We start from the raw sequence: 576,716 nt of genomic DNA, 5'->3' as shown, positions 1-576,716 counted from the left end.
CTGCAGTATGTGAAATTTGCTATTAAGGAGCTGCTTGATTTACCGCCTTCTAAGAATTTAGTTAACAGAAGACATTTATCCTGGCTCAAAGAAAACTATCTTTTCCGGACCAATGGGTATCTGTTTTATCTTCAAATCATCCATCACCTTCATCCATCCATCATGTAATTGAATGAGCTGTGGACGAGAAGCATCACTCATTCAACTGATGCTGTAGAGTTCTCACAAATGGCAGGCTCCCCATGTTAGGCGTTGGGGAGCCCAGCCCCTGTCCCTGTGGGTTTTAATACTTCCACATGTTAGTGCTAACCCCATCATAAAGTATCTATGTGAACAAGAAGTCATGTGACCTTAAACACATCAGTTAAAGACTCTGATTTTGGATTGTCACTTGTGAAATGAGATTTTTTTTTTTTTTTTTTTTTTTGCAGTACGCGGGCCTCTCACTGTTGCGGCCTCTCCCGTTGCGGAGCACAGGCTCCGGACGCGCAAGCTCAGCGGCCATGGCTCACAGGCCCAGCCGCTCCGTGGCATGTGGGATCTTCCAGGGCCGGGGCACGAACCCGTGTCCCCTGCATCGGCAGGCGGACTCTCAACCACTGTGCCACCAGGGAAGCCCGTGAAATGAGATTGATTAGGTAACTACCAATATATCATGATCCTAATATCTTGGAGGAAACTTCTTCCTTAAGTTCTAAACACACCATATTTTCATCAAAATATGATGCTTCATGATTCAACACAAGAAAAATAACATTACTCCTCTTTTTATCTGAATAATAAAAATTTTTAAATGTTAAATCCTATTTCACTTTTTAACACATTTTACATTTCTTGTCCTTTTAAAATCATACTGTCTAAAAAGCTTCCTGGATGCCCCACTAGTTTATTCCATTAAAAATCTTTGCACTGAGTTCCCACCTTGAAAATTAACAAAGAACAGCCATATGCTGCAAGGGCTAAAAGTTATCCGTGGGAGATCGTCACAGAGTGACAGTTTTTTTAAATGTGGAATAGTGTGATAAATATATATGAAAGCTACTATGGAAACACTGAATAGGAACACTTAACATGACCTAGGTGGAAATCAGAGAAGACCAGAGGTATCTCTCTTATTAAGGATAAAGCTAACTGGTTCTCTACAAAGCACTTTTGGTACCTTGGATGAGAATAGCCTTCATTGTATAGAACTGTACCTTGTATGGCAGGTCATTTAGCGCCCCCTGGCCAATACCCAAGAAATGGCAGTGGAAATCCCCAGGCATGTGATAAAATCATTCTCCAATATTTCCCAGTGTTCCCAGGGAGAGGGGTGATACCACTGGGTTAAAGGATTCCATTATCTCCTGTCTGCTGAGACGATTTAGACAAATTGAGAGAATGAATCTGTTTACCTGGGAATAACAGGAGAGAACGTGAAATGAATAGATTCAGGAGACCTTATGTTGTTCATTGGCTCGGTGGAAATAAGATGAACTTTATCTTAAACCCAATTCTTTGGCAATATTTTGTTTACTGTTTAGAGACATGGTTAACTATTCATGAAAGATAAGAAAAACTGTATTCTTTAAAATCCAAAAGGAAACACTTTGTTCAGTGAAATGAAATAGGAGAAATACATAGTACACTCACCACATTAACATTGTCTTCTGACTGAGGGAGGAAAAATAAAAAATTTAAACTCATGTCATGGTTTATGATCTTTTTTATGGACTGGGAAAGTCCAAATGAGGGAAAAAATAGAGCTTGTAATATCTTAGCTAGTAATCTTATCTTTAAGACTTGTTTTCTTTAAGGTCTCTACCTAATAAATTTGAGAGACCAGAGCATTTAATAATCTAATATAGTCAAACCAAAAAGAACAGAACAACTATAACTCTTTTTAACAGGTAACTATTCGTGTTACTGTTGGTTATAATTTTCTTTGCACATAACATGCAATACTACTAAATATTCATCGACAGAGAGGCAATTAAAGTTTATGCCCACCATGAAACTACTTGTAGGCAATAAGACTTTCTCTTATGCTGACCTGCTTAAAAAGATTTAAATTGTTAGGAAGTTTAAATGCTAGGAAGTCAATGAAAATTATGTTTTGGGGCGGCACTGCACTAGAGACTGCAAGTTATGCTGCATTAAATTGCCATGAAATATCAATAAAGCCTCTTGTGCGTACACATTCCAGCCTGAAACATATTGCTTTTACCCCAGCAATGTAGGCTCAATCTCTCACAGAGGAAGTTTCATTAAGGGACATTAGGGTAACTCTTTATTCTTCCTATCTATACGGGGACACATTTTCACCAGTTCCAAATAGTGCTTCATAGAAAATACTGATCCATGTATAGAAACTGTCAGCTCCCTGTGTGCAAAACAGCTCAGTATTCAGAATAATGGTGTTGCTGTACCAAAAGATAATTTTTTCTTTTTTTAAATTTTTATTGGAGTATAGTTGATTTACAGTGTTGTGTTAGTTTCAGGTGTACAGCAAAGTTAATCAGTTATACATATACGTAGATTTCTTTTCCCATATAGGCCATGACAGAATATTGAGTAGAGTTCCCTCTGCTATACGGTAGGTCCTTATTAGTTATCTGTTTTATATATGTAATGTGTATATGTTAATCCCAACCTCCTTTTCCTTTACTATTACCCTACTGTTTGTTTCCTTCATTTTCCCTGAATTGCTTACAGATTCATTTTTCAACCGTATACTTATTTGCCAGTGAAAACACATACGGGCACACATACACACACACACACATTTTGCTTCACGAATTATGTGAAAATATAACAAGAATAGCTAATCGAGGTGTAAATTATTAAACAAGATCTTAGAAATTTTTTCTCATTAACTTTTAATCGTGTTGATTTAATCACATGCATTGAATCATCATAATAATGATATGTATGCACTTAAAGGAAATTGCACAGTAAGCATGAAAATGAAAGACTAGCCTCTGGTACTATTTTCAAGCAATTATAGGAAAAAAGTGGAGAAGAACAAAACTGAACATAAAAATAATACAAAGCCTGAGGTAAACCTAAAAAACTAAGGAGACTTTTAATACAGACCCACATCCATAGAGAACTATTTCAATAATACAGCCACTGATGTTTTCAGTAATCTAGTTTGTATATGTCTTTAGTGAGGAAGTCTCGGTTTCTTCCCCCAGGAGATTATCTCAAAATCCAATCAGTAGTATCAAAAGATTTTAGCTAACCGTCCTACTCTGACTTCCCTGGCATTGGGTAATAATGCTTTGCTCATTGCTGTTTACTGCTCTTTTATATTTATGACTAGTTTTCTTGCCATTCCTCTGATGCAATTCAGCTAAATAAAGTAAATATATATATATATACATATATACACATATATATAAATGAACATGTGCATATATTATATAATGCCTGTAAACACACACACACTCACACACACACACCTCCACACATGCACACACATACTTTATAGAAAAGAGGCCTAAACGAAAATTGAAATCAGTATTACTGATTTCAACCAGAGCAAATTTTAATATCAATTAAGTTTGCAACATTATTTATGGTTGAGAACATGCAGGAGAAAACATTTTTTCTCTCAAGAATATTTCCAGTTAAGATGCACAGTTAAGGTAATCATAGCCTCACATTGTGGAAAACAGAGAGCAAAGGAGGTGGTGGCATTCTGTCATATCTGTTTCCAATACCAATAATTGTACAAGAGTTGCCCACTTGGGGACAGAGGGGAAAAGGTTTTAAATACCATAACTTAAATGAGTAGAATTAAAGCAATCTATTTGCTGCAACCTGTGTGTAACTACATTTAACCAAACCAAAATTACATTAAAAAGCAACTGGGGGACTTCCCTGGTGGCGCAGTAGTTAAGAATCCGCCTGCCAATGCAGGGGACACGGGTCCCAGCCCTGGTCTGGGAAGATCCCACATGCCACGGAGCAGCTAAGCCTGTGCACCACAACTACTGAGCCTGCGCTCTAGAGCCCATGCTCCACAAGAAGAGAAGCCACCGCAATGAGAAGCCCGTGCACCGCAACGAAGCGTAGCCTCCACTCACCACAACTAGAGAAAGTCAAGCACAGCAACGAACACCCAACGTAGTCTAAAATAAATAAATTTTTTAAATTAATTAATTAATTTAAAAAGCAATTGGACTTCACTGTTTTTGTTGGCCATACCAGGCTTGTTCTAATTTTTAAGCACAAGAATGGGTTAATTTTTCTGGAAAAAAAAAATATTCCGGCAGGCATAACCAACATATTAAGTAGTGTTCTAAAAATAAGAGTGTTAACTTTGAACAAAGGAAGCGTTGTGTCTACGGCACCACCTAGTCATCAAGATAACCCTTTAACAAGATACTTGTAGCACCGTTTCTGGTAACTTGACACCATGCTCTTTCCCCTTTCAGTTGTTCCAGCATTGCTGAGACTTAATTAATAGACAGACTTTCAAGCCTCCCTCTGCTGAATGATCCAGGAAGTATCCAATAGGATACAAGAGTCTCAGTACTAATGAGACATCTGAAGTACATACAAGGATATCCACTTCTGAGACAAGGGCATATGCTGGGGAAGGCAAGATGTAACTAAATGTTTGGGAGTCACAGGTGCCAAACTCAGTCTTCTGGGAGACTTGTCAATTGAACAATTGAATAGAAATTGACTAAATATCTCCTACATGCTGAGTGCTAAGAACGTAGCAGTGAACAAACCAGCCAGGTAAATACCTATCTTCTGAAGCTCATATCCTACACAAACCTGTCACCTCCACCCTTATCAACTTATTTCAAAATGCCAGGAAGCTTACTAGGGAACCCTAAATAGGATCCACTTTTTACCTGAAGGCATTTCTGTGGAATAACAACCATCACAGTCGGCTATGGCAGTTCTGTTCATATGAATGCAAGAAGCTAGCAAGGATAAAATAAGTGTAGGAGCATTTTGCAGTACCCTCAATTCAAAGTTCAACTGTTAAGTCTTTCAAATATTTTGTGCCTTGAAAATGGTCATGGAATCCCTCATTTCTTTCTCAGGCTAGTCTCCTCTCTGCCAGCCCTGAACTTGCATCTCTGGTTACTCTGATTAATAACCAATTCAACTCTTGGTTTTCTGAATTACCTTAAGTCACAGGTGGTGCCCTTTGCTGTCCCCCAACCTGTCACCAACTTAAGCACACACAGCACCAAAAATTACCCACTTCAAAATCATTAAATAAGAGGGTGGGAAAATATTTCCTCTTTTTCCTCTTGCCTTTCCTCCCTCCTTTTTCCCCTCTCTCTGCTTCTCTCCTCTGTCTTCTTCCTCCCCTCCTCCTCCCTTCTCCTTCTTCTTCTTCTTCTTTCTCCCCCTCCTCCCCCCTCTTCTTTTTCTTCTTCTTATCTTCTTACTTCCTTTGCTTTTATCCCTTATCCTCTTCCTGCACCTCCTTCTATTGATTTATTTCCATATTTCTTTCTTTATTTGAAAGAGACTCCTCTCCCCCTTGCATCTTCTAATGGATGCTCCTTCCATTCCTATCACCAAATTTGTACCTCATTATTTTATGTCAGTACTTTAGTCTTATATCACAAGCAAGACATAGAACATCACATAATGAGAAAATTGTTTCAATTTCTATCTACTTTTTAAAACTATTTCTAGCAAAAGATTAATGGGTTAAAAAAAAAAACAGAAAAAAGGAAAAAAAAAACCTCCAGAGGAAGCCTAAGTCATGAATAGATGCCAACTCTGTTGAACAAAATGAGAAGAAGAAAGCTCCAGTGTTAACATAATTCTTGTCTGTCTGGGCAACCCAGAGGCTTGTTAAGTTCACTACCTGCAAGCTGGAAAACCCAAGGAATAAACTACAGGCATGTTCCAATGGCAAAGTCCTCAGTGGAGCTCTGTTCTCTTAAACACATTTTTGCTAAACTGAGAAAAACAGACACATATCATAAGAGCGTATTTAATCCATGCAAGAATGTAACTATTAACAAGGCTTACTCCGCCACAAGGAGGAATTCTAATATTTCATTTTTTTTATATGTAGTACCATGACCCTTTTCAGAATGCTCACCACTCTGACACAATAAATGCAAGGTATTTTCAGTTGTGCAGCAGGTCAAAGTGATAGCATCTAAACCTCTGGGGTTTTCACATCCTGTCTCTCGGAAATTCTTGCTACCACAGGAATATCTTTCAGTTTGTTCAGTCTCATATCAGCAGTGACACCCAGTGGATGGAAACATCTTGAACAAGCTGGCTCTCAGCTCTCTTGCTGTCCCCCTCCTCCCCTTCTCTCTCCAGGGAAAGAGTTTTGTAAGTGCTTTGTTTCTCTGACCTTCTTACAGCTCTCCACAGGAAAAGAATTTATCAGATTGCCTAATGCCAGCCAGCTTGTCTTTAAAATTCACTCAAATTAGAAAGCCTCAGACATTTCCTTTGCACTGAAGACATTTAAACCTATCAAAATATGTTCAACTAATCTGATATTTGGTTTCTAAAAATAAAACCAGATTATACAAGTGTAGGGATAAAAGAGGAGAGAGGTGGTCAATTAATTTCCTACATTTTGCACTTAAAAAATGTGATTGCCAGCAGAAATCATGGTTTTATTATTTATTCATAGCAAGTCATTCAGAGCATGTTAAACTAAATTGTGAGGCAAAAAATAATATAAACTGTGGACTAAAATCAACTTCACTCCAAATGATGGCTATCAGTAAAAATGTATCTACTCTTTCTAATGCAACTATTTTATTAATATTAACCAGTTCAGCTGGTCTGAGTGAAATAAATGTCTTCTGATTTGATAGAAAGTAACAAGCTATAACTCTGTAAAAACTTTCTCATTATAGCTTCTTTATTCCAAACTCTCATTTGCACAATCTTTTTTTTTAATAAAATGCCTTTAAAAGCAAAGACAGAATTTTTTTTTATATTTTCTTTGAAAAACAAACTATTTTTTTCCTCTGTGTAGTAAGAGCTAAAGGAGATATTACGCACCTTTAAGTAGATCATTTTCCAGAATGAAACACTAGCACCAGGTCTCTTAGTTACTTAAATATAAGTCAAGGAAGCACTTACTGGCAAAGATTAGTGGGAGTGAGGCTAAGAATATTTTCTGACTTTAACAAAACAACTACTCTGAGATATCTGGTTTTCCAAATGGAATCTAACATGGAAGTGGATCCCTTTGCATAGAGAACTGAGGGGATTTGGGAAGCAAAAGAACCAATGCTCAATCTTAGTGACTGTCACCAAAGTTAGGAAAAGTCAATACGTTCCTTGAAATAAAATTACCTTGAGGGAATAGGAGGTTGTGCTGGTAACCCAGGCTCAAGAAAAGGGGTGTATTTGGTGGGAGATAGTTGATTTGGTTTGGCAGAGTTTATGCATATTGTTGAAAGCTCCTATATACTTAGATGCCATTAGATTGACTGGAGACTGACTGAGCATGGAAGTATGAAGTAACATTCTTCCACCGTGCCTAATATAGAGCAACATTCCCCAGCAGGAGTGAGTCCATTGGATCTGCAGGACAGTTAATAGGAGAAGCAGGATTTAAGAGCCATGACTCCTCTTACAGGGCATTCAAAAGATTGTGTTTCTTTTTTTTCTTTTTTTTTTTTTTTTTTTTTTTTTTTGCGGTACGCGGGCCTCTCACTGTTGTGGCCTCTTCCGTTGTGGAGCACAGGCTCCGGACGCGCAGGCTCAGCGGCCATGGCTCACGGGCCCAGCCGCTCCGCGGCATGTGGGGTCTTCCCGGACCGGGGCACGAATCCGTGTCCCCTGCATCGGCAGGCGGACTCTCAACCACTGCACCACCAGGGAAGCCCGAGACACCTTTTATCTCTTCAATGATGGAGTAAGATGTAGGCGTCCTGGCTAGATGCTGGAGCCGCAGGAGAGAGGCAACCCCAGCATAATACGTATGAATCCACATGGTCACGCACACACATTTGGAGGAGCACTGCCTTCCACTCACTGGAGCAGCTGTTCCTGGCCCTTGCTCTCCTAAGGTTGCTTCTTTCGTCCAGTCTCAGCTTGTGGACATCAATTCTACCCGCCCACTCACTTTCACCCTACTTTGAATGTGACAGGTTGCTTTACTTGAGAGGGCATATATGTGTGCACAGCCTCCATGGCTCTAAAAAGCTCTCCTGGACAAGGCTGTTCAGATTGTGCAATAATAAACTCACTTCCAGCAAATTTCATTTTCACTTGAGGAAGGAACGCTTTGTCTAATGCTCACGAAAGGAGGCATCACCCAGGTTAATTATAGTCTAGCCTTTTCTCATTATTTGTTTGCAAACTGGAATAACCCTCTTTGGATTATGTCTTCTGCTATTTAGAGAAAAAAAAGCTGAGGGCTAGAAAAAAAGGTCCACTAATGTAAATACTAAATATGTTTCTAATTGAGCATGTGATGCTCAGAAAAACAGTGATTGGAAAAATAAGAGAGATTGAGCCATTTTGTACTTACATAGGTGAAACAGGCTATACCATCTATTTATTCGTTCATCCTTCGTTAAACATTTTTTTAGTTCCTACTGTGCACCAATTAAGGTGATCAATGCTGGGGATCAAAGATAAACAACATACCTTCTCTGCACTATTGACCTCTAATATGTTGTACGTGTGTATAGGGGCAAGAGGGTAGTTGTGGGGAGATGGCAGGGGTTAGTTACAAATCTTTTCCCCCAAATGATTTACCTATGTTGGTCTCAGAACACCTTGATCATCCTTCTTTCATTTAGTCATCATGTATTTCTTTGATTTTTGTCTCTCTTAAAAAGGGACTGTGAGTATAAATACATTAATTCACATGGAAAATTGTTAGAAATTTTCCTTTTAGCAAAGTAGGGGTTGTTTTTTGTATTAAATAGACTTTATTTTTTAGAGCAGTTTTAAGTTCACAGCAGAATCGAGCAGAAGATACGAAGATTCCCTATATACTCCCTGCTCTCCCTGCATGCATAGTCTCCCCTGTTAGTCACATCTTCCACAAGAGAGGTACGTTTGTTACAACTGAGAACCTACATGGACCCATTATTATTATCCAAAGTCCATAGTTTCCATTAGGGTTCACTCTTGGGGCTGTACATTTTATGGTTTTGGACAAATGTAAGAACATGTGTCCACCATTAGCAAAGTAGGTTTCCATAAAGAAAGAAGGTTTGTAAATCCTGATATCTTATAAGGACTTAACCCAGGGATCAAGAAAGGTACTGAAAAACAAGTTGGGAAAAATGACAAAGGGAAGGAAAGAGGGACGGAAATGTGAACAAGAAAGGGAGAAAAAGGAGGAGGAAAAAGTGACTGCACACTAACTTCATCTGCTTTAATTACTGCCAAGAGTGGCCAATCTCAGATAAATTGATTAACCCCAGGAAAATGTTTTGTAGTTCTGGCCCAGGAAGCTCTGAAGGCACCATTTACCTACCTGAATGGCAAACATCAGATGGAAACCACTGATGTAGAGAAACATTCTGCAGGCCTTGTGAAAAGAAACTTAAAAAAAAATTCATATCAAAAATGGAACATGGGCTTCCCTGGTGGCTCAGTGGTTGAGAGTCCGCCTGCCTGATGCAGAAATAGGCTTAAACGGTTTTCTTGTTTTAGGCTTTTTGTAATTTTTGTTTCGTTTTGTTTTGTTTCTTGGCTGTGCTGCATGGTATACAGGGGTACCATACCCGACCGGGGATAGAACCAGTGCCCCCTGCAGTGAAAGGGCAAAGTCCTAACCACTGGACCGCCAGGGAATTCCCTATTTTAAGTTTTTTGGTTTGGGTTTATTTTCTGAACTTCTTATTAAACTATTAAGATATTATTTACAAATGCACAAATAATAAGTGTACAGCTTGGTGAATTTTTGTAAAGTAAACACACTCAGGTGACTAGCACCCGGATCAAGAACAAGAATATTATCAGCACCCTAAAAGCCAGTCTGAAGCCCCCTCTATGTTACTCCCCTAAGACCCCTAAGAGTAAACATAACTTGCCTTCAAACATCATAGAGTAGATTTTTAATTGCATATAAGTGGAATTGTACAGAATATATTCTTTGGGATTCTGACTTCTTTCGCCCAATGTTAGGTTTGTGAGATCCATTAATGCCATTGCAGGGAGGAAAAGTTTGTTCATTCCGTGTTATACAATATTTCATCAAACAAATATACTACAGATTATTCAACCATTTTGCTAATAATCAAAGCTTATATTTGTTAACATCTGCTATTATTTACAGTAAAAAAAGAAACTTTTAAAATTTTTCCATGAACTTATTTTTAAAGTAGATTCATATAAGCAAGGAACAGTGTCATATACATATTGTTCTTAATTAGATGAATTATTAAAAGGCTATGTAAAGGAGGGGAAATTGAGAAAAAGTCTTCTTGTCCCAACACACACACACACACACACACACACACACACACACACACATACACATAGGTTGAATGAAAGAAAGGAAGGCAGATTGGGTCTGTATATTGAATGAACAGTGTGGGAAGGAAAGTGTGGTTGCCAAGTTATCTTTGAAACCAACTGAGCTAAGCCCACATTGGAAAAAATATTTATGACTGATACCACTTCCCCAAAACACAAATGGATGGAGGTCAATAATGATGCTTATAAAACTCATGGGCTTATTATAGAATGATTTTATTCATGAACAATAAGAATTCCTTATTCCAGATCAGGTAAATTTCTTAAATCTATACAAAAAGAAAATTACAAAAGTTGGTTGGGGTTGGTTTGTTTTATATCTGTGTGTGAGTTTATGCATGCTTACACACACACACACACACACACACACACATACACACATACACATGCTATACACAGGCTGAAAAATAAGTTGTTTATAAAACCTACCTATAGAGATTCCACTGAGGAATGAGTGAGTTATATAACTACTCCTTTTCTTTACTGAATTGAAAAAAAAGGTCTATTTCAAAAAATACCTGTAGCATTCAATGAATCCATTAGAAGTACAAGTTTATACAGGTTGCCTGTATAGAAGTCTACATTGTACTGACCTAAAATAGAGGCCTGATCTCAGTTTTAACCTGATGATGGACTCCCTCCATGCCTGTAGTGTCACAGCAATAAAATCTTTGCTTGATGACTAATTACCCCTGTAGACTGGCCATTTTCTGTTCCACTACATTCAGAAGTCACTAATGTCCTGGGTTCTCCTGGTACATGCACTCACCTAGTAGAGCTAAAGGGACCTAGTTGTCCAAAGTGAAGTTGAAAATTTGCTTACCCACCACTTTGCTACAATGAATATAGGTTTAGTGTGTGCCTCTGAGTTGTCAAATTTAGCTGTCTACACAGCCTAAAATGAACAAAGTTTACTAATTCTCCACCCCCTTTTTTGGCTGTGTTTGTGCGTGTATGTGTGACTTAACACAAATTTTATCATTATAGAAGCAGACATTACTAAGCTCAAGAATAAAATCAAATGTTACCCTGCCTTACCAAAGATTTATGGTTGGAATTTTATTTTATTGGGAGATCAAATTTTATACTTTGGGGGAGGGAGACACTCAATGTATATCCTTCCCAGCATATTCTCACTAAACAATTTCTTCCAAATAAAAGGAAAAGGACTTAGCTATTTTTAAAATAATATATGTCCACTCTTAAATAAGTTTCTTTTGGCCACAGTGATTATTCTGTCCTCTCTTGGAGAGAAGAGAATTGCGAGTGAGTTTATGAATCAATTCACTCCTGAATATTTACCCTCTTTTAGCCTAAATGTTGCCTCAGTTCTTTAATGACTTTGACATGTATTGATAGTATTTGAGGAACCAGTGAGGTGCTGGTTTCCAGAACTGAGTGGGTAAAGGAGGAAACTGAATATGAACATAGGGGATTTTTCCTTCTCTCTTTACATCATTACGATAAGAGAGGAGAAAGCACTATTCCTTCCAATGATACAAAGTAAATGATTATCACTTCCACTTGCATGCTGCTGAGTTGGCCTAATCTGGGCATTGGTCACAGAGCTCGGAAAGCAGATTGGTGATTATTGTAGAATAGTTATTGTGGAGTTCTTCTCTGGGGGCCAGATGCTTTCACACATTTTACTAATCCCTATGTCAAAGCTCATGTAAGAGCCGACTAGTATTATTTATTCACAAATGAGGACTTTTCCATGTGGTCTTTGCAAATTCAGACATTTCTGTAGTATTCGTACCATGATCAGATGATATATGCAAAATGAAGTAAAATTTAAACTAATATCAAGATAATTCGAACTATATAAAAACTTTGCCTGATACCTCCAGGTCATTGAGGCAATATTATTTAAAATATTCCTTCAATCATGTGAATTGTTTCCTCTAGTCTCCATTTCACTTGTACATTGTTGGTGCCTCTGTGGGGAAGGCAGGATTAGCACCTCTGCTTCTGCAAACTCAGCTGGGCCTCTTTGCTAACATCATCCAAGAGGAAGCCTGCCAAAGAGTTGGGAAGTCTATTTGGGTTATATTCTGAAGGCTGTGGTCACTGGAAAAAAATTCCAGTCTCCCATTTTTCCAATTCCTATTTCTGCATCACAAAATTAACCCAAAGCTGAGTGGCTCAAGTCAATCATTTCATTATTCTCACAGAGTCTGTAGGACAAGAATTTAGATAGGAAACCTCAGAAACGGACTGTCTCTGGTCCACAGTATCTGGGGCCTCCCTGGAAAAACTTAGAGGTTGAGGATGACTTGCAGGCTGGGAGGTGGAGTCATATAAAGATTTGTTCACTCGCATGTATGACCCCTGGGCTGGCAGATTTGTGCTGCCAGGAGCACCTACCATTATGTGTGGCTTCTCCACGTGATTGGGGTCCTCACAGCATGGTGGCATCGGGGTAGCTGGAATTTTTTACGTGGCAACTGAGGTTATCCTTTGCAAGTATTTAAATGAATAAGGGAGAAACAGCATTACCTTTTTGATTCCGTCTCATAAACCACATAGTGTCACTTCAACCATGTTCTATCTGCTGAAGTGGTCATAAGCTCAACCAGAATTCTTTAAACCTGCAACTCATCTAAATATGGTAGTGGGACTTCCCTGGTGGCACAGTGGTTAAGAATCTGCCTGCCAATGCAGGGGACACGGGTTTTATCCCTGGTCTGGGAAGATCCCACATGTCACAGAGCAACTAAGCCCGTGTGCCACAACTACTGAGCCTGCGCTCTAGAGCCCACGAGCGACAACTACTGAGCCCACGTGCCACAGCCACTGAAGCCCGCACACCTAGAGCCCGTGCTCCGCAACAAGAGAAGCCACCGCAGTGAGAAGCACGTGCACCGCAACAAGAGCAGCCCCCGCTCGCCGCAACTAAAGAAAGTCAGAGCGCAGCAACGAAGACCCAATGCAGCCAAAAATAAATAAAAATAAATAAATTTATTTTCAAAAGAATATTACCTTAAAAAAAATAAAGATGGTAGCAAATATCAAAGGTGCTTTCCATGTATTTATATGAATATAATAAGCTTTTTGATAATATCTCCTGTAGAAATTGCCACACATGTCTTTTTAAGACATCAAGAGAAGCTAGAATAAACCTAGTTTTCAGGTTACATTAGCTTATAACAAAATATCCATTTGAAAACTTAGAATTTTTACTCTACACCAGAAGAGAGTCTGGCCTACCTATTTGGACTGAACAGCAAGTGGTTGACTGAATTATTACACAGGGTCCACTGATTTATTTTGTACTTTGACAGCTGAGCAAAACTGGTTTTCTTTTTTTCAATCTGTAGTTTCCATCTTGTTTGAAACTTATTTCTCTTCTGAAACCAAAGAGGGTTATCTAAGTTTATGGTCAAACATTATTGAAAATCCCCAAGACTATGTAGTTATTACTCAACATATTTTTCTACTTGAACATTTCCAGCAAGATTAGTTACCTACTTCAAAAAAAATAGACAAAAATAAAAGCCTACATATTAAAATATCTATTTACTATTTATGTTAACACTTAATTTATATACAAGTGATAATGAGAAAATTATGTATATGAGAAAATCATAATGAGCTTTCCTTTATTTCCTGCTTTGCTGAATCTACTTGGAGATAACATTCCAATTTTAATGGATATCACAATCCTAAAGGCCCCACTGTTTCTTAGGGGTCTGTGTAATCTCATGTTACACAGAATGATTAGGTTTCAGAGATGTATTTTTTTTTCCAGAAATGCCAAGCTGATAAACATCTGAAATTTCCACACAGCTGTTCTGAGTGATTTCCTCATTGCTATAATCACATCGAGAAATCAAAATTGGAGTAGAATATTTGGAACGCATTTTCTCTCCTATTTAATGGCCTGTTTGAGTGTTTGTGGTGAGGGGATGGTTCCAAGGGAGGTGGGAGAAGAGTTGTCTTTTTCATGATTGTCACTATGTGTTTAGTGCTTAAAGGGAGGGTTTTCTGATATCTGCCTCAAATGTTCCTTGGGTCTGATGGTTGGCACCTTTTCACATATAGCTAAGAAGAAAATTCATTTTGAAACTCAAACTAGCTTTACCTACTCAAGGAGAGCGTGGAATTGAATAAACAATTCAGGTTATCCAGGCCCTAGATTGCTTTCATCTCCATTTTTTAAATGTCTTTGGTATTTGATTTCATTGCAGCTACATTTTTACTGATGAACTAATTTAAAGGATGGAAAAGCCAACATTGAAACCTATCAGTAGCTGCTTCGAAAGCCTACAGCCTGGTAACGTACCCTTAGGTTGTTTGATTTGTATTCCTCTACTTCGTCTCTGGGTCCCGTAACACCTCTCATCACTGCTGCAAAAGATCCCTCATGTTAGGAGCAGACACCAGCATTTTTATCAGAACAGAGAATTCTATTTACCAGGTAATGGACGTGACTATTTCTGAAGCTTTTCCTTCCTGTAAAACAGCAATAAAACTAATGCCTACTTCATAGGAATTAAATGGCATACTACTTATGAAACCGCTTTGTAAATAGAAACAGGCCATACAGTGAAAACGGATTCAAGGTCCAAGGCCTAATAATGACTGCTATACATTAACTATGAGTTTGTTAAAAGGGGGCTACTGTGGGGCGTATGGAAAAAGGAGAGGTGCAATGCAATGAAGTATATTCCCATGCATCCATTCGTTCAGTGTGCCATGAGAATGAATAAAAAGAGTGGATTCAGATTAGATTGGGGAGTGAGCTAAGATCTGAAGGGTGAATGATCGTTAACACCCTGAGGAAATAGAGAAGAGCAGGTGTGAATATTCTGAGCCTCATTAGAGCTTGGTGCGTTTAACGGACTCAAAGAAGCCGTGACTTCCTGTATTTGCCTGTTTCTCCAATATTGGGGGCAGTGGTCTGCCCTATGTACTCTCTCCCTTCCAGATCCAAGAAGAGTTCCTGATTCTTCAATCTCTTCAACCTTGGGCTTATCAGGATGGAGTGGCAGTTTCTAAGCTCCTCACATGCAGAACCAGAATCCGAAAGTCCTTTCTTGTCCATTTGTTCTCACTTCTCATCCCAACTACTTTCCACCAACAATATGCATTTGGTTTGTATGAGTTCCCTGATGATGCAGGAACGGTTCAGGACTGCTAACAAACCTAAGCCTCTCTTCATTTCATGGGTTCAACCTCTATTAGCACAGAGGGTTTTGTTTGTCTGTTTGTTTTTGTTTCTGATTTTAAGATTCTTTTTAGAGTCCTTTATAAGTTGATTCAAATTTTCAGCCTCTCTTTTGTAACCCACCTTTTGCTGGAGGTGAAATAAAATGACCTTCCCATAGTCCGGAGACACAACAGGCATGTGAAATGACAAAAGCAGGACAAGACACTCACTAGTTGAGATCCAGGCTTCAGTGCCCTTTGAATGAGATTTTTCTGGGAACTTCTACTGTGTGCAGGAAGGGAGAAATCAAGCGTGAGGCTGGTAAACTTCCCACTGGTCCCAAGCAATCTGAGGCCTTTGGCACTGACAGGTATGAGAGGAGTGGGAAGCCAGGGGTTACTGGGGAGAATGTGCACCTTGTTATAAAAGTAACTCCCTGAGCTGTGATCATAAGCAAATTGGGGATAAGGGTGTTTCCTCCACAGGGCGTTGTAAAGGTAACAAAGATAACAATTGTGTCTACTGGTTTGTTAATGGTAAATTAATAGAAAGATATTATCTGTAATTTTTATCAAACCATGAACTCCTTCAAGGTGAGAGGGTGAGTCAAACTCATTGCACTTTCTTGCATCCAACACAGGGCAGTGCAAGACAGGACATCTAGATGACTCTAAATAAATGTTTGTGGAACTAAATAATGAACCTTTCCTTATTCTGGGCAGTTAACAGTCAGGAATGTTAAAAGTCAGAGGGAGTTGGCTTTGCTGCTTATTTACGTTAAATTGTATTGCATCGTATCATGTTGCGTTGAGTTGTACAGTGGTGTGGTGTAGTATAATATCCATTTCTCATAGCCTCATAGCTTTTGAATATCCACTGTAATGTAGAAGTCAGAGAAGGTAATTGTGTGTGTGTGTGTGTTGAATAGAATTGGAGAGAGAGAGATTGATTTTTCTTAATGATACTGAGAGCCGTCTTTCTGTAAACAAAAGTGAGAATCAGGGCTAAGGAGGGCTATAACAAGGGCTGATCACAGGATTTGCACAGGAGGAAGACACATTTTCCATCAGAATTCTAGGGCAGGTGGGTTAGTGGGTGAATGGGGGTGGTTGCTGGCTAGGAAAGATGTTAAAGCTTTAATAAGGCAGGTTCCATGAAAAGAGCCGCTGGAGCTAATTCTGGCCCGTTTCCAGGTGGTTTTATGCTGCAGGTGGGATATATATTGTCTCCAAAAAGAGAAAACAGGGATGAAGCCAAACGGGAAAACAGTAGCTCCCATTTCATTTCTACCTGCTGCAAATAAACCGCCACGTAGTCCCGGTGAAGTAACTAAAACAATGTCCTGCCTGTTGTGGTTACGTTTCTTTTAATGGCCATATTTAAGTGCCACTTTCTTTTAAGTGGCAGTGTTCTGTACCCAAGAGGAGAAGCATAAAAGAAGGTGATCTAACGGTTATAACTTTGTAAGAATCACAGGAGGACATACATTTAATAAATTGAGAAACTGAGAGTTTAAGCCAGGTTTATCTGGTCGCAAAGGACAGGAAGAATCCTCCATGATACCTGGGTAACATAGGTAGCCAACATCTCCCCTGTTTTAGCCATGTCATATTCAGTCAATCTGTCTGACCCCCATATCCTAAATAATATAAAATAGTATATATGGTTTACAGATTAATAATCAAGATAATCTCTTAGATGTATTTTAAAGCCCTTTTGGTTATTATAAGTCCATACGCAGGACCATACTCTTTACGATGTAGAAAATTCTGAAAATGTTTTTATGGACAATCTGACATGGTCTCCATTCTTCTTTTATTCATTGACTTTAACCAGAATACACACTCCACTCTGATAAGAAAAAAATGCTGGAGAAAAACATAATTTGAAAAGACACATGCACCCTAATGTTCATTGCAGCACTATTTACAATAGCCAGGACATGAAAACAACCTAAATGTCCATTGACAGAGGAATGGATAAAGAAGATGTGGTACATATCTACAATGGAATATTACTCAGCCATAAAGAAGAGTGAAATAATGCCATTTGCAGCCACATGGATAGACCTAGAGATTGTCATACTTAGTGAAGTAAGTCAGACAGAGAAAGACAAATATCATATAATATCACTTATATGTGGAATCTAAAAAAGGGTACTTATCTACAAAGCAGAAATAGAGTTACAGATGTAGAAAAAAAACTTATGGTTATCAGGGGGTAAGTGGGGGGAGGGGTAAATTGGAAGATCAGGATTGACATATACACACTATTATGTATAAAACGGATAACTAATGAAGACCTACTGTAGAGCACAGGGAACTCTGCTCAATACTCTGTAATGGTCTATATGGGAAAACTATCTAAAGAAGAGTATAGGTATATGTATAATTGAATCACTTTGCTGTATACCTGAAACTAACACAACATTGTAAATCAACTATACTCCAATAAAATATTTTTAAAACCTGTTTAAAAAATATAAAGAGATTTTATACGCTTTTGCAATAAAAGAAAAAATGTTTGGTTAGAAGATCTTGCTATTTATTTCGATACATGAACGCTTTCTAATTCATTCACTTAAAAGCTTAATTTTAAGTACTGATAGTTGGGAAATGTTTTAACAAGTGGACATCCTGAAAGTACTTTACTCACCAAGTTAATCATTTTCACTTGCTTTTCCTACACAAATTACAGAGAGACATGAAGAGAAATACTTTATAGGCATTAGAAAGAAATAAGATTTAAGTTTCAACTCTTGAAAATAATTACAAGAACACCTTGGATGCCAAAGGAATATAGTAATAAAAGAAAATTACCTCTTTAACCCCTGCTGAATACGTAATTGTATCCTGATGGTTGCAGAAATTTAAATTACCTACAGTTTGAAAACATCAGTACCTAGCGCCAAATACTTGATTTTTATAACTCTTGGGCTTTGTCTTAGCTTTTTTGATGAAATTCCATAAATATGTCTTTCTACTCATTGAAGTTTAAGGGAAACAGTTTACTTCTTCATGAAGTAAAGGCTTTGGGAGAAAAAGCTGCAACAAAATGAAAAGAGCACCAAACCAAGAACTAAAAAGTCCACGTTTTTGTCCTTGTTCTGCTAGTGGTATGCTTAATGATCTTGGATCTTGCTTCTTTTTAGTCTTTTCTTTCTTCTTACTCTTTTATGCCTTTAGCTGTTATATCTTTAGCATTATGTTTGAACAAAATGTTCTGGAGCTAAAAACAAAAACAAAATAGAAGGTGGAGAAGGTTGTTAGGAGAAAATTGTGGATTAGACAACTGCTAAATGTTTCTTCTATGTCTTAGATGATACCAAGCTATAGTAACAAGCACAGTCCTTGATAATACGAAAAGTTATATTATCTAAAGCACTTATGAAAGTAACATAATAGTTCTATTTTACAAGGTAATAATACAAGCCACCATTTATATTGGAGATTTATTTCCTCCAGTGTCACAGAAGATAAAAGAGAAGGCGTATACAAATGTAGATGGATTTGTATATTTGGTGTTCAGAACATGGTGGTAATTCCTGGCTAATGACTTCTGTTTCCTTCCCTAGTTTCTAGACAAATGACTGTGGACAAAATACTTCTCTGAATTTCAATTTTCCCTATAGTGACAGGTTAATATGAGAAAACACGTGTGAAAGAGGCTCATACATACCCATTGCAGGTACTCAGCAACAGCGCATTTCCGTGGGAGAAGAGAGGAAGAATTGTGTTCGTATTTGGGCTGGGACAGCAGCAGAATAAAAAGGGTTGTCATGAGAGACTTAATATAAGAGCCAAATATTTGAGAGTGAATAGAGTTGTAAAAATATGAGACAAGGATATTCAGACATGGAGGCATGAGTACACCACGGTACATATGGGCAATGGAAAAACATTTGCTATGGCTGGAAGGTGTGTTGGAAGAGGTGGCAGCAAGAGCCATTTTCCATAACTCATAGAATAGAGTTTCAGTTTTATCTTATAAATATGAGCTTTCCAATACAGTAGCCACCAGCCATCTGTGGCTCCAGCGCATTTGAAATGTGGCTAGTGTGACTGGAAATTAAATTGTTGATACTTCTCTTCAGTTAATTGAAATGTCAAAGCTGAAGCAATGCAAATTTTGTGTTGTTGCTTGTTAAACATAATGATTAGGAAGCAGGACTTCATTTCACTTTAAATGCTAAAAGTTTAGCATCCTAATTTAAGTATTTAAAGTGTGAAATACACATCAGAGTTTGAAGATTTGGTACCAAAAAAGTGAAGTATTGAAAATTTCCAAAGTAATTACATGTCGACATGATAATACATTGAATATTATTGGGTTAAATTAAATATATCATTAAATTAACTTCACCTGATTTTCTTTATTTACTTTTTTAATGTGGCTAGACATATGAAAATGTCTCTCCCTGGAGTGAAATGTCTTCCTATTATCTAAAGCAATGCTGTCCAAGCACTGTCCGTGTTATTGTTCTAGGATCCATGTAATTTAAGATACTCTTGTTAGAGAGAAACAAGAAATTAATATACAATCTTGGAGAATATCCACATTTATATGGGATAGAGAAATAAAGTAGAAGTAGGCTAACTCCCTACCCTCCACCCCAGATGCAACTGAAAAATAGTTGGCAGTTTTTCATAGGTTTTATCATGTATTTGAGAATGAGTGTTTGCTGGCTGGAATTCTTCATTGTTTGTGTGCATGGTTCCCATAAAAATATTTTTTAGATCATGCTCTTTCTTGAATATCTAAGATGCTGTATCTGCTAGGGTATCTGTATCTGGAAGTAAGATCTCCATTTTTAAATACCATTTCCTGCCCTGAAGCTGGGAAGTGTCTGGCTGGAACATTTGTGAGATAATCAGCTACTACTCACCAGCTATCTCGATGGCCTGGCGTCCTGGAGCTGGTCATTTCAAAACAATGCAGAGACTGAGTTGTAACCCCATGGGCAGCTGAGAATTTAAATGGATTTCAGGTGCAGAGGTATATCACTTACAACTGAACACTTATAACTAGAACAAGCTTCAGACCTGGGAAAATTCAAAGTAAACAGAACAGATCTAATCATGACGAGCCAAGCCATAGCCTTGTAACTACAGCCCCAGCAAGCTGCATGGATCAGTTTGGACGGACATAACGCACTCATCATAATGGACTCACTGAATAATTAGTCTAGATCCAAAAGAAGACAATATAGTTTTATCCAACACAGCTTTTCCCAGCATGCTTTCTCAAGCTTAAGAACCCATACAGGCTCTCTGTCATGTGGGTTTATGACAGAATTTTGCTGTGGTGTAGACTGCCTGGCAGTTTATAGAAGGAGTACAGGTTTGTGAAAGGGAAGAAGGGGTTGACGTCAGGAGACTTTGGTCTGGGAGCCTGAGCTATGATCACCAGGCATGTCCTCCTCTTCTCAGAACTTTACCCTCCATCTTTCCACTAAGGGAAGATGCAGTAAAGGACACTGATTTTCTCCGTCTTTCCTGACTTTCAATGATTTGCTATCAGGGCACCCTTAATAACAGGAAATACGACATTGTGCATGGCTTCCGTCCTTCCTTAACTAGCTTAAAAGTGAGCACTGTATCTTAATATTAGTTCCAGTTCAGGGAATATAGATAATTAAACATTCTGTGTTTGACCATAAACCCAATCCAGTTATTTTTACTCCAAATGGTGTCCAAAATTGAATTTCTCATCACTTTATGCAAATCATAGCAAGGAAAAAAATAAACGAATGAATGCAGGTTTTCTTTAAATGCTTCAGTGTCAAGTAACCATAAAATTTTAGTAAAAATTTTTATTGTTTCCACATGTTCATATTTTACTTTCAACTAAACATATAGATATATTTTTTAATTTACTTCCTGCCTTTACAGAGTTTATTCAAAATGCAGATTTTGTACAAATTTTTAAAATTTGTTTAATCTAAATCATAACCTGCAAACTGCTGATAGTAGTAACCACTTTATATTACTAGGCTCCACATATATGAAAGTCACCATGCTAAGTACATTACAGATATTATATTTCATCATCACAACTAGTAGATTTCACTTCCCTGATCTAACATGAGAACATTTAAAGATTACATAAGTAGTCTGGCATTAAGTAGCAGATAAGTTGCATGACCAGGATTTGAACAAAAATCTGTCTGACTCTCACCTCCCCTGAACTTTTCATTTTGCACCTCCTACTCTGCTACTTCACTGACAGTATTTTTCTCATCTGTCATCTCTCTAAGCAGTTAAACATTGCATATGATCTGAGGCTTGTCTCTGGCGGTAGCATAAGTGCTCTCTTCGTGGTCTTTGAACAAGACCTTTACTGAATTACATAAGTACTGACTTTTGTGGTGAAAAACGTTTATATCTACCAGCATTTGAAATTTCCCAATTTTTACATAATTAAGAAAGAATGTGGAAAGAAAATTAGAGAATTTGAAGTTGCCCAATGAGTCCATTTACTATAACGGTGACCAAAAAACATTCAACTTCTGCTTGAATCCTTTCAATGACAAGAGATCAGTACGTTAAAGGCATTTAATTCCAGTACGGTGAATTTCTAACGTTTTAAAAACTATATCTATGGAATAAATAATGTATATACATCTATGACAAAGCCTGAATTTTAGTCTAGTGTTTCTCACCTAACCTTCAGAACCGTATATCCAGATATCAATCCCTCTGTATGTTTAGATTGTTCGGAAGCAATTAAAACTCAGTATGTTTCAAAGTAAACCCATTCTCTCCTGCTCCATATCTGCTCTTCTTCTAGCTTTTCTTACCTCTGTAAACAATAGCTTCACCCACCCAATTCCTCAAGACAGAAGTCATCTTTCATTTTTTACCCAACATTCCCAAGAAAATGCCAAGTCTTCTTGTTGATTCTACCAACAAAAAAAGCCTTTGATTTTGTCTGTTCTCCATTCTTACTAACACCGTCATATTATTGCTGGTTTTCTCAACTTTCTCTTGATTAATTTCCTTTCAGACTTTTTAAAAACTGATGAGCATGTAAATTTGAACCACATAGACTGAAACTTGAAACCAGAGGTCACTGTGACCAAGCCAGGACCTAGACTAACTACAGACTCATTCTATAAGTGTACAAGCATTTTCCACAAGATCACCAACTGGTATACTACGCCATAATAACAAATGCTTAGAACTGGAAAACTGAGCAGATCTTCCAGAAGTAGGACTGAGCCACTTGGTAGAGTGAGATCCAGAGACTATGGATAATTCAGGGAAGAAGCAGGAGGTGTCAAGAAAAAAACTTGAATTTATTTTTTAAAAAGGTAATGAAGGGCTTCCCTGGTGGTGCAGTGGTTGAGAGTCCGCCTGCTGATGCAGGGGACACGGGTTCGTGCCCCGGTCCGCGAAGATCCCACATGCCCGCGGAGCGGCTGAGCCCGTGAGCCATGGCCACTGAGCCTGCGCGTCCGGAGCCTGTGCTCCGCAACGGGAGAGGCCACAACAGTGAGAGGCCCGCGTACAGCAAAAAGTTAAAAAAAAAAAGGTAATGAAGCCTTGGTTATGTAAATAATAATAATAATAATAATAAATGTTATATAGCAATTGTATTCCTAATTAGTGAATCAGGGGAAATCATTTACATTTAAATTTGAATTATTTTCATTATATTTCAGTAACTAAAGTTCCCACATTTATCACAACAGCATACCTTCAGACTGCTTATAATGTGATAAAAAGTAAACTACTATGTTTTAAAGGTTCATAGTAGAGTTTTCTGTTCTTTGTAGCCAACCCAATCGCTAACCGGTATACCTACATTGGTCCCTTTATTTTTCTCCTATGTGAAATTCTTTTCCTCTTATCTAAAGTATTTTACCTCCTAAATATAAACTCACAATTGTCAATTTTCCAATACCTTACTGTTATTTAGTTTATCATAATTTAAATTTGACATCACAGCAATCTTATCTTATTATATTCTTAAAATGTTTTGACATTAACTTCTGAGCCTGAGATTTGACAGAAGGTAAAATAACCAGAAAAAATATATGAACAAATCAAAAATTAAAGAGAGAAAGGTATACATAGTGCGACTCCTTGGGAATTTTTCAATAAAATAAAATAAGTAATGAAGCAAGCTACTTTGTATTAATATATGATTATTAAATGAGAGAAATAAGCAGTACTCCCAGTCTATATATACATGACTGTATTCACCCAGCATCAGATGAACCCAATCTAGTGACCAATTATTTTGAAGTTAGTATTTACTAAACACATGTTTAAGCCAATTCATATGGGAGACCATTCCATTTGATTTGCAAAGAGCAAAACATAAACAACAATCTAAGACAAAATTCTATCAAATATAATTCTTTTTCAATTACACTTTTACTCCCAAGGAAAGCATATTCTTCCATCCATCTTTGTTTAATGCGATTAATTGACTATTGCTACAGGATTTTCACAGCTGTATTTTTAATGTCTACAAATTTTAACTGAAATCGCAATAACTACAAGTCAGTCCATTTTCACTAGGGCCATTATCCTCATCCCCATTCCTACCAGAATAAGTCTTTATAACTAAAAAGGGAGATGGTAGAAATAATTTTGCCTCAAATATTTAGAAACTTATATTAAAGCAATTGTTGAAAATTGATTATCGCCAAAGCCCTCTGCATTGCACAGCCCCAGAGGGCACCGTTCTTAGAGAATAACCCAGCTTGGATTTCAAACACACTACTCTTTCCTGTAATATTTTTTTTGCAAATCTGTGAAGGACAATTCCCCAATTGACTGTTCTGTCTCACCCATAGATCAATGTCTTCAGTGGCAGAAGTCATGTCTTTATCTTTGTATCATTGTCTAGTACACTGGTTGCTACAGAGTACAAAAATTGTTCTTTGAACTGAATCAAACTGTCTGCTTTTCAAAGCATCAACCAGGGAGCTAGTTTGGAGATTCTTACCTTTTGTCTCATAAACTTGACTGTGACTTAATGCATAGCTTTAGGAGATAAACACATGGAGTTTGGATAAAGAAAGGAAACAGTTGCCAAACCTGCTATGACACGAAATCAACCCTGGGAATCCATGAAATGCAGGTAACTTGAGCTGAACCTCCTCCATATACATAACCAGTCACTTGCCATTCTAGTCAACCTTCTCTAAAAGTTAGCTCTTACCTCAAATTTGCACATCAATTCACCATAGAGTTTTAATTTTTCAGTTCTAACACTTGCTTTTTTTTTTTTTTCAGTTTTAGTTGCCAATTCATCAGCTGTCCACATAGGACAGTCCCTCTATTCCTGCATCACTGAAAACTCAATTGTCAGCACATATCCAACATCTTGTGGTGAAAAACATTGCTCTATGCTTCAAATGGTAATTTGGGGGAAAGAAATTATCCTTCTAATTTTTGACTTATTTCTAAAAGGGGATTGGTGTTAAAATAGGGAGTATTTTTTCATTAAAATATTTACCTTTACTACTGTAAATAATTTCATAGTTTAACTCTTTCCTCTCTCCCCGTCACAACTGAAAAAACGCTCATCTATTTTTTTCCAAGTGTAGTAATCAGAGATAACCCCAAAAAACACATTTAGAGAGTACTGTTTTCCCCCTAAGGGCTAAGGGAACAAGAAGGAATTATTTTGGATTCACATCTAAGAATATAAGTTTTGAGATTCTAACTGTGGAACTATGATGCCAGACCAGGAAGAGACTGAGATGTATTTGTTGGCAGCTGAGCTTGGACTGCGAGAGAGAGAGAGAGACAGACAGACAGAGAGACAGAGAGAATATGGGGGTTTCTTATTGTTAGGAACAGAGAAAATTGAGAAGTTCTCCCATCAATTTCAGAAAGGATGTTCCTTTGAACTGGTCCAGAAGTAGACCATGGAAGACTGAATAGAGCGCTGGAAAATCTGTACTGTGTGACAACACCCAGGGTTCAAGTGATGTACACTGCAGTTAGATTGCCAAATGCAATACTCTCACCTATAGTCAAGGTAAATTATTTTTTCAAATAGAACAGTAGAATATTCTGAATATTTTTGGTGCTAATAGCTCCTTATCTTTAGTATATATGGCAGGACCTGAATTAACCAGGGTGTTTTCAATATTTGCTATTTCCTATATTTGAAGATAATGCTACAGTTGGCAATCTTCTCACTTTCAGTAAAATAATACAAATATTAAAATACTGAATAAGTAAACTCAGTCAAAAGGAACTCAGTGTTACAAACTGAAACACAGTAGTTAGCTTCCTAATAACATATTAGGAAGTATTGAAGAGAAGTCTGATACATGCCCTTTACTAATGTACAGAAATGTTATTTAAATGAGAAAATAGGTGTGAAGCATTTTGAGAAGGTGATATGTACCTACAAAGTGTCATTATGATGTTCAAGCTGGTATTTTGATTTTTGTGTTCTAGAAATTCTGTTTCTCTTGTAACAAATCCTTTAACATCTTTCAGAAGATTGCTGCACAAGTCATTCTCATATATCAGATCTAAGAGCCCATATGCTACTTAGGAAACATTAACACCTTCCTACAGAAATATTAACACATGATGCAAACTCTGTAGCATTAGTTTGCAGGTGGAAAATAAGTTATAATATAAAGACATATGAGTCCCAGTTTTTAAAACATTTTAAATTGATTTTTTAATTTTAATCATTTTAAAAATTATTTTGTTCTTGTGAAGGAAAAATATTCTTGCACAATTTTGAGCCAACGTTGCACAAAAATTTAACCTAACTTCCCGTTAGAATTCAAAAAGAACTTGACAAACATTAATTCTCAAACACAGGCAATAATCTCAGTTTCCCCATAACTGTTCTCAGAACAATAGACTGCATTTGTAACTCTCCCTGCAATCTCCTGGAAAACTAAGCCCACTAGAGGTAGGACATTTAGCTCAGGGACACTGAAACCAGTAAATGTCATGCTAACAATAATAATAGAGAAGCTGCAAGAACTTTCTCTGGAACTTTCCTAAGAGCTTTTCATGAATCGCCTCATTTAATCCTCAGGGCAGCCCTAAGGAATGAATGCTACTCTTCTTTCCATGTTATAGCCAAGGAAACTAAACTGGAGAAAAGTTAGAACTCAATCAGATTCACAGGACTAGTACCTGGAATATCTGTGATTGAAAGTTACCCAGGGCAGACCAGACCCTGGGCCCTGTCACTCTGTAGGACTGCCTGCCAGCAATGTTTTTTTTTTAAACTGCTGAATTCTTCAACATGTAGGATAAAAAGTAGAAATCTGGGAGAAGACGTTTCTAAGTGATTATATTTTTGTTATATTAAACAGATTTCACTCCTGGAAAGAAAGTACTATAATTAACAGAACTCAAGTCACTGTTATAATTCCTAATTTGCCAGATCAGTGCCTTTACTGTGATATGTGCAGTTATCATGACTCAGAACCTGGGTACCAAGGGGTTAAGTCGGTTTGTGTTCATAGTTCAACACTAAGATTTCTATGAATCAGAGCCTGCATTGACAGTACCTACTAGCCCTGTCTTCTCCAGCTGTGCATCATCTATGCAGAAATCAAGGCCAGATAGCTAAGAAGCTGATTTACAAAGGAAGCGATAGTAAGTAGGTGTTGGAGAGTTTTGTTCTGGCTGATTGTAAATCTATGCAAAATATGTGTTCAATTCAGGAAGCAAGAATACATATATAATTATCCATTCATCAAATATTTATTGAGAACTCACCATGTACCAGGCACCATCATTGGGTATTGAGCATATGAAGTCCCCACTTCCATGGAGATAACTATTCTACCTGTCTAAATAAAATTAGGCAATTCTAAATTTTAGATATGAAATTGTCTAAGAGCAATAGGCAATAAACAAATAAACCAGCAAATATTCCGTCAAATAGTGGTAAGTACAAAAAGATAGATGGGGCTTCCCTGGTGGCGCAGTGGTTGAGAGTCCGCCTGCCTATGCAGGGGACACGGGTTCGTGCCCTGGCCCGGGAGGATCCCACATGCCGCGGAGTGGCTAGGCCCGTGAGCCATGGCCACTGAGCCTGCACGCCCGGAGCCTGTGCTCCGCAACGGGAGAGGCCACAACAGTGAGAGGCCCGCGTACCGCAAAAAAAAAAAAAAAAGATAGATGTATGGTAACGTGGGTACCATTTATCACCGAGAGATAAGTGAAGGTCTCTCAGATAAAGCGACAGGTACCTGGAAGAAGACAGGGAGTGGCCCAGGTTTTATAAGGCAAAGAATAGCCCAGGAAGAAGTAGCAAGTGCCCAAGGCCTGGAGAGAAGGCTTGGTGCATTTGTAAAGCTCATAGGACATTGGTGTGGTTGGAACGGAGCTGGGTGGGCTTGAAAGAAGTGGTGGAAGAGCAGGGAACCGATAGGAGGTTAGGTCATGGGAGTAGTGATCGGGGGAGAAAGGTCAGATCTTGTAGGGCCATGAGGATCACAGCCAAATCTCTAAATTTTTTGCTGCAGTGAAACGGAAAGCCATTGGAAAATTTTGAGTGGAGGACAGATGTGGAATGATGAACTTTGAAAGAATCACCCTGGAAGCTATGTCGCAAGGAGTCTGTAGGGCAGCCAAGGTGGATACAGGCGAAAGAGTTAGAAAGCAACTACAAGGATCCTGTCAAGAAATGTGGGTCTTAGATGAGCGAATAGGTGGTGGAAGGTGAGAAGTGCATTGATAGTGGATATAGCCAACGACAAAAATGACACGATATGATGACAGATTGGATGTGACGTGTGGCAGAAAGAAAGGAATCTAAGGTGACTGAGGGTTTTGACATAACCAAAAAACAGATTGCCATAGTCTGTGATTGGACAGATTAGGAGAAGAGACTTCAGACTTTGGTTTTGAACCTGGTAATTTGTGATGCTTATTAGATATTCAAGTGGGGGGGGGAGAATATACAAGTTCAAATGGCAGGTGAGTAGTCCATGCCAGAGATCGAAAATGTGGAGCCATTAGCTTTAGATAGTGAAAGGCGTTAGTTGTAAACAAGGTCACCTACAAAATGAATATAGATAGAGAATAAAGTCCCCTTACAGAGCCTGAGGAATCCAATGACTAGAGATCATACAGCTGAGAAAGAGAACCTAGTAAGGTACAGAGGAGCCCAGAAAATGGAGCCCTGGAGGCGATTTGAAGAAAGGGTTTGAAGAAGGAGAAAGTGATAAACTATAAAATGCATCTGGTGGGTCCATTCTCATGAGGACTGAGAAACGGTCATTGAATATGACATTATATAGACAGCAGTGATCGATGTAGGGCTGTCTAATTCAGGGGTGGGGAAGAATCGGGATCAGAATGAATACAGGAGAGGTTTGAAGAAGACAAGTTGGTAACAACACGTATAGTCACAGCATGGGGATTTTATTTACCCAACAAAAATTCAGGATATATGGTTTCATATATCATGTGTTAGGAGTTGGGACAATCAAATTTAAAACTGTTCCAACAAGTGCAAGATCTACGCTGTTAGGTTACAATGCAAGTACATTTACAGTGACTTTCTTTTTATAGAACAAACCCAGTATAACTTTATCTTCACAAATCCCTGGTCCCTAAAGACAGCTTGTCACAGCACGCATCCTACCATAGACTGGTAAATATCGATCAAATGCTCTAGTCATTGTATGATTTAGGAGGATGTTTCCTGACGCATACGGTGAAATACTATTCCTAATTTTAAAATACCCTACATATGACGTTTATGCACGTGTGCATACTACCACATTTTCTCCCCATGAATAATGCACGTCCTATGTAACTTGAATCCAAAATGAGAAAAAATGCCAAGCATCTAATAGTCTACGTTAAATACAAGAATAAAACTGCTGTGCTTGATAATATAAGCCTTGAAATAACAGCAGTTACTGGGTTAATTCTATACAGAAAAAAATAAGGTCAAATAATTGTCTCTATCTCTCTCTTGTTATATTTTTTCCTGCCATTCATTCACATAGTTGTTCAAATAAATGAACTCCACCTTAAAACTACAAGGCAAAGTGTTTATTTTTTGAACACCAGCTAATGAATGGGTCATTATACACCAAAGTTAAAAAATGACAGAGGTAGTTGGAAGTGTACACAGCTGGAATCAAGAGATGCAAATTCCATTATTACACGTCACTAATGCTTCTTTACTTCAAACAAGTCGGGCTACCTCAGTCCAGTCTAGATTATACAAAAATTATCTTACTACAAATTTAGATTCAAAAGAAAACACAGTTTTGACTATGGAGCTGCAGGATTACTTGTGACTAATTATTTTAATGGATTGACTAATTTGTCAGCTAGAGTTTAATAATGTATGCTAGCTACTAATTAAACAGTCCTGGTCCCCACTGCCTCTAGGGGAATAAACTCTGGATTCAGCTCTCAGGAGAGTAGGAATTGAGTTTTAGCTCTCAGATATATGAGGTAAGTGACATTTTGTACGTTATGCAACCGTGCATCTTCATTATACTATCCACAGATTAATAACATCATGGTGATTATTATTGTGTGCGTGTTATAGAGAGAGAGACAGCAAAGAGACACCTCAGTGAGACAACAGGCTCTCTAATCCGTCCCCCGTTGTATCCTGAGACACTTCACTTCCCAATTATTTCCTTCCTTTGTCTTCAGTTTGTTTCTCCCTTCTGCTCAGGGTACTTTAACCTTAATTTCTCTTTTAGTCACACTTCCTCTTCCATCTTTCATTTCCTTCTTCACCTTTAGAGCCAATTTTTTAAAAGAGCTGTCCACATACTCCTATTCTCCTCCTTCTCTCTCTCTCTCCCCTCTCTCTCTCTCTCCGCCATTTCTCTCTCCCCTCATTTTTCATACAGTATTTTACTATAAATCTTCTTATATGTGCAAGACTTACCTACAAATCAATCTCCTTCCACAGTAATTTATTAATATTAGCCCAATACTCATTTTTTCTCTTATATTCTTATTTCCCAGGAAAGAGTATGTACAACAGGAAACAGTATCCTATTGCTCAAGCCATAAACCTTGGGAGATGATCTCAACATCTCCCCTTCCGTAACCCACTAACTTACTACATCACCAAGTGTTATCGATTCTACCTCTCTGCACCTTATTTACTCCTCTCTAGTATCATAGTTATATTGAGTTACATCCTCAATCCTCTATTGTCCGCATCCCCCCAGTAGCATCCTAACTGGGCTCCTTGCAAGCAGCCTTACCCCTGTCTGTATGTTATCTCTGGGAAGCCAGGGTAATATTTCTAAATGCAATCTGATCATTCCTTCCTCCTTCTAAGACTTTTCAGTGGCTCCCTATGTCCTCCTTCTCTATTTCCTTAGTATACAATCTAAATTTCCTGAGATTGTTTGGTTTAAAAAGGCAATTTTCATCTACATGGTAACTAATCTCTCTACTCTCACCCCTTGACACTTCCCTGCTCTAAGCTGTATACTAATGAGTTTGAATTATTTTCCCTCCCTTTTATTTTTTTTTCATGTACTATATTTTCCCATCTCTAGATTTTTAAATACTTGATTATCTCCCCAGGTAGACTTTTGTTACCCCAGGTTTGGAACAAGTGCCCACATTGTGAAATCTTCTCACAGTCAGTTCTCCCATTGTGGCCCTTTCCGCATTATAATGATATTGACCACCACACTCTGAGAACCATGTCAATATATCTGTTGGTTTAATTTGGATACCTTAGAATCTTCATAGTGCTTGGCATTTAGCAACCAGTCAATGAAAGCATCTGGGAAAGAACTGTATAAATTGTTAAGCATTATACAATTGAAAGTTACAATATACCTTACTGAAATTCTTGTAAAAGGTAGGCATAGAAAATTTAAATTTTATTATAACAATTTCCCAGATGACAATTTCTTATCTACCTTCTTTTTTGAAGAGGTGCAACTATTTGCTTAATTTACAAACAACTGAAACCCAAAGAAATTTTCTGATTTTGTTTGTTGAAACTATAATTATACTGCCTTTATATGTTACATCTATTTATTTACATTTTATGAGATACACAGATATGTGCTTCTTTTTTTAGATCAATATAAATATACAATATATATTGATTTTTACAATGAATAATGTAATGGAGAAGGACTTCTATTAAGTTTAATATCTTTTTTTCAATTCAACAGTAGTTCATATAAACAAAGGAAGGAATTACAATTTTAAGGAATCTTGAGGCAAAATCTTTTAAACAGAGAATAAGCTGTCAACAAATAATCAGCCTCAGTTTCAGTTTGGTGAAAAAAAATTCTCTAGTTTTATTTTTTCCCAAAGAAATTCCTATCTATATCACCAAGAAAAGAAAGAAAGAAAGAAAGAAAGAAAGAAAGAAAATCACGAGTGACTTGGTCCATGATAGAGAATAAGCACAAATATAATTAGCTGCTACATAATTTTTAAATATATGACTAAATACATCACTTAATAAATTGCTGCAAACTACTGAAAGCTCTCTTAGAAGCCTTTAAATGTTATAGTTCTTCGTAAAATCCTTTCTTCTTCGGGAGCTATTTATTAGACTGTGCTCATATAACTTGCATAAAAACTACCCATTTGGGGCTTCCCTAGTGGCACAGTGGCTGGGAGTCCGCCTGCCGATGCAGGGGACGCGGGTTCGTGCCCGGGTCCGGGAAGATCCCACATGCGGCGGAGTGGCTGGGTCCGTGAGCCATGGCCGCTGAGCTGGCACGTCCGGAGCCTGTGCGCCACAACGGTGAGAGGCCTGCGTACCGCAAAAAAAAAAAAAAACAAAAAAACTACCCGTTTGGATTTTGGAAGGCACTGTAAGTCAACGGTGGATATTTAATTTAACCATTGCTTCATTAAATGGATTTTTCTTCTGAAGCTATTAAAAAAATAGCTGAATACAGACATTATAAATAAATAACCTAAATGGTAGTGTTTCTGTTGTCTGTTGAATAAGAAATCATCTCAAAAGTTATTGGCTTCAAACAATGATAATTAATTATTTCTCATGACTCTGTGAGTTGACTGGGATGGTTCTTTTGTAATTAAAGTCATTCATAAGACTACATTCAACTGGGAGCTCAGTTATGGCTAGAACGTCCAAGATGGCCTTTATCCTCCATCACCTCATTTCACATAGTCCTCTCATCATATGATAGACCAGCCCAAGCTTCTTTACAGCATAGCATATGGTCCAAGAAACAAGCCCAACATTCAATTGCTTTATCAAGCACTCTGCTGTATCATACTTGCATGTGTCCCATTAACCAAAGCAAGCCACATGGCCAAGCCCAAAACCAATATGTGAAAGAACTACACAGAGTCTTAGAAACTGTAAGGCATGGCCTTTAGGAGACACCAGTGGAAGTCTACCATAGACATTTTAATTTGTATACTTGTGTTGTCTGATCATTTATTAAAATTCTAATCTAAACTCTCCATCAGCTTCTGTATCAGCATAATTTGATCAAAACAACCTCAAAACATGACAGTTTCCTTTTATAGTCTTATCCTATAACTTAAGTATTAAAAACTCTAAAATCAGGGCTTCCCTGGTGGCGCAGTGGTTGGGAGTCCGCCTGCCGATGCAGGGGACGCGGGTTCGTGCCCGGTCTGGGAGGATCCCACGTGCCGCGAAGAGGCTGGGCCCATGGGCCATGGCCGCTGGGCCTGCGCGTCCGGAGCCTGTGCTCCAAGGCGGGGAGCGGCCGCAGCGGTGACGCGTACCGCAAAAAGCGGGGTTTTGATACTGATTTGCATTCACTTACTTTTCCTAAAAGACCTAAGCTTCATACATACTATTGCCTGTGTACTTGAACTCTTCTAAAATTTGGATTTTACCAGTCTTTGAATTGTTTTCATTTTGACATGAATATTATGTTGTACAATATTCCTTAATACTGGCTTAGAGAAAAAGAAGTTTAACATCTTCCTCTATTGAAAAGTCACAGTAGCAAATTCCTTACTTAGAAGGAACTTGCTATTTTCAGAGTCCTGGCCTTATTATGCAACATTTTCCTGTCTTATTAACAACTAGACTGAGGTTTTGTCAGAACATTTCCCATTCATTCAGCAATCCTATCTTGAAATTCAAAGTTGGAAGACCAGAGAAAATACTGGCTGAGTTGATTGCCTTCTATCATTTCAAGAATTCCTGGAGTTACAGAAAGTCTTCCCATGTAAATAAGAAGAGATTAGAGCACTTTGCTTTAAAGCAAAGATTGTGCTCACTTAAGCTTTCTTGCTACCCTTGACCAGGCCCCTTTTAAAATGAATCATTAATTAGTGAGATTTAGCATTTAGGAAATGATTCTAAAGCTTACTGAGTTACCTTAGTTCTCCTTTGGCTCTATAATTAGCACACATTAGCTGGAATTTTAATCATGGGGCCACACAAGGCAAGTCTAATCCAGCATCCATGGTTTCTCTGGTCAACAATATGTCACCATTACCTAGACAAGTAGCTCATACATAGTACATACTCAATAAATGTTAGTCAGAGACTGACAGAGAGACAGATACAGAGGGAATGTTAACAATTATTAAATGTTTACAATATGTTAAACATTGTATTAACCTCCTTAAATGCTGTGCTCATTTGAACACATTTATCAAACTTCTTCCTCCCTATGTTCCAGTATTTCTTCTTCAAGACTAAATAGCCAATGGAGTTTCAACCACTCCAAATGTAACCTTGTTGTCATGGGTTGAATTATGTCCCCCCGCCCAAAATTCATATGTTAAAGCCCTAATGCTCAGTATCTCAGAAAGTGACCTTACTTGGAGAGCTTGTCTTTACAATTGTAATCCAGTAAAATTGAAGGCTCTATTCCATTATGACTGGTATCTTTATTAAAAAGGGATATTTGGACAAAGAAATACATGTAGAGGGAAGATTATGTGAAGAGACAAAGGGAGAAGAAGGCCATGTACAAACCAAGAAGAGAGGCCTGAAAGAGATCCTTCCCTCACAGCCCTCAGAAGGAATCAACCCCACTAACACCTTAATTTTGGACTTTCAGCCTACAGAACTGTGAGATAATAAATTTCTGTTGTTTAATCCACCTAGTTTGTGGTACTTCGTTACAGTAGCCCTAGAATAGTAATAAATTGGTTTTCTCATTATTTTGGTCCACACTCTTAAGAATACTAATTACAATATAATACCTACCATTTATTCAGTACAAGAACTTTACAAGTATTATTATCCAGTTTTATACTGAAAAGATCAGTGCAAAGAAGATGTTATTGATCACTATTTTACAGATGAAGAAATGGAAGTACAGAGAGATAGATTCTCCCAGTGTCCGACAAGTAATAGAGATAGATTCTCACGGTGTCCGACAAGTAATAGCAGAGCCAAGATTTACACCTGTGATTACAAAGTCATTGCATTTAAACCCTGCTTTATACTGCTATTATTTAATTACAAGTTTCTAAATTTATGGTGGTTAGAAGTGAGCATGGTACTTCATTTGTAAACTTACCTGTCCTGTCACTTAACTAGGACCCCATACAATCTGTTAGTTAATTTTCTATGAATTTCCTAGATAATCAGGCATTTAATACATATATTTTGAGAAAGGATCAAGAGTGCTAAATAATCACTAAATTCCTTTCTACTATCTCTGACCCTTTTTAGTTTAACACATTTGATTAACCTCGTTTAAACACAAAGAGTATATTTACAAGGAATTACATACAGAATTTTACTTTGTCAAGTAGTGTTCCCAATCCTCATTTAATGATCTGCAGTTCTTTGGAGGGATTCTTCTGTTATTCCATCATTATCTCAGTAGATAGATAACCACGTGAACCTCAACCCATAGCATGTTACCCAAATAGGATAATCAAACTCGCTCTCTCTCTCTCTCTCTCTCTCTTTCTCTTAAAGTTGATTCTTGGGGTTAAAAAGCTTTCAGGGACAGAAGATAGTTGGAAATAGGTTAGGGTGAAGACAGAGCCTTAAAAAGTTTGCCCAGGCAATCCTTCTGAGTTAGGAGGACTTCTCTAGATTTTGTGTCTTCCAAGGGTCTAATTTTTCAGCATTTCCTTCTTTTTTGTAATTTATCTAACACTGCTAGAATAAATTGCTTGTATTGTTAAAGATATTAATCTATTCTTAGCTATTACTTGCAACAAAGAAATAGAAACAATGCAGTTTGAATTGGTGATATTCCTCAGAGGACCTTCATAGCGTTGCAGGAGAAAAAAATTAATGGAGACTGAGACAGACTCACAGGCAATTGGCCAGAATAGGAGAAATCTAGAAATGTAATGCTGCCTAGAAGTATGGTCTGGGATACTTAACCTGCCTACTAGAAAGTGGGCATCCTCTATCAATACCAGTGATTATTCTAATATTTTTCCACCTCTAATAAAATGTGAACGATATTTAAAATTCCCAATCTTCCCTTTGCTTAGATGTCAAAAATAATATCATATTTAATGCAGAATTATACATGTGAATCTACAATCGAATATTCTAACAGTACTAGAAGTAACTGGATGGAATTCATATGAATTTACCTGTAAATTTGCATCTGTTAACCAGACTTCAGCAATTAGACAACTTGAGTTATCTCTCTCTCTAAGAAAACTCTCTTGACCCCAAATATTCTGCACTTGAGTTTGAAACACAGTGGTCTCCGTAGCCAGTGCCACCTGTCACTGACACGGAATCGTCTTATCCTGACTTTACAATTTTATATGGCATCTTATGCTCTTTACTTTGGTCTCACACAACTTGCTTCTATTCTCGTGTTTCAGATAACTTCTCTTCAGTTACTAATCTCTCTGTTTCTGAATTTCTATTGAGAACGTAGCCCTAATTGCTCATTTATACTCTCTAACTTGAACTATAACCCAACTCTGATAAACTTCATTGTGACTCAGCAGGATTGCCATGAGCCTCTTCCTCTGGGACAGAAAATCACCAAGAACCCCAATTTGATTGCAACCTTTTATCAAGCAACTCACTAGAGCATGCTGTTTTGATACTGACATAGAAGTGAGAGTACAGTGGAGGCCTTTTCTCTGAATCTGTGAGGCGACCACATAAAACCAGCCTGCAGAAAATGTGGCCAGCATGTGAGACCTGATGAGGTGTGTCCACGGCTGGGCCTGCCAGGGCACGTCAGGTGGGATGAAGGCTCTCACTATATCTGTTCTCCACCACAAGGGCACGATTTGTCCCAGTCCTGCTGCATAAAAGTAGCCAAGAGAGGCATTTAAGAGTGATGTATGAAAAGGGGAATTATAAGTTTTGTGTGCTGATATTTTCAGAGAAATTCTAAACTTCAGCAAGTGATGACACTCCATCAATATCTTTCAGTGAAAGACATATAGATACTAATGAACAAATATGCACTAGAGTAAAGGCTTGCAGTATGCACCAACTACAGTAATTAATTTAAGAAAAGCATACCATCTGAAGGGAATGAAAAATTAGATATAATTTTTTTTAGGCATAAATATAAACACAAAATCACTTTCTTTTTCTTGCTTAGCTCTGAAAGAAATTCATCTTTTCAGGAAAACTTGGTTCAGACAGGCTCAGTTACTCTGGCAATGTATTGGTTGAGGAGGAAAACCAGAATGATGGGTAACTCCTGAAGGCACCGACATATTCAAGTGAGAAAAGCACAGAGTTGACTGCTTGGTCCCTAGTGGTTTTGTTGTCATTCATTGTTGTTGTTGAAAATAGTGTTAAGAATTTTTAAATGTAAGCATGGCACAATTGCTACTCCTGGTTTTCTCACACATGTAAGTATAAGTGGAAAGCTCGCTACCTTGTAGCCTCATCATTTTCTTTCACTCCCTAAATCACAACCAGAGATTTTTCCATGTGATCATTTGGAAGCAGAAATATTGGTAACCAGTAACTATATGCAGAAATCCCATTTTTTAGCTCTACCTTGCCCCACTTGACTGTATTTCTTGTCTTTGGAAAGAAAAAAAATCAGAAGTTTTAGTTCCATCTCCTACTTAAACTGTCATATCTACCCAACTCATATTATAAAAATCTCATTTCATGGGGATGTAGCTGTCAAATGAGACAGTGTCTACAAAATGCTCATTTGCTGAAAACTTTTAGAGAAATTTTCACTGAATCTAGTTCATGGCATTAAGGTTTTAACTTATCAAGTCTTTCGCTTAGTTTTCAGCCTTTGTGAGAAGCGTGATAAGTCACTGTCGTCAGCTCACTGAGAGGTAGCTTCAATATTCGTGCAGAAAGTGTGTAGGTTTACCTACTTGGAAGGGATTGGGTAATTTTCTCAATGTCAAGTTCTTCATTACAGGCAGCATTCCTCCTAATGAATCTCCAAATAATCTAACAACCACAAAGTAGCCAAGAACAAACTTTCTAATTTAGAATATTTTTCTTTTTTAAAAAACATTTCCAGTTTGTAATCCGTAGGCATACGTATAGCCCTCTGCTTACAACTCCATGACTGTTTTGTCATTGGCTTAGAATTGTTGATCACAGAAACATTTAATCCAAAGATGATGCCTACCAAGATTTTCAGCCTCAGAACCAATTGTGAACTAGTTAGTTCACAAATCATACTCAGAGGTGAAAAATGCCACTGGTCATTAGAATGAAATAAAGATCAGGCATAAGAAGAATGAAAGGTTTCAGATCACAAGAAATAGAATTTTAAAAGACTTCTAAAAAGCATCAAAATATATAAATTAATAGTATTTCTATACAGTAAAAATAAGTTTTTAAATTGGCCGTCTTAGAGAAAAAAAAACTTTAAAGTTTTAAGTAACTTGGGTAAAGCCTGAACTGAAAAGAATTAGGATATTTATTTAGGGGTACAAAATTGTGAGACTGTGATACAGTTTTTTTTTTTTAACAAGAAAGCTATTTTTCATTACAATGTTAGAGAAACATATTTCTTTCTGATAACTGCAGAGTTGTTCATGTGTAATCATGGGAAAATTAGTTTCTGGGCACCTCAGTTTCCTCATCTGTAAATTGAAATCATAATACTACCCACACCACAGAATTGCTGTAAAGATTAATGGACTTAGTATATGTAGAACAGCCTCTGGTACATAGTAAAAGCTTTATAAGTGTTTATTGATATTGATAATATTATTATTCAATACATTACAATGTAGCCAAGCATTCAATAAACACTGAGAATTCAGTGGTTAACAGGATAAAGTTCCTACGTTCATGAAGCTAACATTCTATGGTGAGGATAAGTTTCCTTATTGAATCTACACAGAAGCCATTCCACATATGGATAGAGAAGCTGCTTTCTAACAAAGCAACTACTTAGAAAAAGTTTTATCTATACAATGAGTGAACACAGAGGACTTGTGTGCAGCAAGAAAATGTTATGGGACTCTTCACAGCAGTGCACTGGTAAAAGTTTAAATTCCTGTTCTTTAAGGAACAGCAACAATAAAAAGGCTCCAGTTTGTAGCATTTGCCAATTTCCATGGTGTAAATACTCTCACTATGGCTGATTTCAAGCAATCCATGTGATATTCATGAATGGTGGAGGTGGGAAGAAATACACCATATACATACCATTGTGCCATCCAGATTTCCAAAATAGAGATATGATACAAAGAAACACTGTACAGAAGCAGTACAGTGTAGTAAAATAATTAGGAAGTGATAAATTTTGAGTCTTTATGACTTTTGTTTTTATTATAATATAACTGTACACACATAATTTCATTTTTATTAATGGCTATTTTTAATAACCAGCTCACAAAATTTCTGGTAATTTAACAATTAGCTCTCATGAGTCAGTACAGCCACTTCTAGCATACCACTGTTTCCCAAGCACAATCCTACCTAAAAGATAGTTTCCACCATCTGTTATTGTATTTTATTATGTAACTGGGCAAAGTAAAGAAGAAAGTCAGCATTTGGAGAGTCTTCACTGTTGGTGAATCTGAATTTTGAAAAAGCACAAAAACTGACAGAACTAGATGGCCTTAACATGATTTCTACATTCAAACAGAAAGGTTTTACAAGTGTTTCCAGTTAACTTATTTCTCTCATGCCATATTACACGTTGACAACTTGTCTTATTCAAAGAAATCATGTAGCTGCCCCAACCCTGGGCTTGAATAGATGTCATTTGGGGACACAATGAGGAAAGGTGACTAGAAGGGGATGGGTTTTAGTCTAGGCGTTGGTATGGGTTCAGAAAGATGGCTTTGAGCCTAAAACTTTAGCCCATGTGCCTACAGCAAACAATCAAGGGAGTCCTAATAAAATGAGTGCACATTTTTTATGATCCAGCAGCCTTTAATGTGGACCCTAAGGGGATGTCCCGTTAAAATAGATGGAAAGAATAAAAATTTAGAATCTGAACAGGAGACACTGAATGAAATGAAGCAGCCTTTATGTTTTTAGAACTCCCACCTAAAGATACATTTTAAGGAAATGGATTAGATTTGTTGGACTTAATCAGGGGATTGCAAAGTCTTTAAATTTGAAAAACTCTCTCTTCTGGAATCTGAGGAATGTTCTCATAGTGGCTCACCACAAAGATTAAATTCTGCTTTTTGAAGAAAAAAATGTTACTGTTTTGATCACAGAACAAACAGATCCCCAGGAGAGAAGGACCACCCTGCTCAGAGGGACCCCTACAAGGAAGGCAGCTTGAGAAGTAAACCTGCCTATAATTTTTGTTAATAAGACAAACCCAATGACATAAATTGACAGAAATCTGAAGCCACATGATAGTGTTTTTTCCAATATTAAAGTGATAAATTAGTTCAACAATGTGGGTTTTATTGCCTTTAAGTGTTAACTGCATAGGTTTGTATATTTCTATAGAGTTTAAAAAGTACATTAACATTCACTATATCAAATGATTCTCAGAAAAACTCTATGATAGTTTTTTTTTTTCTATAGACTCACAATTTATAGGTAGAAAAACAGCCTCAGACATTAAATGACTTACCCAAGATTTGATCATTAGGGAGGCAGGAAGTCAAAGCTCACACGCAGATTTTCTTGTACAAGTCTAGAGCAGGGTTTAGAAAACTTTTTGTAAATGGCCAGACGGTAATGATTCTCAGCATTGTAGGCCATAGGTCTCTGTGGTGACAATTGAACCCTGCAATTGAAGTGCAAAAGTAGTCATGGACATGGCTGTGTTCCACTAAAACTTTATTTTCAAAAACAAGAAGCAGGCCAGAGTTCACCCTTGTGTCAGACCATAGTTTGCTGACACCTGGTCTAGAGGAAAAGCTTAGACTTTTAAGATAGAACTGAAAAAGTTCGGATCTACCACTGAACATCTATGTGATAATGTGCAAGATATTTTGGGACTTAAATCAGGTAACACTTATAACATGTAAGCACATATCGACAGCCTCCTCTCTGTCCTCCCATCCCATATTTTATTCTCGAAAGATATCTAATAAATATCCCCTATACTACAATTAACTGGAATATCCTTGATTCAATTTCCCTTCTCCTCAGTATTTTTTTTTCTCTTTTCCTCTCTTTCTCCATATTTTTTTAAATGTTCATATTATATTCCTTTCATAAGGCCTCTGTAACAAATTACCAGTCTGGGTAGCTGAAAACAAAAGAAATTTATTCTCTCACAGTTCCCGAGTCTAGAAGTCTGCAATCAAAGTGACAGCAGGCTCTCGCTCTCTCTGAGCCTTTAAGTAGAATCCTTTTTTGCCTCTTCTAGCTTCTGCCGGTCACCGTAATCCTCGGTATTCCTTGGCTTGCAGTTGAATCGCTCCAGTCTCTGGTCTTGTCATTACATGGCAGTCTCCCTGTGAGTCTCTCTCTTCACATGGCACTGTCCTCTTCTTGGAAGGACACCAGTTATATTGGACTAGAGCTCACCCTAATGACCTCATCTTAACTTGATGACATCTTTAAAGACCCAGTGTCCAAAAAAGATCACATTCACAGGTACCAAGAGTTAGGACTTCAACATAATTTTGAGAGGGACACAATTTAACTCATAACACATACCACTGCTGTCATCTTCCTTGCATAATTTCTCTTGGTAGGCACAGAAAAAAGCCAGAGGAATAGATATAATGCACATTGATCTTTACAGCAAAACATAAGGGCTCTATGTGATTTTCTAATTAACAGGTTTCTCATATACAATATTCAAAATTATCAACAAATGATTATGTTTTGGCACTTAACTCTAAATTGAAATCTGTCTGCATGCCAAATAAAACAGCAGTCTGCCACTGTCTGACACACTACAGAAATTCTCAGATATTACTTTAAGCAATGCCAAAATTAGATATCTATTTACATTTAATCATTCATAAAATGAATTGTTTGCTAGTTATATCAGTTAGGATATGCTTTATTGCAAGCAAGAAAAACCCAGCTTAAACTGTTTAAACAAATAGCAAAATCTATTGGCTCACTTAATGCTGAGGGTATAAAGTGTCAAGGTTGATTATATTCTGTAGCTTTAAAAAATAAAATTGTCTGGCTCTTCACTCTTATTTTCTGTGTGTCAGGTTCATCCATAGACTGCCTTCTCCTTTATTTCCAACACCAACAATTTCTTGGGGCTCCATTCTCCCATGTTGGCATTGAAGACAAGAGAGAAAGTTATTTCCCAAAATTTATCTCAGAGTTGCTGGGAATTATCTTTTTGAGAAACATGAATTAAATCTCATTTATACCACAGTGGCTAAAATTAGGTCTACGGTTGTTCTGGAACCAATAACTGGCCCGAGGAAGACATGCTGTATTCCCCAGTTGTTGAAGCTAGAATAATAGTCTCAGAGCACATGGACAGCTCTAGGTAAAGTAGATTTTGGAAGAAAACTGAGGGAGTTACTGAACTATTAGAATGGACATTGCAAAATGTTGCTCTATATATCAAGGTTCAACCAGAAGGAGGTGTGAGTGTGTGTGTCTGTGTGTCTGTGTGTCTGTGTGCAGAGAGGGAGAGAGAGGTAGGGAAAGAGAGCTTGATGTATTACAAGGAATTGGCTTTTGTTATTGTGAGGACTTGCTTAGCCAGCTGAAAGTCTACAGGAAAAGTTGGAAAAAGGAGATCATGACTCTCTAGAACCCCATGAGCAAAGGCCATTCACAGTCTTTAAACTCAGATAGGACTTAAGTCCTCTTTTAAAGGCTTCGCTGAATAGGTCAGTCCCACCCAGAATAACATTCCTTTTCTTTAGCATAAAGTCCCTGATTAGGGACTGTTATCATCTGTGCACAATTCCTTCACAGCAGCACCTGCATCAGTGTTTGACTGAACCACTCGGGACTGTAGTTCAGCCTAACCAAGTTCATACATTGAAAAGCCATCACCTTTGCTGAGACTTAGTTCTCTACTTCAATTTTAAAAACTGTCCAGTTTAGCTGGACAAATTGCCACCTAGATAAAAAACTATATTCCCCGTCTTCCTTGGTATCTGTGTGTAGCTCTTTTACTGGCTTCTAGACAATTTGATGTAAGTGGAAGTATCAGTACTATGTGGGATTTCTAGAAGGTCACTTTAAAGAGACAGAGTAAACTTTTCTGGTGACTTTTGCTTTTCCTGATGCCTGGAATTTTGATGTAATGGGAAGAGTTCAAGCAGCCTCTTGAGCAATGCGGCTAAATGCTAACTATGTTGTAAAAACATCAAGAAGAAACCAGTTCCTGATACCAATGAATGGCCACACCAGCCATGGACTGCTCTACTTTGGACATCTTTTACATGAGATAGAAGTAAACTTCTACCTTGTTTAATCTCTTATTTGGGCATTTATATTTAACCAGCCAAACAAACCCCCAACTAACACTGGGAAGAAGCCACAACATCCATTAAACTATGATAAGATTGAAACAACTTTTCTAGTATGTCGCCCAAACAATAGTCTATTACCAATTGAGGGGGAAATTAATAAATACCTCTGAATTTTAAATTTAAAAAATTAAGTATTTTTTTAATTTTATAGGTTGGAATAGAGTCTAAAAATGCAAGGGGAAAAAAGTCATGCTCTTTGTAAAGCTGTTTCACTAGGCCGCATCTAAAGACAGGAAGGGCACTAATATGATTCCTCTAATTTAAAGGGTGGTTAACCCAATTGATACAGGAAAGTTCAAATTATCCTGCACAGCCAATACCTCTATTGTACTAGAGTCTGTAATATTATTAAGACAAGACACAGACCCTTTAACAAAAATTAAGTTGGCTTATTGTACTTCAAACAAAGAAAATATAGCTTTTAAATTAACATAATTTGGCAAAGAAGATATCAATTCCTTTCTTAAAATATATATGAATTCTTCCTTAAATTTTAAATCTGTGTTTCATTACACAGAAAATGAAAGCATTGATGGGCAAGTTATATCACAGCCAAATGAAGAAATATGTGGGAGAAATGAAGAAAAAGAAAGCAAGAAAGTCTTTTGTTTAGCCTGCTATATCTCAAGCGTCACCAAGTTTTCCAGGTTTGGGGGTTGTTCTTTCATTGTTAAAATATTCCAGTTTTGTTCTTACTGGAGTTTAAGAAAATTGTGTAGGTTTGGTTTCATTAAAATTTGATCATAGGTGTATGCCTGAATAATTTTTTTTTTTTTAAGTTTTGCTTCTTTGTGGGATTTACTTGAAATAAAGTGGCTTATCCATCTTTGAACACATTTCTGTGATTTACTTCAACTTTTGGATCATAGTTCAATTTGGTCAATACCCCTCACCATGACAAGGAAAATAAAATGACTCAATATGAAACTGATGAATATTGGAGAAGATTTCTTTTGTTTTCATATGAAATACAGCATCAGACCAGAAAGAAAGATGGGAAACCATAAGTCTCTCAGGAGGACTTCAGAGAGTGGCATACTTCAGTAAATCAGAGTTCACAGGAAATTACACCAGAACAAAAGCTGTGGCATTCCATTCCATCAAAGTCCTTATACTTGCAAATTATTAACATTAACCAATTGAAAAATCTGCATTCTACTGATGTACACAGAATCTCCTGCTGTCTACTTTGTTGTCTTAGTGGTTTTTTTTTTCCTTAACAAACTGTCTTATTTGAACCTAAAAAACCTTTGTATGAAGATCATTGTACAAATGCTTTCTGAGGCATGCTGTCATAGAAAAATGCATGCACATCTTGTAAAAGGGCTTTTCTGGTCTTCTCCTCAGAGCACAAATTATAAACACACCTCCTCTTTTAAACCACAAATCACTATTGGCAAAGTCTAAAAAGTATTATAATCACTCAGACTGAAGATGAATCAATCCACAACCTCATAATATGAAATATATGCATTTTATACAAAATGTTTAGTAAATTGGTTGCTCTATATCCCAGATGGCTCTACAATTTTTGGCTCATAACAAGGTAGTGGTTTTTTAATTGGCCTTTGAGGGAAGCTGAAATTTTCACTGCATGGGTTGGCCTTCTTAATAGCATCTGTGACTTTGCATGGCTCAAAGTCTGAAGATAATTTTTTGTTAGAGCAGACTAATTATTGCTTTCTATGGAAAAGTGAAAATGTGATTTGTCTGACTGGAATATAGTTAGACTGACAATGACTCTATTCTTATAAGATAGAGAATTTTCCATCATTGTAGGTTTCTGGCAGTGGAAAAAGTCTAACTACAAAATAAACAAATAACATATACACACAAAAACTAACAAAATCAAAATGTCACTTACAGACTTTCAGTTTCAGCTATGATATGTAAAGAGCTTGGAAGCTGTCAATCTTGTCCTTATAAGAGGAAAAACCTCAACAAACTAAAAATTAATAACTCTTCTTGGATTCATTAGAAAACTGAAGATGCAGGGAATACTGAAACCTGCAAAGATACTCACATCCAGAGAGATACAGAAACCAAGATCTGTTTACCTGCAAAAAAGTTGCTGGAGCCACAAACTTGTAAGAATACTTAAGAGGTAACTATAAGGAATTGCATGAGGCTGAGTGTAGCCTAGAATGAGAGTGAGACATTCCTGGGCCTGCAGTCTTACTGGGGCCCCCACACACTTGCAGGTTTTCCCTACAGGAGTCCCAGCAGGTTCACATGGTGAAGATCTGAGAAAGGTGCCCTCAAGTCTCTGGAAGGGGAAAGGGAAGAGTAATCATTTTAAAATACACCCAATGTCTTCTCCATAACATAGGTCTCTGCTCCTAAGGAAAAGATGACCAGGACTGTGTCCCTGCTGCGGAAGGCATTCCTCTAAAACCCCAGTCATCTGGGGTGGGAGAGTGGAGCGGAGGATGGGTGGGTATAGTCAAGAGTGTTCAGGGCTTCAAGGAAATAGATTAGAAACTCTGTTGTCAGGAACAGGAGTAGGGAACAAAGAGGCAGAAATCTATACTAAAAGAGAAACATTTGTGGTGATCACAACCCTGAAACAAGCCTATGAAAAAAACATAAATTTATTCAGAAGGTTATAGAATTCTTCCTCTCCTTCACACTTGACCCTCATGTCAACAGGACTTCAGGATGATAACAGTGACAGAGCTGCAAGACAGGAACTCTCTAAAGGAGAATTACAAAAGAAAGCCTAATACAAGAAAAGACACAAAACAAGAACTCTTAGAGGAATTTGAAGCCAACTGCAGCTATAACAATGTAGTTGAAACACTAAGCAAAGCAAAACTCCCTAGCTAGATTAACATAAATCCTCACAATGAAGCCTCTTTGCCTCAGTTTCTAGTATCTGAAGCAATGTGTCTGACCTTCAACAAAAAAATGGTAAGGCATACCAAAAGGCAAGGAAAACCAGTCTGAAGAGACAAAGCAATCATCAGAACCAGGCTCAGTTATGACAGAGTTGTTGGAATTATCAGAGAATTTAAAATAATTATGATTAATATGCTAAAGATTCTAATGGGAAAGGTAAATATTATGAAAGAACAGATGAGCAGAGAAATAAGAACTCTAAAAAAAATCAAAAGAAAACATTGGGTATGAAAAACAATTTAACAGAAATGAAAAATGCCTTCACTGGCTTATCAGTAGAATCAACATGACCAAGGAAAGAATTATAGTAGACTTTTCATCAGAAAACATGGAAAATAGGAGATAGTGTAGTGAAATATTTGAAGTATTGAAAGAAAAATCTACTAACCTAGAATTCTATATCCAACAAAAGTATCTTTCAATAACGGACATATAAAGCCTTCTTAGATAAACTGAAGGAATTCATCTCTAGCAAACATTCTCTGCAAATATAATGTTTAAAAAAGTTCTTCAAGCAGAAGGATAATTATATGTCAGAAACTTTGATCTATGTAAAGAAAAGAAAAGCATCAGGGAAAGAATAAGTAAAATAAAAGAATAAGAATAAGTAAAATAAAATAAAATATTTTATTTTATTTATCTTGCTATTAATTATACCAAATATAACTGTGTGTTTAAAACTTAATAGTAATGATGAATCAGATGATTACAGCAAATATAAGTGAAATGAATGACAGAATGTCACAGAGAACAGAAGGGAGAAATTGCACATACTTTGTTGTGAGGTACCCATTCTACATGTGAAGTCATGTTATAGTATAATTTGAAAATGAATTTAGATAAGTTAAAAATGCATATTGCAAACTCTAGGGCAACTGCTTAAAATTTTTTAGAAGAAATATAATTGATGTCCCATGAGATGAGACTAAATGGAACCATATAAAATGCTCGGTTCAAACCAGAGAAGGCAAAAAATGGACATGAGGTGAAAAAACACAACATATAAAAAACAGTTATAAACATGATAGATATTATATCAACTGCATCAATAGTCATTTTACATCTGAATATATAACTAATATACCAGTTAAAATACAATTAAAAATGAGGTGATCAGAATGGATTTTTTAAATAAATTTATTTATTTTATTTTATTTTACTTATTTATTTTTGGCTGTGTTGGGTCTTCGTTGCTGTGTGCAGGCTTTCTCTAATTGCACCGAGTGGGGGCTACTCTTCATTATGGTGCACATTCTTCTAATTGCGGTGGCTTCTCTTGTTGCAGAGCATGGGCTCTAGGTGCACAGGCTTCAGTAGTTGTGGCTCACGGGCTTAGTTGCTCTGCGGCATGTGGGATCTTCCCAGACCAGGGCTCGAACATGTGTCCCCTGCATTGGCAGGCAGATTCTCTACCACTGCACCACCAGGGAAGTCCCAGAATGGATTTTTTTTAAGAAATCCAATTATAGGTTGTCTATCAGAAACGTAGTTTAAAAATAAAGACATAAAGAGTTAAATTAAAAGATGTAGAAAGACATAGCATGCTTACAGTAACCAAATCAGAATGAAGTACTTATATTAATTACAGACAAATCAGACTTCAAAGCAAGAAAAATCATCAGGGCTAAAGAAAGGCAGTAAAAAATTATAAAGGGATCCGTTCTCCAAAAAGACATTAAAACTTCTAAATATGCATACACCTAACTGCAAAACATCAAAATGTGTGAGGCCAAAACTGATAGAACTGAGAAAAATAGAAAAATCCACTAGTATCGTTAGAGGCTTCAAAACCCCTCTGTCACTATTGATAGGTCAAGCAAACAGAAAACTAGTAGCGATGTATAAGACCTGAGCAGCACTATCAATCAACTTGATCTAGTTGATATGTATAGAATATTCCATGTAACAATAATAGCAGAATATACATTTTTTTCAAGCTTCCATGGAACATTCAGCAAGATAGGCCACATTCTATGCTATTAAAAAACAAAGCTTAACAAACTTAAAAGTATAGAAATCATACAAAGAATGTCTCAGATGATAACAAACTACAAATTAATAACAACAGATAGTTGGAAAATTCCAAAACATTTAGAAATTGAACAACACCATTATAAATAACCCATGTGTCAAAGAAGGAGACGCAATAGAAATTTTTAAATATTTTGAACCAAAGGAAAATGACAACACAATTTACCAAAAATTGTAGAATGCAGTATAAGGAGTGCTCAGAGGGAAATTTATAGTGTAGTAATACATTTATATATTAGATGAAAGATGTAAAATTAATAACCTAAACTTCCACCTTAGGAAACTAGAGGGAAAAGAGCAACTTAAGCCTAAATAAAGAAAAGGAAAAAATAACAAATATTAGAAGAGAAATTAATGAAATTGAGAAAAGAAAATCAATAGAAGAAAAGCACAACTGAAGCAAAAGCTGATTCTTTGAAAGATCAATAAGTGAAAAAACCTTCAGGAAGATTAACCACCACCACGAACAACAAAAAACAAGAGGGAATACATAAATTACTAATGTCAGAAATGAAAGAGAGGTCATTATACCAATATCTCAAACATTCAAAAGCTAAAAGAATACTGTGAACACTGTGCCCAGAAATATGATAAGTAGGTGAAATGGATCAATTTTTTAAAAGACATAAACTACCAAAACTTATACAAGGAGAGATAGATTACCTGAATAGCCCTATGTCTATTAGAGAAAGTGAATCAATGCTTAATAACTATTCAGAAAAGAATATTCCAGACCCAGACAGTTTTACTTGTGAATTCTACCCAAAACTGAAGGGAATACCAATTTCCCACATAGAAACGGAAAATAAAAAGAGTGAACACTTCCTAAGATATTCTAAGAAGCCATCATTACTTTAATACAATTTTTTAAAAAGATAAAGACATTACAAGAAATGAAAAATACAAATCAGCATCTCTCACAAATGTAAATTCAGAAATCCTCAACAAAATACTAGCAGATCAATCCAACAATGCATAAAGATATTATACATCACAACTAATTGAGATTTATTCCAAATATGCAAGGCTGGTTCAACAATCTAAAACCATCCATGTAAACCTTCATATTATTGAGCTAAAAAGAAAAGTCATCTGTTGATATTAATTGAGGCAATAAAAACACTTGACAAAATCCAAAGCTTTTCTAGAAGAGAAGATAAAAATACAGATAAATATCTGGGTTCTAGGTGCTTGAAAAAGAACCAAATCTAAGAACAATTCTTCCCATGTCACGTATCACCTTTCATATCACTTGGTCTCACTAGGAAGCACAGTTCTACACAGATATTTCTGCTCAATGATAACCATACAATCAATTAGCTGAGTCAAACTCACTTGTTTGAAATGTAAATATGATAGTCCAGATATCTCAAAAATTCCTCCCACTACAAATATCTAGAATTGTTAAATAAGATATAGCGAATATTATTTTAAATGCATATTTAATAGCATCTTATAGAATACCCAAGCTCACATGTGAGTGAGGTGATCAAAGGAGAAGATAACAGAAAACCAGAGTGGCAAGCATTAAGTTGCCCTGGGAAATTGTCAATGCTAGTAACTTTAGTGCTTTAATGGTCACTTGAATACAAGTGATGAGGTCCTGGGGTCATATACATTGAGAAATTGGAATTGAAAGTTTGAGATATGTAACAGATATATACACATATATGCACACATACAGTCAAAGCCAAGACCCTGGAAGATAGACTGGAAGGAAAAAAAATTCTATCCACTGCAAAGGAAATAAAAAGAAAGTCTTTTTTTGCTTATGCTCTCAATAGAAAAATATATATATTTCCAGGAAATTAAAAAGCACATTCGTTAACCCACATGGCTCTGAGTTTTAGTTACAATCTTCTCATTGTATGGGAACACATGCTTAAAATTTAACAAGGACCTTTGTACCTGGCCAATGATAGCCTGAGGCTACTGGCAGAGGCACAAAACAAACAAACAAAACTGGAAGAAATTTGCAAACCCAGAACACAGGATATATTTTTTCTCCCCTCTCTGTCTCTGTCTCTGTCCCCTCTGTCTTTTCACTTTCCCTCTCTCTTTGTACACACAATCCCATTCAAGATGAGTTCACAGTCAAAAATTGCAAAATACATAAAGATATATCTACCAATAGTGAAAGTGGGCATAAAAAGCAGCAGAATTACAACTCCAAGGCTTTGAAATTATAGAATAAGATGAAAGGGAAAACACATTTATTTAAATTACTAAAGAAAAAAAAACTGTATGCAAATTTGAAAAAAAACATACAGAATAGGAGTTGAAATGTAAAAAAATAGATATTAAAATGCAAAAAAAATGGCTACATTAAATAGCAAATTTGACCCAGCTAAAATAGATTAAGCAAATTGGAAGATAAAAATGAAGAAATTACACATATGCAACAGGGAGAAATAAGACACAGCATGTGTGAAAAAGAAGTTAAAATATACACAGAATAAAATGAGAAGAGCCAACATACAAATGAGAAGAGCCAACATAGAATAAGGAAAAATAGAGTAAGACACTTAAGTAAAAGAGAATGGCTGAAGACTGTCCAGATATTATAAAAGTCTTAGATCATCAGCACCAAGAAAAACAAGTGTCAAAGGTGTTAAATGAAAACAATCGTACAATTAGACACAGCAGGATAAAACTACATTAAACTAAAATAAAAGAAAAAAACCTTAGAAGCAATGAGAAAATGCTGCTATAGACTAAAAACAGAATTTTCCACAGCAACAATTTCTTCAGTCTGTTAAGATAAAATAATTTTGAACTAAAAATTCTATACCCATTTAAATCATAATTTAAAATTGAGAGTCGGGCTTCCCTGGTGGCGCAGTGGTTGAGAATCTGCCTGCCAGTGCAGGAGACATGGGTTTGAGCCCTGGTCTGGGAAAATCCCACATGCCACGGAGTAACTAGGCCCATGAGCCACAACTACTGAGCCTGCACTGTCTGGAACCTGTGCTCCACAACAAGAGAGGCCGCAATAGTGAGAGACCTGTGCACCACGATGAAGAGTAGCTCCCACTTGCCACAACTAGAGAAAGCCCTCACACAGAAACGAAGACCAAACACAGCAAAAATAAATAAATAAATTACTAAAACTCCTACCCCCAACATCTTTAAAAAAAAAAAATTGAGAGTAAATAAAAGACATATCCCAGCAAATATGACATTTTTTATTCACAAACACTTACTGAAAAATACTGAAAGATTTACTTGAGGAAAAAGGTAGTCAAACCATGAGAAATAAATGGAATTAAAGAAGTAATGAATACTAAAAAAGCTGTATGCATGTTGAGAAATAAAAGAATTACAATACAAAAATAATAAATAATTTTGATTTATTAATAAGGCAAACTAAAATACAGAAAAACAATAGTATGTAAAACAGAAGAGAAAGTATTGGGCATTAATGGTCAATTATGATTAGGAAGCTGGGAAGAGAGTAGAGATAGTGATGAATTATATAAATAGAAAGAGAGAGATTTTAAGGAATTGGCTCAAGCAAATTTGGAGGCCTGGTGAATCAAAAATCTGCAGGGTAAGCTGGCAGGCTGAAGACTCAAGGAAGAGATATAGTCGCAGTTCAAAGGCATTCTGCTGGCTGAATTCTGTCTTGCTTGGGAAAGGTCAGTCTTTGTTCTATTAAGGCCTTCAACTGATTACATGAGACCCACCCACATTATGGAAGGTAATCTACCAATTTAAATGTTAATCTCATTCAGAAACACCATCACAGACACACCCAGAATAGTGTTTGACAAAATATGTGCGTGCTGTAGCCCAGCCAAGTTGATGTATAAAATTAACAAACAAAACGCCCAAATTTTTAGAGGAAATGAAAGAGAAATACAATATTAATGCAAGAAGAGACAGGAAATGAGGAGAAAAACATGAAATAAGGTAAGAGCATCATTTAAAAATGCACAAATATAAATCCAAACATAATGTTAAAAATAATAAATCAACTTAATAGTTAAAAATGGAAATTCAGAAGAATTTTACATCCAGCAATACAGTGAAAAAAATAATGTGAAAGGCCCTCTTGCTGCAGACAACTAGATCCTGCATAAAACACTCTTTTTATTGTAACCTTGTGCTTTCAGGAAGCAAAGAAAATCTCCAAGGGCCACCCACACACATGCCCTAAAAAAAAAACAAAACAGAGTTCAAAATGGTTAGCAGTAAACACACTCAAAAGAAAGAGTTCTCTGAGGGCCAAAGACTAAATAAGCACTACAAGAGTAATAATCATGGGGTAAGTGGCACTATGAAGAAATAGAACTTGAGGCTCCTTGTTAGGCAGGGACCTTAGAAGGGAGATAAATTGATCACAGGCTGATAGCATCCCTATCTTATAGCAAAAGAAAATAGACATTAAGATCAACCAAATATAGGGACATCCCTTGTGCCAGTGGTTAAGACTTTGCCTTCCAATGCAGGGGGTACAGGTTCGATCCCTGGTCAGGGAGCTCAGATCCCACATGCCTCGTGGCCAAAAAACCAAAACATAAAACAGAAGCAATATTGTAACAAATTCAATAAAAACTTTTAAAATGATCCACATCTAAAAATCTTTTTAAAAAATCAACCAAATATGAATTTATTAAAAAGATTCTTAAAATAGCAGTTTTCAAATATTGAACAACATGTAGAACAAGCCTCAGATTCTTTAGAAGAAGGAACCATATGAGATAAGATTTACAATTGCCCTAGTTTTGTCCAGGAGGAACTAACATGTAGGCTCACTGAATTGAGGAGATTGGAATTGAGGATTGGAATTTGACATGGCTGAGAGGACTGAAATTTGTGTGGCAGAAAATCAGAGATGGAGGAGATGGACAAAGAATTAGCCCCAGAATTTGGCATTCCTGTGAATGTATGCTAAAATCTAAGCTGTGCATGCTAAGAATGCAATTTAAAATTTCCAGTGATCACAGATTATTGGTAAACATTCCATTTCCAGCCTGTGAGGATTAAAAATCTTATTTGACTATTCAAGACTTTCAATAAACACTGTAAATCTTAACAGAAGAGCAAAACTAGTCTAGATTAAGACTATCCTAGATCAAGACTATCCTAGATCTGCTTTAACAAAACATAAACAAAACTCAAAAGGATTAAGTTAATCCATGTGTAATTTAACTAACTGCCAGAACAAATTCCAAAACTCTTTAAAGGAAAACAATAAAATCCAGCAACAATGGCATAAACTTCAAAGCATCGCTTATGCAATAAAAAATTACTAAACATGAAGAAGCAGGAAAATGTGACCTATCACCATAAGAAAATTCAGTAAATAGAAAGAGATAAAAAATGACAGAGATGATGGAATTATCAGAGAAGAATTAAGCAACTCTTCCTTTAACTATGTTCAAGAAAATAAAGAGAAACATGAACATAATGAGAATGGAACAGAATATTTTTTAAAGAACCAAATGGAACGAGTAGAAAGGAAAAAGAATCTGAAATAAAAACTTCACTTGATGAGTTTGGCAGCAGATCGCACATTGTAGAAGAAAGGACCAATAAATGTGAAGACAAAGCAATGGAAAATTTCCAAACTGAACCCCAGTGAGTAAAAGGCAAAAAATAAATAAATAAATAAAACAAAACACAATAAACAAAGGGAAAAACAAAAATTAAAAGAGACATCCAGGGCTTCCCTGGTGGTGCAGTGGTTGAGAGTCAATTTAATTCAAATTGATTAAATTTGAATCAAACAATATATATTAAAAAGTAAAAAGATGTATTGACTAAGTAGAATTTATTCTAGAATTGGAAGTTTATTTTAACATTCAAAAATCAAAAATAAATGACCGTTTAAATGGTGGCAATAAAGGCACTTAACCAAACTAAAAATCTATCATGATTTAAAACATAAGCAAACTAGGAACAGGCAGGAACTCCTCATCCAAATAAAGAATATCTATCAAAAATTTACTTTTATTTTAACATCAAATTTAAGTGGTGAAAGATAAAATGCTTTCATTCAGACTGGAAGTAAGGCAAAGGTATTTGCTTTTTCCACTTCTAGACAACCTTGTAATGGAAATCCAAGACATAGCAATAAAATAAGAAAAATAGGGCTTCCCTGGTGGCGCAGTGGTTGAGAGTCCGCCTGCCGATGCAGGGGACACGGGTTCATGCCCCGGTCCGGGAAGATCCCACATGCCATGGAGCAGCTGGGTCTGTGAGCCATGGCCGCTGAGGCTGCACGTCCGGAGCCTGTGCTCCGCAATGGGAAAGGCCACAGCAGTGAGAGGCATGTGTACCGCAAAAAAAATAATAATAAAGAAAAATAAAATAAAAGAGTCATATATATTGGAAAGAAGGAAACTGTAGATATTAGCAGACATTACCATGTATATTAAAATTCTTAAAAATTCAGCACAATAGTTACTAAAACAAATAGGAAAATTTAGTGAGGCCATAATACAAAAGAATAATATACAAAAATTAATTGTATTTTACCTACTAGCAATGAAGAACTGAAAAATTGAATTTAAAATTTCTTTTTAAAACATCATTAAAAACTTTGGGATATATTTAACAAAATATGTGCAAGGCCTGTACAATAAAATCTACAAATCTTTGCAACAGAATTAAAGAAGAATTTAATAAATTAAAAGACATGTCACGTTTGTGAATTTGAATATTTAATATTATTAGGTAATTATTCTCTACATCTACATATAATACTAATTAAAATTTTTGCCACAGTTTGCTGGAAACTGAGAGGCTGGTACAGAATATTAATTAACCACATGTGAACTATCTAAAAATGAAATCCCAAAAACGAGCCACCCGAAAGGAAATCAGAAGAAAAATTATACCTTCAATGCTGATAGTAGAAAATAATCAGGTCTCAAAATTAACAAGCTAAGTATAATTCAATTTAATACATTAGAAAAATATTACATTAATCCTCTGAAAAGTTGAAAATATGATTAGTAAACATTTAATAATAAACATTTCATATTAATTAAGTAAAAAGTGTCTGAAAATATTGATAGAGTAGAAAAATCCTCTGACCAAATATATTAAAGCAGGAAAATATACTAGTATATAAAAGGACAAAACTACAGAAAGAGCAAAGGTAAGAAAAAATGAGATTATTTAGAAAATCTAATCCTAATAAGTTTGAAACATAAATGAACAGCTACTAACATAGCTTATCTTTTAAAAACTTACTAAAAATGAAATAGTCACTTAGAAGTTAATAATTAATTGAATCATTAATAGGAATTTCTCCTGAAAGTCAACTCCAAGCCCATGTACATACACATTTGAGTTATACCAAATATTCATGTAATTGGTCATTTAAATATTATTCAAATACTCCAAAAAATAGGAAATGAGGGTTTCTAATCATTTTATGAAGTCAATATAACCTTGGTATCAAAACTGGATAGAGACATTATGAGAAAGAAAAATTCCAGACTAAACTCCTCCATGAATATCATTGCAAAAAATATAAACAAAATATTAGTAAAATGAATTTAATAAACTGTGTAAAAAAGTTAATTATCTCTGGAATTATCTCCAACAACATTAAAGTAGATCTCCGCATATGAAGAGATTTATCCTATTACACTATAGGTAGAATAAATTTATAAAAATATCAATTATTTCAGTATTTAACAATAGTTACAATCTAAGTTCCAATCAAAGTGCCAACAGATTATTCTTAAGAAACTTGACGATCTGATTTAAATTATTTGGAAATTTAATTATTTAATTATTTGGAAATTTTTGTTTAGTTTATTTGGAAATTTATAAGTTGCCCCAAATAATCAAGATACATCTGCAGAAGAATAATAAAGGAGTGGCATTTGTCAACCAAGAATTAAGGTTCAGTTTGAGCTATAGTAATTAAGATAATTTGACATTAGTTCAGAAATAAAAAATTAAGCAATGAAACATTATAAAAGCCCAGAAACAGAGCCAGACTTAAACATATATGTAGAAGTGGCCTTGCAGATCAGTGGAGAATGGAAAACAAATTTTCAATAACATATGAAAAATGAAATTAAATTCTTAACTCAAACCATATATAAAAACCCATTCTTGGTGAATTAAAGACTTAAATGTGAAAGATAATTATTTACAATTCATTTTAAAAGCACTCTTTAAAACAATATAGAATAAGAAAGAACAAATAAAACTACATAAAAACCACACTTCCTGAATCACATCTGGCTTTCATTAAGGGACATGAGAGTTGAGAGGAGCATCATTCCCACCCTCAAAATTGAAAAGAACTGACTTAACTTCAAATTCAAAACTCTTTTAGAATCTGTTGGACACTGAAGTCACACATCAGCCAATCATCCAGATCAATCTAAGGACAAAGGAGCACCCTCAAAGAGAGAGGATATGCAAGCACTCATTTACCTGGACAAGAAACAACCAGACAAGAATTCAACAAGAAAAACCAATGAGTTGCTGAAAGATGAGAGGATGCTGGTAGGACTGGTTGAAGCACTTGAGGGATCATCAACTGGGAGTGTCTGCATACTCTTAAGAAAGAGCCCTAAGAAAGAATCTATAGTAGTGCATACATGGGGCTGTGGAACAGCCACCATGAAGGAGAAGCATGAAATTTCCCCTAGCCTCTTCTCTGCTCTCTCCCCTATAGAGCAAAAACCTTAATTTGTAGGGAAAGAGTATCAAGCACTCACACTCTTAGGGCACAGGTGAATCATTGCAGCTAAGGAAAAGGAACAGGAAAAAAAAGTCCTATTTCCAGGGGAAAGGAAAGGAATACACACTGAGCCCACAACTAAAGCTGGGGGAAGGCAGGAGAAGTGAGAAAATCACACACTGAGTCCCAAAGACACAGTGTATTCTACCAGGATTGAGCAAATAATTAAATATATTGTGGACAATGAAAGCCAGTTTTCTCAATCATCAATGTTGGAAAAAGAAATTACAAATAAGAAAAGATATCAGAGGTATCAGTATGAACTCATGTTTTTTTATATATGTACAGATAGAGACCGGTACAATGGTGTGCCTACACTCAAGCCCATGTGTGTACATACATATATTTAGTATGTATGTACTAAATACATACTCTTAAGAGGCTTTAGAAGCAAAGGCACCCCGATAGCAATGAGCACATCTAGCATCCAGATCTTGATTTCTAAATGCCATTCAACAGTGAAAGGAACCCAGACTACATGGAAAATTGTCTGATTCCAGCAATGGGGCAGAGAAAATATAAGGTAAACTTGTGGTACCACAAAGTAAGGAAGAACTCAAAATGTGATGGGAATTTGTTGAAAGGATATATGAGCAAACTTGAAGTAGTCCCCCAAAGGCTAAATTTTGGGCAATTAGAGCAACACAATAAATAATGATAGTAATGCATTATAATCCATAAATAAAATAAATAACCATGAATCCATACAAGCATAAATACTTGAAAAAATAAATAAATGAAGGAGAAGGGACAAATTTTTCTACAGGAGAAGCCCAATTTATAAGTGTAAAAAGAAAAATGGAAATAAAAAGCAGCATTTGACAAATAATACAGTAATAATTGTTGCAGACAAAAATCATTGACGGAGGTTGGAAATTAGCAAGTGAAAATAATGAGACTACATATCTTCATTATCTCAAAATATCTTCCTACAAGATACTTAATAAGTATAGAGGGGAAAATAGTAATTTAGTGTGGATAAACCTGAGAGGCATCATCATATACAAATTATTAAAGTTAAAAATTATCAGTAATGAGACATACATATATCATGTACATCATGATATAGTGTACTGAAAAAGGCAAAACATTACTTTTGTGATATTCTTGCCACAAATGGATAACCTCAGTCTAATCATAAGAAAGCAACAGGAAAACCCATCAGAGAGACATTTTACAAAATAATTGGCCAGAACTCTTCAAAGAGTTAAGGTCATTAATGATGCTGAAGAATTGTCCTTTATTGGAGGATGATAAAGCTATCACACTTAAATGTAATGTGGAATACTGGATTGGACTCTGGGCAAAAAAAAGGATATTAGTGGGACAACTGATTAAATTTGAATGAGACAAGTAATTAGTTAATAATATTGTATTAATGTTAATTTTCTGGCTTGAATAATTAAACTACGGTTACATAAGATTTATTTGGAGAAGCTGGGTGAAAGTATACGGAAAAATCTGAGTACTAGTTTTGCAACTCTTGTAGGTCTAAAATTATTTCAAAACAAAAAGCTATGAAAAAGATTGATAAATTTAACTACAATGAATATAGGTATATATTGAAAAACAGAAATAATAATATATAGCATAAATATATAATTTTATATTATATATATTCTGATACATCAGATGTCATATTATAAATTTATGAAAAATATTTTCAGATTGAATTATAAAATCAAGTTTCATGGTATTTACAAAGAGATAAGCCTAAATCATATCGATAGGCGAGCTGGAGGAAAAGGTATGAAAATAATACACTTGACAGTTACTATTAAAAGAAAGTTATATATATTTACATGCACATATAAAAATGACTTAAATGCAAAAAAACTATTAAGTCTGTGTTAAGGCATACTATTTGATCAACATTCTGCCAAATTATGAGCCCTTGGAAAAAAGCCCTACTAAGTGCTGTGTCTATAATTCTCATTTTCTCAGAAGGGGCTCATAATCTGTCCTCTCCTTGATTCAGTTGCGGAGTAAATAATTGTTGGCTTTTTTGAGTAAGTACACAGAATCTTGCAGCATCTTCAAATATTGCTTAACTAAGGTATAGCCAGTCCCTGTGTATCATCTAATAATAACAAACTTCCTGCTTGAATGATATCTCCAAGAGTCCAGTAGCTGTTCTGTCCCCAAAACCTGACACATGAAAGGTATTTGATAAATACTTATTGAGTAAGTGAATAAATGGAGGCAGAAAAGATTAAATGCACAAAGTTTAGTTTAGTGTCTAGGGTACTATTAATAAAATCCACAAGAAAAAAAGGGAAATGTTCCAATGAAAGAACAAAATGCAAAACAAATGGTTATTTTAAAATTAAAAGATAGAATTCCAATCTTGATTTTATCAAAATTTAACCCTTCCTCTAAATTTAACAGAAGTCAATAGGTCAACCCACAGTTATTGTTTGAAATCTACACTGAAAAGTTAAAATTAAAAAAATACTGTTTAAAAATTGGCATACAGGGCTTCCCTGGTGGTGCAGTGGTTGAGAGTCCACCTGCCGATGCAGGGGACACGGGTTCGTGCCCCGGTCCGGGAAGATCCCACATGCCGCGGAGCGGCTGGGCCCGTGAGCCATGGTCGCTGAGCCTGTGCGTCCGGAGCCTGTGCTCCGCAACGGGAGAGGCCACAACTGTGAGAGGCCCGCGTACCGCAGAAAAAAAAAAAAAATTGGCATACAATTCTAACAATTTGAGACTTTAATTACTATTATTCCAGAATATTTTTGTAATTTATTACTGAGTAGAAAATTAAATAATTTATTTCATTTCAATGGATTTATAAATATTATGTACTAAATTTAATAAATATTAATATCATCTACTTCCATATCCTACCATCAGCTATATCATCCTACATTCAGACAAATGAAAATTGAATCTAGTTTTAATTACATTCAGGAACAGAGATGTCTCACATTCTTTAAGAAATCACTTTGAGAGTCAACTTGGAGCTCTAGATTACTTTAGAACTATTTTCAAATTCTCTATTGCATTAGTTTAATTTTTAAAATAAATTTTAAGTAAATTCCATAAAGGTAAAAAACAAATAGGTTTTATTCTCAAAGATTCTGCTTGTTGCTGTTCTACATACTTGCTCACTTCCCCCTCAACCCATGCAAAGCATTTTCAGAAGTTAACTAGTGTTTTGCACCTGGAAAATATAGGCATTCGTGGAGAGTGGGAAGAGGATTCAGCTGGCAGGATTTAAAGTAGAGTTCTCAGTTGTGGAAGATCTTGTTACTGGAGAAAGCTGGAATCTTCCCCTTCTGGTCAGCAAAGCAAATTAGGATGGTGTTGAAATTATATCTGTCTTGTCATCTCCCTGGCAGGACACCTCTTGATAGGGCCTTCTGTTCCTCCCATTTCTTGGCAGCATCTGCCTTTGGGATGTCTGGAAATAATGGAACTTTCAAGACTAAATAATGGAGCCTGGCAGAGCTTCTGTAGTTCTTACTTAAAGATCTAAATCATATGTTTGCACCAGGTCATTTAAAGTAAACTTGAAGCACTTGAATTGAAGCTTGAAATATAGCTGCTCAGCAGTAGAATTCAGTTTTGTCAGATCTCCCTGTGATGGCAATGTCATCTAGAAAACAGGGGATTGCAGGATTTCGCTAAATGTATCCTGTTGCTTTTAAAGTATACGATGCTTCACACTTTAGGGAAGAAAAGATAAAATATCCAGACAGATGATTTGGTACCCATCATTGGAAGCAGATGCATGGTTTTTACATGTGCCAAGTGATGCAGATCTGCCTGTATCTGGTTTTGCTCTATCCTTCACTGACTTGAGCTGAGCCGGAGGTCTTGCTGATTTCAGAAAGAACACTACGTCTTCGACTCCAGAACAAACTCCTGTATGCAATTTCACAAGGCACAGAGCAAAACATGAATGTGTTTTGTACTTTCCAGTGTCAGGATGATTCATGTAATATTCCCAAATACGTGTCCTCTGAGTGCTCGGTCACTTGAAAATTTTTATGTATCCCACGATGAGGTCTAGATTTTATTTCTGGTGTTTTTCAGAGGTAACAGATTTAAGTAAGACCATTTTTGTAAGCACTGGAGGACCTCATTCAAGCCTTACTTTTGTTAGTTCCATTTTAGTCTTGAACAAATATGACTGTATAAACTGAATCTCAAAAATATGCAGAGTAAGAGAAGCCTTACACAATAGAGTATATGTTGAATGAGTCCATTTAGATGAAGTTCTAGAGCAAGCTAAACTAATCAATGACAAAGTACAGTGGTCCCTCAGAATCTGCAGGGGATTAGTTCCAGGACCCCCACAGATACCAAAAGCTGGGGATGCTCAAAGCCCTTATATAAAATGGTGTAGTATTTGCATATAACCCATGCACATCCTCCTGTATACTTTAAATCATCTCTAGATTACTTATAATAAGTAATGCAATGTAAATGCCATGTAAATAGTTGTAAATACAATTTAAAGAGTTGCCAGCACATGGCAAATTCAAGTTTTGGTTTTTAGAACTTTCTGGAATTTTTTAAAAATATTTTTGATCCACAATTGGTTGAATCCGTGGATGCAGAACCTGCAGATATAAAGGGCTAACTGTATTCATAAAGCTTTATGAGTGGGAATGAGATGTGTATTTTTTTTTTTTTTTTTTTTTGCCGTACGCGGGCCTCTCACTGTTGTGGCCTCTCCCGCTGCGGAGCACAGGCTCCGGACGCGCAGGCTCAGCGGCCATGGCTCACGGGCCCAGCCGCTCTGTGGCATGTGGGATCTTCCCGGACCAGGGCACGAACCCGTGTCCCCTGCGTCGGCAGACGTACTCTCAACCACTACACCACCAGGGAAGCCCGAGATGTGTATTTTGATTTATTTCAAAGTGTCTTCATTTGCAAATTCACCTGAAGTAATAGCTGATACTCAGAAAGGATGCCTATTAGCAGATAACATTTCTCAGCTAAGAGGTAAGAAGCAAGGCATCTTTTAATTTTAAAAAATCTTAACATTGTTTATCGTGATAAAATACACATAACAGTTACCGCTGTAACCATTTTAGGCTATTCAATTCAGGGACGTTAAGTATATTCACAGTGCAAACATCACCAGCATCTAGCTCCAGAACTTTTGCATCAGCCCAAAGAATCTGAAAACCTTGTACCCATTAAGCAGTCACTCTCCATTCTCCTCTCCTCCTAACATTACTTTTAAATGCATCTTTTTTCTTTCACTTATTTATTAAATGACCATGTTTTAAGGGCCTCCTATATCCTGGCACTGGGACAGGTGGGCAGATACAGCACCATCAGAGACAGACCCACAGGGTCTGTCCTCTATTTGAATGGCTCCTTCTCTGCCCTCCCCAAAAGAAGGCAGTAAATAGAAGAGATAGAAAGAGAGAGAAAAGGAAGCCAGTGTTTCCAAAGAGTAGCTTTGGCAACATACAACTGCAATATTTGTTTTCTAGCAACATTTTTTAAAATATTCTTCCCTTGGCGAAATTCAGAAACACAGACTTTCATGAAAAGTTTTCCATTTACTTTGAAAGAAAGCCCTTGAAGTGTTTTGACAGATTAGTGGCATCAGCAGAGGAAAGGGAATCAGGAACTTTTGATTCTATTCTTGTATACCGGTGGCTTCCTGTGTAGGTTTAGGCAAATCATTTACTGTTTGCTGTGTTACTTATTGGGGTGTTCTTTCTCAGAATGAGTAAAACAGTTCAATCTCCTGAATTGGAAGGGATGTACAGAATATACATTGCGAGATTTTATGCAACCAGGGTAATAACCTACTTTCTGAATGACTGAGAGGCTCAGTCTTTCTCAGCATGACCTTTTTGCCTGGCCTCATCGGCATCCATGTAAATAAGGTTAAAAGAGCAACATTTGACAAGTACTGATCATAATCACACACCAAACAAGATTCTACACATATTTTTCACCAGCAAGAGAACGGTCACATTGTCAGGCACATTCATACACGTGGAAAGGATCAACATCTTCACACACACACACACACACACGCACACACACATATTTTCCTCCGATTTCTCAGTTCAGTCCCAACTTCCAATATCAAGTCCTTTGACAAATTAAGCGTGACAAATGTTTCCTTCTCTGGGCTATTCATTCTCATACCTTCTACTCATGCTCTCATACACTCATATTTCTAGATTGCCACAGTCTCTTTATGAGGAAATTTGGCAATATACCAAAAAATTAAATTTTAAGTTAAAATTGAATTATACCTTGATCCTGAATATCTGATTTTAATATTTATCCTAAAGATACAATATGTCATACTATTGCAATAGAATAGTGGAATATATATTATCATATAATATATAGTGGGAAAAATAGATTAAAAATTTTATTGCAGCATATTTTAATAGGAAAATTAAAAATAGAAATGGCTTAATACTGTAATAATCTGTATGTATCCATGTAACTAAATCCATGTGATACATCCATATAACTAAAAACCAAATAAGGTAGAGCTTATACTTACAGATATAGAATGATTACCATACTACAGTGTTATGAAGATCATTTATTAAATCAACAAATAATTATTGAGCACCTACTATATTCCAGGTTTTTTAAATTAATTTATTTATTTTTGGCTGTGTTCGGTCTTAGTTTCTGTGCGAGGGCTTTCTCTAGTTGCGGTGAGCGGGGGCCACTCTTCATCGCGGTGTGTGGGCCTCTCACTGTCGCGGCCTCTCTTGTTGCGGAGCACAGGCTCCAGACGCGCAGGCTCGGTAGTTGTGGCTCACGGGCCTAGTTGCTCCACGGCATGTGGGATTTTCCCAGACCAGGGCTCGAACCCGTGTCCCCTGCATTGGCAGGCAGATTCTCAACAGCTGCGTCATCAGGGAAGCCCCCCGGTATTTTTCTAAGTGCTGGGGTTTGGGTTAAACAAAACACATCCCCACCCCATGCCAGAATGAAAAGGAAGATCCAAAGTATGGGTGAGCTGGGTTAACATCTACACAGGCTTCGGGTGCTATTAATCAAGTCCTCTTTGATAAGGTGTATCAGAGCAGGGATGTGAAAGCAGTGATAGACTAAGCTCTGTGGACATAAGAAGGAAGAGCATTCTGGGAAGATGAAAGGGTAGAGAGTGGATTTGAGGGAATTATGCTTGGCACATTTCAGGATAGCAAGGAGGCTGGGCTGATTGAGTAAATGTGGGGCATAAATAATAATGATTGTAAGATAACACCATAGGAGTAGCAGAGATCCTAGCCCCAGAGAGCCTTGTGGGCTACTTACTCTAAGAATTTGTCTTTAACGCTGGGTGACATGGGCTAAAACCAAGAGGATGACAAGATCAATCTTACGTTAAAAGATCATTTTGTCTGCTCTAAGGAGAATAAACTAGGGTCAGGATGCAAAAGTGGAACCAAGGAGACAAATTAGAAGGCAATTGCAATAATTCACAAGAGAGGATGGTGGCTTGGGATAGTATGATGGCACAAAAGGATTAGAAGTGGTTAGATTCTGCATATATTTTAAGGTACCATACACAGTGGGGTAAAAGTGAAAAAAAAGATAATAAATATTATATGCAGTATGATACCATTTGTTCAACAGAGGAGAGAATAGAAAACTCTTGACTGTAGTTACTTCTGGGCAATGATTGGCCCTGGAAAAAAGGAGATATTTACTTTTATTTTATATTGTTGTATAAAACTTTATTTTTTTGCTGTTATTATCAGTAATTTTTAATAACTAACAATAAACAAACTAGAAAACGTGGCTCTTGATTGTACATACTGAAAAAACAAATGATTTCAAAAATATTGTGAATTACAAGATAGAACACTGAAGGAATATATTCAAATTACAGGCATACAAATTTTTCAGTGAAAGAGGAGCATGCATTCAGGTGATGAAGAACTATATCATAAACTATCTATTTGGATCCTCCCAATAACCCACAACTAGCTATCTGAAATGTATTCATTAATTCAACATACTATTATTGGATATTTTACTAGATGCCAGGAATTACATTAGACACTGAGGAAAAAATTAGTTGAAAGCAAGCTCAATGTAAGTGTGCAGGGTGCAAGGTATCACTGCTTTAAAAAAATGAAAAAAAGACATTACATTGAGTAACATGAACAGGAGTAAAGGTAACAACTCAGAAACAACTGGTCTACTATAGTCAGCATTTAAAATTCTTACTAGATTATTGTGTCCATTTTGGGGCTCCAAACTACAGACAGATATGAAATCTTGGAGACTTTTCACAGGAGAACCATGAAGACAATTAAGGGATTAGGAAGAAATGTTTATGAGAAAAGGGATTATTTAGCCTGCAAAGAGGATGTGAATGGTGACTTAATATTGACCTTTAGAGTAACCAAATGTTTTAGAGATCCTGACTAACTATTCTGTACCTCAAATGGGAAGAGAAAATGGTTTAAAGCTGCAAAGGCAAGTTTGACAGCAGAGTGAAGGTTTTTAGGTACTGGTATGAAGGCACGGCATTTCTTCCTCGGGGGGCTTGGTCTTTAAAACAGAAGATCAATTTTCATCTGTCTAAATGACTTCCCAAATCCCCTTCATCCTTCTGATTCTCTCTCTGGAGAAAGAGATTCCTTGACCTGGCTTAGCAATCCATTCCTATGCCAAATAGCCTTCAAGGTCAGGAAGCGCTCTAATATAATTCACTTAAATAGATCCGGCTTCAACTTGAATCCATTTCCTCTTGCTCTGGCCTCAGTGGAGAGAAAGAAACATTTGTCATGGAGCTCCATTTCAGAACATTTCAAATAATTCAAGACAGCAATTTTGTGCTTTCACCTTACTTTCTCCATGCTAAATGATTTCAACTCGTTCAATATTTCACAAATTTTGCCCACATTTTAATCTAGCTCATTATGGCATCAATCATAGCACCTCAATTTACAGTAGTGAATTGAAGAGAAACTCTTCTGGAACCTCTCTTTCTTCACATCTCTTCTATACAAAGGAACAAGCTTTGATAAGCGTCAGCACCTCTAGTCTCATATGATGTCAAGAGATGCATAAGAGCATAATGTTTTCATGGCTTGAAAATGGAATGATCTCTTCAGCTGAATATTCAGCTTCAATAATCCACATCCATGAGGTCAGGTCTTGTATTGGATTGTCTCTTCTACTTCCTAAAACTTAAATGTTTGTGGTTCCTGGGTATATTAGTCAAAAATCTTTTTGCTGCAGATGCCAAAAACCCAATTTAAACTAGCTAAGAACAAAAAAGGGAATTGATATGACCAAGCCACAGAGGCACGGGGACAGCTGAGCCTCAGCAATTAGAATAAAAAATCAAACATGACCAAGACTTTTTCCTCTTAGTCCCTTGACTATGCTTCTTTCTGCAATTCAGTTTCAATCTTTCTTCCCACTAACCAAATTCAAGAGACCTTAACTCTTAAATGTCAGTTAAATTTGCCCCCTCCTCTCTATTCTTAATTCAATAACTACCAATGTGTTCCTAATTATCTCTTACGAAGATTAATACAAAGTCCTAATAAGAGATTCCCCTATTCTCATCCTTTTTCCTTCTAATCCATTTTAAATTGCATGTTGTCAGTTCTCTGGTTATAAAACTCCAAAAGCTCTTATCCTTTGCCTAGAGAATAAAAATCTAAACTTCTACAACTCAAAGCCTTTAATGATGGGCATACTTTTGATTTCTCTAGTTTGAATATCTCATTACAATTTAACCATTCTGAACTACTTGCATTTTCCTGTTTCTGCCACAAGCCTCTTAAACACCCATGATTATTGGAGCTGGGACTTCAGTCTGGGTGCTCCTCTCTTCTTTGTCTACCAGGTGACTTATTTTTTTGTCATCCTTCATGAATGGACTCAAGTTGGATACCTTGCTTTAATGGCTCTAGACAGAATCAATCGCTCCTGTGGAAGAAGTTGTGTTGCAGTGTAATGTTAAACACTGTTATATAGTTCATTTTTGGATTATTTAGTTTATCATCCCTGCTAAAGTATGAACTTTTGGGGGAAGCAGAGTTGATTTTTTTTTTAATCCTCAAACCCCACTTAGTTCTTTACTTTTAAAAAGGGATGATAAAAGTATCTACTCCATAGGTTTGTTGTGAGGACGAAATGATCAACACATATAAAACACGAAATATAAAAAGCCTGGCATGGGAAACGCCCAAAGAATGTCAGTTGTCATTGTTATTATTGTTATTTGGTATATTTATTCCATTACTCCTGGTTCACTGTAATACTCAATAAATGTTGGATGAATGAAGAAATGATTCGATCAGTGTGATATGAAACAAGGGAATGAATATATCTGGTGGCATCTGAATCTCCAATAACACTACTGCTTAAGCTTTATAATTTCCCTGAAGCTTTTTAATGTCAGCTGGGACTTGGTAGTAGCCAGAAGTTGTTATTAACAGAGAGATATTGGATGATGGGTGAAAATAGAGATGGAGATGCCACTTGGGTGTGCCTTGGCATGGCATGGAGCCCGTCAATCACAGCTGCACTAGCTGACAGGAGAGCCCAGATGGCTCATAGCAAGACCCTCCACAGGGTCTTATCTCCCTTCAAAGAATATCCTCTCTGCTAAGGTCAATATCTACTGGAAAGGAAAACTGACAGTCTATAGGCTAGGCAATCACATCACCTCTTTCCCCAAGTCTTCTCCGTTCTACATTTTATCAGCACTGTGGGAAGATTACCCTTTTTCATGAAGTATATACCAGTCTTGTGGTACTAAAGTTTCAAGTGGGCTACATAACTAATAGTAATCCAGGAGATGTCTTATCATTCTCAAATTACAAACCAAGAAACTAATAAACTAAACTCAATGTCCTTTCCACTTTATCGTGTTACTTCTCCAAAATCTACTTTTAAGAGAACAAAGGTAGAAGATAGGAAATACAGATGGAATTCATCTTGTGTGTTTATCCTCTTTTGGACTCAGAGAGATGGACTAAGAAAACCTCTAAAATGCCTTTGGAAAGACGTAAATAAAAGAGAGAGAGAAAGACAGAGACAGAGACAGAGAATGTAGTTAGTACTTGCCAAGAAAGAGCAATAAAATGCAGACTTGAGAATAAAGGTGATGTGACTTGGGCTCTTATTGTTCCTACTTAGTTTTCAGACCTTCTCATTGATCCTTCAGTATAATAGAAGTCAGATTTTGGAGTCAAATATCTTAGTCTCACCTCTGTTAATGGCTGTATCAACTTGGGCAAGCGTGTGCGTGCGTGTGTGTCTGAAAGAGAGACAGAGACAGAGAAAGAAAATGTGTGTGTATATGTAGTTCCTCCTTACACTCATAAATTTTCAAGATCTATCTATTTCATCACCAAGAAGAGAGGAAATAGCAGTATACATACATTGTAAATCTTATGGCTTGTGTACTGCAAAATAGCTGCAAGATATCCTAGCCTTGTGTCCTCATTTTACAGAGCCAAAGTACTTAGAAAACTAATCTTACCAGTCTAAATGTGTCTATGCCTTGTTTTATTCCACTAAAAGAATTTCAGAAAACTTTGCTTTCCTCCTAAACAGGATTAGGAATAAAAGAATTCAGCTGTAGATAGCACAGTTTTTAAGTTTACATACATCCATAGACCTTATATAAGAACAAGCTATCATAAGTTAAACAACAAGTGAGAACACGGTCCCTTCCCATTGCTTTGCTCACTAATAAGGAAAACTACCACAGCTTGTAACAGAATCATAGTGGCAGGTCTATTTCTGAAAGGGTTGCACGCCTGGGGCACACAAAATGAATAACAAGATGAGACTCTGCTCTGTCCTATTTCTCCCTCATAACAGTCTTGCACTTAATGCACTATTGGTGCTGGTCTGCTACCTACTGGGCCACCATTTGTCACGTTACTACAGGGCTTCTGAAGTAGGAAGCTGAAACAAATTTCTACCCTGGAACCTTTTTATCCTATGAGGCTCTAGCTTCTTTTTCTTTTACTATACCTTATGGAGTTGATTTCCATAGTCATTGAAGGAAAATAATAACCATAATAGATTTCTCAGCAGAATGCTTGACTAGGTCACAGAAATATGACTTACTTATAGAAATTTCTCCTTGATCTTAAAATTGCCAATCATTTCCACCAGCCAAACCTCTAAAAGGCTTTCAAGAAGAGTGGAAAATTTTGTTGTTTAACCAACATAGGCCTGTAAAACTTCTTTTAAAAATTTAAGAAACTATTTACTTTAGTTCCAAACAAAATAAATATATATATGTGTGTGTGTGTGTGTGTGTGTGTGTGTAAGTTATTGTAAATGGATTTCTTGACTTTTTTTTTCTCTTCTTTTTTAGTGTCATGTTAGAAAGAACACTAACTCCTCATTTGGAAATGAGGAGATCTGGGTTTGAGTCACAGCTGTACCCATAGTTAACTTTGTGCCTTAGGAAAAGCAGTAAACTTTTTGTGTACAGAAGGAAGGGCAGTTCAACCAGGTGGCATGTAAAGCCCTTCCACTATAAGTATTCCACTCTCAAACTGGAGTATCAACCTTTTCTGAAGACCAAATTCTAATTTGATCTTGAAGAATCCTTCAAGATCTAAAGTCACTCATCCCACCCCAAAATGATGGCAATACACATTGGCTGTTAATCATAATTATTCCCTGAACTTCTTTCAGAGTAGCTGTTGTCTGCATAATAAAGGCACAGAGGCGAAGCAAGAGGGAATTTAGACTACCTTGAGAAAAACAGGAGGTGTGATACTCTGTCCTTCATCAAAAGCAAGGGTGACATTGATCTACGGATTAACCCTACTATGACCCTGTTCTGAGAGAACATGCTGAAAATGTGCCTCTGGAAACCTCATGGGGTGCTGAGCAATGGCACAACCTGATCAGGTTACATGTCATTTCCTGTGTAGTGTTGTTAGAGAATGCAAAAATAAAATCTTCAGCTCAGGCAGCTGGATAATAAAGCAGCAGCTTCAGCCTTTGCTCCTCTGATGGCCTGCCCATGTCCACCCATGACCTCCACGAGGTGCTACTGAGTCTGAGGCAGAATAGACAAGTCCCCCTGAAAGAAGGGGGCAGAGGTAAGACCCAGCAATGAAGCAGGGCTACACCAGACTGGGGGCCTCTCCCCAGGCCTGTTCTGTTTCTTGGCTTTGTTTTTTCGTTGTGTTTTGTTTTTCATTACTTACCCTCACAGAAAAGCCATAAGATTTACTGACTTTGCTTCTGATCAACTTACTTTTGCTTTAGAAAATCCACTCTCTTTTCTGAACTTTTATTTTATAGCCCTCTCCTCAGATTCCCTTAATCCTTCAATAATGTCTCACTCTCAACCACATAAACAAAACTGCATTTTATTCTCCATGCTTCCCTTATAAATGAGCAGATTCAAACTTATGTCTGAATAGTAAGTTTTAGCTCTGTACTCTCATGTGAACTGTGTGCTTTGCAAAGTCTTCCCAAATTCTGATCTTCATGCCAAAATCTCAGCCTCTGTACACCGGTGCCAAATCGAATCTCAGAGACAGAGCTTTGGGTGAAGTAGAAAAGAATAGCTTTATTGCGTTGCCCTCGAAAACTATGTGCCCCAACCCTGGGGAGTTTGGTGAGGAGTTTTATGGCAATGGTTCAAGGGTGGGGATGCTGATAAGATCAAGGTGTGTGCAGGGCCTGCATTCCTTTCATCTTATCTCAGGTAATCTTCTTGATGAGCTTCTCTGGTTCCTTTTGTCTGACCTCAGGTGTTCTTCTCCCGTATGAAGAATGCTGACATCTTGCATTTTCTGGATTTTAATTCTATAAAGGGCTTAAAGACATGGTTATGTGTATCCCTTGAAGGGGAACCAGGACCCTGCCCCAAGGCTGTACTATTGTTTCTTGGCCGCCCCTCCCTTTTCTACGCATCCTTTCCCTTCACAGATTAGCAACTGTTCAAATCTGCCCTTTGGAACTCAGGGAAAGTCATGGAGGCTGGAGGGAGACCAAAAGACTTCTGTGCCTAGGAGTCCCACAGGGTCCTGCTTGGTTTCAATTTCACAGAATGAGGCAATGCGGTCTTGAAATACAGTTTTCAGAGCGGATAGTGTTAAATCCAAACTCTAACCCCAAGTCTCTTGAGGTCATGAGGAGGAAGTTCACCCAGCCTCTCTGAGTGAAAAACAAATCCCTACTTTGGAGGATTTAATGAGCGTTTATTTGATAATATCAATGGATTCAACACAGTTCCTGACACACAGTCAAGATTTTTTAAAAAGATGTTTAATTTTTATGCTCTTACTTCTGTTACAAAACGTGAAATTAAACAAACCAAAAAATATTAATTAAATGATGCAAACAGTAAGAAGGTATAGTCATTGTACCTAAAGAATTTGCAATCAATTAATGATTCTATAGGAAAGGAAAAACCATCTGAAGTAAAAATGCACAACGTGAGACCTGTGAATTTCAGTTTTATCTGGGGACTTGCTGAGGACTAGAGTCCAGGAAACAGCATTTCAGTTAGCTCTGAGGAGCTGCTCTAAAGAAGTAGGGGGAGAGGTCAGTATGTATATGATTTTGGAGAAGGGGTACATGTGATAAAGCACACATCTTGGTAAAAGTTTGCTGCTAGTCATGAGGAATAGACATCTTAGTTAATTAATGGTTTTAGTGTTTTTCTAAGTATGAGAAGATGCAAGAATTGTGGTTCATAAAATTGTCTCCTGAAAACAGCTATCTGAAGGCCTGCTGTGCCAGTTTTCCCACAGCACAGAGCGCCTCATTCTTGATCTCCACCCTGAGTTCCTTTCAGGGTGTGTTGAAGGTCAGCAAGTACAGGGCAAATGACTCAGTCCTTGTAGAACCAGATGGCAAGTGACATTCTTTAGTTGGCATCTTCCACCCTTCTAGGTTCTTGGCTGAGACCTTTTTGTAATAAAAGACAGATTAACAGGAGAAAAACCAACAGAAGTTTAATATCATGTATAGCTCCTGTATACATGGAAGATACCCAAGAAAACTCAGTAGCTCCCCAAAATGCCCCAAGTCACCACTTTAAATACCATCTCCAGCAAAAGACAAAAGAAAATGTTGGGGCAGAGGATACCGGGAGGGAAGCCAATTGTGGGAAGCTATCAGGCAAAGCACAGTAAACAATCATAAATTTGTTATGCAGATTTAAGTCTGTTGCCTTCTCCATTGATAAGAGTTTCTAGAGATTTAGTCATCCTCTCCTCTTCCTGGTACAGAGAGGAGACACCCTTACAAATGGAAATTTCCCTTATAAATGGAAATGTCTCTTATAAGAGGGTAACTTCTTGGTTTTCAGAGCCTTTCCAATGTCTGCTCTTTCTTTAAAATAATCAGCCTAAAATAATCCTTATGCCAAAGGGACATATTTTAGGGGCTAATTCTGCTCCCCTTCAATACAATTTTGAAAATTAAAATTTCTTTCCTTATTTACATTGCAAGAAGGAATTAATTTGAGAAAGATTAAACCATTTTTATAGATTCTAAATAATATCCATCACCAAGAATAATGTCTAAGAATATTAACTGCTTAATAAATATTTTAATAGATGAATAAGTGTCTCTAACATTTTCTCAAATCAGGAGAGACTGGAAAATTTCTACCTTCACTCTCTTCACTTGTGAGCCATCAAACCTGGACCAAATCCCAGAAGCCTCACAAAACTTTCTGATCAGCAGCTCCATTCCCTACCCTCTATTTATTCCCACATGCTCTGTAACTGCTGAAAGTGCAACCTTCAAGTAGGGCATCCAATTATCTCCCCTGTCTGCTCAGCTCACTTTGGTCTCCGTCAGGAGATTGGGGTGATTAGATGTCTTTAGAGTACAGCATCCTGGTCCTGAAAGAGGTAATGGAGCCTCTATCCTCTGGACAAAATTGCCCATATTAGCACTCTCAAGTCCAATCATGGGTGCTCATTTTTAAAAGGAGCATTAAAAAAAAAAAAAAAAAAAAAAAGAGTACTAAATGTAATGCAGTATCCTTGGACTAGATCCTGGGACAGAAAAGGGACTTGAGCAGAAAATCTGGTGAACTCTCAGTGAAGTCTGTAATTTAGTCAATGATATTGTATCCATGTTAATTTCCTAGTTTTGCCAAATGGACAACCATTATATAAGATGTTAACATCAGGGGAAGCTGGGTGAAGGGTATACAGTAACTCTCTGTGTTATTTTTGCAGCTTTTCTGTGAGTTTAAAATTTAAAAATAAATAAATTTATTTTAAAAAAAAGAAATGGCTGATGCTTGTATTTCCCTACTTTTTACTTTTTTCTTAAAATAAATTTATTTATTTATTTTTGGCTGCATCGGGTCTTTGTTGCTGCGCATGGGCTTTCTCTAGTTGTGGCAAGCAGGGGCTACTCTTGGTTGCCGTGCATGGGCTTCTCATTGCGGCGGCTTCTCTTTGTTGCGGAGCATGGGCTCTAGGCGCAGGGACTTCAGTAGTTGTGGCATGCAGGCTCAGTAGTTGTGGCACACGGGCTTAGTTGCTCCGCGGCATGTGGGATCTTCCCGGACCAGGGCTTGAACCCGTGTCCCCTGCGTTGGCAGGCAGATTCTTAACCACTGCGCCACCAGGGAAGTCTGCATCAGCCATTTCTGCCAGGGTTGATTCGGGAACAACATCAACGTGGGCATTCATTAATTAATTTAGTCAAAAAGCTGAGTAATTCAATTTTTAAAAAATAAGCCTAGCAAGTCATCTCGTATTTCATAGTGTAACAAATATTAAGCAATTGTTGCAATTAAATAGTTAATGTAATTTAATGCCACAATAATTCATTAACAGGGTGAAAAAATTTTTGAACATCTGCATGTGTGGGGCAGAGAATCAAAGCTGGTTGAACAGAGGAGAATAATATTTTCTGCCCTCAATATTTGGAAAATGCTTACAGTTGGGAGATATAGACTTAAGAGATAATTAATTACAATAAAAGGTGCTAACTGCTATGATGGAGATAGGACTAAAGAAGGGGGGGCATCTAAGCCTGACAAGAGAAAAAAATGTTTGAACGATAATGAACATTTTTTTAGGTGGAGAAGAGGGGAAGAACATTCACAGAAAAGACTGGGAGATGATGAAATCTGAGAGGTTTGTGTATCAGTTGTATGGAAGGAAATTGGTACGAGTGGAGGCAAGGGCATCAGTATAAATTGAGTGTGATTGGCAAAGACCAAGAAGGGGAATCAGATGAGGTCTGTAATCAGGAAACGACTTTGATTAGATTTGATTTTGAAGAATGGCATTAACTATACTATTGTGCACTGACCTAATCAGGTCACATCTGGAACATTAGTTCAATTATAAGTGTCCCATTTTGAGAAAAAAATATTAACAAACGGAAGCATATGCAGAGAGGCTACCAAGATGGCAAACGAGCTGAAAGCTCTCTTTAATAATTAGGAGGGAGCATATTTAACTAATTTCTGCTAGTGTGGTCAAGAGCCCACCCCTAACCCTTGATGTCAAACCCATCCCCCCACACAATTTCACCCAGATCCAAAGGAAAGGTATCTTCATTACTATGCGTGGAAGCTATTTTTGTTTTTGTAAGTGAGAAGGCAGAAGGGTGGGGTGGGAGCAAGTGTGTGAGAGAAGGAAGAGTTAATTGCAGAAGAATTGAGAAGGATAGAATAATATTTTTATCCCACCAGTCCTTTGGATTAGGCATAAATCTACTATGGAGAAATGAGAAGAAGATAATAGAACTTCTGAGGGGACTTGATGACAGGACAAAGAACTGCTTCTGGCATCTGAAGATAATTTAAGACACAAAGGGGAGGGAGATGCACCCTTCCCCTTCTTGGCGTGGTGCCCAGCACTGTTCTGTGTAAGGTTTGGAAACCTTGGGCTTTTCGTGGCTGGCAGTGATAATAGATACGGACAAGTGGGAGTCAAAGCAAGGTTGAGGCACATGGTGATATGGCTGAAAAACTTGAAAATTCCTTTGAGGCTCTCCAGATAGAGCCAAGGGCAATTTGAGGATGAGAGCCAAAGTACTGTGACATCACAGGTGGAAACTATCAAACCAATGGACAATTGGCTACCAACTGAATATGGTTCACCCTGAAAGATTGTAGACTGGAAAACATGATTAAATCCTGTTATGAAGAATGAAATACTAGAGGAATGGGTCAGGAATAATGGATAAAAATAATACAGAATTGAAATGTTTAATGAGATTAAATTACTGGGTATTTATAAGTAAAATCTCAAACTGTTTGAGCTTTGCCTGGGTTTTAAGCAAGCTGAAGCTAAGTACCAATGTTCCCTACAAGGTGGAAGAAAATGGTGAACCTAGATGAGACAAGTTCCAAGTTCCATTGCATGTGACTTTCATTTATACTCAGCTAAGGCTGAAAAATAAAGAACTGTCATGGGACAAAAATAAGCCATGAGAGTTTAAACTAAAATTTAATGTAGAAATTATGTCTCCAAGTGGTGCAAAAAGCAAAGTATAAGAGTTTGACAAGTAATCCATCCTGTGGCCAAGAAAGTAGTAACTTTATAGACAGAGTAAAGTACCATTGAATTAATGCCTGACAAATATAAACACGCACACACATTTCTCTGGGCTCCAAACACACAGAGATCCTTCGTTGCCCAATTTTCCTGATTCCTAGGGCTGAAGGTTCCTGACACCTATATTTATGGCATTAGCAAAATATACTTTTTTGTTCTTGTAGGACTAAAATTAAGCATAACTCTTCACATGACCTCACTAACCCAGCTATCAGGAACTCTGAATTTTAGTTTCAAGAGTTAGGCTAACTGACAAGAAGATAAATGGGGATGTGGGCAAAATAGAGTGAAGGTGTTCCCACTTAGCAAGTAGCACTGGGCATGAATGCATAATAATTTGCTAGAGTCTAAGAACACACGTCGAACAAACTAGTGCCACTAGTTCTTCAGGATGCTCATGACACAGTCAAATAACCCCTCACAAAGCATCTAAATCCTTGTTTCTAATGCAGAGACTAGAAAGGATATCTTGGGCTCTTCTGCACACACAGCAGGAGAGTTCATCAGTGTCAATCTGATACAACATATTTCTCTTATCTCTACATAAATAAAAATAAAAGCTACATTCCAATGGAGCAAAAACAGCCTCTTGGAAACCACTGCTCTCCAAACCTTTCTGATTGCCCACTACATCGCTAAAATTAATTTACATGCATCATTCATATGTGTGTTGGTTTGTTTATGCTGTATAGACATAAAAAATCATACCACTAAGTTAGCTATATTATAAAGTATTCACAAAAATACATATATCAAAGAAAAATGAAGGACATATTAGGTGAATAAGATTTGTAAAGAGTTTTATTTTGCTTCATTTATTAATGATACGAATTATTAATGCTCTAAATAATGCTACAATATTAACTGTAAAAATTAGTCCCCTAATAAATGTAATAACTAATAGTTTTTGGTATCTAATTTAAGGTCTGTTGTAGCATAAAAGGAAATCTTATAAGAGCTTGTACATACCAATGGGAGAAGTATATTGTTGGCCACTTTTCATTCCCACCTACAGATAACCAAAGTTTCAGCTTTTAAGAGGGCTGGTCATATTCCATCTTCTCACATAGTCATGAAAAATTAGTTCATCCAAATTAAGGCAAATAGGTTACATTTTTCTACTTTTAGTAAATTGATTTAAAATGTATTGAAACAACTTTGGAAGATATTTTAAAATACTATTTGCAAGATGTTAATTGTGACGTATCAAAGTTTTGTTTATAGGAGACTCACTTGAATGCTGTTTAGCAAAAAAACTCATGCAATTCCAAGTATCTTTTTCCAAAATACTCTTTCCATAGCATATGTATTTTTTAAAATCCTTTCTCATCATCACCTTAAAGAGAAATATTGTGTGTGTATTGATTTTTGTAACTGTTAGTGGAGCTCCTAGTGTTAACTAAAGCTGTTAGTCATCACAGCAAGCTTATGAAGTCTGTCACTCTCATCTTTTGTAAAAGAAAAATGAATAACAATCTGTAACTTTAAAACCCCCTTTAAATATTATCAGATATCAGCTAAGTTGTCCCCTATTATATTCTCCTCTTCTTTAGTGCAAGGGTCACCAGACTTGAGCTGGGTACATGCACTTGGAGCTAATGTTTACATTTCTCAGTTCCTCTTGCAGCTGGGTATGGGCGTGGGAATAAATTCTGGCAGACGGGAAGGGAGCTTGAGCGAAACACGGGACTTCCTGATTGTACCCTCCTCTTCCTCAGATCCTTTTTCTTTGGTGGCAGGAAGGTGGCCCGGCATTGAACTGTCTTTGTGCAAATGAGAAAACACCTTGGAGTGGCAGAACAAGAAGACAGAATGAACCCAAGTGTTTAATCATCGTGAAACTGCCAATCTAGCCCTGGATTGCATGACTTATTCTACAAGAAAGGGAAAAAACAGAAATAAAGCTTCTAGCATATTCTTTCTGCCCCACAATGGATTGTCTTGAGCAACTGCACTTTAGAGAACACTGCTTCAGAGGAGCAAATGGTTAAAAAGAAAAAAAAAAAAATGTCCAGGAGGGCTCATCAAAAGGAGGAATCTAGGGAAACGGCTTCCTTCCTTATTTTCCTTGTGCTCTACTCTTCCTTTTGCTTTGTTTTTCCTGTTAATTTGACCTCAAAAGTTAATTCCAGACAATTTAACTTGTTCAAACACGGCTTTGCACAGTTATTTAAGGAAGCATACACAGCTTCTACTGAAAGGCTACGTTGGAAATACCGCATTCAGTTATTATTTGAAGAATGATTCACTTAATATTCTAAATATTTGTTTAAGTACACTCTGTGCATTCACTTTACCTCTCTTTTTCCATTTATTATTCCTTTCTTTGTTGAGTTTTATCCATTTCTGAGAATTTACCATTTGCTGTCCTTCAATATATTCATTTTTTCTTCCATTAGTAATACTAGTAATGCTGCTATCAGAATACTGTTCTCCCTAGTGTGCCTTTTTGTGTGACTGGAGTGTCCGACTTTGAGAAAATTTTTGAACATCCTATGTCGATTTATTAGCTAGCTCTTGAGAAGGCCTTATGCCCACTTTTAAATTTAAACTGATGCTGATCACCAACATAATTAGTCCTCAGATCTAACTGACCTCCAAATGTGTGTACATGTGCATAACATAATACCTGCATATATCAAGGGGCAGGATAGCACAGGATACATTGCCCGGGTCTAAATCCTTGTTCTATCATTTACTAGCTGAATAAACTCAGGCAAATTGCTTAATCTTTTCATGCATCCATTTCCTGGGAAATAAAATGAGAATAATAATACTTGTGCTTAATTATAGGGTTGCTGTGAGGATTAAATCATGTTAGGTGCTTAGACCAGTATCTGGCACATAGCAAGTGCTATAACTGTTATGATTTCAATCGACTACCTCATTAGATTTATCCCAGCTAGTCAGATATCTTCCAGACTCTAGCATTTGTGATTCAGTACATAGGTATAAGTTGCACAGACATTTTGGAGAGTCTATCAAACAAGACATGTCAAAGTGAGAGAGGAAATTTTAGCAGGAGACAAAGCCGATTTGTTTTTTGCCTAGGCCAAGGTTTCCAAATAACGTTTTATTGGAACAAAACCATCCCCATTCAATTAGGTATTGTTTATGACTGTTTTTGCACTACAACAGAATTGTGTAGTTGCAACAAGACTGTATGGCTTGCAAAGCAAAAAAACAAATAATAATGTATCATACAGCCCTTTAGAGAAAAAGTTTGCCAACCCCGCTCTAGGCCGTTGTTCATAGTTCTTTCTTCTCAAAGGCAACAAAGACGGCTGTGACTCTGATGTGCCTGGAGAGATCAGCTGTCTCTCACACTACCACACACTCAGCACACCTTTCTGTTCTCAGGGCTGGAGCTGTCCCGCGTGGTCCGCCCCTCAAGTTGCGCCATCACTATTATGAGGCTGCTCGAACTGGCTGCTCCTTTCCCATGAGCTGGAAGCTCTGCTGCGGTGGCACACGCTGTTGATGCCCAGACTTCCTCGGTTCCGGCTCGCTTTGCCTGTTGGGGAAGCCTGGGAGATTCAAACATGGTTAGGAAAGAAGGAGGAGAATCAAGAAGGGGAGAAAGGCGATTGGTGTTCAGGCACAACCATGAGCAATGGGAGAGAGCCCTTGCTCTTTTTTAATGTGAGCTCCACGATTCAAAACCCACTCCTCAACTGCCAAGGGGCTGCATCCCAACCTAAGTCATACTATCCAAAACCATGTATGAAAGAGGATTTAGAAGTATTGATTTTTTTTTTTCTGAGGTTAGAAATGACCCTAGAGATTCTCTGACACAGTGGTTTTCAAAGTATGATCTGAAGACCATGAGGTACCTGGATACCTCTTCAGGGTCTCAAGGAGGTTAAAACTATTTTCATAATAATACTAAGATAGTATTTGCATTTCTTAAGTTCATTCTCTCAGAGGGGACAGTGAACTTTTACAAATGCTGCATGACCTGTAACATCAAAGATATTTGGAAAAGCCACTCTCAATTTTTTTTTCTGAAAAATGTAACTACATTTCATGAAAAGATTTAGATTAACATATATTGGACCTATTTTCATTTTCAATTACTTAATAAATAGATATGTTTTAATTTCTCAATTTTAGTTTCTTCCCTGGTAAGTCAGCAATATGCTGATAAATCAGGTCACTCAACTGATAGCATTTGCCAATTGGTAGAATTTGCCGATTTCCCTGATGTAAATATTCCCTCCATGGTTGATTTCAAGCTACCAATGATTTAACTATAAGGTTGTAGAATTCTTGACTAGTTAATAATTGGCTCTCACAGTACAGACACTGGATTAACATCCCCCCCACCAAAGAAGCTCTAGAGGACCTTAAGTGCTTTGGGAATATAAAGGGGTCCTGAGACTATAATGTTTAACAACTGCTTTTTAAATAAAATCCCATCTTTCCACAGATAAGGCAGTGAGACTCAGATCCCCATATCTGAGATAAGTGTCTGGCTCCAGGTTACCAAAGTAATCAAGTAAAAAGTCTACACCAAAATTCAATCCTCTTTGCTCCTATTTCTCGAAGCTGAACTGGAAAGAAAAGGAATCTTTTCCCAGCATAGTTAAGCACCTAAACCTGATTAGATGTGAAAGGTAAGGAAGGTACAGAGATGGGTAGTGAACATGAAAGAAGGATTATGTCTCAAAGTAGACAAATGCATATAAAACGTAAGAAATTTTTTTTTTAAATAATAGGATCCCAGAGGTAAGCAAAATTACAGAAAAACTAGCCTCCCAAGACCAAAGCCTCTTTATTCCTTAAATCTCCCATCCCCGGTGAAAAGAATGTTTTAACAAAGGACATAATCCTTTCAAAAGAAATAAATCATAAGTCAAATAAACACACGGTGTTATGCAGTTCCCCTTTATTTGAAGGATGAGGCCACAACAGTCCACTTTGAAGGAGAGCAATTACAGCTTGATGCCCCTAAGACACCCTCTGTGCACTTCCTCATAAATCAAAGTCGATCTCCAAAGGAGAGATACTCAATTCTATCTGTAGAAGTAAGTCTTCCTGTTTGTTCATCACTCCCTAAGGAGAAAGACAGAGAAACTTGGGTTAAAGCTCCCTTATCTGAGTCTATCCAGAGTGTTTTCCAGATCTATTCAGATACACACTTATTATGCCACATTCCCGTAGAATCCTGTAAAGTACAGGACCAAGATGACCTGGGGACAGCATACTAGTAAATCAGTATAAAATTTATAGGAATCTGTGGAGCACAATCTCAGTTACCATTGGTAAGTTACAGTGACTCCCGTGAAATTCCAGATTTTTCCTGATCCAGGAGGTTTCGTGAAAATGGAGAGTGTGACAGATTTTCAGGGGCCAAACAGCATCTCAAACCACAGATCAAGACGGTATTCTGATCACAGCAGCTAGTGTTACAGGATATTTAAAGAAATCACTGATAACTGCACGAGTGCACAATATCCAACTCAACTGAAACTTAAACAATTACGACGAAATTCCAGAAAAGTTTCGAAAGGTAAAATGTCCCTCAGGAAATCAACTATGGTTCATCCTTTAGAACTTTAGAATATTCTTAAGCAAAAATTCATTTGGTTCATCCTTTAGAACTTTAGAATATTCCTAAACAAAAATTCATCTTTGTCTACGCCCCTCTCTAAAATCTCCCATCTATCATTGTTTTTGTTCTGTTTTCATAATACTGATTATGGTCTGAAATATATATTTATATTTTCTTGTTAGTTCATTTGTTTTGTTTTGGGGAGTTTTTGTTTGTTTGTTTTGTTGGTCTCTTCACTCACTCATAGAATATGAATTCTGTGAGAAAAGGTGCTGTATTTCCAGAACGTAGAGCAATGCCTGCCACACGTAGGATCTTAATAAATATTTGTTGGATGCACAAATGTATGAACCCAGGGTCACTCTCTTCTCTATTCAATTTTTCCTTCTCTTCTGTCTTCCAGATCTCACGTGAATGCCTCTCACTGGCAGACTCTAAACTGGAACCATATGGGGAAGGGAGGCTCAGGGAATGCAATTCCTTATTTCTCTTCTGCCTAATAATGCGTTGGTGGTGAACCTGAGTTGAAAATACACAATCTGTCATGGGGGGTTTGTACCCTGGCTTTCACCCCAGGCTCCCTTTGTGTTACTTTACCAAGAGAGTTGTAAAAAGTTTCCTGCTATTTCCAAAACTCCATCAAACATAAAAGCAAAAACATTATTCTCCTATAGGGAAAGACACTGAGAGTTTGCAAGCAACAAAATGGAGTAGTGAGCGAGTCCCCTAGACAGGCAAGATAGAAGTGAAGTGATACTGAACTACCTATGAACAGAAACCAAAAGTAAAATACATCAGGGCAGGACAAAGAAGGGTTGTTGGTGGTGGTGGTGCATTTTAGTCATTTTCTATTGCTTAACAAGCACTGCTCCTGATGTCAGAACAGGCGGAAACTAAGGCTGGTGTGAGCTACATGCAGGTGTGTACGCAGCTAATGGAAATGACAGCTAAGATGACATATAACCAGGGTGTTGAAAAATGAATTATCCATGTGGTTTAAATGAGCCAAATGCATACTGGAACACCATGTGGTTTAACACAAAGCATGGCATTCAAGATGGAAGATCCAAACCCTAACCCTGGCTCTCACACAGGCCACTTTTACGAGACTGAATGAGTCATTTTGACCACACCGTGCTGTGGTTTCTCCCTCAGTCAAATCAGCGTAGCAAAATGTATTGCCCAGTCACAACATAGGATGTTGTGAGGAAACAAGGGAGGTAACAACAAAAGTAGCCTATTCTGAAGGCTGCAAGGTGTATGCATTGTGCAAAATAATGGCTCTTACGTGTGACTGTCAAGGCAAGACTCCTCCAAAATTAATTTGTTTTGCAAACTGAAAGACTCCTCTTTTCTAAACTGGTGCAATGCATTAGAAATATTAAACTTCATTGCTTTAATTGGGTATTCCTTCCTTTTACACGAATTTACATTATATACCACAAACATTTAGAATCAGAGAACTCATTTTCGTTAGAGCAACTGTTGCCAATACTTTGCAGCATTTTACTGTAGCTTGCAAGATCCCCTCTGGCCAGAAATATGCATCCTTGTCCCTGGATTCACAATCTTATATTTAGTCCTTGCCAGCAGGCCGTTTAGGTTGCTCCAAATCAAATAAACTGTGAAGCCCACACAGTAAGTATTAGATCATTACTGAGCAGGCGGTACACAGGCTGGGGGTGCAAACAAAACTCAAGGCAAAAGGGAATCACCAGGCCTGAAATTAGACACAGAGGTAATTCAATTATAGCCAAGGGGAAAAAGCACAGGACAAGGAGTCAAAATAGTTGAAGTTAAATACCAGCTCTGACACTTACGGTATGACCTTGGTCAATCTCGAACAGGACTTTGGACCTCAGCTGTAAAACTGGGATAATGGGTTATGCCAGTGACGAGGCAAGAGGGTAGGCATCCCTCAATTCAGCACATACCGAGTTTCTGTAAAAGGACAAACTTTAGAGTCCACTGCCTGGGGCTTAATGCTAGCTCCCACTCTCACCATGTGACCTTGGGCAAGCTACTTAACCTCTCTGTGCCTTCAGTTTTCTTATGTCTAAAACGAGGACAATAATAGCAGCTACCTCACCATGAGAGGAGAATTTAATGCGTTAACCTATATAAACCATTGAGAAGTCTGTGGCACGATACTGTAACACTCAATAAACGTTGTTTATTATTACTATGTGTCCGGCATAGAGGACATAAAGATCAAATAAGGTATCATCCTTGCCCAAAAGAAGTCCTCATATACATCTCCCAAGGTCTCTTCCAGTTTCGCGACTCCCTTAATTTTAGTTATTTTAAGTTCTGCTTTCTCATTCTCATTTCTTTCCTTACTGCCAAGGTAATTTCATGAAAATTGGATGTTTATCGCAAAGAGGTTGCTTGTCTGGCATCGCAAGCTCTCTCTCCCCTGAGACACAGCCCTCATCGGTGACAGTGGTAATCATTTTCTCCGTGGCAACTGCTGTATCCCGGAGAACTAACCGCCACGGGACCAGGAGCAAGGTGATAGGCGCACCGAAATCAGAAGAGTTTTCATAAACTTCCTGCTAGAAATAAGACAAGGGGTGGCAAATACAAAGAAAACATTCTTTTTATTCTTTCAGTGAATCTACTCTTTACTGAAGAGCCTCATGGGTGAGGAACAAAAACCAGGTTTAATCAACTCTAAATTAAAGACACTTTGAAAATGCTATTCTGGTAGGTTTCCTAATACAACATTTCGTGGCAATTACTACAAACCATTTGCCATCTTCACAAACCTCTATCCTACCTGGTATGTTCTTCTCTCTCAGCAGATGTCTTCACTGAAGGCCCCATATTTTCTGTGAAAGACACACTCTGTTGGCTTCACAACACTCAATGTATAAATTTTCCTTTGTCACTTTCCCTTCTAGGCTTTATTTTTGGACAACATTCTTAAATGGAAAAGCCGTCTCTCATTCTTACAAAGAAATCCTGTGTAATAAATCACATTCGGTCTCCCTACTGTAATTCTCCCATATTTAATTATCCTTATCCTTTCCTGTAGCTATACTGCCCCTTTCTACTGGTTCCTCCTCTTCAGCATATAAACTCAATCCAAGGGGTCAAACTGTAAAAAGGAAGAGAGAAAGAAAGAAAGAAAGAAAAGAACAAATTCTCCCTAGCACACACTCCTCTAGCTTCAACCCTGTCTTTCTCATCTTGTCAAAAGCCACAATGCACAAAACATTGCCATTTCTTCACTTCTCTTTTCACATTAACTCACTCAAAGCAGGCTTCTGTTCCACCGAAACTGTTCTTGCTGAGATAGCCAATGATCTCCACCCAAATCGCTAAATCTAACAGACTCCTTCTTGGTTTTTATTTTGCTTGACCTAGCAATGACACTTCACCTGTTAACCACTTCCTCCCTACACACACACACACACACACACACACACACACACACACTTTTTATTCAGTGTCAACACACCACACATTCTTGCCTTCCCACCTACTTCTTTAGCTGTCTTGCCCAGATTTGTGGCTTGTCATCTGCTACCCATTTTTTAAACGTTGAAATTTACCAGCACTATCCCCAAGACTCCATGCTTATCTCTCTTTCCACACCTCTCTAAGTGACCTTACATATGTCCATGGCTTCAGTAAATCTCACCTCTAGTCCAGACTGGCCTTGTCTGATTTGCAGACCCATATACCCAAATATATGGTCCACATATCTACTTGAGATGCCTCCCATACATCTCAAAATCAGTTTTCCAAGAATAAGCATAGCATCTCCATTGATAGGTGCCCAAACCAATACTTGGAGAAAAATCTTAAACTCCACCTTCTTACTTCTCACATCCAACCAATCCAATAATTTCAACTTCCTCATTTATCAGCTCAAACATCATTTCCTAAGAATAACCTTTCTTGCATCCAAAGATATAATTAGCTCCCTTCCCTTCCCCTAGACTATATTGTCCCTTACGTGCTTTCCCTATGTCTCCAACTCTATTACATATAAATCCAAATAACCAGGAGTGTTTTACACGCATCCTACAATTTACACAGTGTCTGTCTTCCCCACTGAGTGTTTCACAGACAGCTGGTCTCACAAACCTGCTCAGCCCATCTGAACTTCCTTCTGCTGGTAATAATGCAGGAGTATCCATGAACTACCTACACCTAAAACAGAGGATGCGACACTGAATTTCCACTAATAGTGTAGTAAGAGTGATACACAAACAGGTCTTGGCCATTAATGCCTGTGTGATTTTGCTCACTTTGGCCTACCCAAAAAGCCACTTCTCATACCTGGGCCACTCAGGCAATGTTATTCACCTCTTCTTCATGGCTCCCAAAGTTTCAACCATCGCTTCATAGTTCTAACCATAAGTTGGTACACAGCCTTGGGTTCAAGTATCTCTTGCTAGGGCAACCTTTTCTTATTATCTTTGATTTTTCTTTCATCTAGCAGACAGCCAGATACAAAAGCACTCAATTTATTTATTTACTTACATATTTAAGTTGAGAAACTGGAAATGAGGCAAACCAGTCATTAGTTTAAAAACTAAAAAGATTTTAGTCTCTTTTTTCATGAAGTTGGTGGAATGTTTAAGAAAAAAATTTTTTTTAATCTCAGAGACCATCAATGGGCTAAGCACAATGTCATATATCCTCTGAGGAAAAAAAAAGATAAATTATTCTTTACTAGAAAATGGGGGGAAAGTCATAATTAAAGATTCATGCTCACTAATGTGAAAAAATAAAACTCTGATACTTATTGTTAACAGTTTTTTAAAAAAAATAAACAATATGCCAATTCCCTTAGGCTTTTTCTAAAAACACATAATGAGAAGTATTTGAAGAAACTCTGGAGAAAATTCTGAAGAAGCTCTAGGAAAACATTGTCTTGATATATAACATTAATAGCCTGACGATATTAAAAATAATTTAGCCCTGTCTCAAACTAGGAGAAGAACATAAAGTCTTACAGGAATTGGGCTTAATGGTAAGAAAGCACATAAGGGGAATTACCCTCTTCCCTTCTGCCAGGCAGTTGGAGAATATTGCTAATTTTGTTGAAGAAAATCATGTTATATTACATTGGTTGAAATCTAACCATGTATTCAGATTATACTATAATATGTGTTAATAATAGAGAGAAAATTCTGAAACGGTCCCTTTCAAGAGTTTTCTCTCTGGCTGTGGAGACACAAAAGTAAAGAAATAACCTCAATAGACTTGCTTCTATGAGTTAAAAATAATAATAATTCAGAGGAGAGAGGGTAATGAATGGTAAGGATGAAGGGTTCAGGAGAAATTCATTAGAAAAGTGATGACCATTGACTAAAGTATTGAGATTTGTTTAAATGTTTTATTTATTGTCAAAGTAACACATTTTAATTGTTAAAAAATTGGAAAGTACAGACTAAAATAACACCTGTAATCTAATACCACCACCTAGAGTTACACACAATAAAATTTTAGACTTTTTTACATTATTTTCTACCTACTTTTCTTTACATCATTGGGTTAGCACTATACCTTATGCTGTGTTTTCTGACAGCACAATGTAATGACCTTGAAATACTTTTAGTAAACTTTAAATCTTTTTGTAAACATGACTTCTCTAGAAGCATCATTTTAAATTATTTGCTCTAATACACTAAACCATCCTCTAGTGGTGTGATTTTTTTCTGGTTTTGAGTATCCTATCTACAGTTATTACAAACACAATTCTAATAAATATTGATAGTTGTCTTTATAAATCTTTCTCCTCATTTAAAATAAGAATTTGGTATAGAAATGGCAGAGGAAAGAATTTGATCTTTTTTTAAAAGATGAACAGAGTTTTCACTGAATAATCCGCATTCAATACATTCCTGATGACAAGCTAGGCATTTTAGGCCTCTGGAAGAGACCATACAAAAGCATACAACATTGACACATAGTAAGGGTTTAAAATTCACAAGCACATTGTCTTGTTAATCCATAAAGATAATTAAGGTGAGGAGCAATGAGGGATGAAGCTGAAGAGCTGGGAAGAACCGGATCATGAATATGCCTTTAAGCCATGATCAGTAACTTCTCTTTTACCCTGAAGGCAATGGAAATTCAGTAAATGTTTGCTCAATGTAATTGATTTACTCACCGAGGAAGAGTTTGCTTCCTTACGTAAATAAGACTAGTAATGGGATATCTAGCAAGGACCCAGGTGAAAAGTATCCTTTAAAAAAAATATCCTTTCTTCAGGAAGTGCCCCTTACCTTCCTAGCTGAACTTAGAGGAAGCCCTCTTCCAACTCATTCAGGACTTCCAGTTAGTTAATTCATCCAAAAAAACATGATAGCCACAAATACTTTTTACATGTTACACACATATTGTTAATGGACTTTGAAACTTAGACAAATGCTTCAGTTACAAACTTTTGATGAGGGCCAGAGTCTTTTCTTTGATGAGTGATCCATTGATCTGAGTTCTGCCTTCTGTTCTTTGTGTAAGACACATCCATAATTCATGATACATGATGCCTATTTTTTATTTCTCCAAGATGCAACAAGACGTTTAAAATGTGCGAAGCACTCTAAATGCAGTGAAAATGTTTACCCTTGAAAATTTTTATCAGTCTTATGTTTTACGAATTTTTTCAACTTTCAAAATTTCTACATCTAATTCAACAGCAAAATTTTCTTAGCAACTCATATATCTATTATTTCTTTAAAAACACATTCCACTTAGATTTCCTTGTAAAAATAAATTTCATGTAAAATTCATATTCATTAGTTTACTTAATATTGAATGCTTTGAGTCATCATATTAGTGAAACTGGCTTAATCAGGTTTGGTTTACTTAACAGCATAATCAGATTTCCAACCAACTCTTAATCTGAATTTAATACAGTCTGAATTTAATACAGATCAGAAGGGCAAGGGTATTAGGGGCAGCATGGTTAGCTTGCTGTAGATTTCGGTCAGTTTTCCTTACAGAGGGAATGCAGGGCACTGGGAAACACCTCTTAAGTGGAGTCTTGTCAAGGGAGTTAATACTGAGATTTCTCTTTTTTCCAAATTTCCAAAGTCCTTTATGTGAAACTCTCATCACTAACTTCCCAAATATATAATTACTTAGGTACATGATTTTTCCCCTTTGAAAAATGCATTTCTGGTTTTTCTTTGTGTTCAGCCTATGACAGCTTTCATTAAATTTTTATCTTATTGATGGTAAAGCTAAAAATATTGAAGTAATTCTACATGGACTTTAAAAAATATAAATATTGTTTAAATTGATAAAAAACTTTCTATGCATCCTATTACTATTCTGTGTGGGTTTCCTCACAAGTACTTTAGTCATTTAAACTCATCTATGCAATAAATGTTTATAACAGATTTTTATGGCTGGGTGACATAATATTATTTTTTAATGTAATGATCATGAAAAAGATAATACAGAAAGTGTTCTAGGACAATTGAGACCAGACAGCCCTGTGCTGGTGGTTCTATTTTTGCATATTCCTTCCCTGTGTAACCTCCATACTTCCTTCTCTGATCCCTAAGAACTGCTTCAGCCAGTCTACATGGCTTTGGAGGTGTTTAACTAAGAGCAGGCACCAGCAGATGACTGAAAGATGGAAGGAGACAGTGGCCAGAAAATTTTGATCCCCATTCCCACCTTATCTCAGCAGCAAAGTTTTTGCAGTGGCTGTGTTTATTGACAACTCCTGTGAGGCAGTCTAATTCCCAGGGGCTCCTAAAAAATCACGTCCTCTCCCTGTCCCATCAGGTTGAGGTTACTAAGAGCTTCTTTGTGGAACTCCACATCCTTTATTGGTTCTCTTAATCCCACCCACACTTCTGTAAATAGTCCCTCAACCAATTTTCCTCAAGATGTCAGCTAAATATGCATTCTGTTTCTTGCCAGGACTCAGGCTGATACAACCACCAAATATTTCTCTATAAATCCTTGCATTAAGTTTCTGTTATTCAAAAAACTTAGAAGTTTTTTCTCTTTTTTCCTATTTGATTTATGTTGCATAAATGCTAGGTCTAGCTGAGAGCCTAGAGGTAAAAGTACTCTGGGTATTTAATAAAACTTGAAAAATAATTTACAGTACTTATCAAAAATTTAGCATGACTCTACCCTTTGACCCAGAAATTTACAACTTAGGCTGCTTTAGTAATACAACCTAAATTTTTAATGATACATCTCAGGGATCACAGACTTAAGGGCCCATGAGGATCAGGCAGGTACTGTAAATGAGGAAAGCCAGCCAAGTGCAAGGCAATAGAGAAGGCAGGAGGAATAGATAAGATTTTATAATTGCAGCAGCCTCTACTCTGTCAAACTAGTTATTGCAACTCAAGAAGTAGACCCAGAGGTTATTGATCTTTAGATTTTTTAAGAGAAGAATCCAAAACTCTGGATTTTCATCTAAATTCTCTTAATTTATAAATGTTGACTCAATTTTTTTAAATGTTTAAAACAACTTGGAGCCCAAACCAGATGAATCTGCACTCTTAATGTGACCTCCGGGGCCAGTTATTGAACTTTGATGGATGTTTAAGAATGTTATTGGCTGCATTATTTGAAATAGCAAATATTTAGAGACAAACTAAATGACATTCTTGAGATAGATTTTATGACACATACCTTCTAGGGACTAGCTTGTTGCAATTGAAAGAACAAGGCAGATACATATGCATGAACCCAAAAGGATATGCTATGTATAGTTATTTTTGTAAAGCAATTTGGAGAATAATATGAAGGCAATGATCTAATATTTTTAAAGGGTCTGTGTAGTGTAATTGTGTGTGCATGACTAGCAAACAATACAGAAAAATACACATTGGGCTGTTGACAGTGGTTTAACTATGATCAGTGGGAATGGAGATGGTGGACATATATTTATCTTTTCATTTCTACTTTTTATGAATTATTTACAATGAGGCTGCAATATATGTGTAATTAAAATAAAAATAAGATTTAGCTAAAAGTATCTGAAGCTTGTTTACCAAATGTCTTTAGCGCGTTTTAGTCCATCATAAACTAGAGCAAAAAGAAACAGTTGAGAGTCAATAAATATTGGCTATTAAGTTGTGCCAGGCACATTTCTAAGGCATGTGCCTGTATTAACTCAAAATTCATAACAATCTTATGAGGTAGCTGCTATTATTTTCCCCAGTTAACTGTTGAGAAAACTAAGGCACAAAAGAGTTTTAAGTGACTTACCCCAAGTCACACAGCTAACAATTGGTGGAGCTGAAAATCAAACTATTAGCTTAGCTCAGGAACCCACACACTTAACCCCAACAATACTGCCTAAATGCTGTCCTGAAATGCCAAAAATTCAGGAATGGTTCAATATAAAGTAAGCTAAAGGTTTTCAAGCTATTATTCACAAATTATATAAATTGAATTATTTAAAAATTCCAGTAATATTTAATTCAAGATAAAAGAGCTCTTTTTATAGGAAAGCAAACAACTCACAAAGAATTCTCCATATCTCTTTTGAGTAAATTTTTGCCAAGGTTGAAGAATTTATAGATTTACCTTATCCAAATGAAAGTAGTCAATAACTGTCTTTTAAATATTCAGCCAAGGAAGAAACACTTCAGTTTCCAAGATGTCTTGTGATAGATGCCAAAACCATGATTTAAAGAGAAGTCGAGGTCATTTCATCTTCTGTGGAGGAAAAATGAGTTAACTTGACCTTGTAAACTCAGAGAAGAAGAAAGGAGAGCAAAACATCTTGAAGACGTGCCTTGTACTATCAGATACTTCTTTTGTTAGGTATGACCACAACAGACATGTCTAGGAAGAGCCATTGATTGGACATATGGGCTTGGTCCACAGCAAGCAGTATGTTAGAACATGCTAATGTGACTTCAGAATTTTCCCTCCACAAGTTTCTACACTCTGTGTCACTTCATCTAGCATTAGGCAAGGCAGGACTGAGTTTTGACTGGAAGGACTATAATTTTGCCATTAATACTTTACAGGAAATGGCATTTTTGATGGCAAAATCTATCTCATGCTCTTGTTAATGTTATGTTAGTACTTAAATTTACACATTTACCAAGGGATGAAATTTGGCATTCCTTCCTTCTGTTCTCAAGCACTGGTAATTCTTACCCTGATTCACTCAATGAAACATACAGAGCTTATCTGCAGGGCATTTTCAAGGCATCAAAAATAATAATTTTTTTTCTTTGCCTTTTTGCTAACTAGGATAACTAGATATATTGCACAGTTCCTTTATCTGGGAAATTCCTAAAGTTGTAAAAATTGATTCCTAAAATCCTTATACATAAGAGAGAAAGAATAAGTAAAAATGTAGCACATCACCAAATTATCAATTTCTGTGAGGACATGACAAACAAGGGAGAAAGGGAAGCATTTCTGTGCCAAATTCCACCAAATAACTTGAATTCATTCAAGAGATAAAATGGAGCAACAAAATTAAAACTGAGAGAGAGATAACTTAAGAGACTAACCAGCATATTTATTTATTCTCCTCTCTGCCTCTTACCCCTATGATCATCCACATTGGCCCACAAAACACAAGGCCATTTCCCAGAGGTAAGAGTATGGGGCCTAGAAGATAAATACATAAAATTATCAGTTCTAAGATCAACTGATACCAAGGTCCTATACCAAGGACCAGATCTGACAGATTTCCTGATCACATCTGAAGAAAAGGACCAGTTTGAGAAAGAAACAGACCAAGACCAAGGAGGAGATGACTACCTCCCTAGTGAAGTCATATCACCTTTGCAAACCAAGGTGAAAGCTACAGATATGCAAGAATGAAATACCTTAAGGTATTCTATTCCAGGATTCTACATGCTAGAGTTAGTCCTTCAAACACCTTTTATCCTGATTAGTTCCCCTATTATCACTTTCTTTGAAAATCCAATAAAGCATTGGCAGTCCCAGAGGTTTCTTCAGGACAAAAATTTCGAGGGATTATTATAAATATTGATCTCTTTTCCAGCTATACAAACGTTCTTAAAATGTTGATTGGGCGGTGAAATCATGTGACCTCTTTAGGATATTGCAAACACTATGAACCCCTTCTCCCAGGGAAACGCAGACAACAGCATTTAGTTATAATTTCAAGGTGACTGCTGAATATCTTCCATGCTGGGAACCACTGCCCTGCCTAGGTGCAAAACAAAACAAAACAAAACAAAAACAAACAAACAAACAGGGACTTCCCTGGTGGTGCAGTGGTTAAGAATCCGCCTGCCAATGCGGGGAACACAGATTAGAGCCCTGGTCCGGGAAGATCCCACATGCCGCGGAGCAACTAAGCCCGTGTGCCACAACTACTGAACCTGCAGTCTAGAGCCCACGAGCCACATCTATTTGAAGCCCGCGTGCCTAGAGCCTGCACTCCACAACGAGAGAAGCCACGGCAATGAGAAGCTGTCACCGCAACAGAGAGTAGCTCCCTGCTCAAAGCAACTAGAGAAAGCCCGCGCGCAGCAACAAAGACCCAACACAGCCAAAAATAAAATAATAAATTTATCAAAAACAAACAAAACCCTACATTTATAGTTTTAGCTACAACCTGAAGGCAGATGACAACTAAATTTATGACTCTAACTCAGACCTTATTCTTAAGGTCCAGAAATGTATTACCAGCTGCTTTTTAGACATCCCAACCAACCAGGATACAATGGAAGCTGGGTCCAAATTGTGTGAACTCTTGAAGAATATGGACTTAACTTACCTGGGCTTGAATCACAACTCCACTACATTACCTAAAGTACCCCTGATTCCTTATAATAATTGCATCTATCTCATTAGATTGTGATGAGGACTAAATCTGTTTGTATGTACCAAACACATGGCACAGAATCTGGCACAAAGTCAATACTAAATAAATGTTATATTATCATCACCAGCATTATTAGCATGATCAACACAGTATTAGTACTAATAATACAGACCTCTTCATCCATTCCCTAAAACCATCTTGTCCTGCTGCATTTCCTATCTCCATCAACCGCAGCTCAACGTACTTAGTTTTTGGGGTTTTTTTTTTGCGGTACGCAGGCCTCTCACTGTTGTGGCCTCTTCCGTTGCGGAGCACAGGCTCCAGACGCGCAGGCTCAGCGGCCATGGCTCACGGGCCCAGCCGCTCCGCGGCATGTAGGATCTTCCCGGACCAGGGCACGAACCCGTGTCCCCTGCATCGGCAGGCGGACTCTCAACCACTGCGCCACCAGGAAAGCCCCGTACTTAGTTTTTTAAGTCAAAAACCTACAAAATATCTTCTCGATCACCTCTTCTCCACCCCACACTCACCTGCTTGTTCCCTACCAACACGAACAGCTCTTTCTCTTATCAAGATCCTATTCACTACGTTGTGTCCCGTCCAACTACATTTTACCAAAAATACAACTCTATTTTTGTAATCCTCTTTCCCACAAACTTTATTGGTTAGTCTCAGTTTCTAAAAAAAAAAAAAAAAATTGTTAAATATCACTACCTTTAGAAATATTTCTATAATACTCACCCCACCAAATCAGGCAGAATTACTTACTCTCCTCTCTGTTCCTTCCTGTGAATGCCCAGGACACACCTGGCCTACATCCAATGAAGTCATTGTCATAATACATGGTAGCAGGTAGGCTTCTTATCTATATGGGCAGTCATTAGGACTGTGTCTTGTTTAGCTCAACAGACCCAAGAAAATCACAGTGACTAGCATATGCTAAGCAATCCCAAAGATTTATTAAGTCCATGTAGATAAAATCAAGGATACAATTGTCAATAGCAAATACAGTATAACTTAACAATCATCCTCCCCACTCCTGATAACAGTTGAGTGAGAAAGTTAATTTAAGAAAACTTGATCACTCCTGGGAATGGAAAAATTAAAACTTCATCACGAATGTATTATTTCAAAGGAAAACAGTTACGTCCAAAAAAGTCAAAGTGACACTGTCCTTCTTCCTGTGAGTTATATAGTTATGGAATTTTGCCTCCAGTGATCAAATGCTTTTAAGATATGAACCACCAACAATGCACAGAAGGACTTCCCTCGTGGCTCAGTGGTTAAGAATCCACCTGCCAATGCAGGGGACACAGGCTCAAGCCCTGGTCCAGGAAGATCCCACATGCCACGAAGCAGCTAAGTCCGTGCATCACAAATACTGAGCCTGCAGTCTAGAGCTCACGAGCCACAACTACTGAAGCCCGCGTGCCTAGAGCCCGCGCTCCACAACAAGAGAAGCCACCACAATGAGAAGCCCGCACACAGCAACGAAGACCCAACGCAGCCAAAAATAAATTTATTTAAAAAAAAACAAAAAACAATGCACAGAGACTAGAGATTCAGATTAGAGTGACCAAATCTCTTACATTTCTTAACGTCCCTGCTCATCTCAAGATGTGTTTTCCCGAAATCAATTCTTACCTTGTATTGGGTTTTCTAATCACAAAATACTACATTAGTCCATTTTTATAATAAAATATGACTCTTATACAGGCATTACTGTTACACTCTAAAAATTCTGAGGCAACATGCCTGAAAATGTATATTTCATTGTCATCAATTTATAGGCAGAAATGTGAAATGTCTAAAAAGAAATGCTTTATAATATATCTCTAACTTCCTGACATTTGACAAAATTAAGTTACAGAGTTTAACCAAAGGGGAAAATATTTCTAAATTGAATCTATTTGTGATATACTGGTTGCAGATTCAACTGCCAACATATTCTGTTTACTCCCCTGGTATCTGTTGCATCTGCCAACTGGTGACCAAAAATTAGAGCAGACTTAGCTAATTAGAAGAGTCCCCATCTGGTAGCTGAACTTCTTGTTTAAGCTTTCTTTACATTCTAAGTACAGAGATTCGAACCAGAATTTCTAAGTTTTGTAGCAGAGGAGACCCTCTGGCCAGCTTACTTGCTATTGTACTGCTGAGCTGAACCTGGCGCAGATGAAAATGTTCTGTTTTATGGTCTCTCTTCCTGTGTTCCCCTTGAGAAGAATCATCTTTCCCACAAGAGATCCCCTTGTCTCCCAAAACAATTTCTCAGTCATTTTTATCTCTATAGGCCTATATCTAAGACTAGGAGAACTTTATTGACAAATAAAACTCCAAATAGAATCCATGATTTGGTAAAGCCAATACTATCTTTCCTAGGAATAGAACTAAAGGAAAGAATTAAAGGAAAACATCATAGTGTCGTTTATTTCTTTGTGGTTTTTATTTAATTCTTGTGAGTATAGCTTGATAATAAAGCAAACTCCTGGCAGAATCAGACAGCAGTTACCATCACAGGCTTTAAATAGGACTTCTATTGAAATTTTGACCCTGCCTCCTATTAGGTTAAATTGACCGAACTTCACTAAACCTGTTTCCTCATATGAAAATTTAGAATAATATTTTAATTGCTGTTTCATAGCATGATGAAAATGCATCAGTACATGACATAAAGAAAACTGACAAAAGACCTGTCATTACTGAAAACAGAGGCTGAAAATATTTTTTAAAATAATAACTAATAGTCTTTTTGATATAATACATGTTGCACCATTTGGTTACTTCGAAGTTCAGTTCTTTTGTAATATTTTTAAAGTTTCTCTTAGAAGCATTTTGATTTCCCTGAGCATATTTCATTCAATATTAGAGGAAGATTAGACACATGCCAGGTGGCAGAAGAAAGCAAGCATGAAATTAATGTATTATGAAGAGAAACACGACTCTATTTACTTTACCACATTTTGCCTATATTCCAATGTTACTTTTTCCCCTAAGTGGACAAGAAGAAATAGCAAATTTGAAAACAAACTTACTTGGAGAGATTGAGGAGTGGTTCAACATCTGTTAAACACATACTATGTGCCAGCAATGTTTTAAGCCCTGGGAATACAAAGATGCTTAAGACATGTTCCTTGTCTTCAAAGAGTCCACAATGTTTTGAGGGAGCCAGGTATATGAATAAATAAGTTTCTGTATAAATAACCCCAAGCCTGCATTGTAGTGTCTGGAAATACTTCCTAGGAGAAGTGACTCCTGAGATGAATTTTAAAGGATTCATAGAAGTTAGTGGAGCTCCCCTGAATAGTGATGGTTGAACTAAAATCCCATATGCTGTGCGGCACAGCCAAAAAGTAAAAATTAAAAAAAAAAAAAAAGAATGGAAATATGGGGGGAAATGAACTTTTATGAGCCAAAAGAGGGAGAAGAACCCACAAAAGATACCAGAGAAGGAATAGTCAGAGAAAAAAGACAAGCTAGAATAGAAGCATGAAAGCCAAAAACATAAAGCATTAGAGGAAGGGCAAGAGTGAATATGCCTAATGGAGATTCCGTAACATAATAAGAGCTGAAATGTGTAGTGAGTTAGCATGGACTTTGGAGTCAGGCAAACTTGGATTCAAGTCCCTCTTCCACAACTGACCATTTGTGTGACTTTGGGCAAGTTTCCAAATCTGTAAAAATGATGCAGTGTATCTCCCTCTGAGGTTTGTTGGACAATGTAACAATAAATAGAACAATGTACGCAAAACACCTCGCACAGTGCTGGGAAAATAGTAATATAGTAATCTCTACGTAGGGGCATCTATTTTCATTAGTTTTCCTCTAAAGTATTAGTACTATAAAATGATCCTATAGTTCAAATTTTCTAGTCAACAAATTAACGATATGATCTTTACCTGATTGTTGCACTATGAGTGTTAGTTGTTCCCCCAAACACCTGGAATATACCTGAGCATATGAATGAATGAGGCATAATTAAAATGGCAATTCATGGTCAATTCTTATAATTACAGGTCTAACATTTCATCAATTTAGGTAATATCTTTCAGTGTAATGGAAATTACAAAATTGCAATCATGCCTTGATGGAGGTTTGATGGAGAATTTATCACATTATATGCAACAAATTTTAGACTTTTAAAAGGATTTGGCTCTAAAGTAGATCTGCCTATCCAAATCCCCTTTTCTCGTACCCATAAATTTAGATGCAAACTACCTGTCACAGTTGCTCTCAGAAAGAAGTCAGGCAGAAAAACATGAAACATACAAAAACCAAAAGGAGGCACAGAATACAATAAAGCTAAAAATACAATTTGAATGTTACCAGATCAAATGCCTTATATTAGCTTCAGTAAGGTACCCAAAAGAGACTGCCCTGAAGAAACGTATCCTCTAGTAGCAGAAACAAGACATTTCAAAAGACGAAGAAATCATTTCAGCATGAGCCCTCAGAAAAAGTTTCAAAAGGAAGATCTTATCAGAGATGAGATAGTAAATAAATAAAATATTAAATAAAGAATAACCTTGCAATAAGTTGACTCACTCAAAAATATGTATTGTGTCTGTGCTGGGCATTGATTTCAAGGTTGAGGACTTAATGGCAAATAAGAGTTTATCAAGTCTAGTGACTTGTCTGTTAAGCATCAGTTGAATCAATTCTAGAGAGAGGGAGCCGCCCATGCAAGGATCTAAGGCTTTCCATTGAGTTAATAAACAGTAGAGTGAAAGAGAAAATTAAATATTTTAACTATGATATTTAAAACTATCTTGCAGTAAGAATAACCAAGACTTGAATATTTTGTCATTAAAATTATAACTTATTTGATATCATTAAAATTGACACAATTCACATTCTTCTTACTATTTCATTGTAGTATACCCTTTATACAATTTGTCAAAATAACATGAGTAGTGGCTGGCCGAAGAACCTAACTTACGTGTGGCCTCTGTTATGCTCCTTTTGCAGTAGTCTGAGCCATTCTTAATTCCTATGGGATATAAACATTGTATAATAAGACATTGACAGAGACAGGTTACTGTGGACAGGCACCTCCTAGAGCCGCTGCAGGTCATGACATCTTACCAATGTAGAGAAAACTGTGTGTTTACACTGGCGAACTATATCTAGAAAGATAGTCATTAGTGCTGCCTTTTTGATCTCTTCAGGTTTTTTGGATTTTAGGATAGGAGTTGCTATCAATATTTAAAGAAGCAAACCCCCAATTATTTAAACATAACAGAGGCATAATTGACTGATCACCACTGGAACGACAAAATTAAGACATTCTACAATAAGATTCAAAAAACCCTTGTAAAAATTATTTCTAGGTGTGTTTTTTCTTATTTTTGATAATGTAATATTTTAAAAATTCTAAATGTTTAAAATGCATAATGAAATAGTAGGGTGAACCACACCAAATTGACTTTTTTTTGTTTGTTGGGTTTTTTCTTTTTTTTGCGATACGCGGGCCTCTCACTGCTGTGGTCTCTCCCGTTGTGGAGCGCAGGCTCCGGACGCGCAGGCTCAGTGGCCATGGCTCACTGGCCCAGCCGCTCCGCGGCATGTGGGATCTTCCCGGACCGGGGCACGAACCCGCGTCCCCTGCATCGGCAGGCGGACTCTCAACCACTGCGCCACCAGGGAAGCCCCAAATTGACGTTTTTGTAGATGAAAAACAATTTCATCTAGTCCAACCTGATATATACCTGGAAAATATCATAGCTGATAGCAAATATAACATCAAATCCATGTAACCAGCTCCCAGATAAAGAAATAAAACCTTACCAGTTATGGCTGAGCCCTTCACCAAAACAATTGAATTCCTCAGCCAAACAGCCGAATACCCTTACCTGCATGCCCCTTTCTGATCTCAATTCCACCTCCCTATCGCCACGGTAATTATCTTAAATATTGTGATTATCCTTTTAAGCATTCTTTATACTTGATTCAAACGGTGCCCTCATGGCCTTTCTTGCACAGGTTTCCTTGAGCACATGCAGAAGAGTTCCCCTAAGAACACTAAGGAGTGAAGGTATTGGCTCCCTGGATATTGCCGATGGTTCTGCAATGTGGCTGTTACAATTTATATTCTCACCAGCCAGTTAAAACTTCACATGGCTCCACATGCATCACCACATCATTGCCAGACTTCTTAATTGCTTCCAGGGTGAAGGGTATAAAGTGGTCTGTCACTGTGGATTTAATCTGGGTCTTCAAGTTCACTAGTAAAATAATTAATATAAATATTGTAGTTTCCAATTTGAGCATAAACTATATATTCACTCCAAGTGTATGAACTGTCTTGCCATGTCTGTGGGGCTAAAGAAGGAGATCACTTGAAATCTAGTTGAATATGAGTCCTGGGAATCTCTTGGGAGACAGGGAATTCCTATTCCTATGCACTCCTTATGCACACACCTAGCATAATGCCATTGGGATACTATCTAAGGGGAGAAAGTAAGTCTGGATATTGTTTAGGATGGAAGCCAGTGGTCCTCACCATTCACTTCTCTGGACCAGCCTCACAGACTCATGAATGAATCCTAGAAAGAGAGAGAGAGAGAGAGAGAAAAAAAAAAAAAGCAGTTAAAAAAAGAATATTTTTGTTCAAATCTCTAAGACATTGGAAGAAGTTAAAGGACACAATGCTTTGACGCTCCCACAGGAAACTGTATCACAGATTTCACACACATGGCTCCTGCCATTTTTCTCTGCGTTCCCACTCTGGACCCGGCTGGGGCTCTGACTATGACCCCAATGCTCTGTGGGCCTGTCTGCAGCTAAGCCCACCAATTGCCAGGCCCACACTAAGGCTTCAAACAACGTACTCCCCACGGCTCTGTTCCAGATGTGAAGCTAGCTTGGCTTCTCCTTATACTGCCCTGTAATCTGCTTCAACTTCTCCCTTCCCATTGCCTCCTATCTTTAACAATACAACAAACCCTCCCCTTACACACAGTAGAAAAGAGTATAAAAACAGAAGGAAAGGGCACAGAGCATCATGTTCCCACATGTTTTGTTGTCATTTTTTTTGGCTTTGGTTTGTCGTCATTTTTAGTGAATGTACCCAAATAAGCAAAACAGTAATTATGTTGCCTTAATTATGGAGATTAAGAGTATGAAAGAGAAAAGGAAAACAAACAAAAGAAAAAATAGTAAAACTTAACATTTTGCTTCTGTTTGTGGTTATTCATTGCACTTTACATCTAAGACAACCCCCCACCCCTGCCATATAGATTGTAAGCCCTGTCACTGCTAGTAGCACTTTCTGTGTCCTTTGTGTCTTGGGGTCCTACACATGGCATCACACATCCCCTATAAGTATTTGTGACTAGTATCACCAATCAGCACTTCGAAGTCCACATAACTAGGTGGATATCTTGAAGAATTAACTCTTACCCTTTTGGTTTTGCCTAAGAAAAACTGATTGCTGTTAAGCAAAGGAATAATCCAACATATTATTGGATCCAACATATAATCCAAATATAATCCAACATATAATCCAAAAAGTAATATTAGATTACTTTTTATGGAAAGAAAGAATGGGAGATGGAAAAAGAATGTGATTCGTTTTTACTTATAAAAATAACTATGAAAACTTCAAACAGTTAACAAAGGCTTTCAAATAACAATGATAACTAACACTTCGGGACATTATTGAGTCAAGCACTTATGTCTCTGTCTCTGTCTCTGTCTCTCTCTCTCTCTCTCACACACACACACACACACACACACACACACACACACAGCCAGATGTTCAGATCTCATCTGCCTGTGAATGCAAAAGCAAGGTCGTTTAATCTCCCTTTAGTGACTTTGAGTCCCTACCTATTAAATTTTCTAAGAGTCTAGTCAACTCCCAGCGTTCTCCTCCCAAATATTCCCAGGTTTTTTCACTTGTGGAGTTGGTTACTTAGACTTGCTCTCAGCCCTACACCCATCTTTTTGCTCTCTACTCTCTAATGCTGGGACTAGGGTTTTGTAAACTGCATTTCTCAGGTTCCCTTGCCAACTGGCTTGCTGCCTTTTTGCCTGTCCTAATAAGAGGGACTGACAGGTTCATAAGCAAGAAGAATGAAGAAGGCGTGTTTCTTTCTTTCTCTCTGTCTCTCCTCTATTCTGTCTTGCTGCTTTTAGCAGCAGCTCCTGAAGTTGTAGCAATTTCTCAGAAACCAAGCCTTTGCCTCAGTGACCCTTGTCCACAATCTCAGACTGGCTGACAGCCCCGGGCCTTAGTGCACCGTCTCCTTTCTTGTTTCCCTAGCTAGAGTAGCTATTTCCTGTCATTATTTATCTCTGGATTACCTCACTTCCCCATTTGACATCCTCAGCCCTTTCAACACTGTGTAACCAATTCCCTACATTAAATTCCCTCCATTTGAAACACTTAAAGTATTTTCTATTTTTCTGACTGGACCTTGGCTGATGCACTTGTCTGTTAATCAGTCTCCCCAATCTTCTGCTGGTTTGCCAGGAGTGTGGGAACTCAAAAACATCCCTCCACACAAGACTCTGCAAATTTTTGGTCTTATATGTATGTATGGTACACACACACACACAAACACACGCTCGCGCACACACACACCTTAAGGAGTATTCTCAGAGGAGCGTATCTCAGTATAATTCCTTTTATGTAAAAATGTACACACACACACACACACACACACACACACAGATGGTCATATGGATCCTCACATTAACAATTATCTCATGTCATGGTAGAGAACATTAATGGTTTTTACTCTCATTTTTTATATTAAAAATAGGTATCATTTCATAAAGCTATTTTTATTTTGAAAAAATTCAAATATCTTAAAAGAACGTGAATGCATTATAAAAATTTATATTCATTAATTTGATTATATTAATTGGACAGGATATGTAATGTGAATAATAGGGGGTGAAATATCAGATACAATGTAAAATAATGTGACCACAATGTGCCTTTCTAATAGATTTAATAAATGTTTATTACATTAATATTATTTTGTTTTTAAATTTAATTTTATCATATTGTGTGTCATTGTCATTTCTTCTATTAAAGCATAAGCTCTCTTAACTTTGATCAATTCTACTCTAAGACATCCTTGCATACATTAATCTGGTACCAATTGGAGTACACAGTAAATGAACAAAAGGCTTTGAATCAAAAGAAAAGAAAGCACCAAATGTAAGATTGATAATTACCTCTCCTGGGCACCTGTTTTTACTATAACTGAACAGCAGGATACTGCATGACTCCAAATAATGTCTAAGAGGAGTAATAAAGCAATTTCCACAGAACAAGTTAAAGACTGAATGACTCCATTTTGCTGGTTTGTGTTGCAAACTTAATGTTATTTAAATGTATTTTTTATAGTGTGTTAATAACAGTAATAAAGAGGAAAAAATGACAACATACACTATGTTACAACAAGCAGATGGTGGCTGGAGATGGGCTGTTCTCCAACTGTTCCTATCCTTTTCCAATTCATGATCAGTAAAAGGAATATACATTAGTGTTCCCCTGGTCTGCCATAATATTCCAGCTATAAGGCTCAGAACATCAGTGTCTTACCAGATCAAAATTCTATACAATAATTATTTACCATTCTAAATTCAGAATTGTTAAGTAAGTGATGATTTAGAAAGTTCAAGAGAGTCATTCTTTTGGAATTATAGACAAAATTTGTCTTCTGCCTCCATTAGAAAAGACTAACCAAGGGCAATAATTTACAGGCATAATTTATTAGCAAAGATATATTTTTATTCCCCTCAAAATTTATTTGGCTATAAATTGTTTTAACGAACATCATAATGGAATAGATCAGTCATAAATATTAGGGTACATGTTTGCAATCTGGTTTATGGTGTATTTTTGCCAACATGAATTGGCACTGATCTTTAAATTCCATCTGGGGACGTATTTACATTTGGGGACACATTTAGAAAAACATACACTGTACGTCAAATAGATTCACCCAATCATGGTGAATTTGTGGTGTGTGCTTAGCAATTGGTTTTATGCCGTGCAAATCAACATCTTCTCTAATTATCTTTACAACATCTAAATTTATACATTCTTTATTTTTTTTGAATTTTCGAATTTTTTTTTTTTATTTTTTTATACAGCAGGTTCTTATTAGTCATCAATTTTATACACATCAGTGTATACATGTCAATCCCAATCGCCCAATTCATCACACCACCACCCCATCCGCAGGCCACTTTCCCCCTTGGTGCCCATACATTTGTTCTCTACTTTTGTGTCTCAATTTCTGCCCTGCAAACCGGTTCATCTGTACCATTTTTCTAGGTTTCACATATATGCGTTAATATACGATATTTGTTTTTCTCTTTCTGACTTACTTCACTCTGTATGACAGTCTCTAGATGCATCCACGTCTCAACAAATGACACAATTTCGTTCCTTTTTATGGCTGAGTAATATTCCATTGTATATATGTACCACATCTTCTTTATCCATTCGTCTGTCAATTTCCTCTTTCATAGCTGTTAGCAGTTGCCTTATGTATTGAGGTGCTCCTATGTTGGGTGCATATATATTTATAATTGCTATATCTTCTTCTTGGATTGATGCCTTGATCATTATGTAGTGTCCTTCATTGTCTCTTGTAACATTCTTTATTTTAAAGTCTATTTTATCTGATATGAGTATTGCTACTCCAGCTTTCATTTCCATTTGCATGGAATATCTTTTTCCATTCCTTCACTTTCAGTCTGTGTGTGTCCCTAGGTCTGAAGTGGGTCTCTTGTAGACAACATATATATGGGTCTTATTTTTGTATCCATTCTGCAAGCCTGTATCTTTTGGTTGAAGCATTTAATCTGTTCAAGTTTAAGGTAATTATCAACATGTATGTTCCTATTACCATTTTCTTAATTGTTTTGGGTTTGTTTTTGTAGGTCCTTTTCTTCTCTTGTGTTTCCCACTTAGAGAAGTTCCTTTAGCATTTGTTGTAGAGCTGGTGTGGTGGTGCTGAATTCTCTTAGCTTTTGCTTGTCTGTAAAGCTTTTGGTTTCTCCATCGAATGTGAATGAGATCCTTGCTAGGTAGAGTAATCTTGGGACCCTCCCGGACCAGGGCATGAACCTGTGTACCCTGCATTGGCAGGCGGACTCTCAACAACTGTGCCACCAGGGAAGCCCAACCACTGATATTTTTACTGTCTCCATCGTTTTACCTTTTCCAGGGTGTCATATAGTTAGCTCACACAATATTTAGTCTTTTCCAACTGGCTTCTTTCACTTAGAAATATACATTCAAGATTTTCTATAACTTTTCATGGCTTAATAGCCATTTCTTTCTATCACTGAATCACATTCCATTTTTTGGACTTATCACAGTTTGTTTGTCCACTCACGTATGTTGATGAACATCTTGGTTGCCTCCAAGTTTGGGCAGTTATAATAAGGCCACCATAAACATTCATGTGCAGGATTTTGTGTGGAACAATTTTCAGCTCAGTTGAATTGCAGGATTATATAATAAGCTTATGTTTAACTTAGTAAAAAACTGCCAAGTGTCTTCCAAAGTGGTTGTACCATTTTGCATTTCCTAGCAATCAATGAGAGTTCATGTTATGTTAATCCTCACCAATATTTGTTTCCTTTAGTTTTTAAGCCAGATTTAATGCAATGTTTTAGATACTCATAACTGATAGAACTGTAACCAATAGAGAAAGCATAAGAACAAAAGTGGGAAAAATACATAGGCATAAAATAAGGATCCAAGTCCATGGTACTTGGATTGGAATTCTAGTTCTTTCATTTATTAAATGTGAGATTTTGGACAGGTTAATTAACCTCACTGAATCTCAGATTTTTTATTGGTATAGAAAACAGGGGAAATGGTCTTCCTAAGACTGTCATAAACCCTGAACACAACTGACCACTTAACAATCAGTGTATTTAAGAAGATCAAGACTTAGCTCATCACCCTGGAAATTAGAAAAATACAAGTGAGAAGAAATGGAAGAATATCATTAAAACTTCTTTTGGTACAAACCTCAGATCAGTTTTAAATCAGTTTAAAAGTAAAAACTTTTTATTAAATAGATTTCCTCTGCACAAATAGAAAAACTCATGAGGAGACATTTTACTCTTACCTCGGTCCTTTGTGTGCATCTCTTCCCATGCCTGTCTAAATGTTCCCTTTCTTTTCAATATTTTTTTTGTCTTCAAGAAACAGATCTTTATTCACTAATCTTCTGGCTCACTTTTAGGGTCCCTAGCCACAAAACTTCCTTATATGTTCTTGTACCTTTCTTAGGCCAAATTTAAGAGTAATGTGGATGAAGTATTAAAATATTTCAATATGTATCATTTCTTTATTTTGCTTGAGGAAGGTCTTCAGCAGACAAATCATTCAAAATGCAATATCAATCAAGTGGATCTTTTTGCTAAGTATATCGTAAGAATTCCTGGGGAGTTACAAAGAACTATAGAAAAGAAAAAATCTCTTTTTTCTCTATTGTTTTTGATGTTCACTTTTCTTAAGGATTCCATAAGCTCTAGCTACCTCTTTAAACCCACCCAAAAAACTGTTGGTTTCTCATGCTTTCCTATTTCTCAAAAGCTTATCTTTTCTTTTTTTCATTTTTGCTTCCTCTTCTCTGCTAAACATCAATTTTTATTTATTTATGGCCCTTAATAAATTTGTAATTATAAAAATTGCTCAAGATCTAGATTATAATGATAAATGTAATACAATTCTGAAACATAACATAAGCAAGTCATTGCTTTTTGAAAGTATATAGGTTGTATTCAGCCAAGCAACTAATAAATGTATTTAAATGTATCAACAAATAGTTACTACCCATTATGTGTCAGGAGCTGTTGCGTTAGATATGAGAGATACCAAGCTAAAAAGAGTCCATTCTCCAACGAAGTTAAGAGTCTGGTAGAATGTGAACATACAAACAAGCACAACAATACTGTATCAGTCAGTGTCTACCCAGGAGACTAAAAATCACATTAAGTACAACAGAAGGAATTTAATGCAGGGAGTTCTTAGATGGGTGATAGGAGAAGTGAGAGACAAACAAGGAACAAGTAGGTAAATGAGAGATTAACAACAGCAGGAAGTCACTCCATCACCACAAAAACAAAGGGGCCAGAATCACCTTACAGAAAAGAACCATGGCTGACCAGCCAAGAGACAGAGCTGGAGCCATGGAGGAAACAGAGCCCCTGCAGGGGAAGCAGTCTGAGGCAGAGAAGGAGGGGGAAATATCTTGACTTCCTCAATCCTCCCTTTTGGATTTTCAGCCAGTGTGTTCCATTGGCAAATTGAGCAAATCCAACTGGGATCTAGCTGACGTGGGAACCTGAAAAATTCACCCCACATCAGTTAAGATCTCCGCAAGACAGAGCAGAGCAAGAGAGAGACACAGAATAGCTCAGAGGGCCAGTGGGCCCAGAAATAGCACGTATACTATGATAATAGTCTGAGCAAAGCAGAGTGGAGGCATAAAAGAACTGATCAATTCTGGAGTGAAAGGGGAATGAGCAGTGAATTCCTCATACTAGTATCTCAGAATAGACATCACAAGGATGGAAGGAAGGAAGGAAAGATAGAAGGAAGGGAAGAAGGAAGGAAGGGAAGGGAAGGGAAGGGAAGGGAAGGAAAGGGAAGGAAAAGGAAGGGAAGGGGGCCAGAGAAAAGTCATTTAATCTTGAGCCTTATTTTTTTTTTTAAGTGGTATATACATTCTCTGTTTGTGAAAAAGCAATGTTAGCTATTAAGATGCAAACTGACCCAGAGAGAACATGTCTATGAGGGTAACATCTCAGGGCATGTCACCACCAGATAGAAACTGCTCTCTAATTTAGTGTCCCAACGGTCATGCATGAAGATAGAACAATAAAAGGCTAGCTCATAAAAGGGAAATTTTAAGATTTACCCTTTAGGTTCCAGGGGACTCCAGGAATGGTGGTGGTGATTCAAGCCCTATCGAGGAAACTTTCATTTTACATGTTCATTACAGTATGGTAATCTAAACCCACAAAGAAATCCAAGTGTCAAATCTTTTACATATCATAATTTGTTTCATGCTCCAAGCCTGGCAAGGATCAAGAAAAGAAAGGAAAGTGTTGGGGGCATGAGTTGTAAAAGAAACTAAGTGAATCAGAGAACCAAAACTTCAGAAACCACATTGGAACAAGAGTCTTAGGCTATTCAGCACAATGCACAATAGCCAAGAAGAAAATAAACTGAGAATCAATAACCTCAAATTCTGAAATCACCTGAAAACTTTAAACATGATATTTACATTTCCTTTTCAATGCGATACACAACAGGGTCACAGAGCCACATGGAAACCACAACCTGGGAAATTTTATCTTCCCTGACAACCTCACAAATCTTATTTTGCCTTGTGCCCAGACATTACCAGGGCTGTATACATCTCTTGATGTGTGAAACATGCCCCTGAAAAGACTGCAATTAAAGGTTGTAGTGCTCTATAATTCTGTCTGCATGTTTTTATTTCATTTATGTGTTCCAATATCTTCTTTCAAGATGTACTTGTTAGAAGGAAACACAAATCAGTACTTTTGATTTCCCAAATTTACTGTTTATGTCTTTCTCTCTTTTTGCCTTCTAGTAGAGAAAAACCTAAATTCTCAAAAGATTAATGAATTCACATTGTCAAAATTAGTTCGCTTGAGGCCAGCAGATCTTTCACTAAAAAGGGAAAAACATTGCATGATTTAATCCCAAATCTTTGAACTTTATTATTGCCTCCTTTGTATTCAGTTTGTCTCTCAAAATTGTCAAAAGCCCTAAAGTCTTTTTTTTTTTTTTTTTTTTTTTTGGCCGTGCCCCGCGGCACATGGAACTTCTGCAACCAGGGATCAAACCCATGCCCCCTGCGTTGGGAGCACAGACTCTTAACCAGTGGAGCACCAGGGAAGTCCCCTAAGGTCTTTTTGATGGTCACAAATACCCATTTAGAAAGCATTTTACTTAGTCAGTGGACAAGAAATGGCATACTAATATTATAACCGTGTCTGCAAATAAGATACTCCTGGTCTGCCTTTGGATGACTGGGAAGGGTGTCAGGGAGATTCCTGCTTTGAATAGACCCTCAATCTTACCCAGAATTTGTAGAAGAAATGACATTTAGGATATTTTTAAAGATTACTGTATACACCTAAAAGTAGGTAAAACAAATAAATGTAAGGGAAGCTTTCTCCAAGGATTCTGTTTCTCTGAAATGACTCAGAAGTGAGATTCACTACAGACAAGCTTTTTGCTTCAACAAGACAGAACCGTGTACTTAACCTGCAGTGTACTTAACCCGGAGGTTGTCTAGCTGCTAAGTTGACTTACCATTCCTATCTAATTTATCCTAGCGTGGTCCCCATGATTCAAATTGTTTGCAAGAGTACTACTGGAGGTCTAAACAATGTCCAAGAGAAAAGCTAATAAACTTTCTCAGAACCTCTTCCTTCAAGGACTCTCATCATTCCCGCTGGTTCGCTTTCACCCAAAAAGCTGACCACTTTTAAAGAGACAGAAGTGGAGAAGAGGACAGAATTGCAAAAGATCACCTAGTTCAATCCTTCATACTAGTAAATGTCTGACACCCAGAACAAATACTTAGTTTCCTGAAGACCTCAGAGGGGGAAGGCATGGGAGAGAAGGGAAAGATTTATTGAGCACCTAACAAATGTAATCCCAACATCTGCAATATCCCTTGATACCGAATTTCATCACCTTCACATTAAAAAATTTCTTCCTTGTGCCTAATTCTAATCTTCCTTCCTTTATTTTTACTGAAATTTATTATATTTTTGTGGTCTAGAATTATAGAGAATAACTGTTGAGCAAACCTCCTCAATTTAATATATGTACAGATAAAGATAAAAATCAAAACACCCTTTGTGCTTCCCTAAGCCCCCGAACCATATAATCATTTTCATTCTTTCAAGTATCTTGTAATTTTCCATTTGCACATCTCTTTAAGTATAGAAAAATAAAATAAAAAGATTACAGCCTTTGGTCCGTTGCATTCTTTTCTCTACACTAAATCAGGTGGGCTTATTTCTACAATGGCATCACATTGCTGACTAATTCAAAATTTACTCAGTCAAGCCCTAGGTCCTTTCCTCTGTATTCTCGTGCACAGACAGTTCTTCCTCAAATTGTATTTATAATGTTTATATTTCTGTCCCTAAGTAACTGAGCAAACATATTGTGGTTATAGCCAGGGGATGTAAGGAATGAAAGACAACAGGTTTTAGAGAATCACGTTGAGAATTACTAGTCCCCTCCAGCACCAAATATTAAGAACAAGTTTCAAAAATTTTTGGAATCAATTATGATGAATATGTCCCAATTATTTTTTTAAAGTTTCACTGATAAAAGGTAAAATCTTAAGCTGGCCAACAAATTACCTCAGCTGATCTTAGTTCCTTAAGGAAGAGATGATATATAGAGGGAATTATGCTTTATAGTAGCAAGAATTTGCCAAAATAAGTGAACAAATAAAAAAGGTTGATTTATCATAATATCATGAATAAAATCTGAAAATACTACACAAACAAGTATAAATTTTGATATTTGGATGCAAAAAAGAAAAAGATAAGCAAGAGACAGAAAGCTAACTCCTCTCAGCCTCTGGGTAGCTTTCAGTGGGAATGTTTCTATATCTAGGAACAAATGATAAAAGAGCCTGATGGGGCAGTGGCTAAGAATCCTCCTGCAAATGCAGGGGACAGGGGTTTGATCCCTGGTGTGGGAAGATCCCACATGCCAAGGAACAACTAAGCCCGTGCACCACAACTACTGAGCCCACGTGCCACACTACTGAATCCATGTGCCACAACTACTGAACTCGTGTGCCACAACTACTGGAACCTGCACACCTAGAGCCCATGCTCCACAACAAGAGAAGCCACTACAATGAGAAGCCTATGCACCACAACGAAGAGTACCCCCTGCTCACCGTAACTAGAGAAAACCCGCATGCAGCAATGAAGACCCAACGCAACCAAAAAATAAATAAGTAAATAAATAAAATAAAATATGTATGGAATCTTAAAAAAAAATGGTTCTGAAGAACTTAGGGGCAGGACAGGAATAAAGCCTCAGACGTAGAGAATGGACTTGAGGACGCGGGGAGGGGGAAGGGTAAGCTGGGAGGAAGTGAGAGAGTGGCATGGACATATATACACTACCAAATGTAAAATAGATAGCTAGTGGGAAGCAGCTGCATAGGACAGGGAGATCAGCTCCGTGCTTTGTGACCACCTAGAGGGGTGGGATAGGGAGGGTGGGAGGGAGGGAGCCGCAAGAGGGAGGGGATACGGGAATGTATGTATATGTATAGCTGATTCACTTTGTTATGCAGCAGCTTCTAACACAACAATGTAAAGCAATTATAAATGGATACTCCCTTGGACACAGGTACATGCCTCAATAAAATTCCATCTTTATAGGATATGTACCAATTTACAAGTGTAACCAGTTTTTAGAAAATCTTAATTATCTTAACTATAAGAAATAGCCATTATTTTACCTAGTAGGGCGTAAAAAATTAATAAGCAAAAACCTCAATTAAGTAGAGTTGAGATGCCAGAAGGGGAGCTCTCATGCCCTGTGAGGATAGCAGAGCCCAACAGGAAGAAGAAAGACTCTTCTTGCCTGGCAAGGACTCAGCCAATAAAAACCTATGGACTCATTGTTCGCTATAGCCCTCTCAGCTTCCTTATTCTCTCTACAAAAGGGGCTCTCGTTCCCTTGGGAGTGGGGACTTGCAGGTGGTTTGCCATGGTTGCAGACCCTGAATTGCAATTCTCTGCCAATCCCAAATAAACCCATTTTTGCTGGAGAAATAACTGGCAGTCAAAATGTTTTAGGTCAATAAGAGTTAGTTCCAACATGCCTACTGAGACATCGCTTAATTTATTCTCATAAAACCTAAGTATATACACTTTTTTCCAGATTGGAATTCATGGGTACCTTACTTAGCAAACTGCTGGAACTCAAACTTTACTCTTTCTTTGACACCGCCATTCATTTGATCTCACAAGCTCAAAATTTCAAATATTTTTATTCTTCCTTTATTCCATACGATCAGTTGTCACTGACCAATACATGCATACCTTCCTAATCTCAATAGTCCGCTGATCGATGTAACAATTCTCAGGTGATCTTTTGACATTTGTTGATATTCTTTTTGCTGTTAGAGTGATTTTTTTAAAATATTATTTTGTAGTTCTACTTTTTCACTTCTTTTTGACTTCTGTATCATTTAGGACATTGGGTTACAAATTACAGAAAACTCAATTGTGTAAGAAAACTTAGTCACATGATGACACATAGCCCCTTGGGAGACTAGGAGAGGTAGTCTCCATCTGGGTAGCCACAGACAGGCTAAAACCAGGGTATAAAATCTGTTCATCACTGAAAACATAGAGAGACACATCCTGGTATTATTAGTATCTTTATAGTCACACAAAAAGACTTTGTAATTGTTCTGTTTTGTTTTCAAAGGGCCATACTAATAGTATCTTTAAGTTGAAGTATATAGTATGATTAGTCTAGCAATATTTTTTTTAAAAAACTTGCTCTGCTAAGGTTTAATATTCTGCCAAGATGTTCCTAGGCTGCCTCTGGAGCAAAAAAGTAGTTGAGTAATAAGAATTCTGGCCCATCAATTACTCTTCAACTAAAATAGCACCATCTTTACCTGATATATATATATATATAGAGAGAGAGAGAGAGAGAGAGAGAGAGAGACTCTATACGACACGGGTTAATCATAGACATTTTCTCATCCCGGGATAGCTAAGTATTCTTCTTGACAAACCTATTTCCATTACTTGAACAATTATGTTTTTAAGGTCAAATTGTATTGAAATCAGAAGATTGAAACTCTTCTCAGATTTTACTGTATAAGAGAGAAGAAAACTGAAAAAAAAATAGTTTGGTATGTATGTGAGAAATTTTTTCTACTTGGAATGTGAGAAGAGAATTTGTTAATTTGGAATGTAGAGAAGAAAATGATTTATGGATAGGTACACTCAAAAAATAGGAAAGAACAACCTTGGTCTGAACTGAATGTTAGATCCCAATATTTTTTACCTTCCTGTTGAGTACTTACAACTTCCTATGAAGTCTTACAGTGCCAGTGGAAACAAGGAATGGTATTCTTTGAATTCTCCAAGCCTTTTCCACACCCATCCACTTAATTTTTTTTACATTTGTCTGCTACATGTTTCTTGGTATTTAGAATCTTAGAACATTTTCGGTAGACAGAAAGCTGACCTCCGACATCTAACACACAATTATTAATTTCAGTTCCAAGTGAACACCCACTCAATCCCTTTGACAGTAATCCTAGCCAAAGCTTTAATACATAGGGTGAAATCTCCCAAGGGTAGAACTTTTTCTTGGCAGAGGGACATCAAGGGGATGGAAAATGCTTTGAAAGAAGGACCTAAGTTTTGTTTTGTTTTGTTTTTAATTTTTATACACTAAAGCTTTACCTTTGCCAAGCGCGCTTCGTTGAGCGCTTTGGCAAAGAGCGCTTTGCCAGCCTGCAATGTCTAAAGGATAGAAAGTATACATTCTTATGAGATTTTGTTACAATAGAATTTATTAGAGGACTTCATGTGGTTTACACCTTCAGAGATAGCCAAAGGACCTTGGCACTCATATTCCCAACCTGGCTCTGGTGATCTTTGTATTCTTTCACTTCCTCTCTCAGAATTTAGGTGTAGAATCCACATCACTATAATATTTTTATTCATTTTTTCTTGTAATTTTGCTTTTTTATTTGTGATTATGCTGTTTTTCCAGTTTCAAAATGTATATTATTTCTAATTTTATTTCTTTTGCATTTTATCAAAGTACCCATTAAATTCTGGTTACATAAAGGAAAATTAAAAATAAACCATCCGTTTCTTGGAGCTGTATTGATCTACCATATTAACCCTGTGTGAGGCATTTCTTCTGGTCAAGTCCAGAGCTTATTTTTCTATTCTAACATTCATTTTCTTTGTTCTCTTAATTCTCGTTTAGGGCTTTCATAATAATAATTTATTAACCTACTCCAAGTAGTTTCCCAGTACTCATTCCTTAACTCTTTATGGAGAAATCTGTAACTGGGTAGTCTTTGTAATAAAAAATCTGGGTGAATGTATAGTATGTGGTGTGACTGATGTAGGACACATTTTAAATTTATTTGGCCTCCTCCAAAGAAAAATATTTCATTTTAATAAATTGTCTGTGTTCATTAATGTTTCTACTCTCCTCAAATAATAGGTAAAACAATAGCTCTTTAAGGCACTGAGTCTACAGAATCAGGAAAATTTTGTGAAGGGTAAGTATCTCTAGGTGATCAATATCATAGGTAGAGAAATGTTGGTTTCAAAAATCTTAGTCTTCAGTAACCCTACATCCTCCTTTTCTGAAATCCAACCCCTCAACTCCCTCACATGGCTTGAGGGCATAAGGGTCTGAACAGTTCAAAACCACTTAATTTGTGAAAACTAATTAAACACCCAAAGAGCATTTCAAAGAGTGAAGATCAAAGATATGGAACTACCATCACTGGAAAATATTTTTCTTTTTAAAATAAGGCAAATACATTATGTAAGGTAAAATTGAAGCATCTGCTACTGTTGTAAATAAAAATTGCCAGGGAAATTAAAATATCCTTTGGCAAGTTTACCATGTGAAACCATTGGAAAAATTCTGGACATTTTGTTTAAGATGGTAACATTAGGGTGATTATATGTACTGTTCAAGCTAGGACACTTGTAAGAGTGAAAGCGAGCATTATTAATAATTAGGTGGGGACTGTTTCCAAACAAACTGAGACATATATATGATCATTCTAAAAATATCACTGATGAACTTTATACACTTAGATATAAAAACAGCCCATAATTCCATAACTATTTTTTAAATAAAAATGTTAAAAGATCCCCAGATACACTAAAAAATGTAGAAAGAAAAAAAATAAAGATAAATTACAATGGGACTAGTTTCTATAAAGAGCACCGAAAAGCAGACTTAAGAACTACCACTACAGATAAACAACAAGGTCCTACTGGATAGCACAGGGAACTATATTCAATATCCTGTGATAAACCATAGTGGAAAAGAATATAAAAAAAGAATGTATATATGTGTATAACTGAGTCACTTTGTCGTACAGCAGAGATTGGCACAAGATTGTAAATCAACTATACTTCAATTAAAAAAAAAAAAGAACTAACTCTATAATTAGTGTCCTAGAATAGAAAAGACAAATGGACAACTGGAATAAAAGAAGTGTCCTGATTTCTCCTTCAATTCAAAATAAAATTGAGTAATAAAATGGAGATAATAGAATGGGGATTTAAAAGAATTTTAATCCAAGTCAACATTATAAAATTAAATAACAGTATGAGCTGATCATCTAAAAGTGTTGGTTATCTATCTGATAATTTAGTCATTAGCAATGATGAAAACTTCTATGGCATGAACCTTCGGGCTGATATACTTAGGTCCCCCTTTGTTAACAGTCTACGCACTTCCGGGATATGAGCACACATATAATTTATCAATAGGCTTAAAGAATTTTTCTTATTAACTAAAAGAGAGCTAAAATTGCATAAAGAAGGGAAAGTGCTTCTTATAAATATTCATAACCTAAAGCATTTATTCAATGACTGTTTTCACATGAAATGGGTTAGAATTTGTCCTCAGAACATTATCAAAGTCTAGTCCTTGTTCACAAACAACAACAGCAATGTTCCTTTACTTCTAAAAAAGACAGGCCATAAAGGTTGTAAGAATCATAGAACTCTAGAATAGAGGCCAAATCATAATTGCTTTTAAAGCTGTAAATACAATAAATCTGTTGTTAAGAAAACACTCAACTTAATATTGAAAAGTATTTGGATCATTTATAATAACATAACGTTTTCTAACCTAATCTACTACTCATAATATTAGCTCTATTTAGAAAGGCTTGTAAAACAAAACTACAATATTCATTTTATTATCATTGGAACAAAAATCAAACATTTAAAATGATACTCTCACAAGTTATTTCTATTTGCAAGGCTCTGTCTTTGTTTATATAGTCTCACATGTGTTTAGCAAACTGTAAACAATTATTTCATTCTCTAATAAATAAATTCAAATTTATGAAAAGAATATTTATAAACCTGCTTAGATTCCCTATATCTTCTAACTCAATTTTTAGAACTAAGCAAAGCCATCTTTTTTTTACTGTAAATGCTTTTCAGCAAACACTGATTTCAGAATTTCCTATGTAAAAATCAGATTTTTTTTTCACACAGCAGACAGAGCTTCTCATTTTTCATTGATACAAGGAAACAAAATATGTTCTCTATTTTCCCTAGCATATCAATATTAATCAGTTATTACTTCCTTCATCAGAAAAAAGATTAATACAACCCAACTCTCACAGAAAGCAGGGCAGAGCTATGGAGCAGGGAGTTTTTCTTAAAGATCAGTACACTTACCATAAGGTCTGAATGCAGATACTTTTCATCTGAAATCCTATGGTTTTGAGATCAAATAGGTTTTAATGCTAATAAATTTGCCAAGATTTTTTTGGTTTTATACAAATAATTAGCTGTAGGGTCTTGTGAAATGAAAATCTTTTTTTTTTTTTTTTTAATTGTTTTGCTTTGCTTCGACTTTCAAATGTATCTTTACTTTGTGTTTCCGCAGTACTGCAACTCCTGGGAATGATAAGTCAACCGCCACCCTCCACCCTCCACCCCCAGCCCCGTTTCTGGCCTATTTAAAACCTCCCTAGGTTGCTACCACAAACAGGACTGTGGTTAAAGCAGGCACGATTCGGTGGGACCATTAATTCGTTTGAGGCTATAATTTTTGTTCCAGTAACTAACACGTCATTAAGTTGAAATAGTTTCATTATGAAAGGAAATATTCACAGAGAATTTAACCAATGAATGAAAATAACTAAGTTTCCAACCAGTTTGATTCAGACTAAATGTAAAGCTTACTAATAAAATTGGTTCACGTTTTGAATTTTTAAAAATTTTTTAATCGTAGGAGAATGAAGACAGGAGGTATTTGTAAGCTTTCAAGTTTACCACAGTGAAACAAAAATGGCACGTAAAAATACTTAATTACTCTTTAAAAATATGTCAGCCTCTATTTCGTTGAAATTGAATCAAAACATATGCTTTGTTTTCTTTAAAAATATATATTTCCTGGGCTTTATGCTTTCATTTAAGCGCAGAAATTTAGTCTTGTTTTATACTGTTCATTCATTCACCAACTATCTACTGAGCACCCACTTTGGTCAAAGCATTGAACTAGAACAGAAAGGCAAATAAAACCGTCATCTGTTCTCCCCTGGGGAGCTAACGTTACAGGCAGTGATACAGAAATTACACAACCAAAGTCAAGATTATTTCATTACAACCGTGATAAGCAATGTGAAGGTGAAGTCCAGGGTACTAGGAATGCTTCTCTGAAGAAAGATCACTTAACATCTGAATGAGCAGGTTGAGTTAGGCGAGGGAGGAAGATAGGAAAGGTAATTAATTTAATAATTTAATAAGAATAGACATCCTAAGGAGGAAAATAGGCTGGTTCATTTGAGGAAAAATAAAATAAAATAAAAATAAAATAAAATACAATAAAATAATAAAATAAAATAAAATAGCTATTGAAACTGGAAAACAAAGCACCAAGTAGAAAAGTGTGCTGACTGGGCTCGGATGGTTTGGATTCAGATCCTAGCTCCACTGTGACTTCCATGTTGTCTGATCTTAGAAAATTTCCGTTTCCTCATTTATAAGATAGGGAAAGTAACAGTATTGACTATAGTTGTTGTAAAGATTAAATAGTTAATTATTTAATCTTAAAACCTTATGGCAGTGCCAGGCACATAGGAAATACTACAGAAATGTAGTTGTTTTTACTATTAATCCCAATTAGAGCCTAAATATATATGATATTTATTATAGTTTCTTTCTCTCAACTACATCCTCAGTTATACAGTAGGTTAAGAACAGGAATTCTTTGTATTCCCACAGTAGAAGTTGTACAATGTAAAGCAGATGGACATCATGGCTGAAGCACCAGCATACATTTTCAAAAACTGTTTGCAAAGATCTCTTAAGTTCCAGTCACAGGAAATTCAGGTTTTTTTGTTGTGGTGGCCATTGTAATCATTATTATTTGGTTTAGCTAAACCAAGTCTTTACTAAACTAAGTCTTTAACATGGGGGAACATTGTTTTCTGTATCTACCAAGTCTAGAATTAAGTTTCATTATTATGGCCAGACTCTTATAGTAAAAATTCTTTTAGGTTTTTTTAAAAAAATGCATTCATATGGTACAACAGTAGGATCCATAATAGAGAATAAGGCAATACAAACATAGGTACGTGTCTTTGAACCAAACTGTATGCTTTAAGCTTTAATGTTGATTTTCAGTTTTTGTTCTTTTCTTTTCCTTCCTTCCTTCCTATTTAATGTCTTGCTATTTTTATATATTTCTTACTATGTAGATAACACAGGCTATACTGTCCTTATTTCTTTTGAGTCTTGACCACTCATGTTCAATTAGATACTTCTTATTTTGTCTGACAATTATTCTTCCTTTCCTGTCTTTGAAGACTGTGATATTTAGGGCCTCCCCATTTTAGAAGGATTAGCAAAGCCAGTTATTTTAATGTCATTTGCTATATATCCAGGAGATGTTTCCAGTCCCGTTCTCTGATCCGAGGTCATAAAGTTCTCACAAATAGCTTATAAATGCAGAATTTACTATAGAGACCAGCAAACCCACTGATAGTGATGTTCTTACTCCAAGTACTTATCTGACATTCCTAGTGCAACAGAAATTCAGACTCTGGATAAATCCCTTTATGCTCTCTTGGAAAGATTCCCAGCTTTACTGATGTTCACTCAGGAAGAGATTCAGGATTTTTCTAAATTTATCAGAAAATGAAACTACTCAGGGGAGTGACTACAATCCATTTATAGTCTGGCTCTGCATGAACATCTATCCTGAAATCTGCCTACAATCGTGAAAGAGTAAAAGTACTCACTCCTGAAGCCCAAATTAATACTTGCCTTATTTGGTTTCCAAATTCTGTGTTAGGGCTTTCAAATGTTCATTAAAGGCTTCCAAGATCCATATGGTTCCCCAGTTATCTTAATTTTAAAATATGCGATGCTTTATTTTATTACAGGCAATATCATGAACTACCTCATTCTTAATTGTTTGCAGTTCTATATTTTTTCCTGATTATAAAATAATAAGATTATGAAAAATTAAGAAAGCAGAGTAACACACATCCATCACCACCCACTTCCCCAAGAAGACTCACTGTATTTCAGCATATTTTCCTTCTAAATTTCTAATACTATTTAAACAAAATGAATTTTTTTCTCATGCAGTTGAACTCCAGAAAAATAGAATTTTCCTATTCAAACTGAAATCTTTAAGAGTCTATATCCACCTGGCCTTCCCCTAATAGAACACGTTAATTTTTCTCTCATCTTTGTAGCATTTTAACATATAAAGAGGAGCATATGTTTTACGGTTGCCACCATTCCCAGGGCAATATAGTTTTCCAGTTTAAAAAAGTGCAATGAGAAAGTTACATATTAGAATCAATGACCCTCTTTAGATAGTAGGAGAGAAAACTGCCTTAAGTTGAACAAAGATACAAGTTCATATTCTTTCCGGATTTTTGCATTTTGAGAAAAAAACATAATATGAAGGCACTAAGCTCTCCTTGACTTCTTACCTTACCAAAATAATCTGTCACCCTAATTAAAACATATTTCATAATTCTGGGTTTTTTAAAGTAAAATTGCACACCAAGTAATTGTGGTTGAATGTGAATCCATCCATTTCAGGGCTTTTTGTAAACACTATTCTAGCACATAATGTAAATATACACATCAAAATACTGAACAAACCATATTAAAATAACAAAAATAAGTCCCCTCCCCTACATTTGACAATGTAATGTCCATAAAAAGCAGTGAAAGAGAACTGATGAGTAAGCTTGAGAAAGATGATTCAATCTTTATAGGATCTCAGAAGAATAGAAGTCAGTTTTCAAAGTGAAACATTTGTCCACTTTTCGAAATTTTGCCAAACATTCTAGCCAATTAAGTTCTCCTCAATTCCAAAGTATCACAGAAGCATTAATACTCTGGTCTTCCTCTATTTGTCAGTGAGAATAACAAAATTTATTTCCTACTTCTCTGAGATGTACATTGCTCTTTTTTAATATTTTACTTTCTTTTTGAACTTTGAGGAAAAACCACTTCATAAAGCTATATGACTGCATTCATCCCATATTCCCACAGCACTTAAATATATTGTTTATTCTATATTAATCTCATGTAATCTAAGAAAATTTTCCAATTAGTTTTCCAAATGTGTTTTTAATCCTCTCTCAGTAATCCAAATGATTCTTGAAGAAAGGGTGGTAGGTTTTGCTTTTCCTTTGTTGTTCTTCAGAATGACTAAAAATATGTTCCGTATATAGTAAGGACTCAATCAATAAATTTGGTTAAGTAAAGGAAAAAACAAACAGTAGACTTAGGTAAGGAATGACATTAATATCTACTATAGTCAAATAAAGTAAACTAGCACAGATAAAATTATTCTATGGGTCAAATAATGAACACACTAGCATAATAATGGGCCATAAATCTCTTGGTTATGTCCACATTGGCATTATACTACAGTATCAGTATCAATCTCTACCAGATTAAACTCAGCTATTCAAATATTGGTATCTGAAAGAAATTTTGCCTATGGACCTGACAACATTTGAATGCAGTAAAATCTTCAAAATTATCTTTACAGTAAATATAATTAAAAGTTTTATACCATTTCTTATCAAGTTTTTTAACATAGATCAATAGTCTAAGTAAAAATAATTCTACAAAGGGTCAATGAAATATAGCCTACATATGTAGTTCTCTGATAATCTGGTTTAATTTAAATACTCATTTTGAGTTCTGGATAAATTAAGAAAATCCATCAGGATTATAATTTATTCCAAATAAATTTGAGGAAAGTATTGGCTGGCTGTGAGATGACTGAAGATACAGTGTTGTCTGACAGCTACAGAGGAGGATAATAATCTTCTGTACCCATCAGCCAAGTACAAAGTAGGTTTGCTCTGCTCTTGAGATAGTTGAAAACTTTAAAAGATTCAATGTATAAATAAAAGCCACTCCATTTTGGCCCAGATTTTATCCAAGGGAACATCCATGGATATGGCAAATACACTAGACAACGATTGTAAATCTGCTCCAATACAAATGGACTAGACGTCCTTGAAATTCTACATCATAAAAAGACATAAAGATTTTAACATGAAAAACAATTAAGGAAGTATTACACAATTTCAACACTGACTACTAAAAAAAAGAAAAATGAACAAAATGTCTCTAGCACGTGAACCCACATTAAAATATTTGAAAAATAAGCTTTCCTTTCAGTTGCTTTGCTGTCAATATTATAAGCTATAAAACAATTAAAAGATGGAGAATCTCTACTAAGTATTACAAGATGAGTTTGGACAGAGTTAAACTATTCTTTCGACCTGTTACTTGTTACCAGAACCGTCTCTCTAAGGGCTCTCCCTGTTTGGGAAAAGAAAGCCACATCACCTGTACATGGACACACCAGCAAATACAAATTATGTAGTAAAGAAGTAAATTATTATCTATAGATTAGGAGGAAGTAAGTTCATATTAAAATAGATAAAGGAAAACACAAGTTTGACTTTTACTATTTCACCTTGACTTAATAATAAAAGATAAGTTAACCATTAGAGTGTTTACTAAATACGTGGCATTGTGCTAAATAGTTTTCAAAAAATTTCTCTTTTAATCTTTCTCTTTTTACTGAAAAAAGCCAAGGGACAGGTGATGATACTGAGGCTCCGAAGTTTTATGTAAATTGCCCCAGGTTACAGAGTTAATAAATGGAGGAGCCAGTACCTGAACTCACAATGATGGTTCCTAGTGCTGGGGCTTTTAAGCAAATCACTGTGCAATCTCCACCGTGGGGTGACTGTGGATGTTCTCACAGCAGTTAAATGAAACTAAGAAAGCAAGAGGAAAATCCAAAAGCCAGCTACATAAAACTGGGGTCCAAGGAATGAGGAAGTTATATGTGTCATAATCTAAACAAAAGAGAAATCAGGATAAACTTCAAGGCAGGCTTACAGGTAGTAATGATGGAATAATGCACTTGGAGGAGCAGTGGCAGTGATGATTTGTTAGTTCTAACATTGTCATCTTGTCAGAGAGATGGACAAAAGAACACATTTGGGGAGCAAAGAGGAAAAACAATAGAAAGAGGGTCAGATATTTCTCAGAGGAATTGATCCTTGAAGTTAAGAGAAAGAAGGACATTCCAGAGAAAGAAAAAAATCAGAGGCAAATGCAGGGTTTGATGAAGAAAATAATCCAGCAGCTTCAGGTAATGGGTACTGGGGAGGGCAACAGAGCGAGAAATTTCCTGAGAAGAGTAATATCAGATATGAGGCTCGTTGAGCTGCTGAAAATAATGTTTCCACATTTGTAAATTAATCTCTCTAGATAACACCTTGTAATTCTAACACTAGAATTAAAGTAGAAAAATTATAAAATTTATCTAAAGTGCCAGAGAAGTCTCTAAGAACATGCATGACTTTGGACTGGTTGTGGGATAACTTAAAAATTATCCATTTGATTGAAATGGTGGAGATAAAAGCAGACCAGAAAACGCAGAAAAGAAACTGGATAAGAGAAAAATAAGAAATGAGGTGAGAAGGCCTATCACTTCTCAGCCTAAAAGACAGAGTTAGAATTAAGAAAAGTTTGTTTTTAGTTTTTATTTTTACAAGATCTGGATAAAACGAGATGATTCCATCTGAAGACAGAATTTTTAAATCATGAATTGTGGTCAGTGTTTTCTAACCTGAAATCTCCAAGTCTTTTGAAATTCGTCATTAATTGTTGACTATAATTTAGCCAGTAGTTAATTAACTATTGCTTTGAAATTGCCATGACCTAGGGGGTCCAACACACAATAGGCTGGAAACTCAATGCTGTGGTCGGCTTAGAGAAGAGCAAATAACCAGGACTAGAAAAGTGCTCACCAACCCAGAAGAGTTTTATTCACAAAAGGATAGCTGTATATGCTGAAATCTGGTTTCATTTGGGCTAACATTAATATCCAAGGCTTTCAATCTATTGCTGGACATATAGTGGCAAGATTTCCAGTTTACTGTACTAACCAAGAGCAGCTACATGGACTGAGCAATCATGGTTTGATTAGCAGAAGGGGAGTATTTGTCTCCCTGGGAGGACTAGCAACTAGACCGATATCAGTGCTGATGTTTCCAATCGTATCCACTGATTATATCAAGAAGACTCCTCCCCTATTTAGAGTGACCTGAAGAAATAGGTGAAACTGAGCCTGCACAGGACAAAAGGCTCTGAACACAGTGAGAGCAGTATCTGTGAAGTTACTTTGTTTTTTTCCCTTTTTTGTTATTTAATTCTTACTATATTACTATCTAAAACATCTATTACTAGTTTCTGCAGCTAGATAGTAAATTTTCAAGAAAGAAGACCAGGACTCATAGGTTATTGTATTCATTCCACAGCACCAAGCCCTTAAATGATATTCAAGATAAGTTGATTAATTTTTATAAACACAAATCCTCTAAAGAGATGAAATAAAAAGATTGTGACATTAGTAATATGGCAGAATAAGAAGCTCAAGACCCTCCTTTCTCCCACAGACAGTTATTCAACAAAAACATGTGGAATAATTCTCTTTATGAGAAATCTAGAAAAGAGCTCAGGGACCCCTGCACCCCAGGTGAGCATAAAACCAGCTGCTTCAAACCCAGTAGGAAAATTGTTGGAGTCTTCTCATCATGAGCTCTCTCACATAATCAGAATAAAACTCCCAGCTTCTGGCTTCTTCACAGAGAGGCAAACAGAAGACTGAAGAGTGTACATCCAACATTCTGACCTTGAGCAGTGAGGGTTGCTTCTTACTTAGAGCACTGACAGGACCCAGCACAAGCTAGATGCCTGGGGGCCACTGAGAACAACAACAAACAAAAAAGCTGGGTAGCATCCTGCTGCTCCAGAGGACACACAGTACAGCAGACACAGGCTGACATAGCTCAGCGTCTGCATCCTCAGGGGGAAAGAGAAGTGTGGAGCATGCCTTCAATGTTCCAGGTTTCCAGGGGCTGCTTGAGGGTCTGGTTCTGTCTACTCCAACTTGGGGACCTGATGTGACCTGACATAATCTAAATGCCTACAGGCTGTTGAGAACAAAAAAGAGTTGGGTGTCCAGTCACTGCTTCAAAGGACCTGTGGTATAGCAGACAGATGCCAGAGGGTGCAAGAGATTACAAGCTCCTTTAAAACAAACAAACAAACAGTATATCCCTTTAATCAGGAATCTACACAAAGCACTTGTTTGTGTAGATTTGTAGTTAGAGACACATCCACAGAAAAAGTCTGAAAGGCCCCCAGAATCTCTATTCAGGCTGATGGGTGAAGGTCTTTCCCTGTGTGGAGCCAGTCCATAAAGGCTGGGAGAGGTGACTGTTTTTTCACATGCACGGGTACCAACACAAAATTATTGATACAAAGAACGTGAACAGGAGGAAATGGTCCAATCAAATGAAAAAAAGAAAAATCTCCAGAAAAAAACACGAAAGAAATAAGGTATATGAATTACCAGGCAAAGAACCCAAAAAAACACATAAAGATGGTCAAGCTAAGGAAAATGATACATGAAAAAAATGAAAATAGAGCAAATTCAAAAATGAAAATAGAACAAAAGAAAACAGCAATTTGGCAAAGAGATAGGAAATATAAACAAGAACCAATCAAATTTTGGAGTTGAAGAATACAGTAACTAAACTGAAAATTGTATTCAGTGAGATGATATATTCTAAGTGTTGAGTGAAAAAACTGCCAACCAAGAATACTATATCCAGCATAACTGTCTTTCAGAAATAAAGGAGAGACAAAGACTCCCCCAGATAAACAAAAGCTGATGGATTTTATCACCACTAGCATATACAACCTACCAAAACTAAATCATGACAAAACAGAAAATCTGAACAGACTGATTACTAGTAAGGAGGATGAATCAGTAATCAAAAACCTCCCAACAAACAAATGTCCAGGACCAGATGGTTTCACTGGTAAGTCCTACCAAATATTCAAAGAAGAATTAATACCAATCCCTTCTCAAACTCTTCCAAAAAATAGAAGAGGAGGGAACTCTTCCAAACTTTTCCTTTTACTTAATGAGGCTAGCATTACCCTGATACCAAAACCAGACAAGGACGCCACAAGAAAAGAAAATTCCAGGCCAATATCTCGGATGAACATAAATGCAAAAATCTTCAACAAAATATTAGCAAATCAAATTCAAAAATACATTAAAAGGATTATACACCACAATCAAGTGGGATTTATTCCAGGAGTTCAAGAATGGTACATCTGCCAATCAGTCACTGTCATACATCTCGTTAATGAAATAAAGGGAAAAAAATCATATAACCATCTGAATAGGTACAGAAAAAGCGAACGACAGAATTCAACATCCATTTATGATAAAGACTCAACAAAGAAGGTATAGAGGGAATGTACCTCAGCATAATAAAGACCCATATGGCAAGCCTTCAGCTATCATACTCAACAGTGAAAAGCTAAAAGCTTTTGTTTTTTATACCACAATAAAAAAAGGATTTAAAAAATCATAATGGGGCTTCCCTCGTGGCGCAGTGGTTGAGAGTCCGCCTGCCGATTCAGGGGACACGGGTTCATGCCCCGGTACGGGAGGATCCCACGTGCCGCGGAGCGGCTGGGCCCGTGAGCCATGGCCGCCGAGCCTGCGCGTCAGGAGCCTGTGCTCCGCAACGGGAGAGGCCACAACAGTGAGAGGCCCGCGTATCACAAAAAAAAAAAAAAAAAAAAAAAAAATCATAATGGAGATTAGTAAGATAAATATAAATTTACAGCCACCATTTTGGAACTATAAGAAGAAGGGACTCTTCTAAAGTTTTGAAACAATGAAATTAAGACAAACAGTAAACTGAATAAACTATTGAATTATGCTCAGGAAGTGGTTACCTGTAAATGTAGTTCAGATGAAAAATATAAATAAGTTCAAGAATTATTTTACCAAATTAGCAGAAAATAACCTCAAATGAAATTAGTTGAAATTACAAAATTTTCCCTATTTGAAATTGAGATCACAGAGGGTGATGTGATCTCTGAAAAAAATAAAATAAATCCCCTGATGAACTTGACCTCTGTGTAGTTCACTAATTTTTATCACAAAGTCACTTAACCAAGCTAAAAAAAAAAAGCCTGGGAGAATAATACTGACACTAAAAGAGATGAAGGAAGGAAGGAAACTTTCCAGCTCTCGAAAATTTTATGCTCAAAAGTGCTGATGACACAGCAGGAATTAAGCCTTTATTCCTGAGGCCAGGTCTGGTTAATATTTCATGGAGTCACCTCTCTTCAGAAGTAACCATATTAATTCAGTGGCTACACTGAGATCTGAGAGCACACAGCTTCCTCACATACACACTTTACAGAGGTTCAGCTTCCTGTGAAAGCTGCTGGAGCTCTGTCAACACAAGGGAGTCGCCCAGTGGAAGAGGCTGTAATGCCATGCTGGTAGCAAACAAAAGGAGGGAACATACTTTGTAAAACAGCCCCAGGAAAACTAACACAACTAACACACTACAGAATCCTGTCAATCATCGAATTTCCATTTTTATTTTATTTATTTATTTACTTAATCATTTGCAGACAATCTCCCTCTCCAAATGAAGTCCTACTCAGAAATCCAATACATAAAGCAGAAAAAAGAAGATCTAATCTGTTTGAAATGGGATGGGGAATACAGAGGTCTGCTTACTCTCCTTGGTTTCCCTATCCCCATAGTGTTTCCCACATTTGAGGGGAACTCCAGGGCTCTCCAGAACATAGTCTGAAAAAGAATAGATATAAGCCATTTCTATGAAGATGTCAATTTTCTTTTCTTTTTATTTAGAATAAAGATTACTAAATATTTTCATATAAATGAAATAAACATAATATTCACAAAAATATTTTTAAGAAAAGTCATCATTCCTGGTGGTCAATCAACTTGTTAGGTAGCTAATCCAGAGAACCTGTGGAATATAATACATAAGAAAATTATTTAGCTATTTAAATTTATTCAGCAAGTATTTAATAGCATCCCAGATCTACCAGACGTGGACAGGTCCTGAGGATGTATAGACAGCTTGTAAGGCCAAAGTTCAAAAGGTTTTGTGTATAAAATTGGGTCACATTGATTTAATACCACTTCATAAATCTCCACATTTTGGGACCCACCAGCTTGATTGGCAGGAGCCCACTCTTTCTGGGGAGCTCCTCCCAAATATTTCTGGAGATTCCTTGGGATGCTTTCCTGTGTCTACAGAGCATACCTGGTCATCTCTTCTTACCAGTGGGGTGGGATCTCATACATACTGCTTAAGGCTCTAAGTCACAAAAATAGCAACCTCAACGATCCTTTGAAAATGCTGCTCCTATTAACTTACCCCTTTTCCCCACTTGCCCATTTACCTCAAGCACAGCCTATGATGCTGCTGGGGAAAGGAAAACCTTTTCATTGTTGGAGTCACTGAAGCATACTGAGCGTCTGTGGGCTTAATCCTCTGCAGTTCATAGGGATGTGCCTTGTCTCACTGGCCTTGTGCAATGCTGTCTAATTACACAGCCATGATGGATCCAGGGCATGAGAGGTGGACTGTTCCCCGCTTTTGTTTTGCACTCAATCAGAGGGTGAGATGCAGCAGTTCAGCCTGTAGGTTAGGTGGAATGGAAACTCACCATCACACTCTACCTCCTTCCTGGCTTAGGCTCCATCTGCCCCTGTGTTAAGCACATCAGGAGGTGTTTCATGTAGGAGGATGGAGAATAAAGAGGAGGCAAGAGGAGATAAATAGAATATGCATTACAAGGAAGCAAAGAGCGAGGAAAGAAAACCCTTTCGGATATTTTATAGTAATTAAAATGAGAAACAATGAAGATCTAAATCTTGTGGCAGAAGGTATTGAGAAGAGGCTAAGATTTGAGTAAACTCTTGAGAGATAATGCAGTTGAATCGAAAAGAGTACAGTTCATAGTCAAAACTTGTTAGTGTGATTATATATGTTACGATACATGGCCAAGATGATAAGAAAGCCAAAAGGATTTTTTTTTCAGAGAAATTACTCACAACATTTTTATGAATTCAGGAAGAAGCCCCTTTTTGGAAAAGGATTATGATCGGTGAAACCAATGGCTGTATGGCTATAAAACCAACTCTTGGTTTCCTTGGAGCCTGGTTACTCAAAGTTTGGTCTGTAGACCAGCAGCATTTGGGAACTTGTGATTAAATGCTGAATCCTGTGGCCCACCCCACCCCTTCTGAATTGGGTAATTCATTTGCACATTATAGTTTGAGAAACACCACCACAGAAGACTAGGAAGGCAGGGTTACTTTAAGACACAAGGGGCCCCTACAGAAACATACAACAAATATCACAAAGAGGAAGCTCAGGTTAGTGTAACCTACAGGGAAACCTAGCTCAGAAAAAAACAATCACATCTGCTAAATGTAGCATATAAATATCTTCCTAACTAGACAGATTTCCATCACATTCGGCACTAAAATACAATTTAACAAAAGTTTAAGTGCAAAATGTGAGCAATTGATGTCCAATGAGATAAATGAAGAAGTATATTAGCAAGGGTAGCATTAACTTGGGCAAAATGATTTTAAGGAAGCAGCAGCAGCAGCCCCTGTAGCCACAAAACGATACAAGACAATATTACTACCAAGAAAAAAAAAAAAAACTCAAAAATGATGGAAAAGAGAGAAAAGAGCCAGGGCTAGGACTCTGCCTCTGATCACTCATCGTTGGGTTATTCATTCTTAATGAAAATAGCACTTGATTCAAAATTGGCATGGCATCTGTATAATAAATGATGTAATTAGGTATAGATACATGTAAATAAACTGCTAAGTAAATCCAAGTATCATTTACCTTCTGGCATTCCTTTAAGTTATTTTTTTTTTCCCCAAAGGAAAAACCCAATTCATGTGCAGAATTTTGCCAAGTCCCGTATTTATTGCTCCTATAGCAGTGTTTTAACCCATGGTCCCTAGACAGATCACCTGCAGAATCACATGAGAGCACTTTGTGAAAATCAGTCTCCTAGATTCAACTACAAACAATGATTCATAATCTCTGGGGATGAGGCCTAATAATAGATATATTTAATAAAATGCCTAGGTGATCTTCCTTCCTTCATTCAAATATTGCACTATGTCTGGCATTGGGCAATGAACAAGAAAAATACTTAATAACTGTAACGTAGGAAACAAAAGAACAGCCATTCCTACATAAAGGGATCAGGAATACCTCCCTCAGGAGATGACTTGGATCTCTGGGATGCTCAGCACAGATTCAGAGGGGACCAATTTCAGTAGTAGCATTGAGCCAATCCTAAATGTGCAGGTGTTGCGTTGGTGGAGCCCCAGAAGCTGGGCTGGTGCGTTCAAGCATTACAGGAATTAGCTCTGGACATTGTCAGTATTAGAAGTCATCATCATAACCATCCAGAGCTGGGAAGGAGGAAAGAGCAGAAGCTAGAAGGCATCCAAAATGGCCATCCATCAAGCACACAAGATTCCCCATTAGGATCCTTAGAGCTATTTCAGGGAAATGTAGAACTAAAGGATCTTTAAAGCAGGTAGAGAAAGAATAAGAGAAATACGATTGGTAACTTCATGTGATACTATTCTTTCCATCCCTTCACTTTCCAAGATTGCCTCTCTGTCCCTTCTCGTCACCCAGTACATCCTCAGAAACATGAGTTTACTCTGATTTATAGGAACTCCAAAAATTGATTCTTAAGGACCTTGTAATTTGAGGGTAGGAGAGAGTTTTCGGAACACCCTATTGAAATACCTGGGCATTAGATTTTTAGACTATATGGAAACATATTAGCCTTACCTTGTTAAAGGGAGGAGGAAAACCATATGGAAGATTTATCAGTGAGGTTTTTATCTGTGGACTAACTAGAAAAGATATTCATGATGACACATTGGGAATTTTCAATACCTTTTTCAGGGTAGGCAGATACTATTTACAGATTTATACACAAACCTAGAACTACTTGGAAAAATGTCAAAATGTCTATCCTAGCTCTCCAAAATCACCTTATACTTAAAAAATGAAGGCTTCTTCAGTGTTTTTTCAATACAGTAAAAGTGCGTATATTTCTTTTAATTTTTTTTCTTCCTGTAAAAGTATTCAGTTGGTCAATATATTCTTGAATGGAGCCATATATTCAGAATTGGAGCATAGGAAAACTATGAGTCACAGCACCTAACGCCCAAAGCTAGAAATTTCATGAAAGAGGACAATGTCAATTCTTCTATCCTGAGGGTAAAAAACAGAAGCAAAATTACATAATCAGTTAGTGATATCTCCTTGGTATAATTTGTACCAAGGAGATATCACTAACTGATTACGTAATTTTGAGTAAGGGTGAGTCAGGATGAATGGCACCTGTGGTTGTAGAAGTAGATCAAATTTGTTGGAAAAGACCAAGAGGAAAGATGAACGAAAAAGAGTTCAGTAATGGTTTAAATGATTATAAAGCAGGGTCAAGAGGCTTAGAATGTCATTCTAAGTGGAAAGTGCCTATAAAAGAAGAAGCATCACATACATTATTATCAAATGCATAAGAAACAAAGAATAATTCCGGGTAGTGGACTCAAGTGCCATTTGAAATGAGGTTCAACAAAACAATGAGTAGATTTAAGTCTGCAGATACCATAATTGGGTACAAATCTTATATTTGACTGTGAAGAGATTTACAAAATAATCCAAAAAATGAGTGAGAAAGATTATTCCTCTTCTACTGACATACAAGTAAAATTATATTGTGATATTCTACTGAATAAAAGGTAATTCTATTTGTCAACTTGGAAAGAGAACTATAAAAGAACTGAAACTGTTTAATAAAATTAAAGAAATGATATTTTCAATGTATGTTGGGCTTCAAAGGAATAATATGGAAGAGACAATAGTGGCAAAGGTTTGCATTTTAATGACCAAATGAGCCAGGAGCTAAACATAATAAATTTTACCATTATGAAACACATGACTGAAAAGTGAATAACTAAAACCAGAGAATTCAATTTTTTCAAATAATTTGAAAATAATTAAACTGTAATTATATAAGATTTAGGTCCTTAATATGACACAAAAAAGCCTACATAACATAATTGAAACTATTCAGATGCTACTTAAAACCACAGTCTAGATATTTCTTTCTTTCACAGACTTCTAAATACTGACATTTCCCATACACAACTGACTTATAAATACTGACATTTCCCATACACAACTGATGTGTTTTAAAGTACTCATGAAGTTGAAATTCTTGACTAAATAGCTAGTGAAATTGCATGAATTAACAAAATACAATGAACAAAACAATCAAATACACAGAAGTGAGATTTTATTTCTACAAAACCTCAGATTTGGGACAAAGTATAACTCTTTCTGAGAACAGTTTTTAAAAAAGCATTCTAGGATCACTTAGGGCAATGAAATAATAAGGATACTATAATAAATGGATTCAAAACACTCTTAGGGGTATAGTTTATACAGCTGTCCCTCAGTATCCGTGGAAGATTGGTTCCATATAAATGTGTATCTTTTGCGCAAAAAGAGGTACCTTTAATCAGGAATCTCAGGAGTGAAACAGCAGGAAGGATTATCAGCAATATTATCAGTTTCCCCAATTCTTTAAAATCCCAGGAGTCCCCCTCAATTTCTCCACTAACTTCTTGGATATTACTACTCCATGTCAGGTCGCTAGGAATGCACCAACTCCCGCTTTCCTCTCCATCAACTGAAGCTAATTCTTCCCCCAGTAATTCTAGTACACCCCACCTCAGTCCAACTGAATCAAAATCTCTGGAGAAGACCCAGCATTTCATTTTTAAAATTCCCCCCAGTGATTACATTGTGTATCCAAGGTTGAGAACTAATGTTTCATTTAACTACTGTTTCTAAACTTTATTGTGCATATGACTCACCAGGAATCTTGTTAAACTGCAAATGCTGACCCAGTAGTTCTGAGTTAAGGGTCTGAGAATCTGCATTTCAACCAAGCTCCCAGGTGTTGCTGATGCCAGTACTTGGAGTAGCAAAGTGCCCTTTAAACTTCTTGGAGGAGGGAAAAGCTTTTTTCCTTCCCCCTTATTGTGGTCCGCAGAGCTAAGTGACCAGTTTAGCAAGCTTTTTTTCCTTTTTTTTATCTTATACTCCCCCCAAACCCTCTTTGCTTCTTTTGTCTCAATAGACCCTGATGATCCTTTTGTCTTGGAGCCTGGCTCTTGGAAAAATAACTTTCACTTGTCTGAGGGAAGGAAGGGGATAATATTCAAACTCTCTCAGAAGATAAAAGGCAATATTTTTTCTGTAGCAAATGTATAGAGTAAAATCAAGACAGTGAAGTTTCCATGTTATAGCTATCGAAAAGCCCCTAGCCAGCTACAGTTTGTTCATTTGAAGGTCTCATCCTACATCCCGTAAGATATAATCATAAAAAGAATTTGCTACTGGAGAGAGAGAGAGAAAAAGAGAGAGAGAGAGAGCAAGTTTATAATAGTGAATAACATATTTTTTAAAGAAAAATATACACTCTTCTGGTAAAACATCCTTCTCCCTTGATCTCTCCACCTCTCTCCCACCACAATCATTTTAAAAGTACCTTTATGATAGTACTTCTCAACTCCAGGTGAAAACACCAAAGGAGCCTGTAGAAGTAGCAAAGCCAAGACCCCACCTGGAACAATTGATTCAGTCTCTTGAGATAGAGTCTGAGATCTGTGATTCTTCCAATTCCCCACTCAAGCACACGGAGTGAGTTATGAATTCCTGATAGAGATGGAGAGGGAGGATATGCCACGGGCTTTTGGGCACCCTACATTTCTAGGCCTCCAAGAGGAATGGCTAATGGAAATTAAAGAGTAAACAAAGCTCAGGAGATTTTGAAACTGCATTTGATAAAATTCAATACTCAATTGTGAATTTAAAAAAAAAATAGTGAACAAAAAATGAAACAACATTCTCTAACCTAAGTATTCTATCAAAAGCTTACATCAAATGATAAAACTTTCGAAGTTTACCCTTCAAAGTATAATTTAAGGACGGCCCTATTGCTACTGTTATTTACCATTGTCCTGAAGGTCCTAGCTAAAGAACAAAGCAAGAAAAAGAAATAAGGCATGATAGTTAAAAAAAATAAAAGAAAATACAGGGCTTCCCTGGTGGCGCAGTGGTTGAGAGTCCGCCTGCCGATGCAGGGGACACGGGTTTGTGCCCCAGTCCGGGAAGATCCCACATGCTGTGGAGCGGCTGGGCCCGTGAGCCAGGGCCGCTGAGCCTGCGTGTCCGGAGCCTGTGCTCCGCAACGGGAGAGGCCACAACAGTGAGAGGCCCGTGTACCGCAAAAAAAAAAAAAAAAACCCAAAAAGCTATTATTATGTGCAGACAATGTAATTATCCTCATGGAGAATCTAGAGAGAAAGTTTTAGATCTATTAGACTTAAGAAGGACAACATGTTTTTAAAAACTCAATAACTTTCCTATTCAACAGCAGTAACAGTAATTGCAAAACTTTGCAAAAACTTGAAAAATTACTATTAATAAAAACATGGATAAATTGTAGTGCTATATAATGGAATACAGTTCAGCACTATAAATGATAAATTATTGCTGTTTGTCATCATGGATAAATCACAAAAAATATAATTTTGGAAAGTTTCATAATAAAGCATTCCCAATGACACAATTTGTTAAAGTCTATAAGCAAATAAATTAATAGCGTATATATATAATTATTAATACCCATGTATTAAAGTATGTGCAGGTGAATGAGAACAGTGTTGAATTGAAACAGCAACTTCAAGATAACTATTGCCTCAGGTAAGAGAGGGGAATGAAATAGGAGAGGAGTAAGAAAGAGAGTTTTAACTAGTGTTTGCAATATTTTATTACTTAAAAAAAAGCCAAGCAAATAGGAAACCAAAATGTTGCCTTTACCTTGAATATTTGTGATGTGATTCCCTGTGGCTTTTGGTATGCATGAGATGTGTTATGATAAACATTATTTTTAAAACAGCAATGAGAGATGTATGAGGGTAACTATGGTCATAGGGAATCACAGAACATGAAGGAGGTGTTTTCGGCAAGAAGGAATCTTATCCTTTTGAGCTGCTACAACAAAATACCATAGGCTTATAAACCACAGAAATTTATGTCTCACAAATCTGGAGGCAGGGAAGTCCAAGGTCAAAGCACTAGCACATTTGGTGAGTGGTGAGGGCCTTCTAGCTATAACTTTGCAGGTGCAAGGGGCCTGGAGTCTCTAGGGCTTCTTTCATAAGGGCGTTAATCCCATTCACGAGGGTTCCACCCTCTTGCCCTAACCACCTCCCAAAGGCCCCACCTCCTAATACCATCACCTTGGGGGTTAGGATTTCAACATATTTATTTGTAGGGTGGGAGGTAGGGTAGGGGGGTGGATGGACATAAACATTCAGTCTATAGCAGAAGGTCTATAGTATCAAGGGGCCCATTTGACTGGGTGTTAAAAGCTCAATGATTCATTAATCGACATATAAGTAGAATGGATAAAACTTTGGAAACAAGTATCAGATGGACATGAGTTTGAATTTCTATTTGGTCACATATTAGCTGTGTGGACGTGGTTGGTCTAAACTTCACTAAACCTCCATCTTTTCATCTGTAAATGTTAGTAATAATATTTCCTGCTCAGGGGATTATTTTGAAGATCAAATGAGATAATGTATATAAAGAATTTATTATGAATATTGGTGACCTAGTCATTTGCATTACCTCTCTCAGGCCTGAGAGGATTGATTTAGTGAGATAACCTTCCAAGTATAATAAATTCAACCCAATTGGGATCCATCTGTTCTTCCAAAGAATTTACAGTATCATTAGGGATGAGGACCCTGGGAGAGATTCTGAGTCAGATAAATGGGGCTTCTTGTCCAGGCTCCTCCACCTAAATGACTTAAATCGCTGTGTTTTCTTTCCAAGACTAAAACAATGGAGATAATAAAACATTTTTCACAAATTTGTCCTAAGTGCTGAATGAGATAAAGTATGCAAGAATATCGACCATAAACTATAAAAGACTTCCTCAGTACATGTTCATTGTCTTTGGAAAGACAAGAATAATAGGAAATGTGAGAATAAATCACCAGAATGGGTAATCAAATGCCAAAGTGGGTGGTACAGATAAGTGTTCCAGGAAGAATATGGGTAAAGTGCATAAGAATGTAGGATGTACTACCATTTTGTTCTGGTAGGATTATTCCAAAGGTGTACTACTTATAAAGACTAGGCAAAATCGCTCGTTTAAGGAAGCAAGAAAATAAAACTCTTCCTTCATCTCTCAAAGAAGCTATTGAATTTTTTTCTCATTACCTTTGAGAAGCTTCTTCATCAGTCTTCTGAAATAGGACCCCTTGAGGCTTCACTCTCATATCTTACCTAGCTCAACAAACCAGTTGTCTTGTTTTTTCCTGTTTTAATCTGGAGGTTTCTGGGCATATTTGCCTAAATTTTCATGCCTCATTTGCAAGGCAGAAAACTGTTGTTAAATAAGGCTTGGCAACAGACTGCATGGGTGCACAATTAGTCTGGAATCCTCTGAAAGAGCTGAGATAACCCCGGCAAAAGAGTCTTATCTGGCTTGTTTTTACAAATCGAAAACAAGTTGCTGAACACGGGTTTATCTAAACCAGGAGAGCTACTTGAACAATTCAGATAACTTCCTAATTGCCAACCAACTTTCTGTTATTGGGAAATACTATACCAAGAGGCTGACTGTGTAAAATATGTGGAAATTTTCATCACGCATTTACATTCTGGCTAGAAAGATGATGTTGTTTAAAGAACAGGCAAGGGTTGAAATGCCATTGAAAGTGTACAAAGTCCCTGCTAGTCAAAAAGCTGTCCCAACTGGGCTCACATATCAACAGCATTGTGACTTTTTGTTTTGCCTTTATCACAACTTGGTGTATAATGAGCCATTTACCTGCCTGGGACGAGGGCAGTTGCCATTTCCCTCTTTTGTTTGAAAAGGTGTGTTTCAGAGTCGTGTGCTTGATGCTCTATACACAAGAGCTTTCTATTCGTGGTGTTCCCAAAAATCTCCAAGAAATTCGGAAGATACGTTTAGAACTCCTCAAGATCAAAAGCTTCCTGTAAAAATTGAGGGGGTGGAGAGGGACTGGAATTCCGAAGGCTTCAAAGGAAAGGAAAAAACATGCTAATTTTCAGCCATGGAATTGATTACCAAAAAATAAAAGTGGTTTATCCCACCAAAGAGGAAAGGTGAATGGTACATGCTGTTTCCACACTTTGGCAAGAGGGATACTACATTGCCAGGGAAATACCACAAAGGGGAGGAAAAAATATTATTATGGGAAGATAGTAAAGTAAAGAAGGCTAGAGTCTGACAGTGGGAAGAAGCAGATGCATTCCAGTGACGCTCTGCAGGAAGTTTAATAAAATGTTGCCTCAGATCTGGCAACTACTAAACATCAGGTCTAACTGAGCATTTATTCAAGTCTTCTAACAGTCACAGGAACAAGAAACTGGAGGATAGGCTGAAAAGTAAAAATAAACAATAACAAGTCTTTTGTGTGTGGCAAACTGCAGATTAAAACCAACTCTGCTTCTTCTGGGGGATTTCATTATGCAAAAGGACTCAGTTCCACACGAAATAGGACACTTTTTTGAAATCAGCTGGCAGTAAATTTGGATAATGAAGAAGATGAGCCTCTCGATTTGAATACATTTTTGAAATAGGAGTGACAAGAAGGAAAAACGGTGTCAAGAACCGAGGTAGAAAATAACTAAATCATTTACCAACAGGAAGTTTGGGAGAAAATGAAACATTTAAAGAAATCTAAATCTATACCTAGGAACTGTGAGACTCTTAAAATACCTGTGAAAGAATTTTTATCTGTGAAAAGTCATTCTCAGCCTCTTACGTGGGATATAAATTCTTAGCTTGAGTTCATTCTAGAATTCACGTGTGGTTCAAACACAAGACTATGGACCAGAAGGGACATGTAACCTTAAACAGCTTACTTCATGCTCTGAGACGCACAGCTTACTTCCTGCTCTGAGATGCAGTTTTGCTCTCACAGTAAAACGGGAATGATATTGATCCCTTGAGGTTAATGTGATGATAAACAAGAATATTTATAAATACTTTCACACTTCCTTGGCATACAGTAGATGCTCAACCACAGGAGTCAGTCATTATTAATCTTATCATCACAGTCACCAGGATCTTGGCTCACTTTGCCCCAAGACCTAAGACACAAGGAACTTTGCCTCAATTCTGAGGGGAGGGCCTGTAATTAAACAGAAATAAAAACTAACAAATTTTCTAACGAATATTTTTCTAAAGAAAAATGGTTCAGTGAGAGCAAGCAGTGTTGACAGTATTAATGCTTACATGCCAGCAGGGTTTAGTGCCATGAAGTAGGAATAGTGCCAAATCAGGCAAAAGCTGGTTAGGATGTTATGACACCAAAGTGGCTACAGGACAGGAAGTAGCTAAACATGGCATTAAATGTCACTGACTTCCTTGCTGAGAGAGTTCTTTCTCATTCAGTTCTTTTAGTTCCTAATTAACTCAAGGGGAAAGTATCAGTAAGCACTAAAACCTCTGCCTTTTTAACATCTCTCTAACACTTACTTATCTCCCTGTTAACAAAGACAGAGCAGACCTCAGGTCTAGAGTTCTTACAGGTAAGCATGTCCACCTAAAACTTATTAACATGATTTGTTTTCACTGTCTTTGTTCTATGACTGCCTTTTATTTATAACAATATGTTGCTTTTCCAATTAAAGTTAGTAAGAAAAAATTTGCCTTCAAAATACACATATGTACATAAAAATGAGTGTATATAAAGAAGAATATTAAGTAAATAATTGCTCAGCCTGTCACTAGTTGTACGTTCTTGGTAAGATTGCTTCAACTTTCTATGCCCTAGTTTCTTACTTTATTATGGGGTAATAATTGTACTTACCTCATAGGGCTTTAAAAAGATTAATCAAATGATATATGTGAAGTGTTAAACAGAATGCCTAGTGTGTAGTAATACAGGCTCAATAAAAACTTGCTATGATTTCAGAAGTCAATTCCTGAGTTCAAAGCATCAGTCTATGTAACCAATCTTCTTAACAGTCTGGTTATCCAAATTATCTCCTACTTAAAAGGGGGTAAGTTAATATTATTATTAAATAAATAGTACAAAACGTGTACATCCACATAGCCATACAGAGCTGTCAATTATTTCACTCCCAATAACTGATAGACTTTAAAAAATTCAGCAAGGCCATCCAGTATATCAGAAAAGAGGTTCATATAGCTATATGTGATTGAATGATAACCAAACTGACACCAAGCATCCCAGGAAACATACAATAACGCTTCTGAGGTTCTCAGAGGTTGAAGAAAGCAAAGAGAGAAATGTAATTAAAAATTAAAGATAAGGGAAAGTAGGGAATGGAAGGGCCCTAGCAAAGAATTCCTTCTATAGTATGTTAACAACTATTCAAATTCCCATGACTGCACGAAACTCTGTTGACCAACTCTCCTAATCCCTCAGATGACATGGAGTGAAGACAGAGAGGAAGTTATCCCATGTGTTCTCCATGACAGGAGTAGAGGAAGGAGCAGGTCTATCTCTAGTGCTTGTAAGGAGGCCCACACACCTTAGACCTGATTTTTTTAACTTATAAATAAAGCTAACAAGCTGATAAATTAAAAGGTGTTTAGTTTTACTAACATGTTACCAACTCACGGAATTGACTCAAATTTACACTTATTGGGTTCTGTGAAGTTTCACACCAAAACATGAAGGTGCTGATAGATTCAACTCCTACACCTTCCCCCAATCTTTCCCCCTTTTCTTACCACCCAGCCTCCATCCCTAACTGTGAAAGGCCTCACAAACACACATGTTGTTAAGGACTAAATATTTGCATCCCCTCTTAAATTCATATGTGGAAGCCCTAAACCCTCAGTGTGGCGATATTTGAAAGTAAGGAAGTAATTAAAGCTAAATGAGGTCATAGGGTAGGGCCCTGATGCCATAGGATTAGTGTCTCTATCCTAATAGCACTCTCTCTCTCTCTCTCTCTCCATCCCTCCCACTTGCATGTGTGCACACACACACATTGAGGAAAGGCCATATGAGGACATAGGGAGAAGCTGGCCATCTACAACCCAGAAAGAGAGTTCTCACCAAAAATCAAATTGGTCAGAGCTTTGATCTTAGACTTCCAGCCTCCAGAGCTTTGAGAAAATTAATTTCTGTTGTTTAAGCCAACCAATCTATGGTATTTGGTTATGGCAGCCCAAGCTGACTAAGGCATGTATAAACAGTCTGCACTGCACATCCAAGCTCTGTCCACACTCCCTACAAACAGCAACCCTTTATTCACCCTGTACCTGGGGATGTGCACCATGATGACACAGGATGCCATCAAGAGGAGAGCCCTGTTCATTGCAGCTCTATTTACAATAGCCAGGACATGGAAGCAACCTAAGTGTCCATCAACAGATGAATGGGTAAAGAAGATGTGGCACATATATACAATGGAATATTACTCAGCCATAAAAAGAAATGAAATTGAGTTATTTGTAGTGAGGTGGATAGACCTAGAGTCTGTCATACAGAGTGAGGTAAGTCAGAAAGAGAAAAACAAATACCGTATGCTAATGCATATATATGGAATCTAAAAAAAAAAATGGTTATGAAGAACCTAGGGGCAGGACAGGAATAAAGATGCAGATGTAGAGAATGGACTTGAGGACATGGGGAGGGGGAAGGGTAAGCTGGGACGAAGTGAGAGAGTGGCATGGACTTATATACACTACCAAATGTAAAATAGATAGCTAGTGGGAAGCAACCGCATAGCACAGGGAGATCAGCTTGGTGCTTTGTGACCACCTAGAGGGGTGGGATAGGGAGGGTGGGAGGGAGATGCAAGAGGGAGGAGATATGGGGATATATGTATATGTATAGCTGATTCACTTTTTTATAAAGCAGAAACTAACACACCATTGTAAAGCAATTTTACTCTAATAAGGATATTAAGAAAAAAAAAAAAAAAAGAGGAGAGCCCTGGGCAGAGACCCATGCAGGTCCTGGAAGCCTACTCAGAACTATTTGTCCAGGGAATTTAGAAAGTATGAGTACCCAGAATGTGGTCTGAAAGGGTGGGCACCGGCTCTGGGTGAGCATGCACCCTTGACTCTAAGGAATCCTCGCCTTACAGAGAGGGGTATGAATAAAGGAGGCCCAGAGGGTCCTCTCAATGATGTGGACCTAATGCTCAGGGTGTACATCTAAAGACTCAAATTTTATAGGTCTGTGGTGCCTCAGAGAAGTAGAATTTTTCCTTTTCAGGATCTCTGGTGATTCTGGCAACCATGGCCCATTGGAAAACACTGTTCTAAAGAGGAAGTATTGTGTAGTAGTTAAATGCATGGCTCAATGTGGTTAAATGCATTCTAATCCAAAATATCCAGCCTTGAATACTTCCCCTATTATGCTAGCCATGGAACTCTACACAAGTTACTTATCTACGCCCGATTTCCTCACTGTCAAACGGGATGAATACAGTACCTATTTCATATGGTTGTTACGAGAACGAGATGAGTGAATATATATAAAACACTTATTCATGTGTCTCATTCACAGTAAAAAAAAAATCAAGAAAAGTTAGTAAACATTCACCCCTATTTGAAATAGCCATGGGTTCAGTGTGCAGGGAAAAAAGTATCTATCAATTAATAAACTGCAAACACTGGATAGGTAAATATATTTAAACCAATGTCTATTGTAAGGTTTTTGACAGATGAGAACATTTAAACCCTCTATGTGTTCTTCCTATATTCATTATCTTTCTCTTTCATTAACTCTCATAATTGAAAGTTGGTTTGAAATATGAAACGCAATTGGGCTGCCAAGGGGATAAAATTGTTGCCTCTACATAGTGTGAAAGTCATTCTGTCTCTGGTATGTAAATTCCCATTAGTAAAAGTGCCAAGTCCATGTGCACCTAGAAGAATTTCCCATTTCTAGGATTACCAAATAGTCCTGTGAAAGAATACCTCACTGCTTGTTTCCAGCATACTAAATTCCTAATGACTTTTCCCCCCGTGGAAAAGGCATGCTTATTCTTCCAGACTAAGCAAATGCTTATTCAGAACACAGATCTAAAAAAGCATGCAGGCTAATGAAATAATATTTCAGATCTCACATTTCCATGTGGCAGAACAGGAATAGAAAGAAATCCTACTAAAGCTGGTACTGACATTCCCAGATGTGCAGCCATTAACACATGCTAAAACTGGCTTTTTAAAGAGTCTATGCATTTTTCTCCAAAGGAATATAAAATATTATTCTCCAAAGCAGCCCCATAATGCTCTGTCTTCCTTAACTTAGGAGTTATCAAAGCAGCAAGAGATGTTCTGGAACATTGCCACTGTCGTGAATGCCACGAGTGGGGAAAAAGGAAGACAATGTAAATCAGTGTGGTATTTATATTCCTTCTTGGTTATTCTGAGTTCTTACAGAACCATGCAATATTGATTTAGGGTGGGATTAGCCCAAAGTTGTCCATGCATCCCTGAAAAGTTTAGCTGAGGGCCTGTTTATGCTTTATTGTTTACTGCAGTCCAACATATTTCTGGTGATAAAGATGGGATTCTGTCAAAAAGTTCAGTGAGAGTAAGTAAATCCACTCTCTAGCAGTACTGGTAAACTATTAAATGCAGCCTCTGCCTGGACCAGTGGTACATGTTGTGATTGAAATGACTCCTTTGGGGAATATTGAAGAATTTTATGTCATCCAACCTTTCAAAATGTATTAAAATGAAGTCCAGACATTATCATAATAATTTACATCACCTAGAGTCAGAAGCTATTGATTATTCACCAGAGAGTGAAGCCACAAGGCTGATCCCATAAAGCCTTAGGACGCTGCGATATTTACCACAGCGTTCATAAATGCCAAGTCCAAGATAGGTTTGGATTCCAACTCTGGCTTACCAAAAATCATTGATGATATTAAACAAAAAAAAATTTTTAGAAGCTTCCTTGACAAGGTTTCTGAGCTCAGCATCCACTCTTCAGGACCGCACTGAGTTCACAGGTGTGCGTGAATGTGCCAATGTTGAAATTTCCCAATAAGCTTACATTAGGCATAAGAATGTCTTAGTCATCACTATATCCCAACTCCTTAGTACCACAGCTCACCCATAATAGGCTTTTAATTAAACATAAACTAAAAACATGATAAATTTCTATTCAATAGTAAAACGGCCATCATTAGTGGTTCGTACCACTAACTTTATTTTCATCAAAATAGTTTTACTACAGGACCTTTCAGCAGATTCTTCAAATGGCAAGTTACACGGAGGAGTGCAGTAGACTGACTGCATTAACGCAGCCTTCCCGTCCCCATTTCACCCATTTCTATGTCCCAGATTTTTGTCATATAAACTTATAATCTCCCCAGCTCTGAGGTAGGGCCTGATTATGTGACATGCTTTAGCTAAATAAATGTTTTGTTTATTGTTGTATGCCACCGAAGAGTTGTGATTGTTTGTTTTATGACGTTAGCTAACTGATTCAGGGAGCTAGTTTAGTGCTCCTATATTTGGCTTGTGTGCTAAGTCTTCTGGAAAATAGCATTGACCTTTCTGCTCAAAAGCAGGAAAAGTAGAAAGTTTGTCATCTACTCCACCTAAGTCATTCCTAGCTTACAGCTTTTTGGTAAAGTTTTACATAATATGCATAATAATCTACTTTTCCACCTTGAGTATTCGGTGCCATACCAATTTTTTTTTAAAAACCTTACTTTCTCTTTAATTTGTTTTGCCAAACAAGCACAGTGAAAACTTTAGTCCGACTAATTGTACAGAAAACAGAATTTGTAAGCAGGCCATGCCTTTTTTTTTTTTTAACCTCAAAATATCTATACTGCTCCTAAAAAAATACATGTAAGCATGCTACAATACCGTGAGTGTGAAGTTGGACATGTATGCTTTCCTTTCAATTGTGGAACGGGGCTTTTCCCTAAGAACAAGATGGCTCCGAGAGAGCCAATGCTTACTTCTCACAATAAGTATCATCTTCAGAGTTAAATTATGCATAAACCGACAAAGCAGCTTTAGTGGTCCCACAAGAGTAGGGCATCACAATTCTGTTTAGGAGATGTACTGATCATGAACTTCTATAAGAATTTTTTTTTCCCTAAGCCAAGAAAAGACTCTTTGGCATGTCACCAAATAGTGCAGAAATGTCTTTGGCTTAGTGCTAATGATTATAACAGACTCTGAGCTCTTTGAAGGTGTAAGCTGGGTTTTATTTGTCTGCTTATGCCAAGTATTGAGAAGGCACTTGGTAGAAGCTACTTAATATTTGCCAAATGAATGGCTAGATGATTAAACACATTCATCTCTGAAGGCACTTCTGAAACAGCCTGGTTAACCATCATGGGAAGGGTAAAATTCAAAAGGGCAGAGAATTGAAATTAGACCCATCTATGAAGATTAGGTATTTTGCCAAGGTACTTTGCTCCGGGCCCTCTAATTTGAACAAGAATCGGTACTGTCACAACTTCCCTGTCAATTTGCACTTAGACAGGTGAGTACACTACTGTATGTACTGCTCTTGGTTAGTTTTTACTAACTGTATTCTTTATCAGGAATCATAACTGCTCCTGCCTGTATAACCAGACCAGACATTCATTCATTCATCTATTGATATGGTGAAACCTATTTGTATCCTCCACGTGTTCTCCAAGAATGTTCAGTCAATTAGAGTGTGAGAGCTTTAAACAAATAATTTTAAAACAAAATAGTAAGTGCAATACCAGAGAACACTGGAAAAAAATTTACTATTCTCTAATTTCTCTTCAGCTGGAGACAACATGAACTCCTTATAAAGGAGGTGACATTTATGCTAAAACTTAAAGAATGAAAAGGAGTTAATTTAATTCCACATTGGGTACTTAACTGTATTTTGGGATATGTGAATACCATAGTGAATAAGAAAGATAAGGTTGCTTCTCTCATGTGGCTCATTCTCTAATGATGGAGTAATAGACAAAATTACAATTACAATATACTTCATCAAATACAATGATATTAGGAAATTATCAAACCTAATAAAAGAGAAAATTGGAAGCGATGGACGGGACCTTGTCTTATTCCTCTTTCTGCTATAGAACTGATGCAGTACTTGGTACATGGTTCAAACTACAAAATCTTATTACATGAATAAATGAAGGTCACAAAATCTGTATTGCAAAATTCAAGATTCACTGACCTAGATAGGCTATGATCAGCTAACTCAGCTTTAAAAATGCCCCTCTCATATGAATCTGAAGCAATACAAATGTTAGGAGAATTTTCCCTAGAGCTTAAGCATCCATAATGTAGCAAGAAAAAAAAAAAAACTCAATAAAGTATACTGTCCCTCTGTCTGAGTGCACGTGGGGATTGAAAAGGAAAAGGTACGTGAAATGGTAATAGCTCAGTCAGAAAACAGAAGCCATTCCAGATAGTTAAAGAAGAGAGACATTAATACAGGGGATAGACTATATTGGTAATTGAAGAGCTGAAAAACTAAGCAGGGGATTGTGAAGTCACCCAGATGTTATCAACAGCAGGAAGCTTCTACCACTTACTTCTAAGAATGGAGGGAACAAGGGAGCTGGAGCCTCCTGCTGGAAGGAAATAATTCAGTATACCTGGTGGGAAGCAGACCTCACTGGAAAGTTCTCCACCCACAGCTGAAGCCACAGATGAGAATCATCTCTGCTAGAGGCAGTACCTGAAGCACAGAGAGACAGAGAGGGGGGAGAAATCCTCTGGTTCAGTGGTGTGCTGATAATCAGGCTCTCCCTCTGCAAAATAAATCCCCAATTTGTAGTATTTGCCAATTTCCATATTGTAAATACTTCCAATGTCATTGATTTCAAAGTACCAAGAATTAACAACCCACTTGAAAAATTAATGAGGATTTCACAATCTGTTCTTGCAGCCAGTATCGAGTGGTTTCAGCACACTGCCGGGGCTTCTTCCTGCGCTTCTACCAGAGCTTCCTTCCCTGAAGCCAGGGGAAGAGGCAGCCTGAAAAAAATGTATAAAACATTCACGGGACCTGGACACAGCATTCACAGAGATTATCATGTTATGCTCTAAGGAGCGCTATTCCCACTTTATTCTTTGTGAATTTTGCCCCTGGAGTTCACCTTTCTGCTCTACATGTGCTCAACACAAAAAACACTTCTATGTTTTCTGGATGCAGGATCCATCGAAAAATATACAAATAAAAGTAAACTTTAGAGGAAAGCTTTGCACTAGAATTATATCAATAAGGATTCATCAAGGTTCAGAGAGTGTAGGAAGCAGGTGATTTTTTTCTGACCACTGTAACTGCTAAAGTGGAATTCCACTTTTATGCCCTAAGGAAAATACTCAGATTTTATAGCTACAGAGGCTGTTTAATGGTGTTACATATGGACTTTCAGGATGCCCATGATTTATGCACTGTAGGAAAGGCTTTTCAGATTTAACTCAATCTCAAGTTATTCTTTCCACCAAAAGCAACAAGGGTATAAAACCACCCTGTGACTGTCACAGCCTGGCAAAAAAATTACATTAAGTTGAGACATGATTCATCCCATCTCCAGTGTTTTGTTTTTTTTTTTAAGGTAAAAGCTTGTCTTTGATTGCTATTTATGTTTATACCAAACATTCCTTCTGGATTTTTCTTTAGACTTTCAGTAGTCTATGTCATGTATATTTAATCTCTCAGGAAGTCTCCAAATATGTGTCAGTGAGATTGTCCCTGCTCTTCATTCACTTACTCTAAAAAAAAAAAAATTTTGTCTGAAATTAAAGTGGTAATGGATTCAGTTTGGAGAAGGGTTTGTCTTCAAACAGTTGGGATCTGAAAACAAGTACTACCATTGATTTTGTTTTTAATAGCCATCATTTTCCCCAGACTTCCCCTGGGAAAGGATTTGAAAGGAGTCAAGGTTTTCCACTTATATTAGAGTGAGCAGTTCAGTTCAGCTCTGTTTTTATGTCTTGGAGCTATCTGGGGGATTACTTTTATGCTAGCCTAAAATGTTCACTATTAAGACAATGGGTTAGTTTTTTACATTATCATAGGCATACTACTTTCAATAAATATTTATTAATGTTCCTATCTTAGAGAATGTGTAAAAGAAAAATAATAGATATACAAAGATTTTTCTGAGATCAGTTTGATGGAAGTGGATTGCTATGGGATCCAAATTCCCATGCGTGACTAACAATGCAATCCTCGCAACTCCATAATAGACACTGGAAAGCTGAGCAAGAAGAACCTTCTGGAAACATAGGAGTTGGAGGTAGATAATATATTTTTAGATGGCAAATTTGTTCATCTAGTAATTTAAAATAATCAAAAGACATGAAAATGTTAACATTTGCTTTAGAGTCTTAAAAGCCAATCATTTGAGACTAAGGTTTGGAAGAGGACTTAAAAATTTAGATGTTCTTATAGGGGAGCAAAATTTGCCAACCCAAAATGTGTCTCTTTGGCATGAGGATTAACTTAGGCTGATTTTTTTTTGCGGTACGCAGGCCTCCCACTGCTGTGGCCTCTCCCGTTGCAGAGCACAGGCTCCGGACATGCAGGCTCAGCGGCCATGGCTCACAGGTCCAGCCGCTCCACGGCATGTGGGATCCTCCCGGACCGGGGCACGAACCCGTGTCCCCTGCATCGGCAGGCAGACTCTCAACCACTGCACCACCAGGGAAGCCCTAGGCTGATTATTTTTTAAAAATAGCAGACTCAGAAAGTTTTTCTTTTTACCACCCCCCCATTTGCCTAAAAATTTGAATAACGGACCTGTTCCCAGAATAGAGCTAGCACCAGTGATATCTACAAAAATTATGGGGCAGATGTGATAGGGGGAAACTTAGAAGAGTCTAGAGATCAGAGTCCACTCTGTGTCCCATTTTCTCTGCATGGCTAAGCAAACATTTATTTACCAATCATTTGCTTGTCCGTCTCCATGTGAATTGCCTTCCTCCCCTTTGAAGTCCCAAACCCCTATCCCCAACATCCTTTTTTGTCTTTAGTTGAAGATGGTATTTAAGTTGAGGGCTTTGGCCATTTTGTTAAGTTACTCAGTTTTCCTGGTTCTCTCCCATGTGTACATGTAATTAAAATTTTGTTTGATTTTTTCCTGTTAATCTGTCTCATGTCAACATAACTCTTAAGTGAGACAAAGGAACCTAGAAAGATAAAGGAAAATTCCTTCTTCCTTGACATTCTGATAGAAGATCTACTCACAATACTTGCACTTCTGTTTTCTGCTTTGAATAAGTTATTTTCTACCTAACGAACCACTATAGTTCCCAAATTGTACATCAAGTGCCCAGAATAGACCTTTGATGGGGAGATGTGTGTGTGTGTGTGTGTGTGTGCGTGTGTGTGTGCACATATCCATTTGTTAGGTAATGTGCATGACCGTGCTCATTTGCTTTTTTCCCCTCTAGGAATTCTTTAACTTTAGATGTTCTGAGGCAAGCTTTGTCAGCAATTTTCTATGAAACCCTAAATAATTAACTTAATATACTTACATTTTAGTTAACTTATTTACAAAAGGGAAAAATAATATTGATGTAGATAACACTTTTACTTAGAGAAATTATCAACGAAATTATTTTCTAGCTATCTGAGAAAACAAATTAAATTAGTGTCCATTCAGAGTTTTTCAGAGACTTTCAAATCATATAACTCTCCAGAGTAACTAAGTCTTGACTTAGGCAAATGATAAAACTAAAGTAATTTTTTAAATGATTCATTCCTATAATTTATGTAGCTTATATACTGAAAACATTAGACCAATCATCAAGTAGATAAATTATTATTGTTAGGAGTATGTTATGGAGTGGACTTCCCTGGCAGTCCAGTGGTTAAGACTCTACACGTCCAATGTAGGGGGCATGGGTTCAATCCCTGCTTGGGGAACTAAGATCTCACATGCTGTACAGTGAGGCCAAAAAAGAAAAAAAAAAGTAAAGAGTATGTTATGAAGCGTATGTATGTTTGTTATGTAACACGACAAATGTAATTATTGAAAAAGATTCTATACCCCACCCATGATATTTTGTTTTCAATTAAATTATGTATATTTCCATTGCTGTCCTTGTATTTTTTCTACTGTTATTTTTCCCCCCAAAAGAATCACATTTGTATGCAGTTGCAATTACTATTGGAGTTATTCTGAAATTTAATTCTAAACATATGCAGGTAATATTACAACCACCATTTACTGAATTAAAACTGCTTTTTTCTGATGTACAACATCCCACAAATCTCCATTGCAAAGAAATTCCCACAAGTGCAGCAAGGTAAAAATTCAAGTAAAATGTTATCTTTCTTTCAGGTCAACAGCTTTACTATTATTCTCATTCTACATCTCTCTTTTAGGTGGGAATTTTTAATACACCTAATCATACATTTATACTTTTCTCAGGTTTTCCTTTTTTAACTTTGTGTATTTGTGTTCTCTTTCAAGGCACTAGTCACCATGTCACACAGTAAGTAAACTTCAGATACTTATGTAGACATATACGGTTGGGAATTATTTTCCAAGGATTGGTAGAGGAGTTTCCCTGCAGGGTTTGATTTATTATTTGCTGTTAATGAATAAATAATGCAACAAAATCATGAAAAACTTAAAATTTGTATGTCAAAATAAGTTGCCATTAAAAAAGTCCAAACCTTCCTTTGTAAAAGACTAACTGCTGGGCTTCTCTGGTGGTGCAGTGGTTAAGAATCTGCCTGCCATTGCAGGGGACATGGGTTCAAGCCCTGGTCCGGGAAGATCCCACATGCCACGGAGCAGCTAAGCCCATGCGCCGCAACTACTGAGCCCGCATGCCACAACTACTGAAGCCCGTGCACCTAGAGCCCGTGCTCCACAATAAGAGAAGCCACAACAATGAGAAGCCCACACACCGCAATGAAGAGTAGCCCCCGCGTGCTGCAACCAGAGAAAGCCCGCGCACAGCAATGAAGACCCAATACAGATAAAAATAAATTAATTAATTAAATAAAATTTTTAAAAAGATTAAAAAAAAATCTTGACCAATACAGATACTAATTAAAATGCAATTAAAAAAAATAAGGCTAACTTCTACTTTGTATAAAAATCTGTAAAATACCAGAGGCTATATGAAAATCCCCACAGTGCTTTCTGAGAGACAGACTTAAGCATAGCAATTATTGCATTGTCGGTGGTTACAGTGCAGTTAACCTCTCTTTGATATGTCCTTAGGCACAGAAGGAAAATTGACATAACCAAGATTTTAATGTTTTTCTTCCTTTCTTACCTAACATCTTTGCACTAATAACTTTATAGTATGGGAGCTATAGTTTTTTTTCTTTTTTAAAAGCAGAGGAAATGGGTAATATTAAGCATATTTAACAATCCATTCAATATGGATAATGCTTAATCAGAATGTTGCCAAACTACAGAATGGATCCTGTCTGTAAATAACTCGTACAAATCAGCTGAATAGCAGCCTTGACACAGGCTCATGGTCGAAGAAATTTCCAGAAACACAGAAAGTTTCTGTTCTTTATTCCTTGTCATTATCTATAAGTGTGTTCCTGATATTTGGTGTTTTAATAGCTAGACTATGTGTGTGTGTGTGTATATATATATATATATATATATAGTCTTAACAATATTTTTATAAAGCAGCCATACAGTAAAGAATTACTAGGCCCAAATAGAAGGAAAATTGAGGACTAAGGGAAGAAAGCTGGTTTGGAATCTGCTTTTGTCTCAAGAGGATTTGTAGCTTCAGGAAAATTACCATATTTGTTTTGTCAGCTTCACAATAAAAGGGGGGACAGAAATCAAAGCCTGGCATGTATAAGGTGGAAAGCTGAATAGACTATACTCTTAAGGTGAAGATGAATCAGAAATAGTGTATCCCACATGGATTTATACTCAGATTTTAATCTTCCATGTTCTTCAGGGATATTTTAAACCTTGAAAATGTATTAAAGTAGTACTGGAGGCTGTGACCATGGTCTTCTAGCAGAAACAAATGTCAATCTTCTCTGGAGAAAAGTATTTCCATTATAGACTTCATTTTATTTCTGAAAAGATTTTTATCAAATACATTGTGCAACACACAGACAGTGATGATGATTCACACAGGGAAAGTAAACTTTATGAGCATTAACCAGAAAAAATAACAAACAAGAGCAACAAATCTGCATAGAAGTCAGATTTGGGAAATATTCAGCCCAGATTATACAATAATTATACATCTACATTTAAAGAACTAAGACAGTGACTATAAAACTATAAGCTATAAGAAATGACATCAAAGATTTGAAAACAAAATACATTTTCTAGTTATTGGAATAAATAACTAACTAGACAAGTTGTAAAGGGAAACTAGATACAGTTAGGGAGAGAATTACTGAATTGAAGGATAAATTAGAATAAAATATTTTGAGACAAAAATTTGGAAAATAAAGAGGGAGGGTAAAAGAGAGACTACTGTGAGAAAGTCAAACATAAGTTTAATCAGAATCCAGAAGAAGAGAATGAGGATCAAATAAAGGCATTATTTAAGGAGAAAATAGTTGAAAATTTTAAAAAACTAATTAAAGACATCACTACAAATATTCAAAAAGCTCCAAGAAATCCCAAGCAGATTAAGTAAATTAAACAGTAAATTTACTTAATATATAATGGATTATATTAAATATAAGTGTACTACATATATAATGAATTATATTAAATATAAGTGTACTACATATTCTAGATGAGTTACAGATTGCCAAACTGGATTATGAAAAAGGAAGATATAAAACAGAAGAATGCAGAAAGATTAAAAGTTAAAGGATAGAAAAAGAAATACCATGAAAATCCTAATAAAAAGGAGCTGGAATAGTGTCAGGGAAGATAGATCTTATGGAGAAATACTGGTAGAATTAAAAGTCACTTCATAATGATGAACAGGAATCAATCAACCTGGAAGTTACCTCAATTTTAGATTTGCATGCAATAATAGTATAGCCTTAACATATATCAATCACAATTGATAGATACATAGAGACAAATGTACCATTATGTGGATGATTTTCATATACCTCTCTCAATAACTGGTAGGAAAATCAGACAAAAAGGCAATTAAGTATATAGAAAATTTGAACAGCATAACTAGCAATGTGTACTTCAGGAACATTGCTAAAAGTTGAGCATGTATCAGGTCAAAAAACAATTATCAACAACATCAAAGTATTGAAAATTACATAGAGTATGTTCTAAACTAGGACATAGCAGAAAACCCTATGAATTTAGAAATTAAAAAGACTCATGATGCTATTTCTATTGCCTCTGACTAGTCAAGGCAATTAACATTGGAAAACCCACAACTATCAGGGACTTAACAAATTTTTTGTTAAATAGCAGAAAATCCTGATAAGTTTAGAAATTTTAAACTTTAAAATTTTAAATTTTTTACTTTTAAATAACCCAGTGGATAAAAAAGTAATTGCTATGGAAATTAGAAAACATTTGAAACTTAAAAATAATGAAAACTACAGGCCTTGATTCAGTATTTTTTTATTTGGCACAATGACATTCATTCTTTTTTTTTTTTTTTTAATCCCTCACATTCCCTGATGTTTCAGTATCTCCAAGTAATGGAGAGTGCACTGTCTTAAATGATATATTCTGTGTTCCTCTCTTCTCACATCTAAACTATCTCTAAATTTTGTCTATCTTTTAAGTGATCCTTAAATCTGCCCCTCAAATCTGCCCACTTCTCTTCATCCTCACTGCCATTCTCCTAATTCAGGCCACCATTATCACCTCTCTCCTGAATTACTGCAACAGTTTCCTATATGGTCTCTCTGACCCTGTGTTGTCCATCACCAACCAGACTGATATTTCTAAAATTAAACCTAGTCATGTCACTTCCCTGCTTTTCAAAGAAGAGAAAAGAAAGCAAAAAAGCATGTTGGCTTCCCATTTCCCATGGGATATAAAACATCTTTAATCTGTTTTGAAAGATTTAGAAAATTCCCTCAATCCATTTACCTCTCCACCTTCATCTCTCACCATTATTCTCCTTAAGCTCTAAGCTTTAACCATCAAAATATTTAAATTTATCTTACTATACCATGTCTCTGAGTACTTGTATTTTCTGCACTTTCTGACAGCAACTCTTCTCCTAACGCATCCCCTTTCACTTGACTAGTACATAATCATTCTTTAAATCTTGGTTTACACTTCACTGCCTTTGAGGACCCATCCTTTACCTACTGAGCCTAGCTTAGGTGTCTTTGCTATGTATTCTCATAACATACCCTAACCTACCCTATCATAGCACTTCATAGACCATGTATTGAAAATATTTTCTTACTGGTCTGTATTTGCCCACTTGACTGTAATCACAAAAAGGCCAAGATTTTATCTAGTTAATATTATAATCCCAGTACCTAGTACTATATCAAAAGATTGGATCACAGGTAATACTTAGCTATATTATTTTTGAAAATAAAATTTCAAGTTTTTCAATAAAAGGCAAAAACTCTCAGATTAGACTGTACAATTGTACAATTTCTATTGACCTGAATCCAATTCACTGACACTTTCTTCTGCTATCTCAAATCTACTATTCACCCCCTCTAGTGAATTATTAAACACGATTTAGCAAATTTTCAGTAAAAATAATGCATTATGACCAAGTTAGATTTATTTCAGCAATGCAAGGGTATTTCCTTCTGTCTCCCTCGCTCCTCCCACTAAAATGTAAGCTCTTTTAGGTCAATGATCTTTGTTTTATAGACTGATGACCCGAGAATTGTAGAATAGGGTCTGCCACAATCTAGGAGCTCAATAAATACTTTTGAGTGGATGGAAGAGTAAGTGAATGCTGTGCAATATCATGAAAGTCAATAAAAAATAAAGAAAATATATTGGCATTGCAGATGACAGTCAAGTAAACTGATATTTATGTAGTTTGACCTTATAATGCCATTTATACATATTTTTATATATTTATTTAGCTATACCTTTTTTTGGGGTATTTTGGCCTCACGGCTTGCAGGATCGTAGTTCCCTGACCAGGGATTGAGCCCAGGGCCTTAGCAGTGAAAGCACTGAGTCCTAACCTCTGGACCACCAGGGAATTCCCAGTTTTAGCTATATCTTTTGAGAGAGAAAGAGAAGGAGGAAGAAACCAACATGGTGGTATGGGATTATTATCTCTGTTATATTTATTTCTCTTTTAAAATTTTTCTTAAATTAGCATATAACTTTTATAATCAGGGAAGTGTAAATATTAACTCTCACCTCCACTAGCAATGCCTATCTGATCACTCAGTCTGATGGAAATCCTCATTTTCTCTGATGCATAGCATACCTGCAGACATTTAAACCACTGTGAGCTGGTTAATCTAGCCCTGCAGACTGTTAGCTCTTTGAGGAAAACGGTCTTCCCTTATTTTTGTGTGTCCTCACTATTCTGTACAGGACTTCATTACATAAGCAAGCCTCTGTCTCTTGATAATATGTTTTCATTTCTCCAGCAGATGAACCAGTACAATTTTAGAGCTTTCTTTTATTTTTTTTAAAATTTTGCTACCTCACTTAACAAATAAATATTTATTTTTATATTCCCAAATTCTGATCCTTGAATTCCTCATGAAATCCCATATTTTTATGTCTTCTCAGTAAGGCATAAATTAGCTGATATGGATATTTTTTTGTCACTCAAATAAATCTCTTATTATAATAATTTGAATTTTATAACAAAAGCAATACATATTCATTGCAGGGAAAAAAGCAAATGTGTTCCACTTTGAAAAGAAAAATCACTGTTAATATTTTTGCATTTGTTCCTCCACATTTTTCCTGTCATAGAATTAGATGGATATTGATGCTTATTTAGTTAGTTATTGCAAAGTTAGAATCATAAACCTGATTTTCCTATCAACAATATTTAAGAGTAAATTTTCCCATGTCAATTACACATTTTTATAATATCATTTTAATGTCTCTATAGTGTTCCATATTATGTTAAACATTAATATTTTGTTTATGTTTTTACTCTTCTGAACAACGCAGTTTTGTACATACTTGCTTATACATATTCTTAATTGTTTCCTTAGAAAATATTCCTAAAAATGAAATTATTGATTACAATGGATAGGGATGTTTTAAATCTTTTTCCTAATGAATAGTTAGATCATTAAAAGTATTGCGTTATCGCGTCCTTTGACCAATGCTCTCATTTTCAGCGTTGGTAGAAAATACTGATCATTTTTAACACCTTTGTGAGCTTATTGGTGAGACCTAAATTTTGATATTTAGATTCTCTTTTGAATGAGCAATATTAAGTGCCTTTTAAATTACTCAAAATCTAGTCAGAGCAAGTCAGAAAACATCACAAATAGTTTCAACAATCAAATATGGTCTGTTGATATGTAAGAGGTGGTAGGTCCACATGAAGAGCTCTGAAATAAATCACAATTACTTGGTGCTGTAAGTGTGTCCACTAAGTGTAGGAGCACAGTTAGGTGCCTAATTATATGGAAAAATGTATTCTCATCCCAGGCAGGAGCCTAAGCCAAAAACCTGTTCCTACTTGAGCCATTGTGTTCTACATAACCCTGGGACTCTACAATGGTTTCAGTGCTTTGCAGACTTTCCACAAATTTGTCCCAGTTTTTACTTTACATCTCTGTCCTTCATGCCCAAGCTCTCTCATCCTCTCTGCCATATTATCTTCATTAAATTCCCTTTGTAAATTTTCTTGGTTTATTTCAGACCATCTGTTCACCTAAGTTGCCCACAAACTTGCGTAGTCAAACCCTGCCAAAAAACAGCATTCAAAATTTGACTTCCACCCTGAGACACCTTTATGATTAAGAAACCAGAAGTGTTTGGCAGAAGATTCCAGCTCTCAACAATCCTTCCCACAAAAGGCTACAATTAAACAAAACTCTTTCCTCTGTTTAACCTATAACCACAAAGCTGTATCTTTAAAAGATTCATGAAAGTATAGAAGACACAGAAAACATAGAACCATATGTTTGCCACTTTATTTTTAGCCAATGTGAAAAGCTATAGCCTGGACAAAAAAGTTTTAATTTGGGAAGGATATATGGTGCCCATGGTCACCTAACCCCAAGGAATCAATGAATATTGTTTCCTAGTAGAGCCCATGAGGAGTTTTTGCAGGGGAGGGAGTGATGGAAAGAGTTAAAGGACCAAAAGCATTTAGTCACTTAAATCTATCTAATAACTCCATTTTATCATCTATTTTCATTTTAATTTCACTATATAATCTAATCTGAGATAATGCAATACTATGCTTGAAAATATTTTATTAAACAACGTATCATATGCCATTGTAACAAAAATATGCATATAAATTGAAATTCTCCATTTTATTTTGACTTCATAAGATCATGAAGCTCTAAGTTAAAAAAAATAGAAAAAGTGTTATTTTAAGAGTCCAGTTAAATCAGGGTATAACCATATAGTGGGATACTACGCAGCTTAAAAATCAATGGTGACTCTCTATGTCTCTATAGACTAATATAGAGCATATCCTAAGGTATGTCAAGTAAAAAGCAAGGAACAGAATAATGTGTTAAACAGAGAGTAAAAGAATTTATATGCAGATTTGATTTCTTAAGCAAAAAAAAAATACCCTCTAAAATATTATTAAGAAAATAAGAAGTCATCACATACAATGGGGGTAGAGTTGAGATGAGACAAGGGTGGTTGAAGAATGTTCACTAAATAACAATTAATTCTGCGTTTTGAAACTTTGAATATTTGCCGTACATACATTTGTGTGTATGTGTGTGTGTGTGTGTGTGTGTGTGTGAGAGAGATTATTACTAATATATCATGGCAAAACACTCTGAAATATTATAAATTTTGATAAATAATTAATAACCAAAAATACATTTCAATGAAAATGTGTCACTTAATGAGATGAATGGGGCTGGATTTTTCCAATTAAATTACATATGTATGAATTAATATTATTTACCACTACAATGTAACAGAAATAATTCTACTCCTACCCTATTTTTCATGATATAGTTCATTTGCTGAGAAACCTTCTATGCAATACAGCAAGTAGATGGGAGAAGGAATTTTGTATGGCCATTGCACCCTTTTTAAAAACAATCTTTTTCTAAGTTTTATGCCAAAAATCCTATAGTGAACTATCATAAAAATTAAGCTTAATTATCAGATAATAAATGAATTAACTCCTCCTTTTACTTTGTTTAAAGCCAATAACTGGACAACATCTAATTTGCAAAATGATTTGTTACCTGGACTCTAATAATAATGTCATTAACTGTTTCAATTTTGTAGAAGCCTATAAAGATGCTGTAAAGAGTCATCAAGACCATTATTGATACCTTTAATCTTTTACTTAAGGCACTTTTTGAACACTAAGAAAGAGTTGAGGAAATAAAATTATTGTTAATGTCAATAACTTTTCCACTGTAAGTTTTCTTTTTTTTTTTTTTTTTCGGTACGCGGGCCTCTCACTGTTGTGGCCTCTCCTGTTGCGCAGCACAGGCTCCGGACGCGCAGGCTCAGCGGCCACGGCTCACGGGCCCAGCCGCTCCGCGGCATGTGGGATCTTCCCAGACCGGGGCACGAACCCGTGTCCCCTGCATCGGCAGGCGGACTCTCAACAACTGCGCCACCAGGGAAGCCCTCCACTGTAATATTTTTAATGAAATAGTTTTATCTTTTCCCATGTTTTCAATAAATGTTCTTTAAAACCTTGAAGCTGCAGATTTAGTTTATTTAATTTACTTAAATGTCTTACCAGAGGCTTCCGGGAAGAGTAAGACGCGGAGATCACCTTCCTCCCCACAGATACACCAGAAATACATCTACACGTGGAACTGCTCCTACAGAACACCCACTGAACGCTGGCAGAAGACCTCAGACCTCCCAAAAGGCAAGAAACTCCCCACGTACCTGGGTAGGGCAAAAGAAAAAAGAATAAACGGAGACAAAAGGATAGGGACGGGACCTGCACCAGTGGGAGGGAGCTGTGAAGGAGGAAAGATTTCCACACACTGGAAGCCCCTTCGCGGGCGCAGACTGCGGGTGGCGGAGGGGGAAAGCTTCGGTGCCGCGGAGGAGAGCGCAGCAACAGGGGTACGGAGGGCAAAGCGAGGAGATTCCCGCACAGAGTATCAGGGCCGACCGGCACTCACCAGCCTGAGAGGCTTGTCTGCTCACCCGCCGGGGCGGGCGGGGCTGGCAGCTGAGGCTTGGGTTTCGGTCGGAGCGCAGGGAGAGGACTGGGGTTGGCAGCGTGAACACAGCCTGCAGGGGGTTAGTGCGCCGCGGCTAGCCAGGAGGGAGTCCGGGGAAAAGTCTGGACCTGCCGAAGAGGCAAGAGACTTTGTCTTACCTCTTTGTTTCCTGGTGCGCGAGGAGAGGGGATTAAGAGCGCTGCTTAAAGCAGCTCCAGAGACGGGCGCGAGCTGCGGCTAAAAGCACGGACCCCAGAGACGGGCATGAGACGCTAAGGCTGCTGCTGCCGCCACCAAGAAGCCTGTGTGTGAGCACAGGTCACTATCCACACCTCCCTGGGTGCCTGTGCAGCCCGCCACTGCCAGGGTCCCGGGATCCAGGGACAACTCCCCCGGGAGAACGCACGGCGCGCCTCAGGCTGGTGCAACGTCACGCAGGCCTCTGCCACGCTGCAGGCTCGCCCCGCCTCCCTGCCCCTCCCTCCCCCAGGGCCTGAGTGAGCCGGAGCCCCCGCATCAGCGGCTCCTTTAACCCCGTCCTGTCTGAGCGAAGAACAGACGCCCTCCGGCGACCTACACGCAGAGGCGGGGCCAAATGCAAAGCTGAGCCCCTGGGAGCTATGAGAACAAAGAAGAGAACGGGAAATCCCGCCCAGCAGCCTCAGAAGCAGCGGATTAAAGCTCCACAATCAACTTGATGTACCCTGCATCTGTGGAATACATGAATAGACAACGAATCATCCCAAATTGAGGAGGTGGACTTTGAAACAAAATTTATGATTTTTTCCCCTTTTCCTCTTTTTGTGAGTGTGTATGTGTATGCTTCTGTGTGAGATTTTGTCTGTATAGCTTTGCTTCCACCATTTGTCCTAGGGTTCTATCCGTCCGTTTTTTTTTTTTAATTTTTTTTCTTAATATTTATTTTTTTATTTTAATAACTTTATTATATTTTATCTTACTTTATTTTATTTTACTTTATCTTCTTTCTTTCTTTCTTTCCTTCCTTCCCTCCTTCCTTCCTTCCTTCCTCCCTCCCTCTCTCCCTCCCTTCTTTCTTTCTTTCTACTTCTACTAATTCTTTCTTTCTACTTTTTCTCCCTTTTATTCTGAGCCATGTGGATGAAAGGCTCTTGGTGCTGCAGTCAGGACTCAGTGCTGTGCCTCTGAGGTGGGAGAGCCAACTTTAGGACACTGGTGCACAAGAGACCTCCCAGCTCCACATAATATCAAACGGCAAAAATCTCCCACAGATTTCCATCTCAACACCAGCACCCAGCTCCACTCAACGACCAGCAAGCTACAGTGCTGGACACCCTATGCCAAACAACTAGCAAGACAGGAACACAACCCCACCAATTAGCAGAGAGGCTGCCTAAAATCATAAAAAGGCCACAGACACCCCAAAACACACCACCAGACGTGGACCTGCCCACCAGAAAGACAAGATCCAGCCTCATCCACCAGAACACAGGCACTAGTCCCCTCCACCAGGAAGCCTACACAACCCACTGAACCAACCTTAGCCACTGGGGACAGACACCAAAAACGGGAACTACAAACCTGCAGCCTGCAAAAAGGAGACCCCAAACACAGTAAGATAAGCAAAATGAGAAGACAGAAAAACACACAGCAGATGAAGGAGCAAGACAAAAGCCCACCAGACCTAACAAATGAAGAGGAAATAGGCAGTCTACCTGAAAAAGAATTCAGAATAATGATAGTAAAGATGATCCAAAATCTTGGAAATAGAATAGACAAAATGCAAGAAACATTTAACAAGGACCTAGAAGAACTAAAGATGAAACAAACAACAATGAACAACACAATAAATGAAATTAAAAATACTCTAGATGGGATCAATAGCAGAATAACTGAGGAAGAAGAACGGATAAGTGACCTGGAAGATAAAATAGTGGAAATAACTACTGCAGAGCAGAATAAAGAAAAAAGAATGAAAAGAACTGAGGACAGTCTCAGAGACCTCTGGGACAACATTAAACGAACCAACATTTGAATTGTAGGGGTTCCAGAAGAAGAAGAGAAAAAGAAAGGGACTGAGAAAGTATTTGAAGAGATTATAGTTGAAAACTTCCCTAATATGGGAAAGGAAATAGTTCAGCAAGTCCAGGAAGCAGAGAGAGTCCCATACAGGATAAATCCAAGGAGAAATATGCAAGACACATATTAATCAAACTTTCAAAAATTAAATACAAAGAAAACATATTAACAGCAGCAAGGGAAAAACAACAAATAACACACAAGGGAATCCCCATAAGGTTAACAGTTGATCTTTCAGCAGAAACTCTGTGAACCAGAAGGGACTGGCAGGACATATCTAAAGTGATGAAGGAGAAAAACCTGCAACCAAGATTACTCTACCCAGCAAGGATCTCCTTCAGATTTGATGGAGAAATTAAAACCTTTACAGACAAGCAAAAGCTGAGAGAGTTCAGCACCACCAAAGCAGGTTTACAACAACTGCTAAAGGAACTTCTCTAGGCAAGGAACACAAGAGAAGGAAAAGACCTACAATAACGAACCCAAAGCAATTAAGAAAATGGGACTAGGAACGTACATATTGATAATTACCTTAAATGTAAATGGACTAAATGCTCCCACCAAAAGACACAGATTGGCTGAATGGATACAAAAACAAGACCCTTATATATGCTGTCTGCAAGAGACCCACTTCAGACCTAGAGACACATACAGACTGAAAGTAAGAGGATGGAAAAAGATATTTCATGCAAGTGGAAACCAAAAGAAAGCTGGAGTAGCAATTCTCATATCAGACAAAATAGACTTTAAAATAAAGACTATTAGAAGAGACAAGGACACTACATAATGATCAATGGATCGATCCAAGAAGATATAACAATTGTAAATATTTATGCACCCAACATAGGAGCACCTCAATACATAAGGCAAATACTAACAGCCATAAAAGGGGAAATCGACAGTAACACATTCATAGTAGGGGACTTTAACACCCCACTTTCACCAATGGACAGATCATCCAAAATGAAAATAAATAAGGAAACACAAGCTTTAAATGATACATCAAACAAGATGGACTTAATTGATATTTATAGGAAATTCCATCCAAAAACAGCAGAATACACATTCTTCTCCAGTGCTCATGGATCATTCTCCAGGATAGATCATATCTTGGGTCACAAATCAAGCCTTGGTAAATTTAAGAAAATTGAAATTGTATCAAGTATCTTTTCTGACCACAATGCTATGAGACTAGATATCAATTACAGGAAAAGATCTGTAAAAAATACAAACACATGGAGGCTAAACAATACACTACTTAATAACGAAGTGATCACTGAAGAAATCAAAGAGGAAATTAAAAATACCTAGAAACAAATGACAATGGAGACACGATGACCCAAAATCTATGGGATGCAGCAAAAGCAGTTCTAAGAAGGAAGTTTATAGCAATACAATCCTACCTTAAAACAGGAAACATCTCAAATAAACAACCTAACCTTGCACCTAAAGCAATTAGAGAAAGAAGAACAAAAAAACCCCAAACTTAGCAGAAGGAAAGAAATCATAAAAATCAGATCAGAAATAAATGAAAAAGAAATGAAGGAAACGATAGCAAAGATCAATAAAACTAAAATCTGGTTCTTTGAAGATAAACAAAATTGATAAACCATTAGCCAAACTCATCAAGAAAAAAAGGGAGAAGACTCAAATCAATAAAATTAGAAATGAAAAAGGAGAAGTAACGACTGACACTGCAGAAATACAAAAGATCATGAGAGATTATTACAAACAACTCTATGCCAATAAAATGGACAACCTGGAAGAAATGGACAAATTCTTAGAAATGCACAACCTGCCAAGACTGAATCAGGAAGAAATAGAAAATATGAACAGACCAATCACAAGCATTGAAATTGAAACTGTGATTAAAAATCTTCCAACAAGCAAAAACCCAGGACCAGATGGCTTCACAGGCGAATTCTATCAAACATTTAGAGAAGAGCTAACACCTATCCTTCTCAAACTCTTCCAAAATATAGCAGAGGGAGGAACACTCCCAAACTCATTCTACGAGGCCACCGTCACCCTAATACCAAAACCAGACAAGGATGTCACAAAGGAAGAAAACTACAGGCCAATATCACTGATGAACATAGATGCAAAAATCCTCAACAAAATACTAGCAAACAGAATCCAACAGCACATTAAATGGATCATACACCATGACCAAGTGGGGTTTATTCCAGGAATGCAAGGACTCTGCAATATACACAAATAAATCAACGTGATACACCATATTAACAAATTGAAGGAGAAAAACCATATGATCATCTCAATAGATGCAGAGAAAGCCTTTGACAAAATTCAACACCCATTTATGATAAAAACCCTGCAGAAAGTAGGCATACAGGAAACTTTCCTCAACATAATAAAGGCCATATATGACAAACCCACAGCCAACATCATCCTCAATGGTGAAAAACTGAAAGCATTTCCACTAAGATCAGGAACAAGACAAGATTGCCCACTCTCACCACTCTTATTCAACATAGTTTTGGAAGTTTTAGCCACAGCAATCAGAAAAGAAAAGGAAATAAAAGGAATCCAAATTGGAAAAGAAGAAGTAAAGCTGTCACTGTTTGCAGATGACATGATACTATACATAGAGAATCCTAAAGATGCTTCCAGAAAACTACTAGAGCTAATCAATGAATTTGGTAAAGTAGCAGGATACAAAATTAATGCAAAGAAATCTCTGGCATTCCTATAACTAATGATGAAAAATCTGAAAGTGAAATCAAGAAAACACTCCCATTTACCATTGCAACAAAAAGAATAAAATAGGAATAAACCTACCTAAGGAGACAAAAGACCTGTATGCAGAAAATTATAAGACACTGATGAAAGAAATTAAAGATGATACAGATAGATGGAGAGATATACCATGTTCTTAGATTGGAAGAATCAACATTGTGAAAATGACTATACTACCCAAAGCAATCTACAGACTCAATGCAATCCCTGTCAAACTACCAATGGCATTTTTCACAGAACTACAACAAAAAAATTTCACAATTTGTATGGAAACACAAAAGACCCCGAATAGCCAAAGCAATCTTGAGAAAGAAAAATGGAGCTGGAGGAATCAGGCTCCCTGACTTCAGACTATACTACAAAGCTACAGTAATCAAGACAGTATGGTACTAGCACAAAAACAGAAAGATCAATGGAACAGGATAGAAAGCCCAGAAATAAACCCACGCACATATGGTCACCTTATCTTTGATAAAGGAGGCAAGAATATACAATGGAAAAACGACAGCCTCTTCAATAAGTGGTGCTGGGAAAACTGGACAGCTACATGTAAAAGTATGAGATTAGATCACTCCCTAACACCATACACAAAAATAAGCTCAAAATGGATTAAAGACCTAAATGTAAGGCCAGAAACTATCAAACTCTTAGAGGAAAACATAGGCAGAACACTCTATGACATAAATCACAGCAAGATCCTTTTTGATCCACCTGCTAGAGAAATGGAAATAAAAACAAAAATAAACAAATGGGACCTAATGAAACTTCAAAGCTTTTGCACAGCAAAGGAAACCATAAACAAGACCAAAAGACAACCCCCAGAATGGGAGAAAATATTTGCAAATGAAGAAACTGACAAAGGATTAATCTCCAAAATTTATAAGCAGCTCATGCAGCTCAATAACAAAAAAACAAACAACCCAATCCAAAAATGGGCAGAAGACCTAAATAGACATTTCTCCAAAGAAGATATACAGACTGCCAACAAACAGATGAAAGACTGCTCAACATCATTAATCATGAGAGAAATGCTAATGAAAACTACAATGAGATATCTCACACCAGTCAGAATGGCCATCATCAAAAAATCTAGAAACAATAAATGCTGGAGAGGGTGTGGAGAAAAGGGAACCCTCTTGCACTCTTGGTGGGAATGTAAATTGATACAGCCACTGTGGAGAACAGTATGGAGGTTCCTTAAAAAACTACAAATAGAACTACCATATGACCCAGCAATCCCACTACTGGGCATGTACCCTGAGAAAACCATAATTCAAAAAGAGTCATGTACCAAACTGTTCATTGCACCTCTATTTACAATAGCCCGGAGATGGAAACAACCTAAGTGTCCATCATCGGATGAATGGATAAAGAAGATGTGGCACATATATACAATGGAATATCACTCAACCATAAAAAGAAACGAAATTGAGCTATTTGTAATGAGGTGGATAGACCTATAGCCTGTCATACAGAGTGAAGTAAGTCAGAAAGAGAAAGACAAATACCTTATGCTAACACATATATAGGAATTTAAGAAAAAATAAAAATGTCATGAAGAACCTAGGGGTAAGACAGGAATAAAGACACAGACCTACTAGAGAACGGACTTGAGGATATGGGGAGGGGGAAGGGTAAGCTGAACAAAGCGTAAGAGAGGCATGGACATATATACACTACGAAACGTAAAATAGCTAGCTAGTGGGAAGCAGCCGCATAGCACAGGGAGATCAGCTCGGTGCTTTGTGACCACCTAGAGGGGTGGGATAGGGAGTGTGGGAGGGAGGGAGACGCAAGAGGGAAGAGATATGGGAACATATGTATATGTATAACTGATTCACTTTGTTATAAAGCAGAAACTAACAACAACAACAAAAAAGTCTTACCATATAATCTAATTGGAAAGGCTAATCTTTATTGTGAGATTCATTAGCCCAGTATGATTTACTTTCTGCCAGAAAATGGCTAACTTGTCATTTCTATTCAGGTAAGCATATACTTTCTCTTGACAATGATCCACCACTGATTACCTAATTCGAAAATAGATAAGGCAGAGACCCTTGACAGGAATTTGTCATCTAGATTAATGGGTCACATAGCACTGAGTATTTCTTACCAAAGCATTCTTTGTGTTGCTTTTACTGTATTCTTATTCAGGAACAATGCATTTTCTGACAGTAGTCAAGGAATGGAACAGGCAGAAGCTTTGAATCAATAAAAATCATCACTCCTATTGTCTCACCCTGTGCTTTCTTAATTCAGAACATCCTGATATAGACAAAATTACGTTGTTTCTCATATCACTCTTCACCCTTGAAATACACACATATAAGAGAGAGAAATCTAGGACACCATGGGTTTTGTTCCTTTGTATAAAGGAGGTTTCATTGACATCCTACAAACTGTCCATTTGTTTGGGGCCCCTAGACCTTTTTACACCCAGGAGCAAAGCACCAATAAAGATTCAGGATGCTTTATCTTTGTAAATGGGGAAAAGGCAAGATCCCCCAAGCCTCAGAACCAGGCAAAAAAAAAAAAAAAAAAAATCAACTGCAGAAGAGTCCTCCGATGAGTTTTAGTGAAGCATACATGTGAAAGATGAGACACTAGAAATTGATTCCCTTAAAAACTTTTCAGTTCATTGCGGAATTTTCATGTGCCCCGCGTGGTACTTGTCAGGGGACGTAGGTCCAGTTTACAGCTCACTGCACCAGAGAACAGCAAGACACCAGAGAACTCTACCCAAGATCATGACAGTATGCAAACTTCACTTTATCTTGGGGAGAAAAGAACAGCAAAAGAGGTGAAAAGCTGAGTATTTACTCAAAGTTAACTAAGTTATTTTGGGAGAGACCAAATTCTGAAATGGATGGTACTGCGCTTCCTCAAAGTGGCTAAGATTTTTTTTCTATTTTTGTTGACAAAAGTAGAAATGGATTGTGAGCACACAAGCAAGTTGAGTAAAGTTTTATTTCTGCAAATTCAAGTCATTCTGAATAAAATTATCCCTATTACAGTACAGATCAGAAATGGATTTGGAGATGAATTTTACTCAAGACAATTTGTCCTAGGAGATGGGGGTCCCAAATGCTATTCTATTACAGTCTACAATACTGAGGGGAAGGGGAAGGTAGGATTTAAACAATTTTTAATAACAGAGCTTTTTTTATTTCCCTAAGGGAGTATGACACTCAAACACACCACACACACACACACACACACACACACACACACACCTATAAAAAGAAAGGTATTTTGGTTGAAGCCTGAGTTGAGAGTCCAGATCCTCAACCATCTGGTCTCCTCTTTGCCCCTCAGATCTGCTCTTGAGCCCCCTTCATAGAAACTTTTGTGAAATGTTGAGCCGTGCTGATCTCTTTATGGACTTTGAGATCAAACTTGTAGCAAAATCAACATTGAGAACATAGCTGAGAAACTCAAGAAAGTAAAAAAAAAAAAAAAAAAAAGTTTTCTGAAGTAACTGATTCAGCACTAAAAGAGCTAGGGAGTCAGGCAGCCTGGATTTGAATCCTAGCTCTAGTATTTATGAGTTGTATCAATAACTTGAATAATAAATTTAATAAGTTACTAAACATATCTGCAACTCAATTAGGCCATCTATAATCACCTAGTTTACAAGATTATTAGAAAAATTAGTGATGATACATGCAAAGCACCTGATACACAGTAGAGGCTCAGCCAATGATAGATAACTTGACAAGATTTAATTTTTTTATTAAGTTACATTTGACAAAGTTTCTTTCTGCATAGCTTATCAATTCATCCCCTCTTCAACAAACATGCCAAACTTCTTAAAGCTTATTTGACTGCCCTTATCTTTGGGATACAAGGAGAAAACAAAAAGCAAATAAGTTCAGATTTTTGAATATTCAGGTAGAGAAAATAATCTTAGGGCAGATGACTTAGGTCTAGAGAGAAAGGAGTGTTGGATCATTTTTATACACTTCCAACATTTTACCTGATATTTTAGAACCCAGTGAAGTCCAAGCCCTAAATGAGAACGGGGAAGATGGATAGAGAGGGTCACACTGCAGCAAAAGTGTTTTCAGATAGGAAAGAAAATAAGAAGTATCTTAATCTATAGCAGAGGGTCATCATAATTTTTGAAATCACCAACAAATGGTTAAACTATCTTCCACATTTTGTATTTAATAAATAAAGTAAATAACCTTAGAAATGCCACAATCAAAATTATATTCCATTTTTTTAAAACTTTGGCACTTCAAGTTTTTGGTTTCCTTTCTCCAGAAAATCAATTTATGGGCCCTACACATTTACTCAATAGTGATAGGAAGTATTGTAGCACAGCACTGAAAAGCTGATGCCCTGTGGGCATACCACATGATTTCACATGCAGGCAGAGTAGTCGAGTTCAAATTCTACCTACGCTTATCCTTAAGTATGTAATTTTGGGCAAATTACTTTTAACCCTGCTAAGGTTTATTTTACCAATCTGCACGATAGGATTAATAATAATAATCCACAGCTTTGTTGTGAGAAATGAAGAAGATTATCCAGGTGAAATGTTTAGTGCAGTTCCTGGAATATAGTAAAGACTCAGCAAATACAGGGTCTTAGTATTACTACTCTTGCTACTAGTACTGTACTGTACTAATAGTGGTAGAAATAGTACTAGTGATTGTTCTAGTATTACTGGCATTACTGGTGTTACAGAGTCTAAGCTCATACTGCTCGTCACATGACAGGTCAATAAATCAAGAGATGAGATGTTGGGGCAAGGAATAGCGACTTTATTCAGAAAGCCCGCAGACAGAGAAGATGGTGGACTAGTGTCCCAAAGAATCATCTTAGCTGAGTTAGAATTCAGGCTTCTTTTATACTAAAAGGAGAGGGAATGTGGCTGATGGTTGCCAACTTCTTGGTGCTGGAATCTTTTGTTTTTGCACCTGTCCACATAGGTCTGGTTATAACGTTCCTGTAAACTTCCAACAAGACAAACGTTATTTTCTGTTCTGCAACTTTTTAGCTCCATATGAATGGAAAAGTGCTGTAACTTTAAAGGTCAGAGCCTTGAGAATGAGCTATCCTATATATTTTAGGCTGTAGGCAGCATTCTTTTGCAAAAGTGCAGAGCCAGCATAACTAAGCACAGGCAACAGAGCACAAAGTTTAGAGCTAAAGGAATAGATTCAATATGGAGTCAGGTTTGTTTTTCTTTGTTACGCTAGTATTAGTATTACATGTAGGTATTTCAATTTCAAACATTTCAGATATTTTACTACTGGTTCTCCAGCTACATTATAATTTTCTTCATAATAGGGTCCATTTATCAATTTTAAAAATCTGCCATCATTCCTAGCACAATTCTGGTCTTGTAGTAGGCACCTAGTAAATATTTCTTGATTGGATGAATAAGAATTCATTTGCATTTCAACTCAACTTAAAATAACACAGCTTCACATTTGATATCTTCTTTTACTCAACTCTGTGTTGCAAACAGCTAATTAGTGATGATATGGCACTGTTTGAGTTTTGGCAGACTATAATCTGTGGATTTTAATACAACCAACTGCCTAATTTATCTAATTGGTCCACATGCCAGGAAAATATATTCAAATTGAAGAGTATTATTTGGTTAAAGAAAATCAGAGGAACGGACTTGACTAATTATGACTTTTGGAGTCAAAAATTTAGCTTAGAAAAATGGTTCTATTGATGCTTTCATTTATACTGAGCTTTGTTTATGTCATAAATACTAAAGAAACAGCATTTTGCCCCCAGGGTATTCACAGGTATAGCATTAGCCAAGTAAACATGTCATTAGTTGTGGTAACGTGTTCAACATTTTTCAAAGAAAATGGAACAAAAACATTTCAGTTAAAAATAAATTTGAATTCTGATGTCCATGAAAATACCATTTTTAATACTCAAATTTTCAACTGATGGGGCTTTTTGTGGAAAAATTCAGAGAAGGCAATCAATATATGTTTGCTGAAATATTTTTTTACTTTTCATTTCTACTCCACACAATTAAAATTAGATAGGTCTCTAATTTTAACAAAATGGGACAATATTAAATAATACATAGCATGTCATATCTTACATAAAACCGTGGTATATAGTTTTGTGTTTTGTTTTGTTTTGTTTTTGGACTGACCAGATGTAACTGGTGGAGTTAAACCCATGTGAATCATCTCTCAGAATCTCTTGGAGTATTCAATTGCACCAAGCAGTATTATACTATAAAGTTATGTAAATTGAATACATGGCATAGATATTAGGTAGATGATAGATAGATAGATGATAGATAGGACAGTTAATAGACTGATGGGGCATAGAGACAGACTTCAATAATTAATATAATTATTTGTAATAATCCACTTCCTCATGTCCTCTCTTCTCTACCCTATGTACCTTAATTTTTTTTTATCTGTCTGAATACACTAGAGACAATAAATAATCAGGTATGTAAATACAAATTTTTATTATGTTGATTTTATGATGGAGAAAATAGCCCCAGGAAAACTAAATTAGATTTCCTTTTTCTTTTAAGGAAAGTACACAGAGTAGAAAGGAAATAGAGAAATCTTAAAGACAGTTGTGAAAAGAACTAGAACCTGTTTTTGACAAGCTAGAATGGATGATTCGATACAGTGGCAGACATTATTTATTGCCATTCTAACATCTATTCTACTCTACCTTACTGATTCTGTGTATGTCAATAATATTCCTTGCGTCCCTCCTGGAAAACAGCTAAATCTCACAGTCTTCCTTTTAGCTAGGAAAAGCCAAGTACTGATCAACAAGGTGGATCAGTGGGAGAGGATGGTTTAAGCAGGGAGGAACTTCTAGGAAGGAGACAAGGCAAAGGAAGAGACTCAGTTGATGTGCCCCTTTCTCCCTTTGACCTTATCATTCTTCCAGCCTTGAATGATGCCCGCTGGAGTGTATGATACTGGAGACACAATAGCCCCCTGTCACCACAAAGTGATGAGCATTAAGATGAAAGCCACATGATAAGGCTGGATAATGTCCATTAAAAATCCAATTTTTTTTTGTAAAAGGCTCTTTTGAGGAAAAGAGGGGCACCCAGCAAGGAAGTTACTTTTGGACTATGTGCACGCCCCCAACAAGGAAAAGATAGTTCAGAGAAACTTCTGTTAATGCGAGACTAATATTCTGTACCTTCTAACAACCCTCATCCTCATTAGTTCTAGGTTGACTCATGTTCATCTTTAAATAAGCATGTTTGTGACTTCCTCAAGGAAACATTTCTGACACCTTAATCCAGATCCACCATTACAGACTCTCATTTTTCCATGTCATTTTTTTCTATAACATTTCTTGCAATTTAAAAACTATTTTATCCTGTTTTTCTGATCATCACCCTGTTCTCCATCATTTATATGGGGGGCGAGAGATATTGTGCAGTGCATCCCTCTGTCCAATATAATATCTGGCATATAATAGGTACGTACACATGTGCACTGTGTAGACACACTCTTTCTGTCTCTGTTTTAGTTGAGGCTTCTTAATGCCTAGAACAAAAGAACAGGTTGCAAATGAACCCATCTTTCTAGTGACTTACTAGACCACCAAAGCAGGACTCGCAAAGGTAGTGGCCAAAGACCAGTTTGGGACACTTGCCCAGTAGCCATATGAAAAACCCCAAAGGGATACTGGAAAAGAATCAGATACAGGAAAGAGTTCTCTTTCATCTTTAACCTGTGGGAAGAGCTCCAAGAACACCACTGGAATGATTAATACGTGGTCCTTGGAGTTTGCAGCACAGAAGACTGTTGTTTGAAACACACCAGAGAAATTGAATTGTAAGGGGCTATGGCTATCAGCCTGGGCTGGGTTGACAGTGAGGATGAATGGCTATTTCTCGCCGGCTGGAATCATTTTACATTCTTTGCAAGAGGACTTTCTGAAATGATTACCTGACCTTAACATAAGGGGTAGATCCTTCATGCACAGGGTAAGATGCCCAACCAGAGGAGATGAATAATCCATATCACAAGAGATTAGGGTGAAATAACATTCCTAGTGAGTCTGCAGAAATGAAAGTGTTTCATGAGAGAATAACTCCAGGAGGATTTTTCCTGTCTCACATCAACTTCCTACACTTGCCCGATCTCTAATCCTGTAAGAGACAGAGACAGCCTAGTGGTGAGAGGGAGGAAGAGGAAAGGGAAAAAGATGATGTAGCAAAACTCCCCTTCCCCCTGCAGTTTCCAGCCTGAAACAGATCCTAGCTGAGGAAACAATAATTCCCTATTAAGTTCAGAATTCTAATTTTACACTGGAATGAAAACAATAGTTACAAAATGAGACTTTTGGGGGGGACACTGAAAATGCCAAGAGGATTTTTATTATGTGAAAATTACTAGAAAAGTAGAGATCTGTCTCAAAATTTCAAGATGTGAGAAGGAATAAGCCTAACAGAGTGGGTTTGATCAGACAGTTGTAATGGGGGTGGAGGAAGTTATTTTCTAAGAAGTTTCTATGAAGTTACACTCTATAGCGATATATTCTTTCAACATAATGGTTACTTTTGAATGAATGAAAAAAATGAACATAAATAGCCCTATTGTCAATGTTCATTTTAATAATTTATTGTTGAATGGAAGTACAACATAGGATTTTAAATGGCAATCAGCTTTTCTTTTGTGCCTTAAAATTATGTATAGAAATTAACTAAATTGATTATTTTTCTTGTGTTATAAAATATAATAGACTGCTGTATTTACTGCATTAATGACACTGAAAATTTGCAGGGCATTAAAATGTTGCTTGTAAGCAGAATTAATAACTTGACTATCTAACTTTTGTCTAGCTTATGGCATACTACATAGATCTAGAAAACTATTACAGCCTTCATTAGAGTTTTAAGCAGTTATGAAATAGCAATATCCACCAATGGTTTAAATATTTTATGCAGCATCTTTAATCACCTCTTTATAATTTACAGTATAGATTGTAAAATCATTACAGATGTGTGTTAATAATTAATATGTAATATTATCTTCTTATAAATATATGTCATGGATGCATTTAAATCCTTTGCTTGAAAGGTGAATAACAGAGTTTCTTTTACAACTGCTACACACATTTTAATTTTGTTTTAAACTTCTGTTTCATGGTTAGTTTTTCAGTCCAATTATTGTCACCTCTTAACCATCCTGATAACTACCCTTTGGATTGTACAGATAATCCCTATGTGGTATTTATTAGGACTATTCACAAACATTCAAGTTTTTCTTCTGGATACGTGACATTCCCTTATCCGTTCCCTTGGAGGATAAACACGGTCCTCTGACTTGCTTTGGCTAAAGAAGTACAAGTGGAATTGCTGTGTCACTTCCAGATGGAAATTTTAAGAGCCCCAGTGCAATTCCCCTGCTCTTAGAAGCATGTATCGGGATGCAACTTTTGTCAACCTGGGACCCTGCCTTAGCACGCATGCCCACCCCCGTTAGTCATGTAAAGTGAGTGAGAAATAAATGTTCTTATCCTTAGACCAAGCAACTTGGGAATTGTTTATTTATTCCTATAGCACAGCCTACACCAGGAAGTGGCAAAGTTTTTCTGTAAAGGGCCAGATAATAAATATTCTAGGCTTTGCAGGCCATAATATCTCCATTGCAACTGTTCAACTTTGCTATTGAAAAAGCAGTTGTAGGGGGAAGAAGATACAGGAATAGGTGTGACTGTGTTCCAATAATAAAACTTTATTTATAAAAACATGGTGTTGGTGAGTCAAGTTAGGTCTGTGGGGCCCTAATTTGCCAATCCCTGGTCTAGCCTACCCTGACAGATAGACAGTTGGCCTTCTGTATGTGTTCTGCATCCATGGATTCAACCAACCACAGATCGAAAATATTCTTTTTAAAATCCAGAAAGTTCCAAAAGCAAAACTTGAATTTGCCTCACACCAGCAATTATTTACCCAGCATTTACTGTGTATGAGGTATTATAAGTCATCTGGAGATGATTTAAAGGATATGGTTGTGCTAGGTTATATACAGATAACCAAGCCACTTTATTATAAGGGACTTGAGCGTCTGTGGATTTGGTATCCTCAGAGGTCCTGTAACCAATCCCCTGCAGATAGCAAGGGATAACTGTAGTCTTATAATGGAGTAATAAAAAATACATGGAAGTTAACTTAAAGTCATGTATTTTGATTGATTACCCTGATTTATTTTTAATATCTTGGAATTTAAAGTAATACTTCCAGAGATTTTCAGATTCTTTGTGGTTTTCATTTTCCATGTATTTTCTAAATAGTATTAGGACTGTGTTTAAGTTAAATAAAAAATAAACATGTTATACACCCTTGAATTGAAATATTCAAATAACTTTCCTTTTTCTTGGGCTACACATAAATATCTTGGCAAGGTTTGGGAAACATTGTTTTACATTTCAATTATTCAACTATAGGAAAGTGAACCATTCCAATATGTCAGACGCTATACCTGGATAGAGATACAAATACAAATTTGCCTGAATGGAATTAGCAAAAAAAAAAAAAAGTTTATCAATCCAACAGGAAGTCTTTTCCCTAAAACTTGATGGTACTATACTGGTGGGAATATGGCTAAAAATGCCTAGGTATATATTAAAAAATACATATTCCCGGGACTTCCCTGGCGGTCCAGTGGTTAAGACTGCCTTCCAATGCAGGGGGTGTGGGTTCGATCCCTGGTCGAGTAGCCAAGATCCCATATGCCTTGTAGCCAAAAAACCAAAACATAAAACAGAAGCAATATTGTAACAAATTCAACAAAATACTTTAAAAAAATACATATTTCCACTTACACACATTATTCACACACAAACAGTTATCTATAGGGAAAACAGTTAAAAAGGAAAATATTTGAGAAAGCATCATTTCTCTCCAAGAAAAACTATATACTCTGAATTCAATTAATAAATAAAATCTCGATTCCTCTTATTCCTTGTGACTTACATTGATTTTTATTTTAATAAAATGTATTCATATTCTTCATTCTTTTCTCTCAGAGTAACCTCTTCATCAACATTTAAAAGAAATGAAGTGAAAACGTTAAAAAATATGTGAAGTACTTAAGCATTAGTGTAACAAGTAACAGCATATTTCAATGAACATACTACTTTTTGGCTATTAGACCTGTAAAGAAGTCATTATGTTTCATTTCACGCAATTCAATGAATGGATTTTTGACAAGGCAAACTGTAGTAACTCCTGTAATAATTCCTTTGGATCCATTACTTTTTTTTTTTCCATGTAAAAGCCTTTCAGCCTTGGGATTATTAGTATAGTAGATTTTTATGCTTCTAAAAGTGTTGATGAATTGGCTGGCCTACAAGAATACTCACTTAAAATTTTTTCTATTCATAAATGATAAAGAAAATTAGGTCAAGTTATAGACTAAATGCTTCCCAAAGTCTTTAATTTTCATTCTGGTAGTTGTGAGCAAAGGTTAACAAAAGGAGCTAAAGCATTGAACTTTCTTCTTTGTGTGTGTGCTTGTGTGTGTGTGTGTGTATAAATATAAACTATCTAAGCATGTAAAATATGCATTTGCTCTGATTTTCTAGCTTTATCCTAAAAGAAATATTTAGAGTCTGGTATTAAACCAGTCAACATTGTGGGTTTTAATGGAAATGTTGCCCAGTCTTTCATGTACTACTCTAAATAATTAAATATTTTTAAATTCCTGGTTTGGTTTTAACTATGTAGATACATTTATTCCACTCATTAGTGGAACATCGTATAACATAGCCCAAATTAACAAAATGCAAAGAATGTCATCCCAGCAGGAACCCTGGAACGTGAAATGCATTTCTATCACTGGAATTTTTGTTAGAGCTCATTTGGGTACTCTCAATATGCTGTCGCAGTTACTTTTATGTGCCCCGTTCTCTGGCTTAATCTTATGATTTTTATCCATAGCAGGGTAAAAAGACCTTACAAATAAGCAATGTGTGTGGATGCCTTGTTTTGTTTTCTTTTGATACTTTTCCCCTTCGGGCTTGATATATAATTAAAATAAAGTTACTTACGTGGAGGTCGTGAAATTTCCTCCATTCTTTTTTATATTTTAGAAAAATCCCTTTGCTTCTGAAGGGTTCAAAAATTCTTATTACTTGGGTTTAGGTAAATATGTTACCCCAAAACTGGGTTCCTCCTCTTGGTGGGTGTTGAGCCAAAAGACACAACCAAGGCAAAGAGCAGAAGAGAAGATTTATTACTGGTAGCAAGTAAGGAGAACACCATGGATTTTTCCTAAAGCAGTGTCTCCCCAAACAGCAAGATTGGGGACGTTTTAAGCTAAGGGTACATGCATATTCCTGAAGGGCTTGGGCAGTAGACAGAGCCCAAGCATCAGTTGATTGAATTCATGAGGGTCAGAAAAGGTCAATGTTATCATCCCTTAGATTCCAGTTGCTCTGGTGGTTGAGTGCCAGAGAGGGGAGTTAAATTCTGCAAAACAGCTTGAGACAGTGCTTTAGGCTAATCTTTACCGTTGAAATAGAACGGGGAGTCTTTACAACTGATTTGTTACTCTTGGTATTGTTACTTCTCTTGCCTGGTAAGTTTGTCCTTTTGTTCCCTTTGTTGCAGGTAGGGGGACCCCTTCCAGGGCCCAAGAGTGGGCTCTTGTCTAACACTTGGGAATGAGTTGTCTGAGGAGACACACATACTGACAGAGCAAAATACTTTATTGGGAAGGGGTGCTTGGGCAGAGAGCAGTGGGATAAGTGAACCCAGGAGAGCTGCTTTGCCACATGACTCACAGTCTCAGGTTTTATGGTAACGGGGTTAGTTTCTGGGTTGTCTCTGGCCACTCATCTCATTTGGCCCATATTTGGTCTGACTCAGGGTCCTTCCTGGTGGCAAATGCAACTCTCAGCCAAGATAGATTTCAGCACAAAGGATTCTGGGAGGTTGGGGGACTTCCGTGGCTGTCCAGTGGTTAGGACTCCACACTTCCACTGTAGGGGGCACTGGTTCGATCCCTGGTTGGGGAAATAAGATCCCGCAAGGCAAGGTGCAGCCAAAAAAATAAAAACACACACACACAAAGGATTCTGGGAAGTTGGTAGGACAATATTATGGGCTGGCGTCTCCTCCCTCCTTTTGGCCTCTCCTGAATTCTCCCACTTAGTTTTCGGCAGCACCATGTTCCTTATCAGTCAGGACCTCCTGTTGTGAGACAACTCATGCAAGTGGTTATCATTGTGCCTGGCCAAGGTGGGCAGTTTCAATCAATGGTTCCCTAACACTTTAAGATCATTAGTTACTGAAATCAGTTTAAGGATAAGCATTGTGCTCAGGCTTAGCTCACAAAATGGCTTAGGCCAAAAATGGTTTCTCTTATGTCAAGAAAGCCATGCCTGGTTCTCTTTCTCTGGGGCCCCTCTACCCTACTTGCTTACAAATATGTCTCCTTTATAAGACCTATTACTTTCTTTAAAACATAGTCTTCTAGATAGAAAAGATAATGTTATAAAGAAAACTATGAGATATGTTATTAATTTTTAAACCACATGTTCTAAAGGGGGAACAGAATTTGTCAGCCCAAAATATGTCTCTTTGGCATAAGCATTATTTTGAACTGATTCTTTTTTTAAAAACAGTAGACAGAGGAGAAATTCTGAAAACCAAGTATTGATATGTTACCCTTTTGTAAGAGCTATTTACATTTATAAGGGAAATCTCTATTTGCATGGATGTCTCCCCATTCTGTACCAGGAAGAGAAGTATTACTAAATCTCTAGAAACACTTATCAATGGAGAGGGAAGTAATTTAGATCTGCATAATAGCCATACCCCTGTTTACTGTGTTTTTCCTGGTAACCTCCCATAACGGGCTTCACTCACGCACCCTCCCCCCACTACACACAGACACACACAGACACACACACACACACACACACACGCACACACAAACAAACATCTTTCTTTTGTCACTAATTGGAAATGGTGTTTAAGGTGATGACTTGGGCCATTTCAGGGAGTTACTCGGTTTTCCTGGGTATCTCCCGTGTAAACATGAAGTGTACATGTTATTAAACATCTGTTTATTTTTCTCCTATTTATGTCTTTTATTACAGGAGAGGTCTCAACCAAGAGCCTAGAAGGGTAAAGGGAAAATTATTTTTCTTCTCCTGCTGTTTAAATTCATACAATGTCTATTGACTATCGTAAAAATAAAGAAATTAGTCTCTCTATACTTCCTCTTATTTTTCCTCCTAAAAATTTCCTGGGTTTTATTAACTATATTATAATGATATTAATCTACTTAAATAGATTGAATAATCTCCACTAGTTCAGTTTCTATGGCTTCTCCTTTCCTAGATTCTTTGTTTGTTTCATCTCTTGGTTGAAGGATTTTGTTGTCAAGTTGTTTTTTTCAAGAAGGATGCATGGTGCTTTCTAATCCTTCCACACTTGACACCATTTGCTTCTTACCCTTTATGCCTGAGGTGCAACAACAAAAAATTTGTAAATAAAATTTTTTTTCTCCCCTGAAAAATTTGAATATGTTGCTCTGTTACCTTCTGGTACTGAGTCCTTCTGTGCACTTTTGGTAAGTCTAAATTTTTCCTATTGACCTGTTTTTATTTTTTTCCCCCCCTGCTTGAATGCAATATAATTTTTCTTCATTACTGATGTGGAATAACTCTACCACAATATTTCCTCGTTTCCTTTTGATCTGAAGATTCAAGTATTCCTTCATTGCAGGAATATTTCCTTAAGGAAAATTTTCATTGTTATCTGTTCTATTTGTTCTGCTGTCTTCTATACTAATTAGTTTCCAACTTATCTTCCATATCTAAATCTCTCTTTTATTATTTCTATACTTTTCTTCTTTGGAGTTTTGTTTTGTGTGATTTCTCTCACTGTTCAACTTGTTTTACTGCACTGAATATGATTTTCTTCCTGCAGCATTTTGTTTCTCTTCCAATTCTTTCATAAATTTTGCCATTTTTTTCCTTTCTTTTGTTGTATTCTTGTGCTGCCTTCATCCTTGAACCCTTGTATCTCTTTCTTGAGCAGTTAATTTAAGGTAAATCACATCACCTACAATTTAATTAAGAACTTGGAATAAGTTTGTCAGAATGTTTCTTCTGTGTCCTTGAGTAAATCTTTTTACAATGTATGTTTATTCTTTATGTGACTTTTCTGCTTTTTACTTCCATTGAATTTGTGTTGCTTTGCAGCACTTTGGGTAGAATCCAGTGAGGACTACTGTAGGTATTTCAAACAGAGTGGATTCCAATACAAATGTATTGAGAGGGCAAGAAAAGCAAATGGGTGATTCCAGTGCCACACAGATGTCCCTAACTAGAGGAAACCACTCCATTTTCTAGGGCTGGAGAAGCAAATGGAAGAAAATAGTGTTACCCAGAGCCCATAAGTGTGCTGCCACCGAGGTTACTGGAGTGACAGTTCTGTCACTGCTGTGATTAGAGGTCCCACTGCTGAGGCCAATGCAGCCACTGCATTTGCCCACCACAATATGCTTGCAAACACCTTTATTGCAGGAGGCCCCAGTCACCTGCAAAATACCACTCACCAGAACAAAAAGTGGCTTCTCCTTCCCTCTTGCCTTTTCGTCTCCTGTCAGTACCTCTTATTGGACGATCCTCACTAGAATCCACCAACAAGGGAGCCTGTGAAGTAGAGATTATAGGTTTCCAGCCCTCAGAAATACAGGAAAAAGTATAGAAAGACAAAGTGTGGCTGAGGTCCAAAAGACAAAACTGACATATGTGGTATCCAAGCATAATTCTGGTGCTTTCCCCTTTGAATTGTTGTGTATGTTTGAATGAGCACAATGTGGGGTGAAGCAAGAAAGTACGAACAGGTGTACATTGTAGCTCTGATCCAGAATTTCAGAATTTTTCCTTTTGAACATTTTCTCACCCAAACTACTCTTTCTTTTTCTCTTATGTCTCCCTTCTGATTCTCTTTTCCTGCCGAAGAGGTTAGTGCATTTCAATTAGAACCACTTAAGTTACAAGCACTTTTTGTTGAAATGTGATAATTGCTACTCTCTCCCTTCTCTACTGTCCTTCTGCTTAAAGACTGTCATTGTGGCAGAGAAAACTAGTGCTCACCAAATTTCTACATCCTCCCCACATCCCCAGTCTCCTTGCTGATAAATGGAAGACATGTAGCTCTTTACAATGACTGTGTTGTGAGCAGAAGTAATATATGTCACCTCCTCAAAGGACCCATTCCAGATGGCAAAGATAAAAGTGAAAAAGAGTTGTCCAACCTGTAACAAACTTTACACAAGCAAAAAATTAAGTCATTGATAGTTGTGGGTTTTCCAATATTAATTGCCCTGACTCATCAGAGACAACAGAAGTCGCATCATGGGTCCACATCACATACTTGCTCCTCCAGCCCCATCATTTTCCCAGTCTATGGGTTCCAGCTAGGCTCTACAGGAATAGTTTTCACTTATCTTATGGGCCACCCACATTCTCAGATTTCATTTTCTAATGAATAGACCCTTATGTAGATTTTTTTGCAGACAATTTTAGGAAAATATTTTTCTGCTCTGGTTTCGAGAAAGAATGTTCCAACGCTCAGTACCTTGCTTCACTAATACTCAAATGTAATAGTATAGTATTACACAGTTTTTATTTTGGATTTAGAACCACCTCCCTGTATGACTGAAGATATAATTTTCTCCATTTTTATCCTTTCAGTCTGTTTGTCTTTTAAAAGATTTTTAGTGAGTATAAAAGATAATATTTTCTCCATCATTTGTAACTCTTTCCTGCAATTTTGTACTGAAATTTTACATGTACTATAATACGTAGTGGACCATGTTGGTTCACACACGTTCTCCTTGCCCCTTCCCCTTCCCTCATCCCCAGCATAAACCTCACACCCAAAACAGACTAAACAAACATTCAAAGCAATATTTATCCCCAAATTATGATGAAATTATGCATAAGAGAAGGGTTGGAACCATTATTTGAGTAAACGAATAAACTAGAAATACATTTAGAAAACTGAGTAAAGTATATTTTTGGTATTTTTAATTTCCCTTAGAATCTTAAAAGAGTATTTCATAATTACTATGTTCATGAACTCTTTTGATAAGACATATGCTCACTACTCAGAGTCTCCCACTCCTTCTCTCCATTTCTAGCTCCCAATTCCTTTCTTGTATGAACACTCATTTTGGTAGTTTTTCACACAATAGGCAGAGAGAAAAGAAACGGTACCAGGTTTCTATGGGCAATTTTTCAACAAATAACTGCTCTAAACAGGTCAGAGTTGTTTGAACAACAATTTTCCAATAGATAAAGTAATACAATCATTTTAAATCATATTATGTCATAAAGCCATATTTTAATTATATTATGTTTAACCATATTTTGACATAAAGCCATATTTCTTAATGGTTCATTGTTATGTTTATATTAAGCAGGTATATTTTTATTGTACTATATTCCTATAAAGTTTGTCAGTCTTTGTATAGATAGGAAAAATAATGAGAGCAGGATAGAAACCTAGTAAAATATGACTCGTATATTATTACTAATATGAATATAAGGTAATATATTCATATTTATAAATGTGTATAAATATGAATATATTACTTCGGGAAAGTTGCTTTGGATACTCCACATCTCATTTCATGCCTCAATATTTTACACCAAAGTAATTAAATAATTAACTCTCCCCACAGCCATCACCACCACCCCACACTGCCATTTTTTTATCCTCAGCTAAAATTAGTCCTAGCCACCACCCTAACACCCGCTACTGGGACAACATCAGCGAGACAACCCTTCAAATGTTCATCTCGTCACTGCCCAAGACTTCCCTGCCGTCACTTTGTGATGCATCCTGTTACTACTAGTAGTGTTTCTTCTCTTACTATATTACTACTATTACCATTGTTATGGAATTCATTGATGCGTTTAGCAAAAGTTGTTCAGGTGAAATAATTGGAGTAGGACCCAAAATCACAGTCGGCAGGAGTGAGAATGAAAACTGAGAAAACCATGAACACAAGTAAAAGTAATTACTTTGAAAAGATTGGCTGAAAAGGGGTAGACAGGTATAATGGGAAAGTAGGTATGAAGTCCTGTGTGGTTGATTTGATAAAACTGAAGATACTGAAGCATGTTTAAAAGTGAGAAGGATTCCCTTGAAGGGAAAGGGAGGGTGAACACATGCAAATGAGAAAGTAGGAGTGAAATGTGCAGTTCCTGAAAAGGCAGGAAGGAATTCGATCGAAAGCTTCCACCCAGGAGAAGGGATTATCGTTAAAAAGAAGTAAAAGCTCTTAGTTTTCTTGGAGTGGAGGAGGAAATGATCAAAGCAAATGTGGGCAAATCTCTAGTTTGGCAGTGGTGAATGGAAGGATTTTCGGTAGGAGGTTGTGTTATCCGCTGAGAGTGACAAGGAAGAGGCGGTGCTTAGGATGTTTAAGGAGGATGGAAAATGTACAAACTGGCCATAGAAAAGAACAGATTAGATATGTCACCAGAAAAATGTAGGGAATGGTCAAGCAGTGTTCAAAACCCATTTTAATACAGTGATTCCAAATTAATAATAGAAAATATGTGCTCTCCAGGGTGACCATCTCCAGTAATGCTCAGATGTTCTCAGTGGTACCTGCACTGACAGTCTGAAGAGTTTTACCAGGAGGTGTGAGAAAAAAAAACAAGTATTTTTTATAATGGAAAGAGTTATAGAAACAACAACATATAAAAATCTGAGCTGAATGATAGGAAAAATAAAGAAATGATTTTAAAAAGTAGAGAGATTAACACACTACCATTTTTGAAGACATGGATATAGCTAAAGTTGTAGATTAATTCATCCTCAACTTTCTTAATTAAGCAGAAGCCTAGATTTTCTATAAAGCATGAGATTGGGGATATAATATAATCTGAACCATCTTTGTAAAGCACAGGTCATCCCTTGTACTACATGAATTGTTTGTGTGAGAGCCAAATTCACAATTTCACACTAAAGTTTGTGTTTGTTTTTGTAAGGAGCAGGCATTAACGAATTGTTTTTTAAATTTACTGAAATGCATATTCTCAAATGCACATTTCCTAAATGAAAGCAGATAGCTATTTGTTGAAGTAATCACTAGTTCAAGTTAGGTGGCCTTAAGCTTTTCATCTAAAAGTTCCAACCAGCTCTGATTCTGTACATCAAATAACATTCAGCGTGGATATATACAACACATATATGGATAACTAACATTATATATGAAACCACAATAGTACACATTCCTTTATAATGAAAGGCACAATTCACTGTTTTAAAAAAGAGCAAAAATAAACAATCACAATAAAGACATTTATCCCCAAGTTTAACTTCCTTGTATAATTTGACTAAGGTCCAAGATTATTTTTGTTTTGTTCCTAAATGTCCATGAGCTTCTTGAATAAAGTTAATAGTATTTTTTGAAGAAGTGATTAAGTTCCTTCAAAGGTAATATAAGATGCAAGAAATATCAAATAGAGGTTTTATTATTCTTTTTATGAACAGATAATGAAAATACATCAAACTGCCTAATGGTTTCATAAACTGACTATTTAAAAATATCTAAGATCCATTCTAAATTAAAGACGTTAACTTGGCTGAGAAGAAGAGCTTGGATGGGATGATAAGAAAAAAAGAGTCATTTCTAAATATGTCATAGGACAAATTTATTTCTTATCTTTGTCTATCAGATTCTTCCTACGCAAGTAGATGTCTGGAAAGCAGCCTAGAGAACTCAACCATACACTGTTTTGTCTTCTATCAATAGAATGTCTTTGTCCATTAATTCCTGAATTGATTTCTATAACCCTGGAGTTTGTGAATGTCGCAATACATAAAGCAAATGATTGAAATCTTGGATACACATAAAAATATTTGCTGGACCAGTTAGTTTATCTATAACTTGTTAATATCTCACAGTGTTCAGCAAATAGATTTTGCTTCTGTTCAGTGAACTGGTCTCCACTTAATGATTTGTTTATTTAATGGAAGCCTATTGTTCTTCCTAGGAAATGTAATATATCAAAACAATCTTTGTTTTGTTTTGTTTTCTATTTATTTTTTAACATCTTTATTGGAGTATAATTGCTTTACAATGGTGTGTTGGTTTCTGCTGTATAACAAAGTGAATCAGCTATGTGTATACATATATCCCCATATCTCCTCCCACTTGTGTCTCCCTCCCACTCTCCCTATCCCACCCCTCTAAGTGGACACAAAGCACTGAGCTGATCTTCCTGTGCTATGCAGCTGCTTCCCACTGGCTATCTATTTTACATTTGGTAGTGTATATATGTCCATGCCACTCTCACTTTGTCCCAGCTTACCCTTCCCCCTCCCCGTGTCCTCAAGTCCATTCTCTACATCTGCATCTTTATTCCTGTCCTGCCCCTAGGTTCTTCAGAACCTTTTTTTTTTTTTTTTAGATTCTATATATATGTGTTAGCATATGGTATTTGTTTTTCTCTTTCTGACTTACTTCACTCTGTATAACAGACTCTAGGTCCATCCACCTCACTACAAATAACTCAATTTCGTTTCTTTTTATGGCTGAATAATATACCATTGTACATATGTGCCACATCTTCTTTATCCATTCATGTGTTGTTGGACACTTAGGTTGCTTCCAACCTAAGTTGGAACCTAACTTAAGTCTTGGCTATTGTCTAGCAAAACTCTGACCCTCACTAGACGTTAGTCAGTTAGAAGTAATGCATGCAACAGGAGAGAATGGATACAGCATATCCCCAGACCATCAGAGTTGGAAAGAACCTTAGAGATTCTCAGGTTCAACACCTTCATTTTATGTACAGGAAATTGAAATCTAGGAGAAGCGATCTGCCAAAGTTTGCACAAGTACTTATAAACTGGACCAGGACCAGAGCTCAATTCTCAGACTCCACATCCAATAATCTTTCCTCCAGCTGATGATATAACAAGAAAAATACCATTTTTGCAACATATTAGCTCCATATAATCTCATAGATAGTTTTGTAGTCTCTTCAACACATTGGAGAGCTAAACTTGGACATGAGAATTACACTACAAATATACTTGTTATTTTCCCATTCTGAAGATGTTATAGATAACATACATAAAGAGTATAAGTTGGGCTTCCCTGGTGGCGCAGTGGTTGAGAGTCCGCCTGCCGATGCAGGGGACGCGGGTTCGTGCCCCGGTCTGGGAAGATCCCACATGCCGCGGAGCGGCTGGGCCCGTGAGCCATGGCCACTGAGCCTGCACATCCGGAGCCTGTGCTCCGCAACGGGAGAGGCCACAACAGTTTGAGGCCCGCGTACCGCAAAAAAAAAAAAAAGAGTATAAGTTTATAAACTTATAATTCAAATTTACATATAACCATCACTTAGTCCCCAGACAATTCAAGGCACCATGTCTACTGAGATTATAAATCAACAGAGTAGGAAGCAAAAATGTAATTGTTTAAATGGTTTTCAACTATTTCTTCTTGATAAACTTATGATAACTTTTCACTTGTTTGGGCTTGAACAGTAGAGGGTATTATATATTTTTCATCAGTTTCACTATACTCATAAGGTATTCAGATGAAAAAAGAATATGCTGTATATTCTATCAATAGAATAAATAGGTGAGATTTTAACTTTACAATCTGTTGTTATATGTGTGTAGATGGTGAACTTCATGTGGAAGAGTGTGACATATTTATGTCTTAACCTATATGCCCTGTTTCATCAACTTGGGTATAAAATGAAGTCTCATTTTACATAATAGTGCATTAAAAGAGCTAAGATACCATACTAGATAAATTTTGGTTCTTCCTATTGTTTTCTGTGATGCATTCAACAGTTCCCTGGGAGTGCTTACTAAGTCCCGGTTACTGTCAGTAAGTAGAGAAAAAAAACAAAAAATGTAATCTACCCACCAGAGGGTCCCATATGTTGCTACGGTCATTAATGCGACTACACATGGCATCACTGTTGAAAACAGGAGCTTCTGTAGCCCAAATTTTCTTGCCTACTGCTGGCAACATCCAGGCTCACTACACTGAAATATATCACTGAAGCAATTTAGTAAATTCTCTGTCCTCTACTGAGAGATTTCATGTCAGCTGAGCATAATTCATAACCAAAACCAAAGTCCAGTCAAATTTCTATCTACTGGGAAAACAACAATTGGTGTTGAGGAAAGCACCATGACACTCTGTGACAGTAGTTTCCCTGTGTCTAGTTTTCAGGCTGTTGGCAGCAGAGCTTCTTGCCCCACCAATTTATAGGCCTGAACTGCTAGTAGTCGGACAGCTTACCCAAGACCTGTCTTTCAATTTACCCAAGTCCTGTCTACAAGGTCAGTGTGACTGGAATAGGCAGAGTCTTAATTTCAAGCTCAGGATATGCCTGAAGTAGCATTTCCCCACAGTCAATTAGGCTTTGGGGTTAAACATGGACCATCAATCCTGGTGGCTCAGTCCTGTCCTCCCTAAAAGCCAAGCCCTATACTTACTCATTACTTTTCCATTCCCATGCTTCTCCCATCTCCTCCTCATATCATTTTCTTTTCTCTCCTACTGAATCATTTCCAACACAATGCAAGTATAATATTCCAATTAATTTTTTTTTCTCTCAACCCTATTTCCCCCTACATTCACATATCAATTTGTGAATTTCCCCCTACAATTTGTGAATTTCCCCCTACATTCACATATCAATCTCTTTTATGGCAAAAAGAATTATGGATTCTCAATGTCTTCAAGAAAAGTCTTCTCTGAGGTGGCTTAATGTCTATATCACTTGAGATTTTTAAATGGTTGCCATTTTTAATAGCAGCTTTGCTCTCCTTTTAAAAAGAGAAAAAGTATAAGTCAATCTATTAGGTCCTGAGTTATGAAAACAAACAAACAAAAATATTGTATCAGATCATTTCTCTCATATGGATCTACGAAATGTTTAAAAAGGTAAGTGGTTGGAGTTCACAGATATGCTTATGGGGTTTATCTCTGATGCATTTTTGGAAATCAAATAGGCAGCAGAGACACAGTGTATCTGCCTTTGCCGCCATCCCATCAACCCCAAGCTCTATCCTTTGCTTTTTTCATTCAATATTAACTTATATTTATTAAGAATCTATTGTGTATTTGACCTTATAATGTCTCTTGAGAGTACAGTAGTAGAAAGACATGGTCTCAGCCCTGAAAGTCTCAAAGCTTAGACAAATAGATGTGCAAATAGCATGTATAACTAGTAAGGTACAAAGTATTACAGGAACAGGGATCTGATATTTGCAGGATGCATAGGCATTGACCAGGAGAGGTAGTAGAGAAAGGGATATTCCAAGAGGAGAGAACAGCATTTGCAAATGCAAAAGAAAAGGATAGGGCTGGACACCAAATGTGTAGGTTGTTTCCTATTTCTGGACTATAAAACTTGAAGCAGGAATGGCCAGGTAATGTTGAACAGAAAAGTGTGGACCACATCTTAACAGCCTTCTATACTATGCTAATTTGAATTTTATCCTGTCTGTCAGTCAAAGGCTCTGGGGAGAAAATAGGAGAATCACATGGGAACACTTTTCTAAATACACATCGTTACCATATGTGTTCTGAAAAATGTCTCAGATGATTGATATAGCATCCCCTCCTTTCCACCTAATTTGAAAAATCACTGCTGTGGATTATGGACAGCCATTGATTAATTCTGAGCAAAGAAATGAATAAAGAGATTTGCCTCCTATCCAGATGTATAGGTCCTCCATGGCCACTGGGTATCACTTCTTACCCAATTCCTACCTTGTAATTATATTTAGCACTTTAACCAATTCCCAGGATAGATCCAACTCCACAACACATTAAACAGAGATGCAAATATTTTGCAGAAAATTTCATAGGGAAACTTGTTCCATACAATAGTAATAATAAAAAGTTCACAGTTAAATATTTCTAGTCCCCTCTACTGCCATTTTGTCATTCTTCCTCTTTCCTTTGTCCAATTTCTAAAAAAAAAAAAATTCCTCAGTCATCCTGAGCAATTTAATTTTTACCCTCAACATGTGTACCCCATTCAGGATAACAAAAGTCCTGCAGCTATTATCTTTTTTTTCAAACACTTCCCCTGTTAGTCTCATCCCTCTGTTCCAAGTAGTTTATTAAATTATTGAATTCTTTTTAAAAGGAGAGTTTCTAAATTAATAAATTTTTTTCTGTATTTTTATATATATTAGAAACATCAGCATAATCATTCATTCATTCATTGTATCAACATTTCTCAAGTGCCTACCATATGCCAGCTTAACTTAATTCATAGCTACTATCTAGTTGTACCTCTTGCCACCGCTCTCTCTCCAAGTCATAAGAATGTTCTTATAACAGTGAAAAGACAATCATAAAAATACCTTTTTATGTATTATTTTTTCAATTATAGAAACACTGCTGCGAGCTTCTGAAAAAGGTTTTTCAAAGAATAGTCTCGGCCCTTGTATATATATTTTTAATGAAAATGTTGAAACTTCCACTAGAGATAGAGAAATTAAATGTTATTTTTGTCCTTCTGTCATACAGATAACAAATTTCCCCATTAATTATACAAGCTTGCCATCAATTTAAAAAAATAATGTAATTCCTTCTACATACAGGGAATTTATCCCCCCCAAAAATCAGCAGGCTCTATTTTTATAATCCTTATAATTATTTCACATTCCTAAAGTATAATAAATTAATAACCATAGCAAAGCAATAGCATCTACCTAGTTGTAAAGATTTCGTCTCAACCAAGGATAGATGGTTGAAATTCTCCTCATGCCCTGTTTTCAAAATGTTGCACTGTCATTTTTGAAACTAATTTGGTGAGCCTCAGTGTAGGACATGGAGAGAAATTGCATTTACTCTGAGCTGTTTCCTGGCGAAATTGTTTAGCCCTCCAACAATAAGAAATTACAGGAGGACATTGAATTACTCCCTACTCAAATCTAAAGTTCCAGTTGGGAATGTTTTCCTAAGAAATGTATTAATCTGAAGAATTCCATCTTCATATCTTTTATTTATCTAAGTCAAATATTTGAATAATACATCAAAACTATCCTTAAGACAAAGCATGCTTTTTTAAAACTCCCTTCAGACACAGAATACTTGTCTATATTTTTGCATGTGATCCAACTCTGAAGAAACCTGCTTTGAGTTATAGGCAATAGATTTCAGGAAAAGAGATTATTTAAAACTAGAATTTTATGTCAGATTTTCATTGTTGTTGTTTTTGTTAAAATGTTATATAAATGAAGTTATCTTACAGAGTAATCACATCCATCAAACAAAGAAAGGCATTAGCAAAGAGAATTACACATTTTCACTAAAACACCTTAAAATTCATCGAGGACTTTTATGCCCTCAATCAGTAGGTGCATGTATGAGGTGGGGGATGGAATATTTTAAAAGAAGTTATTTAAAATTCATTTTAAATTAAAAATAAAAAACTGACTGGGCATGTGAATTGCTTTATTAAATACTATAAACTCTTATCCTTGTCTGTGAAATATGCACATAGTATATGTAAGGTTGCCTGATTTAGCAAATAAAAATACAGGATTCCCAGCTAAATTTTAATTTCAGATAAACAACAGACAAACCTTTAGTGTAAGCATACACCCTGAAACATTTGATACATACTTATTTTAAAAATATTTGCTACAGGGCTTCCCTGGTGGCGCAGTGGTTGAGAGTCCGCCTGCCGATGCAGGGGACACGGGTTCGTGCCCCGGTCCGGGAAGGTCCCACATGCCGCGGAGCGGCTGGGCCCGTGAGCCATGGCCACTGAGCCTGCGCATCCGGAGCCTGTGCTCCGCAGCGGGAGAGGCCACAACAGTGAGAGGCCCGCGTACCGCAAAAAAAAAAAAAAAAAAATTTTCTACAGCCTGTATTCTCTTTGGCAACTCTAAGTACGTGAGTAAAACGTATCGAGACTTTAAAGAAAAATAATTGGACAAGATGCAAACTTTATGTTGCTTTGATGTTTGCTGAATCACTTATAAATTGTGGGTCCATCCCATTCACGTCCTGGCGTAATGTGTTTGTGATTAATTTTTAAAGTTTGGACCTAGAGATCTGACTGTTGTCGAGGTCACAGAATTTGAGCAACCAGGATACCATGGGCTTCTGTATCTGTCCTGAATACAACACATTGACTAACTAGGAAGATCTGTTAAATCTAATCTCATTGTCTTCACTCACTATTATGATTATTCATTACCACATTCCCTCTGAGTGGCATTGGAGACAATTCAGTTTAAATAGCAGTGTTGAATTAATTTATCTAATTTTCCAAAGCACCCAGCCACTTTACAAGTTGTCCCTTACATATCTGATCATTCTTTGTTCTTTACCTTAACATTGTCCATTCTGTTTCTGGACTCTTGTAATATCTTCCGCTTGCCTGTATGCCTAGTCAAACTCTACCCCATCACTTCTTTTAACAATGATTTTACCTCTTCTAGCACCTTCTCATATAATCAGATAAAGATCAAACACTGGGGAAGGTACAAATACATGTGGATGCATAAACATGCAGACACAAATTGACACAGGTGCTAAAGATGGTCTAATACCCTTTTGAATTTTTCTCCCACTTGAGCGGTTTGAGGAGAGAGCATCTATGCAGTATCTATGAGCTTTGAAAATATCAGGAAGGAAAGGAAAGGCGTTGTTACAACATGTGGTGGATTATAACTTGTCTCCTTTGAGTTTCTCTCAGAAATATATGTAAAAGATTTAAGTTATTTTTGGCTATAGAATTAGGGTTTTTTTGAATTGCAGCACTACTCCAAGATTGTACCAAATATCTAGGAGATAACATTCAGTTAACATCCTAAAAACAACGAACAGAAAAACAGATTTAAATGTATCTTATGCACAAGGTACTGTCCTGAGCTGTGTACATGTTCAATCACATTTAATAGCCAAGATAGTTGGATAAAGTAATTTCTATCTCCATTTTAAAAATCAGGAAAATGACATTCAGTGAGGTTTCATAAATTTTCCATAGTCACATAGCACTTCAGATTAATGCAGGTGAAATACTGCATTAAGGTGAATTTACTGTAATTCTGGCACTGAGTTAGACCTGAGGTGTCAAAACAGAAGGAGGAGAAAGAAAGGAGGATGCTTGGCCTCCTATATCTTATAGTCAATTAGGGGCAATATATATGCAAAAAAATGAATCGAATCATATATTATATTGTATAGAGAATAAAGAATACACAAATGGCTAGTTTTATGGCAGATGACAAGGAAGGGCAGGCGCAGTGAAGTATTCACACGGGTATAGAAAGACAAGACTTTGAATAAAAATCCATTAATGGATGTGCATATGCAAAGTTTTGTGATTGTGAAACCAAGTGATGTGTTGGTGACACTATAAGTAGTTCAGTAAGATAAAACTGGAAAAATCATGAAGGACCACATATGCATATGAAGGCCTTGAGTTGTAGCTGGATGGGATGGGGAGTGTAATACCTCATTCAAAACATAAGTCCAAATGCCTCCATATAAAATCCAGACTCCTAAGTCTGATGGTCAAGTCTTTGAAGAAATGGGCCCAGACTGACCTTTAAAACTTTATCCTCAAGTACTCCTGTAAATATTCCTTTCCAACCATATTAGTCTACTCGTTCTTTCACAAAATATGCCATGCATACTTCTTCCTCTTTGCTTTTGGCTGCCACTTTTTTTTTTTTTTTTTTTTTTTGCTGTACGTGGGCCTCTCACTGCTGTGGCCTCTCCTGCTGCGGAGCACAGGCTCCAGATGCGCAGGCTCAGCGGCCATGACTCACAGGCCCAGCCGCTCCGCGGCATGTGGAATCTTCCCGGACCGGGGCACGAACCCGTGTCCCCTGCATCGGCAGGCGGACTCTCAACCACTGCGCCACCAGGGAAGCCCTGGCTGTCACTTTTTTGATACACTTAATACACACACACACACACACACACACACACACACACACACACATACATGCATACACACAGTTTCTCCGTTACATTCAACTTAAATCCCTCCTTCTCTACTTCTTTATTATTCAGTTACTAATGAGTAGCCTCTTAAAACATGGTTTTGATAACTAATACGAGAATTTCTTTTAGGAAAAGAATTATCTACTTAAAGAAAATACCTCAGTGAGCTGTTTGGCAGTATCTTAGAGCATGAATTGAAAGCAAGAGACAAAATCTTACTTGCTTCTCAGATTCTACTTCCTTTGAGAAGCCTTTAGTGTCCCCTCCCCCAATTTTGTCATGTATTCCTCTCATGTGCCCCAGAGTACTCTAGATCAACCTTTAGCATAATACTCAGCAACTGTATTGTAATGATCAGTTGACCTGGCAACCACACTTCCCACTAGGCATTTGAACAGGGACTCTTTGAGGGCAGAAACTTCATAATAATTCCTACTGTTCCTGTAGCGCCTGGCACATAACAGGTGCTTAAAAGCTGTGAATGAATGAACAAAAGAACCTCCCCGAGACAGGTAACAGTTCATGATTATATATACTAGAAGAGTGAAGGATCAATAATTCCTTGATGACAATATAGTAACTTGAAAACTTTAATAGAGCTTGGAAATTTAGCTAACAGACTTCCCCGGATAGCTCATATGTCAGAAGAATATCGCATTACCCACCCAAGCCGTGTCACACAGGAGAGTTAATGACCTCAGTTGACATAAGTAGGTCATGAAGGCAAATTAGATTTAAATTAGTGTAGTTGTTAGTGACTGGACTGGGACTGTCTGTAAAATGGTACCTGGGGCAGTAAGATGCTAAGGATGCCACCACGTTGGCCTTTAGGTAGCAGAGGGATAATCAGATGGAGGTTGTGTTCTGAACTTTAAGTGACACTGGAGATCCACTGAGATTAGTAAATAGGCTGAAAGTCAAAACTACTGAGGTAAATAATCCCTCATCTCTTTAAGATTTTCACCAAACAGCCAGAGTCCCAGTCCTTCTAGATGAATTATTTCTAATGGGCTTTAAATAACAAAAGGAGGCAATTGTTTTGAATTTTAGATTAAGACTATTAACTCTTACTGGATTTTAGATGTTTATCCCTTTCATTTATAAGATCATTCATTCAGGTATTTATTTATCTAATGTATATTGAGTAACTACTATGCACCAAGCACTAAGTGCTGGGAATATAATGATGAACCACAAACATACTTGCTTCCTACCCTCAACAAGTTTATAATATAGCAGGAAAGACGACATGGAGCAAGTAATTAAAAATGTGAAGAAAAGTTCTGAAGTAGTACAGATGGCTTGGGCAGTTGAGGTAGTGTGATCTAACCTAACATTTAATTAAAATTTTTGAGGAATAGAATAGGCTGGAATACCACTGGGAAACTCAGCTGACCCACCCGAGATAAGTTTAGAGGAAGCTATGCTAAATATATGTTATTTTGCTGTCCTAGAGTTTGAAGGGTAAAACAAAACAAAACGAAATAAACCTCTCATCCTCATGATAATTTGCTCACAGGATATTTAGGAGAAACGGGGGCAATTGGGTCAACTATTAAAGCCTCAAACCCTTATTTAATAGCTGAAAAGAATTAAGACCCTATGTGGTCATATGATGGGCTCCAGGATTACATGGCTTATAAACAGCAGAGCTAAAACTCAAATCCAAGTGTTAAGGCCCCTGAAAGAGTGTTCCCTGTACACAGAAGCTGAGAGGAAAGGCCAGTTAATCTTCTAATACTCTCTTGGTTTATCTCTCACCATAATCTTTTAAAAATTATTTTGGTAGGGGAGCCGTCATGGTCATAGGTTTTCAGAATTTGGGGAATGGAGGTGAGGATATAGAAGTTCCAAGAAAAGGGACTCTGAAAAGAAAAAAAAAAGAAGCCCAGTGTATAAAAATAGACTGGCAGAGATAAATAATGCTAATTCAGGCAGGGACATAAAGGTGTCCCTCGTTCCTTTTCTAGTTCTCTGAGCAGTGGTGGCACAGGGGTGAGGGGGTGAAAAGGAGGGGGATTAGCAGAGCTTAAGCTCTCTCATAATTTCTACCAGCCTCTTAAGTATCCTTTAATAAGGACAATTGAGTTTCTCAGCCTTATGTCAAGTGTGAGTAAAGATATATGTAAAATGATTTCCCTCTTTTCTTTTTTTTAAGCTATAACAGAAAATCTAAATAGAAACTTAGTCTTTGTTACTCAAAAGCATTTTTCAAGACAGTTCTCTGGCACAATTCCCTTCCTTCACTGCACACTTCCAATTCCATTGCTTTTTCAGGATACCGCTCTTCAGAAATTTTTGAACACTCAAGCCTGCACTAGCAATGAGAGCTGGTTCCCTGGATGATGATGTCACGAGTTACCTTGTATTTTGCACCAGGGCAGCCTTCTTTTGATTGAGCCAGGCAGTCACTGACTGCTTGCTTCTTCACCCTGGATGACCCCATTTTTGACCCAGACTCTACTTCCCGGCAACAAAAGGAAAAAAATAGTTATCAGTTTAAAAAAGAAGTTTGCTTTGACCAGCTTAATACTAGAGGTGGTGTTCAGTCCACATGCAGCAGGGAAGTTTGGGGTCTTTTGTTCCTTGGTTTAATGTTTGACCTTCCCTTGATATCTCTTCCTTTAATGGGCTTTAACCTTTCCCTTTGATCTCTTTTCTTCCTTTGTAGAGGAGAGAAGCCAACTTCTGCTCACCCACGCCACTCACCACCCTTTTTAGCAGCTTTTCCTTTGGTCTTCACAGCAGCTCCTAAGGTATTGGAACCTCTTCAGCAAGGCCCTCCCCCCAGACCCCACCATCAGAATTGTCACCTTCCTGATTAATACCTCCACCATTCATCCCCATTTCCAAGTACTTGTGACAGGTTTGTTCCAAGAAGAGAGTTAGGCTTTTGTGAAATTTCTCCCCAAAGCGTACTTTACTGAACGTCTTTCACCACGTTTCCTTTAACAGCAAGCACTATTCACCCAACAGAAATTCAGATGAGAAAATCATATGAAACCTCCACTTTGAGCACATTGAGGAACTAACTAAATTATTTCAGACCATAAAACATTACCTGGTGCACTGAAGGGAAACTGTAAAAACCGGACCTTCATTGTACTGCTACTTGTTGTTTTGTGCAAAGTGTTTTCACAGACATTATTTTATAACCGTGTAAGGTAAGCAGGCCAGAAGAGAGAAGGAGACCAAGACTGCAAACAGTTGAGTGACCTAGCAAGGCTAAGGCTGATATCCCTACATCAATCATTCAACAACCAAATATAGCAATGCCAACTGGTAAACAGCGGCTGCCTTGAGACCCCTGAGTGCCACTCTACCTACAGCCCCGGCCCCTCCCAGGACCTTCCATTCCTTCCATAGTGCCTGGCAGTACGGAATTGGTATACTATGTTATGGTCAACAGCTCTGATTGTCAACACCCAGCATGTTCTTGCTGTTAAATGTGCAGTATCAACATAGGACTACATCAAGCTAAATTTTCAGCTTTTCTGGCGGGAGGGGGTTGGTTCAGGAAGTGGGGGGTGGTCACAAAAGCAGGGTAGATTTCAGCTGCAAATCTTTGGGAGTGCCACGTTGTGGTTGGGAATCTTCAAAGATCTCTTTTTCCCTGCTCCCACCAATAGTCAACATTGGCACAGACAAGTATGCCTGGGCCTTCTAGACAAGAGATTTTGTCCTTAAAAATAGGTCATCCAGCTTCCCTGGTGGCGCAGTGGTTGAGAGTCCGCCTGCCGATGCAGGGGACACGGGTTCGTGCCCCGGTCCGGGAAGATCCCACATGCCGCGGAGCGGCTGGGCCAGTGAGCCATGGCCACTGAGCCTGCGCGTCTGGAGCCTGCGCTCCACAATGGGAGAGACCACAGCAGTGAGAGGCCCGCGTATCGCAAAAAAAAAAAAAAAGATCATCCTTTGGTGTCTGAATTTTATTCGAGGTTCGCCTTGCTCTCTGGCGCTCTGACCTGGGTCCTCAACTTTATCTGCTGTCCTCTGCTAACGTGTGCCTATTACAACTCAATCTAGACCAGTGATCCGAGCTGCTCCCAGGCAAATGCCAAACCTAGCACTTGCTTACACATCTGGACTTAAACATTTCTGGGCACTGATTATTTCCTTTATTTTACTGCTTGTTCAGCCAGGCTTTTAATAAGATTTAATATTTAATCCAGCATTTCTTTTTTTAGGTGTTCGATAATGAGAGAGTGTCCTCAGACTAGCTGGTCCTCCCTAATGCCAGAAGCAGAAGTCTTTGACCCATAATTTGTTATGTTGTCCTTTATTGGCTGCCAGACATGCCATACACAAATCTCAAGGAAAAAGGAACTTGCAAAATTGGCATAGAAAAGTGGAGTTACGTTTCACGATAGTGCGTGGAAATGGACCCCGGGGGGTGCATGGATGCATGGGAGGCTGTGAAGTCACTGAAATTGCTATCATCTGGAAAAGATGATGTGATCATCAGCCAGACACATGGGTTTAAGCAAAAGGAAAGTTTACACATCTATTAACTAAGGTTTTCTTTAGACAGAGAGAGGATTAAAAAAAGAAAAAAAGCAGCAGCCGCCATGGGAATTCTAGTAAAAGTACATTTTACAGGAAGCGGGGCCCGTGGTGGGCCTCAAGCCAAAACAGATTGCGAAGCACTAGTATAGGGGAAAAATGCACTCATCTCCGTTTGGAAGAATGAGAAAATTTGACTTTCCCCTTTGTGCCAGGGAATACATGCTCCCTCGGGGGCCAAAAGAGAGATGTTCCCTCCAGCTCTGTCCACAGTCACCTTTTCAAGCGGATTTATTCTCAGCCAAAGGGAAAGATCCAGCTCCAGCTGCAAGGTATTCTATTTGCCTGCTGCTAACAGATTTGTTTATTAAAGCAGAATTACTTGCTCTATATGACTGGAAAAATCTTCTAAGGAATGGGTAGAGCAACAGTATGTAGAAAACATCTCAAGCCTATAGGTATATATGAAATATATTGGAAAAGACAAACACCATGTATTAATAGGAGGACAATTACACCAAAAAACTCTGTTGTAAAGCAAATACTGCATTTGAATACTATTGCAAGCTAAGATTCTTCTCAAGCACAAAGGGAAAAAAAAAGGCCGTTAAAGGTCAATTAGAGGAAGAATTCTAGCACATCTGGAAAAATAAACTCATAGTAATTCATTCACACCCCCTCCCCCAGAAATATTTATTGAGCTCCTGCTATGTGCTAGGCAATGTGCTAACAAATTCATCAGTGAACAAAACATAAACTACTATAGCTGGTAATATATTTTAATGTAGGTCTTTGTGGATTTCTAATAATTTTTCTGCCCCTAGACTACACCACCTTCCCTTCTTGGATTGCCCAGAGCTTTGCCCTTCCCTGTTCCGTGTACATGCATGCCTTTGTGGATTTTGTGGCCAAGAATAGTTTCAGCAGGTTCTCAATCTACATGTAAGTGAGGGAGGAGGAACGCCTCTGTCCAGCTCACATGGATTGGCCTTTGTGCCTGTGAGCTTATGTTCTCCCAAAAAAGATGATTCAGGATAATGATTCTGGCACATTATCTCATTAGGCCTCCTGATACTAAATGAAGAAGGCAGTTGAAAAATAACACTCCATTTCACAAGAGATAAATCTGGGGCATGGAGAGGTTAAATAACTTCTCTAAATCAAACAGCCAGCAATTGGGCCTGGGACAAGGACAGAGATCTTTAAAATTCACATCACATTTTCCATCCCTTACATTGCACTGACTTTAGATTAAGTTTAAAGAATTCTGGCAATAATCAAGGATATACAAAGAGGAAAATATAAATTTAAAGAGAGTTGCTATTTCAGAATATTGTTAAAATTTGGATATTGTCAACACTAATCCAAGATACAAAAATTCCATATGGAAATGCATTTTTTAATGAATTCTTATTTTCCTTAATTAGAAAAAGCTGTAAGATTATATTAAAAAAATGTTTATGTTCCAGATGCCTCTTTTTCTCCTAATACTGATAATACAGCAACAAACAAAACTCCCAGAAAGTATTTCACAATATTATGTTGCTATCTGAGCTTTTAAAATTCAAACTTGGAAAATAAAATGCATAAAGGAAAAAAGCAGAGGGAAACACATTTGTAAATAACCTGGAAACATGAAGAAAAGAGATCAAGCCGAAACTGAATATCCAGCTGTGTAAACACATTTAGATACTTAAAAAAAATCTCAAATTGATGGTATTCATAAGGCCTTCCTGGTGCCAAATCATATACTTCACATTAATTCTTCTGTGATTCCACATCCTTTCCACACTGCATCAGTCTAAACTGTCTATTTCAGATGGAACCACTCGAATTCCATGAATGTTTTTGTTTAATCAAGGAACACTGTAAACTGTTGTTCTTGGTCATACACTCTACTCTTAAATAAAAATAAGATCTTTGAAGATGAAAGACTGAGGTGTAGGTGCTAAATATTTGCAAATACTTTCCTTACTCCCAGAGATCTGAATTACAAGTAAAGAAGTGGAGACTTCATTAGTTTCAGTTCCAGAAAGAGTGCTAAATTCCACTATTTAGAGGCAGAACGGTTTTCTATCAAAAAAATAAAACAAAATGACTAAAATAGAGACTTCCCAGAAGACTTCTTTACTACACTGAAAGTCAGTAACAGATCTAGCCACATGCTAAAATTCCCCTTCCGATTAAATGAAATGAATGGTAAGGAGAACCAACACAGTGTGTGGCATTGCAGCAGGGGTTAATTTAATCCCTGATTTGTAAGCTTCATAATTATGATGAAGACACCTACTTCGAAGAAATTGATTACAAGGCAAATTCACATCTGAGTTCTAACAGATGCAACTACCTTAAAGAATCCCACGCCTCTCTCACCCCCAACACCCTACTGTGGTCAGTAGGGAAGTGCCAAATGGTTGCCAACCCATCAAATTGGAGAAAACAAGTCTTGATATTCATTAGTTGGCTTAGAACTACACTATTGAAGCTAAGTATAGTTGAAGTCACAATACTTACTACAAATGCTGTGGCTATCAAGCATTGTTTTACCTGTCTAAGGTGGAAGACTTCCTAGTTCATGATTCATTAAATCTATGCTGGCACATTACACAAGTGTACTCTATAAAAATAACCATTTCTTAAAAATCATACAAAGGTAGGATTGAAAGCTTTAACAAATAAAACTTCGTAGTGCCTGGTTAAATGTGAACGTCCCATGCAGTATCTGGGACACAGTTATACTAAAAATATTATTCATTTTTTTGGAAATTCAAATTTAAGTATGCGTACTGTATTTTATCTGACTACCCAGCTCAAAGCCATCACAATAACCAATACTTCTCATAGCTGTAGAGAATGTGAGATTTGGGGCTGAAACTATTCATCCCAGGATTGTACTTTCTTAAATTGAGCAAAACCCAACTTGCTTCCGTGTCACTTTTAGATTTGTGATCAAAGTGGAGTGTAGGATGATTAAGTGAATGAACTTCTGAACAAGTATAGTGGATAGCTTTTTAAAATTCAACTTTAAAATCAAAGAGGAAACTATATTTCTTTTTTTTTAATGGCCTCCAGGAGCTTTTTTTAAAAAAAATTAACTTATTTATTCATTTATTTAATTTTTGGCTGCACTGAGTCTTTGCTGTTGCACGCGGTTTTTCTCTAGTTGCTGAGAATGGAGGCTACTCTTTGTTGTGGTGCATGGCCTTCTCATTGTGGTGGCTTCTCCTGTGGAGCACGGGCTCCAGGCACACGGGCTTCAGTAGTTCTGGCACATGGGCTCAGTAGCTGTGGTTCGCGGGCTCTAGAGCGCAGGCTCAGTAGCTGTGGCGCACGGGCTTAGTTGCTCCACGGTATGTGGGATCTTCCTGGACCAGGGCTCGAACCTGTGTCCCCTGCATTGGCAGGCGGATTCTTAACCACTGCACCATCAGGAAAGCCCCTGAAACTATATTTCTTGTAAACAAGCCTTTTAAAATATGGCTTTAAGGATAATTTTAAGACTACTATTTCACAAAAAGAACAGTGTTAATGAAATCTATTCATCTTCTGAAAGGCATAAAAAGTATTAAAATTTTTGAAGGAAAAGAGGGCAAGAATTGTAATGTGGGAGTATTGATCAAATAAAATGCAAAAGTTTATGTCAGCCCTAAGGGACAGATGGTTACTGAAAATAAGGTTAGTTGCATTTGTTTATTTACAGAAAAGATTTTATCATATAATACATATTTACACATAGAATTATTAAATTTCCCTCCATATACTGGAATTTGGAATATCCATTTTTTTTTTAATATCTTATATTGAGATACCTGGATCCATGCTTTAAACATCTTTTCTTAAGAAATAGCTTTATAAATTAGGAAACAAAGTGCTTTACATTAAACACATCCAAGAGTAGTTATCAAAATAATTCAACAGACAAAAAAGTCAAAATACAAAGCCTATCAGACATAAAATTTATGCCCGAAAAAGTGTGCTTTCTTGATCACCGATTCAAGTCTGCGTTACCAAGTGGGTCGCTGATGTTTAATCCCATTGTACCCTGACTAGAGCCCTATAAAATTCATCTCAGCACTGTCCCCTTAGGGAATGGAGGGGGACAAGCATTCATCCAACAGCTCTCATGCCCCCATGGTCAAGGGTGATCATACAGGCACCAATTCCACTACATATATGAGTTGCTCAGCCACGCACGCAAGTTGGTTTTAAAATCAAGTCCTAGGCTTTAAGACACATATTTACCTATATTTCAAACTGAGGTGATTCTTGTCTAGTAATATGAGTTAGATCCATAACTAGATGATTATCTAAAGACTTTTCCAATTATGATTCTAAAATAAATGTATGAATAGTGAACTTAGCACGATAAAGAACATTTTAGTTGGGTGTTTTCCCCATTTACAAGACAATGAGCAAATTGATTTAATAAAGTTGAACTCAGGAAGATGTCACCAAGGTGGCAGTATAAAAGACTCCAGACTCCAGGCCACTAGCAGAGATCAACAATTAGACAGCTATCCATGAACAGAGACAGCTCTAGGAGAGCTCAGGAATCCACTTAAGAAACTTCAGCGAGACAGCAGAATAAAAACCTGAGAATAACCATACAGAAGAGGAAGGAAGAACAGCTTCATTTTGCCTGCACAATCCCTTGCGACTGCTCAGCACCAAGTGGGAACTTCCCAGCTAGAAAGCGTTTCTCTCCCTAGGAAAGGGAGAGTGGGTCAACATCCAGCTTCCGAAGCCTTTCAGGCACTACACAAATGCCCTGTTTGGTTTCACTCCACCCACCCAGAGACCAGCAAAGCTGAGATGCCTATCAGCTACACAGAGGGAGTGACTGAGGTTCCCAGTTACCTGCTCTGCCAAGAACCCCAGTAGCTTCACCACTGAAGAAACTAATGGTCAGTACAGCTGCCAAGGCCACTCTGCAGATTTCACTCCTTTTTGCCCCACAGGTCTTCATGTTCTCAGATGCCAGCCTGAGTCTCTCCCAGCTCCCTCCCTCACCTCCACCGCCAGCCTGGGAGGATTAATACCATGCAGCCATCCCCAGCTTCTGCAGCTGCAAAAGGGCAAGAAAGCAGCCTTGACCCCTGTGGCTGACCCTCACCACTGTGCCCTCCAGTTGTGCACTGACATGCCCTTGGCCAGCTTTTGACATGGATCCCATGAGAGTGCGCTCTGACAGCCAAGGCTCCCACAGTTCTTGTGGGCTCAGCTTCTGCCCTGTCACCAGCCTGCACCACTCACCTGCATCCTTCAGCTGTGCACCTGTACCCCACCACCCTGAATCATTCACCAGCCTGCACGCCATGCCCACGGTGAGACCCTATGACCACACGAGAGAGCACGCCAACAGCCAGGGCTTCCACAGCTGCTAGCGCACCCACAGGAGGCCCTGGCCCTTGCTGCTGGCCCTGGCCCCCGCCACTATGTGTGTGACTGCAGGTGGCCCACAGCTGAGTATGTGCACGCCACTGGCTCTAGCCCATGATCAAACGGGATTTATCTCTGAATTGCAAGGATAGTTCAACATATGCAATCCAATAAATGCAATCCACCACATCAATAGAATGAAAGACAAAAATCATAAGTATTTTAATAGATGCCGAAAAATCATTTGACCAAATCCAGCAACTTTTTATGATAAAAACTCAACAAAATTGGGTATAAAAGAAGCATATCTCAACATAATAAAGGCTATAAATGACAAACCCACAGCTAACATCATACTCAATGGTAGAAGCATTAGAACTGTCTGACTCCAAAAACCCAAGTGAGTAAATTTAGTAAATACCAAACTATTATGCTTCCTTAACAATAACGTATTGATTTCCACTACCTCCTGTATAATTCTCTGTGAATTCTCATAAGGAATGTATCTGGTTTTTTTCTGATATAATAATACAAAATTTTAGCTAGGGCTATACGCTTCCCCCCACCTTCCTCATAATCTCATGGGCATCCCACATCTCTTGAGCCAGAAGGGATAACCTCCCCTACTGAACCACTTCCATCCTCTGCTTCTAGCCCCAAATGGTCTTTGAATATTAATGACAGCAAATTCTAAGTTTTGCATTTTAATGTTACAGAGTTTAGCTCAATTATGTACATGCCTAATTTCCCTCCTCCCATATCTCTCTCTCCCTCTTCCTATGACTTTCTTAGTAATGAGTTTCTTTCACATAATGGCATCCTGAACTCCCAGAGGAGAGATACACTTGTTATACAACATCCCCTAACACTTTAGAAAACAGAATACCGATAGTGAGCAAAACAATTGATAATGAGTTTAGACAGCTGAGTTGTGGCTGTGTTTCTGTCTCTAACTACATATTTGACTTTGGATAAGTCATCTGAACTCTCTGATTTACCAGGATGTGTTCAACCCTGATATAGCTTCTCTATACGAAACAATACAGTTCTTATCTTTTAAAGTTTGTCTTTAGAAGGTGACACATGGTTTAGGAGATCCAATTCCACAATGATTGATTTTCCACTTGTGATATTTATAATTAACAATGGCTAGAAAATCATACAAGAAATATCGAACATATATAATTCAACTTGTCTTCAAGTTGAAACCAATTAAATACAAAAATATAATTATGGAGAAAATGATTATATAATTGCAAATTTTCCCCAAGTTAAAAATGTTTATCAAAAAATTCATATTTTTCAGTGAGTTCTAGTTTGTCAATTTATAAAAGGAGTTTCATTCAAACTGGTAGATACAGCCTGCTTAAGCAAAGGAAAAAAATCTCAAAAGGGGTAAAAATACAGTGAAATTAATTTTTATTTATAATGTATTATTGAGTTCAAATGCAATTGTTTTAAAACTTCATAATAACTTGGTCATGCTGCTTTTAAATTCAATTTTTGTGCAATTTAATTGTTTTTATGTAATCGTTGCTAATTTCACAAGATCACTGACTTATTCGTATTATTTTTCAATCCATACATTTTTAAACTTATATTTCACTTCTTAAAATATTCTCTGTGGTATAAACTCCAAAAATAACTCAGATCCTTTTTTTTACTTTAGAAAATGAATCTGTTATTCTATACGTCACCAAATAGATGACAGAAATATAAAGATGAATAAGATATAGTGCCTGACTTTAAGGAGTGGTGAGTCAAGTGGGGAAAATATGCAAACAAACAAAAACTCAGAACACTCTAACATTAAATCACTTAATAAGTATTTATTGACCACTCAGTATTTGCCAGACTCTGCTCTAAGTGTTAAAGCGATTGCAGCAAACAACAACAACAGAATCTCTGCTCTAACAGAGCTTACATTATTATGCAGAGAGAGAAAAAACAACAAAGTAAAATATACCTACCACATGTCAAGTGTTGATCAATGCTGTGGAAGAAAACCAAACAAAAAAAGGAGTCAAGGGATGGTCAAGGAGGGTCAAACAAAGACCCAAAATGGGCAGGGAGCTCAAGGGCAATGACCCTGAGACAGAAGCACTGCTGGTTTCAAGAAAAGCTTGACGTAGCGAGAGTGGGTTGAAGCTAGTGAAGTAATGGTAGGTCATATAATGGGTGTCCTTTCGATAGAAAGTGTATCAGTTGGCTATTGCTGCATAAAAAATTATCTTAAAACTTAACACCTTAACACAATCAACATGTATTAGCTCACAAAGATTTTGTGGGTCAGAAATCCAGAAGTCATTTAGCTGGGTACTCTGTCTCCAGTTCTCTCAGAAAATTGCAGTCAGATGTCTATAAGCACTGCAGTCATTTGAAGGCTTAACTGGGACTGGAGGATCCATTTCCAGGTTGGCTTACTCACTGCCTGGTAGCAGTGCTGGCTGTTATCAGGAGGTTTTATTTCCTCGCCGCATAGACCTCTCCATAGGGATGCTTGAATGTCCTCACAACATGGCGGGTGGCTTTCCCAGAAAGAAAGTGATCTAAGAGAATTCAAGGCAGAAGGCACTGTGTCTTTATGGCCTGCTCTCAGGGACATGGGTTCGAACCCTGGTCCGGGAAGATCCAACATGCAGAGCAACTAAGCCCATGGGCCACAACTACTGAAGCCCGCTCGCCTAGAGCCCATGCTCCGCAACAAGAGAAGTCACCACAGTGAGAAGCCCGCGCACCGCATTGAAGAGTAGCCCCCACTCGCCGCAACTGGAGGAAGCCCGAGCCCAGCAACTAAGACCCAATGCAGCCAAAAATAAATAAATAAATTTATATATATATATATATATATATATATATATATATATATATAAAGAATGAAGATGCATTAAAAAAAAGCAAATGCTTCTTATATATCCAATACTAGTAACAGATTTATATTAATTTATATTAATTCACCTACAGTTTCATGGCTAAATGAATGGGCATGTTGGGAGAGGTAACTGTTGATATTCCAGATAAAATCTGGGGCCGTGGTCAGAATATATTATTTAACCTGGGTGTTAAACAAGCCATGCTAAACTGCTCCTCTTTTGTCGCTTGCTGCTACTGGTCTGTAGGCCTGGGACCCAAGTATGAAGCTTGGCAATTGTCATCCCCTCTAATGGGGGTGGTATGCAAAAGCCACCTAGTAAAAGCAAAAAGCTAGCACAGAGTAATGTAATTTTGACAGGAAAAAAAAAAATTGTCATCAAAGGAAACCATTTGCTATGTCTCCTTCTACTCAATAAGAAATGCACGTCTTAGATCCTGGAGAATCTTTTCTTGGCTGGTTGCTTCCAGTATTAAGTGATGGGCGTGAGGCTGGGAGATTGGCAGAACCAATGAAATGAAATTATTCTGTGTAAGGAAAAGGGAGGGAGGAAAGAAATGCCATTGGAGGTGGGAGACTCTTAGAGGCTGTGGGTATGAAGAGAAGGGTCAGGAGAAGCCAAAGCTTAAGTGTGGCTTTGGGAGAAAAACAGACTGAGAAGGAGAATTTTGGAATGGAATGCTGTATACTAGGCAATGTAAAGCCTTTGGTCTTTTCCATAAATTCTTTGGTAAAATATCGAACTCTAACTGCCCTTTAGAATCAAAAAAAATTTTTTTGGACGGAATAAAGTTTGGATTCCTGCTCCAAGAAAGTCTTGCGTGGGCAAGAACAACCCAGAGGCTTCCAGCCCACATCTGAATCCATCTCTTTACTGGATGCAGAAAACCTTTTCCTGCGTCCCAGTCTCTCTGCTTAGAAATTGAGTTCCTTTTACCTTTTTTCTTTTCCTGAATTCTTAATTCTAGGTACACATCTGCTTCAGTTTCTCTCTTGTCCTTCGCAGACTCCCAGATATCCAGTCTCCTCTCCTCTCCTCATCTAACTCCTCAATATTCTTATTTCCTCCTCCTAAAATACCTACACAGCTCTCACCTGTAATTTGTCCTAATGAGGCTGCTTGCAAAGACAGTATGGCTTCCTGGCTTTTTGTGATCTGCAAGCCTACTCCTGTTTGCATCCTAGAAGGAGATCTAGCCAAAGGAACTTAGAACTATACTTCTGGAGAGCATTTTTTTTTTTTGCGATATGCGGGCCTCTCACTGTTGCGGTCGCTCCCGTTGCGGAGCACAGGCTCCGGACGCGCAGGCTCAGCGGCCATGGCTCGTGGGCCCAGCCGCTCCGCGGCGTGTGGGAACTTCCTGGACCGGGGCGCGAACCCGTGTCCCCTGCATCGGCAGGCGGACTCTTAACCACTGCGCCACCAGGGAAGCCCCTGGAGAGCATATTTTTACAGTAGCAGCACCATTATGATTATATTTTATATATTATTATTATGATGCTATTATCTAGTATTATTATAGATAACGTCGGGCCCTTAAGGAGCTCTAGGAAATTAGTATTAATAGTACTATGTATGCATAAGGAAACCAAAGTCCAGAGAGGTGAAGTAATTTGCCCAAAGTTACAAAGCAGATGCCGTATTCCAACCCAGGCATGTTGATGGCAAAATACAATTAACCAGTATCACCTAGTAATTCACATTTAGCCATCTTTAAGACTCAAAAAGTTTTAATAAATCATATTTTTATTCAGGTATAAAAATACAAAAATGTGCTATGTTTTGTTTTGCTTTAATAACGTACAAGAGAGATCATACAAGCAGGACTGGAGAGACTTGGGATACCATAAAAAGAATTTCTCAATAAATTGAAAAACAAGCATACATATCGCTTTTGTGAGAAAATCCAAAAAGCTAAACTTAACCACATGGGTAAAATGTAAAAAGTTAAAAACAGACAGTCATAATTCATGTTGTCAGCTTTCAAAAATTTCAACTTAAACTGGGTATTGTAAACTATACTGTGATGTCTCGCAAGAACGTAAAAAAAGTTTTGATGGCCAGGAAAAAGTGAAGTAAATTTGACTATAGTCAGCAGAATGAGGAAAACAAAGATCAGGAAAAAAAAGAAGGGGGGGAAGAGGAGAGACGGAGGAGTTTATCTAGAAGCTTTTAAGTTCAGAAAAGCCTGGGGAGAGTGGTTGTGGAAACATTATTAATAGTGACAAATTGACATCATTGATTATGAAATTAATGGAAGTAGGAATAGCCTGTCTCTGAGCTTTTATCCAAAGATTTCAAATGTTTTAAAAGAGTCCCATGGTCAATTTTTTCCAAAGAGACTGATAAATTGAACATAATAAAAGCACAGATCAAGACCCTGTCAGCCTACATTCTGGGATCATTATGTTCTCCCCGAAGGATGACCCGTCCACCATGCTAGGAGTCTGAGGCTGACAGCCACAAAACATTACACTGCCGTTAATGATCCTGAAGATGAGGGACTCAGCTTCCAACCTACCTTCCTAGTGATTTCCTGTGCAAAGAGAAAGTTAGCTTGGCAATAAATAACCTGTTTGCCCATAGTCAGGGAGGACTACTTGACAACCAAATGAATAGAGACTCTTTTGAAAATAGAGGAAAAATTACCCTTCACCAAGAAAAGACTGATAAATGAGATGCTTATACTGGTCTCAGTTAACCATTTAAAAAGTAGGAACAGCCTGGATAGATCAGTTGGTGGTTAGACATAATCTCCAAACCATCTGTAGTGTCAGGCTCTGAAAAAATCCACAAGGCACAGCAAAGCAAAACGTAAGAAAGGACAAGCATGGCACAGCAGAGGAGCTGTTAGCCACACCTGGGCTCCGTTTTGTACACTGAGATGGTATGACTGCTCTTGATTTTTCATTCCAGTATAAAACTATGACAAAATAAATAGAATTTAAAGAGCAAGATGTCTGTATTTTAGCCCAAGTTAAATCTCAGTTACACGTGATAAAGGGAACCGCACAGAATTTGAACTCAGGTTAACCCATTGTGGCTCTTCGTTAGATGGAATCTTGAGAGATGGTCCTTAAGCCATGCAGCCAGGAGGGGTAAGATGGTTGGGAAAACACTGGTTGTGAGGGACTCTTTTGAGGAAGGAGACAAGCCAGTTTCGAAGCCTGGAAGCCTATGGCTAGTAAGCTTAGAAGAGCATTTGGCAATTAAAAGTCAGTTTAGTAAAATTCCAATTCAACCCTCATGTTTGGAACCAGAGAGAAACTTTATCACAGGCTTTCTGCATATCAGCAGAGATTCCCAACGACTGAGCTGAATCTGTCTCCCATCTATTAGACATCAAAATAGGCTCAGCTGGACTGACACTCTGTGAATGTATGCCTCAAAGATTTGACCTTCTGACGTGGAAGAGGAATATATGCTATTCAACAGTATGTCAGCCACACACTCCATGTGAAAATCTCCATAATGCTCTTGAAGAGATACAAAATAGGAGTATGTATTGAATTAAGGACATAATGATCCCCACCATAGCAAAAGATATTGTAACGAAGCACTGTGGATAATATAGTAATTTTTAAGAAAGATGATGAGAAACAATTCCTTATAAATAATGAAAGGCAAGAAAATGAGGATTGTTTAAAATCTTCCCACCCTGCCCCATTCAACCACCACACTCTCACACACACACACACACACACACACACACACACACACACACATCCCACCCAAACCCATGATGCATAACTGTAAAGCAAAAATCTGAACTGTTGGGCAAGAGGAATAGAGAGGAAATGTTAAAGTAAGATAAAGATCTGGCTCTTACACGCTACTGATGAGAATATAAATTGGAATGGACTTTGTGGAGGGCAATTTGGCAGTATTTATGAAAATTTAAAATGTGCTTACTCCTTGACCCAATAATTCTACTTCTAGACTCCTAATCTAGAGAAATACATTTGCAGGTGTGGATAAAGGCATGGAAAATGTTCATTATATATTGTTTACTAAGCAGAAAACTGGAATCAAACTAAATAACTATCAATACATTAGTAGTTAAATTATGATAAATTCTCATAACAGAATACTGTGCAAAGATGTAAGTGAATAAGGAAGAAGTGTATATTTTAATATATGACTCTCTCCAAGGCGTATTATTAATTAGAACAGGAATAGAAAAGGAAAAGGCAGAGATAGACAGATGACAGATATGTATTATAGTATGATTAAAATCTATGTGTTTACAGTTACATGTTTGTTACTTATATGTAAATACATTGAACAAAAATGTGTGAAGGAGTGTTATCAGTGGTTAGGGCTCAGTGCTTCCACTGCAGGGGACAGGGTTTCGATCCTTTGTCTGGGAACTATGTAAGATCCCTCATGACGCGAGGCCAAAAAAACATCTGTTCCTCTCCTCCAAACCTGCCTGACTACCTCCCCTTGGTCTCATCTCCTCCTCTTTGCCTCCTCTTTTAAGCAAAAAAAAAAAAAAAAAGAGTGTTATCAGTGGTCATCTCTGGAGAGAAACATGGTAAAGGGAAGTTTTTATTAATCTTTTTATTTTATAAATGCCTATATTATTTAAATATTTTTAAAGATTAAAAAGGGAAATATTTTTAAAAATTAAATGTTACTGAGGGGCTTCCCTGGTGGTGCAGTGGTTGAGAATCTGCCTGCTAATGCAGGAGACACGGGTTTGATCCCTGGTCCGGGAAGATCCCACAGGCCGCGGAGCAACTGAGCCCGTGTGCCGCAACTACTGAACCCACGTGCTGCAACTACTGGAGCCCACGTGCTGCAACTACTGAAGCCCGCGTGCCTAGAGCCCGTGCTCCACAATGAGAGAAGCCACCGCAATGAGGAGTAGCCTCTGCTCGTCACAACTGGAGAAAGCCCACGCGCAGCAACAAAGACCCAACACAGCCAAAAATAAATAAATAAAATAAATGTTACTGAAAACTTCAACAGGATCTGCTGAGGATAGACAGTGATATTACTCGACCTCCAAATCCCACGGGATGTATGTATCATGTCTTTCACAGCCCAGAGGAAGCACTGCTTCACCTGGTCTTTACTCTGGGACCCAGACTGACCAAGGCAGGTCACATGTCACATGGTGGCGCCCACATTCTCTCCTCCTCCTTCTCTCTCTTGCTCTCACTTTCTGTTCTCCAGTTAGTGCCAGAAACGTAAAAGATAATTTGAATATACCTTTCTCTACTGAATTCCCCTGTTCACCTCAGCTGGGACAATTCAACCTCAAAACTCTCTCTCTGATTTCCCATGTTCACTCCACCCTCAGGGCACTCCCCTCATTTAAGAAAGCATCATCACTTCCTTAAACCATGCGAGTGTCTCCCACTTTACTGCCGCCACACTTCTCTACCTACTAAATGTTCTACCTTGCCTCTGGAGTTATCTTTCTGGAAAGTTAATCCGACCATCAGTTTTCTCCTTAAAATTCTTCCGAGTCAGACTTTCACCTGAGGAGACATCCTTAACTCACGAAGGTGTTAAAGCTGTTTATGATTTCCGGACGCGCAGGCTCAGCGGTCATGGCTCACGGGCCCAGCCGCTCCGCGGCATGTGGGATCTTCCCGGACCGGACCGGGGCACGAACCCGTGTCCCCCGCATCGGCAGGCGGACTCTCAACCACTGCGCCACCGGGGAAGCCCTCTCTGGTAGTTCTTAAATGAAGACTTCACACCGCGGGAATAGCAAACTCCCTAGTGTTGTGCAGTGTTCTAAGCTATCTTTGTTCTGCAAATGTTTCGTCCTCTGCTTGAAGCTCTGGTGCCCTCCTCAGGAACTCTTACTTCTCCTATAAGAATCAGCTCAAGGCTCTGACCATTTCTATCCGGGATATTCTCATGCTGTTAGAGATGTAGCCTCAAAACCTAGGGCTTCTCACTGTTCCTGCCTACATCACAAAAGATTGTAACTGCTAATTTATTTGTCTGTCTTTTCCATAAAGCATGTCTTGCATTGTATTCTTGTGCCTAGCTCAGTACCTATAAGATTTAAGAAATGTGAGTTAAACAAACACCTTCGGTACAACTCAGGTGGGAAGGGTATAGGTAACTGTTCTACGTGGCCCCTCCTTGGCACGCTTTTTAAATCCACACACCCTTGATAGCGAGTTGGATTCTTAGACAGGATTAAAGGTAGCTCCCATCATATAGTCCTGATCAGATCTCAGCCCCTTTGTCTGGGGCTCTGATCTCTTTCACTTTCTCCAGCACTAAGCTGCAACCTAAATGAGCCTCCCTGGACCACCTTGACTTCAAGAATGGCCACCACATAGAGACACTGGTACTGAACCTCTATTCCCTTAGATAATTAAACTAGTGACAATTAATATAAACTCCCATCTTGTTGGCATTGTAGGAACTTAGTTATTTTGGGGTTTCTGCTTTCCTTAGCCTTCTAAGTTTGGGGCATTTGCATGGTGTCGAGGCATTTGATTGGCAGAAGTCTCAAGCTCCTAGGATCTGCAGATCATCAATCCTTGAAGATATGGCTTGATGGCCATGAAATAATCGTGCTGCCTTCCGGGCCTGCTAGAGCATGAGAATATCTGAGAAGCTGTCCAAACAGCTCTTTGCCCAGACACACCACACCTTTCTGAGGTCTTAGCACTACCCCGGACTTCACCAGTCTCCCAAGTACAGGATTCCTCCCTACAGGTTCTTCTGATGTTTTGCCTCTTAGTATCTCTGCCCCATCTCTCTTCCATCCAGAGCAGCAAAATTCATTCCTTTGCTTGCTTCGAAGGCACAAAGCAAAATCTCCTTAATGGACTGACGTGTTTAGAAACCAAAAGCCCTGAAGATACCACTTTTTTCTATTGAATACTTTCTGACATGTTGCTTTCTTTCCCTAAGGTAATGAGTTCACTATCCACTTGAAGGGATGAAGTGAGAAGGAGAAGTAGAGGAGAAAAAAACACTTCATATTTAAAAAAAAATATTATCCTACTTTAAGAGTAGATGGTAATATTTCAACTAAAAATTTCTTTCTATATGATTTTGATTGTGAAGTGCTTCGCAGCACTGGTTCTGCATCTAGATATGGCTCACCCATGCTGTAACTCCTAAGAAACATGTTTTATTATTGTATTTCATCTACCTGTATTTACCCCCATTTGAACCTGTTGCAAGGAGTCAATAAATATTTGTTGGACTGGAGTGTAAAATCAATTTCATATACTCTAAACCCAAAAAGCAAAAAAGAGAGGATATAAGTAAGGCTGAAAACTCCAGACGTGATAACAGATGGATAAGCCATGTAAAATTTATTCTTAATTCTCAATTATTTAGTGAGTAACTATATTAGTCAACTGGGAATTCAAATGATCGGGGAAATGGTAAAGTTTCCATATTCATATAAACTGGTCTGCAGAGATGTAAACATCTACTAAGACTTAGCAAAGATGGGTCACCATTTCCTAAATTGGTTCTGATCAGAGATGGTAGGTGTGTAGATAAATAAGGATTCCATAGTGAAACAAGTTTGAGAAATGCTATATATCACACCTGGGAAACTTTATGCTCATTAGTACATCTAAAGCCTCTGAGGAGTTGTGCAAAAAAGGAAGCTGTTTCACTTTGCTTAAATTAGTATTTTTCAAACTTATTTGAGTATATGCTCTCTCTCCACACACACACACACACACACACACACACACACACATACACACTAGTATTCCTATTATCTAATGGAACAAAACATCTTGTTAAAAAAAAAACAACCTTTGGAATTATTCAATTTTAAGCTCATAGCTTATTACTTGACTTCCATTTCTTTTCTCACCTGTTCTTTAGTAACTTATCTTCTGCCATAGGATGCACCCTCATTCATTCTATTAAGAAACTGGTAGCTGAATATTTGATGGAGGAGTGATGTGCAAATATTGGTTTAAAATGCTCGTCTTTAAAAATTTATGTATATGTTTGTTTATCCAGGCTGTTGTCTCTTCCTGTCTCCTGGTTTCTCTCTAAGTACGTAGAATGAACACACTTTTTTTCTTCTTTTTTAATTGACACTCACTGGCATAAGTACCTTTATATTAAACTTTGAAGACTTTGCAACATTCAAATATTTTTTAGATATTTGAGCGAGCTTCAGAAGAAATTATAAGAGATAGCCCTGCTTTGTTATGTTTTAAAAGTAGTATTGTGTTATCAACCAAAAATAGATCATGCATCTTTCAGAATCCTGGTCAAAGTGGCCAGAAAGGAAAGGCAAATTCACACAGCAGTGGAGCCTTTTAAGTCATTCACATTTCATTGATGGACAGGTGCTTGTGTTTACCTTAGGTTCAGATAAACAGTCAACTTCTTCCCAGTTCGAATAATTTTTCTCTTCTCAGCTTCCCACTTTGGCCTTTGGAGAAGTGAGCTTTTTTCCCCTTCTTCTCTTCCATCAGGCAGAGAGAATTCACCTGATTGGTGAGAGCCACTGGTCAAGTCCCAGGTGTGGGTGACTTTTCCTCAGACACAGGAGGCAGGACTGGCTTTCTGCCCAGGGACCACATGAGTCTTGCATTTCCATTCTCCATCTGTAGACCAGTGTCTCTCAAACTTTGATGAGCACCAGAATCTTTTGGAAGACTTGATAAAACATATTGTGGGCCCCATTCCCAGAATTTCTGATTCAGTAGTTTGGGGTTAGGGTCCAAGGGCTTGCATTTCTAACAGGTTCATGAATGATGTTGATACTGTGGTCCCCGGACCACACTTTGAGAACCACTCTGCTAGACAAAACAGGAATGGCTGTTTTCACCAATTATCCAGATTTCCACCATCTCTGTTCTAACATCTCCTTCTCTGCCTGGGCAGGTAATTCAAGTAAGTCTCTTACCTGTGCAGGTGATTTTTTAATTCAAAGAGAGGCTAATAGGCTCATTTCCTTTTAAGCCTAAGCCATTATCCTCCCACATAGGATGAACAGTGAACTTCGTACTTTGGTTGATAAAACTGTTGCTTAACCAACATTTGGCTTATTGTGTCTTTTTGCAATTGGTTAAAACCCATTAGGGAGGAGGAGTAAGTGATTTGATAGTCCTCTAGATCTTCTCCTGGTCTCCCTTAAGGAACAGAGATATTCTCCTGCCCAGCTACTCAGAGGTGGGCACATATTGTGAGATTTCTGCATCTGTAATTTGCTAAGAATTCAAGCTTTTTCTAGTAAAAGGTCCTTGTATCAAAGTAAGATATTTCAATGTCTGTCTTCCTGTAGAAAGAGCTTTACGGAGCCTTTTTACACATGAAGAAATATTCTCATATCCTTATATCATTTACACTTCACTACCACCAAACCCTGACACCAGAATGCACATTTATCACAGAATTTAATATGAGAAATTTTTGACCAATTTCCTGGTGTTCAAGCATAATAATCAAGTTTTTCTACTGTGCTAAAAAAGTAAGGATGGTAATTTAACAAATTAAAAAGAAAAAAGCAAAGCCTGTATTTTTTCTTTGTTTTAAATTGAGCTATAATTGACATATAACACTGTATTAGCTTTAGGTGTACAACATAAAGGTTTGACATATGCACATATTGCAAAATGAGTACCAGAGTAAGTTTAGTTAAGATCCATCACCACATCTAGTTACAAAATTTTTTTCTTGTGATGAGAACTTTTAAGACCTACTCACTTAGCAACTTTCAAATACACAATCCAGTGTTGTTAACTATAGTCACCATGCTGTACGTTACATCCCCAGACTTATTTGTCTTATAACTGGGAGTCTGTACTTTTTGACCACCATCACCCATTATATCAGTCTATTATACTTGCTGGAAAGTGTGAGCTATCACATAGACTGCCCATGTACCAATTAATTCTTTTAAATAGAATAGTTACTATTTTCATGTGGTAATTTAAACTGAGATTTTGTTGAAGGCTTGGCTAACATTGAAATCGATGTAGTGAAATTTTATAAATACAGATGTTCATTGCATTATTATTTATAGAAGTGAAAAACTGAAATGTCTTGATTTTCACACATAAACAACCATAACTATTTGTTGATAAAATGAATTATGGTATAGTGTTGTGTTGGGAAGGGACTGAAATTGAGAGAAGATGAACTAATGCTCTGCTAGGAGAAGGGTTTCTTGTGGTCTATGTGGTTTTGTCAACCAAAGTCACCTTATCAATTTTGAGACTGTCTTCAGGCACTGTCTTGATTGTTTCACATGTAACACCTAAAAAGACACTTACAGTTGACCAGTGGGATCTATCTATAGCTATATATGTATATATAGGCAAATAACGGTACCATTTATTTTACAGTTCTGAGTTATTTTAGTTATTCTGAAGTTTTTGGCCTATTTAGAAAAAGTCTGATGAATTCAGTCATACCCCTAAGCTATTTCCCCTCCACCCTTTATTTTAAATGTAATGAGCCCATTTCTATCTTCTAATAATCCGTTCATTCTCAACTTGGAGTGGGGACTGAGAATATTTTCCCCAAGGGAGTGAAAATTGATTCTTGGGGAGGAAAAATATTGTAGTTATTACAATGGCTTGTGACACTCCAAAGGCCACAGTAGAAAAACAGATACATAGTGTAACTGTGGTATTAAAATTTCAGGAGGTGGCTGAGCTTAGAAAAAAGTCTTCAAAAAGTCTCCTTATGACATTAATAATGAAAAAGGCTATGAAATACTGCTCTAATATGTTGTTTCCTAGGTAAACTCTAATCCACTCCCAAGACTTTTTTGTTGCTGTTTTTTCTATAGCATTTATTGAGGACTTCAAGTAATGAATCTGTAATATCCATATTATTATTCTGTCTATTTACAGATGAGGCATGGGGAATATTTTAGAAGAATTTTAAGTCACATGCATAGTAAGCAGTAAAGCCAGTGTTCAAGGTCAAGCTGACTGAATCCACAACTCAGGCTTCTAAACATGATGCTCTCATTCAATTCAAAGGCTATAAGAACACAAACAATTCTGTAAATCTAGTCCTTTCCCTGAAGTTACAGACCCTTATATCTAACAAGCTAACTGTTGTACTGCTCTAAATCTAAATCTGATCTACTTGAATTGGCAACTCAAATTTTTTTCTGTTTACTTAACTGACTTACTGAGCCATCATTGACATACAATAAACTGCACATAGTAAAAGAGTATCATTTGTTGAGTGTTGGCAAGTTATACTCTCATGAAACCATCCCCCATAATAAAGATAATGAGCACATCCAACATCCTCCAAATTTCCTCAAATTTCATTGTAATATCTCTTTCCATTTCCTCACTGAGACCTATCCCAACCACAGCAACTACCGATGTGCTTTCTCTTGCACGTTTACTATTCTCAATTTTGTTCATGGCTTTTATGTAGATCCAGATTTCCATCTGTTATCATATCCTTCCATCTGCTGGATTTCTTGTAACATTTCTTGTAGAGCAGTCTGCTAATAATTCTTTTTATCTATTTTGTGTCTAAAAAAGTCTTCGTTTCACTTTTGTTTTTGAAAGATATCTTCACCAAGGGTAAAATTCTAGGTGACAATTTTTCTTTCATTGTTTTAAAGTTGTTGCTCCACTGTCTTCTGCTTGTATTGTTTCCGAGAAATCTGCCGTCATTCTTATCTTTGCAATTGTACAAAGTTTGTCTTTTATCTATGGCTATTTTTAATGGTTTTTTAATTAATGTTTTTAAGTAATTTTATTACGTGTCTGTGTGGTTTTCTTCATTTTTTTGTGTGTTTAGAATTGATTGAGCTTCTTGAATTTGTAGGTTTATAGTTTTCATCAAATTTGAAAATATTTCACATATTATTTAATTAATATTTTTTCATGTCTCATTTTCATCTCCAATTTTACATATATTAGGCTTCTTGAAGTTGTCTCACAACTCATTGATAACTCTGTTCATTTTATCTTTTTTTTTTTGGTTGCTTGTGCTTTTGGTAGCCTATCTAAGACCATTGCCTAATCCAAGATCATAAAGATTTACACTTAAGTGTTCTTCTGAGAATTTTATAGTTTTTGCTTTTACATTTATGTCTTTGATAGACTTTGAGTTATTGATAATTTTTGTATATAATGTGAGGTCACAGTTAAGCTTTATTATTTTGCCTGCAATTATCCCCAAACTATTTGTTGAAATGACTGTTATTTCCCCCATTTAATTGTATTGGCACTTTTGTTGAAAATCAATTAACCATAAATGTGAGGGTTTATTTCTTTACTCTCAATTCTATTGTATTGATCCATATGTCTATCCTGATGGCCATACCTCACTGTCTTGATTTCTGCAGTTTTGTAGTGAGTTTTGCAATTGGAAAGTTTAAATTCTTTGTTCTTTTTCATGATTGTTTTGGCTATTCTGTGTCCTTTGAATTTCCATATACCTTTTAGAATCAGCTTGTCGATTTCTGCACAGAAGTCAACTTGGATTTTGACAGGAATTACATTAAATCTGTAGAACAAGTTGGGGAGTATTGCCATCTTACCAATTGGGGAGTATTGCCATCTTAACAATAGTTAAGTCTTTCTATTCAAGAATATGGGCTATCTTTCAATTGATTTAGATCTTTAATTTGTTTCAGAAATTTGATTTTTTTGTAGTTTTCTTAGCATAAGTTTTGCTCCTTGTTTGTTTAATTTATTCCTAAGTATTTTATTTGTTTTTCATGCTGTTGTAAATAAATTTATTTCTTAATTTTTTGGAGGTAGCTAATTGTTACTCTGTAGAAATACAATTGATTTTGTATATCTGTGTCATAATTTTGCTGAGCTTATTAGTTCTAACTTTTTTAGTAGATTCAGTAGAATATTCTATATATAAGATCATGTCATATGGTAACAGAGATAGTTTTATTTCTTTTTTTCCATCTGGATGTTCCTTACTTTATTTCTTGCCTGACTGACCTGGCTGAAACCTCCAGTACAATGTTGAATAGAGGTAGCAGGAGTGGACATCCTTGTCTTGTTTCTGATGTTCGGAGGAAAGCATTAAATCATCTTTCACCATTAAGTATGATGCTAGCTGTAGGTCTTTAGATACCTTTTATTAGGTTGATGAAGTTCCCTCCCCTTCCTAGTATATTGAATGTTTTTATCATGAAGAGGTGTTGAGTACCATCAAATGATTTTTGTACATCCATGAGATGATTATATGGTGTTTGCCCTTTATTGTATTGATGTAATAAGTCACATTAATTTATATTTGTATGTTGAATCACCTTTTCATTCTTGAAATAAATCCCACTGAGTCATGGCTGCAAAAGACTCTTAACTGGTCTGTCTTCCCCCACCTCAACCTCCATCAAATCATCCTACTAATAGAGGCTTCTTTATACAATACAAATCTGATTTAGTAACACTCTTTTATATTAAACTCCTTTAATTTCTCTTTACTACTTTTGGTGTAAAACCCAAACTCAGCATGGCATTAGATTATCCTTGATTATCTCCAGGCCTAGCAGGATCTCCAGGCTGACTGCATACCACTTCCTCTTTCCATGAACTGCTTGTAATTCCTCATATATACAATTTTTTTTTTTTTTTTTTTTTTTTGAGGTACGCGGGCCTCTCACTGCTGCGGCCTCTCCCGTTGCCGGAGCACAGGCTCCGGACGCGCAGGCTCATGGCCATGGCTCACGGGCCCAGCCGCTCCGCGGCACGTGGGATCCTCCCGGACCGGGGCACGAACCCGTGTCCCCTGCATCGGCAGGCGGACTCTCAACCACTGCGCCACCAGGGAAGCCCCACATATACAATTTTTATCTCCTAGTTCATGTCTCTGTACATGCTTCACCTGGAATGGTTTTCATCATTTTGTCTAGTTAGCTGCTGATGATATATCGAACCTAATTTCAGGTGTATGCTCCTCCCAGAAGCCATTTCTCATGTTCACTCTCCCAGTAGGGGATAGTTCCCTGTCCTAGGTACTCCCTTGGTTTATCTCAATCATGGTATTTATTGTGTCATATCAAGATTATTTATTTAAGTGGCAGTTTCTGAGGGAGACAATGAACTCCTTGAAGAAGGAAGGGATCATGCCTTAATAATGTCTTTATTTCTGGTGCCTAGTACAGATCTAGACCATAAGATATTTTTTTAAATTTATTTTTTCTTTGGCTGCACTGGGGCTTATGGGGTCTTAGTTCCCTGACCAGGGATTGAACCTGTGCCCTCGGCAGTGAAAAGGCAGAGTCCTAACCACTGGGCCGCCAGGAATTCCCCAGACCATAAGATTTGTTGATGTTCAATATCTAAATGTATGTATGATGAAGGCATTTTTATATAGTATAATTTAAAGTGTTGTAAAATTCCCAGATACTTATCATTGATCCTATTGCCTATATAGAAATTCTCTATAGCATTTATCACGATCCTAAGTAACTGTTTGCATGTGATATACTTAACATCAAATCTCCCCTGAAGGCAGACACCATTTCTGTTTTGTTCACCATTGTGTCTCCACCACTTAACACAGTGTATATATTTGTTGAATGTACAAATGAATGAATAAATGACCATTCTTTTACATGAAGGAGTTATAATCAACGTATCCTTTTAAAATAAATCATACTTGATGGAAGTATAGTATTAACCTTCTGGATAACTTATCAACTTTTCCCCCTCAGATTAGTTGGTTTTAGCAGACTTGGAGTCCTAAAATCATTTAGTTTGACATGAAATTGAAATTGTCTAATTTCACACTTCATGCATTTACTCTTCTGTTAGTTTATAAAAATAACTTATTTCAGGTCCCTGCTCTAAGTAATCTGTGTGAAATAACTCTTTAGTACATGAGATACGTATAATTATTGTGGTAATCATTAGAGCCTTGTCACTGAATATTTCAGTCTTCCTCTTGTGCACATGGTAGAATTGCACTATTGGCCTTGGAGCTGCATCTGGCCAGTGATTTATGAGGGGAAGTGATATGGGTCACTTCTAGGTGAGCGCACTTGCTGCAGACACCCTTCCTGCGCTCTTTCCCCTCTGCTATATGACGGCAATGTTCCACATAGTGACTGCTGTTTCTACCGGGGTCTTTGAGTAAGCGTGATGACGAACAGAGCCCCCAGCTGGTCTGAGATGAGCGGGAAGTGTTAGCAAGAAGTATCATCTATTGTTTTATAAAATTCAGATGTGAGGGTTTTTACTGTAGCACAATGCAGGTCAGCATGACTGGTCAAAGTATCATCCCCATTTACAAATGAAGAAACTCAGGTAGAGAAAGGACAACTGAAGTGGTTTCTATCACACCACCCCGTGATGTAGCCTTGTGGGGTTCCAATCAGGCAATCTCCCCACAGACTCTGTATTCTTCATCCCCTGCTTCACTGCTCTGCATTAACATTAGCCATCTTCTGGTTGTGACACTTTTTCTCATGAGCCCAGAAACACACAGCTGTCTATATTCCAAAGGAGAAGTGGATAATAATATAAAGAACCTGTTTAATAGGGCCAAACCTCAGCGAACCATTTTTGTCTTCTGATTGAGTACTCTGTCATTTTAATGGAACAATCATAGTTTCACAAATCATTTAGTTAGGACAATTTCTGGGATAATTACCTTGTCAGTTAAATTTTAAAATATTGGAATTAAAGTTGAAGTTTGAAAATTATTCACAGCTTTTGCTTTCTCCTTGTTTTATAAAACCACCAATAATGTCCAGAAAGACATGTATACTCTGATACCGTAAACCCCAGATCAAATGAAGTGTAATCAATTTTTCACAGTGGTTAAAAAAGCCCATGGAATAAAGCATATTTCAGCTGACTACAGAGGCAAAGGGCTTATTATTATAATATAAAATGACTTTAATATATTTGCTAAAGCAAATTATTCAAAAAATTAGTAAAAATGATGTCTTTTTAAAAATATGACCCTTTTTGATGCTTAAACATTAATACACATAAATATGGAGTGCTTATAATTAATTACTGAGCTTTTTGCATAGAAACAAAGGTCAAAAAAGGATATCAAGAAAGCATATTTTGCCTACAGTAGAACAGCATAGCATGAAATCCCTTTTGCGAAGAGTCTAGGGCTACACTGCCCTGTACAACAGCAATCAGCCACATGTGGTAATTTAATTTTAATAAAATAAAAGAAAATAATCAGTTACTCAGTTATACTGGCCACATTTCAAATGTGGCTCTCGGGTAGGGATGACCAGCTGTATGATGTGAGTGAGGAGAAAGGCATGTGCCAGGAAGTTCAGAGGAGGGGAATTTTCAGTACTCTTCAGAGAAGTCGTGCTAGAGATCATTCCTGATCTGAGTCTTGACACTCCAGTAATGAGGAAGTCAGGCAAGTAAATGTGGGAAAGGCACTCCTATCAGAGGCAACATCGTAAGTCAGGATGTAGACTCCAAGAGTCCTCGCTGTGTTTGTGAAATGAGAAGCAGTGTAGTTCTCCTAGGGTGTAGTATGTGAGGAGCTGTCAAGATTGATGGGGGGGTCAGGCATTGAAGGCTTTACAATGCAAATACACTTGCGTTTTATTCTGTAAAATAAGCAGGAAGCACGAAGGTTTTAAGTAGGTGAATACCAAGGTCAGCTTTGCATTTTATGGAGTTTACTTGGCAGTTGTGTGGAGTATAAAAGGAGTGTACCCTTTAAACTTGTGAATCGCTATATTGTACACCTGTAACATATAATACTGCACATCAAATACACTTCAATTAGAGAAAAAGTCGAGAACAAACTTGGGTTTGGCAGTTTCTCACGTGTACAGTTTGGTGATACTGTTCCCCTGCATTCTAAATCCTTGCTTAAATACACCCAATCCTTGACCCTTCATGATTTAATCAATAAGTATTTATTCAGTGACTATTACATTTAAAATAGTTTCATTAGGTATTAAACTGAAAAGAGGAAAGCAATTCCAAAGACTTTCAATCCTCAAATATTTCCCAAATTTTACTTTCTTTTCTGTTAAAACCTCTTCCCCTAGGAGACATTTTTAGAGCCATTAACAAGTGATTCCATTTTATCTAAAAAAAATGCTTATTGAATGCTCACTATTACTAGATACAATGCTAAAAACTAAGAACAAAGAAGAAATGAACTCTGTCTTTTCTGATTAAGCGGCAAAGGCATCCTAATACAGTTTTACCTCCTCTTCTCTTCCCTGCCCTCTTCTGGTAGATATAAAAAAGTTTTCTAAAATAGACCAAAGGCGAGTAGTTGGAAGAGAAATTGTCTGTAATTAGCATATGTAGCATCAGTCCCTTACTTAAAAAATAATGGTTAGAGTAGCAGAGATAGGAATAAATAGTAGTGGGCATGAGAATTATTTTGTTGTGATATCCTAAGAGAAATATTGAAAATATTCTCTGTCCAAAGGAGAATTTTGGGTACATTCCTTGTGCTTTGGAAAAGAAGGAAGCTACAGTGATTTACAAAATATACAGTGAGAGCAGGTTAAGTTCTCCTGAATTTCAGTCTTCTGTGACATTTCAACGAGACATCACTCACCTCAAAACATAAAACCTATTTACATTCCCCATAAATAGAATACCCTAGATTTTATCTTTAGAATATTTTTTCCGTATGGGATTTTTTTATAACTGATCACAGAAATCTTGAGTAATCTCAGACTTAAATTGTGGTGAATTTAATTTCGACTATAATTGTGGAAAAGACCCCATTTATGTTGTTTGATATAACTGTAATTCATCGCTCACAGGGAGAAGTAACTTTTATTTTTAGAAAGTATGTATTGTGGAAAGATAAAAATGTTTGAATTTTTTTTAGATCTTTCTATATTTTGTTCAGAAAAATAACCAACTTTGGAAATGGGGCAAAAATAACTGTTTGAACTTTCAAGGCCATACTAAGCCTGATCTAAATAAAAGGTTTATTATCCTAAGGTTTATTATCATTCTACTCTCCAAGAATGATTACTACTATAAAAATATCATTACTATTCTACATCCTTATAAAGTTACCTTATAGAAAAATGATGATCAGTCATAATTATATTTTTGTCCAGAAGAGATGCCAATGATTCTTTCCCAGTAATGAAGATAACCCAAAAGGTTATGATCATTATTGTCAAATAGAACATGAGACATATGCATCTAATTTAGCAATCTTATTTCATCATTCCTTTTTTTTTCGGTCTTTCATATCCTTTTTTGAACCAGCTTTATCATGTTGCTGGTTCCCTCTTTAATGAGTTAATTAAAACTTTTGCTTGTGTTCACTCTGCCTGTGAGAATGATGTTTTTGTTGTTTGTTACATTTGAAGTTATGTTTTGACAATCTGAAAATTAAATAATGATCCCGTTATTTTATTTAACATCAAACCCATCATGATGGAACTCCATACATGAGGATCCCATCTGTAAAGATGGTGCCCATAACCAATAGAATTTCTAGAAATGTTTGTGGATAAAGTCAAGTTGATCTGGGAAATAGAAAATTAACAGGTGTCTAGAAGCTGCAGAGCTCAATTCTTTGTATGAAAAAATCTATATAGAAGCCCTGGAGAACCAGCCAGCCCTTGCTCTTTACGCTTATAGTAAGACAGTAGATTGCCCTGGTTGTCTGCTTTTGTAAACTTTGCATGTTCGGTAAGTGGTAAATGGCTGATTATATGTAAACTGACTTGCCAAAATGCAAAGTATCACCATGTATTTATTTCTATTAATAAACATAGTCAATAAACAAATGTGCCTTTAGGGGAAAAAACACAGTTTAAAAAAGGAAAATAAGAATCTCTTTGATAGCTGACTGGATCCTAAGCATTCATTATTAGTACCTCAAGTTTTTGATATCATGGGAACTGTTTATAAAAATTTTCCAAGAATTCCATGAAAATTGTGCCCAAATTAGAAGTCAGCAAGTTAAAACAACTTTTAAGGTTATAGCTTTTTGTTGTTTTCGTTATCTTTCGTGTCTTCCTTTCGACCAAAGAAACTTAAAACATGACTCAATGTCTTAATGCTTATAAAATGTTGATTTATATTGCCTTGGTCCATCTTAAAATGATCAATTGTCAAAAATCATCATGGACAATGGTGTGTGTCAATAGGCAGTACTCTTTAGTGTTTATACCTTTAAGAAATATTGAAAATCTATTTCTATGTAAAAGACCAGTCTATAACTGAATTTAACTAGCAACAGAACTGCATATTGGTGTTTGTCTTGAAAGGAACAGTTCTTGTTAATTTAAAAACATTTTAGAGTTTGTTTTTGAGGTTAAAGTGGTTGGGGGCAGGAAGGTTAAAAAGAGGAAGTTTTAGCAGGTTCAATACTTGAGTGCATGTGAGTATAGTCTGGCAAAGAGACATTCAGGAGTGGGCCTTGTTAAAATGATGCATTTATTTTGAAATTAATTAATTGAAATGAAAATATGTCTACTCAAAGTCTAAATTGTTAAGGCCACTGATTTCAATCAAAGAAGATGCTCCTGGAGGTTGTGTTTGTATTATACCACACTAGTTTCATGACATAAGGTTTACAATGGCAAAGAAAACTATGCATCACTAAGAATCCAGTGTGTTCAAAAGCAAATGACAGTTCATTTCCTTTTGGATGTTAAGATGCTAGTAAGGTGATAGTATTTGACAGGAGCGTAGATGACCAAGGACACAAAAGCATCAAGTGAGAAAGGCTTCCCCATGCTTTTGCTGTGGACAGCTTCAACCAAACATATCAAGGAAAGCTTAACTGTGGTCTTTAAATGTAAGACTGTCTGGGAAATCAGGGCCAGCTGGCATCTATTCAGAAAAAAAGATTTTCCACTGCATTTGAGAATATTGAAATTGCCATCATTGGTCAGTCATGTAAGGAGATCAGGCAACCTACTGTAATCATGCTCTCCGATGATGGTACAGACTTACCATTGCCTATGGAGCGGCTTGCTTTAGCTTAAAGTTTGCACGCAGGAAGTGTGATTGCTGGATTACAGAGCACAGACAGCTGCTGTTTGGCAAGGAAAACTCATCGATAAAATTGCACTGCCTGATTGCGGGATTACAAGTTAAAGAGCTATACATTGTAGGAAAAACGAAACCAATTTCATTGTTTAAAACATCTGTGGGTCATCACTTGATTTCACTTTTCAAGTTTTGATTTTTACCCTATTAGATATCTAAGGTAAGATATCAGTCCTGAAGCACTTTCTTAGAAGTTACACCGTTAACTAAGAACTTAATAGGGGCTTCCCTGGTGGCGCAGTGGTTGAGAGTCTGCCTGCCAATGTGGGGGACGCGGGTTCGTGCCCCGGTCGGGGAGGATCCCGTGTGCCGCGGAGCGGCTGGGCCCGTGAGCCATGGCCGCTGAGCCTGCGCGTCCGGAGCCTGTGCTCCGCAACGGGAGAGGCCACAACAGTGAGAGGCCCGCGTACCGCAAAAAAAAAAAAAAAAAGTTAAAAAAAGAAGTTACATAAAAGTTGTACTCTTATCAAATACCAAAGCCTTTCCACCGAATATATTATCTCATTTTTAAAAGTCATAGAGGAATAATAATAGATGAGTTTCTCCTAAAATTTCAATAAAATTTTATTAAGATAATGGGAAGACTTTTTGTCAAGGGTACTAAAATCAACAATGAAATGAAATGCAACAACTAAAGTTAAGAAAATACTCCCAAATGAGAAAAGATTTATAATGAAGCAACCTTAAAACTTAATCGCTGTACAGGCATGCCTCGTTTTATTGCCCTTTGCTTTATTGTGCTTGGCAGATATTTGTGTCTTTTGCAAACTGAAGTTTTGTGGCAGCCCTGCTGCGAGCAACTCTATTGGCACCACTTTCCCAACAGCATTTGGTCACTTCGTGTCTCTGTGTCACACTCTGGTAATTCTCGCAGTATTTTAAACTTTTTCATTATGATTATATTTGTTAAGGTGATCTGTGATCAGTGATCTTTGATGTTGTATTGCAAAAAGATTATGATTCGCTGGAAGTTCAGATGATGGCTAGCATTTTTTAGCAATAAAGTATTAATTAGGGTATGTACCTGTTTTTTTAGACATAATTTATTGCACACTTAGACTACAGAATAGTATACACATAACTTTTACATGCACCGGGGAACAAAAAACGCATCTGACTCTATTTATGCAATATTCATTTTATTGAGGTGGTCTGGAACCAAATCCGCAGTATCTCTGACGTATGCCTGTACATTTGTGGAAAAACTCAGAAGTATGCACCAATTTTAAACCTCTTTTATGTCTTTTACTGGTCTTACACAGTTCTGGGTCCAGAATCAGTACTCAACAAACACGAATTAACTCACTCAAAAAATCAATCACAGTCACAAGGAAAACTTAGTAAAAACCTGCATTTTATTGGGAGTATCTTCAGGAATTTATAAGATGGTATTAAGAGAAACTAAGAATGCTATACTTCCTGTGGTGATCCTTATTAGCATAACTAAGTGCATGCTGTCTTTTTAAAAGTAGAATTAAGAAAATGAGAAATAATAATTTTGAACTAACTAAACAAAATCAATATGTTGGGGGAAATTTTTATAGGAACAGTTCAAAATCAATATGTTGGGGAAAATTTTTATAGGAACAGTTTTAAAATTTTTTTTTGCGGTACGCGGGCCTCTCACTGTTGTGGCCTCTCCCGTTGCGGAGCACAGGCTCCGGACGCGCAGGCTCAGCGGCCATGGCTCACGGGCCCAGCCGCTTCGTGGCACGTGGGATCCTCCCGGACCGGGGCACGAACCCGCGTCCCCTGCATCGGCAGGCGGACTCTCAACCACTGCGCCACCAGGGAAGCCCTATAGAAACAGTTTTTGAAGTGAGATTCAAATACCATCTTCAGTAAAGTGACAGTTTTCTGACTTTACCCAAATATCCAAAAACACCACTGGGATGTAAGGAAACTATCTTTGCTTATTTAATGCATAAATTGCCTTGTTTCTGAATGGAGTGCTTTGGAGTTCCGACTAGAGTCATAAGAAGAACAGCAGTGCCACAAAAAAAACATTTCCAAGAAAATCGAGCTTTCGGGGACTCCACGATCACATCCACACATGTACCAACATCTGGTTCTACATAGTCTGCTTTGCCAACTGTGACTATGAAGGTGAATTATTTTCTTTTCGAAAGCCATCCTCTCCACTTGGGCATAAGATTCTATCTCCTTTCACCTACTCACCTATTAAAGAACTATTTTTTCCTGTCTCTGCTGAAGATGAATAAGCCTCCACTTAGCAAAGGAACATGCTCTTAATTTGCCCATCTTAAAACAGAAAAAAAACCTTTCTACTGATTTCAACATCTGCCAGTTATCACCTTTTTTCTGTCTGATCCTCTTTACAGCAAAGCTCCCCAAATTGTTTCTACACTCAGTTCTCCAAACCTCTTCCTATTCTCTTATTATTCTATCAGGCTGTCACGCCCACCTCTCCAAATAAACTGCTCTAGTCAACGTCACCATCGACCAGGGCCAGCTTCATGGGCGTGTAACCAGTGCAGCTGCCCAGGGCCCTGAGCTTCGTTTAATGCTCTGATGTCACCATCCTGAAATTCTTAACTTTTGAACTATTTGCTCTGGGCCCCGCACATTATATAGCCCAGCCTGCTGGTGGCCTTCACGTTGCTAAAGATAATGGCCAATCCTCTGTATTTATCCTACTTGAGCTATCAGCAGTATCTTCCAAGGTCAGTCACTCCCTCCTTCATGATACATTTTTGTTTTCCTTGGTTTCCAAGGTCCCTTGATTTTCCTTTTACCTCAGGGGCTCCTCCCTCAGTTTCTGTGTCTCCTTTCCCTGATTTCAAGTATTGGGTATATTTTCTTCTCTAATTGTTTACTCCCTAGATTATCTCCGTGAGTCTCATGATTTTAAATAGTGTCTATATGTTAATGCCTCTCCAACTCCAAACTCTAGATTCATAGACCTAATAGTCTGTTGGACCTTTCTATCTGGATCTTAGACTTTAGTTTGTTCTAAGTTTAACTTCTTTCCTTCCACTCTCCCAACTTGATCAATCAAATCTGTTCTTCCAGTGGCTCAGACCAACAATCTTAGCCTATTTCTTGACTCTTCTCTCTCTCACATGCTACATCCAGGCAATCTAGTTGGTTCTACTTTCTCAAATGATCTCTAGAATTTTTTTTTTTTTTTTTACGGTACGCGGGCCTCTCACTGTTGTGGCTTCTCCCGTTGCGGAGCACAGGCACCGGACGCGCAAGCTCAGCGGCCATGGCTCACGGGCCCAGCCGCTCCGCGGCATGTGGGATCTTCCCAGACCGGGGCACGAACCCGCGTCCCCTGCATCGGCAGGCAGACTCTCAACCACTGCGCCACCAGGGAAGCCCTGATCTCTGGAACTTTAACTGCTCTTCTTCTCCTCACATCTCTTGCAGAAATTACTGAACTAGCTTCCAACCTGTCTCCTGGTTTCTCTCCTTTTATGATTTATTCCATAAATACCTCCCATGATTTATGCCAAGCACAGGAGAGTCCCATAAAAACACAAATCAAGTAACACTCCTCTGCTCAAAACATGAAAATACGTCCCCGCTTCATACAGAAGGAAAGCCACTATCCTCGAGGTGGCTTACAGTGTCCTAAATGATCCGGTTTCCTCCCACCACAGTGTTTTTGTCTCTGAGTGAATTTCTAAATACTCTCCCCGTAGCTTACTGTGCCTGGACCACAATGGCCTCCTTGCTCTTCCTCAGACTCACCAGGTATACTCTCTCACCTGAGGGCCGCTGCACCAGCTGTTCATTCTACCAGTCCTTCCTTTGAGTCTTGGCTCAAATGAGGGCTGAACTGTCGTGTAGCTTATTGAATATGACAACTATCCACTCATCTCCCCTTAATTCTGCTTTACTTTTTTCTCTAGAGCATTTATTACCTTTAACATAAAATTTTTATTTATATTATAATTTGTTTATTGTATATGTATGTTTTCTGTCTCTTTCCCTCCTGCAGAAACAGGAGTTTTGGTCTGTCATTTTTTTTTTTTTTTTTGAAATAGTCCAAATGTCTGGAATAATCGCTGGTACATAGGGAAAGCTCCATTAATATTTGTCGAATGAATGCATGAAGCCTGGGTTTGTACTGCATGTCATCACCAACAACCAGCAAAACAACGACAGTGATCATTTCATTAGAGAAAAAAAAAATCATCAAGGCAATTATAAAAGATAAAATTATAGAAAACAAACCATCATGATATCAAATTGAGCTTTGTAAACTCACTGTGTGCTTTTCAGGATACATCGATTCATTAGGTAACGTATGCTATATAGGAAGAAAATATCTAAGGAAATTGAAGCTCTGAAGAAAATACCATTGCTTGCATATTACACCAACTCTAAAAACTGACTGATGGGGACTTCCCTGGAGGCCCAGTGGTTAAGACTCCGAGCTTCCACTGCAGGGAGCGTGGGTTCCATCCCTGGTCAGGGAACTAAGATCCTGCAGGCCATGTGGTGTGGCCAAAAAAACCAAAAAACAAAAAACAAAACACCAAAATAAAAACTGACTGATGTGTAAATTGCTTTCATGTAAGAGATGGTACAAGTTCTGGGAAAATGCCTGCTACGTATTGGTGGATTTTGAGTTCAAAAATATTCCTGGGAAATTGCTTACAGTTTAGTGCTTATGCAATTTTAACTTGGAAATGTACCTTCCATTTATGGAAATAATTTAAAGAATTTCGATTACACCTTCTAATAATCCTTGCTCTCCTGTTCTCTATTGCTTACCTGAAGAAAAAAGTTAATATTTGTTAATTATTGAGTAGGAAGTTGGGTGAATGGGTTGTTACCTCATGTAAAATATTTTATATAAATACAATTGACCCTTGAACAACTGGGGTTTTATGGCGCTGACCCTCTGTGCAGTTGAAAATCCACCCATAATTTATAGTTGGCCCAACACATTCACGATCCCTTCATATCTGAGGTTCTTCCTCTGCAGGTTCAACCAACCATGGATCATGTAGTACTATGGTTATTTACTATTAAAAAAAATCCACATATAAGTGGACCCATGCAGTTCAAATCCATGTTGTTCAAAGGTCAACTGTACTACAACATTTATGAAAAATGGCTTTCAGAACTGACATCCTGAATATATTGGAGAACAGCATTATAAATCTAACAATGAGATTTCATATACAAATTACCTATTTTTATTTAAAGAAATTCTACATAACATGAAAACAATCAACTCTACGTAACATGAAAAAGCCCCTCCCTTCCTATCTACTGTTATTCTTTACTGTTCTAGCCCTGTTATTTTTACTCTAAAATATGACCTGGAGAGGAAAATAAGGACATCTTGGACATTACTGGACATTAATTTTAGCAACTTTGAAGAGTTTTTGAGATTTCTTTGTTCCTACCAGTGTGTTAAAAAAAAAAAGAAAGAAAGAAAACTTGTACTTGGGGTTACCAAGATGGAGAACAAAAGTACAAAGTAATTAACAGTATGCTAAAAACAACAGGGCTTTTTTCTCTTCTGTGCAAATGTTTTTCGTCTTAAGCAGGTTTGGCTGCGAAAGTCAGGCAGGTGCTGCCACAGTGCTTTCGGGTTTCCTGGCAGAGCTGGTGATGCAGTGGGACCTGAGACAAAACCCAGAGGAGCCACAGCTAACCTCAGCCTTTTGCCCAATTTCCTCCCTGCCAGTTATCAGAGTTCACTATTGTTCATGCTCCAGGGCTCACACTCTGCCTGTCTAGAGGTGGAATGTATTCTGAAGAAGTGTTTTGTTTGGCTTGCAGTATTAAAAAAAAAAAAAAAAAAGTCACTCACTGACATTCAAAATTAGATTTCATAGAAAATTCCTTTGTCCAGATTTTCTTGAAAACTGCAAATCTGGGAACACAAGTCAGCTTGGCAATATTCTTCGAGCTGAGGAAAGACTACCTTTATAGAGTTCCCAAAGTCTTCCCCAGCTGGCTTCACCCACACAGGCCACTTGCCTGCTCCTTTTGTGCACTGAGTTTGTGACCCCATGGGATACCAAAAGGTGATTCACTCTTCTTCCCTCCCCTCAAACTATGGTAAAGAGCTGATGGGCACATAGTTCTCCTTGAATGGGATTCTGACAGTCCTGGGTGAGAACAAAGTGTATTTAACTTTACCTGAAAAGTTCTCCCTGAGAGAAGAATCAAACTCTATATAAGGAAAACGAATCGCATTAAGCATTCTTATTACACTCTTATCTAGAGAATATTGCCTCCAGCTGTGAAACAAGCTTATTACCATTATGATCAGCCCCTCCAAGCCTTTACTCTGCTGTTTTCAAAGCAGGGGAAAAGAGAAAGAACTAGAAAAAATAAAGGATTTGTTAATTTGGGTTCACAAAAATGAGAAGTGAAGATTGGGCTACGAGGGTAAACACTAATTAATTCAAAATTTTCAAAATAAATCTTCTGAAGCAAGGAGTTATTTATATACTTTACGTCCTGTGCTTTTTGTGTTTTTCCTTCTGGTTATAATTATTTGGGTGAGTCTTCTTTGCCTACCTAGTTTTCTTCTGCCTCTTCCCTCTTTCAAAATCAACCTTCCGGAAACCTCTCTGATTAATTTCATCTTAAGGCAACACACAAGGCATGTAATATATTAACATAAACTTCTTGAGATGATTTATCAAGATCTTCACATCATATTCATGTGGGTATACTAAATTGAATTCAAACTTAAGACTTCAAAAGCGGGATATTTTACATATTGTAACAATCATTTCCCAATACTCGACACTCAATACGTGATACTCAATAAATGTTTTTGAAATAAACACAATTTTTATTGTTAATCTTCCTAAAGAAAAGTTGTATAATTTTTTTTTACACAAAATCTATCAATAAGAGATTGATTGGTTAAAGGAAAAAAAAAAAGCAAAGCAAAACAAAACAAGTTGAGAGAATCCAGGCTTTTTCAATCTTAGTCATACTGTTTTGAAAATGGTGATTTGATTTCACCGTCTCAATTCATCAGAACCTGTCTGTATGTTACAATGGTCTGAACTTCCTATTGCTACATGGATGAAAGTGAATCCATATAAAACATACCAACACCATTATGTATAACTGGTGGTAAAACTTTATTATTCAAGTTTAGATGTAACAGACATCTTTGCTGCCTGAAGATTGTTTGCATAAGAAATACACCAAGAACATGTTTGTGAGTAGAAATGAACATGCACTATGAAAACAAAATTAAATAAAACAAAAAAAATTCCATGTGTTGTAAGAACAGAACTATTATAGCCAACATTCTAGTATTCAAATCAGGACTACAAATTGAATTTTTTCTTAGCAACATGAAATCATTCCATATGAAAGACATTTTCTGCTGGTGAATATTGCTGTAGGTGAATTTTACATCGGCATTTTGAGATGTTTCCCATCCCATCCCATCCCACCCCCCCAAATTATTCATGTTGTCACCCAAAGGATTTTGGCATTTCTTATTGTGATATTTGCCCTCTTGGTAGCCATTAAGAAACTATGGTTTTATCAGCCTTGTAATAGTTTTGCCTCTTCATAGTCAACGCTATAGGCTGCCTAATTATGATATTTACAGCTCATATTTAATAAAAATGACCCCAACCTTTCCTGGCCCTTGGGAACTGAGAGTTTAAATAAGCCCCTTGGCCATATAATAATACTTGGCACTCCCATGGTGCCTTTCAACCAAGGATCTCAAAGTGCTTTACAAACAAGTACTACATTACCATTATTATTATTATTATTAATAATATTATTATTATTAATATATTTTTTTTCCATTTTACAGGTGAGGAACCTGAGGCACAAAAAGAAAAAAGTGATTTGTTGCAGGTCATACAATTAAAAAAAAACCAGGGGTAAAAATCAGTATACAGTTTTGGGACTCATGGGTCTTGAGGGACCATTTTCTCTGATGAAGAAAGGCTAAACGTTATTTCCTTGTAAAGTTACTCCTGCTTTTCTCTGGTGTAGGACAGAGTGAAGCTTCTAGCTCTACTTTTCAAGAGAACAACATGTGAGCATACATTATCCAGTTTCCATGTGTGGACCAATGTTGAATTTCACATTTTCTTCATCCCTGACTTGACACACTTCAACCTAGCATCTTCCATAGGTCCTAATTACTGCAGATAACTGTTGATGCTTTCTAAACCATTGACTGCTAGCAGGAACACGTGGGTCCACTGTCTATGAAACGCTAACTGAAAACCAAAAGGAAGTGCACTGCAAAGAAGCCATGCCTTCTGCCCTTGGCCAAGTCTTTCTTTGGGAAAATAACACAGCCCTTCCAAGTCCCGGTGCATGTCTTTCTATCCTCTTCCCATTTACAGTTGCCTGCTAATAGAATTCCACTTAGTAGTACCTACCTTTGGTTAGCATCTTTAGTCTCATATTCAGGTTGGATTTCAATTCCTCCATTTTCTCCTGTGATCTAGGACAGTCAGCAAGCTTTCACCTACTCACTCACCAAAGATGCCTTGCATTTTTTTTTGTCATGGCTCTCAACCCAAACACAGGAAGCTGTGAGCTCAAAGTAAACTTTAGGCAAAAAGCTGGCATATGGCACAGAAGCTGACCACCAGCTTCTTCATGCTTCCACTGCGGGTTGTCATCTTCTCTCTCTCTAGAATTGTGTTCATGTTCACTTACTAAACAGGCAGGCAATTCAGAGGTCTTAAGACAGGTCACCTGGTGATGTTTCGTTGCCACACAGGAGGAGGCTAATCATTATTTTGGTAGCAGTACTGATACTCTTCAATTAATTAAGAAAAACATATATCCTCAGGCATTTTAAAAAACATATACATTTAATATTTTTGGAGCTGTATTTGCATTGGATCATCATAGATTATGTGCACATGTGCAATCATAAACATAATGTGCTACCACAGGCTTCAACAAAGAGCTGTTAAGATAATCACTTTTTTTCTTCTTCTCATTAATGTTACCTTAGAAAAAATCCCCATGCTTGCTTTCTAAAAACTACCTTTACTAAAAGAGAACAGTTTAGAAGAAAACATCACTATCTTAAAAGTTGATTTTTTAAAAGAACATCTCAATAAGTCATATAGAAAGAATGGGCACACTCTTTTCCTTTTGAACTACAGAGTTAACGTGTTAACCGTGAGAGCTCCATCCTTTTCTCATATACTTAAGAGTACTGAGTAGTGTCTGTCAGTCCACAATCTTCTGAGGTGGGCTGGCTCTTTATGATTTTTCTATCCCAAACAACAATATGAATATATGGGTGAGAGATGAAGAGAGAAAGAGTGAGAAAAAGGAGAATGAGAATGCATGAGCTGGTTTTGGCCTAAAGTTTGATCCAAAGCCCAATTCAGAATATGGACATGCACTTTTAAAAGACTTACAGTTTTTAAATGACATATAATTTTAGCTGGCGTATAGTTTTTATCATAGGGAAAGCCTTTTCCAAGAGGGAAAATTCCTAAGTCATTTTGAAAGTCCTCAAAAAAAAAAAAATGTTAAGTACCTAAATAGCTCATTTAAAATCATAATTTAAGACAATATGATTCCGAAATCTTAAACCCAAATAAAAATAAAGACACTAACCGATCAGTTTTGTAATATATTTTGAGAGCTGGAACGAAGGCTTTCATAAGCCAAAAAAATAAGAGGTATTTTAGTGTTGTGATAAATTTTCATCTTTTTTAATAGCCCAACCTCTTCCCCATCAAAATATGGGAAAAAATAAAATAATCAATAATAAAGGAATACGGAATAAGATCTATTGTGTCAATGCTATCTAAGAATATTCTACCAAAAGTAGACTGACCATAAATATTCCAAGAACAGTGATATGTATTTCCATTGCTAACCGTTACTACTTGTCTGTCTGAGAAAAATAAAAACAAAAACAGGTTAAAAAAAAGACATATATACCAAAAAAGAACAACCTATTTGTGTCTGAGAAACTGGAGAAACACACTGGAGAAACTGCTTAAGGGGTAGTTTTGCCCAAAAAGTAGTACCTGTACTACTACCCAAGTTGACCAAACTTCGGGTATTTTCTGATTTGAGCAGTCCACATATCATGTTACTTGCAGATTGCCACAGTGCACTTTGTTTCTAGTCCTTTCACTAAAAAAATTAAATATAGTTTTGTTGTTTGGGAAATCTCCTCGTTTAGATCTTTAATTGTCACCTCTCCAATCTGCCTGTACATTTTGAGATGCATTTATCAAAATTCCTAAGAAAGATAAATGACATCACATAATTTGAATGTCCAAGCCCCTCATTCCAACTCTCTATCTCAGTTCATGTGAATTATATTAGAGCTACTTGACAGGTAAGATCGGAATAGGACCCTTTAAAAATGAAACTGAAGCAGAAGGCTTAGTCCTGATTTCTTTCTTTCTCTCTCTCTCTCTCTTTTCTTTTTTTTAAACATGAAAATGAAAATGCAAGAATGGAAATGACAACACAACATCAGACAGACGTTTTTAACTTCATTCACTACAACAGTCACAAACTGGTTGAACTCTACCTGTCATCCATTTAAAGAAACGAAGACCTGGCACTGTGAAAAAGAAACAAAACCCAAACAAAACAAAACAATACAAAGCAACTGCGAATTAATGTAAAAATGGAGTGCAAATGCGACTACAGAATGCAATAAAAACATCAGTGCTGCAGATTCCAGCAGCACTTATCAAAATAATTTCTGAAATGTGTCATCTGAAACATAGACAAAGCAATAAAAAGAGGATATATGTTTACCACTTTAAGCATAACAATGTGAGTTAAGAGCTTAAAAATTTAAAAAAAAAAGTACTTGGAATGAATAGTGCTACCCTTTTTTTCCTAAGTAGGCATAAAAATATTTTTATTTCCTTCTTGTTTGCCATACCATTATATCAAGAACTTTCATTTGTTTCATGTTACCGTTTACAACTTTAATGCACACACACACACACACACACACACACACACACAAAAGATATCTACCGCAATAGAAATAGTTGCTTCATTACCTTGTTTGCTACATTTGCAAATGTAAACAGCTAGGCAGAGCCAGAACTGACTCTAATGCATGATGGAATATCTTTGTTGCATACGTACACTGTAGAAAATAATTATTCAATATGTCAGGCACCATTATTTGAAATGTAATACATTAATATTTACTAGAAAAATAAGGTTTTTTTTTTCCTATTTGTTCTCCCAACTTCTTTAATGAAATAAGTTAATCTGACAGTGCATCCAGTAGCTTGTAATATCTTCTACATCTCCGTGGCAAAAAATAAACTACTGGTTGGGACAATATAATGCAAATTATTAAAGTCAGTCCTTGTACATACATCTGTGTAGCAAGCATTGAGGCTCGACTAACAGCACCTTTAACCAATTATTTAATGTTCAGTTATTTAGCCCTATTTCCCTGAGCAGTTATGCTGAGGCTTTCCCTTCATGGATAGTTTTACAAAGCCTTATGTATTAAAAGTTCTATGAAGAGCAAACTTCTAAGAATCCTATTTAATGCTACTTAACTAAACCTGTATAAATCTAATGAAGGGATTGATTGGTACATATACCAACTGTCAGTCTGTGGTAACGTAACTTTAGACGCTGCCTGACCACAAAGTTTGGAAATTATACTTAAACCAAAAGAAAATAAATAAATACAGCAGGTTACCTTGTGGAGAAATACCGTGTGTTCTAAACCAATGAAGCCCATGGTCTGAACTTTTGTATCCATCTAGTCTTTTGAACTGAAGGGATCCCTTTAGTTAGAACGTGCCAAGTGAGATTAGTGACCAAGAGGAAGCTTAAAAAACAAACCCAAACTGGTTCATCACAAACAAGAAAGAAAAGATCTGGCTAAAATAAAATTACTACGTAAGCACTGAGGACATTGTTTTTAAAAATGCATATATATTTGGACAAAATGAACCTAAATTGCAAACACGAGGACTATTTTTGAAAGGAGTATTTGAACATCTAAAGGACAAAAATATCAGAGAGGGTGTGCATGTGTATGTACAGGCAGGGCTGGCCAAAATCATTGTCACTTTTCCCGCTGCTCTCTCCCCAAGCCTAACCACAGCTCGCATTTCTAGGTCTAAATTCGAAACATGATCAATGAGAGGATTCTCATCCAGGAGGGTGCCATTTTCCTTTCACTGCCCTGGAGATTAGATTTCTCCTCATCTGCCTAGGATTTCAAGACACTTCGAAATTGAGGCAACAATTTATGGTTTTTGAACAAATGGGCCAATGGCCAGCCCAATACTGCTTTAGAATCATAATATGTAAACCCTTCCAAATTCTAGACAGCTTTGATCTCTTTCTTTACAAACATAATAATTATAGGATGGTGATACTTCTTATGGATGGTTTCCATAGTACACATTCACCAAGATGGTTCTGACCCACTAGGTTCTAAACAGGACTATATACCATCTTCCATTTTTTTCTCACTGACCATTTGTCTCACTTTTTAATCTTGGTAACCTACTCATCAAAAGAAAGAATAATAAGAGAAGGGAATTTCATGTTGGATAAGGCAGGCTCTATGAAGTATTTTTTTTTTAAATAGGTCTTCATAAGACATTACAAGCTATTGAATTCCCATCAAGAAAACCTATTTCTATTTAATTGTGCTAAGTGCTAAGGTTTTACTCTTTAGGTTTTCCATTTTTTTCCACTTGTGCATTGTTCCTATGCAGGCCCCTCTGGATATGAGTTGTGAAGTCATATTTGTCCGTGCAAAGATGCTGGCATATGCTGCACTGGAAAGGTCCACTGTCACCATGGCAACTCATATGCAAAGCATACATCACTTCATCCAGAAAGACAATGCCACAGTGCACACATTTTGTTGAAAGTTCATCTTGAGTACTTCTATCAACTTTCTCTGTTTTTACTCCATTCAAGGGACCTTCGTTTTTTACATTTGATGGTGCCTTCGTTTTCTCCTTGGAGGCACCGTTTGCAGTTGGCCCAGGTCTGGAATGCTTGATCGCCAAATCTAGAGGAATGTCATTGTCTGATCCAACAGCTGAAAAGTGAGGAGGCAGATTGAAGGTGGGGTAAGGCACATAGTTTTGGCAAGGATTTGGTAGGCCAGGCACGTGACTCAAGTAGTGCGGATTCCCAGGAACGGAGAGCTTATATTTACTCCAGAACCGCAGCCAATCAGCTTCACTCTGGAAGTCATTATGTACAAAGGGAAGTCCAAAAAGGGGGTACTGGTACTTTTCAATAGGGCTGCCTGGTGGTGAATAATTTGGGTGCTTCGCGGGTCTCATGTACTTTTCTATGGGACTGCCTCTCTCAGAACTTCCTTTCCCTTCAGATACGGATGAACTATTTCCTGGGTCTCCAGTACTTTCCTGAGGACTTTTTATCTGAATGTGCAAAGGTTGCATCCTTTTGTGAATATCCAGAGTTTGGCTGACCAAGACTGGCTGCTGAGCAGAATGGCTTTTAGTCAATGAACCCTGGGCTTCGTATTTACTCAGGCTGGGGAGCGGAATTTCTCGCTGGTGACCTTCAGTTAAGTGATCGTCTGAGCGCCTCTCTAAGGGGCTGCCATTGGCTTGCTCTTCACTGCCGGCCCTCTGCTGTTTGTTGAGCTGCTCGGCCTGAAGTGCCTCTGGGTTAAGGCGCTTTCTTGTTCTTCTCCTAATAATCTGCTCACCGTTGTTTTGTTTAATGATGTTTAAAGGCCTGGGAGTCTGCGGGGAACACACACACAATACATAAAAGGAAAACATTAAAAAACACATTAAAATGCATTAACAATTCCTCACAAATATAAACCATGCTTAAGTTCAAAGCAAAGATAGGCTTTACGTTATAGATTTACTAAATCTCCTCCTTTTGCCCTAAGCAGGATCAGAGGAAGTAACCAAAGCACATTCTTTTACCCTAATTAAATCATGCCCATCTTTACAGGGAGGACTGAAAAACTTTAATCTACTTGGAAACAGCTTTTCCAAACTCAACAGATTTTGGAATTGCATTATTTCGTGATAAAACAGTGTTTAAAGTTACTTGAAGAAATGTGATTTTTCTGAAATATTCTCAACTTTTGAGTCATGTACCAAGATGTCAACATAGTAACATGGGAGATAGGTTTTGATGACAACTGTGGGAAAATGATACATGGCTACAGTCTGAATTGTGTCCCCCTCTCCCCACCCCTCCTACAATTCATAGGTTGAAGCTCTAACCCCAATGTGACTGTATCTGAAGATAAGGCCTTTAGGAGGTAAATATGGTTACATGAGGACACAGTGAGAAGGCAGCCTTCTACAAGCCAGGAAGAGAGCTCTCACCAGAACCCAGCCAGGATGGCACCCTAATCTCAGACTTCCGGCCTCCAGAACCGTGTGAAAATAAATGTCTGCTGTTTAAGCCACCCAGTCTATGGTATTTTGTTATGCCAGCCCCAGCTGACTAAATATAGAATATTAAACATCAGAACATAAATAATCAAAGACAAACTGACAGAATTGTAAGGAAAGATATCAGGTAATCAAAGCCATTATCAGTGAGAGGCTTTTTAAAAAATCTCTCACTTTTTTTTTTCTTTAATTATATAAGTACTCACTATGAAAGATTTTACTTGTTAACAGGTGAAGCATTTGTTTTCTGTTGACAACCTAAATTTATTTGTAGGCTCGGTACAAATATCCTATCTGTCAGTCTACTCTGTGCTTAAATAGAATGCTGACTTTCCCTCAGCTTAAGTATTATCTGATTCGTATTTATGTACATGGTCAACAGGTGTTTATATTACATGACTCAAATCCATAGATAAGACTATAATAAAAACTTTACTTGCAGTAAGAGCTCTAATTTTGATTTATAAAATCAAGAGAATATGTTTAATAAATCAATGCATATTTACAGATGAAAAATTTAGGAGCATCTTTAAATGGGCTAAAATCTGATTTTTCTAAAAGATTACTGAAATCAAGAAGTAATCTCTACATAAAATATGAATATAAACAATATGTAACTCGTGAATTATACCTAGAAAGGAGGCACCTCAACGCAAGAGCGTACTTTTTATATGTTAAACAAAATACAAAACGTTTTGCAATGTTTTTATTGTCACAAAGATATTTTGAAGGAAAAAGGATAACACACTTGTTACTGACAATCAGATTATTCATTTCAGAATGAAAATGCCACATCCCCTTGGATATTCCCTGTTTATTTACTTTGTTCAGAATTTCAGGTTTATAAAGAGCTCATATTCATATTATAAAAATATGCAGTAGTTAATCTCTGTCTTCTAAAGAAATCTGAAATATGCATTAATACCTTTTTTAAACTTTCATAATTTTTGTGGCAGTCTTTGACATGAAATGTGAGTATAACCTTTATATGTTTAAATCTGTGATTTTAAAAAACCTCAGAATTGAAAACATCTCATCTCTGGAGAGATGAATATTAAAGTAATTGTAAAAAAAAGTTTAGTTTATATTGCAGTTGTTAAATTACCATAACCTGGAAGAGCAGCAGTTTAATTAATTTTTGGCCTTTGACTGGCCTGAGTTCAATTAAAATTATTAATGTCAGTACCCATTGAATGGAAGCTTATTGTTGTGCTTAAGTGGTGAAGTTTAAGAAAAAGTAAGGTGATGGTGGTGTGTGTGTGTGTGTGTCAGGGGGTGGGGAATCCTTCTATTAGCTCCATGCTAATAACTAAGGTTTTTACAGTTTACTACCAATTAGCATTGTTGGCAGCATGCATTTTTTAAAAGAGTGCTTCCAACGGTCCACTTAGGAGGACATTTTGTCTAAAATTATATTCTCCGTAGCTGTGATCTATTCATTGGCCGGTGCTAAGAGCTGTGGTAAAATGCCAAACAAAATGAAAACGGCAGAGGGAAATAGATTTCTGCTTACTACATGGGGCATTCCTATTTTTAAAGGCAGCTCTGGTCAGCAGATAAACTATCTAAACTAAAAAAATATCCTCAAGAAGTCAAATGCATATAAAGATGGGAGATTTGTGAGTTTAAATTTTATTAGAGGATTTCACCTAAAATTTGGTTAGAAATAACTGAGGTACCTCAGAGAGCCCTAGAAATTAGTCAGCTGGAGATCTTAAAACATAAAGCACTTTTGCATCTTGCTCTGCTGTGTGCTCTGCAAGCCCTCAGGTACCACTGGAAGCACTGTAGAGCGCTGGCATCCTGGGTCCCAGTTTAGAACCACTCTTCTGAACGGGTCCAACTTCCAGCCCCCAAAGCAGCCCAAATGACACTTGCAAATTCCAATTGTAAACTGGAAAATAAGCATTTTCCCCCTGCCCTAGATTTTATAATGAACATGGGAGAGAACCCCTTTTTATTTTAAAATTTGTATGTACTTCTGAATTTTTGAAGTTTCTCCTTTCTACCTAAATTAATTTCACTGAATTCTGATAACCACTTGTTCAACTATCTGTTATGTGACGTTCCCAGAAATCAATCATTTTCCTCTTTTATATCAAAAGAAGCATAATGCATTACTAATGATCTCAAATGTATCTCCCCATAACATCTAAGGCCGGTCCACCATAAATCACATGTGCACTCAAAGCGACTGCATTAAACTCTGCAGGGGCAGGCACTGCAAGCCAGGGAATGGAACTTATCATGCCACAGACCAGGGTGCTTTATAAAGCTTTTCCTGAAACAGTCTAACAAGTTCTTACCGAGTGAAGCTTCTGGTAGAGGCCACACGCATTGCATACATATCCGCCATTTGCATTCTTTCGCCAGAGAGAGGTCTTTGTGGTCAAGCAATTGGCACAAAAAACACCCGAGCCTCTACGCCTCTGAAATGGGAAAAAAAAAAGACACAAGGTCAGAGGTGAGTCACATGATCAGTGGAGTTAGACCAAATCAACCCAGGAGTTTTGTCTTTAGACTAGCAACAATGACAGTATAAAACCACACTGCCCATAATGAGGTCAGGTTCAATTGTGTTTAATAGGCACCACTGATTTTCATTATAATTAACTGTACAGTGATGGATGAGGTGTGTGCAACACCAAAGGCCTTTCACAGAAACAGCTTTAACTTTTTGAACTTTGGGTTTTGTGCCTTTCATGATGGTTCCTAAATGCTGAACCCTAAAATATACCTTTTAAAAGTGTCAAAACAAAAGTCAAAAGACAGAGCCTGGCAATATGTTTAATATACTCTGGAAAGGGAGGAGCACAGGCTACCTGAGCTTTAAAATATAGTCAAGCTTGGAATAAATGAGGCATGTAAACCACTTACAATTAAACCTGATGTGTGTCTTTTTGGATGTCATTCATGTAACATAAGTATTAAGAGACTGTAAGACACTCAGTTCTAATTTTTGGTTTGCAATTGTAAAATCTGAAAGAGAACACACCCTCTCTCTCCCAAAGCTGAGAGGAATACTAGAAACTTCTGCCAACTAGAAGTACAGTATTACTAATGAGAATCCTTATGAGGGGCCTACTTAAGCCAGACAACATAGTCCCATCAATGGCTATTTATTTATTTTATTTGACTCAGACTTGGAAATCACAAGCATTTCTGAACACAAATTGATTTTAGTGGGCTGAATTCTCTAGTCACCAGATTCAAAAATAATCCAAGAATATTTGAAAGTAGATCATTAGTACTGTTTGTTCCATTCTTGCTATCAAGTAATGATTCCATTAAACTTCTCATTGAAACAAAAGTCAGGCTGTGTTTGTGGGCGCAAATACTAACAGGCAGGAAATGGAACTCTCTTGCTGAAAAAAAAAAAAAAAAAAAAAAAAGAGCCTGAATTGCAACTCTGCTCTCCTTTCTCTAGGAAGTAAAGCCTTTAATGATGAAATATGCGTGTTAGATAAGGAGTGGAAAAAGTCTTGCTGGAGCCCAATTTTGTTGTAAATTTAAAATTACAAACACCATAAGTCAAAATTTCAGGGATTCATAAAATTTAGGCAATTTATTTAACTTGAGTCCATACTGTAGACGAGTGGTATCCCTGCCAAGAAAATACAATGGTTATAATTGTACTCTGATACATTTCAAATGGAAAGCTTTCTGCAGACATAATTTTGGCTTCAAGACTGGAACACTTTCTTGGCATTGAAAGGGCATTTGATTCATCGGGTGTTTCACAATGTATCACTAAAAAGACCTGGTGAGCAGCCAGTTCCCTATAGGGTAATTTTTCCATCCAGATGCAAGTGCTATCAGAGGCCCTCGTCAGCTAAACTAATTATGATCTTGCAATTGCTGATGCCTGCTCACTCTAACATTCAACATCCTCCATTAATCATCAATACAAAGAAAATGAATGAAACGCAAAGAAATGAGGACTGGTAAGCTGCACAGCCATAAAAGTCTGAAACGAGAGCAATAATTTAACAAGATTGGGGGAATGTTTTTAGTGAACACAAAGTCAGGCTAACAATTGTCCTTTTCAACCAAGAACACAATTTCATTAGTGTAGCAGGTTGGGCTACTTTAAGTGATGTAATATAAGCTAGGGTTTTTCACAAAGATAATCTCTGGCTCCCCCTTTTTCTTTACTCCCCCCACCCCAAATCAGGGCAGGAATGTATCATAAATTTCTCAGTCTCAATAAGAGCAGCACAAAAGTTGGGTGTTAGCCCTCAAAGTCCAAATTGGGACCTACTGCAAAAGTACAGACTGCCGTTTCCCCCAAATCAACGATCTATTAGAGGTTGTGTTTATCAAACACTCTGGGGGCCCCCTTTATCCGAGGTAAGTCGGGGAGCCTAGTTAGGTTATAATTGTGAAAATTCCCTGGGGCCATGCTGTCTTTTTTTCCGAGATCGAAATAACACGTTTTGCAAATAAACACCAGTTTGATCCGTGTAAAGGCAATGTAAATGTCCATTTGGAAACTGACCCACATATATGGCTGAGGCTCAAATCTGAATGTATAACCATTCACTGCAGCCTGCTTTTCTTTCCTTATGCCCTGGCTGCTTGACACAGCATGCCAAAGTGGGTGTAATCCTGGTTTCAGAGAACGCTTCAATCCTTGCTCAACTTTGTGCCTAATTCTCTTGCAGAGAAAATGCCCTTCATTAGTTCGAGGGAAAATCCTGAAACTACAGGACTGGTTTCCACAGGCGTATCTTGCTTTAAGCAGCACTTAGGCTCCAATAAAGGCTGGTATATTTTAGGTAAACCATATCTTATTTTAAATACATCAGGAGTCCTTTGGATTCACTTACTCGGAGTCAGTATGGCATGGGGGGGGTTAATAATCAGATTTAGGAGTCAGACAACTTGTACTCAAAACGTGTCTCTGTCTTGAGTTGCTGGGTGCAATTTTGGGCAAGTTACTTAACCTGGCAATGCTTAAATTTCCTCATCTTCAAAGTGTGAGCTGCTGTGAGTATTAATGTGGACAAATGGATGTAATAAAACAATGCCAGGTATGTAGCAGGCGCTCAAGTTAGCTATCCATCAAGGGGATTCAATTGTATTTCTTTTGTAAGAGAAAAATATTTTGTGGTTTCGTTTAATCTCCTTAATCTACTTATTGCACATTTTAGATATGCTTAAAGCATATAGTTGGGTATAATCACATGTATTTTATTTGTGCCAATCTTATCAAATATGAGAATGGAAAGTTGAGTCAGAGTGAAATGTCTAGGTGTTCACACCTAGAATTCAACAGGGGCCTGCTTGTGTGCGGGAGGAGAGTGGGAGGTAGGTGAGAAAGATTTCACATAGTAAGTTACCTCCCATCTAAACAAATGTATCACTTTGGTGAGCACTGTAGAACCTTATGTTTGATGCACTTGGAATTACTGGAAGCAACAGAGAAGGTGGGAGAAGTGGGCAATATCCTTAGTTGTGTGAGCACAGAGTTGTAGACCGTGCCACATCTCTCTAAATCACACCGCAGATGAGAGCCCTGACCCACAGTGAGAACCTGGCTGGATGGAGTATGGCATTTATTCTGAAGTCAGCAACATCCTTAGCCCAATCAAGTGCTGAGAAGCAGTCTGCTGGCGAAGGAAGCAGAATAGAAGTTGCCCCTGCTCCACTTTTTAACAATGAACTTGTTAAAGAGAAAGAAAGGCACTAAAGATCTTATTTCATTCATAGTTTATCAGGTATAACAGAGTTTTAAAATATTTTGTCATTCTCCTTTGTACTATGTTAAAGACAGAAATCATGTCTCTTAACAGTCATCAAATAGTCTAAGTAATAAGCACCTAGGACAGTGCTCTCTGTCTTGAGCAGCTAAACATTAATGAAGTTGAAAATAATCTCTCTTGCTATTATTTTTATCACTAGTCATCACTCCTGTTTTTGAAAAAAAAAGTTTTAAAAAAATATTCCTTTGAAATGTCTCCCATTTGGATTGACAAATCTATCTTCAGTTGGTCAGAGAGGGCTAATGAGGTTGTAGACAATAAAATCAAGAGAGTTAATTTTCCAGTCCTACATCCCACACTTATTTTTGAGAAATAGCTGAAGCCGGATACTTGCTATGTCCTGAGGATACAAGGTCAGGTAGAACAAAGCTGCAACTCTCCTGTATATGCATCACTAGAGTCGTGCATTGCTGATGGTTCTATATGCGCGTGTGTATGTTTTAAATAATAAACTGTTTCTCCTTTTCCTACAGGCTGTTTTTAAGAGATGATAATAATTTGTACCTCCATGACTTTGTGCAGGAGAGAGGAGAATTGAGTGATATGGATAAGCACACTTCTGGGAGAGGAAATGATAGGAATAAGTAGTTAGTGGATAACACCGGTGGCATACTTGATAGGTGCTCCTTTCAGGCTGAAGGAAAGCTGTCCTTTACACATCTAAAGCTACACACAGTCATAGCATCCTCTGCCCCTGGCCTTCTCTAAGTGCACCTTCTGCTTCTATGTGGTTTCAACAGAGGGCAAGAGTGAAGGAAGGTCGGCCGAAAACCCAAATCTACCCGAAAGTCATCTCAACTGAAAATTTCTACAGAAGGAATTCTGGAATCAACAAGGAACTGACTGCTTTTAACTTCAAGTTTAAATAGTTTGCCCACTAACTTTTAGGTTGCATTTGTGTGGCCTTCATGTTATTTCTGTTGGCTGGTAACTTCCTGTGTGAAAAAGGATGGGCAGTGGTAGGAACAGTTAATTGCAAGGAATTCCGAGGCCAGCCCAGTGACTGGCCTCGCGAGGGCTTTTCAATTACTGAGAATTTTGGATCACTTGTTTCCTTTCCATGTTTCAAATGTATTATAACCACCATACTGATTTTCACAACAGCAATTTAGGTGATGAATCTGGACAATCATCCATGCCAGGATTTGAAACAGAAAATGACACACCCATCTTTTAATATAAGTACACTTTAAATCCAATGTAATGTTTTCCTTTGCCTGCTGTAGAGGACACCAAGAAGTGTAATGACTAACTAAAAAAACCTTTAGTCTTTAGGTTCACAGCTAACCACTGTATGGCATCACTATCATTAAATTTTTCTCAAAGCTTCTGATTGAAGTTTTGCTTCTATGCTGCTTAAATTCTCAGTCAGTTCCAGATCCCTCTGAGTTGAGCCCTGACACATATGTTGGTAAACGCAGATGTGTCTTTAGAGATGAATAAGAATGGGACAAAAAGTTTCAAACTGGTTCATCTGTTTTTATTGCTTATTTTATTTTATTATTCGAAGATCAGCCAAAAAGAAACATTTTAAGGTTTTCAAATTTCATTATTAACACAGAATTTATTCATTTGATTAATAAAAAGTAAATCTGATTGAATTATTAATTCAAGTGGCTTAACATTTAGAGACATGGATATTCATCTTCAAGATATTAAAAATCCCCACTAGTGGAGTTATTTGTGCAGAAATGATGCTTTATAATAGTTTTCTATGAATAAGAACCATACTGAAACCATGTAATTACATAACAAGCCTTGATAGGCAGAGCATTTACTCACATTTTTTATGGTTTTATATCTTAGCCATTTTAAATCAAATCAATCTGAAATTTGATATACATGCTGTTAGTCTGGAGGTACCTCAAGTATTTTTAACTCTTTAAATAATTTCTATGTTTATTCGATTATATCAAGAATCCTTTGAAAACTTCATTCTAGGGAAATGCACAGATGGCTATGATAGAACCTTCTGGTACAACTTTGCAGTAATAAAATTTCAGTGGTAAATTTAATTCAGTTCAGTTCTGGGAATAATTATTAAATGTCCACCATGTGCCTGACACTGTGCTAGAAGCTGGGGTTACAGTGATGTACATGGCAGACATGATCTGTAATCTCTCAGTTTCCAGTACCATCTGCTAAAAACTAACTACGTGTTGAGTTAACGTGATACAAACTGAGATCGTTCATAAGCATTGACAGTTTAATTCATGTAAATTATATGGAAACATTCCTGAGAAACCAAAGCATCTCCCACGAATAAATCTCATGTAAAGGCTGAAAGTTATCTAATAATCAGAGGGCTTACTCTCTGTGTTCCTTAATAAAAATAGGTAATAGTCTAGTCATTTCAGAAGCAAGATCCTTGCTTATTGTCCCATCAGTAATAATGTCCTATCAATAACTTTGCCCTATTAACCACCAACAGAGTTGATATAAACTAAATAATGTGTTCATGACTGTCATATATAATAGACGTTCAATAACTGTTGAATAAATGATAAATATTATTTTAGTCATTATCACTATTATTCACCACTAAGAGACATAGAAGGCCACTCTCCCCCAATTCCGCCCATTAAGGAATTAATTGACTATCGACTACACACCAATAGACCCTACAGAATATGAGGAATGCAGTACCTAAAACCACTTAAAACAGATGGTGGCTTGCAATGAACACCTTTAAATTAATAGCCAGAATTTTATCAGAAGCATGGGCTGGCCAATATTTTAGCAAGAGCAGGGAAAGAGCTCTGCCAACAAAAAGCAATAGATATTAATACCTTGGCTGCCTTTTGTTTCAAATAAAATCGTGAAGAAGCAGTTGAAACAGCAAGACTATGCCTGCTTGAAAACAGCCCTCCGTGCCCTCAGATTTCTTGCCAGAAAACTGAAGAGACTCTACAAGGTTCAGCCAAGCATCCATCTTGTAATTACCTATCTCAGAGTTTGGAAACAAAACCTGTTTACCTGGCTTATTAAATTCACTTCCTCAACACACCAGCAAAGCTAATGGAGACCAGTGCAAACTAAACTGACATCCTTGGCTAGGAGCAATGGAACAACTTCTGTTCCAGGACATGAGGCAATTCATACTCTAGTAATCATACATTGTACCCAGGTACGAATGTGCCTAGGACCTTTCCACTGACTCGTCACCACATGGGAGTTGCCCAGTAAATCAGGACATGCTAAAACACATCAGCTCCATTTCTTCTGAGATGCAATTGGTGACTCGCGGAGTGCGACTGCAGAAAATAAGAGTTCCCAAGGTAAATCTCACGCTTTAAATTGTTCATATGGATTCTTCAAATCTTCAGATTTTAGAAATTTATCACACATATAACCCATTACATAGGTCTGAAGGACCCCCATCTCCATACTTTGACTTACCCCATATTTAGTAAATGAGTAAACATCTGATGTCACACACAAATTACGTAACAGACCAGGACTAGAAAAATCCAGATCTTTGGAGTTCTAAACCCATGCTGTTTCTATAACAGTGTTCTGCCTTTATAGCAATATGTATTTGGACAGCTGAAAATATGGTTGAAGATTTATGTCTACACTGTCTTTTTTCATTTCACGTGAAAGTCATTATTGTCAAAAGAACTGCTCATGTCTCTCACTGCTTCTATTTCTGCCACCACAGATCCATTTTCACCTTTCCTTTAGTAACAACAATGTCTGAGAGAGTTTCCACAGGGACCTTCTTCTATGCTAGTGCCAAAATCTGACACTGAAAAGGAAAAAAAAAGCGCTTTTTGGAGGCACAAACAACTTTAGCACCTCTTAAGTAAACCTCAGCATGAGAATACAAGCATTGGTTCTGTTTTAATAAATTCATTGCAAATTTTATTTAAACAGTATATTTAGCAAACATTTATTATGGGAATTCTTCACATTATAGAAAACTCTTGGTGATAGGGACTTTTCTAGAAAAAGCCTAAAGTTCAAAAGGTTCAGTTTCTAAGCGTTTAATTTAAGAAACAAATATAGGTACTTTATGTATTACCTAAGTAGGATTGGTTTTATGATAGTGATGGTGATATGGTCATTTTGAAAGAAACAGAAAACAACAATCAGTAATTCTTTTTGTATCAGCTAACAGATAATAGCTGGTCCATTCAGTGTTACCATCCCTCAAGGCATTTACATCTATATCAATGGTTCTTAACATTCTTCGAAGTCATAAACACTTCTGATAAAATTTATGACACTCTCCCCAGATAATTTAAAAAAATATGTAAAGTATTTTACAAATAAACTTCAGGCTGTTCAAAAGAATGTCCTTCGCAAAATGTATCCAAAGATTTCACATGGGTCTGAGTGCCCATGGAGCCCAAGGTTAAGAACTCCTGACATATGTTACCTCAGTTTAGATTCAAAATGAATTACCAGGGATTATTATTCTCTCACTTTACTGGTGAGGTAAAAGACTGAGAATGGTTCTTTGACTTACCTAGTGTCAAAAAATACATCCTTGTCTCTAAGTCTAGGCAAAAGCACAAGACTTTTTCTAAAAGCCACTTTTGAATCAATTATCTGGTAGAATTCTCTTGTTTGACTACTTTTTGTCCCTACTTTTTGTACTTATTAAAAATAATCACCATCATGCATCTAATATTTATCAAGTATTTATTTTGTGTAGGATAATATACTAAAGGCTTAGTTTCATTATCTGACATCTTCAAAACAATCCTAAGAGAGAGGAATTATTATTATTATTATTATTATTATTACTGTTATTCTATCCACTTTACAGATGAGAAAACTGAGGTTTTCAAATATTTTTCAATTGCTAAATAGTCAGGCTAAGATACAAACCCAGGTCTCCCTCACTTCAGAGCTACAGTTCTTAACCATGTTTCAGGCCATATTACTAAAGAAGTGATCGGGGAATTTTTACCAAAAATATTTCACCATAGTTTGGCTTTGAAGAACGCTTATCTCTTCAAACCACCCTATAACAGCTGATCAAATTATCCAAGTTTTGAGGTACCAGAAAGGAATGACTCATCCTTGATCAGATATGGCAACGATCACTTTTGAAGTTGGTAGATACAGCCGAAGCCAGAGGAAGAGCACAGCGCTTGCCTGATGGAGGGGTAGTGGTGGGGAAGGGGGATGGGTGCAGTGCATGAGTTTTGATCCTGCTGTCTCAAAAAATAAGGATAAAATATATATGTGAAAAAAGCCTCTGTTTAAAAGCAGAAATTAGTGCATTGACTTAGTTCCTAAAAATGCTAGCATGAAAAGGCAGCCGTGAACCAGGGTCTCTTTTGCATTCACCATAACTAGAGATGGGGAAGGAAAAATGGTGCTAGGGTTTTGACAAGTTCTGTAAACACACATGTTCAGGTAACAATTGACTAGATTTACTTTATATATTTGTATGTTCCTTGGCAGAAACCTTTTGCAATGTGTGGTATCCTCATTATTCAAGATAAAGTGCTGCCAATTCTGAAAAATGAGGTCATTTTACCAAATTCCTCAGATTTGAATAATATAAAAATGTTTACAATTCTTTTCCCTTAAACATTTCCCCCATTATTAGATATAAAAGTACATGTTCTTCAGTGACCTATGGAGTCGACTTATACTTTTCATGTGCGATATAGTTTCCATTTCATTACATACCAGCAAGACTAAAATATGATTAACTCTACAAACATGTTTTACAGGCTATTGAGTTGAGATCAGATATTAAAACATAGTGTATAGTTTGCTCAGTAGAAAGATGGTAATTGCTGCTTATTTCCTCCTAACAACAACAACAGAACTTATGGAAATACAGTTAAATATACTGAAGTTTGAAAGAGTTAAGAACCATGTTAAAAATCTGCAAATGTGTCAACGAGAGACCCTGATACCAAATATGCAATTTGTACTAAATAACTAAATACTTTATAAGACTATATTGGGAATACTTCTTGTACTATTTCATTCTCTGTGACTTTTAAATACATGGGGTGGAACCTAAGGGAAACAAACCTAAACTTCATTTAATTTTTGATTCTATAAATAATTCTTTGAAAATGTTATCTCATTTTTTATTCAACTTTGTATTTTCTCAGGACCCATAAAATCAGGTACTTAAATACACCTTTCCAAGAGTTATAATAAGTACCTAGTACATTCTGTCACTGTTCAAATGAAAGATGTGTCTTTAAATAAGGATTCTGTGACTGTTATAGGTAAAACCCAGATCTAGCAGATAATTTCATTATTGAGGGTCTGGGCAGACAGGGAAATCTAAGCTGATTTTTAAAGTTTTAATGACATTATTTTAAAAAGACAACTTGGAATTATGCATTTCCTTAACAATAATGATGTAATTTTGTAATAACTGAAATCTTTCATGGGAAAACTGCTTCAATAACTCACACGGTCAATTACACAGGAAAGTACTGTAATCGGGCTGTCCTTCTGTAGCTCCCTGCCCTCCACCCCCATGGTCAAATAGCTCACGTACACGACTTCCTTTTCCATTACCAACTTGTCTGCAGTACCATCTGTAAAAACGAACACATACCTTGTGCTGCTCGTTTCTGCTTTTGCACGTCCATTAGTGGGACTGGCTGCAGCTGCTCAAGAAGAAAGCAAGGATTGTCTTTGCTTTTATACAGACGCAGATATTCCCCCTCCAGTACTGCCATATCAGCGGCAGGCAATACATCGTCTTGGGTAGGGAACTGCACTTAAAAACCTTACTCGGACCTGCTTCTCTGTGCTATCTGGGGTTTGTTAATCACACTGTATCACGTACCAAAGAAAGAACTACTCTCTCTGGAGATGACCCCTCAGTCATTCCTATCAAAAGGAACAGTTAAAATCATTTCATACTTTGACATCTTGTACATGGAGCAGAATATAAGGAAACCAGTACTGAGGCCTGGCTGTACCTCCTGAGACACAAACCTCTTGGTGAGCGAGATTTTATGTCATGAGAGGGGCTCTGAAATTACAACAATGCAACGACTGTTTTTAAAACTTTATTTTCCCCTCCCTCATGTTTATATTCTTTTTCTGTTGGCATTATTTTTTCCCTGCGTGAACACTGTTAAAACTGTCCACGATCTCTGCAGAAGATGCAAATAAATTAAAGCAAGAAATGACCCCAAATTATTATTTTTTTACAGTGATTTGCCTACAAAAAATAACATTTCTCCCTAGTGACATGAATAATAATGGCAAAGAAAATGCCATCAATTACTAAGCTCTTAAAAATATTTGAAAAAAAGATTCATTGAGAAGCTAAAATTTAAAACACACAAAAGAAAAAACAAAAGAGATCCCCAAAATGGTTTAGTTGTTTTCCTGTGCTAATCCACACTTACAAGTTTAGCCCCAAATATATCAAAACTACTCTTCTTCATAAAATGTACTCTGTTGTCAGTGTTTAAGCTTAGCTTTTGGAACATTAGAATGCCAATTCTGCCTTAGAATTCAATTCATATATTGAATTGTCTTAAATCATCAAACAGCTCTGCTTTCTCAGCACTTAGGTACAGGAGAGAGAGCGCTGGATTCCAATTATTTATTGATACATATGCAAGTCACTCCCAAGGGACTGGGGACTTTTGAAGGAAGGGCCTTTTTTTTTTTTTTCCTTTACTCTTTTATATTATCAGTGCATTGCACACAGTAGGCAGTTAATTAATGACAGTTTAATTGAATTGACCTCTACCAGAAGAGAGGATGCTGCTAATTTTAATAAACAGTCTGTTAAAATATGTGTGTATGTGTACATATACATACATGCTGTGATCAAAGCGTTACCACTTTAAATGTAGCTGTATTCATGAAATATAAATGGCAGCCATTATCACAGAAAATAGGACTCAAATTGAAAACAGTTTCAGTTTTGTGAAACATAAAAGAAAATTAATAAATTTTGCACCATATTTAAACGATGTATTATATGACAGGAGAGAAAAGGAATGAGCTTTGTTTGCTTGAGCTTCTGAGCAATTTTCAGAACGAGTAGAAGTGGTATATGTTGGTGTGTGTATGTGTGTATGCATGTACATATACATACAGATATACACATACACGTATATATGTGTATATATACACATATACACATATGAATCCACTGTCAGTACGAACACATGGTGAAGTGTCACTAGTTACTTTTATTTTCATTAAAGCAATATAATATTTTATAAGTGAAACTAAAATACCAATGATGTTGTTAGATTAAAAAAATTCCATGAGTTTCCTGGAGAGTTGAGAATAAATATAATTACTTGTACAAAAGACTGTGAAAAAAATTTTAAAAGGCAGTAAGAGTTCCTAGGCTAGGAGAGTGTCTTGTATGTCAGCCTAATAACTATTGATTTTATTAGGTGGAAAATAAGATATCAGTACTCTGTGATTTATTTTTATTACTATGTTAGAGTTCTCTCAATTCACATACACAATTAACAAATATAATTATGTATGAGAGAATAACGGATGCCATACTTAACATGTATCAGACACTCAGTGAGCATTAAATTCCTTCTCTCTCAATTTCAGAAGATACTAAGTATCAATAGATATCAGATTTTAGAAGATACTGAATAACTGAATAAGCTTTGGATGTGTATATATACATGCATAAAAAGTTCAATATCTGTAGCTACATATTTATGGATATGAGCAAAACATACACAAAGGACCTCATATTATTTTATTTTACAATATGAAAATAAGTATGAATAGTGATCCTAAAACTCTCACATATAGGTGACTGTCTTAAAGAAAGTTCATAACATTAATTATGCATTTAAAAAATAGAAATAGCTCTCTTCTCTCTCTTGACTTCTCTCTCTCCTTTCTGTTTTCACTGTGTTCCAAAAGACCTTTAAGGATTCATTACATAAAGCAGTTTGGTGGTGACTTAGTCACTTACGTGAGTTTCATGAGTCGGTCAAAGATACATATTTCTCATCCTAAAAGTTAAGTGGAAATTTGGGGAAGGAATCAGTGGCTGTTGGAATCTTCTAGAACATAAAGAAATGCACTGTAGGTCAAGTTCCCTTATGCATATTACTCATTCTAGATGAGTGTAGTGTTCTTTTCATATGGTGTGATCACATAGATTATATATGTTATCATAAAATATGACAATGTACATTTAATTCATGGATCACACAAAGTTGATTCACTTAGATTTATATAGATCAAGACTTAGAAATCTTTGGACAAGAAATAATTTTGGATAAATTTATGTCCGTAAACAACCATTTGGAATTTGACATCCTCTATTTTTATATATATATATATATAAAATACATATAGAATATATTCACATATATAAATATAAACACATATAAATAAAATGTACACATATATAAAATATATTCACGTGCATACAAACATATACTGAAAATATGTATCTGTGTGAATACATGCACATATTTCCTTTTAAAAAAAAGTGGTTTCAAGGTCTTCCAGTTTAATGACTTAAAAAATTCAGGGACCGATGCTCTTATATTTTAAAATAACTGCTTTTAAAAATCAGAAAGTTATACTTCTTTCCCAAGTTAAAGGGTTATAACAGGCTAGAAGATAAAATATCTCTGATGAAAAAGTGTAATGGCGGGCTGCCCTGGTGGCACAGTGGTTGAGAATCTGCCTGCTAATGCAGGGGACACGGGTTCGAGCCCTGGTCTGGGAAGATCCCACATGCCGTGGAGCAACTAGGCCCGTGAGCCACAACTACTGAGCCTGCGCGTCTGGAGCCTGTGCTCCGCAACAAGAGGGGCCACGACAGTGAGAGGCCCGCGCACCGCGATGAAGAGTGGCCCCCGCTTGCCACAACTAGAGAAAGCCCTTGCACAGAAACGAAGACCCAACACAGCCAAAAATAAAAATAAATAAATTAAAAGAAGGCTCAACATTAAAAAAAAAAAAAGTGTAATGGCAGAATTAATAAATCAATGAAACTTAAGAAACCAGGAGATAGATTTCATGAAGAATTAATAATTTATGTATGATTAAAGGAATCTGTAGATATTACATGCTCCAAAAAGTTAAGTGGCTAGATCTGACCTAGGTCATCCCTCTTTTTCTACCTATTTTCCAAGATTTTATTATTTTATTAACTGTTATTATATATACAAATAGATACATACACACATATATACTTAGAATTTTATATATATATATTTTGTTGCTCATGTGTATATTTCTTTGGCAAAATAAAAATGGAAATAACCATCTTCCTTTAAATTCATCCCAAATGAAGGCAATAATTCAAAAATAAACACAGTGGACTGATTGGTACCAGACTAAAATTCAAAGCAATTCACATTTACCAAAAAGAAAAAAAAAAAAGGTAAAGAAAAGTGTGCCTTAAACATAAAAGTCCTAACTTTTAAAGAAGAAAATCACCATTAGCAGAGGTTTAGCTAATTAGTCAATCTAATGCAGGGCTTTTATGTTTGTAGGTTTACAAATTTCAGAAAATGACCAAATTATTCCACTTATATCATTAACTTGACCCTTTCCAGGATTCGACCTTCCTAATAGATTTGTTTTATAAGATATGACATCTTGAACAGCTGTGCTATTCTTTCTCGAACTTGACTTTTTTTTTTTTTTTTTTTAAAGCATGAAAATAGACTGATTTATACTAAGGCACGAGTATTCTTTGGTGATGGTGGGGGAAGGGAGGGATCAAAAATGGAAAAATAATGTGAGTTCCTGTATGAGCGTGTCATTTTGAAACTTAGAGAAGAACACTAAAGTAATACAAACACACACCTGTGGCCAGTTAAAGAAATAATGTAGAAAGAATTTGAAAGTATCACGGTGAATTGAATTCATTAATATAAGGAGGTATGATTATTAAAATAGAGAAACAATTCCTTTGAACGTTCAGATCTTCAAACTCCCACCACTGGGTGTATGCCATTATATACTCATTGCAAATTGTAATATGTTTAAAGTTGTTAAGAAGGCTCTCTGCAGGTTTTTACTTTTTAAAACTAAACATAAATCAGGATTAAGTTAGACATTTTCAGGGAAATTTTTTTTCTAAATTTCTTACAGGGCAAATAATTTGCAGGCACATTGGGAATTTTAATCTGTGCTAAAGATACCTCTGGACAGATACATTTAATGTAGCAACTAAATAGTTTGATTTAACTGGAATACTGATCTGACTCAGAATTTTCTTAATGATAAAAAGGAACACCGGATTTATGGAAGAAATATGGAGGGGCAAAACAAATGTTTAATAATCTCCGTTTCTACCCCTACTTAATTCTGTATCAAGTTTAACCTTCAGAGGTAGTTACATTTAAGTGTTATTTTCTACCTTGGCTCCAAATGGCATCTTGACTTAAAATTCAAGAAAGCACCTCAGACAAATAATAAATTGTTGCACAGTACTAAAAGCACATATGAAAGCTATTCTTAATTTCAATTACACCTTTAATACATTAATTATCTGTTTATCTGAGTACTGCTTCTGAAAGGTCCACCATTGCCTACTGCATCCCAAGCACACTGTTCTTTTCACAAGAGGTGGAGGCATTTGAGAGGAAAAAAAAAAAAAAATCAGACAACTCTGTTTCCAGTGTCTCAGGGATAATTGTTACCTTTCTCCTTTCCAGCTTTAGAAGAAAGCAGTGTCTATTTTGCTCAGGGCAGTTGTTCAAGGCTCCTGCTGTCAGAATCTTTCCAACTTGAGTAGATTTAGGATTATTTAAAAATGATTATTATATCACACTAAGCCTGCTATTGTTGTTGATAATTGAGCATGCATAATTAATGTCCATACATAGCACAGTAATTAACCCAGGATATATGCATTCACGCTTACCTTTGTGTGTATGTATACACACACATATACATATTCTACATGGGTGATTCTAAATGGTTCATTCTGAGTTAAGAAAAATATTTAGACAAATCTGTGATGGGAATGTAATATTGAAAGTCTAAGGTATAATACAATTATTAAAAGTTTTGTCTTCTGTGTATAGTTCTTCAATTCATACTTCAAAACAAATTCTGAAAGCAATATTCACTTACAATAGAGGGGTTTCTGGAAGCTGATCCATTCTTTTGCTTTATTTTACTATGCAGTATGCTATTGTAATGTAATTCCTGACTATTAGTAGACAGGTTTTGCTTTAATAGTCTAAGAAAATAATTTACACCAGGTTATCGTAACATAACATTATGTTTCATAAAAAAAATGCCTTCATCACTTTATCACAAAAATCATTATTCTGAAAATATATTTTTCAGCTTGTAGTTTAAATGATCGGACATGCTTCTGTTACTAGAGAAATATATAATTTTTAACTTGGTGATAATGGTATAATTTTCTATTAGAACTCCAAATAAAATTCATTTTGGTCCCAGCCATAAACATTGGTTTCCTTTACCTTCCTTCTCAGTTGATTTAGATTTTCCTTAACAACCAACGCACAGCCTGTTCCACCCTTTTCTTTCTTTGAATTTTTATTGCCTGTTGAAATCTTCTTGGCTTGCAGAAGTCACAGAGAGGAAAGGAAAACTCACAATCTAAAATGCCTGATATTTAATCAATAAAGGAGGGGTTTTCTCCGTTAGGAATTTGCTTCTCTATAAACTCTGCCTCCTCTCCTCTTTTAGGAGAAGAAATGAAAACTCTCTGCTTCCCACGAAATCAAAGCCGTCAAGTCACAGCAACACCCTGAGGAGCTTGAGAAACATGCTCTTATTTACTAATTCATTATGGATTATTCATCCCTTATTTGTGAATACAATTGCTAGGCACTTTCTATTATACAAGGATGACAAGGCCTCTGAATCTAAACTCATAATTCTACTTTCTAAGTTGCTCAGAGGTATATAGTCGACATTCATTATACTGGTTCTCTATCAGAATCAGAACCCCGCTGGCTGTAGCGCAGGAGCAGAATTCGGGGGGACCCTCCATGAGGACAGGTTCTGCCCCTTCATTACTAGATGGCAGTGGTTCCCAGGGAGTGCTTAGGGAACAGCTGGGATACTAGGGGTGTCAAGGCCCCTCAGCTCTGGGGACACAGGGCTGATGCTAGTCAGTCAGGATTGAAGTGTCCTGACCAGACGGAACAGCAGTGCCAGTTGTGTCACTTTAGTACAAATCAGATGTAACTAGCAACTCGCTGATGTGATCTCACGGCTCAGAAACTGGTGTTGATCATTATTCTAAAGACTTACAACAACGTTCTCTCCAAAGTCAGCAAAACCTGAATAAATTGGCAGCTTCCTCAGGTGGTGGTTTTGAAAGCCTACACTCACTTGGTATAAGTTCTGGTATGTTTATTTATAAACGTCTTATTACTTCAAATTATCACCTCATGTAAGAAAAGTTCAGTGCCTTTGAAGTGTTTATAATTTTGAGGGGAGGTAAGGTAAATATACATGCAGCAATTAAGAGAATGATGCAGGAAAGGAGACACATCTCAATCCCAAGACTTACGATTCCTTTGCTTCTAAGTGCTACAACTAATGTAAAATGTGAAACACACTCAAACGCTCTCTTTCTATCTCTCTCAGCTAAGGAGACCATGCAAGTATGTGGTGGACTTCAATAAGCTCTTAATCATTATTAATCACTGTATCTTTTAGTTTCTTTCAGTTGCTTGTGGCAGAAAACACAACCCAAACCAGATCAATATGAAGATAAACCTGACTCACGCAACTGAAAACTGGGAAAAACCCTGACTTTAGGCATAGTTTAACTAGGATTCATATGCTATCATGATATGTTGACTACAGTCTTACTCACGTAGATCTTGTCCCTGGATGGCAACATCACTGTTGCACGTTGAGAGCCATATTCTCAACTGAACAAGCAAGGGGGAAGCACTGAGTCCACTTTCCTGATGGCTCAACCCAGTCTCCTCAAATAGGGGCCTTGTTGGCCAAACTCAGGTCATGTCCCTGTCCCACTACAGCCAGGTGGGATATAGGATGAATGCTTGGATTGGTTTATTAGGTCTAGAGCAGTTTCTCTAATGTGAGTTACAAATCACCTGGTGATCTTATCAAAATGCAGATTTTTATTTAGTATGTCTGAAATGGGACCTGAGATTAGGCATTTCTAATAAGCTTCCTGTCTAAGTAACATGGATCTTAGCACACACTTCAGCCCTGAATCTGGGGCAAAATCAGCTTCATCTGAGCTAGATGAAATAAAAGTGAGGGAAGTGTGGATTCTCAAAAGAAAATTAAGGACTGTTACCAGAAGTAAGGCATTAAAAATGAGGTAAAAGATTAAAAAAATAAAACAACATGTTTCTTCTATAAATACACACGTGCGCGCGCGCACACGCGTACCCGATCATTTGCATGTTATTTATCCAGAAGGGAATTCTTTTAGTAAGTAGAGCCTCTATACTTAAGTAGAGTCAATACCGATCACATCTGAGTAGTCCATCCATGCCATCTAGTATTTTCTTTGGTGTGAATAATCCTTGAAAGAGTTCATCATTATCTACACTTCTCATGTAACTGTTGTGACAAAATCGATCCATGCCATTTTCTTTTTTTTCTACAAAAGCCACACTATGAGAAAATAGCATAACGATCACTATACCACCAAAGAGTCTGCTTAAAAGAACTTGGCAAAACGTTGTTGGCACAAAAAGCAAGGATAGCCCCATGACGGACGCCATGATCAATGATCTGAGATTCAATCCATGCCATTTCCTTAGTTCACAATGAATATACAGGATATGTGTGGAAGGTTCACAATAAAAGCCCTTGTGGACAGCTCACCTGAGAACTCTCCTGAAGGTTTATCTGTACTTGAAAGACCAAAAGAGCTTTTCAGGTGTCACAATGATGACAAAGGTAGCATCAGATTGTTTTCTGAATGCATGTATTTACTATCCTGTGTCAAATATCAAAAAGTATTTAATGGGTCAATAACTGTTCCCATTGGCACATATGTCAAAAAAAATAAATAATTGACCAAGTATCATCCTTATCTTCTAGAAAGACTGAATAACTACATGAACAAGAAGAAAGGCTTACCTTCTTTGATATGAGGTATCTAAATGGACTGGGAAAAATATATGCCTCTTCTGGTACTCTCTCATATTTACACTGTAAATATTAGATTAGCTACTATCAGTTTCATCTTCTGGTCTATTCACATCCATAAGGAGTTGGTATACTCTTCGGTTTGAATTCTGCATCACTGGGCATGTCTCTAGTTTGTCTGGGTTATAATTCAGAGTTAAGGAGACCGTGAGACTACTTTTCCATATTCTTTCTAAGGTATAAAAGCTATGAGTTCTATTTTTCTCTATGAACTGAAAGCATCTTATAATCTAGCAAGTGAATTTTATGTGTTACATAAGGGTATTAGGGCTAAAATATCAAAACGTGGCATATTTTTTTTCTGTATCTAAATGAAAGCAAATCAATATCATCCAAAAGAAACTCAAAAGTCTAAAAAGTAGAAACAATGCGAGGCTCACTTACTGCTAAAAGCATGTAAATCTAGCACCAAGAAGTCTTCCATGCACAGAACTGCATAAGCACCAAGGCCATGACACACACTAAATGCGATAATCGGGTGATATGTATCTGTAATTCATTTACACATTAATTAATATTTAATACCATTCACTAAGTATGAATGTGCCCTGTGCCCAGCACCATGCTGATACTGTGGACACATAGCTGTAAAAGACATGACCCATGGTCTCAAGCTGCTCACCGGCTATCAGGGAAGCCATATAAGCAAAGACCCAATAAGTGCTCTATCTAATAAAGCTATTAGATAGCTTCTGACTAGTTTCTGACTCAGAAAAAGAAAAAAGCAAGTGGCCAACCATTCCAAAGGGTCATGAATAAAATGCATGTAGAACATCTTGCATTGGGCCAGTCGCATAAAAGGTGTTCAATAAATTAGTTCCCTCCTTCCCTCTTTATATATTTATATAAAAGGGAGGGCAGAGAGTGCAAATAACAAATGATCTCCAAGGTCCCTTCCAGCTCTAGTAATCCATGAATAGTTCATTCTTTTCCTAGATGATCAGGAGTAACCTCATTAGGTCTGAGACTCATTTCCTCTCTCTCCCCCATTCCTGGCTTCCTCTCCCTCTCTCTCCCTCTCTGATCCTCTTCCTTCCTTGTTTCTTTGTTTTGTTCATTTGTCATTTTTCAGACTGCTAAGTTCCAGGCATTATACACTGGTGATTCTAAAGAAAACTTTATTTCTCAATAAAAGAAACACTTCAAGATCATCTTACGGCAGTACTTAAAACATGATCCAGACATACGGCTGGCGACCGATCTGACCTAACATAAGACATATTCATAGTATATGCAGCAATAGGATGAACTAATGTTGATTTTGCTCTCTTAAGAGATATTTGCTGAGTACTCAGTAAAATACACATCACTCTTTCCAGGTTCGTCTTTTGTTGGTTGAGGGGAGGGATTCAAATGGTCTTAACTGCCTATGGAGATAGCATTAGATGTGTTCCTTTTGCTAAGCTCAGACAGTCAACAAAGTGCCTGAGCTGGAGTGCAGATGACGAGTTCCTTACTGGCTTCAGTCATCGCTTCTATAAACTAGGAACGGAACTCATCACCCACAGGGCATGGGGGAGCAAGAAGTGAGCCTTTCAGGATGGTAAATGCTGTGATTTCCATTCCCTAGCACAGCATACTGACAAGCACAGGAACCCGGGAGTCTGGAGACCCATATTCTATCCTGCTTCTACCTGGGACTCTTTTTGGACTGGAACAAATTGTTATTCTCTTTCACAATTTTCACTTTTTTTTTTTAAAGTAAAAAAAAAAGAAGGTATCATCTCATAATTATGAACTCAAAATGTAGTTGTCTTCTCATAACTGCCGCTGCCATTTTCAGGGACACTAACAAGATAAGAAAAATCAGGACACGGGAAATGGACGTGAAGGTAAAAATCACACCACAAAGTCAAGATATTTTAAAGAGTATCAAACAGACAGAAACTGAACTTGTTAAAATGGCAAATAGTCCAGAGACATGATGGAGTCATTAGTTTTTCAACTGGCCTGTAAGTTATTTTCCGTGCTATCATCTAGGACACATTTGGTTAACTATGTCATGCCCTTCAGGTCTTCACCAAGTTTGTTTTTAAAGTAAACTGCTGGTAAAACTGAAATGTATTTTCATAACGAAAATGTTATAGTTAAAGAGCAGAGCTTTTGCTCATTAGCCACGGGAGACATTTTGTACCCTGTTTACCTTATTATTAGCACTTTGCAGCTAACAAGCAACTTTTAAACACTCCTCGGCAACAGCTGGAAAACTAAACCTTCCAGCCGTTGGTCTCTTCTGCTGAATGTCCAGAAATGCAGTGTTATGACATGTAAGAACATCCACCCTAACTTCCTTTGAACTGAGAGAGCTCAAGACGGTAGGAAATGAAGGGAACCAACCAGAGTCCTCTCCCTGACTGTATACAGTGTCTCACCCTCTGATTAGAGCCCACGGCACCCTGGCCCAGGGAGCAACAGCTGTTTTCTGTCTTTTCGTTCCCTTCTCCCATTAATGTTGTTTCGATTGTGTTATGGGCTGCACTTTAGATCTAAAAGGAAACACTGAGTTTTATTTGAATGTTTAAATGATTAATGACCCTCTAGTGTAGTTGTCTTCTCATAATTGCCACAGAGTAAGCTGCAATTTACTTTGAAAATCCAGATCTCTGTGTATTATGGAGAGCAAGCTCGGGCATTGACCGTTATGTGGAAAATTCATTCTTTAAAAAGATGCATCCATTCCCCAGTATTCTTTGCAGACAAGTTCTTACATTTTTATGTCAAGCAGAAGTCTAAAATGTTGATTCTGGAAATATCAAGGTATTGCCTCACTGTTCATTGGCGCAAGGCAGGGTGCGTACCTGGGAAGAAGAAGATAAAAGGGGAGAAAGAGGCTCAAAAGTCGAGAGGAAGGGCTGTGTGGATGAGGCAAGACTCCATATTATTTAAAGGAGGACAAGCTTGGTTTCATCTGAGAGCCGTGCACAGCTGTCCACCAAAGAGGAAGGAAGTAGTTACGTGCTCCTATCATGTAATCAGGAAAAGGTGCCTGCAAGTTGTTACAGACCACGTGAGTCTTACACCCTTATTTTATACAGAGAACGTCCCCACAGCCCAGTGAGAGTCAGAACAGCAGTCTACATAACACACGTGACTCCTAAAACTATAGATGTTTACATGTTTATAACGGAAAAAGACATGATGTTTGCTTTCCAGGGTTTTAGCCATAAGTCTCATAATAAGTTTCTATTGGTCCCCTAGCTTTTTCTTCTTCTTGGGAAAATACAAAGTACATTAAAGAATCGATTCTGAGGCACTGCTGCAGAACACACTTGGTGTGGTATATGAGGATAATGGGCAAGAAGAGTCTCAAAACTGACGTTATCAAACCACAGTGCCCGAGAGGTACCTACATAGCGCTGTCAGTTTGCTGTGTTTTTCTTTTTATGTCTTCTGGCTAAAATGTTTTCTGACTTTTGTCTTGGCCAATTTTGGGCCACACTGAATGTTAAATAAACTATTATTTAATCAAATACAGGCATATTAGTCTCACTCCTGCTGACAAGTTCAATTAGAAAATTTTTGCTTTGTTAAAAAAAACAACAAAAAAACCCTCATGATCTTTAAACTGTTAAGGCCTCAGCACAACATCTGGTAACAATTTTTGATATATCCAACCATCAAACTTCTATCTCCGTGAAGTGGTTTATCCAAGATTTGTTTTAATTAGGCCGCCTTTCTAACTTCACATGGCTTTCAAAAGGCAGAATCACTCAGATGTTTTAAGCTGTAAACTTACTGAAAGGTTCTGAGGCTGTAATTAGAGCTTGGCCAAGGTGGACTCTTTCTCTTTATTAACTAGATAGCTAGGTTCATTCAGCTGCCTCTTAACAAAGACAGTAAACGATTTCTAATTTTAGCGGATGGGTTTTTAATTTTTATGAAAGCTTAGAGGTGGTCTTTAACACCTTCCTTGTCTTTCTGGTGTTCATATCAAAAGCAGTTTGGGTCCAACCTTTCCATAGGAACCCACATTCCAAGTGTATATTTCTCTGCTTGGGCAGCCCAGTTGAGTTTTAAAGTCTTCCACTTAGACCAAGTCCAAGTTAGAGAAACATATCACTGTGAAGATGTGATCGGGTAGTATAGCATCTACTTGAACGATGCATCTAAAAATAAATCTACTTATAGGTTCGTTTGAATAAAGCATCTTCCCTCTATCAACCACAGCATCCTGTAAGCTGCTGTTTTGAGTAAGAAATTACACTTACCTTGGATGCTTGTTTTTTAATGTATTTGCCTCTGTATAAACCTTCAGGAGTATAAAAATCTCCACTCATTTATTTGCATCAGAGGCACAGATTAACGGCAAAAGTAATGTGGAAACTTAAGCTATTTATTTTATGAGGTAACTATTTTAAAATCCACTGGGAAAATAATGAAAAATGGCCTCATTTATCCCTCTTCTTTGGTGAGCCTGGTTTTGGTGAACCAGGCTTCATTCTACCAAAATAGTTCTCCCAACCAAGTGTGTATGTGTTTTGAGGTTGATGGTAGCCTGTGGCTTTTCTCCACAAGTTTTTGATGTTATTCCCTTTGAAGCACTAACACAACTTCATAGCTTTTTATTATTATTAAACTTCTTCATAAATGCACAAGTTTCTTACCATGGTTCACAAAGCCTAAGGATGGACCTGTAGGATCACTAATATTTTAACTTTTCTGGGTAAAATTGAGTAAAAACAACTGGAGCAAAGTTCATTACTGAGTCTACATGATGCAAGGCATGTGGACATTCGGCAACTTGGAGGACCGACTTCAAATGTCAGATTTAGATTCACTGGTATTATATAAATAGTCAAATTCTCTGAGCAGATGACGCAGTGTGGGCAGCAACAAACATTTTCACCCATTGATTTTCTGAAGGGAAGACATATCTGATTTTCTGTTTTTGCTTGCAGAAATGTGGGAGAAAAGTTAGTATGAATTTTCACGTAAAATTGGACAACGGTAGTGAGTTCTATATTTGAAAACTCTTTAACTCTGTCCATGAGAAGAAATAGGGGGCTTCACGAATACATATGTAATGTATGTAAAAATTTCAAAGGGTTTTGTTGTAAATCAGAGTTCTCTTTCTGGTGAACAGATGACTCAATCTGGGCAGTAGGTTGTGTTTTTTGTTTGTTTGTTTTGTGGAGGCAGGTAGATCATACAAGGTAGTATAACAGGAAAACTTCAATTAGCTATCAATATTTAAAAATTGGGTGATATCACATAAATCCATTTTCCCCCTAGGTTTTATTGGCACTTGTAAAGTCCAATGTTGCTAGGTTCATTTTCTCTCATGACAAGACATAGTGGAGGTGGCTGTGACTGCCTCTTTTAGAAACTGTACTTGCATTCCCCCATAGGACCGCTGAGCCTTGGCATTTATACAACCTGCTTAGCTACCATAAGCATTTAATTTTGCCATGATAACTTTCAAGTCCTTTGATATTAATTATCCTAGGCCTTTTCTGTCTGAGCTGTCTTTGTAATCTGGAGGTACTGGAGCCTGCCAGCCTCGATACACATCCTGTCTCTGACCCTAGTTAGCTGTGTGACCTTGGGCAAGTTGCTTAAACTCACTTTGATCCATCGCTTCATCTGTAAAAAGGGTATAATAATGGCACCTAACTGACAGGTTGTTTCACGGAGTAAAGGCGTTAATTCAGTGCTTAGATAATGGTAAGTACTCAATTAATGATAATTATTATAACTCCAGTTTCAGACTTTGGTTCTTTCCTCATACTCAAACTTAGCACGCTTGTACCTCCTGTGACTAACAGATCCAACCATTTGGATGACCATCTAAAGTGTATGGCCATGCCTAATCTATCTGTAAATAAATATTTTAACTTGGATATTTTGTTACCTTTCTAAAATATATGTCTACAATGTCTACAATAGAGATCTAAAATACAGATCTCCCCCCGCCCCAAACGTTTAAAATTCTCCATCATTCAGTGAACAACATAACTGAATACCCGCCTTCCATCCCCATTTGGTCTAGCTGATCTTTCCCATCTTATCTTGTACAAACTCCCTCCATCCTCACCCCTTAGCTCCATCCACTTGGGATCACATGCCATTCACTCAGACTCTGTACTTGCCAGACTTTATTTTCTCTGATGGAGACTGTGCTTTCTTACCACCCTGTTCAGTGTCCAACATAGTACTTGCAATAGAGCAGGTGCTCAACAAAAGTTCTGTTGAATGCATGAGCAAATGAAGAATGAATCCAACTTAAGTTCTTCCTATCCATCTCTTTAGGTCTAGCTCAGAACACTTCTTCTGCTTCCTCTTCCAAGAAGATTGCTCTGTCTCTCCTGTATCCTCTCATTTCACTTTGTTGATAGTTCTACCATCTTCAAACTATACTTCTTCAGTGCTGTCTGTGAACATGGCTACTTCTTCCACTAAACTATGAGTTAATAAAGGACAGAGGGCACACTTTTGGGGGGTCATTTAAAAAAATGCAAATCATCAGTGCTCAATTATTCAATTAAATCATGCTTTTTTTATCATCTCAAAACCCAATAACTGTTTAAAGAAAATCTTTTTATCCACAACTGGTTCCTCCTGTTTCTCATTATTTGTGTGGCTCCACTGCTTTCCAATCCACCAAGAGTACCATTTCGAGATTAATTATCTGAAGACAATCTTAATTCTATCACTTCCTTGTTCATAATTTTCATCGTTTCACAACTCAGTGGATAATTTCCAAAATCCTTTGTTCCACATTCTTAATGCTCTTCACAACCTAGATTACTCAATTACTTCCCCCACCCTTCCCTGAACCCTCCAGGTGAACTAGCTTACGCCAAGTTCCCTCACTCAGATCTCGTACATTCCCCTCCTCTCAACCTCTGAAACCTGTTGTAACCTTCAAAGCCCAGCCCAAGAGTTCAGACTTCAAGAAGCTTTCACCGCTAAAATGTGGCTTCCAGCACTTCTTCTAAGGAAGCTCCAGGTAACTTGCTTTATTGCTCCTATGCTGTCAAAGCTGACCTCATCAGCTAAATAAACATTTTATTTTCTCTTTCTACTTATCCCTTTTCTCCACCATCCCCCAAACTTCCCTTCAGTGAGTCCTGTTAAATCCTTCTCCTCTCTAATCATGCACCTGAAATCATATACCTCTTAAAGGTGGTCCAGAGATGTTGGAATTAAATTGCACCACAATCCCTCCTTCACTTAAGGAAACAAAGAGCCGATGAAAAAATCAAGTGTTTTTTTATGTATTAGACTGTGAATTCTAGGAGGCAGGAAACTATGACTTTTAACTGAACTAAGCAAAACTTTGTTCAGTAAAGAATTGAGAAGAATAAATTGATTCAATTTCTAAACTTAAGAAAAGGAGGTCACTGATCTAACTTAAAGACAGTCTTTCTTTCAAAACATGGCTGTTTCAAAAGGCTAAAATTGTGTAAAGAGAGATGGAGTTACCAGAGAAAAATCACTAAAATAATCCGTTATTGCTACACTGCCACTACAGATTTAAGAAATTTACCTATAAATATCAGTGCATAAGGCTTTTAATATAAAATGCAGCAGGTCATTTACCACAGTTTCACTCATGGGTTCATTTATAACAAGGTGGATAGATATAGGATGCGTATGTTTATCACGATGGTTTTCCCGTTAAGTAAATACTATTCTTTGTCGCAAAAAGTTTTTCCTTTCAAACACTGACTACTTTAAAATTCTGAATTTGGATGAAAGTGCTGTAAAATGACCATTGGGCTAGCACACATGTGGATGCTGTAATGCTGGGTGTGGGTATGTGAGTTGCCCTTTGCTTCACCTTTGTCAAGTATTTCTTTATAGAGTTCATAAAAAAAAAATGTAAGGATGTGTAGAGCGGGAATGTTTAAAACACTCAGGTAAGTATTTTCAAGCTATTTTAGAAACACCATTTACATAAAAAGCAATGTGCCATGTATACATTACTATTACATGTTTATTACTCATTGTTTCCCCTATAAGAAAAGACTTTCTTTTCTGACTTTGTTTCCTATCAAACCAAAAGAAAAAGAAAAAAAGAATAAAGGAAAAAAAAAACAAACGCTGCTTCCCCTGATCTCACACTTTTCACCTGCAACAGCTGCTTCCAATTACCTGCTTCCACCTGCAGGACCCCATCTAGTTGTATTGAGTTTGGTTCCTGTTTCAAAAACAACCAGGAAAGTGACCTGGGCCTGAGGCAGAAGGCTGCTTCAGTTAGGAGCAAGAATCTTGCATCAATTTAGTTTCCTTGTTTTTCCTCCTCTAAAATTCTTGGTTCTTTGCTCCTGGCGTGGTTTCTAACCCCTTGTATTGTTCAGTCCATCATGTAAGCATCCTCGCAATTTCAGTCCTACTCTGCATTCTCTCTCTATCCACGGCTATTCTAGAATCCCCAAATACTAGAACTAGTTTATTTTTATTTATTTATTTTACATCTTTATTGGAGTATAATTGCTTTACAATGGTGTGTTAGTTTCTGCTTTATAACAAAGAGAATCAGTTATACATATACATATGTCCCCATATCTCTTCCCTCTTGCGTCTCCCTCCCTCCCACCCTCCCACCCTCCCACCCTCCCTATCCCACCCCTCTAGGTGGTCACAAAGCACCGAGCTGGTCTCCCTGTGCTATGCGGCTGCTTCCCACTAGCTGTCTACCTTATGTTTGGTAGTGTATATATGTCCATGCCTCTCTCTCGCTTTGTCACAGCTTACCCTTCCCCCTCCCCATATCCTCAAGACCATTCTCTAGTAGGTCTGTGTCTTTATTCCTGTTAGAACTAGTTTATAGATGATGACCATGAACCAGTTATGGGGATTACAAGATCTCATTCTGACAAAGCAGAATTATAGATCAAACCTTATGCAGTTGCCCTTTTATATAGTTTGACCCAGTAGAGTGTGGTTTCCGAGGTTGCCGATTCAGGCCTCCTTTCTGCTTTCCTCCGATGTCTTCCTGTGCTTCAACTTCTGTTTCCCTCCCTGCTTTCATCACTTAGCCATCACTAACCCTGATATTCAGGATGGTAAATCTCTTGATCTAGAACAGTGTTTCCCAAAGTGTGGTCCACCATAGCACTGGCATCAAAATCACCCAGGTATACTTGTTAAAAAATGTGGCGTCTTTTGCCCCATTCAAGACCCACTGAATCAGAATCACTAGTTATAAGGTCTATGAATCTGGAATCTGTATTTTTAACAAGGTCCCCTAGTGATTCTTGGTCATATTCAAGTTTGAGTCACTTCTAAGTCCTTCAACTTCAGGTGCACTATGACCTAGTCCAAGTCCAGGTCCAAGTTCTGCTACAAGTTCTTTACCAAATGTATGCTTACTACACCTTTGCTCCATGCCGGCCCCCTAGTATCTTAGCCTTGTCATCATCGAAATATGAGATAAAATGGAGTTTCCCTGATTTGCTGTTGAATTACTTGAAGGTAATGGAATTTCATATGTAGGAAATTATTTAGCAATTTAGATGATCTGCCTATACGTTGTTCTCGCTGTATTAGATTTTTCCCATTAATTCTACAAAACAAAACAACCCCCCCTGAATTCCTCCATTATGTCCATAAGAAGCTCATAGGCTAATGAACTTCTGTATGAAAGACAGAAGTAATGAAAATTATCATAAAATATGCTAAAAGTAATTAAAAATATGCCCAGATGTAATGTGGGCATAAACAATTACCAGTCAAACCCAGTTTGGGGTTTTACTGGATTGAGCCAACGCTTTTTTTTCTCAAGCCAACTCCCCTCCCCAAATTTATTGAGAAATAATTGACATGCATCACTGTGTACGTTTAAGGCATACAGCATGGTGGTTTGGTTTACATATACTGTGAAATGCTTACCACAAAAGGTTCAGCTAGCATCCATCATTTCATAGATTCAATAAAAAGAAGAAAAGAAAAAAAATTCTCCTTGTGATGAAAATTCTTATTAACTCTCTAAACAACTTTCCTATGTACCATATAGCAGTGTTAACTATGGCCATCATGTTGTACATTACATCCCTAGTACTTATTTATCCTATAACTAGAAGTTCGCACCTTTTGACCACCTTCCTCCAATTCTCTCTCTCCACCATTCGCCTCTGGTAAACATAAGTCTGATCTCTTTTTCTATGAGTTTGTAAACTTTTAAACATTTAGTGTAATCTTTAATAATTCCAGCTTTCTTTTTTTATGGGGGGAACAGGGGGCTAAAATTACACTTACACTTTAGAAATAATGTGTTGTTCTTAGAATGCCATGTTTTATATATCTCAGAAGAAATGTCAATAGCACTATTCAAAATAATTCAGCAGTTTGCTTTTTAAACAGGTATTTTAACTGTTAACTTTTGTGATTAAATACTTAGAACAAACGAAATGTATGTTCAATGTCATCTACTATGAAATCGCTGTGTAGAGATCTGAGTACATTAGTTTACTTTCATAATTGTTGTTAAAGTTACAATGTATTAAACCTTTGAAAATAGAAACTAAAATGTCTCAACTTTCTAAATCACATAAAAGAGAATACATTTTATGCTTGCTTTGCAAGCCTCTGATGTCTTTTCCTTTCAAGTACACTAAATTACTAACTTGCCATGATGACTAACATAAAAGAACCAAGCAAAACACTGTTCACTTACCAAAGAAGATATACAGACTCATGATAATAAAGTGCAATTAATTTTCATTTATGTAAACTAAAGAACAATGATACTAGTAAGGACCATCTTAGCCATGCTCCAAATCTTTATTTCGGAAGAGTCCAAATAAAAAGGAGGTTCACAGAATTTCATTAGTACATTTTATTCTTTTCTACCAACCACGTTGCTCATATTGCTTTAGACACCTTCATTATTCTTGTGATGTTTGAGAAATGACAAAATTAGAGAAAAGGGGTCTGATAAAGATAAAGCATGGCACAAAAGCTAGATGGATAATTGCCTTCACAAATCTAGTTCAGCTCTCATCTCTCCGAATTAGCCTCATTACCATACTTTAAGGCAGACTAGCAGTCAACTCAAGACCCTGTTCCTTTTTTGTCAGAACAAGCGCTGACAGCCAAATGGACAACATATGGAAAAGTACCCTCTTTCCGGTTATTCTTCCATGCGCAAGGCCTTTGGTAGAAAATGTAGGCCAGAGAAAGTTTCCTAAAATCCACGCTCAAATAGGTGTCTCTAAATACTTCTCTTCATCCCAACTTATCACAATTTTGAGAGTTTAGGTCCTACAGTTTACGTGTTTTCTATAGGAATGTTGATCATTTTCTAAAAGAACATAAAGTACATAAGCACACTAGTTCTGCTAGATAACTTCATTTTTTTGGACCTGTTCACCGTTAAACAATTATAACGAAAGTTTTGGACCTCCAATGTTAGTTTGCCCTTGATATAACTGTGATATCTCCTGAAATAAGAACTTGATTACCCTTTGAAAGTGAGTTTTAAATATCAATTTTAAAAATATCAAGTAATCCTTGAGTACAACATCATTGCCAATATTGACTCAACTGCTGGAGGAAAACCGCAAATTTATATATGAAAGAAAATATTTGGTGACAGGCTGAGTTGTTTTTGTTTTGGGAAGCCTCATCACATACATTCTACCATGATTATTTCTGATTATTTTTTATAAAATAAATTGTGGTAAGCTTCAAAAAAGTATGTTCAACATATCAATATTATAATATTGGAAAAGATAACATTACATTAGTCAAAATACTTAGTGATATTATTCATTTCCCCCATTCTAAAGAAATCAAAATGCTTCAGTGACTTTAGTTTGAACAGTTTAACTATGAAATACTTCTATAGGTCCTTTCTAGGCCCATTTGTTTATATAATCACAGGTATCTTTCTTTTTTCCTGATCGCTTTTCCAGCGCTCTAAAGATTTTTGCTAGATTTAATTTTGCTTTTATACTGAAAAACTTATGATGCAATCTCAGTGGCAACAAAATCAGGGAAATGGATTTTCTTCACTTTGCAGTTTGGGGAAACTAACAGTCCATTCAGCGTGACTGCAAAATACCCTGAAGGACAATATTTACTAAGTATGGCACACACACAGGAGCCTTGTTAAAAATCCACAACAAATCTCTCATTGCAAACAAATCCAAAGGCTTCAGAGCTTCTGCAGCTATCTGAGTAATGTTGATTCTGACAGCAGAACGCTGCTTTCTTACCAATCCAGCAGCCAACTCGAGGTCTGTTGGCCTGACACCAAGATTTCATGATTTCTGGTCTTTGCTAGATGCTCCTTTTGTAACAAGCTACCAGAGATGAAGAGCATAATTTTAAGGTGAGCTTCTCTTATCTGCCTACTTAACATTCGAAGTTGGTAAACACCAACTAGCTGTTTCACTTGATCATTCCAATAAAGGCATACATAATTAACACCGGGCTCCCATCAGACTGTTGGGAGAAAAATAATGGTCAAAGCAGCAATCCCAAATAACAGGAAATACTTTGAACTTCACACATAACGCTTTAAAATGCATGTTGTCTTCACGCGGAGATGCCAATATGTGATTTAAAAAAAAATACACACACACACAGACACAGACATACACACACACAATGAAAAAAGTGAGGCGATTTCTTGTGTGAAAAAAAGAGTCTATGGGAATGCGATGAACTGTATCCACAAGCACATCTAGTTCAGAGCCACTAGTCTGTGTGTAATGGAGAATTCTGAGACACAGGAGTCCAACGTTTTCTTACAAAAATCTGATTATAAATTTAGTGAGTTATTTCTGAAATCCATTTCTTGCACCCACCTATGCAGCCTGGGAAACATCTGTTCTGATCATGATGTAGAGCCAGAAACTGAATTCCAAACCCGATGTGATTAGATGATCGGTATTCAGAATCCTTCTATGTCCGCAGTAGCTTGCTGTGAATGGCACAGGCCTAGCCGACCATCTTAAATGCTTTGAACATGCTTTTCATTCTTCACGCTATTTAACTTTCAAATGCCTTACATTCCATTTCCAAAAATTAGATAATACAATTAAGCGCCAATGATTTTGTGAGGACCGCGTCCACAAAATCACTAGCTAATGCTCTGACTCTCTTAAAAATAACTTTTAACCTTGAACTTGAAGTCACAGTACAGATGTTGCTCTTTCCTACCTTTCCGTTTTATAAGTTTAGAATCTGACAGCCTGGAAGATCTGTGTCAGGAACTTTTTTCTGCTCCAGAGTTATGAACTGTAACTCATGTGTCACCCATGCATCCCTGAACACCCATTACACATGAAAAAACAGAGCAGGGAAAAGTGGTCGTGCTCACATGTGCCTCATTCTTGCCTCCCCTTCAATAAAAACAAATTAACCGCAGAGCCTTGGGACAGTTTTTTGGTATTCACGCCTTACAAAAATTTCAGAGATCCATAACATGTCCTTTTGGGAACACAGCAAGTTATATACGTTCAAAACCATGATGGAAACCCGCAAAACAACAAAGACAGCAATCAGAACTCGGATGGCACATTACGGATGAAATTTTTCCTATTGCCCCCCAAAGTGTGGTGTGTTTGAACATCAAGGACTACCAGCGTCCAGCAAATTCCTCCTCTCGCCTATTCTTTTTCCTATATTTACTTTTAATTTTATTTACTAGAACTACATGATGTAATATAATTATGGAAGGAAGTTAAAAACTGCATATTGATGTTAATTGATATATTTATATATGCAGTGTTCTATTTCAGGTCAGTGATGCTCTCCACTTAACCCTTTGGCACGCTGTTAATTCACAGAGTGATCCGAACCACTTCTGAAGAGCAAAGAATCCAAACACACTTAAACGTATTCTTGTTTCCCTATTCATTTCTCATTCATTCAAAATTCATTCTTTTTAAAAATTTGTGAATTCTGTGTACCAGACGTTGTGCTAAGTGTGTCATCTTTAATTTTAAGTGACTAATGGGGATAAAAGGAGAAAAAGTGACCTATCTCATGCATGGATACCACATGTCAAACAAGAATGGAACTGATGAACACATGAAAGAAACAGACTGCAAAAAATGCAACCACTTTCGCCAATAAACACTCGATCGTTTAAGGGAAGTCCCTCCAGAGTTACTGCTTCCTGATTGATGTAATCCTAACCACAGCCTGTGGTCCCAAAATTGCCAATCAATCATGTATACATTACAGGAAAAATTGGGTTAACATGTCTTCATGCTGGTGCTTCAATGATGTTCTGTTCCACCCTGGCATAAGATACCCTTTGCAGAAAAACAGCCGGGTGGTGTAGCGTTCGTTTGTTTTCACCTCACCATTTTGTTATGATGTATAGGCAACGAGCCTCATGTGGCCTTCCTAATCTGAAAACGAGCCAAGAGAAAGAACGTGCTCAGAAGTGTTGAAAGAAAGGCCCATTCTGTGCCCAGGGAACTGCATCTAATACAGGAAATGAACACAAGTTTGCTGTAAGCTGTCCAGCTTCTGAATCAGCTGTTCCCCGCTCAGCACCCTCCTCCCTCCCCCACCCTCACCTCTAAAACCAAGAGCTAAAAGCCAATATTAAAGTTTTGAAAAATGTGTTTCCCCCCCCTCTTCTCCCGTGTTCTCTCAAAGCTGTGTAAATCTAACTTGAATGGTAAGCGGCTTTATTTTAACAAGTGTGAGTTATCAGAGTTCGCATATCAAATTAAACCCAATGAATTCTGGACTTGTTTTAAATTTCAAGCCAGAGGCCTTAACTCCCTGCATTTCACTTGGCTGTGAGCCAGACTTAGTAATAAAGTGCTAAGCAGAAGACAGGAAATACTAGAGAAGTCGAACAATGTTATGACAATGTTTATAACTTTTACAGTCAGGCCTGGGTGCACATCTGTACAACATCAGACTCTGGTCAGACCCGCAGAGAGGAAACCATTCCTTAGCTGGCAGTGTTTTGCTCCAGCCAGATGTTATCACTTTACTGGTATCTTTTCACCAAACACACAAAATATATATATTATATATTATATATTTACATTTCTGAGAGGAAATGGGGGGAGAGGGTCCTCTTGTTTGGAAGAAACGGTACCTCCAATGAATTCTGTCCCATAATTGATTTATTCTGACAGACCTAAGACAGTTCACAGACAATGGCATTTTTCCTTTGATGTGATAACATTCAAACTGCTTTTTTTGTATGGGGCGGGAGGGTGGGAGAGCTGTGTTTGATGCCATAGACTTAAGTACAAAGAAACTTCCAAGGACCTTGGCCTTGGCATGCTTGGAGAAGGCTCAGAAGCCCGTAAAATTAGGCAGTCACCTGACAAGTATTTAAATAAATGAGACGATATTAGTGGCATTTCCTTGAGCACAGATGTAAAGTAAGAATTTATCATTTTAGTTGAAACTGAGGAAACTAATATCTCTTCTACCTAAATCATTTCAAGAGCCTGACATATAAAATGTTGCATCACCATTAATAATGCTCTAGATATATCAGTACGGAAATAGATTCTTAACAAACCTAGGCTAACGGGAAACAAAACAAACAAAACCAGAAAAGCTCAGTGGGTATTTGGAAAAGAGTATTAGCCATCATAGAATTTCACATGTCCTTCACCCCCAATTCCTAAACCTCAGGTTGTATGTAGTCACATCGGTTCAGTGTTAACTGGCAAAATACAAAAACAAAATCAACCACATAAAGATTCCCCCCATGATTTCCGATCCGTTTCTCAATTTTGCTAACGGGTATGTCAGTGTGTGTGTGCGTGTGTGTATGAGTGTGCGTGCACATGTGGATATCTCAGTAAACCTGTCCCACACCTGCCTTCAGACAATTCATCACGTGTCTTAGATAAAGTTGAAAGTCAGTTCAAAATGTGAAACCCATTGTGGGCTTGGCATCCTGGGAAAGCCACATCAACTCTATCAACAGTAACTACTAGAGACATTAAAATGAGCCTGGTTTTCAAAACACCTGCACGGAGCCACGTACCTATTGCAGTGTCAACTATAAAAGACTGCCAATTTCTAGAGTACCCAAACTATAAACAGGGAATTGATTCGGATGAATTTGACTACATAATACCTATGAACTGCTGTTTGCACTGAGGTCATTTTTATTGTGGTGTATACATTTGACCCGACCCAAGTTAATTCACTTGAAGACTGTGAATAAGAGAAATCTTTACTTGCAAGGGAATTTATTTACTTGGTCCTTCAAACTGAGTTAAGCTGAAATAGGGTGTCTAATCTGGTCATTCCCAAACTCTTATTTATTAGTATCACCTTGGTTACTATTCACAAGTAAATAAATGCCTGGGCTTCATCCCAGATCAGGAGTTCTAGGATGGTGCCCTGGAATCTTTGGATACTGGGGTCTACTTACTTTCTCTTAACCCTCCCCACCCTCTACAATTTTGCACTTACTCTGGATGGCGATGTACCACACAGCGTGTCTGTTGGACTGATCGGTGACTGTCATGCTGTCTATTCAATATTTTGTATATCACCCTGGATACAGCCATTCAAATTGGCTGACCTAAAAACATTTAAATAGTTTTCTAGTAATGTTTTAAATTATTCCACTTGTACTACTGTACTTCCATGCTATGATTGTTTGTCTTTTAAGTTTTTCAAGTTTTTTGGCTTTTATGCAAAGTAAGCTCCACTGTGTATAAGCTGTTTTGACATATTTAATTCCACAAGAGGATTCTAACCACCAGTTCTTTCATCAGCATTCACACTACTGCAGTGATAGAACACTCTATTACTTAATATTTTTCCCAGAGCCCAAGACACTGATGCTTGATTAATCTCAATCTGATGTAGTCAACAGTGATATTATTATAACTGCGCTTTGACGGACTGGATTATTTGTAAATCTTGTAACACTCCTCATTAATTACCTCTGTGAGGTGGAAGCTTGCTGAGTTCAATTTTATTGTGTCATTTTCATGAAATTCATAGAATTATCTTGAAATATAGAATATTTTCAAAGAAAAGAATTCTACATAACAGAATATAAGAACATTAGAAGATCCTTCTTTCTGAAAATTGTTATATGCATGAAATGTAAATCTTTTGTAACACAAACATTTCACCTTAAACTTTGTATACTTTATAAACGTATTCCCATTTCCCAAACTTTTCATAATAATCCATTATTAGATTAGTTAGTAGAGTTGTAAGTGAGGTCTCTAAGCTTTTGGCTTCAAGATAGTGTATGAATTTTTTTTTTAAAGAACATTTATAGTATCTTGATCAAATTAAACACCATCATTTGCTCCAAGTTCTTTTGTGTTTTTAAAGGTCTTGAGAATTCATTCCCAGCTTTGAATGATGCCAAAGGTCTGTTGGTATTTTCACATTACTTTTCTTGCACTTTAAAGCACATAATAGTCTTTATAGTTGTTCTCACTGCCCAGTTTTACGCTAACCTAATTTAATGGCAACAATTGCAACAAAGGCAAAAGAAATTTAAGCGACTATAAAACCTCAGGTTGTAGCAATGCCTGAATTAGGGCTTAATTCCACATGAGATGTGCTCCTCTGTGAGACATTTTGTCCAGTGACCTGAGATGTTATGATTTACTAATAGGAGGTCCACGGTTTTAATGTTTAATAGATTTAGCATGTATTACCAAATAATGGAAGCTATAATTTATGAGCACATGCTAATTTCTGGCTTATATACATTATTTCTGGGGTTTTCAAGCTTTTTTATACCAGTGAAACCATTTTTTCAAACCTTGCATAGATGCTCAACCTCTATAATTAAGTATAAGTGAAGTTGTGAAGGGAGAAGGTCTGATAAAATTCTTAGGGCTCCACTGGGCTCACACAATTAAGACAGTTTGGGGAATCCTGGCTGAACACTAAAGCATTTATTAACAAACTTAAACAGGTGAAACTAAACTCATTTTCCAGACTTTGAAACAGATCTGAGAGACTAGATAATACATCTAATAAGCTTCAAATCTGGGTCTTTTCTTTTTCCTCCAAAGCTGGAATTGTTTTTTTCTATGCCACATGGCTTCTTTTTGAAAGAGGAAAATACTTTCTTCCACATTTATAATACATGGACAATGTATTTTTATAAGTAATTGCAAATTTTTCTAGATTAAAAATTAGCCAACCTATGATGAATGTCTGCATACATCCTATTTTATTTTAGCTGACCTTGAATTATATACTTTAACTTCTCAGGGTGTCCCTCTGGTATTTTGGAATTTTTAGCCCTTTATTTCTTGATGATTCAGGTTTGATATTGCTTTTTATTCCTAAATTCTTACTCTGATCTGGAACTTGAATTGTATGCTGAATATTTAATTAACCTATAAGATATTGTTAACTTTAAAGATGTGTTTTATACCCTGTATTTTACAGTATTCAAATTAATAATAGTTGGGGATTAAGAAATAAATTCAAAATATTTTAGAAATGAAGGGAATTTAACATCTTGTCCAAACTACTCACTCTGGCAATGGTCATCTTAAGATTTATACACTGGAAGATTGTCTGGAATATTTCTCAGTAAATTTGGGAAGATTGTCTGGAATATTTCTTAGTATATCTTTAAGCAAATCATAAAGAAATAATAAGAAAATATATGGCTCCTCTATTTTATTCCCCAAGAAAATTCAAAGAAACATGCATGGGCACTTCTTTCTTAGATATAATGAAATTCTCACCATTTTAGATCATTTGCATCTAAATTTGTTAAGAAATTTGCTAAGAGAATGACTTAGGAAAATCTTAATAAAGTACATGGAAATATATTTTTTCAAGAAGTTCTATTCAAATCAGTGCAATCTAGCATCTAGTAATGAGCAAACTTATTTGCTCATCTAAGAAGTGTTTACTGAGAGTCTACAAGCTATCCTGTGATCTGGGGACAGAGCAAGAGACAAAATTAGACAAAAATTCTTGCTTTCATTCTAGTGGGGGAGAAAACACACATTCAAAAGCTATGGAGAGAACAGTAATGCTAAAACACTGTTGTCCTAAAAAAGCCACGAAGAGAGAAAGTACAGTGTGCACCCAAAACAGTATTGATGCAAACAAGAGGAAGTGGTTCATTTAGACTGATTAGATAAAGCATGGTAGCATTACTTTAAAAGGTAAACAATTTAGGTTAATTGAGATTGATTAGAATATTGGTAGCTTTACTTTAAAGGTTAAAAAAAAGCAAAAACAAAAACGCCATTGAGTCTGGCTCAGATTCAACATTTATAAGGATGGGAGTGGTGACCAGTGTTCTAGATTGCCCAACAAGAGTTTAGTGACTGTCAAAGCTAGAAGGGCAGTGGGTTGCTACCCAGGGGGAGAAGGGTATGGAATAGTACAGTAAGAGTTGGTGGTGATTACTTAAAGCAAGGAGGACAATTAAGGGGTTTTGAACAATTAAGGGGTTTTGAGCTGGGTAATATAATATAATCCTGTTTGTGTGTTATGCATATACGTTTGTGGGAAGTGTGGACTATGAATTGGAGTAGTAAAAATGACAGTACCTTTAGGAAGTCCAGGAGGCTCTGATGACTAAGCCGTCACAATGAGACAACCAAAAGGAGGGGTTAAATCCAAAAGAAATTTTGGCACTGCATGAAGTCACATGACTTGTAAGTTCTTTTCAACCCTGGTGTTCAATGACTGGATGTGAGGAAATAAAAGGGGGGCAGTCAAAGAGGGGGCTCCCTAGGGATATGATCTGGTAGCTCACAGAATGGCTCACAGGAGGCTGTGCTCTTAGATTGTTTACAGGGTTCCAAAAATAGAAGCTCTACTGAGTTGCTCAGAAAACTTTGTTTTGTAAATGTGTATGGCATATTTGAACCTAGATCTCTCTTAAATGAACAGTTAATTTAAAAGACACACCATAGTATAGTCTTCTTAATATATATAAATCTATCTAATCATATCACTAATAACAATTTGAGTGATCAGCTGAACCAAATGGGCAAAATCTAAACCCAGTATCCAGTTGCTGTTGGTCATTCACTGCACTTCTGTGGGTCTCATCTGCAAACAGACAGGGTTGGATACATTATAATGACTTCCTTCATTCTCATAGGCTATGATTCTAGTAAATAACGTTGCCAAACTTCAATTTAAATTTTAACAATACACTTGTAGAAAATCAATCAGATGAGACTTAGAACATGAGGAATGACTTATTTAATGAGCAATGATTAAGGCAGCACCTGGTATGACATCCAGCACCAGGGAAGCATATAAGAACATAGGATTTAGCACTTAGAGAGTTTTTTTTGAAAGAGTAGAGAATCGCTTGATTATGGTAGACATCTATAATTCTATTTTAAATTAAAATCATTTACGGGGAGTTGAAAACTATTTGCCATTAAAAAGAAAATAAATCCCTTCAAAACTATGTTTAAATTCTATTTTTAAAACATAAAAGAAGATAAAGCTATTAAATTAATTGCTAAGGCCAGTTTTTTTAAAAAAATGGAATTGTTAATTGCATGTTAATGCATGTTTGTGCTTTTCCAATGCATATTATTAATTTAAGCTAACTGTTCAAAAATGAAGCCAAGTATTGGTGTTAACCAAAGTAGATAAAATTAACTTGTAATTTACAGTAAACAGACAAATAGTTAATAGGCTAAGATCCTAAAAAAAATCTTAAATACCCATTTCTTGCCTTGTTTACATTTTACCTCGTTTGACATTTTTTCTTCATGGTAGAAAATAAAACTTTGGAGCAATGTAAGGTAAAATACCAGCATATCTGATTCTGAAAATGGAAAAGAACTTAAGACACTCTAAGAGTTAGATATAGCCCATGAAAACCTAAAATTGAAGAAACCTGAAAGTCACTGTGAATGAAAGTAATTAATTAGTTTGTTGCTATTGGTTTTCCAAACGGATTTCAATTCATTGTAATGCCATTGGCAAAATAAGTGCTTACTCATGAAAGATTCATAGCTTAAAAACGAATTTTGTTTACAAGTCTTGGAAGTTTTAAAATTTACCTTTTCCTTTTTAACCAATTCATATTTGAGGAGAGCTGGCATTCACTATATTTCCCAAAGTTCCAATTGCTGATATTTCTAAGACAACTCCCCATTTATCTAGTTTTTGAGCCTTACTTCAAACAGGAATGACACCCCCAGAATCACACTGGGCTGAAAGAACTGTGTAATTTTCTTACCCCTAATAATGGGCTTGTATAATGACAAAGTTAAATGAGAAAGCAAGTGAGATGATAAAACTATAACCCCCAAAGACTACTGGACTGCTGATTTAGTGATCTTTTAAGTAGAACTGCCTGCCTGCCTGAATTTTTGAATTGTGAACAGGTGTTTAGGTGTGCAGAGTTCTCACTGATTTTAATGGAGTTACACTATGAAATCCCTATACACTACTTCGATTATTTCCCTTATGTAGAGCAGAATCAAATTCAGACCACTGAAGTTATCCACATGTCTCTGAAGCTAGGATTTTGTCAGCATATTGAGTTATAATAAATGGATATCCATGCCTTTTCTGTATACCAGCAGAGTAAGTAAAAATTGTGCAAAAATGTGGCCAATCATACAGAGATATTTTAAAAACTGTTACATATGTAATATGGAATTATGTATGAAATACATATGTAATATGTAATTCAATAACACACTAGTGAGCTCTTGTCAGACATTAGCTACCCATTAATAATTGGATTTTTAAAAGTATCAGAAAGGTATTGAGCAAGAAGGGACCTCTCTCTCTTTTGTTTACATCAGTGCCTAATATATATCTTCAGTGCCTCAAACAGTGACCTACACATAGTAGGAGTTCAATAAATAATTGATAAGTGAGTGAACTGCAAATCCCTAAATATAAACACCTGCTCAAATTTATGATCAGACTGCAGATTTTAAAAAAAGTTCCTTTTCTAAATATTAATATCTTAGTTTATACAGTATGTAAAACCACACAGACACACACACACACACACACACACACACACACACACATCATAGCAGATACAAAGCATAATTATCTTGTTGGAAGTTCAGTGAGAAGCTCATCCTATCTGATTAAAATTGTTATTTGAATCTTAACTTCAAGTTTCTCTGGAGTTAAAAACCAAAAATCAGGTTATTTTTTTCTGTACAACCCTATGGTTTATAAACTTCTACATTATAGATATTTTTCTCTTTATATTGATATTACATTCATATAATACATGCACCAGAAATTATATTTACTAGGGCAAGAACATTATTGTAGAGCAGAATTTTGCTACTAGATTGTAGGGACATTACGTGGTGGAGGAATCATAAAAGGAGCCAGTCATGCGATCTAGGAACGAGTTGTTTTTAAGAGTTAAGCCTTTGTAAGCAAGACAAACCTTACAACCAACACCATGATATTCCCATTCTACAAGCCTCAGAAGTGCTTTTATTCAAAGAAAGGTCTAAGAAGCAGTTTGGACCACTTAACCTCTCTACCACTTCTCCCACTCCCCATGCACTTGGCTGAAATCCTTTGTAAGATGCATTCATTCAAGCAACGAAGAGGTATTCATTGGTCACCTATTATATTCTAAGTCCTGAGCATACACATATGAGTAAGAGACAGTGCCTGATATAAATGAGTTTATTTTGTAGTTGAAACCAAATTAGGTAACAAAAAATTAAATTATGGCCAAATAAGCATAGCTACAGGAATATTTACAAGGCCCTTCAATAGGAGAGCGGTTTATAGTTTTGCCAGAGAACTTTAAGGAAGGTTTCATAGTCTCACAAACATAAGGGCTGAACAAGCAATCCTGGCAAAATTCTCTCTAAATGCTATAAAATAAAATGAAAAATCTGGCAATTAGAGGTAGTAACAGATCACACAAATACTGTTTATTAAGAACTCTTGGGCTTCCCTGGTGGCACAGTGGTTGAGAGTCCGCCTGCCGATGCAGGGGACACGGGTTCGTGTCCCGGTCCGGGAAGATCCCACATGCCGCGGAGCGGCTGGGCCCGTGAGCCATGGCCGCTGGGCCTGCGCATCCGGAGCCTGTGCTCCGCAACGGGAGAGGCCACAGCAGTGAGAGGACCGCGTACGGCAAAAAAAAAAAAAAAAAAAAAAGAACTCTTTATGTTCCAGGTACTGTGCTAAATGCTTTATACATATTAACGATAAACAGATGAGACAGATAAATACTTACATACATACATAGGTAGATATATAGGTGACTGGTAGAGATAGATAGATAGACCATCAATTCCATCTTTTGTTAAGGCAATTAATAGTTTGCATTATAATTATTTGTTTACTCAGATGCCTTTCCTCTAAAGACCATGAATCCCTCACAGACACCGTCTTATTCATCTATGTGTACCCAGCAACACCTAAGGTTCCTTCCTCATGGTAGGCATTCCATAAAAGTTTCTTGAACCAATGAACACCTGACCAACTATCTTTGTGGTATCTCTCAAGTCAATTAATATTCCCATGCCTCAGATTTTTTCAATCTAGTTGGTCTCTAAGGGCCTTTTGAGGTAAAAAATATTATGAAATTTTCCTTCTAAGTCCATACTGAGTAACTGATTTCTATAAACCTAAGTTATATGGGTAAAAAAAAAAGAATATTATTGATCCAGGCTATAAGTAAAAGCTGCTCATACAAACGTTATTCTTGAACTCATCAGTGCCAGGTTCAAGATGTTTATTGTCTATAAGTCCAGGTTTACGTTCCTTAATTTCTTTTAAAATTAGGAATGAGTTTGAACAAATATAAAAAATAATGTAATGAAGGCATAATCTAAAGATTCTAACCTTGAAGCAAACAAACAATATGCATACAAGCAAACAAAGCGAACCCACTATCAATGGAGTAGAAGTCTCCTGTTTATCTGTTTCCAATACTTTCCTTCTTTCTCCTTTCCAAGGGATAACGGCAATCCTAAATTTGATGTGTATCTTTCTCTTCCCCAAAGAGCAAAGCTGACAGCCTGAAGTAAATAAAATTCATAATGAGGGTACCCTGAAGAAATTCTCAAAGTTTCAGCAATGCCGTGGGTCATCACAAATGGCCGCCAAGGAACAAGACAGTTTCCAAGCAACTCCAGTACCCACAGAGGACAAAAGATCTCTGCAGACAATCGAGCAGCTGCCTGAGTAGAAAAATCATTGTGCCCAGTCACTGCTCCTTCATACGATGACTTAAACCAATAGACTGGGAATGTATAAGGTAGCAAGGGGCAGTATAATGCAGTGGTCACAGCTGGGGCTTGGAGTCACTGCTGCTGTTTTGTGACCTTGGGCAAGTTACTTGACCTCCCCTGTACAGCAGGCATCTCCTTTATAGGATGGAGATGACAATGGTGTCTACCTCACAGAGCTGTTCAGCTGAAGTGAATTACTACGTGTAAGATGCTTACAAGGGTCTCTGGTACACAGTGAGTTCACAGGAAATGTTAACTGTTATTAAATCCTAGGTTCACAGGCAAAATTTTACAAAGGGAAGAGTTATTTCCCTTTCATCATCTGTAGAAGTCTCTCAGAGGCAGGCATGCACTTCCTCGGAAAACAACACACACTTTTGGAGCCTAGAGGTCGACACCGGCAGTGGAAGATGACAGAGTCAGGCTCTCCTGCTTCTAGTCTTTGCTCATTCATCTGATGCCCTTCTTGAGCACCAATGAAACATCATTCTGCATAAAAGTAGGCACGGGGGGATACAGCGTGATGAACCAGACAGAAACCAGACCACCCCGAAGTCATGCACTAAACACACAATTGCACCCACATTTGACTAAATGTAGGATCCTTCATTTGCTACCCCAAAATGTTCACCCACTTGGAACCTCCACTTTTTCATCCATAAAATAAGGTCAGCAACACCTGGTCTCTCTTCTTCATCTTGCGGTGAGCTGAAATAAAATCACTTCTATAACCAGACTTTGTGCAAGCTGAAACACCATCCGAACCAAAGAGTTCATGACATTGACTTTGGCTTGGCTGCTGAGATATGTTCCCTTAGAACTATTCACAAGTCTATTCAAGCAGGGCATGAATCGTGGAAGCCACGTGCCACAAAGATTAGATAGAAACCTACCTGACAACCGCTATTTCCCTCAGGTGGACTGGACATAAGCTAAAAACAATGGCTGGACATAAAAATGAAATTTAGTACAACGAACTCGAACACTGATGAAAAGACGTGTTCATTCTGTTCTAAGAAACTTAACTATTTTATCTTCGGAGGAAGAGTGAAAAGTAATGTGTTTTACCACACTCCTCATAAATTCTAAGTTCCTAGACACAACGACAGAATTCACGTAAATACTCCTAACCTTAGGGGTCAGATCTGGGGACCCCACGGAGTGGTGCGAGGGAGTCTGGCCAGCTGCTGACCACACTCAGTGTATGAATCCAAATACCCATCCCCAGGCTGGCCAACCTGGAAACCCTCATTATAGGAACTCCCAGCTCTGCTAAAGGAACAGGCTAAAGTGTTTCATTGATTTCAGGCTATCAATTATTCAAAACAATTTAATTTTAAGTCAACCTTAAATTTTAAAACAGCTTTATAAATTAACATTGTAAAAAGGGAACATTTCCCAGCTTGAATATTAAACTTCAGTTTTCCTTATTTCAGAAGAAGTAGCTTCCCTTCATAGAAATGTACTGTTAATGATTGCTTACAAAGTACACGTTACAGATTTTGTTCCAAAGCTAATATCTTACTAAAATATATAATATAATATAACAAAATATAATGGTCAGATAAATTGTATCCATCTTTCTCGAAATTAGTTCATAGCTTGATTTTAAGTACTTCTCTCCCCAATTTGGCATTTTAAATATTGAAATTGTTTGCACATGCTCAATACTTTGCCTCCTTACTGCTATGTATTTAGCACCTGACAGCTGTTTATCATGGGAAGCAAACTAAGCAAATAGATGTCCTGATATATTTTTGTACTTTACAGTCAATTAAGTCATTAATTTTCAATTAAAAAAACAGTAAAAGGTCTAGTACCAGAGCATGGAATTTCCTAATCCATATGCTTTGTCCACTCTGGCAATCGATTTAACTATAGTGATATTATTTCCCGGTTTCAACCCTGTGTAAAAGACTACGATATTGGGTCAAAAATTCTGTAACCTGCATATCATTGATTATCCCTAGATGGAATTTAGTAGAAAAATTCAAAAATTATAATGAAGGATTTACATCAGAGCTGCAACATAATTGCACACAAACTATTAGGAACCCATTTGAACTCTGATGGAGTAGTTCATTATTTGTGCTTGTCTGGCAAGAGCACAGTATTCTCAGTAATATTTTATATAATATAAAAGGTTAGGTTTGAAAAATTAGCATTACAAATGTCACATTGACTTCCAGCAGGAAATGTGCAACAATATGTGACAATACTGAATAAAATGTTGAAACATGTTTTCCTTTTGTTTTACTTTACTCATTTTTGTAATACAACACTGGTTACTGGAAAATGCCTTACAGCTTTATTCAAAACACATGTTCAAAGATTTGAATGAAAAAAACTTTGACTCTCTCTGGAACATCTAACCGATATATCATTTGTGTGCTTTAAATTTTTTCTTACTGTCAGGAACACTTTTATGTCTTTAAGATTTATTTAAACTAGTTTATTATATAATGAAGCTTGTCAGATCATAGGAACAAAGTCAAACAAGATGTGCTATATCAAAGTATAACGTTTAACATATAGATTTAAGTATACATATCAAGTACAATGCAATCAAGCAAAGTTTAATCTCAAAATGCAAATGTTTCAGATTATTAAAGCCACATCTGTCCTTTGAAGCACAATTTAGACTGTTTATCAAAAAGCTATGTGTAATTATTCTCTCCCACCCTAGACTCTGTAACAACAGATTTCTTTTCTTAAGAACTTTTCAATTTCACTTTAGAGTTGGGGTTTTAAAGACCTAACCACCAAAGAATATAAGATCACAAATGGAAAATTAAAAATCTTTACAATGTGTCCTATTATAATTGCTATGTTTTGTTGGTAAATCAGGGTAATATTTCAAAAGGCATTTCTCCAGGGCTTAAGAAAAATTCTAAATGCTTTTGGAAACCAATTCAACACAGTTCCAGGCATCAAAAATGCATGCTTAAACACATTATTAAGATTTTTCAATATAAATTTTTATAATACATTTGGCTTTCTCTGCCTTGGCCAACAGAAACCATCAAAAGTAGCAGTTCAGCTAGTTAGAATTCTGAAGCACTAAGTCCCTGAAATTCTCAAATATTAAATTTATACAACAAATAAATATCTTTGCATATTCTCTTATATATATCCATTCACTATATAAAATATATACTTTATATATTATATATAAATTTTTTATATTTATATATATTTTAAATATTTACATTTTATATATAATATATGTAATATATATGTATATATAAAATAGAAAAGATACATAAACTATCCTCAGTAATATTCTTAACCCTAAACTGTGAGAATGAATTGAGTTGTTGTAATATTATTCTAGAACGGATCTAATTTCTGGGCAAAGGTATGATCTGTTACTGCACACATAAGAAGTGGGAATTACACAGAAGCTTTGGGCTCTCATTTACTAAATCTACTTAAAGATGAGGGCGGGCTCATTTTATCTGAGATTATAAGGGCTCACATATACTACAGTCTTATTATAAAAAAGCAACAACTGACAAAATTGATTGGAATCTCTGATACCTATTATAGTGAATTTAAAAATTAAATTTTTTTTTTTTTTTTTTGCAGTATGTGGGCCTCTCACTGTTGTGGCCTCTCCTGCTGTGGAGCACAGGGTCCAGACGCGCAGGTTCAGCGGCCATGGGTCACGGGCCCAGCCGCTCTGCGGCATGTGGGATCCTCCCGGACCGGGGCATGAACCTGTGGTCCCCTGCATCGGCAGGCGGACTCTCAACCACTGCGCCACCAGGGAAGCCCTAAATATGTATTTTAAAACCGAAAAAAAATCATTGAGCCATTTACTTCACTCAAGGGTGGAGATTCAGAGCTTGTGACTTTAGACCATTAAGGCTACCTCTAATGAAGTAGGTAGTTACAATCACATAGCACAAACTCTGCTTATACATTCAGATTCAATCCAGAACTCACAAACTGTTAAACCCATAAACTCTCTATACATTATCTCCTCAATATTTTAGTTTTAATTTATAAATTATAATCTGGCTTCAGTAATTAAAAGGGAACAAAGAGAAAATAGTAGCTAGTCAAGCTTCTGCTTGACTTTTTAAACTTTAAAAAAATGAATTTACTAGTACCTGTGTGACTCCACAGACAAAGCAAACAAACACCAGATAGTGCTGATTTAATTTTATTTTTTAAGAAAATGGTGTCAGTAGTTTGATTGAAAGGGGAAAGGGAAACATCACTCTGTAATATCATAAACTCCATCATAATATATTCGCAAAAGGAAACTGTCGACAAATGTGTTATAAGCGAGCGCTTTTTTTCCTTTCCCTAAATGTTTGAGAGTTTGAGAATTTTTCTGAAACCTTAATGCAAACTCTTCAACAAAGTGATGAAGGGTTTCTAATGAAACACAATCTAGTTTCAACATGAGAAACAATTAGTATGCCGAAGAGCTTATGCTCTAGGAAACATCTGAAATCACAAAACCCTTTTGGACAGATACTGGCTGGGGATCTAGCGTTGCTCAGATAGAACGGTCAGGGTAAAGAAAGAGCAGGATAAAAGCTAGGAGGAGGGGCAGAGGGCCGAAGGAACAGGCATTTTAGTAGGACTGCTCTTTTTCTTTCCCTCCCATTTCACAAATGCCCAGAGGCATTTCTGCAGTGGAACATCTTTGCAACTTCTAAAAAGAAAGTAATAAAGGTTGATTCCTCATCTTTCACAATATTTGGACAGATTCTTCCCACTTTAATTTCCTTTTTGTAATGGTAGTATGATTTGCATTATGTTACATTGCTTCATTTTACCATAAAAAAGTTCATCTCTAGAGAACTGCTCTGAAATTATGCACCACTTTAATAGACCTCCCCTCAGAATTGAATAAAAATAATTTTCTCATTGTAATCGTATACTGTAATGGTTAGTAAGATCTCACCATAGACCTGTATTTGAAGCCAGGTTTGAACTTTCTGAAATTTTGAATCATATTCCCATATTAGGTTCTCATTTCTCCCAAAAATCATTTACATAAACAAAATGACCACAGCGAATTTACTGAAAATTTGGAGAAGTTACAACACAAAAAAATCACATTTGACGTTACCTGATTCCCTCATATAGAGTGGTAGTGCCCTTTTTCTTCCCCCCCATCTTTAAAAATAAAAGAAAGCAGCTCTGGCATGTGGAAGGCAAAGTGACAAGCACAACAGTGACGGTAAAACCTGCTGTGTCACAAAAACTGGTCCAGAAACACTGCCTTGCTAGGAAATCAGTAGTACAGAGATGTGAATGGTGGAACCTATTGACAAAAAGGAATCTGGCCTTTAGTTAAGAAAAAAAAAAATCAATATTCCTAATTTGCTCTTTATATACAAATAAAACTCTCTAAACTCTTTTTTTATGATCTGAATTGATATATGTGTATCCGAGAGCCGAAACAGAGAGTAAGAGACATGAAAAAAAAAAAAACGAGGAGGGATAAGTTAGATGTACAGCGTTGAAAATGATGTTAACAGATATGAAAAGGGATGGATCGCTAGCACCTTATAAAGTCACTCCAGGAAATGAGACCAAAGTTCAACAGGATAAGACACCAGCCTTACACATAAAATTCCTTATCACTGCACTTACCTTGTGTAAATAACCCCGTGCTTGGAGCACACCTAAACCTTCTCTGCTACCTAAGCGAGAAGTGTCATCATTTTTCTCCAGGCTGATCATAACTGAACTTCTTCCTCTGACTGCAGGAAAACCTTTGTAACCTTGGGTGCAACAGAAATGGTATCCAACTGTGGTCCTGCTGTACCATGAATAACCCAGACATCCTCCTCCATGGCTGACACTCTAGAATTTTCTCACCTATAGAAATTGCCCATGAAGATTCTACTACTACTTGCCGTAGAACACTTTACTGATGAGAAGTGACACCCTAGACCTCTGTTTTTGTTTTCGAGTTTTACTTTCCAAAATACTCATGCCACAGTAATTTAGGTAACTGGAACTCATCAAGATCTATCTATATATTTTTTCAGTTCATGTTTTTAAATAGTCAACTTTCCATTATCTTCAAAGGATCAGATGCCCTGCAGCTTATTTCTGACAAATCATCCGTTTTATTGTTTCTGACATTGTTACCGACTCTGCTTAATTAAACATTTATTTACATAAATGGGATATTTGCTTAATCTAATCCAGGATTTTAGGAGGGAGAAATGCTCTAGGAATAAAAATAATTTCCCTTGCACATAGGAACAAGCAAATAGTACATCTGCATGAATGTAGACTCCCAGAATAAAGTGGCAGTAGCAATAAAATGGATTTCAAAGGGCAGGGTGGAAAAATTAGGCAGTGTTTCCAGCCTTACATGAGCCACGTATGAATTGTGTGGTTACAGTGTCTGAGTTATGGAGAATTTTCAGATTAGAAAGACTCCACTGAACAATAAAAAACCCTTGCTGAAGCTAAATGGAAATGACGTTGTAAAAAGCTTCATACTTCTCAACAGCACAAAAAAACAGAAGAGTAGAACAGAGAGGCTACCTTGCTAGCCCATCATTTTGAAAAGCAGAAGTAAAGTGCACATATATTGATGTTTTCCCCCCGAAAGCATACGTGCACACAGGGAGCAATTAGAAGTTGAAGAACTCATGATACATTTTGAAAACAGGATATACAGAGTCCCTTACTTGTTTGCTTAAAAGTCATTAGACTTTAGTTAACATATACACATACACGTGCACACACGCACGCACAACCAAATAAAACTCCCAACTGACAAGATGAAACAGTGTGAAGTGGCCCAAGATTCCTATTCAGTTGCATAACAGGCTCCTTGATCTGCAATATGCTTGGCAGCAGTAGCAAGAACAGATATTGTGCAAGCTACAAATTAACGAGAATGTCATTAACTGGTGGTAAGAAGACAGTGCCTGGTGTTGCCTTCAGTAAATTGGCTATTTGAGGAAAAAAATTTTTCTAGCTTTGCCTTTGCCCATAAAGGCCAAATGAATATAGTCAGAATGATATCACTTCTCTTCCAAAGACTATCTATGGATTATATATCAATGTACTCAGGATTAAAAAAAACACAAACCACTACACCACATCAGTGCTACCTCCTGGCTACAGCCCTAGTCCAATTCCTTTGAAAACTTTTGGAAATATAAACCTCTCCATTCATTTCTTGAAAGGTTATTACTGAAACCAGACTGAGTATTTCCCTGTCCAGCCTTGTATGTGCTTTGGTCGTTGACAGCTTGATTCTCTTTATAATTGGGTGACAAGGACAGGGTTTTAAGGGATGACGTCTCTTTTTACTCTTTGCTTCTCAAGTGATGAGGAATATCAACTTCAAGAACTTTTCTCCTTATTCTGTTTTTAGCAGTATTATTAGGGCTTCTACTCAGAGATTGGAATGTTCTATGGATCAGCAATCTTAAATCACACTTGCTTTAAACACAATGTCCTTTCCAGTATTGGACTAAGACATTGAAATGAGAAACAATACCACACAACAACTAAAATAATTCTATGCAAGATCTGATCACAACTCAAATTGAAAAATACGGAATTTTGTTTACCCATTCTTATGTTGCACTTATTTAAACATTTTAATGCATGCTTTTACATATCAAGAATATAATTATACATGTTGGCATACAATTCCACAAAAGATTGTTGTCTAACTATAGGCTTATCTATGAATGCTATGTGTATAATATGGACAGAATAACAAGTACTTGTGTGTTATTATAGTCAGGCATTAGATTGGTTAAAAAAAAAAAAACAGTGCCTTTGTTTTGTCTGGTGAATATAATTTTACCAAAGGCCCGTCATTTAAGATATTTTAACATTAACCACTGAAAGGGAAGAATCTTTCTATTAAACATAATGATAGCAGTATATATCATTTAAGAAAGACAAAAGGTAAACAAATGTAACCAAATGGGTAATAGGCAGCTGCCCAATTAAAGTTAATAACTAACATATCTACGACTCATATTCTCCATGCCAAATATGTGAAAATACATTAGGTTTTATTAGTCTGCATCCTGGCAAGGTTCCTTTCATTTTATATTATAGATGATTTCATAGATAGTAAGCATTCCATTAGATGGAGCTGATCTTGAGCCAGTTTCTAACTTTTCAGAGTTTATTTCTGGGCATAGAATCTTTGCTTTAAATGTGGGCAGCAGTAGTCTCCATAACATAAGGCTGTGCTCTTGTGATTGATGCAAAAGTCCCATAAAGACATGACTCACTTGTGCCAGGGTCAGAAAACACTAGTGTTATTTGTTTGCAGAGAACAATATAATTTCATTGGGAGTCAGATCAATCAGAAGTTTTAACACATATCTATCCCACCCTCAGACCCCTAGGATATGCACTACACATCCTTTTGCTTTTAGTTACTGTGGATCTTTCCTTCCATGTTTCTTCAGATATTTAAAAGAGGGGGGAAAAAAGCAAAGCCTCCTTAATTAAAGCATCCAAGATGATACCTGACCTTTCACTTGTGTTGACCAAATGGTTTTATGCCCATTTCAATCACTGCCATCTATCATCCTTAATTAGTATCTACTCAACAAAACAGCTCACTTCTGAAGTATATTAATTACTGTTTTACGACTTTGGTTCCTATTATCCTTGCTGTACAGCAATGGCTATAAAAAGTGTGGCATTTCCCAGCACAATGGGGCAGTATATGTTATGGGTGATTCATGTAAGTTACATTAATATTTAGAGAAGTGGTCTGAAATAAGCTCTATGTTCTGATTTTGTGCTCTAAGGAGTTGTTTTGATTTTCAGCATTAGAAATATGCCTTTCTGAGACAGACAAGGAAGCAAAACTTTCTGCTATGGGAATTTAAAAATTCCAAGTTATGAGTGGCAAATCCAACAATAAAGGAACATGCCAGGTTTAGATGAAATATTCTGTTCTATAAATTGTATAACCATAGTGTGCAGGGGATATTCCCTTTTGTGACACTCGTCCATAATTCAGAGAATTGACAGTCATTACACTGCTAGCTTTTAAATAAATCATTTTGAATTATTTTCATGATTTGGCCATGTGGAGTCCGGTAAGTAACAGAATTTCCTGTGATATTTACTGAAAATTGTTCACTATGGATTGACAAGAGTTTACTATTACAAGATCTTACTAAAATAACTTAGAACAATTCTGGTAGCCATGGTGAAATAAATATTAACCCCCCCCAAAAAAAAAGAAAGAAAAGAAAAAATCAGTTGAAAAATTCTAAATTACTGAAACTTCTCAAAAGTAATTCACAAAACATACAGCTTATTTCCATCGTTGTATAATCATAATGATAGCAAGGACCTCAAAAGGTCTGTTTTTTGACTTTGTTTAGGACGATAAATAAATCCACTGAGTCAGGACAACATACTCTGGGATGGATGGATGGGAGGAAAGGATGAGGGGAGGGATTCCTAGAGGTGGAGAATTCACAGCCCTCTGCAAAGCTCCTTCTAGCAATTGATACTATTCTAAAACTGGCTTGTGCATTTCTCTTTCTTACACTGTACTTTAAATCTTTCTCTTGTTCCATTTCTCTCTTCTCCAGAGAGAAGAGTTCTTTACTGTCCTCTTAGAACAGTGAGAAGTATCTATTTAGAAGTGGTTCATTAGTAAGCAGAAGTGAGTAACATAAGGTACAATGGTATTGCCAACTAAGCAGCATCTAAATTTCACTTATTAAAATAGGAAGGGATACAAAGTATTTCTATAATTTGTATATGGAAAGTCAAGGCAAATTTTCAATTTCAAAGAAAATTTAAAGAAGTAAAAAAAAAAAAACTATGGGAAAGGGAGTATTTTAAAAGCCATGCATATGGATTTAGTACTCTACTTAAAAGACTAGAGATAAAAATAGCAGACCATAATGTTGCAGGCCTCTCTGGTCACTAAGAAAAAAGAAAAAAAGAAATGGCTCTCCAGATTCAAAAGGAAATTAAAATTAAGTGTAGAATGAACTTGCTTTCTTTCTGAACTAAAATATGGAAAACTAAAGACAATAACTTTTTACTGCAGAACTTTTTAAACTCTAAGTGCATAAAGTAGAGGATTAAGTGAAAAATCAGGTTCATAAAAAATGCATAAATGGTATTTAAAAGAGCACATAACAAAAGCATGACTTTATGAACTTTTCTTGTCATAAAACACAAATTTAGTCATGTACTATTTATAAAGCAAGCATGAATTTGAATAACTTCTAGGGATGATGGCAAGCAATTTTACAAGTTTTTTATGGTTTCTGTTCATTATAAAGAAAACACACACATGTACGCATGCACGCATTTCCTATTTCCTTCTCCTTTTCCTTCCTTATGAAACCTGGATCGCTTTATTTTTACAGTTAGTTGGTACCAATCTGAAATTCCTCTTGGAAACTATCATAACTGCATAAGCCCTTGTAAAGTACTGCACACAAAACAAAAGCCTAATAAGGTCCAGGAAATTTGAAAAGAAAGCAGTTCAGTCTTAATAAATGACATGGTAATAGAGTGACTATTAATAGAGTACTTTTTTAAAAAAAAGCAAATATTATTTCAAGATTCTGTTATTCCCAGTTTACATTTTGCCCCAGTCATACACTTTAGCAGTGCTATCTCAATAGTTATCATTTAATACCAGGACTGTACGTTATAAATAAGCACAATAAAAATACTCCACGGAGTGCTTCACACTGTCAATTACCATTCAATGTAGTCGCCTATCCCACTCCTATGTGGAAGGACTTTCACGTATACCACCTTTTCCACATTTACAGTCTATGGTATGCCCTAGCTTGTAGCCCAATAAACTTGAAGCAGGGAGAGTTTAAAAAAAGAAAGAAAAAAAAAAAAGACACAATGTTGTAGATTTTTCATGGTAATATACACTTTACCTCAAAGGGATCTTCAGAAAATACATTTTTGTTTGGGCACAAGGAAATATGCATAAACTGTTGCAGCTGATTCAAAAGCAGCTCTAAAACAATTGTTGGCAATATTGAACTCAAGTTGGGACTAGTAATTAGCACAATAAACTTTCATAGAAGGAATTATTTCCCTAGGAAGCATGGCAGGCTCCCACTACTGAAGTTTGGCCAATTAATCAACCTTCTATTGAACATATAGCCTGTGGTTCCTCTTTTGCTTCAGAGCATCTATTTTTGAAGAAAATCGTATTGTAACAAAAAAGTAATTCTAATTAAAAATGCAAGGAAGAGTGAGGGGGAAATTTCGTTTTTGCCTAACCAGCAAGCAACAGTTCTTGGTTTATACAGACTTCGCAAATCTAGGTCCTCAATATTTGCAAAAAATTAGGAATTTTCATAAATGTTTGAGTTTCAAAAGGACCAACACGATCAAGCAAAACAAAGAACCATACAATACTGGGAGCTGCAGCTGATACAATGCCCTTGACTTCTATCCAAAGTCTTGACAGGGAATAAAAAATATTACCTTCTATTTCTGAAAATACCCTCGAAATAAGACTCAAAGACTGCTTACCACATGCTTACTTTTTCTCTAGCTAATAAATATATTGTAAATAAAATAATTCCTTCATATGCCTGCATTTTTCAAAAATAGAATAATTATAGCCGTTATCAAGAACATCACATCACAAAGTAACCTTAAATTTTATAGACTCTGTTAAAGAAACACAGTAATATGTTGAAGTTAGTTAGAATAGTTTCTTCAGCATCTGTATCTTTCCCTAGGTTAAAAAAGTGAAATAACACTTGAATAGATTGAGAGAAATGTGTCACAGAAATATCAGGACACTATTTATCATTTCCGGATATGGATTTAGAGAAAATAATATTGATGTGGAAGAAAGCATAAAACTTGAAAGATTAATGCATTTATAGCACAGGGAGATCTGCTCGGTGCTTTGTGACCACCTAGAGGGGTGGGATAGGGAGGGTGGGAGGGAGGGAGACGCAAGAGGGAAGAGATATGGGAACATATGTATATGTATAACTGATTCACTTTGTGATAAAGCAGAAACTAACACACCATTGTAAAGCAATTATACTCCAATAAAGATGTTAAAAAAAAAATAATTATAAAATAAAAAAGAAAGATTAATGCATTTATAATGAACAAATATGTTATAGAAGGAAAGTGACAAGAGCACTAAGGAATGTACCTTCTCAGCATAAAATAGAGATGCAGGTACCAATATCCTACTGTGCTTTTCCAATGGCTTATTCATCATTAGCTCTGGACTAGTTGGGTTGCTTTTACATCTTGCAGAGGCCCCCAAGTGCCTAGAACTGCTCCTGTATTATCATCTTCTAGGGGAAGTTGTTAGACATCTCTCAACTACCAGCCCATGACTTCTTCCCAGCTGATTAGAAATTCTAACTAAAGACTGATCTGGAAGCTCTGTCACAGAGATGGATTTCTAACCACTGAACTCCAATACGTTTCACTGTTGTAGATACATTGATGCTTCTCCAGCTTAGACCCACAATTCTGGAACCAAGTTGTATCTTTTGAGCATAAAATATCCACCGTCAGCTCCTTAGGCTCAGAGATCATAGTAGTAAGTTCCATTAGAACATGGTCTCTTGTTTCCATCCCTGTATCTCTAGATCCTATATCACAGAGCAAATATTCAAAAGGCAGTAAGATTTTACTAGAAAGACTGTTTCTTCAACCTACACTTTTTTTCTCATTTAACATCATTTCAGGTCAATAAACACAAAGCAGTCTACCCTTTTTCATGTGTGCGTAGGTATCCATGCTATGGTATCAATGGTATATTTAGCAAAGTCCAGGCTATCACATGTTTTAATTGCTCCCAATCTTCCTCTCTCCCTTCTTTCCTTCCTCCTCTCTTTTCCCTTTTCTTTCTCTAATACAAACGATATGTGATGAGCATTCACGTTTCATATTTCTTTTGACTAAATTACTAGAAGAAATGGACCTGCAGAATTTCTAGCAACCTATGCTGATTAAAATTCTGCTATGTATTGTCAAAAATACATCCAAAAAGATATACAGTAAGGCCCCTACATAGGGACCTTCAAGTTGCAAACTCTCAAAGGTGTGAACGTGCGTTCCATCAGAGCCAGGTGTGAGAAACTGCAGCTTGCCCTCCGTCTCCTATTGCTGAGGATCCTGCAGTTCTACCATCTCCCACCTCCTCTCCCTCCTCCAGTCAGTAACTCTTCCTGCCTGTTCGCTCGGTGCCAGCCCCTGTATGCCAGCTGTTGGACTGCACTACTGTACTTTTCAAGGTACTGTGCCGTAAGATTAAAAAGGTTTTCTTTATTTTTTGTGTTTGTTTGTTTTTTATGTATTATTCTTGTGAAAAGTATTATAAATCTATTACAGTACAGTACTATAGAGCCGATTGTGTTAATTGAGAACCTAGGCTAACTTTGTTGGACTTACAAACAAATTGGACTTACAAACATGCTCTTGGAACGGAACTCGTTCATATATGCGTGACTTACTGTACCAATTTACATCATCAAAGTACTCATTAGCCCAAACTTACGCAATGTAGGTGAAAAACAGAATTTGATCTTTATTCAAATGTATATTCCTTTTACCAATAATGAGAATAAAACTGGTTTAATACGCTTAATTGGTCATCTGTATTTCTTCATTTTTTGAATTTCACTGGCTCAGTTTTAGTGCCATATATCCATTTTCCAAAAAATGTTTTGAACACATTATAACTTGAATCTTAAACACTACAAATATTACTAGTCCTTTCACATTGTTTGCTTTCTATGTATTTGCAGGTGGAGCAGTGAGATTTCCTACATGAGCACAGAAGGTGTGTTAAGAAATTCTACTCTAAAAATGTAATTCAGCTAACTTTCAATAAACAGTTTTTGAACATATACTATGTGCAAGGCCCTAGTGTTTGGGAGATAAAATAATAAATCAGGCACAATTTTCTGACTTGAGTTTATCTTTCCAAGTTATGTAAGAAGACAGTTTTTAAAAATTAAGGATACTTTACACAATTAAGAGACATTACTTAAAATAATAAATACCCATCGATACAACAAACACTAATTGGGCACTTACCAAGATTATGGGTGAATTAAATGTTGATTTTACATAATTTGTGGTCTGGTGTAAGAGGCACAATGGGACAGATATCACTAATTCAGGTGAGAAAATATTAAGTGAGTTAAAGATTCCTTTGAGTTGGAAAAGCTCTCTAGGGGAAAAAGCATCTGGCCTGGATCTGTTTGACACAAAAAATATAACGTGGTCTGTATGGCGAAAAAAATTAAATCAAGAAAAAAATTCTCCTTTCCCTGTGAAATGTTTATTTATGATCTAATCCTAAGAATGCAGATAATCAGTATTAAATAAAAAACACGCACAAAACCTAAGACGTCTGTAAATTTCTTGAAGAATTTGATCTTTTCTAAAATCTTATCCCTAATATACCCCTTTTCTATGCACTTCTCTATATTTAATGGCATCACAAATCACTGACAGCCAGGATATCAATATATATATTAAAGGAATAAATGAGTAGCAAAGAGAAGCTTTTATATTAACAAGCAGTAAACTTGTCACAGATTTTGCATTTAATAAATAATTGAAGCCCGAAAAATTAGCAATGCAAACATGACATAAACTCTAAATATACTTCTTAGAAGAGTCCCCCAAAGCAACTGATCACAGCATCAGAGAGTCCTCAAAATAGTGTCGTGGGCAGACAGGGCTAGATAACTGCAGTGCTCAGAGCCAGTGATGGTGTTCATTCCCCAAAGAAGCAGAGGCTAAAAACAGCTGAGAGAGGTGCAAGAGAGCAGGGTCATAGGGATATAGTTTTATTCATATCTATCTACTCAAATTTCATAGCATTTGCTTCAATTTGCTCTATATAGATGATGCAGTTTAAACGTGTTCAGGGGTTTTCTTTTGCTCAGGCTGAAGATGAACATGAAAGTCAGACCACCAGGAACACAAATCCTGATTCCATTTAGAAGCATGTGATCTTAGGAAATTCACTTTTCCCTCTGAGCTGCTCCGCCTAATCTATAGCTTTTAAAAGGAAGATTAAATGAAATACTATACAAAACACTTAGCAGAGCACTCAGCATAAACGAAGCACTCAATAAGTGGTAGCTATTATTATTAGGATGCTTAAACATAAGAGCTCAACATGAAATTGGCTGGGTATCTATATTCTTTTATAGAGTTTAGAGGGGGAAATGTGAGTTCATAGATTATATTCCGAGAGTGGCTAATTTCAATATGAAGGATCAACGTTTATAAAGCATGGGAAACCTGATGTCTTCTAGGTATGTTGAGTTTTTATCTGGGGAGAGATTTATTTTATTTCTTTCCTTTTGATTCATTTTTTTCCTTTATTCTACTTAATTCTTTCAAAGATCAGAAATCTATCTGGAACATTCCATCAAATTGGGAAGCAATCTATCTTAATGCATAACCTCTCACTGTAAGATGAATGCATGTAAAGGATGCATATATTATACTCAGAAACAATCTCCACATACATATATATCTATTTTTTTTAAATTCCTTTCATTAATAAGTTTTAAAATAGAAGCCTTCTTTGAAAAGATTCCTTTCTATAGATGATAATACTTGTATGTGATGAACCTCCTCTGAAGTGCCAATTTAGCATAATTACTTAACAGGACTTGCTGTTGTGTAATTTTTTCATGCTAATGATTTGATTCAATAAGAACACGAAATTTATGTGCATTTCAGCCATTAAGATAAGTAGACAGAATTATTAACATTGGTTAGAAAAATGGTTTACTACAAAATATTTTTAAGTATTTTAGATTAAAATAACTATCAAATGCTATGCTCCTTTTTACCATCATAAAGGGAAACATTAGGTTAGTTTTATCGTTTGCAGTGTGTTGATATTTGCTTTTTCTTATTTGCTGTTGGTATTTTTCTAAGTATCATCCCTTTTCCCCAAGTATCAAAAGATAGAACAGATTCAGAAAAAGGTAACTATTTGGTAAATAAGATATATACAGGTTTGACTTGTTTGCCCATTTTTAGATCAGAAAGTTCAGGTTTACAAATAGCTCTTCAAAAGGCCGGTTGCTGCTGAGAATTAATGAAACAAATTAAGAAGCAAAGTGTGCCCTAGCCAAGTACTGTTCATCCAACACATGGAGTTTAAATTTCAATTTGTCTCAAAACTTTTGTGGTGTAGCAAATGGAGCTGTAGTGCTGTTTACCAGTCCCTCATTTTACCCCCAAACAGTCCTTTGATCTTAACCAATCTCACCATTCTCCCACAAAAATTCCAATACTGAGTAATTATTTTACTTATTTGCCCTTAACAATCACAAGGGTGGGAAAACATGCTGGAAGTGAAATGATATTGTTTCATAACTTAAGCATTAAAGCGCCTCTTCTAACTGTACCGGATCATTCCAAAAACTAGGGCATAAAAACTATTATGAGAGCTCGATTCATGCCAAAATCTGAGCAACTACTTTCACTGTTTAAGGAACCTCCTGTCGGCTCATCACAAATAAAGAGAATCACTATTTGCGGAACAGAAATTGACTATGCTTAGAACTCCTTTCAGGAACACAGTGGAAACCCGAATATGCATATCTGCTGACGAAGTGATATTTTTCTCTCCCTCTGAGTTTTTCTAAAATGTTTTGGTTCAGCTCAAATATCAAACTTTTCCCTTAAGGCTCCGATTAAGAAAAATTCTACTAAGTACCACTTAGATGAGATGCTACAAAAGGCACTATGACGAAGTCACAGATGAAAGACGGTCCTTGGGAAATTTCAGTATGATTAGGAAGAAAGTATAATGATACAAATAAACAGTACAGGGCAGGATAGGATAGTGTTTTTCATGTCTCATAAAATTCTAAGGGAAGGACAGGGGAGGTAAAGAATCCTTGGGGTAAAGACTGAGCATAAATAAGAGGCTCAGTCAGGACCCCAAACTGATAAAATTCACGGGGCCATTCCCAAATCAGGTCGTTACCTTTGCTGTTTGATATCAACTTTAAACGAAAACTAACCATCCAATGGGGATTAAAAAAAACACAAGATTTGGGCTTCCCTGGTGGCGCAGTGGTAGAGGGTCCGCCTGCCGATGGAGGGGACACGGGTTCGTGCCCCGGTCTGGGAAGATCCCACATGCTGTGGAGCGGCTGGGCCCGTGAGCCATGGCCGCTGAGCCTGCGCGTCCGGAGCCTGTGCTCCGCAACGGGAGAGGCCACAACAGTGAGAGGCCCACATACCGGAAAAAAAACAAAACTAAAAAAATCACATGATTTCAAATAGGGTAACATATAAATGTTTGGACATTTTTAGTCCTAGCTTGCCGCATTTGGGTTATGCATAAGATGAAACCTAGCCTATATATGAAAACTGATTCCACTGAATCATAATTGAATCTGCAGGTCAATTCTGACTTTGCAAAATCTTACAGTAATAAATAAAGAATTAATTTTGCACTTTACCAAGCAGTTTTCCTTGCTTCAATTACTAAGAACATCTAAAATATTTAAGGCAAGAAACAATGCATTAAATCATGAATAATAGCTATATCTTCTCTTGCAAACATCGCATTACTAGGAGAGCACACCCACCTCCCAACTTTCAAGTCAAAACTGAATAAACATGGGTCTTTTAGTATCAATTTAATTTAATAAAAGGAAGTCCCTAAGGCAAGGTAACTCCTTTGAATTCTTTCTGGCTCCTCTCATCAAACATCAAATCTAGAGAGAGAATGAAAACAGCTTCCGTTGACCATCAACACAGTTCTAGGAGCAAAGGAAATAAGAATATAACTTCAATAGCCAGCTTCCATATCCTGTGGGCATTTCAGATAAAAGAACCCCACCTTAACTGCAACCGAAATGAATGGAAAGCCATGGCAAAACCCAGAAAGAAGACTAATGTAATTATTTCCATGTGATCAATATAACTTGTAATATAACTTACTATCTTCTGCATAAACAGCTTCAATTTGACATTTTCATGAGTATTATTTAACTGTTTTGAATTTTAAATGCATATACGTTGTTCTTCCATAGAAGCTGGTCATGCCCTCTTTGTGGGCAGAGGCCATGTCTTACGCAACCCAATACAGATAGTAACACAGAATAAACAGTTACTGTTTGCTAATGAATAAAGAGCTTACTATCAAAACAGACATGTAACCATGACTTATGAAAGAAAGGAGGTAGGTGGAAAATAGTAAGTATTGGTGATTAGAATGTCCTAGACATCGTGTTAGGTACTCATGCCTTTTTATTTCATCCTAAGTATCCCATGATAAAGAAATAACTATCCCCATTTTACAGATGAAATATAAGCACAGAGAGGTGAAGAAACTTGCCTAAGCTCACACAGCTAGTGAGCAGCAGAGTCAATATTCAAATTCTGGTCTGTCTAATTCCCAAACCTTTGTAGATATACTGCAGGTATATATGAAAAGGCACTACAAGACCAATCACAAGCACTGAAATTGAAACTGTGATTAAAAATCTTCCAGCAAACAAAAGCCCAGGAACAGATGGCTTCACAGGCGAATTCTATCAAACATTTAGAGAAGAGCTAACACCTATCCTTCTCAAACTCTTCCAAAATATAGCAGAGGGAGGAACACTCCCAAACTCATCTACAAGGCCACCATCACCCTGATACCAAAACCAGACAAAGATGTCACAAAGAAAGAAAACTACAGGCCAGTATCACTGATGAACATAGATACAAAAATCCTCAACAAAATACTAGCAAACAGAATCCAACAGCACAGTAAAAGGATCAGACACCATGATCAAGTGGGATTTATCCCAGGAATGCAAGTATTCTTCAATATATGCAAATCAATCAATGGGATACACCATATTAACAAACTGAACTAGAAAAACCATATGATCATCTCAATAGATGCAGAGAAAGCTTTTGACAAAAGTCAACACACATTTATGATAAAAACCCTCCAGAAAGTAGGCATAGAGGGAACTTTCCTCAACATAATAATAAAGGCCATATATGACAAACCCACAGCCAACATGATCCTTAATGGTGAAAAAGTGAAACCATTTCCACTAACATCAGGAACAAGACAAGGTTGCCCACTCTCACCACTATTATTCAACATAGTTTTGGAAGTTTTAGCCACATTAATCAGAGAAGAAAAAGAAATAAAACAAATCCAAATTGGAAAAGAAGAAGTGAAGCTGTCACTGTTTGCAGATGACATGATACTATACACACAGAATCCTAAAGATGCTACCAGAAAACTACTAGGGCTAATCAATGAATTTAGTAAAGTAGCAGAATACAAAATTAATGCACAGAAATCTCTTGCATTCCTATACACTAATGATGAAAAATCTGAAAGTGAAATTAAGAAAACACTCCCATTTACCACTGCAACAAAAAGAATAAAGTATCTAGGAATAAACCTACCTAAGGAGACAGAAGACCAGTATGCAGAGAATTATAAGACACTGATGAAAGAAATTAAAGATGATACAAATAGATGGAGAAATATACCATGTTCTTGGATTGGACGAATCAACATTGTGAAAATGACCCTACTACACCCAAAAATCTACAAATCCAAGGCAATCCCTATCAAACTACCACTGGCATTTTTCACAGAACTAGAACAAAAATTTCACAATTTGTATGGAAACACAAAAGGGCCCGAATAGCCAAAGCAATCTTGAGAACGAAAAATGGAGCTGGAGGAATCAGGCTCCCTGACTTCAGACTATACTACAAAGCTACAGTAATCAAGACAGTATGGTACTGGCACAAAAAAAGAACTATAGATCAATGGAACAGGATAGAAAACCCAGAGGTAAACCCACACACATATGGTCACCTTATCTTTGATAATGGAGGCAAGAATATACAGTGGAGAAAAGACAGCCTCTTCAATAAGCGGTGCTGGGACAACAGGACAGTTACATGTAAAAGAATGAAATTAGAACACTCCCTAGCACCATACACAAAAATAAGCTCAAAATGGATTAAAGACCTAAATGTAAGGCCAGACACTATCAAACTCTTAGAGGAAAACACAGGCAGAACACTCTATGACATAAATCACAGCAAGATCTTTTTTGACCCACCTCCTAGAGAAATGGAAATAAAAACAAAAATAAACAAATGGGACCTATTGAAACTTAAAAGCTTTTGCACAGCAAAGGAAACCATTAGCAAGATGAAAAGACAACCCTCAGAATGGGAGAAAATATTTGCAAATGAAGCAACTGACAAAGGATTAATCTACAAAACATACAAGCAACTCACGCAGCTCAATTTCAAAAAAACAAACAACCCACTCCAACAATGGACAGAAGGCCTAAACAGACATTTCTCCAAAGAAGATATACAGATTGCCAACAGACACATGAAAGAATGCTCAACATCACTAATCATTAAAGGAATGCAAATCAAAAGTAAAATGAGGTATCACCTCACACCAGTTAGAATGACCATCATCAAAAAATCTACAAACAATAAATGCTGGAGAGGGTGTGGAGAAAAGGGAACCCTCTTGTACTGTTGATGGGAATGTAAATTGATACAGCCACCATGCAGAACAGTATGGAGGTTCCTTAAAAAACTAAAAATAGAACTACCATACGACCCAGCAATGCCACTACTGGGCATATACCCTGAGAAAATCATAATTCAAGAAGAGTCATGTACCAAAATGTTCACTGCAGCTCTATTTACAATAGCCGGGACATGGAAGCAACCTAAATGTCCATCAACAGATGAATGGATAAAGAAGATGTGGCACATATATACAATGGAATATTACTCAGCCATAAAAAGAAACGAAATTGAGTTATTTGTAGTGAGGTGGATGGACCTAGAGCCTGTTACACAGAGTGAAGTAAGTCAGAAAGAGAAAAACAAATACTGTATGCTAACACATATATATGGAATCTAAAAAAAAGAAAAAAATGGTCATGAAGAACCTAGGGGCAAGACAGGAATAAAGACGTAGACCTACTAGAGAATGGACTTGAGGATACGGGGAGGGGTAAGGGTAAGCTGGGATAAAGTGAGAGAGTGGCATGGACATATATACACCTCTAAACGTAAAATAGATAGCTAGTGGGAAGCAGCTGCATAGCACAGGGAGATCAGCTCCGTGCTTTGTGACCACCTAGAGGGGCAGGATAGGGAGGGTGGAAGGGAGGGAGATGCAAGAGGGAAGAGATATGGGGACATATGTATAGGTATAACTGATTCACTTTGTTATAAAGCAGAAACTAACACACCATTGTAAAGCAATTATACTCCAATAAAGATGTTAAAATAAATAGATAAATAAACAAGTAAATAAAAAAGAAAAGGCACTACCTATCTCTTTTCTAAAATTGTAAGCCAGCTATAGATGCAAATGCACACCAAGTTGCAAATTTCATTCATGCAGTTTAACATAGCAAAGAAATAGCACTATAATTGGCTCACAGTAGCCTCTAAAATGAACGATGGTTTGAAAGGCATACAGGTGACAAGAACTGGATTTCCTCCAGACAAAAAACAGCTGAGAACAAGGGAGGCTATTTCCCGGTTTCAAATGTTCTCTCATGGAAAAGTGTGTGTTTGACTCATAGTTGCTTTGTAAAGTATGTTTTCCCCTCTTTAATCACTGTAATACTATAATTCTGGAGAAAAATATAATAATTTTATTCTTGCTATAGAATGGGATGAGGTCATCAAAAGTCAAATCTTTTATATAGTGAAAGCATCTTTTTTCATTAAGATAAACCAGCATCAGTGTATCTCAAAACAAGGCAGACTACTTCCCAGTTAGAAAATCTAAGCATTCCTTCCATCTTTAACATGATTAATAATGCCATGTATTTTTTGAGCTTAAGCCTAAAATAAGATTCTGGCAGAGAAAACATAGGCAAACACAGTATCACAATATGTCTATATTCATTCTATATCCATTTTAAGTATCTAATATTCAATATTGAAAGATTCAATAAAAGTGAGAATAGTCAATATTTCATATAAATTTGCAACTTTTAGTCTTGTAACACTAACCTGGGAGAAGCAAGTCAATACAATGTCCTACAACAGAAGAAATATCTATAGTATCAAGATATTAAAGACATCTCAAATATTGCCACAGGAAGCAATCAGAGACTAGAAGTCGGGTTTCCTAAATCCTTGTCCTGTTTCCCTTCAGTTCTTTAGAGTGTTGCTTCCATGTTATTTGCTTTGTAACATATCATAAAAGTATTCTTCTTGAGAATACTTCAGCTATTCAGCTTCAACTAAAATAACATCACAGAAGTACTACTTCTCCTGGGAATAAGTTTCTACAATGCCATCTTCAAAATTTGGTATTTGAGGAAAGACGCTATATTAGTTTCCCAATTTTATCTCACTGATAGAGCCTTCAAAAACTATCCTAGAGTACTGTTTGATGCGTTCTAAGAGAAATTCCAGAAAATACCAGTTGAATGAAGAATGTACCACCAATCTTGAAGAACAAGTTGTCCTGAGGCATCACCTCTAGATCTACATTGCCTTTTGAGACTATGGAATCTGGAACTCCTTGGAATAAGCAGAATCCTAAAATAAGCCTCCAAGACTCCCGGCCCTGGCTGACGCACACCTTCTCCGGCCACTCAATAACCCTGATCTTGGTGTTGCTGTGAAGGGATTTTGCAGATGTAAGTAAAGTCCCAAATCGGTTGACCTTATGATGGGGAGATTACCCAGGTGCGCCTAACCAAATCACATGAGTCCTATAAAAACAAAGAGATTTCTCTGGTCTCAGAAGAAAAAGAGAGATGTAGCCCACCTTGCCTAGAAGAAAGCAAACATTTATGGGGCCCAAGAGGGCAAGAAACTGCCAATAGGAGCTGAGAGTGGTCTCCAGCCAACAGCTAAAAGGAAAATGGTACCTCAGTCCTAGAGCTGCAAAGAAATGAATTCTGCCAACAGCCAGTGAGCTCAGAGGAGGTCTCTGAGCCCAGGTGAAAGCTACAGCCCTAGACGACACCTCAGTTTCAGCCCAGTGAGACCCTAATCCAGTCTCCTGACCTACAGAAATAGGTGAGGGAATAAATTTGCAATATCTTTTGCAAAAGCTGCTCAGTTTGTAATTTGTTACAAAGCAACAGGAAAGCAATCCGCTTCTTTAGTTTTTTAATGTATCCCATGCTTCCTGAATGGATATAGGAATACAATGTATATAGAAATACATTTCTATATACAGAAATGTATTTACTATATATAGAAATATATAGAAATACATTTCTTTTTTTTCTTTTTTTTTTTTTTTTGTGGTACACGGGCCTCTCACTGTTGTGGCCTCTCCCCTTGCGGAGCACAGGCTCCGAACGCGCAGGCTCAGCGGCTATGGCTCACGGGCCCAGCCGCTCCGCGGCGTGTGGGATCTTCCCAGGCCGGGGCACGAACCCATGTCCCCTGCATCGGCAGGCGGATTCTCAACCACTGTGCCACCAGGGAAGTCCAGAAATACATTTCTATATTCAGAAATGTATTTACTATATATTGTCAACTGATATAGCCAATGTTATATACAGCCACTCTGGAGGGGAATGGTAAAGAACTCTGCCATAATCCCTGCCAGGGTTTAGTGTGGAGATGAGGGAAAAAGGCATAGACATAAGAAATAGCTCAATGACAAACCAGGTTACAGCATGAATCATCAGAAGGGGTTGACCTAGAACATGATATGATTTGGGAAGATAATCCTGGCAGAAACTGCTGGTGGACAGGAGAGAAGAAAGAGACCAGGAAGACCAGGTAACAGACCACAGGCACTACCATCAAAAGAGAAGGAAAGAGGCCTATGGTGAGCCATGGGAATGAAAGAGAAAGAATTCACTGTGACATAACTGAAAGAAGACTAGACCTCACTGTCTTCTCCATCACACTGTGAGATGTTTATATCCACCTTAGAGGGTAATCTTTGCAATCCATTCATGCAACCAAGTGTTTACTGGGTACCCCCTGTGTGCTAGGCACATTGAAGGTGCTAGAAATACAGCAGAGAGCGAGGCAAATGCCATGCCTTTAAGGAGTTTCCCTTCTGGGAAAAAGCAGAAAGTCAAAAAGCAGACAAATCATGTAATTCCAGAAGGCACTAAGTTTGAATTACTTGTTGCAAAGCCTAGCATTGTCGAATAAGCAAGAAGGATGACAGATGAGAGATGAGAAAAGAAGAAAAAAGGGAGTGAAGAGTCAAGCACAATCTGAGTTTTTGTGCAAGAAAGACTGAAGAAAAGGTAATACCAATGAAAGAAATAGAGAGCCTGAAAATAAACCTGAAACAAACCTCTCTGTTCCTGTTTTTTTCGTTGATAAAATGGGCATAATAATGTTTGCCTCATGGTGTTTGCCTCAATAGGGTTCTTAGGAACAAATAAACTAATATGTGTACAGAGCTTAGGATGGAGCACAGTAGAGAGTAATCACTATGTAAGAGTAAGCTACTATTTTAATTATTTGCTCTTTGAAAAAAATTCACTAATGACTACTATCCATACCACTTTCTCAGTCATTGGTAAATGTGCACTATAAAGGAAACACACTATCTCTATCTTGCATTAAACAAAGGTAACAGATTGGAAGATGTTATTGTTAAACCTGAAGTCAGAAAGATGGATTATTTTTTTCAAAATTCATACTGAATTGTGTTTTCTGATATTTATTAAACATCAGAAATAGTGGTTCTCGATTGGAACATGGATGGACAGTCAACTGATGGAGCAGGTGGCGGTTTCCATATTCATCAAAAAAGGGCATGGACTAAAAAGATTGAGAAATATTGCCCTACCACATATGGAGAAATCTTTATAACCCAAGTACAGCCATGGATTTGACATGAATGACTTGCTAAAAAATGAGTCTGAGGGGCTTCACTGGAGGCGCAGTGGTTGAGAGTCCGCCTGCCGATGCGGGGGACGCGGGTTTGTGCCCCGGTCCGGGAAGATACCGCATGCCGCGGAGCGGCTGGGCCCGTCAGCCATGGCCACTGGGCCTGCGCGTCCGGAGCCTGTGCTCCGTGACGGGAGGGGCCACAGCGGTGAGGGGCCTCGTGCCAGAAAAAAAAAAAAATGAGTCTGCAAATTAATTCTTTAGGATAAATCCAATAAAGAATAAACCTGTCTGTGTAAAGTGATCTTTGCAAATTGCACATCTCAGTTTCAGTATTAATGAAAATGTGTGCTACTGTTCTCAGTTTCCACAACTTCCTAATTACTCATACATTGAGAAAACCTGATTCACCATCATAAATCTGCTCAAAAAATATGAAGTGGTAGAAATGACATACACAATAAAGGAGACTATTCCTAATGCCTCATTTCAGTTCCTGGTAATATTAGTGGCAAAGGATATACTTTAGCCCTTTCAGGACACACTAAGGTATGGCTTACTATGCTCCCAGCAGCAATTCCCACATAAACTTCATAGTCTATGACATGATACCCTTCCTTAACTGTGACTGGCCAAGTGATTATCAATTAATGACATTTTTTTCTCATAAAAACGAATAAAAGTTGTAACAGCTGCCATGGTTCAATGTTTAAATGAAGAAGTAAAATTGAAACAAATGAAAAAACGATATATGTGTGTGTGTATATATATATATATATGTGAATAGTAATAGCAGACGTGTGAGCAGAGAATCTAAAGCCATATCTAAAAGTCAAATGTAACCAATAGCTAGCCTCTTTCCCGCTTTCCAGTGCTAGGAACAAGGCACAAAGCTAAAGTAACTCACTCAAGACCATTCATACAGAGGATTAAAAAGCACGTTTTTCTCAATTTAAAAAATTGTTATTTTTCTTTTTTTATTGTCATTGTGTATGTGTTGGGGAAGGGTCATGGTGACCCATCAATTAGGTTTAGTTTTAGTATAAGTAAGGCAGCCAACGAGTAACTGCCATTTTTTAAAAGAGCCTCTCTTGAATCTTTCAGAGACTAAAATTTTCCTTCTCATTCAAGATGCCTTTGAAGAATTCATACCCAAAGGTAGAAAGCAAGCTATTTAATGATAGAGACTGGATAATTCAGAATTAAAATAATCAGCTCATAAGTCACTGAGGCTTATTATAATTGAGGTTAGGGTATGTATATTTCAATACTTGAAAAATGTTCTCATAAGAATAACTACATACTCTTTTTGGTAGGTCACAACTACTTCTATTTTCTTTTTAAATAAATTTATTTACTTATTTATTTATGGCTGCGTTGGGTCTTTGTTGCTACGCACGGGCTTTCTCTAGTCGCGACGAGCGGGGGCTATTCTTCATTGTGGTGCATGGGCTTCTCATTGCAGTGGCTTCTCTTGTTGCAGAGCACGGGCTCTAGGCAAGCAGGCTTCAGTAGTTGTGGCACATGGGCTTAGTTTCTCCACGGCATGTGGGATCTTCCCGGACCAGGGCTCGAACCCATGTCCCCTGCATTGGCGGGCAGATTCTTAACCACTGCGCCACCAGGGGAGTCCTACTTCTACTTTCTTTTAATCGTGACAACATTTCTGTCCTCTATAAGTACAACTCTGATGATTTTCACTCTCACCCCATCATAATAACACCCTTCGTCTACAGAAAAACAATCTATGTGACTTAGTTTGGCCTTTGTATCCTCCATATCCTGCTCCCATTCTGTCTAAACCTGGATGCATATCTAGTCTCAAGTGAATTACATGGTGTATTTTCATTTGAGATATGCGGGATGCTATTAAAATGCTAGCACTTCTCATTGCAGCACGTTTGGATGTACTTTCCTATTTCATTTTTGTGTGGCCACATTGCCCAGTTTCTCCCATCGTACAAAACCAAAACTAAAACTCTGGTTGAATCCTAGTCTTAAAAAGCAACAAGCCTTTAAGGAAAAACAAGTTAAACCTTTTCCCTATTCTGCTTTTTAGAAAAGATGCAGAATTATTCCTGTAGCATTCAATCTTTCCTAATTAAAAAAGTCTACAGCCTACCATTGTCTGACACAATTCAGTTCAACAATCACGTATTTCTTGGTTTACTAATAGAGAGTTAGATTTTTAAACATTGCTTAAAGAGTGTACATTTTGTTTTCATTGACTTGTATCAAAAGATCATGAATTATGACGCTCTGAGGACACGTTATGTTCTGATTTCACAGCAAAGTGTGGCTTTAAGCAGGAAGAATTTGTCTATGACATTTTGAAGAGGACACTAAATGTTATCAGAAATATACTTTTGTTAGAATCCCTGTTAGTATGAATTAGGTTTTTTGAAAGAGCTTCTTTAAAGTTACAACTTTCTGAAACATTCACATTGTTTTTTTAAAAACATTCAAAGAGGGCTTTTCTGGTGGCCCAGTGGTTGAGAGTCCGCCTGCCAATGCAGGGGACACAGGTTCATGCGCTGGTCCGGAAGGATCCCACGTGCCGCGGAGCGGCTGGGCCCGTGAGCCATGGCTGCTAAGCCTGCGGGTCCGGAGTCTGTGCTCCGCAACGGGAGAGGCCACAGCAGTGAGAGGCCCGCGTACCGCAAAAAAAAAAAAAAAAAAAAAATTCAAAGAACAAGCGTATGATATTTTACCATTCTTTTATATCTCTAGCAGCATATTTATTTTCTCATATTAACTCCTTATAAGAAACTAATGTTTCTTGATCCATCTTAAACTTAATTTTTTAAAAAAGCCATTTCCTATGCTATATATGTAAAGATGCATTGTATTGTTTTGTGCCCCTCCATCCTCCGCTAGGGAAAAGTTACTGATCCTCTAATTTCCCTTTTTTACCTAAATGTAAGTGTAGAAGAAAAAAGGATGAAATAATGTCTGTGGAATTTGGCTGATGGCTATCTCTACACTTCATTCCCTTTTGTTTTTACACTTGTATTTTTATATAGATATCAGTGCAAGGCACATACGGAGGTTCTGTCAAACAAATTTTTATCTTACTAAAATAAGGGCATTTTACTGGGGCAACACCAAGTTTTACAGGGAATTCTTAAATGTCTCAACTCTCATAAAATCCAGAAATTATAATAAGCAAGTAGTAAGTCTGTAAAATAACTCTTTGCCTCACAATTTTTCCTTAAGGTGAGGATAATTTAAAATATCTTTATTATGAGGTTAAAGAGGTTTAGTTAATTATACCATTGCATTTATTCAAAATCTTTCAATTACATGCCACACCCTAAAATCCATATAAAACCTACTATATACATTCACGTGCACGTAATGCACGTTTATGCACGTAAAATTACTCTTTTCCTAATAGAGTTAATGAATAGGATTGTAACAATTTGGAATTCCAGAGTATAAATTCATATTTCTCCTAGAAGCTGCACATTTAGTACAGCAATCAATATATTTCAGTCTTTTATTTTGTATCCTTCTTGAGTCAATGGACTACCTTTCTGCTTTTAAAACTTGTGTTTGTCTTTTACTGCTGTTGCGAACGGTCACAGGTTGATCTGCCCACATAATTCCATTGTCCCGGACCACAGAATTAATCTCATGGAATTTCAAACTGTGATTATCTTCTAACAAATCTTTCCTTGAAGTTGCTATCAAGGACGAAAAAATATTCTTCCAGCATTTTGGGTGTTGGTTTATTATTTTGTAAACTGGAAAGCAATTTCTCCTCTATCCAGATTAAATCGAGGATAGACTACAGCTCTTTGAGTACAAACCTGGCGGGATCCTTTGTACTCATAATCTAATTCCACCATTATCTAAACATGGCATAAAGAAATAACAAAATACTGGAACATATATTCTCAACTTTAATTTTTCAGAAAAATTCTTCAACATATTATTCAGGATGCCATTTTTTGTTTAGTAACACTTTTCTTCGTAAGCGCTAACTGGAAGATAAACGAAGTAGCAGCTGAACTCCCGGTGCAGCTTTGTTACTCACTATCTTCTTTGATGAGACCTTTGTGTCTTTTTCATAATGTCACAGGTAGCTGAATTTGCCAGGTTTTATCTCCAAATAAAGGAGTTATTTGCATGCAATTTAGATTCTAAGATATGCCACTGGAAGGAGAGTATGAACAGTCCCATAACACATTATATTGTTACTGAATTCATTTTGAAGTACTATTGGTTTGCTTTTGTCCTTTAGCTTTGTCTTGGCTGTAGTCTCTCCCCTCACAGTGCCAACAGAAAGGAATCATGGAACAGTTGACAATGCTGCCTTCCCAGCTGATGAGAATCTGGCAGCAACGAGGCCATTAGAGTCACTGTCTAATGATCAATAACGAGAGGACAAGTTAACCCAACCTATTACAGGTTTAGCAGCGAAGAATAAAGCCAAACACAAAATAGTTAAATTTTTAGAATAAATGAAATTTGTAGAAAGTTAATATCCGTGGGATATACTTTTTTGTGGGTAAAGCTTCTTTAATAAATGAAATACCTCAAGGAGGGCCTGATGATTTTAAAGGGTTAAGAGTCTTTTAACTTCAAACCAGCTCTCCCTTGGCTTCTAATATATACATATTTAAAAATTTCAAAAAAACCGAGAATCAAAAAATTGAGGGGAAGGAGACTGGATTAGTGGGAAATACTTCAGAGACTGTGGATCTTAAAGAAAATATTGACTTTAGGTAGAAAAGAAAGGGCAAGGGTGCTCTTGAAAAGGGACCTTGCTTAAGCAAAGACTCAGAGGTGAGAATGTTCATGAAATATATTTAGGGGTCATCGGGACAATAGCTAGATACATTTTCCATGAGTTAGTTGGAAAGGCAGATAAGCTGGCAGCAATAGGCCTAGTTTCATTGCTAGAATATCTAAGCATTTCGGGAGAAACAGGAGCCACTGAATTTTTTGGGAAATAATTGTATTTACTGAATGCCATGCACCATGCATCACTAAATTTATCATTTTTATTTAATTCAATCCATGAAACTACGGGGTGGGTGCTCTCGTCATTCTATTTTATAGGTGAGGAAACTGAGTCTTAGACAATTAATTGGTCCAAAGTCACATGATGAGTAAGTGGCAGAAACATGATTTGAACCTATATCTCTCTGAAAAGTAAATGAACAAAACAGTATTGTGAAGGGAAGAAAATGGAACAAAAGTGGTTTTGATGGATAGGACCGGTAAGATATAAAAAGAGAAAGTCTGATTAAGACCACAAGCTCTCTTTGAAGTATAGAATATGATGGTTGGCTTCTCGCCTGCACTAAGTATCTGTTGACTGGACCATTAGCAGAAGTCTGGGACTGATAACATTTTGTCACTTTCTCTTTGAACTTCACAGGTTTCCCCCACATCATCATAATAAGCCACTAGTCTTTAACTTTCATAAATTCTTTCCAGGTTTAAAAATTAAAATCTACTGTATGTCACATGGTCTACAACCCACCTTTAAAACATACTGGGCAGCTTTGAATTTCATGATTCTACAATGACATTTTTAAAAGACAGACCTCACATATAATACTATCATCTATTTATACTGTTAGAAAGCATACTGGTACGGATCTTCTAATTACTCAAACATTTGAATATTAATGTCATTTTTATATATTTAAACAAAATCTAATTTTCAAAGACATGCTCTAAATGGTTATGTACTACAAAGGTAACTAAAGATTAAGATGCAGGTATTAGTTGACATGGAGTGCTATAGCACAGAATTATTTTATTTTAGTGGAAAACACTGATTTGTAAAGGAAACTAAATATTTCTGTAGCCAAAATGTATTTCACATATCTTTCACAAGATTCTGTCACAGTGCCAAAAAAATATATTCGATCATTTCATTAACAAAGCTTGAACTCATGCTGGGGCATCTCATTCTCAAGCACTAGATTTAACAATGGGACTGTGAACTCCAGTGTCCATGGCAACAGTAGCTAATTCTTCTTTCCAATCATGGTGGCAATTCTCTCCCATGGCTTGAATCAGTTACAAAACAAAATACTCTCAAAGACCTTTCTGAGCCAATAGTCTTGCAGCTAATCTGCTAATAGGAAATAATCTGCAGCTAATACACACATTCCAGGGCAACAGTGTGTTTTCTTAATACTTTGTTTCGTGGGCCTCTTTCCAAAGAAAGCACGTTAAAGAATAGAAAACAGACATCCATTAAAAATAGTATTATGCTACCTGGCCACTATTAATGCCTAAAACTTGCTGCAACTTGCAGAGTTTGTTAAATAGCAAGTTGAGAGGAGGCAATGCAGCAACAAAGAGAATGAGAGCAAATTGCTTATGCCAAGAGGGTAAGGGGTGAGTTAAAAGAAGACATACTTACAACGGCTGATTTTTAGCAAAGTTTTACATTTAACACATTTAATTTTTTCCAGTCGCTACTATTTGTGGAATCTGTCTTTGCTTGTATTCAAGCAACAAATATCTCAACTGCCTTGTAAAGCTCTTTTTTTTTTTTTTTGGTCCCCACTGTGTAATAATGGAAATGGTTTAGCATTGAAATTAGTTTTTCACCTCAAGGGTCAAAGTTTAACCTCCTGAAGAAGTCTAATGACCGAAACTATTCTAATAACAGAGAAGAAACAGTCTTCCCCAAAGCCTGATACAGTTCATGAATCAGCTCCCAATGCTCAATATTGCTTTTTGTTCAGAGGAAGATTGGGATGTTTTTACTTGAGAGAAAAGCGATGAATAATCATAAAAAAAAATGAAATCCCTTTTCAACTCCAATTGGAGTGAGACTTCTGCCTGCTCAGGGTTGGGATGGCTTGACACAGCAGTTTATCTGATTCCGTGTTCCTGAATTCTACCTGGCTCAAAGAGAATGTGATGACTTAAACCTTTATGCTGCAACTCTTCATTTGGGAAGGAGTATGGGTGGGTTCCCATTATTCCCTCTAGCCATGCTTCCCCTTCCACATTTTACAAAAAATAAGCAAAATGAAATAAACAGAAGTAGAGAAGGAACGAAATCTTTAAAGTTAAACGAGTCACCACACCGAAAGGTATCTCTTCATCCTCTTTAAATCCATTTTCTAATTCTGGTTGCTATGACAACATAATGCAACTCTGTATTACCATGACAATCTGACACAACTTTCAAAAAACAGTAAGTGCTGTTTTATTCTGTTGTTCAATTGCTCCCAAGGAAACATGCTGTTATGTACTTCTGTGATGAAACCTGTACTATAGTCTAAGAGATATTATGTCAGAAAAACAAAAGCTAAATATGGTGGAAATTGGAGGATAAAAAATAACATAGGTCTAATTAACCACTTATTGAATGGGATTTTATTGAAACTTTTTCCTATTCCTAAAGAATCTGAAATTGGAATGTTTTCCATTTGAAGAATGGAAACAATTTCTTTACAGAGAGGGTGACTGCTTACGCAAAATAGTATTGGTTTACTTTCCCAGCTACTAAACATGTTTCACCATCACCTGTGCAACATGAAATAAAAATCTATGAAAGGGCTACAGGAAAACCAGAGGACCATGTTAACCCCAAGTAATGGATTATACTGAGCTACATACTGTTCAAACAAAACTCTATAGAGAGTCCAAATTCTAAGTTGAATTGAGCATGGTGTTTCTTGAATTTTGGGGTATTTTCAAAAAGGGAGTATTTGGAGCCCCTTAGTTCCTTTCTTGGATGATTATTTCCATGGTCACTTTATAGTAAAGTCAATGATGCAACATCATAGAGTCTTCTTCCACCACCGCCACCTTATCAACTCCTCCCACTGTTTCCCATGGCTCATATAATAAATTAATAGCTATATCTCTTGAGCAACTACAACATGACAAAACCTGCATCTGAAAAACCTTACAATAATTATGCACAAATTTTCCACGAGGTGGAAAATAAAATTGCAACTTAGAAAGTCTAAGGAACTCTCAACAAGAGTCAGGTACCAATTAGCAGATCACAATTTTAATCTACCTCTTTAATCTCCAAAGTCCAAGCTCTTTCCAAGCAATGGATCACCTTGGAAATAAGAGCATTTTCCAGTTCTTGTATTATGACAATAAGTAATAAAGTCTTTAAATATAACAAGCAATTGTTAAATATAAAAAGCACAGCCTATGTCTGGATTTCTTTCCTTTCCAAAGGGGTAACTATTTTGCTACACTGATATCAACATTAATATTAAAAGACAGAAATATAAATCATTTTAGGCTGAAAGACGATAAATACTTTTTTTTTTTTTTTGTGGCACGCAGGCCTCTCACTGTTGTGGCCTCTCCCGTTGCGGAGCACAGGCTCCAGACGCGCAGGCTCAGCGGCCATGGCTCACGGGCCTAGCCGCTCCGCGGCATGTGGGATCTTCCTGGACCCGGGCACGAACCCGCGTCCCCTGCATCGGCAGGCGGACTCTCAACCACTGCGCCACCAGGGAAGCCCGATGATAAAGACTTTAAATGTGATTAATATCCTATAATAAGTTTGTCTGCATAAAAAGTATGCAAGTACTTGGCTTTTTCAGCCTGAAATACAACGGTCATCACTTACTACAAAATAACCAGGGGAGAAGAAAATCTAGTAAATTAAACTTTGCTGTCAGCAATTTTTCTAGTCAAGTCTTATAAAAAACATGAGGTAGGGTGAATTTCTCAATATTGTGAAGAAAGGATGATGCCAACTTCATATGTGGTGCTGGTCAAGAACAACAAACCCACTGAAGTATGAACAAGAACAACAAACCCACTGAAGTATGAATTTTCAACCTGACCAGCACCACATATACGAAGTTTCAATAAATATTTATTATAACAGCAGCTTCCAACATTTTTTAAAATTTTATTTTATTTTTTATACAGCAGGTTCTTATTAGTTATCTATTCTATACCTATTAGTGTCTACATGTCAATCCCAATCTCCCAATTCATCCCACCCCCACCCCCACCCTGCTTTCCCCGCTTCATGTCCATACATTTGTTCTCTACATCTGTGTCTCTATTTCTGCCCTGCAAACCGGTTAATCTGCACCATTTTTCTAGATTCCACATATATGCATTAATATACAATATTTGTTTTTCTCTTTCTGACTTATTTCACTCTGTATGACAGTCTCTAGGTCCATCCACGTCTCTACAAATGACCCAATTTCGTTCCTTTTTATGGCTGAGTAATATTCCATTGTATATATGTACCACATCTTCTTTATCCATTTGTCTGTCGATGGGCATTTAGGTTGCTTCCATGTCTTGGCTATTGTAAATAGTGCAGCAAGGAACACGAGGGTGCATGTGTCTTTTTGAATTATGGTTTTCTCTGGGTATATGCCCAATAGTGGGATTGCTGCTCTCCATACTGCTCTCCATAGAGTTTCCTACATTTGTTTCTCAATTTTAGATCACACTTTTTAAAATATTTTATGTGTGTATAAAAATGTATTTTTACACTTATTACACACCTCCCACCCCAACTGCTGCTTAAAATTCTGATGCTAAATCACCAAATATCAATCTCAAAAATACCTTTTATCTCAAGTAGTGTTTTCATGGGTCCAAAGCAAGGAGAAAAAAAACCCCGATGATAGAACATTAGAAAATGAAGGTAAAAAATATAGGCATCAAATATAATCTTCACGTTGCTCATGGAATATTTCTCTAAGTGAACACAGTACTAATATAATTCAGTGTTTGTTTGTGCCACAGAAAACGTTCATTCCCTCCTTCCCTCAGTTATGCTATTTGCAGCTTACATCAAGTCTAGAGATCGTAGGCTCGAGGGTCCTCAAGTTCTTAGTCCTCTGAAAATCAGAGGAAATTATACAAAAGCAAGATAGAAAAAGTGGTTAAAGGGTAAGGCATAATTCTACCAGTTCTGTTTGGGGAATAATCATGTGGTCTGAGCAATAATTCTCCCATTTCATGTTGCTCAGGTTCAAAGACAAACCACCTGCTTGCTCAATTCTTGACAACATATACGACACAAAAATATCAGGGTTTAAAATTATGTTACATGAATAAGCCTTTGTGAAAGGCATCTACTGTAAGCTTAGGCTTTGATGGGGGGCACATGCCAACAAGGTGTATTCTTGTGATATTAAAATATTACCTGAATACATATTAAATCAACGTTTATTGAATGTTTATAGATGCCATAGGCACCAAAAAAAAAAAAGAAGACAACATTCTCGATGGTGTCAAGGAACTACGAGCCTGGATGAACTCAATCAATATCTGAGCTTATTCCATATAAAAACCCTATAGGAAATACGGGGATATTTAAGAGATGGACCTTGCCTACAAGGAGTTTAGAATCTAGGAAGTGGAAGATTTATAAAAGTTTATTTACAATAAATATAAGAGTTTGCCAAGGGCATTAAGAGAGATACAAATGTTCCTAGAGTACAGATAAGAGAGGAGAAAAGACTTCACCAAGAATAGCATTTACTATTGTTTGGTCTTTTTCAGTTAGCTTTATGATCTTAATCTGAGCAGGAACAAAAGCATTCAAAGAAGGAGACCTTATATTATTGGTGATGTCTCCGCATATAAAAGAGCTCCATAAAAGTTAGGATTATTTTATTCACTGTATCCCCAGTGCCTTCCTAGAACAGTGTCAGATTAGTAACAAATGAGTTTTGTTAAGTATCTAACAGTGGAATTAAGAATTCATGACCCTAGGCATGCTTCCACCCCAGTCTATGTTATACTAAGATACTTGAAACCAGTGTTTAAGAACTACAGACAATGGTTGGCAGATTATTATGAAAATTAGTAAGTGAATGTGCTTCACCTGAGGTTTCTTTGCTCTTTTGAAAGTGAAGTCTTACTGTTTGAGAAGACAATCGATCCCAAGATTAAAAGTTATATTGGTTCTCTAGCCCTAATTCTCCGTAGGAATAATCTTGAAGTTCAAAATCAAGGATAAAAATAAATTCTTCTCTCCAAATAAGATAAATGTCCAAAAGATAATAAAAGCTTCCCAGTCAAAACAGATGGAAGGAAACGTGAAGATCATGGCTTTATTAAGAATAAAATTGACTGGGTGGTGTCCTTCATCAGATTCTCTTTTCTCCTTACGGTTTTGAAGTCCTCAGCAGATTGGACACATCAAAAGAGAAAGCAGAGGTGACGGGTAGGGAAGGTCATCTAACATCACTAGCAAGGCAGAAATACTAGACATGTGTTGAATTAAAAGACAAACAAAAGCAAAAAATCATAGAAAACAGGTGCAAAGTAAGAAGAGCAATGAGCACTGCTTGCTACCTTATGATACTAAGAATCAATAAAGCCACAAAAGAAATTGCAGTTGAATTCACTGACTTCAACTAGGTAGTTTACCAAATACCTTAGTAATACTTCACCCCAAAAGTGTTGTGTTTTTTTTTCACTTTTAAGCTTGGAGAATAATTTCAGAATTTGGAGAATTCACTTATGTAGGACTTGGTAAGCCAGAAAAACATGTACTAGAAGGCATGAATATATATTTGAATCCTGTAGTGTGGAGTTTAATGTATTTGAAACAAAAGGTTCATGTTACACAAAGTAAAGAAAATCAAACCTTGCTTGAAAACACAAAGGGAACTTCATGCCATGTAGTTCTTTGAGGAAATGCCAGGGTTGATGGAACTATGATTCATCACAATACACTTCTTGTCACTAAAAGAAAATACATATAACCCCATACAGAAATGAGGCAGTCCTGGTTGTTTACTGAAGTTGTAATAAAGCAAACTGTTTCTATCACAAGTAGTTACCACCTGGCAAGTATGGTAGACCTCAGAATAAATTTCATAAACTAGAAATGTTTACTCATCCTTTTAGCCTACTCATTACTATATTAAAGTTTTTTGAAAAATGAAGTACCTTTATATCCAAAAAAGATAAAAGTTCTCAGAAACTACATAATATTTTTGGCATTTAATAATATTCTTATGTCTCAAGCAGAACCCGTGACATAATTATTATTATTCCCACTTTTATTTACTAGAAGAATAAATTAAGGAATGGATGAAGAGCTACTTTGACACAAGGATTATGTAAGTTCAGAGATGATACACTTCTTGGTTATTTCCTAAACTCTGAAATTATGTTAATAGATAGCAAAGGGCAATTGACTCAAATTTACTACAATTTATCTACCAATAAAATTCTTCTTGCTTCTTTATAACGTGTTTGAAGATTATTGAGCAGAAATTTTCAGCAAGTGGAAGGTGCTATGTTAATGATATGTATGTATTATCGATGAATCAATATGCCCTGCTTCTTTGGAAAGCAAAACAATTTTTGGTTGTTTTCATAATGATACAAAAAAATAAGACTGACCAGGGCCAGACAATAGCTTTATTGTGTTTTAATACCAGGTTTCTTCTTCCTTCCTTTTTTTTTTTTTGCTTCTGTGCCTTCTACCCTCCAGAGGACATTCACTTTAGCTGTTGTAGGCAAAGTTTTCTAGTTTTTAAAAATCTAAAATTTTCAAATTGAGATCTTTTATAGATCAGGCTTTACTTCTAAACAAAAACAAAAAAAAAAGTTAAAAGTAATGAGAATGTAAGAAGAATCCTTAATCAAAACCATAAGTTAGGGGTGTCTCTTGAAACACACAGTTTTCTTTAGTAATGGAGTTGGTCTGTCTGAAGTGTTTCCATACCATTTCCTGGGGGCAGAAGAAATACTGCTTCAGTGTTCTTGTAGGTTAAAAAAATTTTAATGAACACAGATTAAGATAAATTATTGAGTTTGTTTTCTGTGCCTGAGCAGCATAACTGATTAGACAGTATAAAGATATCTGCACACAACTGGGCAGAACATAGGAAGCTGGTATATCATATGAAGTTGTTTGTGACACTGGTATGACATGAAGGGCTTTGAGAAAATGCTGGCTTTCTTTCTTAAGTTACTTAAACAAGTTCACTGCCATCCTTCTGTCATTGCAGAACAGTCAGGGCAGGATTTTGTCTAATCAGATTTGTCTCAGTGATCAACTTCCACTATTGCAACAGCAACTAACTAGATGCTCGGCGTGCTATTATTAATACAACCTCACTGAATTCTGCAAGAATCTTCATGCTAAACGTGTGTACCTTCAAATAATTTCTTCAGATGTAGAAACAGTATTTTTTAAAAACATTCCTGCCAGTTGATCATTTGATGTGTGGAAAAACATAGAAGAGGTCGTCAGCATTCAGGTAAATTGAATATAAACACGATGAACTGGGTTTTAATGCCAATATAGTCCAGTCACGGCATGTGTTCTTGACGGTGAAAGAGAAACCCAAATTTCAAGCATATGAAACCAAACATCCTCCTAATGTGTGTACAGAACTAGTTATGGGGTAATTTCTTCCATTGCTATCTCTCATGGAGTCAGGGGTGCAGGAGTTAAAGAAGCTTTATGACCAGGAACTCTGAATTCTTAACTCGGCTACAACAATACCCACCAGTCTCTTCTAGTTGTCATCAATGTTGTGAGACTACTCTTCAGAATTAGCACTGCAATTCCAAACCAGAGTCCCTTCTCACTTTGTGCTTCCTGGGTTTACTCATATATTTGTTTATTTATTCATTCACTAAACACATAATTGAATACTGCCTGTGTTCCAGGTCCTATATTAGGGGGTTAGAGACTTTGAAAGGAAGAAAGATGATTCTGGCCTCAAGGTGTTTACCAGCTAGTGGGGGGATTAACATGCAAATAAAAAAGATAATATAGTATTATTGCTGTAACCTAGGTATCCACAAACTCCAGTAGGAGCTCTGAACCCTGAGAAATCTCATTTATGCCTATGACTTCAACTAATACTTAAATACCCCTGATTTCCAGGTCTGTACAGTCAAAACAAAAATATCTACTGGAGCCACATTCTCACCTGCTTACAGTTTTAAGGAGTGGACCCAAACATGTGGATTTCAAAGACAAACGAACAATATCATTAACACCAATGTGACTCCCACCCATCCACACACACAAAAGAACCCATACATCTCAGTTCTCTATCTTTGTAAATGGTACAACTTTTCACACCGTCAGGGAAAATAGGAAGTCATTTTCCCTTTTTCTCTTAGGATGTATCTAATCTTTAGCAACGTTAGGTAACTTGATCTCTTAAATTTCTCTGAAACACCACCCTTCTCTAAATTTACTCCATTGCCTTAGTTCAGGTCCTCAGTTGATTTCTAACTGGTCTCCTCATATCTGGACACCTTCCTCACTGACAGCAGAATCCTAAAATGCAAAAATCTTGTCCTTCCCTAAAATTTTCAGTGATTTACTATCAAGCAAAGTTTTCAAGTCTACCTTCCTGGCATTACAGAGCCAACACATACTTTAAACTATATGGGAAATAAATTCTCCTATGTGGATTACCACTGAGTTAAGAATGGAATCAACTAGAAGAATAAAGTCACCCCCTTAGGATATGCTGCAGATTTGAAACCATTTCTCCTTGATAGAGCAAAGTACAGTCCGAAGATCAGGGTAAGATCATTTAAGTCGCAACCATTCCTCTGAGTTATGGTTTTAGTCTTCTAAAGCACAGTGATCAAAACTGGAGAAAGTCCACAGACGATAGAATCCAGCAGCTGAAAGCTGAGGAGAACTTCTTGGAGGCCTGGGCACTAATCAGCCTTAACTTCAAAAACTAGAACAATGAAAGGTTTATTACTACCAATCATTGACTCCCTCCCCCTTATCTCTTTGATGCAGGATCCAGGCAAAACACAAGGGACAGGAACAGAGAAGCCACAGAACAGAAATGTGGACATTTACAAGGCTGGAGGTGTCAAAGCACCCAAAGGCTCTCTGATACCCCAGCTTATATGGTATCCAGGCTCACACCAAAATCCAGAGCTGAAATAAAATATCTAGAAACAATACACTGTGTCTGGCCCACAGAAGGTGTTCAACAAAATGTGGTGTATGAATCATTATATAATGAAACTGTTAAAAACAGTAAGTCAATTCATCATGCTTAGAGTATTTATAAATACACATATATGTACATGTACACATTTTAAAAATGGCATCTCATTTATTTAATATTTCATTAGTATGATGCATATTCATCATTATTAATAGTGAAGATTGTTTTTAGATAATTTATTTTCATTAAGTCTTCAATGTAAATACCAGAAATAATCTAGCTTCCTTGATTTGTAACATAATGCTAAAACCCTACCGGATGGCATTTCTCTTTGTGTGTAAAATATTCTAAGATTGACACTTAAGATACTACACAAACGCAGGTGAATTACTAGAGAATTCAACCACAGTTTAGTGCTAGCTGTCAAAAAAGCTATCATCAAATAAATAAATAAATACACAACAGTGAAAAGAAATAGTTCAAATCTAATCATAGATTTGGATAAAGCTCTCTTATTTTCTACATTTTAAGAAAAAGCCCCTTTTGAAATTACTAGGAATAATTGATAAACACAAAGGAATAAATTTAAATACCCTGAAATAGAGCAAAATATAGGGTAAAAAAAATACATACATATATATACATATGTATATATATATGATATCTTAGGGCCTAATAGTCTCCAAACTAAAATATATGACAAAATTCAGTTTTATTTAAAAATTAGATGGCTGGGTCAGGCTTCTTGAAGTTGCCTCAGCTCTAGAAAAATTATAATTCACGTTGACAAAATGAAGAGGTTAAAAATAACTTTGAAAGAGGCAAAATGTATTCATTTATTAGCAAGGATGCAAACCTACAAACAATATGCATTTTGTCACCTTGATTGATTCTGGAGTTATTTCTGGGTTGACAGAAAAGAACAAACATTCCTTTCTTAGCATGGTAATATAATTTGTACCACCAACTTGTTACTGCAATGAAAACCATGTTTTCCTTTATTTGGTATTATCATGACAGTGGATGAAAATTATGCACACTTATTATTATAGGCGACAACTTACATATTTTTCCAAGAGCCTTTGTAAAGTCACAACTTGCTTATAGTCCCATGTTTCCTATCTCAGGCAGGATGACCTCCTTGCATCCTTTTTATCATCCCTCAAGCCCTTCTCATTGCCAATTGGTCACGAAATCCTGTGGGTCAATTCCACCACAATGCTCCTACTTCAGAAAGTTATTAGGTCTTACCTAGACTATCAAAAAAAGAAATATATATATATACACACACACACATATATGTGTATATATATATATTACACAGTCTGTTTTTAGCCTGTTCTGTGGGAAGAAGAGTTGCGGCCCAAGATATCCTAGGACAAAAGAAATGAGAATCAGGCATAATGGGTTGAGAAACTGGAATTTTGGGGGACCACCATAAAAACAACCATTGTCCACAATTCTTTTTTTTTTTTTTTTTCTTAAACTACTGAATGAAACACAGGTAGAACAAGGCCAGGAGCTATGACTCGTACTGCCTAAAAAACAAAGTTCAGATGACTTCAGCATATTCAAGACCCCCTCCATCATTAGAACTTAAACAACTTTTAATTCATGGCATTCACTGCTCTCATGCAAAAAACCCAAAGCACTCAACTGGAGAGCTGGTTCTTTCCCCACCTTTAAATACGTTTGTTAAAAAAAAAAAAAAAAAGCGGTAGAATAGGCAGCTTCAGTAATCTTGTTAAGGGAAATAATTTTCTTAGCATAGGTCAGGCCATGTGGTTATGAGTGATACTGATAGCGCTGAGTCATTTTCCATGAAATTATTATCTGTTAGGCATATTTATCTCTGAAATCCCCCAAAGATTGTTGCTTTTGAAATGCATGAACACCTACCTCAAGAATTCATTCACGGCTAGTTCATATATATTCAAGTTACACCTCAAATAAAACAAAATTCAAATAAAGTAAAAATGAGAACTTATTCAGATGTAAGAAAATCTTTCACTGTCAAATGACCATAGGATAGTGTATTCTTCAAAGATACAGCAATCGTGTGGTGGTCTTTGGTTGACATTTTTGCAAGGCACAAGATACATGCCATCAGATCCAAGTTGAGAGCCATGTCATCTATTATTCTGGCAAAAAATAGGTCTCACCACGTTCAACAAGCCTCTGTAAATAGAAGTGAAACAAAAGACAGTCCTCTCAGGATATCTGGTAGAATGCTCTGAAGGTTATTGTCATTATCAATTAGTATTTATGGATGATTTCAGTGAAAGAATTATGCCAAATGAACCAATGTACCAAAAAGACAAGAAAGAAGTGTCTTGAAATATAAAGCTGTCCACACCATGTCTGAAACATAACGAAAACCATGTTTAAGCACGGCTGCTGTTAACACGGTTTCACTTAACAGTGTAGACAGGACGGTAAATTATCACACATTCCCCTAACAGGACTTGGCCTCACTTTGAAATCATGGTGGTAATATTTTTAGTATGCAAGAATTCTTACCTGCGGCTAGTCGTAAGAGACAGGAAAATGCATGTGTGCTGAAATTGTTTTAATGTGTGAGACAACCACACATTTCTCCTTTTTCTAAAATGTCAATTGCATGTGATGTCTTGATAGGGTATCTTCTATAATAAGAGTTGTGTGTGATTGTGTTATTTAATGGTCTGAAATTATAAAGCCTTTTGGCCTGCCCATTTCTACCTATACATACAAGCATTCTTTCTTAAAACTTTCTCTTAATCCTTTTACTTTTAACAAATAAATAATCTAACTACTGACCAGAGGTATGCATTTGGTTCCAAAGTCTTTAGACATCATTCTTAAAAAGTGATTTTGTAAAGCATTTGTCAAAAACTTAGGCACTTTCGTTTACCAAAGTTAAATCTTAAGCCCTTATGGAGGCAATTTGAAAGATTTTTGAAAAACTAGGACTTACCGACTGAATGCTTGTTTAGACTTAAAAGCTTCCTGATTGAAAAAAAAAAAAAAATGCGTGTTTAAGTGTCTGAAAATGCTTTCTTCTCCAAGTTATTTTTCTTTATTTGGAAAGTTTTACATAGGTGGAAAGGAGTACATTTCAAAATTATAATGAAAATCTGAAAATCTATAAACATTAATCCATAACTTAAAAATGTATTTTAGAAAATAAAATGTTTGATCAACATGTGATTATTTTTTAGGAGTCAAAATAGTTTTCGTTTTTCAGTGAGAGCGGTTTATCTCATTAATCAACTACAAAGATTTACATGATGCCACTCACAGCTTTCTAAAATGTTATTGGTAAATTATTCAAAAGAAAATGGAAAGGCAAGAATGCCATATATGATGTTGATAACCTAAGTGACCACGAGGTAAAATCAGAAGATCCTGACTTTTCTCTGAAGAAACACATTTTAAATTATAATTTACAAATTTGTATGGAAAAAAAATTAAAGGAGGGAGATGACTTTTCATATACTGGTTAACAAGAGGCCCAGAAAATGTGGTTCTGAGATAACAAAAGAGAATATAGTTTAGTAATAAATTGTCAGAGATAATTAAGAATTGAGAATTATCCCTAGAACTGATTTCACGAATCAAACTTCTCTAGGTGGAAATCAAATAGTCTTAATGGAGCTCATATCTTACAGCGTTATAAAAAGACATATTTATGGAGCTGTCTTGTTACTGTTACTATTACATTGTCTGGCCCATTATATATAAAGCATTTAGAGAGGCTTTGCTCAAATAACTCTTATTTAATTGGAGGAAAAATTAAATATTGGTTTAGATACTTACCTAAATAAGATGACCTAAATTCAAAGTAAATGAGTCTGTATCTTTAAAACTGGCAGCAACAATCAATTTTTTAAATTACATTGGGACCATTATAGCTATTTCTTTTCTTCAAATATCTACTGTTAATACAGCACAGGCAGTTTCCTTTTTACCCAGAAAGAAGAGTGAGATCTATCTGTAAAAGGTTTACAATCAACATCTGTCCTGTTTTAAATCTTACAATTTTTTTTCTTCGTGATTGTGCGAAGCGCAAACATGAAATCGTATCCACTCATTCTCTGGGTTCGATCTCTGCTCTAATAATTGTAAAATGTGAGGAGAAGATGGGAAGGTTGAGAGTCTAATTCAGTTTTTATAAATATGAAGAAAAGAATGGTTCAGATTAAAAATAAAGATGGCTTAGTTTTCTCTCTTACAGTAAGTAGCAGAAACGTGAGGCCGAAAACCCATGGAAGCTGTATTCATTTCTACTCACAAAGAACTGTTCTACCGTCTGTCTGCAAATAAATCTCTTCAGTAAATAGCTCCAAGGTTGAGCTAAAGAATATTGTATGGATCAAAGAATTCATGTCTTCCTGTGTAAAGTGAACAGGCCGCAAGCTCGCTTGTTTGTCTAAAACAATTAGAGCTAGTATGAAAAGGAGGAGGTTGGGACAAATAAGTTACAGCTGATTTTACTCTGCAAAATATTTAAGGGGGGTTTCAAATTAATAACCACCCAGGCCCCCAAACAGCCTAATCTTTGTCAATTGGTGCCAAATTATGCAAGGTGCTGCCAAGTCGGGTTGTCTAACAAATCAAGGCCAGTGTATGTTACTCCTCAGCTGAAGTCTGATTGATTCTGGTCATTATATGGGCTGATCTCATTTTCACACATGGAATCAATATGTGAGCCAGATGTTCATTTACAGAGAAGCATTGAAACGACTCATCTACACGCAACTTTATCCCGGACCGCAGAGCCCCACAGACCCAACGCCTCTCCTCACCCATACAAAGCTTCACACAGTACAAAACCTATAAAACATTCTGCTAATATTACTGTCAGCTGAATGACTTTTACAGTACTATATAAAGTTGACAGATAATACATGCCAGTCCTAATTTGAGATAGACCTTTTCTTTTGGGACCTCAACCATGGAACAAGCAAACAGATTGAGAAGTAACATTTATTACAACACATAAATCATTTTCTTACAACTACGATAGGTCTGGCCCGAGGGTGAAGCCTCTGCATAGGCTGTGAATCCTAATGACTGCTTAAGTTACTAAAGTGTCTTGCCATTCCACTGTTGGTGTACAGGGAAGAGCTGGTCTAGCTTCTCAAAAGCAAGTTCTGATCACAATAATTTTTGTATTCTCTTCCTTGGAAAAAAATTCTAATAACTTGCCTTCTTGAAATAAAAAAGCAAAACGTTAGCTTCCCTTGAAGAGTAATGACCACCTTACCATATTTATTTAAATTACATAGATAGGTCCCATATTTCAGTTAATACAAAAATTACTGCATGGTTCAACACAAGGACTAAATCCAAGTTTACTATAAAGATGTACAAGGGATCTGTCATTTTAAAAACAAAAAGTATCACATATTACAAATATAAAGGAATCAACGTAGATGGCACGAACTTTCTTTTGAGAAAAACAATGTCATAATAAAGATTGAAGGGGTAGAATATTCAGAGAGCTTACAGGCTTCTTCCATTCTTTGAGGAGCTAATTAAAAGCAAAGTTCTCCAAACCGCCTGAAAAATACTGACTTAATGCTATACTCAGCTGATGAATCTAATGTGCTCTTCGTGACATAGTCAATTGCGCTAATACTTTTCCTATAATACTGTTTTGAAAATGCATGGCTTACCTAACACGGTGAGACCATATTTCATATGCAATAGTTTTTCTGTGATTCCTCAGCCATCTTGGCCTCAGTGGAGTCTTCTAATTGCATTAAGTCCTGCTCAGTACCGCATGAGGATAACCCAAAGGATGTCTGTTTTTCATCAGGTAACGACCATTAAATTTGGCTGCATTTCCTTTTCAATCTTGTTGAATGGCATAAGAAACAGAAGCTAGAAAACCTTTCCTTGTAACTCTGCTATGGGTTCTGAACCTAGACCTTTCTAGAATTTTAGCATTTGTGCAGCATTTGAGGCCTGCCTTTCTTTCCCTTGAACTAAACAAAAACACTGTCCCATTAACTATTCTCCTTTATGTCTTAAAATTCCTCTCATTGACTCCTTATGCTGAGTTAAAATCTTAGTGTGCTAAGGAGTGGTGATAAATGTTTCTGAGTATGATAACATCCAAGAAAAGTAATGCTGAATGAATCCACATGATGTTTTCCCCAAAGCCAAATTCTCATCATCTCTTTAAAGAAGTAGAGGGCTTCCCTGGTGGCGCATTGTTTGAGAGTCCGCCTGCCGATGCAGGGGACATGGGTTCGTGCCCCGGTCCGGGAAGATCCCACATGCCGCGGAGCGGCTGGGCCCGTGAGCCATGGCCGCTGAACCTGCGCATCCGGAGCCTGTGCTCCGCAATGGGAGAGGTCACACCACTGAGAGGCCCGCGTACCGAAAAAAAAAAAAAAAGGTAGAACAGCTCCTAACAGAACAAGGCCCGTTCCAATGAGAAGGCTTATGACAAACCAATCAATGCTGGAAATCATAATATGGTTCCACTTATTTTTGATTATCATTTATGGAACGTCTGTTAGGTTCCAGGCATGAGGTTAAGGTTAAGAATTCAGAGACAGATCTCTGTCATCAATGAATTTGCTGTATAGTGTGAGGAAGGGCTTGATAAATACCACAGTACCTTACAATGTTGGTGGCACAGAGCAGGTGAAACATATCTGTTTAGGCCAAATATTAAACCTAATAATCCCAATTCTATTTTTTGTTAGTATTGTCAATTTTCTGTCATCTACAATGCAGTACATTGTTCCTGCAAGGCTAAAGTTCTTGTCTTTTTACAGAGAAGAAAGAAAGAAAGTAACCAAAATAGAATTTTCACTTGGGAAGTTGATCCATTTCCAAAGGAAGTGAATTACAGAAAACAGAGAAGGAAGCTGTTCATACCCTAGTGAGTGGAACTAAACTTGAGGGATCTTTTCTTCCTAGCACTCTCTTCCTCAATATACAGTGCCTCTTGGGGTCCTGGGAATTCTCTCATCTATGAAGCATCCTTGCCTTTCTCTCCAATGCCATGGCCCCCATTCTACTGCCTTGCTTTTGCTTCATATCAGTAATACCTGCTATTCAAATGGGTTTCCAGGGTCCTCCTCCCTTCCCCTGATACTGTGGCAGGGTTCACCTGCATGAAACACTACTCTTATCTGCAAACATCAATGGCTTTTCCCACAAGTAAAGTTCAATTCATTTAGCTTGATATGCAAGGTTTCTACCTCTGTGCCTTCGACTCTATTTCCTCCTTAAGGTGAAAGATCTCCTAGATCCAATCTCCTAGATTGCATCTTTCTCCAGTGTCCACACTATACATCTCACTTTTCTTAGCCTTCCCCATCCTTCAAAGCCCAGTTCAGTCACATCCCCTCATACGGATCTGGAAACCACCCTCCATGTGCCATTACCCCTTGCTTCTCCTCTTTAAAGAAACACTGGACCTATACAGCCACATAAACACATACACAAAACTTGGCTTGTAACTAATTTATCGTCTATGATGCATTTTTCAGTGGCCAACGAGGAACCTTTAAGAGTTCTTAAAATCCTGCAGTTGCAGACACTGAACTCATTGGTCACTCACGCCAGAGCCCAGGTCATCCCTCTATAATTCAGGCGTTATTCCAAAAGCTATTAATCTGTTCTTCCCAAGCCATAAATTTTAAAGTAGCTATTAATACAGCTCGGTTCTCTGGGACTTTGTCTCTTAGGCTCTAAAAAGAATGTTAAACTTCTGACAGTGACACTGCTCCTCAACTGTCAATTTCTTTTTGAAAGAGATTTTCATTAAGATTGAAAATCTTTTGCAGGGAGTCCTGTTTCGGCTTTGACCTTGGCTTTTTCCAATGCATTTCACATCTTGAAAATAAGTCCTTCGTTCACCTCTTACACAGTTCAACAAGTCGATTTGGAATTCAACACAGATGTCACATTGCTTTATTTATCAATATTAGATAATTCCTCCTGCCATATTGAAGCATTTTGAGGAAAGCTATCTATCCTTTATTTCCATTTTGAATGTCAAGGTTATCAGAATTAGTTCCAGATACAGATGTTAGAAAGCTTCATTCAATTGAAGAAATAAATGTAAAGGATTTTAAGGATGTGGTCAAGCAATAGTGCATCACTAATTCATGTACCTGTTTCAAGGACTAAATATTAGAGTAGTTTGTTTTACTTTTTTTTTTTGGCGGTACGCGGGCCTCTCACTGTTGTGGCCTCTCCCGTTGCGGAGCGCAGGCTCCAGACGCGCAGGCTCAGCGGCCATGGCTCACGGGCCCAGCTGCTCCGCGGCATGTGGGATCTTCCCGGACCAGGGCACGAACCCGCGTCCCCTGCATCGGCAGGCGGACTCTCAACCACTGCGCCACCAGGGAAGCCCCTGTTTGGTCTTCTTTTAGGGGCACTTGTGCCAAAGGCTATGCATGTCAAAAGCATACCTCTTGCCAAATCTGAAATTATTGTCTTTCCAGTGGAGGAAAAAAGCCACAGACATGTACCAGGAAAAACAAGGACTTTTGTCTCTTTCAATCTGAATTATCTGCTACAACAAAACTTATCAGAGGTCTATAAATTTTCTACATGACTAACATTCTGCTCTATCAGGTTTTGCTCAAAATAAATATTTATTGCTACTTGGAAATCTTTCTTTTCGGGAGATAACCAAAATAGTATGCATGTATTTGACTGGTCTTTGTTTGGCAGTATGTCTTCAATCTTGTTTAGGTTCATGCAAAAATGACCAACTCTCCCTCCTGGGTATCTGCTTCCCAGCACTGCAAGTTCTTTGTGCCCAAAGTTTCAATTAGTTACTCTTTCCCTTCTGTTTGCCAGTCTAAAATTGACCCCTATTTGCGGTAAAGTACTACATGCTATCACTCTGGAAGTGAGACTTTGGGTTCCAATGGCCTAAAATCCCCACGACAGGTTTGGGACACAAAAAAGGTCTGACATACTCTGGGTTTCCCCAAGGACAAGGGACCTTTTGGTTTACATGATAAAAATGAGAGGACAGAGACTTTCATAGGGGATCTTTTATACTTTCAAAGATATTCAGCCATGATCAATTTGACCACAACAAATCCAACTTCCACAGTGAATCTAAACCACATTTAGCAGTTAACTCACAAGATATATTTAATTAACAAGTTAAATTATATGTGACATTCACAAGATGGATAAGACAAAGGCTTCTACACATAAACTACACTTGGTTGAAGACAAATGCATTTTAAAATTTAAAAATGTTTTATCACATGCAAAATTTGACATATCAAATGTACAGCTAAACAAAAGTTATGTCCTTAGAAAAACTATGATAAGTCACTGCTGCCTTCTTTAAACAATGAAAAGTTACCTTCATTCTCAAAAGGTGGCAAGATTTGTAGCCCTTACTAAGGGTGTGTAAGGATTTCCACTTAAAATTTTCTATTTTCAGGGGTTTATAACAGCTATAAAAATTCTCTCCAAGCTGAAACTTGGCAAACAAGAACTCAGCATGAGGACATTTTTTTTTAAGCCTAAATTTAAAAACAGTATGTTCATGTACTTTTTTAAGCATAAGAAAACAAAAAGGAGAGAATTTTTGAGGATTTAGTTGCCTTTTTAAAAGAAATCTGCATTCCTCAGGAACTACTTTGTTTTTAAAAATGGAAATCTGCAGACTATAAATTCAGAGTTTGGCCCTGTTTCTTCATGAATTTTATATAAATTAAAATAATTTAAAATGGAGCCTATCACGAAGGGAAGAAACTCATTGTTCTCAGAAGACCGTTCCCAGAAATAACTATACTGACCATCCCTCCAATATGGATGTGAAAGATAAATGCATCACTTCTTTTTTTTTTTCCTGAGCTAAAGAAGCTATTTTCACGGGTGACAAAGTTCAATGAATCACCATCATATTTTTGGTTGGAGAATACTATATTTTCTATCTCTGCCTCCACCAAAAACTTATGTGTGTGTATATATACATATATATGTGTGTGTGTGTATATATGTGTGTGTGTGTACATATATATAATAAATAAATAATTTTATTTATTTGTCATTAATTACCATAGCCTTAGATTTTGGTCAAAATTTAGCTCCCTTGAATTTTGTGTGCATATGTTAAATTCCATAAATACATGCATACAAAAGTAAGGTTATTGTATACCTATGTATACAATACATGATTTATCTTACATATATGTCCTAATAAGGCTGGTCTACTATTGCATTAAACACATCCCAATATATATGAGAATTTTAATTATTATTTCATCTCTCAAAGTATCTAACTACTCTGCCCCAAATGCTGTTATGAGGAATGGGAATGCCACACACAAAAAAATGAATAAGGCCTGACTCCTATTTCTAAGGTGTCCATAATCTAATTGTGGATCCAGACACAGGAAATGAAAACACTTGTATCCATACCCTTTTACACAAATTCCCTATGAAATATTTTTCAACAAACATGTCCTCCATAGGCCTATTGTCTTTCTTCCACACCTGAGTTTTAGAACACTTCTGTAGTTATGCAACCTTATCACCACAGTCTGGTTTTAGAACACTTTTTATCACCCCAAATCTTTCCCTCACACCGATGGTGATCCTCTTTTTGAAACAAGTCAATCCTGCTAACACAGGGGCCGACCCTCCCTTGCTCTTCCCAAAATTCACTCTCCCTCCGTTTCAGAGGTATCGTTTCTGCCTTTGGGGCTTTGTTATCAGAGTTTAGAACTCTAAAACCTAAAGTCCATTTTCCCGTGTGATTTTTCTAATTTATTCTCTTTCAATGGCTCCGTCACATGCCACTCTGCAGTCTGATAACCCCCTTCCACAGTCTGACCCATACAGGGCCAGCCTTCAGCTCCTTCCCGCTGGCCTGGAGAGCTGGCTTGGTCTTTTGCTAAGTTATCTAAGCCCCAGAGTGTCTGCAAAAATGCAAGGCTCAAGCCTTAATACTTTCACTGTAGAACCGTGAGAGCTCAATTAGTTCACAACTGCCACTTACCTCCTACTTATACTAGAAATCGGTTGAAAATAAATACCATCAAAAATTAAACTGAATGGACAGATCAACATCTGAAGAACCTCAAAACAAGAAAAGGAGGTGAACGTATTAAAGATAAATCAAAAACAGAAGTACTATTTTGATGTAAAAATCAAACACAAAATTAGAGTGAAAATATCTTGACCACTTCAAGGATCTTCACTGAAAATACAGCAGTAGGTGTAATTAGTCTTTAAAATTTGTTTTTATTAGATAAAGCATATGTTTAAAATGAATCTCCCTTTCCCTTCTTTCTTATCCCATGGTCTATTCCCATGGTCCAAGCTATTACGATTTTTAATAATTTCATCTATATAATTAATAGTTTTAAAACTTCCTGGAATTATTATGATTATCATTACTTTATATGATTTGAGTTCACCATACTGATGCTATTTCTCATTTGTATACATTATAGTTTAATTCTGCAGTGAACTTTACACACCATAATTCTAAACACATTCCACTTTAGCCCTTCAAATAAACAGCAACGAAAAACAGTTGAATAGGAAAAATTACTTCTCAGGCAAGGATAGGAAATGGCTATGGTTCCATTAATATTCTCATGTTCAAATGCATGATGTCTATCATCACAAGATCTTTACACTGTAATGTGTCAATTCCAATGTAAGAAAAAGAGGATATATTTTGATGTTGTTGTTTTTTTTAAGTGTTATTCTTGTATGACAAAGAATAGTAGAGCCAAAGGCTAGAAGAAATCACCAGAGACGGCATACAAGTTCATATTGGACATAATGAAGCTGGTATATGAGGGAAATTTGTTGGGGACTCAAGAAAAATGAAGTAACTTTTCCAGGGCCATAGAGTAATCTGGAGAGAGTCAAGCTAGAATACAAAGACATATCTTCACTGTCCAAACTCTTTACTATTCTATGTTGCCTAAATGACACAAAGATCTTGTTGTTGTCACCCCTGTGACAGACATCTTGTAGAAATCAAGGAGATCTGACATTCTTAAAGACCAAACTCCTCGTTCAGACTTCCCTGGTGGCGCAGTGGTTAAGAATCTGCCTGCCAATGCAGGAGACACGGGTTCGATCCCTGGTCCAGGAATATCCCACATGCCACGGAGCAACTAAGTTTGTGCATCACAACTACGGAGCCTGCGCTCTAGGGCCTCCGTGCTGCAACTACTGAGCCTGCATGCTGCAACTACTGAAGCCCTCGCACCTAGAGCCCATGCTCCACAACAAGAGAAGCCACCACAATGAGAAGCCCGTGCACCGCAACAAAGACCCAATGCAGCCAAAAAAAAAAAAAAGACTAAACTCCTCTTTGAGAGTCATTATCCAAATAGATCCAGAAACTTAATGCAGTGACATTAACAAGTTTAGTTTAAAAGCTAGAATTAGTTTACCATTTTATGTGGAAAGAATTTAAAAATCTGCAGATTACTCAAATCTGCGTCTTCTGCCATGAAGAATAAATTGAATTAAATGCCAAATACCTTTTTCCTGTGACTTTAAATGTAACTAGTTTGGCATGTAGCATTAGTAAACACAGATCAACCTCCTTTTTTAATGTAACTGGCCTAAATCAAGATATAATGAATCTTTTAATAAGCTTTGTTTCATATTCATAATGTATAGAATCACATGTTTTGTAATTATAAGATGTTCTAAATGTTGTTTTATCTTCTTCCTTGAATGAAGGACTAGTTTGGGTTAATAAATAAATAAATGTCAAAAGTCATGTGTACCAAGAGAGGTTTATTCTTTCACATGAACATTAATATGAGGAAATGTCGTTGCATAGTAATTGTGGGTACAAAGCAGCTGTTTCACCTTTGATTATGCCTTAAATATCTTTATACAGTAATGAAAGAGAATATACATACCTATGCCCATGCTGTCTCTAGTATGTAAAATGGAAGGCCAGCATTAGCTGATAGACATTAAAGCTTTCCTGTCAGTCAGCACTCATTACTCAATGGAGGAAAAATCAATTTGGGTTCTAAGACCATTGTCTTCTTTAACTCAGTTTTCTCTGATTCCCTGAAAACTTTCCAAAGTCTTCCCAATGATATTGTGTAGGACAAATAACCTTGACAAGCATCCTTTAACCCAAGCATACTAGAGCACATCATTAAAAATGACCAGACACACCACTGGTCTCTGAATCTATGCTGACATTCACTAAGTCATTACCAAATGGTATACATAGTGAGGGAAGGGGGAAACACACACACACACCCATTTATTATAAATGTGTTAACAATGTTAAGACTAATTTTGAAGAAATGTATGGCAGTAGGCATTTTTTAAATACCTTGATTACAGAATGAATGAATTTTGCTATAGGTATTGAAATTATTTGAGCTTTTTTTGTTCAGATGAACAAATGAATCTAAAATATCTAGTATTGGATCTTAAATATATTTTTGTACTTAACTGTAAATTTTATATTTCACATAGACCTCTAGACAGTACTCCTAAGAACATTAAGAAACTGATATTTGATATTTTTATGAAAAGTAAGTTAAAATCTTTGAAAAGACTTGAAAAAGACAAGCTGCCACAAAATTAACATTGGTTTGGATACAGATGATATGTATAAAAAAATAAAGAAACGTTATAAAATCTGGAGGCTAAAGGGGAGCAGAATATACCACCCCAAAACATGCCTCTTTAGTATACTGATTACTTTGCGCTGGTTATTTTTTAAAAAACAGTAAACAAACAAAAAAATAAATAAAAAACAGTAAACAGAGCAGAAGCTCTGAAAACTGAGTAGAAGTTACCCTTTTGTAAAAGACATTTACATATATAAGAGAAATCTATTTATAGGTGTGTCTGCCTATAGGAAGAGAAGAATAGCACTAAGTCTCTGGAAACTCTTACCAATGGAGAAGGCAAGGACTTGGATCTGCAAAACAACCTTAGCCTTGTTTACTGTGCTTTTCCTGGTTTCTCTCAAAACTGGCTCCCCCTTCCCCCTCCCCCCTCCCAGACCCAATCCACTCCCCAAATATCTTCTTCTGTCTTTAGCTGGAGATGGTATTTAAAGTGGTGGTTTGGGCCAATCTGGGGAGTTACTCAGTTTTCCTGGGTATCTCCCATGTATACAAGAGGTCTACATGTTATTAAACTTCTGTTTGTTTTTCCCTTGTTAGTCTGTCTTTTATTACAGGGGGGTCTTAGCCAAGAACCTAGAAGGGTAGAGGGAAAATTGTTTTTCCTCTCCTACAACTTCTACCCTGAAATTATTTCCTAACTGCCTTTCTGTTTTCATTCAACTGTTGAAAATTGGATATCCCAAGCTGGAAAAGACACATTAAAGGATTGGTTTAGGAAAACAGGAGGTAAGACTACAATCAGTAGAGCTGACTCAGAGAAAAAATTCTACTTCAGCACATGTTCTGTTTGTTTCAGTTGCAATAACATGCTTAAGGTATTCATGTTTTAAACAGTTGCTTGCTTTAATCCATTGTTTTTTTGTTTTGGGGGGTTGTCTGTTCAATAACCAACTGACCTAAGACCTATTACTTTGCAGTAATCCAGTGGCTCTCAATCTGGGGTGATTTTGCCATAAAAGGACATTTGGCAACGTCCAGAGCCATTTTTGAGTGTCACACTGGGGAGGGAGGGTGCTACTGGCCTCTACTGGGTAGACGCCAGGGGTGCTGCTAAACATCCTACAATGCCTCCATCTCACAAAAGAGAATGATCTGGGGCTTCCCTGGTGGCGCAGTGGTTAAGAACCCACCTGCCAATGCAGGGGACACGGGTTTGAGCCCTGGTCCGGGAAGATCCCACGTGCGGTGGAGCAACTAAGCCCGTGCGCCACAGCTACTGAGCCTGCGCTCTAGAGCCCGCGAGCCACAACTACTAAGCCCATACACCACAACTAGTGAAGCCTGCGTGCCTAGAGCCTGTGCTCCGCAACAAGAGAAGCCACCGCAACGCGAAGCCCGTGCACCGCAACGAAGAGTAGCCCCTGCTCGCCGCAACTAGAGAAAGCCCACGCGCAGCAACAAAGACCCAATGCAACCAAAAATAAATAAATAAATAAATTTTAAAAAACAAACAAAAAAACCCAGAATGATCTGGCCTAAAATGTCAGTAATGCTACTGTTGAGAACTTAACTTTACTCCAATAGCAAAGAACATGATTGGGGGACTTCCCCGGCAGTCCAGTGGTTAGGGCTCTGCGCTTCCATGGCAGGGGGCTCGGGTTCCATCCCTGGTCTGGGAACTAAGATCCCCGCATGCCACTCCACGCAGCCAAAAAAAAACCCCCAAAAAACAAACAACAACAAAAACAAAGAACATGATCAGTGATAAATCATGTAGAACTGGATTTAAAAGTGTAATCATTGGTGTCTTGCTAATATCTCAGTAACAATAGTCATTGCAGGGATGACATTAGTAATTGCAATTTGCTTGTCCTTTTCATACACATTTTAACATTGGATCCTCACAACAAACTTAGAAGTAAGCAAGGTATATATAATTAGTCCCATTTTCAAGTGCAGAACACTGAGGCTCATCAAGGGGAAAGAGTATGAACAAGGTCATTTGAGACTCAGGCTAAAACACTGATATTCTTAATCCCAGTCCAGTGTTCTTTTGACTATATAACATTACATCACGGATTGAAGCAACTTTATAAATATTTTATAGAATGCCTGAAAAATTAGTAGACTCCTACAATTAAAAAAGCAAAGGGTGGGGAAGAAATTCTATTTCATTCTTATCTTTGCAGGAGAAAAGAAGTGGTAAAATAAAATCATTTTCCATAGTCTTTGATATGTACATTCCTAATGCAAGAAGATAATCGGAGACTTTTGCGCTTTTAAACCAAAATCTACGATTGTTCATCTAAATCTAGAACAATCACCTTGCCAAAAACAGGAAATATTTCTGCTTTGATACTTCTAACAAATTGTTTTAAAATATGAAATCTATTTCTTCCTATAAGCTTCAAAGTGCCAGTCTGTACTCAAAGATTCTCATTATCATTTAGATAGGTATTCTAATTACTTTCTTAATCAAATCATGCACTTCACTTTTAAAAAGCCCCTGAAAGGCTTTGCATAAACACACACCTTCCCTGGTAGATGCTTGCTCTTTTCTGCCCATAAGAGGAAAGAAGATCAAGGCTCTCAACTTGAGGATCTTTTTCTCACATAATTACGATACAATAGTTGCTATTAAAATGAGGCAGAGTAAAGATGCCAAAGGATGTCACACGGGTTCTGAAGACCTAATTAGCAAGGACAGCATTAAAACAATAACAATAGGTGTGAGAAGAAGCTTCCAGGACTCAGTATATAGAGAAAAAAACTCAGATAAGTGGTTTGAGTTAATGTAATGATATACTAAATATTATATCTTTCTGCATGAAAGAAAACAACCTTAAACATGTCTGGTATCTGAACTATATTAAAGTTTGATGCTCCAAATTCTGGTTTCCAGACCACTTTGGAGAGAAGGGGAACTCAAAGACTTGACAATCTTTCATTAGTTTCAAACCGGGGTCAGTTGACTCCAGACTGTCTTTTTCAAAATCATGACCTCTTTGGCCTCATTGGTTGTTGAACTACTTAGCAGTTACTTCTAGCATTGTTTTGGACCCATATTTGTGTTAATTATGATTATTATTTGACTATTTAGTATGACTCCAAGAGAGCATAAGACTGAATCCAGTAGAAGCTAAAGGAAATCTCCTATAATATCATTCACACATAACGAATTTTGATTATCCAGGCTAAAGCAAAAATTATTCTCTCTCTTGAAAATGTTACAAAATTCCTGTCATGTGATGAAGTGTTCAAAGATCATATAGACAAAAATGTGAGAGAAAGGGATCAGAGAGGTGGTCAGGAAGATAATTAACACAAATATTATGTTATTTTTCTAGATTTTCATGATAGTTATGGGACTTGTCAACTTTTAAAATTCTGTAATGTGCTGTGATTTCTTTTCTCATTCTAAACAAATATTCATTTTTAGCCTAATTGTGTAGTCATTATTATGAATGATTTTTCTTAAAAAGGAGGTCCTCTAAATTTTGTAAGCTTTAATTAGGGTCCCACAAAACCGAGATCCACCCTGTGGATGCTAATCTAAATGGAGAAAATGATTAGGGATAGGGGATATACTTGTCATTAAGTTAAAGAAACAGTATGGCCATCTGAAAAAAAATTAATAGATTAGAAGAGTGATAGTGATATTTTCCCTGTAGTACTTTCTGCCAACTTCCAAGTAAATAATCAGATAGAAACACAAACTTATTTTCTCATAACATCAACAGACACAAATAACTGTTCATACACAGATATAATGTGTAAAGATGTCAGTCATGAATACTATTGACCTTTTGTGATTGCCAAGGTCATGTATGTTATGTGCCACTATGCAGCATTTTCCTAAAAGGCAGGAACCATTTCAATGTACATACGTACTCGTGTCCACTGAAATCATATGATGAAAAATCCATTAAGATTTCTTTGATGTATTATTTTTACAGCAATATATTTCAACTTTCTCTCCTTGCTATTTGTTTTTGTTGTTGTTGTTACTGTCAACTTAAAAGTAGCATTTTCATGGGCAGTGAACTTGACAGGAGAAAACCCAAAAAACCAAATGTGTCATGAAAAATAAGCCAAATTTCAGTCATAAAGGCACACACTGTACAAACCATGTAGAAACACATCCTTCAGACGAATGTAACTTCTTAACAATATTCCCAGGGAGGATTTACTCTCATAAATGTTCATTAGAGTGATCCTTTGAACTTAAATTTTTAATTAGCTTTGAAATCCACAATGTAAATTTGAAATATGTTGCCTTTAGAAATCATGTTCCGGTTAAGGGCTTGGAATAAACTAAAATCTAATAAAAAGATTCTCTTTCAACATAATTTATTTAGTGACTCTAAGTCCATTTCGATAAATGATCATTGGTTTAAATAAAAACCTTAAGAGCTGCAATTTAAAAGTATGTGCACTTTGCTCTTTCCAATGTATTTAAATACACACTAGATGTGAAGCCAACAAAAAACACTAAATTATTTGGCCATGAAATCCAGTAAATGTAAAAATGTTTTCTATATTATAACTTTAAATTTAAAAAGCTTTGCCTAACATTGTGCAGACAATTATGATAATGTAAAAAGAATTAAAAACAAAACAAAACAAAAAAGTAAAGGATGTTACTTGAATTATATATTTATTAAACACATAGATTAAGGAGTAAGGTTCTAAGACACTTCAAAAGAAAAGAAGGGTCAATTATAGTGACTATAAGGTTTTTCCAAAACTCAAAAATACTAATTATTAAACACAAAAAGCTAGAATGCGCTTTTCAAGAAATACCTCTTATAAAATTCCTAACTATACTTTGGCATTTCTAGTTCCCACTTGATTCCATGTAAACTATTCAACTCAGCAAAGGGTTGATCTAGATTCTAGACAGTGATGCATATACATACCTCTTTACTGTCAATGGAATCATGATTGTTTTGCTAATTAATCAACAGAAAAGGTGGAAACACTTTAAAAAAGCAGCATTAATATATGTCCTGATTGTGATTGGCAGTGTTAATTATACGGGGTTTTTATCCTGTCAGCAGTTTCAAGACGATTATCCTTAAGTTTAAATTCCAGGAATGCTCTGTATACATGCACAGACATACACTTTGTGCACTAGGAGACCAGAAGAAATAGACTAAGGAGCAGGAAAAGCGAGGAAGAAAGAACACAGGACTGGGTGTTATCCTGACTCATCTCAGATCATGTATCTTCCAACTCTCGTTCCCATAACTAGCTATATAAATTCTTGATTCTCCGTCAAGCCACTTATGTTGTGTAGATGGTAAGGACAGCCTATTCAGTAGACAAATTTATTGTTTATGGAAGCCTTAAGAAAACTGAAAACCTAATTTTAACATGCACATTTTTAAGCTGGCATCTAAAAATTTTTCTCCATTAGCCCTATTATGAAAAATTATCCAAAACTTGGGAATAAGGCAAAAAAAGGAGTAGGCATCATGTTCTTTCAATTACATACAGGGGGATTATTTAAACGCTCACGCAAGGATTTTTGAATTATCTAGGGGAATGTACCTGTGTTTGACTTTGCTATTTACTGTTCATTAAAGGCTCAGATTCTGTGAAATTACATGTTAATTTTCTGTCCAAAAGAAAAGATAACCCCATAGGTTAAGGTTCCATTGTCCTATTGAACGCTATTAACTGTCTTGTCCCTAAGTCAGAATGTCATTCCTGAGGGACTATATAACTCACATCCCTCTAATTTTCCTTCAAAGCAGCTTTGCCATCTTACTGGCTCTTTTTTTTTTTTTTTTTTTTTTGCGGTACGCGGGCCTCTCACTGTTGTGGCCTCTCCCGTCGCAGAGCACAGGCTCCAGAGCCTCAGGCCCAGCGGCCACGGCTCATGGGCCCAGCCACTCCGCGGCATGTGGGATCCTCCAGGACCGGGGCACGAACCCGTGTCCCCTGCATCGGCAGGCGGACTCTCAACCACTGCGCCACCAGGGAAGCCCTTACTGGCTCTTTTATTGAGTTAAAAAAATCTTTAACATGTGTTTATCCTATATTTGTACAAGTACACCATTTTAAACTTTTCTAAAATTATTATTTGACAGTTTTGGAGATTCCACTGAGATACCTGAGTGCGCTCACCTTCCGGAAGTAGTTAAGCAAAGGCACTCTTTTTTTGGTCCCAGGAGTGAATTCCAAACAACAATAAAACTTTACCTTCAATAGTTCTTTGTTTCTTTTTCTGGTTTTGTTTCTGGTTCTTGGTCAAGTTATTTGATTCTGGTTCTGATGTGCACATAGCAAATAAGTTATTCCCCTTTGGAGAAACCAACAACAGGGAATACTATTACTGACCATTTGGTGATCTCTAAGTACTGGGGTTCTATTCTCTGTTGGATGTGAGACAACAGAAATTCTGTTTTGTCAGTCTCTTATGTTAATTTGTTTGTGCAAGAACACATTTCATACCATAGAAAATAGAACAAAAATTTCAGATCTCTGCCAGTGAGTTTTGTGTTTATTTACTCTTGACCCTTGGCTGAGGTTGAAGAATTGAAGCTGAAAACTCTCTGTGTTTCTCTGAAAAAGGACTTTATCAATTTGTGTAAATTTATACAATAAATAGTTTCCTATATCCAGAGTGTATTAACAATTACATGATAACGTCTAAGTTAAATGAGTTGTGTTATGATTGCTTTTGAGAGATGTATAATGACAATCATTCTAATGTTCTCAGATTCTAAGAAAATAAAGAAATTGAACTTCTAAAATTTAAATGAGCTAGTATTTTAAGAAAAAAGTGTAATCCACATAGAATTTGCTAGCTCAGAGTATTTTTATATAAGAATATAAATCCAGGTTTATATAATTGAGGTATAGTCTTAGATTACCATGGCTATTGTGATCATTTTGGTTTGAAAATACTACATAACTTTCCCTAATCTTATTGACGGTAAGTATAATTCAAGCTTACATTTCATTTTCTATAAAATTTAGTTTTGTGTCCTCATGAAGAGACCAATTAATCTGAACTCCTAATTTTTTTTTTTACAGATTTAAAATATTGCATTTATTTTTAAAGACTCTAGCTTCATTGCTGTCTTAAATTTAAATGTTAACATTTTCCCAACATTATGTCTAGGATTGTGAAAAATGTAAAGCTGTGTTCAACCAAAGGTTTTTATATCAATAATAATTACATTCTGTAGTTTGTCAGGCTAAACGTAATTGAGTTAATGAGGAATCTTTAGATAACTGGTGAATATCTAAGTAAGATAGGGTATTACTAAGCTAATCACCAATCTGGCAAAATTTTAGCATCACTATATCTGAGTCATTTTAATATAGGTATTCATTTTTTGCACTTAACAAAAGTGTAAAATCAATGAATGTGAATGCAGGAGATTGTGTGATGGCATTTGTGAGCTCTGCGAATCTGCTAAAATGATTGTGAATAATAGCCATACCTTATATCTACCTCTTAGCACTCTCTGTGAAACAGAAATTACTTAATTTGGTTAAACATTATAGTTAACATAGGTGATTAAGACTTCATATAAGCAACAGTGACAGAAAAGTCTAACTCTGTAAGCAAGTTATGGAACATGTTCTTTGTCTACCAAGGGGAAATAATAAAAAAAAGAAAGTAGTTTCCAAAATGAAATGTCTGATTGTTCCATAATAGGACCAACTATAATAAAAGATAAAACTTGAGAGTCTGCAATAAGTTGTGTAAGAGTTGAGGGAAGGAAATGTTACTTGAGTTGGTTTAATAATACCAGCAAATAAAGAGCCTGAAAAGATAATAAAATGTGTTAAATTTTGGCAAGTTGATGGACTTACTCATAAAACAGTATAAAACAAAAAGGAGCCTGTGAATCCTTTGCCACTATATATTATATTAATGCAAAATTAGATCTATTTCTTATCTCGGCTAAAATGATAAACTGGTCTTAGAGCATTTAGTCTGTTCTGAGCAAAGGTTAGTAAAAGGTTATTTTTTACCTTCCATGTAATAAACCCAGATATCACAGATTCTGTTTACCAGAATAAGTTTCTATGCTGTGAGCTTTCTTTGGCATGCCCTTGATTCTAAAAGATCTCTGGTTCCTTACAATTATGTTATTTCTATGTTTATTTAAAAATTTGTACCGTCATTTTGGTCAACAGGTAGCCAAGCTACTGTTTCTCAGGCATCTTGGTCCTATCTTAGTCACCCAAAACTTCTCTGACACCCTTCTTGTTTTACTTTTCAGAGATCAGATCCTATATTCAGGGAGAAAAGAGACTGTACACAGAACATCCGACATAGTCCAAAATACTTAAGCTTTACACAGCAGAAATATATTAAAAATGTAAAAGACAGGGAAAAGCAGGAAGCTTTAAGGTTTAAGGTGCTCTGCTAAGTCTAAAGAAGCATCCAAGAAGACCAGTGCTTGACTTACCCCATTGTTTGGTGTCCAGGGGGTTGTCATAGCCTAGAGAGAGGTATCATGCTAAGATTTTTGGATATGTGATGGCTACGCCTTTCTTTTCTAAAGTGATTATAAAAGCATACATACTATCTAGACACCAGGTCCCTTAAAACTGTCTTGGCAAACCACTTGGAAAGTTGTGCCAAACTCTAATGCAAACTCCAGTTTGAAAGACCACTGATCTATCCACAAAATCCCATTCTGAATATTAGGATGTCTCTCTAGAGACTAGGGCTTTAACACACGGCAAAGCTGACCTGAAAAAAAAATCACTACCTGAAACAGTATCATAATAATGTTATCTGCTTGTACATGGGTGAGTCTCCAGTTAAGGTTTGGCGGGTAAATGGGGAGGCTTCATTTCCAGCTCACCAATGAACCACCAGGAATGGTACTCAAATCAGTTGTGAACTGTAATGAATGGCACTAGATGGTTAAGAAGGTTATCGCTAAACTCAAGATACATAAAAGAATCTTCCATTCTCTTTCTAAAATTATTTTAAGAATGGTCTATCCTCCATTTTTTTTAAAAAAGAATGCATTTATCAAGACCCTTTATATAACAATATTTTCATAACCAAAAAAACTGTAGGTCGAGAAAATTCCTTTTATTCTAGCTCCTTAAAAAGCTATAAAAATTGGATTTATTGAATCATGACTATGATTAGGTTATTAAAATAATCAGATAAGTGGGTAACATTTATTTTACCTGCCCATATAGATGCCAAGGATATACATTAAGCAAGGATTTGGCTTTAAATGGGCATTTTATTGTCTCTTCTTCAGCAATAGCTGGCACTGCTGACAGACTACTGGCTTGTTTCATATCACAAAGTTCACATAATCCTAACATTTGTTTTGGTTTCAGTTTCTTCACATTTCTAAGAATAAAATTAGAAGAGGCACATGTCATTTGTATTAGTATCAACTCTTCTCAAATCTGTACTAAATAAATAATGATAGAAAGCTCTCAAATAATATAAAGATGGCATTAAAATGTTGGTTACATTAAAAAATGGTGTACAAATGCAATTAAATTAACTAGCACCCAATAACTATCTTAATGTCATCAACAAAATTGTACTGGCTCAGACCAGTGATCAAAGTTGACTATAGCTTTAAGTAACCCTACTATAGTGGTTATAATCTCTTTCTAAAATTTAGAATTTCTCTAACTTTTATACAGATCTCAGTACGGCTTCTCATGAAGGAGTCTTAAGTTCAAACAACTCTGCCCTTTAAAGGTTGTTTTTTGCCAATATATAGAAGCACATCTATTAAAGATAAAAATGTATTCAAACTTCTTTGAAAGCATCTGATGCATTTTATCCAAGCATTAAATCTTTCCATTTTACCAGAAATTGAGTGTTAAGGACAATCTTCTGGTTGGGTATTTTGGTGCACTCTGGATTCAATGAAATCAGACCTGTCCTTCTTCCTATGCACACATGGGGCTGTATACAGTTCAAAATTTTCCCATAAAACATAGAAAGCCTATGAGAGAAAACACTATTAACTTAGTGCCCTACAATTGAATTCAAGTACAATTTTAACTGACTTCTAAACATAGGTACAGTAAGGATTTGCCTGCGTTACTAAGAAACCGGGAAAGCAGAGTCTATATTCCAACAGGCTCATACCGTGTTCCCCATCCTGGTGTGACGATTATGCTCATAAGCGCAGTCCATTTAAAACTGCCGAGAAGATATTTCCTTCTAAGAAATGGTGGCTGTGGGATGGAAAATAGCAACAGAAACACAATTTATGGGTTTCTGGGTATAATAGTAATAACCATTCAGCCTGATTATGTGAGAGATTCCTGAAAACTATAGCTTTCATTTTTGTTAACACCTCAGTAACACGGGAGAGTGGGTAGAATCAAAGCTTCTGAAGGAAGAAAAATGATGTAACAGCAATAATTATTCCTTTTATGTTGTCTTCACAGTTATATTCGAAACTCTGATGCCAAACACACGTGCTATGGACTTTGACCTTTTAAGCCAAATACCAGTCATACGTTGCTCAAGATTAAAATGATTCAATTAAATAAATATAGCAATAATTTTTAAAACCCAATAATAATTTATTATTTTCATAACTACGTAAGAGAAATTGTGAGAGTAAACCCTCGTAAATTGTAACTTACTTCATCTGCGTTTCATAAATTAATACCAACCGTAACATCAGTGAAAGTCACTCATTTATTCAACAAATATGGGACAACTACTATTTGCCATGTTTTACAATTTGTTCTTTAGCCTATTTCAGTTTATTACAATACATTAGTCCATTTTTCTTCAGTTTATTTCTTTATAGTTCAAATTTAAGAACAGAAATTATTTTCTTTGTTTTTAGGTATGAAGAATGATTTTCAGAAAAGTTAAGTTTGAAGTTAACTTCAAAGCCATGTCTTTATACCACACTGGGTTAGAGAGTGCTGGGAGGGGATAACGTTTGTTTGTTCATTCACAAAATGAACTGAACTCCTGCAGTAAAATAACCCAGGCACTGTGCTAAAGCCCTGGGGCCATAACACACCCAACACAGTCCCAGCCCTCATGGAGTTTATACTCTCCTTTGAATAATAGTGTCTTATTAAGGTATTATTAGAAGAGGTTTTATGCTGGTAAGTGGGTGAGAAGGGAGAAAACAAAGATACAATCAAAGGATATAACTGATGCAGCAAAATCTCAGAGAAGGCAGGAAAAGAAAGATCAAACGGTATAACGGGAAGGAAGAACTTTCAATATTCTAATTACATTTAACTACATGATACAAATATCACAGGTGTTACATAGATCATCAGTGCTTTGTTTCTAAAAGATGATTAAAAGATTGTGAAATGTGTATTAGTCTGACACTACTTGAGATTAGGTCTTATAAACCTACCATATTGTTTTAATTTGAGATCCAAGTATTTGATGAATTGAATAGCATGGACACATAATAGAAACAGCGGTAACAGAGATTAATTTTCTAGAGCTGTGATCTCCAGTATGGTAGCCACTAGCCATATGTGGCTGTTTAAATTTAAAATAATTAAAATGAAATATAATTAAAGATTCCATTCGGTGTGATAGACATATGTGACTAGCGGTTATCGTATTTGGACAGCATAGATTCTAGAAAATTTCCAACATCACAGAAAATTCTTTTGGAGAGGAGAGATAGAGAGTGTAAATGTACTGAAATTTAGAGGAGTTTATAGGAGTGTAAATCAAAATAGGGCTTCATTTGTTTGGTATGACTAACAGATAAAACTTAAAAAATGACAACAATGACAATTGTCTATTAAGCAAGTCTTTTATCTAAAATAGTTATGGTGAGACTGACAGAGTAAACAGTGAGAAATCATGTAGGGTAGGAAACCAACTGCAAAGACTTGACAATACCAGGTTAAATCAGGCTAAAATGGAAATATGTATAATAAGAAATCTCTAGGTCCTTTAGTTTATACTGGTAATGCTATAATGGACTCTATTTGGGTCTATTTTTCTATAACCTGAAGATGTCTGAACTAGTAGGTGATGCAGAAATAAAGCACCAGTGTTATTATCTTTCAACGGCCTAAATCTCTTTTCTCTTTGTTCTGTTTTCCAGCAATACACTACTTCTATAATTTGGACAAAGACAAAAAAGTTAAAAGGGGGTTAATAGAATTAGTTTGGAGAGAGTGCAGAGAGAGGAGACAGTCCGGGCTAAGTACTAGAAATTTAAAAATAATGAAATCACAATTAAAAATCACAAATGCACGCCTCACTTAAGAGAAGGCAATAAACTATGTGCTAAAGACAAAACATTAGTTCTAGTACATTAGAAAAGGAATCCCCAGCTTGCCCTGCCTTAAATTATGTGGCAAAGAACCAGACTATTTGTTTCTACTAGCAATAAATTAGCCAGTCACATAAGGATTAATTGCAAAACTGACCCTTGAAACACTGCCCAGTAGCCCAATTTTGAACAATAATTCAAATTTGGTCTTCTACCAAGGAATTTTTAGTAAAGAGAATCTGAATGGTTTAATTCATAGCAGAGAGATATTGATGTGAGTCTTCCTGTTACAAATTTTTTTCAGCTACCTACCTACACTCCAAAGTGTGTATATTATGTATTTCTCTCAAGGGTCCAGCACCCTTTGGGAACATAAGAAGACTGTGCATTTTGTATCCAAGTATTCCAGGGGATATCAAGTTTCATAATAAATTTGAATTTTCATTACTTGTGGATTCAAGAGTTTGATGAGAAGGTGTTGATTATATAAGTGATGTAAACAGAGATTTCAACCCTCAGCCGTATTTTTTTCATTCTGACTTCAGCCTCCTTTTTAATTTTTAGCAGTCACTTAAATCTTTATTCTCTAATCTCTAGTCTCCTAAGGAAATGTGTGCTCTGCATGAGAATGACATCATTTAGGTAAGTATATCACCATCTATTTCTCAGATAGACAAAATTATACTTCATGCAGAAGGTGAAGTAATTTAACCCCAAATGTCTGAAGCTTTGTTCACCATTGAAATCAGAAAAATGAATGTTTAAGGATCATACTTTTTCTGACAGTCTAACCAATTAATGCATTCAATTTCCCCACATCTTTCATGCTGAGTTCCTATATAAAAAAAAAAAAAAAAAGGAAGAAAGAAAGAAAGAAATAAAAATTCAGTGGCAGGCTTGGAACAAAGAGAATAAAAGAAGTTATAATTGTACTCCTTCACTTCGTTTTTAATACACTAATGGGCAATTTATAATAAAACTGAAACTATATGAGGTAAAGGTCCCGTTCACTAGCCAATTATACCTTCACTTGAAAATGGTCCTGAGGAGAAAAGTCAACTTAAAAAAAAATGTAGTTAATAGATGAGATATTTACCTCCACAAATGTTCAAGATAATTGAGCATTAATTAAAAAAAGCCATTCTGGTATTCTATTTCAGCTGACATTACCTTCTTTGACCTAAGAGAGTTGAGATAAACTGTTCCCTCTATATAAAAATCAAATGGTCACTGTTATCCATTCTCAGAGAGTCAGAATCTGACTAAGGCATCCAAAGTTAGAGCCTTCCTATTCCTTTACCAGGAAATAAGGACAATTTTGTTTCCAGCCATCTTGAATTTCAATGGATAGGTAAAGCTGGAAAAATCAAAACGTAAATAATTACTTGTTGGTTGACCCCCAAAACCATAGTTTGAAATATGCCTGATCTTCTTACTCATCTTCTCTCTGCTTTTAGCATTAAGAAGCAATCATTGGGGAAAATAGTAAATAAATAACCCAAATAGACAACATAAAAGACAACTATGTCCTTTTACAGGAAAGTAAAACTCAAAACTAACTCTTTACTAAGCGTGATAACTTGTAAACTGGGAAATTCAAGTGACGAAAGTTGTTACACTAATCTTTTGTTAAGTAACTATACGCCTAATGCATATCTCTTTATAAGAGGGAATTGATTACAATAATAACTAACATGCCCTGAACACTTAGCCTCACCAGACACTGCATTAAAGTGAGTTTTATACATGTTCTCTCAATCCTCACAATACTCAGAGAGTAAAGCCCTTCCGTAGCCAGGGAGGAAGGGTGTCAGGGTTACAACCAAGAAAGTCTGACTCCATAACAACACAAAAGCAAAACTGACTTTCATTTTTAAATGATAATAAAAGTTCAAACACTCTTGATCTCACTTTAATATTTGGATGATACATTCACATGATACTTTCAACTTCAATGACAATTATTAATCCAGCTTCTGTCCTCAGAATGGTGCTAAAATCCTAGGGGGATAAATGATAAATAAGAAACAAAATTCAAAACTAACCCAGTGGGGCTTCCCTGGTGGTGCAGTGGTTAAGAATCTGCCTGCCGATGCAGGGGACACGGGTTCGAGCCCTGGTCCGGGAAGATCTCACATGTTGCGGAGCAACTAAGCCCGTGCACCACAACTGCTGAGCCTGTGCTCCAGAGCCTGCGAGCCGCAACTACTGAAGCCCGCTCGCCTAGAGCCCGTGCTCTGCAGCAAGAGAAGCCACCACAATGAGAAGCCCGCGCACCGCAACAAAGAGTAGCCCCCGCTCACAGCAACTAGAGAAAGCCCGCGCACAGCAACAAAGACCCAATGCAGCCAAAAATAAAAAAACAAACAAAAAAAACCCCACCAAAACTAAGCCAGTGGATAAACAGTGGTCTGGCTAATAGGTAGGTCTTCAACCACTAATCACTTTAACTCTTATAAAAGTCAGCTAGAGCTTTATATCTAATACTATTCAAATGTGGAGATGATACAACATGTAGTATATAAAGGTGACGTAATGCGTTATTTATTTATAATTCTTGTAGAAGCTATTTCAAAATAGGATTTGAATGAAATTAGAATGGAATCACATAACAGAGTAGTTAAATATCATGAGTACAAATCAACATACAGAATGGTGACAGTTAACAATCAAATGCAAAGAAGTGGAATTAAGAACAACATCACTGGAGGCAGTGGGTTGTATCACTCAGGAAGCGATGCTAGGAAGATGATTAAGAACCAGGTTGGGGCAGTGACACAGGGAATAAAAGGAAACGGATATGAACACTGGCAGAAAGAAGACATGTTGGCCAACTGGCTTTAAGGCAAGAATGAAATAAAAGATAACTGAACTTTCTAGCAGGGAAAGCACAGAAATGGTGTACGTGAGAGGGGTCGGTGAGCAAATACGTGAAATCTAAGAGTACACTTTCAAACACCTATGCAAAGTTTTACTGTGGCTTTAAATAACCTGCTCTGAGTAAAATTTTAAAATAACAATTGCATATACAACATGTACATTGAAAACTACACATATTTGCATTAAAACTGTCCCCATATTTTTAATAGTAATTTAAAGACATGGTCTGGAAATTGGTGAGGAAGAGATGTCTTAAGCATTTAACTTATTTGGAAGAAAATAAGTGCCTTTATAGGACACCTTCATGCAGTAAACATCTACAACTAACTCTCCTGAATAAGAATAGAAAGCTTATCCTGCAGAAAGATTTCACACCAATTTTATACCACATTCATGAGGGAGTGGAACCATCCACAAGGTGTTCCCACAGCATGAAATCTGTAATACATTACAGAAAGTCTTTGGTGTATTTATTTTGTGCAAACAGTACCCATGATGTTGACCAGGACAATAGAAAATCAGAGATCAATGCCAGGTAGTTACTTGATAACACTAGTTTTCAGCATCTGGTAAACCAGCTTGTGGAAAGCACAGGTCCTCAGTATGCACAGCATACAAAGCACACAAAAACAGACATCTAACAGCAACTGGTAGGGTGATATAAAGGTGTTGTGAGTACAGAAGATCTTTGAAAAATTATTGGGTTGGCCAAAAAGTTCGTTCGAGCTTTGCCGTAAGACATGGAAAAACCCGAACTTTTTGGCCAACCCAATAAATCAGCATAAATACTTAAATGAGCATTCAAACCTATGGGCGCTGGCGTAACGAAAGAATAACATAAGGAAAAGCTGAGATTGCTTACCTGGTTCCTATATTTTCCTCCTAATCTGGAAATATCAATGGTAAAGAAGAAAAAAATTCCTCATGTTTTAGTTTTTGAAGGCTTCTTTTTTGAATAAATTTCATAATCTGACCATTTTGTCATTAATTATTCTCTGAAAATCTGACTTTTAATGCCATCATAATATTCTATCACAAAGAATATATCAACATTTATTTTACCTGACTTTGTTTTTAGATATTTTCTAAATATTGTGACATATATCAGCAAGTGTCAACTCCACTTTTAGTACTATGCTGGATATTTTAGAGGAGGTAGACTCTTGTTGGCAGAGTGGAGGATGAATTACAGAGAGCGAACCCAAAGGCAAGAAGAGAAGCTCACCAGTTGTGAAAGTTGAGAAAAGAGAACAAGGTCTAAAGCAAAGGAGTGGATGAGAAGACACATTAGTGATTGATTGGATGTGAGATGTGAGTAAAGATAAAGAAAAAAGGTGAGGAGTTCTAAGTTTTCTGCACTCTAATTATACTGGATCATCCAAATTTTTATATTGCAGCAACAGTGGTGAACGCTGGGAGTTGAGGGTAAATTCTAGCTTGATAAAACTTTTAGCAGCTTGTTAATGGTTCAGAGATGAAAGATTCACAGCCTTAAGCTGTGAGGTTATCTGCTAGGTTGTCCAGTATACTCTAAGATTACACCTTCCCTGTACCTTCCCACCCCATTGTGAACACGTCAGTGGAAAATGAGCCCCAATATTTGAAATGTTGCTAATGATTAAAATCCATCTATAATGTCACACGTGGAGTACCTATATGAAAGCTTTGACACTGAACAGGACCAAATTTTAAGGGCCCCGTTTCCTATATCTAACTTGTCTTTTTTGAAAACAGTTTCCAAAAGACAGTGAATAAGTTAAAATAAAATATTTTAAGTGTTCAGTTGTCACGAGGATATAATGCTTACATAATTAGAATAAAAAGCATAAGGGTTTCCTACAAACTATGCATGTATTTTTTTCCTAGCTAGCAAAAGTAGTTACATTATTTTGTCAATTTAAAATTTTCATTTTAAATTCCCTCTGAACATGGTATCTTGGCTCAGGCTGCCATAAAATATACCATAAACTGGGTGGTTTAAACAACAGAAATTTATTTTCTCACAGTTCCGGAGGTTGGAAAATCAAAAATCAAAGATTCCGCAGAGTTCAGTTTCTGGTGAAGGCTCTCTCCCTCGCTTGTAGACAGCTGCCCTCTTGCTCTGTGCTAACGTGACCTCTCCTTTGTACACACCCACATAGAGCAAAGGCAAGCTCTCTGGTGTCTCCTCCTATAAGAGCACTAATCCCTTTAGACCAGGGCCCCACCCTCATGACCACATCTAACCTTAATTACTTCCCAAAAGCCCCTAGATATCATCACATGTTTGGGGAGGTGGGAGGTTAGAACATCAACATATGAATTTAGGCAGGACATAAACATTAAGTTCACAACATATGGCAAAAGACTTCTGAAGATAAAAACATTTTCCACACATGTAAAGGGAAAAAAGACAATGCCCCAAAACTCAATCTCTTCCTTGCCTTTTTTCTTTTCTATAGATCAAGATTAACATTTTTTTTTTTGCAGTACACAGGCCTCTAACTGTTGTGGCGTCTCCCGTTGCGGAGCACAGGCTCCGGACGCACAGGCTCAGCAGCCATGGCTCATGGGCCTAGCCGCTCCACGGCATGTGGGATCTTCCTGGCCCGGGGCACGAACCCGTGTCCCCTGCATCGGCAGGCGGACCCACAACCACTGCGCCACCAGGGTAGCCCTCAAGGTTTTCTTAAGTAAATCAACAACGATTTCAGAAAGTGTTAAAGACATATGATACTAACTGACATGGATTGAATCTGAAGGGAGAAACATGGAGAAATAAACTGCATTATACATTCCTTTCTTTTTCAATTACCAGTTCTAATAATTATTTAGGTAAAACAGAAATACTCTTTATAAAGTTAAAAATTCACTAGGAACTTCCCCTGCTGCCGCCCCAAAAATGTCTTAGGTTTTAAAAGGTGAAAAAAAAAAGATAAAAAAAGTAATATCTAGAGTAAAAAGTTATTCACACATCAGAGTCAAGACTTTTGATTCACCTGCTTTAGATAGCAGATAAAATTAGTGCTTCAGCTCACTGTAAATCTTAATTGTTATAAAAAAAATGCAGAGTATTATAATCTGAGTAATATTTCAAACCCCCAAATTTCACATTTCAATTTGGGTGATGATTACGTTGCCCACTATTACACAAATAGGTACATATAGTCAAGAATTCTACCATTTCCCATCATAACAGAATTTCTTAAAATTAAATTCTAAAAGAGTAAGATTAGATGATTCTTACTCAAAATATGAAATTACTGAGGTAACTAAGGTAAAGTACTAAGGTATCTGTTTCTGAAATCACTCAAATGCATACAGGGACAGGATACAAGGAAAGGCTGATATTTATAATAATGCAGTTCACTGAACCCTAAACTTTTAAGGCATATTTTTAAAATTAACCTAGGGTACCATAAAATAGTATTTCACAGGATTGTAAAATATCATTTACAAAATTTCAAACTACTCCTCATTTTCACCAATACATTTTTGTGTGTGTTCATATTTTATTTCCTTATTTTAATTAATATGAAAGCCAGTATGAACTCAAATGGCTAGTTTGCCAATCCGGTCACCAGTATAATCCAAATTGATTCTTAACATGATTAAACCCTGCCTTTTATTGTAATGTTTAGAAGTTAAGTGAGTGCCTCCTAAACACAGCTGAAGTTTCTTTCCATCTCATTGGTGAGAAATAGATGTACTTTAATGTTTTCATCATTTTAAATATATTAACACGAATTCAAAGATCTTAATTTTACATTGTGAAGGGCTTTCCTTTAAAATCTATTGAAATAAAATTAAAAATTGCCTTTGGAGAAAAGTCAATTTGTTTTGACACGTTAGCAAAAAAGTTTCCATACCACGTCATATATCATTAATAAAATGAGGGAGCTACAGAGGGAGCTCACACATATTTGATTTTCCCCCATCTCCTCCTTCTCATTAGACAAATGAAGGTTGTTTTAAATTTTCTATTAGATGACTCCTTAAAAAAAAATCTTTTCTTAAAAAGAAAGGGCCAGATATAATTTTAAATCAACTCAGAAGCTAACTTCAAACACCTAAGTTCTTCCACTCCATAAGTCTTTTACATGTAGCTTAGTTTTTCTTTTTATAAGAACTTATCCAAGAAATGCCTTTGGAAATGTTCATAGTTATGATTCATTTTGTTTACTATATTGTGCTAAATAAAATGTGTTCTCAGAATTATACATGTAAATGTTTGAGAATGGGAATCAAATCTTGTTAAACACAAGCAGTCAAAAATTTCAAAATCAACTCTTGCCTACAGAGGGCTATACAGAAATCCCATTAACAATCACAAAATCTCAATAAAGCTAAGAAACTCAATCATATATAAAAAGCCCTCAGGGAATAAAAACAACTTTTGCCTCCTAAACTCTTAAGTAAGTCTAAGTAGGTCAACTACTTATGGGTATTTAAAACCCATATTTATTTATTATAAAAAATTATTCTCTGATCGCCATGCTTTGGGACTCCAAATTAAGTCTCTATGAAACAGGCACATCTTATGACTTCAAAAAGATTTTTTTAACATAGGTGAAAATATGTCTGTAAGATATTAAGATATAATCCAGAAAACCCAATCACTTAAAATTTTTATTTATTCGCCGTTTAAACAAAAGGTCCAGGCTTTGTTGAAACTGAAGTGACAGGTAACTGAGCTGGATGGACTTCAGGTAACTTAAAAACCGGACAGCCGATCATCCTTGCTTCTAATTTGCTCTTGGTTTAATCTTACTCACATTTCACAAAGCTAACACTTATCCTCCAGTGTTCTACTAATTGCTTGGTGCTATGTTGACTACTGGGAATGAACCACAGGATACATCACTGTAAACTGCAGGGAGTGCTTCAGTGATCAGGAGGTTAAAAACTCCCCATTAGCAGAAGGGGAGAATTCTTTACTAACTCACTGGTACAAATTATTTCCAGGTGGTGATAATTATCACTTGCAGTGTTTGATATTCCTGACTTTGCATCTAAATTTATACTTGACAAGTTAAACTTTTCATCCTGTGCATTTTCCCCTAATCTCTCAAAGGCCAAAGACAAGGATAGATGGATTAGTGATGGGTGAAACCAATTCCACCCAAAATGGCAACACTTAATTACAAGCCTTGTTGTTTATAATTAACTGTGTAAATCACTAACTCGAAAGTTTATTTGCAAAGTATTTAAAAACCAACTCTTTTCCCAGGGGGATTTAATACTGTATATTATTACACAGTTAAGTATTATTTTGTTTGTTCTATGAACAAGATGTGCAAATGACACATTTTATAGACTGTCTTGCCAGCAAATTTGGGAAATGTTCATGAATTGCATTAGTACTCCCATTTTGTACTTCTCAGTATTTCAGGCCTTTCTTTGCCATATATACGTATAAGTATGTGTGTATGGATATATATATTCAATATATACATATATATATGAAACCATAAGGAAGATAATGCAATTATCTAAATGACCATGAGGAAGTAATGTTTAAGGGTAGAAGCAAGTGTCAAATTCTCCACAATTTCAGAAAACGAAACAGTGAGCTTCCAAATATTTCTTCTGAGATGCATTCATTTTTCTGCAAGCAACACTTAGAATCAGAAAACATTTACAAAGAACATACTATGTGCCAGATAACGTATGCCTTGTAATATTCTAATTTAATCATTTCTATCCGTAAGTATTAAAAATACTGAAAGGCAGGAATAATAACTCCTATTTTACAGATGATTAATCCAAAGTAACCTGTTTATGGCCACTGAGCTAGTAAGAGACAGACCTATAGTTCTGACTCAGTTTTTCTAAATTGAAGCTTTTGTTTTTTCAACCAATCTTGCCAACACAAAATCAAAGAAGTAAAGCATTCACTTACCATGAAGATCTGCATCAAAGGAAACCACAAGGGAAGAAAAAACAAAAAACAAATACACATACACAAAAATACACATACACAAAATTCTAGATGCCTATAAATATCACATCACACTGAGTCAACCTAAAGTAAGTATGTAACAACAATTCTCTAGTTTTTGATTTCTTGCTGCATTTAGATGAAATTTACTGATGGCCTATACTGTCTCAGATACTAGAAATAGAAGGAAAAGGAATCAAAGAATCCTTCCTCACTCCATTGAGGGAGATGTATCAGCAAAGAGCTGTCCATAACATAGCACAACAGGTTCACTGGAAAGGTATCAACAAGGGTTACAATGAAAGGTTAGGGGATCAGGGTCAAGCTCACTCTAATTTCCAATCTAGAGCTCCAAAAATATCTCTGGATTTTTTAGCTTTGATTATCCAGTTTTTGCCACCACTTCCAAATCCTTATGTCTAATCCCAACCTCTTCCAGTTTCTCATTTTCCTGGATAATTCATCCCATCTCAACGATCCATTGCCTAGCATCTGAAAACCTGCTCCTAAGAATCACATTTCTCTTACTCTTCAAAGTCTGTGCAAATTATTTTTCGCTTGAATGGGAATTGGGTACCGTTTGGCAAGAGAAACCTTCAAATTCCACACACCACCTCTTGACTGCAGTATGTTTGTTCTGTTTTTCAGACTGCCAATCTCCCTTCGTCTCTCAGAACCTAGAGTTCATCATCTGTCTCTTGGATTACAGACTCCATCAGGGAAGAAAGACTAACACCTTCAAGTTTTCGTACAAAACAGCAAAATGGCATAATGGACACTCTAATCAATACTAATATTCTAAAATACACAAATGTTACAGTCAAAGCAGAATATTATACTAGTGAGAAAGTATATAATTTGTAAGAAAATGTAGTAAATATCAAGGGATGATTAAAACTCAGTACTATTATAAAGCTAAGTCCACTCGAAACAACCAACTGATGACTGGTGATTTTACGCACATGAAGTAAAGAAGACCAGCGAGTGACATGTCTTGGTCTTCATCACTGTGGAAGTCACCTCACCAGCTGACTGAACAGTACAACCGAAAAGGTCAGTTGAAGTGGGGAATCATTAAAAACTGCCATATGTAGTATTATATCAGTCATCATATTCAATTAAACCATTTGTCGTATGTTAAAACACATAAAATGTATTTTTTGCCAATCTTTGCATTAGATACCAAGTTGTCTTTCTTACATAAACCCATGCACAAATGGATCCTCTAAGATTTCTGAATGCTTATGATCTTTTCCCTAATCTTTTGTTTGTTTGTTTGTTTGTTTGCGCTACGCGGGCCTCTCACTGTTGTGGCCTCTCCCGTTGCAGAGCACAGGCTCCGGACGCGCAGGCTCAGTGGCCATGGCTCACAGGCCCAGCCGCTCCGCGGCATGTGGGATCTTCCCGGACCGGGGCACGAACCCGTGTCCCCTGCATCGGCAGGCGGACTCTCAACCACTGCACCACCAGGGAAGCCCCCTAATCTTTTATAATGATCTCATCCACACTTAATTTGATACTTCAAGTGATACACTTTATTAAATCTTTCTAAAGTATTCATTTTTGCAGTCATGGAAGAATTTTCATTTCAGATGTCATAACTTTATATACTTTTTAATGTATTTATGTGAATATAATAATAAGTTTAAATGCCATAACGGGTTTGGAACAATCCCCACAGACTCCTGGTAGACACACAAGTCAACTAGTAGCTCCAGAAGTGTCTACAGATTACAATTACTGGATACAGTCTACTATCTGGAGGCCCTCAGCATGCTGCGGCCATCAGGTGATGCATTTTACAAAAGGATTCAGGGAGCGCTAGTTAAATGGAGATGGGTTAAGAGGGTTTCGACTGTACTTTCTTGATATCCATCTTTCTTTATCATCGTAGTGCAAAATTTTCAACTTCACCTTCACTCAATACACATTAATGCTTTCACTAGGCACCATTAAAAACAAAAAGTTATAATAATCTTTATTCTAGTGCACCCAATTTTCATAGGTTATGCCAAGGCAGTAGAACCATTTCGCACTGCCCGGCTAAAATGTAACCGCTATATGTAGACCCACCTCCAAAGTTACGTGCATAATTTATTTGTGTTTTAAGATGAAAACTCAACAACTAGAAAAATTAAGTGGGTACAGAGGTCAAGCATTCCACTTGAAAACACTACACTGTTTAGCTCTGACAGATACATAGGTTGCCTCATACCCCAAAACCAATCTTTATTAAGCAGCATTCAATTTCAGGTTCCTCATTTGTAAACTGAGAGATAGACGAAGAATCCACTCATCCTTGATACATTTTATGATTCTGATACAGATTTTTTTAAGGACCATATTCCATTTTAAGATATATTTGACACATTATAGCTAAAATTCTGGACTGTAACATAATATTTATTAAGTGAGCTGTCAGGCATAAACTTCTATCCACACACAGCAGGGCCCAACATGAGTAGCACTGTACTGAATTACACCAATATGAAAAGTTAGAGGTCAGAGAAGCCACACAGAGCCCTGCAAAAGCCAACAATGCAACTTAATGTTCTTTCCATGTGCAGAACAATTCTCCATGCAGCTTCTGCAAAAGAGATTAATGGTGATAGTAGCAGCTACTGGAGGAGAAATGCACGATATGGAAGCCCAGCCAATATTCCATTTGTAATTTGTCACATCTCAGCACAACAAGACTACTGCAATTTACAATGTTGGCAATTTACAATTCAAATGAATGCCCTGATTTTTCAAAGAATGGACTGTGTACACATCAGTCAGGATGACACAAAAATGTCCGGTCAGGTTCATTTTAAATGCATGTTTTATTTGATACTGTTAACTAATCACTATCATTACTTTTACTGTTTACGGATGCAATATTTATTAGACAAAATGTAATTTGGAATCCTTTCTTGCACCCAAACCTAATTCATTTCCTGACTTTCTGAAATATTTATATCCTGATTAGACATATTAGGTCTTTAAAGCTGTTATACTAAGATGATTTATTTATTTCTGGGGCAGTGTTAAAAAAACTACTCTCTAAGAGGAAAACTGAAAAGGAAAACACCACACAGAGTCCCTTCAGGACTTAAAAAAAAAAAAAGAAAAGATGAGAAGATGGGGGGGAAGAGAGAGGAGGCCTAATTTAGGGCTAAGGAAGGGGATTTAGGCACCAGCCACTCCTGCATTTGCATCCTGGTTTTAGATTCTGACTTCCCACTATGGCCAATGGCAAGACTCTTAACTTGCTTGCATCGATTTTCACATCTGTCAAATGGGGATGATGATACTTACCCACCTCACAGGCATGTTGTGAGAACTAATTAGTGCCTGTGAAATGCTTTGAAGATGAAACAGGCTATATAAATACTATTATTGTTACAAGAGAACTGTCAAACGCTATAATTAAACAATTTTCAGTCTCACAATGTGACCTACTCCAAAATGATCATAGTTCCACAAGAAGCAGAAGCTCTAGCTTTCTCTTTTCAATTTACTGAACAAAACCCAGGAACAAAACCTATGCCTTTTATTTATTACTTGCAAAAAGCAGAGAATCCATACTCTCCAAAAGCTTGACATAAACAATTTCATGAAGTCATTATATAGCAGGTTTTCTTTTTTCTAGCTACATTTTTTAAAAAATATAAATTTATTTATTTATTTATTTTTGGCTGCATTAGGTCTTTGTTGCTGCGGGCGGCCTTCTCTAGTTGCAGTGAGCGGGGGCTACTCTTTGTTGCGGTGCGCGGGCTTCTCATTGCAGTGGCTTCTCTTGTTGCGGAGCACGGGCTCTAGGCATGCGGGCTTCAGTAGTTGTGGCACGCAGGCTCAGTAGTTGTGGCACACGGGCTTAGTTGCTCCGCGGCACGTGGGATCTTCCCAGATCAGGGATCGAAACCTTGTCTCCTGCACTGGCAGGCGGATTCTTAACCACTGCGCCACCAGGGAAGTCCCCATATAGCAGTTTTTGAAGCAGGTTGGCTTCCTAAGGATGTGGAGGCCCAAAGGAGGGAGAGGGATAAAAATAAAAGACTCAGGATATTTTCAACAGCACTTGAAGCATGTGGGGAAAATGAGCAAGTTACACTGCTCATCATCACCCTCCTAAGGAGGCAGGCATGGTTTTATAGAAAAGATACAGCTTGGAAGATCTTAGGGGACCACACTGAGGTGATAAGGATTAAATTAAGGTTGAATTATGTGAGTTCTGTTGCTTCTGTTGTTGGGATACGTATATCCATATCTAATATCAAGTTTTTGTAAATTTTGTTTCATTGAAGATTAGGAATAACTTAAAAATTGCCAAGTCATTAGCTTTTCAAAGACCCCTTAAAATTCCTTTTAACATTTTTTAGCCATCTATGATTTTCCTTCTGAAAGAACTGAGTGTTGATTTTGTGTTAAATACTAGATCTTTGACTGTAGTTTATGCAAGTGAGAACTAAAAAAGATTTTACCAAAATAAAGATTTTAAAAATTGACGCTGCCTCTTTATCAAATTGAAAAATGGTGATGCTATTTTTTTCTTCATTAAGACTCACTTTAGTAACTTGTTTAAAGCCCAAAGTCTTTTCTCTTGCCACGCACGATGAGATCAAATTAAAATGAAGCAAAAATGAAATGATACTTCAAGACAACTAACAGTCTAAATTAATTTATTTTGGATTTTAAAATGGCCCTCTCATCTGTGTGTAGATCAGTTTACTCATCTTATAAAATCCTCAGGTTTTTCTCTGACAAAAATAACTTGAGGAATGATTTCCCTGAAACTGCTCTAATAAAATGTTCTAGACGCCCCTGTCTGTTCAACACAGTACTGACAGCGCCCTCAACAATAAAACATGAAAATGCAAATAGCCTCAACAGTAGACGGGTTTTTCTCAAATCGTTACTTACAATTCATCAAGGCAAAATGAACAAAAAATGTACCTTAAACGTGAAATAAAATCCTAATAAGATATCAGAGGATTTAAAGGAAACTTCAGGCCAAAAGAGGAGTAATTCTTAATCCCTGAAGCATTGCTTTAGTGGCTGTAACAATGGGAAGGAAGCAGAAGAGACTGGTGCTTAAGGGAAAAGATCTAGTACCAAAGCTCAAATTCAAATTCCAGTCCACCACCAAGTAGCCCCTTGCCTTCTTCAGACCTCATTTTCTTCATCTGTAAAATGGGAGTAATAGTATCTAACTCCTGGGATTGCTGTGAAGATTTGATGAATTAATATATAAAATATTTTCCCACCTGGCCCTCAGGAACTCTGTAATCATGACCTATATGATGCTGGATTGCACACATGTAGGAGTATCAGGAAGGCACTGAATTCTAATTCCTGTGTCTCCCCAGCATCAGCTGAGATGCCAGCTAGTGCTATAGCTAACACCTCAGTGTGGGATGAATATCTTCTAATTATACCTGAAAAAAGTAACTAAAATTTGTACTGTACTATTTTACTCAATAAAATTAATAGGCATCCAGCAACCTCAGAAAATCTACTTCATGGACAATATTTATAGTAACGTCCAGTTATTTATACCAACATGAACTTAAGCACAACCATTTTTGTCTGACAGAGGCACTGAAGTCCACTAATGCTTTAACATCTCTATTAGTTCAAATGTCTCATTTTTTACATTTAATCACTTCATTCTCCAGGAAAGTGTAATTTCTGTGGGATTCTTGGTTTTTGCTTTTTGTGAACCACAAAAGGACTTCAGAACTTACAAGTAAGTGAACCTAATTGGAGGAGGAGAAGGGGAAGAGAGTGGAGAGGAAGGAGGAGAAAAAGAAATGGCTTTTTTGTTTCCATCTTTTCATATATTGTTTAAAGTTCCTACGGTTAAATACACTCATTTTAAAATACAGATAAGCAGTACATGATATCTGAATGCGTATGTACTGTCCCTTGACATAAGTGAGAAAATTTTCTTTTAACAATCGTTTTTTTGAGAATTCTGCAAACAAAATCCTCTTTGTCAATCTCATCATTTGCTTATATGTAATTTCTGAAGTGGATGCTTATGCACGATTTGAGAAGGTATTTCCTTACAACGCTTTCACTTTGTCACTTTTTCGCTCTGTCAGAAACTACTTCTATCGCATGCGGTCCAACACAAGAAATAGCATCTTGATGAGCAAGTACGCTGAAATTAAGAAACCTAAGATGCTGCTCTCTGTGGATCCAATATTAAAGCTCCTTCTACTGATGTCAATATGGTAACCTGTGTGATTAAAACACACGAATTATACTTTTCTATCCTCTATTCAGCAGTACTTTGACTGGATGGTCCAAGAATTCAAATTGATTCAATAGTTAACACTGTGTTTTCTTAAATGTGTCTTTAATTCTCATCTAGATAATTCATATCCCTTCTTTACTGTGCCTAAGGGCCTTGAACATTGCTGGCAGACACTATCTAATAATCTTAAAGAACAGATAGTCATTAAAATACCACAAAACATTCAGTGCTATCAGTTATTTTACTCTTGAAACGATTTGAAACTAAAGCCAAAATAAAAACAACCGAACAGATCTATACAATATTCTATATTTACTAAAAATGATTATCTTAACACAGGGTAGCCATTTCATTATGCATATTGTAGATGATTCAGTTAGGATTTATGAAAATAATCCAAACAACCAATGATCTTTCAACAGTCAGCCTCAAAGTATATTTTAATTATACATTATAAATCCATTATTCAAAATTAGTTTTAGGACAAAGGGTTTCACTGTTTCATTTCAAGAACAGACTCAAAGAAGTGAAAATGAATATAAAGTTATATGAGTGAAACACACATATTACGACTCACTTCACCAATTTTGATTCTTTCATCCCCAGATATCACAGAATACAATAAAACCTGAAAACAACATAAGACATTTTCTAATCTGAAAATATACATATACAACAATAGCATGATCATGCCTTTAATTTATTATCATCCCTCCCTTAAGGAAAAACAAAAAAGTCTTTTCAAATTGTCCAAGTTGTAAACTTGACCTGACATTATCTATATGCCAGAACCTATTTAGAAAATGCCAAGAGTAGGCAGAAAGCAACTTTCAAAAGAAATAAAATGTCATGAATTGAAATATATATAATATATAACTAAATCATTTCATGTAATTAAATACATATCTATGCATAAACACATGCATAAATACACGTATATTTAAAAGTCATATGCAATATGTTTTGAACAAAAATCACTGCTACCTACAAAAAATGCAACCCAAACTAACAAAAAAACGTAAAAACCCTGTACCAATCAGTGACTTTCCTCTAACAATCAAAATCAGTTTTCCAATGTATGTAAGTTACGCTTGGGATACTATTTGTTTTGATTTCAGAAATACAACAGCTCTTACATAATAGTATTTGTTTTATAAGTCACTCTGAATTTGCCATGTTTTATCCTTAGTGCTTCAAGAAAAGAAAACACTGTATGCCTATTGGATAAAGGAGGAAAGAAATATAAATGTAATGATCTTGGCATGTAAAAATACAGCTAACACACACAGAGTTTTTAACGTTTAGCTAGTTAATATTTCCATAAATTACTTTAAATTTTTTCAAATTATCTACAATTATAGTTATTTAATACAAACAGACATCATAAACTTGGGCAAAGCAGTTATCTGCATAACTATCCATGACTGTGAATGAATTAACAACTTCTACTTTGATTGAAATTGGCTAACTTTTAAACACAGAGCAGAGGTTCATTCGTTCTAGATCTAGATCTAGGGGGGTGAAAAGAAGGGCAGATGCCCGCAAATACAGACAAGAGGCAGTTATTAGATAATTCTGAGAAAAAAATTCGAATCCCATGTTAACTCTCCCCACAAAGGCCCAGTTCAAATGCTTACATAATAAAACCGTCAGTACAGTTGTCGACTACATTTGAAGTTTATCACTGACTTTGTAATTTCCTAGAAATTAGGGTTTTAATCTAGCATCCAAGTTACGGGAAGTTTACTTAATTTTACTTTTTAATTATATTAAGAAATATATCAAATCGTATAATTCATGTCTGATAAAATCATGAAAATGTCATATCAAACAGCACCCAAAAGATACTTTTATTACCCATACTTTGTTAAAATGACTTTCTAAGTATCATTATTTTTTTTTTAGTCAAGGAAGGAGGAGTACAAAAGATGACTGCATTCTCTCTTTCCCCCTTCTCCCTTTCATTTTATTCTCTGTGCTAAACTGAAATCCTCCAATGAGTCTCTCTAGCTTTCACTGGGCCAGTGAAGCATGGGCTGTGTTGCAGAGTGTCTTGGGTGTGAATTCTTGTCACTAGCTCTGGGACCTTAAGCAAGTGACCTGGTCCTCTGGTCATTAAAAGCATAACACACTGGTAAGTGGTGCAGCTGGGAAGCAATCACCATAATCAGCTTCAGGAAAATCAGAACTTTCTTGGCCCCTCTTCTTACCCTGCTTCCTCCCATCAGGTTCCCTGTAAAGAGATCTGGATCTACTGTCATCCCAGTAAAGGCTTAACCCCTGAAAAGTGGTAACCTTTATGTTAGCCATCTCTCCATCACTTTCCTTGCCTCATGCATTTAACTGGATTTTTCTTTTGGATCCTGTTCTCTGCTTCGAACAGCTAATGAATTACCTAATAAACTGAACTGTGCTGGGGTATAAATGCTAGAAATAAATGAACATGTGGCTCCTCAAAGGCTCACTTGTATTTTCACAGAAAACACGTACTCATAACAAGCTGAAACCTAAAGAAATCAAGTCTTAAAGTGGGACTATTATAAACCAAATCGGTAAGATTCATTTTGGAGGACTGAGGAAGAGGAACGTATATTTCAGAAACCTACAAACCAAGACATAAGGGGGAAGGAGGCAGGTAGAAACCACATTTAAAAACCCTGAACTCTAACAAATTCTTTTTATCTTTCTAACAGGCATATTACTTTCCAGTGGGGCTATAATTAAAGTTTCAAGGTATCGGTAAATAAAGCTATATTCAAATTCATAAAAGAATGAGTAAGGGATGAAAAAATATTCCCAGCAAAATCTCTGGTGTGTCTTGTTCAGAATGCCAGTCTTAATCACATAGACTTCTGATTGCTAACAATTAAAATCCTGATCTCCTTTTTTTTCCCCCTAATAGACGAAAGCCTTTGTGAAGACGATGTAAGATTTGCCCTGTCATGTTACTGACAAGTGGCACTGAGCTGGTAAAGCAGTGTATTAATACTGATTACACTGATTAATAGTACCGTAAAAATGGATTCAATGGCGCTTTAAGATTTTTTAAAGGAACAGATGAGAGACATACTGGGCAGAATATATAATTGGTTTATCTCACTCTATCGCAAAGAGAAATCTTTAAAATTTATGAGTTAAGGTGGAAGCTGAGCTGTTTCTAGTTTTAATCAAGAAATTTATTTAAAAAGGAAAATGTCTAATTAAACACCTCTCCATCCTCCCCCAGCTCCCAACTATTAGGAAGCTTTAAGAAAAAATGCTCAAGGCTTAGGACAGAGCCTTTTAAATTTAAGCACTGTCAATCTTCTTCGTGCATTATACCATTGCCACAAGAGTCAATATTTATTGATTATGTTTCCAATATGACAGGTCATAGGGAAATATCATACTGTATAAGGTGAGGGCATCAATACCATAAGCACTTCTAAGGAAGAGCAAAAAGTTTCAATACATACACTGATAAAAAGTGTTCTCATATATAGGCGGTTTTATTCTAATATCAAACCCAGAAGATCGGTAGAAAAGGGATTCCCCCATGCCCCTTTTGACAGCTAAAGGACTATATGTCCATTGGGTGGCTCACACAAGTTTTTCCATCTAGTTAAGACAGATTTAGGCATCTTGGTCAAGTAGACTTTCCACTATACTACCTTGTTAAAAGCACCCCTTCAGAGTAAGACTTAAGATACATGAAGTATTAAATGTAAATTACAGCTTTACTGGAGAAACTCAAGGAAGCCGCAATCTGATGGGCAATGTTGACTTCGGAAGCCTGGATGGATAACAAATGTCGCTAAAGTCTCTCCTTCTTTAAAAAAAAAAAATCAAGAATGATTTCTAGTGGTAACACATGATTTGTGGAGTTTTAAAAATCTCTAACAGTGGGCTTTTGGAAAGGAATGTAATCAAAAATAGCTTTGTAACAATGACACAGAGAGGGGCAGCTGTGGTATGGGTTTAGCAGCCAAGCATTCCACCTCTTGAGTCAGGCACACATGGACCCCACGCCAGGGGGTCCACTAATTAGCTGTGGGACTTTGGCAAGTCACTCAACCTCTCTGAAGTTCAGTATCTTTATCTCCAAAAGGGAGGTGACAATAATTTGTGCCTCAGTCACTTAAATGAAAATTCATGCACAGTACAGCTCTTTTAACTGCTAGGTGCTATTGTTATCAACTGGAGTTGCCCAATCTAGAAACAGCTGCTTTGCAAAGTAGTAATCTCCTTAACGCAAGAAAATTTCTACCATGCCTGCCAAGGATCTGTTAAAGAACATCAGGTAAGGAATTCCTGGCATTGGGCAGGAGGTTGTTCTACTTGACTTCTACAGCCCTTGGTATTCTTGGAAATCTATAACTATCCCTGAAGGTCTCTTCTGCACCTTGACTAAGTTAAGGTTAACCAACTTGAACTGAGCTTCAACCACTGTTAATGCATAAAAACATTAACAAGAATCAGTCCCTGCCCTTCAATTGGGGGAGAGAGAAACACAGACATTTCATTCTAACATGGTTTTTCAGTGATACAAGCTCTACAAACTTCGGGTTCACAAAGAGCCTCCTCAAGGCTAAATCCTGAGGACACATAACATGGGGGGACCCCTGTGCTAAGCTAAAGACTCCAGCCTTAGTTCTGAAATCTTGTAAAAGATACATACATCCCTCCAGCTGAAGTGTGAAGGATGGATTTCATAGAGGCAACACTGGAAACAAAAAGGCCAGTTCACTTTTCTCCACACCCTCTCCAGCATTTATTATTTGTAGATTTTTTGATGCTTGCACTGCTGTGGGAATGTAAATTGATACAGCCACTGTGGAGAACAGTATGGAGGTTCCTTCAAAAACCAAAAATAGAACTACCATACGACCCAGCAATCCCACTACTGGGCATATACCCCAAGGAAACCATAATTCAAAAAGAGTCATGTACCAAAATGTTCATTGCAGTACTATTTACAATAACCAGGACATGGAAGCAACCTAAGCGTCCATCGACGGATGAATGGATAAAGAGGATGTGGCACATATATACAATGGAATATTACTCAGCCATAAAAAGAAACGAAATTGAGTTACTTGTAGTGAGGTGGATGGACCTAGAGACTGTCATACAGAGTGAAGTAAGTCAGAAAGAGAAAAACAAATACATATATATATGGAATCTAAAAAAAAAAAAATGTTTCTGAAGAACCTAGGGGCAGGACAGGAATAAAGACTCAAAGGTACAGAATGGACTTGAGGACATGGGGAGGGGGAAGGGTTAGCTGGGACGAAGTGAGAGAGTGGCATGGACATATATACACTACCAAATGTAAAATAGATAGCTAGTGGGAAGCAGCCACATAGCACAGGGAGATCAGCTCGGTGCTCTGTGACCACCTAGAGGGGTGGGATAGGGAGGGTGGGAGGGAGACGCAAGAGGGAGGAGATATGGGGATATATGTTTATGTACAGCTGATTCACTTTTTTATACAGCAGAAACTAACAACCATTGGAAAGCAATTATACTCCAATAAAGATGTTAAAAAATAAAATAAAATGTAAAAGCAAAAAAAGAATGGATGTTACATTATATCAAATATTTTTTAAAACACCAATTGGTTTCTTTATTTAAATTTGACTAATGTGAATTACCCTATTATAAATTTCTTAAAATTAAAACAATTTTATTTCTGGGAAAAAAAAAAAAAGGCTAGTTCACCACTCAAAACACTTTTTTTCCAAAACCAGATTACAGGAAAAAAATATGTTCAACAAATTATTTGTCCTACTTTTCCAAAAATATTAGGGTATTTCATGATTCCATGATGGGTATGCAAAATCTGAGCCTATCTAAGGCAAATTTCAAAAGAAGACGAACAAAAGAGTTTCATGGTTTTATGATTCAAGTTCCCATACCATTCCAGTGCTAAAAAGTATGGGTTGTTCCAGAAAAGCCCACAGCTTTGCTCAAGTTGTGATAAATTTAAATTCCACACATACTCTGTAGTTTTTTCTTCTAGGTTTCTCCAGAGCCAAAGCTCACGTACATGTGCTTTGGCTCACGCTAAATATACATTAAAAATTTCCATTTTTGCAAAGTAAATGTGACAAACGTATGCTGCTAAAGCCTTTATCGTCAAAGCTGGATAACTCACATGCTTTACGTGCAGGGTACTGAGAGTTCAAAGAAGCAAAGCAGATTTTGATTATTATGATGCTTCCAGTAAAATGAATGAAATGATTACTCGTATAAAATTTTTTTCAAAGTGCTTTTGAATAGACTTGTATCTATTTTCTAAAACATCGTATATAGCATAAAAACATAATTGAGCAGAATATGATTGCATGGAACAAAATTATGTTCAAAGGCAGAAGTAAAATGCATTCTAAAATCGAAGTTGAGGAGAATACATTTGCAACACTTAATTTAGTGCATCCCTTTTAGAGCTGGACTGCTAACGCAGCAGAAAAGCAAGCCAGTCCGTCTGCTCTCACCTCCATGCAACGCCTGCCTTTTGCAGGTGTGCCTCAAGGACTTCTCCCTCTTACTCTTTGAATCATCTTGCAGACACTAATGAGCATCGCTCCTCAGCTTTAATTATTGGCCCCTGACAAGTCAACATAATAGGAATCAGCTTAACCAAGCATACTCCCTAGTGACATGTTCAATTACTCAGGTTGTACTTCTCCAGGAGAGGTCTGAGGGGTTGCTAATTTAACACTGTCAAAAAAATAAACATAGGTATCACTTACAGTTTATCTTTTGACCTTTATGTCACCAAATCTAACAGGATATGCTTCTCCCCCACCCTCCCGGAAAGGATCTGCAGATTAAGTGTGCTACAAGGCCTTTCCAAAAAAATTAAAGAATCTGTCTGACATCCATGCTAGTGTATGATGTTACATAATGTGCTTTATAATCTGAAAGTGCTGGAATTTCTTGGGAGAGTTACTTCATCTCTCTTTAAAAAAAAGAGACACATCAGATACGCTCTGGTCTGCTGTCTGCTGCTATCACTTTATTTGTTCATATCAGAAGAAAATAATAATTCTGCTACCTTTCACGCAAAGATCAGCTATCATGAGTGTAAAATAAAATGCATATTTAAACTAAGCATTTTAAGGATAATTTTTCAACAGAAATTTCTCGGTATACTGCACAGTAGATGACAGTGGCTTATAGTAATGCATCCCTTTCTTAGGGTACAGAAATAAATTAGTATTTTTAATTCAAAACTGCAACACAGTAATTTTTAGACAGTTAACTAAAACTAACCCACAAACTGCACTGTCATTGAGCTGTACCATTAACACTCTTCTTTTAATTTCTGTAATAATGTGGTTGTTATAAAAAGTGCTCCCATTACATTCTCCCTTTTACACAAATGATTGAAGACATACTATTTGTCAGCACTTTTTTTTTTCTTCAAAGCACTCTCACCTTCAAACTTTAATCCTGACCATATCCAGAGGGGAAGGTCCATCCAAGAAATGGCTAATTAAATCCGACCTAGTACAATAGTCACAGACTACAGCCCCTCCACCCTGGTGCCAGAATGCTGAAGCATAAAAAGGCATCACTATCTAATAGGGAAATGAGGTGTCCTAGAGAATAGAAGGATCTTTACAAACGTATTGCATCTACTGCAAAAGGAACTCAAAGCATGTGTCCTAACAGTAATGGGACAATTGTAACTTTATATAAAAATTACTTTAAAATAATATCAAACTATATATTTTCTATTGCATTATTATAGTTGAGCAAATACTCTTTCAAAAAATAATAGTCTTTTACAAAGATTACTGTGATGTAACCTTTATAAGGATCAGAGACTTTGTATATTTGTATATAACAACTTGTAATGTGCAGATCAGTGTCTGGCTTATTTACAGGAAATGCTATAAAAACTGTTTGTTAAAATAAATAAGGAATGAATGAATAAAGGCTTGTCCTTATTCCTAATGTTTAACTCACTCTAAATATAGGTATATGTCAATTCTTCAAAGAGTAGTTCATATTTCTTCCTTTCTTACTTAACATACTAATACACCAAGATGAAGTTTAGGCTAACATGCTGTTAAAAACCTTTCTAGAATAGGAAACCATTATTGCTATTTATAGTTTGTGATAATATATGTTATTTTGCAATATTCTACTTTCCTCTTTAACGTGGAGGTAACCTTTATAAGTAAATAGCAATAAAAATAAGTAAATAAACAAACTAATTAGGAGAGTATAAATATCACTACATATATTAAGTGGATTGATTTTCAATTCATTTATTTTTCTAGGTTAAAATACTATGACAATAGGTATTACTGATATTCAGAAACTTGGACTGCTTCTCCTCATTTTCACAGCATAGGAGTAAGTAAATTCATATTAGAATTACTGAATCCTCTAACAGATAAGAGCTGGCCTTTGGAAGACAGTATCTAAATTTCTGATCTGATTATAAATGGGGACTATTTGGGGTTCATGATCTCCCCTATACAATTACTCCTTTAAAAAACTTATTACCAAACTCTGATAACTAAATATTTGCTAAACTCAATTTCTAAATGTATAGACTTTATTAAGCACTTATTTTTTCCTAAAATCCTCAAAATTTCTTTGTATAACAGCACTTTTAGGAAAACATTTTTAACTGTAAAGAAATAATGCTTATATTGTGGAACGTTCCACAGTATGGAATATTAACAAACACTTCCATGCGAGTGTTTATATGCTATTTCTCATTCACTAAACTAGTTCCTCAAAAGCATTCTTAAAGTTAATGCAAAGTAAACAAACGAAGGAAAATCTGCAAAACTGGCTCAGCATTCCTCGGCATTAATGAATAATAGGAGAGGATTTTTCTTCCTCTCAATCCCTCAGAGTAGACTTAAGGGTGAAGCCCCACCTGTCTTAAAAGAAAGCTTTTTAAAATGACAGGACAGTCAGACCTCCCAGCCCCATCCAGAGCCCCACTCCGAACCCAAGGCACCTGTAAGAGGGCATTTCTATGGCCCTGAATTCAATGACCACTCCTCTCTCGGAATCAATCCTACTCCCAAAACATGAGAAAACAACATGCCAAATAAAACGACTGATTTCAGCTGACAAACCTGAGCTGCACTTCATTTTTAAATGTTAAACTGAGATACATCTACGATTACTGCAACGTGCAAAAGCAGCTACACATTATGGCAAATGGGGGCGGCAACTCTGTCTCGAATGAAAGATTCACATCAGTTCGATAGCACACCCCTCAGCGTCTGGTTAAATGTGCGAGTTATCAATGTAATAATAGAAGCAGAAATAAATTAAGAGCGGAGGCCAAAAGAAGAGATAAGTCTTCCAAAGAGATTAGAAAAAGAGGCAAGTCAACGGAGCTCTGAGATAAGGGGTGCCTGCTCCAGATGGCACAGGTTCAGAGAAGGCCCTTTGAGAGGTGTGACAATGTGACAAGGGAGAACAGGAGGCCCGGGGTAGGTGAGGAGAGGGACAAAGGAAAGACCAGGGAGACGGAGACCAGCTGGATAATGAGTGTAATGAAACAGGGCAAAGGGGTGAAAATAAATGGTTCCACCTCAAACACTGAGCTATTCTTCCACTTCACGGTTACAGATACCTTCTTATCTCTTCCCAAAATATCTTCAGGAGTCTCATTCCCTAAACACCCAAACCCTAGAGCTATTAACTGTCAAAAGCGAACACAGTACAACAGGCACTGAGTTTTCACAGCTAAAGCTCTTCCAAATGGATGATTCCAAACTAACAATTTAGCTAAAATGACACAGTTTTTGTTCCCCCAGCCTCTCTGCTAACCTTGCCGTTAAAACTTTCAGGAAAGTACCACGTAGAATTTCAATTAGAGTTTTCATTACCAGGTTACATGTTCCAAATGTAGGAGCATATAGAGTAAATGAAACAGATTATTTCGACATTGGTGTTTCTCACGTCAACACCAGGAGTTCTTTTGTCATTATCAAAAACGAGAAAGGAAAACTCACAGTTATTCATAACGTTTCCAATATGTTATCAAGCACTAGTGACCTCTTCCACGGATTTTAAAAATCAGATTTGTTTGGCAAGTATTTCTACCCCTTCCCTCTCCCCGTCAGCTGATACATTCTCTTCAGACAAGACCATGTGAAGCAGAAGGCTGATGGGGCCGGGATAACGACACACAGCATCAGCATATGGGCAGGTAGGTGGAGCTTATACCAGTCTATTTCCACATATGCGAACCAGCAGCCAGCACACAACACCTTCTGCTAAGACGATGCTTAAACCTCTCACAGAACTTTAGAGAATAAGTGTGATCTCAATACATTCCAACCACCCTCTGTGCTGAACTCACATAGAGGTAGTAGAAGATTAACGATTCAGTATTTTTAAAATAAACGTTTACCAACATTAGGGGGAAAAAAAGATTAACCATTCAAAGAGAGAACACCCAGTATATTGGCAACCTGAAGATATCGAGGTTCATGTTGGCTACCATTGCTTCCCCCCAAAAGTTCTGAATTTGTCTTTTGAATAATGAGGTCTTTTTAAAAACTGAAAGTTGACAAAATATTTGTATAATGGAAAAACTGACTGTGGGGTATACTTTTTTCTGAATGGTTGCTTTGAAAGACCTTGATATTCTGAATCCCCAACTTTTTTTTACTGACACATAAGTAGCCTATTTGTACAGGCTACTATTACGCTTACAATGCCTCCATAGCCAGTTAGTAGGACTGACTCTCGCTCCAAATCCCAGAGTCAATTGTACAGGTCTTGAAAATTAATGTCCTTCCGCTGAAAATCAATGTCCTTTATTCTGTGTCCTTTTGACATTTCTAGGTGCACTGATACCATAGCTGTCAAAAGGGATGGTCACCGGCATTCCTGTGCCAATCCATGGGCCTACGTTCTTCCTTCCAAAACAGATGCATGCTTTTTAAGCCAGGAAGCACATCTGATTGTTATACATTCCTAATATTTTTGCTACTTTACACACAAACATCCATTTAGCAAATCTGGTAACCTAATTAATTTGCGAAATCTTCTGTCCAGGATCTCTAGAAATTCAATCATGTCTAACGGCATTTTAAAATTTTTATGATGCTAAGTACAGCAACATGCCACATTTCCAAGCTGCTTATAATCACAGCCTTGGCACCTCTGACCCCAGTAATTAATATGTCAGCCCATGCAAAGGACAGGTTCAGCACTGAAGTTTATTGGTTACTTAAGACCCTATTTCCCATTCTCATGTGTCTCAAATTCACAGGAGGATGAGAACCACACTGTCCTTTGTTCCCTCCAAAATGTAAAAGTGTACACCGGATCCAGGAAGATGCGCAAACATGACCGTTAAACAGAAATGCTATTACTATCCCCGATCCCAACATCACAGCACATTTCAAGCATCATGGCTATTGTCTGCTTTTCATCTCAGAGTTGGGAAGAATAATATATTTCTAAGAATGTTTGCCAGTGACACTAAGACATACAAAAGCACTACTTCTAAACCCTAGTGTAACATTAGTAATTATGGTATAATTAAGTGGGGATGACCAAGAAAATCTTACACTGGTACTCAAGTAACCAGATTCCTAACCACAAGGGCAATCCTAAATTCAATTCACAAAACAGATAGAAAGGAATGGTTTTGCCCTTCTTACTGACACAACTTAAAGATTAAGTGTTATATGCTTAAAATTTCTGGGACAGTCTGTAAACTATAGCCTATGACCAGGGATAAATGGGCACATGATGGTAAACAATATCTGAGTAATTTAAATTACAGTATTGATAAAGACAGAAGTTATTTATTGTTAACACGGGGAAAGGCTGAAAAAATAAAACCTCCTACTGGCTTCTAATGAAAGCTCTCGAATTTTTAGATTATTATAAATGGAAATCAGAAAACAAGTGAGGAGGGGAAACAATGGCAGCTCAATGTTTAAACCCAGCTATTCTAGCTCTCCCAGATTGAGAGAAAACCAGACCCAAGAGCAGAGACTGTGCCACCCAGGCACCCTGGCACTAGACTTACGTGGAATCCAAAGTTAAAGTCTGGCATAAGGAGCCTTGTACCTCAGTATTTCTCACTGCTTCAAAGCATTTTAGCAAGAAAGTACAAGAAAACGCTCATGATACAAAAGATTCACTTTATGGATTTATATTCCTCTATTACTGGCCTGTACTTAATCACTGCTTTTTTTCTCACCATCTATCTAGTCAGTGGGGTTCTGTACAATTAAGATTTTTCAAATCCATAAAAAGATATTTCTGTAACATACTTTTATGACAGATTGCATGTGCTTTTAGGGTTATCAAATTATCTAGAATCAAACCTGCTAGATATATGAAAGCACCATGCTAATTTAAAAATAACTGCTGGCACTAGAAACGATAAAGAATCTTTGGAATGCTAATATGGTATTTTTTTTTCTTAGAAAAAGGACAGGGAGGTGAGTTTAGAAACAACTGTTTTTACAAAGACACTCTATCTAAAGATTTAATTTGTAAGGATAATGTTCCTGCCAGAATACCTGTGGTCTTCAGGAGTTTGAGCTTTATTTAAAATATACCCATGTTTTAAAATCGACTAAACACTATAAAATCTCAAGATAAAGCCTGCTTTTACTCCTTCGTGTTAATGCTTCAGCGCTGCAAAATACATTAATATTTATGAATGACAAAACCCATTTTGAAATCCTATGAAGATGCTTGAGCCATTTATTTTCCTATGAAGATGTTTGCGCCATTTATTTTATCCAGTTTATTAATATAAATAAAAATACCCTATTTATTATCATCCATGGTTGGTGTCCACATATCAACGCGTTACCAAGCAGCACTTGGGAGTATTGATACAAAAGTGAGAGCATGTTATTCACTGGCCCTCTATTGTAAAACCAGGCTTTAACATTATAAATCTAGATATTCACTTTCATATTGAATTATTCTTTGGATAACACTAAATTCATAAAGCGTCAATTTTAGGGCTATAATAAGAATTCAGTAGGTGTGAGTTCATTTTGATTTATTCCTAAGCCTCACGCACCACAAGTATTTTATGTTTATTAGCCTTGAATGTTCATATATACAAAAACAGAGTAACTACCAAAAGAGCAGGGATATTTCCATCTGGTTTACTCCCGACTAGCCAGTCCCCAGCCTAAGGCCCTGCTCTTAGTAGGCACTGATACGTATTTATTGAATGTGTGAATAAATACAGCATCAACCTATCTGAGGCCACATGAGGACATTATTTTTAGGGCAATGCTGTGTTTACAAATAAAATAAAATTTGACATCAATTTCCACACACTTAAAAAAATTCAAATTCCTGGAAAAATCTTACAGTTGTGTTTTAAATGCACTTTTCTTCTGTGTGTGTATCCTTAGTATGAAACTGAATCATCAAATTGTTAATTTTAATAACAGCCAGTGATGGATAAGCAGCCTTGTAAGTCTCTTTATACAATTCTTTTAGTAATAGTTTATACTTATATAAGTCATTTCCCAAAGATAGAAAAAGGATTACTGTGGGCATTCAAGATGTAACAAAGCTACTTCAGCAAACTGTAAAATGGGTCAGGAAAATAGAAGCACTAAAATCAGCGATCAATATCTGGACTGTCCCAAAAGCAATCCATGGAGAAAAATTTTATTTAGAGTCCTTACAACATTAATGAAGCAGAGGAATCTTTGCTGACTAAAGCCAGGAGTTGGCAGAGAAAAGAAACAAAGACTTTTCATAAAATCCTAACAACCACGTTGCTAAGGTGTAAAGGGGCCGTTTAAATATCTAGGTTACTTTGTGCCTCAAACTATTTTGAACATTCCAGGGAATTGCTGCTGAATCTGTTTTAGGGATGTCCCAAACGCAAAATTACATACACTCTGAGAAGAGTTAAAAGAAATGCTGACAACCGTGAGTAGGTAAAATCATTTGTACACTAGTGTAAACTGCCTGTTAGGTTATAAAGTTTACTGTTATCAACTCTAGGCAGAACTTAGGGGCCTTCTAGAAACTAGACTGGACAAACGCCCTGAAGTGATATGCATATTTATGTTTTCACAATGCTACCTGGCAGACAGCGTGGTGAGGAAACAAATAACTATTTTCACTCCCCTTTTGACTGCAGAAGTATTAAGAACCATCAGCTTAGCAGACAAAAAGTCCCTGCTGAGTTGGTAACACGGAAAATACCTCAGCCCAAATGCAGAAAGCTTGCTTTAGGAGGTAAAGAAGGTAAAGTGAGGTAAAGAAGGAGGTAAAGTGAATCATATATAACTGATTCACTTTGCTGTACACCTGAAACTAACACAACATTGTAAATCAACTATACTCCAGTAAAAATTTTTAAAATAGAAGGAATCTAACCCTCCTTACCATTTTGACATTAACATTCTCTTCCCTTACTACCTCTAACAATCTACTAAAACTCAAGGTACAAAAGGCACAGCTTTATTTTCACAAAGACCAGAGTAACATTAACACTTATCATGCTACGATTACTTTGTACTAACACAACCTTTTTCTATCTGAATGTTTCCGAACATTTTATAAACAGAATTCCAAATGGTGCAAAGTCAGATAAGCGTGAACGTTAGACCTGTTTTTGAAATGCTTATTCCTTGCTTTTGACACTTACCAAATATTAACCTATATTCTGGTCATCTGAGTGATGGCTTATCTTCCCTAATAGACTAAAAACCCCAAGAAGGCAAGGGCTCATCTTGGCTATTTGTATATTGAGTCTGTGGTGTCTGGCACGCACAGAAACACACACACACACACACACACACACACACACACACACACACGGCACTTGCTACTTGTACAAGGCCAGGTGGTTCAACTTTAGGAAGCCTGTCTGAATACAGGACAAGCCACATTCTTCTACATTAGCTGTATCAGAGGAAAGGTGATATTTTGCTCTCAATTTCCTTCATCTTGTTTTTATTTTTTCCTCAATTATTGCAGAACTCCAGTAGCAAAATGAGGTGCAATTTTGAGGGCATATAAAGAACCAAAAACACAAATTAAGTAATGAAAATAGAATTTTACCCCTGGTGACCTTTCGAATAGAATGGATTAAATGAAACTTGCTAAAGGTGAGAACAATAGCATGAATAATGTCTCAAGATCCACCCACACACAATACACATCTTTAAGTTACTGGCTCAAATCACGGCACAGCTACTAAAGGAAGAAAGCAAAAAACACAAGGAAAAGTACCTAAATTGTTCTGATCACCATTAACAGTACTCCCAAGCATGTCCTGCAGTATTGAAAAATATATACGCCATCTAAAAAGAAGGTCTTCAATTGCTAGTAAAAACAAAGACCTGGTGGTTACCAACCTAAACTGAGCTTATCAAGGGAAGGGAAGCCAAGTGCCTTAATCACGTGCAGATCTTGATCAACAAATACAAAAATATTTTTCAAAACTTAATTACAATAAAGGATTTAAATTTTCCTGGTGCTTGTGTAAGTGCTCCCTGAGTAACCAGCTATGACAATACATCAAGACTCTAGCAGTGTGGACAAAAAAAAAAGTTGATACAATAATAAAGGGGTCAAAGAAGGTAATTATGAGAAGGTATTGGTTTGCAGGTAGGTAAAATCCATGCTCTTAAACATTATGATTTTTTAAAGTAACTCAATGATATTAAAAGTGAAAATCCTAACTCAGCAGGACCCTTTAAAAGTATTTATGTGAAACAGAGAGACCATTCCCTGTATTTTCAAGCTCTCAACATCCCCTTTATTCTGACTGCTCTGATGGATAAAGAACACGGCTGTTTACTTTTGTCGTGGGAATTTTTTTTGGGGGGGGATATTTTTGATCACTACTTTTTAAAAGTTTCTTATTAAAAAAACACTTTTTAGTGTTTGTACTTATTAGAATTCTGTAATTGGGCTTATCAAAGAATTATTCCCTCTTCTCTTTCTCCAAAAAGAACTGAAACTCAAATCAGTTGGTCAGTGTTACTGCCAAAAAAATGCTTCACTCGCATGCTGAACTGAAGTTTATATAAGGGGAAAAATATGTTTTTGGTTGGATTTTAGGAACATGATTTATTTAAAACAACTTTCAGACTAACTGGAAATAGACTGTATTCAGGACTAAACGAAAGTTTGAATTTTTTTTAAAGTTTCCAAGTACAAGTCAGTGCACTGATAAGAAAATATACTTCTCTTTCTAAACAACAAAGTACCTGCTTTAAAAAAATTCAAAAGAGAAAAAGAGTAACTGTTTCAAAGGTGGGGAGGAGATATATAATTTATCTATGCTCTAGGACAACACAGACATAAACAGTGAAGGCATGCCTACAGTTCCTGTGTGTGTGCGTGTGCATTTTCTCTCCTTCCATTAGTTTTATTAGATTGGCTAAGATTTACATTAAAGGTTGCTGATCACCTAAGGCAAACAGCACGATCAAATGGATTCAATGAAAGGCAACCAGCCTCAACAAGCACCACACAAAATGTGGGTTCTGCGAATGGAACTCTTGCCTACTGTACTGACATACCATACCCACTAGCAATGACTGGATAGTTTCTGAAAAAGAAAAAAAAAACCAAAAATAACCCACCCAATGCATACTTATCATGAAACCGGACTGGGAGTCCCTCAAAGGTAGACAATAAGCCTTTCGTAAGTAGGGAGGTAAGGGTGTGCTTTGGAAGATTTTTTCCCCCTACTTTTCTGTTGTCTGCACTTCTTATTCAGCCCTCAGGAAAGGCAACTTGACACTGTTTTCTGTAACCAACCTGGTCTGGCAGGATTTCTCACACACCCAGCACAAAAGGCTAACCCCTTACAAAGTACTTATTTCAGATTTACGTCAAGGTTGAGTGAATTGCAGCCAGGGAACTGAGCTCAAAACATATATAAAAGTCTCCTCTGATAATCACTAAACCGGTGGTTTAGCTGGAAGGGGGCGGGGTGGAATTAAAACTTTGTACTGTTTCATTTCCTCTTATGCAAATGTGAAAGAGAAAGAAATAAACTCATAGAAATGTAAGGAGAATGATATACTTCTTTGTTAATTTACTTGGAAAAGCTAAGGCTTCCAAATAACCATACGCGTTAACTGTAATAATTTAAATCTTCTATGGGATCCAACCGCGTGATTTTTAACTTGTATACACAGGCCCTCCTAAGTCTTTACTGTACTCTTTAGTCCCCTAACTGTCATAATGCTTAAACTCCAGCTGAGGTATTAGGTGTTATAACTCATGCAATGATAATGGGTATTTCTGGAGTATATATCTCCTACGGGAACCAATGCAATCTTGGGTCTGCTTAACATTGCCGGAGGTAAAACATATTCAGGAACCAGTGAATCAGTTACCAAGAAATCTCCTGCTTTTACTACCACTGGAAAAAAAAATGTGCACTTTCCTCTTCGTTTACACACCTCCTAATGCCCCACAGAATTCTCTAGAGAACTGGAAGCATCCTACACAGTCTTCAGATCTTGCAGAGAGAAGTGCTCACACCCTTTTCCTATCACCCCCAGTTACGAACTGAGCCTGCCAACATTGCCAAAAGGCCCAGGACTTTATGTCAAATCACACTTTACATTGTGAAGAAGAAGACAGAAAAATATCAGTGATTAAGTGAGACACCATGAGATATATTACTCGGATTTACAATAAAGACGTACTATGCTTTTCTTAACTCTACACATTGGAAAAGAAGCTATGCTGTCGTTTTCACAAGGTGTTTTTAATCCCACATCAAGTGTCTTTAACACTTTCTTTTTAATGATGTGGCCACCTGCTCTACCTGTTTTTTTTTCCTTTTTCAAATATGCAAAAATTGTGCAATAAATTACTGGTAGGGGAAACAACCACGGAAACAAATAAACAATAGAGCCTGATGACACAGGTCTATTTACACAAAAGTTTAAAGCAGAAATCAATTAGGACTATATCAGTTTATACAGAGAGAAATGACAATTTATTTCATGTGACTGGACAATATGGTGACAGATGGGTTTGAAAAGCTTGAAAATAACTGGTGTATGTTTAAACAGCTGATAGTACCCATTACACACACCGTATGGGCCATCAATTATCTCTTTCCAGTTTTTGGTGCCAAAATGCTGAATTCAACCAACCCCCTCATGATGTTGGGACCCCAAGATTTCTGCCCATTCGTGCAGCAGGCTTGGATGAGAGGAACACGTTTCGCTACAGCAAGGGGCCACAGTACATGAACTGATCAGACAGTTCTGTCCTTTTGAGGAAGGCTATTTCTCTGCCCACTGTCTACACCCACGGTTATCTTTTGAACATTAACGCCACTGGATGTAACTTTCAAAGGTTTCTAAATAATGGCACATACCCTTGAACGTTGAGAAAAGGGTCATACCAAAGATAGTCAAACAATTCTTCATGCTCTTTAACATAGAAATAGAGGTTTCTAATAAACTTCTGGGTTTCTAGAAGACAGCTGAGTGAAAAGAAGATTCTTAGGGAAAAATGATGTTTAACACGCAATCGCCACATGGGTATAAGATGCCCCTGGGTACACATTGGACCGCTAAATTGGCTCGGTATTCAAAAAAATCCTCATCTTCCTTCGCTGTTGAAATTCAAGTTAGAGACTTTGGGCTTTTATTCTGACTTCTGACCTGACAACCCTCAGGTGTGAAACAAAGACTCCTGCTGACAGAGAGAAAGTAGTTAAATGACGCATAACAATGCGAACTGCTCGTTGGACTGGAAGCAGTGCTGACAGCACAGGTGTTTTTCTTTTTAAGTTTGGAAGGTGCTCACAAGTGGTTCCTCCAGCACCAGCTTTTAGCAGGCTGGGCTACAACAAGATTCAAAGGCTATTTTCAAAATCCCAACTGTGTATTCTGCTGGGAAAGTCTGACAGCATACACACATGTCAAAAGAAGTGGATGAAGATGAAGCGTTCGCATTGCAGAGACGCTAATTAGATAAATGTAATATCAGCGGTCTCTTTTTCTTTAATTGCATTGGAAAAAATGACAATGCATTTTTGTTTTCTTTATTACAATGCATACTGGAGTTTCCTGTTTTGATTTTATTTTCCATTTCATGAGCCTGTGCTTTCACATGTTAGTGAATTCGCCAAAGTACTACAAAGCAAAGTATTGCAAAGTAAATCAAAACGAAAAGAAAAAATTCCACCCGATTGTCTCAGCTTCTGTAATTTGGTGGAAACTGCAGAAGTTGTCTTTCCAAGGTGCACTAGCTGAGAAAATGATCCTATGAGCAAAAGCAAGGTAACTGAATCATGGGTTTATGGACTGCATTGACAATTGAGGTAATTCACAATGCCCATCTGAAATACATATTTGGTGTAGTAAAAATAACAGCACCAAGAAATGAAAAGCACCATATGCTCCATAATTCTGATTTCTCCAAAGGGCAACATTTTTTTTTAATCACACCAAGTTAAAGGAAACAAAAACATTTCCTTGAAACTTTCAAGGGAAGGTATTTCTAAGTTCACGTATGAACAACACTGTCTACCTAATCTTGCAATTTCATTTTCTCATAAGGTATACCTCCACTATAACACATATGTTGGCAGGTGTGTGGTCAAATGATATGTAAATGGACATACTGAATTGTGTGCATGCGTATCTAGCCATACACTCATTGGCACAAGTTTGTGTGTGCATATATACGTGTGTATGTGTCTGTCTGTCTACATGTCATATAGCCCCTTTGTTTAAGATCTTAGCAGATGATCAGAAGAGCTGCATGTAAGCAATCTTCAGACAGGCTGGCTTCATTAAATGAAGTCTTCAACGAGACTTCCCCAAAGCAGGGAGGTCAGAATTGTGGGAAGAAGCTGCACTTCCACTCCTCCAAGCCTGGAGTAAAGAGGAGAGCAGGTGATCTACTGCCCAAGGCCAGTTGGTAGAATAGAAAATGGCAAGGATCCAGGTGAAAATGGCAAGGATCCAGGTGTGCGGAGTATCAGAAGAGCAGAAAGAGCCTGGCCAATGAGCTACAGGCTATAGGGCACTAAGGGAGGGGCTGCATCCAGGTTCCCTAAGCCATGATTTCAGGTTTTTTGTTGTTGTTTTTGCATTTCTTTTTTTCTTCTTCTTTTTCAAACAGCCAGCTGGCATTCTTAAGGCCAGGGGAAATGTGGAGAATGGCAGTGCTCCAGAAATCAGAAAACAGTGAGAAGAAACAGAATGTCATCACTTTTGCCACTCATTCTTCCAAATAGGGATGATGACTCTTCACAAAGTCACGGCAATGTGATCCTTTGACTATCTGTAAAAATCTAAGACAGCTACGGAAGTGATAATAAAATCTGGGCTAGTTATACACTTTTGGTTTGCCTAGGTTTAGTAAGAAATCAAAATTTTTCCAAAAGATGAGTAGCTAAAAATGGATTGGTACCTATAAATTCATCAAACTGTTCTACGAAAGAAAAGAAAGAAGATGGAAAATGGAGGAAAAAATTGAGAAACTAAGACAATTCCATTGCTTTGATATCTGAGATAAATATAATAATCACTTCAGTACCTTATGTATGTTTGCTGCATTTATGTTTCCACTTTTTACCTGAAATCACCCTGCATATCTTACTCATCTGAAAAAATTTACATTTTTTTCCTGAATATTTCTTAAAACTGTAGCAGCTGGCACCATCGAAAGGTAAGGCTGGTTGACACTGTCAAGTCATGTGTATCAGTCAAATCCAAGATAAACTCCTTCCAAAGACAGAGAGACAGAGGGATAAAAAGATTCACCATGTGATGAAAATAGGTGGTTCCAATAAATGCCATCCAGGGACTAACATGACAAAAGATGTCAGTACGAGAATTCCTAGCTACACTTTTTCCACACATTGACTCTTCATTCCTACCTTCATTGCCATTCTGATCTAGCAAAATTCAGAACAGACACAATTATTTTTCAAATCATTTGCTGATCTCAGAAACAGGAGAGTAATCCAGCATTACCTGCCCACATGTTCAGGTGCATATCCTTTGATGCAGAAATTCCACTTCTAGAAGTCTAGCCTGGAAGAATCTGTGAACAAGATATCTTTGACAACACTCTAACAGTGATGGAAGTTGCTCAGTAAAGAGTATTTAAAAAAAAATTTATAACTCTCCATCCAAGACAAAGTCTTCCTATATATTCAGAAACATACTCAAGGCAAATATAAGAAAGAGAATTTGGCACACTGGTACAGTGACTTAAGCTCTAACTGGCTTGATAACATAAAATCTTCTAAATCCCTGTGGCAAGTAGCCTGGCTAAGAAAGGTACCACCTACCAAGTCACACCTACATAATATGGGCAGAAGAGGAAAGTGTTGTGCCGGTTACCTCTCACTACCAAGGTGACCTTCTCATGTGATCCTTGGTTCCATTTCTGTTCTCACTATAGAATCCACAACGTGGATATGATTCCCTGTACTTCCTGCAACTCTCTCAGGATGGCTGTGGGGTACCGTTAAATACTCCTCTTTCAGTGTTCATGATGGGGCAGAGAGGAGAACATTGGGAGCAATGATCTTCTAGTTCTAAGGGGCTAGCCTTTAATTCCTCTCAAACACTGAGTTTCAAATCATTCCTTTGCAAAGGGAGCTTCTGGGTAGTTATGGAATTACTCAATGTAATAGCTAAAGGGAAGGGAGTGCAAGGAAGAATGGGGATGGGAAAGAAAAAGGGGGAGAATAGGAAAAGCATTTACTGCGATTGGGCCATCTGCCATCACCAACATTAAAATACTGACATGGCAACTGGTTTTTTCTCACTTAAGGAGACAGGAGGGTGCTCTTCTCTGATATATAAAAAGGACATGACAATAAACATCAATCAAATCTATCTGGTCTATTGTGTCATTCAAAGCTTGTGTTTCCTTATTTATTTTCTGTTGGATGACCTGTCCATTGGTGTAAGTGGGGTGTTAAAGTCCCTGACTATGACTGTGTTACTGTTGATTTCTCCTTTCATGGTTGTTAGCATCTGCCTTATGCATTAAGCTGCTCCTATACTGGGTGCATAAACATTTATAATTGTTATATCTTCTTCTCGGACTGACCCCTTGATTCCTTTTGTTTCTTTTTCTTCTCTGATTGCCATGGCTAGGACTTCCAAAATTATGTTGAAAATAGTGGTGAGAGTGGACATCCTTGTCTTGTTCCTGATCTTAGTGGAAGTGCTTTCAGTTTTTCACCATTGAGAATGACGCTTACTGTGGGTTTGTCATATATGGCCTTTATTATGTTGAGGTAGGTTGCCTCTATGCCCATTTTCTGGAGAGTTTTTATCATAAATAGGTGTTGAATTTTGTCAAAAGCTTTTTCTGCATCTATTGAGATGATCATATGGTTTTTATTCCTTAATTTGTTAATGTGGTGTATCACATTGATTGATTTGCATATATTGAAGAATCCTTGCATCCCTGGGATAAATCCCACTCAATCATGGTGTATGATCCTTTTAATGTGTTGTTGGATTCTGTTTGCTAGTATTTTCTTCAGGCTTTTTGCATCTATGTTCATCAGTGATATTGGTCTAAAATTTTTTTGTGATATCTTTTTCTGGTTTTGGTATCAGGGTGATGGTGGCTTCATAGAATGAATTTGAGAGTGTTTCTCCCTCTGCAATTTTTTGGAAGAGTTTGAGAAGGATCGGTGTTAGCTCTTCTCTAAATGTTTGATAGAATGTGCCTGTGAAGCCATCTGGTCCTGGACTTTTGTTTGTTGGAAGATTTTTAATTACGGTTTCAATTTCACTAAGATCAGGAATAAGACAAGGATGTCCACTCTCACCACTCTTATCCTAGTTTTGGAAGTCCTAGCCACAGCAATCAGAGAAGAAAAAGAAATAAGAGGAATACAAATTGGAAAAGCAGAAGTAAAACTGTCACTGCTTGCAGATGACATGATACTATAAATAAGAAAATCCTAAAGATGCCACCAGAAAACTACTAGAACTAATCAATGAATTTGGTAAGGTTGCAGGATACAAAATTAATGGACAGAAATCTCTGGCATGCCTATACACCAACAACAAAAAATCAGAAACAGAAATTAAGGAAACAATCCCATTTACCACTGCAACGAAAAGAATAAAATACCTAGGAATAAACCTGCCTAAGGAGGTGAAAGACTTGTACTCAGAAAACTATAAAACACTGATGAAAGAAATCAAAGATGATATAAACAGATGGAGAAATATACCATGTTCCTGGATTGAAAGAATCAATATTGTGAAAATGACTATACTACCCAAAGCAATCTACAGATTCAATACAATCCTTATCAAACTACCAATGGCATTCTTCACAGAATTAAAACAAAAAATTCTACAATCCGTATAGAAACACAAAAGACCCCAAATAGACAAAGCAATCTTGAGAAAGAAAAACAGAACTGGAGGAATCAGGCTCCCCAACTTCAAACTATACCACAAAGCTACAGTAATCAAGACAGTATGGTACTGGCACAAAAACAGAAATATAGATAATGGTACAGGATAGAATGCCCAGAGATAAACCCACGCACATATGGTTACCTAATTTATGACAAAGGAGGCAAGAACATACAATGGAGAAAAGACAGCCTCTTCAATAAGTGGTACTGGGAAAACTGGACAACTACATGTCAAAGAATGAAATTAGAACACTACCTAAAATCATACACCAAAATAACCTCCAAATGGATTAAAGACCTAAATGTAAGACCAAACACTATAAAACTCTTTGAGGAAAACATAGGAGAAACACTCTTTGACATAAATCACAGCAAGATCTTTTTTGACCCATCTCCTAGAGTAATGGAAATAAAAACAAAAACAAACAAATGGGACTTAATTAAACTTAAAGGCTTTTGCACAGCAAAGGAAACCATAAACAAGATGAAAAGACAACCCTCAGAATGGGAGAAAATGTTTGCAAATGAAACAATGGGCAAAGGATTAATCTCCTAAATATACAAACAGCTCATGGAACACAATATCAAAAAAACAAACTATCCAATTAAAAAATGGATGGAAGACCTAAATAGACATTTTACCAAGGAAGACATACAGACGGCCAAGAGGCACATGAAAAGATGCTCAACATCACTAATTATTAGAGAAATGCAAATCAAAACTACAATGAGGTATTACCTCATGCCGGTCAGAAAGGCCATTATCAAAAAATCTAGAAACAATAAATGCTGGAAAGGGTGTGGTGAAAAGGGGACCCTCCTGCACTGTTGGTGGGAATGTAAATTGATACAACCACTATGGAAAACAGTATGGAGGTTCCTTAAAAAACTAAAAATAAAACTACCATATGGCCCAGCAATCCCACTACTGGGCATATACCCTGAGAAAACCATAATTCAAAAAGAGTCATGTACCACAATGTTCATTGCAGCACTATTGACAATAGCCAGGACATGGAACCAACCTAAATGTCCACTGACAGATGAATGGATAAAGAAGATGTGGCATTGTATATATACAATGGAATATTACTCAGCCATAAAAAGAAATGAAACTGAGTTATTTGTAGTGAGGTGGATGGACCTAGAGTCTTTCATACAGAATGAAGTGAGTCAGAAAGAGAATAACAAATACCATATGCTAACACATATATATGGAACCTAAAAAAAAAGAAAATGGTACTGATGAACCTAGTTGCAGGGCAGGAATAAAGACGCAGACATAGAGAACGGACTTGAGGACACGGGGTGGGAGGGGGAAGCTGGGGCGAAGTGAGAGTAGCATCCACATATATACACTACCGAATGTAAAATAGTTGGCTGGTGGGAAGCAGCAGCATAGCACAGGGAGATCAGCTCCGTGCTTTGCGATGACCTAGAGGGGTGGGATAGGGAGGGTGGGAGGGAGGCTCAAGAGGGAGGGGAGATGGGGATATATGTATGCCTATGGCTGATTCACTTTGTTGTACAACAGAAACTAACACAGTATTGTGAAGCAATTATACTCCAATAAAGATCTATTAAAAAAAGAAGGACATGACTAACCCATCAGTAGTTCTGGGGTGGTTTGTAATAAATCAATGACAATATTGTTCTGCTAAACCTAACTGTGGTCTTTCTAAGAGTGGACTGTTACAAAAATAAATAATAACTGCTTTTGAGAAAAACCTTCTGTGTCTGAGACCTGGTTGTGGAACCCAGTAATGTCAACTGAATGGGGTTCATTCAGTACCAAGTTGCATCACATAATCTAAGGATGGAGAGCTTCTCGGGAGAATCTGCAGTGCTGACCTGTGTTTTGCCAATCACATTGTAAGATCTTGTTCTCAATTAGACCCTCATGAGCTCCTTAGTAAAGAAAACGAATGTAGTAAATTTCACAACAGGGGAGAAAAAAGTCGGCACCAAACAAAGTATAACAAATTTCTGAGGTTCCATGTCTTGAAAATAATATACTTTTGCAAAAAAATGTTTAGAAAATACTTAAGTTCAAAACAGCAATTATTTCAGACTAAAAAAAGAATAGTCTTAAATATCTTAAAAACCACAGACCTACCTGCAAGAAACTGAACACAAAGTTTCCAAATTAAAAAGAAACGAGTTCTAAGAAATGATGGACTATGTATACGACTTAAGGACCTCGCTTCTATTTTCCTGTGGAAATAAACTGATGAGGTGCCCAGAAGCTTCTTTAATAAGGCCAACGCATCCAAAATCTGTCAACTGAATAACTCAAATACACCAACAAAACAATATCAACAGAAGCAACAATATGCAGAAATTCTAAGGTTTCCAAGACACCAAACCATCTCTAATTTGTTCAATCAGTGAGTCAAATTCCCTGAATCAAAGCAAACCTGTTAAATATAGCTACTGGAGTTAATATATTTAAAATATTATCATTTCAAAATGTAATTAATATAAAATTGTGGGGCTTCCCTGGTGGCTCAGTGGTTGAGAGTCCGCCTGCCGATGCAGGGGACACGGGTTCATGCCCCGGTCCGGGAAGATCCCACATGCCGCGGAGCGGCTGGGCCCGTGAGCCATGGCCGCTGAGCCTGCGTGTCCGGAGCCTGTGCTCCGCAACGGAAGAGGCCACAACAGTGAGAGGCCCGTGTACAGAAAAAAATATATATGTGTGTGTGTGTGTGTGTGTGTGTGTGTGTGTGTGTGTGTATAATTGTGTAATGTGATAGCTTCAATACTGATTTTTTTCACACCCAGTCTTAGGAACATGGTGTGCATATTTCAGTTCAGACTAGTGGCATTTCAGGTACTCCATAACCACATATGGTGAGTTCCTACTGGACTGCACAGAACTGCTCTAGATAAACTGCTTGGATACGAGTTCATGACTCCAGCACCGGACACATGCTGTGATTCCTTGGCCTCTTGTTCCATCTTTATTCATCAAACCAAAATTCAGCTTAGGCATCATCTTCTCCAGTATGTCTTTGAGGACCTCCCAGGCCAAGATAGCTACCTGCACTCAGCACCGCCTTCTCTGCTGCTGTATTTTCTGCTTTGCATAAATCACCCTGTTCTATTTCTGTCATCTTGTAGATTTTGTTCAAGGGTAAAGACTTGTCTTATTCATCTTGTACTTAGCACTGAGCACAGAGCCCAACACTCAACGGGCTTCTGCCACATAACCTTCAAACTTAATTCAACTAGCTGCATGTTATTTTGGGGCACCTTACTCAACTTCTCTATATCTTTGTACCTTCATTTAAATGGGGTTGCAAATGTTCAGTATCACAGTGTTGTTCAAAGAATTAAGTGAGATGATGCCTATGAAGGTTCTTGGCATAATTCTGGACATGGTGAAGCACCCTTTACTGTACTTCCTCCCAGGAGGCAGAAACTATGTGTATATTGACCCCTGCATCACCACAATCATAAGTGATGTGCCAGACACATGTTTTATAAAAGAATGACAGATTAACTTGAAAACTTTTTACTTATTAACAAAAATAAACCCGGGGTAAGGCTTAATCAAAATTATATACTCATGTATAATATATAAATACACATATACATATATATGCACATACTTGTATACGATTCAAATTATACTATATTTCATAGAATTCTTAATGCCTAGATGACTTCACATTCTTGAAATTTTAACCTGAAACATACATATGGCACAATTATAGACTTTTCAGCATTTTATCATCATAAAAACAGATATTCTCTTTTTCTTCTTCTAATCTCTCCAAGGTTAAAAAGGATTTTCAAAATGCAGTTTACAATAAAAATATTCAACAAATGAGCACTGTATTAAAAGAATAAATTGTGGTTTTAAATTTCTAATTAATTTATCTGAAAAGTTGATGTTTTATGTTTTGATTTCTGGCATGAGATATAAAATGTACCATTGCTCTAAAATGAATGAATCAGATAGGTTTTCCCACAAATGACTATTTTAGAAAAAAAAAAATCTACAATTAATGGGATCAAAATTTTGCACTGCCCCACATCTTTAAACTGATATATAAATTTAATGATTATATAAGTTGAACCATACCAGCAAATATACTCCTTTTACTAACACATGTCAATATAATCCCAATTAAAATACTCTGTAAAATTGCCTACAATATTTCAGATCAAAATAGCTTCTACTGAAATAGACTTTCCTGCCACTCTGATTTAGAATCTCACTTTCCCTTATCAGCAGATGGTAAGCCAAGTACTATTTAAATCCATATGTCTTCCATAGGCATAGTTCAAATACTCGATAAAAAAGATGAACAAATGTTTTAAAGCTAATGACATTAGCCTTTGAGTGAAAAAAAGTAACAAAGTAGAGTTTCACTTCCTGAAAATGACTTTTACTACATCACATTTAGATGATTGAAGGAGCTACATCTCTGTAAACCACCCACACAAAAATAACCTACTGTATAGAACAAGACAACAGTAAAAGACTATGATTTTGATTATTTCTTCATGAATCCTTCCTCTCTGCATGGATTCCAACCCTGAAAGGCAATGAATCTGGTACCAGAGGGATACCATAGTGTAGGTACAATTCAACATCAGGGCCAAAAAGAACAGGGTAATTCACCAGTTTTCTTTTGCATTTTACAGCTATACCCCTTTTCCCTCCTCTCCCCCTACTACTTTCCTAAAGGGTCAAGAAAACAAACAAGAACTCCATTTAAAGAACAAAGCTCCCTGACTTTGTAGATTTCAATTCCACAGACAAAACCCATTCTTCTATTCATTTCTTCTAGGCAAGGAGATTAAGATGATGGTTTTGGGGTTTGTAGTAAAAACAACACATGTATTCCTGAGTTCACAAAAGCTTTTGAACTCTCCTTTCTGGGTTTGTCTCTAGCAAATGGGATGCTGCAGGCTCAAGGAAAAATATTATCTATGAATATCTTTCTCTTCTTCACATCACATTTTCTAGTCTTGTAAGCCTTTGATTCCCTGACTTGATCATAAAATTATTGGAATAAATGGTCCCACTGCTCATTCCCTCTTATTTTGAACCCAGTGCCCAATGTTCTAAAACATTTCCCTTCCTTAGAGGGGACCGTAGAGAATAGTGAAACTTTCTTCCCACATTTTAGATTCAGCAGTGTTCAGCATCATGCTCTATAAACCATTAGCTGTGCAGAAGATTGATTATTTCAACCAAAATGGGATTTACACTTATTATTTTAAAAAGAATTTACACAAAGAAAATAAATTTTGGATAAGTGAATTAAAAATAAAGATAAACAGCTTTTACTGGAACTCTTTTTAAGCCTAGAAACACATTGGCAGATTGCTTCTCTAGATTCCTGTATCAAAAAACTCTGTCAACCCTGAGAAATCACTGTTTCACCAGATAGCTCAGAAAAATTTTCAAATTTATAAATGGTCCAGTAAAGCTCAATTTTTTTTAATGTGAAACCAAAACTGGTATAATTTTATGATGTTTTTACCCAGAGTAAACAACTTACCAAATAGTATTATACTTTAAAGGCTACTGGAAAAAATTGCATGTAAGTAATAACTTACCTAATCCTTTAGTCTTAAAAAGAGTATTCAAATATTAATGTTTGCAATTATAAACTTAATTAATGGTAAAAATTATACAAGCAGTATTGTAGGCTCACACAGAAATTAAAAGGTAGTTTTCCAATTTTTAAAGAAGTGGATATATATTCACAGAATTCCATTAAGTATGCACTGATTCTAGACTTCCTAAGAGATGAGCAGTATGGCGGGGCTGATAAGAAATAGAAACATAAAAATGGCACAGCCCTTCTCTCTCAGGAGCTCACAATCTATTGAGGGAGAAAAACTCACAAAGGGATAAATTATAAGATCCAATATTTGCTGTTTCTGAAATCTCTTTGCTCTATTGTGTTCCAAACTTGTCCAAATACCCCTTGCTTTCGGTGGAAAAATCTCAGATGCGCGCACACACACACACACGTACTTCAGTGCATCTCAATTTCAGGTCCAGAGAATATCACAAAAATCTCAACACTGCAATGAAATTCATACATTAAAATCATAAGGACTGGAAACTACAGAGGTGCCAACTCAATTCCACGTGAATCCCAACTCAAAGCCATGTTTAAAACTCATCTGATTCGCTAAATATAGAACCGTTAAGACATCTGACTGAACCTGAATATTGTGCAGTCACTGTCCAGTCATAGAAAGGTAGGAGCGGTTTGGGCTGGTCACAAAGATGGATAATTAATGAATCTAAGCTTGTGGGTCTAAGTGTAAACTTCAAGTGCATTATGACTTTTACCTATTTCAGAGCCTTTATCCACCTATGGTTTGGTTAGCTATTATGAAGCAAGTGAGATTAAGTCATGATTAGAGTTCATGGTCCTGCAAGTGCAGAAAGAATCTCTTAGAAACACTCTAGATATAAAACTTAAAAAGGCTTATCTTTAATAACGGAAAATCAGTACACCAAAGACAGCTTGTTTACTTTTTCTTTTTTTTTCTTTTTGCGGTACGCAGGCCTCTCACAGTTGTGGCCTCTCCCGTTGCGGAGTACAGGCTTCGGACGCGCAGGCTCAGCGGCCATGGCTCACGGGCCTAGCCGCTCCGCGGCATGTGGGATCTTCCCGGACCGGGGCACGAACCCGTGTCCCCTGCATCGGCAGGCGGACTCTCAACCACTGCGCCACCAGGGAAGCCCCAACAGCTCGTTTACTTTTAAATGATGATGCTGTGTCTACAGAGAGTTTTTGAAAGAACTGCCATAAATTCTGTGATCATCACACAGTGGGCTGTGGTTGATCTTTTTTTAAATGCATTTTAATTTATACTTCTTACCAAAAAACTAAAGAATAAACTTATGATTTTTTCTTCACATTAAATCAGTAAATAGACTAGTAAAAAGACATAAGCCTATCTCTCAGATCCAAATTGTTTAAAGAACTGAAAGCCTTGAAGCTTGGGAGATTTTAATCAAGACTTCCATTAACCCCCTACCAATATCCCAGGGACTGTAGGAATTTTAAACAAAAGGGAAAGCAATGCTTTTAAAATGACTTAATGTAATACAGTATTAAGATATGTAACACTTTTAGCCATTAAACAACAGGTGATGTATCACAGGCAAGGATTTCTCTTTCTTCTCAATGACTAAATAAGACATTAAGGAGGACATGAAAATGAGCCAAGGAATCAAAGCTAAGAGAAATGATTAGTGAATAAATCAGAACACCAATATATAAAACCAAAATACAATAGTTCTTATATATAATGAATCAATCAAATGAGTATAGTACGTATGGCATACACTTTAAACAGGTTTTCAAGAATTTTTTTTCATTTATATTTCTTTTGAAACCATGTATGCTATGGTGCTATGTAGAATTATTTTTAATTTATATTTGAATAAAAGAGTAACTTACATATATATGTGCATATATAAAGTATATATATATACTGATGCTTATTTACACTAATTAAAGATTTTATTAAATTCTTCCTTCAGACTTTGATTTAAATAACCCAACTCTGCTCTAAAGCTTATTCTTTCCTTTGGGTTTATGGTGCAAATAATAAGATCTTGAGGTATGCATGTTTCTGCAAATTTCTGAATCCTATCAATTAACAAAAGATTTTTCCATACACAGAGGATCTTAAATTTAATCTCATAAATGTCAAAACAGTAACTGTCACTCTAGAGCAGGACTCATCTACTATGCTATTTTTTTAAGCTGCAGTTACATAGCTCACCTTTGACTTGGATTATCTTTAGACTTTTGTACTTTGATTGTTCCTCAAGTTCTCCAAACATCAAAGTTCTTTTTTGTTGGTTTATTTCGTTCTTACACCCCAAGAATCCCCTGCCCCATCTATCACCACCTATGCAAACCCCAATCCTTTTTGAACCAACCAATAAGCAACCTCTTCCAGGAGGCCTTTCTTGATGGCTCAATTAAGAATAGATAATTTCCTCCTCTTAAAAAAATTAAATTTGGGATTAACATATGCACACTACTATATATATATATATATGTATATATATACTATACATATATATATATATACTATACATATATATATATACTATACATATATATATGTAATATATAAAATAGATAACCAACAAGGACCTACTGTATAGCACAGGGAACTTTATTCAATGTTTTATAGAAACCTATAAGGGAAAAGAATCTGAAAAAGAATATATATATATTAATCACTTGCTGTATACCTGAAACTAACACAACATTGTAAATCAACTATACTTCAATAAAAAAATGCTAAAATATTAAATTAAATTAAATACTACAGCTTATTTGTTCCACTCCATGGCACTTGGCACCCCTTTCCTTATACCATAATCATGTTTCTGAACATTATCTGCCAGACTGGTTTACAAATGGTTTAAAGAATCGGTGACCATAGCTTGTCCATGTTGATATCACTCCTAGAATATTCCGTACAAACTAGGTTTTCAATATAAACTCAACTATTAAAGAAATGTCGGTTCATTTAGAAGTCATTCCAACTCCTCTGTTCCCTATGAGAAATGCCATTTCTTGCTATCCATTAGATATTTTCATCTGAATGCCCTGCAAACTTTGTAGGTGTTAAGACTACCTTATTTAACACTCACAAAAAAGCTCACGCTAGAGTTCTGCTAATGGCACTACCATTCATCAAAAAGCAATTTAGAAAAGTGTGGACTTTGAAGTCAGCCTATATGGACATGGTCTAGCATGACCCAGTCACTTACTAGCTGGGTGACTTTGGGCAAGTGACTTAATATTTCTGAGGCTCTATTTCCTCTGTAAAATGGAATTAAACATATCCTCCATGGCATGGGGTTACTTGGAAGATTAAATGAGTTATTACAAATAGAAAGGAGAGCCTGGCCCATAGCTGGTGATTATCAAATGTTAGCTATTATTGGTCTCCTTGTCCAGTCATCCAAACTTAAAGCCTCATTCATCATAACCTCCCTCCTCTTGGTCACCCACACATGTCAACTTGCCTAACTCTTGAATATTCTACATCTAGCATATCTGTAAAAATAATCTCTCATTTTCACTATCCTAGTGTAGCCTTTGTTATCAGTCATAGGATAAGGGATTAACCTACTAATTAATCTCCTTTATCCCAATTCTGCCCACCTATCCACCCTCTTCCAAGCCATCCTATGTAAAATGGGATAGATATTAACCTTGTTAAAGGTTTGATCAAGATATCTTTGATCTAAATCCTGTGATGGTTCCCTATTTCCTTCTGAAATAAAAAATTTCAAATAAGCATTTAAGGAAATTCTCCTAACCTATACGTCACGTCTTAGCTACGCAAACTATACTGCACATACCTTTTGCTCAAGCTTTTCCATCATCTATATCTTAAAAATGCCCTCAGCTAAACTCACACTGTTCTCTCTATAAAGCTTGCCTTCCATGCAGTCATATTCACTTGCTGAAAGCTTAGTCTTTTTTTCAAAAGTCATCTCAGAAAACTCTACGTATGACAACTGTTTTCAATCACTCAACTGAATGTGATCTGTTCCTCTTTAAACACCCAAAGACCACTGCTCTCCTCTCCTTGTCCCTTTTATGGAAGTCTCACTTTTATTATCGTTGTCTGTATACTTAGCTTATCACTTATACATGATTGTATATTACTTGAGGGCAAGAACCCTGATTTACTTATATCCATACTCTTTATAGGATCTTTCATGGTTCCTGAAACAAAGTAGGTGCTAAATTATTATTTATAGGGCAAGAAAAGTTAGAGACCAGTACATCAGGGAATGATTCTACAAAGTTATCTTTTGCTTTGGATTTCTATTTCTTTCAAGTCTGAGTCTAGGTTAGTTTGGTTTAACACATGTTGGTTCTTTGAAAATAAATCCTGAACCCAGATGAGTATTAATGTATTTAAATTTAGATACAACCAATTATGCATTCAAATCCCCCAAACAAATGGGTATATTGTTAAAATTTCATGAACTATAAATACAAATAGTTTCTAGTCTTTGAAAGGACTTTGCATATAGCAGTGAGATGCTTGAAAAAGAAAATGAAAATGGGATTTAGAATGGTTTTCTACACTTCCCTTTAACACCTGAGTTTCATTCTTACCTTACCTTAAACTATGTAAATGACCTTGAGAAAATTAAAGTAAATTCAAATAGTTTAAAACAGAGGTTGTGTGTGTACCAAGCACTTCAATAAGTAGCTGCTGGAGCCAACTTTATGTGATCACCAAAACATATTAACTTTAAGAATCTTTCTGGAGACAGTGAAACCCTTTATATATTAAATACATATATACATCAATATTAAATATATATATACATATATAGATACATATTATATATATATTTACCTTGTAAGACTCATTTCAGTACATTACACTATTTAAATACTCTTTGAATGTCAAGGTGACTAAGGAATGTTTCGATTATAAAAGTGAAATAGATACTTCACTGAATCTATGTTGGTGCTTCAGAAATGTACCTTATTCAAACCTTCATACTAAGTTTTCCCCCATAATAATGTTTAAAGAAAACGTTGGGGGTTCTATTTCTTAGCTACCACTGTGAGGCAATTCTCACCAATAAAATGTTTTACCATTTCCCAAGAGTATACATACACACAGCCCGGTAAAGTGACCAATACTTGACAATAAACTCCACTACTGTGTCACCCCGTGGAGGAACCTGATTATAGGGAAGCCAGTTCTAACAATTTAAAATTGCAAGCAAGACAGAATGATTTAGCTACAAGGATATTCAGTGCAGCACTATTTACCACAGCAAAAATCGGAAGTAACTTCAATGTCTGACAACAAGGAATCAATAATCATCTTTTCTGGTACAACTAGTACAATACATAATGAAATATTATGAAGTCAATAAATGTGATATAGCAGAATAAACACTAATATGAGAAAATGTTTACAATTTATTATAAAGTGAAATTGAAGGCTATTTAATAATAAACACATAAGTCTATGTTTGTATGTGCATGTCTTCGTGTGTGTGTGTCTCCAGAAAGGGATAGATTAAAGTGTTGAGTAGTCATTTTCTTCTTTTTTGCTTATTTATATGTTCTAAAATGTATGTAATGAACATATATATTTTAATGGGAAAGAAAATGCCAACAAATACTAATTCGATATCCTTTTCTCTTTTCATAGACTCTTCCACGGGTAAGAAAATGCCAACAAACACTAATTCTATATCCTTTTCTCTTTTCATAGACTCTTCCTAATTTCTTTCTTGTTTTCATCACCAACGCCACCCTAGAGGCCACCTCCTCTCCTGAAACCCACAAGAACTCAGTGGAAATATGGTCATTTTCATCATGACCACCAATACTTCTAATAATTCACATATGAATAATGAGATATTAACTCTGAAGGAGCACAAAGAATCTAAGATAAGTTTATAGTTTAAGATTTCAGTGGGGCGAAACTGAATTATTCACATCCATTAAATAGAGTCTGAATGATTCACAGCCAATTTTATTTTTATAATTGTAATGAAACAGCTGGGATTAGAGTCTATTCATGGACTCATAAGAAATTTGCACCCCACCTACTAAAATTAGTTTCTGCATCCAAAATTCTGATTTGAACATCTGACTGTGAAAAAAACAGGCAACATTGCTCAATGCCAAGAAACTGAAGAAATAGACTTTAAACATGTCATATTCTCACCAGAATTATTTTATTTCTCATTGTGTAGACTTCCCTTTATCGGCATTCGTAAGTGGCCCCTTAATAGCATGATTCTCTGAAACAAAGGTATTTTCAAAGAATGAGCTTTCTTGTATAAGATAAGCCCCTGTTGAAGATTTTAGACTGTATTGTGACAGTTGTTTATAATTAATGGGTTCTTAGCCATTAGAGGGAAATCTAACTTAGGAACTTGGACATCAAATACATGATATCTCTTTGGACACTAGCATCACTAAGTCCACAATAGAAGATATTTGTCTTAAAGTTGCCTCGGGTATCAATTCACAGACCTAAATGTTTAAGGTTTTATAGAAAATTTGCCTGGCCCCAGAGTTTGCAACTTTAAAGAGATCTGAGCAATTGTATGCTTCTATCTCCATAATTTTCCAAAGAAGGAAACAGGACATAAGGACTGAGTGACTCATCCAGGGTGGTCACACGGCCAGTTAGTCACAAAGTGAGTCCAGAACACAAAGCCTCTTTTCCTCCAATCCAGTACTCTTTCCACTATATCACAAGGGAAGAGTAAAAAGAAAACTTAAAATATAATTTTACTGGAAAATACAATCCTGTCAAGCCTGAATCACAACCAGAGACACTCCATTAAAGGTGGAACACACCCACCTCTAAACCCAGCTGTAACCTCAAAGGGCTGGGCACACTACTAAAGAATAATTCAGATATATTTTGGAGTCTTGAAAAATATTTAAATCATATGTGAATTTGAGGTAAGCTCTAAATTTTGATTTGATTTTTAAAAAAATCCTACATGAGATATATTATCATAGCATAAAGTTTTGAGAGGCATATTAAGTGGATAGTTCATTTGTAGACCATAGACTGCCCATCGCGACAGTCTACATTTTAAAAACCTCCAAATTTCTTTGAATCAGTTATATGATTCAGGCGAAGTAATGGACTTTCCTGAATTATCAAGAAAAGTTTAGGTTGAAAATTCCTGAGATTAAGAAGAATTAGATTAGCCAAACATGTGTATCTTCTAAAATATGACCAACACTGCTTCAACTGTAGCATGCTTTGCAAAACAGATAAGCTTCTAAAAAGTTATAAGTAAATAAAAACATTTTCATTTTTCAAAGTATCAGGGAAGAAATTTTACAAGTCCCATGCTGAGGTTCTGGGGTTTTTTTTAAAGCAAATGATTATTTTTAAGTAAAGCAAATAGCTCTCTCAAATGTAATATCTGTAAATGTTTAGATTCCCATATATAAATCTGACCTAACTTGTGCATATAAATGACATCAGGGCATGTTTTCATAAGTGTCATTAATGGGGTAAGAATGGCCTGAGAGGGCTTCCCTGGTGGCACAGTGGTTAAGAATCCACCTGCCAATGCAGGGGACACGGGTTCAAGCCCTAGCCCGGGAAGATCCCACATGTCACAGTGCAACTAAGCCCGTGTACCACAAGTACTGAGCTTGCACTCTAGAGCCCGCGTGCCACAACTACTGAAGCCATGCACCTAGAGCCCGTGCTCTGCAACAAAAGAAGCCACCACAATGAGAAGCCCACACACCACAACAAAGAGTAGCCCCCGCTTGCTGCAACTAGAGAAAACCCATGCGCAGCAACGGAGACCCAACACAGCCAAAAATAAATAAATGAATAAAAATAATGGCTTGAGATTCTGTATTTTTAGCCTATAGCAATCACAAACTCAATGTTAATTGAGAAAGTATACTTTCCCCTGTCTTTTTAACACGTTATTAAGAAATAATAAAGACTATTCTATCTGACATTCTGAAAATCCTATGAAAGAAAAATACTTTCTAACGGAATCAATGTAAATATTTCAGCAACAAATAAAACTAAAGATCATTAAATTCCATATTTTAAAGAGAAAAATCAAGTTCTCTCTTATATTCCCTCAAAGCCCACACTATTACCCCACCACATCCAACACACATCCAATGAAGGCAAAAACTGGGTTGAAAAATTGTGAAGGGTAGTAAAAACATCATCCATGGAGGCAAAAGGAAAACAAGGAAAGAGAGTTCTCCCCTAAAAAAGGTAAGCCTATCTGAGTGGGCTGCTTTCCCTTAAGAAACATGACTCAACTCTGCATAAGAACATAGGTCGTACTTGGAAATAAATCCCTCTAGAAAACAAACTGTGCTGCACACATAATATAAGGGAAGCATATCATACCATTATCTGGATATTGGATATTTGTCATATTTCATATACATAAGAAATAGCTCTTAAAGATTATCATTTGCTTTTTCCTTGATTATCTGCATTCATCATTAAATAAGTCAATTTAGTTGAACAGCTCTCCTTAATTACGTATTTCTAGGATATTATTCTCTAGGCATTATTTATGAGTGAATTTATTTTGTATCTTAAAAATGACCCACTTTGATGACAGTGACTTGGACATGGGACACCATTTATTATCAGTCGGATTTTCTCATTTAAATATTATACAGTGTATTCTGCCTTTTAGAAATATCTCTGTATATCCTTAGTTTTTTCTGATTAATCATGATGTTACAGATAGGTAAATTTCCAGGGCATGAAATGGTTCATCGCTTTCGTAATTAATATGCCCGAATTAAATCTTAGAAATTGAGAAACTCTTTTTAAAAAGGCAAGTTAACATGTTTTTACAGGTGCGAGAGCTATTTGATCATCCTTACATGAGAGATGATACCACTCAATTGATCACATCACAAATGTCCTGTACTTACAAAAACAAAACGAAAGTAAGATTCCTTTGCCTTACCCCTAATCACTGATAACAACATAAAAAATATGCCGTAAGATAAAGTATTGTGGGTTTTTTCCAAAATGACGTCATAACCCCGATTCTGTTTTACTTGTTAATTATAAACATCTATAAATGAGAATGTTACTTCACCAAAATGAAGGAAATAGGGTTCCTGGAGCCTCACTGAAACTACCCGCATCTCCTTGAACTAGCAGCACAACCACAGGCGGCAGTATCCTACTTGCCAAGCCTCCTTGAGTTTACTGGTAGACCATCTTAGTAATCAATGTCCTTGTCTATAAACACTTAATGAAAGTTCACTAACAGAGTCAAAGGGAAGGGAGAGTAAAAGAATATGACAATGGAAACAATATTCACTTTTTTGGTGGGAGCAAATACCAAACACAGAAATCCAAGGTAAAAATTTTTCCTGGATTTTAGGTAATGAACACTTCTGTTAAATCCACCCATCAGACTGGACTTTGCCAGAAAAATATTAGATTCACATCGAGGCTGTGCAGCTCATGGCTGACACACTTTTGAATCATTCTGCATCTGTGCTCCTGAAACTTGGGCCACCTTCTGTATACTCTTCACTTCCAACATCTAAGAACACTCAACAATAGGGTCCTTCTTGGGCCCTGTTATCTTCTGACTCATGCCGTCCGTGAAAAAAAGGAAGCCAAGCAAAAGATAGTTATACAGGAAATAATTAACAGATACCGTGCTGAAGGATACCATTTCACAGGGACTACAAACTTACAGCCCAATTCACTAAAAGATACATCTGCTTCCCCTGCCTTAGAAACCTGGGCCAGCAGAACTATGCCAGACTTCACAAAAAGCCTAGGCTACAAAAAAAGAAAAAAAAAAATGTGCTTTTAAAAAATACTTTAGCCAGGGGAGTTGACTTAAAAGAAAGAAATCAGAATAATAGAAAATCCCATTAGTCAAACATGTATGTATCAAATTGATTTTAGTAGTGATCTATTGTCAAATACGGTATACCAATATAAAAGATGAATAGCCAATAAAGGAAAAAAAAAGCTACTTAGATTTTATTTAATAAAAATTAAAATGGTCATGTTCACTATTAAACATAACTAAGAGGTTGAATGATTGTTATTTTTAAAATAAATTTATTATATATTTGAATTTAAACCATACCCTTTTCTAATAGGTGACGATAGAAATGCATCTATCTAGGGCAGAAGCACAGAGATATACAAGGATTGTTAATCTCTGGATACAGTAAATGGTTTTTAACATTTTATTCTTAGGCAAAATAAATATCAGCGGCTACCTAAAGAGAAACTTTACAAACAAGGCCTAAAAACTACTACTTCATAGCTAATGATCAGGGAGGTGTGTGCTTCCTATTTTTCCTGGTATAGACTTTTCTCTTTGGTATTCAATATGTGCAAATATAAAAAAATTCAAATGGGGTCAGGAAAATGGTTATGTATGTAAACACTATGTTTAGACAACAGTACCTAGATGATAGGTGCTTTTATTTTCATTAAACATGAAGCAAAACAATAAATATCAGACTTTTCACCTGAGATCATCTTTAGTTAAAAAAAAAGTTCCTGCGGTCTTCTGTCAATGGTTGTAAAGGCATTCAACACTGTCGCTTGTTTAAACGTCTCTTTGACTGCCAGTGGACTGTCCCCAAAAGAACATTTTTGCATCTCAATAGACTGTCCGGTATCAACAATCTTTAAACTATAAATTTAACGCCGCTGAAGAAAGGGGGAAATAACATCTGCTTTGTACTGTCTTGGTATCACATTTACAAAACGAACAAATAATCATACTACTTTGCACTTATCTAGAACCCTGCATCTGACGATCTCAAATGGCCCGACAAACATTAATTAACTAAGCTGCGCAGCACTCCTGGGAGGATGGCTGGCATCATGATCCCCTCCAGCAGACAAATGAACGGGATCCTGGGAGGCCCTTTCTCCGAGCCAATGGCTCAACTCAGATCTCAACTCCAAGAACCTGAAACTCAACTCCACAGCCCATGGACAAACATCTCTGCCAAAACCAAGCAGTGCAAAATGTACATGTTAAGACGGACAAATCCGTAAATAAATTTACACTGAAATCAATCACAAAGAGATTTATTTTTCCCCTAGGTGCATGTGGAAAGTGGACTGATAACTAGGCATCTGAACTGGTGGAAGAATTAGAGCCTACAAGTTATCTGACTGTGACGTTCTGTCCTGACATGACATGCAGAAGTTTATTACATAAGTATAGATTTGCCAACTAAACAATTATACTTCTGAGTTTCACTGAAAAACAAAAAAATGCATGTGATATTGGCAAAATCTTTGTGAAATTTAATAACAGGTGTTTGCTTCCTTTTAATATGGTTATCAGTTAAAAGACATAGCTTTCTGTGTTATAAAATCCAATCTAAAACGTTAATTACAAGAATGAAACCTAGAATTCCTCAACAGGAAATAATAAAACGAACACAGTTTCATCTGCATAAGAAGCTACCAAATAATTAAAAAAATAAATACCTTTGTTAAAATAAAAATTATACAAGAAGCTGATCAGAAAAGAGCACCCGACTACACTAAGTTCTGACTATACTACACTGTTTAGTTTAAAATGAGAAAGGAACATCTATTTGAATATAAAAAACCAATTAACTTTTACTTTTAGCAAGACAGTATTAAAGACGTTAACCTCTTCCTGGAGCCAAATTTAAATGCTGCGTTTTCAAAACATTTTCAGGAGCTTATTCATGTTTTATAAGATCTATTCTAGAAGTTTTAAAAGAGGAATAATTAAACTTTACATATAAACTTGGACTATTTCTAGCAAAGCACCTAAAGGGGCTAATATTTCTTTCTACTCATAAAAAGAAAAAACATGATTTTATAGAAATACTGTTAGTGCACACAAAACCCTGATTTTCATAAAGCAATTTACAAGATGAAGCTTATGTTAATGTGCTCCCTGCCATACTCAAAGCACAATGATCAACACAGGTCACATACACAATTTAGAATTTTTTATAACAAGATCAATTCCATGCTAGTAACAAAGGAAGTCTAAAGGCATTCACCAAATGAAAATACACATAAATGAGCTGCCACTGAATGTAAAACTAAAAGCCAAACACTGACCTAAGGAAAAAAAAAAAGAAAAAGAAAAGAAAGAAGTGAAGAAAACTAATGAATATTTTGAAACTTGAGCTCTTCTCTGTGATTCTTATATTTCCTTCCTCACTTTGAGTGCAGCAGAATTTCATAACTACAACCAGTTAGAAACATGTAACAGAAAGACTAATATTCTGAAAGTGATATTTTAATGATGTGCTTTGTGACATGACCCTAACTCCATTCAGCATTCTCTTTAAAATGTTTCCATTATTTAGCAACAGAGTGTTAAACTATTTTAAATTAACATTTTCTGTTGGACACATTTTCCACACTTAATTCTTGAATATCACTCTGCCCAGTAGTCAAAGATGATAGTCAAGTTTTTACTTTTAGTATTAGAAACTACATGTATAAATGTATTTACATTTGTCCTATTAATGCTTTATTGGATGCTCTAATTAAAAAATCGCTTTTAAAACCTATTTTCCATTTCTTAAATTGCTATTTCAAAACAAACATACCAAACAGCAAGTTAATTTCAAGTTCCATTCTACTATTTAAACTCAAACATGAATGTTACATTCTGTAGATATATACTTACACAGACCCCTGTTTTTTCATTTAAAACATGGAAATTGTATGTGCATATTTCACTTGTGTACTTATAAATTTTTACAGGACACCTTTGTTACTAACTAGACCTCTAAAATTACAAAATTAAAGTACTTTGGTTTTGCCTTAGTAAATATGATGGCTATATTCTTTTGGGTTTCCCTTGACTGATGGCAGAGGAAGGAATGAGAAGTATATGTTTGCCATGATAACTTAGCAATACCAATTTCTACCACCAAAGTAGATTTCTTGTCAAATTCACAATCAGAATTCACCAAAATAGAATTCTTGTCAAATTCACAATCAGAGTGGGCTCTTAATTCTCTCAAGTATCTTAAAAAGCTGATCAGCAAGACATGTGTAAATTAAAACTTTTAAATTCAGTTAATATACTAAATATTGGGTCGGCCAAAAAGTTCGTTAGATTTTAAGTAAAAATAAAAGCCACATTTTTTCATTTCACCAAGAACTTTACTGAACAGCGTATTCACTAACCAAATGAACATTTTGGCCGACCCAATATTTCACAATAAATCAAATCAGCTATACCTCCTTATCGCAAATGTCCAATAAAATGGGTGATTTCCAAAAGCACTATTCAAATGCAATGAAAATATAAATTTTAAAGATCAAATTTTACTAAAAATCACAGAAGAAAGACCCAGGCCACTTTAAAATACGTCATATATATAGATAGATAGATACATATATATATATGTATCTATACATATATATGTATCTATATACATATATATAGAGAGAGAGACTTTTTTGTCAGCTCTCAAAATTTAGTAGACAATGGCCTTTAAGTATCACAAGTCCTACAGTGAGGAATCCGATGTTCACTGTAGAACACAGTTAAGTAGCCTCTTGCTGAAGATTTCCTACTTCAGCAGCTGATATGGAGGAACTGAAAAGACAGTTGAAATGATGCAACAGAAAGTTGAAGTCAGGGAATTAAGGAAGTGGAGGAATTGAGAAAAACAATTTTTTTAGAAAAGTATTATCATCCTCAGGCTGCTTAAAGAATAGAACTATCCTGCTCAGGTTTTAGATTGCACTGCTTCATAAATTACTGCTCGTTCCAAATTCTTAGTGTTTACAAACAGTGGCAGAAAAGGTAACATTCCAGAAACAGTCTAAAAGAGTCACACAATTTGCTATCAGATGAAGACGTCATGGATGAAAACAGTTTTAAATGGAAAAAAAAAAAAAAGAGTGGGGAGTTCTAGTGATACAGATGTAAGGAAATCAATTCCACCACGCTCTCAAGGTGCAACATGAAATTTAAAAATCCTAGGACACGTTATTCCTGCCTTATAACCAGAAACCATAAGAGCCACTTGAGACCAGAAGAGTCCTCATATGCTAAGAAAATGATGAGCATTTACAATGATAAAAATGCATAGTATATGAAAGAAGCTCCCTAAATTGAACACTCACTTGAAAAGCACAGGAACTATTTCTCTTCTTTCCAAAGTTATTTATGATAAACTTGCTCCTTCCGGGCAGGAAGGATTCTTTGTTTCTCAGTGTACAAGGAGGCATCTCCTCTTCTGCATTCAAGCCCTTCTCTTAGCTCCAGGGCATGACTGCGGATGGGAAAGGTAACAACTTTTATAATTAGCTGTGCTCCTCCAAGGGGCGTTTCTCAACTCCACTAGAGAAAGCCAGAGAAGCACAGATAAGCCTCAGAGAATCTACACGAAATGAGAGCAGAGTAGCCAAGCCGACATTGGCAAGAGTAATTTTTCTCCCCAGAATACATCCAGAGAGAACTCGGGGGTCTCTAACCTCCAGGTCAAAGCACTGGGCTGGCTGAACTGTATTTCCTAACCAGCTCTTTTGTAAAGGTTAGCAGGATTCTGATCCTACCTTCCATGAAGGAACAAAGCTTTGAAATCAACCGGAAAGCTCAAAACTTCTCAAAGTCAAGGTGAGATGTTGAAGTGGTAGTGCCTTAGGCAAAAAGCAAGCATCACTCAACTGGGAGCTCCTGAATTTTCAAAATCTAAAATATTTCTTAACAGTTCACAGTCTACACAGCATGAAGAGAGTGAGCAAGGATCTTATCTTACAGAGCTTTTGTTTAGTTTCTTTTTCACGCAGGACTGTGTCTTTCTCCCTACAGGAGCCCGATAATGTAAAATTCATGGTTCTTTTCTTCAGATGCTCTTCACACCATTCACACCTAAGTCTATCTCATTTTTTCCCTCCTCTTGGCAACAAAACAACAAGCACTGTCATTTGTACATAATTACGCTGTGAGTTTTAAAAACACTACATTTCTGTATTAACGTCTCACTGAGGGCTTTGCATTCTTAGTGATTTAAATCTCTGCTAATTTCCTCATTAACCATAGACTGTGTCACACCACCTTAAAATTTAAAAGTCATTTCATTATTTTAATGTAACAAACGTGCATCCTTCTGGGATTCCGAGCCTCCCTTCTCCAAAAGCGGCCTCATCGCTTTGCATAATCACCAGGAATGATTAACAAACATTCAATCGGAGCTGAGAGTAGTGACAAACAAGTGACTTCTACCCACTCGATCAAGTATGTGTAGAGTACACACAAACACACGTGAGCTGCTTTCTACCACTTTGGCCTTATTAAGTATGTATCCCCAGGCAGATACACATCATTTAGTTACACTTGGTAAGTCATGATACTAACTCTAGAGAATGTACATTCTCCCCATTTTCCCTTCAAGATATAGGAATTATTTTAAAAAATTAAACCTTCCTACCCGTAACAGGGACTGGGATTCATCCTTGGACTTGTTTTCTCCAGATGCAGGATACTGCTGGGTGAGGGCGCCAGCCTTCTCTCCGCCTGCAGGCACCCCCTGCAGGAAGCCCTTGGTCTCCACAGCCAAGCCATAAATAGGGCGCGCCAGGTGGGCAGCCTCTACGTTGGGGCTATCCCTTAAAGTCTTTGTCTGCTCTTGGGGGCCGGACACAGGGGTCAGAAGCCCCAGGCTTGCTTGGGTATAGGATGGACTGCCCCGTAGGATGTCCGCCCCTCTCCAAGTCACGTTGCGAAGGTCATCGCTTGAACTCTCAGCCCAAGCTTTTTCTTTCAGCCCATCCTTCTCTTCTAGCTTCTCCCTCTTCACCACACTCTCAGCAACCGGCTCTCCCATTTTAGAGTCTGGATTGAGCAGACTGTAGACCTTGAGGTCAATCTTGGGCTCCTCCTTGATGGTGGATACGGCATGCCCGTCCTCTTCACCGTTGGCTGTAGTGCTGTCCTGTTCCTGGCAGTGAACAGTGTTGAAGTGCTCCAGTAGTGACTGAGTCTCGGCAGCTGTAAAACTGCATTGACGGCATTTGTAGCAGCTGTGTGCTCTCCTGCAGAAGAAGAAAAACCATTACTCGAAATCTAGCATTCAGAAGGGCTTTAAAAAAATAGTCTTCAAGCACCTGAATTTTATCTCCTGTAATGTAATAGGTAGAATGCAATACAATATTCTCAATACCCAGAAACTGGCATCTTCCGTTCTAGGTAAGGAAGGCAATATTCCCATTTGTTATATTAGCAATAACAGGTGTCTGCACACACAGACACACTTATGCGCACACACTCCAGACGAGTCACATTTAAAACTGGTTGATTTGCTTCATTATTGAAGGACCTGCTCTGTTCATTTTACTGTGACCGGATAATCATCAATTCTATATTATTTAATAGATATTCATAAATTTTCACACCTGATTTCATCAATGGACTTTTCTCTTTCCACTTATTTAAACTAAACTGGGATATTTTTCACTATAAATATATATACATTGCTAGTGCTGAAGTGCTCTATACAGCTTTTACATATATTAAAATAAATTCTACCGAACTGATTACAATGTTCTTTTCTATCATAAAATTTAAATCCATTTAATCAATGAAATGTGGTTGACTGAGCTACATAATCTAGTAAATAAAATATACCAGAAGCTCAAGTTTTTTAAGACAAATTTTTTGTATCTGTAAGGACTTATGAACATTGAACAAACTGAATGTCTGTTGGGTACCAAGCAGCATGACAGGCGCGTACAGATATATATTCATTAAAAGAGTATGCGTGAATGTATGTTTATGTGTGTGTTTTCTTTTTATAAGGCATAAAACAAGGAGACCTTATTGTTGGATTTCATAGCATCTCCTGCTGTTAAAGACAGAACGGTAACTGTTAAATTAAGAAAAATGTTTGATTAACAAAGAAGAACAGAGGCACTGTACCCTAAAAGGCATACTGGAAAGGTACACAAATAACTGGGAATAAGGCATACATTCTTTAACTGTAAAAACCTTGTATGGCTTTCTAATTAAATAACCACATGAAACACTTGCTACTCCACAATATAATGTGTTAGGAGTTACAACTTAAAATAACAAAATAAGTTTTGAGACCTGTTACTTAAAGCTACTGCAGGGGCTTCCCTGGTGGCGCAGTGGTTGAGAGTCCACCTGCCGATGCAGGGGACACGGGTTCGTGCCCCGGTCCGGGAAGATCCCACATGCCGCGGAGCGGCTGGGCCCGTGAGCCATGGCCGCTGAGCCTGCACGTCCCGAGCCTGTGCTCCGCAACGGGAGAGGCCACAACGGTGAGAGGCCCGTGTACCACAAAAAAAGAAAAAAAAAAAAAAAGCTACTGCAAAGTAGGTACCCCTATATGTAATCTGTAGATAATCATCACAATATTACTTTGCCAGGCACTGGGTACACATTGGTGAATACAAGGCACATAGTCCTTGCTCAGCTGGTGTTTAGAGTCTAGTCAGGAATGACAAGCTTCACATTAGTCTCTAAATAAACATGTAAGGACAAAGAGTAATATGTGCTAAGAATGGAATGGATGGGATGGTAAGGGGGTGGAAGGGCTGCTTAAGGTCCTCAGGAAGGCCTTTCTGAGGGCGATTTATCAAAGCAAAGGATGGAAAGGAGCTATCCTTGTTGGAGGAGGAGGGAGGGGAAAGGGCAGTACATTCTAGCAAGCCTGAGATACTGAAAGAGGCCACTGATGCTTGAGAGGAATAAATAAGAGGAAGCATAATAATCAACAAGCCGGAGGGTCACCTAGAGCTTTGTGGACCACGGCAAGGAGGTAGGTATCTTCAAAGGGAAAGGGAAGCAACTGCAAGGTTATAGGCAGAGGAGTAGCATAGTTACATGTGTGCTTTAATCACTTTGGGAGTGTAAAAGTTTCTCTACTGGAGGACTTCCTTCCGAGACCTGATGGCTGAAAATCCAAAAGAACGTTCTTATTTTATGCAAGCAAAATTCAAAGGTATTAAGACATGTAACAAAATCTCAGCCGATATTTGTTGAGAGTACTTAATTTGGTACGTGATTATCTTCTTGTGATTAACAGCTTACATTTATTTGAACAAATATGGATATTTAACTTCTACTTTTTACAGGAGGTTGTTTTCAATCTTTTGTCCTATTTTTCTTCACGAAGTAGGAAAGATAAAAGGAAATACAATAAATGAAAAATAATTTGATGATGAATTGACCATAAAAATATTAAAATGGGGCTTCCCTGGTGGCGCAGTGGTTGAGAATCCGCCTGCCGACGCAGGGGACACGGGTTCATGCCCCGGCCCGGGAAGATCCCACATGCCGCGGAGCGGCTGGGCCCGTGAGCCACGGCCGCTGAGCCTGCGCGTCCGGAGCCTGTGCTCCGCGACGGGAGAGGCCACAGCAGTGGGAGGCCCGCGTACCGCAAAAAAAAAAAAGAGAAGAAGTGCAAGACTCTAGAGTACCACATGACAAAATTATTTTAAAACAGAAGACTCATAGTTTTATTGGAGAAGCAATTTAGTTCACTTAAAAGTAAGACTCTAGAACCAGAATGCCTAAGTTTCAAGCTTGGCTCTGTATTTTACTATATATGTGACTTTGGATAATTTACTGAACCTGCCTCAATTTCCTCACCTGCAAAATGAAAATAATAGTGCATCTAGTATGAGTTAACCAATATAAATCCTAAAATTAAATAAAGCCCCCCTTCTGTGTGAATCTGCATTCTGCACTCTATTCAAAGGAGCTAAAACTTACCAACTGGCATTTTGGTATCATTCTTTTCCACTCCCCCAGGTACTTTAACCATAACAGACATCTTTCTTAAAACCATGTTTATTTCCTAGCAGATCCTTTGTTTTAAGACATTACCAGGTAGAATATATTTTTTGCCTTTTCTGCTTCACCTAGTGGTATTCAATGACCTGAAAGATGGAGCAGTTTAGCAGTTAATTGTCAAGCCTTACTCTTTTCTCAATAATAGTAGTCAGACCCATAATCTTAAAATTCTGAATAACAAAAACAGAAAGGGCATTACCTGTGTTTTCCTGAAGTCTTCAGAGGTAGGGATGCTTTGTAAATGTATTCAGGAGGGTGGTTTAGAACCATAATATATCTAGTAATATATCTCAGTAATTAAGATTATGTGCCTTCAATATCTACTTAGTCTGCAATCTAGAAATGTCCTTGAGACAACCTATTCCTTCACCATAAAAAGACGAATACATCCAACCTTTAACTGGTATGTGACTGACATGTCCTCCTAAATATACAAGGAGTTCTGGGTGTGTCCTGTCTAGGCAATGAATTCATCGCAACGTATCACTCTTGACACAAGGTGTCTGGGGGCTTCTAGGTTTTCTAGTTTCAAGTTCCTGTCCCAACGGACAACTCTCTGACTCCTTACAGGTCTCGGCAAGAGCTGTTCAGATCTGCCCACAGAGGAGCTCTTATTCTGACTGATCAAGGCAAAACCTTCCGTGATACAGGTGCTGGAGGACTGTCCAAATGCAGAGGACGGTGAGGCTGGGTGTAAAGCAGAAAGGAGACAGAAACTGCAGAGATAAGTTTTCAGTGAGAACCGGGTTTTACATTGAAAAGAAAAACACATACTAACAGGAAGGATATTAAAACGAGCTGGCAATAACAAGCTCAACGCACACACGTTTTCTTTTGAAGACTTCAAAGCACTCACACATATGTGATCTCACATTCCACTGAGGTATAAAGCCCATTTTATAGATAAGTAAAATGAAGAAAGTGCCTTGTCCATTTAGTCTACATCAAGTCAAGAATACAGGGCTTCTACCTTCCAGACTGATGTTCTATTTTTCTATCCTCGGTTGCCTGAATTTTTAACTTTATACAAAAATAAATAAAATTACTGACAATACTGACAATGAAAAATGAGGGCTAAAAATTGAAAACATGAGGGGAAGGGAAAGGTCTTCTAACTGACAGAAGTGAGACTGACTACAGCAATGGTTTGCAAAACGGGCTGCAACTGAAGGAGTTTCTTAGCAATACAGATTCCAGGGCCTCTCAGTTGCCCTACTGAAGATCTGAATCTCCTGGACATAACTTGAGAATCTGAATTTTTAGTAAGGTCTTCAGGGGACACCCATGCAGGGACCAGTCACAAACTACATTAGTAGATATATCCTGGTTCAAAACAACTGAATGAACACACTCAAGACATCCTCTACCACCTGTGACTCTAATAAAACACAGGTAATGCCCTTACTATCTTTGTTATTCAGAATCATAAGATTCTGAGTGTGACTCCTATTCATGAAAAGAGAGTAAAGCTTGACAATTAAGCAGTAAACTGCTAAACTGCTCCATCTTTCAGGCCACTGAACACCCTGAGGTGAAGCAGAAAAGACAATTTGCTGCATAATACTCTGGAGAACTGAAGGACTTCTTTCTCCATATAATAGTCATCAAATAAATGATAGGAAATATATTAAAAAGACAACATCACTGTACTTTCAAAAGCTGGGAGCAACATGAACTTTTCAATCACCTATGCTAACATCTAGAGCGGTGCTTCTTAAACCCTAACATGCAGAAGAATCATCTGGGAATCTTGTTAAAACTCAGATTCTGATTCTGGAAATCTGGGGTGGTACCCAATAGTCTCTATTTCTTATAAAATCCCAGATGATGCTGATGCTGTTGGTTCCCAGACCACACCTTAAATAGCAAAAGTCACGAAGCCATGGTCAGAAATACATCGATGAGTGTTAGATCGGAATGAACTCTCAATATATATACTCAGTACTTGACAGAACATCCCCAAATGAATTCTTTATGATGAGCAACATCATCTTCCCTCTTAAAGCACATACTCCCACCTCTGAAAGTCAACCCTAACAGCTTCATAAGCTAAAACTATAAACGTGACATTGTCAAGCAAAATCCGCAAATAGTCATTCATCTTCTTTATTTCACTGTTTGGGCATCATCTTTTAGTATTCTTTAGTTCTAGGCCATTATTCTACAACAATCACACACAGTACCTATTTCCATCCCTACTACATACAATAAGAATGTGAAGCACAGACAAGTCAATTCATAAAATAATACAGAGTGCATGATGCAGTATTCTAGCTCGTGTCCATAGTTATTCTTGCATGTATGCTGTTTGGTAGTTGATGCAATACTACTAGCTTGTTCAGGAATTACTTCCTGAAAGATTTGGGTATATTTCTGACTTGTGTCACTCTCAACAATAACTGAAAAGCCCTTCAACTTAATGCCATGTCCCCCCAAAATAAAAAGATTATTTTAATGCCTAGTATAAGAAACATTACTGAAGAATAAAAGTTTAGTCATTGAGAAACTACATTAGTTTGGACTCTGCTCTAACCTACTGAATACATTTCATTTTATCAACATTAATATGAAAACCTCAAAAGGTTCAGGGAGTTTTCTCTTCATTTTTCAAGACCCATCTTAACTGCCTTCTCATCCATAAAGGCTTCCCAAATGACTCAAACCCAAGGGTAAACCTACCATCCTCTGAGCTACTCTGAAACTCTGTCATCCAGAGGATTTTTTTCACATTGCGTTTTATTAAAATGAATGGCCTTTGATTTAAGTGATGGCATAAAAAGATTTATTTCATCATTTAAAAAGCTCTCATTTACCAAATAATCATGTATGTCTTACTTTACAGTTATATTGTAATTGCCTTAAAATCAAGATCAAAGCCCACACATCTCTATATATCCCTTCCAGCTCCACCCAGAACATCCAGACAGTCAGTAAATATCTACTTAATAACCAAAGGAATGAACCACCACAGCTCTGGTAATGCTAGACTTAATAGGTAAAGTCATAAAGCAGCAGAGAAATATTAAGAAGTACATAGATATTTTGCAGATGGTATATTTTGAATGGTTCTCTGAATAAACTCTTCATTATTTAAAAACTCCTAGAACTTCTAGCTACATGAAGCTCAACTAATTTAAAAGACACTGCAAATATATTTGCATTAATTTAAATTCTATACTCTGCTGCCAACTGGATAGCAAACATTCTCTTCATGCTACCTGAGGAAAAAAGATGTCAGTCTGTAGATCTCCCTACCATTATCGGTGCCAGATAAAATACAGGATGCCCAGTTAAATGTGAATTTCAGATAATAAACAAATAATATTTTAGTGTAAGTATGTCCCATACAATGTTTGGGACACACTTACATAAAATCTCAATTTTTCTAGTGCAAAACTTTAGACAATGAACACAATCAACTTTGATAAAAGAGATAATCATCTTTTGCCTCCAGAAAAAACTACATCAAGCTGCATAAAAAAAACCAAATTGTACTTAATTCAAGTGACTTAAAATTTCTTTGAGAAAAGATGTTTTATTCCTTATTCTACTTGACAGAATTTTCACGTGCTATAAAAAAGCATTTATTTCAGATCCATTCATATTTCAATACCTTTTATCCTAGCAGTAGCATTTTATTCATTAGTAGAGATTAAAAATTATTTTCATAATTCATAAAGAACTGAGGTTTTCTAGATTCTAGAAAAAAATCAGCTAAAAGGTGCTAGTCTTTTGCTCTACTCTGATAATATTTCTGTATTTCGATTTTCATAACAAACAGCTCACGGTATTTGTGGAGTCAGCTCTAAACAATGCTTTGTTTTTTTCCTTTTAATGTTAACTTCCAGAGATTTATGCCATAACTTAAAAAGCTCTCCTTCACTGAATAACTGTATTTCACTTTCAATAGTTTTAACCATAGTTTTTCTTCTTCAATGACTAAATGGACATCAAAGTAAATGAATAAATTATAAATACTAATCAATTAAGACTTCAAAGGTATTTTTTGGTAATTATGGAAAAAAATACCTACAGATAAATTGTCACAAAGGAAGAGTAAATGAAGTGATTTAATTTAAATATAGTTCAGTATATGTGACAACTAATTAGTCATTTTTTGTGTCATAAGAGTCTACAGGTGTGGCACTTGAGGTCACTGCCACTGTTGAATGTTGGAATGAAAAGCATCTGAAGAGAGTATTTGAGGGACAAAAACAGAAAAGGAATTACAGATGTATAGGTGGGTAACCGATAATCAACTTTTAAAAGCTGAAAATTTAATATTCAGCCTTAGTCAAGTGCAAAGGAGTAGTGTACAAAATATAATCTAAGGAAAATTGAAATTTTGAATGAATAAGATTCCATTCAATCCACTCATCTTGTATTTTTATACTGAAATAATCTGATGAGTATTTACTTATTTGGAATAACTGGGTTCTTTTAGAAGGGTGTAGGGTGATGCCACCTTCACGTGGTAGAAGAAAACACAACTAATGTCTTAGCTGAAAAATCTCAATTTATGATTCACTTTCAAAAAGAAGATATCCCTACCAAACATTCAAAACAGAAAAATAAATCTTCCCATGAAATAGAAAGTAAACAAGAAAAGAGAAATAAATTATATAATATGAAATGTAAATCATGGCTAAAATTTATCTTATGCCATGACTCGATAAATGTTCCTATATAAAGTCTTCAGGACCATTAAACCTGAAATTTCTAATAAATAATGTATCCAAATAAAGGTAGTGCAATTGTGGGTTATTTTCTTGATGGACTATAATACCTTGGGTAACTTTCTGTCTCACAATGGGAATTTTCAACTTGAACCATGATGTCCATTTCAAGGTTTTACAGGCAACTGATTTATTAGGTATTGTTTAAAAGAACATGACACATAAAATACACAAATCTAGATGTAACCATCTTGGTACTCACCCTTTTAGAAACTCTGTACTAATGCACTGTGTACTTAGCTTTTTCAGATGTGCTGATAATTAAGTGCTTATCATAAAATCTATTCTTTAGAACTAGCAGAGCACACAGCTCATGTTCCTTCCCAGAGCTCTTTTAAGGTAGAAATTGTGCAGTAGCTACATTAATTTAATCAGCTACTGCATCCAATGTTATTTCCTTTAGATATAAAGGAAATAACCATAAAGATATATATTTTATGTCTAAAATATTCAAACACTGTTTAAAAAATTTTAATGCATTCATAAATCCCTAAACAGACAGATGCTTGTCATCACATACACTACCAAAAAATATGTACATTTTTCCACATTCTAGTCAATTAGGTAGATAATGACTATATCACTGATTTTCAAGTAGTTTTTTAATAATAAGGGAAGTTGACTATTTATTCAAATATTTATTGGATATGTGTATTGATGAGAATTGATGCCTCATTTTTAAAATTTTATCGTGTAATATTAATCGCACACGTGTACACGCACATATATACACATTCATATCTAGGTTTAGCAAAAAATGAACATAATCATAGGATCATAAAATATGATTGATATATGTTTATATATTCTTTATCTTTATATGGAGAGATACAGAGTGACAAAGAGTCTATGTACACACACATATATATATATAAACAGAGAAAGAAAGAATGATATATTTATAGAGGGAAAATAATGTTTATGGTACAGTTCAATATATGTACATGAATGTAACAAATATACATGGTGTATACATATATAAATATATATGAATATATGTATACAGTTTTGTTTGCTAGTTTTTATGAACTTCTTTTATGAACTTCTATGAAATAGTATGAAGCTACAAATAGTTGTCTTTGATTTGTTTTTATTCGGTCAAAATTATATTTATAAGACATCCATGTTGTATTCAACTGTCATTTATTCAAATTCACTATTGTATAATATTCCACAGTATGACAAACCTATAAGTTACTTAACTAACCTCTTATGTATAGTTGAGGTTTTTTTCTTATTTGCTTTGCTTTTTGTTTCGGTTGTTTTGCTCTTTAAAAAAATACTACTTTGAACATTTTTGCACATGTTTCCTAGTGTTCCCGCACAAGAAGTTTTCTTCTGAGGAGTGAAATTACATGGTCTTTGGGAATACGAGCATCTGATATTGCCAGAATTTGCTAAATTCACTTTATAAAATCATACGTACTGGCAATTTTTATCCATTTTTTAATCCATTATATATTTTTTGTCTTAACACCTATGTTTCCTGGAATAAATAAAATGACCTCATTGTTTTCTTTGGTTAATATTTGCCTTGTGTGATTTCATCTATCCTTATCTTTCTGCTATGGACGTCTGATTTAATTACACTGAGTATAAGGGTATGTTCTATATGATACTGTTTTTTTTTTTTTTCCGGTACGCGGGCCTCTCTCACTGTTGCGGCCTCTCCCGTTGCGGAGCACAGGTTCCGGACGCGCAGGCTCAGCGGCCATGCCTCACGGGCCCAGCCGCTCCGCGGCATGTGGGATCTTCCCGGACCGGGTCATGAACCCGTGTCCCCTGCATTGGCAGGCGGACTCTCAACCACTGCGCCACCAGGGAAGCCCGATACTGTTTTTCTGAAATCTTATTTCTTATTGGCTTAGTATGTACCAAATTTTATAAGCATTTTATATCTGCTTGAAAAGCATGTGCATTCTCTAATCGTTGGGTGTAGAATTGATGTATTTTAATTAAATCAAGTTAAAAAAAAAAACAGGGAGTTCCCTGGTGACCTAGAGGTTAGGATTCTGGGCTTTCACTGCCGTGGACCAGGTTCAATCCCTGGTCAGGGAACTGAGATCCTGCAAGCCACACAGCATTGCCAAGATAAATACATAAATAAATAAGTTTCTTAATTTGTTGCTCAAATATTTTATATTTTGAAAAAATTTTTTTCTGTTCAACCTTTAATAAGGGAGGTTTCCTAAAATGTACTACTGTGATTGTGGTTTGTCATATTTTCCCTGTAGTTCTTGATCAATTTGTGCTTTACATATATATTTATTTATATTTATATTTTATATATTTGTAATTATTATATATCCCTGATGAACTGAACCTCTTATCATTACTAATGCCTTTTCCTGCATATGCTTTTTGTCTTAGGGTCTAAATTGTATGAGATTAATAAAGCTACCTCAATTGTTCTTTCGTTTATATTTACGCCTATAACTTAGTCTATTTTGCTCTTTCAAACTCTCCATAGCCTTATGCTTTGAGTGTGTAACCTATAAACAGCTTATAGTTAAATTTTTTTTAATATGTCTGATAATATCTTTTAAGTGGAAAGTTTAACCCCCACAGATTCATTAAGATTTTTGATGTCTGGACTTTTTTTTTTACCATCTTCCTTTAAAAATTCTATTTGTATACTTTTCCCCACGTATCCTCTAAAAAAGGATACATTAAAAAAAAGATTGAATTTTATGGGTGTTCTTTATTTTGTTGTCCATTTTTCTCCTCTATAGCTTTGGAAGTTAAGTACTCATTTCCTACTCTTTCATTAGTTATCCCTAAAGTTATCAAAATACGCATAACAAAGTCCTAACTCACTAACTCCAGACAATTCAAGCACGTTAGAACACCTTAATTCTGATCAATCTCCCTGCAAACTCACATAATAGTGTTGCCCAATAACTCAGTCAATCCCTTTTTAACTGCATAAATTAGGCATGCTATGGCTGTTGAGACTTACTCACAGTTCCCTGGTCTTTGTTTATGTGAAAATGTCTTTGCTCTTATTTTTGGAAGGTAGTTTTGACAGGCAGGCAACACTAGGTTGACTTTTTTTTTTTTCTTCAAAACTGAATAGTATTCCTCCATCTTCTGGTTTCCATTGTGGCTGATAAAAAGTCTACTGTTAACCTAATAGTCTTTTCTGAATGGTTGAGCTGTTGTTTCTCTTTAGCTGCTCTAAGGAACCTCTCTGCCTTAGCATTTCAATTTTTACTCCAAGATGTCTATGACTGAATTTATTTGTGTACAGATGGCCCCCAACTTATGATGGCTCGACTTACAATCTTTCAACCTTAGGATGGTGCAAAAACCATATGCAGTCGGTAGAAACCGTACTTTGAATTTTGAATTTGGATCTTTTACTGGGCTAATAATATGCAGGATACGTGGTACGATACTCTCTCATGATGCTGGGTCGAAGCAGGGAACCCCAGCTCCCAGTCAGCCACATGATCAGGAGAGGAAAAAACCAATACATTTACAACCATTCTGTACCCAGACAACCATTCTGGTTTTCACTTTCAGTACAGTATTCAATAAATTACATAAGATAGTCAACACTTTATTATAAAATAAGCTTTGTGTTAAAAGATTTTTCTCAACTATAGGGTACAAGTGTTCTGAGCACATTTAAGTTAGGCTAGGCTAAGCTATGATTTCAGTAGGTTAGTTGTATTAAATGCATTTTTGATCTATGTTATTTTCAACTTATACTGGGTTTATTGGGACATAAACCCATTATAAGTCGAGGAAGATCTACATATTCTGCTCAGTATAAGCTATCCTATTTTGTACCTGTGTGTTTATGCCTTTCATCAGTTTTAAGAACTCATCTGCCATTATCTTCTCAAATATTGATTGCTTATCTTCCATTCAATATTCTTTTCTTCTGGGGCTCTAATTAGATGCATGTCAGAACAGCTTCTTGTATTTTCATATCTTAATATCCACTTTTGATATTTTCCATCCCCTTCCCCTCTCTTAAGTATTCTGGCTAATATCTTCAGATTTAACTTCTGATTAACTCATTTGCTAATATATTACTTAACTTGTCCATGTTTTAAATTTCAATAATTAGATTGTCCATTCAAAAATGCTATTGTTTCTTTTTTGAATATTCCTGGTTATTTATAGTCTCATGTAGCTTGATCAATTTATAAGTGTAATTTTCATTTCTTTAAACATTTATTAATTATTATTTTCTAAATGAAAACTGCTGATCTGAAGTTCCTGGGTATCTAAAGCTGTTATTTGCTTTTCCTACTGATTTCACATGTAGTGATTTACATCCACACTTATATGGTAAACTGCTGTAATGTGGAAGCTCATATAAGGTTTATCTTAAGCCATACGTAACATGGAGGTGAAAACTGGAGTATTTTCCTGGAGATAAATCTGTGTTTACTTCTGACAGGAGTCAGAGGAAGGCAGTAATGTTGAATCACATTAGCCAACTTCAAGGTGTCAGCTTAGAGTGAAACTCATGGATTCAACGCCCTCTCTCTGCCAGTGACTCTGGGCTTAGTCTCAATATAACTGCAGTATCAATGTCAGCATTTTTCATCCATGAAAACTTGCATTCCCTGCTTGCTCTCCCCAGTCTGGGTTTAGCTCACTTTTGGTGAAGGGGTGAAGAGAAAAGCTTCAGAGCTTTCACTTAATTCATGGAAGTCTAACAAGTCACTAAGAAATTATGTTTTATCTGGCATAGTTGCTTTGTAAGGAGGTATTCCTCCCACAACTCCAGAAACACAAAGTTATAACACTGAAAATGTTGATTAGGAGAATGGTAGTCAATTAGAGAATGGGTACACTGGTTAATTAAATAATATATAATAAAAGAAATGGAGTGTGAGAAACAAACAGGAGTGGAATATAAGAATTCTGTCATGACGTGAACTACGGGGTATCATAAGTAAATATGAAACATAAAGAAAGGAGAACTGGCCAAGTTTCACTTACTAAGTGGATAATTTGGCAGTTCAACTCAGGTTAAACTGGTTCTTTAGGAAAATGCCCATGGAATGAAATCCACACTGAGGTTTTTCTCTGATAGCTTTAAATCAACTCTCTTGCTTCTTAGCTGTAGTTATTTTATAGCTACATGATTTCACACATTGTACAGCTCTCCGTTTGTGCTATCTTTTTTAGTACACTATAAGTCTTGTACATAAAGTATTCAAAAGCCTAGAATATAATCCCCAGTAATAACAGAATTGTGGTAAAAGTTTCCCAACATGAATAATATGAATAAATATAAATTTAACTAGAAAGATAGTATTGTGATGTGGTAAATTTCTCTCCTCCTACACTACCTTCAAAATGTAGCATTTGGGGGAAGTGCTTGGATGGCAGATTAAGTTTTCAACATTCATGTGACTATCTGTTTTCACATCCCTGAAGCCTCCACTGTTCAACTTTCAGTAGAGTTTCTTTATACTTCTTACCAAGCTGTGGCTCCTGAAACAGTAAGTCTCCAAATTTCAAATATTTCTAAAAGAACTCAAGCAGAGCAACTTAAAGGACCTAGGAGCACACAAACTACATCAGGTTTTAAGAATAAGTGCGAGAGGATTATAATGACCTAGAGACAAGTGCTGCTAATTATTTTTAATCTAATAAAATACTAAGAAGGTTGACTTAAGTTCAAACTGTACTTCCATTTTGTGTGTCCTCAGAAGGGTTCCAAGACCGTACAATAGTCAAAGATTAAATTAAAACTCACCATGGAGATTTCGATTTATTCATGACTACTGTGAAGTCAAAATCTCACAGGGATCTCATTTATTTAAATGTATTCACTGAGCACCTATTACCCATCCTGGCACTACTACACTAAATCGTGCAGATACAGCAATGAACAAAATAGAACTAGTCTCTTCCTTCTGGAGCTTACTTTCATTACTGAATATTAATTAAACTCTGAGATTATTCAGTAATATTTTTATTCATATTTATTTCTTAGATTTTGTTTGTTTGTTTAACCAAAACATACGGAATCTCTATTTTTCCAGCCAAGTTTTCAACCAATAGCCTCAGCTTCCTCAAAAAAAGCCACTCATCCAAGGGATCTGGTATCTACATGCATCAGTGTGTGTGTGTGTGTGTGTGTGTGTGTGTGTGTGTGTGTTGGCTAATTTCTTCATGATTAAAAAAAGCCTCCTCTTCAAAAAAAGAATGGGTTATCTAATTTCTACAACGCTTAAGAAATGTACACGCACAGTATACATACTAACAAGGCTCGGAAGGAAGCTAATGTCTGCTTGCCCCAGAAATAAATAAGCATGCAGCTAACATCAAAAGAGCCAGAAACACTCACTGCAAGTGTGAACACATATTTGATCGCAGGACTGTGTCTTTCCCAGGGCTGACCTTATAAATTAAACAGTGTAAATCTCAAGGAAGTGTTTTCTGAACGTTTAGATCCACTGTGAACATTAGGATGCCCTTCAAATTAACGTGTAACATTGTTAGCCTATTGTTGGACATAAACTGCTTCGTTACTGGCGATTGAGAAAACAGACACACACTGGTACTAACACACAACTTTTTAAAATAATGGGAGGAACTATTTAAAATCTTGGGATGTGAAAATTTAAATAACCAGATTTTTAAACTAGGATATTGAGTCTGCAAATGGAAAAGCCCTTAAAAATAGTAAATAAAGCTCTTGACTTTGATGCTTAGAGGCATGATAACAAGAGTACCCAATACTCTGGAAGTAATATCTGAATGCACTATGCTACCAGGATTCTGCTAAATCATAAGTTCCATAAGGGCACTATGTTTATGTTCTTTTCTCCTATTTTATAATCAATGCCTGGCACTATGTGTATTTTTGGAGTTAATTAGTTAAGAAATGAATACATAAATGAAATAAAGATATGTATTTTAGGGCTTCCCTGGTGGCGTAGTGGTTGAGAGTCCGCCTGCCGATGCAGGGGACACGGGTTTGTGCCCCAGTCCGGGAAGATCCCACATGCCGCGGAGCGGCTGGGCCCGTGAGCCATGGCCGCTGAGCCTGTGCATCCGGAGCCTGTGCTCCGCAACAGGAGAGGCCACAACAGTGAGAGGTCCGCGTACCGCAAAAAAAAAAAAAAAAAAGATATGTATTCTAAACTCATCTCTAGATGAAAAATTGGGAAAGTTAATGTTTATAACAAGAATAAGATGGAAGTAGAAGGAAAACAGTAACACACCTTACATCTATTTACGAATCTGAAACAACGTAAGCAGCTTTACTCACTCAGAGTGTACAGAAACCCAAAGTCACACATATTACAGAGTTCTCTGCTTCACATTACTGTCTGTACGCAAAACAATGACGTTGCTTAATTTTTTAAAACCAGAAGAATGTCCAATTTCATTTTACAAGAAAAACGAGCAACGTGTTCTCAAGTGGATTGTTTCCCAGGTGGAATAGAGAATAGTACATATTATAGTGGCATCTTTCATTTGGAAGCTGCTCCATCAAAAATCATGGGATATGGGGTCATACTTAGCAAGGACAAATAAATGAATTGCGGTACAACCATCAACATTATCAGCATCATTGAGAATTTTAAAATATATTCAGTAGATGGTATAAAACAGGTATGAATCATAAGAGTAAACAGTTTGAAACAAGTGACCAAATTAAAATCTGTGGTTATCACATCTACTAATATAGAATCTGCAGTCTGTGATCTTACAGAACATGATCTTGTTCTATAACTGCCCAAGGTCACCACAATCATTCCCCAAAATCCTTGGGTCAGCCCTCTGGATACTTTCTATCATTTTCTCACTGTTTTTCCCCCGTACGGCTTACCTGTAGTGTCGGGAAATCTCTTCTTCCACCTGGGTAATGAAGTCACATTTGGTACATGAGTATTCTTTGCTTTCCTTGACAGCCGGCTGCCCATCCGATCCTTGCAGGTGATTGCCTTCTTGTTTGACATCCGATGCTTGGGACTCATGCACACTCTCGTAATGAAAGAGGAGCACGTCCACATCGGGGGTGGAGAAGGAACATTGGTGGCACTGGTGTTTGACTCTTGAGCTTCCGGCCGCCCCCGGAGACAAGTGCAAAAGCAAGAGCGCACAGTGGGAGCAATTACTTTTCCTACAAGCAAATGGATAAGTAATTTCTCCAAGGTGCTTTTCTGGGCTGCAAAGGCCTCTAGGACAGAAGGGACAGTGTTTAATGGTACACTTATGAATGTTATGGAGCTGTTGATAATGACGGAGAAGTGGCCCCACAACAATTACGTCGGGGCCATGGCTTTTGGAATATCTGAAGTCGCAGAACTGACAATTGTAGCTCGTGACCATATTATCCTCTGCTCCCTTGCTGGAGAAGTCCTTCTTCTTCGCCCCACTAGAGCCCTTGTCTGCCTTGGTCATTGGCTCCCCTTCTGCACTTTTGGCTAGATCATTCTGATTAATGACAGAGCCCCTGGACAGCTTGTCATTCAATTCTGGGTTAAGGCCACCTGACTGTGCTCCTCCATGCTGCTTGCCATAATGTTCTAGCAGCTTCAGTGAGCTTGATGACTCGCAGCTGAAACTACAAAATTTACACCAGTAGTAACTGGTGGCCTCTGTACCATTTTGTCTTGAATCAAGGGGTTTGATGGGCACTGAGTAACCAACAGGCGTGTCATCTCCTGCCTTGACTGTCATCTTGTCCTGCCACTTTCCCAAGTCTCCGGAATCACTGGACCGAAGTGCAGGGATGGATTTATTAGAGTTCTTCTCCGAAGGTTTTGCACCCTCAGAGGAGGGGAGAGAAGCTTTTATTTTGTTCGGGTGAGTCTGAAGAAAATGTTGTTCTAGTTCCGTTGATGAGTTGCCCATATAAGTGAAATTGCAGAATTTACAGCGGAAGTACTTGGTGTTTCCTTGGCAGTCTGGTGTTTTCCGTCCAATGCCAATGAATGTTCCACCTGAAGTAACCTGGCATGGAAGAAATGGATGTTACTTTAAAGGTATCATTAATTCAGTGCTTTTTGTGGGAGGGAGGAGGTGACACTGCCAAGTATCCCACATCCAAAAATACAATAGTGCTTCCGCTTATTATGAAATCACTTGAATAATCAGAGCCAAAGAAATTCACTCTTCATTACACAATAGCAACTCTATGAGAGGCTCATTATGCAAAAATTTTTGGCCAAAGTATCTGATGAAGGTAAGTTATAAAAGTACTATAACTAATGCAAAGGATTTAATAATATATACTTAAAAAAAAAAAAACTACGAAGAAGACTTCCAATTAAAGAGGTTTTACTACTGTCTCCTTCAAATCCCATGCCCGCGGAAGCAGCCAAATCACGTGGGATTTCTTCTCACAAAGCTAAGGGTTGCCATCAAAACCAGGGGCAGTTGCTCAGAGATTACTCAACGCAGGTGTCCTCCAGGGAAATCCTCTGTTCAGTTCCTACAGCAATAAGGCTGCAAAGATGAAGTCTATCTTTTGGGTAAAATAAAGGTGCTAAATGACCACACAAAATGGCTTATGGTTAAAGCCCGAGAATGCACAATTAGACTGAAAGTAAAATGAAATCATCGGTGGGCTTGAGATCTTGGTTGAAGGAGGGTCGATGTAAGGAGTTTAAAATGTTTCCCCATCTAGGACAAATGAAATAAAGAAAACCTTCTAGGGCTTTATTTGATTAAGGCTCTGTCTCATAGAAAAGACTCAGCCCCTCCCATGAGCGGGGTCATGGGGACAGTCAAGGGCCAAAATAAAATAATTTCACCATAAAAATCACCAGAGCTCTGTTTTCTATGCAAAATTATAAAACTGTGTATAGTGTTGGGGCAATCAAGGCCTTCAAAGGGCATTTTGTCTAAACCTCTTCTCTGGGTGAAGAACCACATCAGGCAGCATAACTAAGTGCCACCATCCAGCAGCCAAAATTCACTGTTTAGAAGAGTTTTTGACAGAAATGCTCCAAAGGGGGAGAAATTTCCTCTTTCAACAATCAGGGAATTTTTGAATTTTTCCAGCAACCAGATGTAATAGATTAAGCACGTGGCATAATCGTGTTCTTCTTCCACAGCTGCTCAAAAATGACATGTGTGATCACTGCTCACATCCAAATCACTCCATGAGAAAAGTCTCGAGCATCTCAAAATCATTTAAAAGATTCTACTTAATATGCAAATAATATTCCTTTAGCGCACTGAGAGACACAGTTGTTCTCTACTATACAGGACTAAGATTGAAGTCCGTTCTGTCACTTAAAGAGAGGTGTGACCTGGATCAAATTACTTAACCTCTCTGGCCAACAGCTTCCTCACTGGGGGCCACCTTTAAACTTACTTCCAATATTACAGTTGGAGGAAATGTGCATGAACACATCAACAGCTCATTTACTGTACATTAAGATTAATAAATTATGAAGTTCTCCCACAGCCGTTAATTGAAGGATGACAATGTTCCACTTTAAACAGTGTCTATATTCACCATGGCAAACACCCAGATTTCAGTCTGTTGACAGCAGAGCATTATCTAAAGCAGAAGGGCAAGAATGGGGGCACCCTCTTAGGCAGCAACCTGACAATTAATCATTGGTGTAAAGGATGTCAAAGCCAGACTACACAAGGTAAGTCTAACACCATTCTAACCTAACACTTTAGTGACCAATGCAAATAAAATTTGCACTGAAATGTAATGCATAATATTGCAAAATTCATCCATTTCCCAATTCGCTAGAGGTGAGAAGAACCTTGTTTTCAAAAACAAAATGAACCTTTCAATGGGATGCCACCTACTCAGGTACTTGGTTCAGGAACTTCAACTTGAATCAAAAGGAGCAAATTCAGAACTATCCCAACCTTCTCTAACGTGAGCAAAGAAAGCTAGTGTACAAACTCCAGAAATGGAAATTTGCTTCTCTGAGCTACCACATTGCTTCAGAGCTGCTGAGTTTCCTTAATAGAAAATGTTTTTAACTTCTGCTTGTAGAACAGGGATTCCTGAGAAACCACGACACATCACTATTTCTTTGATTTTGCAATCTTCAGGCCTCACGTTCCATGTCCACACTGAGAGGGCCGAGCAAAGAGCACATACAGTCTTAAAAAAAGCCCTAAACTTATGATTTTGAAGGGAATTTAAAGCATCACAACATCCCTTCCAGTATTTGACATCAACTTTAAGAGCCAGAAAATCCATGCTACTAGTATCAGGTGAAGAGAACATTTCATACCAAAAACCGCCAATAAATCATTTTGGTCTGGGATTAACTAAGCTACTATGAAAACTGAATTAAATCTTTAAAGTTGGCAGTGTCTATGTGTCTAAAGGTTGTGTGTTTAGCCAACTCCATTGTTTAGGATGCTTTTAATGGTTATATACTTTATGCTGAAAAGTGCCTTCAGACTCCCCCCTGCCCTTTCAAAAACCAACCAAGCAACCAAATAACACAAGGATCTAACTTAACGGCAAGAACAAAAATACTGACACTTGTACAGATTATCTATTTGCCTTCCTGGTAAACAGCAGTTAATCATATTAGTATTACATATTATTAAAAGCTAATATAATATTAGAATTACACATCTTACATATTATAAAAGCCAACTTTGGGAAACATAATTACTCAGCGTTCTATTCCTTTTCTCTTTCCAAAATAAGGTTTTAAGGTTACATTTGTGGCCATTTCTATGCTATGTCTATGAGAGATGTACCTTAAGTCATGGTGAAATATGACTGTTGTACCATATATCATTTAACTGAATTCTGAAATAAAATATAATTTATTATTTTAGGACACCATACCTAAGACTGAACCATACCCATTTCATGTTCATGACCCACGAATGCTGACTTAAAACAATTCTTTTCTAGGTTAAACCCAAATACACAGCAAGAACAGTTAATGCAAAATCAATGTTTTGCAGCAACAGTTTATTTAATCTTATTGCCAGGAAACAGCACCTACACATTCAGAGAATTATTTCAAACTTTCCAAACGGTTGAACCCAGCAAGGAATAGAAAAACTTATTCCCTAGCTATGGCTATACTAAAAAGAGATCACAAGCAGAACAAAGAGTATAAACTTCAGTCTTTCTTCTTTTGCTAACCAGAACTTTAATGAAAACCCATAGTCCAGTAGTGCCTTTGATACAGATATCCACATTTAAAAATTCCCATTAAACTGCAAATTCCGTTTGGACTAAAAATTACACCTATTCATTCATCTACTTAGTAGCTACTGGTTATTTAGCTTGTGCCAATCTCTGTGACAGACATCAGGATACAACAGTGAAAACCTAGACCACAGCTCTGCTTTTAAATTACTTATACTTTAAGATCAAAATTTGTAGGTGGGCTTCCCTGGTGGCGCAGTGGTTGGGAGTCCGCCTGCCGATGCAGGGGACACGGGTTCGTGCCCTGGTCCGGGAGGATCCCACATGCCGCGGAGCAGCTAGGCCCGTAAGCCATGGCCGCTGAGCCTGCGCGTCCGGAGCCTGTACTCCACAAGGGGAGAGGCCACAACAGTGAGAGGCGCGCGTACCGCAGGAAAAAGAAAAAAAAAAAAAATTTGTAGGTAAAATCCTTTATTTATTTGTATGTATCTTTACTTGCATTTGTTTGGTCCCAAGGGAAGTTCTCAAGTTAAATCCTGTAGAAAGACACACTATTTAACCTTCTGGCACCTCAGTTTCATCATCTTTGTGGCTATAAATAATATTGTACACTTTGCCATTTTATAGGATTATCGTGAGGATAACGTGAGAGAATGCATCCAAAAAGTGATTTGCAAAAGTCTACATCACTGCTGTCCAACAGAACTCTTGAATTGATGGAAATGTTCTGTAGTCTACCCTGTCCAATACAGCAGCCACTAGCTAAGTGCTACTGAACACTTGAAACAGAGCTAGTGCAACTGAAGAACTGATTCTTTTAAATTTAATCTGTCGTTTTTATGAATTTTTCATAAATTTAGTTTTAACGAATTGGAATTTAAATAGCCCCATGTAGCTGGTGAATACCATATCAGAGCGCACTCTACAGTATTATTCACATGAATGGGACTATTATTTAATAAAATGAACTATCTCTGAATTTCTCCCACCAATGAAACGAAAAGACTAAACAGAAGGGGAAGTGGTGAAGTCAAACTCAAATACTTGTCACCCCTAGTATTCTTAGCTGTAAACGTAAAAGTTCAATTCTGTTGTTACTAAGCTAATGCTTCCATTTGCATTCCTTCTTGGGCTGAAGGAATGGTATTACATTCTTCTTTGGAAGTAAACAGGAGCTCAATACACTTTGGTTGAATGAATGAACTAGTTATTGGAGATGTGAAATCTCCCACTTACTTGGGCTACGGGAGCTATACTAATTCACGGCCCTATTATCATTGACTCAACCTGACATATGGGCTTCTTCAAAAAACAAGACAAACTGCATCTTTCAACCCAAAAACAAACGACTATGGGGTCATTCGCTTGTGAATTAGAGCTATACAGAAACACCCAAGATACCTGTTAAGGCATGAAAAAGAACAAATTTTAAGTTGTTTTTCACTGATTGAGCACTGTGATGTCTTTTTATTCTATTTTAACCTCAGTTCTAAAAACTCTTCCTTCCATGTAGTTTGTTCCATGCGTTTCATTTATAATTTATCTACATATGGCTTTTCACAAAAATGTTTCACTATAGAAGTTAAAAATACAAAAGGTTGGCTTTTTTTCAAGGTCTTTAACCTCAATTTAGCTCTTTCCTCCTAATAATATGGAACAAAACCTAGTAAGAATAGTATCTAAAAGAATGTGTCAAAGGGAAAGATCTTTTAAAGCCTCAGAACTCTTAAAATGACACTTTAGCAAATGTATTTATTTTCAATGGAACAAAAAGAGTTGTTTGAACTAAACACAAACTCTTCCTCAGATGTGGTTCATATTCAAGGACTGTAATTGATAGCAACAGAAACAATTAGGAGGGTACTAATTTAAAAGGACTTGAGGTTACGGGCTGATCGTCAAAAAAAGTAAAACCACGACTGTAAAAAACTAAGTTGTTAAAAATCACTGTTCACATACTGAAGTCACAAATAACGTGAAGAAATCTGTCAGGGCCAATCTTGGCTGAAAATAACTAAATTCAGAATCTATGTGCTAATCTACACAGGGAATGTTTCCGCGTTGCACAGTTCTTTAAAACACACTGCAGAATATAGAGTGTGCCTCAACGATGTATCTTTGATGGAAATTAAGTATTTAAAAATTTCAATAACAAATCTAATTAAACGGCAGTCAGCTCAGTCACATGCTATCATAGCCTATTCTTTGTGTCGCTGGTATAAATCCCATATACATCTTTGTCATTGGATTTATAAGAGTGAGCTAATTTTTTGGGGGGTGAGGGCAAAACCTAAATTGGTAGAGGTGCAAATATAAGGGTAAAATACTGCTTATCCTTAATTATCTACATTTTTATAATAAATGTTTTGTATTACAATAATAAACAGTCTATCCCAAACTGGTTTTCTTATTTTACTCAGCATAATATCAATCTAATTTTCTATGGTTATTTGGTATTTGGACAGATAGAAAACAGGTAAACCTTAAAGTCAGTCTCACTAATTTAGAAGGTAATCTTTTAGGGGAAAATATGCAAAAGAAAACTGAAAATGCAGTGCAAGTGGATGATAAGACTGAGTACGTTATCCACAGCGTTCCTCTCCTCCAGCTGATCTGCCATTGCCGCTGGCTCATAGTGGAGATAAATAATAATTGCATGTTTGTTCCAAAGAGGGTCTTAATGAGAAAACAGAGTTGAATCACTGTGGAACATCCTTCCTCCAGGGAAGGGTGATTTGTGGCATGCTTACTATGTGCCAAGCACTGGGAGACACAAGGAAATGACAAAGTCCCAAACCCCCAACGTGTCTGCATTTTAGTGCATAAAGTTCCCAGGTAAATAGATGACAATCTATTGTGGAATCTATTGTGGAATATGTGCTTCTGCTGAAAGCTGTACCAAGTTCCATGACCACACAGAGGAAAAGCACCTAACCTACACTGACTGGTCCACAAAGACTTCCGGAAGGAGGTGACAACTGAGCTGTGGACAGATGAGTTGGCATTTGGGATGAGCCTCAAAGGCAGTGATCTCAGAAAGGTTTTTCAGGTGCAGGAAACAAAATGAGTAAAGCATAAATGAGGATGAAACAGTGCAAGTTCCTTTCAGGAAATGTGGAGGAAGTTTGGGGGTGAGAGAGAATTTGGAAAGGTGATGTCTTAATGGAGCGTCTACATTGACTTATACAAGTATAATTAAAACGATCTACTTTTTTTATAGAAAGTAGACCTATACATCCTACAGAACACAGGAAGACATCTCTAAGTGAAATTTTTTAAAATTAAAGAAAGGAAGGAAGGGAGGGAAGGAGGATGGGTAAGAGATGGAGGAAAGGAAGGATAAAGAGGAAGCAGGGAGGAAAAAGAACAGAAAGAAACAGAAACCAAAGGAAGGCAAAAAGGGGGAGGAAGGAAGGGAGAGCAGATGAGAAGAGAAAGAACAGAAGGGAACAGAAAGAGAAAGTAAATAAGTAAAGAAGCCACTAAGAATTTACTAAGTAAACATTAAGGGTGGTGCCAGTGGCGGGGCGGGGGCGGGGCGGGACCTCTCTGGTGGCGCAGTGGTTAAGAATCCACCTGCCAATGCAGGGGACAGGGATTCGAGTCCTGGCCCGGGAAGATCCCACGTGCCGTGGAGCAACTAAGCCCATGCACCACAACTACTGAGCCTGTGCTCTAGAGCCCACGAGCCACAACAACTGAACCCACGTGCCACAACTACTGAAGCCCATGCACCTAGAGCCCATGCTCCACAACAAGAGAAGCCACCGCAATGAGAAGTCCGCGCGCCTCAACGAGCTCGCCACAACTAGAGAAAGCCCACACGCAGCAACAAAGACCCAGCGCAGCCAAAAATAAATAATAAAATAAAATAAATTGAAAAAACAAAAAAGGGTGGTGCCGGGGAAAGAATAAAGAAGGAAAGACAGGACAAATCACTCCATTGTTTGGAGAGAGATACAAATCAGAAAGACATCCAGGAGAACTGACATTTCCGGCCTGACTGACTTGAAAATGGGAGTCTAGAAAAAAGGAGAGGAACACAAAGTTGTTTTAGGGAAGGAACTAACAACTTTACTTCTACACACGTCGACTTTGAGATGCCAGTTGGAATATCGAGGTGGAGCTACCTGCCCATCAGCTGGCAAAATAGGTCTCAGAACAAACCACTGTTTATTATTAAGATTCCCAATATGTTACTGGACTCATGAAAGAATGCAGGTGTTCTTTATCGTACATCAACAGGTCATCTAAATATTAAAGGAGAATGGCTGGACAATTAGACTCCCTTTGAATTCTCAAGCCCCTCATGGTAGTCCCCAGTTTCTTCACTTTCAGCATCTGGGGACCTCACACAGCTCTGAGCACGGCTGGGGAATGAGTACACTCAAGTTAGACAGTCTAAAAGTATTCTGAGTTCCTCTGCCTCCACACCCATTCCATTACTTACTCAAAGGCAAAGAGTAAAACCTTAATTACCCAGCCTTGGAGAACATAAATGGAAGCTGGGTGCATCTCCTTAACACTGAATCTTCATAGAAAAACCAACCTAAATTGTGTCTAGTAATCAAAAGAGGGGAATACAATGCTCAGACCATCTACTGAATCATAAAATCCTAAAACGAAGTCCTTCAAACAAGGGGGCTATGAAGTAAATCAAATACATGGATGACGTGTCCCTTAATGTGGGGATAAAACATTTCATCCTTAATTGATAAAATCAAAATTTGGCCCTATGCACTCTATCAGAACTAGTTTCTGCAGCCAAAGTACCAGTGAAAATGAATCACAGTAATTAAGAAAAGACAAATCAGCAAAATTAATTCTCTTTTCAATGATTTCAATTATAAGCTAGTAAGCTCAAATAAGGCAGCATTACACTCCAGGGTTTGGATAAGAGATCATCTCAAAGAAATCACTGAAGTCCCCAAATTCAATGCAATTCACAGAGTATGCATCAAACAGCCCTGGTCTTATATCACCTCCCTTACATGCGGCTGGTCTGTCTTCCATTGCTTTTCTAGTTGCAGTAAACTCAGTCTTACAACTGGGAAGGCCATATATTATAGTGGTTGTGAAGACAACATTCTGTAGCCTATGACCCTGGTTTACGCCCCATTTACCCCACTTCAACTCTGTGAGCTTGGGCAAGTTACTTTCATCTCTCTATGTCTGTTTCCTCATTTTTTAAAACGGACATAATAGTAGTGTCAACTTCAAAGGTTTTTATGAAGATGAGTTAATTAATACACGTAAAGAGCTTAGATCTACATATACACATAAGAATCCCTTAATAAATGCTAGCTCTTATTAGGACTGAATCCAAAATTGGGGGAAAAAACAGGACATATGTGTAATTTTGATTATGGAAGCTAAAAAAATAAAAGAAGGATAGATCATATTTAAAGTAATACAGAAAAATAAATTTTATATTTGATTTCCAATTAAAATTAAACACGGTCTTCTCTGATATTCTAAACATGCATAACATTGACTTTAAACTTTAGAATCATATGATGAAGAATTCAAGAGGTCTATGGTCTAACAATTTTCAGACACAGACTCCAGGAAGGAAATCAGAAAATGAAAGAGAACTGCTCTTTTTTCCCACTTTCCTGGAGTTAGCATACTACTTATGTATCCGTGTTTCCAACAGCTGTACATATGCTATAATTACAATGACCGAAGAAACAAAAAGCACTGAATAATCTGCGGACTTGATATGGTTAGCAAAACATGCCATTTGGAGATAAAATTTTTATTGAGTTGAATAATGCTAAATTCGATTGAATGCACTGATAACCATGATTCCTTCTTCTAAACATTCTGCTTAGAGAGAAATACGGATATTCAAGAAAGTGATACATGTTCTCTAAACGATGGCAAATAGACTGAAAATCAAAGAGGGACTGACATTCATCGTACTGACCCTCTTGTAACAAAGCCAAATGGAGATTTAACCATCATGCAGGTAAAAGGATTAATGAAGATGGTCAAACTATTCCAACCGGGTGGCTACATTATAAAGCTCAGCTATCTTCATGATGAAAATAACCTGGTAAATGCCAGAACATTGCTTTGCTTTTATGGCCTTAGGGTGAGCATATGTTTTATTTTGCACACTTTATTACTTGTTAAAGAGACACGGTCCTGAAAATAAGTACGGGTTCATATGCCAAACATTCCATACTCTAGAGAGAGTCTGAAGTGATTCAAGTCTCATTCACCAGCGTTTCTAAAGAGCAATTGTCCTCAACTCAGAAGAACAAAGCAACAGAACCTGCTAAGGTCTACAGCTTCCCTCCTGCTCCAGGATCAAAGGAAACGGCAAGGCAAAAAATAAATATTTGGAGGTTAAAATTCAAGAAAATTCAAAATAGACCAAAATGAGATGAATGTTCTCTGGATTTTTCTCTTTTTCCAGACCAAACGGTAACCCCCTGTTCAAATGAATGTACGGGCACATGTTAAGAATCTATAAAGCTCATGGACTTAAATATATTGAAAATACAAACACAAAAGATGACTTCCTAGCTCAAAAAATCTGTTCTTCCTGCTTCTAACATGACATATTGTGCAACTCTGATAAAAAATATTTATAAAACAGAAACGCAGTGCTCCTAACTCAAACACAAGACAATCACTGAGATTCTTCTGCTAACCTTAAAATTTCATTCAGGGCCAAAATGAATTTAATAGCTGGCATCCTGTAGCTCCCTTCTTAGAGGCCTGAATAATGCAGAATAACAGGAAAGGTTTCCTAATATGAAAAGGCACCATATACATTGTGAGCATTTATAAACTTGGGCTAGCTTAAACACTTTCCCGTGGGAAGCACAACTTGACAAGACTCCGACTTTTATAACTTGATCTGAGGGCTAAGAGCTCCCCCATAAAGATGATGCAAACACCCTAATGCACCACACATTAAGCCCTAATGAAACAGCAAAGTCCGTGTTTAACAATGCAGGCCTCCATTCAGCGATGGTTTAAATACAGATTAGAAAGAAAGAGGCTGTAATTACTTTCTGAAGAACTCAATCTCTTGTCCTATTATCAGTCTATACGTGAGCCTCAAGGGCTGAGTACAGGTAGTAAAAATTGCATGAAGGGCTTAGCCACCATGCCACAGCCATTCTTTTTAAAACTTTAAGCACAATAATTGATAAAACACGCAGGGGAAATTTAAAAATTGAGAAACTAACATCCGGGCCAAGTCAATGAGTCCTAAGCTAGCCATTACATTTTTCCTTAGTTTTTCTTGGTAAAGGTCTGTATCTCTTCTGATTCCAGGGCTGGGTATGCTACCTCATGGTGTGTGAGGGATCTGAATTCAACAGACTCAGAAATGACTGTCCAGATTTTATGATGGCCCTTTAAAATGACCTCCATTATCTGGCCAGGGCTTTGTCGATTATGAAGTACAAAGAAACGTTGTTTGACACTATTTTTACAAATTTGTAATTCTTTGACTTCATGATGTGTAATAAAACTTACACAGAAGTGGATACCATCAGTAAAAGCATGTCAAAACTTCAACTATTAACTTCAATATAGGTCAAATAATCTGAACTTGGAACTAGAAATCTTAAAATTTGTTTAAATTATTTCTTTTTCCCCAACCGTATATCTCATGTTTGCACTCAAGTCAGTTTGAATTATTTAAAACCACCCATGCCAAACCAAAATATAGATCAAAGCCACAGAGTTCTTAAGTCCTCTACTTCTGGCTTCTGTTCCTTTTTTCTTGGCCTAAAATGTCATAAATCTATCATTAACCACCAACTGTCCTGAATGTTAAAAAAAAAAAAAAAAAGTTTAATTGAAAAAGATTAATGAATCGCTCATCTATTACTTCAACTAGCTTAAATTACAGATTGATATCAATAATTCCTGGAATGGAATGATTATTTGTCTTTAATCCTCGTATTTACCAACATCTTTATCAGAATACACACAAGCCATTAACTTGCTATCAATTTCTGACAAAACTGCATTCAAGAAATTCTGAAGTCAGCATTTTACTTCCCACAGCTTTTAGTCTCCACACAGCTCACAAGCAGGAAAGAACCTCTCAAACGGCATTTCAGCAACACAAACATATGCGGGTGAAAAAGGGGGATTTCATATGCGCTTTTATTCAATTTACGCATATAGCAAAGCTGCCTGATATTTATTTCAGCGTAAAAATATTAATAAGTTATTTATCTTCAGACATGTTTCTGCATCAACATCTGGTGTGTGTGTAAAGTATTCAAGATTAACATTTGGCCTAAAGTACATTTAGTGTGCTTTTCCCAAACTGAAGAAAGTTAACTCTCTTTAGGCTTCTTTTCTCTCTCCAATTGTTTCTTCGAAAGAATCCAGTCACTTTTTCCATAGATCCCTGTTTTCTATTTTTAGCCATATTATTTCTCTTTGAAAAAAAAATTGATTTTAACAAGATTATCTCCCTCCGTGCGATTTCCTACCATTTCTGTCTTCTTTACTGGGCACTGCTGCGAGGATTTAGGAGACAGCAGAGTCTAGGATCAGCTGTTTTATTTCTAGTTCTATTAGTTCAAACTCAGATAGCTCCCACATCTGTTTTATTTCTAAAATCACTGCCCAGGAAAAGTGTCCAGCTCGTTCTACCCAAACATAAACTTTACTATAAATAACTAGGAACCTAACAAATAACTGTTTGGGGGAAATGGAAGTGTGTTTAAAAATCTGAATTCTTCCAAACTATAGGCCCTTAGTAATCTTCGTTTTAGAGCCTTCCTGACAGCCCAGATCAGCTTCCCTCAGAAGTTTTCCCCAGAGTGAACAAACTGAAACCCCGGCCGGAAATCCAGGTATTAACATCATATTCCTCGCTAATTATAAAACACCATTTCACATACTGACATTATTCACTTCTAACCCTTTTATCTAAAACACGTATTTGCTTTCCAATCATAGTTTGACAGCAGAGTGTATCTGACACAAGCCAGTGAAATGATCTTTAATAAGACAGCAGTTCAAAGCATGTAGCTTTCATGCATAATAACTATGTTGGCTTAATTTGCTGCGCCACAGAAATCATTCTATTTGTGGAAATTCACAAAGTAAGATGGAATTTTGAGAGCTTTACAAAGATGAAACTGGCTTTTTAAGAGTTCTTCTTTATCTCCCTTAAAGTGAAAAGATTGCCATTCTGACGTTTTTAAAGGACTTGGAAATTTCTCTTCTGATCCTTCTTACAAGTATTGCAAAATATATTCACTACTTGTTATTTATAACCCCTTCGCCTGTCTTTCTTAATTGGCACTAGGTCAAAAGAGAGGTCTAGAACAAATGTGCTGTAGCTACTGAGTTGATAAAAATGATTGATATTTTCAGGGATTGAGGAGGTCAAATAAGTGTGATGAGATTTCATTAGTTCTCAGGTACTTCTTCTAATCATTCCTAAAGAAGGTTAATATTAAACCTAATATGTTTTGAAATCCCTGGCCTAATAATACAATAAAAATCTACAGACTGTAACAGAAACTAATACACTTTCTCAAGCTGATTGTCCGTTTCAACTATACTAAAATTGCTAAAATGAAATGAATACATTACTTAAGAGTCCGTTCTGCATTTCATTCTATTTGAAATGGTAGGGTGTTGTTTTTTTTTTTATCTCACATATGCCTTAAGCTAACACAGAAGGGGTAGATCAAAAAGGTATGCCAGTTTTAATAAAAGTGGAAATCTAAATTACTACTAAATGCTTTCATAAATTATGATTTTCTTTAAACGCAGGAAGGAATGCTTTATTGGTCCACACCAAGGTCATTCTGGTGTCCCTAGTACTTACACTCACATTGACTTCTTTTTAAATCAATGTAAAATTTTATTTCCAAAGTTTCATTTGCAATTATGTTGCCTTTTCAGTAGTACACCTCTGCAACCATCAGTGTGACCCAACTCTGGTCCAGTTTGGCAGTGTAAAATTAAATCCTCATCCAAAACACAGGAAAGACCCTCCCTGAAGTAAAGGCTATAGCAAAAGATTTATAATCTAAAACTAGAACAAAGCATGAATTACTATCATGTAGAACCATAAAGATTAGTGCCATTTTTGGAAGACTCTGAAAACATCAAATTACCATGAAATATGTCCAGAAATATGAAGCCAAGCTAATTCCATGAAAAAACTTTTCCCAGCCTAATAGAAATGTTGGGATTATTTTCCATGATGAGAGGCTAAAGATAACTCTGAATACACATTTGGATGAAACAGCTACAGAGTGAGTCTGTCTCTTCTGCTCCATTGAGCAGGCTACCCCTTTGGTACTGGGAGCTTGATTTTAACAAACATGTAAAAATTCACATTTCGTTACTAACAACTTTTTCTGTACAAAGAGATCACAATACGAAGCACAAACCTGTACATCATAGGTCCCATTTAGTAAAACAGGCCTTGAGGAATTGATATCCTGCAGCACACCAGAAATCACGGAACGGTTGACTTTCTGGAAGTCTTTGGAATGGCTGAACTGCACCATGTTATGAAGGGCCAAGATTTTGCTGTCCAGCTCAGCATCCTGCCTGGTGCGGTTATGCAGTCCTAAGTGATACTTTCGGAAGTGCTTAATCAGATCTGTGGGGTCGTTGCCATAGTAACCATATCCACAGATATTGCATTTAAAGTCCTGAAGCTCTGGAGACAGAGGTGCCGGGTCTGGGTTGTCATTTACCAGTAAGTCGGTTTTCGATTTATTCAGTCTCACACCCCCATCTGAAGGCACTTGTGGGTTTTTTGAGGCCACTGAAACTGGGCTTGAGCCTTGACAATTGGCTTGACCACTCTGCGCTTGCCCTGTTTCCTCCGTAGCCTTCGGTGACATCTTCTGATCTTCCTTTGTCTCCAAGGAGTCCCCTGATGGGGTGCAGGCCATATCTTGAGGGTCATCTGCCTCTGCTCTTTGAGGAGACTTCAAGGGCTCACAGACTCCCCCAGCAGCTGGAGATGAGAAAGCCAACATATTTCTCTCTGTCACCTCATCATGTGGATAGGAGGGAAGGTTTCCTCCCTTACTGGGGCTTTCATAATTGAAGCCAGCCTTCTCACTCAGGATTGCGCTTTTTAAGTCCTTCTTACTGCTAGAAGACGGATCTTGGACATGCAAGCTATGTTCCTCCTTATTATTTAGTTCTGCAGCATCACTCTGATCCGTATTTTCTGACATCTGATCTACAGAAAATTCTTTGTTCTTTCCAGATCCCTTGCTTTCTGTACCGACAGGCTCCAGGGTCTGGCCCTCGCCTTCACTAGCAATGTTTCTCAGAGGGGGGTTCTTTTTCCGGACCATATCTGTAAAAATAACAAGGAAAAGGAAGATACAGGGTTAGTTGAAATTTGCAGGCATGTAGTCTAATCTAGAACATTTTACTTACTCTATTCAAGGCTTTTTTTAAGGCACATAATAAAAAAATGTTCTCTAGGAAAAAAAAATCTGCTATTTTTTTTAAAAAATAGCAAAAAATTGAGACTGATGCCAACGATTTACATTTAGAATTATTTTTGTCACAAAGGGTGGCTCATTTGTTATTTTTAAATGGTTTTATGAATACCAAGGTATTATTATTACTAGCTCTAACACTCCTATTACTTAACCTTGGCTGCCAATTATATTTTTTGCTCAGCTTCTTTCTTAAGAGTTGATAGATAAATGCTTCTATATTTATCTGTGTTATATACTATGTGTAATATGTACACGTTATGTTTATAGAATATATACACCTGTTTATGTTTATAGAATGTATATTACATGTTTATTTGTGATACGTATATGTGTATACAAACAACTATAAAGTGAAACTCGATATTGTTACACAGTGTGCAACCAAGGTACCAATATAGTTTCAACCAAAATATCCTCATAGTCAAAAGACAGAAAGAGCATGTTATAAACAAAGTGAAAACTACCCCTTCACTTTCAGAAATGGAGGATAACAAATGTTTTATCTCTGCCGTACCTATAAATTACTTTAAGCCCCCTTTGGGGGACTTGCCTGAGAGAAGGGGGACCTGGTACACATCATAGTGGCCAGGTTGGGTTTTACTAGGACTCCATCTGGCATGATGAGAACCCACCTAAGGCCAGGGTTTCCAGGCACAGCATGGTGGAAACAGTACCAATCCCAACATCAGGAGCACACTGGAAATTGACTAAAGTAAAGTATTCAATTGAACCACGTGACATTGCCATTTCGTAGCTCAACACGGCAAACTGTTAGCAGTTTCCTATGGTTCACCTTCACATGCTAGCTCAACTGTGCCTTTCAAGGTAGGGTCCACATAAGAACATTGTGGGGAGTCTAATGAATCAGAACTCTAAGGGTATAAGGAGATAAGAAACAAATTGTACAGTGTCAATAAAAGAATGCAGTAACAAAGGCTTGTGGAGAACTGACTTTCATGGCCTGTGCTCCTTAATCCTCCAGTCGAAAAACTGCCAGGGCTATGTACGTCGTCACCCCAACTGTCTCTTGGAAAAATCCACCTTATTTACTAGCTGATGCTACCACAAGGGCGAATTTAACAGAGTTAGTTACACCATGATTATCCAAAATGTCCTTAGAAAATCTAAATTAATAGCATGTTTTAGTCATTCTCATCTATAATTTCCCACAAGTGCTGAGGAACCACACTGGCTTTGGATATATGGGTAAACCTTCGCTTCTGAAAAGCTGGTCAAGCAAAATTTGTGTAATATGAATCACTGAACCAAGATAATGCACTAGATACAGGATAAGGAATCAGTTACAAGGTAATAATTCACTTTCTTGAATAATGTCAAAAATAGTGTAACTGTACTTAAGAGAGTATATACTCTGCTCTTCTTACACACCGAGAATGTTAGTCACCAAAATATCCATAGAATCTCCCACTTGGAACGAGAACAACCACCAAAAGAAAAACCATTTGGAGTTTCCAGTGAAGGTGATAGTCATGAGGCGTGTAAACCTGCCTGGCGTGGGGGCAAGGGAGGCAGTATGGTCTTCACCTTGGTGTCATTACCATTAGCTCCTAAAATTAACTAAGTCAGGTAACCATCGTTAGAAAAAAATGGAACACTGGCTAACTAATTTATCTTCTAATGTTTGCATTTTAATGTCTTATCTGATGCTGTTGACATTTTAGACCTCTATTCCTCTGTCAGAACAGCCAGAACTTGGGAACTTGTACCAACACATGGAAGACTGGAGGGCAATTTTACTGGTGGTCAACAAAGGGAAAACTAAAAGGGAAAGAATAAAAGGGAAGCTTAAAAGAAATAAGTTACAGTCTAAAATATAAGAGTTTGAGTCAAAAATGTACTGTTTTAACTTGGACTATAGAAAAGGAAATACTAGTTTATAGAGTATCAGTCATTCCTGCATACAAAAATGTGATGATTTGGTACCGCATTTCATGCATTTCCCTCCAGAATTTCCTGTTTGTTTTTCCACTGGATTTTAACATTTCCTCCATCATATAAATAAAATCTAACAGTGATGCACCAAGATGAAATAAATAAGGCTACACAGAAAAGCTAAAAATCTATATGAAAGGCAGGATTCATGAAGAAAAAAGGATGAAATAATCCAATTCATTAAGATTATCCTTCCATTCAAATGAAAAGAAAATGGTTTATGCCCATATATTAAGGTCAAGGAGATGAGAAAAACAGCGACATCTTACACAGCAAGGGAACTAAGATAAAATACTTAGAAATGAACAGATATAAATATGTCAATAATTGAAAAAAATTAATGTATTTTCCAGAACAAAAAAGTTGGATCTTGCTGATTTATTATCATCATGAAGAACAGTAATGGGTCATAGTTTAAAAACTACTCAACCAACATCTATAGTGACTGAGAGAAAATATAATTTGATTAAATTATCATCCTTTCAAATTTCAGCTCATTCTTTCACCCAAGAACAGACCTTTACAACCCATATGACTCACTGAATAGGGCCCTTAATAATATACATTGCAAAGAATGTTAAACTGCTAAAACTTCAAAGAAGTATCAGAGAGGTCATTTGAGTTTTATTTTTTTTTGTTCTGGGGGGAAGGGGCATGTTCTTTTTAGCTGCTTTTAAAAAAATCATGGTTAATTTAGTTGACTACACTTTGAAGTAGTTAGAGAAAAAATAATTTTTTACTGGAATTACATCGCTATAATTTTTCAGAATGACATATTATGTAAATATAAGCACATTCGCAATACTTCTAAGTGGAAGAAACTCCCCTAGCAACTCATAAGTTAGATACCGTAAGACCAGACCCACCCTCAAGTTATTATCTCTAAGACAAATAACAGATTGCATGACATTGTACTGTGTGCCAAAAACTTTTCCAGTTAACAATTTCACTTGAAAAAATAGATCACATACTTGTAAAATCATACCCAGCATTGACTTCATAAGGCATGTGGCTTTAGAGTGCTTTTTTTACAATTATTAATTCTATTAGTCAACTAGCAGGAGGGTTAATGCAATTGTCTTAGAAGACGATCAGAAGACACAGAAGACATTTTGAGAGCTGATCTGTACATCTGCAAAACAAAACAAAACATATTTTCCTTCCTAAATGATGTAAACATATTTTAATGCATCACACCTAAAACACATTAACATGCCAGCACCGCAAGCTGCTTGAAAGATACCTGATAAAAGCATGAGTAAATCTTGGGCAAGATTTTCTCCCTCCCCTGGGTTTTAATAAAGCAACAGGAGAAGGAGAAACATGATATAAAAGATTATAGAAGTCATTTTCACAGCAGAGTGTGCTGCTGACAAAATTAGTTAACCTCGAACTGCCCCTGAACCTGAAGGTACACAATACTTACCTGCTCTGGGGTGGGGATAAAACAGCTTAATTAGTAATCATGGAGGGGGCCTGCTTCTGGAAAAGATACAAAGTGCACTTGCCTAACTGCACGGTCACAGCTAAAGACATGGAGTGGTACCCATAACTAGTCTCCTCCAGACTCACAGTACCAGTGTACATATACCATGAGGCTAAGAAAAGAGCTATTTCAATGCCAGCGGGAATTTTGCATCAGATCTAACTCTTGCCTTACCAAGAGTTACAGAAACATTACATATTATAACATGTATTATCTTTTAAGCTATTTTTAAGTCATATTTTCACTCTTGATAAATAAGATTGTAAAGCTATGACTGAACCAGCATTCAACCATCCTTATATCATCTCTTTTTTTTAATCTGAATGAAATTATTGAGGCAGATACTGCATTAATGGTCATAATATAATTGAACAGATGTACTACATATATACACGTGTGTGTGTATGTGTGTGTGTATATATATATATAAAAAAATATATAATCACATCAATGAGCCTTACTCATGAGTTTTGCCAACTCTGTTTTAAACTTTTTCATTCTATTGTACAGCAATATCCCTCACACTGAGTACCACAAAAGTTCAAAATGCCAGTCACAGAAGGTCCACTATAGACAACCATTTAGACAACGGGGCAAAAAATGAACGAAAAGTGAATTGGGCAAGGAGGAGCTGAAGAACCTAAATGAGTACTACAAGGCTCAAAAGTGCCAACTTCAGTCCTCTATTTAATTATGAGATAAAAACCGACCTGGGGGCTGGCTAGGGGACCAGAGGGTAACAGTGAGCATTCCCACATTTACATCATTTTCCACCTGTACAAACACATGAATGCATATTACGTGCCAAGATTGTTAAGCAGGTTCAAAACGTATTTAGCTTCCTAAAAATGCTCTAACTGTATTAATTTTTATTACTGAGATATAAGACATTCCATTTGCAAAAATCTCAATTTCCATTCTTATCTCCTCCTAAACTAAAACTTAAATCTATAAGTTTTCTTTGCATTTTTGGTAGAAGAATTTATTAGAAAAAAGCAATAGCGTACTGCACTATTTCTGTGTTACAGTATCACTAAGACAGGTTTATGCAGTGGAAACAATCAGCATTAGAGCTTAAAATATAATTCCAGTAAGTACTTCATCTCACTGATTAAAATGCTTAAATATACTATTAAAAATTTTTTCTATAAACAACTGTGACTTATGTTCCCAAAATGGCACCTTCACAGCAAAAGAAATCTAAGTTTTCCATTATTACCCAGATATTTTAAACTATTATTTTTATTTCATCTATATGAATATATAAATAAGTATGTATATAAATATGTATGTAGAAAAATATATACACACATACATTTATGAAATACCTTGCTCAAATAACCTTGCCATAGATAATCAAATGAATTATTCCACCAAAGGAATCAACTATCATAGTAATTTAAAAAGAGAGCTGAGATCACACAACCATCCAATGCAAATGAAGTTAAGAATTTATTTCCATTAGATGAGAAACTCCTTGAAGGTAAGAGATATAAACTCTTATGTTCTTTGTGGCATCTTGACCCGAAACACAGTAAAGAATCAAAACCTAAGAAGGTAGAAGGGTGCACAAATCACACATCCAGTTTCTGAACCTGATTCAGATCACCAGCTGATGTAATCAAGGGCAAGCCCTTATCCCTTCTCAGAGCCTCTCTTATCCGTATAATGAGGGAATTACAATAAATTATTTCTAACCTGCACTCTGCCTCTAAGACTCCATGATGGTTCTGGTTAATAGCTTAAGCACTTTAGTTTTACCTTAGAAAAGCTTTACCCAATTTTCTTGAAACATTACAAAATATTAAGCCATCAACAACTAAGGGTAGCATAAATACCACTGACACCTACCATTCACTGTTTTCCATTTTCTCCAACTTTCATTCATCCATTCAACACATGTATATCCAACAACAGCTATGTCTGAACACATCCAGCAAGAGGACTTCATTTTATTATTTGTCATCATTTTAAGAAAGGAAGGATATTTTTCACAAGTAAAGAAAAAATTATAAGGAACTCCTCTTTCTAAAAAAAGCTGAAACTTTTGAGTACTTTTCCAAGCAATAATTTCAACTAGGTGCACTTTCAACTGATACTTTCTCTCTCTCTATGTATGTACATATACATATATATGTGTGTGTGTGTATATCGATATACATACACACACACACGTATATATAAACACACACATCTTTATATATATATATATAAAACCTGAACAAGACTAAAAAGATAGGGAAGCAAGACTATGTAATCTGATCTCAATCTCTAATCCTGCTGAGTATGATTTTTATTATAAGTAGCAGCTCTTATCATCATAATATATAATACCAGATGACATTTTCTTATTGTTTTTCCAGATAATAAATCTTTCAAGGGTTTAAAATCAAAGCTTTACACAAAAAGAAAAGATATCATAGTCTTCTCCTTAATATATGTTTCTTCCAGGCTTGTCTGTATCAACAGCCCAAGAGTGCTGAGTTATTAATTACACATTTCATGTAGCTTTTATTTAAAAAATTAAAAAGAAAGAAAAAAGAAAAGCAAATTGTTTCTTTTGATCAAAAGTCCCCCACAAAGAATTTAAAGAATTAAGCAAGTGATAGCAAAATAAAAGGAAGGTCGAATCTTGGGCTCATGGCAAACTAGATAGCTTCCATATGAACAACATATAAAGTTCAGTTTTTAAAGAACATATGTGTTTGCTCATTGGTTTAGGAAAAAAAAAAAAACTTGAATCCTGTCTACTCCATATATACAGATCAAAATCAGATTGCTTAAGTGAACTATAAAATGCAAGAGAACACTGTTTATCCAATTCACAAACCCAAGAATTGTTGAAGGAGTTTAAATGTTTTCTGTTTCTTCAGATTCCAGGGCAATACTTCAATGGTAGATCGCTTTTTCTGTAAACTGCTTCAAACTTCATAAATCCAGTGTCAGATCCTGTTCTTTGCTATCCATGTCTATTTAATTTGCTCTCTCTGAATTGATTATTCCTGAATCTTTAAAGGTATTTCTGGACATCTTAAATCCTGTTGAGATTTAAATGTCATCACCTTCAAACAACTCCCATCAAATAAATCTCTTATTAATTCACATCAAATTAATCCATAATGATCATTTCTATTAACATATGCTTCAGAGCACAAAGCCCATTAACAGTCATCTGGACACTAGAACTAACCCAGGCCTTTCTGAGATAAAATGCACACTATTTAGATATCCGATTTCAAAGAATTTTGATCCTGGCCCAAACACATTTTATTAGGCTTTTATTTCATCATGCTATGCTCTCTGTATTTTAAATATCTCATTTCAAATGTACTAGTCTAGGTAAAAGGAGATAGTCTGGTAAATAAGTAATAATGTCATATTTGCCAAAATGAGTATCCATGTATCCATATACATCTTAGAGAAAGAATTTCATTAAGTACTTACTCTTATAAAAAAATTACAAAAAAAATTTTGGGGGGTTGCCTTTAAGGACTTTATACTAGAAGTCTAAATGAAACTGTAGGATATATCTGAAAAAATGAAGCATCTGCCTACTTCACTAAATGGGATAACTAAAATAGAGCAAGTGTACATCATGGAAAATCAAAGAGAAAGGGCATTACTTTTCCCTTCATAACAGGTGAGAGGCAAATGTATTAAAGACTCTGATTTGAATAAAATTACAATTTCACTAAGCAAATTAAGAAATGTTACCATTCACTGCCCATACATAAGTCATTTTTCCTTTTGTATTCCTCTCCAAGAAAAAAAAAATAATTAAAATAATCTACAATGACAACGGTTGATTCAAACAGGCCAATCTGACTTTGCAAGTGTGCATGGGCCAGGCTCAACTTTATCCTTTCTTCTTTGTTAAACTGAGAATATTTCAACTGGTCCACGGGCAAAGAGCCAAACACAGCACTTAAATTAAAAAAGAATAGCTCATGGAAAAGTATACATGCAATTCTTTATCTTGATGGTTATGATGGGAATTGACATTTTATTTGTATGTAAATTAGATTTCTACTGATAACAAAAATAATGAGTGCTGTGCTCCATAGGAATGCCTTTGACTTTCTTCCCAGCATTTGCCCCAAAAAATCTTTGTATATTAAAGGTAATTTAATTTTAATATATTGATGGTGCTTTGTCTGTTTTCCAATCTGTTATTCAATTGTAAAGAAAATCTCAATTATTACCTCAATCCAGCTATGTAACTGGCTTACAGCTGTCTGTGTCCTCCCATAAGAAATCTGTGTCAATCACTGCCAATCCATTTGGTAAATTAACATACATGTACAATATGGTGAATCTAACAGATGCATTCCATGACAATTCAAAAAGAATGTTCACTGTCTTCAAAGCACTGTTTAAGTGTATTAGGCAAAGTTTTTGCTCATTTTTTTAAGAGTGCCAAACTAGACACAAGATTAAAACAATCGCCATGAAGGATATTGAGAGCTTATACTGGTTTTATATACACACACATACATTTTTTAAACACACGTATATCTATGTGTTAAATATAATATCTATCATAATATGATATTTAACAAATGTCATATATAATACATAACATAATGTATACATGTATATGTGTGTGTGTGTGTGTGTATATATATATATATATATGTATATAAAATAGCCAAAGTGATGGGGAACATAAATTTGTGCCACCATATTCAACAGTTTTTGCTTACAACTCTGGTAAGTAACTTGAAAACCACTAAGGTACCACTTGCTCATCCCTAAGGTACCAAAGGAAGCAGCTTAAAAGGTCTCATCCATCGGAGACCAATAGTCCAATGAGTACCTACCAGGTAAGGCACAAATATCACGAGGAATCAGCAAATGCATACAGGCAATGAAAGGAAATTAAGAGTAAGTTCAGAGTGTTGCTCTATATATAAGTTCCAAGAGGCCAGGGGTCTTTATTTAGTTTAGTTTAGTTTTTTTTTTTAGATTCTTTTTTTTTAACATCTTTATTGGAGTATAATTGCTTTACAATGGTGTGTTAGTTTCTGCTTTATAATAAAGTGAATCAGTTATACATATACATATGTTCCCATATCTCCTCCCACCCTCCCTATCCCACCCCTCTAGGTGGTCACAAAGCACCGAGCTGATCTCCGTGTGTAGTATGTATTTTTAAAAGTTCATTTAAGCTAACAAACAGTACAAAGATATCTTTCTCACTGTGTAATGAATACACGCTAATGACATGAAATTTGGTTTAGACACCCCCCTAGTTATTGCTAAATGCCTAATGTAAGCAACTTAGCATCATTTTCCCTTCTGATAAAAGCAAAAAAACAAATTATACACACACAGGTTGGAATCATTTTTCTCTTTTGTTAAGTACACTGAAATTTTTCAAACAAAACTGGTCCTGTTTTAAATGGGAAATATTTTAAAACTGGAAAGCAACTTCTGATAGTGGAATAGGTTAAACCACTTTTTCCTGACTCCGAGGATGAGAAAAGTTTTACGTATGAAGGAAAAATAAAGTACACACAGAATTCCTTCGTAATTTGGGTAGGTAACAGGCTTGGAAATCTTCAGCTGTAGGAACCTTTTTTGAATAAACCATTATTTCTGGACCCTGCCTATGCTCACCCCAAATTTAGCTAGGCTCTATCTGGAATTTTACTATGGTAACTAGTTAAGCACAGATGACAAGAAATTCAAGAATTTTCTCTACGTTCTTTCCATGATATTAGCCTCAAAAAGAGAAATGTAAGGAGGTTCCTTGGTCAAAATAAGTTTAATGGAAACTGTCTAATACTTTATACCCCTTCTTCATAGATCCACAATGTACATTAGCGATTACAGCTCTGAAAAGTCCTGGGGGTTATACAGTAGGGAGTCTGCTCAATTTGGATTGGAATTTCCCAATCTCATTTGGCTTTAAGTCACATTCTACCACTTACCAACAAAGCTAATGCTCTGCTGAGCACAGCTGGAGATGCTGCTCTTCTTGCCTTATGCATATGTAATATTTTAAAATGTTAAATAAAAGCATAGGTAATGTTTTTAAACAAAATAAGTGTTCTATCATTAATTTAGCAAGAAAACTAGGATGCTCTGATATGAAGTTGACAATTTTGAAGGGTTTTGTTTTGGTTTTTTTCCAGCATGGTTATCAACTCTAAAAGATCAGGATCTATTATCATGAAAGATTTAGATTCAGTATTTTAAAAGAATGTGTAATGGCAGGGGGTGAGTCATGCTAGAACATCAGGGGAAAAAAAGGCAGGAGATAAACATCAATGCACACTATGATCTCCAATGTCCAAATCATATATGCATAAGCATGTATGGATATAAGCCCAGTGTTATCTCTGAGCTAAACAGTTTACACAGATATCATTGCATTAAAAAGTCCTATTTTTTCAGTTATTCTTTCTAATGCTGTCCACTATAGTTAATCAATTTAAAGCACTACCACCTTGTGTAATAAATTTGTCTCAGTCTTTTATAATAACTTTAAATGTATCTGATTAAACTTAGGAACAGAAATATGGCAGGGAGTTTAAGGAACTACCGTGTGTGGAAAGCAGTCAGAGACTGAACCAGGACTGCACCGAGGGAACTTACAGCATCAGTAGTTCTCAACTGCTTGAAGATACTGGAGGGGCTTCCCTGGTGGCGCAGTGGTTGAGAGTCCGCCTGCCGATGCAGGGGACACGGGTTCGTGCCCCGGTCTGGGAAGATCCCACATGCCGCGGAGCGGCTAGGCCCACGAGCCATGGCCGCTGAGCCTGCGCGACCGGAGCCTGTGCTCCACATTGGGAGAGGCCACAGCAATGAGAGGCCCGCGTACCGCAAAAAAAAAAAAAAAAAAAGAGATACTGGAGAGAATACGTCTAGCCCACACGCTCCTCTCTGGTTATTAATAAATCCCATTCCCCCAAACTCAGCCTCTGCTTCCAGATTCATCTGTACCCATAATAAAGAATAGAACACCAGTGTCTGGACCACAGTCAGGAAACATGTGTCTTAGGACTGAGTCTGTGACTTCATCCTTTCTAGTATAGCTTAATAGAGTCTAGTTCGTGTTTCTGGGTGATGCAGAAGAGCAACGATATATATAGAGAGGGCGGCCTCCCTACCTCACCCTTCTCAGCTCTTGCTTCATGGGCTCTTGGATTTTGTTTTATGGCTATTGCTTTCCCCCTACCCCCAAAGATGAAAACAAAAGATTAAAAATAAATTTAAAAATAGAAATAGGCTGGGTAGATGCCAAAGTAAATGTGAAACAGGGAATTTATTTGAAGTTAATTTTAAATGCAGAGTCAGACATAGTGGTGAGGTCACGGTAAGGGCCAAGTCTGAGAGGATGACCACATATTCAGGTTACTCGTGGACGCCACAGCACCTCCTTTACCATTCACCAAGCAAGAAAGAACGGCGGTATGATGCATATAAGTGGGGCTCTAGAATCAGTGAGGGCAGAAATTAGCTCACTCATTAAATATTTTGTATAGCTAATCTACTCAATCTTCACATTTAAGTTCAATACAAACTTAAGAATCTATCGAAACACACGCACACAGACATACCCACACACACCTTTAGAAAAGACTTTCACCACCTGCACCCCAATTAGTAATTTCTTTTCTCCGTCAATCTTGTTGTGGACACCTGTCACAACAGAGTAAAGGAAAAAAATATATATTTATATAATTCCAGATTCAGGTGTTTTACAAATAATTCCTTCAAAATCTTACTGAATTTTGAAAGAAGTCAAAATTCAGAACTAGATTTTATAGGTTCACAATCGTGAATGTTAATGTATATCATAACCTAAATTTTTAGTGAATATCAAAAATTTCCTATGTTATTGTTACCGTGAGCCAGACACTATGCCAAGAATGTATTATCTCATTTGATTTTCATTTTTAACAACAACTCTTTAAGTAAGATAATATTATTATCCACATTTTACAGATGAAGCAACTAAGATTTAGAAAAGTTAGATCAACTTGCCGAGGTCACAGACCTAGCACATGGAAGAGTTAGGTCTGAAGGAGTCTAGGGCCAAGATTGGTTTACCACTGCATTTCTCCCAAACTCCCTAATGTTTTTATGAACTACAGTTAAGCAATGCATTCATAGATATAAAAGTGATAGCACTTTAAGAAACTTACAAGAGAATAAAACCTACCAGACACCATTTTACAAAGATTACCATCAAATGTACTTGATGTACTTGCTTGGCTCTATATTTGTGTCAAGCAAATATACAATCTTCCCAATATTCTCATGGACTACTGGGTTATCCTAATGTTTGAATTTTCCTCCTAACACCTAGCACATCACTAAGGTTATGAAATTATTCAAGTCCCTAAATGGATTCACTTCTACAAAGTCTTTACAATTCCCCTGAGCAAAAGTTGAGTCTTTTCTACTATCATCTGTGGCGATGTATGCACACCTCCTTTTTAAGTGCTTGCCACGCACAATGTAATTATGAGTTTATGCTTTAGGCTACCTCCCTAGACTGTGAAGTCCTCCAGATCAGAAAATACCATTATTAATATTATTAATGTCAATTCAAAGTAGTAATATATATCCATTCATGTATGTGACTACTTAATAAAAATTGATAAAAAATGAATTTATATATTTAAATATTTATATGTTATCAACGATTCTCAGAGGCTACAACACACTTCATCCTTAACAGTGACACACTATGATAATGATTATTAGAGGGAAACATAGTAGCATAATGGGGCTAGGGACATACAAGTTTTTTAAAAGTTCAATGATACTAACATGGTCCTCCCCACTGAGACAAGCCTACTACCCAGAGTAGACACTCACAAAAGTTCTTATTGGATAGATGGATGTTAGCACACTTAGAAATCTTCGCTTAGTGTTTATCTTTTCGAGGAAGGCCTGAACCTCTGGACATTAGATAGTCTCGCAAAAATAAAAACTAGAATATTGCTACAGTTGTCTCATTAACGTAATTAATAGCAAATCAAATCAAGACATACAGCGACTCAAAGTATTAATTTTGACATTATTTAAGCTGAACAAAAATCAAATATCATAGTTCTGGATCCACAGTCATAGAGCAATAAATGCATAAGTTGTGAGAAATAAGAATTATTAAATTTGTTTTTTGAAACTGTGAATCACACAACTATGTTGGTTTGATTTGGGTCCTATATATGTCTATATAAATTTACATACTGAAAATATTTGTGAACTGAATTACATAAAGGAAGGTTCATTAAAAATTAAGCACACTTTATATAGTAATAATTCTATAATAATGTTACTATAGTCAGTAAAATGAATTTTACAAGTTCATACATCTGCATGATTATTTCTATTCTATATATGAATATCATATGGTGTTTAATGTATTTACAATATATATTAATATTTACTATAACTACATGCATTTATATATATAAATTTTATTTACAAGTTTTTCACCATGTAACCTCTAACATTCCAAAATTCAAAATATTCTGTACTAATAGCATAATATATAAAAATAAATAAATGTCTGTCTTTTAAAGGAACAGACTGGAACATAAAAGAATACAGAAAAGTCTAAAACGTCTGGATCAGACTCCTAGCAACTTAAAGCATCTGGACTGACATAAAGCCAGAAGTTCAATTTAAAAATGTGTGCATGCACACAACTGCACGCACGTGCATGCACGCACACACACACACATTCACAAGAATGCTCACAACATCATTATTTGAACTGTCAAAACTGGAAACAACTCAAGTGTTCATCAACAGAACAGGTTTAAAAGTTGCAACATACAATGGAATGTGTGGTCATACAATAGAATATTATGCTGCAATAAAAATAAATAAATTACACACTACAACATGGATGAATTTCACAAACGGGATGCTGACTGAGAAGTCAGACATAAAAGAATGCATACTTTTAATGCATTACGAATGCTGTGCTTCAACGCACGCAAAGCCTCAAAACAAGCAAAACCAATCTAAAGTGTGAGCAGTCAGGAGAGTGATTAACTCCTGTGGGAAGGAAAGGAACAGAAGAGGAGGGGGCACAACAACTGGGCTTGGAGGGCACTAGCGATGTCTCTGTTGACATGAGAGATAGTTACACAAGCGTATTTATTTTGTAATAACTCACTGAAGTACAGACTTATGATTTATGCATTTTTCAGATAAAAAGTTAAAGTGTGTGTGTGGTTTTTCAGTGAAATAGCAATTGCTCTGCAGGGACCACGGAGTACATAATATATTGAGAGGAATCCTGTCAGCTGATATTTTTTATGGGCAAATCAAGCCAACCAATGGAGTGGAATGTCGTCATTGACCATTCAAGCCAAGTTGCAGGGCACAAAGAGCCCAGATGTGCCAAGTAGGCAACAAGGTAGTAGAAGAAAGAACAAAAGAGAAATGAAGTGAGAAGAACCTAAAGAGTTCTGGGCAAAAGAGATTTGAACGGGTGAAAGGTTTAAAAAGAGGTCAGAGGTAAAAACAGGAGCAAAAAGCAACAGACACCCTAAGAAAGGAAAAGATAATATCGAAGGAAACAGGAGAGCGATCTTGGTCTTGGACTCTGATCGTAGTGGAGGGGTGTCAGAAAGGTGCAAAGACACATATCTGTAGTTGTTAAGTGTATCATTAGGACACACGACACACGTAAGACCACAGAGACAGGCTAAGGAAAGGTGGAAGAGAACACATATTTGTTGAGTATCTATTATGTACCAGCCATTTGCTTCTTGGCTCACATAATTTTCTCATTTAGTCCTCACTGAAAGCTGCGAGGAATCTATTCGCCCTATTTTAACAAACAGGAAAACTGGAATTGAAAAGGGGTTAAAGTAACCTGCTTACCTGAGAAGACTGGATTGGAATAAATGAAAAACAGCCAATCAAACAACACTGTGGCTTTTTCAGAGAATCCACACATTGAAATCCTGAGTATTTTTATAAGGCTGAATAAATGCCCTGTTTAAATGAAGTGTAGCAGATTCTACCTTGATCTAAGGTAGTTGCTCTCAGTCTACGTAATAAGGTATTCCATCTCACACATCGAACAATGATAGGTGTTTCTCACCTTGTACAAAAAAGATAAGTTAATAGGTAAAATTCTATCAGTTTTAAACTTTCCACCTGGTTAATATTTTCTTAAGACTTTGGCTTCTATTATCACGTGGCTTCCAAAAAGGAATGAACAAGCAGCATACAAACGTTAACAGAGAAACTCGAATGCAGCATTTCTTAAATGTATTTCCTGGGACGTTTAGTATTTGTTTTGTAGGTACAAGCAGACATATAATACAATCACATTTTATCCTACGGAAATCGCTCCAGGTTTGTGTGTGATATGATAATTTAAGACTATTTCAGGGGGGTTCTCAAAGAGAACCATAAAGTCCGAGAATACAGTCATCTAAATGAGCTTAAGAACCTTTGGTTGAAGCAGAACAAGAACTGGTTGGCTGGCCCCGCTTTGTACGCTTCCTGTACGTCAAAGCATTAATGCTCTATATATTTACCTGTTGACTCCAGGAAACAAGTTGAGGTATGGATGGGAAAAGCTGTTTGAGAAAGGAGCAACACAATGCCTAGAAAACAGTGTCACTATGTTGTATTATTTAAAATTAACTGCTTCCATGATTCTTTTGAACTTTTTGTGACCTGACATTTCACAATGACAGTTTTACCTAGTTATTTCAAAATCAAGGTTACTGCAGAGTTCACCTGAACAAACAATACTGGGATCTGGTAATATTATTATTATCTCATACCTGCAAATGATGCCTTGGTTATTTAGGCTACAAATCAGGGTTCTATTCAGAAAATAAAATGCTGTTATCAAAATGACTTCATGAAAAAGTTAACATATCATGAGATTGACATACAGTCCTTTTAACCTTATTATAACATTAAGAATGCCCTGTTTTAAGGTTAAAATAGAACAAATTACATTACAAGTGAGACATGACAGAAATCTCTAAGAAAATTGTAGCCTACTAAGTGTATACCATATTCTGGAGGGAAAAAAAAAACAGGTTGTAGGTCCCCAAATATCCTGCCCTGGTTTATGAAAATAAACATGGAATTCTCCTTCACAAAGTATCATCAATATGGTCCAAATGAGCTAAAAGAGGAGGTGGACTCCGGCAGGTAAGGACCACAGTTCAGAGTATGAATGGCGGAAAAAATACAGGAAATACTTTGGACAGTGCTAACAAGTTACAAGATAGCACTACTCAAGAATATTTTTTGATGACCCAGAATATTGCTTGAAAGAGAACCACTTTAGTCTGGTTCAGTAACTTATACTTAGAATAATGTCTCATAATTTATCCCCTTGTGCATCCTTCACCTCACTCTCATGAAAAAATTGCAAATGATTACCCAAACAAGCGACTACTAGAATGTTTTTCCCAGCAACCCAGGTCATGTGTATCTGCAGGCATCAGTACCCGTTTAGCACTAAATCTTATTTTTTTGTGCAACTATGACAAAAATGACCATATGCTATGATTACTGATACCTATATTCAAGAATAAATTAACATCACATTTATTCATTCAACCTGTGTTTTTGCGGGCATAGAGTTAGGTGCTAAGAAGCAGCTGGGAAGGAGGCAAGCAGGGAGGCTGCCCTCCGTGAGCTTCCAGTCTAGCCAGAGAAAAGAAAACCAGGACAGAGAGGTGCCTGATCCAGATCTGGTATAACAAGAGAGGGTCCTGGGGGGGAAAATGAGTGCAAACTGAAAGAGCAGAAGCTGGCCAGCCGAGAGCAGAGAACTAAGGGAGTCAGGCAGGAGAAAGAGCAAGTGGAAAAGGCCATTCTCCCTCAAGAGAGAATGTGGCTTCTTAATGGAACTGAAGGAGGTTCTGAGGGGTTAGCCATTTCAGTGGTGTTTGGTTAAAATTTTCAATTCTGTGAAATAAAGGATTAAAGCATAAATCCTGTGGGAAATTCCTATTTTTCTGAAAAGAGTACACAATTCATTTATCATCCATGTTCACAAAACTTTAGATAAACTCTTCATTCAAAGTATTTACTACTGGGATATGGATAAATCTTCTCTATAATTATGTTATGGAAAAAGCATTACTGAGATAAAAATAATTTAATATTAAAAATACTGTCTCTGACTTCAATGCAATTTTTTTACCATATGATAAGATAGCGCCACTACTCCTACAGTTTCTTATCATAAGCAATTAAGTATAATCCTGGAAATAGGACTATTATATTCTGAATGAATTTATGTTCATTTATATGTTAATATATTAATGGTTATGTGCATATGTATAATCTATTGAAAACTGATCTCTTCCCAAAAGCTTGATATTTAGTTCACATTTAATTCTCAATAAAGTTCCTGTTTACTCTGCCATGAATGCAGAATATTAATAGTTTAAAAAACGATTCTGGTTCATCAGTCTGGAAAATAAGGTACCACAGCAATGTTGAATATCATATATACATTCTGCTTATGGGCAAAGGGATTTCATACTAAAATTTCTAATCAATTAATTCACTCATACAGTCTAAATTTATTGAGCACATAGTATATTTTAAACAATGTTGCTGATTACCAAAAAGAGAAGAAATTTTAAGAGAAAATTATTGCTTTCTAAGAAACGAGCTCCCTCTGTCAAAGAAAGAAAGTTCACAGTAAGCATCTCAGTAACAATACAGGATGAGACAGGGTTACGCACCAAAATCAGCAGTGCAAACAATAAATTCCTTTGGAGGCAAACAGTTAGGTCCTAAATGTCTGCTATTATTTTTATGAGTATTATTATTATTTCCACTATTTATTTCACTCATAATAAAAGAATGTAATGTGGTCAAGAGCAGTGGAAACATTTAAGGGAGATGAGAGTGAAGATGATCCTGAGGAAGAAATAAGAAATGCACAGCTCTGGGGAAGAGAAAACAGCACTGCAGAAAATACAGGATGTAAGGGAAACAAAGGGTTACTCTCCAATACAAACGTGCCAAGGGAAGAGTCTGAATTACTAAAATATGTGGTTGCAAAGTTAGTAAGACAGAATCTTGCATCCTAGTTGATGAGGCTGGAGCACTTGTAGAAAACAGGAACCCACTTCAAGTTTCCAAGTAGAAGAGATTAGGAAAACTGAACTAGACCTTGTGTGAAGCATTCATTGAAGAAAAGTGAAAAATGAAGAATGTTATGTATTTCAAAGACAATCAACCATGCTTCAACTCTGATCATAAAAGAAGGGTGAATTTTTAAAAAAACATCAGAGACTTCTTACCAGTTCAGATAAGAGGATGGGGTTACTGACATACCTTTGCAAGACATTAATGATATGGATTATTTAAGCATTTATGTGTCACTATATCTTTCTATAGTTCAAATTGGGAGTTATTAATATTTTATGTATCTGCTTCCAACTTTAAATCCTTGCCTGGACGGTGTTTTCCTTTGGTCATTCATATTGATAGTCTCATGACCAACTACAGTACCCATAAGTGAGTAGGTGCTACTTAGTAAATATTTGTTGAGTGGACTTACTGAAGTTACTGAAATTTAGTGAATAAGCTTCTGAAGCTTACTGAAAAGACAAAAATAGTTAATCAGCTAACTAACCTAGCTACTTGACACCCGTTTGTTTCTGAACTGCCTGCCCATATTTAGTGTTTTATTTTAGCCCTGTTTCTCCTGACTCCATTCTAACTCTTCAGTTCTTAGACTTGCGGCCTTTTATGAAGTTTTCCAAAGTAACTTAAGAACAAGCCTTCCAAAATGATCTCCAGATCTTCAGAGTCCCACTGGGAACTCACTCAGAACGTGGTCAGAAACTCCGTAACGATCCAACTAGTACATTCGGATCCATGGAATTCAGTAGTTAAAATAATGGCCAGGAAGACCCCAACACAACACACCTTGAAATAAAGATTTCAAGCCAGATCTACACAGAGGAAGAGTTGGCAGACCTCAGGTTTAAGTACTAGAGATCCATCTAAAATTTTGTTTCACAGCACTACTTCCTGGTCACCACTCAAGTGTCCCATTCTTCTATATCCAGATGGAATTTGTTTTTAAAGTAGGAACACTCCAAAATCAGGTCACTTTTAGGCAGAGATCAGCCCTCTTTGTGCCCACTCAAAACAATTCCTCTAAGACTGTAGCAGAAAACCTGAAGAGTGAGCACAGGGCATGAAACAAGGTGACCTGACAATCTGTATTAAGGCCAGGAAGGTACCCTTAGGCACAAGCCACACTGCATTTTTAGCCAGAAAATTTCAGGTTACAGGTTTGAAGTAATAGAGCTTGCAAAAAGTTGTGGGCAGAGATCTCCTTGTACTTCCAAAAACAACCCCTGGCAAAACTGTTTCTTTTTCGAGGTTGAATAGGATAAATAGAGAACTGCACACGCTTAAACACACACAGTTACACACACACACTCAAAGGATTACAGAAGCATATAAACCACAATCAAGAGTGGTTCTAGCCAGGTTTTATCCTCTTTGAGTTTACCTGTATTGTCTTTATTCCTGTAAAACATGTGTAACGTGTCTATTCTACAAAGTTAGTTTTTAAAGGAAATGAGAAGCAGATACAAATTAAATGCATAAGACAAGAGACTGTAAAAGGCAATGTGGTATAACTGTTGGTCTTCATTCTACTCTTCCCTGCTAGACTCCAGGCTCCTAGCGTGGACAGCACACAGGGTAGGCGCTATACATACTCTGAATGAAAACTGACATCAAGATGCCAGTATCTATTGGGAGGCAAGATGTACTTCTTGAACAGGTAAATTCACAGTCATTATATGATTTTTTTAAAAAGCAGTCAACCAAACATTTTGGGGTAGAAAAAGAAAAAAAAGCAAATTTGACTATATTTCTCTTGTTTTCGCTTTTTTCAAAAGTCACTGAATTTTTTGCTTTAAGTCAGCATCTCTCTTAAACAGTTTGTGTACTAGAAGTACAGGGTAAATCAAAGAGTGTCAGCAGAATGTCTGTCGCCTATGTCACTTCATGAGGTAATCAGTGTAAGCATTGTCTCTTTTAACAAATTAGAAGCCCTTAACTTCTTAAAGCAGTTAATACCCAGTAGTAGCAGAATGTATATTTATAGAGTCAGAACGCCTTAATTACAGTCTGTTACCAGGGAACGTCTTAAGCAATAAGAAGATTGTAAAACATTATTTAAATATAATCATATTTGCATCTCATTTAATTATCAAGTTTATAATTGTTTTCAAAGAAAAAAACATCCTTTATAAAAGGCATTTTGTTAAAATCCTTCATGATAGATTGTTAATTTTACGTACCTCCCTCTCCTAATATCCAGTGATATATGGTAATTGGAAAAAGAGAAACAGTTTCATGACTAAGATGATAAAACAATGTTGTCTGATTTTGAAAAAGGTTACCTTTTTCCTTGACAGAAAATATGCACTTTTTTCTAAATCACTGAAGGAAATAAGACCCTCTACCCCATTCCCCAGCTCCTCTCTATCCCTGCCTTTAAGAATCTTTGCAACAGCAGAACAATGAGTGAGTTCTAAGCTCTAAAGGGACACAGTCAAGCTTACAACTCAAAATTAAACCCACCCATTTGCTAGAGCTCATAGCTCTACAGAAATCACAGTGCCAATATGAAAATACAAGAGACCAAGTCTCTGGAAAAGGCCTTGGAAATGAAGTGTTGATAACAAATCAAATCAAAGACTGTCCGCAGTACGTGTTCCAAAGGGTTTGAAAGCAATACAACTTTACTTCACTGTCCTGACTTCTAAGATGTCCATCAATGTGGAGGAATATAGTCTATTTCCAAATGGGTTGTAGCTCTCAGGAAGAGATAAACTGATGTACTGAAAACCAAGTCTTGGATACTTAAGGTTCAAAGGGTAACGCTCTCATCTATACTCAGTCTCCCTTACATGGGAGGCAAGCCTCTGAGGTTCAGAGTCTGACAATGAGAGTTACGTATCCAGGTACTTAGGATAAGGCAGTCCTGAGCAATCTGTTTAACTAAACTCAGCATTACTGCCTAAATTGGGGGATGGGGTGCAGTGGGGAACAGTCTGGATTCATTTGCAGCAATTTTGCTGTAGAACTTAAATATTTTTGAAGAAATATGGTAACGTGATTATCCTTCTGGAACTAGATCCGCTGACACTGTCACATTAACTCACAGCTTGTTAAATACTGTGCAATCTTTCTATAACATTCTTTGTTTGAGACTAGAATCAGCATATGGGAATTGCTCTTTTCCTGTTAAACTGAAGTCATTACTAACTACTCATCTGTGACATGTATGCTTTCTTGTAACCAGGGATTTTAGCGTCACAAAATTTAGAAACTGCCACACTGTTGCTTGGCATCGCTTTCAAATGTGACATCATTTAAATTTTGGAAAACTCCGTTTTAGTAAAAACACAAGTGGGTGCCAGGTTAAAGATGGCCCAAAAGCGGCAGCAGGGTCCCTAACAGGGACCAACTATGGTTCATTCTTTCAATCTTTACCTTCACATGCCTTTCATTAGAATCACATGGAATTACGATGAGCTCAACAAAAGCATTTCAAAATGGGTTATCAGATTACCAGAATACAGAATGGCTTCCAGTTACTGAAGATCTGTATAGGAAAAAAACTGACGTGGAGAGGAAAAAGTCCCGTTTTCAGTTTCCTTAATTTCCAAAGCCTAAGGAATATGAGTATTTTTAAATAGACACATTAACAAACACTATATATGTGCATAATAATCAAAATACAATATAAAATACAAACACAAATATAGATATGAAACTACTGAGTCATGTAGCACAGGACGCAAAATAAATAGGGAACTGTGTCAAAATGATAAAGAAGTTTGCAGAGACTCAGTATCATTCAGACCCTCTGAGAGTCCCATTTGGGAAATTCCTGAATGATTTCTAAAACTTCCTCCATTATCTGAAAACTTGCATAGCAAAAAGAGAAATTCAAGTCACCTCATCAATACAAGCCCCTAGTCAGAACTTATGAATTTTTGATTCCAAATATAATTTTTGACAGCAGCACTTGTCAACAAAAATTTAAGATTAGTGCTCTTAGTAGGGATCTCTTTTCTATCAAATAAAAACAATTCTAATGGTTCATTGTAATTTCCCCTAGAAAATATAAGTGGCATCTTATGTGTCACTGTTAAGAAAATGCTTTGGGCTTCTAACCTTAAAAGAAAAAAAACCTTTATTAATTTTAATCATTTTGTTATTTTTGATAGACATATTTTGTAAATAAATATCTTTACCGCTGATGTTAAAAGCATGTCTGCTTCTTGGGAAAAAAAAAAAGAAAACACACACACACACACACACACACACACACTTAGCTTGAAAACTTAGGACATTTGGTTGCAAATGATGCCTCAGAATCACTGTACCATGGAATACAACCTACAGTGGCTATGAAATCATGTGACTATTTATTATTCTCCTGCGGAGAAACTGGGTGACCTCAGTAGTAAAAAATCATTTTTATTCACAAAGTGTATATGATCATGTAGCACATATCCCATATATGGAAAAAAAATGATAAATTCTAAAATGTCCAGAGAGAATCACAAAATATTATCTGTGAGAAACTACTCCTCAGGAAAGGGTCTGATGCATTCTGAACAAGTTACCACAACCTACTTACAAATAAGACAGTGATTAATTCTGAAGGGGAATTCTGTAAGAATACAAAAAGTTAGGTATGAGACAAAATCTCTGGCTTTCAAAAAGTCATGTATTAACGCATGGAAAGGATGCTCAACATCACTAATTAGAGAAATGCAAATCAAAACTACTATGAGGTATCACCTCACACCGGTCAGAATGGCCATCATCAAAAAATCTACAAACAATAAAGGCTGCAGAGGGTGTGGGAACCCTGTTGCACTGGTGGTGGGAATGTAAATTGATACACTATGGAGAAGAGTATGGAGGTTCCTTAAAAACTAAAAACAGAATTACCATATGACCCAGCAATCCCACTACTGGGCATATACCCTGAGAAAACCATAATTCAAAAAGAGTCATGTACCACAATGTTCATTGCAGCCCTATTTACAATAGCCAGGATATGGAAGCAACCTAAGTGTCCATCAACAGATGAATGGATAAAGAAGATGTGGCACTGTATATATACAATGGAATATTACTCAGCCATAAAAATAAATGAAATTGAGTTATTTGTAGTGAGGTGGATGGACCTAGAGTCTGTCATACAGAGTGAAGTAAGTCAGAAAGAGAAAAACAAATACCGTATGCTAACACATATATATGGAATCTAAAAAAAAAAAAGAAATGTTTCTGAAGAACCTAAGGGCAGGACAGGAATAAAGATGCAGACGTATAGAATGGACTTGAGGATATGGGGAGCGGGAAGGGTAAGCTGGGACGAAGTGAGGGAGTGGCATGGACATATATACACTACCAAATGTAAAACAGACAGCTAGTGGGAAGCAGCTGCATAGCACAGGGAGATCAGCTCGGTGCTTTGTGACCACCTAGAGGGGTGGGATAGGGAGGGTGGGAGGGAGGGAGATGCAAGAGGGAAGAGATATGGGAACATATGTATATGTACAACTGATTCACTTTGTTATAAAGAAGAAACTAACACACCATTGTAAAGCAATTATACTCCAATAAAGATGTTATAAAAAAAAAGTCATGTATGAAACTTAAGTATCAGTACAAATGCAATTTAAAATAAAAATGATGGCATAGGTCATTAATGACCCAAAGAATAAGGCGCAGATGGACAATGTGAAAAAATAACCCAAAACATTTCTTTCAAGAACTTTTACAATTCAGAGTGGCCTCAAACACCAAAGTTTATACAACAGAAATCCAAACAGAAGAACTGATGAACTGAGGCATATATTTTTCCAAGGGAACAGTGCCGGTAGTCTGTTGGAATAAGTTGATGCCACACTTCCCTATAATACCTGACAGCTAGAATTCCGCTCGGTATCTGTCCTGATTATAATTCCTTAAGTTAAAAGTTAACATAAGGCCTTAGAAATACCATTTTTGAACAGTCTAATGAGTACTCCCATAGTTAATGATATATGAAAATTATAAAGATTAGAAACAGAATGATTATAATTATTATAATAATAAATATTCACACAGCCCTTCGGCATTCACCGAAACCATTCTACATGTATTATTATTATTATTTTTTTTTTTTTGCGGTACGCGGGCCTCTCACCGTTGGGGCCTCTCCCGCTGCGGAGCACAGGCTCCAGACGCGCAGGCTCAGCGGCCATGGCTCACGGGCCCAGCCGCTCCGCAACATGGGGGATCTTCCCGGACCGGGGCACGAACCCGTGTCCCCTGCATCGGCAGGCAGACTCTCAACCACTGCGCCACCAGGGAAGCCCTACATGTATTATTTAAATTGACTCTTTCCCTCGCCACACAACCTGAGCCCAAGTAATATTACTCACAGCCTATAGCTGGGGAGGCTGTAAACTAGAGATGTTAGAGACTTACTCTAAATCTGATTTTATTCCAACAAAGCCACTCCACAGATAAGAAAACACAGCTACCACCTATGGATCTTCCGAACACAGCTGGACATAAACCTATTCCAGACAATCAGATGGCCCTGAGATGGCTGAAACGTCTTTATTTTGTTTTCTACATAGCTGGTGAACAAATAAGCTTGGAAAGAGGACAAAGTCCTCAGATAATAGAAAAAGACAAAAAAAAAAAAAAAACCAAAAAGGTTGAAACATACTGTGATGCATGTTTATGACCGCTAAAGTAATAAATACCTCTTAAACTCCAGGAATAGTGGTTCCAACAATAAGAAAAATGTATGGTAGACTCAGTCTTTATTATTTGTGTATGAGAACCAGTCCTCCTTGTGCTGTGATTTCAGTACTTTGTTTTAAGAGGGTTATTATTCAGTTAAGAATTTTGAGGACAGAACAGGGCCTACTAATAATTGGGTTTAGTATGTGTTGACATTTTTATCATAAGATTATCATTTTCTTTGTTACGTATGACTTTTAAAAGATGTGTTGTATTAAAATCACTTCACATATTTAAGGGTCAACATTTTTTCAAACATCTTGAGTTCCATACTGTCTTATGAAATCAATTTACGATATCAACTTACATACTCTCCCTATGGAACTCAATACTAGAAGTTAATTTGTTACAAGTTAAAAAGGAGGATCTAAGTTTCCTTTTTTAAAAAAATTTTTAAAATTAACCAAGGCATCAATATAGAAATCCTATCATCTACAAGTTAAAATGGACCCCTCAGATCCAGCTATATATCAACTATTTTCTTCATGTCAGGCATACTGGAACCATCAAGGCAAAAATAAACCAAATGGATATAAATTATATGAATCAATAAAGTTCAATCCTTACTGAATATCTCTTGCAGTAGGGAATTTAAGAGCAAGTTTACTAAAAGTACTGAGGTTTCATGATATGGCCATAATAATAGGGGCTTCCAGAAAAGGAAACAGAAAGGATATAAAAAGCATGGCCCGAAAAAGAATTAATTTAAAAATAAACTTGATAATGTAGAGAGGGGTAAAACTTGATAGGGATCCATGTAGAGCAACTGTCTCCAAATTTGTAATTCAAGAAAAATATAAAGGCCTCAATTCCCAGAACACCAAAAATAAAACAGAAGCCTCTGGCACTCCAAAAAGGCTCCATGTGCTTATGAAGACTACTAAATTATAACCTGAATTGTGATTTGGTGCATATGACTTTCTTGTGTTCATTTTATTCATAGCTTTCTGACTGAGAATACAGGAGATCCAATCCCTCCATCTACTCGAGAAGGTCTGTGTAAGTACACATACTTCAAAATGAGTATGCTTAAACAGAGGTTTAAGCGGCTCCTTGAAAACTCTGTATGAGAAAGTATGTAACTGACTGAAAGGCTCATAATCGGTTTTTTTTTTTTTTCAACTCATGAAAAACGAGAACTTCAGTTATCTCCACTGGCGACTGTCTCTCCATGTCAATTGCACAGGTACACTGATCACAGGTGAATCCGAAGATCTAAAGCGGAGTGAGGGTTTGAAAAACCCATCTGGGGATCGGCAGGCAGAAGCAAGTGAAATGTGAGCGTCACATCCAAGAAGGGCAGCAGAAGAAGAGGAAGCAAAGGAGAAACCCAGATAGGAGAAAGAGTTCGTGGAGAGAGGAAACCAAGTTGGGAAGTGCGGAGAAAGGCAAGGAGGCGGGAGATGCACGAGGAGGAACGCGAGGAAGGCCGGGAGGGCGGCGGGCGGCAGGCGGGCAGGACGCGGGTCCCCGTGCAGTCAGGGCGCAGGGAGGGCGAGCGGCAAGCGGCGCGGCGGGGAGCTCCGCGCACCGGGAAGCGGGCGAGGAAGCCGGACGGCGAGCGCGGCTGCTTCCGTAGGACTTCCTGCGACTACACGCCCACAGCCCGGTGGAGAGCACGCGTGGCTGCAGCGGCCCCGGGGCGCAGGGGACAGCGAGCGCCACCGACACACCCAAAGCTCGGGTCGGTCGCTGCAGCTTCAAAGGCAGGGCCCCTGACAGTAAGCAGCCTCCTTCCCAGACACCAGAGATTCACTCTGACTCGAGCTTCTTGAGAAGCCCTTGCAAGAAAATGGAATCCTATTCTTGTTACTGATCTGCGGTTCTGATTTTTTTAGTTCTCCTTCAAAATAAGAAGACAGTTTTACTCTTGGCTTCTAATTCTGGGACCGTACTAACCACTAAAACACACTGGGGCTTTAAAGCTCATTCATAAAATATAAATTACTTTTTTTATTAATCCAACAGAGACAAATCGTTTGATATTTAGATGACGAAAGGTTTTGTTTGTTTATTTGTATGTCTCACCCAATCCAACCTTTGCTTTTTATGTGTTTGTAACAAACAGAAGCCGAGCCAGAAAGCCACGCTGTCAAGACCCCATCTGGTGCAGGGGCAGTTACCCAGGAGTGCAAATAATTTAAGAAACACAAAGCCCAGAGGATTTCCAGGACAGCACCACAGCCCCACGTCAATCAGACAACTTCCCCCTACAAGAGTTTGCTGATCACAGCCTTTTTGCTGTAATGGAGCCAAGAAGAGGCAGTCACTTAGACTAATATAGATTTTTTAACGGGAGATTACAGCTATCGCTATAGAAAGAATGCAAGTTGAACATGAATTATGACGAAAACCAGACTTAAAATGTCTTATATAGAAAGGCGATGGTTTTATCTCTCAGACAATAAACAAAGGTAGATTAGGGCTTAAGTAGAAAGCCGAATGGAACACTGCTGATATGACAGTCACCTAGTGTTTGAAACCCCCAGAACATACAGCATCTCAAATCCGTGCTCACCGCAGATGAGAAATAAAGTAGAACTGACCAAGCCTGAGCGCTCCAGCTAGACTGCCTGGGTTCAAATCCTGATGCTGTGACTGCTCCCTGTTGTAGCCTAAGCAATTGATTGAACTTCCCGGAGAAATGGGGATGACAGCAGTTCCTGTCTCAAGTGGAGACAAGCCACTCCAGCAGTGCTCGACAACTGTGAACCATTATCATCATTTGCAGGTGGCCCCTAATGGAAAACTAACCTCTTGGGATGCAGCCTTTCCCCTGCAAAAGCTAGCTCACCTGTGGCCGGTGGTGGCTCTCATTTCTTTTTTAGTGATCAGTGCTCGCCACGTACCCGCCAAATCAGTTGTTGCTTCGAGTCACTCGTTTCTATGCAAACTGTGGCCAGCCTCTGGGCAAAGTCTGCATTCCCTCTGCACCCTGATTTTCACAAGTGAAAACACTACGACCCATTTAATACTGTGCTCCCTCCCATCATTAAAGGGCAGCACACAGCTTTAGCAGACAGGAAACTCGCCCAGTGCACATGCTAGCCAGCTGGCAAACAGAGGCATCTTCAACAAAGTCCACTCCTCCTACATACAGTCTGATAAGCTCCATTTTAATGGAGCCAAAACATACATTTCCTTCCTCTATTTCTGTATTTAGCAGACACGAGAGCTGGACAGTCATGTCAGGGATTATAAAACTGCAATAAAGAGATTTCTAAACCACCAAGACTACCAGAACAGCAGGACTAAATTTCGCCTACTCACTTTCAACCAAAAGTATGCACCCCTTCAGTTGTGGAAAAGTACAGAAGATTTAAAAGCCCCTACTCATCAACTAGAATGTACTCTTCGAGGAAACGCTTTCTCCTGTCACCTAAATAGTTTGTAAATCTCAGACAGATATTACTTTTAAATCTCCAACTATCTCCTTCAAAAAGATTTTTAAAGTTGCTGATAGACACAAGGTGACATCCGAAAACTATGTTTGAAAGATGCAATTAGCTACGGTTTCTAGGAAGCTTTGGAATGTTTTGTTTTTAAGGAAGAAATAGACAAATACCAGTCCTACAAGTAATGAGCTGTCCTAGAAGTAAAGAAATTCATCAAATAGATCCTCTCCTTGATTTCACCTTCATGGCTCCAGGTCCATGCAGATTTGGGAATACACAATAATAGGAAGTCTTAATACTTTCCCAAAGCTGTTTAAAAGAATATTTAAGTGCTTAACAGATTCACACATGAAATCAAAGGGACTTCCCAATTCTCGCATAAAAGCAAGTTTTTTAGTTTAAAAAAGAAAAAACTACAGACAGAAGGCCAAGGGTATGGTCTTATAAAAAAAAAAAAAGCTTTGAAACGTGTTCCTTGGCTTTTAAGATGAAATTAAAGTGATTAGTAAAAATCAAGTATTCAAAGAAGTCTCAGACACTCTTATTTCAACATGAGAAACGTCTCAGCAGCTATTATTTCGTTATCACTTTATTGGCCATCTCTCAAGGAGACATGTATATTAAAAAGAGCAAAGAGGGGCTTCCCTGGTGGCGCAGTGGTTGGGAATCCGCCTGCCAATGCAGGGGACACGGGTTCGATCCCTGGTCCGGGAAGATCCCACATGCCGCGGAGCAACTGGGCCCGTGGGCCACAACTACTAGAGCCCACGCAACTGGAGCCCATGCTCCGCAACAAGAGAGGCCACTGTGATGAGAAGCCTGCGTACCACAATGAGGAGTGGCCCCCGCTCTCTGCAACTAGAGAGAGACCGCAAACAGCAACAAAGACCCAATGCAGCCATAAATAAATAAATAAATAAATAAAAAGAGAAAAGAGGGCTTCAATATCCTCTCACTGCCATAAACCTGAACTTCCCAAAGCAGCATTACTTATGGCTCTGCTCAGCTCCTGACAAGCCCTACTCATCAATATCCTCGTTAGATCTTCTGAAGGTCTAAATCATCCTTGCCCACTTAGCATCCAAGTATCAACCACTTACAGGTAACGTTCACCGTGAAGCCAATACATAAACCACAAATATCAGAACACAACATCTGGCTGACAAATATTCAACAAATGGAAGTTAAAACTATACATTCCCGACTCATGACCGTAGAGGCTAATATTGTTATCCCTCATATTTTAAGGGTACATCATTTATCAATTTGCATCTTTGATTACTTTGTGGTACCTCAACTGTAATATCAATAAAGTGCAACAAGGTGGTGTGGGTTTTCATTTTTTTACGGTTCGCAAATGTATTTGGGCCTCCCTTTGCCTCGGTTTCACTGACCTCGTCACACTTGGTTCAAGGACATTAATCAGTAAAAGACAGAATTTGAAACCACAGTGCAAAATACAACATAAGTTGTAACCAGCAGTATGACACTTTAGGAACAATACATTAGGGCAGACTTCAAAAAATGTCTATCAAGTATGCAACATCAGATAATCCTTTTCCTCTCTGAAACCTGACAATCCAATTTCACAATTTTCTCAACCCCTAAAAGTCTTACGCTCTTCTGGCCAAAGTGTACTTCTCCTAAGTGCCAATGTAATACAACATGTTTGAGAACCCACTGTATCCAAGGCATTGTAAAAAGAACAGAAATTGGGTATGCTTTTACTCTCCTCACACTTGCAACGCCAAGTGGATTCTGATATGGGCTATACTAAAGCCATAAATAAGTGAAAGCACAGGGCAAGGATGTTTAAATCTAAATGAGTGGAAATGGAAAGGCTTCAGGAAGAAGAAATACAAAAGTCAACATCTGAGGAATAGGTAGAATTCCTATAGTTAAGCCTGGTTGAAAGAAAGGCATTTCAGAGAGGGGAGAACATAAAGGAAGGTAGGTTTGGCCATGTTCTGGAACTCAATACTACTTTAAGGATAGAACACATGGTATTGTAAAGATGGAACTGGTAAACTGGGAGCAGAGTTTAGGGTCACGCATGCCAAGCTAATGATGATAAGCAGTTGATAAACCCAAACTCAGAGTCAACTTGGGTCTAGAGATAAAGCACTGGAATGATTTCATTCAGATCAAAAGGTGAAAGCATATAATCCTCAAGGAAAATTGCAGCGATTAAGAGGAAAGTCAAGCACAGACTAGAACGAGTGTAGCAGGGATTCAGTGCCTCGGAGGCCAAGCCAAGAGAGATACCCAAGAGAGTGGTTGGCAGCATCCAATTCATTTAAGTGGTGCAGTCGGATGGAAAGACCATTGGGCTTGGCTGCCATGAGGCCACTGGTGTCCTCAATATAGCAGTGTCCACAAATGGAGGAGTCATGGGGATGTACATGAAAAGAGCCCCAGATTCAGGCTTTCAATATTTTCCCCCTCTAAAGTGATTTCTATATATGAGTATGTTTACCTTTTATCTGAAAAAGGAGATGGGATTCCATATCTGGCTTAGAAACATTCTAATTAATAAACCTCAAAGAGCAGCATTTTGACTTGGTGCTGCCAAGTACAAGATGGAATCCATCTGGAAATAAACAAAAAGTAGCCTTTTGTTTCATTTTACCTTGTATTTTTCTAAACTGTCAAGGGAACTATCTTCATTATTTGCCGACTGTCACCTAAAATCAGTACAGTGCTTGAACCATAACCTATCTCTCAGCTTCAGTAACCATACATTAGCTATACAATTGCAACTGAACTTTTCCTAGATTCCAAGAACTGCAATTGGATTATAATCCAAAAGAGAAGAAGATAAATGCCATTTAACTACCTTCTATAAAACATCCAGGATAGTTTTTGTTCACAAATACGTGCTGTGAGAACAAGTATAAAATGGTTTAGAGTTGTTTGAGAAGGCGTTTACCAAAAGTAAGTGAATATATTCAGGGAGAATAGTTTTGATTCAGGGGGAATAAAATAAAATTAAATGTAAAGTTAAATAAAGGAAAGCAAATCCCTTAATAAGTGGAAAGAAAAAATGAAATACAAAAAACTCATTTAAACCTTATCTGGATTTGATCTGTCTTAAAAGCCAACAAAAAAGTACTTTCTGATAAACAAAGCTCAGAGTAAGAAACACTTTAAATTTATTTTGATCTGCAATGCCAAGAATACAGGATAAAGTTCCACTCTCCTAAAGTCAAAGGAGAAAAATAGATAGCTGGAATATAAGGGAAAGAATCAAGTAGAAAAATAAATTCCAAAATAACATTAAGAAAATCATTTAGAAAGACTAGGGCGAGGGCTTCCCTGGTGGTGCAGTGGTTAAGAATCCACCTGCCAATGCAGGGGACGCGGGTTGAAGCCCTGGTCCGGGAAGATCCCACATGCCGTGGAGCAACTAAGCCCGTGTGCCACAACTACTGAGCCTGTGCTCTAGAGCCCACGAGCCACAACAACTGAGCCCACGTGCCACAACTACTGAAGCCCATGTGCTCTAGGGCCCACGTGCCACAACTACTGAGCCCGCGTGCTACAACTACTGAAGCCCATGCGCCTAGAGCCTGTGCTCCACAAGAGAAGCCACCGCAATGAGAAGCCCGCACACCGCAACGAAGAGTAGCCCCCACTCGCTGCAACTAGAGAAAGCCCTGTGCAGCAACGGAGACCCAACGCAGCCAAAAATAAATAGATAAAATAAATAAATAAATAAAAAGACAGACTAGGGCGAGACAGGCACTGATAGTGTTTCCTATGGTTCGATTAGGTATACATTGGATGTTAAACTGTCATTTACAGCCGGGGCAAAAAAAAAAAAAAAGTAAAAAAGAAAAACCTATATAAAGAAATAATAGCCAGAGGAAGAGAAGGGGAAAAATCCAAGATATTTATATAATAATAATGGAAGTTTTCAGCCTTGCTCTGTATAGTATGCTCACTACACCAAGAAAGAGATGTTTGCTCTGTAGGACGATCAGCCTAATAGTCAAAACGGTTCCTTAATCCATTTTGGAAGAACTGCTTTTTAATGTTAAAGATCATTCCATTCCTCTCTAACTAACTGAATATGATAATCTTCCATAAGCAAACTATATCCTTTTACAGGAATAACTATCCAGCCATTTATAAAGTGTTTTCACCTGAAAGAAACATTGAAGAAACAAAACAACCATATTTAAAGGAAAAAAAAAAAAAGAGTCTGCCCTCTGGCTAAGAAACAGAGGAAAACCCAGACAAACAAAAGCCAAACCAACAGGTATCTTCACCTTGCAACTGAACATGCGGGTTCAAATACAGACCCTGGACCAAACCAGCCCATTTCAGCAGTGGAGACACCTCCTCCTGCTTTCCAAAGCCACTTCTGAAGCTGTCTTTTGAAAGAGTTTGGGGATGTCTTGGGTCCAATACCCTTCTGCATGGCCTTCACCACAATTCTTTAAAACAGAAATGGAAATGGTGGCATGGGGGGGGGTATAAATCACAAATTTCACTGATGGGGGTGCATTAACATTTTAAATTATATAATATAGCTATTAGGACTGAAAGCTAAAAAGAAACAAGAAATTTACATGAAATACCTCAGATGTCTAAAAAGACAGATTTTTTTCCTGTTTTTCCAATGCAATAGATTAAATGATTAAAATTAGCTTAACTACAACCAATAAAGAAATGTCAATTGCATCCATATTGTACAGCGGCGTCATAGATAAAAATGGAATGTTAAAGAAATGCTAAAAAATATAGATTAAATTTATATTTTAAAATAGTTCATTTTCACTACATGTAGGTTGAAATTTATCATTCAAAAGACAGGATAAGAAAAGCACTTAAAATAAATGAGGTTCCTTCATTATTCTTTTGTTGATTTGTTTTTATAAATGCTGAGGAGTCTATGTAAAATGCCACAAATGGTTTCTCAACCACATTTTAATAACTTATTGCACATTTCAGGCCTAATCTCACAGATATTGTCTGTAGTTTTCAACCTGCCAAGGGGCTTATGGGTGTTACGAGTAAAGAAAAGTCCAGTTTCTCAGTTTCTTGGAAGGTAAAAAAAATCCTTAATTCAAATGGATTGCTTTTTTTAAACTGGTCTCAAAATAGATAAATGTTGGAGGCATTTTAAGTTAAAAGGAGAATAATAATACAAAGTTAAATTCTTATTAATGATCATTTTATAACCAATTCTTCAGACCAACTGGATTTTATGTATATGAACCCAAAGAGGCATCTATTGCTCAGGTGCGTGAAAGAGACATTAAGCCTAGATTTTCTGCAGTAACGTTTTAACCTTCCAGGGTAACTTCTAGACTAAATATTTGATTCCCATATCTTCATAAGATATTGATAGAGAAATAACATGGAATATACCAACTGACTTGTTATATGATCATCAATTCCCCAATGCATACTAAGTGATATTCTAATTCTGTTCTCCCATCTACAAAAGGAAAAATAAAGATGAATGAATAGCAAATATCAGGCAGATTTCCTCAACAAATGTCAAAATTATTTAGTGTTATAGATATAAATGAGGATGGTGACCAGAGACGAATTCTAGTTCAGTCCTTTATTTAACTAGCTGTGTGATCATGGGAAATTCAGTTGTCACTTTTCTCCTTTGTAAAATAAGATGAGTCTGCTCAAATGGATAGAGGTCATGCCCCTTCTATCACTCAAAATAAAACAGGATCCTATGGTCACTCTGAACAATACCTGAATTAAAGAAAAACAAAGAAACAAAATTTAAACTTGAGCAGCAGATACAAAACTGACCATTCAAGGAAAGTTCAGCCATTGAGGAAAGAAGTGTTTCCTTGGCCACGGTCTGCTTTTCCTCAACAAAAAAGTGTTAAAAGACTCTTAAGAATAGATCCACATGTGCACATGTATGCAGGAAGCAGAACATTGTACACTCATGCACATGATGAAATGTGCCCGCCAGCCAAGGAAATGGGGCACAGAGCTAAGAAAATTCAGAGACTAAGCAGTTCACTCTACATCTAACCTCCAACAGGAGATGAAATTTATTCTTTTCTTAGTTTCCTTTTGTACATGGTTTTATCCATGTTACCTAAGGAACTAAAATGCACAATATTGTCAGGCTCAGTAAGTTTGCTCCAATTTTACACAATCATCTTTGGTCGAAATAAAGTTGACCAACTATTTCTACAAAAGTGTTTATGCAAATAAGCCCCATTTTCTCCTACATTAGGAAAAGAAGAAATATCTGTGGAATTTTGTCCTTCTTGATCTGTGGCTAGAGGCTTGGAATCAAATCTGAAAACACTGCCCAGGCTGTTCCATTATATTACAAATAGGTGAATTTTTTAAAAATATCTTTTCAAAATAACACATTAAACATGATCTGAAATCATCATATTAGCCTAATTCCACAACACGGTTTGATTACACCGGACCAAAAGTTCTGGCAAAATGTTCACCTGACATCACGGGAACCAAACAAGGAGGTGGTTGGTTGAAATGTCCACGTTTCTACCAGTGGAGACACCAAAATGCTGTTAAAAACACTACACTGCGAATGGAAATAATGTGCTTTCTCAGAGCCAGTCCCACTTTCAGTGAATAGCTGGGTGATGTGTTTGGGATACTAGTTTGCAATTTGGTACCCTATTTATTTAGGGCTTGATGCACTTGTTCCAAATGAAAATATTTCAAAATAGTCTTTAAGATGAATGTGCAGAGCCGCTGCTTCTTTAGAGTAGCAGCCTTATTTGTTTTACACAAAACTATAATTTAAGGATGCCAATCATTTTAAGCAAAGCAGTTTGCAAAAAAATAAAATACAGGCAAAACCAGAGGAATTTTTCTTTATACTAAAAGAGTTTTACAGTAAAATATGTCAGGTTGAAGTATCCACTATATATGCAGTTTAATTTTAACCCTGCGCATTGAAAATATTTCACATTTTCTTACTAATTTTGGAAAATTCCGTAGGACTATCTTACACTGATTTCAAAGCTGGTTGAAATTTTTTTTCTTTTTCCTTCAATCAAATTTTTAGATACAAATTGCCTCAGACGCAAATGAGAAACAACTAAATGTCATGTTATTTTATACTGTTCATCATTTTTGCAATTAACCTCAAGGAATAAATATATGCTTTTCGAATACCACTCTTGTTTGAAGTAAAAATAAAACTGTGCAAACGACATAAGAAAGGATTTCTCCGTAGTGACTCCTTAGAAATGACCAAAATATCTTATATCACAGGTAGGTATGGAAGGGAAGCTCAAATCACTAATCAATTTCTGATGCCTCAAAATGAGTTTCTGAAAAGATAACACACACACAAGAATAAAAAATGAATGCAAAATTAATTTGCATTTTATGGGAGATAAAAAGGGTTCTACAATAAGAAAAGTCTCAAAAGATGAAGTATTTCCTCTCCTTTCTGAAAAGCTTAAAAAAGCAAAACTCAGTATTTCAAAATCAATGGACTTAAAGCGATTCAAGAGAATTTGGAGAACATTTCTCTAAAAACCAATCCAGAACACAGGATGTCAATTTGGAAATAATGGAAGCGTACTGTGCTTTAAAATTTGAAAACTTTTTAAAGACAGAAAATCAAGTTAACATCTCAGTGATTAACTTAGGGGGTGCATAGCCAAGAACAACTTTCGGCACTTAAAACATAAAACTGTCAGTTTCCTCTGCTTGGAGACAAAACATACAAAAAGCAAATATTCACTGCTATATTTTCCTAGACATTAAAGACAGAACTAACTTTTATAAAAGGAGATCACTGAGTATTTCCACCTATTTTATACTTACGCCGTAGCTCCTAAAAATCAGTTACAAATTCCAAACCTCAGAACCATCCATAGCAAATGGCTACTAAGTGTTCATTACTCTCCAAACCTTGATGGAAATACAATCATTTACTGAACTTCACTACAGCTCAAGGCACAAATATGATAAACAGTCTGTGCTTGATGTTATTGAATATAAGCTACCATAAACAAGTAAAACTCTTCCCTAAAGATCTCAAAGGGCTGAAAGCATGATGCTTGGCATTCTATTTCTTGCAAATCTAAAGCACATTGATGGTGAGCATAATTTAAGTACTCTCTTCCCTGAATCAAGATACGTTCATTTCAAGCATCATCCATGATCAAACGATCAAATTCATATTTATAAACTTGGAATACAGAGTTTGGTGGAAGCACTGAGTATCTAAAATTGCCTTAATTTTTTTGCCAGAAATATGTCACAGTTGGTGCTTAGAATTGTTGCAAAATTATACCACAACTTTATTTAATTTCATTGGATGCATTTCCTCATAGAAATGGAATGGCAAAGGGCTGCTCAAGAGCAAACAATAAAATCAAATTATTATTTTACAGTATAGAAGTTCTTCTTCTCATGCCTCTCTCCCTAAAAATATAAATATTATAAAGAAATGGAAGGAAAAATCCTAGAGCTGGCACATTTTTCCACTGAAAGGAGAAATCCTCACTCCTCCAAAACCTGAAATATTAGATCCCAAAGAGGAAAAAAAAAAAGGTAATAAAGCATGGCAGAATAATCCAGAGGAAGCATGCTTGCTCTCAGCATAATTTTCTTTAGCATCCTGAGATGAACAACATCACGCTGCCCATGATCTCTGCTTACTCCTCTGAAAACCATCCAGAGGATTTTCAAAAAGGAAAAATTCTAGTTGTGCTTTCAAATGCCAAATTAACTTACAGGGCTTCCACTCCTGAAGGGAAACAGCACAGTAGCATACCAGAAGCTAGAGGATGCTTTTTGTCACGCAAAGCCAGAACTGATGAGTGGGACCCCAGTGGGGTTTATCTAAAATTCCCAAGTACCACAGGCAAAGAGGTCAGAGTTTTCCATGTCAAAAATATATGAATAAGTAAAGCCATACACAGCAACAGTTCCTTATGTTATAATGGATTGTGCAGTATCCAAATCCCTCTTCTGTTCAGATATACATACATAAATCTTTTTAACTAGGAACCGAAAATGGGAAAAACAAAAAGGAGGGAAATCTGCTTATGCTAATATCTACCCCCCTATTTTCCATTTCTAATCATCACTGGTCTCACTTTTTAATTTTTATTACTGCCAATGGAATTATTCAGGGAGTGAGGCAAGCATGTATACACATAATTAAATGTTAACAATGATACACTGAACTATCCTGGGAGTAAAAAGTACAAGACAGGTGTGTACAGAGTGTACACAAATATGGGGAATGCTAAAGAGTTGAATGTTTTGACAAAGTGAACATGCAAGATCATACACAAACATTTACACATAAAATGTGTACTTTATGATTTTTACTACTGGCCTGATATCTTGAGTGACAGCTTTCTTATTTAAAGCTTATCAAAGTACAAAGGAAAAGTAAAGTGTAAATAATGAGGACACTCTTTCAACAACATAAATTGTCTTAAGAACGAGACATTTAAAAGTAGAATAAACAGTGATGGGACAGAGAGTAAAATAAAGAGTTTATTGTAATTGAGGTTTAGATGACAGCGAGCTTCTTAAAGTAATTTACCACATCTTGCATCCAATGAATGTAATGCAAATTCATTCTAAATACAAAAGAGAAACATCTCCTTACTACCTGCTTGTAAATTACAGGAAAAATGAGGTTTCATGTTACTCATTACTTAAATGTGTTACTGTTTACACTGGCCACTTGTACCTAAAGCTAGCTTCTAAAAGGTACCTAAGTTGGCAAACACCTGAGGAGTAAAATTTGCAATAATCTTTAAAAAAATACTTCCAAAAATAAGTTAAAGACAGTATTAAACATAATCGTTTGTGTTTTTTCAATTTATAATTTAATCAATTTATTAACATAAAAATTTAGCAGCCAAATACAGAAAAATATATGATTTTAAACAATCTCAAAGATATATCTATAAATAACTGGTGAAGAGCTATTAATTATTTAACAATCAGACTAATATGTATTGAGAAAATTTAATAACATGGGCCTTGATTAAAAGTTATATATATATATATATATATATATATATATATATAACCAGTCTTAACTCCCATCAGTTGAATGGTATTTTAAAAAATTAAAACGAGCTAGATTCTCTTCTCAAAAATATTTAATGGTATCAAAAAGTAAAGCAGAAACAAATGCCAAAATCTCTTTTAAGAACTTTTATATGTTCGGAGCTACTTAATAGTATTGAAAGAAAAAACAGGCTGATGTATTTCTTTCTACATCTTTCAGAGCTAAAGATGTGTGGATACTGACATCACAAAGAAGTCACAAGCAGAAGCTGGTTTTAATTTGTTTTGCCACTCTCACTCTCATTTCAGAACCAAAATTCTAATTAAATTAATCCTCAGATAGGTGTTGGGATGCATTAAGTAATTAAAATGGATATTACAAAGACTAAAGTCATTTCAAAAAAAATATGTACTATGTTAAAATTCCACTCGGTGCCTGTAATGCGAAAACACTCTATATGAGTGAAAATACAGACATGGGCATGTACATGTACATAGTTCATATGAAGCCACTAATTCATATGCTACACTTGTGCATAGCTCAGAGAAAACAATAAAGCTAAAATAGATTAGTAATGCTTGATCCCTTTACACATGAAGTGTATCATGTAATAGAGAAATTAGATTCCACAAACTAACGTCTGCCGTATAGATTTACACTATTTATAGCTGTATCTGATCTCAGATATAATACATGCTTCTATAAGGCGAAACAGAAATGCTGATTCACAAGGATTCACTGAAAGTCATATTGTAGAATCTAAGCAAGAAACACATGTTATAGTAAAAAATGTTTGATTTGTAAGTTTCATAAATTCTGTCCAAATTCTACAAGTGAAAAAAAATTTTGAGGCAAAAATCTTTTTTCCTCTCCTTTTTCTACAGCTAAAATACATTTAATGTCTAAATAGCAGTTGTGGTATATCTGTCATCCTCTACTGGGTTCATTCTTGGTTACTCCAATAATTTAATAATGTAATATTAATGCTTTTTTAAAGCTTGGGACATATACACTAGGTAATATGAATATGTTTATTATTCTTTATCATACCATACTACTCACTATCATGGATACAAATAATTAACAGATAAAGAAATTATAAATGCAAAAAAGAGAAACGTGCTCCCATTAAATAAAGGAAAAAAGAATCAGAAAATAAACTATGGGCACTTGTATATTTCCCTCTAACACTGTCTCTAATAGAAGGCTTAAATAGCTGACAGTGAGCCACTTGTTTATTCATGTTAAATAAACTGAATATATAAGTTAACTTCTGACTTAATTAAAAGTATTTAGAACATTTTCCAGAACGTATTTTGACCGTCAATTACCTAGATACCAAAGTTGTTGTATTGTGTTGCTTGATGAAATAGGACATACAGCAACCCTCAAACCAGTATTACAAGCCTGGCAAATAGCATCACATTTGGGTGACGCACAGAATCCATCACCCTAGGGATAAACGCATTGGATCATAGTACAAAGTCTTTACATGTTCCATATTATTTCTACATAACGTTTTAAGATGATAGAATCGTAAACTATAAAGTGTTATCCATTAAAAAGATATATTCAGAAACAGACAGCACTGTCACTTAACTGCTCCTCTCAACAGAAATTTGGGATTTAAAAAAAATTATCTGCAGAAGCATTTCTCAGAATACACTGCAAGGCGGCATTTTGATGTACAGTTTTTTTGTCGTTTCTTAAATTTCTTAGTAAATTCAGCGTAGGTATAAGTGTTATGATCATGATGGCTTCATTATGTTTAAACTCCAAACGCATTTCAAACTTTGAGACTTTATAAAGTAGGTCATGTAGCTCCTTAAAAGATTTATGTTTTAAAGCGTAGAATTAATTGTTTAGCAAAGTGGATTCCACCATCAAGGTGTATCTACGTATTGTCCATCCACAAATACTACATACATAACACATACCTGCAATAGCGCTGCACACATATCGGCAGTAATTTAAACATACTGTGGATACATCAACCATTTGCAAGCATTCACAATGCTAGATTTCCTCTCATACTACAGACATCCTACTACTAGTTACCAGAATATCACACAAATCAAAATACATTACCTTTGTTCAAACAATACTGCAGTTCATTATATAACAGAAAGGGTCATCCTTAATTGCTCAGGAACCAAGATAGTGGTGGATTCTTGGAGCAGAAGTGGTGCGGAATGGCTTGAGGCAAAACCGAAACATATTGTTTAAGTAAACCTTAAGGGGAGGGGATCCTATGCGCAGTTGATGGATTTTTTTTTTTTTTTTTGGTATCATCTTCCACAAAGCCTCTCCAACCCCTCCCCACCACTGAACAGTAAACAAACTACTGATATTAAAGGACTGCGGCTCTGAACACCTCTCTCTTCCTTTTTTTTCTCTTCTCACCAAACTTTATTACTGTTCCCTCAGTTTTGCAGTAATAAACCAATATTCATTCAATAAAAACGTAGTGACGGAGAGACCCATCACCTGAAATTCCTGTTTGAAAACTTTGTAAAAAATAAATCAAGACTCAGTCTAAGATACTCTCTCTATGCTGATGCGAACAAGTTATAGCTTAAGTTCCTACAGTTTTTCCTGACACATCCTTATGTAAAGGAGTGGTTAGCAGAGAAAAAATGCCTCTGATTTGAACTGAAGTCTGTAGTTCTCACAAGAAAAAATGAGAAAAACGTAAGGTAAATCAAAACCAACAAATTTCCATGCAGGGAACTCTTCTACTTCCCTGAATATACGGAAAGCTTTTCATGATAATTACTAATGCCTTAAAAGACATTTTAAGGTATCTGTATGATACCTAATTTTCAGTATATATTATTTCTAAAACACACTCTGGGTAAAAGGAAAACAGAACAAAAACAAAAACCCTCAGAACAAATTTGGTGTTAAACGCAAAGTCCAAGACAAGTAACTGTAAGATTTAAACCAAGACAAGTAACCATAAGATTTAAACCTTCCGAACAATTCCTACCAGAAATGTCGATAGTCAGTTCTGGCCCACCAAATGGGGCACAGGGCCCCATTTCTGGGTGGAACGTCTTTCTCCAAGGACGGAAAAACTGGCACAAATCTTTTTGCTCTCTGAAAAGATTTCCCTACTTGCCAGCTTCTGAAGTTGCCCTGATGTCAACCAACATCACCAAGTTATCTCTTAACTGGAGAAAGTTCTGTTTGCCTATACAAGACCAGGAAGAGAGAAAATGACTATTAAAAAAAAAAAAAAAAGGAAACTAAAAACACTGTGTGATAATAGGGTTAAAAACTATCATCTAAATTTGTGAGCAAAAAGGGCGGCCCATAGAAACATGACCCTTAAAATTAACGCTTTCGATCTAAAAATATATTTTTGTAGAGTTTCATCTATTTTCCTTCCTCTGCACATAAAAATGATTAATGTCACAATTAAACTTCCACATTTCAGACTCTTGCTAACAGGTGTAGCGTTCTTTATATAAACGTATTCACTGACCTGTCGCCATTGATAATCTTAATTAATTCATGTCAAATGAAACAAAAACAAATGTTTTTTTTTCCCCAAATAAGAAAGAAATAACGCAACACAAATACCCACTCTCCCCAAAACCCAAAAACTGTTTAAGTTACGGTAACCTGAAATGCACCAGCCATCACAGAGAGCAATTGGAGAAATCCAGCAGGGCTCAGCAGGAAAGATTTTTAATAACAGATTGAAAAACAGAATAAAAATAACTGCATCAACAGAGCCTTTCTTCCTCAGGCCACAAGCCCGTTCTTACTTGAACTTTTTTTTTTTTTTTTAAATGGCATTTTGGCCACTAAAACCAATCCAGAACATTATTAAAAGTTAAAAGCTACCAATTACTTCTGTCTGTTCTTTTAAAGAAAAGTTTGGCATTACGTCAGTTGGTTTAAAGAAAACAAGAAAGAGAGAGAGAAAGAGTAAGAGAGAAAGTTTCCTGCTTGTATAAACTAAACCACCAGGGAAGGTGTCTAGCCACTTGTAAAGTATTTACTGCAGGTTTTTAAAGAGCTAGAAACATTTAAAAATTAAAAGTTTTCTTTCTTATTTTTAATGAAACATACTTAGGAATAAAAAGCATATCCTTCATGTCTTTCTTTGGGGTGTTTTGATGTTTATTTGTATTTCGATCATAACTTTGAATCAGAAAATGATTTCCACTGATGCTTCAAATGTGAAGTACATAGATAATTTCATCTTCATTTTGCTGCCTGGATTTGTGCTCTTCGGAAAAGAAAAAAGTTTAACGACAAAAAGTAGACATTGCTACCATAACAGCTACTACAGCTGCAGCGGCCAGCCAGGCTTCTTCATCTAACTCACTCTTAACAATTTAGATCATTTTCATCCATAGATCCTTCTGCAAATGCAGCAAAGGGGTTTCCGTAAACCCAAAAATCTCTTTCTAACCTAAACCAAGTTCTACATTATTATATCCATCAGAGAACCAAATCAAAGGCCAACGAATTTGGTTCCCAGGGGTCTGAGAACCACTGAGTGATAGGCCATATATAATTAATAGAATATCCTATACAAATAAACAAACGGCTTAAGACCCACTTACACCTGAGGATAAATTTTTAAAAGTGGTTATTCCCTCCCTCCGCAAAACTGTTTGCTACTGAACAGTGTATAAAATACCACTTGGTATTTTAACATATTTACTTTAATCTACTGGTTAAAGCTTTTAGGAGGTAAATAATTTTGATAATTATAAAAAACTGTTCTCAATTGTTTCAACATAAAGAACTGCAAAGTGCGTTAGTATTCTCTATCCATGATGATTACAAGTGCCTTGAGAGAATCAGACTAAATTTCTACTTGACAAAAGCTGTAAGAGTTGCTTCATATTTTATCTAAGAGGGACCCTACAATTCCATAAATCATAACTAGAATAGTAACAAAGAATTCACTTCTTTCTGTATGGTGGTATCAAAAGATGAATATAGAATATGTCTATCTATGTTATCACATAGATAGACAATCAAAGTAAAACCAAGTCTAGACATGCTGTCATTAATTTCCCCAAATTTCAATCAGCAATAATTAAGGAAGCTAAATGAGTAAACAAGACTCAGAATTAGTTATCAAGGCTATTAGTACTTATAACCAGCAAAAGAGGGGAAGAGAAAGAACCCTCTGTTACCTGAAAGCTTGACCAAGGATGAACAACAGAAAGCAAGTCCATAAAACTTGCCTGTTTTTATCAAATTGATTGTAACTTGTGAGCTGCAGTATTTGAGACAAAACTGTCTGAGTTTATAGTTTTCTATGCCTGCCAAAAACAGATGCAGACTACCACACTAGCTGTCCTGCGGAAACTAAATTAAGCAAAGGCAAATACCAAGTGGAAAGTTGTCAGCCTGTTGAATGAATAGCTGCATTTTACACACCACAGAATATCTTAATAAGAATATGTTTTAATGTGCACCAGTCATTTTATTTTAAGTGCATCACTTTCTACAAAAATAATAATTTTCCCTTTAAATCAATTATAAACACCTGCCCCTAACTTTCTTAAAGTCTGTTTTGTTTCATACACAATAGTATAGTGTTGTTACATTATTGTTTGCTATCAAAAGGGGTATTGAAGGAAAAAAATTTTTACATACATGTATTATAAAAAAAATTTAAAGGCCTGTTATCAATATCTGTGCTCATTTCAAATTCAAAATAAAGTTCTAGCTCAAAAACAATTTGCTGCAAGCCCTTTGAAAACTTTCAGTAATGTTTATTTACTTCAACAAAGAAGGTAAGACAAGAGTTTATTAAAACTTATCACCCTATGTATTTAGTACAAATGTGCAGGTCGTTAATTGCAAACCGTAGTCTGTATTTCTTCTCTCTCGCGCGCTCGCTCTCTCGCTCTCTCTCTCTCTCTCTCTCTCCCTCCCTCCCCACAAGACACAGACACACACACACATCAAAAATAATAACAACAATAATAATAGAAACATCACTGAAATACTAGAATCTTAAAAAGCAGCTTTTCCACAGATGAATTCATTTCCCTGCTTTGAAGCTTTTCCTTATGAATGAAGATTTCCTTGTGTGTGTTAGTGAGACCTACCCTGTGGAAATCAGAGGAAACTCAGGAGTGGTATGTGACTTAAAAGAAAAGTAAAAATAATACTGAAAATATGGTAGGGCCATGTGTAACTCACTTATGACTAGCACACATACGGATTCTAACCTATTTTTAAGCAAGTATGTAGAAGATTTTATAAAATCCTGTAAAATCCTACTCTTTAAAATGCTGAGCTCTAAAACCAAGTCAGACTTCCCAGCTACTTATGACACTTTTCTCCTTTTAATGTTACCTTTAAGAGACAAAGGACAAAATCTAAAAAGCAGCAAAGACCCTTGCAGCGTCTAAAATTCAAGAGTGACTAACTTTTTCGTGAGGAACTTGCTGTGTTCCACCATTTATTTGGAGAGGGTCCGACTTTGTTACTATGAGTGGAAAAGTATTCTACACACACATATCCTAACATATAACAGATATATCAGGAAGCCATAAACGTCAACTCGCCGATTGTAAATAATACTTTGCCAACAGTATTAATGAAGCTAGGGAATGCCTCTCATTTAGAGAAATCAAGTCATAATGTTGGCACTAAAACTCTGTTTCCCTCTTAGGAGTTTTATTTTCACATTACTAATATCCAGAAATAATTGTCAAACTTTAGCATGTTGGTGGCCCTGTATATTTAACTGAATCTAGAGATGTTTCCATCCAAGGGTATAGCTTAAGAAGAAAGTTATGAAATCTGAGGACAGAGAAGCTCTAAGAACGATATGTTTGACTTGTTAAGATTAAGCACGTCATTAATAAACTTTCACTTAAAGGTAAAAAAAAAAAAAAAAAATCCTCAAAATGTTGGTATCGTTTCCAGACTGTCCTGTCAGCATCACAACTTACAGGAAACGATTCATCTTCCCATACAAACCCTGTATTTATTCACAACCCTGGCATACTTGGGGAAAGAGAAAAAGCCCACACCGTTTTAGAGCTAGTCTGCTTTTATACATTAACTGGTGGAATATCTGAGAAAGTGGCCTAAGCAAATGAGTAGCATGTAAGAAACTTTACAACAGTGAGCTCAGAAACTTTCATTCTCATTTTGTCCACGTCAAGAACTGGCCGCCCGCATGACTTTCCTTTGCTGCCCCTTGCATTTTTAGCTCTGGCAGACTTTTCTAAATGATCAACTTTTCCTAAAACCGGCAGGAAAAGTAACACAATGCCAGCAAGATCCATAGGTTTTAACTTAAGAGCAGGAGAACTCGAAAGAGGTGGCTGGAAGTTTCCTATTTTATTTTTGCTTTGAACAATCAAATTTTTAAGCCAACAACCAGGCCTAGAGTAAGCATTTCTTGGTAATTTTGTCTCAGGCCCTATCTGTATTTTCCCTTTGTACGTGCTGTGCTCTCAGACCCTTTCCTGTTCACCTGGTGCGTTTACAAAAGTTCAATGAATCTATGAAAGTTCAATGAATCGGCCTAGCTGGATTTAACTTCTCCGCTAAGCTTCTCACTTCACTTACCTCACTTAAAACTCTAGCTGTGATTTTCCAAAATAGGATAAGGATGAATATGCTACCATAATTTTGATTCATCATTAAGATCCATCGCTCTTACTCACTTTCATAGTATCAATTCTGAGGCCTAAAACGATATGAGGAAGTAAAGCAAGACCTAAAATTTAAGACGTCCAAGATTCCCTCAGAAACCCACCAGTCCCTCTCGCCCGCTAACTTAAATTGCTTTAGAGTCTTAGGGCCATAAAACAGTTACTGACTTCCCTGGGGAAAAGGGGAAACACCACCATCTCACACAGGTACTAACAAAAAAGCTTTCCCAGCCACAAAAATAGCTTTGCACTTCAAAGGGCTCCCACCTCCGCCTCACCCTCAAATTATTCATGGGGTCCTATAATCCTGGAGTTATTTGAAGGGACAGCGGTGTTTGCCTTGGCCTTTCAAAGATGCGTTTCTCTAGAGCCCAAACAGGAACTAGACAGAAGGCGAAGCGCCCGTCCGCCTGGATGTCCCACCGCTGTCAGGCATTTAATCACCGGCCAGTGTCCGCTGACCCGCGACACTGGGCGCATCATCCTCACCGCAGAGGAAGTCTGCCCCTTCCTCAGCCCCTACGGAAGCGCCCTGGCTGCAAGGCCTGCCACATGGCACGGGCAGGGCACAGACCCCTCGGTCAAGCTGCCCTGAGCCGCGCAGAGGCGGGTGCATCGGGGGATGCGACACCCTCCATCTACAGCCCAGCTGGGCCTTTAAGGGAAAAAAGTTTGAAGCCTGGCTTTACAAACTCTTCAAAGCCAACGCCAGTCCTGTACTGTTTTCCCACTTTGGGGACCACACGAAGGCCCCTCTCTGTGACCCTCCCAACCCTCCCAAGTTCGCCCAACTTACTACTCTGCATGCTGGTGCCTAGTCTGCTCCCCGCTTGTCAGGAACCCCAGAAAACTGGCGGCGGCGGCGGCGGCCCCTCGGGTCCTACCACCCCCAGCTCCTCCGCTGCGCCCGGTAGGAGAGAATTAAAATCAGCCAGAAAGAGACAGCGAGGGGGAGTGGGGCTGCGAGGGGGAGGGGGCACCGGACTGAAACTTCTTTTTTTGGCAAATGGGGATTTGTTTTTCCTCCTCCCCGGCGGCTGAACTTGACCCTCCTGACTCCAAGGGCTACTGCAGTTTGAAGTCGTTCGTTTCTAAGACTCAGATGCCTTCGACCCACCAAAAGTAAGGGAGGAAGGGGGCAAAAGAGAGCAGAAAGGAAGAAAGAAAGAAAGAAATCACACGCGCAAAAAAGGAAGAAAGAAAATGCATGTGAAACCCGAGAAGCCTGCGCTTGGCTTTCTGCACACTCTCCCTCTGCTTTTTTTTTTTTTTTTTTCAAAGAAAGTCACTTTTAATTCCCAGGGCTCCCCGCTTGCGATCGCCCACATTTTGCGCACACACGAGCGGACGCAGCACTCGCGTCGCGGCTCCCCGGGCCTGGCAGAGGAGCTCCCGCGCCCCCCGAACCCCCCGCGGCCCCCGGCCCCGCGGCCCGCCCGGGCCTCCCCTCCTTACCTGTTGATTAATCGTCAAGAACACCCTCGGCAGCCCGAAAGATGGTGGCGCGGCGGCCAGAGCCATGAACCGTCTTCTGTTGTTTGCAGAGTTGATCTTGGATTATTGGGGGGGGGGGGGAGAAAAAGGTCTTTCCTGCCTCCCCCCCTTTCCCTTCCCTCCCCCCCCTTATAAAAAAAGAGAGAAAGAGCGAGAGAAAGAGAAAGGAAATAGAGCAAGGATGTGCCGGGTGCCGGGTGGGAGAGGGGAGGGGGGGGTGTTGTTTTTTGTTTAAAAGAAAAAATTAGGAAGGCGAGAGAGCGATCGAGAGGACGCGGGGTCTGGAGAAAGGAGCAGCACCAAAAAAGAGGACGCTTAAGATTGCAGTGAGATCGGGTCTTTATCAGAAATGTTATCGCTTGTCAGGACCTCAGTCTCCGCGCATTACGTCAGTTTCAAGACACCAACACTATTAATATCAAAGGAGCCTTCGCGGAGGAAAGCGCCACCCCAGACCGAGCTCCCTTAAAGAGACAGCGCGCGTCCCCGCGCCGCCGCCGACGCCGACGCCGCCGCCCCGCCCGGCTCCGAGCACCCGCCGCCGCCGCCGCCCGCCCGGACCGGCCCCGGCCGCGGCCAGCCGGCTGCGCGAGAACTTCGCCCGAGTCGGAGCGAGGCGAATGAGAGCTGCGCGGTTCAGGGACCAGGCTACCTTCCCGCCCCGCCTCTCCCCCCTCCTCCTCCCCCACCCCCCATGTGGGAACGCGCGAGCTGGACAGGGAGGAAAAATCCGCAAGCTTTAGAAATAATGTGATAAAGACAGGGACCTACCTTGGGGAGTGGCGCGAGGTTGGGGGGGAAGGTGGGGGCCAGTGCGCGGCGGCCCAACCGACGGTCCCCAAACACTCGGAGATGCTCTCCTGAACAATCAAAAGAACTCTAAAAGTGTTTACCTTTTCAGTTGCTACTTTCTCTTCTCGCTCCCAATTAAACGACGCAGGAGTGTGTGTGTGTGTGTGTGTGTGTGTGTGTCCCTTCCCCCTTCTTCTAGGACGTGAAAGTCTTTGGACACCTAGTCGGTGGTCAGGGTTTCCCTTGCGTTTGATGGCAAGAGGGCTGGAGGGGAACAACTTGAACTCTATCCTGAGTTGGAGAAGTGAGGACTGAGGTTGCTATGGTTTTCTGAGCTGGAGAGAAGCTAGCAAGCTCAATGGGTGCTTAAAGGGGGTACTACAAAATAGATAAAATGGGAACATTATTCAAATGCGGCAAGATTAATACCTGCTGCTCTTTGGGGTTTTAGTAGCAGATAAGGAATTCTGACTTAAGCATGACATTCTTTTTACCAATTCACATCTTCAGATACTCTCATTGTTAAATAAAATTCTCTCAACATGAAGTTACTGAATTGAGAGAGTTTTTTTTTTCTTTAACTTCTGAAGATCAACAATACATAAAAGAGGACCAAGACAGTATTTGAAGTATGGTAGGTGTTAAAAACTAAGTAAACATTTCTTGGGCGTTTGGACTTCATTTTCTTCAGTGGGGTGACTTTAAGTGGCATGTTTTTTCTCTAGTGAAAGTCAGTTTAAACTCATTTTGTGCTAAAAGGAGAAACATCCTTCTCCAAACTATAAAATGATTAAAATTAGAGTTTTAGAGAGGTACGAATCATGAATCTGTGAGTTGAAGATGAAGTAATTTCCTCTAAAATATTTTCACTAAATGATTCTTGCATCTTTTCAGAGAAAAGATGAGTATATTTTTGAAACATACTATTATCAGAAGTGAAAAAGCCAATCATTAAAAAAAAAAGTATATGTTCTTTAGACCTTTACTGCTTTTTCTGTAAGGTCTTCATTTCTGTTTAAGACACCTAGTCAGGCAGACATGTGATTCCTTTTGTACCACTTTTGTTCCAGAATTTTAGTATCCTGTCCCATACACTCTTTAGGAGTAGCAGAAAGAAAATAGTACTTTTGCAGTAGAGAAATTAGGTAAAAGAGTAGTCAAAATAGTTTTACAATGAGGCAAACAATATATTCCCTAGAGGAGTGAGAAGACAATGAACCTCATATGCATGCAGTTGTTCATACGTTATCATCAATTTAAGTGGATTTGGGAAGAGAGATTTACATATAGTCCTGCTTGCAGAGAAAATTAATATCAAAATCTTCAGTAAACTCATGGTCAGCCACTAATGACCACCTGCGTATTTCCACACCAGAGTCATTTAATACTGTCCACCACCAATTTCCACTGTAAAAAGTACTCATATATTAAATATAGAACTTTATTTTCTTTTTTAAGCCATAAATTAGCTTACCAACTTTTATGGAAATATGCACGGCACAGTGAGAAGCATTTTCATTCAGGAAAAAAAAAGGATCTGAGTGAAACATTCTTTAGCCATGACTAACTAAAAATACTAGATCAAATAAATTTTGAAATCTGTATCTGAATAGTAAAACCATTTGTGTATTTAAAGGGTTAATACCACCTAAAACTGCTGAAGCTCGTATGTAACTGATAAAAACTGAGGCTATAGCATCTTAGCAGCAAAGTTAAATAGTACAATCTATCACAAGGATTCGTCCCCTAATCTCCATCTGCTCGCCAAGATTTAAATGATATTTTAAAAAGTGAAGTGATCTTTTCCTCTCTGTCACCCTCAAGTCTATGGCAATCGTCAAGAGTTTAAATTTACTCACATGAAACAATCATTGATTAACTTGGTTCAAAAAAACAAAATTACACGCTTTTGCGAGCACAAAACCCTTGAGATGGCTGGTGTTTTTCCACCTGTAATAATAAAAATTTTCACCATCAAGTGTACACCAAATTATATATTGTATAAAAAAATTAAAGCCAAAGGTCTGAGGGTGAATTATGTCCTTTAATTGAAAAGATAAAGTTACACTTCAGGTACTAAGCCAACAAATTCATGGTCAGTTAAAAATGTAATGAATGAAGTTTCACGGACTCAATTTTGCTGAAGTTTGCCTGAGAAATGAAGAATCTCTTCATGTTCCTTTTAGTATTTTGAGTTGGAATATACAGCAGATCAAAATGCTGTCTGTATCAATCCATTTACATTAACCACAAAAGATCTGTGGAGAACTTAATAGAAGCACAGATATTTTTTGTAAACTTTTTCAAGCAAATTATGTATTTATTTATGAAATAATTTATGAAGAAAAATTTTACCTCATGGTTTAGATATATTACATATGCTCTTGATTGACACAATATGTTTAAGCTCAAAGGCCCTCGTGGCATTAGCATTTTTTAATTCTAGTAGGAATATTTCAAAACAACCAGCTAATACATGAGGTCATAATTGTTTGACAGTTGTTTTTAATATATAAAATAAGCTATGTATATTGTTTTCCTTCAAATGTTTGTTGATTTGTTTTTATAGTCCTGACATTTGCATGGCACAAACTGAATTAGGGGAAATATTAAAGATTTATTTACATTTATTATCTTCTGCTGTCAAACATATGCAAAGCTCTTAAAACCATTCTATTCTTTCGCTTTTATTTGCAATGCATTTCTGAACAATGGAGCCTGGATGTTAAAATGACAACCTGCCTTTTTGTAGGATACATCAGAAAATAAAGAAAAAATTAAGAGAAATTTTAAAAAGCAAATAAAAGGAATAACTTCCAACTGAAATAACTTCTTTATAATCTTCCTTAATTCTCTGAATTCTGGAATTTTCTCTGATGGCTGGACCACTGATGAAACAATTCCTTGCGCTGTATTAATGCTTATTTATTTCTCAAAATTACGTAATATAATTTTTTCTGTTTTATTATTGTAAACATTCTTTTCCCCCCCTTTTCTTGTAGTTTATTCAGCAGAGATACAAAGACGGATTAGTAGTTAAGCACAAGCATACGTGTTTTACATTTCAACCTTCTAGCACATAACTTACTTACAGCTCCAGTGCCTGTAATCACAATGATTTTACCTGATGGAACACGTGTTTCAGAAATGTAATCCAACTGTTTACTCTAACGCATCATAAATTGCAATTCCTTTCAGAAACCTCAAAGATTGACAGCCCCTGTCCTAAATGCCAACTGCTTCAACACATACTAACAAGAAAATATTTATGTATTATCTGCTCTCAAGACCGTACTATATCATAGGAAATGGAAGACCATTTGGCCTTCCAGCATATCAAAAGAAATTATTGAAGCAGGCTGCCCTACTTCAGAGTCAGACAAGCAACAGAGTGTGTATCAAAGATGAACTTCCCTGAGTCCCTTTCTTCTTGCAATCACACACCATTCAACCTTTCAGAAAAAACACTCTTCTGCAAAATTATGATCATTTTGCAAACTACCTATTCCTGAACACCTCTGGGTGAATTTATTAAAGATAAATTCAGCTTTAAATAGCCTGTATCTTGTTTTCAAATTCACACTTAACACTTGCCAATCCTCCCCCTGCAATATCAGGCAACTAACTGCTTAGTTAAACAGATGGGCCTTGCAGCCCACCCTAAAAGCCAACAAACATGGGCTTTATTTAATTAAAAGAGGAAACAAACTTCTGAGGTGTAGACACACACACACACACACACACACACACACACACAGCATGCATGCATACACATGAACATACACACAGAATCCCTGCCTGGGTGCCTGAGAATAATAATAACAATTCTTGCTTTTTCATTAGGTTTTATGAATGTCCAACTATATACTATCCATTGGAGTGAAAGTAGATTTATATAGGCTAGCTCAGCACTGTGTATCCAAGCCATCGCGAGAGATACCTGGACTCACTTCCCTTGTCTCACATCAGCGAGAGCGTTTACATCTGAATTAACCCAGATGCACCATCTGACCCTGAAAAGTAGGTGTTTTCCAATTTTCTCCATATTTCTAACTTCTGCTCTGGGATCTTCTGCCATGATACTTTCTCATCCCAACCACTCTTCCAATTTTGTGCAATGAACTCTCAGTTGTATATAAACAAGCCCAACACCCAATTCTGCCTAAATTTCAGACTGAAATATTCCACTGGAAATTCAAACTTGTGAATCTGAATGGTGTGATACATATTAAATATCATAATTTAGGAAGAGGAGCCTGTAAAGACAGACAACATGGAAGGAGGAAGGAAAGAGACAAACCCTATCTCCTGTAAAGGCATAAGGCATCCAGACCAGAAACCTTAGACACTTGACATCTTTAGCAATACCCTCCCCACAGGGCCCACGTCCAGTCAGTTGCCCAGTCTTCCCATTGTTCCCTTTCTAAAGACTTTTGTACCTCCCTTTCTTTCCATCCTCATGGACCCTTCCCAAATTAAAAAGTCATCATCTCCCCCAAGACATCCCATGGAGCTTTTCCTCCTCCCTTTCTCGCCCTCTGTTCATTATCATACAGAGCTACCAGATCAGGTCATCGCCCTTCTGCATTTTTTATTCCTCATGACAAAATTCCCGCGACTCCCAACTGCCAAAAGAATTACACCAAAAAGGGCGGAGGGCATTCAAGGCCTCCCATAACCTAGTCCCCAACACCTTTCTGGCCTCATTCTTCACTCCGTTCTTCCACACGGTCCTAACCCACTGATTGCGCCCTTCCCCAGATCCACCTGACATTTCAAATGTCTTGTTTTATCCTTACCACCACCTTCTACTTAGAAGGCTTTGAAGAGCCCTTTCATGCCAGCTCTCCATGCTGAATACCCCGTCTTCTTCTAAGATCGAACTCAGATTCTGCCTTTTGCATGAAGTCTTCCCAAATTCCGAATCAGAATCAGCAATGCAGGAAGTAAGCTTCCATAGGCTCGCTTCTCTCTCTAGGTGGGGATTCAACACAGTGACTTATATAATGGTGTTTGTTGACCTAACCGCCTCCTCTGCTAAACTGTAAGATCCTTGAGGGCAGAAGACCATTGAGTCATAGGTACTGAGTAACATCTGTTAAATTGAATTTGGAGGTTGGAACAAGCTCTTTACATTTTACTTAGAAACACACTATGGAGTGCAAGTTTCAAATGCTCCATGTGGCCTTTTCTTCCTTTCTTTCTGTTCTTTCTTTCCTTAATACATATGGGCTGATGCGTTATGTGCCAATTGAAGCTTCAGGGTGGGCTTCATCTCAGCAGCATATTTTTGGCACTGTATCAGAGAAGATGTTTGTCCTGCTCTGAAATATTGTCCTCATTATCGTTAAGTTTGGGTTCATAATTCCACGTTGCTCTAAAAATAGTGAATTAAATTATCTTTAACTAAATCCTAGGCATTAAAATGTGAGCGTATAGAATATGAGGCTGAAAGCTGAGAATTCTTAGATGGGAAGGGATTATTTGTAGTTTTAGGAGCCAGAAGTATACATTAGGAAAGTTATAAAAGTGAGGTAGAGATAAACAATCTCTTTAAACATTCACAGTGTTTTTTTCTCTTTATTGTTTAACATAAAAATATTGAATCATTTTAGCATATGTCAATCTACTGATAGCTATTCATTTTTCCATATACTAAATTATCAAACACATGTGACACTTAATTGAGGGTATAGATCCAAACCTCCAGGTTCTCACAGGGATCACGTTTCACAGGGTCACATGAATCCTGTGGAAGTGTGTGTGTGTGTACATGTGCATGTGTCTATGGGTGTGTGACCACCTGGTAAATGAAAACTTCCATTTAGTTAACATTCCATCTTCGTGTGCACACAATTGATTCATCCTTGGTGTACCTAGACAATTTGAACGGTCTGGTGTACAGACATCCACGGAGACATGGACAAATGATCAAATGAGAAGTATTAGTTATTACTTTGACTCCAAACTTTGTTCATCAGAACTTGTACACTGCTCAGAGGACAGTAAACTACCAGCTTCTGGAAGGAAGCAACACTCCACATGTTCTCTGCTCTGCGCCATGAGAGGAGAACCACTTCATCACCTGGGCTCCCTTGCGATCTGGATTCTGGAGGGATTTGACCAATGACATCATGAGCTCAAAGAATGGGAGGAGAGACAGTCAGGGTACTTATTCCGTTGGCTTTCTCCTGTCCAGCAGCCCATCTGCCATGGATACACTCTCACAGGGCTCCAGTAATAAGCCCTCCCACCCTGACCCCTTGTGATTTTAGGTCCAGGAGCAGCTGCTTCTGGTGGTTTTTAGGCCCTGGATGTTTCACCACCTCTTTTTGTGTCCCTAAACTCTGCCGTTACTTTGTAAATGATCCTTAATGAAATACTTTTCAAATTTTTCTTTGAGTGTGCCTCGTTTTATCTTCCTGGACTCTAATAAAATTATCTTTGTACCCTAGGGTCTAACAGAGTCCTTATAATTCAATAAACTATAGTTCAATAAAGTGAAACACATATATGTTGAGTATATCGTGTGCCGGACACTGTGTTAGGTGTTGGGTGCCCCAGAGGTAAGTGAGCTGACATGCCCCCCCATCTTATGGATTTTATGGTCTAATTAAGTACTTCTTAAACTAGCTTGGGTGCTTTTTTTAAAAAAGTACAAATGTATGGGCCTCACCTATTGAATGGAGGTGGGGCCTGAGAATGCATTTAGAATAAGGACACCATGTGATTTTTGTCTTCACTAAAGAATGAGAGAGTGATCCTTTGACTATGACTTATATTAAATAAGTCATTACAACTGCGAAGATACAAAGAAAGACCTTGATAAAGGTTAGCTGGGTGAATGCATGAAGGCATGAACTTTTGGGAATAAGGTAGTTCAGATATGGGGGGCAAGGTCACTTATTTGCAGTGCTTAGGCACTGGGGCTACTGCATTATCATGGGGTGGTCAAAAGTCAGGGGTAGACAATGCTTTACAAACTGTGATAATTGTCTTTGATCATTGTGCTCTACTGTTTTAATTCCCATGCCCTCCTCCTTCTTCCACAGCCAGCATCCACAAATCTGCGGCAGCAGCCCCAGCTGCTGGGTTTCCCCAGCAGAGCAGAGCTCTGCACAATTGGTGCAGTTTGCTCTAGTCTAGACTCTGGAGCTAGCTCTGTCTGGAAAGAGAAGCACAGACACTCATAGTTCAAAGCTAATTAAGTCAGTAAGATAAACAAGGTAAGACTCCTGGGAATAAGGGGAATTCCTTGAGCCCCAAGAAATTCATGACTTAGAGGTTGAGAACACTGGTAATATTTGAAACTTCTAACTATATTATTCACTTCTAACTATATTATTCACCTCTTGCAAAAATAGCTGAGATCTTTAGATAAGGGGCATGCCAATGACTACAGATGACAGCTACATGATCAATGTGAGTAGCTTTTTATTAAATGATATTAATTATCTTGTTTTCCTATTATTCTTAAACTAAGTTTTTAGACAGGACTACCTAATATGTTCTCAACCTTCTTTAACTTCTATTTTAAAAGCAGTCCTGGGCAAGATCCTTGAACTACTCAGGTCAAACTATTTAATCAGTCACGCAGAATATCATAGCACAATACATATATGTTCATATACATATATTCACATGTATATTGAGGCCCTTTAAACAAGGAAACATCATCAAACATATCTCCTATTCTGTCTCTCAAACATCAAGACGTATGAAGAATTCAACTCCTACTTCAATTATGCTATGAGTTTCTAATTGCTGTATAAGTTAAGAGTCCAGTGCAAATTTGAGGTACTTCAAACCAAATCTTATTTTATTTAAAGAGACATGTTACTTCATATCTTGACCTCATGTTAGGTGAGTAAAGGCAATTCTATCTTTAGACCACAAAAGTAAAAATGAACGTAAAGTAACCATCTAGAAACAACCCCTTCTGTGAGGTACATCTGAACAATGTGTATAGATTAATATACGGAATATGTGCTAAAGATGGTTCAAGTACTGGCTACAGTTGTTAACTCTATGCTCTGCGCTACTACACTGCATGCACTGCTCAGAATACTATACTGTGATTTTTTTTTTTTTTTTGCGGTACGCGGGCCCTCTCACTATTGTGGCCTCTCCCGTTGCGGAGCACAGGCTCCGGACGCGCAGGCTCAGTGGCCATGGCTCACAGTCCCAGCCGCTCCGCGGCATGTGGGATCTCCCCAGACCAGGGCACGAACCCGTGTCCCCTGCATCGGCAGGCGGACTCTCAACCACTGCGCCACCAGGGAAGCCCTATACTGTGATTTTTAATGTCATTAGTCAAACTTAAAATCTTGCTCAGTGTTTTGTCATGTGTCCAGTATGATACTCTATTGATAGAGCAGAGTGAAGCGCTGAGGATCATTTTGCTTTATGAAGATATTTTATGACTCAACTACATACAAGCTATTCTAACAGATACATATTCCTTAGCCATATTTTTGACAGTGGGTTTCGTTTCTCATTCAGAATATAATTAGAGGAAAGTTATGTAATTTCTACTGAGGTCATGGTAAAATTTAGCCCCTTTGTGCTGGGCTTTAGGCCTCCCGCTTCAAAGATTCCTTAGCAAAGGCTATTTAGAGGGTATGCTTCTGAAAGCACAGTTATGGAGCATTGACTTTCCATTACAGTGTAGATCCTCCCTCTAATTTTACAAATAAGGAAACAGAGGCCTAGGCAGTGAATGACTGCAATGTTCAAGGACACGTTTAAGTGATAATAATGGCTAACACTTGTGCAGGGCTTGTTATGTGCCAGGCTCTAAGTATTTCACATCTATTAATTCATTTAGTCTGAATAAACACTCTAAGCGGTAGAGTGTTTTCCCATTGTTTCCATTTTATAGATAAGGAAACTGAGGCATATGCAATGACATAGCCAAAGTCACATGTAGTCAGGTGTAGAACTAGCTGGGTCAAGGGTCTAATGCCCCACTATACTATATTTTAATTCTGGTGGCCGAGCTGGGAAACAAATTAAAACCTATGATTTTTGACTTGACACTTAACCTTGCAAATATGAAGTGTGTGTGTGTGTGTGTGTGTCTGTGTGTGTGTGTGTGTGTGTCTCCACTTGTGGTGAGCATTTGCTATTTTTCAGCTACCAACAACCTTTCTCTCTTCCCTAGCAAGGTCCACTAGTTTCCCTCTGAAGAAAGAGAAGCCCCCGTTTCCAATCCATAATGATGATTCACTGCAAGAAACCAAGCATCCGACTCTGGCCTTGCTTATCAGAGCTTCACATTCAGGAACCTGACAGAGTCAGAGCCACGGACACCTGGGGGACAATTGGAGAGAAAATCTGGATCTTTCATTCCAACTTGGTCCTGCAAAGATGCGAGGGTGGAGCTCTTGCAGCTTTGTCACCACAGAAGGTTTGAGTGAATGCAGAGAAAACAGACTTTAGACACAGAGAGACAGATTTGGGTTCTGCAACATCGCTGGGATCCCTGAATTACACTGCACCCCGAGTCAGCCTTAACCCCTTAGTTCTCCCTTTTACTTATGGCTTAAACCAATGTGAATTAGTATCACAGAACTGTTCTACTATGGAACTTAAAAAATTACAATTGGGGCTTCCCTGGTGGCGCAGTGGTTGAGAGTCCACCTGCCAATGCAGGGGACACGGGTTCGTGCCCCGGTCCGGGAAGATCCATTATAATTGCATTTCTAGCCAATTATAAGAGAGTTAAACAAATAAATTTTCATGTTTTACCTAAAATTGTATCGCACAGATCGATAAGCCATTTTACTTGCCAGACTTGGCTCTGTGTAATTTTTGACAGTATTCAACATCAAATCCACCCTCACCCTCGAATGGCAAAGACATGACGATGTTAGAAACGATTTGGAAATGCAGTAGATATCTCCAAAAACAAATTCCAATAACTTCCGTGAACAACAGCAGAATGTTTGAGATACCCTGTGCTCTCTCAAGCTTTGAGATATTTGTTTGTTTAAATCAGCAGTTGTATTTAATAATCTTAAATTACATGTGTCCTTGACTTCACAAATTACTATTATTGAATTAATAGAAGACTGTTTTTTGTACAATACCCTTCAAAATACGCTGAAGGAAGTAAGAGACTAACTAGGCAAAATGTTTATCATAACATGTTGATAATCCTTCGATATTTGAAAGCATCCATAAGAAGATGACCAAGGAATTCAAATCCACATATGGAAATGGAGATTTCATAGCAAGTCACTGGTGGCCATAGAATGATGAGGGACAAGGTTAAAATCTGGTGCATAGGAAACAAAATTATGGTTATCAAAGGGGAAAGGGCAGGGGGAGGGACAAATTATGAGTTTGGGATTAGCAGATACAAGCTACTATATATAAAATAGATAAACAAGGTCCTACTGTATAGCACAGGGAACTATATTCAATAAATTGTAATAAACTATAATGGAAAAGAAAAACATCTGTTCAGTGCAAGAGGTTTACATTCAGTGTTAGCCTCGGTGTGTGAATGATGATTACTACATATATTACGTCTATAAGCTTTCAGCTCTAAAGGAAGCTTATTGTCCTAAAGATATCTAGGGAGACAGACTCAAATGATCTTTCTGTTATCATTTTTAATAGGGATTAAATACCCACCCCTTACATTGTATTTCATTATTACTTACTGAACTCTCTACGCAATGTGGCTCTGATGGTATCTATTTTATGTTTACCTATAAACACAGCACATATTAAAACATGGTTATTCTGTGACAATATATGAAACACTAAAAGCACAAGATACCTAGACTCCGGATATTATGCCAAATCTAAAAGATCTGTTAAACAAGTAAAATATTGGAATTATTCTGACCTTCTAATGTATATTTTCCAATTAACCCATGATATATTGTTTACAAAAAATAAAACTGTGGTGTGAGGCAAGATGCAACATAATCTTACTCTAGTCCAAATACAATCATAAAATGTTAGACCTGAAAGGTTCTTTAAAGATGCTTTCATCTGATTGTTCCCTCTTAAATGCAACAACTTTAAAATAAGCAACCGTAATAATAATAAATGATAATGATAATAATTATTATTATAGAACATTTACTCTGTGTCAGGCACTGCGTTAAGTCTTTTACTGTCAAAACAACTCTTTGAAGGAGTTATTATTATTCACATTTTAGAGATGAGGAAATTGAGGCACACAAAGAAATTGCTTGCCCAAGATTACATGGCTGATGGGTGACAGAGCTAGCATTTAAATGTAAGCAGTCTGGCCCCAGAGTTTCCCTAAAAAAGCAATTAAGATATTTCATATCATATTTTATACTTAATGATGATATATAATTACTAGGCTAAAAATAATCTTTTCACTCACTAAAAATTAGTCAGTTATAGAAATACTGTGTTTATCAAGTGACTTATTCTTTTTAGAATTAATTTTTCTAAAATAAAGAAATATAAATACTGTAAGTGCCCTTGAGCATTATTTCATTGTCTTTAATGGGTCTTTATTTTTTTGCTTGGGCCAAAGTATCAGAAAATCATATAACTAACATGCTCTAAAGTACAGGACTGTAATGAATATTTGTACAAGTTCTGTAATTAAGATAATTTTGAACCTGGTTTATATTGGCATCACTCAACTAACCTTGCAGGCTAATCAAAGTGAAACATATTTTATGATCCAGTTAAAACCTGAGCCAGATCATGTAACACACTTCTATTCAGCGTATTCCAATAGCTTCCCATATCATTCTGCATTAAAGCCAAAGCCCTCACCGTAACACTGAAAGAATCCCACCACCACTCCCCACTTTGCCTCTCAATTAATTTCCTATCACTCTCACCTTTGTTCCCTCCACTCCAGCACTGGCCTCTTTGATATTCATTTAATATGAAAACACATTACCTCCTCAGGGTCTTTGCACCTGCTGTTCCCTCTGCTTGGAATGCTTTCCCCATGGCTCTCTCCCTCACTTCATCCAAGTGTTTACTTAAAAGTCAGCTCCTCAGCAAGGCCTTCGCTGGCTACTCAAAATGTTAAATCCCTCTCCACATGTTACACCCTCTTTTCTTGCTTTATTCTTTATCCGCCATGTTGATCAGTATATGATACACTATGAATTGTACTTACTTACCTGCTTTGTCTGTCTCCCTAACTAAGCTGTAAGCCTTATAAGTGCTGGAGTTTCATCTGTTTGGTTTGAGGCTGGATTCCTGCATTGGTAACAGTAACTGGCATATAATAGGTGCTCAGCAATTGTCCTATTAATCAGTTAATTAATAGTAGTGGGATGTATTAAATTATTTTAAGAGCAATTTCCATCGCAAATGAGATAAATTGCAATGTCATTAACATGAATATACCTCTCAGTCCACCTACTTTGAATATTCCATTTTATCATTCAAGTTCTTTAGTTGGCAGCTGTGATAATGGGGATTTTAATTCTATTTATAAAGCATCCAAATCCAATTCATATCACCATCTGCTGATTTTTCCTCAGCTTTCTAGAACAAGTTAGTGCTCAGCTTGCTGCCAGTTGAGTCTAATCAATTGTATATTACTATGTATAAGGCACTGGGCTAAGAGCAAGAAATTCAAGACCAACAAGAACCCGTCTGTCATAGAGCTTATGATCTTATAGGGAAAAGCCATTGGAGCCAAGGGTTGAAGCATGAGTGGTTATAGGGCTGTCAGGGTACTTAGTACTTTAAGTAAGAGATGAGGGTAGTGCCCAAAGAGGCCAGAGAAGTGAGCAGACTTGAGAGTTAATCCATATGCAGAATCAGTAGGTGTTTCTGATGGCTTGAGTGTGAGAAATAAGAGGAAAGGAGGATGCAAGGACGCCTTCCAGTTTATCTACTTGAAGAAATAGGGTTATGGTGGTGCCATTTACTAGGAAGGAGAAGGCTAGGGAAGGAATATGTTTTAGTGGGGCAAGTGCAACTTTTAAGTGGAGATGTGACATCTAGAACTCATAGTAAAGAGATCCGGGAAGGAAAGAATATGTATATATCTAGATCTAAATCTAGATCTAGATAGATAGATCTAGATATATATCTCATCACATCATTATTATCATCAGTATACAAGTGACATTTCAAGCCATTGAAATAGATCACATCATTCCTGGAGAAATTATAGAAAAGATGAGCACCTAGGACTGAGACTATAGAGATCAACCAGGGACAAAAATTTCTTCTCAGCCAGAAAAAGGAGATTGGGAAAAAAACCACCCATGTGAAGGATAAAAAACAAGGGCAAGGTGCAGACAATCCAAGAGGAATGAAACTATTATAAGATAGGGAAAGCTAAGAGGTTGAGTTACATAAGTTTGACTGTATGGCATTCAGTTGTTGGAGACCTTGTCACAATCTGTTGCAGTGGAATGATGAGAGCCAAAACCATAATGGAGAGGGTTGGGAATGAGTCAGAGGTGAGGAACTGGAAGCAATGTGAGCACATAACCCTTTTAGGATGTTTGGCAATTAAGGAGCCAGAGGCTTGGTTACTTGAAAGTATGGGGGCAAGACATCTTTTTTAAAGATGGCAGATCCATCAACATGTCTGCATGTTCACAGGGAAAGCTTCTGTGCAAAGGGAGAGATTGATAAAAAAGGACATAAGGTGAGAAGACAAGTCCTTAAGATTGTGACAGATGGCCTATCTGTAGCACATCCTTTTCCTTGGATAGGGGAGGGCATCCATGCCCCCTGGTATCAGAGGAAAGGTAAAGATACAGGTATGTGTGTACATTTGATGATGGGAAGCAGAGAGTATGAGCGTATCAGGCAGAGTCCTCAGTTGCAAGCTGACTGGATGATCAGGAAGTAAACAAATTTATTACAAGTGTTCTCAGTTGCTCAATCATTGGGAGAGCTTGAAAACCAATTCAAAGCTTAGCTTTCAGAAACAACACATGAAACTGTCTTCAGAACTAGACTGATAAAGAAATCTCTGTTGCCACTACTGATCCCAAGATGTGACATTAGCACAGCTGACACTTTTGCCCCCAGAATCTTGCCCATGCAGCCACCACCACTGTTTCTGCCACCAAGAAAGAGGGAGTATCCCTCCTTACTTCCCTCTTCTTGTCATTATAGCCCCTTAAAGTCTGATGCAGGAGTGTCTGATGGTGGAGGCTGTGCCTTCTCTCCAGGGATACCGTAAAAGAAGTATCTCACGGGTTTCCCTGGTGGCGCAGTGGTTGAGAGTCCGCCTGCTGATGCAGGGGACGTGGGTTCGTGCCCGGGTCCGGGAAGATCCCACATGCCGTGGAGCGGCTGGGCCCGTGAACCATGGCCGCTGAGCCTGCGCGTCCGGAGCCCGTGCTCCGCAACGGGAGAGACCACAACAGTGAGAGGCCCACGTACCGCAAAAAAAAAAAAAAAAAAAAAAAAAAAAAAAAAAAAGAAGTATCTCACATGATTAGCTTCTATAAGGAGAGGTTTTTCTTTACTCCTTACGAAGAGTCACATAGTGAAGAGTGGGTTCAAATGTTGGACAGGCAAAAGAAGTATCCCACAAGGATTATCAAGGAAAGACAAAACATACTAATTTAAAAATTCACAACAAAATCTTGCCCTTCAAAGCTCAAGCAAAGTTATCATATAGTATAATACACTATAGGTATATAAGTTCAGAGATTTTAAGCCAGAAAAGAAGGGAAATCCTTTAGTTACAATAATGTAGCAAGTACTTAAGCACAGTTGCAGACATTGTAATTCCTGATACTGAAGAGTTTTCTGAAAACAAGGCATTCCCAGCTTTAATATTTCACAACTTACCCATGATCCAAAAAGAATGCTCACCACTGGTATAGCTGTTACCCAGGTGTTCTTCTGTATTCCTTTTCAGCTCATTAGGAGCCAACATTATTCTTTATTCATTTTACTGTTTTTGAAATATTGGTACATGTTGATTCTAAAAAAATTCAAGTGCTATAGGAAAGTTCCAAAACAATTTAAAAATTCTGAAATCCTACCAATTCATTATATATGTATGTGTGTGTGTGTGTGTGTGTGTGTGTGTGTGTGTGTATACACATACAAAATTTTTCATAAATGGTATATCAGGCATCTAGGTCCTTAATTTCATTTTTTTTTTTTTTTGTTTGTTTGCGTTACTTGGGCCTCTCACTGTTGTGGCCTCTCCCGCTGCGGAGCACAGGCTCGGGACGCGCAGGGTCAGCGGCCATGGCTCACGGGCCCAGCCGCTCTGCGGCATGTGGGATCTTCCCGGACCGGGGCACGAACCCGCGTCCCCTGCATCGGCAGGCGGACTCCCAACCACTGTGCCACCAGGGAAGCCACTTAATTTCCTTTTTATACCTGATAAAATGTCCACATTTTCCCATTCTATTTACATCATTATTTTAATGGCTATTTAGAATTTTCATGTCCTAAATTTTAGATTGTTCCCAGTTTTTCACATTATAAACCACACCGTCATGAACATTTCACCCATGTATTGTTATCTTCCTAGGGGAAATTCTTAGACGGGGGAATCACTAGGACACAGGGTATACACATTTTACATTCTGGTACCTATTGCCCAAATCGTCTCCAGAAATAAAGCACTGATAATAATTTTACCAGCACGGCATAAAAGTGCCCATGGGAATCAAGACTATTTTCAAGACTATTTTGAAGACGCTGGGCAGGGCTCTATAATTTCATACCTTCTGAGGCAGCTAACCTTGATCCTCTAGAGCTGCTGGGGCTCTATAATCAAGTTGCCATTGAGTATTCCTCTCAGATTTTTTTCCCTATGTATTAGTCAGTGCAGGAATGTAGTAGCATGTAAAAAGCAGTCAGCCAGTAGCTCCAGGCTTTCTTGTGTTGATAAGGTTCAAAATCGAAGTTCATGGGTTTCTGTTCAGCCTGCTTGGCGGCCTACATAGATTCCACATGATAAAACCTCATAAAATTTAGTTCCATGAGAGAGCATAGAGTCTAATCTCTTCCCTTCACAGCTAAGGACATGAAAACCCAGAGAAATTTAGTAACTTTCTCAAGTTCACACAGCCACTTATTTAAAAAAAAAAGAAACGGAACCAAATTTAGTTCCTGCGCTATGATATTTTCCCCATCCATTTCTAGGTTAGCTTATGTCATATGAGTTCAAGCCATTCTTAGATATGTCAAGCATTTGGAGAAGTAGGTTATCTCTTTCAGGATTTGACTTTAAGCTATATATCACACGGCATAGTTCTACATCCATGATTTGAGAAACAGCTCTCAAACATTAGCAAATTAAAACCAAAATGTGAATTAACACAAATAACTTTCCTCACAACTGCGCCTAAAACAAATTCTTACAAATAAAATACACTTAAGCATATTATGGGAATGTGTGACTAAGTCTCTGATGAATATTTCTATTGTGAAACAATAGTATATGACTAGTAATTTTGACCTTTTGTACCTTGGATGTTCTCTCTTGAGATACTGCTGCATATAAGATAGAGTCAATGATAAATTTTGAGGAAGAGGGATTAGTTTCACTGCTCTTCTTGGTGAATGTTTTTTGACCAATTTCCCCATTGATAGTCTTCCCAAATGTTATAATTTGGTGCCTAATTTATCTTATGTACTACCCGAAGTGTCACAACCTAGTAAGAAAAATTTATGATTTAAAAAGCTACGTTTTTAGGAGCTTTGTGATCTGAAGATGAAAGACCTCGTTTTCACGTGGTCCATTGGACCACTTCTGGGCAAAAAAAAAATCAAATGAATACTTTCCTTTTCAGTGGAAATGTTAATTTGGAGATCTCCAAAGAGCTTCCACTTCTATATGTTTGCTATCAAAAGTATATATGATCTCTGCCTTCTGGGAACTTACACACTCAACCCTTGTAACGCATTTTCGTCAAGAAAGTATAATACATCCACCCTTCACTTATGCAATATAAGCCACTGAAAATCATGTATTCTTTTTTTAAAAAAAAAAAACACCACTCAAATTTTATCAATAATTATAATGAATCACCTCTATCTTAGATATGTTTTTCTTTTTTTCAAGTCTACCAACCAAACATTCCTCGTATTCGTTCCACTCCATTTTGGAGTACTGCTCACTCAAAATACACAATCCATTTGCTCAGTGATCCAGATTCCAAAAGTCAGAGAGCCATATGCAAAGAAAAAGTACATTTTTAAAAAATACATTTATTTGGTTGCACTGGGTCTTAGTTGTGGCACATGGGATATTAGTTGCGGCATGCGAACTCTTAGTTGTGGCATGTGGGATCCAGTTCCTTGACCAGGGATTGAACCCGGGTCCCCTACATTGGGAGCGCAGAGTCTTAGCCACTGGACCACCAGTGAAGTCCCCAAAAGTACATTTTTTAAGTTATGAGACTAAACCTCTCAGTCCCCCAAGCTCAAAACTGTGTATTCATCTTTGATTCATTATCAACCATATCCCATATGAACAGGTCATTAGGCCTTATTGATTTTTTTCCTTTATCATGTCATTTATTTCTATCATTTTTCCTTCCTTACAGCCATTTCCCCTTATTAAGGCCTCTATCTCATGCCTGTTGGTTTGCTCCATTGTCTTCTTTCTCTAATCCAGATTTACATATTTCTTAAAGAAATTTTTTAAGCCTTTAGTCCAGTTGTTCTTCTTACTGAAATCTTCAGTGACTCCATACTGCTTTACCCACAGATGGGTTAACCCTAGTGTGCATTCTGCATCATATGGCCATTACATTTAAGTCCACATTCAGAGTACTCTCTCCAGCTGAATCTTGAAAATAAATCCTTCCTAGAGCCAATTCATAATCTTTGTTAACACAAATTTCAGATCATCCTCTACAAATCAATCTATCTATAGATCAAGCAATAAATCAGATGTGATACCATGATATTTACTGCCCTAGACTTTCAGAATGAAGTTTCACCTCTTAATCTAGATTCAACAACTGTCTAAATCTTTCTCCAGCAACCCTCCCAACATTTTTTCCCAGAAACTCTCCATGGACTCTTTATTCCAACCATACCATTCCATGAAAGCACCTCTTCCTTTCCACCTCTATGACTTGTCTCATAGCATTCCTCCAGTCTAAAATTCCATTCCTGCTCCTGTCTTCCTAACACTATGACTTTAGGAAACTCCGACTTCTTTGTTACAACATTTACTAGTCCAGGTTAATATACTGTGATAAATTCCATGCCTAAATCTCTAGTCCTTTGGGTCTATATGACTCATATGGTAATTGACCACATGATAGCCTCGACATTTCTTGTTATTTAATCTTATATAATAATTATTTCATTCTTCATTTCTTTGTGTCTTGAATCGTGAAGTGGGTTGTAGGTTTCTAAACCATATTTTTTCTCCATACTTTCCTGTAGCAGGAACTCATAAATACTAGACAATGTTCTAAGTCACTTTTTCTTTATTCCCATAGGAGGAGAAAATGGTAAAGGAAAATATCAATAACACAAGAATGAAAATCGAGTGGCGAGAAATAAAAGAAAACAAGAAAGTGAAAAACATAACTAAAGTTTAAAAACAACAATAAAATGCAAGCTTATGTGTTGTGACCGAAGAGGGAGGTCACCATGCTAAAGATAATCTGACCTTTTGGAAACAGAAATCCTATCTGGCGTTTATAAGCAAGAGCATGATATACACTACAGCAGAGAGATGAATTACACTAACTCTTCTTTCCCTTGGAGATATATTATCCAGCTAACTGCCTGTGCTCTGTTTAGTTTTATAAAGCCAAATGAGATCATCCATATTCAGGCTTGTTCAACTCCACTCTCTCAAGTAGCAATCAAACAGCTGTCTTTAGTTGCAACTTTGTGACTCATAATACATTCATCCCAAAATGTCCTTGTATATCTTGTAGATCGTATCATCATCATCATAATAATAGTAACACTTAAGCATTGTGTACAGTCTTTTTCATCTTCAAAGCTTGCTTAAATTCTATAATGCAGTGAAAACGTGACAGGTTGAAAAGGTAAGGAGGGCTTTATCGTTCTAGGAAAAGAACATTGGACAGTGCAACCCTGATTCCAGTGTGCAAACCCCCGAGATGGTCTACAGGTTGGCAGTGTGCACCCGAAATGATATTTCAGAGCTGAAAATGATCAGGTTGAAATTATCTCTCCCTTCAGTGTAAACAGAACAGAAGTCTTAGCTATTAGAGAAATAGCAACTGACTATGCGGTTCATTTCTGAAAGTATAGTACTAAGTTATTGTCTAAGATTCATCTTATGAAGAAATGAATGTGCCACCCATCATTTTAAAAGCCTATATCCAAGCTTAGATGTTTAGATGCTCATCTTTTGGAAATAGTTTTCCATTTATTCAAACTAAAATTTTAGCGTTAGTTACAATGTTATTCTCACCAGTCACCTGAACTGCCTGCCACACTCATTTGTTTGCAGGCTTCTCTTTCTGCGGCTTAACTGACGCATCCTTTTTCTCCTCCAACATATCCTTGGAGCTTCTTCATTATTTTAGTTGTTCTTGGCTCTCAGTCAGAAAAATCAAAATTGCTCTGAATTTCCTCATTTGAATCCCAGAAGGAAAAAAAAAAAACACTGCTTCCTTTTTGGACCTCAGTATATTTCTTTGTGAACCAACTATTTCCCTTCAACCTCTATCATCTACTACCCTGCTTCTCAAGTTTCTCTTAAGGAAGCTATAAACTGGTCATCACTATGGTTTCATTAGCCAGACTCTAAAAGTTACTAAAAGAGTTCCACCTATTTGCGCTATTGAAATTAATACATAACAAGGATTATTGTAATAAAACATTGTGGGTCATTGGCTTCCCTGAGTCCCAGGTAGACAGTGAGGATTGTGGATGGCAGCCAGCTCTAGAAAGGAAGGTATTTGTGTGATGTTGATCTGTAAATGCTGGTTGCCAGCTCTGATGTTGTGGCCCAGAAAAAGACTTCTCAGCATCCTACTTTTCCTCCCTACTATTTCCTTTTTCCTTGGGTGGAGGGAACTCTGGGGAGGGGCAGAGAGAAAACCAAAATACACCTCCTTCTCCTGTAACATTCTCTGTTTATCCAGGAGGTCAGGGAACACATTTTCCCCCTGAGGATCCTTCCTGACCCTTCTGTAGACCCTCAGCAACCTTAATCTGGGTCACGACCCAAGGAAGGGAACCAATGATCTATGACAATTCTTAAGTATCTTTGAGGTTCACCACAGAATAGTACATTTTCAGTGATTTTCCACAGACATTTTGCTTTATATTTGTTTAATTTATATCATTATTTCTGTAGCCATTTCCAGTTCTTTAGGACGACTCATATTTTAACATATTTCTTAGTGTTGACAATTTAATATAATGTTGGCATCCAACTGCAAACTCCATTAATATAGATGCCCTTCTTCAATCTTTAAGAAGCTAAAGGAAAATATACTTGCAATGCCCTTTAAATACCTTTATATAACAAAATATACCCTCACAGAGCATTTTTTTGTATTTTGGTCCCTTTTTCTTTCATGTATTTTTGTCTTGTTGCTTAACAAATTCATCGAGAGTTATTTGGGAAGGAAAATTAATGCTTTTCTGAAAGATAAATATTTCATCTTATGTTTTTATCTCATTTGGCATTCTTCTGAGCAATGCTGTGTTTTTCCTAAAACCAATTTGTTCTTATATCCTTACTCTGTTTTCTAAGGTTTTATACCTTAAGATTTTTCTTTTTCTGTTCATATCTGTTTGATTATTTTAATCATAAAATTATACATGCAGTAACTCTTCTCATTTTTGAAATACCGTGAAATCATTTACAATGTTTGGATACAGGATTTAGGAGTAATACTCAAAACAAGGGCTAAAGAGGTGCATCAAGTTCTTTCTTTCTCTTTTTTTTTTGTACAAAGTTCATATAGGCTTGGGGGTTGGAATGGGTGGGTGGGTCTTAATTTGCCTTTTGGCATATATGAATCCTTGTTATAATGCGATGTATTATATATGAAGTTTGCTGTACAACATTATTTTTAAAATTTAACTACACATAGTAACTTTTGCCAATAGTGTAATTCTCCTATAAGCACTTCATTATGATGATTAAATTACTTCCCCACAACTTGAGCAAGCATTGAAATTTATATAATGAATATGTAAAGTCATGTTAGCTAAGTTGCTTATGTTTTGCATATGTTCAAAAATATTCCTTGATGTTATCAGTCCATAGTTAAGTATATTAAATATTTATGGTGTAGAGAGCAAGATCTGTAAGACAATAGAACTGCTTTCTCTAATTCTGAAGGAGAACCTTCACATGTTTCTAACTGGTAAATTAATTTTTTCCATATCTTAAAACTTCCCATTCCCTCTAAAATATGCACTGAGGTACTAGCATTTTTCAAGGGAGTGCTCTGTTTTAGAGAGTTTTTTTTTTGCACATGGTTCATTCATTTGAATATACATTTCAAAGATTTTATCTTCAACCAACATGCAAATTTCCTTCGTTAGGAGTCCAAAATTTTTATAGGTTGTCACTTGTGAAGGCATATCTTACTACATTGGCTGAATTTGAGTAGCTCATGGAAACAGAGTAAACATGGTTGTATTTTTCACATTATCAAATTATTTCCATCCTGTCAGGAGCTGTGGCTACAGTCAGTCTTCTTTGGTTCGGAGTCTTTACTTTCTCAGTCATAAATTTTTAGCACAAAAGGCTCTGAGAATCATCAACCAATTGCTCACTTCAGAGTCTTGCAATCTATATTTAACTAAATCAGTAAAGAGAAGATGATGCTGAGCTTGTGTAAGTATACAACTTAAACATGTTTCTTTTATAACAACAAATCAGATAAAATGGCAAAATATATATTCATCGTTAAGATGACATAAACGTTGTGCCTATGCTAAAGAAGAAAGCTAAAATAGAGCTTTTTCTGGGATATCTTGTATGATGACATCTGAATGCATTTCTTCATGGTAGTGAAAAACTGCGATATTCAATCAACTTTTTCTAAATATTTAAAGACTGTTCAAGCTATTTTGTCTCTGTTTCTTTCTTTTACTGTGTGTTTTTTTTTTTTTTGGTATCCAAAGAATACTAAGAGGTAGTTAGAAATACTTAGAATCAAATAATCATAGAATTGAAAGGAATCTAAAAACTTGACCAATTGCCCAAACAATGTCGAAGTTCCTTTGTTCTATGCAGTCTCTCCCTGAACACTCCCAGATAGAGACAGGAAAATGATTGCTTCATAAGAGAGACAGATCCATTTTTTGGTGTTTCTCATTGAAAGAAACCTCTTCCCTGGTTTCCTGCAACATCCACCAATTGTTCCTGCCTACGGATTCTGTATCTGCTCAAAACAAGCTATTCACGACTGTGTCCTTCTACTTACATCATTGAAAACGACTCTTTCAATCTTTTGAAGTCCCTCAGTGGTCTGCCACTCTCAAGTGCCCTTCATAAGCCTTTGCACTCTTGTTTGGACAGGCTTCACTTTGGCAACATCCTCAAAATGTTGGTGCCTCCAAAACTGAAAATGAGAAGTGTCACGATGAGCTCTGATTAGTTGTAGGTGCAACGGTAATACTGTTTTCCTTCACCTGAAATTAATAGACCCTACCATGTTGTCACCATTTTAGCATCGCTGTCATCCAGCCGCCTAACACAGCGTGTTGGCAACTAAAAACCACAAGTCCTTTTCAGACAGCTCTTGATATATACATTTTTATCTCTCCTGAACTAGTAAATAATTTTATCACCTAAAATACCCTACTGCTTTGGTTTAAGTTGTTTTTGACAATCATTTTAGTTAATAGTGATTTGTAACAAAATTCAGAAATGAGGTGGGTTGGGCAATATTTGTTTTTAGGTTACCCATGAAGACTTCTAGTATTACTGCATTTTTTTTCTTACTTACTTATAAGCCATCTATTTGATAACATAATCTTGAATTTGACTGGGGGCTGACAAGTTTGCCAACATGTAGTTGATGCAATTTGCTTTTACCCCTTTCAGAGAACTGGGATATTTTCACATCTCCAGTCTTTTGGCACCTCTTCTGTCGTCCGTGATTTCTTAAATATTACTGACACTGGTTTCATCATCACATCTGCAAGTTCTTTCGGCACCACGGGGTGTTATTCATAAGGAGACTTGAGCTCATTTGAAGCGCTAGGTACTTTCTGCTATCTGCTCATCTATGTTGGAATTCAATTCCCTCTTAACAATGTTTGTTCTAACTTTTCCAGTTTGAAGATCATGCTCCTTGATAGAAAAGTTGGAAAGAAAGAAGTTGAGTCGTTCTGCTTATTTTTTGTTGCCTATTAACATTACAACATCTTTCTTAAGCAATGAGGATAACCCTTCCTTGTTCGTGTTCTGAAATAAAATGGTAACATTAACAAGGGCAATAAAAATCTATTTTTATTTTCAGCACTCTGATCATTAGTAATTAAAAGTCTTAATAATATTAATCAGTGTATGGAGATTTTCTTATGCCATGGCAATTGAGAGCTCCCTCATATAGAAATCATATGGAATCAATCCGAGATGAAATCTGAATTCCACATTGTTCCTTCTAAGTGATGTGAAGATCACTAAAGATAGTTTCCTTTTATTTTATTTCTAAAGTTAAGTAAGTTGCTGTAAAATCAGGAGAAAGGTTTGTTTTCAAATCAAATAATAAAACTTGATTCAAAATCAAGTTGTTGGGTTTTATGAGCAAATATGCTCATTTTTGTGATTGTAAAGTCCCCTTTTCAAAAAATTCTGCAAGACAGGAAAACTTGTTTTTCTAAACTTTGCAGACTTTATAATGGTTAGTAGTTCTATGAAGACAACATGGATACGTGGTCCTGTAAAAGATGGGAAACTATCTGGCGTTCAGGTTTAATGATCCTGGAGGAACCAAGGTTTTGAGGTCCTTAAAATACTTTGTAACAGGTTACAGGGCATTTTGGGCTTCTCTTTTTAGTATTTAGGAGATGATATGTATTGATTGTTTAACATATGGCTAGATAGATTTATTTACACAGGTTTACCTGTACTAAATACATGTCAATATGTACACATTTATGTATTACTCTCAGTCTAAGGCAACATTAATTAGCAGCTACGCATACAAACAGGCACTTTCACTACATCACGTCTTAAACCATACATATGAAAACATTTTAGGTTTGCTATAAAAGTACTAATGCTTCAGAGAAATGTGACTTTATTTTTGTATATAAACATCTGCCAAAACAGTGTATTTTCAGACAAGCTAGTTGAAAATTTTCAACTAATTAAGGATAAATTACAAATGCACACAACATGTTAGTATATCAAAAACAAGAGTAATATTACTAATATTAATTTCTCAGGTTAAAGAATTACTGTTAACATCTTCTAAGGGAAAATTTTGACAAATTAAATGATAATTACTCAATCATTATTACTCTAAAAATGGAAACCATATAGAAATAAGAAAATGGAATCACATTTCACAATTAAACAAAAGTTTTAAAAAACACTTTAAAAATCATCACTGTGTAACAAAATTATTGTTACACAATAAATAAATAGTAAAACAACCAGTGGGAATAGCTATGAGATGGTATTTCTAAACATATGTGAAATACTGTCCACAAAATAAAGGGGGACTGATAAATTATGGAAAGGCTTACATACATAGTGATGAATATCTTCCTGGGCTGTAGGTAAGGGGTTATCACCAGACACCAGGAAATACAACTAAACATTCAGCAACAGCCCATGGGATTTAAACCCATTGCTTGCAAAGACATTCTTCTGGATCAGGCTCAGTCCAAGTAGGCTGTCAACGTGACTTATGTCACCCTTGCTCTTTCACCGCCCTTGTGATTCTACCTCTGTGTGGTTTTATTTATTTCTCTTTTTCCTTCTCTGCTTGCCTGCATACTTTCTCCCTACTTGGTCTGGTTTGCTGATTGCTACAATGGTAGACTATAATCTGTTTTGTTTATCTCAAACAACTGTTAATTGTCAGGAAGGAATTATTCTAGTACTAATTCATCTTCTGCAAACCGCTGTCTTTTGGTAACATTCAGTGGAATGGGACTAACTCTAGTATACATTAGTTTAATTCATTTTTTACCGTGATTATAAACTGCAGGCTATCTCCCGGCCAGCCATCTCACATTTAATGCCCCTGGGTACGGGGATACAGAAGAGACGGTGAACTATAGATCCCGTGAGGGCAAAGCCTGTATCAACTTTGCTTACCAATTCTCAGCGCTTAGCACACAGCAGGTACAAAAATATATGCCGAATGTTCTCTACCTGGACTATTAATGGCAGCCCAGTCTCAACAACCTAATAAAAAATCATATGAACTAAATGGACAGTTTCATTGTTCCCGCTCTGATTTACATATACAGTTGTCTATCTCTTGTAGTCTGTCCATGACTGTAAAATTATGGAGTCTTACAGCAGAAAAAGACCCTAGATACCATTTTATAGATGATAAAATTGAGGTCTACAATAATTCAGGTGTACAACAAAAATTTAAAATTCTTAAGGACCCAGGTACATACAGATATTTGAGCGTTCTTACTATATGCTAAGTTACAACAATGAATTAAAACAACCAAATCTCTTCCCTCACGGAATTTACATTGTCTTTCCTACCGAAGAACTGATCTACAATGAGTGTGCTACACATACGTTAGATAAATGACTATTGCTCACTTAATTACTCAGGAAACTGAACTTTCCATCCAGGTCTCTAAATTCTTAATATTTGTAGTATTTCTGATATTACTAATACTAAATACAATTACAACTACTATGTTGCCCTCTGATAATCATCCAAACTATAATTTTCTAAATAATTTCAAGGTGAGATAAGGAACTTTTTAATTATACTTACTTTTTGGTAATAGTCACAGAAATGTGATTCTAAAGGGGTGGGGAGAGAGGATGATTGAGTCTGCCAAATTGCAGGATTTCTTTCTCCTCTTTCTCTCCCTTAAATAATTCAGTGATTCCACAAACATTATTCGTCCCCTTTTCCAGATGAGCAAAGTTAGTAATTGACATAAATGGCTTTTGACCACAGAGATGCCTGATTTCAAATCCCAAGCTCAGGATCCCACTACCTACAACAAATATTGCACTGCCAGCTAATCTGCCAGAAAATTAACCTTTAGCGTGTGACTCACTCCCCAAGGGATTTTAGGGCTACCTGTGCTACATTGCACCTGGATCTTCAGGTGTCATCTTAGGGAATCCCACTGAAACCTGATGTAATTTTCAATGTCAGGAAGAAAATTAAATACTGGATAAAGCCACCAACATAGACTGCATTTTTGACTCTGACTCAGTAATGATTGCTATTTCACTTATAAAAGTAATATGAGCTAGCTAGCAGAGTCTGTGAATTTGAGTCTCCTTAAGAAATGAATGTTCCAGCTTTCGAACTAAAACCATTGCCAAATCACGTAGACATAAATCTTCCTGGAACCCTGCTGCATTGGAATTTGTTGAACACAGTCTCTTGAAATACTCCTTTCCCTGGGCTCCTGGATGTTCTCAGGAATCTCTGACTTCTCTTTCTTAATTTCTTTCTCTCAACTGGGGTTGTCCTCAGGAATTCTGCATCCTCTTGCTCTATCATGATCTTAACACCAAATATAGACTGATGGTGTTCCCATATCTTTAGCTCTACCCTGACCTTTCCTCAGATCTACAGATATGTAAATCAAAACTCCTAATGGACATTTCCCTTTGAATTTCCCAGTTATCTCACACTTTGCTTTGCTAAAATTTAAAAATGTCTTCTCCCATATCCTCTTTGTCACCTGTTCTTTACTCTGCATTTGCTTTGTACTGTGTTTGAGTAAGTTTCTCCAGCATTTGAACAGATCATTTATGCTCATACTTATGGCTCATTAGTGTGTTAGCCTCCAGTGGAAGGCGTGCAAGACCCCAGCAGTGCGCCTCTCACCCCATCAGGCTTAGGTTCCTTTTTCTCAGTTACTCTCAAACTCGAACCCATTGCCCTGTCCCACTCAGTCTAGTCTAGATCAGTGCTTCTTAAACTTCAGTGAGCACGTGAATAACCAGGAGATCGTGATCAAACAGATTCTGGTCCATTAGGGTTTGTGTGCAACCGGAGGAGATTCCGCTCCCAGGTTATGCCCATGCTGCTGTCTGCAGATCACACTTTGGAATCATCTCATTTTTTTTTTTAACTTGTACTTTATATTGGAGCATAGTTGATTAACAATGTTGTGTTAGTTTCAGGTGTACAGCTAAGCGATTCAGTTATACATATACATGTATCTACTCTTTTTCAAATCCTTTTCCCATTCAGGTTATTACAGAATATTGAGCAGAGTTCCCTGGGCTACACAGTAGGTCCTTGTTGGTTACCTATTTTAAATACAGCAGTGGGTACATTGCCTCCATATTTGTCCTCTTACGTCATCCTCCCTTTACGTTGACTCTAGAATGAGCTGGAAAACAATCTATGTCTGCTGCTTCAAGCTCTTCTTAGGCACTGGAGAAAAGCCATGCTTCTTCCTCTAAAGACCTAGCCCCTACCTGTCAACCTCTCAAGACCCATCCCACAACATCTCACAGATTTTAATACACCAATAATACAAGACTCATCTTAAGTGCCCCTTCCTTCGGGAAGTCTTCTCAGATCTGTAGCATCTTCACTTTTCATTATGATATTCCCCATATGTTCCTGGATATTTCTTTCTATGTGTTTATTTCCTGTTTTTATATATCATAAGCCCCTTAAGGTGAAGAACCATATATTGATCACCTTTGTACTCCACTGTGCCTAGGATAATGCTTGCATATTATAGGTGCTCAGTGATTGTTTGTTGAGTTAACCTGAACATGTTTAAATTTTCCACTTTTCACTTTTAAAAGTGCATCAGCCTCTTGAAGGCAAACATGAATATGCCATCACATTTTTAGTGGAAAACTGTAGTGTAAGCTTTGAAGCCCTGGACCACTTTTAGAAACAGTGGCAGAGAATGATTCAAGAAATTAATTAGGAACTGGTTGCTTTTAAGTCTTGTCATTCTTTGTAGCACATTTTGTTCATGAACCTTAGAAAATATCCTAATTTTTTATGATCTGGAAATACGGAAAAGCCTATCACATTATCTGCCATATTGCTCTGATGAACTGATTTATAATTATAAATGCCAAATGAAGAGAAGAAGACATCAAAACACACAGAAAGTACTAGGTAAAGCCACAGGTTTAATGGGACTGAGATGTTTAAAAAAAGGATGAAAAATAAAAACTATAGCTATGTCCAAAATACATAATTGACTTTGTTAATTTATAAATTTATTAATGTTATTAAATTTTAAATTATGTCTTCTCATTTTAAACATGCAGGTGTCTTATTTGAAGTGAACAATACATTCAGCCAAAACACTCTGATGTCAGCTACAATCAAAGATGAGGTAAAAAAACAAAGTCTGGGTTTCCTTCTGGCTGTGTTTAGATGACTCATTAAAATGTGCAGGTATGGGAAACCCTCCTATTGGTAGACCCACAGCTGCGCATTTCACTGCGTGCTTCGGCAACATACCAGGGAAAACTCATGATTGATGACCTGTGGAAAGATTAGAAGAAGGAAAAAAACATGCTACACTTGCTTCTCTGCAAGCAGACTGAATTTCCCTTGTTTTTAAATAACTGTTTTATCCTCAAAACTGTCTGCATGTAGGCAAATTCAGCTGATTTTAGAAGTTTCTCTCTATGAGAAACCATAAAGTTAAAAAACTTAGTTTATGGAAAAATGAACCTTATTAAATTACTGTGATGTCAAAAAATCTACAAACAATAAATGCTGAAGAGGGTGTGGAGGAAAGGGAACCCTCTTGCACTGTTGGTGGGAATGTAAATTGATACAGCCACTATGGAGAACAGTATGGAGGTTCCTTAAAAAACTAAAATTAGAACTACCATATGACCCAGCAATCCCACTACTGGGCATATACCCTGAGAAAACCATAATTCAAAAAGAGTCATGTACCACAATGTTCATTGCAGCTCTATTTACAATAGCCCAGAGATGGAAACAACCTAAGTGTCCATCATCAGATGAACGGATAAAGAAGATGTGGCACATATATACAATGGAATATTACTCAGCCATAAAAAGAAACGAAATTGAGTTATTTGTAGTGAGATGGATGGACCTAGAGTCTGTCATACAGAATGAAGTAAGTCAGAAAGAGGAAAACAAATACCGTATGCTAACACATATCTTAAAAAAAAAAAAATGGTTCTGATGAACCTAGGGGCAGGACAGGAATAAAGATGCAGATGTACAGAATGAACTTGAGGACACGGGGAGGGAGAAGGGTAAGCTGGGACGAAGTGAGAGAGCGGCATGGACATATATACACTACCAAATGTAAACTAGATAGCTAGTGGGAAGCAGCCGCATAGCACAGGGAGATCAGTTCGGTGCTTTGTGACCACCTAGAGGGGTGGGACAGGGAGGGTGGGAGGCAGATGCAAGAGGGAGGGGATATGGGGATACATGTATACATATAGCTGATTCACTTTGTTATACAGCAGAAAGTAACACAACATTGTAAAGCAATTATACTCCAATAAAGATGTTAAAAAAAAAAAGACAACAAACTGAAAAAAAAAATTACTGTGATGTTCAATGTTCCCTTTATGTTAATGCATTTTGGGGCTGGTTCAGTTGATTTAAAAAATAGGTGACACTCTTAGGAGAATTAATAAATGTGTTACAATCATAAACCAGTTTCTATTGAATAGTTTACATTACTTTCTGACTTGCATATTTTTTTACGATAGAAAAAATACATTATATAATTTGCTCCTACAATGTAAGGATTTAGTTCCTCTAATTTTCCAGGTGAAACAGTCTTTAATTCTGCACACCTACATTCTTTAGAATAGGTGAGGACTGCCCCAAAAGATCCTCTCTATCTTAAAGGAACAGCTTGTCTTTTTTTTTCTTTTTTCTGTAGACGGCTTTTTTTTTTTTTTTTTTTAAGATTCTTACTGCCTTGTAGGATTTAAATAAGCGTGATTGGCCCATTTGAAATTTTAACAAAGGATCATACTGTTTTGGATGCACACAACTTTATCTTTACTCTGTATTTACTCTGAACTCTTTGAAAGTTGAAAACAGTGCTGCATTCTAGCCAAAGGACATTAAAATCAAGTTATATATTGAAAGGGACTAGCAAAGCTGGACTTATTAGAAAACATTCTTAGTGAAGTGCTGAAATGGGGAATGCGTTAGAGGCCAGTGTTTGCGTGAACTCATACCACTGGCAACTTACTTCTGGAAATGATTCTCTTCCAGGACATGCAAAATAATGAATGCTCACCCACCTCACTTTGGTAGAGGAGAGTTTCATTAAAGCATATTTGCGTTTACAGGACAGCTTTTATTACCCATGAATATTTATGGAGTATCATTATGAGACAAAATGCTCAATAAAAATGAAACAGGGAGGAAGGAAAAAAGGGATTCTTAGAAAATTATTTGTACTGAGATTAATATCACGAAATTTTAGTAACAGAAAAACTATCGTCAGTAATAAAATTGTATCCGTAAATTGCCACTGCTAAATTACTTAAGAAAGATGAAATCAGCGTTTTTAAAAAGGTGAGTAAGGGGGATTCAAAAGCTCTATTTTTTGGCAGAAGGGTTAAAATTAAAAGCTCAACTGAACTTAATATTATTTCATCTGTGAAAGAACATAAAAAACAAAAATGAATTCCTGGAAGTGTGGAATAGTATCAAATGACATGAAAGATAAAATGAAGTTTGAATGTTTTTCAGGTGCTGTCTTTGTCCTAAAGCTACGCAATAGAATCAAAATTGAAATGCACAGTTTATAGAAAATATTGCTAACATTGGGGTTTCTCCTTTCTAAAGAAATAATTTTTAGTTGGGAGGGAAATATATGGCATTTCTAAAACAGGCCTCAGAATGCTCAGTTTTGTGTATGTTTGAACACTCACTGAAAATAGCATTCACAATAAATTGCATTCTTGTACATGTAAGGAGAAATTTATAATGAAAATAAGTATCGTATTTGAATATCATTCCATTCCCTCCAATCTAAATAGAGGTCACTCTCCTATTTCTCCCCATGCAATTATTTTTACCCTCCTCCTTCCCCACACCCTCCTCCCACCAATATCTCCTTTTCTACTGGGCACTGGAAAGAACAAGGGAACAAAATTGTTAAGAGTTTTTTTCCATTAATTCAAATAGCGATATTAAATATGTGGACCAATATTGTTAGGTGAAATCTTCCCACCAAGAGACAACTTCACATTAAGACATCCCTGACCAAGTGCTGATTTTATGAGACTTTCCTGGAAGTGAGAGCTAAATAAAGAAATGAAATGATGCACACAATGCACTTAGCACAGTGCATCGCACACAACAAGTGCTTGGAAAATTTTCGTTATGATATGACGATGATGATAAAATACAATGATATATAGAACAGGTAGTAACTACTGTAGTGTATCCTAACTGCAAGCAATAGTTACTTATGTTTTAATTCATAGAAAACATCACAAGCTTACACTTTAAGATCTAGGGTACTGGGCTTATAAAAAAGATTATTAACAATGAATTAGAATGAATATTTTTATTATTAGCAATGAATATTTTTGATATCTTTACGAAAATTACACTTTTAAATTTAAATTTACAGAAATTTTGTTTTCTGTTTCAAGTTAAGCATTTCATTTTGAATTTTAAGGAAAGAAAACCAACATCAATCCTCTATGAGCAAATCAAAAATGCCTTGATAATCTATTGGAAAAAAAACCCTAAAAATTGTGTCAAGCGGCTTAGGAAAATGTAGGAAGTATACTTCACTAGGGGAACATGAGTGTTTTGTTTACTAGGAAAGTTAGTCTCTGAAATGTGGGTCTGATATGTTAACTAGTTCTATAAAATACATTCTAGAACCCTCAAATATAATCTGGCAGGTTAAAAACACTTTTAGCATCCTTAAAAGATCACAACAGTGAAGACATTTGTGTGGTGGAGGAATTACTGTTTTTTGTGACATTTTTTTTTTAGAAGTTCTCTTGGAATCAAGTTTCCAAATGTTTCCTAAGACCCTTGTTCATGAGGAGAAAAACAATTGTCAAACCATAAAAATGAATGCTTGGGAATTGCTTACTTGTGCACCTAGCAGAGCCCACTTGTCTCAATAATTTTTCAAAACTCATGATCCATGGGACCCAGAAGTAAGCACCCTCCCTGCTTCCTATGACGAATCTTAAATGCAGAAATGAGACATCCCTGATCCTGTGATGAATCAAATGTTTGTTGTACCCACTTTATCGACTTAAAATTTAATAAGAAAATAATACCCTTTGCTAGCTACATGAAAGAAAAGTAGCATAGCAGTAATCTGGCTCAGAGAAAATTCTGTGCCTATCTCCTATAGTTCAATTATGGTAAAATCAGGTCAACATAATTCTGGAATTATCAGTCATGAATTTTCCGTTTTATTTTCCTCCTGCCATTATATTTAAAAATTCAAAAGAACAATATGGATAAACAAGGAGAAATGGACCCTTTTTTATTCTTTAGGGGAGTGAGAGATAATTTGGCAGTCCTAAGGATCAGCCAACATTTAAATTTCAGATTAAAAATATGACAATGCAGTCTTTTTAAAGAAATACAATCTTTTTTTTTTCTTTTTAGTTTTTATTGGAGAAAACGATTTCTGCTTAAACATATCTAGTGTTTGTTTGCTTTGCTAATTCTTTACACATGTCCATAAATAAATAATCTTTTTTCATCTTCAATAAATTCCACATACCTGGTCTCAAATTACTAAATCAAACTGGTCAGTATGTTTTGGATAAAGTAACTAAGGCAATCCAGAAAACTGCTTCCTGGGAAACACCAGTGTGACATGGTCTTTCGGTAGAAAATAACTCAAGGATCTCTAACAAAACCATATTCTAGAAAAATGGAGTAGCAGCATTGATCTTTGATTAACTTTTAGATCCAATTAGGATACTTGCCGAAATGACTATTCAGAAAATAATTTCCTTTACTTTTCCAGAGGTGCCCATCTCTTTAAAACATTTGCCACTGCAATGCGACTGCTTTTTAAACGTTGTCAGCTACTTAGAATGACGGGGCACTCTTTGTTTGTCAGTTCATTAATTTATTTAAGATGTGTGTATGGTCAGATTCATGAAGGTAATAAATCTCTTTGGTAGAGACAGATAATTACTTTAACATGGCAAGACACAATAACACAGGACTTAATACAAAGCAAGCTTAGCATATGCATGTTAGGAAACAATAGAATGTAAGTATTAATAGAAAATAAAAAACAGCTCTCAATTACATAATCATTGAAAAGAACACATTTAGAAGTTGAACATTTGATATTTTCTCCCTCTAACAAGCTTGCCTTAATGCTAGATACTTTCCCACATTAAAATTCCACTAATGCCACCGTATTCAGATCTCTAGGGAACCCTTTCTCCTCTTGAAAATATTTTGGGGTTTCACAAAAATCGTTTGCCTGTCTCACTGGATTGAACCTCAAAGACTCCTTTGACGCAAGTGTTATTTTGACCACGTGAACATGGTTTCCATTTTTTAACTAGATTAAAATATGCATGAACAAACTGCTTATTGAACTTTAATGTTGCTTTGTTGCTTTGATGGTTTACAGATTTCTGTTTCATAGATGGTTTTCCCCCATACATTCTAAAAGTGAAATGATACATTGTAATTTGAATGATAATTTTGTTTTGATGATTTAATTGATAGCAGACAGAGGGATACGATCCCTGTTTTTCCATTTATGTTTTTTCCCCTGCTGAACAGATGAGACAACTAGGAGTTTCATAAACATCTGTAAATAATTAAGGGATGTTACACTAAACTGTATTTCCTTTACCTTCACCCCGGCTTTTCTTGGGGAACGGTATGGTACTCCTGGTTTAGAAAAAGAGCACTTTCCTCTCCTCACTCAGAAATCCTTGCCCTTTCTTTTTGTCAGTTTAGGTGATGATTAAAGACAATCTGCCCACGTTAATTTTCGTGATGCCAGGGAAAGTCTTCCCACACCCTTTACTGTTATCATTCCTACAGTCTTTGCATCCACTACATCTTCAGTAGAGCATTCTAATGCAGTCTTTTTTTTTTTTTTTTCAACTAGGATTTTCAAAACTGTTCCTATGTTTTTACAAACCTATTTTAAAAAAAAACATCGTGTAAAATGCTGGGGGAAAAATAATCCAAACGTGGTTACTAATCTGCTTGCTTGATTCTCTAGCCACACCATATTTTAGAAGAGCTGTTTATCTTTGCATGGACATGTAAAAAAAGGAGAATGCCAGCTGTTCAAACCTGCTCCACCTCTGTTGCATCCAAGAAGCTATTCATTTGCGTTTATCAGCTATTAAAAAGATTAGATTACATCCCAAATGGACTCTGACTTGACTTTCAGTGAGGAGCATTCACAATAGATGGAAAAAAAAATTAATTCAGCTACCAAAATATCTCCGTTGGCTTCAGTCCTAACAGGACTTTACAGCCCATGAGAAAGAAAAATTCTATCAGTAAACTGAAAAACAAATCAAAACACTCTCACTGAGTGCTGTTTGGTTATCCTAACACATACAAGGTCAAAGTTTGAGAAGCTACTATATATTTATTTTGACCTGCTGCCTTGCGTTGTGCAATGTTGTTTTGTATATATAGAAAGTCGTAGCCTCGGGAAGTCTTATGGCATTCCCTAGATAAACTGTTTTTCTCTAAATCCACCTTCTAAATTCCTCCCTCCACTCCTATCCCCCGACGTGAGCACAGTTTGTATTCCTGGTAGTTGATTTGGCTTTTTCACTGAAAAGTTCAGGAAAATCATAGAAATTTTGTTAATCACTAAGAGATTTATTGGAGGTAGAAACAGAGTTGGAGTGAAATCTTAATAACTGTTTTAAAGACTTATGAGAAGTCTAGTTTTCAATTTTTACACTTTGATTGAAATATAATTTCCATATAAACTACTGTACCTAAGTAGTCAACTGGAAGAAGGTTTACAAACTGAACAAACTCTTATATCCATTACTCTGATCAAGAAACAGTGCAATGCCAGCATCCCAGAAGTACCTCTCAGGCCGGTCCCTTCTCTCTACCAATGGCGCCAACTATCCTGAATTTTACTTAACTTTTTTACAGAACTTCGTGAATTATTATAAAGTCAACACCTTCTTAATATCCACCACCCAGGTCAAAATTCTGAACTTCGCCAGCTACTCAAAAGCCCCTCCACGTACCTCATCCTAACTGTAGCTGTTCCCTCCCTTCAAATGTAACCACCATCCTGATTTTTATAGTAATCATTTCCTTGCTTTTACTTTTATGGTTTGGCACCCAAGCATGAATCCCTAGACATTATACTTTAAACTGTATTTCATTTCGATAGTTCTGATAGCTCTCAGAGCATTTTCAAACAATTATATAGAATATTGATTTGTCTTTACTTGCTATTGGCACACTTCAACATTTTCACTGCATGCTGAAAATCTTGGTATTATGAAGCTTGCAGGAGAAACAAAATGTGTTAATCAGTGGTCTGGGGAAAGAAAGAAATCAGTAACCAGAACTCAACTCCCCTTCTGAAGAGGCCCAGGAATGAAGCAGCCAGGAGGAAAAATTAACTACCTTCACTTAACTGAGTCTCCCCCCAGGCCAAATGTGTGATTACCGATAGAGCTGCATTTTGCCTGTTTGTACCTTACCTAGTGTGTGAATGAACAGAGCGCTCCAGTCTTTAGACCTGATAGTTCCTTTTTCCTTGTAAAGCACATTTATTCATCACCTAATTAAAATGAAGAAAATGAACAAAGTATAAACAAGTTAGATGGGAGGACAGTAGGGGTGGTCTACTATTAAATCCTAAACCCAAAGAAGATACTGCCCCAGGAGCAGATGGGGGGAGCGGTGAGTCTTCATGGCCATTGCAAGCCTGTCTTTCCTTTATCTTTAGTATTTTGTTCAAAAAAGGGTCCAAGACACAGGGGTGGGGTGCGGTAAGTGGAAATTGAGGAGAAAAAAGAAAATCACAGACACACATACACAAACACGTCTGTAGGAAAAACAACCCTCCCCATCAACAGTGCTTGATGTGCACAGTATTTCTTTTGGCAAAGTTTAGACATGTCTTTCTAGTTAACAAATGCATTCTGCTGTCAGCTCCTTTTAAGAATTATACTCCATGCTTCATGCCAAATAACCTCTTTAAATATTAGTAAATAACTCAAGGTATCTTAGAGAGTCTGTGCTTGAGGAATTATGCTAAAACTTGGAATAGAAATGACAGGGGGATCCCCCCCAGATATCTGCTCCCAGGAACCGGCTTCCCCAAAGTCGGCCTCCAAACTGGTACACACCCACAACAGGGGAGAATAAAAAGGAAGTCGATTTAGTTGATTCTTTTGAGCTGTATTGTGCACAGATCCACTGTAGGCTCTTAAACAGTGAGGTTTCGTTGTCAAAATTCTCCACGGTTAATCCAAATCTGGCCATCCTAGTCATAACCATACAACTGCCATCATGGCGCTTCCTGCGTAAACAAGAATGAAGAATCCTAAGGAGATGGTTAGAAGAACTCACTGAATCTCCTTCTGTTGCCTCTGCCCACCTGGTGGGACCTTGATGGAATCCTTAGATTAATCCTGCTACTGTGGGCATGTCTTGTGTTTCATGTGCAGCCATCGTAAACTGTGTGTATATATGTTTTCTTGGCTTTATCCCAGTCAAATTATTTTATTTCCTAGCCAAATGTCTCAGAGACCTTCTCTAGGCATGCACCGAGGCAAAAATGATTTTTCTCTCGGTTACCTTTAAAATATTCCAAATCATCCCTTCAGCAAATCACCCTTCCCATGTGGACTTTGTCCAAGAGATATAGACAGCTCTGTAGTTGAGATATTCATCAACTCAGCTTCGTGACATCAGCAGAGGCTGAGGTAATTTACAGAGGAGGGTGAGAATTAAGGAGAATGCGCTTATGATATGACAGTGTCTCAGCCTTCTTTGCAGGGGAGGTTAAGGGAATATTGACTTCAGCCCTTGATTTCCTCTAAACACAACATCGAACGAGCCTTCTAGCTATCCCCATGCCATTCAACTGAAGCAGAATTAAATATCTAAGTTTGCTGCTACTTAGTTGCATTATTCTATCACTAGAAATTAATGTTGCTGAAACAAAGCAGATCCTCTAGTTAAGCATTTCCAATCTTCTTTCATTCTGAATTAGGGGTATAGGGCATACAGAATGTTATAAAAAAATCACTAGAAAATTACTCTCCTATAATACAGAAAGATATATAATTAGTTAATATTTAGGTAATGTGTGTCTGTGTATATACACACACATAGGTATGCATGCACCTGCATGTACACACATATATATGTAGATGTGTATAAATACAGTCATTATTTGAGCTAGTTATGTTCCTAGAGTTGTTGATAATACTGAATTAGCGAATCCTGAGCCATTGCTCCTAGGGGAAATACGGGGTTAGATTCCTGGGACGCTCTAGTCACAACACCTTCCTCAGCCGATCAATACATAACCTTGTGTTAAGTGTGTTTCTGTTTAAAGAGAGCCTACTTAATATATGTTGTTGAGCCATTGACATTGAACTCACAGCCAATAGCACTGCAACTCACGCCTGAACGAATCTTATCTAACACGTGAATTTTCTCTGTAAGTCACACCACAGCCTTCTTGGGCTAAGGATCGCGAGACTGCGCCTCTCAGCACTTTTACTCTTGGGGGTCATTTTAAACAGCAAAATCGCCAAGAAAAATAAAGCACAAAAATGTACAAAATGTGGCAGTAAGTTTAAATGACCTTAAGCGTAAAGCACCCTTGTTTACTGTATGAGGGCTGAAAGGATAAGGCAGAAAGTGACCTTGTTAACCTCAGCTGGGAACGTATGTCTCTGGCAACTTTTTTGCTGCTCTCTGCATGTCGGTGAATGACTGTAAAGTGCATGAGTATTGATTTGGGGGCTTACAAATAAAGTTTAGTGAGTTGGCCAATTTAAAATTACGGAATCCATGGGATTGACATGTACACTACTATGTTTAAAATAGATAACCAGTAAGGACCTACTGTACAGCACAGGGAACTTGGCTCAATATTCTGTAATAACTTAAATGGGAAAAGAATCTGAAAAAGAATGGATACTTGTATGGGTATAACTCAATCACTTTGCTGTACACCTGTAACTAACACATCATTGTTAATCAACTATACTCCAATATAAAATAAAAATTAAAAAAATACGGAATCCACAAATACTGAGGTTCAACTCTCTATAATAGTATATAGCGATGCTGTATCTCACATTCATATTGAAGCACCATGACTGGCTGAACTGTCACCCCTCTGTTGTTAAGCATTTAGGTTTTTATAAAATTTGGTATTATAAGTGAAACTTCAGTGAATAACTTTGGGGATAAGTCTATGTCTACATCTCAAATTATTTCCTTTAATGGAATTTCCCAGAGGTGTCGTAAGTATGAAATCAAAGGGTATGACAATTCTAAAGCATTTGTAGTATGTTGTTTAAAGACTTGGCTATATTTACACTCCCACTAGTGATGTGTAGGTGTCATTTTTCCAAAAGACTGAGCAGCCCTTCACAATCCAGCCCCAGAAAGATCTAGATTCTCTCTCTAGAACTCGCCTCTCTCACCACCACTAGGATAACCCTACCAGGCAGCTGTACTAAACTACTCACAGGCCCGCCAATATCCCACGCGTTCTCGGCCTCCTTGTCTGTCTCCCTGGGCTTCACTGCTTTCTCCTCGGCAAGCACCCCGTTATCTTTCCCATTTCATGTCGGAGGCCGCTCCTCCACTTGTCTTCCCTGATCCTCTTTGCATTGGATCAGGGGCTTCTCCTACTTGTTCCTATAGATCCTCTCCTTGGCTCCTACCGTAGTATTTACCTCAGTGCCCTGAATTAGCCTGTTGACCCAAATTTCCCCTCTTTTAGATTTTAAGCTCTTTGAAGACAAAGATTCTCATTCATCTCATATCTAAATCTTCCTCCTTATCACAATCCTTTGAGGTCTGTGTCAGATGCCACTATGACAATCCTCTCTGGGAGCCAAACTACTATCTCACGCTCCTCTGCTTTCCTATAACGCTTCTGGATTTTAATGCAACCAAATTTGACTCTTCCCTCCTTTGAATCCCATGGCAATTTGTTTTTACCCCCATTATGCACTTGGTTTGTTAATTTACATCATATTTATTTGTACATATTATCTACTTTTCAGAATGTATGTTTGGCCAAGGATTACGTCCTACGTTTTGGTGGTTTCTCTACCTGCCAAGTACAATGTCTTGTGCATAGTCACTAATTAATTGGTATTTGTTGGGTTGAATCTATTGAAATTGTCATGAGACTAAGCCCTTCTTTAATACCATAAAGCAGTACCCCCATAAAATCCTATTATTAGATATTATTAAGTTCATTTTACAAATTAAGACATAGAGAAAGAAAGAAATTATGGAACACAGAACTTTTGAGATAAACTCAAGAAAATTTGTCTCTGCATTTCCACACCCAAAGGGAAATATACACTGACCCGGTTAGCATGCAACTCAATTTTCTCATACCTACAAACATGCATTCATATTTACATATTTCATATTTGTCTCCAACCTTCCTGTTATTTTATTGTCCAGACAATTGTGACCTTCTACTTATGCTCCTAAAACTGTAATTTTCGAAATTCTAAATGCTTTCTTTTATGGTCTGAGATAAAGACAGCCAAAAGATAACACATGATCTTTGTTAGCCTTCCTGAACCTACTAAGAATAATATTAATAATCACAGCACTACCTTTCCCTCGTATACTACTTTATAGTGTACATACTTCCTATAATTTGATCCCCACATCCACACAATGAGGCACTTAAGGCAGGTGGCATTATCCCTGCTTTGCAGATGAGGAAGTTGAGACAATTACATGAAAGGTTAATTGATACTCAAGGTTATTCACTTGGTAAGTGGCTGAGATGTGACTCAAGTCCAAGTTGTCTAACTTGAAATTCTTTCCAGTCCATCCAAGAGTTTTCCCAAGAATGAGCAAGAGCAACAGTGAGAAGCAAAAGGTAAAAAATGGGAAAAAGACAGGAGGAGAATTACAGAGTTATCGGGGTGAATTAGATTAATTGGGGGATACTTTAAGAATATTCTAAAATGTCTGTGTGTGGAAAGAGAGAGCTCAGTTTTGGAAATGATGTTTTGTGCACACCAATGAACACTGCAGAAATTTCTTGCAAATTTGTAGAGGTAAGTGTGCACCCTCAAATCTGAAATCTGGAAACTAAAATCTATAAAATCCATATGCAGGATCTATTTGAGTGTCTTATTTAAAGACTCAGAATTGCAATAGAACTCAGGTTTGCACTGGTCATTGTTAAATGTTAAAACATAAGAACAAAATATTAATGCTGTTTCTTGCTCAAAATTGTCCTTAATAATTAAATATTCAAATTTGATATTTAAAAGATTCTCCTCTCAATAGCTGTCTACATCATTTTCCTCCAAAATGAAAACAATAGAGATATTTTTACTGATTATGTTTTAGTAAAAACAATTCAAGCACAATAGAAAATATAGAGAAGGTTTTAAAAAATCATCTCCAAGCTCACTGCCCTATTCACCTGCATGTTTAAACACATCCCTTTCTCTCTCTCTTTTCCTTTTTAAACAGAAATTGGATCCTCCATTCACACTATTTCGTGCTGCTTCCCCCTTCCCCTGGCTCCTTCCAGCATCCTTCAGAGAATGCAGCTTAACGTCTGGCACCTGTATTCCTTTAGCTCTTCATATATTGAGTCACAACCAGTAGAGCCCAAAGGAAACCACATGTGTTGAATCTCTGACATGTGAATTAAACCCAAAGTGGGTTGTTATGAATATGGCTACTTTCTGATGACAAAATTGCTAGGGATTAAATTTAAAAGCACTAAGCAAACTGATAAATATAAACTCTCGTGACAGATGCTCTGAAATGTCAATAAAAAATTTCCCAGAGAAACAAAAAGGATACTCTCTTAGAATATATTAGGAAGAAAATAAATTAAAATTCCTGGTTTGTTCCTGTCAAAAGAGCCTTAAATGTCACCTAAGATATGAACTTTTATCAAAATATACAGAACTACAACTTGATTCAATACATACATCTATAAATATAAAGGCTTGTCCAATTTGTTTGAGATTCATACAGTTCATGTGAAATAATTCACTATGCCCAAGACAACCGCTATTTTTTTTGTTTCTTTCCAGACTTTAAATATTTTCAGACTATAATGATAACTCTTTAGTGACATACTTAAGAAGGCTAAGAGGGAGGCTATGGGCTAGAAGGGCATCTTAATATCAGCAGGGTTATCAAAAGGCCTTTTGCCTACTATGCCCTATGGTAAGATAAAATCAATGTCCAAGACAAAGTCTCTCACGGTATTTAAATTAAGTTGATAATTTTAATTACGGTCTATAAAGCTTTATCAACGTATCATAAAAATAAAGAGAAATTCTAGCTAATTAATGAATATTCTAAATTAAATCATTTTAATGAAATGTAATTATTGCTTTTAAGCACGAGGCATTTTCCAGTATGATATTAAAAAGTATTAATAAGAATATTACAACAATGTCTCATTCACACAACCAAGGTATTCCTAAAACAACAATAACAACAGCAAAAGCAAATAAACAAAAAAACAGGCTTAATTGCCAGAAATTTTGGTAAAATAAGGGTGAAAATGAATGAAAACAAATGTTAAATTCCTGGGAGAGGTATTATTTAAAGGAAATAGCAAATATAATAATTTACTAAAAAGAACTTTTGAATTTGTTTCTTTTGAAAGTTTAAATTTTGAACTGTAAGATAAAGTGAGAAATATACATACAAAATGTGTAAATATTTGGGAACAACTTTTAAATAATTAATGTAGTTTAAGTAATAATTGCATTATGGTGTGTCCAAATTATCTCCAATTTTGAATTACTAAGTGTCTATGACATTTGTCCCAGCTACTGCTGAGCATTTTAACAGATGGGCCATTTTGTCACCCTGAAGAAGAAAAAACAATATCTTCCTTTGCCTTAAAGTCCAATCTTCTTTAAGGCCAAGTTCCTGGATCTCTATGAAGTGGCCGGGATGGGGCAAAGCCAACTCCAGAAGAAACAGATCCTGAACCTCTTCCTTGAATAAGCTAATATGTAGCTGAGTTACGGAGCCAGAGTCAAAAACTCTCAGATTCCTGAACAGGAAAGTATTTCTTTCTCCTTTGCCATACATGGTTGCTTTGTACCAGCCACAAACACATACATAAAGTAGAACAGTATTTTTCTTAATGCCATTGTTAAAGTGAATACCTCAACAAAGCATTCAAATATGAATTTTGCCTAAAATTTTTAAAACCAAATTTGCAAATCATTTAGACAATAACATTAATTTTTCCGTATTCTCCAAGTGTCTGCACGTAACCTAGCAAGAACTTCCGTATTCTACTCTGCTGAAAGTTAATTACATGCCCATTTCCCCCACTGGTTAGTTAGCTCTTTGAGGGTGAGGTCCATGTCTTGTCATCTCTGTATTCCCCAGAGTCCTCAGCACAATTTCTCCTACACAGCACATACCTGAATTGACCTCTCAGCAGAATTAAACACTTTGGATCAATTTTTTCCTCCAAACTCTCTTTTCTGTGGGCTCCCCTCTTGGTTTTCTATGACTCAGACTACTGCTTCTCAGTTTCTTCTTCTTGCTCCTCTCCGTCTGACTTTTAGGTAGTGGGGTTTCTCAGAGCTCTGTCCTGTAACTTCTTTCCTGCTCATTCTATACAAAATCTCCTTAAGCAATCTCATATACTCACATGGTTTCAATTACCATCCATAAAAGCAAATCTGAAATTTATATCTCCAGCTCAGACCTCTTTTCTGAACCCCAGATCATGTTTTCAAATGCTTACTTGTCATCGACAATTGAGTGTCTCACAGGCACCTTAAAAGCAGCATGCTCAAAGTAAGCTCATCTGACTTTCCCTGAATTTGTCTTGTTTCCTCAAAAATCCACCATCTTCCTAGTTGTCCAAGCCAGAAATCTAAGAGTCTATCTCTATCCACATAGCTAAGCTAATAGCCACGTCCTACTGGTTGATATTCTAATTATCTAAAATCTACGGCCATCTCTCAATCGCCTCAGCCATGCTCCTAGCCCACGTTATTGCTTAGACTACTACAATAACCTTATGATAGTCTCTCTGTTTCTTTCTTGCCTTCCATCAAATTGTTCTCCACACTCCATCCTGAGATTGGTTTTTCCTGTTTAACACCTTTCTCTGGCTTCCCATTGCGCTTGGGATAAAATACAAAGCCCATACCACGGCCCCTAAGATCCTGCACCATGAACGTCCTGACTAGCTCTTGGAGACTTTACCTTATACTGTTCTCCCATCTGCTCGTCCTACGCCTCAAACGTCCAACATCTCTCAGGATTGAGGACCTTCAACCCATGATTGGCTTCTTGTCTAAAATGCTCTGTCTGTTCCCTCTCTTCTTCTTCCAACCTAACATTAACTCTTACCCATTCTCCACTTCTTAGCTTACGTGTCACTTCCTCATGAGAATTTTTTCTCTTTGCCTCTCAGATCAGAAAGAGCTGTTATATAAACTCTCATTTCAATTTTCCTTTGTCTTTCATAATCTTCTCCATGCCCTCTTATCTTTTATAACATTCATCACATGTGCACACCTATTTGATGTGGAACTCCGCATGTTAGACTGTAAGCTACATGCAGATGGAGGCCATCTAAGGTCTTCTTCATTAATGTGTTCTGTGTGTCCAACACAATGACTGATACATAGTAGGGACTCAAAAACTTTTTGCAGGACAAACAAAGGAACAAATGCATGAACAAAAGCTCTTCAAGAAATATTTATTGGATGAACAGTTTGGTGTCCTGCTATGTATTAAACAACTCAGTTTTAAGTGCAGAACCAAGGAAATGATCAATTATATTTTATTCTTATTCTTGTTTCTACAAAGGATTGAATGTGACTACTTCAGTAATATTAAGTCCAGATTCAATAACATAATTCATATGCTTAAGAGAAAGTGGAATTTTTCAACAAACGCTAAGATAGCCTAACTTGCTCATTACTGGTGGACAAATACTTGCAAAGAAGAGATTTATTATTGCAGAAATGACTTCATTATCTTCAACTGTTCAGATGAAAGAAATCATCTGTTCAGATTTAAAAAGGCACATTAGAAACATACATTTAGCTCTATTCTAAATATATTAAGAGGAATTGCTTTAAGTAACTCAGGGGAAAAAATCTGGTTTACTTCCTTGCTTTTGCTGAAACATTAAATATTAAATTTTCAGAAAATAATATATTTTCTATTGTATTTAGTCATGTATGCATAGATAAAATCTATTACATCTATCAACCAAAAACTTAACGTGGCAGAGAAAAATTATATTATGTGAACTGATTTGTCTATGTATTTTCTTCATCTTTATTTAAAATGATTAGAATTTAGTTATTTTTCTCAGATAATAAGCATACATGTAATTTCCGAATAATTGAATTCTTACTCAGAAGGAAGGCCAGAATAGCTTATTTATTTCTCCAATGTGAAGAGGAAAATGATAATGTGATCAGCCTGTTTTTTAGTAAATGTCACTTCTCAACTATTATATGGAAAATTTTCACTTTCTGAAATCATGGAAACTTTTATTTAAAAATTGTTGAACCTGACTCATTTAAGGCCTAAATATATATAAGGTAAATAGAAATCAAGCTAAATTTATCTCTTTGGTAGCTAAAGGTCTATATTGGGAAGTGTGCTATTCTATAATAAGTAAACATCAGACTAGGAAGGTTAGGGTTTAAAGAGTTTTATTGCAAAAACCTTCACTTTTAATTTTTATATTTTCCATTTGTATTTTTTCATAGATGTTTGAAGCACTTAAAATTTGTTTTGGGGCATGACCACTGACTGAGGACAAGCTTTTTTAAAATTTACTTTTATTATTTATTTATTCATTCATTCATTCATTCATTATTTACTGTCATGAAGAATATAAATGGAAAGGAACTAGAGTCATAAATAATAGCCACACGTAAACTTTAAGCAACAAAAAGTAAGTCCACCTCACACACACACTTTATAAAGCTAGTTCTGCTTTTCAAAATTGGACACCAGCACATTTCCAAGACAATTAAAAACAAAAGGTCAGTTTGAAAGCTTTGGCACGGAAGATTGATCCTTGCTAGTACTACCAAAGGCCAGTAAGTTCCCGGTGGCAGAATTCAGGCTTAAAGCTATGCAAAGTTCTACAGGGACTTAATATTTAACATCATTAACTTGAGTGAAATATCAATACTATGGTACAGTGGATAATTTTCAGTTTTCTTTTTATAAAATATATTCAAATAGTATTATATCCTCAGTTCCTCTTCCTTTTAACTTTAGGTAGTAAACCAAGAGACGTATTTCAGTTTACTTATTGGAAACTACTTCAACTCCTACTCACCAACAGATTAGAACAGGTTAAACAGGTATTTTATAGAAGTATTAAAATGATAAAGCCAAATATCAATCAGTTTAACTGCCAAAAGCATAATGTAGCTTCACATAATGATTGGGGAAGGTGTATTAGTCACGTCAGGCGATGGGGCAGCTCTGTCGGTATGACTCAGAAGGTATTACACATCTACATCACCATGTACATATAGGTTACATTTTAGAAGCAAATCTTTCCTTTGATAATAATTTATTTATGTAACATATCTACTTTCATAGGCATTGAAGGAGGAGTTTCTGAAAAAGGGATCACAGAATTTGCCTCTAGTGAAAATATGCAACATTTCTGTGTCAGGAGCCCTTGTCTGCCTTTGGTATCTTGTCACTGCCCTCCTAAAAAGATCTTACCTGAGTCATAAAAGCAAAAATTTTCATAGGTATAATCTACCTTAGTGGCAACCTGGTCCAAATCTCTCATTTTACAGATGATATATGAGCATCAGAAAGACTCAGTGAGTGGATTCAGGCCATTGAATGTGTTTTGTTTCTGTTTTAATTAACTGATTGATTGATTGAATATAGTTGACTTACAATATTATATTAGTTTCAGGTGTATGACATAGTGATTCAATACTGTTATTGATTACACTCTATACAAAGTTATTCGCTGTGCTGTATGTTACATTCTTGTATCTTATTTATTTTATACATGGTAGTTTCTACTTCTTAACCGCTTTTCCCTATCTTGCTCCTCCCCAAAACCTCTTCCCACTGAAGCACTAGTTTGTCCTCTGTATCTGTGAGTCTGCCATTTGCAACAACATGGATGGAACTGGAGGGTATTATGTTTAGGGAGATAAGTCAGACAGAGGAAGACAAATACTGTATGTTTTCACTTATATGTGGAATTTAAAATATAAGACAAAGCAATGTTTGTAACAAAATAGGAATAGACTCATTGAAGGTGTTTGCAGAAATAGGACTTGAACTTCTGATTCCCCAAGTAGGTCTCTATCACCTGTAACAGTTGTCTCTAGACTTATTTTCATGATTTTCATATTTCAAACAGACATTTTTAAAGAATCAATATACATTTGCCAAAATTTATTTTGTCACGGGAGACATTAAAAACACATCCACCAACAATATTACTAATACTTGATAGAAGAGATGACTTTTTGACACACAAAAGAGGAAAAACAGACAATCAAAATAAAAGGATGCATTCTAACTTAAATAAATTTTACTTTATGGAAATCTCACCACATTTTCTTTGTTCTGCTCATTTTGTTGGAGGCCAGCAAACCCTTCACCATCAATCAGTATTCACCTTTACTGTTGTGTCCTCATTTGTAAGCTCTCTGCATTTCACACAAGGAGAGAATTCCCTCGTGAGAATAAACTTCAACACTGGGTTAGAATGATTGTAAGATTGAGGGGTTTTTTCAACTCCTTCTCTTTGTTCTTCTTCAACTCCGAAGAGCTTATCTCAGTGACATTCCATGCTTATTTCAGAATGAGAACACCTTTCTTGGCTTAAAAAATTTTGTGAAAGGTTAGGGTACCTCAGGGCAACCACTAACCACATGTAGTTATTACACAATTCAAACATGGCTAGTCCAGGGCTTCCCCGGTGGCTCAGTGGTTGAGAGTCCGCCTGCCGATGCAGGGGACACGGGGTCGTGCCCTGGTCCGGGAGGATCCCACATGCCGCAGAGCGGCTGGGCCCGTGAGCCATGGCCGCTGAGCCTGTGCGTCCGGAGCCTGTGCTCTGCAACGGGAGAGGTCACAACAGTGAGAGGCCCGCGTACCACAAAAAAAACAAAAAAAAAAAACCAAGAAAAAACATGGCTAGTCCAAACTAAGATGTGCTGAAGATGTAAAATAGATACCGGATTTTGTACAAAATAGAACACAGAATATACATAAATAATGTCTAAATTGATTACTTGTTGAAATGATGATAGTTCAAACATATTAGAGTGAATGAAATATATTATTAAAACGAATTTTGCCTGTTTATCTTTACTTTTTTAATGTGGGTACAAGGAAATTTTAAATGACATGCAATTTAAAATCACATCTTGGCTCCCATGACGTTTCTGTTGGACAGCGCTGGTCTGCATTGAACGAATACTGTGGCCAGAGTTCTCAGGTTCCCCATTTCCTCTCTAGCTCCCCCTGTTGCTGTCCTCAGAGGTCACGTGGCTTTGTCTCCTTTCTCCCAGAATGACCCCAACCTAACAGCAGAATGTACATTCCATATCTGATGAGACAATAATTCAGGAGACATCACTCACTAAACCATGGGTGTCACTCCTAGAACTATTCTTACTCCTTGGTGAATTATTTTAGGCAAGCGTAGGTTCTGCCCCTCCTGTAAGATCTAAAGGGATAAAGCAGAGAGAAGCACTAAGTTCTCTGAAATGCCAGGAGCATCTAAATAAATTCAGCTGCTTATCCATATAGGCTCCTAAAGTAGATTCTGTCTACCCTGTAGAACACCGATAGGAAGAGTACCTCTATCCTGGAAGCCTTTATTACACTGTCCACATTAGTAAACAGAACACACAGGCAGAAACATTCTGAAAAAGCAAATATAAAAAGAACATGAATCCAAAAACATTTGAAGTGCTTAACAACATTAACACTTTTTCTTCCATTTTCCTACATTAAAGACATTGTCTGTGACAGCAAATTGAGGGATTTTCCCTGTAATTTGAGAGTGACAACAGAAACTGTTGCTTTCTCTAAATCTTGATAAACTCAACCTTTTTTCAATTAGTGGAACCTATTGACATAAATGTACAACAGTAGATGAAGACTTTTTTTTCTCAACATATAATTCCATTTGCTGGTTGGGTCATAGGCTGTAGTTCTATAGGTTGAATGGCTGGTTTATGCATCACAGAATTATTCAGCACAGTTTTTGATGATAACCTTGCCATACCTTCCAGGTATAGTGCAGCTGAATACAAAGTGAGACTGTCTGAGTACATTGTTTAAAATGTCTCCAGTGACTCACTGGTCCATGGCCTCTGTCCAGTGAAACTGGTAATCTCCAAGTAGGCAAGGCCATGTTTTTGTATTATTTTCTGAAAAGCTTCAGAGACATGACTGTTGCAATGAGTTTTACATAATGGATAAAGAAAGTCCAGGCTGTCATTATTCCACACCTAGATTATTATTGGTTCCATTCTGTCCCTTCCCAAACTTAATCCATCCTGTATATGGCTGCCAGAGGAATCTTCTGATATTTCTCTTTTTCATATCAAAACCTACAGCATATCATAACTTATAAGGACTAGCACATCTGGTGTAAGCTCTATTTGACACCAGAGTCTTTCATATATAAACCCTTTACCCATATACAATCTCATTTCCTGTAACTGGAACCTCTTCCTATTTTAGTCACTCTTTATGTTCCTGAACATTCTAGATCCATGTGTCTGTTCTTGCACTTCCCACTGTCAGATTTCCCATCACCCCTGCTCATTGGCTATCTAAGTTCTATGTTGAAGGTTCTTTTTTCATGACTCTTACATCTCCCAAAGATCTCTTTAATTCTCTAATTGAATGTACTACTAAATTATATACACCCTTGAATTCTTCCCTCTTTGTTCCCCCATCTGTTAGTTTTTCCTCCCTGGTTGGATTGTAAATTCCCCGATATTGCACATCAAACTCAGCACAGTTTTAGACCTGTATATTATACCATGTTTAAGAGCAAGTATGTGTGTTCCCAGAGACCTGTTTCTGAAATTCTAGCTCTAAAACTTACCTAGACTCTGTAAGGCACACTTTTGTTGTCTGTAAAATAGTGATAATAGAACTTATTCATGACGTCTGTTGGGTTAAATGAGATGTCCATGACAGGTTTCCTATCTTCCTCCAAGAGAAGTTTTTGATAGAGGAGGAAGAAGCAGAGTGAATGGGGATACTGGGCAAGTTGTATAGAATAAAATGAGTATACTATAGAGGGGAAACTGGGTACAGAAACAAAAATGATGGGTGTGGATAGCAAATTCATTTTGCAGAGGCCTAGCTTTCATTATACCTATTTCATTACAAATATCCTTTAGTGTAAGGTCACTGGCATTTAGCTATGTTATGTACCTTAAAAACATCTAAAGTTATCATTTGTCTGTTTAAAAACCTCGTAAGACTCCCTATTGCCTCTAAGATAAAAGTGAAATTCATTAGCTCTATATGACCTACACACTTCTCTAGCTTTATTTCCCATTTCTCACCTACGCTGTACTTTGTGCTCTTGCTGAATGCAGCTATCTTTTCCTGAAGATACTATGTTTGAGTCTGCATTCTCTTTCTGCATGGAATACATTTATTTCTTCCTCTCTTTCCTTCACTCTGTTCTTAGGAATACCCAACCAATCCTTCAAGTTCTGACTCGGTCACATATCCTCCAAAGATACAACTTTCCCATGATGGTCTCGGGAGTACCATATACGTCTTAATGTAAAGTGAGTTTCCTTCTCAAAATCATCTTTCAGAAAAAGGAGGGGCACCTTAATTCTTTTAAAAGTATTTTCTATTATGGGAAATTCTTTGCATTTCTATTTTGAATAACAATTTATTTGGGGGAAGTCATATTAAGCAGAAATAACTGCTATTTTTTTTTTAAAGATGTGGACCATTTTTTTTTAAGTCTTTATTGAATGTGTTACAATATTGTTTCTGTTTTATGTTTTGGTTTTTTGGTCCCGAGACATGTGGGATCTTAGCTCCCCGACCAGGGATCGAACCCACACCCCCTGCATTGTAAAGTTAAGCCTTAACCACTGGACCGCCAGGGAAATCCCACTGCTATTGGTTCTTAGAGACGCCCCTGATGAAACTGGGTAATAAAAGCTGGCAAATACATTTACACAGATTTTAAAATTATTTTTTCCTGTGTGATATCATACCTGAAAAATTATATTATTGAAAATAAGTCATTTAACAGTCACTTAAAATATAGTATAGGAAGTGGTTATAATGTGGAGATCCCAAAAATATTATTGGTAAAGGATAAATATTTTTTAAGTGATTCCAGTGTTTATTTACATAGGCACTTGAAACTTTGGATAAAATTTTCAATGATGACACCAAGATTAAACAAATGCTATACCCCTAATAATTTAGACAAAATGAAGATGGCAAGCTCCCAAAAAAACAGTTTGATGGGTCAAGGAGCAGCTCTAGTGATGATAAAGAAATTGATGTCAAAGGCTAGGAAGAGTTTGAAAAAAATGCTTCATGGAATATGTGAATGGTATAAAAACAGAATTGCTAAATTGATATCTTATTTTAAATAGATTTTATAATCTGGTCAACAAATTAAACAGTGGAAATTGTTCTTAACTAGTTCATCATCATCCTAAAATGTTATTAATTCCAGTTGGTCACAAACGTTGTTTAGTTATTTTCTTTCTTTTTTTCCTTCTTATTGTGAAAATGGGGGAAATCACCTTACATTTCGGTCACTGCATATTGGAGCAGGCACGGTATTTCCTCCCTCCCCTGTGCTCTCCGGGCAGTGAGTCGATTCCATCGTATTATAATTACTTGTCTGTCTCCTTTCTGGGCTGTGAATGCCTTCGGCACATGGTCAATTCCTTATCATCTTTCTGTCCTGAATATCTAAGCCAAAGCCTGGTTCAGACATTTTTTCACAGAAAGTGAAAATAAGTCAATTCTTAAAGAAATGGTTAATTAATACTAGTACCATAATAAAATGCTAGCTTTTATTTCAATCTTTTGTTAAAATGCTGTAAATAACTGTGCAACCTAAAAGAAACTAAACCTAACTTTTATCTTGACCATTTGAAATTAGTGCTCAGGAAAAGTCTTTTTTTTTTTTTTTAGCATCTTTATTGGAGTATAATTGCTTTACCATGGTGTGTTAGTTTTTGCTGTATAACAAAGTGAATCAGCTATACATAAACATATATTCCCGTATCTCCTGCCTTTTGCGTCTCCCTCCCACCCTCCCTATCCCACCCCTCTAGGTGGTCACAAAACATCAAGCTGATCTCCCTGTGCTTTGTGGCTGCTTCCCACTATCTATTTTACATTTGGTAGTGTATATATGTACATGCCACTCTCTCACTTCGTCCCAGCTTACCCTTCCCCCTCCCCATGTCCTAAAGTCCATTCTCTACGTCTGCGTCTTTATTCCTGTCCTGCCCCTAGGTTCATCAGAACCATTTTTAAAAAATTTTTTAGATTCCATATATATGTGTTATATAACAAATACTGGTCACTGTATATTTGTTTTTCTCTTTCCGACTTACTTCACTCTGTATGACAGACTCTAGGTCCATCCACCTTGCTACAAATAGCTCAATTTCGTTTCTTTTTATGGCTGAGTAATATTCCATTGTATGTATGTGCCACATCTTCTTTATCCATTCATCTGTCGATGGACACTTAGGTTGCTTCCATGTCCTGGCTATTGTAAATACAGCTGCAATAAATATTGTGGTACATGACTCTTTTTGAATTATGGTTTTCTCAGGGTATATGCCCAGTAGTGGGATTGCTGGGTCATATGGTAGTTCTATTTTTAGTTTTTTAATGAACCTCCATACTGTTCAGGAAAAGTCTTCTGAATGAATGAGTGAATGTGTGAATTATTCCTTTCTAAATAACTTTACATATGTATATATCTTTCATTATAAAACACAAAATATAAAATATTTTATATTTTAACATTCAAGAACTAGGGTATGTCTTACAGCCTATACTACATAAAAGGATAGCATTGTCTCACAATTTAAGTGGTAACCCCTTCTTCTTTTTTCTTTATGGTACATAAAAAGGGGTATTTCTAACAAAAAGGTGACTGCCAACAGAGAAGAAAAGTTAGGACTTATTAATCACTTTCTATGTGTAAGGCATGACAACCTTGTTCAGTAAATAATCTGATCATTATTTTATAGATGAGCTCCCCAAGGCATAAGAGGTTAAGTAACATGATGTTAAGATCACAGCTGGCACCACATGCTCTACCTTTTGGGGGGAAAACTGTTTGACCTTTGAAAGGGGAGTGAAGAAATTATGAGAGCTTTTACTTCACTTCTTCAGATTTATGCTATGGCTTAAAATGTATCATTTATAGTACTTGTTAATCACCATACCTGAATGTATCATAACAATTCAACTATAATAGTGATTATACTTAAGAAACTGCATTGAGGAAGCTATTCAAGCTATTTGTGTCACTTGGTTAAATAAAGCATGTACTTCTAAATTTTATTTTATTTTCATTAGAAAAGTAAAAAAAAAAAAAAAGACATATGCCTGCTGGGTACTGGAGAGAATTACTATGATAGGCATGGCTTGCCTCCCTGACTTAACCCAGTTTTCAAAATAACTCCATTGCTATGAATTTAAACATTGAAGTCAGTACAATATCCCTCACCCATGCTATTGTCTCAAAGCTGCCATCAGATGTCCTTTTTCCCCATCGAACAGAAACAACAGCAACACATATTAAGTGTATATTTTTAGACATCTTACTTTGTTTGAAGGTGAAGAGAGGATATTCTGTAATGACAGAAATGTTAAAGTTTCTTCAGAATGCTTTATGTATGTGCATGTATCAATACATAGGTATATGTGAGTGCTCACACACACACACATTTCTTTAATTCAATAAATATTCACTGAGCAGTACTACTACAAGGCAGGCACTATGTAGGTCTACGTTTTTTAGTGTGGAGTAAAATAGGCAAAGTCCTTGCCTCCAGAGAGCCCTTTGTCTAGTGGGAAAAAAGAAAAATACATTTAAAAAACATAATTTAAATTATAGAAAAAAGAAAAAAGAGATAGAAAAGAAATGGATATTAAATATAAAATATGAGAAATCTCCCCTCTCCTCATGTTGTAAGAATTTGAAATGTCCTTTGAATTAAACCAAATCCAAGCATGATGATTGTGCTTGTGTTCATTAGAAGCAAACCAAGGTAAACCAAGTGGGAGTCCCTTAGGATGCAATTAGAGAGGTAAGAGACATTTAAACCTTCCATCAGGGTGAGCATGAAGTAATCCCAGAGAGGGAGGACAGAGTTTTAATTTAATAAGCAGAAATATAATCAATAGAATAGATTGGGAGATAGACACAGTGATCAGAAACGGCAAGAAGCATTACTAAGTGCTGTTGGGGAAGAAAACTACCTTGGTTAAGGGAACTTGAGGATTACAGTTTCCTCACCAAGGAATAGCATAAGGTGAGAAAATTTAAAGCTGCCTTAGCTGAGAGGACTTTAAAAAATTTGTATTGGAGTAGAGTTGATTTACAATGTTGTGTTAGTTTCAGGTGTACAGCAAAGTGAATCATTTATACATATACATATATCCACTCCTTTTTAGGTTCTTTTCCCATATAGGCCATTATAGAGTATTGAGTAGCATTCCCTGTGCTCTACAGTAGGTTCTTATTAGTTGTCTATTTTATATATAATAGTGTGCGTATGTCAATCCCAATCTTTCAATTTATCCCTCCCCCCTTACCCCCTGGTAACCATAAGTTTATTTTCTACATCTGAAACTCTATTCTGTTTTGTAGATAAGTCTATTTGTATGCCCCCCTTTTTTTTAGATTCCACATATAAGTGATATCATATGATATTTGTCTTTCTCACTTCACACAGTACAGCCATTATGGAGAACAGTATGGAGGTTTCTTAAAAAACTAAAAACAGAGCTACCATATGATCCAGCAATCCCACTCCTGGGCATATACCCTGAGAAAACCATAATTCACAAAGATACATGCACCCCAATGTTCATTGCAGCAATATTTACAATAGCCAGGACATGGAAGCAATGTAAATGTCCATCAACAGATGAATGGATAAAGGAGATGTGGTATGTATATATATGATGGAATATTACTCAGCCATAAAAAAGAATGATATAAAGCCACTTGCAGCAACATGGATAGACTGAAAAAAGTTTTTTAAGTTCACATAACTCTCTTTATTCCGCAGCCATCTGATCCTTGGCTGCCCTGCGACAGTGCTTCTCAATGGGAACTATTCATCCCCCAGGAGATACTTGACAGTGGTAGGAGACAGTTTTGGATGTCACAACTGAAGCAAGGGTGATTTTGCTGTCCCAATGCCCAGGACAGCCCCCTCATGACAAAGAGTTATCTTGCCCCAAATGTCAATAGTGCAGAAGTTGAGAAATCCTGCTTTATTGTAAAAAGGACTCTCAGCAACAACAGAGAGGTAGAGATAGAGATAGAAATGATAGAGATTGAGGTAGAGATAAATAGATTGATAGACAGAAAGATAGATAGACAGATAGATAGATAGATAGATAGGTAGATAGATAGATAGATAGACAGACAGAGACTATGCTATGCTTTTGAGGTACAACTGCTTCTGGAGGGAGTTCTCTAGGAGCTGAGAGTGCTCCCTGTCTGAAAGCCAGCAAGAAGGCAAGAACCTCAGTCCTACAACCTCCAGGAACTAAATTCTGCCAACAAGAATGAGCTTGGAAGCAGATTTTTGCCAGAGTCTACAAAAAAGAACTCAACTTGACTGACACCTGATTGCAACTGTGTGATACTCTAAGTGGAGAACCCAGCTACAGCAGGCCATATTTCTGATCCACAAAAATGTAAGCTAATAAATGGGCATTTTTTCAAGTCACTAGGTTTGTGGTAGGTTGTTACACATCAATAAAAAACTAATACAACACACGAAGAACAGATATCATAGTCTGGCACATTCCAATACACCCAGTTAGATTGCAAGCTGCCTTTGGGCAGGACTCAAGCTTGTGGTGTTCATTATTACATTCCTCAGCATCCACGTGGTATCAGGAACATGGCAGCCTTCAATAAATATTTGTGGACTCACTCATTTGTCTTGGCTTCATAGTTTTTCTTCATTGTCAAGGAACACATTGGAATTTTGTGTACACAAACATAACTATATTTACACAATCTGTGAATTTGCTTAATGTGAACCTGAGTCAAAGAGTTGAATCTGTGTTGATTACACCTGTAAACATAGTTTTCTTATCTGACAAGGTAGGTTAAAAACCCTGAAAAGAATAAACTAACCATGGTAAAAGCCCCTTTGTAGAGGAACTGACCAGCTGGTCCACTGTCCTTAAACACATAAATTTATATTTCTGGGTAAAGGTGATGGTGCATGTTATGGGTCACCTTGACTGGGCATAGTGTCCAACTATTTGTTCAAACGTTATTCTGGATTTTTTTGTGAGGGTGGTTTCAGGTGAGATTTACATTTAAATAAATGACTTTTGAGTAAAGCAGATTGCCCTGCATAATGTGGATGGGACTTATCTAATCACTTGAAGTCCCGAATAGAACAAAGTCCACCTACTTAAAGCCTTAATTGAGTGCACTAGATTACATGACTATTATCAGTTTCTAAGGGTTCTATTACTAAAAATCATAAGAAAGATACTTGATAAAAATACATATAATCCTTTTCCAAATCCAAACTATGGTTTCCCTCATATAAAATACTAGCACATGCTAATTTATTTCTGTAAAATTTTACTGCAATTGTGAAATGTACAGTTCCATTATATGTGAGTTGCAAGTGACTCCTTGGTCAGGCTCATTAGAAAAAGTCAGATTTGAAAAGATGAATTGAAAGGGAAGAGATTCCAGAAAGCAGAAGGGAAATAGAATTTTCTTTTTCAATGGCTCATAGAGAGAAACAAATGAAGATAAAATGAAGTTAACCTGACTATGCAATCATTGTCTGGTGTTGGAAGAGGTTGAAAATTGAGACTGTTTAAGAAGGGCAGACTGTATGACCTTTGGCATTCTGTCACCCATGTGTGGAATGAGGCCATTTAAAGCTCTCCTTTCAGGAAAGAGATGGGAAACTTCCAATTTAGTAATATTTAATAGAATAAAAACGACTGACTGATGTTGTTTTTATCCTATTATCTTGGGAAGAAAATAGAACAGGACTCAGTTGATAAGAACCAATAACTCTGATCCATTAAATTTAAAGTTTTGAATATTAAATACAGAATACTATTACTACTACAATGACTATGACTACTATTTAATAGTTGTTGAGGATTTACCATGTGTCCGGCATTGCTCTGTATACTTTAGGTGTAATTATTATTCCTCATGAATAATCCTATGAAGTAAGTACTATCTTTATACCCATTTTATAGAATAGGCAACTAAGGCAGAGAAAAGTCAAGTAACTTGTTCAAAACTAGCATATGTGGGGGTTGGAGCCAGGGTTTAATCCAGACACTCTAATTTCAGAGTCCATGCCCTTAATCACTAGCACTTATGTCTCTTAAAATGAAAACTGTTCACTACAAATCAGAATAAATTCACCAATGTATTTTAAAACTATAATATCCTTGTTAATAAATAAGAACTTGTTAATAGAATATCAGGTTAAACTGACTGAAACATACAATTTGTAGGTCAAATTACCAAATATTGATAATCTCATATAGTTCAATGTGCTTCAAATCCATTGCTATTAACCTAGTAATTGCAACATTTCATTGATCTCTTTAATATTCTACCTTTATTATTTAATTTTAATTAAAAATTCAAAAAGGCATCATATGTCTTTTCATGATCTTGGCCCTATTAATCCTATTAAAAAAAATAAGATCTTAACATCCTGCACCACAATCTTTCAGAAAATTAACACCAGTAGTAAGGGAAAATTAATAGTATTTATTGTCATATTGAACTCGGAAATCATTAAAAATATTAAATATCTCATCTACCAGGGAAATAATGAGTATCTATTAAAATTACTAGCAATAAATGAGTTTATTCTTAATTAATTCTGCTTTAGCAGGCCATCGAATTCAGAATACAACCCAGAAGTAGCACCTTTATAAGAGAATCTTTCTTGGAAAGGTATTGGAAACATTTTTAGCAGCAAATATAACGTACCTTCAGTAGACATAATCATCCACCACATTAAACTCAAACTTTGGGGCTCTGTCACACAATGGATAGTGCATTGAACTTCTAAACTCAAACTTCGGGGTACTTTACAATCTTTTTTTCCCTATAAATGTATTTATTACATTTCTTCTTTAATCTCCCCACCTGGAATGTTCCCTTTATAATTTTTTTTTATGCTTGCAGCTATCTCTTCACCTTGGTGCCTGTCAAAATTCTATTTTCTGTTAAGTTCTGTCTCATATATCTTTATGTTACAAAGCATCTCCTAAGACCTATTTCTGAGAAATGAACTCTCCTTTGAGTTCGCATAGTCTTTTTCCTTTGAGTTCGCATAGTCTTTTGTTTGCACTTTTGTTGTAATTATTACATTTTCCCTCTTACTTTGTGTTCATGTTTTTCCCCCATGTTAGTTCTTTCCTCTGTATCTGTCCTATTGATTAAATCTCTTAAACATATAATCCATCTTTCCTCTCTCCTGTGGGCTCTCATTTAGATTATAATTACTATAGGTTTAAACTGATTTCTTGGTCTATCTTCTATCAGTTAGGACGCTTTCAGCTATGGTAGCAAAACCTCTCACTCAAACTGGTTTTAATAATAAGTACATTTATCATCTCACGTAAACAATTCTAGAGATAGAATGAGCTCCATCAGAGAGTATCAGGGTATGAGTTTCATCAGGGCTCAAGGCTATTGTCGTGGATCCAGGTTCCTTCCGTCTCTTGATTCTGCCAGATTCAGTGTTTCAGCTTTGCTCTCATACATGTTTCCTTCACCTTTGCAAGATGGCTGCCCACAGGTCCGTGTGTCACATCCAGACTCAAAAATGCCCAGAGGAGGAAAAAAAAGTTGCCTCCCTTTGTCTTGTTTTTAGGAGTGAAGAAACTACACTGAGAAGACCTCTGCCAGACAGGGTGTTCGTTATAGATTTTTCATCCCCTTCTACAGACTTTTGATATCACTTGAAGTTCAATGGAAAGGGTTGCATTAGAGAATTGGCTATAGGGAGACTTATGGAATCATTCCTAAATTTAATAGGAATCTGTAATCTAGGGAAGAGATGATTTTTTGGGACTAGGAGGCAGGCAGTGGAGATGGATTTGAGCAGATGAATTATATTTCATGTGTAGAAACAAAAGGAATTGATGATTGTTTGTAGGGGTGTAGGAAAGGGAGGCTTCAGGGCAGACCCCTGGCATGAGTATCTTGGGGAATGGGGGTGTCACTTATGGAGAAGGTTAACACTAGAGGAAAGGCCTTTGGGGGAGAGAAATGTTGAAGATCAAACAGTTGGTTTTTAAACATGTTACATTTGAAATATGCAAGTAGATATTTCAAGTAGGCTGTCACTTATAACCAGACTGAAGTTACAAAGAGAAATGCAGGCTGGAAATACGAATGTGGCGTTGCTCTTTTACAGATGTATTCAAAGACATGGGAGCAGATAAAAGTACCTAAGATGTACGTGGAGAGTGAGGATAAACAACAGCAAAAGCTGAGGCCTATTGAGCACCAGATAGAGAAGAAGGAGCTGACAAAGGAAAGTGAGAGGAGTGGCCAGAGAAGAAGGGGGAACATCAGCAGAGAATCATGTCACAAATGTCAAGAGAAAAGAGTGTTTCACAGAGGAATTGCTCAACAGTAGAAAGAAAGAAAGATAAGAAGGAAGGAAGGAAGGAAGGAAGGAAAGGAGGGATGGAGGAAGGGAGGGAGGGAGAAAGGAAGGAAGAAAAGAATGGTGATTAACTCCTACTAAAATGTAATCCATTGATACTATTTGAAGTCAAAAAGAGCTCACTCATGGGAATATGCACAGTGAAAAGGACAGAAATCTCCATTACAATGTCTTCTGTCTCCTTTTTTGCCCAATTTGGCAGTACCTGAAGCTGTAAAATATTTAGAAACTGATCATTAAATGGGATTTGAAAGCTCTTTTGTGATGGTCTGTCTGCTTGCCTTTTATCTGATCTCTGCACCCAGTTCTGTGTTGGAACATGCACTAGTCAGAATGTCCATTATTATCACAAATAATGAATTAGATGATTCATGAAGGCTGTGTCTTCAAAGTCAGACTTCTAGAAGAAAAATAAAAATTTCCATCATCTGAATGGCTGACAAAGCTCTCCAAGGAATGAGCATCTAATGATAGGATTTCAGGCACTAGGGACCAAAGAGGGGAGGATATTTTAAAGTAAAGGTATAAAATCATCTCACATAGGCAACTGCCTGTACTGTTTTGGGCTTGAATTTAGAATATAATATATATATATATATATATATATAACTTATTTTTCCCAAAAGTAGATTATGCTTTTAAAATTTTAAAGAATATATAAACTATACCAATGATGATGAAACTGGAGTAGTTTCATGTGGATAAGTTTGATGAATTTGATGTGTCAGTCTTTGAATGCCATTGGTGAAGCTTCCTTCCCATTGTCCAACTTCTCTACTCCCCCTACCCCCAACAGGGAGTGGTCAACTTTCAGACATTTTACTCCGAGCCCAAGGAAGAGGTGTGACCATACAGACTGACGCACAATGCCAGAGGGGAAGGGCTTTCGCAGTACCTAAAGTTGGAATGTACTGAGTGTGGTTTCCCTTTGGAAATTAGGAACAAAACACACCTTAGAAGTTAAGACTACCAGCATTGTTGTCAGAATAAACCAGAGTTCAAATCTCAGCTCCAATACCTACTAGCTGAACTGACTTGTATAATACTTAGCCACTTTAAGCCTCATTTTTCTTTACCTGAAAAATGGTGATAATAATATTATCAGTGATTACTTGGATATCTGTAAATTATTGTGAATATTAAATGTGTTCCATACAAAGCAGTAGGCATTAAATAAATGTTATTATTACTACAATTATTATTGCTCATAACAGCTTTGCTATTCCTTAACCTAGGAAGACCAGTGAGGGAACCTAAGCCGCTCACCGATGAGACAATCTGCAGGAGGAATCCAACTACAGGTGCATGTCTTTCTCCATCCATCACCACACCACTGCTATCATTTTTTTTCCCCTGGGTGTTGGCTTTGGGGAAAGAGTCCTGTAGAGTTGGCTTTGGTCCTCATCTGCATTAGTCAATCTAGTCAAAATAAAAAGGAACTCTGATAATCCAACCTAGATCACTGAAATTCTACATGGGGTTTGGGTCAAAAAGCCAGCTAGTAATGAAGAGTCCACTGGCATCCATATTCCTTGGGTTTCTGAGAGGAGAGGTGGCTTTCAAAGAAAAGAGTTCAAAACGCTCACTAGTTCTTGTTTTCCCTCTCTCTATATAAATACCATCACCCCTTTTCCTAGCAAGACTTGCAAGTGTTATCTTCCATTTATCTACCAGATATATCACCACATTTATTTGACCATCGGCTTGAAGTCAGGTATGGGATGTATATATTTCAAGTTGGCTAATAATCCCGTATGGGCAGGCATGGTGTAATTGGTTAATGGAAAGTTACATAGAAAAGAAAATTTGATGCATTTAAATTTCTCAGCCTAAAACTTTAACTAATTTTGTATAACATATTTATCCAAACTTTTTAAAGCCTGGAATGCTTTTTCCTTTCTGAGTGATTTCACACACAAGAGATCACCTTGCGACAACCTTGTCAAGCAGTAGGTGTTATTTTCATTCCTTACTTTGCTGATGAAGCTAAGAGTTCAAAAGATGAATAGGAACAGGATAATGGGGCCCCATCACACTTAGAAAAGATTTAAACTCCTTTCTATGGCTTACAAGACCCTAGGTGCTCTGTTCTACCAGGCTCTCCGTCGTATCCCTACAGCCAGTCCAAAGCTACTCTGCTCTGTCACGGTAGCCCTCATGTGTTTATTGAATATCCCGTGCTCATCCTCACCTATGGGCTTTAGTACTTAGTCCCAGTTACCTACTGCTGAATTACAATCACCTCCAAAGTTGGTGGCCCCAAAAACAAGCATTTTATTATGCTCATAGTCTCTGCAGATCACAGATTTGTACAGGACACAGAAGCAACACGTTTACGCTCCATGACGTCTGATCATCAGCTGGAAAGACTCAAAGGCTGCGGGTGACTCTGGTATCACCTGGAAACACCTCTATGCCCATGTCTGGTGATTGACGATGGCTATTGGCTGGGGCCTCACTTGCAGCTCTTGGCTAGAACGCCTGCTTTTTTTCTCTCTGTGGCCTGGGCTTCCTCACAGCGTGGAAACTGAGTAACAAAAGCAAGCATCCCAAGAGAATGTGAGAAAACTGCATGGCAATTTTATGACCTAGTCTCAAAAGTACTTAGCGTCACTTCCACCAGATTCCATTGAGGAGGAGTCCGTCACTGGGTCCTGCTCAGGTTAAGGGAGAGCATCAGGGGCACACTCTAGTAGCGCATGTTGGATGGGACATATTGTCTTGGCCACCTTTGGAAAATACAATCTGCCACACACCTGCTATTCGCTTTGTCTAAATAGTTTTTTTCTTCCATTCTTTGTATAACTGGCTCCATTATGTCATTCCACTTGTGTCATAGGTACAAATATCCCCATCTATGAAAACTGTATCTAAAATAGTATCATTTTCTTCTCTCAGCTTTTTTAAATTCTTACTTAATATATCACATATCCTGCCTCATATTCCCTTCCCTCCTTCCTTCCTTTCTTCCTTCCTTCCCTCCCTCCTTCCTTCCTTCCTTCCTTTCTTCCTTCCTTCCCATCCTTCCTCCCTCCCTCCCTCCCTCTCTCTCTTCTCTCTCTCATCATCAATCAATCCATCTATATCTACTTATTTCTTCATCTATCTGTTGACCACCATATTCTAAGACATGGGACAATGTCTAACACAGAGACAGAATAGATAGATACTCAATAAATATTTGTTGAATAAATAAATGCATGAATGAATCCACTGAAACGAATTAGGTTATCAGATCGTTTTGTTTGGAAACTCAAGGCACCTAGACCAGCAGTAAGACCCTTGAGGCTCGGGAGAGGGGGTGGGGAAAGGTGAAGCTGCAAGGGCTAGTGGAAGGGGGTCTAAAAGCCACATTCTGCTAACTCCATGGTTTTGTCCTAGGTCAACTTTGACTCTCAAAATTCCCAAATTAAAGTCTTCTGAGGAGTTTATCAGCCTTTCCAACGTATGCAGGATATAAGAAGCATGCCATGATACATCATTCCATTGTTTAAACTTGTTGTTAACTCAATCTTCACAGAACTGAGACTTCCTTTAACCTGTAAATTTTACTGCACCAATTACTCATTCTCAGAAATGCTTTACCCTCCTTTGATTTGTTCCACTTCATGACTATAGATGATGAAACCAGAGTTTGAGAATGTCACCTCCAATTTTGCCTGACATGGTATCAGGAATTGAGATTACTTACGTAATGATCTTCAAACTGCTCTTAATAAATTACTAATGTTTGTGGTCTCGTTTTAGAGCTAAGCAGTTGAAAAGGAGACTTGTGACTCTCTCACAGAGCAAAATTATCTTTTGTATTTAATAACTAGGTTCAGATTTCCCTCTAAGTCACTGCCACAGATTTAAATCTAAATGATCACTCCTAAGTTATCTATTTCCAACTCAGACTTCTCTTTTAAAGGCAAGATTTGTATATCCAATTAGTTACTGGACATTTTCATTTTGATGACTCACCAGAACTTGACATATCTAAAATTTATTTTATCACTGACCCTGAAAATCTTCTCATTCTATATTTTCTCTCTTAGTGAAATGATCCTCCAGGAGAATCAAATTTTCCACGAAGCTGATGAAACCTAAACCTCTGGATCTTGTACTTGCATGAGTTCCTTCTAATATTCTAATCGTGTAGTCTCATTATTTTTATCATCAGGATGCACGTCCATTTGCTTTGTCAATAAAAGGTGAGTATCTTTTCTTAAGCATATGATGCAGCTTTATTACCATGACCTAGGTTGGCCTTAAAAGAAAACTGGCCCAGCTGGATAACATTTGTCCCAACAAGAGGCCATGGGTCACTATTTTAAAATAAAAGCCACCATTTTAATCAGTATTTGACAACTTTTAACTTTTTTTGTTATCAATAAATTCATTGATCAAGTCACCCCATACAGTTACCTCAGTGTCAAGGGTATATATGAAAGTTACATTATTGTGTGTATTTTACGAATATATTTTAAGGACCTAGGAGAGTCCTTACCTAGGTGGAGAGCCAAACCACCTTTTACATTTTTCAGACTATAGCTCCAGTCATGTCATATTATGTAGAATTCTGTGTTAGAACACATATGTGAGTATTTTTTCAGTGATGTATTGGTTTTACCTGATGCTATTCCTTTCCCTTTCGCTTATTTCTGGATAGAAAAGGAATTTCCTTATATCCAATGACTATCCTAGTTACGCTTTACAGTAGTCTCAAAGGTTATCAGCTTCATCCACAGTTTGGCTAAGAGCTTTAACCTGAACTGGACAAACCAAATGGCTGCCTAGTAGAAAATTGTCAGAGAGTCTAATTCTAATTTCACTACTGCCTGATACTTGGCATGGCTTGGCAAGGAGAAATAATATTTCTAGAGGAATTCATGACGTCTTTTAGAAGAAATTCATGAAGCTCTTCTAAAAGCTATTCTTAGATTATGCCAGACTATTAGAGAACTGAGTAGATAGCCCATAATTCATTTTTATTAAGTTACTTTTTGGTATGATATCCTAATCCTAAATTTAGAGCATTATTTGAAATACCTTCATAAAAACTCTTGCTTGGTTGACTCTCAGAATCCTCATGAAAATGCTGCTCATTAAGATAGACTGAAAATTGTCTAAATTCCTTCCTTTTCTTCTCAAGGTGGCGAAGTTTGATAGAATAATCAGAAAGTTTGGTTTTACTATTCTCTTTTCAGGGAATGATTGTGGTTGAAACATTAATCTCTCTGATAGATTAAATGGTTGAGGGATCCCATAGATCTATTCTATACTGGTCTACTTTCACCCAGCTTTTATTTATCTCACTTTTGGAGAAAGAATACTCTAATTCATAATTGCTTATTTAATCTCATCCATTCATTCATCCATGTATTCAGGAAATATTTATTGATCCCTCCCTGGATATATATCACTCTTCAAGTCATTGAACGTAGAACAATGAAAAAAAATCCCTATACTCATGGAGCTTATGTTTTAACAAAGGGTAAGATTGTTCCTGACTTCCTGTATGTGACTCTTTAACAGATATTCATTCAAATCATAGCACCAGGATAATCCTGATCAACATGTTTATCTTATGGATATAATAAATCATTGGCTCATAGGAAGCTGAGAGCTAAACTTGCCTCCCTTATATGTTGATTATAAGTGCATAGTATACTTTTTTTTTGTTCTATCTCATTTCATGTCCCTACCTTTATTTTCCCTTTGCCTTATTTCTAACATTACTTAATAATTTATGTCACTGTGCTGTATGCTTTTTTAAGACTCTAAACTATTTTTTAAGAGCAACGTTGAGTATAAAACATAAAAGCATACGAATAAATAAAAATACTCACCTCTTTAGACCCTCCCCTCCCATTTCCCTCTGTCTAATCCATTTTATTGGAATAAATTTTCTAAAAGGCTACTTCCATCACATCATAAGCTTTCTAATACCTTTGGTGGCTCCCCAGATATGTCCTTCATAATCCATCCCTGCTGGGCTACCTCATTTCAGCTGTTTTCCTTCCCACCAGACTAAGTCCCTACTTTAGTGAATGATGTGTAGATTCTCACAAGTGTTTTGCTCTCTCTCACCTCTGAGTCTTTGCGTTTGCTGCTTCCTTTGTTGAAAAAGCCCTTCCCCTCCACACCCTCTCACCTGGCTTGCTCCCTCTTTCCTAGTGTCATCTTTCCTGGGAAGCCTTACCCGCTGCCTCAGGCTTAGTTGTGTGCCCCTCCTTTGGGTTGCCATAGTACCCTCTGCTGACGCCTGCCCTGTACTTATCTCGCTGTATTTACTGTAAGTGTTAATTTGTCTGTTCTTGTCTGTCGCTAGACTGTGACCTTCTTAGGGAGGGAACTCTCTTTCATCTGCATGTCCTGGGGCCTCGTACAGTGGGTGCCCCACGGACAGTGCTCAGTACAGGTTTGTTGGATGACTCAGTGAAGGAGAGTCAGATTTCCAAAGGTTGCCTGGCATACTGGCTCTCCTTCCTTAAGTGATGCTTGTTTCCTTGAAGATTAAAAGCAACTTACGATTTGCTTGTACCTTTTCAGTCAATGACTGGATAAATATTGGTCTCTCATACTCTCACATCTTGAAAGCTGGTTCAAGAAAACAAGAGAGGACCCCCAAAGAGAAATTTGGTCATTTCCTTGTAAGTTTGCTATTTTCTTTTCACATTATGATGACAATGACCAGCACTAAGCTTAGCATAAAAAAGATGCTCAGTAAATACTGGTTAAACGAATGACTCACAAAACTGAATGAATGAATGTAGAAGTTTTACCTACATGGGATAGTTGGTCTTACAGTAAGCAGAGCTGATTGTATCTGGTGCTGGGAAACTTCTGCTCTACCCCCTCTGTTCTACACCACTGTTAATGATTGACACTTTGGGGTTAAGGATTAAGAATAAAGGCTGCAGTGATGGTACAATACTGAGTAGCCTTAGTCAATAAAATTACTATTTTGTGAGTACAGAGCAGGATCCATTCACTGGAGTGCCATGGGTGATGGGAGGGCAGGGTTCAGGAGTGGGAAAAAGAAGTCTGAAATGGGACAAACACAAGCGCAGTGAAGGCCGACCATGGAACCAAACTTCACCACTTTTTTCTAAAACAGGCTCTGCTAACCCCACACATCACTATTTTCTTCTCACCCTGTCCGCGTCCTTTCTTCCATAAATATTTACTAAGGACTTGCCATGTGCCAACTGCCTTGGAGATGCAAGGAGTAGAATAGAGAGCAAAATAAACACAAATATTTTTTCAGAGAGCTCACAGCCTGGCATAAAAGACTAACAATCCAATAAGCAATATCACAAATTGCAATGAATGCTCTTAAAGAGGGATCTTCGGAAGTGTGGGAACACATCAGGAATACCCACATTGGTTTCCAAAACTTCCAATATCCACATTGGTTCCATGGGTGGCTGTTCAAGGTTTTGTATCTAGGTAGTAGTGATCCTTGAAAAAGTTCTTGTGTTTTTGTAGAAGGCTGGAGCTGTGTAAACAACTCTTGTAATGACCAAAATGTGCTGGCTCCTCCCACACTTTCCTCAAGTTTTGTCTAGACTCAGCCACTGTTGATTGACTGTGCGTTTGTCAATACCTCTCATGTCATTGAGTGCCTGGCTGAAACACATCAAAATATTTGATCTTAGGAAATCCCGCAAATACCACATTTCTCTTTTTAGCAGTGAGAATAAGAGCGGATTTATGTGCACACGTGGAATCTGTTTTTGAATTATCTATTCTATTAACTTACCTGAAAACATCATGACCAAAATGTAAATCATGCTCTCAGCATTTCCCAAATCAACCAAGAATATTAAAATTGAATGGTCACTTTTGAAAACCTCAACATACTAGAAATAATTCTTAGACATCAAAACTTGATAAAATGGCTATTGGTTTAAAGATTTTCATCAATCAGCTGTGGGTGTGTAAAAACAGTTTATCAAGATTCTAAAATTTGTTTCATTTCTTTGTTGAAAACATTGTCTGGGACAAAGTGGTATGCTAGTTGATCAGAGCAAGCATCCATTTTTTGCTTCGCTTACCAAATTATTATCTTATCGACAGCTATTATACATCTTCTTGTAAACTATGAGGTTAAATACAGTATCAACTAAATGGGGCACATCAGCATTTGATCTTGTTAGCATTATGTCTATGTAATAGCCAAAAAAACTGACTGCTTTGTAATTAAGTCAATTACTGATATTGAAAAATGAATAATGAACTAACTAAACAAACAAAGATAAAATTATTTACATAGCACTGCTCAACAAAAAATCTAGCTGTATGACTAAAATTTGACTTTTCAAAAGTTGGGATGCTGGAGTGCAAATATAATCCAAGTGCCTGGATTTGGGCACAAGCTACCATGGAAAGGAGAACTGATTCATTCCTTACCTACTGCTTGTCAACGATTTTATATGAAAATTTAATAATGAATAAATATTTATAAAACTAAAATTCCACAATGTGAATGGTACAGAGAAGTTATAGGACAGTCTGCTTACTGTCTAGCTGATCAGAGAAGACACATAAAATCACATGAAAATCCAACTAATAAAATCAGGTGAAAAATGATAAATTGCAATTGAGTAGACAGTCCATTAGTATTGGCTGAGTTCAGAAGAAAAGAAAAGAGAGGAGATTTTGGCGTGGCTACTTAATTTGAAGAATAAATAGATGAGGGCAGAGAATTTGAAAAGGAAAGCAGTGTTGAAAAATGCTAATATGTTTTAAAAACTGAGGGCAATTTGTTAATCTGGAGCAGAGATTTTGTTTTTTGTTTTTGAGAGTGATGAAAAAATGCTGGAAGGAACTGTAGGTTGATTTCAGGCTACAGAGATTAATTTTTCTTCCCAAATATTCAAAGACAGTGATCTGCTTAGAGGCCAGCCACTGGGGAAAATATCGATTTAGCAATCTCAAATCCTTTTTGGAAATATGTAGGTTATAAACAACTTGTATATACTTATTTATACTGTACATGAAAATATATCTGATAGTCCTGATTCTGCAAAAAAAAATTTCTCTTTTATAAAAAATTACTGCGGTTGACATTTATCAAAAGAGCGCTACCTCTGTATTATATGCTTAACACACTTGATTTCGAGTAATCTTCACATCAAAGACACATTATCTTACTTAACTTTCAAAATAAGCCCGTGATAGAGGAATTATCATCGCCCTCATTTAAATGATGAAGACACTGAGCACCAGAGAGATTCTGCAACTGCTTAAAGTCATAGGTCATGGGCTTGGGGCGGGTCAAGCTTGATTCCAAAGCCCACCCTGCAACCACAATGCTAACGTCAATAAACATAACTCTAGTTAACCGGCTACGACATACATTGCCTGAAATCCAGCCAATGCCAGGCACTATGTCCACACTTCAAAATGATCCCTCTGAATCAACTATTCCAAGGTGACATATTTTCATTGTACAAAATCAGGTAATCACATTTCAGGGAACAAAATAAGTAATGATATACAAAGACACCAAATGAGAAATGGAATTGTTGGTTTTCCAATGTCAATGGATGGAGTTGGTAGTCTACAATTTGAGAGGTCTCAAAAACTGTTCCAGGAAATGTGAAACGATTCCCTTGGTCTTTCCCAAACTCCTTCCAGGCCTCAGCTCCTATTGGTTCTAGTTTAGTGGTTAGGAGCATGAACCTGGGAGCCAGATCGATGTGGTTTCCCCCTAGCTATGCTCCTCTCACTAGGTGACCACAGCAGAACTGTTTTTACTTCTCTGCATCTCCCAGTCTCAGTTTCTTCTTCTGTACAGTGGGGATAATAAAATCTCCTTCAGAGCACTGCTGTGAGAGTGAAATGTAAAGATGTATAGAAACTACTTTGTGCAGTGCCTGGGACAGAATTAATGTTCAATAAATAGTAGTGATTATTAGCCATTTTAAGCAAACCAACATTGTTCCTAAGAAGAAAGAACTGTTCAAAGCAAACAATGAAATCAGAGTGGATTTCCTGTTCTCTGCCTTTTAAGCTTTTCATCAAAGGCAACACAATGTGGCAGAGCCTCTGAGAACAAGCCCAAGACTGAAGTCTCCTCCTCTGATTAATGCGGTGCTTTGAGCATTGAGCAGATAATCTGAAGAAGGTTCAATTCATGCATGGCTTAACTTGAACCAAAGTGTCAAGGATCTTCACAGGCTCTTTGCAGCTGAAGAATTCCAGGGAATTGGTTAACCTTAGAATTTAACCTAAAACAAATTTAAAGTCAAAGTGTCATCAAGGAATAGGTTATCTTTTGGCATCACGGTGACATCAGTAGCATACAGATTTATCTGATACTTTGACTTATTTATTTATGGATTATACCTTCATCCATTTACCAAGTTCTCTTTCCACCTGTGGGAAAGCATCAGCCTGGTAACAGAATAAGTTGCTTACCTTTCCCTCTCATCTGTACACATTTTCATGTATATAAATGAACATGGGAGATCAGGGATAAAGGCAGTGAGGGGAGTGGTTGTGCCCTATACAGACAAGTGATATGTTCCTGTATCACTTTACAGATCAAGTGCAAGCATATACATTATCTCACTTTATTCTCACACAGCAGAAAAGGAGAATGAGGTACAGAGGGTTACATACTTGTTCAAAGGCACATGCCATATGAAATGGCAAAGCCCCCATTAACATTCTGACCTTGAGCTCAGGGTCAGCTAATTTTCCACCATACCACAGTGCCTGAGCAGTGACAGCCACTAACTTTTATGTAGTGCTTTATGGTTTATAAATCCTTCTACATACATAATTCTACTTGATTCTCATAGTATCTTGGAAGCAGAAAAATTCTTGTCCTCATTTAGAGGATCAGGAAACAACATCATATCTCAGGCAAACTAGGATTTGAATTTTATGGCTTCAAACTATCATTCATTCATTGATTCGTTCAACACACGTTTACTGAGCATCTCTTCTATCCTAGGAACTTCTCAGGACCATGAAGGTAGAGTGGAGAATATGACAAACTGCCTTTGTGGGGCTCAGATTCTAGTGGAGGAGACGAACCATAAACTAATAAACCAATATAAATGAAAGGTAATTTCAGTCAGATAAAGAGAAATCGTTTCAAGAAGAATGAAGAAGAGAGTGGTAGAGAGAGGGAGGGGGCTGTTTTAGATGGAGTGGAGAGGCAGGACCTTTCAAAGTGAGACATCAGACTAGAGGTCTGAATGAAGTGAGCAGCAAGCCACAAGAGCAAGGTCAGTTTTTTCAGGAAAGGGAATGTCAAGGTCAAAGGCACTCCAGCTTAGTGTGCTAGAGGAACCACAAGATGACCAGGCAAGAGATGGCTTAGGCTAAATACAGGAGACGGGTATGAAGTAACAGGAAGAGGTAGGGCTTTGTCGTAGCACATCATGACTTTCTCAAAGAGCTCACTGGGTTGGAAAAAAACAACTCTAGCATAACGGTCATAAACCCTTGCAACTTCCTTTCACTACCAATGCATTTCTCTTCCTGTCCTTGGTACAATCTTCCAAGCCATTTCCATTCTTTTCTTTTTTCCTATTTTTATTTCATGTTTTAAACTTTTTATTTTATATTGGAGCATAGTTGATTAACAATGTTGTGTTAGTTTCAGGTTTACAACAAAGTGATTCAGTTATACGTATACATGTATCTGTTCTGTTTTGAATTCTTTTCCCAATTATGTTGTTACAGAATATTGAGCAGAGTTCCCCGTGTTATACAGTAGGTCCTTGTTGGTTATCCATTTTAAATATAGCAGTGTGTAGAAGCAACCTAAATGTCCATCAACAGAAGAATGGATAAAGAAGATGTGGTACATATATACAATGGAATGTTATCCAGCCGTTAAAAAGAATGAAATAATGCCATTTGCAGCAACATGGATGGACCTAGAGACTCTCATACTGAGCGAAGTAAGTCAGAGAGAAAGAGAAATATCAAATGATATTGCTTATATGTGGAATCTAAAAAAATAATGATACAAGTGAACTTATTTACAAAACAGAAACAGACTCACAGACTTAGAGAACAAACTTATGGTTACCAGGGTGGAAGGGTGGGGGGAGGAATAGTTAGGGTGTTTGGGATTGACATGTAAGCCGTTTCCATTCTTACTAGCTCCTTTCACATCCCATGAGGGCCAGCTGAGCAATTGTCTCAATATCATGCTTTAATGAGGCGTGTAGCCATCTCATAAGCAAGAGGCCATGTGTATTCTATTTTGACTTTGTGTCCACTGGTCATGAGCAAACAGTTTTCAACAGCAGAATATGGGGACCTGAACTTTGGCAACCTGAAGTCCTTCTAAGGAAAGTGAATAATTTGAAACAAAGTAGAATCTACAAAAAAAAAAAGTCATTTATCTATGCTTGAGGAAAAGTACTACAGTTACATCATAAATTTATATAGATTCATCGGAAATCCAAGTTTTCATGAGAAATTGCTAGTGACATAAACCTGATTATTGTGCCAATGGGTAGAAACCAGACAGGTTCCTGAGAGTCAGAATTATAAAACGGGACCATCAGTTTATTTAATAAAATTTTAATTAACCTACTACGTATTACGTTCTCTTCAGCATGTGTATGGCAAATGTTGCAGTAACACAAGCCCTCTCTGTCGACTAGACTAGCTCTGATTGTAATATATCTACTAATAAAGAGTGAACTGGGCAATGCCAAATCAGCCTCTCGGTGTCTTTGCAATTTCATCAGCAAGTTTCCAATCTCACTTCTTAAGAAGCCAACTATCATTCCAGCTGCATAGCGAAGGAGCGCCTCAATAGACAATGCTCTGTGATAGGAGGTGAAGTAGTTTAAGAAAGAAACAGGCAGCTGCTGGAATGGAGGAGGAAAATATTTCTCCAAATCAATTAACTTGTGATAAATGACATGAAGATCTGTCTTTTAATGGCTTCTTATTCCACATTATTTTTAAAGTTTGCTCTAAATACAGGAAGTATGGGTCCATTTAAAGCTTCAGGATGACCTTAGAGCCCTTTATATTTACAAAAGATTTCTTCAGAGGGATCTCAAATCCCTAAATCCATAGATACCTCTATAGCTTATAATTTACCCCGTAAAGAGCAGTAGGCAATAAGTGATGATTTTTAAGTGACGCCTTCAGCGTTTGGAGGGTGTTTCTGACCAATAAGCCTACTGATGCCTTCCTTGGCCAGGGCTTCTTCCCCTTTCCTTCAGCCTTTTTGACTGACTGACTCATGCCAGCACTGTGCTTTCCCGACTCTCTAACCACAGAGGACAACGCTTACTCAGGACCATAGGATTTCAGTTCCCCTGGGGGTCTCTCTTCATCATCCCCATGCAAGGATATTAATATCTGTGATTGCATTTCGAATGCAAGAGGGACACCCTGGGTTAGTTCCCTTTCTCCCCTCCTCCTCACTCCTATTACATCCTATCTTCAAAAATATCTACTAGCTATGCGATTTAGGTACACCATCCTGGCAGTGGCTAAATATGCGTTTTAAAATAGCAGAATCTTTTTTACTTAGGAAACGTGTGGATTCAAATTTGTGTTTAAACAGAAACACATTCATCCTAAGGACCTCTGGGGCCAGTTGCAAATAACTAAATTTATAAAAGTCAGAGAGCCACTAGGTTTGGGTTTTCACAGTTCCTTCACATGCAAAACCTCATTTGATTTCAAAGGATCCATGCCAGGCATCGGGAAGAGGCATTCTCTTCCATTTCAAAAGTGAGATAACTAAATCTCAGAGATGCTCCCCTCCTCCCCCAGAAAAGGCAAGTTCTTACCTCTTGCTTTAAAGCCTGCTTCCCTCCTGCTATATTAATTTCAATTAAGGTATTTGGGGCCCATTTATAAAGAAAACAAGTAATAGGATAGGAAAAAGAATTGCCTAATTATAAAAAAATAATAATGTCTAAGGTTTATTACGCATTTAGTACATACTGTGCAGCTTCTGCATGCTTTACTCTGTACTTCATTTTTTATGTGTCATCACCAAGGTCCTTAAATAACATGAGAGGTTGTGACAATCACCTAACAAATATATCAAATATAAGACATATTATGTCATTTTATTGCTGAATTTGAATATATTTAAAGGCTTCAAAATAAAATGTAAAAGAACATTGGATAACCTCTAGATTTCTCCCTAAACATAAATGGAAGTTGTTTCAATAACTCTACTTGTTACCTCTCTTGAGTGATCAATTCAGTAACTATTAAGATTTAGTCTTTATTATTATTAGAACTATATTACACTTTTTCTCACGTAAGTTTTGTGGATACAAACTATACAATTTGATTCAGATGTTTGTTATTTTAATCCCATTTATTGATGACAAACAAAAAATTCATTTTAAGCCAGACAACCACCTCAAGGTTGGCTTTTTAGTATTTCTTGGGTTGAATTTCTTCTCAGTTTTAGCCCTCAAAATTAAATGGGATCTGAGCTAGAAATAATGTAAAAGTGAAGAAAGATGGAGAGGAATAACTATTCATGCTATAAAAGAGAAGTATGGGGAGGAGAATGATATGGTGGGTAAATACTGGTAGACGGAGAACCAAAGTAAGCCTTACCCTTCTTCCTGGGCACAGAGCTGGACTGTATTTCCCAGCCTTCTTTGAATTCAGATGTGGCCATATGATTGAGGTCATCCCAATGGAATATGAGCAGAAGTGATATGGGCTACCATACTCCTTCTGACTCCTGAAGACTATAATGGAGAAGTCTATGATGGAAGCCATGTGTTAAAAATGGCAGTGTCCGTCTTAGTCAATTTCCCTGAAAGACTATGCAGGGAGCAGAGATGCTGTTGACTTAAAGCTGCTGCCCGGGCTTGTAAGAAAAAAGTAAACTCCTATTTGTTACCTTACTGATTCTTGGGGGTTTAATAGTCTCAGGAGCTTAGTCTACTCTAACAAAAATAGTTGATGTTGTTAGTCTAGAGAAAATCAACATAAAAGGCATAGGATAAAAATATGATATTAGAAAGTTGAATATGAACACACAGTTCATAATAAAGCACAGAAAAATATTAGATGCCTTTAGCCATGTTTGAAGAAAAAGAAAACTAGTGATGATGAATTTGAATTAAAATGTACAGTGCAATGATAACATGTATTCTAGATCTACTCTTCTGACTAATGTAGACATTAAGTCAAATGGTTATACTCATATCTGGAAACTTTCAATGCTTGCAAAAAAATTGATATTAAACATTTGGAAGGGAAATATAGGACGAACACATTTTGCTAACTCTAGGAATTTGTCAGTCTTCAAGTTGCCAAACATCTTCAATTCTAGTCTCTTGAGAAGGACTCTACTTTGCATTATTTCCTGCCTCTAGAGTAATAGACTGCCTTCTTTTCTAAGGTAGAGAATTCTTCTAAATTCTATCTGTGGCCTTTATACTCCTTTTTTCTTTTCAATAATTACTTTTTAACGAGTCTCGTTTAGGACTTCATACTGTAGACAGGTATTCTTTCCATATTCAAGAATCATTTTTCATACTCTTAGCGATAGTCCTCTCACATTTTTTTTTTTTTTTTGCGGTACACGGGCCTCTCACTGTTGTGGCCTCTCCCGTTGCAGAGCACAGGCTCTGGATGCGCAGGCTCAGCAGCCATGGCTCACGGGCCCAGCCACTCCGCGGCATGTGGGATCCTCCCGGACCGGGACACAGACCTGTGTCCCCTGCATCGGCAGGTGGACTCTCAACCACTGTGCCACCAGGGGAGCCCTCCTCTCACCTTTAAATTTAATTTTATATGTTTTTATATTATATTGTTACTTATTCTTTGGTTTTACAAACATGGATTCACTACTTAATCCCTGTAAATGACTTATGCTGGATTGGCACCTAGAAAATTCAGTTCTAGTCGTGTTTACATACATAAGACCCATCCTTAAGAAAATGATCACTCTAATATTAGCCAGATTTCTGTGGCATATTTCACATTATTTCACTCAATCTGGTATTTTATATATGTTTAAAAGCTGACGAAGGTAAGGAAGAAATATGGTTTCTTCATGGTGGATCAAAACAAGTAAAGTGTTAAAAAGCCAACAATGTTGCCTTTCTTCTGGGAATTATTATAATAGAGAAAACATGTTTGGACATTTCTAAACATAGACTTAAAAACACCCCCTAATTCACTGGAGGGAGGAGAAATCCCAGCATAGTGATGCTGGTACCAAAATACAAGAATCAAGTACTTGGCAACTGAAGTCATGGAAGCAGTTGATAGGAAATATACACAATCGACGTGAAGTTCTGCCACTCAGACGAAGCAAATCCTCCGCCTTCAATAACTGAACAGATTCCCACTGGATGTGTCCTCCCTTGTTAAAAAATAATGAAAGCTAATCATTTCTGCCCTCTGTGGACACACACAAGACAAGACATTAGGAAAACACACATGAGTGGAGAAAAAGAATGAAATTCCATGAAACTCTCACACATATCAGCATAAACTTTAGATGCTGCTACCTGATCCCCCAATCTTTTCAAGGGGCCAAGTAAGATGTGGAGAAGAGTGGAAGTGTTGACTTTTCCAACCAGGATATCAGTGAAGTTGCTGAGTTAAAATCAGATTGTAAAAGCCAGTGTGAAGACAGGAAGTCACAGTGAAGAATTTTAAAATAAAGTCACCAGTACAACCTAAAGTATCTGAGCAATACTGAATATAGTAGTAATGGTGACTAATATCAAAGTCTCAACGCGATCGCCCCTTACTTCTACCTGTTTCAGTAACTAAAACTGATTAAGCACAATCAAATCCAAAAATGGAGGAATTGTATTCACATACCGATTTTAGCTCTAGCTTTTTTGAAACTCTTGAAACACAGATAATAGAGCTTAAAGGGATCTTAGACAGCAGATCTAACCTGTTCACCATTGAAGATAAATAATATGAAGCCCAAACAAGGAAACTGACTTGCCCAAGGTCACCACAACAAGTTCTGAAACACTGACTGACTGAAAATTCACTCCAGCTTAGTACTCTTTCTTTCATGTCTCTTTCGCATCTTTTGAGCCCATCTCTAATAGCATATCAAGGAATTTAAGAATAGTTACATTTTTCTTTTTGCTTACAATATTGTCACTTTTAATAAGAATAAAAATAAAAGAATAATGGCTACTACGGTTTTGAGCACCTACCATTTAATCTGATAGTCATACAATGACTCTAACTTGTTATGTAATATTATGATAACCCAATTTTGCAGATGGGAAAACTATGGCCTAGAAGATTAAATAACTTTCAGGATATCACAAAGCAGAGCTAGCATTCATATACCAGTTTATCTTCATCTAAAGTTCATATTCTTTCTGCTTTACATCATTACCTCTATTAATGTCTTAGTATTTTTTGAGGCTTGTCAAGAACTCCCAAGTTCTTGGATAACTGAAACTGAAAACTTGGCTAATAACTGAGCTGAAAACTGAAAACTTGGCTAATCATTCCAGAATCTACTATTTGGCCATTCAAACACTGTCCAAAGCTGATTCTTCTGGTAAAGATGATTATATATCTTGCTTGTAAAACAGCCATCTCAACAAGGACGATTAGCAGCTTCCTATACAAGGAAGTGATTAATTGAATTTTATTTTTAAAAATGATGATAAAACAGTAGTCACTGAAAGAAAGGCTGGTGAAAATTTTATGATCTGGTGAAACTCTCCACAGTCTGGTGATTGTACTATCCTAGCTAACATAGATTATGTCAGCTTTGCAGATGTGTTAAAAAAAAATAACCCTATGTCCATATGAGATCAAAACACCAAGATCGAATTTAACCCAGATGCTTGGCACCGTGTAGACACAACCTATGTCATATCTTCCATTTTCTGTTGGAGGCAGTAGAGGAAGGGTGTGACTACACACAGTTGTTAAAGGAATGACATTTCCAGGCAAGCTTGCATTAATGCTTTAGGTGTTTTTTTTTTTTTTTTCCTTCTCTTCCTCCTCTGTTTAAGTTCCTAAAATGCATCAGACCTCATGAGTTTCAGGCAGACATACTCTGTTAGGAGTTGAAGGAAGATTTGCACATTTCTTCTCTGACATGTGGACAAGCAGACGCTCAGTTGCATAGCTTCGACTGCTCACTGGCTTTCTTTGTCTTCATTCACACATAAGCCCTTGCCAATTTCCCACTGAAAATGCCACTGCAGATCCTGAAAAGTTTTTGGAAAGAGTCTCATGGCTTTCAATCTCCTCGACAGAAAGAGAAAACTTAGTCCTATTAAAAAAAGAAGATTGAATGCAGGATTGATCACCAGTATAAGCATCATGAAAGCACTTACAGATAATGGGCGAAGTGTAACTGAATCCGAAACATACCGATTTGGCAGTCATCTCATTCACAAATGTTGGAGTGGTTGTAGGTGATGCCAAGTTAAACAGGATGATGGACTCAACACAATACATGTTTGCAACACTAATGGGTCATCAGCTTAAGGCCACCCACTTCCAGGTGGCGGGAAGCAGGGGCAGCTGCCCCATCACTGGAGAGTCACAGGGTCTTCCTGCCCACATGGTCAGATATCTGAGGCCATGAAAAAGAGAAAGAGGGTTTGCTTGTCCTTGGTGTTTCATGATCCATGAGGAAAGGAACATTTACCCTTGCACTGGAGAGCTGAGATATATGGCCTCTAATTCCTTTGTGATTCTTGGGGTAACCCAAGGGATAGATGGGTAGTAGAGGTGTCTTGTACTTCTATATAGCGGAGTAACTAAGAGCTGTGGTCTTAAAGGGTAGAATGTTGGAAGGCAGCCAGATATTTCAAAGCCATTTGACATGTATGGTGCCTTGGTCCAGAACCCAGATATTTTCTTTTGCCTCTTTCCAAGTTCCTTTCTACCTCCTATTTTGTATGGCGTGCTGCTTTATGCCGAGACCAGATAACACCCAGTGAAATGTGAAGATTTTCTGACTCATGATATCTTCAGGCTGACGGTCTCCACGCTGTAGAATATTAGGGCAGACCCAGTGGCACAGGTATTAAGTAATGACCCCATGGAGAGAGCATTATTTGAATGTCCTCCCGTATTTAAGTTGAAAAAGATCACATTTGTAGAAGGTGACTTTTAAAAATGTGATTTCAACTTTGAGTTAAAATGATGATGATTATAATTTAAAAAGAACAATAAAATAATAATAGTTAATTAGTCAATTCTAATTGAATAACTAATATACTAGTGAATACAATGTGCCAGGCTACTTTCTAAGCACTTCACATACGTAAACTCATTTCATTTTTCACAGAAACCCACACCATTTTATGTTACTTTATTATTTCATTTTTTAATTAATTTGTATTGGAGTAGAGTTGATTTACAATGTTGTGTTAGTTTCTGCTGTACATCAAAGTGAATCAGTTATACATATACATATATCCACTCTTTTTTTAGGTTCTATTCCCATATAGGTCATTACAGAGTACTGAGTAGAGTTCCCTATGCTCTACAGGAGGTTCTTGTTAGTTGCAGCACTATTTCCTATAGCCGGGACATGGAGGCAACCTAAATGTCATCAGTGGAGGAATGGATAAAGAAGATGTGGTACGTATATACAGTGGGATATTACTCAGCCATAAAAAGGAAGACATAATGCCATTACAGTGAAATGGAGGGACCTAGAGATTGTCATACTGAGTGAAGTGAGTCAGACAGAGAAAGACAAATATACGATATCGCTTATATGTGGAATCTAAAAAACTGGTACAAATGAACCATACCATTTTACAGGTGAGGAAACTGAGACACAGAGAGGTTAGGTTACCTGTCCAAGGTCACTCAGTTGGGAAGCAGCAAAGGCATACCTCAAGCCCAGGCAATCTGGCTTCAGAATGTGTCGTAGTTTCTATTTACAACCTACTACTCAGCACTGGGCTAGAAACATAAACAGAAGAACTAGGATGTATGTGTATGAAGCAATAGGACCCATTTCTTTGTTTAACCAAATGACCAGGAATTTTGTTCACAGTTAGAACCATCTCCTTCAAATGATTCACCTTTGGAAGAAATACACTTAGAATAATGAAGTGTCGCTCTTTAAAACATGTATCCCTACAGCCCTGGCGTTGCCATCACAGCTGGTTTATAAGTAACACACAAAATGTCAGTGTCCATGCTTTTAGAGTCTTACTTTATTCCTCACTAGAAACTGTGACGCCTTCTTAATCACTGGACGATTCATAATTCCAGGCCCCAAATGACTCCCGGCCATTTCCAAAACCCAAATCCACCTTCAAAAGTCAAAGACTTGTCATCTTAGGGAATATTCCAAAGAACCTGCTTGGTCATGGATTCTTAGGGCAGGCCCCCGGGTATTTTTGAGTGGTGGCAATTTCCTTGCAATACAAGCATTCCGTAGCACAGCGGCTGCTTGGAAGGGGAGGGCTCTCACTTGGATGACTAAGTTCAGGTTTCTTTATGAGACAAATCATTTCTATAGTTTTATAGTCAGAAATTATCTATACATATCCCCCAGGGATTTTATACTCTCACAGGGGAGAAAATCTTAGACATAAAAAAGGAATCAGGCAACAACATATGGCAGATGAAAATCAAAGGGCAACAAATATGGCAGAAACAAAAAGTGCTATGGGATTTCATGATGGTGAAGAAGAACATGGAAAGCAGCCAATAAGTCAGGAAGGCTTCCCGGAAGAGGTGGCGCTTGACCTGAGCCTTAAGTCAAGAGGAGAATTTGGACATCATTTAGATCATGTGCTAAGAACTATTAACATGGTGGATGGCTGATCAATACTTGATGACTAACTCAATTCCTGACCCTCCCATGTTTGCTGAAACATTAAGAGACAGGAATGTTTAACTTTCATCCCTAACCAGTCTGAAAACTGTGGTAAGTTTCTCTTCACTGAAATAGAAACAGCAGAATACAAAGCCAAATAATCTTAAGAAAAAGGAAAATGAAGTTCTTAGAAAGGGATTAAGGAAACTTCTGTGTACTTGCTATTTAGAATGTGAGCCATACAAAGGAGAGATAGGACTTACAAGCATTCTTTACAACCTGCGTTGTGCTTGAAAATATTTGGTAGAGTTGTTATCCTAAGAGGTGCTGGGGGATGCCAAAGACAACACTTTCAATGCCGGATACTAAAAACAGTTACAAATACTCAAGGATGAAAGTGACTGCTGCCTTCCAGGGACCTACCTTATTCAGATCCTACAAGATACAAGTTAATTCGTAGCAATAGTGGCATAATTTTGTTAACTATTAATTTCCAAGTTAACACCAACATCAAAATTCAGAGAAATCTTTTGCAATAATCTGTTCATGCCCCAGTAGATTGAATACCGATGACCAAATTCCTCACTCTAACGTGTAAACATCTTTGAGGTGAGGTTGGTCAGTCTGCAGAATTAACTGACCAAGTATTGAGGATCTCTAAGTTTCTCTTTATTTCTTCAGGTATGCCTTTCTGTATATAATCAATTTGGTTATGAAATATAATGGGACTACTAGATCCTATTTTTTCCTTCTCTTTCTCTCCTTCTCACTTTCTTCCTTTTTTTCTCTCTTTTCCTCCCTCCCTCCTTTCCTTCCTTCCTTCCTTCCTTCCTGAGACACCTCCAAGACATAAATGATAAAAGATCACTAATTAGAATATGGTATATAGCTAATCCACTGACACGCAAACTAGTTTCATGCTAATACAGTTTTACTGGTTGGACCAAGTTGAAAGCAGTCTCAAGGTTTGTAAATAACCATTCAATATGATGAGTTGCCATGAGGTGACCACAAAAAAGGGTGGATGAAAGAACTGTTTAAAGAAACACTCTGTCAGTATGGTATCTTTTGTACTGCTGGCACACAAGAGCACATGCACCAGCTCAAAATAAAACAGTACAGTGTAAGAAACTCCCAAATAAGAAGAATTTTAAGGAATTAGACTATGGCTATAATTGTACATAAAAAACTATTCATTAAGTTCTTATTCTGTATAGGGTGAATCATGAGGGGCTATGAAGACGGCAGAACTGTCCTTCAAGTTCCTTGTAATACAGTTGGATGAATAATGTATGAAGTCAGCCTTAAAGTGGGACTGGTTAATATACAGCAGTTAAAATGTGCACTAGACTGAACATAGGACTAGGATATGTTTGGGGACACTTGTAGTGGGAGACACAACACAACCATAGATGAAAAAGATTTTTGTTAGCTTTTTGCCAGGAATATATTATTTCACCCTTCTAATCCCAGTGGAGGCACCAACAGCTTCCTTCCAACTGTCACAGAAGGTAATCCAATATTTGTGTGTTTGTGTGTATGTGTGTGTGTGTGTGTGTGTGTGAATGTGTATTCTGAGGGGTCACGAAGTGGACCACATCTTTTACAGCCACTGTTATATGTAAAGGTATAGATGATGTCAGTCAAAGGCGGTCCTCCCACAATTGAGAAAACTAGGCAAGGGTCTCTCATTAAATACCATCTTGAGTAAGCATAATAAAGACATAAGGAGGAAGAAGCAATTTGTGTCAAGTGTTTATTGAGCTCCAGTTTTGCTTTTGGAAAACAGACCAACACTGTTAACAAAAGTTCACCTCGTTAGTCTTATGGCGTGAAAAAAGTTTCCTGCAGTTTTGAGGATAAATGCTTGGATGTAGTAGGTGTGTTCTTTTATCTCATCCTTTTCTGCCTTCCCTCAGCTCAGGCATTTAAAAAACTACCCAAAGTTGATTGTTACCCCTCTCTAGTTCTTCCCGGGCAGCTCTCCTCTCCTCTGGCATAGAAATCAAGATTGTGGAATTAACGGCTCCATCTGCTTCACACGAATGTCTTCAGTGTGGTTATCTCATGCTTTCCCCTAGTGTGGCTCATCTATGATCATTTCAAACCACTGTCACTTTCTGGGCTAAGAAACAGTGCAGTATCCGAGGGCATTCGTCACAGGGGAAGCGCGGGTCCTGAATTAGACTTGAGATGTGTGTACTCCTTGGGTAGCTAATGCAGCTTCCCTTTCTTACAGATAGACCCCCATGCCAATAGTGGGAACCTGGGTGCCTAGGAGCTGGGTTATTTCCACATATTAACCTAGGATGGGGAACGTCACTAAGACCGGGACTGAGAGTGTCAGAGAGGCCAAAATGCTGAGAGGCTCAGGTGGAACACCTACCATTTCCTCGCCTTGCACTTCTGTAGTAACTGCTTAAGGAAACTGTGAGTAGCTAGCACAGTGGAAACCCTCCAGGTTTAAAAACTGAGAAAGAGATGGAGAATGTTAGAGTGGGCATTTTGGAAATTCTAATATTGCCACTGAAACGAAGAAATGTCTGGGAGAATGCAGATCCCTCTGAGGTGCACAAGTGGATATCTGAGGTTGGCAATAAAAAAATCAGGGTGATGGATGAAGTGAAGAGGTAAGTCTAGCCCAGTGACTTCTGGCTAAAGATGTTACCAGTATCCATGTTAAATTATAATCACACAGGGCCTGCATATTATTCATAATTCACTAAACGTTTTCTATATGTCTACGGATACAATAGATAGTTAATAGATAGTAAATGAAGATCATACATTACGTATAAATTGGGTTGATGGTAACCTTGTGCATAGCCTCGTTATGTAGTTTACTTTCTTCTCAGTTGTTCTTTTGGTCATATTAAACGGTAAATTAAAAACATCCTTTTAGAGTACATCCACCCAACATTTGCTGTCTCTCTCCTCAAGAGAACCCTGAGTGAGTTGATTAGACAAGCACTCCCTTGACACTTTGATTATTGTGGATATTCAATAAATGCTGGTTCAATAAGATCAATAAGCCAGAAACACACATGCTATCAGAGTTTAGAGGAGATGCAAATGCTACAGATGTTGACAGGTAAGAAATTAACTTTTCACCAGTGGATCAAGAAATTTTCCGGAAGGTAGTGATGACATTTCACCTGAGCCATGCAGGAGAGGTAACATTTGGATATGCAAAGATGGAAAAAAATATTCTGTGTGGTGGTCCTGCAGGATCAAAAGTGCAGAGCTGGAGTTGTGAGTAAACAAGGTCAGGGCATTGATTACTGAATGACAGAAATAATGGGGAATGAAGTGGATAAAGTTAAGCCAAGAAGAATGTGAAAGTATCTAGATTTTAATATGCAGGTAGTGAGAACTCAGTGAAGATTTCTAAGCAGATGAGGAACAAGATAAGTGTCATGATTTAGGAGAATTTATATGGAAGCAGAGTATTGCTGCTTCTTAGAGGAAATAAAACGTAACTTCTCCTGGTAGCTGGAAATCAAAGTTCGATTTTCATACTTGCATGGTGCTGAAACATCACATTGTCTTTGCCATGTGTGCGAGGGTACAAAACGAATATAAATGATCAATATATGTGTGTGTGCATACATGTGCTCAGAATAAATTATCATTCATCTGAATGTTGCTATCATACACGTACACTGTACACACACCTGTGCATACACACACACCTGTACTGGGAAAAATTAAATGCAACCTAATGTTTATTTAACATAAGTGTTTACTACGTACCAGGTACTATTCTAGAAGCTACAGACAAAGATGAATAAGATCCCTGCCTTTTAAATTTGCCACCTATCTGGAGAAAGACAAGCAAACCTAATAGCATGTGAAGAAAGCTCTGTAGTCGTGTAAACATAGTACAACGAAAAGACATAGAAGGTGAACAATAAATAGTCCTCTGGGGGCAAAAAAGCAGGGACCTTTTAGTAATTAGATGTCCTACATCTTCATCTAGGACTGACAGAAAAACACTGCTTGAAGAGTCCAGTGAAAATGGCCCACACGTAGGAAATTAGCAAAGCCTAGAAGATACGTGTTTTCTCTTACTTTTATTCCTTTTGGCTACTATTACAGGTACATGCATTTATATTATACTAATTGTTTGCTGCAGGTCTATGCTTTTGTGTTTTCCTAACATTCGCAATGGGGAGCAGGTAAAAAGAACCAGATTGATGACCGTGCAAGAGTGACTGAATGTTCTATGATCTAAACAAAGCTTTTACAGGAGGAATCGCTGAAATGAATGTGTGATCCTAAAAGTATTGATAGAAATAGAGACATATGTAGTTGAAATAGTAAAACCTCTTTTCAATAAATTGTACTTTCTACTTTAGAAAGGAAAAAATAACAACTAATTCTCATTTCCTGCTTTCTTTCAGTTTCATCCCTTTCATAGAACATAAAGCTCAGATGAAGGTATTTGAAGTTAGGATTCTTGGGAAGCAAGGGCAAGAGTGGGGGAATATTTCCTAGAATCTAGGTGCTTTGAGATTACAGAAAATCTGCTCTCACAAGAACACTCCTCCAGGGGTTTGTATGGTAAAAATCTATGCCCGGAGTCCCTGAAACAACAAAGGCAGGTGCAATCTCTAGAAGCAAAATTGTTGGTGTAATTCAAGGCTATTTTGAAATTAGTTCATTAAGGAATCCAGCAAACTCATTCTGCTTCTAGTTACTAAGTGGATAAAAGATGCTTGGACTCACTGTCAAGCATGAGAACCTCAAAAGGAGAAAATACATCCACTTAGATGACATTTACTCTCATAATTTTGGATTAGCACCAACACCATATTTACTTCTTCAGCTTTCTTTTATATTTGCTGGCTTGTGGGTTTTTTTCTCAGCAAAACAGTTTTGTTATGCTTGCTTTTATTGCAGAGCTATCCAGGTCATGTTTTCAACAGATGAATCAGATTTGTGAACCAGTTATATTGTAGCGCTATTTATATTGCCAAAGTAAAAAATTCTGCAACTCATGGGAGAGAGGCTCTATTGAATTAGTGCCCCAGAATAAAGCACTAATGTGATGATGCAGGAACTGGACTGTCAGTGTATATTTAGACTTGTCTAATATTTTTTTTAAAACACATGGGAGATGACCTTATTATAATATTGTCCAAAATGATATTTTTTTGCTGGGATTTTAGTTGTAAACATTGATTCCTTTCCACTGAGGGAAATTGGACATTTTCAAACATCTTCTCTTGGGTTGTGGCTGATTTATAGCAATAGGTAATGTACAAACACTCTGTATTGTTATCAAAAAAATTCCTCATAAAAAGTTAAATGATTACCCTTTTAATCTCACAACTTGTACTGCAAGTATAAACACTAGATAAATTTAGCCAATGAACCTAAACCTTCTATCTTAGCTTTCTCTTACTATACATCACTGACTTTTGACCACATAATCCGCGTTACATTTTAAAGTTAAAGTGCTCAAATATATTATTAACCTGAATCTTGCTGTCATCTTGAATAAGCCTTTTAGTCTGAGGCTTGAAGAACATGCTTCTAAACAGGAATCCTCATGTCAGTGGCATTAGTATGAGCAACAGAGGCTTTTTTTCTTTCCTTTCTTTTTGTACTTTTTAGCATTAACACTCTTTATACCTGAAGGTCCTCGAGCGAGAACAAATCCCTCAGGTGAGAAGACATCAGAGAGAAAAACCCGGAAATCCGTACGGAGTTAATTCACTTTATAATTCTCTGTTCAGATGGTACAGCACACATAAGAGGGTGTAAAATTCTAAGGGGGGAACTGCTGATGTTTTTTAGAGGAGAGATACTAGGCACCTCTTTATTTTCATTGATGTACTCTTGCAGGAGGCTGTCCTGGATAATAAGAGCCTTTGGAGTGCAATGACGCCATCCGACCAACTCAATGGAAGAGGAAAAGAAAGTGAAGCCAGGAAAAGAAGGCAAGAGAAGAGAGAAAAGAAGAGGAGAGGAGGAAAGAAGAGGAAAGAAACTTGAGGGAATCTGAAGGAATCCCGGTTCTGCTCCATGGAGTAAAGCAAAGCATTTCAGTGGCAGGAACTTCACGATCCCCCCCTACCAGCAAGCCCCCCCCCCGCCGCCACACACACACAGCCCCTGCCACCGGTGCTGGATCAGTGAACTGAGAATATATGGCTTGCTTACAAACTGTGTTTCTATTTTTCTTAAGAAACTTTAAGCCTCTGTCAGCTGAGAAGATTAAAAATTTTGGAGCTCGTGTATACAGAGAAATCCAATGAGGAATTCCACCTGACAAGCTTGGCTCAGTAAATTTTCTGAAATAAGAGGACTCCATGTCACAGGATAATGGGAGATAAAGCCAGGATAGATTATGTGATAGACTCGATTTCAGGTAGATAATCAGCAATCCGTTTTAGAAAGGGCAGTGTGTATCTGGTCAGTATCTCCAGGAATGACATTTAAGAAGTACCTGATTTCATGTTCACCACTGAGCTTTTCTAATTTATACCTGCCAATTTGATTTCGCTAAAATCAGAATGCCTAAATCCCACCTCGTCAGACCCTGGTCAATTTACTCTACTTCGGACTGTCCTAATTGTCTGCGGTGATCCTAGGTGGGCAGGTGAATGTAGAGGCTTGGCTTGATCTCCTTTCAGGGTAAAAGTCTTCAAGATGTGCTTCACGGAACCCAAGTTCTGTGAAAAGTTAATAGATGTCTTGTAAATAGAGGTCATATGTTTAAGTTATCTTGCAAGGACTTGGGTTAATCAATGACAAGTGAGGTTTTTACTATGGGACTTCTCAGAACATGCCACGGGTATTCCTGTTTTCTCAGCTGGGCATAGAAGATGGTATACTTTTTAAAGGGAATGTTTTTCTCATGGAGCATCAGGTTTTCCACACAAGATTAACTGCAGAGCACCATTTCAGGTGGCTCCACGCAGGTGTTGCTCCTCTCATACCTCGCCAAGGAAATCTGTGAGAAATTCACCAATCTGTCAATATTCCAGAAGAGTGCAGTCGGATAGAATTTTCTGCTCTGAGGAAATATTCTGTGTTGTCCAATATGACAACCACAGCCTCACGTAGCTACTGAGCACGTGAGTGTTGTCAGTGTGGCTAAGGAACTAATTTAAAAATATATATATTTACTTTTAATTAATTTAAATTCAAAGAGCTACATGTGTCTGGTGGCTACTATACTGGGCAGTACGGGTCTAGAATATGACACATACCAGAGGGGGCTTAGCAACTCATGCATGTTTCCATGGGGCCCTGAACCTTGCAGTGATCAGTGATCCGCCGGGTTGGGAAGTGGACTTTTGAGTTGACACAGGCATGGGAATCCAAACTTTTTCAAGTATAGAGTTACTTTCCCAATGAGTGTTGCTCTAAGTTGTCTTTTTTTTTTTTTTTTTTAATAGCAGATCCCAACCTGGGCATTTGTTCCTGCCTGTTCTCCTTCCCCTTCTTTTCCAGATGTTTTGATACACAAGTTACAGGGAACAACAGACATTCCAACCTTTCCACTCAGATCTTGAGCCAGGGACAGTCAGCGTCTACCTCATCTTTTACTACAAAAGACTCCACCCAAGACGAATGTGCTTCTGTGGCTGGGTTCCATGCTTTCTCCACGTATCCTGCCCATTCATCAGAGAAGGCCGTTTCAACAGTTTTGTGGCTCTCTTATGTCCCCAAGGCTTCGTACCACTTGGCCCGCTACCTTTTCCTGTTTGAGCCTGGGATCACACTGCGTCTGCCGAATGGTACCACTTTAAGCTGTTACTGGCAATCAAATGAAAGAAAAACTTGAACCCTTTGGCGAACTTTTCCCAGTAAAGAGGACAACACTTCTGTTCCATTTATAAGGAGAAAAAAGGGAGTAGGGGCGGTGTTGCACTTTGGTTTCAAGCCCTGTAAATGCGGAAGGTATAAGGAAGAAGATTTTCAAGGAGAATATTTTCCCTTCTCAGCTCAGGCTGTGGTCAAACAGCTTAGAAGCTTCACAACTGTTCTTTCTCTTGTTGGCTGATCAGGTTCCAGGACATTGCAAAAGATTTATTTACAATCACCCAAAGAGCCAGAATAGCCTCACCTTCATCTAAGAAATAATAGCTGTTTTGTGCTATTTCTTTCAACAACAGTGATTCATTATGTAGCACTAGGCCTTCCCTGATACTTGTAACTGTCAGGCAGATTTCCTATGGCTTGTTCTCACACAATAGACCTATTTTGTCAAATTGAACCTAGAGATGTAAAATTATCTGCATGTGTAGATGTGAGTGTACTGGCTTATGCATATATAAGGACACGAATGTATTTATTAACATGTGCTTCTACAATGCTGTCGTTCTAAAATGTTTCTCGCCGCCATCGTAGGGGTGCTCACCTGAGGACCCTTCTCCTTGGTCATCTGCACATGACTGACAGACAGAGCTCCAAGGGATTGATGGCTTCTAGTTGAAACGTACATATTTATTCCTCTTCAGGGCATGGAGGTGAGTTGCATTGCTCTATGGCCAGGGATGACAGAGACATCTGGGGTTTCCAAATTTCTGATATCGAGGTTAAGCAAATTGTTTTGCACCCAACCCTTACTGTGAAGGAGTTAATAAAAATACCTAGAGGCTTATCATGTTCGGTTGTGAGGATTTGTCCCATGCTCTCTCCTCTGTATGTCCCTTTCTTTTCTCCTCTAGATCCAAATATGCATCCCGTGACAGGCAGGCAGGGCGAGTATCAACTGTCCTCCACATGTTCAGGGCTTTATAGATCTCTCTTAACTCATTATGGGGCTAAGTCTTGGACTTGGTATTTTTAGTCAAATTTTATTTGAGAATTCATTTCACTTAACCTACAAACAATAAAATAGACCACCATCTTGATTCCTCAACCTTCTTTTGAGCAAAAATAGGAAAAGTAATATGATATAAAATCATAATGTAAGGTACTGATTTCCTAATCATCCTTTATCAAGAAATGTGCTTCAAACTTCAAGAAAATGGTATTTTTGGAAGCAAAGCAACAAATCTGTTTTTAAGCAAAAGCCTATCCGAAAATTCCAAATCATTTTTAAACTACTTGCTTTATACTAATTTGGTTTAAACTTTACATGGTGCTTAACGCTAACAACCAAATTTCGAATGACTTACAGATTCCCAGTGGTGCTTGAAAACTCTTAAAACCATTCAGCAAATGGGAAATCTAGTTTGTAAAGACATTTTGTGGCCTGGATAACAATACATTACTAGTTGAAGACAGTGATTTGTCTAAAATAATTATCTAAATGAGGTCAGGTATAAATTAAAAGTCAGAACCACTATAGATGCAACATGTAAATGTGAACCAGACAATTTCTTTAATGACCTTGAAACTCAAGATTAGCCTAGACTAGGTTCCACATATCTGGTTCCATACATGTGGAACCTAGAAAAATGGTACAGATGAACCTGTTCGCAGGGCAGAAATAGAGACACAGATGTAGAGAACAAACGTATGGACACCAAGGGGGGAAAGTGGCGGGGGGTGGTGGTGGTGGGATGAACTGGGAGATTGGGATTGACATGTATACAGTAATATGTATAAAATAGAAACTAATAAGAACCTTCTGTATAAAATAATAAAATAAAAATTAAAAAAAAGATTAGCTTAGACTTATGTTTTTAAAAAATCAGCTTTAACTATAAAAATAATCTTTCCCAATTCTCTTTCTGCTCGAATGTCTTCTAACAGCTAAGCTGCTATTAGTAAGAAAGACATATATCATTTTCAAGATCTTTGTGTTTTTGCTTGTATTCATTCATTCATTTGTTCAAGTTGATGGACTAGAGCAACTGTAGTTACCCAGAAGCATATATAAAAAATACCTCAAGACTTAGCTTGATTGGACACTCAGTGAGTCAAGTGTGTAATGCACAGCCAGAAGAATTAATGCAATCACAGTTGCATCAAAGACGGTGTCAGGTAGGAAAGTACATAAAACTCTCTGCACAGGTTAGGTCATACCTGGAAAATTGAGCTTATTTCTGGGTGACACATTTTCGGAAGGACGCTGAGAGACTGATTATACTCAAAGAGAGTAACCAGAATATTGAGAGACATGAAAATCATGACATATGCAAACCTGGGTATTATAACACAGAGAAGAAATGATTCAGGGTTGGGGATTTGTGTTTGTCTGATTGGTTAAGTGTCTTCAAATATTCTAAAGGTTTACGTTTATAAAAATGTTGTTCTTAGAGAGGGTAGAACTAGTATCAAACATGATGAACTCCAGAGAGTCAAATTTCCTTGTATCATAGAACTTTCTAACAGCACGTGGAACAAGGTACAATGAACAGCCATTTTTCTTGAGGAATTCTAGGGGAAACTGTACATGAATCCCCTATGAATTGCAATTACACATGAGCCCTTAGATGGGCCAAGCAATTGGTTTGGCCATCTGGAGAGGTTCTTCCTGTCTTACACTCTTTGAAATATCTGCTGAGTATCTGTTGTACATTCCCCCTTTTTTTTTTAGGAATTACGTTGGCAAACTGGTTCAAGAAGGGTGAGAAAATACATTTGTCAGTGGTTCTTGTAACTGACATTGTGAACTCAGAGTATGCTAAGACCTTTGAAAGTTCAGTGACAAAAATCAAAGATGTGTGATCACTGCTTAAGCAAACAGAGAGAAATTATGCAAAAGAGAACACATTTCATTTGTTCCCACATTCATGGTGCAGAGAAGGAAAGCAATGGGAGGAAGGAGAGACACTGGGAAGCCCTGCGTTAGTCACTTTCGTTTCAGATGAGCGGCAGGGCATTATCAATGTTCTGGGGATTTACAGATAGTTGGAAAAATATGTATCAATTTTCAAGGAGCCTTTAAGCTCTGCTGACTGTGTTTCCCCAATAGCTTTCAATATAGCCCGGGTCAGAAGCTGCCCAGTAAAGGCAGTTGCCATCTTTCAGCTGACTTTGAGGTTCTGGGTGCTCTTCTGTTCTCTCCTTTTGTCATCAGCCGTGCCTGCTGCAGCAGGAATATCATCCACGTCTTTCTGTCTGAGTCAGGGCTTCGCTGAATTCAAGGTGGCTTTGTTTCTGGAGCCATGAGTCTGTACCTGCTTTCTCAGCTGGGCACCGTGCTTTCATTCACTTCATAGCCTCCATCACTTTTTAAAATAGCTTTGTTGAGGTATAATTGATATACAAAAACCGGCATAGACTTGATGAATGCAATTTGACGAGGGCTTTCGGGTCCATACACCTGCCCCTGGCTAGGTGCCAGGTTTTTCGTTCTCCACTTCCTGTCAGCTTTGGGCCACTGTTTTGTTTTGTTTTTTTTCCAGTTTGGGAAGTGTAACTTTTAACTTTGACTTCCTCAACTTCTTTTTTCCCATTTTCATTCTTAGCCTGAGTTCTATCCATCTTTTGCTGCACCTTAGTTTCCCTAATCCACTGCTGTGCTCGGCCTGATTG

At 37.0% G+C, this 576,716-nt stretch overlaps 1 protein-coding gene across 8 annotated transcripts; it reads right to left on the bottom strand.

The window, feature by feature from the left end:
* Positions 1–220,907: 220,907 nt before the first annotated feature.
* On the bottom strand, positions 220,908–485,058 carry TRPS1 (transcriptional repressor GATA binding 1). Of its 8 annotated transcripts, none has more exons than XM_089898803.1 (8): positions 484,498–484,561; positions 477,482–477,589; positions 440,652–440,812; positions 436,648–437,576; positions 421,985–423,111; positions 406,050–406,653; positions 238,511–238,633; positions 220,908–235,532 (listed from the first exon to the last, which is right to left on the bottom strand). In XM_089898803.1, exons 3-8 carry the CDS (start codon positions 440,686–440,688, stop codon positions 234,471–234,473), a joined length of 3,882 nt encoding a protein of 1,293 aa, XP_089754929.1. In that variant the 5' UTR covers positions 440,689–440,812; positions 477,482–477,589; positions 484,498–484,561; the 3' UTR covers positions 220,908–234,470. The 8 variants fall into 8 exon arrangements, with proteins under 8 accessions (XP_089754929.1, XP_089754930.1, XP_022411286.1 ...); XM_089898804.1 differs by lacking the exon at positions 477,482–477,589 and adding an exon at positions 469,650–469,817 and having other exon boundaries at positions 484,498–484,522; XM_022555578.2 differs by lacking the exon at positions 477,482–477,589 and having other exon boundaries at positions 484,498–485,058.
* Between the last annotated feature and the right edge of the window lie 91,658 nt (positions 485,059–576,716).

Source organism: Delphinapterus leucas, chromosome 17 (genome assembly GCF_059928025.1).
Source record: "Delphinapterus leucas isolate spDelLeu-1000000601 "Yukka" chromosome 17, BTC_Dleu_Yukka2, whole genome shotgun sequence".
Lineage (NCBI taxonomy): Eukaryota > Metazoa > Chordata > Mammalia > Artiodactyla > Monodontidae > Delphinapterus > Delphinapterus leucas.
Note: the sequence above shows the minus strand (reverse complement) of the source record. Positions and strands in the feature narration are given on the sequence as shown.

Excerpts from the sequence above, each read along its gene's own strand:
- TRPS1 (XM_022555578.2), bottom strand. The coding sequence starts at position 440,688 with ATGCCTTATGAAGTCAATGCTGGGTATGATTTTACAA. Across the intron at positions 437,577-440,651 it reads TGCTGGGTATGATTTTACAA|ATATGGTCCGGAAAAAGAAC; the intron begins GTATGTGATCTA and ends TTATTTTTACAG. Across the intron at positions 406,654-421,984 it reads GAGATTTCCCGACACTACAG|GAGAGCACACAGCTGCTACA; the intron begins GTAAGCCGTACG and ends CTTCTTCTGCAG.